The sequence below is a fragment of the Anas acuta genome, chromosome 14 (assembly GCF_963932015.1).
Source record: "Anas acuta chromosome 14, bAnaAcu1.1, whole genome shotgun sequence".
NCBI classification, from domain to species: domain Eukaryota; kingdom Metazoa; phylum Chordata; class Aves; order Anseriformes; family Anatidae; genus Anas; species Anas acuta.
The window spans coordinates 9,349,944-9,892,201 of NC_088992.1; the positions used below are offsets into that span (position 1 = coordinate 9,349,944).

Sequence of the window (542,258 nt, forward strand, 5' to 3'; positions counted from 1 at the left end):
TTTGTGGGGTGCACCGAGGGGGAACTAAAATGAGGGGGTATCCAAGTGTGCGGGGTGCGGTTGCCAGGGGAAGCATCTGCGGGGCGCACCGGGGGGAAACAAAATGAGGGGGGAACCAAGAGGTCAGAGGTCAGAGTCAAGGGTCAGAGGTAAGGGGTCAGAGGTCAGGGGTCAGAGGTCAGAGGTCAGAGGTCAGGAATCAGAGGTCAGGGGTCAGAGGTCAGAGGTCAGGGGTCAAGGGGTCAGGGGTCAGGGGTCAGAGGTCAGGGGTCAGAGGTCAGAGGTCAGGGGTCAGAGGTCAGGGGTCAGAGGTCAGGGGTCAGGGGTCAGAGGTCAGAGGTCAGGGGTCAGGGGTCAGAGGTCAGAGGTCAGGGGTCAGTGGTCAGGGGTCAGAGGTCAGAGGTCAGAGGTCAGGGGTCAGAGGTCAGAGGTCAGGGGTCAGAGGTCAGAGGTCAGAGGTCAGGGGTCAGAGGTCAGAGGTCAGGGGTCAGGGGTCAGAGGTCATGGGTCAGAGGTCAGGGGTCAGAGGTCAGAGGTCAGGGGTCAGGGGTCAGAGGTCAGAGGTCAGGGGGTCAGGGGTCAGAGGTCAGGCGTCAGATGTCAGGGGTCAGAGGTCAGGGGTCAGAGGTCAGAGGTCAGGGGTCAGAGGTCAGGGGTCAGAGGTCAGAGGTCAGAGGTCAGGGGTCAGAGGTCAGAGGTCAGGGCTCAGGGGTCAGAGGTCAGAGGTCAGGGGTCAGAGGTCAGAGGTCAGGGGTCAGGGGTCAGAGGTCAGGGGTCAGAGGTCAGGGGTCAGAGTACAGGGGTCAGAGGTCAGAGGTCAGGGGTCAGAGGTCAGGGGTCAGAGGTCAGAGGTCAGGGGTCAGAGGTCAGAGGTCAGTGGTCAGGGGTCAGAGGTCAGAGGTCAGGGGGTCAGAGGTCGGGTGTCAGGGGTCGGGGGTCAGGTGTCAGGGGTCAGAGGTCAGGGGGTCAGAGGTCAGAGGTCAGGGGTCAGCTTTCAGGGGTCAGAGGTCAAGGGTCAGAGATCAGAGGTCAGGGGGTCAGAGGTCAGGGGTCAGGGGTCGTGGGTCAGAGGTCAGGGGTCTGAGGTCAGGGGTCATAGGTCGGGGGTCAGAGGTCAGGGGTCAGAGGGGGTCCATGAGGCTTGGGGGGACCCCAAGGGTGGGGGGGAACCAAAGTGAGGGGGGAACCAAGTGTGCGGGGTGCAGTTGCCGGAGGGACGCTTTTGAGGGGCGCACCGGGGTGGGAACCAAAATGAGGGGGGAACCAAGTGTGCGGGGTGCGGTTGCCGGGGGGACGCATTTGCGGGGCGCACCGGGGGGGGGAACCAAAATGAGGGGGGAACCAAGTGTGCGGGGTGCGGTTGCCGGGGGGACGCTTTTGCGGGGCGCACCGGGGGGAACCAAAATGAGGGGGGAACCATATGTGCAATGTGCGGTTGTCGGGGGGACGCCGTTAGGGTTGGGGTTGGAGTTGGGGTTCGGGTTAGGTTAGGGTTAGTGTTAGGCCGCCCCCTGCTGGTGGAAAAGGGGTACTGCAGGCGGCCGGGGAAAGCTCATGCCCGATGACGCCCGAGGGCGCCCCTCTGCCCCCACCTGCTGGTGGAAAAGGGGTACTGGAGGCGGGCGAGGGGAGCTCATGCCCGGTGACGCCCGAGGGCGCCCCTCTGCCGCCACCTGCTGGTGGAAAAGGGGTACTGCAGGCGGCCGAGGGGAGCTCATGCCCGGTGCCGCCCGAGGGCTACCCTCTGCCGCCACCTGCTGGTGGAAAAGGGGTACTGCAGGCGGCCGAGGGGAGCTCATGCCCAGTGACGCCCGAGGGCGCCCCTCTGCCGCCACCTGCTGGTGGAAAAGGGGTACTGCAGGCGGCCGAGGGGAGCTCATGCCCGGTGACGCCCGAGGGCGCCCCTCTGCCGCCAGCTGCTGGTGGAAAAGGGGTACTGCAGGCGGCCGAGGGGAGCTCATGCCCGGTGCCGCCCGAGGGCGCCCCTCTGCCGCCACCTGCTGGTGGAAAAGGGGTACTGCAGGCGGCCGAGGGGAGCTCATGCCCGGTGACGCCCGAGGGCGCCCCTCTGCCGCCACCTGCTGGTGGAAAAGGGGTACTGCAGGCGGCCGAGGGGAGCTCATGCCCGGTGCCGCCCGAGGGCGCCCCTCTGCCGCCACCTGCTCGTGGAAAAGGGGTACTGCAGGCGGCCGAGGGGAGCTCATGCGCGGTGACGCCCGAGGGCGCCCCTCTGCCGCCACCTGCTGGTGGAAAACGAGTACTGCAGGCGGCCGAGGGGAGCTCATGCCCAGTGACGCCCGAGGGCGCCCCTCTGCCGCCACCTGCTGGTGGAAAAGGGGTACTGCAGGCGGCCGAGGGGAGCTCATGCCCGGTGACGCCCGAGGGCTACCCTCTGCCGCCACCTGCTGGTGGAAAAGGGGTACTGCAGGCGGCCGAGGGGAGCTCATGCCCGGTGCCGCCCGAGGGCTACCCTCTGCCGCCACCTGCTGGTGGAAAAGGGGTACTGCAGGCGGCCGAGGGGAGCTCATGCCCGGTGACGCCCGAGGGCGCCCCTCTGCCGCCACCTGCTGGTGGAAAAGGGGTACTGCAGGCGGCCGAGGGGAGCTCATGCCCGGTGACGCCCGAGGGCGCCCCTCTGCCGCCACCTGCTGGTGGAAAAGGGGTACTGCAGGCGGCCGAGGGGAGCTCATGCCCGGTGCTGACATGTCCCCCCCGCACCCCCCCAGGCATCCTGGCCCTGCAGCTGCCCCCGGGGGGGCTCGACGCCGAGTTCTACAGGTGAGAACCAGTCCCCTCCGCCCCCTAAATGCGCCTCCAGACCCCCCCCAATTTATTCCCCCCCCCCAGCGCCTGCCTCCACCTGGCCGAGATGCAGCGTCGGGTGCGGGAGGCGCTGGCGGAGCGCGAGCGGCTGCTGCGGGCACGGGTAGGACGGGGGACGGGCACCAAGGGGGGGGGGTCTATGGGGCTTGGTGGGACCCCAAGGGGGGGGGGAACCAAAATGAGGGGGGAACCAAGTGTGCGGGGTTCGGGTTCCGGGGGGACAAATTTGCGTGGCGCACCAGGGGGAACCAAAAGGAAGGGGGAACCAAGTGTGCGGGGTGCGGGTTCTGGGGGGACACTTTTGTGGGGCGCACCGGGGGGAACTAAAATGAGGGGGGAACCAAGTGTGCGGGGTGCGGTTGTCGGGGGGACGCCATTAGGGTTAGGGTTGGGGTTGGAGTTGGGGTTCGGGTTAGGTTACGGTTAGGGTTATGGTTAGGCCGCTGCCTCCTGGTGGAAAAGGGGTACTGCAGGCGCCCGGGGGGAGCTCATGCCCGGTGATGCCCGAGGGCGCCCCTCTGCCGCCACCTGCTGGTGGAAAACGAGTACTGCAGGCGGCCGAGGGGAGCTCGTGCCCGGTGACGCCCGAGGGCGCCCCTCTGCCGCCACCTGCTGGTGGAAAAGTGGTACTGTAGGCGGCCAGGGGCCGTGCACGCGCGTTGCTTATTACGTCTTTTTTTTTTTTTGATGTGTCAACGGCAGCGGTTTTGGGGTTTCGGTCTGAGGGGTGCTGACATGTCCCCCCCGCACCCCCCCAGGCATCCTGGCCCTGCAGCTGCCCCCGGGGGGGCTCGATGCCGAGTTCTACAGGTGAGAACCAGTCCCCTCCGCCCCCTAAATGCGCCCCCAGACCCCCCCCAATTTATTCCCCCCCCCCAGCGCCTGCCTCCACCTGGCCGAGATGCAGCGTCGGGTGCGGGAGGCGCTGGCGGAGCGCGAGCGGCTGCTGCGGGCACGGGTAGGACGGGGGGGGGGGCACCAAGGGGGGGGGGGTCCATGGGTCTTGGGGGGACCCCAAGGGGGGGGGGAACCAAAATGAGGGGGGAACCAAGTGTGCGGGGTTCGGGTTCCGGGGGGACACAGTTGCGGAGCGCACCGGGGGGGGGGAACCAAAGTGAGGGGGGAACCAAGTGTGCGGGGTTCGGGTTCCGGGGGGACACATTTGCGGGGCGCACCGGGGGGGAACCAAAATGAGGGGGGAACCATATGTGCGGGGTGCGGGTTCTGGGGGGACACTTTTCTTGGGCGCACCGGGGGGAACTAAAATGAGGGGGGAACCAAGTGTGCGGGGTGCGGTTGCCGGGGGGACGCATTTGCGGTGCGCACCGGGGGGGAACCAAAATGAGGGGGGAACCATATGTGCGGGGTGCGGGTTCTGGGGGGACACTTTTGTGGGGCGCACCGGGGGGAACTAAAATGAGGGGGGAACCAAGTGTGCGGGGTGCGGTTGTCGGGGGGATGCCATTAGGGTTAGGGTTGGGGTTGGAGTTGGGGTTCGGGTTAGGTTAGGGTTAGGGTTATGGTTAGGCCGCTGCCTCCTGGTGGAAAATGGGTACTGCAGGCGCCCAGGGGGAGCTCATGCCCGGTGATGCCCGAGGGCGCCCCTCTGCCGCCACCTGCTGGTGGAAAACGAGTACTGCAGGCGGCCGAGGGGAGCTCGTGCCCGGTGACGCCCGAGGGCGCCCCTCTGCCGCCACCTGCTGGTGGAAAAGGGGTACTGCAGGCGGCCGAGGGGAGCTCATGCCCGGTGCCGCCCGAGGGCGCCCCTCTGCCGCCACCTGCTGGTGGAAAAGGGGTACTGCAAGCGGCCGAGGGGAGCTCATGCCCGGTGCCGCCCGAGGGCGCCCCTCTGCCGCCACCTGCTGGTGGAAAACGAGTACTGCAGGCGGCCGAGGGGAGCTCATGCCGGGTGACGCCCGAGGGCGCCCCTCTGCCGCCACCTGCTGGTGGAAAAGGGGTACTGCAGGCGGCCGAGGGGAACTCATGCCCGGTGACGCCCGAAGGCGCCCCTCTGCCGCCACCTGCTGGTGGAAAAGGGGTACTGCAGGCGGCCGAGGGGAGCTCATGCCCGGTGACGCCCGAGGGCGCCCCTCTGCCGCCAGCTGCTGGTGGAAAAGGGGTACTGCAGGCGGCCGAGGGGAGCTCATGCCCGGTGCCGCCCGAGGGCGCCCCTCTGCCGCCACCTGCTGGTGGAAAAGGGGTACTGCAGGCGGCCGAGGGGAGCTCATGCCTGGTGACGCCCGAGGGCGCCCCTCTGCCGCCACCTGCTGGTGGAAAAGGGGTACTGCAGGCGGCCGAGGGGAGCTCATGCCCGGTGCCGCCCGAGGGCGCCCCTCTGCCGCCACCTGCTCGTGGAAAAGGGGTACTGCAGGCGGCCGAGGGGAGCTCATGCCCGGTGACGCCCGAGGGCGCCCCTCTGCCGCCACCTGCTGGTGGAAAACGAGTACTGCAGGCGGCCGAGGGGAGCTCATGCCCGGTGCCGCCCGAGGGCGCCCCTCTGCCGCCACCTGCTGGTGGAAAAGGGGTACTGCAGGCGGCCGAGGGGAGCTCATGCCCGGTGACGCCCGAGGGCGCCCCTCTGCCGCCACCTGCTGGTGGAAAAGGGGTACTGCAGGCGGCCGAGGGGAGCTCATGCCCGGTGCCGCCCGAGGGCTACCCTCTGCCGCCACCTGCTGGTGGAAAAGGGGTACTGCAGGCGGCCGAGGGGAGCTCATGCCCGGTGACGCCCGAGGGCGCCCCTCTGCCGCCACCTGCTGGTGGAAAAGGGGTACTGCAGGCGGCCGAGGGGAGCTCATGCCCGGTGACGCCCGAGGGCGCCCCTCTGCCGCCACCTGCTGGTGGAAAAGGGGTACTGCAGGCGGCCGAGGGGAGCTCATGCCCGGTGCTGACATGTCCCCCCCGCACCCCCCCAGGCATCCTGGCCCTGCAGCTGCCCCCGGGGGGGCTCGACGCCGAGTTCTACAGGTGAGAACCAGTCCCCTCCGCCCCCTAAATGCGCCTCCAGACCCCCCCCAATTTATTCCCCCCCCCCAGCGCCTGCCTCCACCTGGCCGAGATGCAGCGTCGGGTGCGGGAGGCGCTGGCGGAGCGCGAGCGGCTGCTGCGGGCACGGGTAGGACGGGGGACGGGCACCAAGGGGGGGGGTCTATGGGGCTTGGTGGGACCCCAAGGGGGGGGGGAACCAAAATGAGGGGGGAACCAAGTGTGCGGGGTTCGGGTTCCGGGGGGACAAATTTGCGTGGCGCACCAGGGGGAACCAAAAGGAAGGGGGAACCAAGTGTGCGGGGTGCGGGTTCTGGGGGGACACTTTTGTGGGGCGCACCGGGGGGAACTAAAATGAGGGGGGAACCAAGTGTGCGGGGTGCGGTTGTCGGGGGGACGCCATTAGGGTTAGGGTTGGGGTTGGAGTTGGGGTTCGGGTTAGGTTACGGTTAGGGTTATGGTTAGGCCGCTGCCTCCTGGTGGAAAAGGGGTACTGCAGGCGCCCGGGGGGAGCTCATGCCCGGTGATGCCCGAGGGCGCCCCTCTGCCGCCACCTGCTGGTGGAAAACGAGTACTGCAGGCGGCCGAGGGGAGCTCGTGCCCGGTGACGCCCGAGGGCGCCCCTCTGCCGCCACCTGCTGGTGGAAAAGTGGTACTGTAGGCGGCCAGGGGCCGTGCACGCGCGTTGCTTATTACGTCTTTTTTTTTTTTTGATGTGTCAACGGCAGCGGTTTTGGGGTTTCGGTCTGAGGGGTGCTGACATGTCCCCCCCGCACCCCCCCAGGCATCCTGGCCCTGCAGCTGCCCCCGGGGGGGCTCGATGCCGAGTTCTACAGGTGAGAACCAGTCCCCTCCGCCCCCTAAATGCGCCCCCAGACCCCCCCCAATTTATTCCCCCCCCCCAGCGCCTGCCTCCACCTGGCCGAGATGCAGCGTCGGGTGCGGGAGGCGCTGGCGGAGCGCGAGCGGCTGCTGCGGGCACGGGTAGGACGGGGGGGGGGGCACCAAGGGGGGGGGGGTCCATGGGTCTTGGGGGGACCCCAAGGGGGGGGGGAACCAAAATGAGGGGGGAACCAAGTGTGCGGGGTTCGGGTTCCGGGGGGACACAGTTGCGGAGCGCACCGGGGGGGGGAACCAAAGTGAGGGGGGAACCAAGTGTGCGGGGTTCGGGTTCCGGGGGGACACATTTGCGGGGCGCACCGGGGGGGAACCAAAATGAGGGGGGAACCATATGTGCGGGGTGCGGGTTCTGGGGGGACACTTTTCTTGGGCGCACCGGGGGGAACTAAAATGAGGGGGAACCAAGTGTGCGGGGTGCGGTTGCCGGGGGGACGCATTTGCGGTGCGCACCGGGGGGGAACCAAAATGAGGGGGGAACCATATGTGCGGGGTGCGGGTTCTGGGGGGACACTTTTGTGGGGCGCACCGGGGGGAACTAAAATGAGGGGGGAACCAAGTGTGCGGGGTGCGGTTGTCGGGGGGATGCCATTAGGGTTAGGGTTGGGGTTGGAGTTGGGGTTCGGGTTAGGTTAGGGTTAGGGTTATGGTTAGGCCGCTGCCTCCTGGTGGAAAATGGGTACTGCAGGCGCCCAGGGGGAGCTCATGCCCGGTGATGCCCGAGGGCGCCCCTCTGCCGCCACCTGCTGGTGGAAAACGAGTACTGCAGGCGGCCGAGGGGAGCTCGTGCCCGGTGACGCCCGAGGGCGCCCCTCTGCCGCCACCTGCTGGTGGAAAAGGGGTACTGCAGGCGGCCGAGGGGAGCTCATGCCCGGTGCCGCCCGAGGGCGCCCCTCTGCCGCCACCTGCTGGTGGAAAAGGGGTACTGCAAGCGGCCGAGGGGAGCTCATGCCCGGTGCCGCCCGAGGGCGCCCCTCTGCCGCCACCTGCTGGTGGAAAACGAGTACTGCAGGCGGCCGAGGGGAGCTCATGCCGGGTGACGCCCGAGGGCGCCCCTCTGCCGCCACCTGCTGGTGGAAAAGGGGTACTGCAGGCGGCCGAGGGGAGCTCATGCCCGGTGACGCCCGAAGGCGCCCCTCTGCCGCCACCTGCTGGTGCAAAAGGGGTACTGCAGGCGGCCGAGGGGAGCTCATGCCCGGTGACGCCCGAGGGCGCCCCTCTGCCGCCACCTGCTGGTGGAAAAGGGGTACTGCAGGCGGCCGAGGGGAGCTCATGCCCGGTGACGCCCGAGGGCCCCCTCTGCCGCCACCTGTTGGTGGAAAAGGGGTACTGCAGGCGGCCGAGGGGAGCTCATGCCCGGTGACGCCCGAGGGCGCCCCTCTGCCGCCACCTGCTGGTGGAAAAGGGGTACTGCAGGCGGCCGAGGGGAGCTCATGCCCGGTGACGCCCGAGGGCGCCCCTCTGCCGCCACCTGCTGGTGGAAAAGGGGTACTGCAGGCGGCCGAGGGGAGCTCATGCCCGGTGACGCCCGAGTGCGCCCTTCTGCCGCCACCTGCTGGTGGAAAAGGGGTACTGCAGGCGGCCGAGGGGAGCTCATGCCCGGTGACGCCCGAGGGCGCCCCTGTGCCGCCACCTGCTGGTGGAAAACGAGTACTGCAGGCGGCCGAGGGGAGCTCATGCCCGGTGACGCCCGAGGGCGCCCCTCTGCCGCCACCTGCTGGTGGAAAACGGGTACTGCAGGCGGCCGAGGGGAGCTCATGCCCGGTGACGCCCGAGGGCGCCCCTCTGCCGCCACCTGCTGGTGGAAATGGGGTACCGCAGGCGGCCGAGGGGAGCTCATGCCCGGTGACGCCCGAGGGCGCCCCTCTGCCGCCACCTGCTGGTGGAAAAGGGGTACTGCAGGCGGCCGAGGGGAGCTCATGCCCGGTGACGCCCGAGGGCGCCCCTCTGCCGCCACCTGCTGGTGGAAAAGGGGTACTGCAGGCGGCCGAGGGGAGCTCATGCCTGGTGCCGCCCGAGGGCGCCCCTCTGCCGCCACCTGCTGGTGGAATAGGGGTACTGCAGGTGGCCGAGGGGAGCTCATGCCCGGTGACGCCTGAGGGCGCCCCTCTGCCGCCACCTGCTGGTGGAAAAGGGGTACTGCAGTCGGCCGAGGGGAGCTCATGCCCGGTGACGCCGGAGGGCGCCCCTCTGCCGCCACCTGCTGGTGGAAAAGGGGTACTGCATGCGGCCGAGGGGAGCTCATGCCCGGTGACGCCCGAGGGCGCCCCTCTGCCCCCACCTGCTGTTGGAAAAGGGAACCAAAAGGTGGGGGGAACCAAATGTGTGGGGTGCGGGCTCTGGGGGGACACTTTTGTGGGGTGCACCGAGGGGGAACTAAAATGAGGGGGTATCCAAGTGTGCGGGGTGCGGTTGCCAGGGGAAGCATTTGCGGGGCGCACCGGGGGGAAACAAAATGAGGGGGGAACCAAGAGGTCAGAGGTCAGAGTCAGGGGTCAGAGGTAAGGGGTCAGAGGTCAGGGGTCAGAGGTCAGAGGTCAGAGGTCAGGAATCAGAGGTCAGGGGTCAGAGGTCAGAGGTCAGTGGTCAAGGGGTCAGGGGTCAGGGGTCAGAGGTCAGGGGTCAGAGGTCAGAGGTCAGGGGTCAGAGGTCAGGGGTCAGAGGTCAGGGGTCAGGGGTCAGAGGTCAGAGGTCAGGGGTCAGGGGTCAGAGGTCAGAGGTCAGGGGTCAGAGGTCAGGGGTCAGAGGTCAGAGGTCAGGGGTCAGAGGTCAGAGGTCAGGGGTCAGGGGTCAGAGGTCAGAGGTCAGGGGTCAGAGGTCAGAGGTCAGGGGTCAGAGGTCAGGGGTCAGGGGTCAGAGGTCATGGGTCAGAGGTCAGGGGTCAGAGGTCAGAGGTCAGGGGTCAGGGGTCAGAGGTCAGAGGTCAGGGGTCAGGGGGTCAGGGGTCAGAGGTCAGGGGTCAGATATCAGGGGTCAGAGGTCAGGGGTCAGAGGTCAGAGGTCAGGGGTCAGAGGTCAGAGGTCAGAGGTCAGAGGTCAGAGGTCAGGGGTCAGAGGTCAGAGGTCAGGGCTCAGGGGTCAGAGGTCAGAGGTCAGGGGTCAGAGGTCAGAGGTCAGGGGTCAGGGGTCAGAGGTCAGGGGTCAGAGGTCAGGGGTCAGAGTACAGGGGTCAGAGGTCAGAGGTCAGGGGTCAGAGGTCAGGGGTCAGAGGTCAGAGGTCAGGGGTCAGAGGTCAGAGGTCAGTGGTCAGGGGTCAGAGGTCAGAGGTCAGGGGGTCAGAGGTCGGGTGTCAGGGGTCGGGGGTCAGGTGTCAGGGGTCAGAGGTCAGGGGGTCAGAGGTCAGAGGTCAGGGGTCAGCTTTCAGGGGTCAGAGGTCAAGGGTCAGAGATCAGAGGTCAGGGGGTCAGAGGTCAGGGGTCAGGGGTCGTGGGTCAGAGGTCAGGGGTCTGAGGTCAGGGGTCATAGGTCGGGGGTCAGAGGTCAGGGGTCAGAGGGGGTCCATGAGGCTTGGGGGGACCCCAAGGGTGGGGGGGAACCAAAGTGAGGGGGGAACCAAGTGTGCGGGGTGCAGTTGCCGGAGGGACGCTTTTGAGGGGCGCACCGGGGGGGGGAACCAAAATGAGGGGGGAACCAAGTGTGCGGGGTGCGGTTGCCGGGGGGACGCATTTGCGGGGCGCACCGGGGGGGGGAACCAAAATGAGGGGGGAACCAAGTGTGCGGGGTGCGGTTGCCGGGAGGACGCTTTTGCGGGGCGCACCGGGGGGAACCAAAATGAGGGGGGAACCATATGTGCAATGTGCGGTTGTCGGGGGGACGCCGTTAGGGTTGGGGTTGGAGTTGGGGTTCGGGTTAGGTTAGGGTTAGTGTTAGGCCGCCCCCTGCTGGTGGAAAAGGGGTACTGCAGGCGGCCGGGGAAAGCTCATGCCCGATGACGCCCGAGGGCGCCCCTCTGCCCCCACCTGCTGGTGGAAAAGGGGTACTGGAGGCGGGCGAGGGGAGCTCATGCCCGGTGACGCCCGAGGGCGCCCCTCTGCCGCCACCTGCTGGTGGAAAAGGGGTACTGCAGGCGGCCGAGGGGAGCTCATGCCCGGTGCCGCCCGAGGGCTACCCTCTGCCGCCACCTGCTGGTGGAAAACGTGTACTGCAGGCGGCCGAGGGGAGCTCATGCCCGGTGACGCCCGAGGGCGCCCCTCTGCCGCCACCTGCTGGTGGAAAAGGGGTACTGCAGGCGGCCGAGGGGAGCTCATGCCCGGTGACGCCCGAGGGCGCCCCTCTGCCGCCAGCTGCTGGTGGAAAAGGGGTACTGCAGGCGGCCGAGGGGAGCTCATGCCCGGTGCCGCCCGAGGGCGCCCCTCTGCCGCCACCTGCTGGTGGAAAAGGGGTACTGCAGGCGGCCGAGGGGAGCTCATGCCCGGTGACGCCCGAGGGCGCCCCTCTGCCGCCACCTGCTGGTGGAAAAGGGGTACTGCAGGCGGCCGAGGGGAGCTCATGCCCGGTGCCGCCCGAGGGCGCCCCTCTGCCGCCACCTGCTCGTGGAAAAGGGGTACTGCAGGCGGCCGAGGGGAGCTCATGCCCGGTGACGCCCGAGGGCGCCCCTCTGCCGCCACCTGCTGGTGGAAAACGAGTACTGCAGGCGGCCGAGGGGAGCTCATGCCCGGTGCCGCCCGAGGGCGCCCCTCTGCCGCCACCTGCTGGTGGAAAAGGGGTACTGCAGGCGGCCGAGGGGAGCTCATGCCCGGTGACGCCCGAGGGCGCCCCTCTGCCGCCACCTGCTGGTGGAAAAGGGGTACTGCAGGCGGCCGAGGGGAGCTCATGCCCGGTGCCGCCCGAGGGCTACCCTCTGCCGCCACCTGCTGGTGGAAAAGGGGTACTGCAGGCGGCCGAGGGGAGCTCATGCCCGGTGACGCCCGAGGGCGCCCCTCTGCCGCCACCTGCTGGTGGAAAAGGGGTACTGCAGGCGGCCGAGGGGAGCTCATGCCCGGTGACGCCCGAGGGCGCCCCTCTGCCGCCACCTGCTGGTGGAAAAGGGGTACTGCAGGCGGCCGAGGGGAGCTCATGCCCGGTGCTGACATGTCCCCCCCGCACCCCCCCAGGCATCCTGGCCCTGCAGCTGCCCCCGGGGGGGCTCGACGCCGAGTTCTACAGGTGAGAACCAGTCCCCTCCGCCCCCTAAATGCGCCTCCAGACCCCCCCCAATTTATTCCCCCCCCCCAGCGCCTGCCTCCACCTGGCCGAGATGCAGCGTCGGGTGCGGGAGGCGCTGGCGGAGCGCGAGCGGCTGCTGCGGGCACGGGTAGGACGGGGGACGGGCACCAAGGGGGGGGGTCTATGGGGCTTGGTGGGACCCCAAGGGGGGGGGGAACCAAAATGAGGGGGGAACCAAGTGTGCGGGGTTCGGGTTCCGGGGGGACAAATTTGCGTGGCGCACCAGGGGGAACCAAAAGGAAGGGGGAACCAAGTGTGCGGGGTGCGGGTTCTGGGGGGACACTTTTGTGGGGCGCACCGGGGGGAACTAAAATGAGGGGGGAACCAAGTGTGCGGGGTGCGGTTGTCGGGGGGACGCCATTAGGGTTAGGGTTGGGGTTGGAGTTGGGGTTCGGGTTAGGTTACGGTTAGGGTTATGGTTAGGCCGCTGCCTCCTGGTGGAAAAGGGGTACTGCAGGCGCCCGGGGGGAGCTCATGCCCGGTGATGCCCGAGGGCGCCCCTCTGCCGCCACCTGCTGGTGGAAAACGAGTACTGCAGGCGGCCGAGGGGAGCTCGTGCCCGGTGACGCCCGAGGGCGCCCCTCTGCCGCCACCTGCTGGTGGAAAAGTGGTACTGTAGGCGGCCAGGGGCCGTGCACGCGCGTTGCTTATTACGTCTTTTTTTTTTTTTGATGTGTCAACGGCAGCGGTTTTGGGGTTTCGGTCTGAGGGGTGCTGACATGTCCCCCCCGCACCCCCCCAGGCATCCTGGCCCTGCAGCTGCCCCCGGGGGGGCTCGATGCCGAGTTCTACAGGTGAGAACCAGTCCCCTCCGCCCCCTAAATGCGCCCCCAGACCCCCCCCAATTTATTCCCCCCCCCCAGCGCCTGCCTCCACCTGGCCGAGATGCAGCGTCGGGTGCGGGAGGCGCTGGCGGAGCGCGAGCGGCTGCTGCGGGCACGGGTAGGACGGGGGGGGGGGCACCAAGGGGGGGGGGGGTCCATGGGTCTTGGGGGGACCCCAAGGGGGGGGGGAACCAAAATGAGGGGGGAACCAAGTGTGCGGGGTTCGGGTTCCGGGGGGACACAGTTGCGGAGCGCACCGGGGGGGGGGAACCAAAGTGAGGGGGGAACCAAGTGTGCGGGGTTCGGGTTCCGGGGGGACACATTTGCGGGGCGCACCGGGGGGGAACCAAAATGAGGGGGGAACCATATGTGCGGGGTGCGGGTTCTGGGGGGACACTTTTCTTGGGCGCACCGGGGGGAACTAAAATGAGGGGGGAACCAAGTGTGCGGGGTGCGGTTGCCGGGGGGATGCCATTAGGGTTAGGGTTGGGGTTGGAGTTGGGGTTCGGGTTAGGTTAGGGTTAGGGTTATGGTTAGGCCGCTGCCTCCTGGTGGAAAATGGGTACTGCAGGCGCCCAGGGGGAGCTCATGCCCGGTGATGCCCGAGGGCGCCCCTCTGCCGCCACCTGCTGGTGGAAAACGAGTACTGCAGGCGGCCGAGGGGAGCTCGTGCCCGGTGACGCCCGAGGGCGCCCCTCTGCCGCCACCTGCTGGTGGAAAAGGGGTACTGCAGGCGGCCGAGGGGAGCTCATGCCCGGTGCCGCCCGAGGGCGCCCCTCTGCCGCCACCTGCTGGTGGAAAAGGGGTACTGCAAGCGGCCGAGGGGAGCTCATGCCCGGTGCCGCCCGAGGGCGCCCCTCTGCCGCCACCTGCTGGTGGAAAACGAGTACTGCAGGCGGCCGAGGGGAGCTCATGCCGGGTGACGCCCGAGGGCGCCCCTCTGCCGCCACCTGCTGGTGGAAAAGGGGTACTGCAGGCGGCCGAGGGGAACTCATGCCCGGTGACGCCCGAAGGCGCCCCTCTGCCGCCACCTGCTGGTGGAAAAGGGGTACTGCAGGCGGCCGAGGGGAGCTCATGCCCGGTGACGCCCGAGGGCGCCCCTCTGCCGCCAGCTGCTGGTGGAAAAGGGGTACTGCAGGCGGCCGAGGGGAGCTCATGCCCGGTGACGCCCGAGGGCGCCCCTCTGCCGCCACCTGCTGGTGGAAAAGGGGTACTGCAGGCGGCCGAGGGGAGCTCATGCCCGGTGACGCCCGAGGGCGCCCCTCTGCCGCCACCTGCTGGTGGAAAAGGGGTACTGCAGGCGGCCGAGGGGAGCTCATGCCCGGTGCCGCCCGAGGGCGCCCCTCTGCCGCCACCTGCTCGTGGAAAAGGGGTACTGCAGGCGGCCGAGGGGAGCTCATGCCCGGTGACGCCCGAGGGCGCCCCTCTGCCGCCACCTGCTGGTGGAAAACGAGTACTGCAGGCGGCCGAGGGGAGCTCATGCCCGGTGACGCCCGAGGGCGCCCCTCTGCCGCCACCTGCTGGTGGAAAAGGGGTACTGCAGGCGGCCGAGGGGAGCTCATGCCCAGTGACGCCCGAGGGCGCCCCTCTGCCGCCACCTGCTGGTGGAAAAGGGGTACTGCAGGCGGCCGAGGGGAGCTCATGCCCGGTGCCGCCCGAGGGCTACCCTCTGCCGCCACCTGCTGGTGGAAAAGGGGTACTGCAGGCGGCCGAGGGGAGCTCATGCCCGGTGACGCCCGAGGGCGCCCCTCTGCCGCCACCTGCTGGTGGAAAAGGGGTACTGCAGGCGGCCGAGGGGAGCTCATGCCCGGTGACGCCCGAGGGCGCCCCTCTGCCGCCACCTGCTGGTGGAAAAGGGGTACTGCAGGCGGCCGAGGGGAGCTCATGCCCGGTGCTGACATGTCCCCCCCGCACCCCCCCAGGCATCCTGGCCCTGCAGCTGCCCCCGGGGGGGCTCGACGCCGAGTTCTACAGGTGAGAACCAGTCCCCTCCGCCCCCTAAATGCGCCTCCAGACCCCCCCCAATTTATTCCCCCCCCCCAGCGCCTGCCTCCACCTGGCCGAGATGCAGCGTCGGGTGCGGGAGGCGCTGGCGGAGCGCGAGCGGCTGCTGCGGGCACGGGTAGGACGGGGGACGGGCACCAAGGGGGGGGGTCTATGGGGCTTGGTGGGACCCCAAGGGGGGGGGGAACCAAAATGAGGGGGGAACCAAGTGTGCGGGGTTCGGGTTCCGGGGGGACAAATTTGCGTGGCGCACCAGGGGGAACCAAAAGGAAGGGGGAACCAAGTGTGCGGGGTGCGGGTTCTGGGGGGACACTTTTGTGGGGCGCACCGGGGGGAACTAAAATGAGGGGGGAACCAAGTGTGCGGGGTGCGGTTGTCGGGGGGACGCCATTAGGGTTAGGGTTGGGGTTGGAGTTGGGGTTCGGGTTAGGTTACGGTTAGGGTTATGGTTAGGCCGCTGCCTCCTGGTGGAAAAGGGGGTACTGCAGGCGCCCGGGGGGAGCTCATGCCCGGTGATGCCCGAGGGCGCCCCTCTGCCGCCACCTGCTGGTGGAAAACGAGTACTGCAGGCGGCCGAGGGGAGCTCGTGCCCGGTGACGCCCGAGGGCGCCCCTCTGCCGCCACCTGCTGGTGGAAAAGTGGTACTGTAGGCGGCCAGGGGCCGTGCACGCGCGTTGCTTATTACGTCTTTTTTTTTTTTTGATGTGTCAACGGCAGCGGTTTTGGGGTTTCGGTCTGAGGGGTGCTGACATGTCCCCCCCGCACCCCCCCAGGCATCCTGGCCCTGCAGCTGCCCCCGGGGGGGCTCGATGCCGAGTTCTACAGGTGAGAACCAGTCCCCTCCGCCCCCTAAATGCGCCCCCAGACCCCCCCCAATTTATTCCCCCCCCCCAGCGCCTGCCTCCACCTGGCCGAGATGCAGCGTCGGGTGCGGGAGGCGCTGGCGGAGCGCGAGCGGCTGCTGCGGGCACGGGTAGGACGGGGGGGGGGGCACCAAGGGGGGGGGGGTCCATGGGTCTTGGGGGGACCCCAAGGGGGGGGGGAACCAAAATGAGGGGGGAACCAAGTGTGCGGGGTTCGGGTTCCGGGGGGACACAGTTGCGGAGCGCACCGGGGGGGGGAACCAAAGTGAGGGGGGAACCAAGTGTGCGGGGTTCGGGTTCCGGGGGGACACATTTGCGGGGCGCACCGGGGGGGAACCAAAATGAGGGGGGAACCATATGTGCGGGGTGCGGGTTCTGGGGGGACACTTTTCTTGGGCGCACCGGGGGGAACTAAAATGAGGGGGAACCAAGTGTGCGGGGTGCGGTTGCCGGGGGGACGCATTTGCGGTGCGCACCGGGGGGGAACCAAAATGAGGGGGGAACCATATGTGCGGGGTGCGGGTTCTGGGGGGACACTTTTGTGGGGCGCACCGGGGGGAACTAAAATGAGGGGGGAACCAAGTGTGCGGGGTGCGGTTGTCGGGGGGATGCCATTAGGGTTAGGGTTGGGGTTGGAGTTGGGGTTCGGGTTAGGTTAGGGTTAGGGTTATGGTTAGGCCGCTGCCTCCTGGTGGAAAATGGGTACTGCAGGCGCCCAGGGGGAGCTCATGCCCGGTGATGCCCGAGGGCGCCCCTCTGCCGCCACCTGCTGGTGGAAAACGAGTACTGCAGGCGGCCGAGGGGAGCTCGTGCCCGGTGACGCCCGAGGGCGCCCCTCTGCCGCCACATGCTGGTGGAAAAGGGGTACTGCAGGCGGCCGAGGGGAGCTCATGCCCGGTGCCGCCCGAGGGCGCCCCTCTGCCGCCACCTGCTCGTGGAAAAGGGGTACTGCAAGCGGCCGAGGGGAGCTCATGCCCGGTGCCGCCCGAGGGCGCCCCTCTGCCGCCACCTGCTGGTGGAAAACGAGTACTGCAGGCGGCCGAGGGGAGCTCATGCCGGGTGACGCCCGAGGGCGCCCCTCTGACGCCACCTGCTGGTGGAAAAGGGGTACTGCAGGCGGCCGAGGGGAACTCATGCCCGGTGACGCCCGAAGGCGCCCCTCTGCCGCCACCTGCTGGTGGAAAAGGGGTACTGCAGGCGGCCGAGGGGAGCTCATGCCCGGTGACGCCCGAGGGCGCCCCTCTGCCGCCACCTGCTGGTGGAAAACGGGTACTGCAGGCGGCCGAGGGGAGCTCATGCCCGGTGACGCCCGAGGGCCCCCTCTGCCGCCACCTGCTGGTGGAAAAGGGGTACTGCAGGCGGCCGAGGGGAGCTCATGCCCGGTGACGCCCGAGGGCGCCCCTCTGCCGCCACCTGCTGGTGGAAAAGGGGTACTGCAGGCGGCCGAGGGGAGCTCATGCCCGGTGACGCCCGAGGGCGCCCCTCTGCCGCCACCTGCTGGTGGAAAAGGGGTACTGCAGGCGGCCGAGGGGAGCTCATGCCCGGTGACGCCCGAGTGCGCCCTTCTGCCGCCACCTGCTGGTGGAAAAGGGGTACTGCAGGCGGCCGAGGGGAGCTCATGCCCGGTGACGCCCGAGGGCGCCCCTGTGCCGCCACCTGCTGGTGGAAAACGAGTACTGCAGGCGGCCGAGGGGAGCTCATGCCCGGTGACGCCCGAGGGCGCCCCTCTGCCGCCACCTGCTGGTGGAAAAGGGGTACTGCAGGCGGCCGAGGGGAGCTCATGCCCGGTGACGCCCGAGGGCGCCCCTCTGCCGCCACCTGCTGGTGGAGAAGGGGTACTGGAGGCGGGCGAGGGGAGCTCATGCCCGGTGACGCCCGAGGGCGCCCCTCTGCCGCCACCTGCTGGTGGAAAAGGGGTACTGCAGGCGGCCGAGGGGAGCTCATGCCCGGTGCCGCCCGAGGGCTACCCTCTGCCGCCACCTGCTGGTGGAAAACGTGTACTGCAGGCGGCCGAGGGGAGCTCATGCCCGGTGACGCCCGAGGGCGCCCCTCTGCCGCCACCTGCTGGTGGAAAAGGGGTACTGCAGGCGGCCGAGGGGAGCTCATGCCCGGTGACGCCCGAGGGCGCCCCTCTGCCGCCACCTGCTGGTGGAAAACGTGTACTGCAGGCGGCCGAGGGGAGCTCATGCCCGGTGACGCCCGAGGGCGCCCCTCTGCCGCCACCTGCTGGTGGAAAAGGGGTACTGCAGGCGGCCGAGGGGAGCTCATGCCCGGTGACGCCCGAGGGCGCCCCTCTGCCGCCACCTGCTGGTGGAAAAGGGGTACTGCAGGCGGCCGAGGGGAGCTCATGCCCGGTGACGCCCGAGGGCGCCCCTCTGCCGCCACCTGCTGGTGGAAAAGGGGTACTGCAGGCGGCCGAGGGGAGCTCATGCCCGGTGCCGCCCGAGCGCGCCCCTCTGCCGCCACCTGCTGGTGGAAAAGGGGTACTGCAGGCGGCCGAGGGGAGCTCATGCCCGGTGACGCCCGAGGGCGCCCCTCTGCCGCCACCTGCTGGTGGAAAACGAGTACTGCAGGCGGCCGAGGGGAGCTCATGCCCGGTGCCGCCCGAGGGCGCCCCTCTGCCGCCACCTGCTGGTGGAAAAGGGGTACTGCAGGCGGCCGAGGGGAGCTCATGCCCGGTGACGCCCGAGGGCGCCCCTCTGCCGCCACCTGCTGGTGGAAAAGGGGTACTGCAGGCGGCCGAGGGGAGCTCATGCCCGGTGCCGCCCGAGGGCGCCCCTCTGCCGCCACCTGCTGGTGGAAAAGGGGTACTGCATGCGGCCGAGGGGAGCTCATGCCCGGTGACGCCCGAGGGCGCCCCTCTGCCCCCACCTGCTGTTGGAAAAGGGAACCAAAAGGTGGGGGGAACCAAATGTGTGGGGTGCGGGCTCTCGGGGGACACTTTTGTGGGGTGCACCGAGGGGGAACTAAAATGAGGGGGATCCAAGTGTGCGGGGTGCGGTTGCCAGGGGAAGCATTTGCGGGGCGCACCGGGGGGAAACAAAATGAGGGGGGAACCAAGAGGTCAGAGGTCAGAGGTCAGGGGTCAGAGGTAAGGGGTCAGAGGTCAGGGGTCAGAGGTCAGATGTCAGAGGTCAGGAATCAGAGGTCAGGGGTCAGAGGTCTGAGGTCAGGGGTCAGGGGTCAGGGGTCAGGGGTCAGAGGTCAGGGGTCAGAGGTCAGAGGTCAGGGGTCAGAGGTCAGGGGTCAGAGGTCAGGGGTCAGGGGTCAGAGGTCAGAGGTCAGGGGTCAGGTGTCAGAGGTCAGAGGTCAAAGGTCAGGGGTCAGGGGTCAGAGGTCAGGGGTCAGAGGTCAGAGGTCAGAGGTCAGGGGTCAGAGGTCAGAGGTCAGGGGTCAGGGGTCAGAGGTCAGAGGTCAGGGGTCAGAGGTCAGAGGTCAGAAGTCAGGGGTCAGAGGTCAGGGGTCAGAGGTCAGAGGTCAGGGGTCAGAGGTCATGGGTCAGAGGTCAGGGGTCAGAGGTCAGAGGTCAGGGGTCAGGGGTCAGAGGTCAGAGGTCAGGGGTCAGGGGTCAGGGGTCAGAGGTCAGAGGTCAGGGGTCAGAGGTCAGGGGTCAGAGGTCAGAGGTCAGAGGTCAGGGGTCAGAGGTCAGGGGTCAGAGGTCAGAGGTCAGAGGTCAGGGGTCAGAGGTCAGAGGTCAGGGCTCAGGGGTCAGAGGTCAGAGGTCAGGGGTCAGAGGTCAGGGGTCAGGGGTCAGGGGTCAGAGGTCAGGGGTCAGAGGTCAGAGGTCAGGGGGTCAGAGGTCAGGGGTCAGAGGTCAGAGGTCAGGGGTCAGCGGTCAGGGGTCAGAGGTCAGGGGTCAGAGGTCAGAGGTCAGAGGGTCAGAGGTCAGGGGTCAGGGGTCGTGGGTCAGAGGTCAGGGGTCTGAGGTCAGGGGTCATAGGTCGGGGGTCAGAGGTCAGGGGTCAGAGGGGGTCCATGAGGCTTGGGGGGACCCCAAGGGTGGGGGGGAACCAAAGTGAGGGGGGAACCAAGTGTGCGGGGTGCAGTTGCCGGGGGGACGCTTTTGCGGGGCGCACCGGGGGGGGAACCAAAATGAGGGGGGAACCAAGTGTGCGGGGTGCGGTTGCCGGGGGGACGCATTTGCGGGGCGCACCGGGGGGGGGAACCAAAATGAGGGGGGAACCAAGTGTGCGGGGTGCGGTTGCCGGGGGGACGCTTTTGCGGGGCGCACCGGGGGGAACCAAAATGAGGGGGGAACCATATGTGCAATGTGCGGTTGTCGGGGGGACGCCGTTAGGGTTGGGGTTGGAGTTGGGGTTCGGGTTAGGTTAGGGTTAGTGTTAGGCCGCCCCCTGCTGGTGGAAAAGGGGTACTGCAGGCGGCCGGGGAAAGCTCATGCCCGATGACGCCCGAGGGCGCCCCTCTGCCCCCACCTGCTGGTGGAAAAGGGGTACTGCAGGCGGCCGAGGGGAGCTCATCCCCGGTGACGCCCGAGGGCGCCCCTCTGCCGCCACCTGCTGGTGGAAAAAGTGTACTGCAGGCGGCCGCGGGGAGCTCATGCCCGGTGATGCCCGAGGGCGCCCCTCTGCCGCCACCTGCTGGTGGAAAAGGGGTACTGCAGGCGGCCGGGGGAGCTCATGCCCGGTGACGTCCGAGGGCGCCCCTCTGCCGCCACCTGCTGGTGGAAAAGGGGTACCGCAGGCGGCCGAGGGGAGCTCATGCGCAGTGACGCCCAAGGGCGCCCCTCTGCCGCCACCTGCTGGTGGAAAACGAGTACTGCAGGCGGCCGAGGGGAGCTCATGCCCGGTGACGCCTGAGGGCGCCCCTCTGCCGCCACCTGCTGGTGGAAAAGGGGTACTGCAGGCGGCCGAGGGGAGCTCATGCCCGGTGACGCCCGAGGGCGCCCCTCTGCCGCCACCTGCTGGTGGAAAAGGGGTACTGCAGGCGGCCGAGGGGAGCTCATGCCCGGTGCCGCCCGAGGGCGCCCCTCTGCCGCCACCTGCTGGTGGAAAAGGGGTACTGCAGGCGGCCGAGAGGAGCTCATGCCCAGTGACGCCCGAGGGCGCCCCTCTGCCGCCACCTGCTGGTGGAAAAGGGGTACTGCAGGCGGCCGAGGGGAGCTCATGCCCGGTGCCGCCCGAGGGCGCCCCTCTGCCGCCACCTGCTGGTGGAAAAGGGGTACTGCAGGCGGCCGAGGGGAGCTCATGCCCGGTGACGCCCGAGGGCGCCCCTCTGCCGCCACCTGCTGCTGGAAATGGGGTACTGCAGGCGGCCGAGGGGAGCTCATGCCCGGTGACGCCCGAGGGCGCCCCTCTGCCGCCACCTGCTGGTGGAAAAGGGGTACTGCAGGCGGCCGAGGGGAGCTCATGCCCGGTGACGCCCGAGGGCGCCCCTCTGCCGCCACCTGCTGGTGGAAAAGGGGTACTGCAGGCGGCCGAGGGGAGCTCATGCCCGGTGACGCCCGAGGGCGCCCCTCTGCCGCCACCTGCTGGTGGAAAAGGGGTACTGCAGGCGGCCGAGGGGAGCTCATGCCCGGTGCCGCCCGAGCGCGCCCCTCTGCCGCCACCTGCTGGTGGAAAAGGGGTACTGCAGGCGGCCGAGGGGAGCTCATGCCCGGTGACGCCCGAGGGCGCCCCTCTGCCGCCACCTGCTGGTGGAAAAGGGGTACTGCAGGCGGCCGAGGGGAGCTCATGCCCGGTGCCGCCCGAGGGCGCCCCTCTGCCGCCACCTGCTGGTGGAAAAGGGGTACTGCATGCGGCCGAGGGGAGCTCATGCCCGGTGACGCCCGAGGGCGCCCCTCTGCCCCCACCTGCTGTTGGAAAAGGGAACCAAAAGGTGGGGGGAACCAAATGTGTGGGGTGCGGGCTCTCGGGGGTCACTTTTGTGGGGTGCACCGAGGGGGAACTAAAATGAGGGGGGATCCAAGTGTGCGGGGTGCGGTTGCCAGGGGAAGCATTTGCGGGGCGCACCGGGGGGAAACAAAATGAGGGGGGAACCAAGAGGTCAGAGGTCAGAGGTCAGGGGTCAGAGGTAAGGGGTCAGAGGTCAGGGGTCAGAGGTCAGATGTCAGAGGTCAGGAATCAGAGGTCAGGGGTCAGAGGTCAGAGGTCAGGGGTCAGGGGTCAGGGGTCAGGGGTCAGAGGTCAGGGGTCAGAGGTCAGAGGTCAGGGGTCAGAGGTCAGGGGTCAGAGGTCAGGGGTCAGGGGTCAGAGGTCAGAGGTCAGGGGTCAGGGGTCAGAGGTCAGAGGTCAAAGGTCAGGGGTCAGGGGTCAGAGGTCAGGGGTCAGAGGTCAGAGGTCAGAGGTCAGGGGTCAGAGGTCAGAGGTCAGGGGTCAGGGGTCAGAGGTCAGAGGTCAGGGGTCAGAGGTCAGAGGTCAGAAGTCAGAGGTCAGAGGTCAGGGGTCAGAGGTCAGGGGTCAGAGGTCAGAGGTCAGAGGTCAGGGGTCAGAGGTCAGAGGTCAGGGCTCAGGGGTCAGAGGTCAGAGGTCAGGGGTCAGAGGTCAGGGGTCAGGGGTCAGGGGTCAGAGGTCAGGGGTCAGAGGTCAGAGGTCAGGGGGTCAGAGGTCAGGGGTCAGAGGTCAGAGGTCAGGGGTCAGCGGTCAGGGGTCAGAGGTCAGGGGTCAGAGGTCAGAGGTCAGAGGGTCAGAGGTCAGGGGTCAGGGGTCGTGGGTCAGAGGTCAGGGGTCTGAGGTCAGGGGTCATAGGTCGGGGGTCAGAGGTCAGGGGTCAGAGGGGGTCCATGAGGCTTGGGGGGACCCCAAGGGTGGGGGGGAACCAAAGTGAGGGGGGAACCAAGTGTGCGGGGTGCAGTTGCCGGGGGGACGCTTTTGCGGGGCGCACCGGGGGGGGAACCAAAATGAGGGGGGAACCAAGTGTGCGGGGTGCGGTTGCCGGGGGGACGCATTTGCGGGGCGCACCGGGGGGGGGGAACCAAAATGAGGGGGGAACCAAGTGTGCGGGGTGCGGTTGCCGGGGGGACGCTTTTGCGGGGCGCACCGGGGGGAACCAAAATGAGGGGGGAACCATATGTGCAATGTGCGGTTGTCGGGGGGACGCCGTTAGGGTTGGGGTTGGAGTTGGGGTTCGGGTTAGGTTAGGGTTAGTGTTAGGCCGCCCCCTGCTGGTGGAAAAGGGGTACTGCAGGCGGCCGGGGAAAGCTCATGCCCGATGACGCCCGAGGGCGCCCCTCTGCCCCCACCTGCTGGTGGAAAAGGGGTACTGCAGGCGGCCGAGGGGAGCTCATCCCCGGTGACGCCCGAGGGCGCCCCTCTGCCGCCACCTGCTGGTGGAAAAAGTGTACTGCAGGCGGCCGCGGGGAGCTCATGCCCGGTGATGCCCGAGGGCGCCCCTCTGCCGCCACCTGCTGGTGGAAAAGGGGTACTGCAGGCGGCCGGGGGAGCTCATGCCCGGTGACGCCCAAGGGCGCCCCTCTGCCGCCACCTGCTGGTGGAAAACGAGTACTGCAGGCGGCCGAGGGGAGCTCATGCCCGGTGACGCCTGAGGGCGCCCCTCTGCCGCCACCTGCTGGTGGAAAAGGGGTACTGCAGGCGGCCGAGGGGAGCTCATGCCCGGTGACGCCCGAGGGCGCCCCTCTGCCGCCACCTGCTGGTGGAAAAGGGGTACTGCAGGCGGCCGAGGGGAGCTCATGCCCGGTGCCGCCCGAGGGCGCCCCTCTGCCGCCACCTGCTGGTGGAAAAGGGGTACTGCAGGCGGCCGAGAGGAGCTCATGCCCAGTGACGCCCGAGGGCGCCCCTCTGCCGCCACCTGCTGGTGGAAAAGGGGTACTGCAGGCGGCCGAGGGGAGCTCATGCCCGGTGCCGCCCGAGGGCGCCCCTCTGCCGCCACCTGCTGGTGGAAAAGGGGTACTGCAGGCGGCCGAGGGGAGCTCATGCCCGGTGACGCCCGAGGGCGCCCCTCTGCCGCCACCTGCTGGTGGAAATGGGGTACTGCAGGCGGCCGAGGGGAGCTCATGCCCGGTGACGCCCGAGGGCGCCCCTCTGCCGCCACCTGCTGGTGGAAAAGGGGTACTGCAGGCGGCCGAGGGGAGCTCATGCCCGGTGACGCCCGAGGGCGCCCCTCTGCCGCCACCTGCTGGTGGAAAAGGGGTACTGCAGGCGGCCGAGGGGAGCTCATGCCCGGTGACGCCCGAGGGCGCCCCTCTGCCGCCACCTGCTGGTGGAAAAGGGGTACTGCAGGCGGCCGAGGGGAGCTCATGCCCGGTGACGCCGGAGGGCGCCCCTCTGCCGCCACCTGCTGGTGGAAAAGGGGTACTGCAGGCGGCCGAGGGGAGCTCATGCCCGGTGACGCCCGAGGGCGCCCCTCTGCCGCCACCTGCTGGTGGAAAAGGGGTACTGCAGGCGGCCGAGGGGAGCTCATGCCCGGTGCCGCCCGAGCGCGCCCCTCTGCCGCCACCTGCTGGTGGAAAAGGGGTACTGCAGGCGGCCGAGGGGAGCTCATGCGTGGTGACGCCCGAGGGCGCCCCTCTGCCGCCACCTGCTGGTGGAAAACGAGTACTGCAGGCGGCCGAGGGGAGCTCATGCCCGGTGCCGCCCGAGGGCGCCCCTCTGCCGCCACCTGCTGGTGGAAAAGGGGTACTGCAGGCGGCCGAGGGGAGCTCATGCCCGGTGACGCCCGAGGGCGCCCCTCTGCCGCCACCTGCTGGTGGAAAAGGGGTACTGCAGGCGGCCGAGGGGAGCTCATGCCCGGTGACGCCCGAGGGCGCCCCTCTGCCGCCACCTGCTGGTGGAAAAGGGGTACTGCATGCGGCCGAGGGGAGCTCATGCCCGGTGACGCCCGAGGGCGCCCCTCTGCCCCCACCTGCTGTTGGAAAAGGGAACCAAAAGGTGGGGGGAACCAAATGTGTGGGGTGCGGGCTCTCGGGGGACACTTTTGTGGGGTGCACCGAGGGGGAACTAAAATGAGGGGGGATCCAAGTGTGCGGGGTGCGGTTGCCAGGGGAAGCATTTGCGGGGCGCACCGGGGGGAAACAAAATGAGGGGGGAACCAAGAGGTCAGAGGTCAGAGGTCAGGGGTCAGAGGTAAGGGGTCAGAGGTCAGGGGTCAGAGGTCAGATGTCAGAGGTCAGGAATCAGAGGTCAGGGGTCAGAGGTCAGAGGTCAGGGGTCAGGGGTCAGGGGTCAGGGGTCAGAGGTCAGGGGTCAGAGGTCAGAGGTCAGGGGTCAGAGGTCAGGGGTCAGAGGTCAGGGGTCAGGGGTCAGAGGTCAGAGGTCAGGGGTCAGGGGTCAGAGGTCAGAGGTCAGGGGTCAGAGGTCAGGGGTCAGAGGTCAGAGGTCAGGGGTCAGGGGTCAGAGGTCAGAGGTCAGGGGTCAGAGGTCAGAGGTCAGGGGTCAGAGGTCAGGGGTCAGAGGTCAGAGGTCAGGGGTCAGATGTCATGGGTCAGAGGTCAGGGGTCAGAGGTCAGAGGTCAGGGGTCAGGGGTCAGAGGTCAGAGGTCAGGGGTCAGGGGTCAGGGGTCAGAGGTCAGAGGTCAGGGGTCAGAGGTCAGAGGTCAGGGGTCAGAGGTCAGGGGTCAGAGGTCAGAGGTCAGAGGTCAGGGGTCAGAGGTCAGAGGTCAGGGCTCAGGGGTCAGAGGTCAGAGGTCAGGGGTCAGAGGTCAGGGGTCAGGGGTCAGGGGTCAGAGGTCAGGGGTCAGAGGTCAGAGGTCAGGGGGTCAGAGGTCAGGGGTCAGAGGTCAGAGGTCAGGGGTCAGAGGTCAGAGGTCAGTGGTCAGGGGTCAGAGGTCAGAGGTCAGGGGGTCAGAGGTCGGGTGTCAGGGGTCGGGGGTCAGGTGTCAGGGGTCAGAGGTCAGGGGGTCAGAGGTCAGAGGTCAGGGGTCAGCGGTCAGGGGTCAGAGGTCAGGGGTCAGAGGTCAGAGGTCAGAGGGTCAGAGGTCAGGGGTCAGGGGTCGTGGGTTAAAGGTCAGGGGTCTGAGGTCAGGGGTCATAGGTCGGGGGTCAGAGGTCAGGGGTCAGAGGGGGTCCATGAGGCTTGGGGGGACCCCAAGGGTGGGGGGGAACCAAAGTGAGGGGGGAACCAAGTGTGCGGGATGCAGTTGCTGGGGGGACGCTTTTGCGGGGCGCACCGGGGGGGGAACCAAAATGAGGGGGGAACCAAGTGTGCGGGGTGCGGTTGCCGGGGGGACGCATTTGCGGGGCGCACCGGGGGGGGGGAACCAAAATGAGGGGGGAACCAAGTGTGCGGGGTGCGGTTGCCGGGGGGACGCTTTTGCGGGGCGCACCGGGGGGAACCAAAATGAGGGGGGAACCATATGTGCAATGTGCGGTTGTCGGGGGGACGCCGTTAGGGTTGGGGTTGGAGTTGGGGTTCGGGTTAGGTTAGGGTTAGTGTTAGGCCGCCCCCTGCTGGTGGAAAAGGGGTACTGCAGGCGGCCGGGGAAAGCTCATGCCCGATGACGCCCGAGGGCGCCCCTCTGCCCCCACCTGCTGGTGGAAAAGGGGTACTGCAGGCGGCCGAGGGGAGCTCATCCCCGGTGACGCCCGAGGGCGCCCCTCTGCCGCCACCTGCTGGTGGAAAAAGTGTACTGCAGGCGGCCGCGGGGAGCTCATGCCCGGTGATGCCCGAGGGCGCCCCTCTGCCGCCACCTGCTGGTGGAAAAGGGGTACTGCAGGCGGCCGGGGGAGCTCATGCCCGGTGACGTCCGAGGGCGCCCCTCTGCCGCCACCTGCTGGTGGAAAAGGGGTACCGCAGGCGGCCGAGGGGAGCTCATGCGCAGTGACGCCCAAGGGCGCCCCTCTGCCGCCACCTGCTGGTGGAAAACGAGTACTGCAGGCGGACGAGGGGAGCTCATGCCCGGTGACGCCCGAGGGCGCCCCTCTGCCGCCACCTGCTGGTGGAAAAGGGGTACTGCAGGCGGCCGAGGGGAGCTCATGCCCGGTGACGCCCGAGGGCGCCCCTCTGCCGCCACCTGCTGGTGGAAAAGGGGTACTGCAGGCGGCCGAGGGGAGCTCATGCCCGGTGACGCCCGAGGGCGCCCCTCTGCCGCCACCTGCTGGTGGAATAGGGGTACTGCAGGTGGCCGAGGGGAGCTCATGCCCGGTGACACCTGAGGGCGCCCCTCTGCCGCCACCTGCTGGTGGAAAAGGGGTACTGCAGGCGGCCGAGGGGAGCTCATGCCCGGTGACGCCGGAGGGCGCCCCTCTGCCGCCACCTGCTGGTGGAAAAGGGGTACTGCATGCGGCCGAGGGGAGCTCATGCCCGTTGACGCTCGAGGGCGCCCCTCTGCCCCCACCTGCTGTTGGAAAAGGGAACCAAAAGGTGGGGGGAACCAAATGTGTGGGGTGCGGGCTCTCGGGGGACACTTTTGTGGGGTTCACCGAGGGGGAACTAAAATGAGGGGGGATCCAAGTGTGCGGGGTGCGGTTGCCAGGGGAAGCATTTGCGGGGCGCACCGGGGGGAAACAAAATGAGGGGGGAACCAAGAGGTCAGAGGTCAGAGGTCAGGGGTCAGAGGTAAGGGGTCAGAGGTCAGGGGTCAGAGGTCAGAGGTCAGAGGTCAGGAATCAGAGGTCAGGGGTCAGAGGTCAGAGGTCAGGGGTCAGGGGTCAGGGGTCAGGGGTCAGAGGTCAGGGGTCAGAGGTCAGAGGTCAGGGGTCAGAGGTCAGGGGTCAGAGGTCAGGGGTCAGGGGTCAGAGGTCAGAGGTCAGAGGTCAGGGGTCAGGGGTCAGAGGTCAGGGGTCAGAGGTCAGGGGTCAGAGGTCAGAGGTCAGAGGTCAGGAATCAGAGGTCAGGGGTCAGAGGTCAGGGGTCAGGGGTCAGGGGTCAGGGGTCAGAGGTCAGGGGTCAGAGGTCAGAGGTCAGGGGTCAGAGGTCAGAGGTCAGGGGTCAGAGGTCAGAGGTCAGGGGTCAGAGGTCAGGGGTCAGGGGTCAGAGGTCAGGGGTCAGAGGTCAGGGGTCAGAGGTCAGAGGTCAGAGGTCAGAGGTCAGGGGTCAGAGGTCAGAGGTCAGGGGTCAGAGGTCAGAGGTCAGAGGTCAGGGGTCAGAGGTCAGGGGTCAGAGGTCAGGGGTCAGAGGTCAGAGGTCAGGGGTCAGAGGTCATGGGTCAGAGGTCAGGGGTCAGAGGTCAGAGGTCAGGGGTCAGGGGTCAGAGGTCAGGGGTCAGGGGTCGTGGGTCAGAGGTCAGGGGTCTGAGGTCAGGGGTCATAGGTCGGGGGTCAGAGGTCAGGGGTCAGAGGGGGTCCATGAGGCTTGGGGGGACCCCAAGGGTGGGGGGGAACCAAAGTGAGGGGGGAACCAAGTGTGCGGGGTGCAGTTGCCGGGGGGACGCTTTTGCGGGGCGCACCGGGGGGGGAACCAAAATGAGGGGGGAACCAAGTGTGCGGGGTGCGGTTGCCGGGGGGACACATTTGCGGGGCGCACCGGGGGGGGGAACCAAAATGAGGGGGGAACCAAGTGTGCGGGGTGCGGTTGCCGGGGGGACGCTTTTGCGGGGCGCACCGGGGGGAACCAAAATGAGGGGGGAACCATATGTGCAATGTGCGGTTGTCGGGGGGACGCCGTTAGGGTTGGGGTTGGAGTTGGGGTTCGGGTTAGGTTAGGGTTAGTGTTAGGCCGCCCCCTGCTGGTGGAAAAGGGGTACTGCAGGCGGCCGGGGAAAGCTCATGCCCGATGACGCCCGAGGGCGCCCCTCTGCCCCCACCTGCTGGTGGAAAAGGGGTACTGCAGGCGGCCGAGGGGAGCTCATCCCCGGTGACGCCCGAGGGCGCCCCTCTGCCGCCACCTGCTGGTGGAAAAAGTGTACTGCAGGCGGCCGCGGGGAGCTCATGCCCGGTGATGCCCGAGGGCGCCCCTCTGCCGCCACCTGCTGGTGGAAAAGGGGTACTGCAGGCGGCCGGGGGAGCTCATGCCCGGTGACGCCCGAGGGCGCCCCTCTGCCGCCACCTGCTGGTGGAAAAGGGGTACTGCAGGCGGCCGAGGGGAGCTCATGCCCGGTGCCGCCCGAGGGCGCCCCTCTGCCGCCACCTGCTGGTGGAAAAGGGGTACTGCAGGCGGCCGAGGGGAGCTCATGCCCGGTGACGCCCGAGGGCGCCCCTCTGCCGCCACCTGCTGGTGGAAATGGGGTACTGCAGGCGGCCGAGGGGAGCTCATGCCCGGTGACGCCCGAGGGCGCCCCTCTGCCGCCACCTGCTGGTGGAAAAGGGGTACTGCAGGCGGCCGAGGGGAGCTCATGCCCGGTGCCGCCCGAGGGCGCCCCTCTGCCGCCACCTGCTGGTGGAAAAGGGGTACTGCAGGCGGCCGAGGGGAGCTCATGCCCGGTGCCGCCCGAGGGCGCCCCTCTGCCGCCACCTGCTGGTGGAATAGGGGTACTGCAGGTGGCCGAGGGGAGCTCATGCCCGGTGACGCCTGAGGGCGCCCCTCTGCCGCCACCTGCTGGTGGAAAAGGGGTACTGCAGTCGGCCGAGGGGAGCTCATGCCCGGTGACGCCGGAGGGCGCCCCTCTGCCGCCACCTGCTGGTGGAAAAGGGGTACTGCATGCGGCCGAGGGGAGCTCATGCCCGGTGACGCCCGAGGGCGCCCCTCTGCCCCCACCTGCTGTTGGAAAAGGGAACCAAAAGGTGGGGGGAACCAAATGTGTGGGGTGCGGGCTCTGGGGGGACACTTTTGTGGGGTGCACCGAGGGGGAACTAAAATGAGGGGGTATCCAAGTTTGCGGGGTGCGGTTGCCAGGGGAAGCATTTGCGGGGCGCACCGGGGGGAAACAAAATGAGGGGGGAACCAAGAGGTCAGAGGTCAGAGGTCAGGGGTCAGAGGTAAGGGGTCAGAGGTCAGGGGTCAGAGGTCAGAGGTCAGAGGTCAGGAATCAGAGGTCAGGGGTCAGAGGTCAGGGGTCAGGGGTCAAGGGGTCAGGGGTCAGGGGTCAGAGGTCAGGGGTCAGAGGTCAGAGGTCAGGGGTCAGAGGTCAGGGGTCAGAGGTCAGGGGTCAGGGGTCAGAGGTCAGAGGTCAGGGGTCAGTGGTCAGGGGTCAGAGGTCAGGGGTCAGAGGTCAGAGGTCAGAGGTCAGAGGTCAGGGGTCAGAGGTCAGAGGTCAGGGGTCAGGGGTCAGAGGTCAGAGGTCAGAGGTCAGGGGTCAGAGGTCAGGGGTCAGGGGTCAGAGGTCAGGGGTCAGGGGTCAGAGGTCATGGGTCAGAGGTCAGGGGTCTGAGGTCAGGGGTCAGAGGTCAGGGGTCAGAGGTCAGAGGTCAGGGCTCAGGGGTCAGAGGTCAGAGGTCAGGGGTCAGAGGTCAGAGGTCAGGGGTCAGGGGTCAGAGGTCAGGGGTCAGAGGTCAGGGGTCAGAGTACAGGGGTCAGAGGTCAGAGGTCAGGGGTCAGAGGTCAGGGGTCAGAGGTCAGAGGTCAGGGGTCAGAGGTCAGAGGTCAGTGGTCAGGGGTCAGAGGTCAGGGGGTCAGAGGTCGGGTGTCAGGGGTCGGGGGTCAGGTGTCAGGGGTCAGAGGTCAGGGGGTCAGAGGTCAGAGGTCAGGGGTCAGGGGTCAGAGGTCAGGGGGTCAGAGGTCAAGGTTCAGGGGTTGGGGGTTGGAGGTCAGGGGTCAAGGGTCAGAGGTCAGGGGTCAGGGGTCAGGGGTCATAGGTCGGGGGTCAGAGGTCAGGGGTCAGAGGGGGTCCATGAGGCTTGGGGGGACCCCAAGGGTGGGGGGGAACCAAAGTGAGGGGGGAACCAAGTGTGCGGGGTGCGGTTGCCGGGGGGACGCTTTTGCGGGGCGCACCGGGGGGAACCAAAATGAGGGGGGAACCATATGTGCAATGTGCGGTTGTCGGGGGGACGCCGTTAGGGTTGGGGTTGGAGTTGGGGTTCGGGTTAGGTTAGGGTTAGTGTTAGGCCGCCCCCTGCTGGTGGAAAAGGGGTACTGCAGGCGGCCGGGGAAAGCTCATGCCCGATGACGCCCGAGGGCGCCCCTCTGCCCCCACCTGCTGGTGGAAAAGGGGTACTGCAGGCGGCCGAGGGGAGCTCATCCCCGGTGACGCCCGAGGGCGCCCCTCTGCCGCCACCTGCTGGTGGAAAAAGTGTACTGCAGGCGGCCGCGGGGAGCTCATGCCCGGTGATGCCCGAGGGCGCCCCTCTGCCGCCACCTGCTGGTGGAAAAGGGGTACTGCAGGCGGCCGAGGGGAGCTCATGCCCGGTGACGCCCGAGGGCGCCCCTCTGCCGCCACCTGCTGGTGGAAAAGGGGTACTGCAGGCGGCCGAGGGGAGCTCATGCCCGGTGACGTCCGAGGGCGCCCCTCTGCCGCCACCTGCTGGTGGAAAAGGGGTACCGCAGGCGGCCGAGGGGAGCTCATGCGCAGTGACGCCCAAGGGCGCCCCTCTGCCGCCACCTGCTGGTGGAAAACGAGTACTGCAGGCGGACGAGGGGAGCTCATGCCCGGTGACGCCCGAGGGCGCCCCTCTGCCGCCACCTGCTGGTGGAAAAGGGGTACTGCAGGCGGCCGAGGGGAGCTCATGCCCGGTGACGCCCGAGGGCGCCCCTCTGCCGCCACCTGCTGGTGGAAAAGGGGTACCGCAGGCGGCCGAGGGGAGCTCATGCCCGGTGACGCCCGAGGGCGCCCCTCTGCCGCCACCTGCTGGTGGAAAAGAGGTACTGCAGGCGGCCGAGGGGAGCTCATGCCCAGTGACGCCCGAGGGCGCCCCTCTGCCGCCACCTGCTGGTGGAAAAGGGGTACTGCAGGCGGCCGAGGGGAGCTCATGCCCGGTGACGCCCGAGGGCGCCCCTCTGCCGCCACCTGCTGGTGGAAAAGGGGTACTGCAGGCGGCCGAGGGGAGCTCATGCCCGGTGACGCCCGAGGGCGCCCCTCTGCCGCCACCTGCTGGTGGAAAAGGGGTACTGCAGGCGGCCGAGGGGAGCTCATGCCCGGTGACGCCCGAGGGCGCCCCTCTGCCGCCACCTGCTGGTGGAAAAGGGGTACTGCAGGCGGCCGAGGGGAGCTCATGCCCGGTGACGCCCGAGGGCGCCCCTCTGCCGCCACCTGCTGGTGGAAAACGAGTACTGCAGGCGGCCGAGGGGAGCTCATGCCCGGTGAGGCCCGGGGGCGCCCCTCTGCCGCCACCTGCTGGTGGAAAAGGGGTACTGCAGGCGGCCGAGGGGAGCTCTTGCCCGGTGACGCCCGAGGGCGCCCCTCTGCCGCCACCTGCTGGTGGAAAACGAGTACTGCAGGCGGCCGAGGGGAGCTCATACCCGGTGACGCGTGAGGGCGCCCCTCTGCCGCCACCTGCTGGTGGAAAAGGGGTACCGCAGGCGGCCGAGGGGAGCTCATGCCCGGTGACGCCCGAGGGCGCCCCTCTGCCGCCACCTGCTGGTGGAAAAGGGGTACTGCAGGCGGCCGAGGGGAGCTCATGCCCGGTGACGCCCGAGGGCGCCCCTCTGCCGCCACCTGCTGGTGGAAAACGAGTACTGCAGGCGGCCGAGGGGAGCTCATGCCCGGTGACGCCCGAGGGCGCCCCTCTGCCGCCACCTGCTGGTGGAAAACGAGTACTGCAGGCGGCCGAGGGGAGCTCATGCCCGGTGACGCCCGAGGGCGCCCCTCTGCCGCCACCTGCTGGTGGAAAAGGGGTACTGCAGGCGGCCGAGGGGAGCTCATGCCCGGTGACGCCTGAGGGCGCCCCTCTGCCGCCACCTGCTGGTGGAAAAGGGGTACTGCAGGCGGCCGAGTGGAGCTCATGCCCGGTGACGCCCGAGGGCGCCCCTCTGCCGCCACCTGCTGGTGGAAAACGAGTACTGCAGGCGGCCGAGGGGAGCTCATGCCCGGTGACGCCCGAGGGCGCCCCTCTGCCGCCACCTGCTGGTGGAAAAGGGGTACTGCAGGCGGCCGAGGGGAGCTCATGCCCGGTGACGCCCGAGGGCGCCCCTCTGCCGCCACCTGCTGGTGGAAAACGAGTACTGCAGGCGGCCGAGGGGAGCTCATACCCGGTGACGTGTGAGGGCGCCCCTCTGCCGCCACCTGCTGGTGGAAAAGGGGTACCGCAGGCGGCCGAGGGGAGCTCATGCCCGGTGACGCCCGAGGGCGCCCCTCTGCCGCCACCTGCTGGTGGAAAAGGGGTACTGCAGGCGGCCGAGGGGAGCTCATGCCCGGTGACGCCCGAGGGCGCCCCTCTGCCGCCACCTGCTGGTGGAAAAGGGGTACTGCAGGCGGCCGAGGGGAGCTCATGCCCGGTGACGCCCGAGGGCGCCCCTCTGCCGCCACCTGCTGGTGGAAATGGGGTACTGCAGGCGGCCGAGGGGAGCTCATGCCCGGTGACGCCCGAGGGCGCCCCTCTGCCGCCACCTGCTGGTGGAAAAGGGGTACTGCAGGCGGCCGAGGGGAGCTCATGCCCGGTGCCGCCCGAGGGCGCCCCTCTGCCGCCACCTGCTGGTGGAAAAGGGGGTACTGCAGGCGGCCGAGGGGAGCTCATGCCCGGTGCCGCCCGAGGGCGCCCCTCTGCCGCCACCTGCTGGTGGAATAGGGGTACTGCAGGTGGCCGAGGGGAGCTCATGCCCGGTGACACCTGAGGGCGCCCCTCTGCCGCCACCTGCTGGTGGAAAAGGGGTACTGCAGGCGGCCGAGGGGAGCTCATGCCCGGTGACGCCGGAGGGCGCCCCTCTGCCGCCACCTGCTGGTGGAAAAGGGGTACTGCATGCGGCCGAGGGGAGCTCATGCCCGGTGACGCTCGAGGGCGCCCCTCTGCCCCCACCTGCTGTTGGAAAAGGGAACCAAAAGGTGGGGGGAACCAAATGTGTGGGGTGCGGGCTCTCGGGGGACACTTTTGTGGGGTTCACCGAGGGGGAACTAAAATGAGGGGGGATCCAAGTGTGCGGGGTGCGGTTGCCAGGGGAAGCATTTGCGGGGCGCACCGGGGGGAAACAAAATGAGGGGGGAACCAAGAGGTCAGAGGTCAGAGGTCAGGGGTCAGAGGTAAGGGGTCAGAGGTCAGGGGTCAGAGGTCAGAGGTCAGAGGTCAGGAATCAGAGGTCAGGGGTCAGAGGTCAGAGGTCAGGGGTCAGGGGTCAGGGGTCAGGGGTCAGAGGTCAGGGGTCAGAGGTCAGAGGTCAGGGGTCAGAGGTCAGGGGTCAGAGGTCAGGGGTCAGGGGTCAGAGGTCAGAGGTCAGGGGTCAGGGGTCAGAGGTCAGGGGTCAGAGGTCAGGGGTCAGAGGTCAGAGGTCAGAGGTCAGGGGTCAGAGGTCAGATGTCAGGGGTCAGGGGTCAGAGGTCAGAGGTCAGGGGTCAGAGGTCAGAGGTCAGAGGTCAGAGGTCAGGGGTCAGAGGTCAGGGGTCAGAAGTCAGAGGTCAGGGGACAGAGGTCATGGGTCAGAGGTCAGGGGTCAGAGGTCAGAGGTCAGGGGTCAGGGGTCAGAGGTCAGAGGTCAGAGGTCAGGGGTCAGGGGTCAGGGGTCAGAGGTCAGAGGTCAGGGGTCAGAGGTCAGGGGTCAGAGGTCAGAGGTCAGGGGTCAGAGGTCAGGGGTCAGAGGTCAGAGGTCAGAGGTCAGGGGTCAGAGGTCAGAGGTCAGGGCTCAGGGGTCAGAGGTCAGAGGTCAGGGGTCAGAGGTCAGAGGTCAGAGGTCAGGGGTCAGGGGTCAGAGGTCAGGGGTCAGAGGTCAGGGGTCAGAGGACAGGGGTCAGAGGTCAGAGGTAAGGGGTCAGAGGTCAGGGGTCAGAGGTCAGAGGTCAGGGGTCAGAGGTCAGAGGTCAGTGGTCAGGGGTCAGAGGTCAGGGGGTCAGAGGTCGGGTGTCAGGGGTCGGGGGTCAGGTGTCAGGGGTCAGAGGTCAGGGGGTCAGAGGTCAGAGGTCAGGGGTCAGGGGTCAGGGGTCAGAGGTCAGGGGTCAGAGGTCAGAGGTCAGGGGGTCAGAGGTCAGGGGTCAGGGGTCGTGGGTCAGAGGTCAGGGGTCTGAGGTCAGGGGTCAGGGGTCATAGGTCGGGGGTCAGAGGTCAGGGGTCAGAGGGGGTCCATGAGGCTTGGGGGGACCCCAAGGGTGGGGGGGAACCAAAATGAGGGGGGAACCAAGTGTGCGGGGTGCAGTTGCCGGGGGGACGCTTTTGTGGGGCGCACCGGGGGGGGGAACCAAAATGAGGGGGGAACCAAGTGTGCGGGGTGCGGTTGCAGGGGGGACGCATTTGCGGGGCGCACCGGGGGGGGGAACCAAAATGAGGGGGGAACCAAGTGTGCGGGGTGCGGTTGCTGGGGGGACGCTTTTGCGGGGCGCACCGGGTGGGGGAACCAAAATGAGGGGGGAACCATATGTGCAGTGTGCGGTTGTCGGGGGGACGCCGTTAGGGTTGGGGTTGGAGTTGGGGTTCGGGTTAGGTTAGGGTTAGTGTTAGGCCGCCCCCTGCTGGTGGAAAAGGGGTACTGCAGGCGGCCGAGGGGAGCTCATGCCCGGTGACGCCCGAGGGCGCCCCTCTGCCGCCACCTGCTGGTGGAAAACGAGTACTGCAGGCGGCCGAGGGGAGCTCATGCCAGTGACGCCGGAGGGCGCCCCTCTGCCGCCACCTGCTGGTGGAAAAGGGGTACTGCAGGCGGCCGAGGGGAGCTCATGCCCGGTGACGCCTGAGGGCGCCCCTCTGCCGCCACCTGCTGGTGGAAAAGGTGTACTGCAGTCGGCCGAGGGGAGCTCATGCCCGGTGACGCCCGAGGGCGCCCCTCTGCCGCCACCTGCTGGTGGAAAAGGGGTACTGCAGGCGGCTGAGGGGAGCTCATGCCCGGTGACGCCCGAGGGCGCCCCTCTGCCGCCACCTGCTGGTGGAAAAGTGGTACTGCAGGTGGCCGAGGGGAGCTCATGCCCGGTTACGCCTGAGGGCGCCCCTCTGCCGCCACCTGCTGGTGGAATAGGGGTACTGCAGGCTGCCGAGGGGAGCTCATGCCCGGTGACGCCCGAGGGCGCCCCTCTGCCGCCACCTGCTGGTGGAAAAGGGGTACTGCAGGCGGACGAGGGGAGCTCATGCCCGGTGACGCCGGAGGGCGCCCCTCTGCCGCCACCTGCTGGTGGAATAGGGGTACTGCAGGTGGCCGAGGGGAGCTCATGCCCGGTGCCGCCTGAGGGCGCCCCTCTGCCGCCACCTGCTGGTGGAAAAGGGGTACTGCAGTCGGCCTAGGGGAGCTCATGCCCGGTGACGCCGGAGGGCGCCCCTCTGCCGCCACCTGCTGGTGGAAAAGGGGTACTGCATGCGGCCGAGGGGAGCTCATGCCCGGTGACGCCCGAGGGCGCCCCTCTGCCCCCACCTGCTGTTGGAAAAGGGAACCAAAAGGTGGGGGGAACCAAATGTGTGGGGTGCGGGCTCTCGGGGGACACTTTTGTGGGGTGCACCGAGGGGGAACTAAAATGAGGGGGGATCCAAGTGTGCGGGGTGCGGTTGCCAGGGGAAGCATTTGCGGGGCGCACCGGGGGGAAACAAAATGAGGGGGGAACCAAGAGGTCAGAGGTCAGAGGTCAGGGGTCAGAGGTAAGGGGTCAGAGGTCAGGGGTCAGAGGTCAGAGGTCAGAGGTCAGGAATCAGAGGTCAGGGGTCAGAGGTCAGAGGTCAGGGGTCAGGGGTCAGGGGTCAGGGGTCAGAGGTCAGGGGTCAGAGGTCAGAGGTCAGGGGTCAGGTGTCAGGGGTCAGAGGTCAGAGGTCAGGGGTCAGAGGTCAGAGGTCAGGGGTCAGAGGTCAGGGGTCAGAGGTCAGGGGTCAGGGGTCAGAGGTCAGGGGTCAGAGGTCAGGGGTCAGAGGTCAGAGGTCAGAGGTCAGAGGTCAGGTGTCAGAGGTCAGAGGTCAGGGGTCAGAGGTCAGAGGTCAGAGGTCAGGGGTCAGAGGTCAGAGGTCAGGGGTCAGAGGTCATGGGTCAGAAGTCAGGGGTCAGAGGTCAGAGGTCAGGGGTCAGGGGTCAGAGGTCAGGGGTCAGGGGTCAGGGGTCGTGGGTCAGAGGTCAGGGGTCTGAGGTCAGGGGTCATAGGTCGGGGGTCAGAGGTCAGGGGTCAGAGGGGGTCCATGAGGCTTGGGGGGACCCCAAGGGTGGGGGGGAACCAAAGTGAGGGGGGAACCAAGTGTGCGGGGTGCAGTTGCCGGGGGGACGCTTTTGCGGGGCGCACCGGGGGGGGAACCAAAATGAGGGGGGAACCAAGTGTGCGGGGTGCGGTTGCCGGGGGGACGCATTTGCGGGGCGCACCGGGGGGGGGAACCAAAATGAGGGGGGAACCAAGTGTGCGGGGTGCGATTGCCGGGGGGACGCTTTTGCGGGGCGCACCGGGGGGAACCAAAATGAGGGGGGAACCATATGTGCAATGTGCGGTTGTCGGGGGGACGCCGTTAGGGTTGGGGTTGGAGTTGGGGTTCGGGTTAGGTTAGGGTTAGTGTTAGGCCGCCCCCTGCTGGTGGAAAAGGGGTACTGCAGGCGGCCGGGGAAAGCTCATGCCCGATGACGCCCGAGGCGCCCCTCTGCCCCCACCTGCTGGTGGAAAAGGGGTACTGCAGGCGGCCGAGGGGAGCTCATCCCCGGTGACGCCCGAGGGCGCCCCTCTGCCGCCACCTGCTGGTGGAAAAAGTGTACTGCAGGCGGCCGCGGGGAGCTCATGCCCGGTGATGCCCGAGGGCGCCCTCTGCCGCCACCTGCTGGTGGAAAAGGGGTACTGCAGGCGGCCGGGGGAGCTCATGCCCGGTGACGCCCGAGGGCGCCCCTCTGCCGCCACCTGCTGGTGGAAAAAGGGTACTGCAGGCGGCCGAGGGGAGCTCATGCCCGGTGCCGCCCGAGGGCGCCCCTCTGCCGCCACCTGCTGGTGGAAAAGGGGTACTGCAGGCGGCCGAGGGGAGCTCATGCCCGGTGACGCCCGAGGGCGCCCCTCTGCCGCCACCTGCTGGTGGAAAATGGGGTACTGCAGGCGGCCGAGGGGAGCTCATGCCCGGTGACGCCCGAGGGCGCCCCTCTGCCGCCACCTGCTGGTGGAAAAGGGGTACTGCAGGCGGCCGAGGGGAGCTCATGCCCGGTGCCGCCCGAGGGCGCCCCTCTGCCGCCACCTGCTGGTGGAAAAGGGGTACTGCAGGCGGCCGAGGGGAGCTCATGCCCGGTGCCGCCCGAGGGCGCCCCTCTGCCGCCACCTGCTGGTGGAATAGGGGTACTGCAGGTGGCCGAGGGGAGCTCATGCCCGGTGACGCCTGAGGGCGCCCCTCTGCCGCCACCTGCTGGTGGAAAAGGGGTACTGCAGTCGGCCGAGGGGAGCTCATGCCCGGTGACGCCGGAGGGCGCCCCTCTGCCGCCACCTGCTGGTGGAAAAGGGGTACTGCATGCGGCCGAGGGGAGCTCATGCCCGGTGACGCCCGAGGGCGCCCCTCTGCCGCCACCTGCTGGTGGAAAAGGGGTACTGCAGGCGGCCGAGGGGAGCTCATGCCCGGTTACGCCTGAGGGCGCCCCTCTGCCGCCACCTGCTGGTGGAATAGGGGTACTGCAGGCGGCCGAGGGGAGCTCATGCCCGGTGACGCCCGAGGGCGCCCCTCTGCCGCCACCTGCTGGTGGAAAAGTGGTACTGCAGGTGGCCGAGGGGAGCTCATGCCCGGTTACGCCTGAGATCGCCCCTCTGCCGCCACCTGCTGGTGGAATAGGGGTACTGCAGGCGGCCGAGGGGAGCTCATGCCCGGTGACGCCCGAGGGCGCCCCTCTGCCGCCACCTGCTGGTGGAAAAGGGGTACTGCAGGCGGACGAGGGGAGCTCATGCCCGGTGACGCCGGAGGGCGCCCCTCTGCCGCCACCTGCTGGTGGAAAAGGGGTACTGCAGGCGGCCGAGGGGAGCTCATGCCCGGTGCCGCCCGAGGGCGACCCTCTGCCGCCACATGCTGGTGGAATAGGGGTACTGCAGGTGGCCGAGGGGAGCTCATGCCCGGTGACGCCGGAGGGCGCCCCTCTGCCGCCACCTGCTGGTGGAAAAGGGGTACTGCATGCGGCCGAGGGGAGCTCATGCCCGGTGACGCCCGAGGGCGCCCCTCTGCCCCCACCTGCTGTTGGAAAAGGGAACCAAAAGGTGGGGGGAACCAAATGTGTGGGGTGCGGGCTCTCGGGGGACACTTTTGTGGGGTGCACCGAGGGGGAACTAAAATGAGGGGGGATCCAAGTGTGCGGGGTGCGGTTGCCAGGGGAAGCATTTGCGGGGCGCACCGGGGGGAAACAAAATGAGGGGGGAACCAAGAGGTCAGAGGTCAGAGGTCAGGGGTCAGAGGTAAGGGGTCAGAGGTCAGGGGTCAGAGGTCAGAGGTCAGAGGTCAGGAATCAGAGGTCAGGGGTCAGAGGTCAGAGGTCAGGGGTCAGGGTCAGGCGTCAGGGGTCAGAGGTCAGGGGTCAGAGGTCAGAGGTCAGGGGTCAGAGGTCAGGGGTCAGAGGTCAGGGGTCAGGGGTCAGAGGTCAGGGGTCAGGGGTCAGAGGTCAGAGGTCAGGGGTCAGGGGTCAGAGGTCAGAGGTCAGGGGTCAGAGGTCAGGGGTCAGAGGTCAGAGGTCAGAGGTCAGAGGTCAGAGGTCAGGGGTCAGAGGTCAGAGGTCAGAGGTCAGAGGTCAGGGGTCAGAGGTCAGGGGTCAGAGGTCAGGGTCAGAGGTCAGAGGTCAGGGGTCAGGGGTCAGGGGTCAGAGGTCAGGGGTCAGGGGTCAGGGGTCAGAGGTCAGAGGTCAGGGGTCAGGGGTCAGGGGTCAGAGGTCAGAGGTCATGGGTCGGAGGTCAGAGGTCAGGGGTCAGAGGTCAGGGTCAGAGGTCAGAGGTCAGGGGTCAGAGGTCAGAGGTCAGGGCTCAGGGGTCAGAGGTCAGAGGTCCGGGTCAGAGGTCAGAGGTCAGGGGTCAGGGGTCAGAGGTCAGGGGTCAGAGGTCAGGGGTCAGAGGACAGGGGTCAGAGGTCAGAGGTCAGGGGTCAGAGGTCAGGGGTCAGAGGTCAGATGTCAGGGGTCAGAGGTCAGAGGTCAGTGGTCAGGGGTCAGAGGTCAGAGGTCAGGGGGTCAGAGGTCGGGTGTCAGGGGTCGGGGTCAGGTGTCAGGGGTCAGAGGTCAGGGGGTCAGAGGTCAGAGGTCAGGGGTCAGCGGTCAGGGGTCAGAAGTCAGGGGTCAGAGGTCAGAGGTCAGGGGGTCAGAGGTCAGGGGTCAGGGGTCGTGGGTCAGAGGTCAGGGGTCTGAGGTCAGGGGTCATAGGTCGGGGGTCAGAGGTCAGGGGTCAGAGGGGGTCCATGAGGCTTGGGGGGACCCCAAGGGTGGGGGGGAACCAAAGTGAGGGGGGAACCAAGTGTGCGGGGTGCAGTTGCCGGGGGGGACGCTTTTGCGGGGCGCACCGGGGGGGGAACCAAAATGAGGGGGGAACCGGGGGGAACCAAGTGTGCGGGGTGCGGTTGCCGGGGGGACGCATTTGCGGGGCGCACCGGGGGGGGGAACCAAAATGAGGGGGGAACCAAGTGTGCGGGGTGCGGTTGCCGGGGGGACGCTTTTGCGGGGCACACCGGGGGGAACCAAAATGAGGGGGGAACCATATGTGCAATGTGCGGTTGTTGGGGGGACGCCGTTAGGGTTGGGGTTGGAGTTGGGGTTCGGGTTAGGTTAGGGTTAGTGTTAGGCCGCCCCCTGCTGGTGGAAAAGGGGTACTGCAGGCGGCCGGGGAAAGCTCATGCCCGATGACGCCCGAGGGCGCCCCTCTGCCCCCACCTGCTGGTGGAAAAGGGGTACTGCAGGCGGCCGAGGGGAGCTCATCCCCGGTGACGCCCGAGGGCGCCCCTCTGCCGCCACCTGCTGGTGGAAAAAGTGTACTGCAGGCGGCCGCGGGGAGCTCATGCCCGGTGATGCCCGAGGGCGCCCCTCTGCCGCCACCTGCTGGTGGAAAAAGGGGTACTGCAGGCGGCCGGGGGAGCTCATGCCCGGTGACGCCCGAGGGCGCCCCTCTGCCGCCACCTGCTGGTGGAAAAGGGGTACTGCAGGCGGCCGAGGGGAGCTCATGCCCGGTGCCGCCCGAGGGCGCCCCTCTGCCGCCACCTGCTGGTGGAAAAGGGGTACTGCAGGCGGCCGAGGGGAGCTCATGCCCGGTGACGCCCGAGGGCGCCCCTCTGCCGCCACCTGCTGGTGGAAATGGGGTACTGCAGGCGGCCGAGGGGAGCTCATGCCCGGTGACGCCCGAGGGCGCCCCTCTGCCGCCACCTGCTGGTGGAAAAGGGGTACTGCAGGCGGCCGAGGGGAGCTCATGCCCGGTGACGCCCGAGGGCGCCCCTCTGCCGCCACCTGCTGGTGGAAAAGGGGTACTGCAGGCGGCCGAGGGGAGCTCATGCCCGGTGCCGCCCGAGGGCGCCCCTCTGCCGCCACCTGCTGGTGGAATAGGGGTACTGCAGGTGGCCGAGGGGAGCTCATGCCCGGTGACGCCTGAGGGCGCCCCTCTGCCGCCACCTGCTGGTGGAAAAGGGGTACTGCAGTCGGCCGAGGGGAGCTCATGCCCGGTGACGCCGGAGGGCGCCCCTCTGCCGCCACCTGCTGGTGGAAAAGGGGTACTGCATGCGGCCGAGGGGAGCTCATGCCCGGTGACGCCCGAGGGCGCCCCTCTGCCCCCACCTGCTGTTGGAAAAGGGAACCAAAAGGTGGGGGGAACCAAATGTGTGGGGTGCGGGCTCTGGGGGGACACTTTTGTGGGGTGCACCGAGGGGGAACTAAAATGAGGGGGTATCCAAGTGTGCGGGGTGCGGTTGCCAGGGGAAGCATTTGCGGGGCGCACCGGGGGGAAACAAAATGAGGGGGGAACCAAGAGGTCAGAGGTCAGAGGTCAGGGGTCAGAGGTAAGGGGTCAGAGGTCAGGGGTCAGAGGTCAGAGGTCAGAGGTCAGGAATCAGAGGTCAGGGGTCAGAGGTCAGGGGTCAGGGGTCAAGGGGTCAGGGGTCAGGGGTCAGAGGTCAGGGGTCAGAGGTCAGAGGTCAGGGGTCAGAGGTCAGGGGTCAGAGGTCAGGGGTCAGGGGTCAGAGGTCAGAGGTCAGGGGTCAGGGGTCAGAGGTCAGAGGTCAGGGGTCAGAGGTCAGGGGTCAGAGGTCAGAGGTCAGAGGTCAGAGGTCAGAGGTCAGGGGTCAGAGGTCAGAGGTCAGGGGTCAGGGGTCAGAGGTCAGAGGTCAGGGGTAAGAGGTCAGGGTCAGGGTCAGGGTCAAGGTCATGGGTCAGAGGTCAGGGGTCAGAGGTCAGAGGTCAGGGGTCAGGGGTCAGAGGTCAGAGGTCAGGGGTCAGAGGTCAGGGGTCAGATGTCAGGGGTCAGAGGTCAGGGGTCAGAGGTCAGAGGTCAGGGGTCAGAGGTCAGGGGTCAGAGGTCAGAGGTCAGAGGTCAGGGGTCAGAGGTCAGAGGTCAGGGCTCAGGGGTAGGAGGTCAGAGGTCAGGGGTCAGAGGTCAGAGGTCAGGGGTCAGGGGTCAGAGGTCAGGGGTCAGAGGTCAGGGGTCAGAGTACAGGGGTCAGAGGTCAGAGGTCAGGGGTCAGAGGTCAGGGGTCAGAGGTCAGAGGTCAGGGGTCAGAGGTCAGAGGTCAGTGGTCAGGGGTCAGAGGTCAGGGGGTCAGAGGTCGGGTGTCAGGGGTCGGGGGTCAGGTGTCAGGGGTCAGAGGTCAGGGGGTCAGAGGTCAGAGGTCAGGGGTCAGCTTTCAGGGGTCAGAGGTCAAGGGTCAGAGGTCAGAGGTCAGGGGGTCAGAGGTCAGGGGTCAGGGGTCGTGGGTCAGAGGTCAGGGGTCTGAGGTCAGGGGTCATAGGTCGGGGGTCAGAGGTCAGGGGTCAGAGGGGGTCCATGAGGCTTGGGGGGACCCCAAGGGTGGGGGGGAACCAAAGTGAGGGGGGAACCAAGTGTGCGGGGTGCAGTTGCCGGGGGGACGCTTTTGCGGGGCGCACCGGGGGGGGAACCAAAATGAGGGGGGAACCAAGTGTGCGGGGTGCGGTTGCCGGGGGGACGCATTTGCGGGGCGCACCGGGGGGGGAACCAAAATGAGGGGGGAACCAAGTGTGCGGGGTGCGGTTGCAGGGGGGACGCTTTTGCGGGGCGCACCGGGGGGAACCAAAATGAGGGGGGAACCATATGTGCAATGTGCGGTTGTCGGGGGGACGCCGTTAGGGTTGGGGTTGGAGTTGGGGTTCGGGTTAGGTTAGGGTTAGTGTTAGGCCGCCCCCTGCTGGTGGAAAAGGGGTACTGCAGGCGGCCGGGGAAAGCTCATGCCCGATGACGCCCGAGGGCGCCCCTCTGCCCCCACCTGCTGGTGGAAAAGGGGTACTGCAGGCGGCCGAGGGGAGCTCATCCCCGGTGACGCCCGAGGGCGCCCCTCTGCCGCCACCTGCTGGTGGAAAAAGTGTACTGCAGGCGGCCGCGGGGAGCTCATGCCCGGTGATGCCCGAGGGCGCCCCTCTGCCGCCACCTGCTGGTGGAAAAGGGGTACTGCAGGCGGCCGGGGGAGCTCATGCCCGGTGACGCCCGAGGGCGCCCCTCTGCCGCCACCTGCTGGTGGAAAAGGGGTACTGCAGGCGGCCGAGGGGAGCTCATGCCCGGTGACGCCCGAGGGCGCCCCTCTGCCGCCACCTGCTGGTGGAAAAGGGGTACTGCAGGCGGCCGAGGGGAGCTCATGCCCGGTGACGTCCGAGGGCGCCCCTCTGCCGCGACCTGCTGGTGCAAAAAGGGGTACCGCAGGCGGCCGAGGGGAGCTCATGCGCAGTGACGCCCAAGGGCGCCCCTCTGCCGCCACCTGCTGGTGGAAAACGAGTACTGCAGGCGGACGAGGGGAGCTCATGCCCGGTGACGCCCGAGGGCGCCCCTCTGCCGCCACCTGCTGGTGGAAAAGGGGTACTGCAGGCGGCCGAGGGGAGCTCATGCCCGGTGACGCCCGAGGGCGCCCCTCTACCGCCACCTGCTGGTGGAAAAGGGGTACTGCAGGCGGCCGAGGGGAGCTCATGCCCGGTGACGCCCGAGGGCGCCCCTCTGCCGCCACCTGCTGGTGGAAAAGGGGTACTGCAGGCGGCCGAGGGGAGCTCATGCCCAGTGACGCCCGAGGGCGCCCCTCTGCCGCCACCTGCTGGTGGAAAAGGGGTACTGCAGGCGGCCGAGGGGAGCTCATGCCCGGTGACGCCCGAGGGCGCCCCTCTGCCGCCACCTGCTGGTGGAAAAGGGGTACTGCAGGCGGCCGAGGGGAGCTCATGCCCGGTGCCGCCCGAGGGCGCCCCTCTGCCGCCACCTGCTGGTGGAAAAGGGGTACTGCAGGCGGCCGAGGGGAGCTCATGCCCGGTGACGCCCGAGGGCGCCCCTCTGCCGCCACCTGCTGGTGGAAATGGGGTACTGCAGGCGGCCGAGGGGAGCTCATGCCCGGTGACGCCCGAGGGCGCCCCTCTGCCGCCACCTGCTGATGGAAAACGAGTACTGCAGGCGGCCGAGGGGAGCTCATGCCCGGTGACGCCCGAGGGCGCCCCTCTGCCGCCACCTGCTGGTGGAAAAGGGGTACTGCAGGCGGCCGAGGGGAGCTCATGCCCGGTGACGCCCGAGGGCGCCCCTCTGCCGCCACCTGCTGGTGGAAAACGAGTACTGCAGGCGGCCGAGGGGAGCTCATGCCCGGTGACGCCCGAGGGCGCCCCTCTGCCGCCACCTGCTGGTGGAAAACGAGTACTGCAGGCGGCCGAGGGGAGCTCATGCCCGGTGACGCCCGAGGGCGCCCCTCTGCCGCCACCTGCTGGTGGAAAAGGGGTATTGCAGGCGGCCGAGGGGAGCTCATGCCCGGTGACGCCCGAGGGCGCCCCTCTGCCGCCACCTGCTGGTGGAAAAGGGGTACTGCAGGCGGCCGAGGGGAGCTCATGCCCGGTGACGCCTGAGGGCGCCCCTCTGCCGCCACCTGCTGGTGGAAAAGGGGTACTGCAGGCGGCCGAGGGGAGCTCATGCCCGGTGACGCCCGAGGGCGCCCCTCTGCCGCCACCTGCTGGTGGAAAAGGGGTACTGCAGGCGGCCGAGGGGAGCTCATGCCCGGTGACGCCCGAGGGCGCCCCTCTGCCGCCACCTGCTGGTGGAAAACGAGTACTGCAGGCGGCCGAGGGGAGCTCATACCCGGTGACGCGTGAGGGCGCCCCTCTGCCGCCACCTGCTGGTGGAAAAGGGGTACCGCAGGCGGCCGAGGGGAGCTCATGCCCGGTGACGCCCGAGGGCGCCCCTCTGCCGCCACCTACTGGTGGAAAAGGGGTACTGCAGGCGGCCGAGGGGAGCTCATGCCCGGTGACGCCCGAGGGCGCCCCTCTGCCGCCACCTGCTGGTGGAAACCGAGTACTGCAGGCGGCCGAGGGGAGCTCATGCCCGGTGACGCCCGAGGGCGCCCCTCTGCCGCCACCTGCTGGTGGAAAACGAGTACTGCAGGCGGCCGAGGGGAGCTCATGCCCGGTGACGCCCGAGGGCGCCCCTCTGCCGCCACCTGCTGGTGGAAAAGGGGTACCGCAGGCGGCCGAGGGGAGCTCATGCCCGGTGACGCCCGAGGGCGCCCCTCTGCCGCCACCTGCTGGTGGAAAAGGGGTACTGCAGGCGGCCGAGGGGAGCTCATGCCCGGTGACGCCCGAGGGCGCCCCTCTGCCGCCACCTGCTGGTGGAAAAGGGGTACTGCAGGCGGCCGAGGGGAGCTCATGCCCGGTGACGCCCGAGGGCGCCCCTCTGCCGCCACCTGCTGGTGGAAAACGAGTACTGGAGGCGGCCGAGGGGAGCTCATGCCCGGTGACGCCCGAGGGCGCCCCTCTGCCGCCACGTGCTGGTGGAAAAGGGGTACTGCAGGCGGCCGAGGGGAGCTCATGCCCAGTGACGCCCGAGGGCGCCCCTCTGCCGCCACCTGCTGGTGGAAAAGGGGTACTGCAGTCGGCCGAGGGGAGCTCATGCCCGGTGACGCCCGAGGGCGCCCCTCTGCCGCCACCTGCTGGTGGAAAAGGGGTACTGCAGGCGGCCGAGGGGAGCTCATGCCCGGTGACGCCCGAGGGCGCCCCTCTGCCGCCACCTGCTGGTGGAAAACGAGTACTGCAGGCGGCCGAGGGGAGCTCATACCCGGTGACGCGTGAGGGCGCCCCTCTGCCGCCACCTGCTGGTGGAAAAGGGGTACCGGAGGCGGCCGAGGGGAGCTCATGCCCGGTGACGCCCGAGGGCGCCCCTCTGCCGCCACCTGCTGGTGGAAAAGGGGTACTGCAGGCGGCCGAGGGGAGCTCATGCCCGGTGACGCCCGAGGGCGCCCCTCTGCCGCCACCTGCTGGTGGAAAAGGCGTACTGCAGGCGGCCGAGGGGAGCTCATGCCCGGTGACGCCCGAGGGCGCCCCTCTGCCGCCACCTGCTGGTGGAAAACGAGTACTGCAGGCGGCCGAGGGGAGCTCATGCCCGGTGACGCCCGAGGGCGCCCCTCTGCCGCCACCTGCTGGTGGAAAAGGGGTACCGCAGGCGGCCGAGGGGAGCTCATGCCCGGTGACGCCCGAGGGCGCCCCTCTGCCGCCACCTGCTGGTGGAAAAGGGGTACTGCAGGCGGCCGAGGGGAGCTCATGCCCGGTGACGCCCGAGGGCGCCCCTCTGCCGCCACCTGCTGGTGGAAAAGGGGTACTGCAGGCGGCCGAGGGGAGCTCATGCCCGGTGACGCCCGAGGGCGCCCCTCTGCCGCCACCTGCTGGTGGAAAAGGGGTACTGCAGGCGGCCGAGGGGAGCTCATGCCCGGTGACGCCCGAGGGCGCCCCTCTGCCCCCACCTGCTGGTGGAAAAGGGGTACTGCAGGCGGCCGAGGGGAGGTCATGCCCGGTGACGCCCGAGGGCGCCCCTCTGCCGCCACCTGCTGTTGGAAAAGGGAACCAAAAGGTGGGGGGAACCAAATGTGTGGGGTGCGGGCTCTGGGGGGACACTTTTGTGGGGTGCACCGGGGGGGAACTAAAATGAGGGGGGATGCAAGTGTGCGGGGTGCGGTTGCCAGGGGAAGCATTTGCGGGGCGCACCGGGGGGAAACAAAATGAGGGGGGAACCAAGAGGTCAGAGGTCAGAGGTCAGGGGTCAGAGGTAAGGGGTCAGAGGTCAGGGGTCAGAGGTCAGAGGTCAGAGGTCAGGAATCAGAGGTAAGGGGTCAGAGGTCAGAGGTCAGGGGTCAGAGGTAAGGGGTCAGAGGTCAGGGGTCAGAGGTCAGAGGTCAGTGGTCAGGAATCAGAGGTCAGGGGTCAGAGGTCAGAGGTCAGGGGTCAGGGGTCAGGGGTCAGAGGTCAGGGGTCAGAGGTCAGAGGTCATGGGTCAGAGGTCAGGGGTCAGAGGTGAGGGGTCAGGGGTCAGAGGTCAGAGGTCAGGGGTCAGGGGTCAGGGGTCAGAGGTCAGAGGTCAGGGGTCAGAGGTCAGAGGTCAGGGGTCAGAGGTCAGAGGTCAGGGGTCAGAGGTCAGAGGTCAGGGGTCAGGGGTCAGGGGTCAGAGGTCAGAGGTCAGGGGTCAGGGGTCAGGGGTCAGGGGTCAGAGGTCAGGGGTCAGATGTCAGGGGTCAGAGGTCAGGGGTCAGAGGTCAGGGGTCAGAGGTCAGGGGTCAGAGGTCAGAGGTCAGAGGTCAGGGGTCAGAGGTCAGAGGTCAGGGCTCAGGGGTCAGAGGTCAGAGGTCAGGGGTCAGAGGTCAGAGGTCAGGGGTCAGGGGTCAGAGGTCAGGGGTCAGAGGACAGGGGTCAGAGGTCAGAGGTCAGGGGTCAGAGGTCAGGGGTCAGAGGTCAGAGGTCAGGGGTCAGAGGTCAGGGGTCAGAGGTCAGAGGTCAGGGGGTCAGATGTCAGGGGTCAGAGGTCAGGGGGTCAGAGGTCAGAGGTCAGGGGTCAGAGGTCAGGGGTCAGAGGTCAGGGGTCAGAGGTCAGAGGTCAGAGGTCAGGGGGTCAGAGGTCAGGGGTCAGGGGTCGTGGTTCAGAGGTCAGGGGTCTGAGGTCAGGGGTCAGGGGTCATAGGTCGGGGGTCAGAGGTCAGGGGTCAGAGGGGGTCCATGAGGCTTGGGGGGACCCCAAGGGTGGGGGGGAACCAAAATGAGGGGGGAACCAAGTGTGCGGGGTGCAGTTGCCGGGGGGACGATTTTGTGGGGCGCACCGGGGGGGGGAACCAAAATGAGGGGGGAACCAAGTGTGCGGGGTGCGGTTGCAGGGGGGACGCATTTGCGGGGCGCTCCGGGGGGGGGAACCAAAATGAGGGGGGAACCAAGTGTGCGGGGTGCGGTTGCTGGGGGGACGCTTTTGCGGGGCGCACCGGGGGGGGGAACCAAAATGAGGGGGGAACCATATGTGCAGTGTGCGGTTGTCGGGGGGACGCCGTTAGGGTTGGGGTTGGAGTTGGGGTTCGGGTTAGGTTAGGGTTAGTGTTAGGCCGCCCCCTACTGGTGGAAAAGGGGTACTGCAGGCGGCCGGGGAAAGCTCATGCCCGATGACGCCCGAGGGCGCCCCTCTGCCGCCGCCTGCTGGTGGAAAAGGGGTACTGCAGGCGGCCGAGGGGAGCTCATGCCCGGTGACTCCCGAGGGCGCCCCTCTGCCGCCACCTGCTGGTGGAAATGGGGTACTGCAGGCGGCCGGGGGGAGCTCATGCCCGGTGACGCCCGAGGGCGCCCCTCTGCCGCCACCTGCTGGTGGAAAAGGGGTACTACAGGCGGCCGGGGGGAGCTCATGCCCAGTGACGCCCGAGGGTGCCCCTCTGCCGCCACCTGCTGGTGGAAAACGAGTACTGCAGGCGGCCGAGGGGAGCTCATGCCAGTGACGCCGGAGGGCGCCCCTCTGCCGCCACCTGCTGGTGGAAAACGGGTACTGCAGTCGGCCGAGGGGAGCTCATGCCCGGTGACGCCGGAGGGCGCCCCTCTGCCGCCACCTGCTGGTGGGAAAGGGGTACTGCAGGCGGCCGAGGGGAGCTCATGCCCGGTGACGCCCGAGGGCGCCCCTCTGCCGCCACCTGCTGGTGGAAAAGGGAACCAAAAGGTGGGGGGAACCAAATGTGTGGGGTGCGGGCTCTGCGGGACACTTTTGTGGGGTGCACCGGGGGGGAACTAAAATGAGGGGGGATCCAAGTGTGCGGGGTGCGGTTGCCAGGGGAAGCATTTGCGGGGCGCACCGGGGGGAACCAAAATGAGGGGGGAACCAAGAGTGCGGGGTGCGGTTGCCGGGGGGACGATTTTGCGGGGCGCACCGGGGGGAACCAAAATGAGGGGGGAACCAAGTGTGCGGGGTGCGGTTGCCGGGGGGACGCATTTGCGGGGTGCACCTGGGGGGGTCCATGGGGCTTGGGGGAACCCAAAGGGGGGGGAGGAGGGGGAATCAAAATGAGGGGGGAACCAAGTGTGCGGGATGCGGTTGCCAGGGGGTTAGGGTTAGGGTTTTGGTTTAGGGTTAGGGTTCGTTAGGGTTAGGGCTAGTGTTATCGTTAGGGGGTTAGGGGTAGTGTTAGGGGGTTAGGGTTAGGGTTAGGGTTTAGGGTTAGGGGTAGTGTTAGGGTTTGGGTTTAGGGTTTGGGTTAGGGTTAGGATTATGGTCAGGGCGTTAGGTTTAGGGTTAGGGTTAAGGTTAGCGTTAGGGTTAGGGATAGGGTTAGGCTTAGGGTTCATTAGGGTTAGGGTTAGGGCTTAGGGTTATGGTTAGGGGGTTAGGGTTCGGGTTCGGGGTTAGGGTTAGGTTTAGGCTTAGGGTTAGGCGGGTTAGGGTTAGGGTTCGGGTTAGGGTCAGAGTCAGAGTCAGGGTAAGCGTAGTGAGATCCTCTCCTGAGCCTATGTTATTTTCCAAAGATTGATCGACGCTTTTAAGGTTTCAGGGGTAGGGCACTAGGGTTGGGTTTCAGGGTAAGTATTCTCAGGGTTTATGTTTAGGATTTTAAGTTGTTTAGGTTTGGATTTTTAACAGTTAGTATTTTAGGGATTTGGGGGTTGAGGTTTTAAGTTTTTCAGGGTTAGTGTGTTAGGGTTTTAGAGTTTATGGGTTGTAGTGTTGAAAGGTTTTTTAGGGTTAGGGTCTTAGGGTTTTCTTTTTGGTCAATTATTTAGGGTTAGTGTTTTAAAATTTTATTTTTATTTATTTATTTATTGATTGATTTTTTCAGGTTAGGTTCTCCAGGGTTAGGGTTTTGAGTGTCCTAATTTTTTGGGTTAGCGTTTGGAGCCTCTTAATTTTTTGCGTTAGGGTTTTGAGCATCTTAATATTTTGTGTTAGTGCTTTGAGCGTGTTATTTTTTTGGATTAGAGTTTGGAGCGTTTTTGGGTTTAGGTTTTTGGGTTTTTAGGTTTTAGTTTTTGGGTTTAGGTTTTGAGAGACCTATTTTTAGGGCTTGGGATTTTTGGGCTTGGGATTGGGTCAGGGGTCAGGGGTCAGGGGTCAGAGGTCAGGGGTCAGAGGTCAGGGGGTCAGAGGTCGGGGGTCAGAGGTCAGGGGTCAGAGGTCAGGGGTCAGGGGTCAGAGGTCAGAGGTCAGGGGTCAGAGGTCAGAGGTCAGGGGTCAGGGGTCAGGGGTCAGGGGTCAGGGGTCAGAGGTCAGGGGTCAGAGGTCAGAGGTCAGAGGTCAGGAATCAGAGGTCAGGGGTCAGAGTTCAGAGGTCTGGGGTCAGGGGTCAGAGGTCAGGGGTCAGAGGTCAGAGGTCATGGGTCAGAGGTCAGGGTTCAGAGGTCAGAGGTCAGAGGTCAGAGGTCAGGGGTCAGAGGTCAGAGGTCAGAGGTCAGGGGTCAGGGGTCAGAGGTCAGGGGTCAGAGGTCAGAGGTCAGGGGTCAGCGGTCAGGGGTCAGAGGTCAGAGGTCAGAGGTCAGGGGTCAGGGGTCAGAGGTCAGAGGTCAGGGGTCAGAGGTCAAGGTCAGGGGTCAGAGGTCAGGGGTCAGAGGACAGGGGTCAGAGGTCAGGGGTCAGAGGACAGGGGTCAGAGGTCAGAGGTCAGGGGTCAGAGGTCAGGGGTCAGAGGTCAGAGGTCAGAGGTCAGAGGTCAGGGGTCAGAGGTCAGGGGGTCAGATGTCGGGGGTCAGGGGTCGGGGGTCAGGGGTCAGGGGTCAGAGGTCAGGGGGTCAGAGGTCAGGGGTCAGAGGGGGTCCATGAGGCTTGGGGGGACCCCAAGGGTGGGGGGGAACCAAAATGAGGGGGGAACCAAGTGTGCGGGGTGCGGTTGCCGGGGGGACGCATTTGCGGGGCGCACCGGGGGGGGGAACCAAAATGAGGGGGGAACCAAGTGTGCGGGGTGCGGTTGCCGGGGGGACGCTTTTGCGGGGCGCACCGGGGGGAACCAAAATGAGGGGGGAACCATATGTGCAATGTGCGGTTGTCGGGGGGACGCCGTTAGGGTTGGGGTTGGAGTTGGGGTTCGGGTTAGGTTAGGGTTAGTGTTAGGCCGCCCCCTGCTGGTGGAAAAGGGGTACTGCAGGCGGCCGGGGAAAGCTCATGCCCGATGACGCCCGAGGGCGCCCCTCTGCCGCCACCTGCTGGTGGAAAAGGGGTACTGCAGGCGGCCGAGGGGAGCTCATGCCCGGTGACGCCCGAGGGCGCCCCTCTGCCGCCACCTGCTGGTGGAAATGGGGTACTGCAGGCGGCCGAGGGGAGCTCATGCCCGGTGACGCCCGAGGGCGCCCCTCTGCCGCCACCTGCTGGTGGAAAAGGGGTACTGCAGGCGGCCGAGGGGAGCTCATGCCCGGTGACGCCCGAGGGCGCCCCTCTGCCGCCACCTGCTGGTGGAAAACGAGTACTGCAGGCGGCCGAGGGGAGCTCATGCCAGTGACGCCGGAGGGCGCCCCTCTGCCGCCACCTGCTGGTGGGAAAGGGGTACTGCAGGCGGCCGAGGGGAGCTCATGCCCGGTGACGCCCGAGGGCGCCCCTCTGCCCCCACCTGCTGTTGGAAAAGGGAACCAAAAGGTGGGGGGAACCAAATGTGTGGGGTGCGGGCTCTGGGGGGACACTTTTGTGGGGTGCACCGGGGGGGAACTAAAATGAGGGGGGATCCAAGTGTGCGGGGTGCGGTTGCCAGTGGAAGCATTTGCGGGGCGCACCGGGGGGAAACAAAATGAGGGGGGAACCAAGAGGTCAGAGGTCAGAGGTCAGGGGTCAGAGGTAAGGGGTCAGAGGTCAGGGGTCAGAGCTCAGAGGTCAGAGGTCAAGAATCAGAGGTCAGGGGTCAGAGGTCAGAGGTCAGGGGTCAGGGGTCAGGGGTCAGGGGTCAGAGGTCAGGGGTAAGAGGTCAGAGGTCAGGGGTCAGAGGTCAGAGGTCAGGGGTCAGGGGTCAGAGGTCAGAGGTCAGGGGTCAGGGGTCAGAGGTCAGGGGTCAGAGGTCAGAGGTCACGGGTCAGAGGTCAGCGGTCAGAGGTCAGGGGTCAGAGGTCAGAGGTCAGGGGTCAGGGGTCAGAGGTCAGAGGTCAGGGGTCATAGGTCACGGGTCAGAGGTCAGGGGTCAGAGGTCAGAGGTCAGGGGTCAGATGTCAGAGGTCAGGGGTCAGAGGTCAGGGGTCAGAGGTCAGAGGTCAGGGTTCAGAGGTCAGAGGTCAGAGGTCAGGGGGTCAGATGTCGGGTGTCAGGGGTCGGGGGTCAGGTGTCAGGGGTCAGAGGTCAGGGGGTCAGAGGTCAGAGGTCAGGGGTCAGAGGTCAGGGGTCAGACGTCAGAGGTCAGGGGGTCAGAGGTCAGGGGGCAGGGGTCGTGGGTCAGAGGTCAGGGGTCTGAGGTCAGGGGTCAGGGGTCATAGGTCGGGGGTCAGAGGTCAGGGGTCAGAGGGGGTCCATGAGGCTTGGGGGGACCCCAAGGGTGGGGGGGAACCAAAATGAGGGGGGAACCAAGTGTGCGGGGTGCGGTTGCAGGGGGTACGCATTTGCGGGGCGCACCGGGGGGGGGAACCAAAATGAGGGGGGAACCAAGTGTGCGGGGTGCGGTTGCTGGGGGGACGCTTTTGCGGGGCGCACCGGGGGGGGAACCAAAATGAGGGGGGAACCATATGTGCAGTGTGCGGTTGTCGGGGGGACGCCGTTAGGGTTGGGGTTGGAGTTGGGGTTCGGGTTAGGTTAGGGTTAGTGTTAGGCCGCCCCCTGCTGGTGGAAAAGGGGTACTGCAGGCGGCCGGGGAAAGCTCATGCCCGATGACGCCCGAGGGCGCCCCTCTGCCGCCGCCTGCTGGTGGAAAAGGGGTACTGCAGGCGGCCGAGGGGAGCTCATGCCCGGTGACTCCCGAGGGCGCCCCTCTGCCGCCACCTGCTGGTGGAAATGGGGTACTGCAGGCGGCCGGGGGGAGCTCATGCCCGGTGCCGCCCGAGGGCGCCCCTCTGCCGCCACCTGCTGGTGGAAAAGGGGTACTACAGGCGGCCGGGGGGAGCTCATGCCCAGTGACGCCCGAGGGCGCCCCTCTGCCGCCACCTGCTGGTGGAAAACGAGTACTGCAGGCGGCTGAGGGGAGCTCATGCCAGTGACGCCGGAGGGCGCCCCTCTGCCGCCACCTGCTGGTGGAAAACGGGTACTGCAGTCGGCCGAGGGGAGCTCATGCCCGGTGACGCCGGAGGGCGCCCCTCTGCCGCCACCTGCTGGTGGGAAAGGGGTACTGCAGGCGGCCGAGGGGAGCTCATGCCCGGTGACGCCCGAGGGCGCCCCTCTGCCGCCACCTGCTGGTGGAAAAGGGAACCAAAAGGTGGGGGGAACCAAATGTGTGGGGTGCGGGCTCTGCGGGACACTTTTGTGGGGTGCACCGGGGGGGAACTAAAATCAGGGGGGATCCAAGTGTGCGGGGTGCGGTTGCCAGGGGAAGCATTTGCGGGGCGCACCGGGGGGGGAACCAAAATGAGGGGGGAACCAAGTGTGCGGGGTGCGGTTGCAGGGGGGACGCATTTGCGGGGCGCACCGGGGGGGGGAACCAAAATGAGGGGGGAACCAAGTGTGCGGGGTGCGGTTGTCGGGGGGACGCCGTTAGGGTTGGGGTTGGAGATGGGGTTCGGGTTAGGTTAGGGTTAGTGTTAGGCCGCCCCCTGCTGGTGGAAAAGGGGTACTGCAGGCGGCCGAGGGGAGCTCATGCCCGGTGACGCCCCAGGGCGCCCCTCTGCCGCCACCTGATGGTGGAAATGGGGTACTGCAGGCGGCCGAGGGGAGCTCATGCCCGGTGCCGCCCGAGGGCGCCCCTCTGCCGCCACCTGCTGGTGGAAAAGGGGTACTGCAGGCGGCCGAGGGGAGCTCATGCCCGGTGACGCCCGAGGGCGCCCCTCTGCCGCCACCTGCTGGTGGAAAAGGGGTACTGCAGGCGGCCGAGGGGAGCTCATGCCCGGTGACGCCCGAGGGCGCCCCTCTGCCGCCACCTGATGGTGGAAATGGGGTACTGCAGGCGGCCGAGGGGAGCTCATGCCCGGTGCCGCCCGAGGGCGCCCCTCTGCCGCCACCTGCTGGTGGAAAAGGGGTACTACAGGCGGCCGAGGGGAGCTCATGCCCGGTGACGCCCGAGGGCGCCCTTCTGCCGCCACCTGCTGGTGGAAAACGAGTACTGCAGGCGGTCGAGGGGAGCTCATGCCAGTGACGCCGGAGGGCGCCCCTCTGCCGCCACCTGCTGGTGGAAAAGTGGTACTGCAGTCGGCCGAGGGGAGCTCATGCCCGGTGACGCCCGAGGGCGCCCCTCTGCCGCCACCTGCTGGTGGAAAAGGGGTACTGCAGGCGGCCGAGGGGAGCTCATGCCCGGTTACGCCTGAGGGCGCCCCTCTGCCGCCACCTGCTGGTGGAAACCGAGTACTGCAGGTGGCCGAGGGGAGCTCATGCCCGGTGACGCCGGAGGGCGCCCCTCTGCCGCCACCTGCGGGTGGAAAAGGGGTACTGCAGTCGGCCGAGGGGAGCTCATGCCCGGTGACGCCGGAGGGCGCCCCTCTGCCGCCACCTGCTGGTGGAAAAGGGGTACTGCAGTCGGCCGAGGGGAGCTCATGCCCGGTGACGCCGGAGGGCGCCCCTCTGCCGCCACCTGCTGGTGGGAAAGGGGTACTGCAGGCGGCCGAGGGGAGCTCATGCCCGGTGACGCCCGAGGGCGCCCCTCTGCCCCCACCTGCTGGTGGAAAAGGGAACCAAAAGGTGGGGGGAACCAAATGTGTGGGGTGCGGGCTCTGGGGGGACACTTTTGTGGGGTGCACCGGGGGGAACTAAAATGAGGGGGGATCCAAGTGTGCGGGGTGCGGTTGCCAGGGGAAGCATTTGCGGGGCGCACCGGGGGGAAACAAAATGAGGGGGGAACCAAGAGGTCAGAGGTCAGAGGTCAGGGGTCTGAGGTAAGGGGTCAGAGGTCAGGGGTCAGAGGTCAGAGGTCAGAGGTCAGGAATCAGAGGTCAGGGGTCAGAGGTCAGAGGTCAGGGGTCAGGGGTCAGAGGTCAGGGGTCAGGGGTCAGAGGTCAGAGGTCAGGGGTCAGGGGTCAGGGGTCAGGGGTCAGAGGTCAGGGGTCAGAGGTCAGGGGTCAGAGGTCAGGGGTCAGGGGTCAGAGGTCAGAGGTCAGGGGTCAGGGGTCAGGGGTCAGAGGTCAGAGGTCAGGGGTCAGGGGTCAGAGGTCAGGGGTCAGGGGTCAGAGGTCAGGGGTCAGAGGTCAGGGGTCAGAGGACAGGGGTCAGAGGTCAGAGGTCAGGGGTCAGAGGTCAGGGGTCAGAGGTCATAGGTCGGGGGTCAGAGGTCAGGGGTCAGAGGGGGTCCATGAGGCTTGGGGGGACCCCAAGGGTGGGGGGGAACCAAAATGAGGGGGAAACCTAGTGTGCGGGGTGCAGTTGCCGGGGGGACGCTTTTGCGGGGCGCACCGGGGGGGGAACCAAAATGAGGGGGGAACTAAGTGTGCGGGGTGCGGTTGCAGGGGGGACGCATTTGCGGGGCGCACCGGGGGGGGGAACCAAAATGAGGGGGGAACCAAGTGTGCGGGGTGCGGTTGTCGGGGGGACGCCGTTAGGGTTGGGGTTGGAGTTGGGGTTCGGGTTAGGTTAGGGTTAGTGTTAGGCCGCCCCCTGCTGGTGGAAAAGGGGTACTGCAGGCGGCCGAGGGGAGCTCATGCCCGGTGACGCCCGAGGGCGCCCCTCTGCCGCCACCTGCTGGTGGAAAAGGGGTACTACAGGCGGCCGGGGGGAGCTCATGCCCGGTGACGCCCGAGGGCGCCCCTATGCCGCCACCTGCTGGTGGAAAACGAGTACTGCAGGCGGCCGAGGGGAGCTCATGCCAGTGACGCCGGAGGGCTACCCTCTGCCGCCACCTGCTGGTGGAAAAGGGGTACTGCAGGCGGCCGAGGGGAGCTCATGCCCGGTGACACCTGAGGGCGCCCCTCTGCCGCCACCTGCTGGTGGAAAAGGGGTACTGCAGTCGGCCGAGGGGAGCTCATGCCCGGTGACGCCCGAGGGCGCCCCTCTGCCGCCACCTGCTGGTGGAAAAGGGGTACTGCAGGCGGCCGAGGGGAGCTCATGCCCGGTGCCGCCCGAGGGCGCCCCTCTGCCGCCACCTGCTGGTGGAAAAGTGGTACTGCAGGTGGCCGAGGGGAGCTCATGCCCGGTTACGCCTGAGGGAACCCCTCTGCCGCCACCTGCTGGTGGAATAGGGGTACTGCAGGCGGCCGAGGGGAGCTCATGCCCGGTGACGCCCGAGGGCGCCCCTCTGCCCCCACCTGCTGGTGGGAAAGGGGTACTGCAGGCGGCCGAGGGGAGCTCATGCCCGGTGACGCCCGAGGGCGCCCCTCTGCCCCCACCTGCTGGTGGAAAAGGGAACCAAAAGGTGGGGGGAACCAAATGTGTGGGGTGCGGGCTCTGGGGGGACACTTTTGTGGGGTGCACCGGGGGGGAACTAAAATGAGGGGGGATCCAAGTGTGCGGGGTGCAGTTGCCAGGGGAAGCATTTGCGGGGCGCACCGGGGGGAACCAAAATGAGGGGGGAACCAAGAGTGCGGGGTGCGGTTGCCGGGGGGACGATTTTGCGGGGCGCACCGGGGGGAACCAAAATGAGGGGGGAACCAAGTGTGCGGGGTGCGTTTGCCGGGGGGACGCATTTGCGGGGTGCACCTGGGGGGGTCCATGGGGCTTGGGGGAACCCAAAGGGGGGTTAGGAGGGGGAACCAAAATGAGGGGGGAACCAAGTGTGCGGGATGCGGTTGCCAGGGGGTTAGGGTTAGGGTTTTGGTTTAGGGTTAGGGTTCGTTAGGGTTAGGGCTAGTGTTATCGTTAGGGGGTTAGGGGTAGTGTTAGGGGGTTAGGGTTAGGGTTAGGGTTTAGGGTTAGGGGTAGTGTTAGGGTTTGGGTTTAGGGTTTGGGTTAGGGTTAGCATTATGGTCAGGGCGTTAGGTTTAGGGTTAGGGTTAAGGTTAGCGTTAGGGTTAGGGATAGGGTTAGGCTTAGGGTTCATTAGGGTTAGGGTTAGGGCTTAGGGTTATGGTTAGGGGGTTAGGGTTCGGGTTCGGGGTTAGGGTTAGGTTTAGGCTTAGGGTTAGGCGGGTTAGGGTTAGGGTTCGGGTTAGGGTCAGAGTCAGAGTCAGGGTAAGCGTAGTGAGATCCTCTCCTGAGCCTATGTTATTTTCCAAAGATTGATCGACGCTTTTAAGGTTTCAGGGGTAGGGCACTAGGGTTGGGTTTCAGGGTAAGTATTCTCAGGGTTTATGTTTAGGATTTTAAGTTGTTTAGGTTTGGATTTTTAACGGTTAGTATTTTAGGGATTTGGGGGTTAAGGTTTTAAGTTTTTCAGGGTTAGTGTGTTAGGGTTTTAGAGTTTATGGGTTGTAGTGTTGAAAGGTTTTTTAGGGTTAGGGTCTTAGGGTTTTCTTTTTGGTCAATTATTTAGGGTTAGGGTTTTAAAATTTTATTTTTATTTATTTATTTATTGATTGATTTTTTCAGGTTAGGTTCTCCAGGGTTAGGGTTTTGAGTGTCCTAATTTTTTGGGTTAGCGTTTGGAGCCTCTTAATTTTTTGCGTTAGGGTTTTGAGCATCTTAATATTTTGTGTTAGTGCTTTGAGCGTGTTATTTTTTTGGATTAGAGTTTGGAGCGTTTTTGGGTTTAGGTTTTTGGGTTTTTAGGTTTTAGTTTTTGGGTTTAGGTTTTGAGAGACCTATTTTTTGGGCTTGGGATTTTTGGGCTTGGGATTGGGTCAGGGGTCAGGGGTCAGGGGTCAGAGGTCAGGGGTCAGAAGTCAGGGGGTCAGAGGTCGGGGGTCAGAGGTCAGGGGTCAGAGGTCAGGGGGCCAGAGGTCAGAGGTCAGAGGTCAGGGGTCAGAGGTCTGGGGTCAGGGGTCAGAGGTCAGGGGGTCAGAGGTCAGAGGTCAGGTGTCAGGGGTCAGGGGTCAGGGGTCAGAGGTCAGGGGTCAGAGGTCAGAGGTCATGGGTCACAGGTCAGGGGTCAGAGGTCAGGGGTCAGAGGTCAGAGGTCTGGGGTCATGGGTCACAGGTCAGGGGTCAGAGGTCAGGGGTCAGAGGTCAGAGGTCTGGGGTCAGGGGTCAGAGGTCAGGGGGTCAGAGGTCAGAGGTCAGGGGTCAGGGGTCAGGGGTCAGAGGTCAGGGGTCAGAGGTCAGAGGTCAGGGGGTCAGAGGTCAGGGGTCAGGGGTCGTGGGTCAGAGGTCGGGGGTCTGAGGTCAGGGGTCAGGGGTCATAGGTCGGAGGTCAGAGGTCAGGGGTCAGAGGGGGTCCATGAGGCTTGGGGGGACCCCAAGGGTGGGGGGGAACCAAAATGAGGGGGGAACCAAGTGTGCGGGGTGCAGTTGCCGGGGGGACGCTTTTGCGGGGCGCACCGGGGGGGGAACCAAAATGAGGGGGGAACCAAGTGTGCGGGGTGCGATTGCCGGGGGGACGCTTTTGCGGGGCGCACCGGGGGGAACCAAAATGAGGGGGGAACCATATGTGCAGTGTGCGGTTGTCGGGGGGACGCCGTTAGGGTTGAGGTTGGAGTTGGGGTTCGGGTTAGGTTAGGGTTAGTGTTAGGCCGCCCCCTGCTGGTGGAAAAGGGGTACTGCAGGCGGCCGGGGAAAGCTCATGCCCGATGACGCCCGAGGGCGCCCCTCTGCCGCCACCTGCTGGTGGAAAAGGGGTACTGCAGGCGGCCGAGGGGAGCTCATGCCCGGTGCCGCCCCAGGGCGCCCCTCTGCCCCCACCTGCTGGTGGGAAAGGGGTACTGCAGGCGGCCGAGGGGAGCTCATGCCCGGTGACGCCCGAGGGCGCCCCTCTGCCCCCACCTGCTGGTGGAAAAGGGAACCAAAAGGTGGGGGGAACCAAATGTGTGGGGTGCGGGCTCTGGGGGGACACTTTTGTGGGGTGCACCGGGGGGGAACTAAAATGAGGGGGGATCCAAGTGTGCGGGGTGCGGTTGCCAGGGGAAGCATTTGCGGGGCGCACCGGGGGGAACCAAAATTAGGGGGGAACCAAGAGTGCGGGGTGCGGTTGCCGGTGGGACGATTTTGCGGGGCGCACCGGGGGAACCAAAATGAGGGGGGAACCAAGTGTGCGGGGTGCGTTTGCCGGGGGGACGCATTTGCGGGGTGCACCTGGGGGGGTCCATGGGGCTTGGGGGAACCCAAAGGGGGGGGAGGAGGGGGAACCAAAATGAGGGGGGAACCAAGTGTGCGGGATGCGGTTGCCAGGGGGTTAGGGTTAGGGTTTTGGTTTAGGGTTAGGGTTCGTTAGGGTTAGGGCTAGTGTTATCGTTAGGGGGTTAGGGGTAGTGTTAGGGGGTTAGGGTTAGGGTTAGGGTTAGGGTTTAGGGTTAGGGGTAGTGTTAGGGTTTGGGTTTAGGGTTTGTCTTAGGGTTAGGATTATGGTCAGGGCGTTAGGTTTAGGGTTAGGGTTAAGGTTAGCGTTAGGGTTAGGGATAGGGTTAGGCTTAGGGTTCATTAGGGTTAGGGTTAGGGCTTAGGGTTATGGTTAGGGGGTTAGGGTTCGGGTTCGGGGTTAGGGTTAGGTTTAGGCTTAGGGTTAGGCGGGTTAGGGTTAGGGTTCGGGTTAGGGTCAGAGTCAGAGTCAGGGTAAGCGTAGTGAGATCCTCTCCTGAGCCTATGTTATTTTCCAAAGATTGATCGACGCTTTTAAGGTTTCAGGGGTAGGGCACTAGGGTTGGGTTTCAGGGTAAGTATTCTCAGGGTTTATGTTTAGGATTTTAAGTTGTTTAGGTTTGGATTTTTAACGGTTAGTATTTTAGGGATTTGGGGGTTAAGGTTTTAAGTTTTTCAGGGTTAGTGTGTTAGGGTTTTAGAGTTTATGGGTTGTAGTGTTGAAAGGTTTTTTAGGGTTAGGGTCTTAGGGTTTTCTTTTTGGTCAATTATTTAGGGTTAGGGTTTTAAAATTTTATTTTTATTTATTTATTGATTGATTGATTTTTTCAGGTTAGGTTCTCCAGGGTTAGGGTTTTGAGTGTCCTAATTTTTTGGGTTAGCGTTTGGAGCCTCTTAATTTTTTGCGTTAGGGTTTTGAGCATCTTAATATTTTGTGTTAGTGCTTTGAGCGTGTTATTTTTTTGGATTAGTGTTTGGAGCGTTTTTGGGTTTAGGTTTTTGGGTTTTTAGGTTTTAGTTTTTGGGTTTAGGTCTTGAGAGTCCTATTTTTTGGGCTTGGGATTTTTGGGCTTGGGATTGGGTCAGGGGTCAGAGGTCAGGGGGTCAGAGGTCAGGGGTCAGAGGTCAGGGGTCAGAGGTCAGAGGTCAGGGGTCATAGCTCAGGGGTCATAGGTCAGGGGTCAGGGGTCAGAGGTCAGAGGTCAGGGGTCAGGGGTCGGGGGTCAGGGGTCAGAGGTCAGAGGGTCGGAGGTCAGGGGTCAGGGGTCAGAGGTCAGGGGTCAGGGGTCGGCGGTCAGGGGTCAGAGGTCAGAGGGTCAGAGGTCAGGGGTCAGGGGTCGGGGGTCGGAGGTCAGGGGTCAGAGGTCAGACGTCAGGGGTCAGAGGTCAGGGGTCAGGGGTCAGGGGTCAGAGGTCAGAGGTCAGAGGTCAGGGGGTCAGAGGTCGGGGGTCAGAGGTCAGGGGTTAGGGGTCAGAGGTCAGAGGTCAGAGGTCAGAGGTCAGGGGTCAGAGGTCAGGGGTCAGAGGTCAGAGGTCAGAGGTCAGGGGTCAGGGGTCAGAGGTCAGGGGTCAGAGGTCAGGGGTCAGAGGTCAGAGGTCAGGGGTCAGAGGTCAGGGGTCAGGGGTCAGGGGTCAGAGGTCAGGGGGTCAGAGGTCGGGGGTCAGAGGTCGGGGGTCAGGGGTCAGGGGTCAGAGGTCAGGGGGTCAGAGGTCAGAGGTCAGGGGTCAGAGGTCAGAGGTCAGAGGTCAGGGGTCAGAGGTCAGAGGTCAGAGGTCAGAGGTCAGGGGTTTAGGGGTCAGGGGTCAGAGGTCAGGGGTCAGGGGTCAGAGGTCAAGGTCAGAGGTCAGAGGTCAGGGGGTCAGGGGTCAGAGGTCAGGGGGTCAGATGTCGGGGGTGAGAGGTCAGGGGTCAGGGGTCTGTGGTCAGAGGTCAGGGGGTCAGAGGTCAGAGGTCAGGGGTCAGAGGTCAGGGGTCAGAGGTCAGAGGTCAGAGGTCAGAGGTCAGGGGGTCAGAGGTCAGGGGTCAGGTGTCGGGGGTCAGAGGTCAGGGGTCTGAGGTCAGGGGTCAGGGGTCAGAGGTCGGGGGTCAGAGGTCAGGGGTCAGAGGGGGTCCATGAGGCTTGGGGGGACCCCAAGGGTGGGGGGGAACCAAAATGAGGGGGGAACCAAGTGTGCGGGGTGCAGTTGCCGGGGGGACGCTTTTGCGGGGCGCACCGGGGGGGGGAACCAAAATGAGGGGGGAACCAAGTGTGCGGGGTGCGGTTGCCGGGGGGACGCATTTGCGGGGCTCACCGGGGGGGGGGGGGAACCAAAATGAGGGGGGAACCAAGTGTGCGGGGTGCGGTTGTCGGGGGGACGCCGTTAGGGTTGGGGTTGGAGTTGGGGTTCGGGTTAGGTTAGGGTTAGTGTTAGGCCGCCCCCTGCTGGTGGAAAAGGGGTACTGCAGGCGGCCGGGGAAAGCTCATGCCCGATGACGCCCGAGGGCGCCCCTCTGCCGCCACCTGCTGGTGGAAAAGGGGTACTGCAGGCGGCCGAGGGGAGCTCATGCCCGGTGACGCCCGAGGGCGCCCCTCTGCCGCCACCTGTTGGTGGAAATGGGGTACTGCAGGCGGCCGAGGGGAGCTCATGCCCGGTGACGCCCGAGGGCGCCCCTCTGCCGCCACCTGCTGGTGGAAAAGGGGTACTACAGGCGGCCGAGGGGAGCTCATGCCCGGTGACGCCCGAGGGCGCCCCTCTGCCGCCACCTGCTGGTGGAAAAGGGGTACTGCAGGCGGCCGGGGGGAGCTCATGCCCGGTGACGCCCGAGGGCGCCCCTCTGCCGCCACCTGCTGGTGGAAAACGAGTACTGCAGACGGCCGAGGGGAGCTCATGCCCGGTGACGCCCGAGGGCGCCCCTCTGCCCCCACCTGCTGGTGGAAAAGGGAACCAAAAGGTGGGGGGAACCAAATGTGTGGGGTGCGGGCTCTGGGGGGACACTTTTGTGGGGTGCACCGGGGGGGAACTAAAATGAGGGGGGATCCAAGTGTGCGGGGTGCGGTTGCCAGGGGAAGCATTTGCGGGGCGCACCGGGGGGAACCAAAATGAGGGGGGAACCAAGAGTGCGGGGTGCGGTTGCCGGGGGGACGCATTTGCGGGGTGCACCTGGGGGGGTCCATGGGGCTTGGGGGGAACCCAAAGGGGGGGGAGGAGGGGGAACCAAAATGAGGGGGGAACCAAGTGTGCGGGATGCGGTTGCCAGGGGGTTAGGGTTAGGGTTTTGGTTTAGGGTTAGGGTTCGTTAGGGTTAGGGCTAGTGTTATCGTTAGGGGGTTAGGGGTAGTGTTAGGGGGTTAGGGTTAGGGTTAGGGTTAGGGTTAGGGTTTAGGGTTAGGGGTAGTGTTAGGGTTTGGGTTTAGGGTTTGTCTTAGGGTTAGGATTATGGTCAGGGCGTTAGGTTTAGGGTTAGGGTTAAGGTTAGCGTTAGGGTTAGGGATAGGGTTAGGCTTAGGGTTCATTAGGGTTAGGGTTAGGGCTTAGGGTTATGGTTAGGGGGTTAGGGTTCGGGTTCGGGGTTAGGGTTAGGTTTAGGCTTAGGGTTAGGCGGGTTAGGGTTAGGGTTCGGGTTAGGGTCAGAGTCAGAGTCAGGGTAAGCGTAGTGAGATCCTCTCCTGAGCCTATGTTATTTTCCAAAGATTGATTGACGCTTTTAAGGTTTCAGGGGTAGGGCACTAGGGTTGGGTTTCAGGGTAAGTATTCTCAGGGTTTATGTTTAGGATTTTAAGTTGTTTAGGTTTGGATTTTTAACGGTTAGTATTTTAGGGATTTGGGGGTTAAGGTTTTAAGTTTTTCAGGGTTAGTGTGTTAGGGTTTTAGAGTTTATGGGTTGTAGTGTTGAAAGGTTTTTTAGGGTTAGGGTCTTAGGGTTTTCTTTTTGGTCAATTATTTAGGGTTAGGGTTTTAAAATTTTATTTTTATTTATTTATTGATTGATTGATTTTTTCAGGTTAGGTTCTCCAGGGTTAGGGTTTTGAGTGTCCTAATTTTTTGGGTTAGCGTTTGGAGCCTCTTAATTTTTTGCGTTAGGGTTTTGAGCATCTTAATATTTTGTGTTAGTGCTTTGAGCGTCTTATTTTTTTGGATTAGTGTTTGGAGCGTTTTTGGGTTTAGGTTTTTGGGTTTTTAGGTTTTAGTTTTTGGGTTTAGGTTTTGAGAGTCCTATTTTTTGGGCTTAGGATTTTTGGGCTTGGGGTTGGGTCAGGGGTCAGAGGTCAGGGGGTCAGAGGTCAGGGGTCAGAGGTCAGGGGTCAGAGGTCAGAGGTCAGAGGTCAGGGGTCAGAGGTCAGGGGTCAGGGGTCATAGGTCAGGGTTCAGAGGTCAGGGGTCAGGGGTCAGAGGTCAGAGGTCAGGGGTCAGGGGTCGGGGGTCGGGGGTCAGAGGTCAGGGGGTCAGAGGTCAGGGGTCAGGGGTCGGGGGTCAGAGGTCAGGGGTCAGGAGTCAGAGGTCAGGGGTCAGAGGTCAGGGGTCAGGGGTCAGGGGTCGGGGGTCAGGGGTCAGAGGTCAGGGGGTCAGAGGTCGGGGGTCAGAGGTCAGAGGTCAGAGGTCAGAGGTCAGAGGTCAGGGGTCAGAGGTCAGAGGTCAGGGGTCAGGGGTCAGAGGTCAGGGGTCAGAGGTCAGAGGTCCGGGGTCAGAGGTCAGAGGTCAGAGGTCAGAGGTCAGGGGTCAGGGGTCAGAGGTCAGGGGGTCAGAGGTCGGGGGTCAGAGGTCGGGGGTCAGGGGTCAGAGGTCAGGGGGTCAGAGGTCAGAGGTCAGGGGTCAGAGGTCAGGGGTCAGAGGTCAGAGGTCAGGGGTCAGAGGTCAGGGGTCAGAGGTCAGGGGTCAGGGGTCAGAGGTCAGGGGTCAGGGGTCAGAGGTCAGGGGTCAGAGGTCAGGGGTCAGGGGTCAGAGGTCAGGGGTCAGAGGTCAGGGGTCAGAGGTCAGAGGTCAGGGGTCAGAGGTCAGGGGTCAGAGGTCAGAGGTCAGGGGTGAGAGGTCAGGGGTCAGGGGTCAGAGGTCAGAGGTCAGGGGTCAGAGGTCAGAGGTCAGAGCTCAGGGGTCAGATGTCAGGGGTCAGAGGTCAGAGGTCAGAGGTCAGGGGGTCAGAGGTCAGGGGTCAGGGGTCGGGGGTCAGAGGTCAGGGGTCTGAGGTCAGGGGTCAGGGGTCATAGGTCGGGGGTCAGAGGTCAGGGGTCAGAGGGGGTCCATGAGGCTTGGGGGGACCCCAAGGGTTGGGGGGAACCAAAATGAGGGGGGAACCAAGTGTGCGGGGTGCAGTTTCCGGGGGGACGCTTTTGCGGGGCGCACCGGGGGGGGGGGGAACCAAAATGAGGGGGGAACCAAGTGTGCGGGGTGCGGTTGCCGGGGGGACGCATTTGCGGGGCGCACCGGGGGGGGGAACCAAAATGAGGGGGAACCAAGTGTGCGGGGTGCGGTTGCCGGGGGGACGCTTTTGCGGGGCGCACCTGGGGGGGGAACCAAAATGAGGGGGGAACCAAGTGTGCGGGGTGCGGTTGCCGGGGGAAGCATTTGCGGGGCGCACAGGGGGGTGGGGAACCAAAATGAGGGGGGAACCAAGAGTGCGGGGTGCGCTTCCCGGGGGGACGATTTTGCGAGGCGCACCGGGGGGAACCAAAATGAGGGGGGAACCAAGTGTGCGGGGTGCGGTTGCCGGGGGGACGCATTTGCGGGGTGCACCTGGGGGGGTCCATGGGGCTTGGGGGGAACCCAAAGGGGGGGGGGGGGGGGAACCAAAATGAGGGGGGAACCAAGTGTGCGGGATGCGGTTGCCAGGGGGTTAGGGTTAGGGTTTTGGTTTAGGGTTAGGGTTCGTTAGGTTTAGGGCTAGTGTTATCGTTAGGGGGTTAGGGGTAGTGTTAGGGGGTTAGGGTTAGGGTTAGGGTTTAGGGTTAGGGGTAGTGTTAGGGTTTGGGTTTAGGGTTTGGGTTAGGGTTAGGATTATGGTCAGGGCGTTAGGTTTAGGGTTAGGGTTAAGGTTAGCGTTAGGGTTAGGGATAGGGTTAGGCTTAGGGTTCAATAGGGTTAGGGTTAGGGCTTAGGGTTATGGTTAGGGGGTTAGGGTTCGGGTTCGGGGTTAGGGTTAGGTTTAGGCTTAGGGTTAGGCGGGTTAGGGTTAGGGTTCGGGTTAGGGTCAGAGTCAGAGTCAGGGTAAGCGTAGTGAGATCCTCTCCTGAGCCTATGTTATTTTCCAAAGATTGATCGACGCTTTTAAGGTTTCAGGGGTAGGGCACTAGGGTTGGGTTTCAGGGTAAGTATTCTCAGGGTTTATGTTTAGGATTTTAAGTTGTTTAGGTTTGGATTTTTAACAGTTAGTATTTTAGGGATTTGGGGGTTAAGGTTTTAAGTTTTTCAGGGTTAGTGTGTTAGGGTTTTAGAGTTTATGGGTTGTAGTGTTGAAAGGTTTTTTAGGGTTAGGGTCTTAGGGTTTTCTTTTTGGTCAATTATTTAGGGTTAGGGTTTTAAAATTTTATTTTTATTCATTTATTTATTGATTGATTTTTTCAGGTTAGGTTCTCCAGGGTTAGGGTTTTGAGTGTCCTAATTTTTTGGGTTAGCGTTTGGAGCCTCTTAATTTTTTGCGTTAGGGTTTTGAGCATCTTAATATTTTGTGTTAGTGCTTTGAGCGTGTTATTTTTTTGGATTAGTGTTTGGAGCGTTTTTGGGTTTAGGTTTTTGGGTTTTTAGGTTTTAGTTTTTGGGTTTAGGTTTTGAGAGTCCTATTTTTTGGGCTTGGGATTTTTGGGCTTGGGATTGGGTCAGGGGTCAGAGGTCAGGGGGTCAGAGGTCAGGGGTCAGAGGTCAGGGGTCAGAGGTCAGAGGTCAGGGGTTGGGGTCAGAGGTCAGGGGTCAGGGGGTCAGAGGTCAGGGGTCAGGGGTCAGAGGTCAGGGGTCAGGGGTCAGGGGGCCAGAGGTCAGAGGTCAGGGGGTCAGAGGTCAGGGGTCAGTGGTCGGTGGTCGGGGGTCAGGGGTCAGAGGTCAGGGGTCAGTGGTCGGTGGTCGGGGGTCAGGGGTCAGAGGTCGGGGGTCAGAGGTCAGGGGTCAGGGGTCAGAGGTCAGGGGGTCAGAGGTCAAGGTTCAGGGGTTGGGGGTTGGAGGTCAGGGGTCAAGGGTCAGAGGTCAGGGGTCAGGGGTCAGAGGTCAGGGGTCAGAGGTCAGGGGTCAGAGGTCAGGGGTTAGAGGTCAGTGGTCAGAGGGGGTCCATGAGTCTTGGGGGGACCCCAAGGGTGGGGGGGAACCAAAATGAGGGGAAAACCAAGTGTGCGGGGTGCGCTTGCCGGGGGGACACATTTGCGGGGCGCACCGGGGGATGAACCAAAAAGAGGGGGGAACCAAGTGTGCGGGGTGCGGTTGCCGGGGGGACGCATTTGCGGGGCGCACCGGGGGGGGCCATGGGGCTTGGGTTAGGGTTATGGTTAGGGGGTTAGGGTTCGGGTTCGGGGTTAGGGTTAGGTTTAGGCTTAGGGTTAGGCGGGTTAGGGTTAGGGTTCGGGTTAGGGTCAGAGTCAGAGTCAGGGTAAGCGTAGTGAGATCCTCTCCTGAGCCTATGTTATTTTCCAAAGATTGATTGACGCTTTTAAGGTTTCAGGGGTAGGGCACTAGGGTTGGGTTTCAGGGTAAGTATTCTCAGGGTTTATGTTTAGGATTTTAAGTTGTTTAGGTTTGGATTTTTAACGGTTAGTATTTTAGGGATTTGGGGGTTAAGGTTTTAAGTTTTTCAGGGTTAGTGTGTTAGGGTTTTAGAGTTTATGGGTTGTAGTGTTGAAAGGTTTTTTAGGGTTAGGGTCTTAGGGTTTTCTTTTTGCTCAGTTATTTAGGGTTAGGGTTTTTAAATTTTATTTTTATTTATTTATTTATTTATTTATTTTTTCAGGTTAGGTTCTCCAGGTTTAGGGTTTTGAGTGTCCTAATTTTTTGGGTTAGGGTTTGGAGCATCTTAATTTTTTGCGTTAGGGTTTTGAGCATCTTAATATTTTGTGTTAGTGCTTTGAGTGTCTTATTTTTTTGGATTAGTGTTTGGAGCGTTTTTGGGTTTAGGTTTTTGGGTTTTTAGGTTTTAGTTTTTGGGTTTAGGTTTTGAGATTCATATTTTTTGGGCTTGGGATTTGAACGTCTTAATTTTGTGGGCTTGGGATTTGAACGTCTTAATTTATTGGGTTAGGAGTTTTAGGCATAGGTCTTCAGGTGTTTAGTGTGGTAAATATTTTGGGTTATGTCTGTAGGGGTTTCGAGGATTTTTAGGGTTAGGGATTGAGGCTTTTTTGTAAAGGCGGTAAGGGCTAGGGTTAGGGTTAGGGTTAGGGTTAGGGTTAGGGTTAGGGTTGTTAGGGTTAGGGTTAGGGTTAGGGTTAGGGTTAGGGTTGGGTTAGGGTTAGGGTTAGGGTTAGGGTTAGGGTTAGGGTTAGGGTTGGGTTAGGGTTAGGGTTAGGGTTAGGGTTAGGGTTAGGGTTAGGGTTAGGGTTAGGGTTAGGGTTAGGGTTGGGTTAGGGTTAGGGTTAGGGTTAGGGTTACGGTTAGGGTTAGGGTTAGGGTTAGGTTTAGGGTTAGGGTTAGGGTTAGGGTTAGGGTTAGGGTTAGTGTTAGGGTTAGGGTTAGGGTTAGGGTTGGGTTAGGGTTGGGTTAGGCCGAGCCATGCCGAGCCGTGCCAGCCAGGAGCAAAGCCGTGCCAAACCGTGCCGAGCTGTGCCAAGCCGTGACGAGCTGTTCCCAGCCCGGGTACAGCCGTGCCAAACCGTGCAAAGCTGTGCCGAGCAATGCTGAGCCGTGCCAGCCCGGGCAGAGCCGTGCCAAACCGTTCCGGGCTGTGCCAAGCCGTGCCAAGCCATGCCGAACCGTGCCCAGCCCGGGCAGAGCTGTTCCTAGCCGTGCTAAACAATGCCGAGCCGTGCCCAGCCCGGGTAGAGCCGTGCCAAACCGTGCAGAGCTGTGCCAAGCCGTGCCCAGCCCTGGCAGAGCTGAACCAAGCCGTGCCCATCCCGGTCAGAGCTGTGCCAAGCCATGCCGAGCCATGCCGAGCCGTGACAGCCCGGGCAGAGCCGTGCCAAACCATGCCGAGCTATACCAAGCCGTGCCAAGCCGTGCCCCGCCCGGGCAGAGCCGTGCAAAACCGTGCCGAGATATGCCAAGCCGTGCCAAGCCGTGCCCAGCCCGGGCACAGCCGTGCCAAACAGTGCCGAACTGTGCCAAGCGGTACCAAGCCGTGCCCAGCTCGGGCACAGCCGTGCCAAACCGTGCCAAGCCGTGCCGAGCCATGCCGAGCAGTGCCAGCCCGGGCAGAGCCGTGCCAAACCGTGCCGATCTGTGCCAATCTGTGCCAAGCCGTGCCCCGCCGGGCAGAGCCGTGCCAAACCATGCCGAGCTCTGCCAAGCCGTGCCAAGCCATGCCGAGCCGTGCCCAGCCCGTGCAGAGCCGTTCCTAGCCGTCCCAAACCGTGCCGAGCTGTGCCAAGCCGTGCTGAGCCGTGCCAAGCCCGGGCAGAGCCGTGACAAGCCGTGCCCAGCCCGGGCACAGCTGTGCCAAGCCGTGCCAAGCCGTGCGCAGCCCGGGCAGAGCCGTGCCAAACCGTGCCGAGCTGTGCCAAACCGTGCCAAGCCGTGCCGAGCAATGCCGAGCCGTGCCAGCCCTGGCAGAGCCGTGCCAAAATGTGCCGAGCTGTGCGATGCCGTGCCAAGCCGTGCCCACACCGGCAGAGCCGTGCCAAACCGTGCAGAGCTGTGCCGAGCTGTGCCAAGCCGTGCCAAGCCGTTCCCGGCCGGGCAGAGCCGTGCCAAACCGTGCCGAGCTGTGCCAAGCTGTGCCAAGAAATGCCAAGCTGTGCCGAGCTGTTCCCAACCCGGGCAGAGCCGTGCCCAGCCCGGGCAAAGCCGTGCCAAGCCGTGCCAAGCCGTGCGAAGCCGTGCCGAGCCGTGCCCAGCCCGGGCAGAGCCGTGCCCATCTCGGACAGAGCTGTGCCAAGCAATGCCGAGCCGTGCCCAGCACGGGCATTGCCGTGCCAAATCGTTCCGAGATGTGCCAAACCGTGCCGTGCTGTGCCAAGCCGTGTCCAGCCCTGGCAGAGCCATGCCAAACCGTGCCGAGCTGTGCCAAGCCGTGCCAAGCCGTGCCCAGCCCGGGCAGAGCCGTGCCAAGCCGTGCCGAGCGGTGCCAAGCCGTGCCAAGCCGTGCCCAGCCCGGGCAGAGCCCTGCCGAGCCGTGCCGAACCGTGCCGAGCCGTGCCGTGCCGAGCCATGCCGAACCGTGCCGAGCCGTGCCGTGCCGTGCCGTGCCGAGCCGTGCCGAACCGTGCCGAGCCGTACCGAGCCGTGCCGTGCCGAACAGTGCCGAGCCATGTCGAGCAGTGCCAGCCCGGGTAGAGCCGTGCCAAACCGTGCCGAGCTGTGCCAAGCCGTGCCAAACCATGCCAAGCCGTGCCCAGACAGGGCAGAGCCGTGCCAAGACGTTCCCATCCCGGTCAGAGCTGTTCCAAGCCGTGCCAAGCCATGCCAAGCCGTGCCCAGACCGGGCAGAGCCGGGCCAAGACGTGCCCATCCCGGTCAGAGCTGTGCCAAGCCATGCCGAGCCATGCCGAGCCGTGCCAGCCAGGAGCAAAGCCGTGCCAAACCGTGCCGAGCTGTGCCAAGCCGTGACAAGCCGTGCCCAGATCGGGCAGAGCCGTGCGAAACATTGCCCAACTGTGCCAAGCCGTACCAAGCCGTGCCCAGCTCGGGCACAGCCGTGCCAAACCGTGCCAAGCCGTGCCGTCCATGCCGAGCAGTGCCAGCCCGGGCAGAGCCGTGCCAAACCGTGCCGAGCTGTGCAAAGCCGTGACCAGTCCGGTCAGAGCTGTGATCAGCCCCGAAAGAGCCGTGCTAAACCGGGCCGAGCAGAGCCAAGCCGTGCCCAGCTCGGGCACAGCCGTGCCAAACCGTGCCAAGCCGTGCCGAGCCATGCCGAGCAGTGCCAGCCCGGGCAGAGCCGTGCCAAACCGTGCCGAGCTGTGCAAAGCCGTGCCCAGTCCGGTCAGAGCTGTGCCCAGCCCCGAAAGAGCCGTGCTAAACCGGGCCGAGCAGAGCCAAGCCGTGCCCAGCCCGGGCAGAGCCGTGCCAAACCGTGCCAAAACATGCCGAGCCGTGCCCAGCCCGGGCACAGTCGTGCCAAACCGTGCCGAGCTGTGCCAAGCCGTGCCAAGCCGTGCCAATCCATGCCGAGCCGTGCCCAGCCCGGGCAGAGCCGTGCCAAAACGTGCCCATCTGTGCCAAGCCGTGCTGAGCCGTGCCCAGCCCGGGCAGAGCCGTGACAAGCCGTGCCCAGCCCGGGCAGAGCTCTGCTAAGCCATGCCGAGCCGTGCCCAGGCCGGGCAGAGCCGTGCCAAAGCGTGCCGAGCTGTGACAAGCCTTGCAAAGCCGTGCCCAGATCGGGCAGAGCCGTGCCAAACAGTGCCGAGCTGTGCCAAGCCGTGCCAAGCCGTGCCTAGACCGGGCAGAGCCGTGCCAAGACGTGCCCATCCCGGTCAGAGCTGTGCCAAGCCATGCCAAGCCATGCCAAGCCGTTCCCAGACCGGGCAGAGCCGTGCCAAGACGTGCCCATCCCGGTCAGAACTGTGCCAAGCCGTGCCAAGCCATGCCAAGCCGTGCCCAGACCGGGCAGAGCCGGGCCAAGACGTGCCCATCCCGATCAGAGCTGTGCCAAGCCGTGCCGAGCCATGCCGAGCCGTGCCAGGCCGGGCAGAGCCGTGCCAAACAGTGCCGAGATGTGCGAAGCCGTGCCAAGCCGTGCCCAGCTCGGGTACAGCCGTGCCAAACCGTGCCAAGCCGTGCCGAGCCATGCCCAGCCCGGGCAGAGCCGTGCCAAACCGTGCCAAGCCGTGCCGAGCCATGCCCAGCCCGGGCAGAGCCGTGCCAAACAGTGCCGAGCTCTGCCAAGCCGTGCCAAGCCGTGCCCAGCCCGGGCAGAGCCGAGCCAAACCGTGCCGAGCTATTCCGAATCGTGCCCAGCCCGGGTAGAGCCGTGCCAAACCGTGCCGAGATGTGCCAAGCCGTGCCAAGCCGTGCCCAGCCCGGGCAGAGCCGTGCCAAACAGTGCCCAGCCCGCGCAGAGCCGTGCCAAACCGTGCCGAGCTGTGCCAAGCCGTGCCAAGCCGTGCCCAGCCCGGGCACAGCCGTGCCAAACCGTGCCGAGCTGTGCAAAGCCATGCCGAGCCGTGCCCTGCCCGGGTAGAGCCGTGCCAATCCGTGCCGAGCTGTGCCAAGCCGTGCCCAGCCCGGGCAGAGCCGTGCCGAACCGTGCCGAGCTGTGCCAAGCCGTGCCAAGCCGTGCTCCGCCCGGTCAGAGCCGTGCCAAACCGTGCCGAAGAGAGCCAAGCCGTGCCAAGCCGTGCCGAGCCCGGGTAGAGCCGTGCCAAACCGTGCCGAGCCGTGCCAAACCGTGCCCAGACCGGGCAGAGCCGTGCCAAGCCGTGCCCAGCCCGGGTACAGCCGTGCCAAACCGTGCCAAGCCGTGCCGAGCAATGCCTAGCCGTGCAAGTCCTGGAAGAGCCGTGCCAAACCGTGCCGAGATGTGCCAAGCCGTGCCCAGACCGGGCAGAGCCGTGCCAAACCGTGCCGAGCTGTGCCAAGCCGTACCAAGCCGTGCCCAGAACGGCCAGAGCCGTGCCAAACCGTACCCAGCCCGGGCAGAGCCGTGCCAAACCGTGCCGAGCTGTGCCGAGCCGTGCCCAGCCCGGGCAGAGCCGTGCCAAACCGTGCCGAGCTCTGCCAAACCGTGCCAAGTCGTGCCGAGCAATGCCGAAGCGTGCCAGCCCGGGCAGAGCCGTGCCAAACTGTGCCGAGCTGTACCAAGCCGTGCCAAGCAGTTCCCAGCCCGGGCAGAGCCGTGCCGAGCTGTGCCGAGCCGTGCCGAACCGTGCCGACCCGTGCCGACCCGTGCCGAACCGTGCCGAGCCGTGCCGTGCCGAGCCGTGCCGAGCCGTGCCGAGCCGTGCCGTGCCGAGCCGTGCCGAACCGTGCCGAGCCGTGCCGAGCCGTGCCGACCCGTGCCGAGCCGTGCCGAGCCGTGCCGTGCCGTGCCGAGCCGTGCCGAACCGTGCCGAGCCGTGCCGTGCCGAGCCGTTCCGAACCGTGCCGAGCCGTGCCGTGCCGAGCCGTGCCGTACCGTGCCGAACCGTGCCGAGCCGTGCCGAGCCGTGCCGAGCCGTGCCGTGCCGAGCCGTGCCGTGCCGAGCCGTGCCGAGTCGTGCCGTGCCGAGCCGTGCCGAGCCGTTCCGAGCCGTGCCGAGCCGTGCCGAGCCATGCCGAGCCGTGCCAGCCCCGGCAGAGCCGTGCCAAACCGTGCCGAGATGTGCCAAGCCGTGCCAAGCCGTGCCCAGCCCGGGCAGAGCCGTGCCAAACCGTGCCCAGCCCGGGCAGAGCCGAGCCAAACCGTGCCGAGCTGTGCCGAGCCGTGCCCAGCCTGGGCAGAGCCGTGCCAAACCGTGCCGAGCTGTGCCAAACCGTGCCGTTCCGAGCCGAGCAATGCCGCGCCGTGCCAGCCCTGGCAGAGCCGTGCCAAAATGTGCCGAGCTGTGCCAAGCCGTGCCAAGCCGTTCCCAGCCCGGGCAGAGCCGTGCCAAACCGTGCCGAGCTCTGCCGAGCCGTGCCAAGCCGTGCCCAGCCCGGGTAAAGCCGTGCCAAACAGTGCCGAGCTCTGCCAAGCCGTGCCAAGCCGTGCCAATCCATGCCGAGCCGTGCGCTGCCCGGGCAGAGCCGTGCCAAACCGTGCCGAGCTGTGCAAAGCCGTGCCCAGTCCGGTCAGAGCTGTGCCCAGCCCCGGAAGAGCCGTGCCAAACCGTGCCAAACCGTGCCAAGCTGTGCCGAGCCGTGCTAATACATGCCGAGCCGTGCCAAGCCCGGGCAGAGCCGTGCAAACCGTGCAGAGCTGTGCCAAGCCGTGCCAAGCCGTGCTAATACATGCCGAGCCGTGCCAAGCCCGGGCAGAGTCGTGCCAAACTGTGCCGAGCTGTGCCAAGCCGTGTGAAGCCGTGCCAAGCCGTGCCCAGCCCGGGCAGAGCCGGGCCAAGACGTGCTCTTCACTATCAGAGCTGTGCCAAGCCGTGCCCAACCGTACCCAGACCGGGCAGAGCCGTGACAAGACGTGCCCATCCCGATCAGAGCTGTGCCAAGCCGTGCCAACACATGCCAAGCCGTTCCCAGACCGGGCAGAGCCGTGCCAAGACGTGCCCATCCCGGTCAGAACTGTGCCCAGCCGTGCCAAGCCATGGCAACCCGTGCCCATCCCGGTCGGAGCTGTACCAAGCCATGCCAAGCCGTGCCAAGCCGTGCCCCGCTCGGGCAGAGCCGTGCCAAGCCGTGCCCAGCCCGGTCAGAGCCGTGCCAAGCCGTGCCGAACAGAGCCAAGCCGTGCCCCGCCCGGGCAGAGCCGTGCCAAACCGTGCCGAGCTGTGCCAAGCCGTGACCAGCCCGGGCAGAGCCGTGCCTAAACGTTCCCAGCCCGGTCAGAGCTGTGCCAAGCCGTGCCAAGCCATTGCAAGCCGTGCCCAGCCCGGGCAGAGCTCTGCTAAGCCATGCCGAGCCGTGCGCTGCCCGGGCAGAGCCGTGCCAAACCGTGCCGAGCTGTGCAAAGCGGTGCCAAGCCGTGCCCAGATCGGGCAGAGCTGTGCCAAGCCGTGCCAAGCCATGCCAAGCCGTGCCCAGACCGGGCAGAGCCGGGCCAAGACGTGCCCATCCCGGTCAGAGCTGTGCCAAGCCGGGCCGAGCCATGCCGAGCCGTGCCAGCCCGGGCACAGCTGTGCTAAGCCGTGCCAAACCGTGCCCCGCCGGGCAGAGCCGTGCCAAACCATGCCGAGCTGTGCCAAGCCGTGACAAGCCGTGCGCCGCCCGGGCAGAGCCGTGCCAAACCATGCCGAGCTGTGCCAAGCCGTGCCAAGCCGTGCCCAGCCCGGGCAGAGCCGAGCCCAGCCCGGGCAGAGCCGTGCCACACCGTGCCGAGCTGTGCCGAGCCGTGCCAAGCCGTGCCCAGCCCGGGCACAGCCGTGCCAAACAGTGCCGAGCTGTGCCAAGCCGTGCCAAGCCGTGCCAATTCATGCCGAGCCGTGCGCTGCCCGGGCAGAGCCGTGCCAAACCGTGCCGAGCTGTGCAAAGCGGTGCCAAGCCGTGCCCAGACCGGGCAGAGCTGTGCCAAGCCATGCCAAGCCATGCCAAGCCGTTCCCAGACCGGGCAGAGCCGTGCCAAGACGTGCCCATCCCGGTCAGAACTGTGCCAAGCCGTGCCAAGCCATGCCAAGCCGTGCCCAGACCGGGCAGAGCCGGGCCAAGACGTGCACATCCCGGTCTGAGCTGCGCCAAGCCGGGCCGAGCCATGCCGAGCCGTGCCAGCCCGGGCACAGCTGTGCTAAGCCGTGCCAAACCGTGCCCCGCCGGGCAGAGCCGTGCCAAACCATGCCGAGCTGTGCCAAGCCGTGACAAGCCGTGCGCCGCCCGGGCAGAGCCGTGCCAAACCATGCCGAGCTGTGCCAAGCCGTGCCAAGCCGTGCCCAACCCGGGCAGAGCCGTGCCAAACCATGCCGAGCTGTGCCAAGCCGTGACAAGCCGTGCCCAACCCGGGCAGAGCCGAGCCCAGCCCGGGCAGAGCCGTGCCACACCGTGCCGAGCTGTGCCGAGCCGTGCCAAGCCGTCCCCAGCCCGGGCACAGCCGTGCCAAACCGTGCCGAGCTGCGCCAAGCCGTGTGAAGCCGTGCCAAGCCGTGTCCAGCCCGGGCAGAGCCGGGCCAAGAAGTGCCCAGGACGGGCAGAGCTGTGCCAAGCCGTTCCAAGCCGTGCCCAACCGTGCCAAGCCGTGCCCCGCCCGGGCAGAGCCGTGTTAAACAGTGCCGATCTGTGCCAAGCCGTGCCAAGCCGTGCCCAGCCCGGGCACAGCCGTGCCAAACCGTGCCAAGCCGTGCCGAGCAATGCCGAGCCGTGCCAGCCCGGGCAGAGACGGACTAAACCATGCCGAGCTGTGCCAAGCCGTGCTAAGCCGTGCCCCGCCCGGGCAGAACCGTGCCAAACCATTCCGAGCTGTGCCAAGCCGTGCCAAGCCATGCCGAGCCGTGCCCAGCACGGGCAGAGCCGTGCCCAACCGTGCCGAGCTGTGCCAAGCCGTGCCAAGCCGTGCCCCGCCCGGTCAGAGCCGTGCCAAACAGTGCCGAACTGTGCCAAGCCATGCCGAGCCGTGCCCAGCACGGGCAGAGCAGTGCCAAACAGTGCCGATCTGTATCAAGCCGTGCCAAGCCGTGCCCAGCCCGGGCAGAGCCGTGCTAAACCGTGCCGAACAGAGCCAAGCCGTGCCAAGCCGTGCCCAGACCGGGCAGAGCCGTTCCAAGACGTGCCCATCCCTGTCAGAGCTGTGCCAAGCCGTGCCAAGCCATGCCAAGCCGTGCCCAGACCGGGCAGAGCCGTGCCAAGACGTGCCCATCCCGGTCAGACCTGTGCCAAGCCGTGCCGAGCCATGCCGAGCCCGGGTACAGCCGTGCCAAACCGCACCAAGCCGAGCCGAGCCATGCCGCGCCGTGCCAGCCCTGGCAGAGCCATGCCAAACCGTGCCGAGCTGTGCCAAGCCGTACCAAGCCGTGCCCAGAACGGCCAGAGCCGTGCCAAACCGTACCCAGCCCGGGCAGAGCCGTGCCAAACCGTGCCGAGCTGTGCCGAGCCGTGCCCAGAACGGGCAGAGCCGTGCCAAACCGTATCCAGCCCGGGCAGAGCCGTGCCAAACCGTGCCGAGCTGTGCCGAGCCGTGCCCAGCCCGGGCAGAGCAGTGCCAAACCGTACCCAGCCCGGGCAGAGCCGTGCCAAACCGTGCCGAGCTGTGCCGAGCCGTGCCCAGAACGGGCAGAGCCGTGCCAAACCGTGCCGAGCTGTGCCGAGCCGTGCCCAGAACGGGCAGAGCCGTGCCAAACTGTGCCGAGCTGTGACAAGCCTTGCCAAGCCGTGCCCAGATCGGGCAGAGCCGTGCCAAACCGTGCCGAGCTGTGCAAAGCGGTGCCAAGCCGTGCCCAGACCGGGCAGAGCTGTGCCAAGCCATGCCAAGCCATGCCAAGCCGTTCCCAGACCGGGCAGAGCCGTGCCAAGACGTGCCCATCCCGGTCAGAACTGTGCCAAGCCGTGCCAAGCCATGCCAAGCCGTGCCCAGACCGGGCAGAGCCGTGCCAAGACGTGCCCATCCCGGTCAGAGCTGTGCCAAGCCATGCCGAGCCATGCCGAGCCGTGCCAGCCAGGAGCAAAGCCGTGCCAAACCGTGCCGAGCTGTGCCAAGCCATGCCAAGCCCGGGCAGAGCTGTGCCAAGCCGTGCGAAGCCGTTGCACGCCGTGCCCAGCCCGGGCAGAGCCGTGCAAAACCGTGCCGAGATGTGCCAAGCCGTGCCAAGCCGTGCCCCGCATGGGCAGAGCCGTGCCAAACAGTGCCGAGCTGTGCGAAGCCGTGCCAAGCCGTGCCCAGCCCGGGCACAGCCGTGCCAATCCGTGCCGAGCTGTGCAAAGCCATGCCGAGCCGTGCCCTGCCCGGGTAGAGCCGTGCCAATCCGTGCCGAGCTGTGCCAAGCCGTGCCCAGCCCGGGCAGAGCCGTGACAAACCGTGCCGATCTGTGCCAAGCCGTTCCAAGCCGTGCCAGCTCGGGCAGAGCCGTGCCAAACCGTGCCGAGATGTGCCAAGCCGTGCCAAGCCATGCCGAACCGTGCCCAGCTTGGTCAGAGCCGTGCCAAACCGTTCCGACCTGTGCCAAGCCGTGCCAAGCCGTGCCCAGACCGGGCAGAGCCGTGCCAAGACGTGCCCATCCCGGTCAGAGCTGTGCCAAGCCATGCCGAGCCATGCCGAGCCGTGCCAGCCAGGAGCAAAGCCGTGCCAAACCGTGCCGAGCTGTGCCAAGCCGTGACAAGCCGTGCCCAGATCGGGCAGAGCCGTGCGAAACATTGCCCAACTGTGCCAAGCCGTACCAAGCCGTGCCCAGCTCGGGCACAGCCGTGCCAAACCGTGCCAAGCCGTGCCGAGCCATGCCGAGCTGTGCCAGCCCGGGGAGAGCCGTGCCAAACCGTGCCGAGCTGTGCAAAGCCGTGCCCAGTCCGGTCAGAGCTGTGCCCAGCCCCGAAAGAGCCGTGCTAAACCGGGCCGAGCAGAGCCAAGCCGTGCCCAGCCCGGGCAGAGCCGTGCCAAACCGTGCCAAAACATGCCGAGCCGTGCCCAGCCCGGGCACAGTCGTGCCAAACCGTGCCGAGCTGTGCCAAGCCGTGCCAAGCCGTGCCAATCCATGCCGAGCCGTGCCCAGCCCGGGCAGAGCCGTGCCAAAACGTGCCCATCTGTGCCAAGCCGTGCTGAGCCGTGCCCAGCCCGGGCACAGCCGTGACAAGCCGTGCCCAGCCCGGGCAGAGCTGTGCTAAGCCATGCCGAGCCGTGCCCCGCACGGGCAGAGCCGTGCCAAAGCGTGCCGAGCTGTGACAAGCCTTGCAAAGCCGTGCCCAGATCGGGCAGAGCCGTGCCAAACAGTGCCGAGCTGTGCCAAGCCGTGCCAAGCCGTGCCTAGACCGGGCAGAGCCGTGCCAAGACGTGCCCATCCCGGTCAGAACTGTGCCAAGCCGTGCCGAGCCATGCCGAGCCGTGCCAGGCCGGGCAGAGCCGTGCCAAACCGTGCCGAGATGTGCGAAGCCGTGCCAAGCCGTGCCCAGCCCGGGTACAGCCGTGCCAAACCGCGCCAAACTGTGCCGAGCAATGCCGAGCCGTTCCAGCCCTGGCAGAGCCGTGCCAAACCGTGTCGATCTGTGCCAAGCCGTGCCAAGCCGTGCCCAGCCCGGGCAGAGCTGTGCTAAGCCGTGCCAAGCCGTGCCCCGCCGGGCACAGCCGTGCCAAACCGTGCCGAGATGTGCGAAGCCGTGCCAAGCCGTGCCCAGCCCGGGTACAGCCGTGCCAAACCGCGCCAAACTGTGCCGAGCAATGCCGAGCCGTTCCAGCCCGGGCAGAGCCGTGCCAAACCGTGTCGATCTGTGCCAAGCCGTGCCAAGCCGTGCCCCGCCGGGCAGAGCCGTGCCAAACCGTGCCAAGCCGTGCCGAGCCATGCCGAGCCGTGCCAGCCCGGGCAGAGCCGTGCCAAACAGTGCCGAGCTCTGCCAAGCCGTGCCAAGCCGTGCCCAGCCCGGGCAGAGCCGAGCCAAACCGTGCCGAGCTATTCCGAATCGTGCCCAGCCCGGGTAGAGCCGTGCCAAACCGTGCCGAGATGTGCCAAGCCGTGCCAAGCCGTGCCCAGCCCGGGCAGAGCCGTGCCAAACAGTGCCCAGCCCGCGCAGAGCCGTGCCAAACCGTGCCGAGCTGTGCCAAGCCGTGCCAAGCCGTGCCCAGCCCGGGCACAGCCGTGCCAAACCGTGCCGAGCTGTGCAAAGCCATGCCGAGCCGTGCCCTGCCCGGGTAGAGCCGTGCCAATCCGTGCCGAGCTGTGCCAAGCCGTGTCCAGCCCTGGCAGAGCCGTGCCAAAATGTGCCGAGCTCTGCCGAGCCGTGCCAAGCCGTGCCCAGCCCGGGTACAGCCGTGCCAAACAGTGCCGAGCTCTGCCAAGCCGTGCCAAGCCGTGCCAATCCATGCCGAGCCGTGCGCAGCCCGGGCAGAGCCGTGCCAAACCGTGCCGAGCTCTGCAAAGCCGTGCCCAGTCCGGTCAGAGCTGTGCCCAGCCCCGGAAGAGCCGTGCCAAACCGTGCCAAACCGTACCAAGCTGTGCCGAGCCGTGCTCAGCCCGGACAGAGCCGTGCCAAACCGTGCCGAGCTGTGCCAAACCGTGCCAAGCCGTGCCGAGCAATGCCGAGCCGTGCCAGCCCTGGCAGAGCCGTGCCAAACCGTGCCGAGCTGTGCAAAGCTATGCCGAGCCGTGCCCTGCCCGGGTAGAGCCGTTACAAGCCGTGCAAAGCCATGCGGAGCCGTGCCCAGCCCGGGCACAGTCGTGCCAAACCGTGCAGAGCTGTGCCAAGCCGTGCCAAGCCGTGCCAATACATGCCGAGCCGTGCCCTGCCCGGGTAGAACCGTTACAAGCCGTGCAAAGCCATGCGGAGCCGTGCCCAGCCCGGGCACAGTCGTGCCAAACCGTGCCGAGCTGTGCCAAGCCGTGCCAAGCCGTGCCAATACATGCCGAGCCGTGCCAAGCCCGGGCAGAGCCGTGCCAAACTGTGCCGAGCTGTGCCAAGCCGTGTGAAGCCGTGCCAAGCCGTGCCCAGCCCGGGCAGAGCCGGGCCAAGACGTGCTCATCCCTATCAGAGCTGTGCCAAGCCGTGCCAAGCCGTGCCCAACCATACCCAGACCGGGCAGAGCCGTGCCAAGACGTGCCCATCCCGATCAGAGCTGTGCCAAGCCGTGCCAACACATGCCAAGCCGTGCCCAGACCGGGCAGAGCCGTGCCAAGCCGTGCCCATCCCGGTCAGAGCTGTGCCAAGCCGTGACAAGCTATGCCAAGCCGTGCCCAGACCGGGCAGAGCTGTGCCCAGCCGTGCCAAGCCATGGCAAGCCGTGCCCATCCCGGTCGGAGCTGTACCAAGCCGTGCTAAGCCGTGCCCCGCTCGGGCAGAGCCGTGCCAAGCCGTGCCCAGCCCGGGCAGAGCCGTGCCAAGCCGTGCCGAACAGAGCCAAGCCGTGCCCCGCCCGGGCAGAGCCGTGCCAAACCGTGCCGAGCTGTGCCAAGCCGTGTCCAGCCCGGGCAGAGCCGTGCCTAGACGTTCCCAGCCCGGTCAGAGCTGTGCCAAGCCGTGCCAAGCCATTGCAAGCCGTGCCCAGCCCGGGCAGAGCTCTGCTAAGCCATGCCGAGCCGTGCCCAGGCCGGGCAGAGCCGTGCCAAAGCGTGCCGAGCTGTGACAAGCCTTGCCAAGCCGTGCCCAGATCGGGCAGAGCCGTGCCAAACCGTGCCGAGCTGTGCAAAGCGGTGCCAAGCCGTGCCCAGACCGGGCAGAGCTGTGCCAAGCCATGCCAAGCCATGCCAAGCCGTTCCCAGACCGGGCAGAGCCGTGCCAAGACGTGCCCATCCCGGTCAGAACTGTGCCAAGCCGTGCCAAGCCATGCCAAGCCGTGCCCAGACCGGGCAGAGCCGGGCCAAGACGTGCCCATCCCGGTCAGAGCTGTGCCAAGCCATGCCGAGCCATGCCGAGCCGTGCCAGCCAGGAGCAAAGCCGTGCCAAACCGTGCCGAGCTGTGCCAAGCCATGCCAAGCCCGGGCAGAGCTGTGCCAAGCCGTGCGAAGCCGTTGCACGCCGTGCCCAGCCCGGGCAGAGCCGTGCAAAACCGTGCCGAGATGTGCCAAGCCGTGCCAAGCCGTGCCCCGCATGGGCAGAGCCGTGCCAAACAGTGCCGAGCTGTGCGAAGCCGTGCCAAGCCGTGCCCAGCCCGGGCACAGCCGTGCCAATCCGTGCCGAGCTTTGCCAAGCCGTGCCAAACCGTGCCCAGCCCGGGCAGAGCCGTGCCTAGCCGTGCTAAACAATGCCGAGCCGTGCCCAGCCCGGGCAGAGCCGTGACAAACCGTGCCGATCTGTGCCAAGCCGTTCCAAGCCGTGCCAGCTCGGGCAGAGCCGTGCCAAACCGTGCCGAGATGTGCCAAGCCGTGCCAAGCCATGCCGAACCGTGCCCAGCTTGGTCAGAGCCGTGCCAAACCGTTCCGACCTGTGCCAAGCCGTGCCAAGCCGTGCCCAGACCGGGCAGAGCCGTGCCAAGACGTGCCCATCCCGGTCAGAGCTGTGCCAAGCCATGCCGAGCCATGCCGAGCCGTGCCAGCCAGGAGCAAAGCCGTGCCAAACCGTGCCGAGCTGTGCCAAGCCGTGACAAGCCGTGCCCAGATCGGGCAGAGCCGTGCGAAACATTGCCCAACTGTGCCAAGCCGTACCAAGCCATGCCCAGCTCGGGCACAGCCGTGCCAAACCGTGCCAAGCCGTGCCGAGCCATGCCGAGCAGTGCCAGCCCGGGCAGAGCCGTGCCAAACCGTGCCGAGCTGTGCAAAGCCGTGCCCAGTCCGGTCAGAGCTGTGCCCAGCCCCGAAAGAGCCGTGCTAAACCGGGCCGAGCAGAGCCAAGCCGTGCCCAGCCCGGGCAGAGCCGTGCCAAACCGTGCCAAAACATGCCGAGCCGTGCCCAGCCGGGGCACAGTCGTGCCAAACCGTGCCGAGCTGTGCCAAGCCGTGCCAAGCCGTGCCAATCCATGCCGAGCCGTGCCCAGCCCGGGCAGAGCCGTGCCAAAACGTGCCCATCTGTGCCAAGCCGTGCTGAGCCGTGCCCAGCCCGGGCACAGCCGTGACAAGCCGTGCCCAGCCCGGGCAGAGCTGTGCTAAGCCATGCCGAGCCGTGCCCCGCACGGGCAGAGCCGTGCCAAAGCGTGCCGAGCTGTGACAAGCCTTGCAAAGCCGTGCCCAGATCGGGCAGAGCCGTGCCAAACAGTGCCGAGCTGTGCCAAGCCGTGCCAAGCCGTGCCTAGACCGGGCAGAGCCGTGCCAAGACGTGCCCATCCCGGTCAGAGCTGTGCCAAGCCATGCCAAGCCATGCCAAGCCGTTCCCAGACCGGGCAGAGCCGTGCCAAGACGTGCCCATCCCGGTCAGAACTGTGCCAAGCCGTGCCAAGCCATGCCAAGCCGTGCCCAGACCGGGCAGAGCCGGGCCAAGACGTGCCCATCCCGGTCAGAACTGTGCCAAGCCGTGCCGAGCCATGCCGAGCCGTGCCAGGCCGGGCAGAGCCGTGCCAAACCGTGCCGAGATGTGCGAAGCCGTGCCAAGCCGTGCCCAGCCCGGGTACAGCCGTGCCAAACCGCGCCAAACTGTGCCGAGCAATGCCGAGCCGTTCCAGCCCTGGCAGAGCCGTGCCAAACCGTGTCGATCTGTGCCAAGCCGTGCCAAGCCGTGCCCAGCCCGGGCAGAGCTGTGCTAAGCCGTGCCAAGCCGTGCCCCGCCGGGCAGAGCCGTGCCAAACCGTGCCGAGATGTGCGAAGCCGTGCCAAGCCGTGCCCAGCCCGGGTACAGCCGTGCCAAACCGCGCCAAACTGTGCCGAGCAATGCCGAGCCGTTCCAGCCCGGGCAGAGCCGTGCCAAACCGTGTCGATCTGTGCCAAGCCGTGCCAAGCCGTGCCCCGCCGGGCAGAGCCGTGCCAAACCGTGCCAAGCCGTGCCGAGCCATGCCGAGCCGTGCCAGCCCGGGCAGAGCCGTGCCAAACAGTGCCGAGCTCTGCCAAGCCATGCCGAGCCGTGCCCAGCCCGGGCAGAGCCGAGCCAAACCGTGCCGAGCTATTCCGAATCGTGCCCAGCCCGGGTAGAGCCGTGCCAAACCGTGCCGAGATGTGCCAAGCCGTGCCAAGCCGTGCCCAGCCCGGGCAGAGCCGTGCCAAACAGTGCCCAGCCCGCGCAGAGCCGTGCCAAACCGTGCCGAGCTGTGCCAAGCCGTGCCAAGCCGTGCCCAGCCCGGGCACAGCCGTGCCAAGCCGTGCCGAGCTGTGCAAAGCCATGCCGAGCCGTGCCCTGCCCGGGTAGAGCCGTGCCAATCCGTGCCGAGCTGTGCCAAGCCGTGTCCAGCCAAGGCAGAGCTGTGCCTAGCCGTGCTAAACAATGCCGAGCCGTGCCCAGCACGGGCAGAGCCGTGCCGAACCGTGCCGAGCTGTGCCAAGCCGTGCCAAGCCGTGCTCCGCCCGGTCAGAGCCGTGCCAAACCGTGCCGAACAGAGCCAAGCCGTGCCAAGCCGTGCCCAGCCCGGGTAGAGCCGTGCCAAACCATGCCGAGCTGTGCCAAGCCGTGCCCAGTCCGGTCAGAGCTGTGCCCAGCCCCGGAAGAGCCGTGCCAAACCGTGCCAAACCGTGCCAAGCTGTGCCGAGCCGTGCTCAGCCCGGACAGAGCCGTGCCAAACCGTGCCGAGCTGTGCCAAACCGTGCCAAGCCGTGCCGAGCAATGCCGAGCCGTGCCAGCCCTGGCAGAGCCGTGCCAAACTGTGCCGATCTGTACCAAGCCGTGCCAAGCCGTGCCCAGCCCGGGCAGAGCCGTGCCAAACCGTGCCGAGCTGTGCAAAGCTATGCCGAGCCGTGCCCTGCCCGGGTAGAGCCGTTACAAGCCGTGCAAAGCCATGCGGAGCCGTGCTCAGCCCGGACAGAGCCGTGCCAAACCGTGCCGAGCTGTGCCAAGCCGTGCCAAGCCGTGCCAATACATGCCGAGCCGTGCCAAGCCCGGGCAGAGCCGTGCCAAACTGTGCCGAGCTGTGCCAAGCCGTGTGAAGCCGTGCCAAGCCGTGCCCAGCCCGGGCAGAGCCGGGCCAAGACGTGCTCATCCCTATCAGAGCTGTGCCAAGCCGTGCCAAGCCGTGCCAAGCCGTGCCCAACCGTACCCAGACCGGGCAGAGCCGTGCCAAGACGTGCCCATCCCGATCAGAGCTGTGCCAAGCCGTGCCAACACATGCCAAGCCGTGCCCAGACCGGGCAGAGCCGTGCCAAGCCGTGCCCATCCCGGTCAGAGCTCTGCCAAGCCGTGCCAACACATGCCAAGCCGTGCCCAGACCGGGCAGAGCCGTGCCAAGACGTGCCCATCCCGGTCAGAGCTGTGCCCAGCCGTGCCAAGCCATGGCAAGCCGTGCCCATCCCGGTCGGAGCTGTACCAAGCCGTGCCAAACCGTGCCCCGCTCGGGCAGAGCCGTGCCAAGCCGTGCCCAGCCCGGGCAGAGCCGTGCCAAGCCGTGCCGAACAGAGCCAAGCCGTGCCCCGCCCGGGCAGAGCCGTGCCAAACCGTGCCGAGCTGTGCCAAGCCGTGTCCAGCCCGGGCAGAGCCGTGCCTAGACGTTCCCAGCCCGGGCAGAGCTGTGCCAAGCCGTGCCAAGCCATTGCAAGCCGTGCCCAGCCCGGGCAGAGCTCTGCTAAGCCATGCCGAGCCGTGCCCAGGCCGGGCAGAGCCGTGCCAAAGCGTGCCGAGCTGTGACAAGCCTTGCCAAGCCGTGCCCAGATCGGGCAGAGCCGTGCCAAACCGTGCCGAGCTGTGCAAAGCGGTGCCAAGCCGTGCCCAGACCGGGCAGAGCTGTGCCAAGCCATGCCAAGCCATGCCAAGCCGTTCCCAGACCGGGCAGAGCCGTGCCAAGACGTGCCCATCCCGGTCAGAACTGTGCCAAGCCGTGCCAAGCCATGCCAAGCCGTGCCCAGACCGGGCAGAGCCGTGCCAAGACGTGCCCATCCCGGTCAGAGCTGTGCCAAGCCATGCCGAGCCATGCCGAGCCGTGCCAGCCAGGAGCAAAGCCGTGCCAAACCGTGCCGAGCTGTGCCAAGCCGTACCAAGCCGTGCCCAGCTCGGGCACAGCCGTGCCAAACCGTGCCAAGCCGTGCCGAGCAATGCCGAGCAGTGCCAGCCCGGGCAGAGCCGTGCCAAACCGTGCCGAGCTGTGCAAAGCCGTGCCCAGTCCGGTCAGAGCTGTGCCCAGCCCCGAAAGAGCCGTGCTAAACCGGGCCGAGCAGAGCCAAGCCGTGCCCAGCCCGGACAGAGCCGTGCCAAACCGTGCCAAAACATGCCGAGCCGTGCCCAGCCGGGGCACAGTCGTGCCAAACCGTGCCGAGCTGTGCCAAGCCGTGCCAAGCCGTGCCAATCCATGCCGAGCCGTGCCCAGCCCGGGCAGAGCCGTGCCAAAACGTGCCCATCTGTGCCAAGCCGTGCTGAGCCGTGCCCAGCCCGGGCACAGCCGTGACAAGCCGTGCCCAGCCCGGGCAGAGCTGTGCTAAGCCATGCCGAGCCGTGCCCCGCACGGGCAGAGCCGTGCCAAAGCGTGCCGAGCTGTGACAAGCCTTGCAAAGCCGTGCCCAGATCGGGCAGAGCCGTGCCAAACAGTGCCGAGCTGTGCCAAGCCGTGCCAAGCCGTGCCTAGACCGGGCAGAGCCGTGCCAAGACGTGCCCATCCCGGTCAGAGCTGTGCCAAGCCATGCCAAGCCATGCCAAGCCGTTCCCAGACCGGGCAGAGCCGTGCCAAGACGTGCCCATCCCGGTCAGAACTGTGCCAAGCCGTGCCAAGCCATGCCAAGCCGTGCCCAGACCGGGCAGAGCCGGGCCAAGACGTGCCCATCCCGGTCAGAACTGTGCCAAGCCGTGCCGAGCCATGCCGAGCCGTGCCAGGCCGGGCAGAGCCGTGCCAAACCGTGCCGAGATGTGCGAAGCCGTGCCAAGCCGTGCCCAGCCCGGGTACAGCCGTGCCAAACCGCGCCAAACTGTGCCGAGCAATGCCGAGCCGTTCCAGCCCTGGCAGAGCCGTGCCAAACCGTGTCGATCTGTGCCAAGCCGTGCCAAGCCGTGCCCAGCCCGGGCAGAGCTGTGCCAAGCCGTGCCAAGCCGTGCCCCGCCGGGCAGAGCCGTGCCAAACCGTGCCGAGATGTGCGAAGCCGTGCCAAGCCGTGCCCAGCCCGGGTACAGCCGTGCCAAACCGCGCCAAACTGTGCCGAGCAATGCCGAGCCGTTCCAGCCCGGGCAGAGCCGTGCCAAACCGTGTCGATCTGTGCCAAGCCGTGCCAAGCCGTGCCCCGCCGGGCAGAGCCGTGCCAAACCGTGCCAAGCCGTGCCGAGCCATGCCGAGCCGTGCCAGCCCGGGCAGAGCCGTGCCAAACAGTGTCGAGCTCTGCCAAGCCATGCCGAGCCGTGCCCAGCCCGGGCAGAGCCGAGCCAAACCGTGCCGAGCTATTCCGAATCGTGCCCAGCCCGGGTAGAGCCGTGCCAAACCTTGCCGAGATGTGCCAAGCCGTGCCAAGCCGTGCCCAGCCCGGGCAGAGCCGTGCCAAACAGTGCCCAGCCCGCGCAGAGCCGTGCCAAACCGTGCCGAGCTGTGCCAAGCCGTGCCAAGCCGTGCCCAGCCCGGGCACAGCCGTGCCAAGCCGTGCCGAGCTGTGCAAAGCCATGCCGAGCCGTGCCCTGCCCGGGTAGAGCCGTGCCAATCCGTGCCGAGCTGTGCCAAGCCGTGTCCAGCCAAGGCAGAGCTGTGCCTAGCCGTGCTAAACAATGCCGAGCCGTGCCCAGCACGGGCAGAGCCGTGCCGAACCGTGCCGAGCTGTGCCAAGCCGTGCCAAGCCGTGCTCCGCCCGGTCAGAGCCGTGCCAAACCGTGCCGAACAGAGCCAAGCCGTGCCAAGCCGTGCCGAGACCGGGTAGAGCCGTGCCAAACCGTGCCGAGCTGTGCCAAACCGTGCCCAGCCCGGGCAGAGCTGTGCCAAGCCGTGCCAAGCCATGCCAAGCCGTGCCCAGCCCGGGCAGAGCCGTGCCAAACCGTGCCGAGCTGTGCCGAGCCGTGCCCAGCCCGGGCAGAGCCGTGCCAAACCATGCCGAGCTGTGCCAAACCGTGCCAAGTCGTGCCGGGCAATGCCGAAGCGTGCCAGCCCGGGCAGAGCCGTGCCAAACTGTGCCGAGCTGTACCAAGCCGTGCCAAGCAGTTCCCAGCCCGGGCAGAGCCGTGCCGAGCCGTGCCGAACCGTGCCGTGCCGAGCCGTGCCGAGCCGTGCCGAGCCGTGCCGAGCCGTGCCGTGCCGAGCCGTGCCGAGCCGTGCCGACCCGTGCCGAGCCGTGCCGTGCCGAACCGTGCCGAGCCGTGCCGTGCCGAGCCGTGCCGAACCGTGCCGAGCCGTGCCTTGCCGAGCCGTGCCGTACCGTGCCGAACCCTGCCGAGCCGTGCCGAGCGGTGCCGTGCCGAGCCGTGCCGTGCCGAGCCGTGCCGAGTCGTGCCGTTCCGAGCCGTGCCGAACTGTGCCGAGCCGTGCCGAGCCGTGCCGAGCCATGCCGAGCCGTGCCAGCCCCGGCAGAGCCGTGCCAAAACGTGCCGAGATGTGCCAAGCCGTGCCAAAACCGTGCCCAGCCCGGGCAGAGCCGAGCCAAACCGTGCCGAGCTGTGCCGAGCCGTGCCCAGCCTGGGCAGAGCCGTGCCAAACCGTGCCGAGCTGTGCCAAACCGTGCCGTTCCGAGCCGAGCAATGCCGCGCCGTGCCAGCCCTGGCAGAGCCGTGCCAAAATGTGCCGAGCTGTGCCAAGCCGTGCCAAGCCGTTCCCAGCCCGGGCAGAGCCGTGCCAAACCGTGCCGAGCTCTGCCGAGCCGTGCCAAGCCGTGCCCAGCCCGGGTAAAGCCGTGCCAAACAGTGCCGAGCTCTGCCAAGCCGTGCCAAGCCGTGCCAATCCATGCCGAGCCGTGCGCAGCCCGGGCAGAGCCGTGCCAAACCGTGCCGAGCTGTGCAAAGCCGTGCCCAGTCCGGTCAGAGCTGTGCCCAGCCCCGGAAGAGCCGTGCCAAACCGTGCCAAACCGTGCCAAGCTGTGCCGAGCCGTGCTCAGCCCGGACAGAGCCGTGCCAAACCGTGCCGAGCTGTGCCAAACCGTGCCAAGCCGTGCCGAGCAATGCCGAGCCGTACAAGCCCTGGCAGAGCCGTGCCAAACTGTGCCGATCTGTACCAAGCCGTGCCCAGCCCGGGCAGAGCCGTGCCAAACCGTGCCGAGCTGTGCAAAGCTATGCCGAGCCGTGCCCTGCCCGGGTAGAGCCGTTACAAGCCGTGCAAAGCCATGCGGAGCCGTGCTCAGCCCGGGCAGAGCCGTGCAAACCGTGCCGAGCTGTGCCAAGCCGTGCCAAGCCGTGCCAATCCATGCCGAGCGGTGCCCAGCCCGGTCAGAGCCGTGCAAACCGTGCAGAGCTGTGCCAAACTTTACCAAGCCGTGCCGAGCAATGCCGAATCGTGCCAGCCCTGGCAGAGCCGTGCCAAACTGTGCCGAGCTGTACCAAGCCGTGTGAAGCCGTGCCAAGCCGTGCCCAGCCCGGGCAGAGCCGGGCCAAGACGTGCTCATCCCTATCAGAGCTGTGCCAAGCCGTGCCAAGCCGTGCCCAACCGTACCCAGACCGGGCAGAGCCGTGCCAAGACGGGCCCATCCCGGTCAGAGCTGTGCCAAGCCGTGCCAACACATGCCAAGCCGTGCCCAGACCGGGCAGAGCCGTGCCAAGCCCTGCCCATCCCGGTCAGAGCTGTGCCCAGCCGTGCCAAGCCATGGCAAGCCGTGCCCATCCCGGTCGGAGCTGTACCAAGCCATGCCAAGCCGTGCCAAGCCGTGCCCCGCTCGGGCAGAGCCGTGCCAAGCCGTGCCCAGCCCGGGCAGAGCCGTGCCAAGCCGTGCCGAACAGAGCCAAGCCGTGCCCCGCCCGGGCAGAGCCGTGCCAAACCGTGCCATGCTGTGCCAAGCCGTGACCAGCCCGGGCAGAGCCGTGCCTAAACGTTCCCAGCCCGGTCAGAGCTGTGCCAAGCCGTGCCAAGCCATTGCAAGCCGTGCCCAGCCCGGGCAGAGCTCTGCTAAGCCATGCCAAGCCGTGCCCAGCCCGGGCACAGCCGTGCCAAACAGGGCCGAGCTGTGCCAAGCCGTGCCAAGCCGTGCCAATTCATGCCGAGCCGTGCGCTGCCCGGGCAGAGCCGTGCCAAACCGTGCCGAGCTGTGCAAAGCGGTGCCAAGCCGTGCCCAGATCGGGCCGAGCTGTGCCAAGCCGTGCCAAGCCATGCCAAGCCGTGCCCAGACCGGGCAGAGCCGGGCCAAGACGTGCCCATCCCGGTCAGAACTGTGCCAAGCCGGGCCGAGCCATGCCGAGCCGTGCCAGCCCGGGCACAGCTGTGCTAAGCCGTGCCAAACCGTGCCCCGCCGGGCAGAGCCGTGCCAAACCATGCCGAGCTGTGCCAAGCCGTGACAAGCCGTGCGCCGCCCGGGCAGAGCCGTGCCAAACCATGCCGAGCTGTGCCAAGCCGTGCCAAGCCGTGCCCAACCCGGGCAGAGCCGTGCCAAACCATGCCGAGCTGTGCCAAGCCGTGACAAGCCGTGCGCCGCCCGGGCAGAGCCGTGCCAAACCATGCCGAGCTGTGCCAAGCCGTGACAAGCCGTGCCCAACCCGGGCAGAGCCGAGCCCAGCCCGGGCAGAGCCGTGCCACACCGTGCCGAGCTGTGCCGAGCCGTGCCAAGCCGTGCCCAGCCCGGGCACAGCCGTGCCAAACCGTGCCGAGCTGCGCCAAGCCGTGTGAAGCCGTGCCAAGCCGTGTCCAGCCCGGGCAGAGCCGGGCCAAGAAGTGCCCAGGACGGGCAGAGCTGTGCCAAGCCGTTCCAAGCCGTGCCCAACCGTGCCAAGCCGTGCCCCGCCCGGGCAGAGCCGTGTTAAACAGTGCCGATCTGTGCCAAGCCGTGCCAAGCCGTGCCCAGCCCGGGCACAGCCGTGCCAAACCGTGCCAAGCCGTGCCGAGCAATGCCGAGCCGTGCCAGCCCGGGCAGAGACGGACTAAACCATGCCGAGCTGTGCCAAGCCGTGCCAAGCCATGCCGAGCCGTGCCCAGCACGGGCAGAGCCGTGCCCAACCGTGCCGAGCTGTGCCAAGCCGTGCCAAGCCGTGCCCCGCCCGGTCAGAGCCGTGCCAAACAGTGCCGAACTGTGCCAAGCCATGCCGAGCCGTGCCCAGCACGGGCAGAGCAGTGCCAAACAGTGCCGATCTGTATCAAGCCGTGCCAAGCCGTGCCCAGCCCGGGCAGAGCCGTGCTAAACCGTGCCGAACAGAGCCAAGCCGTGCCAAGCCGTGCCCAGACCGGGCAGAGCCGTTCCAAGACGTGCCCATTCCTGTCAGAGCTGTGCCAAACCGTGCCAAGCCATGCCAAGCCGTGCCCAGACCGGGCAGAGCCGTGCCAAGACGTGCCCATCCCGGTCAGACCTGTGCCAAGCCGTGCCGAGCCATGCCGAGCCCGGGTACAGCCGTGCCAAACCGCACCAAGCCGAGCCGAGCCATGCCGCGCCGTGCCAGCCCTGGCAGAGCCATGCCAAACCGTGCCGAGCTGTGCCAAGCCGTACCAAGCCGTGCCCAGCCCGGGCAGAGCCGTGCCAAACCGTGCCGAGCTGTGCCGAGCCGTGCCCAGAACGGGCAGAGCCGTGCCAAACCGTATCCAGCCCCGGCAGAGCCGTGCCAAACCGTGCCGAGCTGTGCCGAGCCGTGCCCAGAACGGGCAGAGCCGTGCCAAACCGTACCCAGCCCGGGCAGAGCCGTGCCAAACCGTGCCGAGCTGTGCCGAGCCGTGCCCAGAACGGGCAGAGCCGTGCCAAACCGTGCCGAGCTGTGCCAAACCGTGCCAAGCCGTGCCGAGCAATGCCGAAGCGTGCCAGCCCGGGCAGAGCCGTGCCAAACTGTGCCGAGCTGCACCAAGCCGTGCCAAGCAGTTCCCAGCCCGGGCAGAGCCGTGCCGAGCCGTGCCGAGCCGTGCCGAGCCGTGCAGTGCCGAGCGGTGCCGAACCATGCCGAGCCGTGCCGAGCCGTGCCTTGCCGAGCCGTGCCGAACCGTGCCGAGCCGTGCCGAGCCGTTCCGAACCGTGCCGAGCCGTGCCGAGCCGTGCCGTGCCGAACCGTGCCGAACCGTGCCGAGCCGTGCCGAGCCGTGCCGTACCGAGCCGTGCCGAACCGTTCCGAACCGTGCCGAGCCGTGCCGAGCCGTGCCGTGCCGAGCCGTGCCGAACCGTGCCGAGCCGTGCCGAGCCGTGCCGTGCCGTGCCGAGCCGTGCCGAACCGTGCCGAGCCGTGCCGAGCCGTGCCGAGCCGTGCCGTGCCGAGCCGTGCCGAGCCGTGCCGAGCCGTGCCGTGCCGTGCCGAGCCGTGCCGAACCGTGCCGAGCCGTGCCGAGCCGTGCCGAGCCGTGCCGAGCCGTGCCGTGCCGTTCCGAACCGTGCCGAGCCCTGCCGAGCCGTGCCGTGCCGAGCCGTGCCGAACCGTGCCGAGCCGTGCCGAGCCGTGCCGTGCCGTGCCGTGCCGTGCCGTGCCGAGCCGTGCCGAGCCGTGCCGAGCCGTGCCGTGCCGAGCCGTGCCGAACCGTGCCGAGCCGTGCCGAGCCGTGCCGAACCGTGCCGTGCCGTGCCGAGCCGTGCCGAACCGTGCCGAGCCGTGCCGAGCCGTGCCGAGCCGTGCCGAGCCGAGCCGTGCCGAGCCGTGCCGAACCGTGCCGAGCCGTGCCGAGCCGTGCCGAGCCGTGCCGAGCCGTGCCGTGCCGAGCTGTGCCGAGCCGTGCCCAGAACGGGCAGAGCCGTGCCAAACCGTGCCGAGCTCTGCCAAACCGTGCCAAGCCGTGCCGAGCAATGCCGAAGCGTGCCAGCCCGGGCAGAGCCGTGCCAAACTGTGCCGAGCTGTACCAAGCCGTGCCAAGCAGTTCCCAGCCCGGGCAGAGCCGTGCCGAACCGTGCCGTGCCGAGCCGTGCAGATCCGTGCCGTGCCGTGCCGAGCCGTGCCGTGCCGAGCCGTGCCGAGCCGTGCCGAGCCGTGCCGTGCCGAGCCGTGCCGTGCCGAGCCGTGCCGTGCCGAGCCGTGCCGTGCCGTGCCGTGCCGTGCTGTTCCGAGCCGTGCCGAGCCGTGCCGAGCCGTGCCGAGCCGTGCCGAACCGTGCCGAGCCGAGCCGTGCCGAGCCGTGCCGAGCCGTGCCGAACCGTGCCGAGCCGTGCCGAGCCATGCCGAGCCGTGCCAGCCCCGGCAGAACCGTGCCAAGCCGTGCCGAGATGTGCCAAGCCGTGCCAAGCCGTGCCCAGCCCGGGCAGAGCCGTGCCAAACCTTGCCGAGCTGTGCCAAACCGTGCCGTTCCGAGCCGAGCAATGCCGAGCCGTGCCAGCCCTGGCAGAGCCGTGCCAAAATGTGCCGAGCTCTGCCGAGCCGTGCCAAGCCGTGCCCAGCCCGGGTACAGCCGTGCCAAACAGTGCCGAGCTGTGCCAAGCCGTGCCAAGCCGTGCCAATCCATGCCGAGCCGTGCTCAGCCCGGACAGAGCCGTGCCAAACCGTGCCGAGCTGTGCCAAACCGTGCCAAGCCGTGCCGAGCAATGCCGAGCCGTGCCAGCCCTGGCAGAGCCGTGCCAAACTGTGCCGATCTGTACCAAGCCGTGCCAAGCCGTGCCCAGCCCGGGCAGAGCCGTGCCAAACCGTGCCGAGCTGTGCAAAGCTATGCCGAGCCGTGCCCTGCCCGGGTAGAGCCGTTACAAGCCGTGCAAAGCCATGCGGAGCCGTGCCCAGCCCGGGCACAGTCGTGCCAAACCGTGCCGAGCTGTGCCAAGCCGTGCCAAGCCGTGCCAATACATGCCGAGCCGTGCCAAGCCCGGGCAGAGCCGTGCCAAACCATGCCGAGCTGTGCCAAGCCGTGCCCAGTCCGGTCAGAGCTGTGCCCAGCCCCGGAAGAGCCGTGCCAAACCGTGCCAAACCGTGCCAAGCTGTGCCGAGCCGTGCTCAGCCCGGACAGAGCCGTGCCAAACCGTGCCGAGCTGTGCCAAACCGTGCCAAGCCGTGCCGAGCAATGCCGAGCCGTGCCAGCCCTGGCAGAGCCGTGCCAAACTGTGCCGATCTGTACCAAGCCGTGCCAAGCCGTGCCCCGCCCGGGCAGAGCCGCGCCAAAACGTGCCGAGCTGTGCCAGGCCGTGCCAAGCCGTGCCCAGCCCGGGCAGAGCTGTGCCTAGCCGTGCCAAGGCATGCCGATCAATTCCCAGCCCGGGCACAGCCGTGCCAAACCGTGCTGATCTGTGCCAAGCCGTGCCAAGCCGTGCCAATCCGTGCCGAGCTGTGCCAAGCCGTGCCCAGCCCGGGCAGAGCTGTGCCTAGCCGTGCTAAACAATGCCGAGCCGTGCCCAGCACGGGCAGAGCCGTGCCGAACCGTGCCGAGCTGTGCCAAGCCGTGCCTAGCCGTGCCCAGCCCGGGCACAGCCGTGCCAAACAGTGCCGACCTGTGCCAAGCCGTGCCAAGCCGTGCCCCGCCCGGGCAGAGCCGTGCCAAGCCGTGCCCAGCCCGGTCAGAGCTCTGCCAAGCCGTGCCGAACACAGCCAAGCCGTGCCCCGCCCGGGCAGAGCTGTGCCTAGCCGTGCTAAACAATGCCGAGCCGTGCCCAGCACGGGCAGAGCCGTGCCGAACCGTGCCGAGCTGTGCCAAGCCGTGCCAAGCCGTGCTCCGCCCGGTCAGAGCCGTGCCAAACCGTGCCGAACAGAGCCAAGCCGTGCCAAGCCGTGCCGAGCCCGGGCAGAGCCGTGCCAAACCGTGCCGAGCTGTGCCAAACCGTGCCCAGACCGGGCAGAGCCGTTCCAAGACGTGCCAATCCCTGTCAGAGCTGTGCTAAGCCGTGCCAAGCCATGCCAAGCCGTGCCCAGACCGGACAGAGCCGTGCCAAACCGTGCCGAAATGTGCCAAGCCGTGCCAAGCCGTGCCCAGCCCGGGCAGAGCCGTGCCAAACCGTGCCGAGCTGTGCCAAGCCGTGCCAAGCTGTGCCCAGCCCGCGCAGAGCCGTGCCAAACCGTGCCGAGTTGTGCCAAGCCTTGCCAAGCCGTGCCCAGCCCAGGCAGAGCCGTTCCAAACCGTGCCGAGCTGTGCCGAGCCGTGCCCAGAACGGGCAGAGCCGTGCCAAACCGTGCCGAGCTCTGCCAAACCGTGCCAAGCCGTGCCGAGCAATGCCGAAGCGTGCCAGCCCGGGCAGAGCCGTGCCAAACTGTGCCGAGCTGTACCAAGCCGTGCCAAGCAGTTCCCAGCCCGGGCAGAGCCGTGCCGAACCGTGCCGTGCCGAGCCGTGCAGATCCGTGCCGTGCCGTGCCGAGCCGTGCCGTGCCGAGCCGTGCCGTGCCGTGCCGTGCCGTGCTGTTCCGAGCCGTGCCGAGCCGTGCCGAGCCGTGCCGAGCCGTGCCGAACCGTGCCGAGCCGAGCCGTGCCGAGCCGTGCCGAGCCGTGCCGAACCGTGCCGAGCCGTGCCGAGCCATGCCGAGCCGTGCCAGCCCCGGCAGAACCGTGCCAAGCCGTGCCGAGATGTGCCAAGCCGTGCCAAGCCGTGCCCAGCCCGGGCAGAGCCGTGCCAAACCTTGCCGAGCTGTGCCAAACCGTGCCGTTCCGAGCCGAGCAATGCCGAGCCGTGCCAGCCCTGGCAGAGCCGTGCCAAAATGTGCCGAGCTCTGCCGAGCCGTGCCAAGCCGTGCCCAGCCCGGGTACAGCCGTGCCAAACAGTGCCGAGCTGTGCCAAGCCGTGCCAAGCCGTGCCAATCCATGCCGAGCCGTGCTCAGCCCGGACAGAGCCGTGCCAAACCGTGCCGAGCTGTGCCAAACCGTGCCAAGCCGTGCCGAGCAATGCCGAGCCGTGCCAGCCCTGGCAGAGCCGTGCCAAACTGTGCCGATCTGTACCAAGCCGTGCCAAGCCGTGCCCAGCCCGGGCAGAGCCGTGCCAAACCGTGCCGAGCTGTGCAAAGCTATGCCGAGCCGTGCCCTGCCCGGGTAGAGCCGTTACAAGCCGTGCAAAGCCATGCGGAGCCGTGCCCAGCCCGGGCACAGTCGTGCCAAACCGTGCCGAGCTGTGCCAAGCCGTGCCAAGCCGTGCCAATACATGCCGAGCCGTGCCAAGCCCGGGCAGAGCCGTGCCAAACCATGCCGAGCTGTGCCAAGCCGTGCCCAGTCCGGTCAGAGCTGTGCCCAGCCCCGGAAGAGCCGTGCCAAACCGTGCCAAACCGTGCCAAGCTGTGCCGAGCCGTGCTCAGCCCGGACAGAGCCGTGCCAAACCGTGCCGAGCTGTGCCAAACCGTGCCAAGCCGTGCCGAGCAATGCCGAGCCGTGCCAGCCCTGGCAGAGCCGTGCCAAACTGTGCCGATCTGTACCAAGCCGTGCCAAGCCGTGCCCCGCCCGGGCAGAGCCGCGCCAAAACGTGCCGAGCTGTGCCAGGCCGTGCCAAGCCGTGCCCAGCCCGGGCAGAGCTGTGCCTAGCCGTGCCAAGGCATGCCGATCAATTCCCAGCCCGGGCACAGCCGTGCCAAACCGTGCTGATCTGTGCCAAGCCGTGCCAAGCCGTGCCAATCCGTGCCGAGCTGTGCCAAGCCGTGCCCAGCCCGGGCAGAGCTGTGCCTAGCCGTGCTAAACAATGCCGAGCCGTGCCCAGCACGGGCAGAGCCGTGCCGAACCGTGCCGAGCTGTGCCAAGCCGTGCCTAGCCGTGCCCAGCCCGGGCACAGCCGTGCCAAACAGTGCCGACCTGTGCCAAGCCGTGCCAAGCCGTGCCCCGCCCGGGCAGAGCCGTGCCAAGCCGTGCCCAGCCCGGTCAGAGCTCTGCCAAGCCGTGCCGAACACAGCCAAGCCGTGCCCCGCCCGGGCAGAGCTGTGCCTAGCCGTGCTAAACAATGCCGAGCCGTGCCCAGCACGGGCAGAGCCGTGCCGAACCGTGCCGAGCTGTGCCAAGCCGTGCCAAGCCGTGCTCCGCCCGGTCAGAGCCGTGCCAAACCGTGCCGAACAGAGCCAAGCCGTGCCAAGCCGTGCCGAGCCCGGGCAGAGCCGTGCCAAACCGTGCCGAGCTGTGCCAAACCGTGCCCAGACCGGGCAGAGCCGTTCCAAGACGTGCCAATCCCTGTCAGAGCTGTGCTAAGCCGTGCCAAGCCATGCCAAGCCGTGCCCAGACCGGACAGAGCCGTGCCAAACCGTGCCGAAATGTGCCAAGCCGTGCCAAGCCGTGCCCAGCCCGGGCAGAGCCGTGCCAAACCGTGCCGAGCTGTGCCAAGCCGTGCCAAGCCGTGCTCCGCCCGGTCAGAGCCGTGCCAAACCGTGCCGAACAGAGCCAAGCCGTGCCAAGCCGTGCCGAGCCCGGGCAGAGCCGTGCCAAACCGTGCCGAGCTGTGCCAAACCGTGCCCAGACCGGGCAGAGCCGTTCCAAGACGTGCCAATCCCTGTCAGAGCTGTGCTAAGCCGTGCCAAGCCATGCCAAGCCGTGCCCAGACCGGACAGAGCCGTGCCAAACCGTGCCGAAATGTGCCAAGCCGTGCCAAGCCGTGCCCAGCCCGGGCAGAGCCGTGCCAAACCGTGCCGAGCTGTGCCAAGCCGTGCCAAGCTGTGCCCAGCCCGCGCAGAGCCGTGCCAAACCGTGCCGAGTTGTGCCAAGCCTTGCCAAGCCGTGCCCAGCCCAGGCAGAGCCGTTCCAAACCGTGCCGAGCTGTGCCGAGCCGTGCCCAGAACGGGCAGAGCCGTGCCAAACCGTGCCGAGCTCTGCCAAACCGTGCCAAGCCGTGCCGAGCAATGCCGAAGCGTGCCAGCCCGGGCAGAGCCGTGCCAAACTGTGCCGAGCTGTACCAAGCCGTGCCAAGCAGTTCCCAGCCCGGGCAGAGCCGTGCCGAACCGTGCCGTGCCGAGCCGTGCAGATCCGTGCCGTGCCGTGCCGAGCCGTGCCGTGCCGAGCCGTGCCGTGCCGTGCCGTGCCGTGCTGTTCCGAGCCGTGCCGAGCCGTGCCGAGCCGTGCCGAGCCGTGCCGAACCGTGCCGAGCCGAGCCGTGCCGAGCCGTGCCGAGCCGTGCCGAACCGTGCCGAGCCGTGCCGAGCCATGCCGAGCCGTGCCAGCCCCGGCAGAACCGTGCCAAGCCGTGCCGAGATGTGCCAAGCCGTGCCAAGCCGTGCCCAGCCCGGGCAGAGCCGTGCCAAACCTTGCCGAGCTGTGCCAAACCGTGCCGTTCCGAGCCGAGCAATGCCGAGCCGTGCCAGCCCTGGCAGAGCCGTGCCAAAATGTGCCGAGCTCTGCCGAGCCGTGCCAAGCCGTGCCCAGCCCGGGTACAGCCGTGCCAAACAGTGCCGAGCTGTGCCAAGCCGTGCCAAGCCGTGCCAATCCATGCCGAGCCGTGCTCAGCCCGGACAGAGCCGTGCCAAACCGTGCCGAGCTGTGCCAAACCGTGCCAAGCCGTGCCCAGCCCAGGCAGAGCCGTTCCAAACCGTGCCGAGCTGTGCCGAGCCGTGCCCAGAACGGGCAGAGCCGTGCCAAACCGTGCCGAGCTCTGCCAAACCGTGCCAAGCCGTGCCGAGCAATGCCGAGCCGTGCCAGCCCTGGCAGAGCCGTGCCAAACTGTGCCGATCTGTACCAAGCCGTGCCAAGCCGTGCCCAGCCCGGGCAGAGCCGTGCCAAACCGTGCCGAGCTGTGCAAAGCTATGCCGAGCCGTGCCCTGCCCGGGTAGAGCCGTTACAAGCCGTGCAAAGCCATGCGGAGCCGTGCCCAGCCCGGGCACAGTCGTGCCAAACCGTGCCGAGCTGTGCCAAGCCGTGCCAAGCCGTGCCAATACATGCCGAGCCGTGCCAAGCCCGGGCAGAGCCGTGCCAAACCATGCCGAGCTGTGCCAAGCCGTGCCCAGTCCGGTCAGAGCTGTGCCCAGCCCCGGAAGAGCCGTGCCAAACCGTGCCAAACCGTGCCAAGCTGTGCCGAGCCGTGCTCAGCCCGGACAGAGCCGTGCCAAACCGTGCCGAGCTGTGCCAAACCGTGCCAAGCCGTGCCGAGCAATGCCGAGCCGTGCCAGCCCTGGCAGAGCCGTGCCAAACTGTGCCGATCTGTACCAAGCCGTGCCAAGCCGTGCCCCGCCCGGGCAGAGCCGCGCCAAAACGTGCCGAGCTGTGCCAGGCCGTGCCAAGCCGTGCCCAGCCCGGGCAGAGCTGTGCCTAGCCGTGCCAAGGCATGCCGATCAATTCCCAGCCCGGGCACAGCCGTGCCAAACCGTGCTGATCTGTGCCAAGCCGTGCCAAGCCGTGCCAATCCGTGCCGAGCTGTGCCAAGCCGTGCCCAGCCCGGGCAGAGCTGTGCCTAGCCGTGCTAAACAATGCCGAGCCGTGCCCAGCACGGGCAGAGCCGTGCCGAACCGTGCCGAGCTGTGCCAAGCCGTGCCTAGCCGTGCCCAGCCCGGGCACAGCCGTGCCAAACAGTGCCGACCTGTGCCAAGCCGTGCCAAGCCGTGCCCCGCCCGGGCAGAGCCGTGCCAAGCCGTGCCCAGCCCGGTCAGAGCTCTGCCAAGCCGTGCCGAACACAGCCAAGCCGTGCCCCGCCCGGGCAGAGCTGTGCCTAGCCGTGCTAAACAATGCCGAGCCGTGCCCAGCACGGGCAGAGCCGTGCCGAACCGTGCCGAGCTGTGCCAAGCCGTGCCAAGCCGTGCTCCGCCCGGTCAGAGCCGTGCCAAACCGTGCCGAACAGAGCCAAGCCGTGCCAAGCCGTGCCGAGCCCGGGCAGAGCCGTGCCAAACCGTGCCGAGCTGTGCCAAACCGTGCCCAGACCGGGCAGAGCCGTTCCAAGACGTGCCAATCCCTGTCAGAGCTGTGCTAAGCCGTGCCAAGCCATGCCAAGCCGTGCCCAGACCGGACAGAGCCGTGCCAAACCGTGCCGAAATGTGCCAAGCCGTGCCAAGCCGTGCCCAGCCCGGGCAGAGCCGTGCCAAACCGTGCCGAGCTGTGCCAAGCCGTGCCAAGCTGTGCCCAGCCCGCGCAGAGCCGTGCCAAACCGTGCCGAGTTGTGCCAAGCCTTGCCAAGCCGTGCCCAGCCCAGGCAGAGCCGTTCCAAACCGTGCCGAGCTGTGCCGAGCCGTGCCCAGAACGGGCAGAGCCGTGCCAAACCGTGCCGAGCTCTGCCAAACCGTGCCAAGCCGTGCCGAGCAATGCCGAAGCGTGCCAGCCCGGGCAGAGCCGTGCCAAACTGTGCCGAGCTGTACCAAGCCGTGCCAAGCAGTTCCCAGCCCGGGCAGAGCCGTGCCGAACCGTGCCGTGCCGAGCCGTGCAGATCCGTGCCGTGCCGTGCCGAGCCGTGCCGTGCCGAGCCGTGCCGTGCCGTGCCGTGCCGTGCTGTTCCGAGCCGTGCCGAGCCGTGCCGAGCCGTGCCGAGCCGTGCCGAACCGTGCCGAGCCGAGCCGTGCCGAGCCGTGCCGAGCCGTGCCGAACCGTGCCGAGCCGTGCCGAGCCATGCCGAGCCGTGCCAGCCCCGGCAGAACCGTGCCAAGCCGTGCCGAGATGTGCCAAGCCGTGCCAAGCCGTGCCCAGCCCGGGCAGAGCCGTGCCAAACCTTGCCGAGCTGTGCCAAACCGTGCCGTTCCGAGCCGAGCAATGCCGAGCCGTGCCAGCCCTGGCAGAGCCGTGCCAAAATGTGCCGAGCTCTGCCGAGCCGTGCCAAGCCGTGCCCAGCCCGGGTACAGCCGTGCCAAACAGTGCCGAGCTGTGCCAAGCCGTGCCAAGCCGTGCCAATCCATGCCGAGCCGTGCTCAGCCCGGACAGAGCCGTGCCAAACCGTGCCGAGCTGTGCCAAACCGTGCCAAGCCGTGCCCAGCCCAGGCAGAGCCGTTCCAAACCGTGCCGAGCTGTGCCGAGCCGTGCCCAGAACGGGCAGAGCCGTGCCAAACCGTGCCGAGCTCTGCCAAACCGTGCCAAGCCGTGCCGAGCAATGCCGAGCCGTGCCAGCCCTGGCAGAGCCGTGCCAAACTGTGCCGATCTGTACCAAGCCGTGCCAAGCCGTGCCCAGCCCGGGCAGAGCCGTGCCAAACCGTGCCGAGCTGTGCAAAGCTATGCCGAGCCGTGCCCTGCCCGGGTAGAGCCGTTACAAGCCGTGCAAAGCCATGCGGAGCCGTGCCCAGCCCGGGCACAGTCGTGCCAAACCGTGCCGAGCTGTGCCAAGCCGTGCCAAGCCGTGCCAATACATGCCGAGCCGTGCCAAGCCCGGGCAGAGCCGTGCCAAACCATGCCGAGCTGTGCCAAGCCGTGCCCAGTCCGGTCAGAGCTGTGCCCAGCCCCGGAAGAGCCGTGCCAAACCGTGCCAAACCGTGCCAAGCTGTGCCGAGCCGTGCTCAGCCCGGACAGAGCCGTGCCAAACCGTGCCGAGCTGTGCCAAACCGTGCCAAGCCGTGCCGAGCAATGCCGAGCCGTGCCAGCCCTGGCAGAGCCGTGCCAAACTGTGCCGATCTGTACCAAGCCGTGCCAAGCCGTGCCCCGCCCGGGCAGAGCCGCGCCAAAACGTGCCGAGCTGTGCCAGGCCGTGCCAAGCCGTGCCCAGCCCGGGCAGAGCTGTGCCTAGCCGTGCCAAGGCATGCCGATCAATTCCCAGCCCGGGCACAGCCGTGCCAAACCGTGCTGATCTGTGCCAAGCCGTGCCAAGCCGTGCCAATCCGTGCCGAGCTGTGCCAAGCCGTGCCCAGCCCGGGCAGAGCTGTGCCTAGCCGTGCTAAACAATGCCGAGCCGTGCCCAGCACGGGCAGAGCCGTGCCGAACCGTGCCGAGCTGTGCCAAGCCGTGCCTAGCCGTGCCCAGCCCGGGCACAGCCGTGCCAAACAGTGCCGACCTGTGCCAAGCCGTGCCAAGCCGTGCCCCGCCCGGGCAGAGCCGTGCCAAGCCGTGCCCAGCCCGGTCAGAGCTCTGCCAAGCCGTGCCGAACACAGCCAAGCCGTGCCCCGCCCGGGCAGAGCTGTGCCTAGCCGTGCTAAACAATGCCGAGCCGTGCCCAGCACGGGCAGAGCCGTGCCGAACCGTGCCGAGCTGTGCCAAGCCGTGCCAAGCCGTGCTCCGCCCGGTCAGAGCCGTGCCAAACCGTGCCGAACAGAGCCAAGCCGTGCCAAGCCGTGCCGAGCCCGGGCAGAGCCGTGCCAAACCGTGCCGAGCTGTGCCAAACCGTGCCCAGACCGGGCAGAGCCGTTCCAAGACGTGCCAATCCCTGTCAGAGCTGTGCTAAGCCGTGCCAAGCCATGCCAAGCCGTGCCCAGACCGGACAGAGCCGTGCCAAACCGTGCCGAAATGTGCCAAGCCGTGCCAAGCCGTGCCCAGCCCGGGCAGAGCCGTGCCAAACCGTGCCGAGCTGTGCCAAGCCGTGCCAAGCCGTGCTCCGCCCGGTCAGAGCCGTGCCAAACCGTGCCGAACAGAGCCAAGCCGTGCCAAGCCGTGCCGAGCCCGGGCAGAGCCGTGCCAAACCGTGCCGAGCTGTGCCAAACCGTGCCCAGACCGGGCAGAGCCGTTCCAAGACGTGCCAATCCCTGTCAGAGCTGTGCTAAGCCGTGCCAAGCCATGCCAAGCCGTGCCCAGACCGGACAGAGCCGTGCCAAACCGTGCCGAAATGTGCCAAGCCGTGCCAAGCCGTGCCCAGCCCGGGCAGAGCCGTGCCAAACCGTGCCGAGCTGTGCCAAGCCGTGCCAAGCTGTGCCCAGCCCGCGCAGAGCCGTGCCAAACCGTGCCGAGTTGTGCCAAGCCTTGCCAAGCCGTGCCCAGCCCAGGCAGAGCCGTTCCAAACCGTGCCGAGCTGTGCCGAGCCGTGCCCAGAACGGGCAGAGCCGTGCCAAACCGTGCCGAGCTCTGCCAAACCGTGCCAAGCCGTGCCGAGCAATGCCGAAGCGTGCCAGCCCGGGCAGAGCCGTGCCAAACTGTGCCGAGCTGTACCAAGCCGTGCCAAGCAGTTCCCAGCCCGGGCAGAGCCGTGCCGAACCGTGCCGTGCCGAGCCGTGCAGATCCGTGCCGTGCCGTGCCGAGCCGTGCCGTGCCGAGCCGTGCCGAGCCGTGCCGAGCCGTGCCGTGCCGAGCCGTGCCGTGCCGAGCCGTGCCGTGCCGAGCCGTGCCGTGCCGTGCCGTGCCGTGCTGTTCCGAGCCGTGCCGAGCCGTGCCGAGCCGTGCCGAGCCGTGCCGAACCGTGCCGAGCCGAGCCGTGCCGAGCCGTGCCGAGCCGTGCCGAACCGTGCCGAGCCGTGCCGAGCCATGCCGAGCCGTGCCAGCCCCGGCAGAACCGTGCCAAGCCGTGCCGAGATGTGCCAAGCCGTGCCAAGCCGTGCCCAGCCCGGGCAGAGCCGTGCCAAACCTTGCCGAGCTGTGCCAAACCGTGCCGTTCCGAGCCGAGCAATGCCGAGCCGTGCCAGCCCTGGCAGAGCCGTGCCAAAATGTGCCGAGCTCTGCCGAGCCGTGCCAAGCCGTGCCCAGCCCGGGTACAGCCGTGCCAAACAGTGCCGAGCTGTGCCAAGCCGTGCCAAGCCGTGCCAATCCATGCCGAGCCGTGCTCAGCCCGGACAGAGCCGTGCCAAACCGTGCCGAGCTGTGCCAAACCGTGCCAAGCCGTGCCGAGCAATGCCGAGCCGTGCCAGCCCTGGCAGAGCCGTGCCAAACTGTGCCGATCTGTACCAAGCCGTGCCAAGCCGTGCCCAGCCCGGGCAGAGCCGTGCCAAACCGTGCCGAGCTGTGCAAAGCTATGCCGAGCCGTGCCCTGCCCGGGTAGAGCCGTTACAAGCCGTGCAAAGCCATGCGGAGCCGTGCCCAGCCCGGGCACAGTCGTGCCAAACCGTGCCGAGCTGTGCCAAGCCGTGCCAAGCCGTGCCAATACATGCCGAGCCGTGCCAAGCCCGGGCAGAGCCGTGCCAAACCATGCCGAGCTGTGCCAAGCCGTGCCCAGTCCGGTCAGAGCTGTGCCCAGCCCCGGAAGAGCCGTGCCAAACCGTGCCAAACCGTGCCAAGCTGTGCCGAGCCGTGCTCAGCCCGGACAGAGCCGTGCCAAACCGTGCCGAGCTGTGCCAAACCGTGCCAAGCCGTGCCGAGCAATGCCGAGCCGTGCCAGCCCTGGCAGAGCCGTGCCAAACTGTGCCGATCTGTACCAAGCCGTGCCAAGCCGTGCCCAGCCCGGGCAGAGCCGTGCCAAACCGTGCCGAGCTGTGCAAAGCTATGCCGAGCCGTGCCCTGCCCGGGTAGAGCCGTTACAAGCCGTGCAAAGCCATGCGGAGCCGTGCTCAGCCCGGACAGAGCCGTGCCAAACCGTGCAGAGCTGTGCCAAGCCGTGCCAAGCCGTGCCAATACATGCCGAGCCGTGCCAAGCCCGGGCAGAGCCGTGCCAAACTGTGCCGAGCTGTGCCAAGCCGTGTGAAGCCGTGCCAAGCCGTGCCCAGCCCGGGCAGAGCCGGGCCAAGACGTGCTCATCCCTATCATAGCTGTGCCACGCCGTGCCAAGCCGTGCCCAACCGTACCCAGACCGGGCAGAGCCGTGCCAAGACGGGCCCATCCCGATCAGAGCTGTGCCAAGCCGTGCCAACACATGCCAAGCCGTGCCCAGACCGGGCAGAGCCGTGCCAAGCCGTGCCCATCCCGGTCAGAGCTGTGCCCAGCCGTGCCAAGCCATGGCAAGCCGTGCCCATCCCGGTCGGAGCTGTACCAAGCCGTGCCAAACCGTGCCCCGCTCGGGCAGAGCCGTGCCAAGCCGTGTCCAGCCCGGGCAGAGCCGTGCCTAGACGTTCCCAGCCCGGTCAGAGCTGTGCCAAGCCGTGCCAAGCCATTGCAAGCCGTGCCCAGCCCGGGCAGAGCTCTGCTAAGCCATGCCGAGCCGTGCCCAGGCCGGGCAGAGCCGTGCCAAAGCGTGCCGAGCTGTGACAAGCCTTGCCAAGCCGTGCCCAGATCGGGCAGAGCCGTGCCAAACCGTGCCGAGCTGTGCAAAGCGGTGCCAAGCCGTGCCCAGACCGGGCAGAGCTGTGCCAAGCCATGCCAAGCCATGCCAAGCCGTTCCCAGACCGGGCAGAGCCGTGCCAAGACGTGCCCATCCCGGTCAGAACTGTGCCAAGCCGTGCCAAGCCATGCCAAGCCGTGCCCAGACCGGGCAGAGCCGTGCCAAGACGTGCCCATCCCGGTCAGAGCTGTGCCAAGCCATGCCGAGCCATGCCGAGCCGTGCCAGCCAGGAGCAAAGCCGTGCCAAACCGTGCCGAGCTGTGCCAAGCCATGCCAAGCCGTGCCCAGCCCTGGCAGAGCCGTGCCAAACCGTGCCCAGCAGAGCCAAGCCCTGCCCAGCCCGGGCAGAGCTGTGCCAAGCCGTGCCAAGCCGTGCGGAGCCGTGCCCAGCCCGGGCACAGTCGTGCCAAACCGTGCCGAGCTGCGCCAAGCCGTGCCAAACCGTGCTAATCCATGCCGAGCCGTGCCCAGCCCGGCCAGAGCCGTGCCAAACCGTGCCGAGCTGTGCCAAGCCGTGTGAAGCCGTGCCAAGCCGTGCCCAGCCCGGGCAGAGCCGTGCCAAACCGTGCCGAGATGCGCCAAGCCGTGCCAAGCCATGCCGAACCGTGCCCAGCTTGGTCAGAGCCGTGCCAAACCGTGCCGAGCTGTGCCAAGCCGTGCCAAGCCGTGCCCAGCCCGGGCAGACCTCTGCCAAGCCGTGCCCAGCCCGGTCAGAGCTCTGCCAAGCCGTGCCAAGCCATGCCGAGCCGTGCCCAGCCCGGGCAGAGCCGTGTCAAACCGTGCCGAGCTGTGCCAAGCCGTGCCAAGCCGTGCCCAGCCCGGGTAGAGCCGTGCCAATCCGTGCCGAGCTGTGCCAAGCCGTGCCAAGCCATGCCGAGCCTTTCCCTGCCCGGGCAGAGCCGTGCCAAACCGTGCCGATCTGTGCTAAGCCGTGCCACGCCGTGCCCAGCCCGGGCAGAGCCGTGCCAAGCCGTGCCCAGCCCGGGCAGAGCTGTGCCAAGCCGTGCGCAGCCCGGGCAGAGCCGTGCCAAACCGTGCCGAGCAGAGCCAAGCCGTACCCCGTCCGGGCAGAGCCGTGCCAAACCGTCCCCAGCCCGGGCATAGCTGTGCCAAGCTGTGCCAAGCCATGCCGAGCCGTGCCCAGCCCGGGCAGAGCCGTGCCAAACCGTTCCGACCTGTGCCAAGCCGTGCCAAGCCGTGCCCAGACCGGGCAGAGATCTGCCAAGCCGTGCCAAGCCATTGCAAGCCGTGCCAAGCCGTGCCCCGCCCGGGCAGAGCTCTGCCAAGCCGTGCCGAGCCCGGTCAGAGCTCTGCCAAGCCGTGCCAAGCCATTGCAAGCCGTGCCAAGCCGTGCCCAGCCCGGGCAGAGCTCTGCCAAGCCGTGCCCAGCCCGGGCAGAGCTCTGCCAAGCCGTGCCAAGCCGTGCCCCGTCCGGGCAGAGCCGTGCCAAACCGTGCCGAGTTGTGCCAAGCCGTGCCAAGCCGTGCCAATCCATGCCGAGCCTTGCCCTGCCCGGGTAGAGCCGTGCCAAACCGTGCCGAGCTGTGCCAAGCCGTGTGAAGCCATGCCGAGCCGTTCCAGCCCGGGCAGAGCCGTGCCAAACCGTGCCGAGATGTGCCAAGCCGTGCCAAGCCGTGCCAAGCCATGCCGATCAGTGCCCAGCCCGGGCAGAGCCGTGCCAAACCGTGCTGATCTGTGCCAAGCCGTGCCAAACCGTTCCCAGCCCGGGCAGAGCCGTGCCAAACCGTGCCAAAATATGCCGAGCCGTGCCCAGCCCGGGCAGAGCCGTGCCAAACCGTCCCCAGCCCGGTCAGAGCTGTGCCAATCCGTGCCAAGCCATGCCGAGCCGTGCCCAGCCCGGGCAGGTCCGTGCCAAACCGTGCCGAGCTGTGCCAAGCCGTGCCAAGCCGTGCCCAGCCCGGGCAGAGCTGTGCCTAGACGTGCCAAGCCGTGCCAAACCGTTCCCAGCCCGGGCAGAGCCGTGCCAAACCGTGCCAAAACATGCCGAGACGTGCCCAGCCCGGGCAGAGCCGTGCGAAACCGTGCCCAGCAGAGCCAAGCCGTGCCCAGCCCGGGCAGAGCTGTGCCAAGCCGTGCCAAGCCGTGCGGAGCCGTGCCCAGCCCGGACAGAGCCGTGCCAAACCGTGCCGAGCTGTGCCAAGCCGTGCCAAGCCGTGCCAATACATGCCGAGCCGTGCCAAGCCCGGGCAGAGCCGTGCCAAACTGTGCCGAGCTGTGCCAAGCCGTGTGAAGCCGTGCCAAGCCGTGCCCAGCCCGGGCAGAGCCGGGCCAAGACGTGCTCATCCCTATCAGAGCTGTGCCAAGCCGTGCCAAGCCGTGCCAAGCCGTGCCCAACCGTACCCAGACCGGGCAGAGCCGTGCCAAGACGTGCCCATCCCGATCAGAGCTGTGCCAAGCCGTGCCAACACATGCCAAGCCGTGCCCAGACCGGGCAGAGCCGTGCCAAGCCGTGCCCATCCCGGTCAGAGCTGTGCCCAGCCGTGCCAAGCCATGGCAAACCGTGCCCATCCCGGTCGGAGCTGTACCAAGCCGTGCCAAACCGTGCCCCGCTCGGGCAGAGCCGTGCCAAGCCGTGCCCAGCCCGGGCAGAGCCGTGCCAAGCCGTGCCGAACAGAGCCAAGCCGTGCCCCGCCCGGGCAGAGCCGTGCCAAACCGTGCCGAGCTGTGCCAAGCCGTGTCCAGCCCGGGCAGAGCCGTGCCTAGACGTTCCCAGCCCGGTCAGAGCTGTGCCAAGCCGTGCCAAGCCATTGCAAGCCGTGCCCAGCCCGGGCAGAGCTCTGCTAAGCCATGCCGAGCCGTGCCCAGGCCGGGCAGAGCCGTGCCAAAGCGTGCCGAGCTGTGACAAGCCTTGCCAAGCCGTGCCCAGATCGGGCAGAGCCGTGCCAAACCGTGCCGAGCTGTGCAAAGCGGTGCCAAGCCGTGCCCAGACAGGGCAGAGCTGTGCCAAGCCATGCCAAGCCATGCCAAGCCGTTCCCAGACCGGGCAGAGCCGTGCCAAGACGTGCCCATCCCGGTCAGAACTGTGCCAAGCCGTGCCAAGCCATGCCAAGCCGTGCCCAGACCGGGCAGAGCCGTGCCAAGACGTGCCCAGCCCGGGCATAGCTGTGCCAAGCTGTGCCAAGCCATGCCGAGCCGTGCCAGCCCGGGCAGAGCCGTGCCAAACCGTTCCGACCTGTGCCAAGCCGTGCCAAGCCGTGCCCAGACCGGGCAGAGATCTGCCAAGCCGTGCCAAGCCATTGCAAGCCGTGCCAAGCCGTGCCCCGCCCGGGCAGAGCTCTGCCAAGCCGTGCCGAGCCCGGTCAGAGCTCTGCCAAGCCGTGCCAAGCCATTGCAAGCCGTGCCAAGCCGTGCCCCGCCCGGGCAGAGCTCTGCCAAGCCGTGCCCAGCCCGGGCAGAGCCGTGCCAAGCCGTGCCAAGCCGTGCCCCGTCCGGGCAGAGCCGTGCCAAACCGTGCCGAGTTGTGCCAAGCCGTGCCAATCCATGCCGAGCCTTGCCCTGCCCGGGTAGAGCCGTGCCAAACCGTGCCGAGCTGTGCCAAGCCGTGTGAAGCCGTGCCAAGCCGTGCCCAGCCCGGGCAGAGCTGTGCCAAGCCGTGCCGAGCCATGCCGAGCCGTTCCAGCCCGGGCAGAGCCGTGCCAAACCGTGCCGAGATGTGCCAAGCCGTGCCAAGCCGTGCCAAGCCATGCCGATCAGTGCCCAGCCCGGGCAGAGCCGTGCCAAACCGTGCTGATCTGTGCCAAGCCATGCCAAGCCGTTCCCAGCCCGGGCAGAGCCGTGCCAAACCGTGCCAAAATATGCCGAGCCGTGCCCAGCCCGGGCAGAGCCGTGCCAAACCGTCCCCAGCCCGGTCAGAGCTGTGCCAAGCCGTGCCGAGCCATGCCGAGCCGTGCCAGCCAGGAGCAAAGCCGTGCCAAACCGTGCCGAGCTGTGCCAAGCCATGCCAAGCCGTGCCCAGCCCTGGCAGAGCCGTGCCAAACCGTGCCCAGCAGAGCCAAGCCCTGCCCAGCCCGGGCAGAGCTGTGCCAAGCCGTGCCAAGCCGTGCGGAGCCGTGCCCAGCCCGGGCACAGTCGTGCCAAACCGTGCCGAGCTGTGCCAAGCCGTGCCAAACCGTGCTAATCCATGCCGAGCCGTGCCCAGCCCGGCCAGAGCCGTGCCAAACCGTGCCGAGCTGTGCCAAGCCGTGTGAAGCCGTGCCAAGCCGTGCCCAGCCCGGGCAGAGCTGTGCCAAGCCGTGCCGAGCCATGCCGAGCCGTTCCAGCCCGGGCAGAGCCGTGCCAAACCGTGCCGAGATGCGCCAAGCCGTGCCAAGCCATGCCGAACCGTGCCCAGCTTGGTCAGAGCCGTGCCAAACCGTGCCGAGCTGTGCCAAGCCGTGCCAAGCCGTGCCCAGCCCGGGCAGACCTCTGCCAAGCCGTGCCCAGCCCGGTCAGAGCTCTGCCAAGCCGTGCCAAGCCATGCCGAGCCGTGCCCAGCCCGGGCAGAGCCGTGTCAAACCGTGCCGAGCTGTGCCAAGCCGTGCCAAGCCGTGCCCAGCCCGGGTAGAGCCGTGCCAATCCGTGCCGAGCAGAGCCAAGCCGTGCCAAGCCATGCCGAGCCTTTCCCTGCCCGGGCAGAGCCGTGCCAAACCGTGCCGATCTGTGCTAAGCCGTGCCACGCCGTGCCCAGACCGGGCAGAGATCTGCCAAGCCGTGCCAAGCCATTGCAAGCCGTGCCAAGCCGTGCCCCGCCCGGGCAGAGCTCTGCCAAGCCGTGCCGAGCCCGGTCAGAGCTCTGCCAAGCCGTGCCAAGCCATTGCAAGCCGTGCCAAGCCGTGCCCAGCCCGGGCAGAGCTCTGCCAAGCCGTGCCCAGCCCGGGCAGAGCCGTGCCAAGCCGTGCCAAGCCGTGCCCCGTCCGGGCAGAGCCGTGCCAAACCGTGCCGAGTTGTGCCAAGCCGTGCCAAGCCGTGCCAATCCATGCCGAGCCTTGCCCTGCCCGGGAAGAGCCGTGCAAAACCGTGCCGAGCTGTGCCAAGCCGTGTGAAGCCGTGCCAAGCCGTGCCCAGCCCGGGCAGAGCTGTGCCAAGCCGTGCCGAGCCATGCCGAGCCGTTCCAGCCCGGGCAGAGCCGTGCCAAACCGTGCCGAGATGTGCCAAGCCGTGCCAAGCCGTGCCAAGCCATGCCGATCAGTGCCCAGCCCGGGCAGAGCCGTGCCAAACCGTGCTGATCTGTGCCAAGCCGTGCCAAACCGTTCCCAGCCCGGGCAGAGCCGTGCCAAACCGTGCCAAAATATGCCGAGCCGTGCCCAGCCCGGGCAGAGCCGTGCCAAACCGTCCCCAGCCCGGTCAGAGCTGTGCCAATCCGTGCCAAGCCATGCCGAGCCGTGCCCAGCCCGGGCAGGTCCGTGCCAAACCGTGCCGAGCTGTGCCAAGCCGTGCCAAGCCGTGCCCAGCCCGGGCAGAGCTGTGCCTAGACGTGCCAAGCCGTGCCAAACCGTTCCCAGCCCGGGCAGAGCCGTGCCAAACAGTGCCAAAACATGCCGAGACGTGCCCAGCCCGGGCAGAGCCGTGCGAAACCGTGCCCAGCAGAGCCAAGCCCTGCCCAGCCCGGGCAGAGCTGTGCCAAGCCGTGCCAAGCCGTGCGGAGCCGTGCCCAGCCCGGGCACAGTCGTGCCAAACCGTGCCGAGCTGTGCCAAGCCGTGCCAAACCGTGCTAATCCATGCCGAGCCGTGCCCAGCCCGGCCAGAGCCGTGCCAAACCGTGCCGAGCTGTGCCAAGCCGTGTGAAGCCGTGCCAAGCCGTGCCCAGCCCGGGCAGAGCTGTGCCAAGCCGTGCCGAGCCATGCCGATCAGTGCCCAGCCCGGGCAGAGCCGTGCCAAACCGTGCCGAGATGTGCCAAGCCGTGCCAAGCCGTGCCAAGCCATGCCGAACCGTGCCCAGCTTGGTCAGAGCCGTGCCAAACCGTGCCGAGCTGTGCCAAGCCGTGCCAAGCCGTGCCCAGCCCGGGCAGACCTCTGCCAAGCCGTGCCCAGCCCGGTCAGAGCTCTGCCAAGCCGTGCCAAGCCATGCCGAGCCGTGCCCAGCCCGGGCAGAGCCGTGTCAAACCGTGCCGAGCTGTGCCAAGCCGTGCCAAGCCGTGCCCAGCCCGGGTAGAGCCGTGCCAATCCGTGCCGAGCTGTGCCAAGCCGTGCCAAGCCATGCCGAGCCTTTCCCTGCCCGGGCAGAGCCGTGCCAAACCGTGCCGATCTGTGCTAAGCCGTGCCACGCCGTGCCCAGCCCGGGCAGAGCCGTGCCAAGCCGTGCCCAGCCCGGGCAGAGCTGTGCCAAGCCGTGCGCAGCCCGGGCAGAGCCGTGCCAAACCGTGCCGAGCAGAGCCAAGCCGTACCCCGTCCGGGCAGAGCCGTGCCAAACCGTCCCCAGCCCGGGCATAGCTGTGCCAAGCTGTGCCAAGCCATGCCGAACCGTGCCCAGCTTGGTCAGAGCCGTGCCAAACCGTTCCGACCTGTGCCAAGCCGTGCCAAGCCGTGCCCAGACCGGGCAGAGCTCTGCCAAGCCGTGCCGAGCCCGGTCAGAGCTCTGCCAAGCCGTGCCAAGCCATTGCAAGCCGTGCCAAGCCGTGCCCAGCCCGGGCAGAGCTCTGCCAAGCCGTGCCCAGCCCGGGCAGAGCTCTGCCAAGCCGTGCCAAGCCGTGCCCCGTCCGGGCAGAGCCGTGCCAAACCGTGCCGAGTTGTGCCAAGCCGTGCCAAGCCGTGCCAATCCATGCCGAGCCTTGCCCTGCCCGGGTAGAGCCGTTCCAATCCGTGCCGAGCTGTGGCAAGCCGTGCCCCGCATGGGCAGAGCCGTGCCAAACCGTGCCGATCTGTGCCAAGCCATGCCGATCAGTGCCCAGCCCGGGCAGAGCCGTGCCAAACCGTCCCCAGCCCGGTCAGAGCTGTGCCAATCCGTGCCAAGCCATGCCGAGCCGTGCCCAGCCCGGGCAGGTCCGTGCCAAACCGTGCCGAGCTGTGCCAAGCCGTGCCAAGCCGTGCCCAGCCCGGGCAGAGCTGTGCCTAGACGTGCCAAGCCGTGCCAAACCGTTCCCAGCCCGGGCAGAGCCGTGCCAAACAGTGCCAAAACATGCCGAGACGTGCCCAGCCCGGGCAGAGCCGTGCGAAACCGTGCCCAGCAGAGCCAAGCCGTGCCCAGCCCGGGCAGAGCTGTGCCAAGCCGTGCCAAGCCGTGCGGAGCCGTGCCCAGCCCGGGCACAGTCGTGCCAAACCGTGCCGAGCTGTGCCAAGCCGTGCCAAACCGTGCTAATCCATGCCGAGCCGTGCCCAGCCCGGCCAGAGCCGTGCCAAACCGTGCCGAGCTGTGCCAAGCCGTGTGAAGCCGTGCCAAGCCGTGCCCAGCCCGGGCAGAGCTGTGCCAAGCCGTGCCGAGCCATGCCGATCAGTGCCCAGCCCGGGCAGAGCCGTGCCAAACCGTGCCGAGATGTGCCAAGCCGTGCCAAGCCGTGCCAAGCCATGCCGAACCGTGCCCAGCTTGGTCAGAGCCGTGCCAAACCGTGCCGAGCTGTGCCAAGCCGTGCCAAGCCGTGCCCAGCCCGGGCAGACCTCTGCCAAGCCGTGCCCAGCCCGGTCAGAGCTCTGCCAAGCCGTGCCAAGCCATGCCGAGCCGTGCCCAGCCCGGGCAGAGCCGTGTCAAACCGTGCCGAGCTGTGCCAAGCCGTGCCAAGCCGTGCCCAGCCCGGGTAGAGCCGTGCCAATCCGTGCCGAGCTGTGCCAAGCCGTGCCAAGCCATGCCGAGCCTTTCCCTGCCCGGGCAGAGCCGTGCCAAACCGTGCCGATCTGTGCTAAGCCGTGCCACGCCGTGCCCAGCCCGGGCAGAGCCGTGCCAAGCCGTGCCCAGCCCGGGCAGAGCTGTGCCAAGCCGTGCGCAGCCCGGGCAGAGCCGTGCCAAACCGTGCCGAGCAGAGCCAAGCCGTACCCCGTCCGGGCAGAGCCGTGCCAAACCGTCCCCAGCCCGGGCATAGCTGTGCCAAGCTGTGCCAAGCCATGCCGAACCGTGCCCAGCTTGGTCAGAGCCGTGCCAAACCGTTCCGACCTGTGCCAAGCCGTGCCAAGCCGTGCCCAGACCGGGCAGAGATCTGCCAAGCCGTGCCAAGCCATTGCAAGCCGTGCCAAGCCGTGCCCCGCCCGGGCAGAGCTCTGCCAAGCCGTGCCGAGCCCGGTCAGAGCTCTGCCAAGCCGTGCCAAGCCATTGCAAGCCGTGCCAAGCCGTGCCCAGCCCGGGCAGAGCTCTGCCAAGCCGTGCCCAGTCCGGGCAGAGCCGTGCCAAGCCGTGCCAAGCCGTGCCAAGCCGTGCCAAGCCGTGCCCCGTCCGGGCAGAGCCGTGCCAAACCGTGCCGAGTTGTGCCAAGCCGTGCCAAGCCGTGCCAATCCATGCCGAGCCTTGCCCTGCCCGGGTAGAGCCGTTCCAATCCGTGCCGAGCTGTGGCAAGCCGTGCCCCGCATGGGCAGAGCCGTGCCAAACCGTGCCGATCTGTGCCAAGCCATGCCGATCAGTGCCCAGCCCGGGCAGAGCCGTGCCAAACCGTGCTGATCTGTGCCAAGCCGTGCCAAACCGTTCCCAGCCCGGGCAGAGCCGTGCCAAACCGTGCCAAAATATGCCGAGCCGTGCCCAGCCCGGGCAGAGCCGTGCCAAACCGTCCCCAGCCCGGTCAGAGCTGTGCCAATCCGTGCCAAGCCATGCCGAGCCGTGCCCAGCCCGGGCAGGTCCGTGCCAAACCGTGCCGAGCTGTGCCAAGCCGTGCCAAGCCGTGCCCAGCCCGGGCAGAGCTGTGCCTAGACGTGCCAAGCCGTGCCAAACCGTTCCCAGCCCGGGCAGAGCCGTGCCAAACAGTGCCAAAACATGCCGAGACGTGCCCAGCCCGGGCAGAGCCGTGCGAAACCGTGCCCAGCAGAGCCAAGCCGTGCCCAGCCCGGGCAGAGCTGTGCCTAGACGTGCCAAGCCGTGCCAAACCGTTCCCAGCCCGGGCAGAGCCGTGCCAAACCGTGCCGAGCTGTGCCAAGCCGTGTGAAGCCGTGCCAAGCCGTGCCCAGCCCGGGCAGAGCTGTGCCAAGCCGTGCCGAGCCATGCCGAGCCGTTCCAGCCCGGGCAGAGCCGTGCCAAACCGTGCCGAGATGCGCCAAGCCGTGCCAAGCCATGCCGAACCGTGCCCAGCTTGGTCAGAGCCGTGCCAAACCGTGCCGAGCTGTGCCAAGCCGTGCCAAGCCGTGCCCAGCCCGGGCAGACCTCTGCCAAGCCGTGCCCAGCCCGGTCAGAGCTCTGCCAAGCCGTGCCAAGCCATGCCGAGCCGTGCCCAGCCCGGGCAGAGCCGTGTCAAACCGTGCCGAGCTGTGCCAAGCCGTGCCAAGCCGTGCCCAGCCCGGGTAGAGCCGTGCCAATCCGTGCCGAGCTGTGCCAAGCCGTGCCAAGCCATGCCGAGCCTTTCCCTGCCCGGGCAGAGCCGTGCCAAACCGTGCCGATCTGTGCTAAGCCGTGCCACGCCGTGCCCAGCCCGGGCAGAGCCGTGCCAAGCCGTGCCCAGCCCGGGCAGAGCTGTGCCAAGCCGTGCGCAGCCCGGGCAGAGCCGTGCCAAACCGTGCCGAGCAGAGCCAAGCCGTACCCCGTCCGGGCAGAGCCGTGCCAAACCGTCCCCAGCCCGGGCATAGCTGTGCCAAGCTGTGCCAAGCCATGCCGAGCCGTGCGCAGCCCGGGCAGAGCCGTGCCAAACCGTTCCGACCTGTGCCAAGCCGTACCCCGTCCGGGCAGAGCCGTGCCAAACCGTCCCCAGCCCGGGCATAGCAGTGCCAAGCTGTGCCAAGCCATGCCGAGCCGTGCCCAGCCCGGGCAGAGCCGTGCCAAACCGTGCCGAGCTGTGCCAAGCCGTGCCGTGCCGAGCCGTGCCGAGCCGCGCCGAACCGTGCAGAGCCGTGTCGAGCCGTGCCGTGCCGAACCGTGCCGAAACGTGCCGACCCGTGCCGAGCCGTGCCCAGCCCGGGTAGAGCCGTGCTAAGCCGTCCCCAGCCCGGATAGAGCCGTTCCAAACTGTGCCGAGCTGTGCCAAGCCGTGCCAAGCTGTGCCCAGCCCGCGCAGAGCCGTGCCAAACCGTGCCGAGTTGTGCCAAGCCTTGCCAAGCCGTGCCCAGCCCAGGCAGAGCCGTTCCAAACCGTGCCGAGCTGTGCCAAGCCGTGCCCCGCACGGGCAGAGCCGTGCCAAAGCGTGCCGAGCTGTGACAAGCCTTGCCAAGCCGTGCCCAGATCGGGCAGAGCCGTGCCAAACAGTGCCGAGCTGTGCCAAGCCGTGCCAAGCCGTGCCAATTCATGCCGAGCCGTGCGCTGCCCGGGCAGAGCCGTGCCAAACCGTGCCGAGCTGTGCAAAGCGGTGCCAAGCCGTGCCCAGACCGGGCAGAGCTGTGCCAAGCCGTGCCAAAACATACCGAGCCGTGCCCAACCCGGGCAGAGCCGTGCCAAACAGTGCCGAGCTGTGCCAAGCCGTGCCCCGCACGGGCAGAGCCGTGCTAAACCGTGCCGAGCTGTGCCAAGCCGTGCCAAGCCGTGCCCCGCCCGGGCAGAGCCGTGCCAAACCGTACCGAGCTGTGCCGAGCCGTGCCAAGCCGTGCCAATCCATGCCGAGCCTTGCCCAGCCCGGGCAGAGCCGTGCAAACCGTGCCGAGTTGTGCCAAGCCGTGACAAGCCGTGCCAATCCATGCCGAGCCGTGCCCAGCCCGGTCAGAGCCGTGCAAACCGTGCCGAGCTGTGCCAAACTTTACCAAGCCGTGCCGAGCAATGCCGAACCGTGCCAGCCCTGGCAGAGCCGTGCCAAACTGTGCCGAGCAGTACCAAGCCGTGCCAAGCCGTTCCCAGCCCGGGCACAGTCGTGCCAAACAGTGCCGAGCTGTGCCAAGCCGTGCCAAGCCGTGCTAATGCGTGCCGAGCTGTGCCAAGCCGTGCCAAGCCGTGCTAATGCGTGCCAAGCCGTGCCGAGCCCGGGCAGAGCGGTGCAAACTGTGCCGAGCTGTGCCAAGCCGTGCCAAGCCGTTCCCAACCCGGGCAGAGCTGTGCCTAGCCGTGCCAAAACATACCGAGCCGTGCCCAGCACGGGCAGAGCCGTGCCGAACCGTGCCGAGCTGTGCCAAGCCGTGCCTAGCCGTGCCCAGCCCGGGCACAGCCGTGCCAAACAGTGCCGACCTGTGCCAAGCCGTGCCAAGCCGTGCCCCGCCCGGGCAGAGCCGTGCCAAGCCGTGCCCAGCCCGGTCAGAGCTCTGCCAAGCCGTGCCGAACACAGCCAAGCCGTGCCCCGCCCGGGCAGAGCTGTGCCTAGCCGTGCTAAACAATGCCGAGCCGTGCCCAGCACGGGCAGAGCCGTGCCGAACCGTGCCGAGCTGTGCCAAGCCGTGCCTAGCCGTGCCCAGCCCGGGCACAGCCGTGCCAAACAGTGCCGACCTGTGCCAAGCCGTGCCAAGCCGTGCCCCGCCCGGGCAGAGCCGTGCCAAGCCGTGCCCAGCCCGGTCAGAGCTCTGCCAAGCCGTGCCGAACACAGCCAAGCCGTGCCCCGCCCGGGCAGAGCTGTGCCTAGCCGTGCTAAACAATGCCGAGCCGTGCCCAGCACGGGCAGAGCCGTGCCGAACCGTGCCGAGCTGTGCCAAGCCGTGCCAAGCCGTGCTCCGCCCGGTCAGAGCCGTGCCAAACCGTGCCGAACAGAGCCAAGCCGTGCCAAGCCGTGCCGAGCCCGGGCAGAGCCGTGCCAAACCGTGCCGAGCTGTGCCAAACCGTGCCCAGACCGGGCAGAGCCGTTCCAAGACGTGCCAATCCCTGTCAGAGCTGTGCCAAGCCGTGCCAAGCCATGCCAAGCCGTGCCCAGACCGGACAGAGCCGTGCCAAACCGTGCCGAAATGTGCCAAGCCGTGCCAAGCCGTGCCCAGCCCGGGTACAGCCGTGCCAAAACGTGCCAAGCCGTGCCGAGCAATGCCGAAGCGTGCCAGCCCGGGCAGAGCCGTGCCAAACTGTGCCGAGCTGTACCAAGCCGTGCCAAGCAGTTCCCAGCCCGGGCAGAGCCGTGCCGAGCCGTGCCGAGCCGTGCCGAGCCGTGCAGATCCGTGCCGTGCCGTGCCGAGCCGTGCCGTGCCGAGCCGTGCCGTGCCGTGCCGTGCTATTCCGAGCCGTGCCGAGCCGTGCCGAGCCGTGCCGAGCCGTGCCGAACCGTGCCGAGCCGAGCCGTGCCGAGCCGTGCCGAGCCGTGCCGAGCCGTGCCGAACCGTGCCGAGCCGTGCCGAGCCATGCCGAGCCGTGCCAGCCCCGGCAGAACCGTGCCAAACCGTGCCGAGATGTGCCAAGCCGTGCCAAGCCGTGCCCAGCCCGGGCAGAGCCGTGCCAAACCGTGCCCAGCCCGGGCAGAGCCGAGCCAAACCTTGCCGAGCTGTGCCAAACCGTGCCGTTCCGAGCCGAGCAATGCCGAGCCGTGCCAGCCCTGGCAGAGCCGTGCCAAAATGTGCCGAGCTCTGCCGAGCCGTGCCAAGCCGTGCCCAGCCCGGGTACAGCCGTGCCAAACAGTGCCGAGCTGTGCCAAGCCGTGCCAAGCCGTGCCAATCCATGCCGAGCCGTGCTCAGCCCGGACAGAGCCGTGCCAAACCGTGCCGAGCTGTGCCAAACCGTGCCAAGCCGTGCCGAGCAATGCCGAGCCGTGCCAGCCCTGGCAGAGCCGTGCCAAACTGTGCCGATCTGTACCAAGCCGTGCCAAGCCGTGCCCAGCCCGGGCAGAGCCGTGCCAAACCGTGCCGAGCTGTGCAAAGCTATGCCGAGCCGTGCCCTGCCCGGGTAGAGCCGTTACAAGCCGTGCAAAGCCATGCGGAGCCGTGCTCAGCCCGGACAGAGCCGTGCCAAACCGTGCCGAGCTGTGCCAAGCCGTGCCAAGCCGTGCCAATACATGCCGAGCCGTGCCAAGCCCGGGCAGAGCCGTGCCAAACTGTGCCGAGCTGTGCCAAGCCGTGTGAAGCCGTGCCAAGCCGTGCCCAGCCCGGGCAGAGCCGGGCCAAGACGTGCTCATCCCTATCAGAGCTGTGCCAAGCCGTGCCAAGCCGTGCCCAACCGTACCCAGACCGGGCAGAGCCGTGCCAAGACGGGCCCATCCCGGTCAGAGCTGTGCCAAGCCGTGCCAACACATGCCAAGCCGTGCCCAGACCGGGCAGAGCCGTGCCAAGCCCTGCCCATCCCGGTCAGAGCTGTGCCCAGCCGTGCCAAGCCATGGCAAGCCGTGCCCATCCCGGTCGGAGCTGTACCAAGCCGTCCCAAACCGTGCCCCGCTCGGGCAGAGCCGTGCCAAGCCGTGCCCAGCCCGGGCAGAGCCGTGCCAAGCCGTGCCGAACAGAGCCAAGCCGTGCCCCGCCCGGGCAGAGCCGTGCCAAACCGTGCCGAGCTGTGCCAAGCCGTGACCAGCCCGGGCAGAGCCGTGCCTAGACGTTCCCAGCCCGGTCAGAGCTGTGCCAAGCCGTGCCAAGCCATTGCAAGCCGTGCCCAGCCCGGGCAGAGCTCTGCTAAGCCATGCCGAGCCGTGCCCAGGCCGGGCAGAGCCGTGCCAAAGCGTGCCGAGCTGTGACAAGCCTTGCCAAGCCGTGCTCAGATCGGGCACAGTCGTGCCAAACAGTGCCGAGCTGTGCCAAGCCGTGCCAAGCCGTGCCAATTCATGCCGAGCCGTGCGCTGCCCGGGCAGAGCCGTGCCAAACCGTGCCGAGCTGTGCAAAGCGGTGCCAAGCCGTGCCCAGACCGGGCAGAGCTGTGCCAAGCCATGCCAAGCCATGCCAAGCCGTTCCCAGACCGGGCAGAGCCGTGCCAAGACGTGCCCATCCCGGTCAGAACTGTGCCAAGCCATGCCGAGCCATGCCGAGCCGTGCCAGCCAGGAGCAAAGCCGTGCCAAACCGTGCCGAGCTGTGCCAAGCCATGCCAAGCCGTGCCCAGCCCTGGCAGAGCCGTGCCAAACCGTGCCGAGCTGTGCGAAGCCGTGCCAAGCCGTGCCCAGCCCGGGCACAGCCGTGCCAATCCGTGCCGAGCTGTGCCAAGCCGTGCCAAACCGTGCCCAGCCCGGGCAGAGCCGTGCCTAGCCGTGCTAAACAATGCCGAGCCGTGCCCAGCCCGGGCAGAGCCGTGACAAACCGTGCCGATCTGTGCCAAGCCGTTCCAAGCCGTGCCAGCTCGGGCAGAGCCGTGCCAAACCGTGCCGAGATGTGCCAAGCCGTGCCAAGCCATGCCGAACCGTGCCCAGCTTGGTCAGAGCCGTGCCAAACCGTTCCGACCTGTGCCAAGCCGTGCCAAGCCGTGCCCCGCCCGGGCAGAGCTCTGCCAAGCCGTGCCGAGCCCGGTCAGAGCTCTGCCAAGCCGTGCCAAGCCATTGCAAGCCGTGCCAAGCCGTGCCCAGCCCGGGCAGAGCTCTGCCAAGCCGTGCCCAGTCCGGGCAGAGCCGTGCCAAGCCGTGCCAAGCCGTGCCAAGCCGTGCCAAGCCGTGCCCCGTCCGGGCAGAGCCGTGCCAAACCGTGCCGAGTTGTGCCAAGCCGTGCCAAGCCGTGCCAATCCATGCCGAGCCTTGCCCTGCCCGGGTAGAGCCGTTCCAATCCGTGCCGAGCTGTGGCAAGCCGTGCCCCGCATGGGCAGAGCCGTGCCAAACCGTGCCGATCTGTGCCAAGCCATGCCGATCAGTGCCCAGCCCGGGCAGAGCCGTGCCAAACCGTGCTGATCTGTGCCAAGCCGTGCCAAACCGTTCCCAGCCCGGGCAGAGCCGTGCCAAACCGTGCCAAAATATGCCGAGCCGTGCCCAGCCCGGGCAGAGCCGTGCCAAACCGTCCCCAGCCCGGTCAGAGCTGTGCCAATCCGTGCCAAGCCATGCCGAGCCGTGCCCAGCCCGGGCAGGTCCGTGCCAAACCGTGCCGAGCTGTGCCAAGCCGTGCCAAGCCGTGCCCAGCCCGGGCAGAGCTGTGCCTAGACGTGCCAAGCCGTGCCAAACCGTTCCCAGCCCGGGCAGAGCCGTGCCAAACAGTGCCAAAACATGCCGAGACGTGCCCAGCCCGGGCAGAGCCGTGCGAAACCGTGCCCAGCAGAGCCAAGCCCTGCCCAGCCCGGGCAGAGCTGTGCCAAGCCGTGCCAAGCCGTGCGGAGCCGTGCCCAGCCCGGCCAGAGCCGTGCCAAACCGTGCCGAGCTGTGCCAAGCCGTGTGAAGCCGTGCCAAGCCGTGCCCAGCCCGGGCAGAGCTGTGCCAAGCCGTGCCGAGCCATGCCGAGCCGTTCCAGCCCGGGCAGAGCCGTGCCAAACCGTGCCGAGATGTGCCAAGCCGTGCCAAGCCGTGCCAAGCCATGCCGAACCGTGCCCAGCTTGGTCAGAGCCGTGCCAAACCGTGCCGAGCTGTGCCAAGCCGTGCCAAGCCGTGCCCAGCCCGGGCAGAGCCGTGCCAAACCGTGCCGAGATGTGCCAAGCCGTGCCAAGCCATGCCGAGCCTTTCCCTGCCCGGGTAGAGCCGTGCCAATCCGTGCCGAGCTGTGCCAAGCCGTGCCCAGCCCGGGCAGAGCCGTGCCAAACCGTGCCGATCTGTGCTAAGCCGTGCCACGCCGTGCCCAGCCCGGGCAGAGCCGTGCCAAGCCGTGCCCAGCCCGGTCAGAGCTGTGCCAAGCCGTGACCAGCCCGGGCAGAGCCGTGCCAAACCGTGCCGAGCAGAGCCAAGCCGTGCCCCGTCCGGGCAGAGCCGTTCTAAACCGTCCCCAGCCCGGGCATAGCTGTGCCAAGCTGTGCCAAGCCATGCCGAGCCGTGCCCAGACCGGGCAGAGCCGTGCCAAACCGTGCCGAGCTGTGCCAAGCCGTGCCAACCCGTGGCCAGCCCGGGCAGAGCTGTGCCTAGCCGTGCCCAGCCGTGCCAAACCGTTCCCAGCCCGGGCAGAGCCGTGCCAAACAGTGCCAAAACATGCCGAGCCGTGCCCAGCCCGGGCAGAGCCGTACCAAACAGTGCCAAAACATGCCGAGCCGTGCCCAGCCCGGGCAGAGCCGTGCGAAACCGTGCCCAGCAGAGCCAAGCCGTGCCCAGCCCGGGCACAGCTGTGCCAAGCCGTGCCAAGCCGTGCGGAGCCGTGCCCAGCCCGGGCAGAGCCGTGCTAAACCGTGCCGAGCTGTGCCAAACCGTGCCCAGCTGTGCCTCGCCCGGGCAGAGCCGTGCCAAACCGTGCCGATCTGTGCCAGCCGTGCCGACCCGTGCCGAGCCGTGCCGTGCCGTGCCGTGCCGTGCCGAGCCGTGCCCAGCCCGGGCAGAGCCGTGCCAAACCGTGCCGAGCAGAGCCAAGCCGTGCCCCGCCCGGGCAGAGCCGTGCCAAACCGTGCCGAGATGTGCCAAGCCGTGCCAAGCCCGGACAGAGCCGTGCCAAACCGTCCCCAGCCCGGTCAGAACTCTGCCAAGCCGTGCCAAGCCATGCCGAGCCGTGCCCAGCCCGGGCAGAGCCGTACCAAACCGTGCCGAGATGTGCCAAGCCGTGCCAAGCCGTTCCAAACCGTTCCCAGCCCGGGCAGAGCCGTGCCAAACACTGCCAAGCCATGCCGAGCCGTGCCCAGCCCGGGCAGAGCCGTGCCAAACCGTGCCGAGCTGTGCCAAGCCGTTCCAAACCGTTCCCAGCCCGGGCAGAGCCGTGCCAAAGAGTGCCAAGCCATGCCGAGCTGTGCCCAGCCCGGGCAGAGCCGTGCCAAACCGTGCCAAACTGTGCCAAGCCGTGCCAAGCCGTGCCCAGCCCGGGCAGAGCTGTGCCTAGACGTGCCAAGCCGTGCCAAACCGTTCCCAGCCCGGGCAGAGCCGTGCCAAACAGTGCCAAAACATGCCGAGCCGTGCCCAGCCCGAGCAGAGCCGTGCGAAACCGTGCCCAGCAGAGCCAAGCCGTGCCCAGCCCGGGCAGAGCTGTGCCAAGCCGTGCCAAGCCGTGCGGAGCCGTGCCCAGCCCGGGCACAGTCGTGCCAAACCGTGCCGAGCTGTGCCAAGCCGTGCCAAACCGTGCTAATCCATGCCGAGCCGTGCCCAGCCCGGCCAGAGCCGTGCCAAACCGTGCCGAGCTGTGCCAAGCCGTGTGAAGCCGTGCCAAGCCGTGCCCAGCCCGGGCAGAGCTGTGCCAAGCCGTGCCGAGCCATGCCGATCAGTGCCCAGCCCGGGCAGAGCCGTGCCAAACCGTGCCGAGATGTGCCAAGCCGTGCCAAGCCGTGCCAAGCCATGCCGAACCGTGCCCAGCTTGGTCAGAGCCGTGCCAAACCGTGCCGAGCTGTGCCAAGCCGTGCCAAGCCGTGCCCAGCCCGGGCAGACCTCTGCCAAGCCGTGCCCAGCCCGGTCAGAGCTCTGCCAAGCCGTGCCAAGCCATGCCGAGCCGTGCCCAGCCCGGGCAGAGCCGTGTCAAACCGTGCCGAGCTGTGCCAAGCCGTGCCAAGCCGTGCCCAGCCCGGGCAGAGCCGTGCCAAACCGTGCCGAGATGTGCCAAGCCGTGCCAAGACATGCCGAGCCTTTCCCTGCCCGGGTAGAGCCGTGCCAATCCGTGCCGAGCTGTGCCAAGCCGTGCCAAGCCATGCCGAGCCTTTCCCTGCCCGGGCAGAGCCGTGCCAAACCGTGCCGATCTGTGCTAAGCCGTGCCACGCCGTGCCCAGCCCGGGCAGAGCCGTGCCAAGCCGTGCCCAGCCCGGTCAGAGCTGTGCCAAGCCGTGCCCCGTCCGGGCAGAGCCGTTCCAAACCGTCCCCAGCCCGGGCATAGCTGTGCCAAGCTGTGCCAAGCCATGCCGAGCCGTGCCCAGACCGGGCAGAGCCGTGCCAAACCGTGCCGAGCTGTGCCAAGCCGTGCCAAGCCGTGGCCAGCCCGGGCAGAGCTGTGCCTAGCCGTGCCCAGCCGTGCCAAACCGTTCCCAGCCCGGGCAGAGCCGTGCCAAACAGTGCCAAAACATGCCGAGCCGTGCCCAGCCCGGGCAGAGCCGTACCAAACAGTGCCAAAACATGCCGAGCCGTGCCCAGCCCGGGCAGAGCCGTGCGAAACCGTGCCCAGCAGAGCCAAGCCGTGCCCAGCCCGGGCACAGCTGTGCCAAGCCGTGCCAAGCCGTGCGGAGCCGTGCCCAGCCCGGGCAGAGCCGTGCTAAACCGTGCCGAGCTGTGCCAAACCGTGCCCAGCTGTGCCTCGCCCGGGCAGAGCCGTGCCAAACCGTGCCGATCTGTGCCAGCCGTGCCGACCCGTGCCGAGCCGTGCCGTGCCGTGCCGTGCCGTGCCGAGCCGTGCCCAGCCCGGGCAGAGCCGTGCCAAACCGTGCCGAGCAGAGCCAAGCCGTGCCCCGCCCGGGCAGAGCCGTGCCAAACCGTGCCGAGATGTGCCAAGCCGTGCCAAGCCCGGACAGAGCCGTGCCAAACCGTGCCAAACTGTGCCAAGCCGTGCCAAGCCGTGCCCAGCCCGGGCAGAGCTGTGCCTAGACGTGCCAAGCCGTGCCAAACCGTTCCCAGCCCGGGCAGAGCCGTGCCAAACAGTGCCAAAACATGCCGAGACGTGCCCAGCCCGGGCAGAGCCGTGCGAAACCGTGCCCAGCAGAGCCAAGCCGTGCCCAGCCCGGGCAGAGCTGTGCCAAGCCGTGCCAAGCCGTGCGGAGCCGTGCCCAGCCCGGGCACAGTCGTGCCAAACCGTGCCGAGCTGTGCCAAGCCGTGCCAAACCGTGCTAATCCATGCCGAGCCGTGCCCAGCCCGGCCAGAGCCGTGCCAAACCGTGCCGAGCTGTGCCAAGCCGTGTGAAGCCGTGCCAAGCCGTGCCCAGCCCGGGCAGAGCCGTGCCAAGCCGTGCCGAGCCATGCCGAGCCGTTCCAGCCCGGGCAGAGCCGTGCCAAACCGTGCCGAGATGTGCCAAGCCGTGCCAAGCCGTGCCAAGCCATGCCGAACCGTGCCCAGCTTGGTCAGAGCCGTGCCAAACCGTGCCGAGCTGTGCCAAGCCGTGCCAAGCCGTGCCCAGCCCGGGCAGACCTCTGCCAAGCCGTGCCCAGCCCGGTCAGAGCTCTGCCAAGCCGTGCCAAGCCATGCCGAGCTGTGCCCAGCCCGGGCAGAGCCGTGCCAAACCGTGCCAAACTGTGCCAAGCCGTGCCAAGCCGTGCCCAGCCCGGGCAGAGCTGTGCCTAGACGTGCCAAGCCGTGCCAAACCGTTCCCAGCCCGGGCAGAGCCGTGCCAAACAGTGCCAAAACATGCCGAGACGTGCCCAGCCCGGGCAGAGCCGTGCGAAACCGTGCCCAGCAGAGCCAAGACGTGCCCAGCCCGGGCAGAGCTGTGCCAAGCCGTGCCAAGCCGTGCGGAGCCGTGCCCAGCCCGGGCACAGTCGTGCCAAACCGTGCCGATCTGTGCCTAGCCGTGCCAAGCCGTGCCCAGCCCGGGCAGAGCCGTGCCAAACCGTGCCCAGTAGAGCCAAGCCCTGCCCAGCCCGGGCAGAGCTGTGCCAAGCCGTGCGAAGCCGTGCCACGCCGTGCCCAGCCCGGGCAGAGCCGTGCCAAACCGTGCCGAGATGTGCCAAGCCGTGCCAAGCCGTGCCCCGCATGGGCAGAGCCGTGCCAAACAGTGCCGAGCTGTGCCAAGCCGTGCCTAGCCGTGCCCAGCCCGGGCACAGCCGTGCCAAACCGTGCCGAGCTGTGCCAAGCCGTGCCAAGCCGTGCCCGGCCCGGGCAGAGCTGTGCCAAGCCGTGCTAAACAATGCCGAGCCGTGCCCAGCCCGGGCAGAGCCGTGCCAAACCGTGCCGAGCTGTGCCAAGCCGTGCCAAGCCGTGCCCCGCCCGGGCAGAGCCGTGCCAAACCGTGCCGATCTGTGCCAAGCCGTTCCAAGCCGTGCCAGCTCGGGCAGAGCCGTGCCAAACCGTGCCGAGATGTGCCAAGCCGTGCCAAGCCATGCCGAACCGTGCCCAGCTTGGTCAGAGCCGTGCCAAACCGTGCCGAGCTGTGCAAAGCCGTGCCCAGCCCGGTCAGAGATCTGCCAAGCCGTGCCAAGCCATTGCAAGCCGTACCAAGCCGTGCCCCGCCCGGGCAGAGCTCTGCCAAGCCGTGCCCAGTCCGGGCAGAGCTCTGCCAAGCCGTGCCCAGCCCGGGCAGAGCCGTGCCAAGCCGTGCCAAGCCGTGCCAAGCCGTGCCCAGCCCGGGCAGAGCCGTGCCAAACCGTGCCGAGCTGTGCCAAGCCGTGCCAAGCCGTGCCAATCCATGCCGAGCCTTGCCCTGCCCGGGTAGAGCCGTTCCAATCCGTGCCTAGACATGCCAAGCCGTGCCCCGCATGGGCAGAGCCGTGCCAAACCGTGCCGATCTGTGCCCAGCAGAGCCAAGCCGTGCCCAGCCCGGGCAGAGCCGTGCCAAGCCGTGCCCAGTCCGGTCAGAGCTGTGCCAAGCCGTGCCAAGCCGTTCCAAGCCATGCCGAGCCGTGCCCAGCCCGGGCAGAGCCGTGCCAAACTGTGCCGAGCAGAGCCAAGCCGTGCCCCGCCCGGGCAGAGCCGTGCCAAACCGTGCCGAGCCGTGCCAAGCCGTGCTTAGACCGGGCAGAGCTGTGCCTAGCCGTGCCAAAGCATGCCGATCAGTTCCCAGCCCGGGTACAGCCGTGCCAAACCGTGCTGATCTGTGCCAAGCCGTGCCAAACCGTTCCCAGCCCGGGCATAGCTGTGCCAAGCCGTGCCAAGCCATTGCAAGCCGTGCCCAGCCCGGGCACAGCCGTGCCAAACCGTGCCGAGCTGTGCCAAGCCGTGCCAAACCGTGCCAAAACATGCCGAGCCCTGCCCAGCCCGTGCAGAGCCGTGCCAAGCCGTGCAAAGCCATGCGGAGCCCTGCCCAGCCCAGGCACAGTCGTGCCAAACTGTGCCGAGCTGTGCCAAGCCGTGCGAAACCGTGCCAAGCCGTGCCCAGCCTGGGCAGAGTCGTGCCAAACCGTGCCGAGATGTGCCAAGCCGTGCCAAACCGTTCCCAGCCCGGGCATAGCTGTGCCAAGCCGTGCCAAGCCATTGCAAGCCGTGCCCAGCCCGGGCAGAGCCGTGCCAAACAGTGCCGAGCTGTGCGAAGCCGTGCCAAGCCGTACCCAGTCCGGGCACAGCCGTGCCAAACCGTGCCAAAACTTGCCGAGCCGTGCCAAGCCGTGCCCAGCCCGGGCAGAGCTGTGCCTAGCCGTGCTAAACAATGCCGAGCCGTGCCCAGCCCGGGCAGAGCCGTGCCAAACCGTGCCGAGCTGTGCCAAGCCGTGCCAAGCCGTGCCCAGCCCGGGCACAGCCGTGCCAATCCGTGCCGAGCTGTGCCAAGCCGTACCAAGCCGTTCCCCGCCCGGGCAGAGCCGTGCCAAACCGTGCCGAGCTGTGCCAAGCCGTGCCCAGCCCGGGCAGAGCCGTGCCAAACCGTGCCGATCTGTGCCAAGCCGTTCCAAGCCGTGCCAGCTCGGGCAGAGCCGTGCCAAACCGTGCCGAGATGTGCCAAGCCGTGCCAAGCCATGCCGAACCGTGCCCAGCTTGGTCAGAGCCGTGCCAAACCGTGCCGAGCTGTGCAAAGCCGTGCCCAGCCCGGTCAGAGATCTGCCAAGCCGTGCCAAGCCATTGCAAGCCGTACCAAGCCGTGCCCCGCCCAGGCAGAGCTCTGCCAAGCCGTGCCCAACCCGGTCAGAGATCTGCCAAGCCGTGCCAAGCCATTGCAAGCCGTGCCAAGCCGTGCCCAGTCCGGGCAGAGCTCTGCCAAGCCGTGCCCAGCCCGGGCAGAGCCGTGCCAAGCCGTGCCAAGCCGTGCCAAGCCGTGCCCCGCCCGGGCAGAGCCGTGCCAAACCGTGCCGAGCTGTGCCAAGCCGTGCCAAGCCGTGCCAATCCATGCCGAGCCTTGCCCTGCCCGGGTAGAGCCGTTCCAATCCGTGCCTAGACATGCCAAGCCGTGTCCCGCATGGGCAGAGCCGTGCCAAACCGTGCCGATCTGTGCCAAGCCGTGTCAAGCCGTGCCCAGCCCGGGCAGAGCCGTGCCAAGCCGTGCCCAGTCCGGTCAGAGCTGTGCCAAGCCGTGCCAAGCCGTTCCAAGCCATGCCGAGCCGTGCCCAGCCCGGGCAGAGCCGTGCCAAACTGTGCCGAGCAGAGCCAAGCCGTGCCCCGCCCGGGCAGAGCCGTGCCAAACCGTGCCGAGCCGTGCCAAGCCGTGCCAAGCCGTGCTTAGACCGGGCAGAGCTGTGCCTAGCCGTGCCAAAGCATGCCGATCAGTTCCCAGCCCGGGTACAGCCGTGCCAAACCGTGCTGATCTGTGCCAAGCCGTGCCAAACCGTTCCCAGCCCGGGCATAGCTGTGCCAAGCCGTGCCAAGCCATTGCAAGCCGTGCCCAGCCCGGGCACAGCCGTGCCAAACCGTGCCGAGCTGTGCCAAGCCGTGCCAAACCGTGCCAAAACATGCCGAGCCCTGCCCAGCCCGTGCAGAGCCGTGCCAAGCCGTGCAAAGCCATGCGGAGCCCTGCCCAGCCCAGGCACAGTCGTGCCAAACTGTGCCGAGCTGTGCCATGCCGTGCGAAGCCGTGCCAAGCCGTGCCCAGCCTGGGCAGAGTCGTGCCAAACCGTGCCGAGATGTGCCAAGCCGTGCCAAACCGTTCCCAGCCCGGGCATAGCTGTGCCAAGCCGTGCCGAGATGTGCCAAGCCGTGCCAAGCCGTGCCCAGCCCGGGCAGAGCCGTGCCAAACAGTGCCGAGCTGTGCGAAGCCGTGCCAAGCCGTGCCCAGTCCGGGCACAGCCGTGCCAAACCGTGCCAAAACATGCCGAGCCGTGCCAAGCCGTGCCCAGCCCGGGCAGAGCTGTGCCTAGCCGTGCTAAACAATGCCGAGCCGTGCCCAGCCCGTGCAGAGCCGTGCCAAACCGTGCCCAGCAGAGCCAAGCCCTGCCCATCCCTGTCAGAGCTGTGCCAAGCCGTGCGAAGCCGTGCCAAGCCGTGCCCAGCCCGGGCAGAGCCGTGCAAAACCGTGCCGAGATGTGCCAAGCCGTGCCAAGCCGTGCCCCGCATGGGCAGAGCCGTGCCAAACAGTGCCGAGCTGTGCGAAGCCGTGCCAAGCCGTGCCCCGCCCGGGCAGAGCCGTGCCAAACCGTGCCGAGCTGTGCCAAGCCGTGCCAAGCCGTGCCCAGCCCGGGTACAGCCGTGCCAAACAGTGCTGAGCTCTGCCAAGCCGTGCCAAGCCGTGCCAATCCATGCCGAGCCGTGCCGAGCCCGGGCAGAGCCGTGCCAAACCGTGCCGAGATGTGCCAAGCCGTGCCCAGTCCGGTCAGAGCTGTGCCCAGCCCGGGCAGAGTCGTGCCAAACCGTGCCGAGCAGAGCCAAGCCGTGCCAAGCCGTGCCCAGCCCGGGAAGAGCCGTGCCAAGACGTGCCCATCCCGGTCAGAGCTGTGCCAAGCCGTGCCAAGCCATGCCGATCAGTTCCCAGCCCGGGCACAGCCGTGCCAAACCGTGCCGAGATGTGCCAAGCCCTGCCAAACCGTTCCCAGCCCGGGCAGAGCCGTGCCAAACCGTGCCAAAACATGCCGAGCCGTGCCCATCCCGGGCAGAGCCGTGCCAAGCCGTGTCAATCCATGTCGAGCCGTGCCCAGCCCGGGCAGAGCCGTGCCAAACCGCGCCGAGCCGTGCCAAGCCGTGCCGAGCCGTGCCCAGCCCGGGCAGACCCGTGCCAAACCGTGCCGAGCTGTGCCAACCGTGCCAAGCCGTGCCCGGCCGTCCCCCAGCCGGAGCAGGTCCCCCCGGCTCGGCTCGGCTCGGCTCGGCACCCCGTGGCTCCGCGCTGTCCCGGCTCGCCGCAGGGGAGCTGTGCCCTGGGGGTGCTGCCCCGCACAGGCTCGGCACCCCCGGACTGTCCCATCACACCGCACCCTCCCCCCGTCCCCGGGCGTCCTGAGCCCGTCCCCATCCCACCCCGTCCCCATCCCATTTCCTCCCGATCCCATCCCCTCCCCACCACAACCTGTCCCCATCCCATCCCCTCCACATCCCACCCCGTCCCTACACCACCCCATTCCCCCATCCGCTCCTCATCCCACTGCTTCCTCATCACATTCTGCTTCCACTCTGTCCCATCCCATCCCATCCCATCCCATCCCATCCCATTTCCACCCAGCCCCATCCCACCTCGCCCCCTGCCCCAATCCCCCACCTCCTCCTGCCCCAGCCCCTGCCTTGCCCCCTCCCGTGCCCCCCACCCCTCCCCAGCTGCAGTGGGGCCCCCGCCTTGTCCTGCCCAGCTGTGAGCCCTTAAAAACCCTGGGGGCAACTATGGGGCTGTGCTGGCCACCATGGCTTCAGGGGAGCAGGTGAGTCCTCTCCTGGCCCTGCTCAGCCCATAGCGGGGCTGGGACCAGCAGTAGGGCCTGGGCAGCCCTGCTGTCCCCTTGGGGCTGTGGGGTGGGGGCCCTGTCCCCCTATTGGGGTGGCTGTGGGGCTCCTGAGGCTGTCCCTGCACCCCAGAGGAGGCAAGAGGAGCGGCGGCGGCGGAGGGCTCAGCAGCAGGAGCTGCTCCTGGCAGAGAGCCTGGGCAAGCACCCCCTGCAGAACAGGTACAGGGAGGGGGGCTGGCTGTGGGGAGCCTCCCCCAGCACCAGGAGGGGGATTTGGGGGGGGCTCCAGCCTGGTTGATGCCCACCTTTCCCCCCCCCCCCCCCCCCCAGGTGGGCGCTGTGGTTCTTCAAGAACGACAAGAGCAAGATGTGGCAGGCCAACCTGCGCCTGGTCACCAAGTTCAGCACGGTGGAGGACTTCTGGGCGTGAGTGCCTGCAGAGCAGGGGGGCATGGAGACCCCCGGGGGGGTGGGGGGGTCCTAGGGCACTGCTCCTCACTGCCTCTTGTCTCACCCCCCCCCCGCTGCAGCCTCTACAGCCACATCCAGCTGGCCAGCAAGCTCACCTCGGGCTGCGACTACTCCCTCTTCAAGGTGCGACGCCCCTGTGCCAAGGCACCCTGGTGCTGGGGGCCACTGGGGGAGGGGGGAAACGGCCCCCGAGCTGGTTGTGTCCGTGTGCTGAGCATCCCCCTGCCCGTCCCCGTCCCCAGGATGGCATCGAGCCCATGTGGGAGGACAGCCAGAACAAGCGCGGCGGGCGCTGGCTCATCACCCTGGCCAAGCAGCAGAGGCACACGGAGCTGGACCGCTTCTGGCTGGAGACGGTGAGCGCAGCCCCCTGCCCACCCGTGGGGTCGGGGGGGGGGGTGGTGGTGGTGGTGGTGTCACCCCCCCGACGTGGCTCCGAGCCCTGGCAGGACCATCTCAGCCTCCCCTGCAGCTCCTGTGCCTCATCGGGGAGATGTTCGACGAGTACAGCGACGAGGTGTGCGGGGCCGTCATCAACATCCGCGCCAAGGGGGACAAGATCGCCATCTGGACCCGCGAGGCGGAGAACCAGGAGGGGGTCACCCACATCGGGTAACGCAGCGGGGTCCTGGTGGCTCCTGGCCCCATAGCCACGGGGGTGGCACCCCGAGCTCCTCCTGGGGCAGGGGCTGGTGATTTGGGTGTCCCGTCCTGTCCGGTGCTGCTGCCCCGACCCCGCAGCCCCCTCTGTCCCGCAGGCGCGTGTACAAGGAGCACCTGGGGCTGTCGCAGAAGGTGACCATCGGCTACCAGGCCCACGCGGACACGGCCACCAAGAGCGGCTCCCTGACCAAGAACAAATTCGTGGTGTGACTGCGGGGGGAGCAGGACCCCCGGCCCGACCCCGCAATGAATGGCTGCAGCTCAGCTGGTTCCGTGTGTGTATGCTGGGTGTGAGGGGATGGAGGGGGCTTTTTTTTGGGGGGTGGGGGTCTCCTGAGATGGGGAAGGCGCACGGCTTCATCCTGCGCCCCCCCTGCTGGGTGAGCGGGGTTGGGGGCACAGAGCGCTGGTGGGATTTGGGGTGCTGAGTGCCCGGGAGCGGGTGGGATCATCCCAAAGGGGGGGCTATGGGGACTGAGGAGGGGACCTGGGGGGGTCGGGGGGTCGCAGCCCTGCTTCTCCTGCTGCTGCTGCTGCACTGCCGGCCGCTGGCCACGCGGTGGTGCCGCTCGCCCAACCTTGGCCAGCTCCGGCACACGGGGGGCCAGCAGCACGCCCTGCCTGGGGGGGGGGTCAACACTGCCCTGCCTGGGGGGCTTGGCAGAGCCGGGACCCCCCAAAAACGCACCGTCAGCTGCCCTTGCTTGTGTCCTCCCTCCTCGCCCAGCAGTGGCAGCGTGAATTGGGGCTGGGGGCTGCTGCCCGGCACGGCCACCCCATGCAGCCCCCCCACCTCGCTATGGGGCTGAGCCCCAGCATCCCCCACCCAGGGTGTGCCAGGACTCCCCCCCCCCCCCCCCGTGTCCCCCAGCCTCCTGCGGGCTGTGCTGGGCTCCTGTCCCCATCCCCTCAGCCCTATGCTGGGGGCAGCGGAGGGGCTCTGCCCTTGGGGTGCCCCCCGTCACACTGTGCTGGTGGCCTTGGCTGGGTGGTGGCAGGGGCTGCTTTATGGCCCCCTGCACACAGCTGTAGGGCTCGGTTTGGTCAGGGAAGTCACGGAGCTGTTTGTCTCTGGTTTTGGGGTCTCCTGGCAGCCCCAAGGCTGGAGGTGCCCACCCAGAGCCCCCCTTTGGGGACATGATGGGCTCTGTCCTCGGCTTCTGCCCACCAGGTGCATGCCTGCGGGGGCACAGAAGGCACATTGGGGTGGGGGGCACTCAGGGCCCCCCCCCCCACGTTAGCACTGCCGTGGCCAGGGACCGCCTGGAGAGCGTGGCAGTGCCAGGGCTGTCCCCAGCCAGGGTCACGCCGGGCAGCTGGCCCGTATGGCAGCCAAGCTGGCAGCCCTGTCAATAATCATAATTAAAAATTAATACTGATCAAAAGGGAGAGGCAGATGGCAGCAGACAGGCAGCAAGGCTGCGTGGAGGGGGGGGGACGGGGACGATGCTGAAGCTGGGGTGGCAGTGAGGACGAGGGGAGCTGTGGTGGGCAGTGGGGCAGGAGATGCGGGGTCAGGGTGCAGTGGGGTCCGACAGGGCTGGGGACAGAGGGTATAGGACCCATAGGGAGTGGGGCCAGAGGAGCTGTGGGGCACAGCAGGGATGGGGACAGCAGCACAGTGTGGGGCAGGGGGCAGGTGCCCACGTCCCCCTCTCTGGGCACGCAGCGTGGCTTGGTGATGCCGGGGTCACCTTGCCAGCAGCTGGCACGCAGCCGGGGCCGGGCGCTGGGCGAGCCGCCAGCCCTCCTCACCCTGCGCCACTGCGCCGGCAGCAAGGACAAACCCAGCACGTGGCCACCCGGGTACCCGTCCTGCTGCCTCTGTCGGCATGGGTGCTGCAGGGTTAAAATCCCCCAAAAGCAAGCGGGGAAGGAGCTGCTGGCTGCGTGGGCTGGGGAAGAACAGCGGCGCTGGCTCACCGTGGGAGTGGGCAGGCAGCGCGGCTGTGGCGCTGGGGCTGTGCCACGCCACGGCCATGGGGGGCCCGTGCCCACCCCAAGGGACCACAGGGCCACCCTGGGCTCCTCCAGGAGGGAGGTGTGGGTGTGGGCATGTGGGGGGGCTCAGGGTGCTGCCAGAAGCCCCCGAGCACCTACAGGGGGCTGTGTCCCAGGGGTGCCCATCGCGCCCCCCCCCCCCGTGCCCATCCTGGTGTGGGCACCGGCTGAGCTCGCCCTCCCTCCAGGAGCATCGCAGCACGCGGTGGGGGTCCCCGCGATGAGGGGCAGCACGGCACCGTTCCCATGACAACCTCCCCAGAGACAGCGCTCGGTGCGGGAGGAGAGGGGGGAGAGGGGCCTGCAGACCCCCCCTCGCTCAGCATCCCACATGGGTGGGGGGCTGCAGCCCCGTGTGGTGCTCCTGGGCTCGGCCCCATCCTGCAGCACGGGGCGGGTGGGCACGGCGGTGCTGGGGCTGCTCCCCTCCAGCAGAGGGATTTGCCAGTGGGGTCCCAAATCGGGGTTTGCCCAGTGGGGTTTGCGTGGTGGGAAGGGGTTAAGTGCCTGCAGGGCTGTCCCCTGGTGCCGGAGGCAGAGGTAGGGCAGAGGGGGACAGCAAATCCTGCCCTGCGCTGCAGGGATCCTGTACCTGAGCAGGGTCCCTCACTGTCACTTCTCATCTGCGTGACGGTGGCAGCCACGCTCCTGCAACACGGCTGAGCACTCTCCTTCCCCACAGGGACGGGCTGGCACTTCCCCGCTTGGCAGAGGCAGGCGGGGGGAGCGGGCGGGTGGGATGGGGACAGGGACAGGGACAGGAGCCTCGTGCCCGGGGCCCTGCAGCCATGGCCATGCCGTGGCACTCCGGCTGGCTGCAGGCGGTGCCACCCTGCCCTGCACCAGGCCACCAGGGCTTTGGGGTTTGCTCCCCTGTGCCCATGCAGTGACCTCGGCGCATCGCAGCGAGCATCCTGAGCGTCCCACGTCTCCCCTTGACGTAAATGCCTCCGAGCAGCCCGGAGGCGGGGGGGCTCCATTAGCACCACCACGTCCCCGCTGCACGGCACCGGCACTGGCCGCTCTCCCCGGGGTGGTGGCGGTGGCACCGCCTGTCCCCATCCTTTCCCGGCTGGCTCCGTGCCCTGCTGTGCCCCCCGATGTCCCCTCGCACGGGGCTGCTGCTGCTGCAGCCCGTGCCCCCTGCCCTGCTGGGAGGGTTGGGGTTTCCCAGGCGGTCGATGCGCCCATCGATCCCCCAGCGGCTCCGGCTGCTCTCCCACCGCCCTGCTAATTAATTGGCTGCTGCTGCTGCTGCTGTGGGAGCGCCAGGCACCCGGGGCGGCTGCACCCAGCCCCGCCTGTGTGCTCACATCCCCATGGGACCAGCACCAAACTCGGACCCGCAGCTGACCCCATAGGGCTGGCAGGCACTCGGCTGCACCCGGGGGCCTGGGGCAAGTGGAAGCCACGTCTGTAGGCAGTGACTGGGGCTGGGGCAGGGACTGGGGGGTGCTTTGGGGTGCAGAACCCTACAGGGGGATGTGGAAGGGTGCAGGGGGGGCACAGCCCCTTCCCACATTCCTGGACACCCTCGCAGCCGTGCCTGCCCCAGGCTGTGCCAGCTCCCAGCCACGCTCGGGGACGCTGCCTTTGTGCCGGGCTGTAATGAGATTTCTGCTTGGCTGCCTGGATAGAAAATCCGAGACGGGGGATGCGGAAAGCCTCCGCCAGCCCTGGCAGCCTCCCGCTCCTGCCCACCGAGCACGGAGGTGCCCCCAGCCCCACACATGGGACCCACAGCCGTGCCGGGGGCATCGGCACCCGCTCCAGCTGGGGCACCCGCTGTGGTGGCTGTCACGGGGTGCCCATGGGGTGCCCAGGGTGGTGGCTTTGCTGCCTTCTCCCCCCTGCTCCCCTCATCCCCATTGCCCCCATCCCAGTCCTACAGCAGGCTCCCCAGGTGCTGACCAGGGAGGTCCCAGCGCGATGGCACCACGTCCCCGGGACCCTTTGGGGCCAGGAAGGGCTCAAGGGGCGGCAGCAGGGCCATGCCCCAGGCTGCTGTCAGAGCCCGCTGCCCTCCAGCACAACAAATCTGCCTCCCTGAAAGCACCGAGCGCTGCTGCAGGCGCTGGAGGCTGCGCAGGGAGGGCTGGGCCGGGGTTTGCTGTGTCTTAATAGAGCCCTTCCCACCCCCAGCATTAGATGCAGTTAATCTACTCCTGCAAATGGCTAATTTTGAAAATCCTCTTATCAGAATTAGGTCCTCAACATCCATATTTATTTACTTTTCATTTTCATAATCTTTCTCTTCCTTGTGTGGCTGCGTTCGCACCCAGGCTCCTGGCTTTGCTTCCGAGCATCCTCCCCGTGCAGGATGAGGCCCGGGACATCCCGTGCCGTGCCCTGCCACGTGTCCCAGCCCCGCATGCCACACGTTTCTCACACCACGGCTCTGCCATCGGGGCCAGCAGCACCGGTCCCTGCCCATCCTGGCCCCCAGCACCCGTGCAGCCCGGGCACAGCCGGTGCCGGTGCCGTGGCCACATCCTGCTCGCCAGAGCCACACATTATGCACTGTTTATTCGTCAGCACTTCTCCCTTTGTAACTCAATTAGTCAGGCAGCAGTTTTGCTAATACAATGGTGTTTAATATTCTACTTCCTTAAATACCACAAATGGATGGGGAGGAAGCACGAGGACGATCCATTATACATGAGCTCAAATACACATTTCAATGTTTGATGGGAGTTTGGAGAACCCTGGTGCTGGCCTTGCCCGCGGACACCAGGGCTGGCTGGGAGGGCAGGGGCAGGGGCTCTGCCCGGCCACAGCTTGGCCAGCACGTGGCACATGGTGAGGGGCAGCGATGTGATGTCCCCAGCGAGGTGGCAGCGATGGCTGGTGGCAGCTGCAGCCCGCCGAGCCCCTTGGGGACACCCCGTGCCGTGCCACCAGCACCCAGGTGACACCGCCTCTGTCCCAGCCCCGCTGCTTTCAGGCACAAGCCCTGGCACAAAGTCTGCAGCACACAGCTTAGCCACGACCGCGGCGTGCTGGAGAAGAGAATTAATTTTTAATTCCATCTTAATTACTCCGAATAATAATCCATTTACAGCACCCGGCGGGGCCAGCGTCGCCGGCATCCCCCCGGGGTGCAGCGGTGGCGGGACACACGGCCGTCCAGCCGCCCAGCGGGGTGGCACTGGGTGCTGAGCACCCTGCGGTGGGTGCATGGGGATAGCCAGGAGGACACGGCACAGCCTGGATGTCCCCACTGGCATGGGCCAGGCTGGCCCAGCCCCGGCAGCAGCGGAACAGGATCCAGCTCATCCACCCCCTTGGCTCCTTCCTCAGCAAGAGGGAGAGCGAGCAGAATTGAAAGTGATCTCCCCAATCTGTATTAATTAGCGTCTATTAACTCGTCAGCGCGCCCAGCCGCTTCTCCAGTGACAGCCCTGCCACGCCAGGCCGTGGTACAGGAGGGACATCGAGGGTGACAAGAGACGTGGCCGGCAAAGCCCAGCACCAGCGTGGCACCCAGGCGGCACCGTGCATCACAGGGGCAGCACACAGCATGGGAACGGGGCAGAGCCTGACCCCAATGTCCCTCCCCAGTTCCACGCTGGGGGTCCCAGAGCCCGGGCTGGGGGTCCCCGCGCTGCGAGGTGAACTGGTGCCGGTTCCCATGGCAGCCCCCCGGGAGCTCACGTGTGGCGCGGTGACTTCAGCAGGAGCAGATGGAGCGGCGAGGAGTAAAAACATCCTGTTTCCATGCGAATGCCATTAGTAATAATGAGCCAGCCTGAGGGAGGGTGTTTACGCCGTGCCGGGGCTCCTGCCCATGCAAGGGGGGCTGGGGGGTCCCTCTGCCAGACCCACCGGTCCCCGTGCGGGATGTGCTGGGGTTTGGGGTCACACAGAGCAGGACAGCAAGCAGGGAGCAGGCACCCATGGGTGCCACCCCACGAGCTCCATCCCTATCCATGCACACAGCTGGCACGTGGCTGTATCGGTGTGGGGCTCCCCAGCAGCGGGAGCAGCCCGATGGAGGGAGATTTAATGAGATCCCCATCTCACCAACGTGCCCCTCGCCGTGCTGTGCCGGCTGTGGCTCTGCCTGGTGTTGCTGGCCCTGCGCCGGGGCAGGTGGAGGCTGCGGTGCGGGCTGGAGATCCGCCCTGGCTTCACACCTGCCTCAGTTCTTGAAGGCAGCGGAGCAGTTGTTAATTGCTCCTGGAGCTGCTAATGAAATTAACTCCGCGCAGTGCTCGGAGCCGCTGCCCAGCTCTGCCCCCTGCCCAGCCCCTGCTGCTGGGGACAGGGGCAGCTCAGGGACAGGGGCTGCTCAGCAGCACTGGAGCTGGCTTGGGATCACCTCGGGCACCCCAAAGCAGCCTCACCCTCCTTGCCCCGTGCCCAGGCTGCAGCAAAACACCAGCCTTGGTTGAGGACCTCGGCTGGATGGCACCCGGTGCTTGTGTGGGGACAGTGCGGGGTGGTGGCAAAGTGGGGCCTTGCTGCCCGCTGGGTGCCCACGGGTGGCACGTGTCCCCTCAAAACAGTGTCCCCGGGTCTGTGACACCTCCAAGTGCAAGCTGGTGCTTGCTGGGGGCACCCCGCACCCCAGTATCCATGCTGGTGCCCGGTGGGCTGGGGGACCCCTGCCCATCACGAGGGGCAGCAGGGGCTGGGGGAGAGGGGAGCGCAGGAGGCACAGCGGGGTCTGGGCACCGTGCGGGGAGGGGGGCGGCGAGCACAGCTCACCCCCGCTGGGAGCTCTGCCGCACCCGTGGGTGCCACCCGTGGGTGCCGTCCCCCGCAGGGATGCGGTGCAGGGGGAGGGCTGAGCCCACCCGTGCGTCCCCGGGCCGGGCAGCGCCGTGCCGGAGGGCGGCGCACGGGGCGGACAGCGGGGTGCCGAGCCGTGCCGAGCCGTGCCGAGCCGTGCCGGGGTGCGGGGCGGGGGCGGCCGTGCCCGCTCGGTGGTGGCGGCGGCGGGGGCGCGCCCAGCTGTTGCGCCGTCCCTCCCGCGGGCGGGTCCGCGCTCGGCCGCCCCGCATTGGCGGCGCCGGGCGGAGCGGTGCGGGGCGGCGCGGCGCGGGCGGCAGCAGCGGCGGGGCCGGGGCCGGGGCCGGGGCCGGGGCCGGGGGCTCCATGGCCCGCTGAGGGCGCCGCGGAGCGCGGCCGCCTGCTCGCTCGGCCCGCAGCGCTCCGCGGGGCGCGCCATGGGTGCGCGGCCGCGCCGCCGCCGGGCCCCCGCCGCCTCCTCCGCCGCCGCCGCCGCCGCCGTCGTCGCCGCCGCGCCGGGACCGCTCGGCGCCCTGCTCGCCGCTGCCCTCCTGGCCGCCGCCGGTGAGTCCCCGGGCAAGGTCACCCCCGGGACAGCATCCCCGGGAGGGCAGCGGGGGGGACCCCCCGGGATGGGTGCCCGGCCGGGTGTGGGGGTGCTGGGGGCTTAGGGGGGGTCCTCCCCTCCTGCCGCCGTGCCGTGCCGTGCCGTGCCCGGTGCACGCTGCATCCCGATCCCCCCCCCCCCCCCCCCCCCCCGGGCTGCGGAGCGCCGGGGCACCGCCTGGCCGCGGGGTGCCGGCTGGCCGGGCACGGGGATGGTGCTGTGCGCCCTGCCCCGAGCCGGGCACTGCCGCCCCCTCCCCACGCCCACGCGGGGCCGCACACGCGTGTCCCCCCCCTACAACCGCCTCGCCCCCTTGGCTCCGCTCCCCGCCCCCCGCGGAGCCCGCAGTGGAGCTGCTCCGCGTGGGGGGTCCTCGCCCAGCGCGGGGGGTCCCTGCCTGCCCCGGCACCTGGCGGGACGCGGGGGACCGTGGCGGAGGGGACAGGGCTGCTGTCACCCCCGGGTGGGGATGGGGGGGCGCCTGGGGGGGCGCGGAATGGGGTGCGTGGGGCTGCGTCGGTGCTGGTGCAGCCGCGCACGGTCCGGAGCCCGCTGCGCCCCGTGCGCCCGCAGCCCCGGGGCTGGGACACGGAGGGAGGAGGGGGAGCTGCCGTGCCGGGACCCCCCCCACGGCGGGCCGGGGGCTGCGGGGTGGGCGCGGGGGTGCCCGCGGTGGCGGCGGCTCCTGGCAGGTGTCACGTTAGCCTGGAAGTGGCGGCTGCAGACAAAGGACCGAGCAGGGGGAGGGGAGCTGCGCCCGAGCTGGACGTGCGCTCTGCTGGGGGCCCCGGGGCGGAGGGGGGGCTCCTATGCACCCTGGGGGTCTCGGCCACCACCCCTTGTGCCACCAGCACAGACGTCCCCTCGCCTGGCCTCGATGTGCCAGGCAGGCACGGTGGCACCCGGGTGGGCTGAGCGGGTACGCACCCCAACAGCGTGGGGGGGCTGCAGCCCCCGTGCTACCCGCACGTATCCTTCCTGGCTGGGCACCGCGAGGACCCTGCGCCCAGTGCTCCCAGCACAGCCCCGTCTGCAGAGGGATGCTGCGGGGCCAAGCACGGTGGGTGGCACACTGCCCTCCCTGGGGGGCAGCCCCCGTGGGTGCAGGGCACCCCGTACGCAGGGTGCTGTGGGCGCCAGCACCCAGCCGGGCAAGGAGCGGGGCTGTCCCCATGGTGACCCACAGATGGAGGGTGGTGGGACGGTGGGTGCGCCCCGTGCTGAGTGTGCAGAGGGAAAAATGGGGAGCCGGGGGGGGCGGCGGTGCCAGCGCTGGCTCGGGGCAGTGCGGTGCAGGAGCTCGCCCGCCGCTGCCGCTCGCTTGGCAGGCAGCTCACAGCCGGCCGCGGCGCGACCGATCCCAGCCACCTGCACGGCTGCTGCTCGGCACAGACACGGTGGGGCTGGGCCTCGGTGCTCTGGGTGCTTCTCCAGCCCGGCACGGCATGGCACAGCATGGCACAGCATGGCACGGCATGGCACAGCATCCCTTCCCCAGGGATGTGAGGCACAGGTGCAGGACAGGGGAACGCAGGTGTCCGGGCAGGGGGCCCTGCCTGCAGCCGTGGAGCGCTGCCTCCGGACCTTGCTGGGCTCCCGGTGCCCGCAGGGATGGGCAGGAGCAGATCCGTGGGCAGCAGGGTGCTGAGGGGCCAAGGCTGCACCACTCAGCTGCTGCTCTGGTGGGTGGCAAGGACACGGGGCAGGATCCGTACCTGGAGCTACCCTGGCCCATCACTGCCTGAGGACCCTTCCCTTTCCCCTTCCCCTTTGCATCTACAGCAGCTGGTGCTCACCCCCCAAATTCATCCAGGCCCTAGTGCATCCCCTGCCCCCAGGGCACATCCCCATCACACCGACATCCCTGGGGGCAGCTGTGGGCTGGGGGCATGGCTCTTACCGTTGAGCCACGCAGTGCTGCCAGCTTCACACAGCTTCCAGAGCCCCCCTGGCTCCACAGGGCACCCCCAGACCACTGCACCCCCATCCTCGCAGCCCCCCCAGCTCGCTGCATCCCAGGGCAGGCTCAGCAGCGGGGCGGGCATCAGGACAGGGCGCCGGGCAGGGCTGGCGCACGCGGGGCGGCCGGGAAGCTGCCGTGCCAGCTGTCAGCGCGAGCGCGGCAGACGCAGCCTGCCCAGGGCTGTTTGTTCTGGCTCGGTGCCACGTGGGGCTGGCACTACATCAAACCTGGCGGAGCCTGGCAGGTGCTTGCAGGAGGGGACCGGGGCACTGCCGGTGCCTCTCGGGGCTCAGCACCTTCGCAGCCACTCCCGGCACCTCACAGCTGTGGGCGCACCCAGGGTCCGGTGCCCCCCCGGGGTGATGGCACCGTGCGTGTCCCACCCTGCCCTGCACCCTCGGTGCCAGCACTGCTCCGGCTGCCAGCACCATCGCAGCTCCTGCAGGTCGAGTGTCTGCCCGCCGGCAGCATGGGGTGGGCTGGCACCACGCTGGGACCCCCTCCTGGCCACGGGTGGGGGGCTCAAGCCCCAGCCCCCTCCTGGCCAGCCCTGGCTGCTCTCGGTTGTGGCGTGCTGCGGCTGCTGGTCACAGCCGTGGGGCACGGAGCTGTGGGTGGGATGGGGCCGGACCCCGGCACCTGGGACCGTGGTGTGGCCAGAGGGGCCTTCCCCGGCCTCCCACCTGGCTCCCTCCTGCTGCGGCCGGGGACCCAGCGCTGAGGGTGACCTTGACGCTCCTCCCGGCGGGGACAGAGTGCGGTCAGAGCGTTTGTTCTTCACTGTCAATTAGAGGAGAGCCAGAAAAGCCGCTCGGCTCCCCCAGGCTGGGTCCCAACCCCACCACAGCCCGGACCAGCGCAGCCCCCAGGCAGCGCATCACACCGGGCCCCTCTCCCCATGCAGCGCTCCGATCGCTGCACGTTGGCGCTGGCACAGCTTGGCATGGGTCCTGGCAGGGGGCTCGGTGGGCACCAGGGGCTGGCTGGGAGCAGAGCTCTGAGCTACAGAGCGGTGGGGCCGAGAGAGGCTCTGGGGTGCCCTGGGTGCCCAGCGCTGGTTGCAGGGGCTGGTGGCACCCAGAGCTGGTGGCACCCAGAGCTGGTCCGCAGGGAGGTGAGAGGCTGCTGCCCCCTGCTGCTTTGCTGGCACCCCGTTGTCCCCAAAACCCGGCCGTGGGGCGGCGTGTTGGAGGCGTGGGCATGCTTCGGTCCACGCACCTCGGCAGCCCCGTTGGCGGGCGCTGGGGCGGCGCGAGGGTGCAGCCCGCGGAGCTGTGCCCGCGCTGGCACATGCTAATTGCATGTAATGGGGAGAGTGTTATCAGCTAAAATCCGTAATTAGGCAGTTCCATTGTCATGCAAACCCGCCTGACTAATTCATTCATAACAACCGCACGCTTAATCAGCGCCCAGACGCTGCCACGCGCTCGCCGGGAGCCGGGCACCCTGCGGCCCCCACGCAGCCGCTGCAGCGCCACGGGACGTGGCCGTGGGGCTGGCACCCGTGGGGGTGGCACCCGTGGGGCGCATGCCAGGGTCTCCTGTGGCCATCCTGTGGGGTGGTGCCAGGCAGTGGGACGTTGGGACACGCTGTCGGGGAGTGGCACCGTGCCCGTGGCACACGGCCGTGCCCTGCAGCACTCGGGGACGCGTTGGCGCCCTGTGCCCGCTGTCCCTGCTGCCCGGGGCTTGCCGCACACCAGACTGGCCCGGAGCCGGGCTGCGCTGCCTGGCCTTGGCGTCCGACCCTGCTGGCTCGCTGCCCGGATGGAGCTGGCACCAGCACCTGGCTGGCATCTCCGTGCAGTGCCACCTCGGCACCCGCCAAAGGGGACCCCGTGCCTGGGCTGCGTGGGGTGCACGGGGCCGGCACCCCCAGGCCCTCCTGGGCACGGCAGGACCGGCGTCCTCCGCCCCCCAGCACCCGCCTTTCCCTCGTTTAGGCGGGCGCAATCAGCAGCAATTATTGCTTTAATTACCTGCTGCCGGGGCGCAGGCCGGGCGCCTGCGAAGTGCGAGGAAATCTTTCATTTTAATGGAGTGCCAGGCCTGGCGCGGGCCACGATTTATGGGGCTCCAGCTGGGGATTTAATTTGCCGGCTGCAATGCCCGCGGTGATGCGGGGAGGTCCCTGGGGGGGCGCAGCCAGTGGGGGCAGGGGCTGGCACCCAGGTCCCCACCCCACACAGTGCTGCGGTGGCCGTGGGGCTGCGGGCAGGGGACGGGGGTGGCACGGCGAGCTGGTGGCACGGGGCCGGCACTGCTGCGGCCGCCCGCGGGCAGGCTCTCCTCGCCAAGAACACGCTGACCTTCCCCGCGTCTCCTCACAGCAGGCACCGGCGCGCCGCGCTCAGCACCGCCGGGGAGCTCGGGACTGATGCTGGGAGCAGGATCAGTCCCTTGAGTCCCTTGAGGAGCAGTGGGGCCAAGCTGGGGGGTTGGGGGCACGGCCCCGGGGTGGGGGTGTGATGGGTTCTGGCAGGGTCCCCTCCCCACTGGGGCACCCTGCAGCGTCACCCTGCCCAGTGGCTGCAGTGCACCCGGTGTTTGGTGCTGGGGGGCTCTGGCGCTACGTGGAGGGGCCCCCAGGGGTGGCAGCACCTGGGGGGGGGCACAGGGAGCAGCGGGGGCTGCGCGTGGCAGGGCCGGGTGCCCACATCCCCCCTGGGAGGGCAGGGGGTGGCCAGCCCCGCAGCACCCCCTCCACACCCCGAGTTTCCCCGGCACGCTGCCCCTTTGTTAGGCCCGCCGCTGCGCTCGTTAGCCCACGTGGGTGGGGGATAATTGATAATAAAGCCCCGCTTAATGCACTAGGTTTACCGGCGGTGATTTATCGGCGCTGGGAGCGCGCCGCCGTCCCAATTACCCGTTCCGCTGCCGAGACAGCGGCTGGCCGGGGCCGTGACGAGTGGGACCAGCATCCCCCTGTCCCCCCCCCGGTCCCCGTGTCCCCCCCACCCTCCTGAAGTTAGGCGGCTCCCTTTGCCAAGGTGACATAAGCATCTCGCCTGTTTCCATGGCGACGCAGCGGCAGGTGAGCGGCGAGGCCGCGCGGTGTGGGAGCCCGGCGCAGCGCCGCGTGGGGGGCCCGATGGTGCCCACGCTGCACGGGACGCCCACGGCGGGTGGGGTGGGGTGGGGTGCCCGCGGTCTGTGGGACGCCCGCAGGACGTGGGGGTGTCTGTGGTGTGCGTGGGGGGCACGCTGGGTTTGGGGTGGCCGTGCCGTGGGGTGCCTGTGGTGCATTGGAGAGAGCCACGATGTGCTTGGGGTGCCCGTGGGGTTTGGGAGGGGCCCACAGCATGGTCCCCCTGCTCCCTTGCCAGGGTTCCAGGCCAGCTCCGTCCCCCAGCCCTGCCCATGGCTGAAGACCACCAGTGCCTCGACTGGGTGGCAGCGTGGTAGAGCCCCCCTGGTGCTCAGCACGGTGCCAAGCAGCAGGGTGGTGTCCCTCCGGGGGGCTCCGGGGGTCTGCCTTGTGCTCCGTGCCCGTCCCACCCTGCCCTCGAGGCACTGGTGGCCCCGTTGAGTGGGGAGCCAGGGGGGTCCTGTCCATGCTGCACCCACCCATGGAGCTGCCGCCCCCCACCCCTCTGCTTGACCTCAATGGGCAGTGCCCGGCTCAGCGCCCTCCGTGCTCATTCCGTGTGTGATTAAGGGCAGAGCCCTGGAGCGCCACGAGCCCGTTAACCCACGTGCCAGCCGCAGCCCGGCAGCTTTATTGCTGTGCAGAGCAACCCGCTTAGCTCAGAAATAAAGCCTTTGGAGCTGGGTTGCCTTTCTGCCCATCGCAGCCCCCCCCCGGCACAGCGTGGGGCCCCACGTGCCGGCACCCAGGGGTGCACGGGAAGGAGGCAGCAGCGCGATGGGTGCCGTGGGGTGAGCCACGGGGGCTGCAGTGACCCCGTCACCCCCGGCACGCGTCGGGGGGACACGCAGCCCCTGCCCGTGCCGTGACCCCCCCAGGCTGCAGCTGGGGGTGGGTGTCATTAAACCAGTGAAATATGAAATGCCTGTGTATCCCGGACAGGGGTTTTAATTAAATTAATTGCTAGCGACATTGTAAAAGTGCTGATGGGGTAATAACTGGCGCGTTATGGTGGCCGTTTATCTTCGCCGCGTAAATGAGCTGCTGCACCTTGCCCGTCCCGCTGGGCACCGCGGCCGGGCTTGCTCAGCGCCCGCTCCCTGGCCTGGAGGGGCCCGATCCGGCCCGGGGGGGGGGCAGCAGGGCACGGAGCCCCCCAGGAGACTCAGCCAGGGCCCAAGGGACGCCCGTGTCCCCCGTGTCCCTGCTGTGCAGGCGGCGCTGCCCGGGTGGGGAGGGGGACCCCGGGGCTGGCGGCGAGTTGGGGGCATGGCGGGCACGCGGGGGGCGGCAGGCGGTTGCCAAACGAAGGCACTTAATTACTGCGCATTCCATCCCATTTAATTGCTTATTAAATCCTAACCAGCCAATTAGCAGCAGCAATTACAGCTTCATTCAGTGACACAATCGCTATTTTATCGTTTGTTAATCAAATGCTTATTTAGGGCCCTGTTTTATTAACTCTTTCCACAGCGGGCGCCTGCGCGGGGCGGGAGGAGCGGGGGCGCCGGCTGCGGGGGCACACGGCTGCCTGCAGGGCTGGGGGACACGGCCACCACCACGTGCCACGTCCCCAGCGCTGCTGTCCCCACACCGTCCTGTCCTTGGGGTGGCTCCCACAGCCCCCCAGCAATGCCAAGGGATGCTCAGCCCCACCAGGGATCAACCTGCATGGCCTGACCCATCCTCACCACTGGGGACACTTGGGGATGGCCACCCCCCGTGTGCCAGCTCCTGGGCAGTGACACAGGATGTGGCATGCCACCGTGTCACCCTACACCGTGTCCCTGTGGCACGGCAGTGGGGTGCGCACCCCGCTGGCTCCCACCTCGCCGGGATGCAGCGGGGCAGGATGCGGCCCCTGCGGCGTGCAGGGGAAGGGGGGCAGCGGGCGCCTGCAGCGCCCCGGGAGGAGTGAGCGATGTCCCTTATTGGTCACACTACATTTCCTTTTCATTAGCACTAAGTGCGGACATGAGGGATCGGCGCGGGTTCAGTGGGCGCAGCCGCCGCGCTGCTCCTCTCGCTGATGGATGGCGGGGCCGGGGGGGGGGCTGCCGGGGCTGCCGCAGTGCTGGCGGCAGGGGGGAGGCGGCCGCGGGGCTTGGGGTCACCGGTGGCCCCGGAGGTGGCCTAGCCCCCGTGTCCCTGCAGGTGCTCAGCAGAGCGCGACCGTGGCCACCCCTGTGTCCGGCGCGTCCCCGGACCTGCTGCCCCGCTTCCTGCTGGAGCCCGAGGACGTGTACATCGTGAAGAACAAGCCGGTGAGCCTGGCCTGCCGGGCCACCCCCGCCACCCAGATCTACTTCAAGTGCAACGGCGAGTGGGTGCACCAGGGCGACCACGTCACGCAGCACAGCACCGACCGCAGCACTGGTGAGCGCCGGCTCAGCTGCCCTGGCTCCTGGTGGCTGCCATGGTCGCGGGGAGCCATGCGCAGCCCTTTTGGGGGGTTGCACGGGGCTGGGGACCCGCGGGGAGCTTTCCTGCGTGGCCAGTGCTCACCTGCTGCCTCCTGTCCCAGGGCTGCCCGTGATGGAGGTGCGCATCGAAATCACCCGCCAGCAAGTGGAGAAGATCTTCGGGCTGGAGGAGTACTGGTGCCAGTGCGTGGCATGGAGCTCCTCCGGCACCACCAAGAGCCAGAAGGCCTTTGTGCGCATCGCCTGTGAGTGTTCGGGGCCGCCCCGGCGGGTCCCCAGGCAAGGCAGGGCACACGGGGTGCTGGCCCCTATAACGGGGTGTTGTGCCCCCCCCCCCCAGATCTGCGCAAGAACTTCGAGCAGGAGCCGACGGCCAGGGAGGTGTCCATCGAGCAGGGCATCGTGCTGCCGTGCCGCCCCCCCGAGGGCATCCCCCCCGCCGAGGTGAGCCACGGGACGAGGCGTCGGGGGCCAACGCGTGCCCTTTCCTTGTGGGGATGCTGTGGGTGCTCCCCGAATGGGCTCCCAGCAACGTCCCCGTGCCCACAGGTGGAGTGGCTGCGCAACGAGGAGCTGGTGGACCCGGCGCTGGACGCCAACGTCTACGTGACGCCGGAGCACAGCCTGGTGCTGCGGCAAGCCCGCCTGGCTGACACCGCCAACTACACCTGCGTGGCCAAAAACATCGTGGCCCGCCGCCGCAGCGCCTCGGCCGCCATCACCGTCTACGGTACGGCCCCGCCGTGCCGCCCCCCCGCCCCGCTGTGCCACCCCGATGTCACTGTCCCCGTCCCCCGGTGTCCCCCCCGGCCCGGCGGGCGCTGACGGGTCGCTCTCCACCCAGTGAACGGCGGCTGGTCGACGTGGACGCAGTGGTCGGGCTGCAGCACCAGCTGCGGACGGGGCTGGCAGAAGCGGAGCCGGACTTGCACCAACCCCACGCCCCTCAACGGGGGGGCTTTCTGTGAGGGCCAAAACGTGCAGAAAAGCGCCTGCACCACCCTCTGCCCAGGTACCCGCCGTGCCCGCGGCACCGCCTGCGCCCCACCGCACCCAGCGTCGCGCCCACCCCGCTCGTCTCGTCCTCCCACCCCTGTGTGTGTGTCCATCTGTCCGTCCCAGCCCCGGGGCAGGGGAAAGGGTGCTGGGGGGGTGCCGGCGAGGCGCTGACCCCCGCTGTGCCCACAGTGGATGGAGCCTGGTCGGAGTGGAGCAAGTGGTCGGTGTGCGGGACCGAGTGCACGCACTGGCGGAGCCGCGAGTGCTCGGAGCCCGCGCCGCGCAACGGGGGCCAGGAGTGCCACGGCGCCGAGCTGGAGACCCGCAACTGCACCTCCGAGCTCTGCAGCCCCGGTGAGTGCCACGGGGTGGGGGGGGCACGCCGAGGAACGGGGGAACGGGGACACGGAGCTGCACCCCTGGGTGCTGACGCCCTGCCCCGCGCAGCCGCCCAGGGCGCTGAGGACGTGGCGCTGTACGTGGGGCTGATCGCCGTGGCCGTGTGCCTGGTGCTGCTGCTGCTGGTGGGCGTGCTGGTGTACTGCCGCAAGAAGGGGGGCCTGGACGCCGACGTGGCCGACTCCTCCATCCTCACCGCCGGCTTCCAGCCCGTCAGCATCAAGCCCAGCAAGGCGGGTGAGCGAGGGGGACAGGGCTGCGTGCCCACCCTGCCACCTGCACGCTGCTGGGACACGGCGTGCCCTGCTCCTTGGGGTGGCAGTTTCCTTTTGGGGGGGACTCTGGGGAGGGATTGTGTGCTCCGTGTCTCCCTGGGTAGGAGCTCTGTGCCCCCTGGGGTCTCTGGGAAGTGGCTGTGTGTCCCTGCTGCTGGGATAGGGGCTCTGTTATAGGGTCCCTGTTGGTGGGTCAGTGCTTTGTATCCCATAGGGCCCCTGGCTGTGGGTAGGGGGCTCTGCATCCCAGAGGGTTCCTGGGCACAGGTTTGGTGCTGGGTGCTCCTTGGACCCCTGGGGGTGGCTGCGCCCTGTAGGGTCTGTGCTGTGGGTCAGGGGCTTGATATATTTTAGAGCCCTGTGGGTGGCTGTGCCCCATCAGATCTTTCCTGTGGGGTTGGGGCCGTGCACCCCACGGTCCCCGGGACGGCTGCGCCCCGACACGAGGGCAGCAGCATCACAGCCCCCGCTCTGTGCCGCAGACAACCCCAGCCTGCTCACCATCCAGCCCGACCTCAGCACGGCCACCATGACCTACCAGGGCTCGCTGTGCCCGCGCCAGGACGGCCCCTCCAAGCTCCAGCTGCCCAACGGGCACCTGCTGAGCCCGCTGGGCGCCGGGCGGCACACGCTGCACCACAGCTCGCCCGCCGCCGAGGGCGCAGACTTCGTGGCCCGGCTCTCCACCCAGAGCTATTTCCGCTCCCTGCCCCGCGGCAACACCAACATGGCCTACGGCACCTTCAACTTTTTGGGGGGGCGCCTCATGATCCCCAACACAGGTACAGTGGGTGCCGGAGGGCTGCCCGGTGGCTGCGTCGCCCCACGGGGTGCAGGGATGGGGGGGCTCAGCCTGCTGCCTGCGTTCCCCCATCACCACCAGGCATCAGCTTGCTGATCCCACCCGATGCCATCCCACGGGGGAAGATCTACGAGGTCTACCTGACGCTGCACAAGCACGAGGAGGTGAGGTAGGTGCCGGGGCCACCGGGTATCAGGGCTGCGGGGGTGCCGGCTATGCTCACCCCCCCATAAAACCTCCTGTGTCCCCCCCCCAGGCTGCCCCTAGCCGGCTGCCAGACGCTGCTGAGCCCCATCGTCAGCTGCGGCCCCCCCGGTGTCCTCCTCACGCGCCCCGCCATCCTGGCCATGGGGCACTGCGTGGAGGCCAGCGCTGAGAACTGGAGCCTGCGGCTGAAGAAGCAGTCGTGCGAGGGCACGTGGGAGGTGAGCACCCTACCGGAGGTGGTAGTGATGGGGAGGAGGACACCCCATACACTGGGGGCTTTTTTTTTTTTTTTTTTTTTGGCGTGGGGGCTGCATCTGCCGGTGCCGCAGGACGTGCTGCAGCTGGGCGCGGAGCCGTGCACGGAGCTGTACTACTGCCAGCTGGAGGCGCAGGCCTGCTACATCTTCACGGAGCAGCTGGGGCGCTTCGCCCTGGTCGGGGAGTCCCTCAGCATGGCAGCCTCCAAGCGCCTCAAGCTGGTCCTGTTCGCGCCCGCCGCCTGCCCCTCGCTGGAGTACAACATCCGCGTCTACTGCCTCAGCGACACCCAGGACGCGCTCAAGGTACCGGGGCTCCCCACTCTGTGCCGGGATTTTTTTTGGGGGGAGGGTTGGGGGGGTCTGCGCCCCACTGCCCGACCTCCTGCCCACGCCACCAGGAGGTGATCCAGCTGGAGAAGCAGATGGGGGGGCAGCTGATCGGGGCCCCCCGCGTGCTGCACTTCAAGGACAGCTACCACAACCTGCGCCTCTCCATCCACGACATGCCCAGCTCGCTCTGGAAGAGCAAGCTGCTCGCCAGCTACCAGGTAAGGGGAACAGGGTGGGGGGCAGGTCCTGGTTTTGGCACTCAGGGGAAGGATGGGGGGGGTCCCCGCTGCCGTGACCACCCTCGCCCCGCCGCAGGAAATCCCCTTCTACCACATCTGGAGCGGGCTGCAGCCCTACCTGCACTGCACCTTCACCCTGGAACGCCTCAGCCCCAGCACCTGCGAGCTGGCCTGCAAGATCTGGATCTGGCAGGTGGAGGGTGACGGGCAGAGCTTCACCATCAACTTCAACATCGCCAAGGTGAGGGCAGGGCGGGGGGAACCCCCCCAGCACCCCTGGGACGAGCTCACCCCGGTGGCGCTCTCCCCTACAGGACACGAGGTTTTCGGACTGGCTGGTCCCCGACAGCGAGGTGGGCTCCCCGGCCCTGGTGGGTCCCAGTGCCTTCAAGATCCCCTTCCTCATCCGCCAGAAGATCATCAGCAGCCTGGACACGCCGTGCGCCCGGGGAGCCGACTGGAGGACGCTGGCCCAAAAACTCAACCTCGACAGGTGCCGTGGGGATGGGGACGGGGACAGGGGGGTGTCCGGCAAAATCCTGCACCTGTGGCACGCCTGGGAGCGGGGTGATGCTGACGGTGAGTTGTCCCCGTTCCTGTACCCTGACGCCGTCCCTCTGCCCCGCAGCCATCTCAGCTTCTATGCCTCCAAGCCCAGCCCCACGGCCATGATCCTCAACCTGTGGGAGGCGCGGCACTTCCCCAACGGCAACCTCTCGCAGCTGGCCGCCGCCGTGGCCGAGGTGGGCAAGCAGGACGGTGCCCTCTTCGCCGTGTCCGAGGCCGAGTGCTGAGCCACGGCGAGGCCCCGGCCCCTCTCCCGGGGACCGTGGGGCAGGAGGGGGCCCCGGCCGGCCCCTGGGCCCCGCTGCCCCACGGCTCCCGGCCCGTGCCCGCCGGGAGGGCTGCCCGTGGCCGTGGCCGTGGGTGCCGGGCTCGGCGCGGGGCTGGGGTGCGTGCGGGCGCTGGGTTGTGCGTGGTGCGTGCGGTGCCGTCGTGCTGTCTCCGCCCGGGGCTGGGCGGCCCCGGGCCCCGTGCCGTGTTGTGTAAAGACCGTTTTTTTAATTCTGTATTAAGTGCATTCAAGTATTTACACTTGGCCTTATGTACATAGCGGTGCCGCGGGCGGGGGGTCTGGCGGACGTGAATGTAAATAAATTCGATATATATTGCTACGTGCGGCTCTGCCCGGCCGTGCGCGGTGCCCCCCCCGGCCCCCTGCCCTCACCCCAGGAGTCAGAGGTGCGGAGCCAAGCGTTTTATTGGGGGCGAGGAGGAGGACGGGGCTGTCCCTAGGGGCTGGGCTCCCGGCACGCCACGGCCGCCACGAGCGCGGCGCCTTTCCCTGAGCCATCCTCCGACTGCAGGAAGGTGACGGCGCAGTTGGGCGCGAGGTCCTGCAGCATCTGCTGGAGGTTGTGGGAGAAGCTGCGGGGACAGGACGAGGCGGCTGAGCACCAGCAGGGCGGCCCCGTGCCCCCAACCCCTTCCCCGGGGTACTCACTGCGGGTGCATCTTGTACAAGGTGCCGTCCACCCCCACGGTGACGGCCAGCTGGGCCAGACCCCGGTTCTCCCGCATCTTCTCCACCACGGCGGCCAGGCCGGCGGCGCAGAGCTGGGCCGCCCGCAGGGACACGGTCTGGCACACCTCGCGCACCAGCACGCTGTCCTCGAAGCTGGCGTCCAGCTCCAGGTCCCTCAGGATGTCCTGCACGTGCTGCAGGGCCAGCCCGTCGCTGCGCCGGGGCAGGGCCACGGTTAGCATCGCCGTCATCATCCCATTAAATGGGGTGGATTTGGGTCACCCTGCACACCTCAGCCCCACCACGAGGGCTGCCCGCACTCACGTCTCGATGGTGGAGAGGAACTTGGTCTGGAAGATGTCCTTGGTCTGGAGCTTGAGCGAGGGCTTGCCGCGGAACAGGAGCTGTTTGTCCACCATCGCCAGCAGGATGTGGCGCACGATCTCGCCCAGGTACATGCCGCTGATCAGCTTCTCAAACCTGCCCCAGGCACAGCCCCAGCTGCCTTACTGCCCCCCCCCCCCCGGAGCCCTGCCCACGCCAGGCCCCTCGCCCACCTCTGCTTGCCCGCGTTGATGGTTTTCTCGTCCACCATCCGGTCAAAGGTGGTGAAGATGTCGTCCAGGCAGCCGTTGTCCCCGAAGGCCCCCCACTCCATGTTGATGCACATGCGGCCTTCCTCCCCCTCCACGGTGCCCACGTTCTTCCTCTCCTCCATGTAGCAGGCGTTGGTCCCCGTCCCTGCAGCCCAGCGCTGCTGTCACCCCCCCAGACCAAGCCCCAGCAGCGCCTGGAGAGAGCTAGGGCAAGGAACGGGAGAGACCCCCGGGTGCAGAGGTGCCCCTCACCCACGATGAGGCCGATTTCACATCTGGGGTCGTCGTAGCCGCAGGCCATCATGGTTCCCACGGTGTCGTTCACCACGGCCACCACCTTCAGCGCCAGGTGCTGCAGGCAGGAGATGGGGACACGTGGCGTGGTGGCACCCAAGCTGTCACCAGCAGGGGGTGAGGGGAGGGGTCCCCAGCCCTTCCCCACCTGTTTGCGCTCTGCAGCCTCTCTCAGCAGCTGGACCACGTCCTGCCCCACGCAGCCCGAGGCGCTGAAGCCTTTGGTCCAGGTCAGCAGCACGGCCTGGAAGGGAAACAGGAGCAGGGGCCAGGCTGCATCGCACCCGGGGACCCTTCCCATCCCGCGGGGCCAGCGCCGCCCCCCCCACCTTATCCAGGCCCAGCTGCTGGCAGGGGAAGGAGAAGGTGAAGCCGAGGGGCAGGACCTGCTCCATCAGGCTCTGCTTGCTCTGGAAGTCCATGATGCACTCGATGATGTGGTCGAAGAGCTGTGGAGAGGGGCTGCGGTCAGGCTGCAGCGACGCAGGGGGGGCTGTCCCCAGGCACGGGCAGCCCCGGGGCATTCCCAGCCCTCGCCCGGTGCCGGAGCCTCACCGCCTCGCCGGTGCCTTGCATGATGGATGTCGGGATGACGTAGATCTCGCTGGCCATGTGGATGCCTTCCTCCATCACACGCACCACCAGCACGCGGAAATTGGTGCCCCCCAGGTCCAGAGCCAGAAAGTCGCCTCTCTCTGCGGGGAGCACACCCGGGGGGGGGCGTGAGCGGGGCCAGAGACCCCCCTCTCCCCTCCAAGGGGCTCATTTCCCCGTTCATTTCCCTGTCCCTCACCGGTGCCGTCGGGCGTGTTGCAGACGTAGGTGGGCAGCATGCGGACGGAGGCGTCGGCGTTGCTGTCCCGGCCCAGCCCGCGCTCCATCTCCTGCCTCATCAGCCCCTGGACGCGCTCCAGGTCGGCGCGGCTGAGCCGCAGCGGGGCCAGCAGCTGCTCCACCTCGTGGCGCTGGGTCAACATGCGCTGGGCCACTGCTGTCACCATGGCCACCCCCAGCCCGTTGGTGTCCGCCGCGGGCACCAGGGTGGCCGCGCACTCGGGGGCCAGCAGCCCCGCCACGCTCTGCAGGATCTCCCCAAACCTATGGGGAGGAAGAGGAGGTTGAAGGCCAGGCTTGAGGCATCCTGAGGGGCATCCTCCCCAGCCAGGAGCCCCTATTTTCCCCCCCGTACCTGGCGTGGGCGCGGTAGAGCTCGCCATCCACCCCCACGTTGACCACCAGCCGCTCCAGCTCGCGGCTGCGGCACATGAGGCTGAGGATGGCGGCCAGCCCCGTGGCGCTGAGCGCGGCGGCGCGGCTCACCACCGCCCGGCAGATCTGCTGCACCCGGCAGCAGTCCCGCTCGCTCGGCTGCAGCCCCAGGGCCTCCAGAGCGCTCCTCGCCTTGGCCATGCCCGTCTCGTTGCTGCAAGGCAGAGACACTCAAGGGGCTGCCCGCTCGCGGCCGGGGGCACCCACCCGTCCGGCCTCCCAACCACTGGGCACTCACTCCATGATCTCCAGGACCTGCTGGGTCTTGAAGGCGTCCTTGCTCCCCAGGGCGGAGGTGCTGGCCCCGACGAAAAGCGCTTGCTCGGCGGCCAGCATGAGCATGGCGTGCCGGACGATCTCCCCCAGGTAGAGGCCGCCCACCATCTTCTCAAACCTGCGTGTGGTGGGAGTCAGCCCCCTCCCCAGCACGGCCCCACCACCCCCAGCCCTCTCAGAGCACCACGGGGGGGTCCATTTACTCCTGCTGGCATCCCCATCGCTCCGAGGAGACCCCCGGGGACCCCCCCCTCCCTCGCTGCACCTCCTCTCCCCAGGGTTGGAGGACTCCTGGTCCACGCGGTGGTCGTAGGGGGTGAGCACATCATTGAGGGCGCCGTCGTCCCCGAAGCAGCCCCACTCGCTGTTGACGCACATCCTGCCGTTGTTCTCCTCCACCACCTCCACCAGCTGCGCCTCAGCCATGAAGCAGCTGTTGGTGCCCGTGCCTGGGGGGGTGGGAGCGAGGTTTGGGGGGGTGCTGAGCGCCAACGCAGCCCCCCCCCAGCAGCGCCGTGCCGCCCCCCGTGGCACCCGCTGCTCACCCATCACCAGGGCGATCTCGCAGGGCTTCCCCCCCCAGCTGCTGGCCATCATGGTGCCCACGGTGTCGTTGAGCAGGGCGATGACTTCCACGTGGTAGAGCTGGCGGGGAGCAGGGCTCGGTCAGCTCCATCCCCGGGGGGGCAGCCCCCAGGCTGGACGGGACCCTCGCCTGGCGCCCCACAGCCCCCCCCACACCACCTCCAGCTTGTTGATGGCTGCCTGCAGCAGCTGCACCACGTCCTTGCCCTCCACGTCGCTGCACTGGAAGCCCTTGGACCAGGAGATGAGCTCAGCCTGCACAGAGCACGGGGGGGCGAGCTGTTGATATTCGGCCCGGGGGTGTCTCTGTCCCCCCCCCCCGGCGAGCTGCCCCGCTCACCTTGCCCAGCCCCGTCTGCCTGCAGCTGAACGGGAAGATGAAGCCCACGGGGAGGCGATGCTGGGGGTTGCCGATTTCCTCCAGGAACTTTTGCACGCATTGGGCGACGAAGTCAAAGAGCTGCGAAGGCAGCGGGTGAGCAGCTGCCCCCCTGCCCCAGCACCCCGGGGTGCAGGAGGTGGTCGGAGCCCCGTGGTGCCATGATTCCCCCCCCCACCCCGTACCGCTTCCCCGGTGCCCTGCAGCTTGTCCGCTGGCAGCTCGAAGGTCTTGTACATCAGCTGGGGGCTCTGGTTTCCGTCGCCCAGCAGGGTCACGAACAGGGTGCGGACGTGGCTCTGGCACAGCTCCACCACCATGAGGTCGCCCTTCTCTACGGGGCAGTGGTGGCAGCGTTGGGCAGAGACCAGCCCCCGATCTGCCCCTCGCCCTGTCCCAGTGATGCCCACCCCCGGGAAGCAGCAATTCCCCTCCTGAGACCACCGCAGGGCCCCAGGGAGCCGGCTCCTGGCTTTTCTCCCCACGCAGGGGCAGCTCCCAGAGCCCACAGCCAGCCCAAGGAGGGGATTCCTGCGGGACCCTTCCCTGGCACCGCGGCGAGGGGCGCAGGGCTGGGGGCAGCACAGCAGCACGTCCCCCCGCCGGGCTGCCTCACCGGTGCCGTCAGGCGTGGAGCAGATGAAGGTGGGCAGCATGTGCACGGTGCTTTGTGCGTGCGTCTCTTGGCTCAGCCCCTTCTCCATGGCCTCCAGCATGCGGCACTTCACCGCCTGCAGCTTCTCCAGCGAGAGGGTGAGCGACAGCAGCGCCCGTTGCACCTGGGGACAGCGGGTCAGGGGGGGCCGGCAGGATAGAGGGGACAGGGGACACCACAGCTTGGGCACGGAGAGGCAGGGACGGGCCTTACCGGCGTGCAGGAGGGGAGGTTGTCCTGGTGTCCAAACTGGAAGCTCCCCGGGGCCCTGCGTGGAGGGAGGTGGTGTCACCCAGCGAGCCCCCGGCCGTGCCGCAGCAGCATGGCCGGAGGGGCCTGATCCCGGCCGGGCCTCCCCACCTCCCCTCCGCGTCCCTGCCGCATGGGGCCGAGGTCTGGGCAGCGTCGTGGCTCGGCAGCGTCGTGCCGCCGTCGCGACCGGGCAGCCGGGGGTAGAGGGCACAGCTGTGCCCCACGATGACGATGGCGCAGAGGCTGTCCTCGAGGCCGGGCGCTGCTGAAGGCTGCTGCCCCCACATCATCATGCCCATGCACCTGCAAGAGGCCGGAGGCTGGTCTCTGCCCGGGCAGGGAATGTTTAAAAGCAGGGTGGGGGGGCCCAGCTCTCTCTCCCTGCTTCCCACCCCACACCCGACCCCACGGCACCCTCACCGGTTGATGGGGGGCAGGCGGCCCCTCTCCCCGTGGGGGCTCCACGGGGTCCTGCCGCCGCGGCTGGGCTGGGAGCCAGGGCGCCCGGGGTTGGACATGGCAGCAGGAGGGGGGCACCCGTTGGTGGCACCCTGGGTGTGTTGGGTGGGGGGGTGGAACCGTTGGTAACGCCGCTGCCCCGGCAACAGAAGCAGAACTCGCCCCCAGGAGCGGGCCCATGGGTGCGGCAATAGGGGACTGGGGGGGGTCCAGCCCTGGGGTCCCGCTCGGCGCCCCGCTCCCCCGAGAAGGACGGCACGGCTGCTGCGGGTTTGCTGCAGTTTCATAAAAACATACATAAATATATTTCGGTTTCTTTAACAGGGAGCGAAGCCGCGCAGGCACCTATAAAACACAGTCACTGCTCCGCCCGGCGCTCCCGGCTCGGCTCACGGCGTAGAAAATGTATAAAAGGGGGGTGTGGGAGCAGCGGGAGCAGCCCTCAGAACTTGTGCCTCCTCCGGCGGCCGGCTCGGGGCTGCTGCTGGCTGCCCGAGGGGTGCACCGAGCGCGGCGCCGAGTCCAGGGAGCAGCCCGGGGCGGGTGGCACCGCGGAGGTGCCGAAAGGGAGGCACGGGAGGGAGCTGGCGCTGTCCCCGGCCTCCTCGTTCTCCTCCTCTTCCTCTTCGGCGCGGGCTGGGAGCATGGGAGGGGAGTGTTGGCTTCCTAGTCCAGCGAGGGGGGTCCCCGCATCACCACCTGCAAGGAGAGGGCACATCAGCACCCGTGGGGGCAGCACCCTGACACCCCCTCCTCAAGACCTCGGTGACATGGAGCTGGGCTGTGCCATCACCGGCACATCTTGGGCTGTGCCACAGGTCTGTGGGGCTCCCGAGGGGGTCCAACAGCCCCCTCCTAACCCCCAGCCCCCTATAAGAAGGCTCCTTCAGCAGGAACATGGAGCTGCCACCCCAAAGCCCCAAAAGGGGAGGTCCGGCAGCCCTCATCCCAGCACAAAAAGCAGCTTCCCACCTGCAGACTTGCTCTCCGAGAGCTCCAGCATGCTGAGGAGTCCCCTCTCGTGCCTTCCCACAACCTGCCAAGGGAGAGGAGAACACCATCACAGCGCTGTTGTGAAGGAAGCTGTCTGGACACAGACACCAGGGCAGCTTTGGGGCCAGTTAACGGAGCAGAGCCCGGTAAGAACGGAACCCAGGGACAGGAAGCCACCCCAAGCCCAGTGAGCAAGCACGGGGCTGTATGGGGCTATCTGGGCACCAAAGACTTTGCCACATCTCGGGCACATCCCCCACGCATTGTGCCTTTTGAGGCTTTGTCCTGCTCTGTGGATGGGGCTTGATGCTTTGGGAAGAGCCTTCCCACACAGCACAGCCAGATGAGGAACGCACATCTCATGCCCTCTCTCAGGCTCAGGAAGGTGTGACCACACAGACAAAGGGAAGGGCACTGACCCCGCCTGCAAAGTCCCCTCTCCTGACGGTTCCCTGCCCCAGAAGGCACTGGCATCCCAGCTGCAGGGCTGGAGCTGCCAAGCACCCCAAAACGGGCCGTGGAAGGAACCCCGTGCTACCAGCAAGAAGCTCCCCAACGGCCCAGGACCCTGACCTGCTCCCCCCTCGGCACGAGGCAGAGCCAGAGGAAACCCAGAGCCTTTCCAAGCCACCTATAGGGTCGCCCACCCCCAGCTCCTTCCTGTGGGGACGGAGTCAAACGGCCCCCACGGAGCCGGTGACACGCAGGAGCAGCCGTGCCCCACAGCTCCCCGAGCCACGCAGCGCTTGGCTGTGTCCCAGCCAAAACCATCAACCAGAAATCTCATCATTTGCATCTGAATCCCCAAAGGGCTGAGGCCTGTGATGGATTTAAGGGATTATAGGAAACTAAGACATCATGTTGCATCTTCACGCTGAGAATCATTTCTGAGCGCAGGCAAAGCTCAGGCACGAGGGCTCTGCCTGCAGGAGCCAGCGGGAAGGCTCAGAAGACCCCTCCCCACGCTCCCCCCAGACCACCACGAGCAGGACAAGGCCCGGTGGGGGCCAACACCTGGTGGGTGACCGTGCCCCAGCTGCTCCTCATGCTCCTGCCACGTCCCCCCAGCGGGCACACCTCCCCGTGCTCACTCCCCTGGGATGCTCCAGGCACGGAGCGGCTCCCCCCAGCTTCAGCTCCAAACCTTCCCCGAGGGAAGGGGCCGGTGGATGGAGTCAGATGCGCCTGTCACCCTGCCACCACCCTCCACGGCATCTATATTCAGCCGAGGGAGGCTGCAGGAGCGAGGCGCGCCGCCTGGCAGCGGGACAGGCTGGCTGCCTGCCTGCTGGAGAGGTTACTGGCAGCGCCGCCGGATTAGCTCACCCCTGGGACCGGTCCATGCTCTTGCAGGAAGGCAACAAGCTCTCTGGCCAGGGCTACCACGCGCAGGGCCAGGCAATCCCGTGCCAGGACAGCTCATCCCACGGCCCCAAGGAAAGGGCTCCTGCTGGCGACCCGGCCCCGAACCCAGCGCAAAGCAAAGGAGACGGTCTGCGGGGTCACCCCTCACCTTGGCGCTTCGCAGCCTCCTGGTTCCCTGAGCTTGCCTAGCAGCCTGGAGGCAGCTGTCCACGTGCCTCTGATACTGCAGCAGTGGCACCAGTGACTTACAGAGGTAGCACTTCTCACACCTGCCAGGCACGAAAGGACAGAGCACCGCGTTAGGATTCGCCCTGCGCCGGGCTCCCAGCCACCGGATTGGGACCGAGCAGCGGGGTCAGGCCAGCGCCGAGCACAAAGCCTGAGCGATTATCAGTTTTCCCTGCCTGCTCCTCTGTCTCCTGCTGCTGCAGCAGCGGGACGGTAATCAAATCTGCTCATCTAACTATCTCAACCGCTGCTGATTTCTCCCCAGACATAAAGCACCCTGTCAAAATCCACAGAAATGAAGTGCGAGGGCTTTGCAAAAGGGAGTTAAATTCCGCCTGAAAAGCAAACCAAGTGTGTTAAATCAGAGAGACGTTTTACCAGGGCTGGATGAGCTTGTCTGACTAGTAAATCAAGTCTTCCTCTGCACTATCTCCATTTTACATGCCACAGCACACGCTCCTGCTGGGGGGCTGGCACAGGTGCCCTCTCCCTTGCAGCGCGCTCCTCGAACCCCCTCGTTTGTGCAGGAGATGCCCAGGCTCACGCAGGACGACTGAGTGTGGCTAGGAAGAAAATTACCCGGGGTGAAAGGAGATTGGAGGTCAGGCTTGGCTTTATATGGCTGTAATTGCTTCCACACCAGCTCTCGGCGGGGACCAGAGCATGCAGAAGAGGGCACTGGTTCTTCGGGAGAGCATCCACCCGGGGAGCTGTTCAGGAATGGACCTGCTCCAGGAAGAGACGAGCCCCCAGGGACCAGCCCCAGCAGTGTTGTGTTCAGTTTGATAAGCAGCACTCTCCTAGTAAAACTCACCCCAGGCTCTAAAACGCGTATGGAGAGCCCCCATCGAGCAAAACTCTGCAGTACTTTTCCCGTATTTTCTTTCCAGTCAGTGCTGATTACCCAGATAATGTGTCTAAACAGAAGCTGTCCTCTCTATAATTAGCCTAATTCCATTAGTGATGTTGCCATCCACTGTTTGTAACAGCAAAATTGCTTCCATAGCAGGGATTTTACTGTCAGATCCTCTCTTATGATGCTTTGTGTGGGTGGCAGGAGGAGGGGCTGCATGGGAAGAGATTAAACAAAGCCACTGCTATTCTGAAAGTCTAATTTAATTAAGAATATCACTACAGGTGCCATGTTGACAGCCTCCCCGTCCTAGCCTCTTCTTTTCCCAGGGTTACCAAGCTCAGATCTCCCAGCAGAAACTGCCTGAGTTAGCAACATTTCAGCTCCCTCCACGATGGCCGGAGACCACGCATCCCTGACCCACCATGGGTTTGGCTGAAAGGAATTAGTGCAAAAAATAAGCAAGCAGAGAGCAGCAAATTCCTCTTGTTTCGGTGTAAACATACCCAGCACTGCAACGAGGCGCTAAGCGAAGGCAATTTCTCAGGGAAATGATGCTGTAAGGCCAACAGCCAGCATTTATACAGGGATTAAGACATCCAGGGACGAGCTGGAGCAGAGAGACAGTGTTGGAGGAGCAAGCATACCTACTTACTTGTCAGTGTCTGAGGCTGCCGGGCCGCTGTCCCCACCGGCAGCTTTACTCCTGGCCTCTCTCTGACGCCGGGTGAGCACTGGAGGCAAAACAGACAAGGTTACGGGCCAGCCACCCCCACATCACCCCTGCACGGCGCCCACACCCTTCATTCTTTCACTAAAGGTTGCAGCAGGAGGGATGCAAAGTGAGGCGAAGGAACACAGGACTGGGGTGGCCAGGACCTCAATTCCTGCCAACGTGGGGGCTGGCCAAGCCTCCTTTTTTCACGGAGGGCTCTGGAAGAAGTTGCCTTCCCCAGCCTGAGAAGCCAGCTAAGCCGTTTCACACCAGCACTTGCCTTCCAGCAGAAACAGCTGGACCAACAGGATGCAGTTTACAGTAATTTTAAAGCTGACGCACGGCAGCGCAGCAGCCCGGGAGCGGAGCTGCACAGCTGCTCCAGCACCGCCGCGCCGCTCGCTGCCAAACTAAACACCCGTGTCTGCTGCCGGGCAGGGAGCGTGGGAGCAGAGAGGCTGGGGACGAAGGAGGGCTGAGGCTGTGCAGGGCCACCAGCCCTTCTGGGATGTGGAGGGAAGAGGCAGCCTTGCTGGGGAGGCGCACAGCTCGTGCCGGGGTGGGAAGGTTACAACAATTGGCCTCGCAGCCGCTGCGTTGCCCCCACCTTGGTCTGCGCAGCTCCGTGAGGTCTCTGGGTGAAGAGCTCTGCTCTCCGGTGGCAGCAGGGAAGGCGCTGCTCCGACACACGGAGGCAGCCAGCAAGGTGCTGGCCTGAGCAGCACGCAGGAGGTGGTCCAACAGTTCCTCCAGCACGCCCGAGCAGCCTCTCCAAAGCTGCTCCCCAGGCACCCGCGGGGAGCACGGCGGAGAATTGCCTCTTTCAGCTGAATTCCTCAGCATATTCCTGCTGACATGCCACCAGCAAAGACCCTCAGGGAACACATCGGATATCTTAGCTCACTCCACCAGGGACATCCAAGACTCCAGCCCGAAGCAGATGTCACAGTAAGCACTCTCAGGCAATCTGGCTACAGGGGGGGGCAATGCACGGAGCTGTTTTGCAGCCCAGAAGCACTGCTTGCCACACTCCACGCTCTCATTAGGAGAAGGGCCTGGATCCAAGCTACGGGCATGACAAAGCTGTTATTGCTGGCTCATCAGCTGTGCCAAAGGCAGGGATGCACAGAATTCTGAGCGGGACAAAGGGAATCCTCCAGAATTTTTTGCAAAACCCCATTTCCAGAGCGTCAGGCGACCCCCGTGTCTACCCACGGTGCTGACACAGCGAGGCCCTTCCCCTCCTGGCAGTCGCTGCTCAGCCACAACCACCAGATGTGCCGCGAGGTCCTCGGGAGCTGCTGGGGCTGGAGGGAGACATCCACGCTGAAGACACGAGCTCGAGCATTTCCTAGACGTGGATGCTGCCTCGTGGGCAGCGACGGATCCCAGCAGCCTGCTTCTCACAGGCGCCAAGGCAGGAGTCTCTCTTTAGCTCAGCCTGGCCCAGATTTGAGGTGGCAGCGTGCTCGGGAGGACAGCTGAGCACGGCCACCCCCCGGCCCCCCAGCCTGCCCCCCGTGCGTTTGGCAGCGCGGTGAAAGCCGCTCCCCGGCTCGGTGCGCGCTTGTTAATATTCCTTTAACACCGTCTCAGGAGCCTCGTGCACCAGCTCAGGTGTTAATCAGTTCTATTTTCTTCCCAAAGCAGTGAACACATCTGGCATAATGGGCCCATTAGAGATCTCCGGGACCAGCTCTGCGGGTGCCCAGGGGAAGACCCCCAGCTGTGCTGCTGACAGCAGAGGCGCGGGGGAGAGAACAGGGCCGGCGGTGCCAGCGGAGGCGCAGCAGCCAGCCCTCCCCGCTCACGTCCCCACAAATGCTGGCGAGGCACGACCCTGCCTGAACACACCAGCAGCCCACGGGACTGGGGGGGTCAGGAACTTGGGAAAATACTTGCTGGGGGGCAAACTCCCAGCCCGCAGAGCAGCCCTGAGCCGCCGTGCGATGGGAACCCTGCAACGCCGCCTGGTGCATGGTGCCGTGCTGGGCCAGAGGCACTCTGCAGCCTGCGGACGGCCTGTTCACTCCTTCAGCATTTCTCCTGGCTGGCAGATCATCCTCAGCACCTCCCAGGGCTGCCAGGTGAGCTCAGCCAGATGCCAGCACGCAGAGGGGCAAGGCCACATGTTTCCCAGCTCCTCGCCTTGCTGCACGAGCCGTCTGCTCCTCTCTGCACCTGCTTCCCCCACCCTCGCCACCAGCCACGCTGCTTTGGGCACGGAGTCTTTTCCCTGCACTTATTCTGTTCCTCTTTCCACTGTATCAGTGCCACCTCTGTCGATGCCAGGAGGTTTTTTAACAGCACCGGCACTGCTGCTGCGCTGAAGATTGACAGCTGCATTAGGCTGCATTCGGGGCTCTGGGAGGAAGGGATGTGCAAATCCTCATTTTCCCAGGCTCACCTGGGAACTGAGAAGATGGGAGCACGTAGATGGAGGACGATAGGAATTGAGTACGTCCCAAAGCTCAAGGCGATTCGATGCGCTCAGTAGCAGCCAAGACTCACTTCCAGACAGAGAGCAGCAGATCTGTGCATGGGCAGGGGCAGCAGCAGGAGGCAATGAAGCCGGTGGCTCCGTGAAGAGCCCCTCGCACAAGTCAGCTTCAGCTGGAGGCATTAAGGAAGAGGGAGCTGGCACTGCACTTCCACGGCTCCGCTCATTCACCTGGAATTAACACCAGCCACTGAGCTGGAAACCTGGGACCTGAACCTCCCCCCAACCTGGTACGGAAGCTAAAGCAACAGCAGGCTCTTCCTTTTTATTTACTCAGACCACAGGAAAATGGAAATTCATGATCAGATTTTCATCCTGTCCAGGTATGTGGCTGTCTGGGCATCCAGCCAGGGAGGCCATGTATATACGTAAGGGAAGCAACTGCAGCTCGTCTTGCCCAGCTGCCTAATTTGAAAACCTGTCCTTAAACATCAGCCAGCCTGAGCTGCCCTCCTTGTACAACCCCCTGGAAGGCTTTGGTGCATGATTAGAAGAGGGCAGAAGAGAAACAAAACCACCAAGGATCCATCCCTTTGTAATTTTAAAACTGCAAACGCTGCCAGCTACAGCAAGCAGCGGTAGCGAAGCCATCAGGAGTAAATCCAATTAATAAGTCTGAAGACAGATCAGGAACCCCTGACCCGGTGCAGTGAAGGAAAAGCGAAGCTGTCTTTCCTAACCAGATCAGGACATGGCTCAGAGGGCAGCACTCGATTGCCTTTCGCACAGGATTGCTGCTCTGCTCCTGAGGCAGCCAGCGCCCAGCCTGGATGTGGTGCTGCAGTGCCAGGGGACAGGCTCTGGACCGACACCCGAGTTGGCATTTGCTTCAGAAAACAATTCTCCCACCTCGTTTATTCCCCTTGTGTTACTTTACCTGGAGGTTTTATGCTAGGAAAAGGTGCCAAGATAGCAGCCCTGGAAGCAGAGCCCTTTTGTACCTGCACGGATGTGCCAAGCTGCTGCCTGACCTCTGCTGGGCTCAACATCTCCCCCGCCTGCTCATCCCAAATCGCCCCGAGCAGCCCAGCAGCCGGGGTCTTTTAGGGTGATGTTTGTCTCACTGGGAGCTGGAGGGAGGTGCCCTGCAAAGCCCAGCAGGCATCGGGCCTCTCCCCCACGTTGTTTTCCTCCAAGCTCAAGTGCACAGCTCGGAGCACGAAGCTCCGTGAAGAGCCCTGGCCCAAACAACACAGGTGTCGGAGAGTGTTATGGCTAATAAAGCCTGGTCTCTACAGGGAAAATACCAGAATAACTGGCAATCGAAAACCCAAATTACTGTGATTTTGTCCCAGAACCATTGCTCTGCTTAGAGCCATTACTGCAGAGCAAGATCCCTTTTATTCCAGGCTAGTTTTCTTTTTGGGGGGGATTGTTCTGAACAAGGCAGAATAGCAGCGTAGCAATTCCAAAATAACTACCCTGACAAACATCCCCGAGGAGACCAGTCTGGAAGCAGAGTGGAGAGGCCAGCCTTGAACTCTGTCCTGCTGAAAGCCAACACCAAAGGAGAGAATAAATTCCCTTGCACTGCCAAAAATTTCAAAGCCTTCTCCTGATCACAGCCAGGATTCCCCAGGATCAATGGATATACCCACAATCCAGGCACACGGGGGACCCGATTACCGCCGGGCCAAAGCCAGTCCTGCTAAAAGGCATACTAAAAATTCTGCTCTGTTTTGTAGTGCAGATAAGACCTTTATCAGGATGGGAGAGGAGCTGTGATGCTGCATGATCCGCACGAGCCGTTTCCCCTTTGCACTGGTAGCCGCTTTGTGCCTGCAGAGAGAACTCCCCACCAAAACCCAGCACCGAGCAGTAACAGCTGCTACTCTGCCTGGTGTCCTCTTGACAGGCCCCATGTCACATCCTCAAAGACTCAGTGTAACAAGGACCTTGTATTTTAAAGCTACATCAACTCTGCATTAAGATTACATGGAGAAACTTCTTCCTGCTGGAGGAGTGCAGAAGCTACAGCTCCTGCACTTGCTCTGATTTGCTCAAATTGCTTAAACATTACAGATTTAGATCGCATTTAATAACCCAGTATGCAACTAAAAATTATATATTCACAACCTGAAAAGTTAATCTCATTACAAGCCACTGCTTTGATATTACCTGACATTGTGCTAACAGATTTTACATTTCAAGCAGCAGCTAAAGCATAACTTATTGAATACGCTGATAGCCAACTGGTGTATTTGTTCACTTAAGCTCTACAAAGGTTGGCTACAGAAAACTGACACAGAAGAGTGCAAAGAGGATTTAATACGGGCATTCTGATTGCACTTCTATGCCTCACTCTTCACATGAAGGAGAAAAATCTGAGCTCCCAGATCAATAGCTATCATTTTGCAATTTTGGAGGAGCAAGAGGGAAACTTTTTTTGCAATCCCTTCCTGCTGAACAAGCCATTTTTGCACATACAAATGTCAGGCTCATTGCACAGTGCAGGCTGTACTCGGAGCGGTACAGAACATTCTCATTTCTTAAGAGGCCTGAAGGATGCTCACCCGCATGGCTCTGGAGCCTGCCATTTTCTATCTGTGGCAAATCCTCTGCAGGTCCTCACTAAACTCAAAATAGATGTGCCTTGCAAACGTCGTGTGAAACAGCCAGGTCTCGATCCTTGGGTAATGCTCAGCTTATAGACCTTCCCTGGGACCAATACTGTGGTTGGTTATGAAGCCGATCAGAGTGAAGAGCTCTGTGCAGGAGGTACTGGATATTATTAGAGTCTCCAGCTACACTCTCCTGGCCAGCTCTGAGATGGACCAAGGCGGAGAGGACAAACCTCCCGACCTGCCACGCCTCACACCAAATATCCCGGGAGGAAAAGGATTCCAGCACCCGGCTGCAAGTGCCAGGAGAGGGAGGCCAGCACAAAAAGCAAATACACAGCGTGTTTGGCAGACCTGGACTGTCCTCAGCAGGCTCCTCTCCCACGACGCCGTTGCAGTACATAGCGTGCAGCTCGATCTCTGCAGCTGGAAAGCCTTTGTCGCACAGCGGGCACGACACGCGGTCAGCAGCTGTGGGACTGCCCTCAGCCAGAGCCCTGCCAGCATTTTCGTCTTCACTGGCCTAAGGAAGGAGAGGAAAAGCAGACAGTTAGTTGTGTTGGTTCTTTTTTTTTGGTAGCTGCAGTGCTCTGTGCTGTCTGGTAGCTGCTCACCCTCCTAGAGACTTGCTTTGTCTTGGTAAGTTTTATTCTCCCTTCCTCACACACAGGTCAGAAATAACACCACTGCCTGAGTAAACTGTGCAGCACTAATGTCTAATTCTTCTTCCAAAGGCAACATGTCCTGCTGAATCATGGTGAAGCCTCCCCGCACAGCCGTGCACACCATTTAAGGCAAACACCACCTATCCTAACAGAAAAACGGCAAAGCTTCCATTAATCAGGAAAGCTCAGAAGCGAAACTGATGGGAAATTCATGGGGCAAAGCGAGAGTTCAACACCTGACTTGTGCTCATCACTTTCTGGACACGATCCACACTACAGAGGCTGTGAACACAGCTTTTCCCAGGACGAAGGGAGGCTGCGGCACGGCAAAATCGCTGGGGAAGCTCCTCCTCATCGGGGAACGTGGCTGGAGCAGCATCAGAGGTGACACAGACCCACGAGAGGCAGCGCAGCCAAAAACCCCGTGCCACACGGCATTACTAACAGGGGCTCGTTGCCAGGGCAAAATGTCACAGCCCGTGTTTGTTCATTAACACTTCCCCACGCTCCCTTTGTGCGTTGGTTGCCCAGCTGCAGAGGTGCCCCATTACAAACCCCAGTGCCACAGGCTGCTCCCTGCGCTGCTCCTGGTTCCTGGATGCACCAGGCTGCCCCCATCTCACTCACAGCTCGGGCTCTGCCAAGTCAGGCTTGCTACAAAATCTCTCCATATTTCAAAGAGAAATGTTTTTCCCCCTCTCCATTAAAAATGATTTAAATATTAACCACGTAGAAGAAACCTAGAGGGAAATAGCATAGGAGGGCTTTCTGTTCTTAGGGCTAAGCAGTGCCATGTGCAGTAACACTGCTGTCTGCATCCCTCCAACGGTGCAATTTCAGGGAAGCAGTAACCGGGGCCAGCCACGATGCTCGGTGCTGCTGGAGCACGTTGTCATATTTCTTGGTTTAACACTTGCTTTGCCAAAAGAGGGCCCGATGCTGAGCATCCGTCCTCATTTTTATGTTCCAAAGGGAGGGGGAGCGCTTGGTTGACTCAGAGAGGCTCTGCAAGAAATTGCACGACTGCGTCTTAAACTTGAGAATCCAAGTCAGAAAATTCATCTTTCCCAGACACCGCCTGACAGGCGATGGTACCGAACCCCAAAAACACTGCACTGATTTCCAGGGAGACTCTGCACTAGATTTCTACGGAGGAGTTGCCACAAGAGTTCCTCCAGCCAAACGCAAGCTGTTGGAGCACATCGCTTGCAGCATTAGCACTCATCCCCTGCTCTCACTTCTCAGTGTCACTACATCCCGCGAAGTCCTCACCATGGGGCGTTACAAAGAGGAGTCATAAAAAACAAGATGTGTCAAATATGAATGATCGGATCAAACCCGCATTATCCTAGTCAGACAACACAGCAAAAAAAAAAAAAAAAGATGGGAAAAGCAGCAGGCACCGTGCCTTCGAGCTGCCATTTTTAAATCAGTCTTAGGAGATCACCGGTTCCACACGCCCTGCCCGCCTACATTCAGTGGTAAATTACTAATTTTAAATGGAAATGCAACATGCTGTAACAAAAGATACCGCAGCCCTGAAACGGCGTGCACAAAACCTTGCAGTAGCAGTCCGGAAAACCTTGACTGCGGACCCAGTCACCCCCAGCAGAGGCAGGGACCGGCGCCTTCCCTCTCTAGCAGGGAAAATTGCCTCCGAGAGGCAGCAGTCGCAGCCAGCAAGCAGCCAAGAGCGATGCTAGAGGCTGAGCTCAAGAACAAGACTCCCGTGTCCTGGCTCAGCATCTGCGAGGAAGGAGTCGGTCCCAGCGGTCCCTGCCTGCTTCGTGCTAACTGCTGATCCACGGGCAGCTGCTGCTGCCTCCTGCCTGGGAGGCTGCGGGCTGGGGCTGGTGCCTGCTGCCGAGGAGAACGCTGTGGGACAGCCCCTAGGAAGCCCCAGCACCTTGTCCTGCCAAACGGGCCATCAGCGTGCCTGCAGGGCTGAGGCACAGCTCTGCACAGGACCGCAGCCGCTGCCCGCCGCAGTCTCTGATCGACTGAGCAGTGCTGCGAGGGACCTGCGGAAGGGAAGGAGCACGGGAGCAGAACTGGGTTTATTAAGAGGCCCGTGACAACGAGGCTTCGGAGCTGCAGACGCGCCGTACGAGCTGCAGGCTGCCCGAGTGAGCTTCCCACAAATGAATCCTCTTGTCGAGAGCCGCGCGGCTCTGTATTCATGTACCCTGCCAGAGGAGCACTTGGCAACCCCTTTGATATCGCTCTCTAAATTAATAGACAAAGGGAGTTTTATCAGAAGCAGGAACTGAAGTCAGATGTCGCTACAGTGACAGCTGCGAGGCAATTGCTGCACAGGTGTGACAACACAGGGAGAGCAGCCACACCGCAGCGCACATCTGTATCGGGAGCCGAGAGGACGGCCCCGCCACCGGCTCACTGCTGCTGCTAACCATTACTGCATACAAATCGAGGTTCCTGGGCCCAGCTCCCTCTCCTTGGGCTGCAAGCCACCAGCAGCCCTCAACACCTCGCTGCTATCTTTATCCTAACCCAGCCCCCTTGGGTGAATCTCTGCTCAGCCTCTTGGAGACGGTCTGTGGCCAACAACCGCCGGTGTTCAGAGGGCTGTAACAGGTAAAATTGTGTCCGAACACGAGTAACTGAGGTCCCTCTGCACCACTGAGCACTGCACTTCTGACCCTGGGCAAACACCAGGCTGCTGTCCCCACTGAGGACGTCCTCCAGCACAGCAGTGCAGGGGATAGAGAAGAACGAGCTGCAGCTGGTAACAAATCTCCAGCTACAGGACTGAGAGGCTCCAGATGCAGCTGGCCAAAAGGGATTGGAACTACAGAGCAGCAGAGAAAAATGAATGGAGAAGTGTTCACGAGGATCCCAGCAGCCCAGCTGAACCAAAGATCTAGAGAGCAGCACTGGAAACACGACAGATCCTCAGCTTCAGGCTCTTTTACCTGCATAGGCGAGTCCTTGCTGGACGAGCAGAGCTCTTCTCTCTCTGGCTCAGCAGCTTCCAGTGGACTCGGCTGGGTCTCTGCAGAAAAACAGCTCCATGTCAGCACAGCTTCGTGGCCCCCAAACTTTCTCCTCGCTTGATGTAACTTAACCCGTTTCGTAACAGCGTTTTCACAGTTTTAAAACATTTTTTTAGACTTGTCACAAATGTTATCAGACAACGTGCAACAACACAGCTGGATGAGGGGCTGGGAGTCACAGCACAATGGTGTGAGGACAGAGCCACTGCAGCTTTGCAGCTTCATGGGGAGTGAGACTAGACTCAGGGAAAGTGTGTGGGACACTGCTGGGATAGAGGCAATGCAAGAACAGAGATCTGCCTCGCATCTGAGGAGCACAGCAAACACAGCTCCAATTCCATGGTCTGTCACGCTCTCACACCACCAGGCCTCCAGGCTTTCCTTCGCAACAAAATGTGCCTCCAAGCACTGCCATGGCCTCTCCCTACAGCTGCTCATCACCAGGAGCGGGCTCGTCATCACTTCCCTCACTTAAAACCCTGAACTGGAACATCTCAAATGTGGTAGGAGAGACCAAGGAAGAAAAACTTGTTGGCCCCAAACAGTCTTAATTAATGCAAGACCAAAAAAAATTACTTCAGCTCTCATGCTTTACATATCTTGACAGTGAAAAATGTGAACATTTCCTGATAGCCTTGCAGAGACCCCACCTGGCACTGCGTTTGGAACGACCCCTCTGGTCTCACCGGCAGCAAGCACCCAGCTATTTCTGGCCACAGAGCTACAACATTGTCTTAGAGGGAATGGGTCCAAAACCAGGGAACGAAAACAAAATTATTCGGATAATTTCAGCCCTGATAAACACAGCTGGGAAAGAAAACTTGTTTTGTTCAAATGCCTTGCAAATTCTTTTCTTTTCTCTGTATTTTATAAGTGTGTATCATTCATTTCATAGCTCGGAACGTTCCCAGGTGCCTCTTACCTGGGCAAACGGAGATCTCTTCTTCAGCAGAGTTTTCTGTGGCAATATCTGGGCTCCTTCTGCTGCCAAGTGGGGTCAACACGGAGATGCTGTTCAAAACATACATATAAAACACAAATCCAGCAGGTGTGACATCATGCCCCTGCCTGTCCTGCACAGTTCAGAAGAGCAGAGCACTCTGCCATTGCCAGGTGGTCATTATTTGATAGCCAGAAATGATCAGGATAACAGAGAAACACATTGCTACAAAATGCTGTCCTAAGCAGAAACTCCCCAAAGAACTAATTTTCATACAGTGACCCTTTGTGTCTTTATGGAGGGCTTCTACCTCATGTGAGGGGAGCAAAAATACCCGCAGGGCTCTCCTGCTTCTTTCTGCTCTTAGATCTGGGAGCTGTGCAGGTGCCATCTTCCATCTGGGGAACAAAACCCTCGGAGAGGAAAGACACAGACTTGCTCAATCCTGCATTACTCCCTCCTTCTTTGCACTAATTTCCTTTCTCATCGCTGCACATGGCAGGCAGGAGCAGCAAGGCTGCAGCACGATGCCAGGCCTCCCTGCAAGTCCTAGCGGCAGCGGCGATGCCACTCCTCGGCACAGCACCGCACGCGGCCCCGCTCCTTTTAACCTTCGTGTTCCTCTGTTTTTTTCCACCAAGCACAGTGTCTCTCCGAAGCAGGCAGGCTTTGCTGAGTAAGTCTGGCACCCATGCTGACACTCTCCGCGCTTTGCATGGCTTCCTGATTAGTCTGATCAAGTATGCAAGAACACACTTAAAAAACATGAATCCCCACACTGACAAATAGAAGATTTATTAGGCTCAACCACAGGCCTCAGAGAGGAGAGAACAGGCGCTGCTGATTTATGATAAATAACAAAATTCTGATAGGAAATCACAAGTGGCTTTTCTCTCTAAATAAAGCATCTCAAAGCATTTGTTATGAATCCAGGCTGAGCATGTTTTACTCTGTGTCTAACATCAGGGCTCACTTCAAAAGAACTCACACAAAACAACTTGCTATGACATTTATAAAATGGGCTAATCAATTTGAAGTCAAACCACATTTCTTGCTACACCAACTATCTCCTGGTAACAAAGCCTATAATCATTTATTAAAACCCCAATCTCCCATGCTCTGCACACAGCATAAAACAATCAAGCAGAGTGGCCTGCAGAAAGCAAAGAAGCCACTCTGCCGCTTCCACGACTGCTCCAACACCTCCCGACAGCTCGGAGAGGCGTTCTCCTATTAAGCATCGCCGAGGCCAGCAGCTCGGGGTGCCTGAGCCTCCCCAGGGGGAGGACTGCTGTGGCAAATTACCAGGAGCCAGATGGCAAACCTTAACGTGCACCGAACTGCAAAGACTGCAGCCTTTTGATTCTGTCGTGCTGCAGATGTGCCAGCTGCCAGCGAGGGGCTGCAGCAGGCAGGTGAGTCCCGGCCTCGGGGGGAGCATCCCCAGCCAGCCCCAGCAGGAGGAGATCTCCCTCTCAGCACATTCAGCCCCGGCCTCTCCTGCCTGGAGCAGGAGGGAGGCAGATCTCCAGAGCGTACACCTCGGTGCCTTTTGCTCTGACACAGCAGCAAAAGCTCATCTGTCACAGGCACATCAGCTCCTGCAGGTTCCTTTTGCTCCCCAAGGCGAGCTTTAAGCTTGTTAGAAAGGTGCAAGCAACAGCAGGTTGTTATTAGCCACTCGGGCCAATGCTGTTAGACCTAAGAAAAGTTGGCAGTTTTGTTTCAAAACAGGTTTAAATTTTAAAAACCCAGTCAATAAAAATAAATAAAAAAAAAAAAATCTGCCCTCTCTTGCAATTTGCTCCTTGAATCCTCTCCCTTTTGACCTTCTCACAGCCTTCATTGCAGAACTGCATCCCCCAGGAAGTAAAGACAAAAGGGGGGGAAAAAAAAGACTAGGCTTAAATCTGAGGAAAATCATGTTGACTTGTCCCACACCTGTCATCTGCTGAAGTGGCTTTTCTGGAGCACTGCACTCTATCTTTGGCTGATAGGCAGTGCCGTCTGGCTTCCTCCTCCCTTCTTTCCTCTTCAGCAGCAAGGCAAGAATATAAAAATACACACAGAAATTCTGTAAACCATTCACCATGCTGCATATGTGCCTTCAAAGGCAGAGCATGTGATCACGCTGCTGTAACTCACCTTTAGCTCACCTACCCATCTCCACAGCTTTACTGTACCGTGTCAAATTAGCTTCAGAGGGTAAGGATCAAGTCCTCTTACTTGTCCAAGGATGTACTCGCACGTTTTAGAGAGCAAGAACAATAACTGATCCCTTCTCCCCAGTTGTGCCTCTCTCTCACTGTTCCCAAGCTGTGTATTTCCAGGGACAGGTCTGAGCAGCAGCTGCACGCCCCCTTCCAGCAGGACCTGCTGCTGGAGGCTCCACAGCTCCCAGGGCTTCAGCAAGCCCCATACAGACCGTGCCCCAAACTGCTCCCGGTGGGAGGATGAGTCCATGTCCCCGGGTCGCTGAATTCCCCCTCCTCACCTTTGTGCAGCCCGCATGGGTTCCCCGTCTCCGCGTGCATCCTCTGCAGACAGCACCTGGGAGGCCTGGAAAAGAAAAAAAAAATTCGGATATTGTATAAAACACCACACAGCTAAGCAGGCCAGACAGGCTCTGCTGGGTCATCAGGTTCTGTGTGCAGCATGGCTTTTCTTCTTCCTTTTCTTCCAAAAGCAGCTAAGTATCTCTCCTGAACTTGTCAGCTTTTGGCCTCCGCTGCTCCTTTCGGTAAGGAGCTCGGCAGTGCCTGGCAGTACTTCTGGCTGCCCAGCCGTATTCCTGGGCAGCCCACATCCATCCCTTCTCATGCCAACCTTGTCCTTCACACCCCCAGTCCCTGCCTGCTCCCAGCACCCATCCCAATCCTGGCAGCGATCACAGCCCTTGCCCAGCTCCATTTGTGCTGAGCCGAACCACCCAGGGCTCTGGGTGTCTGCAAGCACTCCAGCAGCCCTCACCCACCCCGCTTTAAGATCCATTTTTCTGAGTTCGGGTGACCTGATCAACTGGTACAGCTGCTGGCTGACCATGAGCAGCGCTTTTCTGAGATTCCCACAGATAAAATCTGTTGCATTTTTCTCGGCGGGGTAATCAGCTGTCCTATCAAAGAGCAGGGACAGATTAACCTGCACAATCTGCAGCGGGTAAATCCATGTGCATTTTATCCCATTTTTCATTTACCTCGCCGACTCCCACTTATTCTCTCCTTTAAAATTTGTTCAAAAGCCTTGTGCATTGCCAAGGTCAGGCTAACATGTCAGTCATTACCCGGCTCCCTTTCTTCTCCCTCCGTGTACACATCACGCTTGCCATTCTCTAATCAGATGGAATTACAACGGTTTATTAGCAGTCCTCGCTGGCAGGCCCGCGATTTCTCATGCCGTTTCTCCAAGAAATCCAAGGGGTTTTTCCTCCCTCCTCCTCTCAGGGTTTGATTTCCACCAGAGGTTTCAGCTTCCATCAGCCCCGGTACGAGATGGCTGCGCCTCCCCAGCAAGCCCCAACACAAAGCCTCGTGCCACATTTCCCTAAAGTGACTCCAGCCCCAAAATATTCTGTTTCATCTACACCGTTCTTTATTTCTTCGCAGCCTAACACATCATTAACATAAAATACCACACCTCCTCCTCTACTTTTTGTTGTCGTTGTTGAGCTGCACATATCTGCGGAGTCACAAACCCCCTCCCAAACACTGCCACAATTTCATTTTCCTGGTGTATACGTTTTAAGGTATGGTGCTAATTCAGGTCACCAGATTCCAATCCTCCAGAATTGGGTCGTTTTCCTCTGAATCTTTTAAGAGACCACGAGTCCCCCGACCTTATTTGAAAGGCTACGAAGGAATTAATGCCATTAGCACTGGGGTTTGTCAGGGCAGGTTCAGGGGCTAGGAGACGTCTCCACCACGATGACCGCTCGGGTTGCCCGTTGCCTGCAGTGGGCAGCGACCTTCCACCACGGCGAGGGGTTTCAGAGCATCACGAGGCTTTTTCAAGGGCAGCTGTGAGCCCGCAGGGATGGTTTCTGGCCTCAGCACAGCCCCAAATCTCCCACTGTCCCCCCCTGGCAAAGCAGCCCCCGGCGGCACCGGGACCGAGGCACGCAGCACATCGGGGACAGCGCTGCCCTGTGCCTGTCCTTTGTCACCGCCGCTGGAATTGTATTTGATAGAGGAGAAAAAATGGAGGCGAGGCACAAGCAAACATCAAACAGATCGATCCTGCAAGTAAATCACCTGCGCTGGCCTCAGCGTGCGACTGCGCAGAGAGGCGAAAGGAGAAGGGAGCAACCTCTGGAGCCAGGAGCCAGGAGGCAGATGGAAGGTATTGAGACATCCTTCTCTCTCCAGTAAACAGAAAACTGGCAAATTTTTGCCCGGGGTTGAAATTTTCAAGCTTGCTCCTCCCCTTGGTTTTTCACCTTAAAAATATCAGGCAGACGAAATCTCCACACACTCACAGCTCCTTAGGAGAGCTCTTGTGGTCAGGATGAGTACATTACAAGTTCCCACTCAGCACCACTAAAACCACTTTCTCCCCAAGAATTAATTAAGCATTAGCATTACACGGATAATAAGAGGAAAAAAACACCCATATTTTTCAATACTAATTAAAAGTTCATGCCCCTCCCAGCTGCTGTAGCTTCCCGAGGGGTTTAGCGCGCACAGCCGCAGATCTGCAGCCACCCCAATCTTCCGGAGTACCACGACTTCAATTTCCAAAGAAAAGGACAGGGAGGGGAAAAAAAATAAAAACAGATTGCCTTAAGAACCCTTCCGATTGTTTGTAACCATCCAAAAGAAATGAAAAAGGCGCAAGCCTGCTTCTTTCCTCTGCAGGTCACCTCTAAGGCTTGTTTAAATCTGTATCCGCTGCACCCAGCCAAAGCACTGTCACGAAAAGTCACTTTTCAGCACAGGCTGCTCTGCACTTTTTCTGCAAGCAGAAAATGCAGACATGACGTTTTTCTTAAGTGTTCAATATTACAAGACAGAATATAAATATCACAAAACAAGTTAAGTATCTTTCTAACACCAGGGTAAATGATCAAATACACTCGAAAACAGGAACAACAGAGCCGAGGCTTCAGTCATAGAGAAGATAAAGTTATACAATGATCCGGGAGTGAAGTCATTATGAAAAATGAGGGTTGGAAAAGGCTGACACAAACCTAAAATACAGCAGTAATAAATACTTCATCTGACTAGCAATCTGTTTAAACTTAGCAGTGACAGAAAGCTGCCTTCCGCTCCAGCGAGAGAGCCCTGACAGAGACAGAGGCTGACACCTAGCGTCTACCAGCCCCAACAAGCAGGCGCGGACAGAAGGTGCCCAGGCACGGGAGCGAGGACAGCGAGCGCTGCTGTCGTGACAGATCTCGTGACAGATCACCCCAGGCAGGCAGAACGCACCTGCGAGCACGGCCAGCCCGTCAGAGCTGCGAGCAGAGCACCACGAGGGAGCAGAGCACCCGCAGGAGCGCAGCACTCAGCCAGGGAGGCGAAAAGGAGAGGCTGCAGTGCGAGAACAGCCACGTCTCTGTCTGCGGAGGGAAACACAGAGCTCCTCACGCGGCCACAGGTTTCTAAGCTGGTTTGCCAGAGCGTTGTCTCGGTGCCCTGACGCCCTGCCAGGCTACACCCCTCCGAGAAGGAAGTGTCAGCTGGAAGTCTTTATCTTGGTGGTGCAGTGATGGACAGCTGCCAGGCTGCACGATGCCCCCACCACTTCTGAGCCGGGAAATCAGCCTGCAGGCTTTTCCTCTCCCTTGCACAGCACGCTGGGTGGCTGGGGGAGGCAGCCCCTAAATTTAAGAGGAGCGCTTATCAGCGGCGCCTGCTTTGCAGGAGGGGCTGAATCCTAAAATGGAGGGAAGAGCACGACTGCCGAACCGCTGCTCGTCACAGCTCTTACCTGGCAGTAGCTCGTGGTCGGCTCGTCATCAGAAGTGGAGTTCTTCTCCTCTTCCATGTTGTGCCCTGGGCTCTCTGCCTCCCTCCTCTTCGAAGGGAGGAGCCAGGTGATGCTCTCGCACTCCTTCTGCATGTCTGGGTCTCCATCTTCGGCATCATCGGCGACCCCATTCTCTCTACTGATCTGCTCCCCCTTCCCAAGCTCATTTCGGCTCGAGGAAGAAGAGCTGGGCACGACTGGGTTTCCAAACTCCTTCTTATGCAACAGCTGCCTCTGAGCCTGCTTCAGGCTCTTCTGGTACACCTCCAGCTGACACAAGATGACTTTGGTGTACTGGTTGGGGTCCACCCCTTTGGGACAGAAGGGGATGCCCCAGTAATAGTGTACTGTGTCTCTCGCCTCCTCCTGCTTGTGCTTCTCCTCGGCCACATTTGGCACGCAGACCTCAGGGGAACTGTCAGGCACCTCCTCCTGCTCTGTGGAAGCACAGGCTCTGGCAGCGTGCTTGGGCTTTGAGGTGTGTTTGGGACCTGTCCCACCACCGCTCCTCCTGGGGCTGCCACCCTCCTCCATGGCCCAGCTCTTCCAGAGGCTGCCCGAGCTCCCAGCACTGGCCTCTCCCGTGGAATGGCCAGTGCAGGGCAGGGGCTGCTCTTTTGGCTCGTGGCCTGCTGCTTTGGAAGAGCTGGAGGGGCTCGCAAACAGTCTCCGAGGTGTGAGTTGCCAGGAGCCCGAAGACACCCTGCCAAAGGTGGGACTCAGAGACATGAGGTCCTCTCCCAGGGTGCTGGGCAAGACGTTACTGGAATCACTTTGAGGCGGCGAGGAAGGCTTCTCACTTGACCTTGTCAGAGGCTGGCTCTTCCCCGGAGACACGATTATGCTGGATACTAGTGAGCTTTCAACGATTTCCTGGCTTAACCTCCTCAACACTACGAGGGGGCTCCGGGCGACATCCATCTGTCCGTTCCCATCAGCTCTGGTGCTCTGCGAGTGGGAGCTGCCCTCGGAGCGAGGGGTGTCGGGGCGAAGCGCCAGGCCTCCCAGGAGCTCACAGCCCTCTTGCTCAGCGGGGTGGCTTTGGCGTGGTGTGCCCAGCGCTTCTTCAGACAGCTGTGGGGTTGCATCAGAGGACTCCGAGGGCTGACAGCTCTGAAAGACAAGAGGTTGATTCTCCCAGAGGTGTGTTCCCACCAGCAGGGAAGAGCAAGGATGCTCCCACCACATGGGCTGCAGAAACCCAGACACTGCCCCCCACAGCACAACCCCACGCCCCAAAACGGGGGACAGATGAGGTTGGACTTCATGTGCTGCTCACTAGGAATGGTACAAAACAACCACCCCGTGGCTGCTCTGCTTCCAGCTCACGCTGGAGCAGCTGGAGCTCCAGGAAAGCCTCCTTTTGTGCAGCATGGCAAAGCAAGCGCCGAAAGCGACGCTGCTGAAGAACCCTAGTTAGTAATAAGCCTCTTCAGAGAAGCACACTTACAGTTAGGCTCTCAGCAATGGCCTTCCTCAAGAGTTCCTCCTCTTCCTCTTCTTGACAGTTCACTTGTCTGGCTTCTTGCTCACTCATTTTCAGGGCCAGCGCAAACTGTTCCTCTTCAGTCATCTCTACAGCAGGAGAAAAGGGGAACATCAAGTCAGAGCTGCACCCTACATTTACCCAGCATTGTGGCAGAGGTGCCCAAGGAGTCCCACCTCCCCGGGAACAATGCTGAGCATCCACACCTCAGCCTTCCTGAAGAGGCATCAGTGACACCAGAGCAAGCAACACGAAATGAAAGGAGTAACCCCAGTCAGGAGCATCAGTCAGGGTTTCTACAGCAGTGTAAACTCTGACTCCTTGGGTTCATTAACCGGACATCTTACTGCCACTCTACAGCTACAGAATGCATGCTCAAGGACAGGGGAAGAAAATTTCCAAGCCATGCCCATGTTCTATAGGACAGACTCGGGAGCAAGGCAGGACAGGGAGCAGATCAGCCCTAACGCCCTGGTTTCGAGCCAAGCAGCACGTCTCACCGCCTTCTGACACCAAGCTACCTGCAGTGCCACGGGAGACCTAACCAGGAACAGCAGAGCCACACGTTGCTCACCCCGAGCTGCAGGAGAGCTCCACGGAGGGCAGCGTTACGGGCTCGGCAGCATTATGAAGGATCTTTCGCATGCATTCATCCCCCTTCTGCTCACACCACTGTGCCACTGCATCACTAAGGCAGTCATGCATGGGGAACAGGTTTCCTACACTTGTAACTGTTATTCCAGCAAAATATTCTCCCTGAAATATTCCTCCTTCAGAGCTAGCTAGAACCCGAAACCGGCTCTTCAGAAGCCCAGCAGTTACTGGGGAAAACATGTATTTACTTCGCTTCAACCCGACGCTGCCATTACGCTTAAAAACACACAATGCCTGCAGAACAGAGCGCAGCTTGCACAACAACTCAACAGCACTCTCAGGAGCTGAAAAATACATCTTCACGCTGGCAACAAACTGACAGATTTCCTTCAAAGCCCGTCTCCCCCCTTCAGGCAGAATCCTGCCCGCGCCATCTCATGCGTGAGCCGAACGGCGCCGCTCTCCGACAGCCCGGGAGAGCTCCACGGACAAGGGAGTGGAGCAGGAGGGCCACCCAGGCACTAAACATGCCCCTGCAGCCGCTTTCAGGCCAGAGGTTTCCCTGGATGAAGACGCATTCAGGAGTTACGGGCTCTCATTTTCCGAGCCGTCCTCTCCCCACCAGCTGCCACCGAACCGCGGCAGCGCAGCCTCCCTCCCTCGCAGGAGCTGGCGTGGTGCTGGCCGTGGCACGGCTCCTCTCTGCCTTTCCCCCAGCTCCCTGCTCGTGTCAGGCTGGTTTTTTTCCCCCCACCCAAGCAGGATTTGAAGCGTTTTTTGGCTGCTCTGATTACCAGCCATCAGATTCCCTTCCGTGTCCTAGTAAATCAGCGCTTGGGTTTAGAGAGGCTCTCTTTTAAAAATAATTTCCTTTAAAAATTAAGAGAGGAGTTGAAGCGAAGGCTGACTACAGCGCACGCAGGGCTCGTGGGGATCTTTTGTCCTTGGACAAAGTCACTCTATAACGTTCCAGCCAGCAGGGACCAGGGAAAAAAACGCAGCCTTTAATGGCAAGTACACCGCAGCCCGGGGGCTGAAGAAAGCTCCGTCCCCAGAGCAGCATCTCCCAAAAACCTCCCCAGCACCCAGCACGTGCCTCGTTTGCTTCCCTGCCCGAACCACCACGGCAATCGGGCCAGATCCTGCAAATTTGGACATGTGTAAGAAAAGCAGTGCACGTGACCAGTCCCCCCATCACAAGCCTTCCCACGTGCCGAAATTAAACGGGGGCCTGAGCGCTCACCAGTTCGGGCTATCAACATCCATGAAGCTTAGTATAAAGAAACATTTTTTGGCGAGTTACTACCGTACATTTTGTTTTCCTCTCCCTCCCTGGCACAGCAATTTCCCCTCTGGGGACAGGGAATGTGCCAGACAAATGCTGCCTCTGGCAAAGAAACCAGCGACAAACAAAATGCACTTGATTCACGTTCCAGTTGAGTAGGTGCTCCGGAGACGGGGACATCTCGCCTTCAATTCCACCTGGCCGTGCGAGCCGGCCCGGAGAGCTGACCTGCTCCTGGTTGAGGGGCTGGAGACGACTCCACACACCACATCCCATCTTGCCTTGGCACTGTGTCACGTTTTAGCGGAGCTGCTGTGGATTACAGAGGTCATAATCCACGGCGAGCAGAAATGGGGAGCGCTGGGGCCAGCGGCGCTGCGGGGGCGCGCTGCGGGAGGAGGCGTCGGGAGCCCCGCTCCCAGGAGGGAGGGAGGGTCTGGGGGAGCTGTTTTTAAGACACTGCAGCCCTAAACAAATTAAACCATTTCAGAGCCTTTTTAAATGCTAATACGGCAATTTGCTAAGCGATTTATGTTCCATTTTGACATTTGCAAAGTGAATTAGATGCAAAACCCCACTAGTTGTAGTTCTAACACTTACTAATAAGAGATTTACTCAAAAATAATGGAAATGCAGGATCTCGGTATTTCCACATACCCAAAGTGCAATTACAGTAAAAACATTCAAATGCGCTTTAGAGCACTGACTACATCCGGAGAAAGAGAGGGAGACTTCTCGGGCTTTTTGTATTCCCATTTATCCTGTCAGGATGAAACGTCACAGACACATTTAGTTATGGCTTTAGGATAAAACGAATAAAACCACAACAAAGCAAAAAAAAAATGGGAGGAGATGCTTTATAGCCAGAGCCTGCAAATATCTGAAATTTTCCAGTTTCAAGGAGGAAGAATTTGCTCTCCCCAGCAGCGCCGCGTCGTTACAAAAGAGCGATTTGCCTCGCCGTTCGAAGAATTTATTTAAAGACACCGAGAAAAAAAAAATAATTACTATTTCAAATCTTAATTTGCCTAAAAGCAAACACCGAAGGTCTAATTATAGCTTCCAATGAAGGAGGGGATGGGCCCGCCAGCTGACGAAGACGCGGCCGCTCTCTAGCAGCACCGCCTGGCACCCAGACACCCCACCGAGCCCTGCCCCAGGAAGGGAGGAATCATTATTAGGAATTTCGGTACCCATAAATGCAGCCCGTGCCTTACACCAGCCTCATCGATGCAATGAGGACATCCAGCCTCAGCAGCTGGGTGATCTCAGCACCGTGTGGTTGGTACCTGCACCTTTTTGGGGGGTTGGGTGCTGTTTCTTTGAGGAGAGAGAAGGAAAACAAAGGAACAACCCCAGCCCTTCTTCCCCCACCTCAGCCAGGACACGCACGGTGGATCTCAGCTCCCACCACGAGCCGGGCTGCTCCGTGCTATGGCCTTAGGCCTCTATTAAAAACCAGTTAATTCACACGAGCCCTCTGAGGGCTGACGAGCCCAACTGCTGCTGCTCGTGGAGCTGCTCCGTTTCGTTCGGTGATTGCTTTGGGTTTTGCAGCAGACTGCTCCTCTTTTATTTTAAGACGTTCTGAATTTAACCTGCCGGGTGGCCCGCCGCCTCCTGGAGCATAGGAACGGGAGAGGTGATCTGCATCAACACACCCAGCCCAGCAGCTGCAGCACACGGAGCCCTACAGACTGCCTGCAGTGCTCTCTTCTGCCTCTACATCCACAGCCACTCCACGAGGGATGTTAGTGGGAACATCCCAGCCCGTTCCCTTTCGCAGCTGTTTTTAGAGCCGTTGTCCATGAATGCATTTGATCCCTCCTTAAAGCTGCTGCCGCTGCCCCCTCCCCAGCCTCTGGTGCCAAGCAGTTCCAGGAGCTGGCTACACGCTGGGCCAGCTCATCTCCGCCTTTTTAATCCCATCTCCTGCTACTGCCAGCGAGTGCAGCCTGGCCGCAGGGGGTGGTGAACAACAGCTCAGCGTTCACCTCCTGCACTGCCCTCCTGGTGTGGGCTCTGAGCCTCTCCCTCTCCTCGGGGAGGACCCCGAGCGCCGGGTCAGGGCACCGCGATGCTTCAGGGACAGCAGCAGAGGGGCCCGAACAGGAGAGCACCTGGTGACTGACGGGGCTTTTGGATCGGGTTCGTATCAGAACCAATCTCAAAACCTGGAGAGGCACAGACAGCCTCGCACGCTTATTCTGGAAGCGCCCCAGCCTGCGTACACGCCACCTGGGGAGCAGACGAGTGACAGCCTGCCTGCTCGGGAAGGCAGATTTTACCCCCGAGAAGGGACTTCTGCATCCCAAGCCTTGCTGCGGGGGAAATAATCTCTAACACAAACAGCAGAAGCTGCTCAGCACCCGTCTACTTCCCCAGCCCCACGCTCGAGACCTACGTGCAATTTTTCTTTTAGCAGCGAGCTTCGTTCTATCCAGCTGCTGTTTTGTTCTTTTCGTTTGCAATCCGCTCTCTTCCTTCGACTCCTGCTGGAATGGAAAAAAATCTGGTGAGTGCATGCAATACGTAAGAAATACTACCAGCTCCCTCCCCTCCGCTACTCCGCCACAAACACTGGTTCAAGAACAAGCCTCTATTTGTGTGAAATTTGAATTTCAAACATAATTCAAGCACATTCTGTAACTATTAAAAGCTGTGTGATAAGCATAACGAGCAAAAAGAGTTACAGACTGACATAAACAGAGAAGTAGGAGAGACAATAGACTTCATGCCAGTCACTACCAAGCGCTGCACCTGCTGCCCATGATTTGAGAGAGAATTTGTTTGGCCTTGCTAAAACATCAGTACTTGTAAGCACTCAGAGAGAAAAATAAAACCTTTTTGTAACTCAACATCTCATACCTGTGAGCCAGGGCTGCTCCCTGCCATACGGCCTCCAGCTCTCTGCCCAAACGATTTTGGGTGGCCAAGGCTAGGGTTTGAGCCATTTCGGGGGACCCAGGCTGGCTCATCCAGAGGGCAGGAGAGGCAGCTGTATTTATTCCTGGTGCCATTCTGTCACTGCACCGCCCTGAGTACTGCCACAATTGTTTCATTTTTGAAGCTTGAATACTTCAGAAATTTGCAGCCGAGTGGCCTCCAGGAACATCAGCCAGAAGAAACCCTCAGCCCGTGCTGCTTTAAGCACGCTGACTGCAACACGGATGGTCACAGGCTTAATTGGCACACATTTATGCAAGTGCCTGTCCTAACGGCTTAAGCGAGGGCGTACACATCACCGAAGGCTGGCCCTGGACCCCTTCCAGTTTGTCTCTATAAATCAGGTAGGATTAGAATCAAACCCAGTGTTTCCAGCAGAGACACCCACGCCTGGCCACGAAGGGGCTTCACACGACTCCATCCGCAGCTGCGCCGTGCTCGGGGTCTTGCTGCCCACGAGACCCCCGCGAACTGGCTCCGTCCTGCCTCACACCACCCTCAGCCCCTCAGGGCCAGGAGGGGTCTTCGTGGAGGGGCAGCACTGCCATGGGATGCTCTGCTTGCTTTTAAATGTCACCCGTTTCTTCTGGCACTGTTCGTGTTTCTTAACCTGCGGAGTCCTCTGGACTGAACCTCAGCGCCAAGTTCTGCTCCAATGTCTCCAGCTTTAGCACTATCTGTAGATGTTATTAATGTATATCCCCCACTTGCTCCCTCTTACAGATCATTAATGAGGGTGTTAAAACACACACAGACCTAATATTGATCCTCGTGGCCTCAGCTTTACATCTCCCCAGAACAAGCCTCTCTTGTGTTCATCACCAGCCTTGGCTGACAGTCTTTTAGCAGGACTTCAATCCAGGAATGTTACTATCTAGACCAAATTGAATTATTTATCCCTGTAAGATTTTGCAAGACGTGCTATTAATTGGTTTCCCGAAACCCTAATACATCACAGCTCTTCCATCCCCTACTACCTGCTCACTCCTCACCTCCACTGATTTAAGAGCCAGCTCCCGGCGAGGCTGCAGCCATCTCAGCACACTCCCTCGTGCTCACAGTAGGGGCTTTAACCTTTGACTGACTCCTTCCCATCCACATCTACCCCGGTTTTGGTTCCTCACGCCCAAGCTCTGCCCCTGGGTCTCCAAAAGGCTGCCTTGCAGATGGATTGTCTCCTGCTAGAAGATGGATGCTGCCCGCTTCCAAGCCTGCCCAGCTCCAGCTCCGCAGCTGAAATCCTCTCTCTTCCTGGATCCACGGATTTCCAGCAGCTCTCCCACTCCCATCGCCCACCCGTTGCCCACCTGCGAGTTGCCCAGTGCTGGTGTGCAGTGGCAGCCCCTGCGCTGCCCCCGTGGGCAGCTCCCAGCCGGGGAGGTGGGAACGCACTGCGGGATCACAGCGGGACCACGCCAGAAGCAGGCGCTGGAGGAGGTTAAGCAAAAGCTCTCCCGCTCTCCCCAAAGTGCTGGCTAATGGTGCTAAACCTATTCCGCTTAAGAGAGGGGCAATTTAATCCTAGCAGGCTCTGCGAATCCCCGGCTCTTCTCTCTAGGCATCAATCTTCCCTCATCACTCCTGCACTTGCCGGAAGGTCAACCTGACACTCTCATCTGCAGCTCTCTTCCAGGGCACCGGCGTGATTTACGAGCACACCGAGCTCACCACGGCTGGGCTGTGCACACACACACACGTTCACAACACGCTGCAGGTTGGCACAGGGCTCGAGCACCCCTGGGGCTCCTGGGGTAGCGGCGTGCCCCCAGTGTGTGCAGCCCCCAGCACCTGCCTCTGCTCCTCGCGCTGGGTCTTGAGCAATCCCGGCGTTTACAGCAGCAGCAGGAGCAGAATTATCGCAGGACACGTGTTGTACGAGCCTCATCCATTTGAGGAAGATGTTTAAATTGCTGAGCGGCGTTCTACTGAACAACCACGGCACAGCGAACTGCTGAAGCAAATCCAATTAATCCTGATGGGCCAAAACATACACACACATCTCAATTCCAAGAATTCTTAAATCTTCTTTCGTTTTAAAACCAGAAAAATAAAACGTACCTTTTAATTAGGATTTATGGCTGTTTGTACCTCTGCTGGGAGACAGCCCCGCAGGCCCCCAAGTGCTCTGCATAAATGCAGGCGTGGATGGGAGGAACAGAAGGGGCCAAGAAGACTCAGGGAAGACAACCGGGCTTGCTCCTCCTGACCCAACCTTTTAATGCTCATCTGTCTACAAGGATAATAGGAACTCAGGGGGCCACTCAACCAACTGCCTTCCTAATAAGATCGCTAGTCCAAAAATAATCTTAATCAATTAAAATATTCCCAAACTGCCAGCGATACTCTTAGTTACAAGGTCATCTCCAACACACAACTTCCAGGGGAAACTGATGATTATAGCCGAGGCGAGGCGGGACCCGTGCACCTCCTCTCCATGCCAGCCTGGATTGGGTCTCTCCTCCTCTGCCGTCAATTTTAAGTGTAATGGCCAGAAGGAACCCGAATTCTTTCTCTGTGTATCATGCTCCGCTGTCTAATTTACGATGCTCTCTTCTGAGCAGTTTCACTGTCAGCACTGTGCGTGGATCAAGAAAAAAATGGCTTTCCAAAGTTCCCCACACGCTCAGTGGAAGGCAGCCGCTATTCTTCTTCCTTGGTTTTTAACCCGCTTGGTTTCCACAGACACCAGGAAATCAAATTCTCATTTTAAAAATGCTTTTGCACATACTTGAGAGAACCTGACTCTGCCAGCAGAAACAGACACAGCTCCACTCGCTTCTAAAAGCCCGTAAATGGAAGCCAGTAGCCAGCCTCCCCCATCCTGCTCCCTCGAATCCACATCTTAAACCACAGAAGTCAGAGTCAGGGAAGGAAAGGGAAGGCTACAGAAGAACGTCTTGACAGCTAACGGTGCAGACTGCAAAGTCAAAAGGTCTGCTTAATTTTGCTGCTCAACAGCAGTTGGGACCATCTAACAATAGGGCACAGCCAAACACCGCACGTCCTGCATGGGAAATGTGCAGATGAAAACCAGACTAATTTATTTTTAAAAGCTAATTAGATGTTGGAAGTGCCACGTTTGGTTCTAGCCAAGGCTGCTGCTGAAATTAATATCACACCCTACTTTATTAGTCTCTGACTTCAGAATCTGTTTCTGCTCTGCTCTCTCTTTTCAACTCATTAGAACAAACCTGCTGGAAGCGGAGCCTGGAACAACAAGCCCCAGCCGGGCTGCTGCCAGATGTGTGGGTTCTGACACACGGGGGGAGGCCGGTGAAGGAAAAAGGGCTTTCACCGGGCCACGAGGAGGCTGGATTCAGACCCGCTGCCACTTCCACGGGGCGAGCACAGCAGCGTGGAGAAGCCTCCCCAGCAGCACTCACAGGGCTTTGACCAGGCAGCCCGGCCAATTCCCAAACATCCCTCCCCCTCTCTCCCCAAAACCTGCATCAGCTGATCCAGGACATCGACAAACACTGCTATTTACCCAGACCCTGAACATCTCCCAGCGGGAATACTCAGGCACAGGGATGTTCCCCACCCATGGAAGGCAGGCCCTGGGCGCCAGGCAGATGGCACTGCCACCCTCAGGTCTCGTCACGCTCCCCGAGGGACGGTGGAGCTGCTGGCACAAAGAGCCCATGAGACTTCATGCAAATGGGACCAGAGGAAGCAGGTACTCCCACAGCTCTCTGAGGATCCACCAAGAAGAAATGGGTTAAACTACCTTCGTGTGAGTCTTCTGCAAGGTCCCACAGCAGGTCAGCAGCATTTTAGGATCCGCTGCACTGAAGACTGCAGATCTGTCAGCTAAATTAGCACAACTAATAGCCTCTGGCTATGCCCTCCACTCGTCCTTCAGCAGGCCTCCTGCTGCTTTTCTTCCGAAAATCTTGGGGGTCAAAGGGTCTTTATCAACAACCCAGCTCAAGCAAGAGGTTCACAAGACAGAGCAGGACTTGCTGTGCTTGACGAGAGCTCTGTCGGGCAGCACGTGGGATATTGTGTGCTCAGGTGCACGGCTACCCATCTTCTGTCACGGGCAACCAATTCCCTGCAGGATTTAACCAGTCAGAGGAGACAGGAACCACTTTGATCATCCGTCGTGTCTGTGTTTTCAGAGAGGCAGTCAGCATAAAGGAAGTCATCTCCTCGTGCTTCCACGAAGCCGTAACCTGTTCTTAATTTGTCTAACACCCCCCACACACACAAAAAAAGAAGAGTTCCCCGAATCCAGGATTATATATAACAGAGATCAGAAAGCCCCATGTCCAGAAAAATTCCTTCTGATGCAGCTCTGCAGATGCCAGCATAGACATGAGCAAAGAAAGAGAATTTGGCAAAATAACATGGATGAGCTTGATAATCCAGCATGACTGAAAAATTCCTGGGAGAGGCAGTCTGCCAAAGATCATCAAAAGTGAGAAGCTGGAGGCTTTCCAGGTGCAGCTGCTACAAGATCTGCTGGTCTGGAAGCAGAACTAGGGACTTGTTCTATAGATACCTGCCAAGAGACTGCCAAGGAAGAAAGCCATTGAATCAATGATGCCCAAATTGTCCTTGTAGCTTTTGATTCATAAGGAACCATGTCCTAACAGATGCAAGATTAATTGAGAATGTATTGTTCTCTAAAATTGCTATTGATCTGGGCTTCCCACACCTCTTCTTGAGCGCATAACAAGGTCTTACCAGAGCAAGAACAACAGTTACAAGGTTTGAAATTGAAATTCAACTTGATGTACGCTGAGGAGCTGCGACAGTTACAGAAGCCAGACAGGGCTTTTTTTGAGATTCCATGCAAATCAGATTCTTGGGTGGTTTTGCAGAAAACAACATTGCAAGAGACTGTGGTGCTGGATCTGGAAGGCGATGATTCACAGAAAGCAGGAGACTGAACTGAATAAATCCACTCATTCAACCGACTGAACTGTTGTCACTTAAACAGAACCTAATTGGCTCTTTAACGGCCTCTCTGAGCATATCCTTTTCTGTAATATGACCGATTATGCCATCAGAATTTATTGTTTATAGACAAACTTACAGAACAGTCAGGGAGCCTAACCTTTTTATAGATGTGTTTTAAGAGACGTTTGTTTCCTCTTTTTCAGATACGCGCACATTGAGATGAATAATTGTCGGCAATAACAGGTCCTGATCTTTTATGTACTGCAGCATCTCTTATAGCTGCTGATTTCTTTTTCTTTTTTTTTTTTCCCCTTATAGGTTTCACAATAAAGGCCAGTGATGCAGCAGACATCTGAAGTTAACTTAGCATATTGCAGAGCTAAGGGTTTAACCCCAATGAACTATTACTGCCATATGTTCCATTTCTTTCAGGGAATTTCCCAATGGAGAAGAACTCAGACAATGTGAAGAAAAAAACATCCAATATCATTTGCCCTACAGCTTTTTACTGTTTATTTCTAGTGCTTTTCCCCTCCTCACATGATAATCGCCTTATTGTAGAGACTCATGCTCCAGATGCGGGAGCGAAAAGGACTTGATTTAAGATCTACAGCTTGAGAGTGAACTGAAATGCTTTTGAAAATGGTGGAATTACAAAAAGCAGCTTAGGAGCCCAAATCACTGGCAAGACAGAGCAAAGCCTCAGCAGTCGCACATAAAAAAAAAAATAAGATTCCAATAATTTCTTCTTGTGAACCCCGAGCTGAGGGCATGTTCTCAGGGCTCTGGCTTTCTCCCAGAGGGGAGTTTTTGTACGCATCCCCAACACCAGTGTAACAGGCACGAATTTTAGGCACTGTTTTAGGGCATGGCTGACGTTAAAGCGATGACGTGAGGGATCAATGACCTAGCTGGTGTGTCGCAGCCAGGCACACCCACCCACGGAGCACCTTTACGCCCCGTGGCAGTGGGTTAAAAACTCCGACTTCTGTAATTCAGGATGGGTTTACCAGACACCAGCTGTGTCAGAGCCACTCGCAAGCCTGCGTTCTGAATCATTTTCTTATCTATTTGCACATAATACAGAATCATGTTTCTCTGGCTTAGCTGGAAATCAATCAAATAAAAATTATGAAAAAAAGATTTGTAAAGGGATTGAGGAAAGGTTACTTGGAAATTACGTTTCAAATTCGGTTCTGAGCGGATTTGGTTATCAAATCCCAGACTCATAACTCACCCTCACCAAGCGCACCGCTCATTTCCTAGTCAAATAGGATTTCCTTCCCCTCACATGGAAGGGAAGGGATGGCACAACAGACCCGTGCGAGAGCAGCACATGGGTACCCTCCCAGGGCCCAGCACAGGCCCCGGGCTCTGCAGGCTGACCACTGACCTCTCCATCGCTGTCAGATATGATGATAAACGCGTCCACAAAGCTGCGCTTCTTCTTGGCGTTGGCCGGGCCCCTCTTCTCTTCCTCCTCTTCCTCCCCATCCTGACCTCGAGAGTCAGGGCCCTCTGCGGGCTTCCTCCTCCTCGGCATCCTTCACCCTGAAACAAGGAGGAAAGATTGAAAGCCATTTGTTTCCTTCTGAGTTGGATTTCCCCCAATAGCCATCCCTTTCTTCTTCCTTTTTTTTTAATTTTTTTTTCTATTTTTAGGCAAAATACCCCAGGCATCAGAGCCTTATTACAAAGCGCGGTAGCTTTAGCGGTACTGGGAGCCACACGCACTTGTCACCGCTCATCTCGTTAAGGATGCTTTATTAGAGCTGATTGCTGAAAGGGGTTTCAGGGGAACGGCAAGGCAGACAAGAGCCACTCTGAGTGCCCTTGCTCCGAAGCGAGGAGGCTTTCCTCTTAGCTTCCCCTGCTGAACTTCCTCGGCAAACTGCTCCAAAGCAACATTTCACAGCGGGTCTCCCTCCCCAAATCCCCACCCTGAGCTTCTCCTTCCCATCCCCACACCTTCCCCGTCCTGGTGCAGAACAAACAGGGCCCCGGCAGCGAATCAAGCTGAGGTTTGCACGCCAGAACGAGGAGCCACAGCAGCATGACCATTTGTCAGCTTTTCCATGGAATAAAGCACAGGGGAGAGAGGCAGGTCCCTCAGAGGAAGCTATTTGGCTGTCAGAGCAGCTGCCCCGGGGAACCAGAGCACTACGGAGGGGGAGAACACAGGCAGGAGGGAGGCTGGAAATGAGACGAGGGGCTTATCTCGCAGCCTGGGCTTTTCAACGAGCAGCAGGCTCCGGAAGCCCTCCGCACAGACGTGCCTGTGCCACCCGCTTGAAGAAGGCACTTGACGAGCAGGGAGGAACCCGCTGAGCATCATTAGCACAAACCCAAGCGCTGGAGGAGCGGCACAATCGAGGGCAGGTGCCCACACAATACCAGGCAGTGCTTCAGCGGCTCCTCTCCCTGCCAGCCTGCTGCAGAGAGGAGCCGGCTGCTCCCATCAAAAGGGACTCAAGCAAGAGGAGCAGGATGAGATCCTGGCGGGTGAGAGCAGCGGGGTGGCACACGGAGTTAAAGCAGCCCTTCCTTTGCCGTTCGGTTTGGCAGGTAACGTGGCGTGCTCTGAAAGAGCCTGGAGAAGCAGGCTGAGCACCAGGCTGAGCACCAGGAGCTGGCCAGGTCCCAGCCCAGCGTCCTTCCTGGGATCATTCTGCCTTCCTTCGTGACCACTGCAATAGCTCAGATGTGCTGCTCAGAGCTAAAATAAGAATAAAGAAGAGCTAGAATAAAAATAAGACAAGGCACAACAAAAGACCCTGCGTTATCCAGCACGGAGCCAAACCCTTTTCTGCAACACCGCAAGCTGCAGACAGCGCTGTGTTTACACCAGTAAACAAGAGGTCCAAAGCCCACGTAGCACCGAGGACAGCAGCGCGCCCCTCCATCGAGTCAGAGGTAGCAGGCTAAGAGCAAGGGGAGCACACGCGCTGCCTCTGTGTTTTCTGCAGCTTGCCACAGCTCCCTTAACCTCCCTGTCTCCCTTCCTCGGCAAATCCAAGCGCACACACAAAAGATGAGTGTCCTGGTGAGCCAGGACTGGCACCGAGGGCTTGCTGAGCCCTCTAAAGACAGAGCCTCGCACAAATCGCACGCGTAGCTCCCGAAGCGAGGGCAGGGCGACCATCGCTGCAGCCCAGGAACGTTCGTGTTTACGAAGGGGAAATAAAAACAAGCGCTGCTCTTCAGAAAAGCAGCAGCTCCTGCAAAACAAAGCTGTTTTGCTCCAGCTGAGCTGAACTTTGGCTTTTGTCAAAAAATCCTCATTACACTTTCTCCATTTTTTTAAATATCTTTTGCTCCAAATAGTATCTTGTCCCTCTGTCCGGAGGGCTGAACCAAGCCTCCCACCCAGCTGCTGGGAGCTGCCCCCACAAAGGGAGCCCACCTAGGAGGGGCAGTCCTTTATCAGCAGAGCCACGTACGCAGCCAGGCTTTTCTGGCACGATGTCTGGTCCCCGGTACGTGAGCCTAGGCAGGGTCACTATTTTTGGAGAGAAAGCCTGTAAACCACTTAAACAAAAGCAAACGGCAACAAGCACCTGCCACACTTTTTTATTTTTTTATTTTTTTAAATCCACGCTGGTATCACAGCTCCCCTCCATGCAATAGATCTTCTGCCTGCTGCACTGTGCTAAATAAGAGATCACTGAGAAATATCAGCTGGAGTTACGATGAGTCACCTACCTCCAACATTTAAAGAAGAGAAGGAAAAAAAATGTAAGAGATGTAACCACACAACTCCCACGAGGCTTCTGAAAATGAAGGGACTCGTGGCAAAAAGAGTCTCTGTAAACGTAACTAAGGGAACAAGACAAGTGAGAGATCACTTGTAGCTGTGCTAGTCTGAGTAGGAGAGCAGTAATAGCTTTTATTAGACGAGCTGATGTAGCTGCGGGAAGGGAACAAGCCTCGGAGCACACCCCCTTCCCCAGGTAAGGGAGCCAGGCTGCGTTTTGCTTTTAGCACTCAGCCCAAGCAGCAGCACTGGGGATGTCTGCTCTGGGGTTCAGCGAAAAAGGCCAGCCTGCACTACCTGAAACCACCTTTGCAGTTCAGCTCGTGGACTCATTTTCCAATTTTTTTTCTCTTTTTACAACTTCGAATTGGGGAGAATTTCTCCGTAAACGCTCTGACAGCAAAGGTGACCTCCCGACGAGGGCCGCGCGCGCACGCCGCGCTTCTCCAGTCACATTTTTAGGGATATCCTTGAAGATCCCCAACTTGTGATTATTTGTCATTTTCCCTCTCATCCATCACTTTGATGAATCAGAAAGCAATTACCGACAGAATAATTCTAAATCCTGACACCGCAGCTACAGACCTGCCAAGCTGTGACAGCTTGAAAAATGCTGGAGAACGAAGCCAGAGATGAATGACTCTCAGCCCCGGATGAGTTTCGCTCGAGCCCCCGGGGTTGGCGCTCTGTAAACAACCCCCCCGCCTCACGGGGACCGGGCACGACGAGCAGCTGGCGGTCGGGGCGTCAAGGTCCGCAGCACCCCACAGGACACACAGGGGGGTGTTTTTGGGGTTCGTCCGTTCGCAGAGCCGGGCTCTTTGTAGAAGGGATGTGAGGATGGCCCAAGCTGTGTGGGAGATGCTGACTGCTCGGCGACCCCCTTTCTGCAAGGGGAGGCGTGGGGGGGGCAGAACCCTCCCCAAAACACCCCAAAGCACCCCAAAGCACCCCAAAACACCCCCCACCCCATAGCACCCCCCACCCCACAGCCCCCCTCCACCCACCCAGCCCCCCCCATCCCCTCACCCATGGGTGCCACCGCAGGGCCCTCAGACACAGCAGGGCTGGGCTGTGGAGCCCCAAACCCCCAAAAAAGCCCCCCCAGGAGGCATTGGGGTGGGGTGGGCGATAGGAAAGCGCTGGGGCACGGCCCCATGGGCGCCCCGCAGGGCCGGGGCCTAGCGGTGGGGCAGCCCCGGGGCTGTCCCGGCCCCACAGGGGGGCTCGGCCGCACACCGGGACCGGGCACCGCCGCCCCCCCGGCCCGTTCCCGTTGCCCCCCCCCGGTCCGGCCCCGCTCAGCGGGTCTCTTACCCGCACTCAAGTTGGCGGCGGAGGCCTCATTGCCCTCACCCAAGATGGCGGCGGCGGCGTCGCGTCACGTGGCCGGGAGGGGAGGTGAGGCGAGGCGGGCGGCGCCATGTAGGGTGAGGGCGGCGGCGGCGCGGCTGGCAACGGGGGGCTGAGGGGAGAGGGCGGGAAGGGACACGGGGAACCGAGGGGACAGCGGGGGCGGGGGGCAGCCGCCGCTCTGAACCCCTCAAGGGCTGCCAAGGCGCCCTACGGCTTCTTGTGACTGATTTCAATAGGAAATAAACATCGGGGCGCGGCGTGACTTCGTTCCGTGCCGCTAACCCCGCCGCAGGATACTTCAAGGGTCGCTCCCGCTCCTCGTCCCCCCTCCTGCACGGTTCTAACGGCGCCGCTCAGCCCCCGCGGGGCCCACACCGATCCGCCTCCCCCCGCTGCCCACAACCAACATGGCGGCCGCGGCGTCCCTCCGCCAGCACGTGACCTCGCGGGAAGCCACCTCCCCCCCTCCCTCCGCTGCGCCGTTGCTAGGAGCGCGGAGATCTCGCGAGAGCTGCTGTGGCGGCGGCGGCGGCCAAGATGGCGGACGGGGCGGGTAGCAACGGGGACGCCGCGGCGCTGCCGGTGGGCAGGGAGGCAGGTGAGGGGAGCGGGGGCAGGGCGGGGGCACCGGGACGGGGCCGGGGCCCGGCCCTGAGCGAGCTGACAGCGCTTGTGTGCCGGCAGTGGAGCGGCTGATCCGGGAGAACGGGCACATCTTCACCGAGGCGCAGTGCAAGGTGTGCAGCGCGCTGCTCATCTCCGAGTCGCAGAGGTTGGCGCATTACCAGGTGAGCCGGGCCGTAGCGGGCCGTGTCCCGCTGTGCTGGGCCGTACTGGGCCATACTGGGCCATAATGGGCTGTGCCGGGCAGTACCGGGTCGTACCAGGCTGTTCTGGGCCATAACGGGCCGTGTCCCGCTGTACTGGGCCATACTCCACCGTACTGGGCCATACAGGGCCATAACGGGCTGTGCCGGGCAGTATTGGGTTGTACTGGGCTCCTCTGGCCATAATGGGTTGTGTCCTATTGTACCGGGCAGTACTGGGCTATACCCTGCTGTACCAGGCAATGTTCCACAGTACCAGGCCATAACGGGCTGTACCAGGCAGTACAGGGCCATGTCGCACTGTACCGGGCCATAACAGGCAGTACCAGGCCATGTCCCACCGTACCAGGCCATAATGGGTTGTATCGGGCCATACCGGGACATATCCCACTGTACCAGGCTGTACTGGGCCATGCCAGGCCGCCCCAGCCGCTTTCTGCCCCGCAGAGCAAGAAGCACGCCAACAAGGTGCGGCGCTACCTGTCCATCCACGGCGAGGAGGAGCTGGCGCCCGGCAAGAGGATGAAGGTGGACGCCAAGCAGGTGAGGCAACGCGCCCAGCCCGGCGGGTTCATGGCACTGGGTCTCAGCTAAACGCTGCCAAGTGACCCCTGTGCCTGTGTGAGCGATGGGAGAAAGGGGTCCTGGGAAGGGCTCTGTGCTGCTGTGGCTGTGCCTTGTTGCGGTGAGTATGGTTCCCATCGCCTTGTTCACATAAGGAAACGCCCACTGCCTTGTACTGGAAGTCACCCTGTGAACTACATGAAAAAAACAGGGTAAAGTAACTAGGAGCAGCAAATTCATGAATAACAAAGTCAGGGGTTTCATCACACCTGCATAACGCTTAATTTTATTACAAGTACTTTAAGAGTTCACAACTCGCCGGACTTCCCTTCCGGCACAACTCTGTTTTGACTTGTTTCAGTTTCTTCAGCCAGTGGTTGGAGCCTGTTGGTCAGCGAGAGGAGCACATTCCACCCCGCCATCTGTCTGCCCCGTGACTCATTTGGGAAACAGATTCTGCTTTTATGATTGCTTCAGCTTTAATCCCTAACCCTCAAACATTTGTAGCGGGGGTGGAGGGGGGGATAAAGGAGGATGCCTTCACACATAGTGTTAGGCTTAGGAATGACTGCTGCTGCCTGCTCAGCCAGCATCGTGTTGCCGATGCCCCAGCTGATAGTGGTGTTTGTATTGCGTGGCTCACACCTCGTGGGGAGCAGAAGGCTGGCTGATCCATTCTGGCAGCCCCGCAGTTAACCTTGTCCTCAACCCATGCAGGCCAGGACAGCCCCTCTACCTAGAGCGGTTCACTAAGATGACAAGGAAATCTGAAGCAGGAATGCTGTCCGGTCAGTGAGTGCTGCACCATGGAACTCTTGTTCAGTCAGATTTCCAACCTGACATCTGAGCGTCTCCATTTATTTTGTTTTCTTAAATGCCTCAGCGTTCTTTCTTTCTTTCGTTCTTTCAAGAAGGCTGAGCAAGGTGCTGTCCCGAGGTGCCTTCCAGCCTCAGCCGTTCTGTGGTTCTGTGTGCAGGAGAGCAAGCAGGAAGGCAGCAACGGGGAGGACAGGAACAAGTGCTGCCCCATCTGTAACATGACCTTCTCCTCTCCGGCGGTGGCGACGTCTCACTACCTGGGGAAGACGCACGCCAAGAACGTGAAGCAGCAGTCCCCCAAAGCAGAAGGTATGACTGCAGTGCCTTCACTTGTAACGTGCCAGCTGGAAAATGCTGCACGCAGTGATTCTGCACTGGGAAGTGTCGTTGGACCCCAGGTGTGAGCCGTTTTGGGCATGTGCCTGTGAAGGAGGCAAGCCAGCAGCACACCTCCAGAGACTGCTGCCTCTCAGCAGCTTGCTTGGTAGGCTGGCAGTGACTAAAAGCAGCATGTTTGGGGTGGTTTTTTATTTCTTGTTTGGGTGCAGTGAAGCTTTCAGCAGTTGTACCTATCCCTGCCTGTAAGGAATGGGCCAGAGCTGTTTGCCAGGGACAGATGTAGAAATACCTGTCACGGGATGTGATGCTTGCTAAAAGCTCACAGAAACCCGAGTGACCAGTGAAACGCCTGTAAGGTGAACTGGGCAGGGCTGCTCGGGCGTAAAGTACAGCTTCTGTGGCTCAGGGGCTTCTGAGCTGCAGATAGCTGGGGGCTGGGGATGTGTAGCTGGGAAATTTGGGGCTGTGCTCGTCCTGCCCCCCTGCTTTGCCCGTGGTGTCTGGCACAGCCTGCTCTGCAGGCTGCATGGCTAAGGCAGAGCTTGGGTGTGAGAGGAGCCTTGGGAAGGGTGGCAGGAGACAGGAGCAGTCCGGTGCACGACTGCCACTTGGGTGTGAGAGGAGCTCTTGGGTGTTTAGGAAGCTCCTCCCTGGTGTTCAGTCCCCTTACTGGGATTTGTCTTAGCACACACCCGGAGTATGAAGGGAAGAGGTAGGGTTGACATCAATTTGTCCAGAGTTCTTCCGTTCTCTGACTTGGTTTGCTTTTGGGGTGTTTGGGGTTTGTTTGTTTGTTTAATGCATGTTTTAGGGAACTAAAATGGCTTTGTTTTGCGCCTGAGTTCTGTGACTGACCACGAGTTTGGTTCACCCTGCAGAAGTAACACCCCCACAGAAACATCCTGCTGCCCTCCCCACCTCTGCCGCGTCTCCTAACGAAGAGAACAAGGACATTACTGACCCCGACAAGTTCTGTACCCTCTGCCACGCCACGTTCAACAACCCCCTTATGGCAAAACAGCATTACGTAGGCAAGAAGCACAGAAAGCAAGAGACCAAACACAAGCTGATGGCACACTACGGCCGAACTCCTGATGCACCAGCGGCGTCCTTTATGGGTGAGTTCTCAGCAAGCAGGCGAATAAAGAATTGCAGGGCAGGGTGGGAGAGCAGCACTGCGTGTCTGACACATCTCGGCATGAGAGCCTGTGTGGAGAGAGCAGGGAGAATTGCTCGTGGTCTCGCAGGATCTTGATGATGCACCGCAAGATGGATTTGGTTGACAGCGTAACCCCCTGGCAGCAGGAGAGGTTTTAGGCTGTAGCTGCTTGTGGCAAGCTCTGGGTTGTGTTCTTGCGATGTTGTCTAATCGGGTACGTGGCCTTTTTATTCTCTGTGCGGATAATCCAGGGATTTTGGCCAGTGCTGTTTCTAGCTAGGTGGATTGCATCCAAAATGGAAAGATAAAAGTGGCATTTGATGCTTAAAAACTGCCTTCAGAGGGGACTAGCCAAAGAAGGAAGAAATAGGTTTTACTGCACCTGCTGCTTCAAAGCACATGAAAGCCAGAGAGATTTCTCCCTGAATGCTTTCTGCCTCTGTGTGGGCACTTCATCTGATGAACTAATGCAACTCTCCAGAGCAAGCAGGAATGTGGAAAAAATTGAGCTATTAAGGAGGAACTTTAGGCAGACAGTTGAAACTCATTTGGTTTATGTTCTGTTCCCTGTGAGTACTCCTGCCTGCTGAAAGCCTCGGAGCCCAGGGAAAGCATCAGGAGCTCGCAGCAAACTCCCTTGTCCCTCCCAGCAGCCTTCTGTCGGAGCAGGAAGTCTAGCACCTGCCGGATGCTTCAAGTAAATGATAAGCAGGCAGATCACCTTAAAATCTTCTTCAAGAGCTTCTTTCTCTGTCATAAAACGCCCGTAAGCAGAAGATTAATTACTCTAATTCTTTGTGGGCCACTTTTAGCTACTGGTAGCACTTAGGAGAAATGAGGCTCAATTATCCAAGTAATATTCTCTCCCACATCGTGTAGTCGTGTGGGAGATGGAGAAGGTGCCTCGCATCTTGTGTTATTCAGCTGCTCTTTACCTAATTAATGGGGCCTGATCAATGGTTCTGTTTAATTGTGACTCAGGAGCCCCGGCCCAGGCTGGGTAAGCGGGCAGTGCTGTTGGCTGTGTGATTGACGTCCTCCATGAAGTCCTCACAAAACCAGTGTCTCCATCCATGCCTCCGTGGCACTCCAGCTGTTCCAGGAGAGGTTTCCAAGCCGTAGCTGTAACGTGAGGCTGCTCTGATGTGATGGGCTGCAGTCAGGGACGTGTTTCCCTGTCTCTGCTAACAGCCACACCAAGCTGGCGTGCCGGCACAGTTCTTCCCAGAACACGCCTCTTGTTCTTCTCTTGTAGAATTGAGCTCAGAAGCTGGCCTATACTTTTGTGAAGATTCTTTTTTTTTCTTTTTCTTTTTTTTTTCTTTTTTTTTTTTTCCTGAGCATTTGCTGTCCCTAAACGTGGCCTTGTTGGGATCAGAGTGGCAGCAGGTGAAGATGTGTCCTTCACAGTGCAACACCCAGATACCCATCTGCCTGAATCCCTCTGGGAGCCATCAGCATAGGGTGTGGGGGCACGGTGTGAAGTGCTCAGCACACACCTCATTGTCAGGCTTTCAACAGAGAGATCTCCACCTGGATGGTGCAGGGAGGTGGGCGTGAGGGCGTTGCGTCCCTTGGTGATGCTGCTCTGCACCCCTAGGGTGAACGTCCCCGTTCCCATTAGGGAAGTGTTTTCTTTGTGAGGCTCCAAGGCAAAACCCTTCTCAGGAGAGCCTGAGTTCAGGAGCACTTCATGCCCTGGGGACAAGTGCCAGGATTTTCCCCTCTTACAGGCTTCTGTGGTGAACCCTGCTGCCATGTTTGCTCGTTTGCTATCTGCGACCTCCAGAACTTTGTGTAACGTGACAACTCCAGCTGGGATCAAAGCCATTGATCTGTCTGCTACAACTATTGTTGGAGACTTTTTTTTTTTTTCCAGTTAACTGATACACCGGCTGTAACTAAACTGCTTGCGGACAGAGTTCAATATTCTCAACTGGCAGCGCAGCAAGGCTTAGCAGAATGCTGCATTGTGGAACCTGATGTTGTGTATAATCTCCTCTGGCTGCTTTTGTGTTCTTGTTATTATTATTGAAACGTGTCGGGCTTACAAATTAAGTATCTCTTGTTTTCTGTGATGAGACAAACAGATCAGGAGAAGTGGGCATTTGGGAAAGAAAAAAAAAAAAGTGGAGTTGCAGAGGCAGCATAATGGCGGGGTTGGTCTCCTAATGCTACATTTTCACCTCATCTGATAGTGTGAACTGGTTGTAGAAAAGGTGTGTTTGTTTTTGGAGATAACAAACCCGGGTTCTGCCCGGGGAAGGCCTGCTGGCTTAGTGCTTCCCTCCTATCACCAACCAGGGCCTGACCGGTATCTCGTGGGGTACCTGGGTTCTGTGACCTCCCTGTCTGCTCAGGCCATTGATTTGCTACTTGTCTTTGTTCAGCAGCCGGTTGAGGCATCAAGTGATCGATCACCTTGTTCCTACCTCGGGCACCGAGTTGTTGGCTAGCTGTGTGTTAACACTGCTGTCTGTTTCAGCCGGGAAGGGGTACCCCTGCAACACCTGTAACATAGTGCTGAACTCCATAGAGCAGTACCAGGCTCACATCAGTGGCTTCAAACACAAGAACCAGTGAGTAACTTTCCCCTCCAGTGTGCTTCCACCCTTGTTGAAACAATGTTTTAGATATAACCTAAACATTGTTTTAGATATAACCTAAACAATGCTTTAGATCTAACCTAAATAGAGTTTTGTGTGTGTATTTCAAGCTGACTCACAAGCAGACCGATACAATTTGTGCAAGCCTGTGCTGTTTGTGGTGAAGCCAGCTAACCAGGGGAGGTTTGCATCCCCTCAGCCTCTTCAGCAGCTCCCCCTGCAGACAGCTCGGGGATGCTGCTGGAGTAGAAGTGTCCTTCAGTGGTGGTTGGTTCTCAGTGGTTCATGGATCTTTGCAGCGAACACATCCAGCCTGACACTTGTTAAACGCCATTTCTGTAAGAACCAAGAGTTTAATTTAATTGAAGACTGGCTTAGTGGAGATCCACTTGCCATTCTATCCTTAGAGTTGCTTTTTTAAAATCTGGCGTGTAGTCAGCATGCTCCAGAAACTATGAAACAGAACTATGTTGCTGAACTCATTCTACAGCTGGTAAGTTAAATAGTGGCATCCCCTGAAAACTATTCATCTCTAAAATTTAGGCTGCTAGACAGATGATTAATACCGAATATACTTGCTCTGGACACTGGCAAAGTTCTGCTCTCTAACTTCTGTGCCTTACCTTAAAGAGGGTCAGTAATGGACCCCTCTTGGTTGGACAGCTTCTTAAAGACAGAGGCGTTAGGAAGCCCTACCTGAAGTGATAGACTCCTAGCTAGATTTCCCAGAGGGGCTAGGAGGAAAACTGGGATCTTTTGTTGTGTGTCTGTGGAATAACAGCCCCATTGCACCCTGTCTGTGAGTAATTGATTGGAAGACATAAGCTCTGCCTGTCCCCCTGTGAAAGTTTCATCTCTTGGACAGCGCAGCGGGATCAGTGAATGGCAAACACCTAGCCTGAATGTAGCCTGTTGTAGAAAAAAACCCTGAAGATGTTCCCCATGCATAGGCATAGTCGTTCCCTTTAAGGACATGGACATTGTTCCAGTTTTTCCAGCCAAACAGCTCCCTTTCTGCTTCTGGATTTAGCTGCTAAACGCTGTTCCAGGCCAGCTTCTGCAGGCTGAAAAGAGCCAGGATACTTGCCTTGTAGTGGAAGCACTTAACAGCCCTTGAGCTGTGCACTAGCTAATTCTGCCCTGCTAAAGGTGTCTGTTTACACACAGAGTAAGGAAGCACTTGGAAGCTTTTCTGGCAAGTGGCTGACTTGTCTGTAGTAGGTTGTTACTCCGCTGACAGCCGTGCTTGCTGAGCAGTGATGGCAGCTGACAGATCTGAGTGACTGACGTTGCTTCCTTTCCCTTTTCTCTTCCCCTCGCTCCATTGGACGTGCAGGATGCCAGGAGCAGTGCCGGTTGTAGGACCGTTCCCCCCCCAGCAGTACGTCCGGGAAGAGTCGACTGCCCCGGGAGGCTACAGCTACTTCAGCCAAGACTTCTAGAGCGAGCTGCAGCACTGCTCTCGGCGTTGTGTTGGTGGCCCAAGAACGCACGTCCTTTGCCAGCCCACAATGGTTTCATTATCCCTCTGGATAAGCAAAGCCCTACCCTCCTGTATGCACCCGTTGAGCAGAACGGGGACTGAAGCTGTCCGAAAAAGGATCCAGCTGGAAGAGACTTGGTAGACAGCAAATACTTCACTCCCTTAGAGTAGTTTTCATTGTGTAATTGCTTCCTGTGAAGGTGGGTGCGGTGTGCGAGGAAGTGTGTATCTGGTATAAGGAGGGGCTGGCAACAGGCTGGCAACGGCCACCTCCTCCCTCACCAGAGCAAGCGGCGGGTTCCTGCACCTGGAAGGCCAGCAGCCCGCGCTCGGAGGCGTCTTTTGCTGGAGGAGAACTCCTAGATCGCAGCAAGCAGCGCTCACGCGGCACGGATGGGGACACTGTGCGGGCTGCCTGGCTTCTTACAGGCCCAAAATGAAAAGTGGCAGCGCAGCATCCATCCTGCCTGCTCCGGGCAGGTTCGTGTGCAGATTTTCCTGAGCCACCAAATGCCGTTGGAGCCTTTCGCAGCACTGCAGCCGCCGGTTCTGGAGCTCTGTTGTCTCGGTGTCTAACAAGTCGTCACGATTGCTGGTGTACAGCTTGCTGCTGGTGGGAGTGGGGGCTGAGAGAGGAGCTCTTGGCTCTGCAGGCAGCTCAGCCCTCTGCTCCGAGGATTTCCATGTGGAAGGAAGGAACTGTTTAGCCTGGTTTCCTATGGAAACAGGTGTATGTGATGATTCACCGTGTGTGTCTTTACCCCCTGTAACTTAAACAAATTGCAGCCAAACTTGGCGCTGGTGGCGATCTCCAAGGTCTGAATGCGATCAGCAGGCGAAGGGTAAGCAGAGCGAGTTCGCTTCACGTGCAGGCCCTGACAGAGTTTAAGTGCAGCATTCTCCCTACTGCCAGCAAAATATTATGGGAAAAGAGAATTTTAAGAAAAAGAAAAAAAAAAAAAGAGGAAACGAATCTAGATACAATAGAAGACCGTAGTATAACTTGGTCAAATTGTTAGCTGACTAAAAAACTACAAATCCCCTGGAAACCTGCCCTTGTTAGTCCTTCCTTAGACACTCCTTGCCCGAGCCCTCTCCTCAAAGCTCTTACGTACTCGTCCCAGCCTGGAGAGGGGCCGTTCTGTATTTCAAACCCGGGAGTTCAGGCTGATGGTCCCTTCGTGGTGCTAATGTACTAGATCTGTTAGAAAAGCCCCCGGCAGGAAGGGCAGGCATCTGAGACTGTTGTGCGTTTTGGGTGAGTTTTTTAGATGTTTTGTCCTTGAGCTAAGGCATTGTCTGTGCTCCGCCAGCGCACCACGAGAGCTGTGTGTGTGTCGGGCTGGCCTCGTGTTCGCTGCCAGCACTCCAAGTCAGATGCTCCACGGCTTCATCCCAGCGTCGGTGCCTCTGAGGAGCTGAAACTTCGCTAGCCCATGGCAAACACCCTGCTGTTGTCCTTCCGTGGGGCAGAAGGACGGGCATCTGGCCCCTTTTGGGGCTCAGCAGGGCTGGCAGAGCAGGATGGGCTGAGCAGAGCCGCAGCAGCTGCAGCGGGGCAGGCTGGGGCCCTGCGCTCCCCGCGCTGCGTTCCAGGGGGAGCAGCTGCCGCCCTCGCGAGGCCGAGAGCCAGGCTGTGCAGGCACTTCCAAAATCCAGCGTGAGCCGGGCAGGTTAAGCAAGGAGAGAGCTGGTTGCTGATCTCTGCCTTCCCCTCCCCGCTCCAGGCTGTGCACGAGCTTTGTTCGCCTTCGCCCTGCGCAGGGTCTGCCACCTTCCCTTAGGACAGGCTCCTGCTGGTCTGGGTTCGCCTTCCTGATGTTTTCCGCTCTTGTTCTACCGCTGAGGTCTGACCTTCACCTCCTGCTCGAGAGGGAGGCTCTGCTAAACCTCGCAGGCCGATCAACGAGCAGAAAATTGAGCTGAAGGAAGCGTCGTGTGCCGGGTGGCTCTGGGTGGCCTCCAACGCTGATCTCCGCTGCTTAGCTCTCGCCTCGCCGTGTGAGTGCAGGTGCCTGCTGGATGTGCTGTGCGCTGACACCACGAGGGAGCCATTTCCAGCACTGCCCAGCCCGGTGTGTCACTGCGCTGTGTTCCCACAGTTTTGCCTCCCCCTGTACACGATGTTTATGTATCTGCTGTTTCCCTGAGGTGAAGCTCTCCAAATAGAGTGTTTATTACTACTGCTGGGTGCTGTCTCTCTGCAGTAACCCTTCCTGCTTTGCTTTGTTTTGCCACGCTTCAGCCCACAGGACGCACACCCCTTTGAAATACTCGGGAGGGGCGGGAGGTTTGTGTTCCCAGCCGCCCTCCTCAAGGCTCTGCTGTCACCCCAAGGTCTGCACAGAGCCGTTGGGTGCCTTCCTCTGCGCTGCTCTAGCAAGTCAGCGTGGCCTGGAGCACACCAGTGTCACTGAGGGGAGGACAGGACAGTCTGGCCCCGGAGCCTGCTGGCACTGCTGCAGGCTGCTGTGCTGCCTGTGTTGAAAACATCCATCACAGGCAGGGGGCACGGGGCTTTTTCCAGCCCTCCCATGGCAGCACAGGAGCCGGGCGATGGCAGAGCCTCCTGCCTCTGCACCCCTCAGTGCAGAGAGCTGTGCTCGCTCACTGCCCTGACACAGGCCCCAGAGCTGAGGCAGCCCCAGAACTGCTGCTCAGCACCCCGGGGCATGCATGGGGGCACAGCAGCACACCCTTCAGCTGCACCCCCTGCCCTACGGTGTCCCCAGGCACGGCACAGGCCTCGTGCTGGCGCTGTTCCCAGCCCCGGGGCAGCACAGGGAGGGACAGGCTGTGTCTGCCTGCTGCAGGGCACGGCTCAGCTCTGCCGGGGCGGCGTGGCGGCAGCTGCCAGCCTGTCCCTCGCTGACCCCGTCCCCTCCTGGCAGCAGAGACGTGGTGTTTCTCGCCGCTCCCGGCCCTCCTGTGGGTGCAGGCGCTCCCCGAGGCAGGTGCAGGGTAGGAGGAGGACGTGGGGCTGCCTCTGTCCCGTTCCCATGCTCTGATCCTTGAACCAGAGGGGTGCCAAAATCACAGGTGTCCCTCCCCTACTGGGTGCACGCTGCCCCTCAGGCTGCTCCGGGGGGGCCCGCAGCCCCCAGCTGGTGGCTGCACTCAGCCAGCTGTGCCTCCCTCTGCCTCCCTCCTGCTGCCAGGGCTGGCTGCCACGCTCCAGCCCCCCCTTCCACCCTGCAGCACCCGGGGGCACCCTGCAGCGCGAGGGGCTGGCAGCTGGGCCCAGAGCCCTCTGTGCACCAGGGGAAGCGGAGCCCAGAGCGCACCCGTTCCCCCCTCACACCGCTGCTGCTGCCAGCGTGCCTCCCGCCCGGGGCCCCTGCGGGCAGCACCTGGCTGTGCCGGGGCTCCGGCTGCCCGCCACGGGCCGAGCCCAAGCGCCTTCCGTGCTGGCAGGCAGGAGCAGGGCACGGAGCCACCCCGGCCACATCCCCGCGGAAGCGCCGCCGTCCCCCGCCTGTGCCCGAGCCAGCTCCTTGGAGCCGGCCGGTCTGTGCAGCCCGCTCAGCCCCCAGCACGGCGCGTGGGGCTGGAACCCCGATCCCACCCTCACCGGGGGGTGTGGGGGGGAACGCAGCCCCCCAGTCTGCAGCCCTAACCGCTGCCCTCCCTTGTGGCCCCGCTGTCTCCAGCAAGTAAATCAGGTGCAGATGTGGAGGCAGGGCCGGGCGCCTGCTTGCCATTAGGGGCTGGGAACATGGGGGTGGCCCTGCTGCTGCCTCGTGGCACCCCGCCGTGGCCGTGCTGCTCATGGGGTGAGCGTCCCATGCCTCGTGGGGGGCAGAGCTGGTGGGAAGAGCCCTCCCTGTGGGACCTGGAGCCTATGGATGGCAGTGGTGCCCAGCCTGGTGCCTGGGGTCTGCAGTGTGCTGCACCCATCCCGGCCCATGCACCCATCCCTGTGCCTGGCACGGCTGCGCCCTGTGCTGCGGGGTGCTCCCTGCTCACCCCAGCAGGGACACCGTGCCCGATGCTGTGGGTTTCATGCTGGGTGCCATGCTGGGGGCTCAGCGGGGACACCACGTCCCTCCCCGGCAGCCCCTGCGCCGGGCCCCGCGTTCTCGCCTCCCCAAAGGGAGCAGCGGGTTCATGTTTGCCAAGTTGTGCCTGGTTAAACCTTAACCGGGCCGGGTTGCTCTATCAGTCCCTCCCTGCGGGAGATAAGGATCAGCAGGATCCCAGCGGGACCGTGCTCGGCTCCTGCTGCGGGGCGGGCAGAGGGATGTGGGGGAGCGGAGGGATGCGGCCGGGCTGGACACGGGGTCTGAGCTCCCATCCTGGACCCCATTCCGTGGAGCTGGGACCCGATGTCCTGCATCACCGTGCCCTGTGCGTGGCCAGCAGCAGCAGCGAGGTGGCTCCTGGCAAGGCTGGAGCAGGACCTGGCCCCACCAGAGCGCCCTGCCCGGCTGGGCTGATAAGAGGCTGCGGGTTGTGGCCGGGGCTGTAGGGCTGCCGTGTGCCGAGGCCAGCGGGGCTGGAGGGAGCCGGGAGCCTCCGCACCAGGCCTGGGGCTGGCGTGTGCCCACCGTGTGCTCTCACAGCCCCAATCCCCCGGCATCCCGACCCCATGCGCATACGGGGTGCTGGGAGCGGGGAGCCTGCGCCCCAAACAACGGCCGTTCAGGAGAGGCCAAGAGAAACTTCCAGGAGGAAAGAGCCCCCCGGGCTCCGGCCCCCCCAGGAGCCACCGGCCGCGCGCGCTCATGCTGGCCGCAGGTGCGACCGCAGCAGGAACGGCGGCGAGCGCTGGGGCCAGGCACAAGGGGCGGCTGTGTTCCCGCAGCCCCGGCTGCCTTCCAAGAGCAATATTGTTGGCACCAGGCAGGCTCCCTGCGCCGGCAGCGCATACACGGGCCTTTCATGAGGGGAGCAGGGATGATTTACTGCCTGGAGGAAGGGGCAGGGGTGGGAGGATGGAGCCCCCTGCGCCCAGCCCCTCGTGCGTGCTCGCTGCCGCGGGGCCCCGCACACGAGCGAGGCCGTGGGTCCGGCTCGGTGCAAACAGCAAATATCGCCTCTCCTTGGTCGGGTTTGGGGCAGAGCAGGTCCCCCTGCCCCATCTGCACCGTGCCCACCTCTGGGCACCCCCTCCCTGGTCACCCTGCCGTGTCGGGGCTCCCACACTGCAGCAAGGTGCCTGGGGGGAGGACAAGTGCCCCTTGCGGTGCTGCGGCTGACGGGAGCAGCCCGGGGAGCAAAGGGGGGCACAGGGGCAGGGCTGCCCCCATGGCACGGGGAGCCGGCGCTGGCACAATCCCCCCTTGTTGAGCTGCTGGCGTGGCGGAGGCCGTGGCGGTGCTGCCGGAGGCGGGCGGCAGGCGGTGGGCCGTGCTGCCGTGAAGGGCTTTTTGTTTGCCTTCAGTTGCTGTTATAAATCAAGCGAGGCAGCCCGAGCCCCCAGCCCCGCAGCAGGGAGGGGAGCAGCCCCCTGCCGCCCCCAGCCCGTGCCCCCACTGCCCGGTCTCTGCGGGGATGCCCAGCATGGCACAGGGCGAGCTGCCAGCGCGGGTCCCCTCATCCTGCTCCTGTCTGCCCGTCCTGCTCCGTCCCCACTGCAGGCACCTGGCTGGAGTTTAGGGTCTCTGTGCCCATCCCATGGGCTCCCAGCTCTCCTCTGGCATTCCCAGTGCTGGGAATGATCCCCTCCCACGCTCGCCCCAATCTCCCCTGGGGCTCCAAGGTTTCGTGCATCCATCTGCTGGGCTTTGCTGCACCCCAGCACCCAGCCCTGCCCCGAGCTGGCCCTGCCGGCTCTGCTTCACCAAGGATTTCCATGTTCTCCCCGTTCGGATGTGGTTTCGGTTCGAATCGAGCTGAACCCAACATTTTTCCCGTGTTTCCGGCACGCCGTGAGCTCTGCGGAGGCGGCTGCTGCCCCGTGAAATCGATGTTCCCGTCCGCTCCGCGTGCCGGCAGGAATGCACCGCGATGAACAGCTGCTGGGGGCCGCGGGGGCCGCTCCGTGCTCCTCTGCACCCCGGGGTGGGGGCAGCACCCTGGGGTGGGTGACACCGCAAGTGACGGTGGCACCGCGCAGCCCTCGTGTGACACCGCCTCGTGCCACGCTCGCTGCTCCCATGTGCCGGAGCCGTGCCCTGGCCTCGTGGCCCCGTGGGATGGGGATGACGGGGGGTGACATGGGGGGGACGGGGGTGGCTGTGCCCCACCTGCAGCAGCGCAGGGCTCAGGGCAGCCCCACACCGAGCCGTGAACCCCGCTGCCTGCAGGAGGGCTCCGGGGATTGGGGTCCCCGTTACCGGCCGGGGATGGAGGAGGCAGCCGGGGGTTGTCCTCGGTGCCCGTGGTGCCCCCGGGGGTCCCCGGGCGTGCAGCGGGGGGGTCCGGGAGGTGTTTATGGGCCGGATTAAGGCCGCCCGGGTCCCGGCTCGCAGCCCCGCGGTGTTTTTACGACGGGGCCTTATGGGCTCCTAATGGGGGTCACGCACGGCCGCTTTATGGCCCCGGCAGCGATAAGGCGGCGGCTAATTGCGGCGGCACCAATTAGCCGGCGGGTGCGCTGCTCCGCTGCCGGGAACGGCGCCCGGCAACGCTCGGGCTCGGTCCCGGGCTCGGGCTCGGTCCCGGGGGCGGGGCGGGGGTCGGGGCCGCCCGCGGCGCGGTGTAACCCGAGCGCCGCCCTACAAAGTGCCCGCGCCCGCGGCGGCGGCAGAGCGCGGCCAAGGCAGCGGCGGAGCCAGCTCCAGGCCGGGGGCCGCCATGGGGACGGGGCGCTGAGCCCGGCACGGCTCGGTACGGCTCGGTACAGCACGGTACGGGTCGCTACGGCACGGTACGGGTCGGTACGGCACGGCCCCGGAGGCGGCGGCGGCGGCGGACTTTGCCCCGGTCCTCCCCGCACCGCGCGGGCGGCTCCGCCGGGGGAGCCGCGCACCGCCGGTAACGCCGCGACCCCCTCCCGCGACCCCCCCATCCCTCCCCCGGTCCCCCACCCCATCCCTCCCCGTCCCTCCCCACCGCCCCCGTCCCTCCCCACCGCCCCCGTCCCTCCCCACCGCCCCCATCCCTCCCCGCCGCCCCGTCCGCGGGGCGCTGAGCCCGGGACCTCTCCCCGCGCCCCCCGGTGCTGCCGTCCCCTCCCCGTCCCCCCCCCGGGTTAAGGCTACGGGCAGGGTCCCCCCACTTTCTCCCAGTCCCCCCCGGGTCCCCAGACCCCCGCAAGGTCCCCAAACCCCCGCAGGGTCCCTGTCCCCTTCCCCACGCCGTCCTGCGCCCCGCTCCATCGCGCCGTCGGGGCTCCGCGCAGCCGCCCCGTCCCGTCCCGGGTCCGGGCGCGTCCCGGCTCCCCCCGGGGGCGCGCAGCCCCCTGACCGCGCTGCCGCTGCCTTGCAAGAGGCCGGGAAGATGCGGCCGCTCTGGCACGTCCTGGCCGGGCTGCTGCTGGCGGCTCGGCCCGCCGCCTCCCGCCGAGGGGCGATGGAGACAGGTACGGGGCTGGAGGGGGGGGATTTGGGATTTGGGATTTGGGATTTGGGCTCGGCAGAGAGGGGGCTTTGGGGTTGGGCACCCCGCCGAGCCCCCCACTTTGCTCATCCTGCTGGTGGGCTCAAATGGGTGCGAGAGCGGGTGGCTGGGAGGCACCTTGCACCAGTGCGGCTGGGGTGGGATTTTCAGCTAGGATGGGGGGTCCCTGGGTTGGGGACGCTGCTTTCTGTGGTCTGTGCATGTTGGCTCGGTGTTGGTTCAGTCCCCAAGGCCCACGGCGTGCGGGCAGCCCGGTGGTGTGCCCGGGGTTGGTGCAGCAGTTGCTGAGCAGTCGGGGCTTTCCTTTCTGGCTGTGCACACGTGTGCTGACAGCCGCAGCGCTCGGGGCTCGGGGGTGTTGCACAGGACCTGCAGACACGGGCTGCGGGGCTGCCACGCTCGGAGCTGCGGGGTTTTGGGTCCCGGCGTCTCCTGCAGCCACAATGGAGCCGTCACTGCAGCGCTGCTCCGATGGTGTGCAGGGACAGCAAGGGCTGGCTGCGCTGGGGTCTGCTCCGGGTTTAGAACGGAACAGAATAATTATTTGGGGCTGGCTTTTCCAGCAGCCCTGCGGGGAGGGTGGCCAGGAGGGTTTGATGCTGAGGGCACCCGCTCCTTTCCCATCCCCAGCGAGGCAGGATGGGCTCGGGCACCCTGCTCCTGCAGGAGTGTCCCCTCCGAAAGGAGGGTGGCATTGTGTGGCCTTGGACAGGGACACGCCAGTGCCAGGCAGCCGCTGGGGAAGCCTCGTCCCCGTGCCTGAGGGCAGAGTCCAGCCCTCGCCCGTGTCTGCGGCCGGGCACGGGGCCACGTCGTGCCGTGTGCTCCCGGCGGGTGTGTGGCGGGGCCGTGCTGTCGGGGGGGTGAGCACCGTGCCTGGCGCTCAGCGCGTCTCTGCTGGGCTGCAGAGCTGTTCGAGAGCCCCTTGCTGGAGTCGGAGGAGGAACACCTCCTGCTGGACCCAGGCAACGTGCTGAAGCTGTACTGCGACGCCAACCACAGCGGTGCCAGCGTGGTCTGGTACAAGGAGTCCAGGCCGCTGGTCCCGGGGGGCCGCGTCCATCTCCAGCAGAGCTTGTTGGAGATCTCCGAGGTCGCCTACGAGGACTCGGGGCTCTACGTGTGCCGGGCCCGGGGCACTGGGGAGATCCTGCGCAACTTCACCATCTCCGTCGTGGGTGAGCGCCCAGGGCGGTGCCGGGGGGAGCACGTCCCCGCTTTCCCGCTCCTCGATACGGGGGCATCCCTCACAACCTGCCTCCCCCTGCAGACTCGCTGGCATCGGGCGATGATGATGAAGACAGCGATGGGGACGGCCCCCACGGAGACCGCGGTGAGGAGCCCGTCTACGTGCACAGAGGTGAGTGCTGCCCCGGGCAGGGCCGTGGCGCTGTGCCGTGTGCCCTGTCCCACGGCACGCCACGTGTGTCCCCAGCGCCATACTGGACCCACCCGCACCGGATGGACAAGAAGCTGTACGCCGTCCCCGCGGGGAACACCGTCAAGTTTCGCTGCCCGGCCTCGGGCAGCCCCAGCCCCAGCATCCGCTGGTTCAAGAACGGGCGTGAATTCCGGGGCGAGCACCGCATCGGGGGCATCCGGGTGAGGTCCCCATAACCCCCCCCTCCCGGTATTCCACTCAGCAGCAGCTCGGTAGCACTGACCCTGTTCCTCCCCACTTTGCCTCCCTGCTGCAGCTCCGGCACCAGCACTGGAGCCTGGTCATGGAGAGCGTGGTGCCCTCCGACCGCGGCAACTACACCTGCCTGGTGGAGAACAGGTTCGGGAGCATCCGCTACAGCTACCTGCTGGACGTGCTGGGTGAGGGCTCTGGCCAGCAGGGTGCCTGGGAATTGGGTGGGGGAGCCTGTGCTGGGCTCCTCTCTGCCCTCGCACCCAAGGGATGTGAGGATGAGGCAGCAGCTGGGGTCACCGCGGGTCCCCGGGGGTTCACAGAGGGTGGGGAGGCAGCGGTGTGACCCCGCTGCGGGTGCCATGTGGGTGATGCTGCTCTGCTGTCCCGGTTGCAGAGAGGTCCCCGCACCGGCCCATCCTGCAGGCAGGGCTCCCCGCCAACACCACGGCCCTGGTGGGCAGCGACGTGGAGTTCTTCTGCAAGGTGTACAGCGACGCCCAGCCCCACATCCAGTGGCTGAAGCACATCGAGGTGAACGGCAGCAGCTACGGCCCCGACGGGGTGCCCTACGTGCAAGTGCTCAAGGTAGTGGCCGGGTGCCGGGGGGCGCACAGAGCCCGTCCCCCCCGGGGGGAGATGCTCAGGGTCCTTCGCTCTGCCGGCAGACCGCGGATATCAACAGCTCGGAGGTGGAGGTGCTGTACCTGCGCAACGTCTCCATGGAGGATGCGGGCGAGTACACCTGCCTGGCGGGGAACTCCATCGGCCTCTCCTACCAGTCGGCCTGGCTCACCGTGCTCCCAGGTAGGGCCGGGGGGGCCGGTGGGCACCACCAGGCTGGTCGGGGCTGGGGGCGGCCCTGAGTGCTGCAGGGACTGCAGGATGATGCCTCCTCTCCCTGCAGAAGAGGAGCTGGTGCGGGAGGCCGAGCCCCCCGAGGCCAAGTACACAGATATCATCATCTACACGTCGGGCTCGCTGGCCGTGGCCATGGCCATCATCATCGTGGTGCTGTGCCGGATGCAGACGCAGTCGAGCAAGCAGCCCCTGGAGCCCATGGCGGTCCACAAGCTCTCCAAATTCCCGCTCATCCGGCAGGTGAGGGCTGAGCTGGAGCCCTGGGGGGACCTCGGTGGCCGACTGGTTCTGCTGCTGCCACCTGCCCCCGTCACCTCCTACCCTCCTGATGGCCTCGGCACAAGCCCTGCTCTTGGGGCCATCGTCCCAAGCACGAGGCCGGGTGGCTGAGGTCCTCCTGCTCTCTCCGCAGTTCTCCCTGGACTCCAGCTCCTCCGGGAAGTCCAGCACGTCCCTGATGCGCGTCACTCGCCTCTCCTCCAGCTGTGCCCCCATGCTGGCGGGGGTCGTGGAGCTGGACCTGCCCCTCGACTCCAAGTGGGAGTTCCCCCGGGACAAGTACGGAGCCGCGCGGCGCTGGGGAGGGCTGGGGCTGGCGGTGCCAGCGCTGTGGCTCCGCACTGACCCCGGCTCCGACTCACGGCTCTGCTTCTCCTCGCCAGGCTGGTGCTGGGCAAGCCCCTGGGAGAGGGCTGCTTCGGCCAGGTGGTGCGGGCAGAGGCGTACGGCATCGACAGGGAGCGGCCGGACAGAGCCGTCACCGTGGCTGTGAAGATGCTCAAAGGTAAGGAAGGGAAGGTGCAGGTGCCCTGCCCTGCAGCACCCCGGGCACGGGGGCTGTGTTGGTGCCGGGCTGTGGCACCACGCCGGCTGGCACGGTGACACAGCCCCTGCCCCCAGACAACGCCACCGACAAGGACCTGGCTGACCTCATCTCCGAGATGGAGATGATGAAGCTGATGGACAAGCACAAGAACATCATCAACCTCCTGGGCGTCTGCACGCAGGACGGTGAGGGGGGCGCGGGGAAGGCTGGGCTTCAGGGGGCGGTGGCAGGACGGGGTCAGGGGGTGGCAGGGCAAGGACAGGAGGGCTGAGCGAAGCCTTCGCCCTTCCCAGGGCCGCTGTACGTGATCGTGGAGTTCGCAGCCAAGGGCAACCTGCGCGAGTACCTCCGTGCCCGGCGCCCTCCCACTCCCGACTACACCTTCGACATCACGGCGCTGCCCGAGGAGCAGCTCTCCTTCAAGGACCTGGTGTCCTGCGTCTACCAGGTGGCCCGCGGCATGGAGTACCTGGAGTCCAAGCGGGTAGGGCCGGCACAGCCTGCGAGGGGTGCCAAAAAGAGCGGGGCGGGAGGGGTGACACCCCTAGCCCTGGGGGTGACGGTGCCGTATGGGGGCTGGTGGCGTTTTGGGGTGCTGTGGGGGTTTGGGGTGTGCCAGGGGGATGCACTGAGGTGCAGCTGCCCTCTCACATCTCCTGCGGGTGCTGTTTCCCTCCTGGCAGTGCATCCATCGGGACCTGGCTGCCCGCAACGTGCTGGTCACAGCAGAGAGCGTGATGAAAATCGCCGACTTCGGCTTGGCCAGGGACGTCCACGACATCGACTACTACAAGAAAACCAGCAACGTGAGCTGGGAGGGGACTGGGCGAGGGGCAGGGCGAGGGCTGGGGGAGGCCGGGACCCCGGCTCAGCAGAGGGTTTGTTCCTGCAGGGCCGCCTGCCCGTGAAGTGGATGGCACCAGAGGCTCTGTTTGACCGCGTCTACACCCACCAGAGCGATGTGTGAGTCCTGGGGCCCGAGGGCTGCTGTGGGGTGAGGGCTGAGGCAGCCCCGTGGGGCTGTGTGTGTGTGCTGGAGGGTCCCCATCCTTAGGACAGGGGGTGCTCCTGGGGGGGTGGCACCATCCCGGTGGCAGCCGGACCCCTCCTGCAGCCAGCCCCCTTGCCCTGTGTGCTCCCAGGTGGTCCTTTGGGATCCTGATGTGGGAGATCTTCACCCTGGGCGGCTCCCCCTACCCCGGCATCCCCGTGGAGGAGCTCTTCAAGCTGCTGAAGGAGGGGCACCGCATGGACCGGCCGTCCAACTGCACCCACGAGCTGTGAGTAGGGGCCAGGGGAGGGGGGGGCGGGCAGGGCGAGCTGTGCCCCCTCCCCTAACGCCGCCCGGCCCCCAGGTACATGCTGATGCGGGAGTGCTGGCACGCCGTGCCCTCGCAGCGCCCCACCTTCAAGCAGCTGGTGGAGGGGCTGGACAAGATCCTGGCGGCCGTCTCGGAGGAGGTGGGTGACGATGAGGATGGTTTTGGATGGCGGTGGTGGTGGTGGCGGGGCGGGCGGTGACGGCACGGTGTCTCCCCTGCAGTACCTGGACCTCTCCATGCCCTTCGAGCAGTACTCGCCCTCCTGCGAGGACACCACCAGCACCTGCTCCTCGGACGACTCCGTCTTCACCCACGACCCGCTGCCGCTCGCCCCCTGCCTCTTCACCTACCCCAGCGTGAGGACTTAAGGGCAGGGCAGGGCGATGCCGCGGAGCGGATCCAGGCAGGGCTGTTCCCTGCTGCACCCAGCGTCAGCAGCGCAGGGGGTGCCCCCCTCCCCGGGGAACGGGCTCCTTTTCCCCCCCATTTCTGCACAAAGCCTCCAGTCCTGGCCAGGTCCCAGCAATGCAGGGCTGAGCGAGCCTCTGCCTGGTGTTGAGGGGCAGGGGGGGCTCTGCACCACGGTGCCCCCGGGGTGCCAGGCTGTGTCCAGGGTTTGGATGGAAGCGTCTCCTGGCGGGAGCCCCGCTGCCTGCCTCTGTACATAGCCATAGAGATGAATATTTATGTACGTGAAATATCGACCTGATAAATTATTTTTTTTTGGAATAGACCCTGCTGCTGCTGCTGCAGTTTCTGGGCTGCTCCCAGGGGCGAGGAGGGCCGGGGGAGGACGCGTGCTGCCCGGGGGGCAGTGCCACAGGTGCAGGAAGCGGCGTCCCCGCTCCTGTGCCTCCAGCCCCGCTCCGGCACAAAGCGCTGCTGCATCTGTTCCCCATTAGCCACTGTTGCGCTAAGCCACCGTGAACTCCGCTACCAGCATCGCCCTGAAACTGATCCACCAACTGCTGCCGGCTCCCAGGCTGGGAAAGAGCCCCCGGCCCGGCACGCTGGGGACCCCCCCTCCCCACCTGGGCCAGCCCCAGGACACCAGATAAAAGTGAGTTACGGGCTCTGCGCTGCCTTCTCCTAACCCCAGCGCCCCTGCGAGCGAGGTTTGGGGGGTTCAGCCCCAGGCCCTGCTCTCTGCTGCCTGCTTTGCCCCCCGGCACCCAGCTCGGCTCTGCGGGGAGCAGGGGCTGCAGCTGTCTCGCCCCCTCCTGCCAGCCCGCTCCCTGGGTCTAGGGTTTCACCTCGTCTCCTCCGCTCCGCCAAGGGCTGGGCTTTGCAGGGCCGTTAGCCCCGGGATCTGGTTTCCTTCCCCAGCTCCCAGCTGCAGGGGCAGCTCCAGGGGTGGGGAGCAGTCCCCCCAGCCTGCAGGGTGGCTCTCGGGGACAGTGGGGACGCGTGGGGCAGGAGCTGGGGGCTCGGTACAGATGGAAAGTGGTCCCTTCATCTCGCCCCTGCTGCGCTGGGGTGCAGCCACCTTTTGGCAAGCTTCTGGGGCCGTTCCTGGGTGGCAGAGCCTGCCCTGCCCCATACCTGCTTGTAGGGCTGCCCCAAGGCCCCCTCCTCGTGCAGCCCCAGCCGTGCTGGCCCTGAAGCCTGCCCATACCTCTCCCAGCCCCTCGCCCAGGGGCTCTGCTCCCCCTCTCCCCTGGGCAGAGCCCCCCGGGGCCTGCAGACCACCAGCAGGTGTGAAACCTGCCCCGTCCCCGCTGCCTCCCTGCCCCGGCGAAGGATCCCAGCTGTCTGCTAATGTGCCAGAACCAATGCATTTAGCACAGCCCTGAATGGGGCATTCACACGCCGGAGGGCAAACTGCCCAGGGTTGGCTGCCCCCCACCCCCTGGCCCCCGGGGAGCCAGCCCTGGGTAAACCCGGACCCGTGGGTGCCTGGGGACGGGGCTGTGCAGGGGATTTGCTTCCTTGGCACTTCCCTGGAAAATGGAGATTGCCAAGGGGGGACAGGGAGGGGGATTCATCGATCCCTAATGGCACGCGGGGGTACCTCGCACCCCCTGTGCCCAGGGCTTGGGGTGGGGTGGGGACAGCAGAGGTTGTAACCCCATGGGGTCTTGCTTCCTTCCCCCTTGCTGAGCACACGAGGTGAGTGCGCATCCTTGCAGCCCGTGCATTCATAACACCAGCCACCTGGTGATGTTTTTGGGGCCACCAGCCACCCGGCACTGCTTTTGGGGCCACCAGCAATGCTTTTGGGGTCCTAGCAGTGTGTCCATTCTGCTTGGGGCTGCCCCGTCCCCAGACACCCGAGCACCCCGTGCTGGTGCTGGTGGAGCAGAGCGGGCTCAGCAGCAGGGCTGGGACAGGAGCACGGGGCTGTGGCGGGGGGCACGGGGCAGAGGAGGCGTCCCGGGGCATCCCGCAGCCCCGCAACAACTGGAGGCGGTTTTATTGTTTAACATTCCTGGTGTTTTCTGTCAGGGCTGAACCAATTGTCCTTAATCCGCCAGGCTCTGCTGGCCAAACAAGTGTGGCTGAGCCACCGGCATCCTGTCCCCACGAACAGGCCCCTTTTGTGAGGGGGATTTAGCGTGTAGCCCAGTAAATCCCGCTGGTTTCCTGAGGCACCGTTCCCACACGCCATCCCCCAGCCAGAGCCTGCCCGGGGCTCAGCCGCCTCCTGAGGGTCCCCGGGGGTCTTGGGGTCCCTCTCGGCCCCCTCCCCAGTCCGGTGGCTGTGGGGTGGGTGGTGTGGGGGCGAGCCCCGGGGCAGGAGCACAGCCCCAATTCCTCATTCCAGCCCCTCACTGGAGATGCCTTCCCTTAACGACCGGCTGTTATAGGGCCGGGAGGTGCCCTTGTCTTTTTTTTTTTCCCCTAAACAAAAGCTCTGGGATTTTATCTTGGGGGAGAATCTGGCTTTTGTGGGCTGCAGATAGCCTCTGCCCCCGGGCTGGGGTTGAGCCCCCTTCATTCCCATACCCCTGCCCCCCCCTCTGGGCACCACCGGGCAGCGGAGGGGAAGGGCAGAGCCCCACGGGAACAGGGGAAGGACCCACGGGGACCCACTCGGGGCCGCGTTTTCCCGTGGACACAGCCCTGGACAGGCGGCTGCTGCCCCCCCCGGACACCCTGAGCCCCTTGAGCCCCCACCCCGGGCTCCCCCCGAGCCCTCTCTCTCTCCTCCCCACGCCCACGCGAGCACCGCGCCCCCCCCATCGCCCCCACGCCCCCCACCCGTGTCCCCCGTCCCGTTGCCGGTCCCGGTGGCGGTGGCGGTGCGGGGAAGCCGGGCTGCGAGCCCCATCTCCTGGCCGGCCGCGGCAGCTCCGCACCGGGCGGGCGGCGCTGGGAGCCCCCCCCATCTGCCCGCACCCCCCCCGGCTCCTGGGGCCGGGACGAACCCGGTGGGAGGACGGGCGGGGGGCTCGGGCCGTGGTTTCCCACCCGCACCGGGCTCCCACAGCGGTGGCAGCACCTGAAGGCTGGGGGGGGTGGAAGCCCCATGGGCTGTACCCCCCCCATGGGCTGTACCCCCCCCATGGGCTGTGCCCCCTCCCCAATTCACGGGGGCACGGAGCTGGAGCCCCCACTGCCATGCCTTAACCCATTTTGGGGGGGAACCATCCTGTGCCACCCCGCCTTGCCCTCTCCATGGGTCCCTGTCCGCAGCACCCGGCTCTGGGGGTCTTGCCCCCCCCCAAAAAATATCCTGGGGTCGCCCAGGCAAGGTTTTGGGGCTGCAGGCAGGTTTTTGGGGCACAGCGCCCGGCGAGCAGCAGATGCGTGCGGCTCTCCCCACCGGAGCTGAGCCCAGCCCGCCACCCCGCTCCCAGCCCCGGCGGTTTCCCGAGCTTCTTCCCCACCCCACAGGGGGAAAGGGGCCTCCGGGCAGGATGCTCCCCTCTCTCCTCTCCCCTCTCCTCTCCTCCTCTGCTTCCTTCCTCCCCCGGCCGGGCCAGCCCTCCTCCTGCCCGCCGCAAGCCTTAACCCTTTCGCCCGCGCTCGCCGGCCATGCGCCAACCCCGCGGCCCCGGCCCTTTGTGCTGGGCCCCGCGCTGCTCCCCGGGGCCATGATGCATCCACCGGCCCCCAGCCCACCCCGCTGTCCTCCACAGGAGCCTCTCCAGGCATCCCCTCGGGATCGGGCAGCCGCGGTTCAGCCGCCTGCTCCCGATGGCCGCTTGGCCTTGGTGGCGGTGCGGGGAGCCGATCGGGTGAAGCCGGCCACCGGGGAGGCCCCACCGGGGAGGCCGTACCACGGAGGCCGTACCGGGGAGGCCTCACCGTGCTCCCACCGGGCCCGCAGACAAAGCCCCGCAGGGTCGCAGCCCCTGCAGCACGCATCCGGGCGGCAGCGCCGCGGCCCCGGTGCCGTTTGGCAGCCCCACGGCCGGAAGAGAGGAGCCGGGAGGGGGCCGTGCTGCGGGGGCGGCGGCACGGAGGGAGCGGGATCGAGCCGTGGCGGTCCCGGCCCTGCTCCCCGTCATGGCAGTGGGGATGGGTTGGGTGCTGGGATTGTGAGTAGGGGGCTAGAGATGTGCCCCCAGCCATCGGGGTGCTGCTGCCTGGGGGTTTCAGCCCCTGCCCGGCAGCGTCCCATGGGGTGAGGCGGTGGCCGCGCTGCGTGGTTGTGAGCTCAGCCCCAGCACGTGGGGGGCACTGTGAGGTGCCCAGCCTGCGGCCCCAAATCTCCCCGGCCAACCAGTGCTATAACCAGCACGAGAGGAGACGGTGACAGCCAGGGGCCTGCACGCAGCCCCCATTTTGTGGGGACACCCCTCGGCCTCGTCCCCACACCACAGCAGCCCCCATTCACCAGGCGCCCCGGTGCTAGGGCAGGCTGCGTGGCTGCGGGTGCTCTCATCCTGCACCGAGCCCTGCCCGCCCCGGGGGTGTGTGTGTGGGGGGGTTCTAAATAAAACCTCCTGCTTCATTTCGGGACGGAAACGCACGTGACAGGTCTGAGCAGGAAGGAGGGAAAGTCGGTGCCTGGGCCCCGCGTGCCGAGGGTGCGGCTGCCGCGGGCTGGGCCGCCCCGAGGGAGCCGGGTGGCACCGGATCGCTCCCCGCCGGCACGGGCTGGGTGTCCGCATGGCACCACCGGGCATGGCGCGGGCACGGCTCCCACAGCGGCACCGAGGCCGGCCAAGCCCCATGGCAGCGGGCCGTCGGCGGTACAAACAACCACAAGCCGAGCCTCCGGCCGTGGCGCTTCCTGCCAAGTCACCCCACCCTCCGTGGGTGTGCGGCAGTGAGACCCAGTGTGGTGTCACGCCGAAGTGGGGACACCAGGATGGGGACCTCGGCGTGGCCCCGATGTTGACGGGGTGGCTGCAGCGGGACGGTGCCCACCGGGATGTGGGCGCTGCGGGGCGAACCGCGTGCCCGAGGGCCAGCAGCGAGCGTGGGCAGGGAGGTGGTGGGGCGTGAGGCCGGGTGCGAGGCCGTGCCGTGCCCGCGCTGTGGGTCAGGAGCCATTTGCTGTGGTTTATTCATGACAGGGCGCTCCACGCAGGGCGTTATTTACACCGGGGCATTATTTGCATTATTGGCCGCACTGGGCACCGATAGCGCCCGCAGGCTGCCGGTATCCCCGGTGCCCCCCTCGGGGAACCAACCCCCGAACGGCAACCCCCGGGCCAGCCGGGAGGGCACCGCACCCCCCCCCCCCCGCAGCCCCCAACCTCCCTCCGGGCACCCCGGGGGGGTGGCAGCCGGGCCCTGCCCCCCGGCGCTGCCCGGGGAACCCAGCCCCATCCCGGCGCTGCCCCCCGCCGGGCCGCTGCTCTCTCCCCCCCCCCCCCCGCACCCCCCCGTTGCCGGTGCGGCGGCGGCGTGGCGTGGCTCGGCGCCCGGCCCCGCTCCTCGCCGCTCGCGGTGGCGGAGACCCCGGCCCCGGCAGCAGGAGGTAGCGACGGAGCCGCCGCCGCTGCCCGCCCCGGGGGGGTGGTGGTGGTGGTGGATGCACGGGGAACCGGGGAGAGGGGGGGGGGGGGGCGCTCGGTGGCGGCGCTCGGAGGGCGGCGGGGAGCGAGGGAGCGGCGCTGCCCGCCCGGCATCGCGGAGCCGGCCGGGGACCCGCTAAGGCCGCGGCCTCCCGGCGGGGCGAGGCCCCGGTACGAGCCCGGTGGAACCGGGAGGTGGAGGGTGGGGGGGCTAGGGGGGGGGAGGCAGCGGGCGGGCGGGGAGCGGGGCGAGGCGGACAATAGCGGGGGGAAGGCGGTGGCGGAGCCCCGCGGCCCCCGGCCCGGTGTTGGTGCGGCCGCCCCGCGGAGGGTTGGGCTGCCGGGGTCGGGGCCGCAGGGCCCGGCCGCCTCCATTTTGTTGGCGCCCGCTCCGCCGCCGCTCCCCGCAGGACCGGGGTGGACCGGGGGTGGGTGCGGGTGTATGGGGGGGGGGGGGGAACCGGGGGCAGCGAGGCCCGCAGGTGAGGCACGACCGCAGCGCACGGGGCCGGGCCATACAACCGCAGCCCGGCCCGGCTCGGCTCGGCTCGGCTCGGGGCCGCCCGGTGCCCGCCGCCACCTAAGATGGAGGCGAGGGCGCGGGGCCGGCCGGGGGCCGCCATGTGCGCGGGGCCGGGCCGGGCCGTGCCGGGCCGCAGGTGGGAGCGGGGCCGGGCGGGCGGCCGCTGGCACCGGGCGGGCCGGGGGGGGGCAGCACTGAGCGCCCCCTCCCCTCCTCCCCCCCCCCATAGCCCCGGACCCGGGGGGGGGGGGGGCAGATGGGAGGGGGGGGGTCCGGGATGGGGAGGGGGGGGGGGACACGGGGGAAGGGGGGGGCACACGGGGGGGGGGGGGGGGACGCGGGCGCGCGCTGATTGGCCGCCGCCGCCCCCCCCCCCCCCCGGAGCGGGCGCGCGCGTGGGGCGCGCGCCGGCGGGATGGCGGCGGCGTCGGGAGCGCGCATGCGGGGGAGGGAGGTGGAGGAGGAGGAGGAGGAGGAGGAGGAGGAGGAGGAGGGAGGCGGCGGAGCGGCGCTGGCGGGGCCTGGCCGGGCCGGGTCGGCGCGTCTCCTCCCGATCGGCCCGCAGCGGGGGCAGGCGGCGAGCCGGCCGCGGCGGCCGCAGGTGAGCGCTGCCCGGCGGAGCGAGAAGGGCTGAGCAGAGCCGAGCCTCGCCTCGCCGAGCCGGGCCAAGCCGGGCCGGGCCGTGCCGAGCCGGGCCGCGGGCCTCGAGCCCGGGCCTAGCGCGGCGGAGGCCGGGCGGCCGCCTGCCTGCCCGCCCGCCGAGCCCAGCCGAGCCGAGCGGGCCCCGGGCGCGGCTGCCATTTTGTGTCGGCGGCCGGGGCTGACCCCATTGTGCTGTGCCCGCAGGTGGATGCCCGCCGCCCGGCATGGAGCAGGCCTGCGAAGTGAGCCGCCGCAGCTGCCTCGTCCCCTTCGGCACCTCGCTGGCGGCCGCCGAGCCCAAGGGCGGCCCGTTCGGCGAGGCCCGCGGCCCCGAGCCGCCCGCCATGCAGCTGGCGGCCGCCAAGCCCGTGTACGGCCAGGACCCGTCGTCCTGCTACATCCCGCTGCGCCGGCTGCAGGACCTGGCCTCCATGATCAACGCCGAGTACCTCGGCGGCGCCGCCGACGGCGCTGAGGCCCTGCCCGACCCCGGCTCGCCGCCCCCCCGCGGCCCCGGGGACCCGCCGGGAGGCGCCGACGGCCCCGGCCCGGCTGCAGACGGGGCCCCCCCGGCCTTCCCGTTGCTCCTCCCGGACGGGGAGGACGAGGAGGAGGAGGACGAGGAAGAGGAGGAGGAGGAGGAGGGGGAAGAAGGCGCCGAGACGCCGGAGGAGGAGGACGAGGAGGAGGAGGACGACGACGAAGAGGAGGAGGAGGACGAAGACGAGGAGGCCGCCGGCGGTGCCCGGGAGCGGGCCGCGGCGGAGCAGAGCCGTGCGGGGCCGCAGCGGGGCCCCGGCAGCCCGGAGCCGCCGCCCCGCCTGCAGCGAGCCGAGCTGCCGCTGCTGGACGGCGGGGGGGACAAACCCGAGCCTTCCGCCACGGCGGCCCTGCAGCTCGTAAGCACCGGGAGAGGGGGGGAGCGGGAGGAGAGGAAAAAGAAGAAGCAGCAGCAGCAGCAAAAGCAAAACGAGGAGGGAAGGGAGAGAGGGAGGCAGGCGGTAGGGGGGGAAGCCGGGGCTCCATTTTGCGGGGGCCGGCGCGGGCCCGCTGCTGGCAGCTGACATCTTCGGGCGGCCGCTGGCAGCCATCTTGCCGCGGGGACAGTTTTGACACCAGCGCGGCCGCCGGGCCCGGGCCGTGCCCCCCGTGTCACGGCCTCACCTTCACCGCGGGGCTCCGGGGCTGCCCCCCAGGACACCTCCCGGTGTTTTTTCCCCGTCGTTGACATCGGTGCTTGGCGGGAGCAGGATGCTCGCGAAGTTGTGCCAGAGGTTTTCTCTGTGTGTTTTTTTTTTTCGTCCCCGTTACCAGCTTGTTTCCTGGTGCGCATGATGATGTCAAGGAGAGGAGACCTTTCTCCTCTCTTAGCATCTCTTTTTTTTTTATTTTTTTTCCAGCTCTATCAGCCTGCGCTCTTTGTTTGGGTTAGCGCAAGTTGCCCAAGCTGCAGACTTTGCCGATTGCTAGGGAGGGGCTGTGGCATGGCCTCGCCTGGGAGGCCTTGCCCGTTATTCGGGCAGCTTTTTTTTTTTTTTTTTTTTTTTTTTTGGTTCTTTCTAATTTCGCCCTGCGCTCACAAATTCCATTAGCTGGTTTTCAGATGTGCTTAATGAGCAAAGCTGGTCCAGGCCTTAGAGTGCTGATGGTGGTTAGAGGCACATGACGCGTGTGTACAGCTCATTTTTGAATGCAAGCGCAACTTCTGACTGGTTTCATCGCTGAACTGGGGTTCATCAAGTTGAGGTTCAGCACTTATACATACATACCCTCTAAATATATTTAAGTTCATAAAGATCTTGAATATTTTTAAAACGTTTTGGTAAACTTAAGTGTCCGTACTCTGGGTTTAAAGCACTATTTGATGCTGAGATTTGGGAATCAACTCTCATGACAACGCTGACCTCTGAAACTGTTTCGCTCTTTCTCATTGCAGTATAGCCGCTGATGCCAGGCAGATGCTACTGGTGCATGCAGCATTTTGGGGAAAAAAAAACGCTCGCTTTCACTTGTGTTCATTTGGGAACCTGTGCGTTTCTGCTGTGAGAGATGCGGGACCACTTGTCACTGAGTGCCCATAGAAGGGCTGATTGCAGCCTGGTGCTGAAAGCAGCTGAGTTTGTTTAAGGCACTGCCAGGCTCAGCTCTGGCTCACGGATCCTTTTGCGTGTTTCTTCGGGAGAATTGTCTCCTTGTGGAGACCCCACCGCCGGTGCTGTGGGGTGAGAGGCTGCTGTCAGCGGGAGGTCTGTACGTAAACGGAGCCTTGTTTTTAAGAGTAAAGCGGGGATCTCAGCAGCCATGTGCTCAGTGATGCGGTTGTGGGAGGGTCTCACGTTGTAAACAGAAGCTCGCAGAGGTACTTTCACAACACTTGCTTATACTATCAGTGGCTTTTACTACGTGCACTGCAGAGCTGCAGCTTTGTGCAGCGAGAACACTTTTAGTGATTGAGCCTGTTATTTGAATACGCAATGAAGGGTTGACTTTTCAGGGAAGCTGCCATCCTGTCTGCCATAGTATGACATTAACCTCGCTGAATTGTTCTGCTGACTTTAAAACACAGCTGCATTCAGGGGGAAAAAAAAAGGCATAAAAAAGCAAAGCGTATTGGAGACAGCTTGGGATCCTTCTCTCCTTGAGCCTTGCATTCTTCTGTTGATAAGGCCGTGCAAGTTGTGCCAGCGCTCACCCATTTTAGCTCTGCTGTTCATGGGATGGGAAGCGCTAGAGATTTTTGTCTGTGCCAGGTTGCCAGTGAGATGGTTAAATCGTGTAATTGTTGAACATGACATGGCAGCTTGGAATAACCAGGCTTGCCCTAGGAACCCCATTCATGTAGGCATTTAATTCCCGTCTCATTTGTATTCGGGTAGCTCGAGTCAGCTGTCTTTGAGAGCCTGCTAAAACTTGAAAAAAAAAAAAACAACAAACAAAACCAAACAAACCTAACAACAAAATAAAAAACCAGGAGCTCTGCACTGCTATTTTTAGGGTGACTTGTCATAGCTGGGCTACTCTTTCAGATAATCCCATTTACCCAGCCCGACGTGGGTCTCCTGCACTTTCCAGCAGGACTTTGAGCTTTTATTTGCCAGGCTAAGGGCTCGGAGTGTGTGCCCACTGCTTCCTCGCTCCCTGTTTTGCCAGGAGGAAAGCCTGCCTTGCATCTCAGCCCTCTGAGCGCTGACATTCAGCTGCCCATCAGACCCTTGCAAGCTTTCGGGTTTGGCCGGATCGTTAGGAGCTTTGAAAAGGCTCATTTCCAAAATGTCAAGGGTGCTTCCAGCAGAAGGGCCAGCAGTTGGCTCGGCTTTTAGTGGGATGCAAAGGCCAGCATTCAGGCAGCGCCTGCGGGCAGGCTGGGTGGCAGGCAGGTATTGTTTTGCAGCGGGCTGTTAATAGCCCTGGCCTCTGGTTGCTCTGGGGTGGCAGCAGGCAGGGGACGGGGCGCCCAGGTAGCATTCAGGTGTAAAGTGGGCTGTGCATATGCCGAAGTTGTTGTAACTGCCACCTTAATCTCAGTTAAGCGTGGCTGAAACTCGCCTCCGAGCTGGCAGCAGCTACTGCCAGGTTTTGTGCTGGAGGGAAACAAATGGCAGCGGCCGTTATTGGGGCTATTGTTGGTGCTCCAGAAGTGACAATGCGGTGACTGCTGGCAGCTGATGGCGTGCTCCTTTCTGAACGTGGTGTTAATGTTGGGTCAGAGCCATTCAAATTGAAACCAGGGACTTTTTAAATTTTCTCTCCTTTATCAGCTTGAACTTGTCTTTAGCACTTCCCTGGCCTTTGGGAGTTGCAGGGGTCCTGGGACAGCCTTGTGCGGAGCTGGATGGGGACCGGGACCCAAAATCTGCCTGCTGGGGAGGGGGCGTGCAGCCACAGAGCAGCCCCCTGAGCGCTGCCCGTCCTGCGGGGACTTTGCTGCGGTACTGGAGCAGGTGGGCTTGCTCCTGGCACGCCTCTCGTGCTGGAGCAGTGCATTTTTAGCAAAGTTTGGGACCATATTACTTTGCTTTTGCTTTGCCAGTTGTTGATTTTTTTTAATTGCTACCCACAAAGTATGTCGGAGCCGTTTGGTTTGCAGAGCTGAGCACTTGAAAGCTGAGAGTTCTTGGATTTAAGTACGCTCGTGCTGCTCTTGTGCATATATCTGTGTTATGCAACGTGCAGGCTTGGGTTGTGTGTTCGCAGGCTGTTTGTCCCCAAAACCCTGGCGGCTTCAGGCTGTGGGGTGTTCAGAGCTTGGAGGGGGAACTCGCTCGGTGTCGCTTGTCGTTGTCATACAGGTGCTGGTGTTGTCCCGTTTCACTCTGGGAGTGTGATGCTCTTGTAATGGAAGCGGGGAAATGAGACCCAGGGAAATCAGGAGCCAGGGCCTTCATCGCTGGAGGTGGCTGCTTCCAGGGACTGGCTGCATGAAATGAGTGGGGGGTGCATGATGTGAGTAGGGCATGCATGTAGGGCCGCTGGGGGGTGATTTACCAGAACCACACCACATGCAACACGCGCAAGATGTTTAAAATACTGCAGGCTAGCAGAGTCATCTCCTTAAGCCTGGAATTAATCCATAGTAAACTTGCAACTTCTGTTGCAGCTGTGGGAAAGTTCTCCCGTTACAAAGTGTTTGTGTCCCTGTGTACGGGTTACTGAGGTTCTCCTTTATTGACAGGCTGCTCTAGCGCCCTTTCTCCCTTGGCTAGAAGTGAAGGAACCCCTGCCACATGATGCTTGCTGTTCCTGTAAACATTTCTGAAGGCATCTCCTACTGCGCTCTGTTGGTTTGTGGTACAGGTAACTGCTGCTAATGGTAGATCCCTGCGATAAAAGAGGCACTGCAGTAGTTCGAGCAGGGAACGTAAATTTCCTTGGGCAGTTGGCATCTTCCTGGTGGGGAAATCGATCCCGTTTGGCTGGCTGTGCCTCCAGCGAGCCTTGTCTGCAGCTGGAGAGGCCGGGTTCTCGCTGCAGCGCTGTCCCCGTGTGTCTGGCTTCACGCACCCCTCTGCCAATGCCACTGCACTGCTGGGAAGGATTTATTTCTTCTCAGAAAGCACGGAGCTGGATCTCACCTGGCTGCATGCTGGTCCCACGGGGCGAGGGCTCCCCTGCGCAGGGAGTCCGGGGAGTGTTTATTCCAGTATGTGGCCGTGATGGCTCTTTTTGTTTCGTTTGTGTCTGGTTTCTAATCGAATATTGGGTCCTGTTTGTGTGTGCGGTGTTACTGAAATAACCTGGCTTCTGTAGGAACCCGGGTGCTCTGGCTACCTCTAGTGTGATGTGCAGCCTGGGTGACAGATGCCTCCCCTGGTCTTACGGGGCTGTGCGGATCTCTAAAGCTGTGTGCAAATAGCAAGAGCAGAGGTGTTTTGGACACTTGAAGGTGTGGTTTCGCAGAATAAGATGTCAAAAGCCTCTCTCACTTCTGCTTTCTAAATTATTAAAAAAAAAAAAAAAAAAAAGCAGCTTAGGTAAGAGACTTGGTTCAGGCAATGTCCCAGTTAATGCGCTTTCTATAGTCATAAATAATCAGTCAAAACTTAGTTGAGTCTTTAGTTGTTGAAGTCGCTGCCAGAGGAGTGTAGGCTTCACCTGGCTGACTGGATTTTGGTTCTGTCCTGTACAAAGCGTGGTGTACATGGTGCATCCCTGCTGCCCCAGGGAAACATCCAGCAGCAGCACAGCTGCCTTCCACGGCTGCTTTTCCGAGCACGGGCTGCCTCATCTTGGTATTGACGTGCTGCTGACTTCTAGACAAGTGTGTCTCCCAGACCTTGAACTCTTCTGTAAGGTTTTGTGCTGTCAGGGCACGATGATGCCGGCTCTGTTCGTCTAAACCCCTGCTGGAACTAGCGGTGGTGGCTGGGTTTGGGTCTCTTACCACAGTTCTTGACCCCAGGGCAAAATATTCCTGTTGTGCTTGGAGCCTCGGGTTTGTTGATTGCCTCGTGCACGTACAGCAGCTTCTGCAGACCTTGGTGCTTCCCACCTCCAGAAGTGGGGTTAAACTGTGCAGCATGTACAGATGATTAGTTTTTTAATTTCCCCGTGTTAACTGAACGAATCTGTAGCTCACTGAAGAGATGTCAACTCTGAACGTGACTATAATAAGCTACTTGAGCCCCATGAAAAGAAGGGATATTTTCTGAATGATTACTGAGACAGTGCATCTTAAAAAGTCTTTATTAACTCAAAAATTCGTGTTTTAACTTCCATTGCATATTCTAAGCAACAACTTCTGTTTCTCTCGTCCACGATGGACAACTTCTTGTGATTAGCCACTTTCTTTTTTTCTCTTTTTTTTTTTTTTTTCTTTTTAAGTCAGTTGCTTTTGCGTTTGGGAGGTCGCAGGGACTAGAAACACATGTAGAACGAAATTCAAAATCCAGGGGGGGAACGTCCTGGAAGAATTTTTCTAAAATAAATACCAAGTTAATGTCACTTCTGATACCAGGAAAAAATGACATATGTTTTGTTCTGTCTGCACGGAGCCATCTGTGCTGCGCAGTGCGGTCTTTGCTTAGTGAAATGAGAGTTAAATCCTTTCTGGTGGTGAAGGCATTGCCAGCATTTCCAAGTTAATGGGTGGAAAAGGTCTGTAAGAGAGTCTGCTTTGAATTAGAGCAGCAGTTTTCAACCTCTATTGATTTGTCCACCCCTGAACACTTCCCAGGTGCCGACTCTTGCGTGGAGAGCTCAGACCTACCCGCAGCAGCCCCGCTGTCTTTTACGCAGCTCCATGGCATCGCGGTATTTTTCTGCAGACGGCTGAGCAGCAGAACCCACTGTGAGTGTTTGTGGCACCGAATTTGGTGCCGAGCAAAACCTGAGAGGGGCCACGTGGCTGCTGGGTGCTCGCTGAGGGCTGCACCGTGCCCTGGTGAAATATTTACCGGGAGCTGTAAATGTGCACGGTGCCCCGCATGCTGCTCTGGTCAGCAGCTATGAGGTGTGGTGGTGCCATCCAAAATGTGTTGGGGTTTTTCGGCTGCTCCGCAGGGCCCTGACCAGCAGGTTCCCAGTGGGGCAGGGTCAGAGGTGCTGCCGTGCACCGGAGGCAGAGGCTGGTGCCTCTCTGCTCGTTGTTTTTATCGAATTAGGATGCTGGTCCTTTGTGGCTGCCCACAGGGGCTTCTGCAGCAGCAGCTGGATGTCCCACAGAGGTGATGCTGCCTTGGGGTGCAACACTCTCGTGTGCGTCCCAAAGCTCTGGTGAGTCCGGGAGTAACCCCAGAGAGATGGGAAAGCATCCACTAAAGCTGACACGTTGCCATTAAGATCGCATCAAGCTTTCCCTCACCCACATCTTTAGGACCTATGGCAAAAATAACTAGGAGCAGAGTCCTGCGGTGCCATCTCCTGCCCAGCAGTTGCAGGTGAGCTGCCCTGGCCAGAAGGCTTTCGCTTGCATCTCTAGCACAGCACGAGCTGCATCTCTACCGATTTAACCACAGGCTCTGGTTATGGCCAGAGCTGCCTGTGCCCTACAGATGAGTGGCAGGGCCTTTTAGTGCCATGGGGTTGGCACTGCTTCGAAGTGTGTGGTGCCACAGGGCAGGCAGTTCTCCTGGGGACACAGCTGGTGCTGGGAGCTGTGGGAGCAGGCAGCCAGCCTGTGGTCCTGGGGGCTCCTTCCAGGCCCCCCCGTGCTCCCCAAGCCGCCAGCAGTTGGGGTGTCAGCCCCAGGAGGCAGCTGCTGGTCCCCGAGCAGGGCTTTTGGTGTTGGTTCTCGCAGGGAGCTTGTCCTGAGGGCTACAGGTGGTGTCAGGCAGTCGTGAGCACACATTGACACTGCTCTGGTCTTGAGGAAAAACAAACAGTTTTATTGGTAATAAAACAGAGTCATTCCTGTTAGCTTTCGGGCACCTGTTGGGAGCCCTGTGCTGGGGACCAACATTTCCCGTGTAAGCGTGCGGGATTGTTTTATTGTGCGTGCACAACCAGCAGAGTGGAGCTGTAGAGAGCAGCCCAACACGGTGTGACGTACTCATTAAAGAATGTTGTTATTTTTTTTTTAAACTAAATGGAGAATAATTCCTTGCACAGCAGGGTCTCAGGACACTGTCAATCTCCAGCTTTTCCCAGCTCCGTCAGGGCCCTCGCTGCTGAGCACCCAGCGAGGCTCTGGTCCCGGGTCCTCCCTGAAGCTTCCACGCTCGTTTTGTTCAGCAAGAGTGTATTAATGACATTAATTAATATGCTCCCACTATTAGTGGAGAGATAGAAACCTGCCGGTTGCCTAACACACGAGGGCGAGGAGCAGGCTGATTATCTCCTGTTAATAGTTCCTGTGCCTGCCCTGGTGCTGGTTTGTTTGGTTTTCCCAAACACCTGCTCAGACACTTGCTGTTCTGGGCAATGCCCTGACCGCCCACAGGTTAATTAGCAGCAGGGAAACAAATCAGATTTCTCTCGGTTTGTTGGCTGGCCTCAGTATGAACGCGAATACGTGAGAAGCTGGATCACAGTGTAAGGGGTAAGGAGCTTCTCCGAAGTGTAGGTCTGTAGGACGCTGGCTGAAGCACCAACCTTGGGGCACGAGCCAGAGTGCGAGCATCAAGAAATGAGTAAACACAAGTTTGTCGCACTGCTGGGGTGCAAAACTTTTGAAACTTCAGCAAAAGCAGGTGGAACTTGAAAAGTTTGATGTGAGCATAGCATTTTTTTGTTTGTTTGGAGAAATGCTTCAATGGTTTGCGCGCTGGGCACCTGCTGGCCTTGAGGAGGTGGCAGCTTTGTGTAAGTCACATTTTCGGACTGTGGATAACAAATTGGGATTTTGTTCCTCCTCCTCCTGTGGGCAAGTCGTGATTTCTGCGGGAAATGACACTTGAAAGCCCTAGTTGGATGTTGCTTTTAAAGAAGACCCTGGAATTATATTAAAACCCCAAAATGGGGGTAGTTCCACGGTTAGTGTAACCCAAGCTCCCAGTTTTTAGCTGTTAAGGCTCTAATTCACTCCTTGCATTGTGTACGTGCTGTTCTCTGGGCCTGCTTCCTTCTGGTTACAGCCTGTCATGAAGCTCACACTCTATTTACATACACAGATGAGAATAACCAAGTTTAACGTTTGCACCATTTGAATCTGGCTTTCATTTCATGGATTTTGAAACCTAATTTCTGAAAAGGAACGTTGCATTTACTGGACGTCTTGCTTGTAAACAGTCTGACAGTATAACCAAACACAAAAATAAGGCTGAAAAGAGGGCAGATCTGATGACCTGGTTTCAGTTTGTGTATTTTTTTTTTCTAGTTCACTGATAGAAGAAAGTATTTGTCGATAATGACTTCTTTGTGAGACTTCACGAGGCTCTGGTAATGCCTGCAGTTCCTCCCTTTCTTGAAACAGTGCGGGTAGAAGAAGCCAAATTTAAAGAGAACTCAGTTTATCCTTTAAAACGTATGCAGATAAGCAAGTGTGAGTGTTCCCAGGAGTAACTTTTCTTCTGCTTCAGGCTCCTGGCAGTGGTTTGAAATCTCCATGTCTGGGTTTTTCTCCACTGCGTAACCCGGGTGAGTCTGTGCCCCTTCCCTCCCTCTTCCCCCCTTCTCCCTCCAGTCTTGCTGTCAGACCCATTTCTGGTTACCACGATGCTGAAGTGTCACAGCTTTGTATCGCACTGCCATTCTGTTCAAATCGTGAAAATGATTAAACCATTAACAAAGTGGTGAAACAGAGATGCTGTCACCCCGTCATCTGTCTGAGCCTTGGTGTTCTCACAGCACTGTGCTCTTCAGTTAAATCCCTACATTTACATCTCCTGAACTCGAAACGGTTGCTTCAGGATGGATGAACTACCCAATGCAATGCAATCAGCTCTCTTTATTTTAACCTTTTACGGCAGTTTGTACGTGAATTTGTACAATTTGCATTTGCAGGCTGCCACTCTGGGCAGGGGTACTACAGGCTGGCCAAAGACGTGCACAGGCACACAGATCCCAGCCGTCTGGCTGGGATCATAACCCCCGCTGCATTTTCAGCTAGTGAATATTTAATTAGCGAGTATTGAACACTTCTTTGTGGTGATGGTCCCAGATAAGAGGCGGCATACTTTTTCGGGCATGAATGTAGGTCAGGTGCCGTTGCCCTCGCCGCTGTGCTGGAGCCGGAGGGGGCTGGCACAGCGCGGTCGGGGCACGTGCCCTGCACGCTCCCTGCATGCTCCCCTTGGCCCCGTGTGGTGCTGTGAGGTTGATCTGCACCCATCCTACCCCCAGCCATCCTACCCCGAGCAGCACCACGCTCTGCCCGTGCCTTTCCAGCAGTCCTCTCATTTCCTCGTTCAGGTCAGAGCTTGCCATAAAGCGACGTGCTGGTCTGATTGCCCCGGCGAGGGCGGTGATGGTTTCACCATACAGGTGTTGTGGTTTGTGTGTTGTTTTTTTTTTTTTCACTCCCTCGGCTGGGCTCAGCCCTTTCCCGAGCTGGGTGAGCCCCGTGAGCGCTCTGACAGCCCAGCTCTACCTGCGCCAGCATCCCCGCTCCCACCTGGGAAGGCTTCACAGCCCGTGTGCTTTGTAGTGCCACTTTGTACTGAGGAAACTCTGACCTCTTTTTGCTCGGTTTCAAATGCTTCCTGAGCTGCGAAGTAGATATAATTCATTTTTCTTTCCATGTTCTGCTTTTTAACAGATTTGGGTTTGATTTCAGAAAAGCTTAGTTAAAAAGCAAGAATCTCCTAATGCGAATTCATTTTTCGGCTTCATCACAAGCAGCTATTAATTACCATTCTTGACTTTTTTCCTTACTTTTTGTTCTTAATCTCATCTCCTCCTTATCTTTCTCATGCAACATATTCACATACAAAGATTATTTCCCAAGTCCCGGCGTCTTCCATTCTATCTGTATTCATTCATTTCTCGGTGCACGAGTGCTGGAGCTGAAAGGTAGAGAACAGGGAGAGGATTGCTCAGGGATGGGAGAGCAGAAGGGAGCCCAGGAGAAGGGCAGTGGTAGAAGTCTTATTTTTGACTGTCTCTGACTGTGAGGAGGAGTCACCGTGTACCAGCTGCGGTCCCGGTTAGAGGATCTGGAGCCCACGGGGATAGCAGCTGGGCAGAGCAGGACACAAGGACAAAGCTGAGCTCAGATGGCTGAGATTTTAAGGCAAAGCCGAGCATCTTTGCTGTAAGTTAACTCAATGATTGTAAAAGTAAGGAACAGAATATTGGCCTGAGCTTGCCTGGAGGGAAGCACCAACTTGTGAAAGCTCCCAAGCTCTTTCTTGCAGTGCTTCCAGGCTGGTTCTGGAGGTGCTTTAACAGCAGGTTTGTGCCCCAGGTGCTGCCCCTCTTTAGTGAGGGCAGAAGGTGGGGAAAGGGCAGGATTTGGGGATTGCCGTGTCCTCGGTGTGGCACACGGGATGCCAGCTATGGGCTGGCTGTGGTCCAGGCAGCCCCAGGGACCTTCATGTGCCCCAGGTTTGTTTGGTTGGCAGCTCTTGGCTGGGTCAGCGCCAGCGGGGTACCTGGGGTGGGTTGGCAGTAGGTGAACTTGTCATTTCCTCCTCTTCAGGAAAAAAAAAAACTCGTATCACTGAGGTTTAAAGGAAAAAAGCTGGGTGCTGGCCCTCCCCAGGGCTTCCAGCCCCACCTGGAAGGGGGTAGGGAGCTTTCCTGTGATAGTTTGCAAGCACTGCCAGCCTGTGGGTGTGCTCGGGGTGTTTTGTGCCCCCACTCCAGCGAGGTGAGTGGATTTAGGTGAGTGGATTCACGTGTGGCAGCTCGAGGTGGCGCAGCCGGAGCGCTGATCGGCCAGGCTTGATTTTTGTCACTATTTAATGATGTGGGTATTTGAGAGGGAGGAGGATTGCTGAGAGACAGTCGAGGGCTTATTGTATGTGTACGATAATAAAGCCATTTAGACGGGTGAGCTTTCTTTGCTTGATGCTTGTTACATATTTGTCTTGCGATGCTGCTCTCACGAAATCCTGCCGTAAGCTGGCGCTCGGCTTCGCTCCGTGACTTCCAAAGGCTGCTGTGTTCTGTGTGACACTGATTCAGGAGGTGGCTGTTGAAGCAAAAGGATTTGTGTCCTGCTGCTGAGCCTTGCTTGTGTCCCTTCCTCAGGGATCGGTGCTTGTTTGGGGTCCTGGCTGGCAGGGAGGGCTTGGTTAGAAAAACAGCCGCAAGATGGGTTCTTGGTCTCGCCAAAAATAGCACAGAGCGCTCTGAAATACCGCCGATAATCTAGAGTTTAGGCTATGGCTCGTCTCGGTTGAGCAGCAAATGAACTCCAGGCAGCTGATAACAAGGCAGCAGTGGTTCCTCGCAGTACAGACTGTGCTCACAGGTGGGGTTGGGGCTGTTTTGGGCACTGAAGGCCCCCAAAGGAGGAATCTCTGCAGGACCTACCCGCTGTGTGGTGCCTCGCTCAGTTTTGCTGTTCTTTAAACATTTAAACGTTTCATGGCTCTGTGCAATAACATTCAGTGCCCTGGCCGCATACGGGGACTGCATCTGAAGTTTGGCATTTTGGTGCTGTGTTCAGAAACGTGGGGCTCTCCCTGCTTCACGTCAGTCATCGTTGCTGCAGGGCCGAAGCTTTTGCAGTCAGGATTTATTCAGTTAGACCTTAGCACAGTAAATGCAAATACTAGGAAAGAAATTTGTTGTATTCTGACCTGAGAAATAAATGCTTTGGGGCTGCAATTATGGATCACACAGCAGAGATGAAGCGAAAAGATTGATTGTACCTGGAAATGATGATAACTGCTGCTCCTAGAGATGGGAAAAGTAATGCAAGGCAGCGAACCCTTCTGTGCCCACTGCTGGGGCCTTTGTGGTGCTTAATGCTGAGGCATGAGAATAGGGGACAGGAGCCCAGCTGAAAGCTTGCTGAGTGCTCGGGAGGAGAGTTAACTGTCCGAGCATTGTCTGGGTGCTTTGGGGAAAGGCACCTTTCCAGGAGGCTGTGTGTGGCATTAGGGTGACAAAGGGCTGATTGAAATGCAGACTCGCCTCTGGGCAGGGGCTGTGGGTGTCGCTCAGGTGAATCAGTGAATGACTTGGGCAAATCCCCGGCACAGCTTTACTGCTTGTCCCGCTGACTCTGCTGGGGTTACAGATTTCAGGATGCACGAGCATTGTGTGCAAGGTTTGAGGTGCATTCAGTGACGATATTTGTGCTTCCCTTAAGACCTGGGGTTGAAAAATGCGTAAATAGCTGGGTAAATGTTTACAAGAAGAGCACATAAACTGAAAAGAAAAAAAAAAAACACACAAGCACACAGGTTTTGCATCTCCAAAAAGCACCCACGATTAAGGTGCTAGCCTTGCTGGCACCTTTGCTTTGAGGATGTGTGTGCAGAAAGCTCCCCTCTGTGGTGTGGGGCAATGAAATGATGTGCGGAGCAAGGGGGTCTCAGCAGCCCCTGCCCCGTGCTTGTTCACGTTGCCTCCCTGAGCTCTTGCTCAGAAATAAGTTATTGCACGGCTTTTGCTGGCTGAGTGAGAAGAATTCCAGCAATGTGGTCTGTAACGTAATTACCTGCCTTTTTTTTCCGTGTAACAGAGGGGTTTATCCTTTTGTAGTCTCTATAACCACGTGAAGAAATCCCGTAAAGCTCGACCTGAGGTGGGATCTAGCTTTGATTAGATCTGTTGGGTTTTACTCTCCGGGCTGTTGAACTGTGAATTGCGAGAGGCGTGCCTCAAAGGGTAGCGAGCAGAGGGAAAAAGCCAAGTGAGAAGGTGTGTGTTTATGCCATGACAGCTCTAATGGGGAGCACATTGCTGGTGCTTACTGGCAGGAATACCTGCAGCACCGCTCAGAGCTCTTAAAAAGCCAAAACCATCTGGGACGGGTCACCGGCAAGTGCTGGTAAACAGGCGGGGTGCCTCTCGCAGGCACGGGGCTCCCGTATCACCCGAAAAGCTCTTGCACCCCGTCTGGCTCGATTCATCAGGATGTGTGCGAGCTCCTGAGTCCTTGTCCCAGCACAGGTCCCTCCGTCGTGTTTCACAGAGGAGAGGTGGCTGCAGGTCTGCTCCCTAGCCCTGCTGTGCCACGTTTGGGGCAGAGCAAGAGCCTTTCTGGTCGCACAAATCAAAAATTAGAACATAAGCTGCTTTTTCTGTTTGTACTTGCCCTTGGTTTCAGCTGGTTTTATGATGAAGGGTTTTCCTGAGCATCTGTAAGAAGAAAGACAGTCATTAGCTTGTACGTACCGACTCGTTCTTTCTTTTTTTTTCCCCCTCCCTGCTGATAGATTCCTTATTTGCTGTTCTCATCACCTCCTTCCAGGCAGGAATATTTCATTGTCTCTTATTACTTTTTCTGTACACTGCAACCTTTGAAACGAACAAATTGGTGTTAGTGAAGTCATCGGCGCGAGTTGTGGCTCGAGGTATTTACCTGCTCAAATGGATGCAGTTGAGTGCAGTCGTTTACCAGAGGTCACATACCATACTGGGGAAAAAAAAAAAAAAGATAAAACCAACCCTCGTTTATTGTTTCACCCTTTCAGAAGGATGAGGAGAGCGATCGTGTTCTTTGAAGGTGTAGGAGCCACTAAGTAAAATCAGGACTTGCTTTTTTAATGTAAATGTCTCTGGTGGCCAGATGTAATCTGCGCACAGGGGGGAGGCAAATCTCTTTAAAAGCATCTGGAGCTTTAGTGATTTCTTGTGTTCTGGTTTTTCCCCAAAGATCCGAGCCAAGAAGAAACCTACTCCAGTGAAGTATGAAGTTGGGGATCTTGTTTGGGCCAAGTTCAACAGACGCCCATGGTGGCCATGCACAATTTGTCATGACCCAGTGCTGGACTGTCACTCAAAAATGAAAGGTACTGTATCTGCTCAGACACAAAGTGGAGGAGTTCTTTGTTAATGGGGGAAAAAAAAAAAAGCTGGCCCTTGAAAGATGTGAAGAAATAGATTGTAGGGTGGAAGAGCTGGGTCTGTAAGGCAGACCTAGACCAGGGAGGTGATGGGGGAAGAAGGGGCTGAAGCTGGTGGAAGGCACAGGCAGCTGCTGGAGCTGTTGGCTTTGGTTTCCAGGGCATGAGAAGGATGTGTGGCCAGGGTGAGTGCAGGGCAGTGCAGCCTCTTGAAAGAGAGATGCATAGAGAGGTGAATCAGAGAGGTGAGGGCAGCGGATGGAAAGGGTGGGCAAACAGAGCTGGGTACGCTGGAGTGGTGAGGACACAGAGTCAGCCAGGCTTGGGAAGGGGAGGCAGGAGAGGCTGTGAAGTGGTGTGTGGGGTCAAAGAGTGGAGCTGCTGAATGCCTGAAGGTGTGATGTGAGTGTGTGGGAGGAAGTGAATATTTTCTTGGCCTTGTTTGGCACGGGGAAGCAGGGGGCTGTTTATGGGGAACTATCGGAAAAATCTGGTGATGGAACCACATATGTGAATGTTTAGGGCATAGTGTGTTAGGCTAGGAGCTGAGTGCGAGGGGAAGGGATGGAGGGAAATAAGACAGAGCTGCATGTGCCTGAACACAGGGAAGAAGAGGGTAGAGTCAGGAAGGAACGGGGTCTCACACGGTCAGGACAGAAGCACAGATAAGTCATCGAGAACAGGAGGAAAGTGATGGTTTGGACATTGCAGTTTAGTTGAAAGCTCTCACGTTGCTTTTAGGATTATACTAGCTGCCATGGGGGAGACTGCCACAAATGGAAAGGTTATTTATTCTGGGTTTTCCCTTCTGGTTCGTTTTGTTCTGCGGGTAACCAGAAACCCCTTGAAATGGTGTTGTCTGTCACTGACAGCTCTGTGGCCCTCACCAGCCAAAGAACCACGTGCTGAGAGTGAGGAGACTTTTATTCTGGTGACCACGGGCTCAGAGCCACCTACTATCTCTCTAGAGACATGAAGTGGCCTTTTCTACATTGTGCTCACAAGTGTGGTTGCTGTAGTGTTACTTGCTATTTCTCCACCTTCCTCTTCCTCCTTTGGGAGGCATTCATCTGGTTCTGGGTAATCCTGAACGTGCAGATTTAAATAGTCCCTTCTGAGCTCTCAAATTCCTGTCAAAGATGGTGTCTGAATCCATCCCCATTGTCCTCTGTCCCCCACCCCCAATGAAATTATGGACAGGATTTAATTTATATAGCTGTCCAGCAACCCCCTCAGCCTGTGTATGGCAATTTCTAATAAAGGAAGGAAACATGCTATTAACAAATTCCAGCAAGATGCAATCTCCAGCTACACGAGAGACTCTCCCGTCATGTTTTATCCATGTTCACATCAAGAGAACTCTGGGGAAAAGTGCATTTTCCAGTTGTGGTTTCATGTAATCTATTCATCTCTCCTCCCCGAGGGGAGGAATGGCAGAGCAGGTGGATCCGAACTCTGCTGTTTTGGGGCAAAAGGAGCTGCCAGGGCTCTGCGAGCACCATAGGAAGCACAGTCCTCCTGCCTCAGCTCTCTCCCGTTGTCATGGGAACCAGCCCTTCAAAACAAGGCAGGTTGCTTCAAACTCATCACTTGTGCAGAAAGCTCTTCTCTTGGTTCGAGGCACGGTATTTCGCTTCCAGCACTTCCCCTTTCTCAGCAAGCTGAACGATGTAGAGATTTTTGGAGCTGGAAAACCGAGGCTCAGTGGCTTGAGTCCCATTCCTGTAGATGGGATGGACTACATCTGTCATCTCTGTCCTCGGATCGATTTTTTTTTTCCCCCAGTCAGCATTTGTCATCCTCTGTATGTTCTTGGTCAGAAGCTTAATTTTGGCATCGCTGAACACCAGGCTGCTGGTGCTGCGTTGGCGCTCCTGGAAGAGGCAGCACAAACAAAGCGGGCTGCAGAGTTTAGGCTACGTGTTCAGGCAGCGAAGGTATTCCCAGGACAGCAGGAAACACTCCGCAGTGAAATGCAGGGAAAAGTTTATATCCCTCGTTCAAGCCTCGTTTGCTTTGTTCTGATGCCTGTAGCCTGTCCTTTTTTTTTGCCAGCATACCTAATTCTGGTTCTGTTCTGAAGTGTATCGTGCCTGTTCAGCGCTCTTGCACAGAAAACGTCTTTGAAAAATCCTCAAGTGGTTGTGATTGTGCTCTCAAGATTTTCTTCTCTTGATCCGCACCTTAGTGCCCACGGTGTTGAAATACTCGTCACAACTGGCGCTTTGTCCCCACGCACCCACTCCACGTGGAGTGTGTGTGCGTGTCTGTGGCTGACTTAATGCTGCTCTTCGTATTTCATGTCCAGAAGAAGGGTTTGTTAACAAAGCGTTGAGCAAGATGGGGTGTGTTGTGCTGGGGGAGGTATGACCTGCGTGAGCAAATCCTCTCCAAAAGGATCTTATTTCTGGGTATTGCGGGTGCACCGTTGTCTTTTCCTGATGGTCAGATAGACTGGGCTGTTTAATTATTAATTGGTGGAGAAGCACGAGGAAATGGCTTGCTTAGTATGTTACCTCTCTCAAGGAAAAGCAAAACAGAAACACAAAACAACCTTTGGCTATTTTTCAGAATTGTTTTACAGTCAATCTCTGTAGTTGTCGCTCTAGGGAGACAGATATTTTAGACCTGTTATTCACTGTAATAAAAAAAATACGCAGAAATGCAGAGTAGCAACAGAGAAAATAGACAGCAGGGCTCGTCGGGGTCTCCCCAAGTTCTGACTGGGAATTGCTAGAGCCAGCATTCAGGTGGGAATGTTATTAAGCAGAAGGTGTGGAAAAATGTTTGATTGCTGCTGATTTCTGTGATTCTTGTTGTGCATCTTTATTCTGTTATGTGCAAGGGGTTAATTCTGTTAAATTGTCCAAAATAGTTTCCAATCGGAGACCATACCGAGAGTACTATGTGGATGCCTTAGGAGAACCTTCCGAGAAAGCCTGGGTGGCTGGCAAAGCCATTGTCCTCTTTGAAGGAAGACACCAGTTCGAAGAGCTGCCTATTCTGCGGAGGAGAGGAAAGCAGAAAGAAAAAGGCTACAAACATAAGGTGAAAGATCCGTTTTCTCTAACACGATTTTGATTCCTCGAATGTGCACGATGAAAAGTAGTCCTTTGTGCCTGCAGGTGTACTTTGACAGCTTGCTTTTGTGGCAGGGACTGCAGCAACGGGGCCAGGGAAGAAGTGATTCTCTGCATCTGCCTAACAAGCGTGGTTTATAAGCTGCTGGGAGTCTCTGGGCCCCCTTTTATGTTTATGTCCGGGTGTGCCCACTGCTTTTGTGGCCCTGCAGAGCTCTGAGAGGCAGAGGAGTCAGGTCCCTGTCAGTACGAGAGCTGTAGCAGCGCAGCCCTCTCCTGATGCCAATTACAGTGCGCTTTTAAAGAACTTCCTGTGCTCTCGGGCAGCCTCTTTTGGCTGATCTGGAGTCGAGCTGGAGTTGCATACTTGAGTGAGATTACTGACTGAGATAAAGCGGGGGGGGTTTAGTCCCGCTTCGACAATTCTCATTATAGAAACCTGGGAGGACTTACCGTGTCACTTGGAAAAAATTGTCAGCGAGCCCATGGGAATGGATTTTGGGGCTCATTGCATCATCTCCATTTCCAAACATAACAGCCCTGAGCAGCTGTAGCCAGCACAATGTAATGTGACACACAAGTCTGGTCTGCGTCTTTAGCATCGTGGCTGCAGAAATTAGCTTTTTGGAATTGCTGAAATGAAGTAAACAGGCTACATGTTACAGTGAGAGAGCAGGTAGTTGTACTAGGCAATGGTGTCTGTTGTGGGTTTAGGGTTTTGGTTTTTTTTTTTTTTTTTTTTTTGAAGAGATTTATTAGCAGTTATGTACTTAACCCGTGGTAGTGCAAAGCCATTGGATTAAATGTGCTCTTGCAGATGTGAGCTCCCTGAGTGTAAGGCTTTCTTTTGTTCCGAGGGTATGCTCAGTAACTTCTCTAACAACTTTGCTACCCCTATTTCCACCTCCCTCATCTAACAACTCATTATGTGCTCCAAAGTAACATTTTTGGTGCTAGGAATTAAAATGTTTCGAGGCTAGAATCTCACCCTGTATGTAAATTGTAGCAGCAGCGTGGCTGTAACTGAAGGAACTGAATCAGAGCATTTTGCTGCTTTGCTACTGGGCCCTGTAAAACTCTTTTTTTTTTTTTTTTTTTTTTTTTAAATCTGCTAAGATAATAATTTATTGCTGTTTTTTTCTTTTTAAGGAAAAAAGTATCAAATTTGAGATGTTCCTCCTGCCATGGGATAGGTTTTGATTTTTAGGAGCAGTTGTGAAGCATTTGGTGTTCTGTTGTGCAGCCAAGAACAACATGTGCAGATAAGAATCAGAATAAAAAAAGTTTCTTGTTTTTAGATGTTAGCAGAGGTTCCTGTCCAGTATGCTGAGGCTTTTTTCTAAGGGTAGAGTTGAAGCTGGGAGAATTACGGATAAAGGATATGTTGAATCTGTTAGATTATATTTTAGGTGTATGTGTCTGGGTCTTATGCTTGTAGCAAGGTGAGTTCGTGGAGAAGGAAGACTGAATCGTGCTCTGAGTTCAAGGGATGCAGGAACAATCAAGAACAAGAAAAGCAAACGTGTCTGTTCAGATATTCTGAGAAAATGATTTTACAGTTGCATTGTGAGGCCTGTGGGCTGTTGCTTTGCATTTCTGTCAGGGATCCATACCATACGCATTCCCTCTGCCTACTGGTGTTTTTGGGATGTGGTGCAACGCCAGGGTGTTTGGTCCCTGGGAGACCAGTGCTTGCAGTTCTGCTATTTTGGGAATGCACAAAAATTTTTATTGGGCTTGGGAAGAGCGTGGGGTCTTTACCTGGGAGGAGTGTTTTGTGTCCTCGAGACACAGTCTCTGGGAATCCATGTTAATTGTCTTAAAGAAGCAAAATGCAGGACTGTCACTCTGTTCTGCGCCTTGTCTATCTCACTTTTATCCTGTTGGTTATCCCCTCATTTTTTTTCTTTTTTCTTTTTTTTTTGTCTCCTCCAACTTTAAGGTTCCCCAGAGATTTATGGCTAAATGGGAAGTCAGTGTTGGACAGGCAGAAGACATTCTTCTCGGGGGGCCAGAGGATCAAAAGTGCAGCCAGAACTCCAGCGAGCTGGACAGCGAGAAGGAAGTGCAGTCGGAATACTATGCCAATGGCCCTGGAGCCGAAAAGGACAGGCAGCTGAATGGCTGTTTTAAATCCTTGGCGTTTGACTCGAGACACTCAGCCAGTGAAAAAGGAAAATTGCACATTAAGCCACACGTGAAAAAGAGCTCTGACAGCAGAAAGAGGACTAGAGTAAAAAAGAATAGCATGAGAGGAGAAGCTTCCAAGGGAGAAATCAAAGAAAAAATGCCAGAGAGCATAGTTAAAAACATGATGGTTGGGGACCTACCAGATAAACACGCATCTCATGAACTTCGCCGGATTGCAAACAGCCTAACGGCATCCAATAGTGCCAGGGAAAACCATTTGCTCTCCTCCTTTGGAGAAAGACATTTTGAAAAGATGACTTTGAAACCAGACTACGAGAACTGTAAAAGCGGTGCTCTGAAGAACACACTCCAAGGGGATTTGTTTTCCAGCGCATCTTTGGAGAGAGAGAAGAGTTCCCTGGGCATTCTGTGCAGTTCCAAGTTACAAATACACTATTCTGCGTCTGAGGCTGGCATTGAGAAAAAGCAAACGGAGTCAGATTCATCCTCTTCCCTCTCGGATGGTGGGAACAGCGATGTGGATACCATGGACCAAAGTTCAGAGAGAGCCTCTAGCACTCTTGAAGTCAGTGATTCTTCAGATAAGATGGAGAAGGAATTTCCTATGACGTCAAGTGGAAACATTAAGCTTTCTATGTATTTTTCTCAGAAGAGCAACAGAAGGGCCAGGAAGAAGTCGTACAGAGATCGCAAACCTCTGGGAGGTTCAGCAACCAGCAGGCTTGATGCTGAATTTGCACATGGGGAGCTTGAAGGAGGCTCCTCTGATGCTGAGATGTCATTGACAACTCTTGAGCGCTCTTCAGATGTGAGAAATGACAATCTTTCCCTAGCAAACAAACACACTACTCCCCAAAGTGTTTCCAAGGACAACTCCTGGTCTGCTGTTGCAAATCAAACAACCTTAAAACCGAAAAGCGTGAAATTGCCCCGGATCAGGAGTATCAAATGCAAACATAAAGAAAAAGGTTCTGGGTTGGAGCCTTCTCTTGCAGAAGAGGAGGGTGGCATGAAGCGCTGCTCTTCTGATACCAAAGGTTTCTCTGGCCTTCAGAAAGATTCTCTTCTGAGAAGTGGAAAAGTCGATGGTCAGAAACTGTTAAACAACGTGCACGAGAAACCCAGGGATTCTGCTGAAATAGAAACGGCCGTGGTGAAACACGTCTTGTCGGAGCTGAAGGAGCTCTCTTACCGGTCCATGAATGATGATGCGAGTGACTCTGGCACTCCAAAGGCCACAGTCCCTTTACTTTTCTCTTCCGCCTCTGGTCACGGTCGTTTGCCCATTGAGCCAAATTACAGATTCAGCACCTTGTTAATGATGTTGAAGGATATTCACGACAGTAAGGCAAAAGAGCAGCAGCTGATGACTGGTCAGAACATAGTCCCGTATCGAAATACCAGCACAGCCGATGGTTCTGGAAGCAATTCTGCGAGTGGTCTGACATCCTTGTCTATTGTAGGTCCCCCGTATAAAATAGAAAAAAATGGAGATTGTGTCCAGGAAACGGTCAATGCGAACTCCAGTATAAGCAACTCCTCATTTTCACGCAATCCTCCAGCCAAGTTAACAGGGATTGGTACTAGTAAGAGGGAGCCTGCGAATACTGCTGTTTCTGGGACAAATGGCACAAATTGCGTGTCCAAACGCAACTGTTCAAAATCTAAGCAGTCATCAAAGCTTGGAGATAAGACAGTTTCAAACAGAAAGGACTTTAAACCAGGAGGGCCAAGTAAGTTGTTAAGTCGGTTATCCAGAGATTCAGGAGAACATGCATTCCGCGTTCACGGTTCGGTTACCAGTCCTCTAGGTAATGAAGCAGAAGATACTGGGAGGAAAGAGTCTGTTGATTTAACAGAACATTCAACTGATGAAGACTCTGCTTGTTTATCTGATGACAATTTAGGTCGTATTGGAAGGAGACCTGAAGCTGGTAGAAATACTGAGAGCTGCACTTCTGCTGAAAATGGGGAGAGTCCAGACTTGGATTCAGAGGCAAATAGTGAGAGCTCTCTTGGTGATGAGGCTAATGAGATAAATCATGTAGCACCCAAAAAGCGATGGCAGCGTTTTAACCAAAGCAGTGCTAGATCTAATAAGCACATCAGTAGATCTAGGGAACAAGGAAACTTGGCGAGTGCCTTTGGCCTGAATTCTCATGGCTTTTCACTGAAGGGAAATGAGTGCTTGGGACGTAGGCATTCCCCTCATTCAAAGGTGCTTGAGGGAGACCTAACAGGTCAGGACTATGAGAATCGTTTAGACTTAGTTGAGAAACGTTTGAATGTATGTGGTAAGCCAAACAACAGTGTGATGGACTCAGAAACAGAGCTTGGCAACTTTGCTCCCCAGTCTGAATTCTCTGCACAAGGTAAGGGAGCTGGACTTGCGCCAGAGTGTGTATTTATGCATTTTATAATTTTTCATTTAAAGCATAAGATGCAGATTTTTGGGCTGTTTGACAACATGGAGGCGTGTATATATCTGTGAGCTGAAGAACAAGTGTTGTGTTGTTTTTGGGTTCTCTGTCAGCACGGAGAACAAAGAAGCTGGTGTGACTTTAGGATTTTGCTTAGCTTTTGGTTAGAAAACTTGCATATTTAACAAATGATTAGTTCCTGTACAGTGAAAGATAAAACATTGATCTTTCCAAACTAAGGATTTTTATCCTTTAACTTAACACCTTCATACTGTTTCCCTTAGTCACGTGCTTGGTCTTAGCTGGATAAATAGCTCTAGAAAGTTATAGGAAATAGATCATAAAAAGATCTCTCTCCTTCCCCCTTTTTTTAACTTCATGCTGTTTGACTTAGGACAAGTCAAAGAGACTATGTCTATAGTATTTCATCAAGACAATGTCTTGTTTATTTTTATTTCAATGTGAGGTTTATTAGTTGCTAATAATGAATCGGGGAACTGCACAGATTTCCTAATTCACAACATTTGTGGGGCTGCCTGAGGGATAAAAATAAAAGGGAGAAGATAGGATGGGAAAGTTGCCAGGGAGTCTGGGAGGAGGTGGCTCTGGAATATGGCATGTGGAAGTAAGGCAGCCTCGTCCAAAGGGAGGTCAGCTCGGAAGAAGGATGCTTCACGGCACCACAGCCCTGTCTCTCCCACAGGGATCTGGGTGAATTTCTTATGGATAGCTAAGGTTGGAGGGGGAAAAAGAAAGAGGGGCTCATAGGGTGTGCTGCACTGGGTAAAAGTTGTGTTTTGAAACCACAGCAAGCTGAATCGCTCACTGCCTGCTCTGGCTGTGTGTTTTTGAGGACTGAAACCCTCCCAGAGGCAGCGCAGAGCTGAGCTTTGTGCTGGGATGGGGCTTTGTGGAGAGGCCAGGCCGCAGCCTGAAGCGAGCTCCTGCTTTATGCAAAGACACCACTGGATTCTCTTGGCTTCCTGATGGTTTTGTCATTGAAGCATCCCAGCACCTTGCTAAGCAAGGTGAAGGTAAAAGTCTGCAGAGAGAGCTAGGGAGGAGCTGACACGAGGCGGCAGTGCCGGGAGAACCGATGGCAGTAGACCCATGGGGCAGGCCTGGAGGAGGAGGCCGGAGAGCAGTGCAGGGACGGCGTGTGGGCCTGGGATTGCTTGCAGAAGTGGCAGATCAGCAGCTGTAGTGTAATCTGGTTCCCCTGCCCTCGGTAGCACACCAGCCTCAAAGCACACCTGAAGTTTTCCTCCAGAAATGTGCAGTAAGGAGGCGCTGGAGCCTCTGTGCGTGAGGAGCTGTCAGGGCTGCTGCGGTGTCTCCAGTGCGGGATGGGCAGGGAGTGGGTGAGTGCTGGAAAAGGCCCGTCAGTGGAAAGTGGTCCTGCTTTGTGTTGGAGCAGGCCAGTTATACAGAAAGTAGAGAGAGAACGGTGCTGGAGGTTAGAGCTGCCACTTAGAGAACGGGCTTCCTCTCTTTGCCAGTGCTTTGAGACGATGTGACTAATCCTCCTCCGCAGGCAGACATGTAAGGGGCCACAAAAGATTGCATTCACCACCGTGTAATTTCCACTCAGCTCAAACTATACAAGTCCTCATCGTAGCCAAGTGGCAACATCCGGCGTCTTTCTGCTGCAAAACTTGTAGTGAGTAGGGTGTCAAGTGAGGAGGGCAGAAATGGTGAGCAAGTAAGGCAGAAATGGATGATTGATGGATGATTGGTAGCATTTGTGACTGAAAATATACAAATAATATCTCTTTAAAGTATCCCATTTGCCATTGCCAGTCAGACTGCGTATAGGATTCTTGTACAGGGTTCACTTCAGGGGGAAAAAAGTGCAGTGAAGCCACCCTTCCTGGTACAACGCTGTGAGGCTCAGGAGTCACCTGGTGAAGGTGCTCAGCCTGGAGCTGGGAATGTGCTGCAATGTGGGTCTCACTTAGACACCTGTGCAGAGAGTTAATAGCAGCTGAGAATAGTTGTGTTTGGGGAAAAAAAAAAAAGTTCCTTTCTTCTCTTTTGGCCAAGTTTGACACTTCTGTGCTTGTTTAACCACAAAGCCCCAGTGAAGTGTAGCAGTCTCGTCCAACATCCCTTGTTGCACTGGAATGCTTTTCCGTGAAACGTGTCTGGACAAGGAAGAAAAACCCACCTTCCAGCCGGGAAGAGGAGTAAAGAACAGCATGTTTAGTGTTTGTTCATAAGCTCCCAGGAGACCACAAACGTTCCTGTGACTAGAACTGCTGTGATGGTAACTCCAGAAACTAGTGAAGGGGAAAGTCCGAGGTATTTGTGAAAGTGAGAAAGCGACAGAAACTTGCATCGTCTTGCTTGTGCAGCTTGCTGAGTAGAGATGCGTACGATGGTATCAGAGCTTGCTGTGAGCTGGGTGTTGTGAGAGTGAGCAGTGAGGTTGGTACCAGGGAAATCCCGACTGCCAGGCTTTTCCCCTGTGACGCTGTTGTACGAGTGTAAAGAAAAAGGCATCCGAGCCTTGAGCAGCTCGCAGTCTCTGGGGAGGATGGGTTGCTCCCTCGTCATCCTGGTCTCGGTGTAGAACGTATTGTGGGGAGGCAAAGGGAATAAACAGGCTGGCAGAGGCAGCTGGGGAATGCAGGGCTCTTGAAGCCTGTGAGAAGATGGGCTGGGCAGGAGGCGAAGGGAAGGAGTCAGGCTGGTGGCTGAGCGGTGTTAGGGAAAGCAGAGCTTTCTTGTGTCCCTGCACTTAAACCCAAGGGAGTTTGGTTAACAGGAAAAGTAGAGAATCTGAGCTTCTAACAGGTGTTAGGTTTCATAAGAGTACTGCGTGAAGGATAAATGTTGAAATTCCTAGGAGCCTCTCAGTCAGATAGCTCATGTTTAATTTCTCACCTGAAGTGCTTGAAGGCCTTAAAAATCTCACTCGTTATGTCAGGCTTCTGGAAACGCAAAGCTCCAAATGATAAGGCAGTATCAAAGAGAAAGAAGTACTGGGGCTCTTCCACATGGAGCCTGCAGAAGAGAAAAGGCAGGAGCAGCTATTGCCTGCAGATCATGAGGAGAATTTGTCTTGTGATCTTCTCAGAAACACAGTCTTGAAGCTGCTTTCCTTTTTCTTAGTACATTCAGAGAGGAAACGCCTTAGAAAGCCAAGTAAACGGCTTCTGGAATATGCAGAAGAATATGATCACTTATTTGCACCCAAGAAAAAGTCAAAGAAAGTCCAGGAGCAATTGCAAAAGGTAGGTTAAGGCAAATGTGCTCTTCGTGTCTCGTGCTTTTGGGCTCCAGTTCACGTGCTTTTGCTGTGTTCTTGCTTGCTGAGCGTCCTTGCTGTCTACAAGGCTGTGCAGGGCAAATGTTTTCACCACCGTGTTTCGCTACGCTAGGTGAATTCTGTGGCGAGGTCTGAATTTGAAGGAGGTCTTCCTGCACAGTGCAGTCCTGACAGAGACACCCAGCGGGGGCCGAGCCCTTTGATTTCAACTCCATCTTCAACCAAAGAGTCCCCTCCCATTCTTGAAGCAGAGTGCTCCTTCTCAGAACTAGGATCCCATTCCACTGATCCCACTCACCAACTCCTAGAAGGACCTTCTGATTTTCCAGAGCTCGTGCTATCTTCCTCAGATGTTTCTGAAGTTTCTGCTTCTCCAGATGCAGAGGAGAGATTCCTGAAATCGGGTAAGTGGGAGGTTGTGTGATTCTGCTCCCGTAAGCGAATGTGTCACAAGTTCAGTGGAAATGTTGCTTCAGTCCAAGTTAAAAGGTTAGTAACTGCTGATCTGTGTGGTTATCAGTTTGTTTATTGTGCTTTGATTCATTCAGAGACTACTACTGGTGCTGGGAAGGGAGAGGGCAGGTGAAGTATGTTACACAGCGAGGTGCCTGATTATCTTCTGCTTTTACTGTTCTGTGTAAAGATGTGACCAGGGTCAAGGCCCTGGTGTTCTGGCTTTGTAAACATGTAGAGAATGCTGTTTCTGTTGGTGTGTATATTTTCCTATAGTGTTTTGTTTATAGAAACAATAAATGGTGTGTACATACACACAATAAATATAAACGTGTATCATAATAAACCAAGTGTGTAGAGAGAGGTATAGTCACTGAGAGGTCAGTTAGCCTGGTATTTCTGGGACCGGGGGGCTGTGGGTGTCAGGTGGAAATGGAAAGATGGCAATGATTAAAGGAAGGAAAACTGGGAATGTGCACCTGAGGCTGGACGTGCAGGAGAACAGCACACAGCGGAGCCAACATCCAGCATGCAGGGGTTGCATTTCTCTTCCCACTTGTGAGAAAGCTCGCGTCTTGCTAAGCACACAGCACCCAGGCTGTGGGCAGAGGCTTGCCTTGAACGATGACGTGTTGTCCTCCGTTAGGTGTCTGATGTCTCTGGTATCTGTGCAGAGGCGTGTGCCGTAGGAAGGACATAGCCAAGGCTGATGAAAGAAGCAGATGAACAGGGTAGGGTGGGTAGTAGGCCATTTCTCTGGAGTGTCTTGCACTCATAGCATCACAATTTCCTGGTCATTGTAAGTTTCTGCTGTTGCCCACATCTAGCAACTTGTTGTTCCCAAGGACCAGCAAAAAGCTTAGCAAGAAGCCAACACAGCTTTCAGCTACTTTGCTTGAGTCGTCTCTTAACAGGTGGTTTTAGCTGGGAGCATGTCCTTTAGCCTGTTTACTCTATGCAGCAAGAGCACTGGTGAGAGTGGTGTGGGAGGAAGCGCGGCTGGATCTGTCAGTGGGTAGGATTGGATTCTTCTGGAATCATCTTCTGGAAAGAGGTCCAAATGGAGGTCCGTTTTTATGTAAAGTGTGCAGGTAATTGGCGTTTTTGCACAAGGAGCTTGTGATACAAAAGATGAGGTGAATTGGATTGGTTTGAACTGTTGGCTGGTATTTGCTTAATGGCCTTAGTGTGACTGAAGTTAAGAAAATCCCCATTTATCTAACGAGAAGGACTTTATTGCAGGAAACTTTGAGAGCAAACGTCAAAGGAAGCCCACTAAAAAGCTCTTGGAATCCAATGATTTGGACACTGCCTTTATGCCAAAGAAGGAGGAGTGGACTCCCCCAAAGAAGGTATTTTTCCTTCCAGTGCTTTTGAAAGTCTGATAGAAAATGAGCCCAGACACCAGAGCCCGCTGAATGAGAGGCACAGTGCAGTGGGCTGTGGTTTTTGTTGGCTGGGGCCCAGGAGTGAGAGTCCACCCTTCCCAAAGGTGCTGGTTGCTGTGTTATGATGAAGAAATCTGCTAAATACAGAGGTGTTCCCCACCCCTCTCCGCTTGTAATGAGGACTGGGGAATTTTGGCTGCAAAGTCTCCGTTCTCCATTGATTTCTATGGAAAAATGAGTCATCTGGATACTGGTTGGAAAGGTGTGAACAGAAATGTTCTGGGCAGAGCTTTTCTGTCACAGGGAATCCCTGTTATGTTACGGTGTAACTCAAGCTTGAACCAAGGCTTTCTCCTTTTCTGTCAGATTTCCTCTGAATAGTATTTCCTTTGTTATTCCCAACTGGGCTGGCACATGGTAAGTAAGTGCAGAACTTGTAGCTGGATGGAGGTTTGAGCTGTATCACATACGGTTTGCAGTGCTTGATGCAGTTAAGCAGAAAATACCAGCATTTTCTTTTTAAAATACCCAATATTCAGTAGCATCGTTTGGAAAAAAAAAAGACCAGAGTTATGTCAGGCATTGCACATGCACAAGACCTGTAGTTGTTTCTCAGGTGAATTAGTAAGTGTTGTTGTTTTTCCTGTTCTCTCTGTGGCACAGTCAGCATGGTTGCAGTAATGCAGAAGCCAGCGTGTAATTCAGTCTTAGGCTCCATAACAAATGTGAAACCAGGAGTGTATTCCCAGCAGCTTACAGGGTGTTAGCAGCCTTTTTGGGAGAGCTCAGGAAAGAGCAGGGGATGCTGGTGACCATGAGGCTCGTCATTCTCTGTGCAAGGAGGAATGCCTTTTCTATGTGGGATCTATCAGACACAAACCAAGTGTTGTCCTGTAATGCTGATAATCATTGATGAATTCATGATCTGAAATGGGAGTTATTGCAGTCACTTGTAAAAGGCTGAGGAACATGCATCTCTGATTTGCCTCTGCTGAATTGTCTCTTGTGTATTTGTAGGGCACTGGTCCTTCGGAGAGCGACAGCTCTGAACTGTACTCGCCAGCCCACTTCTCGGACCTGGGAGAAGGTAAGTGAAGACAGGGCAGCGGGGCAGACTGATGCCATGTGGATCAGTGCCCGTGGCTTTAGAGAGAGCTGTGTGTGTAGGGGCTTATGTGTCTTAGGAAGGCTCTTAGAAAGTACTCCTGAGGCAGTGGCAGAAGAAACAGGTACAGCAATTGCTTGTCAAAGGTGTCAGTATATCTTTGACTTCCTTAGGGAAAGTGGAGGTGTTAGCTTCATATTTCCACTGGAAGATATTAAATTTTCATTCTTACTTTGAGTGGTTGAAGGAAACTCATCACCACAGGTGCTGTACCACTGCACATTTTGCCTGATGGCACGCTGTGCCCAGGCTCAACAGTGGCGTTCCATGGAGGATTGTGCGGTTGCACTGCGTTCCCTCCCCCATGGGCCTTTATATTAATCACATTGGTGTCAATGTGAGATTTCTGTTTCATGGTGGTGGGAGGAGATAATTATCAGCATTTCAATAGCAATGATGGCTTTGTGTTGGTAGCACTTCCTTTTTGTCTGGAGGGCTGTCTCAGGATAAGTCAGTAAGGATATTCCTCAGCTCAGCAAAAGAATTCAGACCGAGAATTCAGGGTGAGTCAGTGTTGTCCAGGGCCTCCGATGGCTGCAGGACAAAGGACAGATTGCCTTGGAGGCAGGCTTGCATCGCCCCAGGCCACATGCCTTCCAAAACAATGGCAACCAGCCTGAAGCAGTCAGAGTGTAGAAGCTGATGGTGGGCCTGCAGAAAGCAGGCAGATTGTGATTTTTGCATTTTTCTTGAATGGTCTTTGTCACATCCCAGCTCCTGAAAAGGTCTTGGAGAAGCAACGGAAGCGGAAGAGACAGCGCCATCCCTCTGTTGCAATGCATTCCAAGAAGGAGAAAAACGGGGAAGGGCTGGGGGAGACCCCACATTCTGAGGTACTCTTGGGTTTTCCTACACTCTCTCATCCCTGTAACCTCTCTGCTACTTCTCAGGGTGCTGTGCAGAGCCTAGGCCAAGTAGTCTTTGGCTGGCTGAATGAGATCGGTGTGTCAGATGGGACTTTGTGCCCCTGATGCAGTTGCATGAGCTGGGGTTGAAGCTGAAGGTATCACCTCGATTAAGTAACTATTTTGTGATAGCTGCTTAACTTGGGCTCAGTTTTTAAGCTGCTATTCAGCTAATTCTCCAGGAGAGAGTCTGTTCTGATCTGACAGGACCAGGTTTAGCCTGGTATCTTGCTTTGTACCTCAGAGGGCCTGATTGCTGTAAAAGGTCTTGTCTTCTGGTGTGGGTATCTTGCCGTTTTACACACCAGTATGAAACACAAGCACTGGATTGTGGACTTCAACCCCTTCTTGCACTTGCCCTGCTTGGCTAGGGTGAGCTAAGAGCTGCATCGGAGGGCTTGGGGGGAGGACGGGACGGGGGACTGTCTGTGTCTGCTCGTAGGAGCCTCTGATTACATTCTGCCATCCAGCAGAAAGGGATAATTGGGGCAACTCCCTTCTACTGCATCCTAGCAGAGCTGGCATACAAATATCTCTGACAAGCACGTTTTGCCTTTTAGGAGTGAGCCAGGTATCACCAAGTGTAGGGGAAGCAAGACTTTTCCTGAGAGAGGCGGGACACCTCCGGGCCTCTCTCAGCATCGCCTCTCACTTCCAGTGGCCCAGGTTCAGCAGCAGGCTGTTCTGTCAGGATAGTCAGTATGTATTTCAGGAGCCAATTATAGACATATATTGTTATATTTGTTGTTGTTATACAGCTTCCAGCAGAGCACAAACGTCACACCAGTTGTCTGAGCAGTGCCAGCTACCCTGCTGTCTGCTGCTACTGCTGTTTGAAAAGCATTTCTGACGGGGGTGACAAAGTTTGGGGTAATACCTCAGGGCCCTGCAAGCCTTCCCGTGCTGCTTGAAGAGCACTGGTCACTTGTTTCTGAAGTGTGCTCACCTGGAATCATGTTTCAAAGAAGCCTGTACAAATATCTTTGCCAATGCTGGGGGGTAGTTAACACTGTCTGCTGTTAGGCACCCTGTAAGAGGCCGGCTCAGTTCAGAGCCAGCAAATTCTCTGCACACCTTTTGTAGCGAAGAAGTGAGGGGGCAGTTCAGAGCAGCAGGGTAGCTAGGCCACAGCTCTGAATGCCACGCTCACTGCAGAGAAGTCCAGGGAGTCTTAACTGCCTCCAGCCTTAGACGTACATCTGTGTTGGGTACCTGAAGTCATGTAACGCCAACACTCGGCACCTTTTCCCAGCATCCATTTTCATGATTGTGTCTCTGGAGCCAGTGTGGGGAGTGTTCACCCCTTGGCTTAGGAGAGTGCATAGGTGAGTATTGGGGTGCTGTGGAGACGCAATTACACTTCCACTTGGAATTCGGACCACACTGGTCCCTAAACAACCGTCCACACACCTGGCAAGGAACCTCACTTTCTCCTGAATGCTGCTAGAAGAAATACATGTTCTGATGGTGCAGCACAGTGAAGCCTTGGATCCAGCTGCTTTCAGAGGGCAGAGGAAAGTCTGCCTACCTGGGCTGAACTGGGCAGTTTTCTCTGCCCTTGCCTGCCTGTGGAGCCAGGAATGCAAGTTGGCAACATCAGGGCAGCAAGAGCCCAAGAGAACAGGATGGAAGATACTGTTGAAGTGGTGGTCAAGGTTGCGTGTCAAGGTCAGGCTGTGCCAAAGATCAGGCCAGGCTTTTAAGGATGTGCCAGATACGACAGCAGAAATAGCTCTGGAAGAAGACCCAAGATGAGACCTGCCCTCTATAGGAGGTATGTAGCTTCACAGTGCTCACGTTGGATAGGGGAAAAAGTGGGAACAGTGTGACAGGTTCTTCTGAGTGATGGATGGTGATCTCCCTGTTTGCAGAGCACAAATACCTGGCCTTGCCCATCCTGCCCAGTTCTGACATCCCACTCCTGGTGTGTTTCTGGGAGGACGGATTAAAAAAGTAAGGCTAAGGTCCCTGACATGTTAAATGTACAGGTTGGCCAGGTATTTGTGGAACTAAATAGGATGGCTTGAGGCTGAAAAGATAGGAGTTGTAGCATGCTCTGCTACACTGGGCTGTCTGGGGCCAGTTGTTGAGATCCTTGCAAACAGCAAATATTTACAGCTCTGAGGGTTGCTGGTTTGTGTTCTGTAACTCGAGGTGCCTTTCAGTCTGTCATTCCATTGACACGTGAAACGTGGCCTGGGTTCATAACAAGCAATCCTGGCAGCCGTGGTAGAAAGCAGCCAGAAGGATGGACCAGTCCTGAATCCCTCGTACTGCTGGCTGTGGCAAATCTGAATGTCTCCCCTGCCTCCTTCCAACGCCCCTAGAAACTAGTGGGAAGCAAGTGCCATTACCCACAGGAGGGGTGGTGGTCGTTAGCCAATTTCCTGTCCCTCTGGAAGGGTTCTCAGTGACCACAAGAGAGGCCAAACTTTGTGCCTGCAGCACTAACCCCAGCACAAACAGAAGCTGTAGCTGAAGCTGTTTACACACACGAGTAGCTGATTAACCCTGCTCTTGTTCTTCCTTACAGTGACCCCTGCAACCCTGAGGTCACTGCTGAGCTGAGCAGAAGAGGGAGCACCTATGTAGGAATTAGGAGGACCTGAGCTGTAACCAGTCCCTGGGATGCTGGTCCCTGGTGCTGCTCCTGGAGCATTCCAGGAGCCAAATCAAGTGGCTGAGCCAGAGGGCTCTCTTGTGGCAGACTGCGCCCTTCCTAGCAGAAATTCCTAGCAGGAGCAGAAGTACCTAGGTAGCACTTAAGATGCCATTGTGTGTAGAGGTAAAGGCAGCTGTTGTGTTGTTAGCAAGTGGTTTTACCAGAGCTCTAGACCTTTTCCTTCCCCTTCCATCTGCCAGGGCTATGATGGCAGCAAGTGATGTGCTCCTTCACAGAATTCCTGAGGGCTGCATCACTGCCAGCTTCCAGCATGTCTGTAATGATGGTGTGTAAGGTTGTATGCTGGACGTGTGATTGGCACTAGTTTGTAGCTGGGAGTTTTCTTGTTTTGTGCTCAATAAAGCGAACTTTACCACTCATGTTTGTATTGTGTGCTTTAATACGCTGTCAGTGCATCATTGGTCCACGTGGTTTGAAAAGGTTCCCAAGTGAAAACATGCCGATGGATTCAAGGACTGAAAAATCAAGCAAAGGAAGCATCGTTACCTGACAAGAATACCAGCTCCATGTTCTTCCATCTTAAGGACGTAAAGCTTCCCTAGCGTTTGTTTTGCCCAGACTAATAACGTGCTCAGAGTGTTCAGCTGAGCCTGCAAGCTTTAGTGGCACCACAGCTCAGATGAGTATGGTATTCTCATGGACAGAAAGTGGTGCAAAGCTCCCTCTCGTCGTCATTAGTTGTCCACCTGGCATTGAGCAGGCTCCATGCTGCTCTTGCTAGGAGTTGGAGTTCCTAACAAGGTCTTTGAAGTGTAGGTTTTTTTTTCAGGGCATGCAGTAAACACAGCTTTTTGACCCAAGGAGGATCTTGGATCCAAAAGCCACTGTAGCTATGCACTGAGATCACTCAGCTGTCTGCAGTGAGCTGGGATTTAAAAACAAACAAAAATAAATTTCAGTCTTTTATTTGCATTTCTAGTACAAGCAGACATCAGCGCACAGGATGCTTCTTTGGCATTGATGGGCATGATTTTCAGACTATGCAAACCTGCCTGATACGTTTCTATGAATACTGTTCTTCCTCGGCTGTGACTTTCTTTCCTCAGAGGGTTATGCACAGAAAAATAGTTATGTTCATTGTGTATTTTAAATGATCTAACAAACTAAAGAGCTCTTCCTTTCCTTCATTGCAAGTCTTTTGGTAGAACTATGTGGGGGATGTTCTCTCCAGGGTGGGTAGCACTGACTGCCAAACTTGTATGTGCTCGATGGCTGAATTTGTAGCTTGCAAGGCAGTGTCCTGTCTTGCAAGGCTGTGTAGGATGCACAGCCCTAATTTTGAATTTCTTTTTAAAGGGGGAGACATCGGGTCATGGGACTGCTACAAGCCCTAAAGAGGGAAACGAAGAGGGGTCTGAGAATGACCATGGAGTGCCTTCATCCAAAAAGATACAGGGGGAGCGTGGAGGAGGAGCAGCTCTCAAGGAGAATGTGTGCCAGGTAGTGTCCTTGAGGAGACCTCTTTGAAACTTCAGTACTCCCAGAGATTTTCCATGTGAGTGCTGACATGCTCTTGTGCCCCCAGCTAAGTCTGGGTGGCTTCAGGGTGCATGTTACTAAAATAACCAGCTTCTTGTGCTCTTTGAGGGGCTGTGTGGTTCTGAGGGCTTTGACAGCCCTTTAACCAGTAGCGTTCTGAATCGAGCCTTTCCTGTGTGATTGCCTCATCCTAAAGTTTAAGGATGTTGGGGAGATGTGACCGACTTACAGTTCCTTTTAGCTGATGCGTTGTAGCAGGGACGGGACAGCAAATGGCAGCGGTGATGCACAAACCACCTGAACTCACTGACACAAGGCAAACTAACCTTTTTTTTCTGCAGGAATCTCTGCTGGCAGCTGCGCTCAGCATGCAGAGCGTTGCTGTCCAGGATGAGCTGGGGAAGGGGTTGCTCAGAGCTCACAATGTGCTTCCTTCCCCCCCCAGATCTGCGAGAAGCCAGGGGAATTGCTGCTGTGTGAGGCGCAGTGCTGTGGTGCTTTCCACCTGCAGTGCCTTGGGCTCTCCGAGATGCCAACAGGCAAATTCATCTGCAACGAGTGTTCCACAGGTACAGCAGCTTCCCTGAGCACAGAAGGGCAGAGTGTTTCCTGCCTGCCTACCTGGGGCTTCCTTTGCTGAAGCTCTATGCCAGCAGCAGGGCCACTAACTGCCTGTCAGTCCTTTGGTGACTGGTTTGATTATCCTTTCCTAATCAGTCTTACTGTTAATTCAGGCATGTGGGGTGGGGATGAGAAAGTGAAATTCTTATCTGGGACTAGGGTGGAGAAAGGTGTTAAGGTAGACTGGTCTAGAGCAGGCTGAGTATGGCTCTTGATTTGTTTTTCTTTTCTTTTCCCCAGCCTGCAATCACAACTATGGTCATTTTTTTTATTTTTATTTTTTGTCTGCACTTACATTGCAGCTGTAGGCAAACCCAGCCTGCTGCAGAGACTTGCACTCTGCGATGTGTACAGCAGCAGGCTGGGAATTCGTGCTGTGCTGCCACGCAGCCTGGCAGAAGCGACAGGTTTTCGTGTAGCCTTTCTGTATGACTGGTGTTCCGTCTGCTGCTCTTTCTCCAGGAGTCCATACCTGCTTTGTGTGCAAGAGCTGCGGGGAAGATGTGAAACGGTGCTTGCTGCCGCTCTGTGGGAAGTATTACCATGAAGAATGCATACAGAAATACCCGCCCACAGTCATGCAGAACAAGGGTTTCCGATGCTCTCTGCACATATGCATGACTTGTCATGCTGCTAACCCAGCAAACATCTCTGCGTCTAAAGGTACTGAAATCTTCTGGTGTGGTCCTGGGGAGGCAGGCAGAAGCCTTTTCTTTGTTTTCCTGGTCCACTAGTTCTCGGTGCTGTTTTCCTGTCCTCACCACGGTGTTTGCTGTAGCGTTTGCTTCTCTCGGGGGAGCTGCAGGGGTGGTGTCTGTGCGTGAGGTCGCTGCTCATCAGCACTCCTGATGGCCAGGCGCAGCAACTGAAATGTTCGTGTCTGTCCAGATGCTTGGATGCCTGCACGTCAGGCAATATCACATTCTTCTCTGGATTTTTGAAGCCTCTGGAGCTGTGTGGACACACTTGTCTTTCTTCTTTGTACTTCTCACTATGCCAGGGCTGCAGACAGTGCGTCCTTAGCAGTGGCCATTGAGGCAAGGGCATTAGAGAGCAGCACAGGAAAAATTGTGATACTGTTTTTTCTTTTTTTTTTTTTCTTTTAAATGCAAACTAATTTTTGTACTGACACTCTTCACTTAAGCTTCTCAGGCAACTATTTGAGCTGTTTGCTGCAATACCTTGACCTTTATCTCACATGATTAAACTCAAAACTTTAATGTGAGTGCCTTACATGTTTGCTTCTAAAACTGCCTTTCTTTAAATCTTTGGTATCTTAAGATGAGTGGCAGTAATACCAGCTGTATTTTTGTCCTCAGGCTCTGTGTTACTCTTCTTTCCTTCCACATGTCAGTACTTAGTATGGAAGAAGCTATTAGGTAGCTCATCGCTTCCACACTGAATATTTGCCTTGTGTCCCTCTGGCTGTTGCTTTCCAGTGGTCAGATTTACCCCTTTCTTTCCAACTCTTCTCCTTGTTAAGTTTCCTTTGAGGAACCTAAAAGATGCTGAGAATTAGAATTAGAATTCTTGGATGAATTTGGCCTGCAGGCAATTTTAAGTTCTCTGTTTGGGACTTTCAGAGTAAAATCTGATAAAGTGGAAGGGCAAGTGTTGATGTTTTCAGAAGCTATGGGGATTGGTTTCATTACATTCAGTTAAGTACTTGGAACACCCACTCTGTAATTAGTGTCTGAGCTGATTTACTAATTATTTGTGTATGATAGGAAGCAGTCCTAGTCTGTGAACTCTTGAACTGTTTCTGCGTATCGTGCAGGAGGCTTTTCACCTCTAAATAATATGATTTTCTAATACATTATATAAAAATAGATCTGTATTTGTATATATATTTCATTTTACTCATTTTTGATGGTCTGTAGAAATTAAAAGCCAATCTCCATTTCCAAAAATCACCTATGGTTGCTTGTTTTGAGCTCAAATATCAATACAGGCTAATTTGGGGAGGAAATGAAAGCTCAGTTCCCTTTAGAGATTCACCATGTTTCTGCTACGTTCTGATGGCAGGCCGGCTGATGCGCTGCGTGCGGTGCCCGGTAGCGTACCACTCCAATGACTTCTGCCTCGCTGCTGGCTCCGTGGTCCTCGCCTCCAACAGCATCATCTGCCCCAACCACTTCACTGCACGGAGGGGCTGCCGCAACCACGAGCACGTCAACGTCAGCTGGTGCTTTGTCTGCTCGGAAGGTGAGATGGTGTCCACTGGGTGCCCTGCTGTCGAGTGGTGCCCTGACATAAATGACAAAAGAGCAACAAAAGTGCTGTGGGAGGAGATCATTATAGCAGGCAGAAGCTTTGCCTGTGCAGAGGGTGCTGGTGAGAACTGCATAGAACAGGCTGCCTTCCTATACGTCCCCATTTAAGTCCAAATTCAGGCTAGGACTTTTTCAGGATCCTTAGAAGGGTTCTTTGTGCAGCACAGGTAGGGCGTGAGCTGTTGGAAAGGGTTTGCAGAAGAGCATCGTGCCCTTCTTCCAGCAGTTTCTGTCTAGAATTGTGTAGTCCAGGGCTTCTGCACAGTGACTTTGATAAATTCCTCCTCCTTTTCTTCGCAGGGGGCAGCCTTTTATGCTGCGAGTCGTGCCCGGCTGCGTTTCACCGTGAGTGTCTAAACATTGAGATGCCAGAGGGAAGCTGGTATTGTAACGATTGCAAGGCAGGCAAAAAGCCACACTACAAGGAAGTAGTCTGGGTGAAAGTTGGGCGCTACAGGTAGGTGAAGGTAGAACAGACTTGTCCCTATTCCCTCTTCATGCAGTGATCATGGTGATTGAGGGGAGAAGCTGCTTGTCTCTGCAGGGAACAGTGCAGCAGTCTCAGACTTTTTTGCATGCATGTAGCAGCTGAAGTGCATGCCTTCTTCCTCTAGTAGCCTCTTCTCCCCCGAGCCTTGCTGGTAGCCCTGTTTTTTTCCCCGTGTCTCTATGAAGTGACATGCTTCTGAGGCCATGGGAGGTGGAGAAGTCAGAGGTTTTGGATGCCTTTCCCTCTGTTGTAGGTGGTGGCCAGCTGAGATTTGCCATCCCAGGACGATTCCTGTCAACATCCAGAAAATGAAACATGACATCGGCGAGTTCCCTGTGCTGTTCTTCGGCTCCAAGGATTACCTGTGGACCCACCAGGCTCGTGTGTTCCCCTACATGGAAGGAGACGTCAGCAGCAAAGACAAGATGGGGAAGGGCGTGGATGGCATATACAAGAAAGGTAATTTGTCTTCATCCGGGGAGGTCTGTGTTCTGTTCCTCTTCGTTCCTGTTTGGAGAAGTGATCTTCTTGTAACAAAGAAAAATACCATTTTAGAGCTAAAGCTGAATTACGTTTGCAGAATGAGCTGTATCTATCATCGTGCACACCTAGAACTTTTGTGGGTCTCAGCTCACAAAGAGGCCCAAGGGTGTGTGGATTTTGAATGTTCTCTAGCTCTGATGTAGCTCCTCTTTCTGAGCAAGCTGCTGCTCTGTCAGCTTCCCTGTGTCTAGTACAGTCACTGTCTGTGTATAAAAGTGCATTGGAGAGTTAGGAATTGAAGCTGCCTGACAGCTCTTCCCCAAAACACTCAAAACTAGCTGACAGCTTGGATGCTGCTTCATCCACAGGCACTGTAACTCCTGTGACTGCCCTGCTGAATTGTCCTGTTCCCCCTGCGACCCTCTGCCTCTAAAAGTATCCTGCCAGGGAGGTTTGCCTGGGGAGCTGTGTGTGCTGGGTGGATCCTGGCAGCCCTCCTCTGTGTGAGCAGGGGGAATTGCTCATAACACACACTGTTATTTCACATAGCTCTTCACGAAGCTGCGGTAAGATTTGAAGAACTGAAGGCACAGAAGGAACTGAGACAGCTCCAGGAAGACAAAAAGAATGACAAGAAACCTCCTCCCTACAAACACATCAAGGTGAGGGCAAGTGAGGGGGGGCAGGTGCAGAAGAGAAGTCCCGAGCTGTCGGTACAGGTGATTTCCAGGTATACAGAAACATTTCTACTGTTTGGGCATCTGGCTACATTTGAAGGTTACTTTGGTCCCCTTGGCATCTTCAGCCATCCTCCACAGAAACGATTCATGTATCTGCAGAGCTGTGTGCAAGCTGAACAGCAGTGATAGAGGTACTCTGCTTTACTGGAACAGATCTGTCCCTCTCCGTGCTGTTCTATGGCAGCTGTGTGGTGTGAGAGCAGTGTCCCTTCCTTGGGGACTTAAAGGAGAGCGCTGGTACCAACCAGTGTGCTCAAATTCTGTGTGGTACTGGTGGCAAGGCGGGCCTCCAAGGTGGTTTGGGATAGGAGATGGTCAGGGTACAGAGGAGCAGAGGGGAGGGTGGTAACCTGCAGTGGAGTGTGACAGTATCTTTGTTTCATCTCTGCTATTGTGGGATGGTTTTTTTTTGGTGGTGGTTTTGGTTCTTTTTGTTTTCTCTTTATCAGTTAAACGGAAACACTAGAACAGATATGTGCTGGAACATCATCCTTTTTGCTGCGTTTTGGGGACATCCAGGTTTAGGGCTGTTTTTTGAGGTAGAAGTGGAGCACCAATTTTTTCAAGGAATTCCTACGGGATGGAGGCGATTTGAGAGGAGAGCTAGGGCCAGGCAGGTATATGTGATGGGGCGTGGGCCAGAGTGATCCGAAACCTAGTGACTCAGGGACTGTGTTCCTCTTTTTCATTGCTTCCTTCTGCTACTTCCCTTTTTCATGTGGCAAACTACGAAAGCTTAATTGATTGCTGGCACTTCTTGTTTACAGCTAGACTTTTGAGGCAGGCAGGTATGTACTGTGTGAGTGTGCTGTGCAGTGTAAAGAACACAGCTGAATGCTGTGGCAGCAGCACGGGCCAGGCACCTCCAGTGGAGGAAATTAAGTTTCTCATTCTAGGTATTTTTAGGCCTGTCTCTGGCTGCAAAACAAAGGAATTTTGGAAAAAGTCTTGAGCCTTTGAAATACACTTTTTATGTAACTAATAATGGTTACAGTCACTAGCCGTGGTAGATCTTTGGAGATCTGTGTGCAAGCTGTTTCTGTGAAAGCAAAGGAGACACTTGGCCAGTTCATGGAATTCTCGGGCAAAGGCTTGAGGATGGAATGGACAAAGCTGGCTGTGTCTGCTCCTTTGCTTGACTTTCTAAGGAGTTCAGCCCCTCAAGGTCTATCCCAAGGAGTGCTAGTGCAAGAGACTGCCCCCAAAATACATTTGGGATCCTTCATCACACCAGGATTAGGACTGTGGCTAGTCCAAGAATTTTGCCCTGTTCTGGAGCTGGTTCCCTACCAACACTGCCTTGGTGATTAGGGCCATGCCTGCTGGCTGTGCGTGCATGCTGAGGGGCTGATCTTGCTCAGACACTTGTAGTTTAGAGCAACAGACTGGTATTCTTCTGTCTTCCCTCTGGTGGACAGTCCTAATCTTGTGACTCTTTGTTGAAGTGGTGAGCTAACAGTTTAAGTAAGAGATGGGAAGCAGCAGAGAAGAACACAAAACCAACAAGGTGAGAGATGGGAGGCAATACTAGGAGAAAGAGAGTGTAGGAGGAGGAGGGGGGACACTGTTAAGGGATTAATCTGAGGGTTCTGCAAGGTTTGCTTTTAAAATTAGAGGGTAAGAGCTTGGCCTGCCTATGGTAGGCTGTCAGTGCAGAAACTGCTGTGTGAGTGGGACTTGAGAAAGTGTGGGAGGGGGAGGGCCGGAATAGTTTTGCTGAACAATCTCCATGTTCTGGGAGAGGAAAGGGACCTGATGGTGTTGCTCGCCTGGGCAAAGAACAGCAAGGAGCTTTTCTTCAGTGTGTCTCCAAAGTCCTGACTCTCTGTTGCCTGCCTTTCAGCGTTCGCTGCCTTTAACCAAAACCAAAGGACCCTGCTCGTGCCAAAGACAAGCCAGTCGCTTCTCCACCTGGTGCTGCACTCTGCTTCCTTCAGGAGCGGTTTTTAGAGAGCTCCTTGGCTTAACTCTGAGCTCCTGTTTGGGCCTTCCAACCCCAACCCTTGTCTGTTTTTTCTTTGATTTACATCTGCAGGAAAGTTAGGGAGCTAACTGCTTGTGGCCTGGTGCGTAGGTAGAGCCACTGTACTCTGTCACGGGCATGCCAGCCTGGTTCTCCTAGTGACAGCTGAGAGCACAGAACAGCTTGAAGGTAACAGATTCAAAAAATAGGGCTATAAGAACAAAATGCAGAGAAGGACCTGACACTCAGAGACTGGAGAAGGTGCTGCTACACCCAGAAAGTGTTTGGTGTCGGTCACTGGTATATTATGTACCCAGCTAGAGCGCTGGGACGTCTGGGCTGGATTTGGTGACAACGGTGACGGGAGGGGGACATTTTGCAGCCTCTCCCCACTCTGGGGATGCAGAACACACACGGTACCAGGTGGTGCTGATGGAGGATCTGCATCCTCCTTAGCTTTTCCCTCTAAACGTTCACTTCTTGAAGTAGTGTGCACAGAAAAACAAACATATGTGCCTGTGTGTGTGTCCTACCCCTCGGTGTAACTTGCACTGCAGCCTGTCGGCTCGTGGGCAAAGGTTGCGCACAGAAGCGTGTGTTGTGATGGCCTGTTCTTAATTAGCTAACATCCTCCTTGTGCATTCAAGGTGAACCGGCCGGTGGGTAAGGTGCAGATCTTCACTGCAGACCTGTCTGAGATACCACGGTGCAACTGTAAGCCAACAGATGAAAACCCCTGCGGCCTGGACTCTGAATGCATCAATCGCATGTTGCTCTACGAGTGCCACCCCCTGGTCTGCCCCGCAGGGGAGCGTTGTCAGAACCAGTGCTTCTCCAAGCGGCAGTATCCTGAGGTACAAATTTTCCGCACTCTGGCACGAGGCTGGGGCTTGCAAGCCAAAACAGACATCAGAAAGGTACGTGCTCTGCTGCTGCGTGCAGCTTTCTCTTGCCACTTCTCTCTTGCTCAGTGTCAGTTTTAATAGATTTGAAAAATTGTCTTCTGTAATTTGAAAGACTTTGTTGCTATAAAATGCTGTTCAGGAAAGAAATGGATTAATTTTTTACTATCCTACAAGCATGTTTTGGCTCAGCTAACTAAGAAAATGGTTCATGTTAATTTCCCACAGGATAAGAAAGATGATTGCATAATCTGTCTGTAAGGATGGTGGATGTTATGAATATACCAGAATGCTGACCTAAAAACCACTCAGAATTTTCGGATGGGGAACAGTGATTACACCCATGCCCCCAGTTCTTGAATAGCGAGGCTCTTCTAGTATAAGTCTTGCATCACAAACTGAGACCAAGTCTTGGCACTTACAAAAGAGTAATGTCTCAGAGATGGCTATAATTATTGTGGAAAGTAGTATCTGCAGGCAGCTAAAGTACTTGTATGCATATTTTAAATCCCGAGAGTAATTATTCTGTGTACACACATCCATGCTGAATGAAGAAGGAAGAGCTTTCCAGCAAAGAGAACCCCAAAGCTAAGAAAGAGTGAAGTGACACAGAGGGCCATGGACAGCATAGTAGGAGAAGAATGTTTGAAAAAGGAGTAGAAGAGATAACAGGTGGTCGGGGAAGGCTTGATATCTGTGGGAAAAATGCAAGTCTGTCCTGTTTAGGCTTTGCTGCCTGCTGTGATGTAGGTTAGAGGGTCTCTTTGCCATTTCATGCACCTTATATTTCACTTTTAACAGACAGTCTGGAAACAGCAAAGCTCAATTATTTAATGGAGGCACCTGTTGGCACCAATGGAGCAGAGCTGAGGTTCCCTGTAATGGTCTCTGTAGTACTTAGTGCAGGTGAACACCACAGATTTACTGCAGGAGCAGGTGCCCTGGGTGTTTCATTCTCAGCGTGGTTGGCCCCCAAAGGATGTTGTTCCAGCTGGAACGCAGTTACGCAGTGCCTTGAGCTTTGCAGAAAAGAACTACGCTTGTGATTTACTTCATGCTGTCCCTGAGTGTTAACTCTGTCTATGGTTGTTGTTGCTTTATTTAATTTATTTCAAGTTACTTGTTTCTGTGTGTAAAATGGATTTGTAATTCAGGGCTCTTATTGAAACCATAGGTCAAACCGACTGCAAAGCACAGAAGAAGATTATGAAAAAAAAATCCAGAAAGGAAACAGGAACTAAGTTTTAGCACAAAAATGGATGTCCCTCCATCTCAGAGGGAATTTGTCATATCTTATCAGCCTGTTTTCTCTGTGGCAGGGTGAATTTGTTAATGAGTATGTTGGGGAGCTAATCGATGAAGAGGAGTGCCGAGCCCGAATCCGCTATGCTCAGGAGCACGACATCACCAATTTCTACATGTTGACACTGGATAAGGTATGTGGAAGGAGCTTCTCTTGTCAGAAGCCTAGCCAGAAGTAAAATGATTGCAAGGTAGGCATGATAGTGCTCTTCTCCAGCAAGTAAAAAGGTGCTAAGAGACACTGATGAGCTGGTCTGCATTTCCACTTGTGGAAGTGAAGACTGAAAGAACAGCCATAATGTGCCGTGGAGAAGTTTCAGATTGGATCTTAAGATCAGGAGCAAAGTATGAACCAGCTTCCTTGGTGTTTATTCAGCCCTGACATTACAGAGTGCTAACTAACTTCCCAGCAAGCAGTGGTAGTGCTTTCATGGCTGTTCAGGAGGCTGTGCCCCTTTTAAGATGATGATGATATTGGGCAGGAGTCTGTATCGCTGCATGTTCTGCCAGGTCTGATCAGAGACATCAGTGTGGAAACTGATCAGCCATCTGTTGATTGTCCAGGCAACAGAGCGACTGCCACCTGCACTTAACACTTGGTTAAAGCCTGTTTGCATACTCAGGTGCTTTGCAAGATGTCCTGATGTCCAGAGACCAGATGTCTTGGGTGTTGCGCTTGTCACTGCTGAAAAAGACTTCATTGGCACACCGGTACCTCTGCTGCAATGGCTTGAGTGGGCTGTGGCAGTTATTAAACGTGCTTTTTTGCAATTCCAGGATCGAATCATTGACGCTGGCCCAAAGGGCAATTACGCTCGGTTCATGAACCACTGCTGCCAGCCAAACTGTGAGACTCAGAAATGGTGTGTGAATGGTGATACTCGGGTTGGGCTCTTCGCAATTGTAAATATCAAAGCTGGTAAGGAACCCCATTCTATCAGTACATGCAGTTAAAAGCTTGGGAACCTTTCTGTTAGGAAAGGAGGGGAGAGGAGGGTATGTAGCTCACTTGGGGAGATGCTTAATCTTTCTGTTTCCACACTTAATTTTTCTAATTTCACATCAGCTACAACATCAGCACTGCCATAGTGGAACATAAACATCCATGCTATAAATGGAGGTTCATAGATTTAATTATAGGACCAAGAAATGGAACTAAGCATCCTAAAGTATGGGACAGAATGCCCTTTTTGGCTGTAGGATATTGTAGGAGAGTGAGGTTACAGATAATTCTCAATTCACACAAATCGATGTGGAGAAGAAAATCTGGTACCCTTCTGTAGTTGGGACAGTCATTTGTGTTGTTTTATTTCAAAAGTGCTTTTACTCCAGCAGTAGCAATAAGGCATTCTGCCACAGAGTTTGTTACAACTTCTTTGGGTTTTAATCTGCTTTTGTGCCAGGGACTGAGCTGACTTTCAACTACAATCTGGAATGTTTGGGAAATGGAAAGACAGTTTGCAAATGTGGTGCTCCAAATTGCAGTGGCTTCCTAGGAGTGCGGCCAAAGGTATGATGCCTCCCTTAAGCTTTTGTTCTTCCAAATGACCTTTTTGCGTAGATGTGGTGCATTTGTTGCAGAGATTTTGGGAAGGGTAGTCCACTTTCAGCATGGTCGTGAGAACACTGCTTGAATTGAGATGAATGTTGAAATTACTGTTCTGGGAGTGCAGATCTGGGGTCTGAATTTGCTGAAGAGGTGCTCCAACCAAAGAGTAAATAAAAGTGTTCTTTTTTTTCAGAATTTTCTGTTTGTTATCATGGCAATTTCAGTCATGCTAGAGCAGCAAAAGATAGACACAGGAAGGAGTTCTGTTGGATGACCAGGAAACCTCTGCTCAGCCCATTTCCCTACGTGAAGGCCTGAGTAAATTGTGAGAACGCATGGGAGGCCAGCAAACTCACATTCCTTTAGCTCCAAGTTCCTTTAGAGCTAGAAGGCTTCTGCATCACTATCTTTAATTAGAATGCAATGAGCAAGTTCCCAGATTTTCAATTCTCTTGTTTAAGTGATTCAAGTGTACATATCAGACAGGAATAATACGTTTGACACGTCTATAGTAGAAAAATCGCTACGTTTGAGAACTCACTGACTTCAGAGAGCTGTGTTTTGTAACTGCAGTGTCGCAGTAACAGGAATTGATTTCCGATACCTTCTTGTGAGCTGGTTCTCACTGGGAAAAGGAAATAACAGAAGCATTTGGCCCAGTTCCCAGCTGTCACCAGCTAAATCTGTCTCAGCTGTTGGTTTGTTTCAAGAGCTTCACCAAATCAGTCTGTAATCCTTCTGCTCTGGCATGTCGATACCGGCAGCTTACCCACAGTTAAGGGTTAAAAGCTCCAGCAGAATGGTTGTTAAGCCCTGGCAATACATAGGGTAGGTTTGCGAATTTCCCAGAGAGCTTAGTTCTGCAGACAAATTAACTTATGAAAAAATGATATTTCAGAGGCTGACAGATGAGTTGAATTATACATCTGGTGTGTTTAGTTCTTTTTTGGTTGTGATTTAAAGTTCAATTTCTTTTGTGCTGCTCCTGTGTTATACATGGCTTGACTACTGTCATTTTTGCCCTGAAGTTACAGGTTGCATGATGGAAATCAGAGAAAGGTGCCCTTAAATTGGCATTAATGTTCCATTGTGGTGACTGAGGTGATTTCATCTTGATGAGGTGGGCTAGGAAACAATGCCCAAGCAAACAGTACCTTGGTGGTATTTTTTGTCTAATTCATCCAACAAAAGATGCATTTTTCAAGATTCCTGACGATACAGCAAGACAAAACTTCAATGATTATATACTCAAGTTAACAGTTAAGTGACTTTTCTAACTAGGAATTCAGAAGAACACTCTGGAGTCTGATGTACTGCAGTAGAAAAGTAAGAAATGCTAGAGTTGCTTAGATATTCAAATTAACTGTGAAACGTTTCCTTTGTTCTCCTTGTAATTAAGTGCTAGGTGGTGAGAATAGGTGAGATAGTTTAGGTATGGCCTTCGGACTGATTTGATTTCAGTCACCTGGGTGATTTCATTATCTGCATTTACAATGATAAGAAAGGCCTGACCTGTCCTTACTGTCAGTGGAAATGATGGTATGAAATCAGAAATATCTGTATATGAAGGGGAAGCAAACATCAAGGTATGTAACACCCTTGTGACAGGGCTACTGGATAGTCCTGCAGAATTCTTAAATTGTAGCTCTGGAGACAAAGGTTCTAAAAAGACGTTGGTTTTATCTTGAGAGAAGGATGACAAAAATAGTGCCTAATGTTTATGCAGAATAAAGGCACGCAAAAACCACCTCACAGGCTCCATCTCAGCATGCAGAGATGTTCTACATGCAGAACACGCGTTTGGACATAAAGAATAGGTGGAAAATGGGATAAAATTTAGCGTGTGTCAGTTTATATAAACTAAATTGGTAGTTCTTTGATACTGTCATTATCTGTGTGAACCTGAGTGTTTGGTACAATGGGAGGCTTATCCTGGGGAGGATCAGTGCAGGGGATTAGGAGGACCTGGCTTGAAGGGGTGTGGTGTGGGACATTGAAAGAAGAAGCCTTAGGCTAGGGAAAAGAGCATTTAGGCCGTTTAGATGCCAATCTTGGGACCGATTGTGGTTATTCCATTACTGCCTGTAAGACAGATGTTGGAAGCACAGGAACTTAAGTGTACTGATAACACAAAGGTGTCTGGTGCCATCAGCATGGAGACAGTTGGGCAATTGCAAAGTACTGGAAATGGGCTGAAATTCAGTGATTCAGTACTCCAGAGTATACCTGGAGGATAATAGAAACAAAGCTACAGTAAGGGCATCAATGGAAGTAATGTGGTGGAGAAGGAGCCGCGGTGGCGGTCAGCCCATGACTGTGAGCTGCTGTTGCGAACAAGGAAATGCAGTCAGGGTGCTCTGTAATACCGAGAGGTATTCATGGCACTGTACATGGCCCTGGGAGACATCACCCAGAGCAGTGTCTGTAGTTCTGTAACTTGTGTTCGGGAGAAATGAGAGAGGCAGAAGAAAGCCATTAGGAAGATTGGGGGTGAAGACTGGAAGTGTTGGCTTGTGAAGAGGAGGGAGAAGCCTGGTGGTTACTTCATGAAGGGAGAGTGACATCTGTGGGAAGAGAACAGTGTTCACATGAAAACAGGTTGAAACTGATCATGAATAAACTCAGGCTGAAAATGATGATGGGGGTGAGAAACACTAGAAGTCCAGGAAGGTCTGGGGAGAGGTTCCTGTGAGGGTCAGGGTCGTGGGGAGACAGACCCAACTGCTTTGACTGAGGCATCTGTGAGAGGTGGCACAACCCCATGGCACCAGGCAGGCCTCGGCTCCTCGCCCTGCTGTTGATAATTTCACACACTGCATGTTGAGCCGGGCTTTGGTGCGGGGCTTCCAGACTCTTTCCTCAAAAATGAGAACTATTTCCTTGAGTGAATTGGTTGCCAAATATTAAGAACCACCATAGAGGTACTTTATGTGCTCAGGTGTAGCTGGCAGTGGGATGTTTGATCACATCCCGCGGGGCAGTCACAGGGCTGGCAGTTTTCTGTGCTGAATCAGGAAGAGGAAGGATGTCGGGGGCTGTGTTAACGCGTTGTCTCCCCTGCAGAGCCAGCCCACCCTCACCGAGGAGAAGTCCAAGAAGATGAAGAGACGGCCGCAGATGAAGCGCAGGTCGCAGGCGGAGGTGATGAAGGAACGGGAGGACGAGTGCTTCAGCTGCGGGGACGGAGGGCAGCTGGTTTCTTGTAAGAAGCCAGGCTGCCCCAAAGTGTACCACGCCGACTGCCTCAACCTGACCAAGAGGCCCGCAGGTCAGTGCAGCCCAGCTGGGCTCTGCTGGGGGAGCAGGACAGGGCACGGGCTCCCAGGCACTGCTCTCTTCACAGCCTCTGCAAATAGGAGAGATTTTTCTCTCTTAAATAGGCCTCGTGGCCCACAAGGCATGGCCCTGCTTTGTGCCATGCTGTGGCTGCAGGCAGGTTGGTTACTGACCCGTCCTTGGGGCCTGGCAGAGAGCAGGCCCAGCAAGAGTCAGTTCCTGCTGGCTTTCCAAAGCTGCAGACAACTGAGTGAAAAGAATGAGGAGGAGAAGCACTGGTGGAAAATGGCAGTTAAAGAAGAAGAATGTGCTACATGTCTTAACTAGCCACCAGTCCTTTGTTAAGGAAGGAAACAGTATCAAAGAATCTCCTAGTTAGTGGTGAAATGAGGGCAAAAAAATAAAGTACAAAGTTAAAAAAAAATCCCCAAAGTACTTGTAGTTGTGTATGGAGAAAGAAACAGGCAATCTGTATGAGTGGTAAAACGTTTTCTAGGTTGTTAGTAACTGAGGAGTAAGTAACTTCTATTAGAGGAAAAGGCTTAAATTGCATTTAAAAGTCTTACAGGAGTTGGTTGAGGGGAACGTTTCCTCTGTTCCAATAATTTTTGGTTACTGCAGAAGTTCATGGGACCTTCAATGAGTGTTTAGGTTTAACTGATACTCAGAAAGGGAAAAGTCTGACCTGAGTCTCGGTTAGCCTGACAAGGGATCAAGTACTGTAGAATTAAATGGCAAGAATATAACCAATGCCAGATAAGTTTTTGAAGCAGAATACCTCAGCAAAACACTTAAGTAGGCTTGATGAAATTATAAATTCAGTTAATAAAGGGAATTGCATTGAAGTAATTGGTTTAGGGAGTTGTAACGCTTCTGATTTAATACTGTAAGCATCATCATTATTAGAAATCCTCTCTGAACACACCTGAGGCAGGCTGGAAGCGTGTAACCAGGTCTCTGAAGCCACCTGTCAGGAGAGTGGCTGCAGCAGGGCTTCTGCTGGAGCTCCCAGGGAGTCAGAGCTCAGCATCCAACACCTTCAGCTGTGACTAACAGAACATACACAAGTGCTAGCAACATATTCTGTAGATAGCAGAAAGTGTGTGTGTGTTAAGTTTTGGGGAGAATTATGTGTTTATACAGAATAGCTTGGGTTGAGCACTGAACAAATGTGATGTAAAAGCCTGCAAGGAGCACAGGTCCTTCCTGTGGAAACAATAACTGAGGGTGAGAGTGTCCTAAACATCACCTTTCTATTCTCATTTTTTGTGTGCTAAGACAGGACATTCAAACATCCTGGCAGGCTTTCTCCTGTGCTTTAGATTCTTCTTTATTGGAGGCTTTAGCATTTAGCCTGTTCTCTGGGTTTCCATTTGAAAAGCTTCTCCTAAGAGACTGAAGTGAAAAAACAATGGGTTGCCACCTCCCCGCTATCCATTCTTTTGCATACTGGAGGACTCTTATCTCCTAAGTGCATTTCCAGATGAAATGAACAGCCTTTCCTTGCAGCTCTTATTTTTCTGAAAATTATTATTCTTGGTGTGTTCTGGAATGTGTCCCATTTCCCTTCGTATTTTTTTTTTTTGTTAACTCTGGTAAAATGTATTTTTAACAGTATTGCAACTGAGATTGCTCAACTGACAGAACAGAATATTATTTTGTGCTTTACATAAAATTTGTCAGGAAATGAGATCCGACTTGCTTAGCAAAAATACCTTTATATTCAGTTTGTGATTTGCCCTACCATCCTTGAGTCGTGTTGTCTTGATCTTCTTCACATATTTATTCTATTTCTTCCTCCTACAATCCTTCTTTGCCCTGCTCTTGCTTTACTTAATTGCACCTCTTTGGTACAAGAGCATTTGTCCGGTTTATCGACACCAAATGAATTCTGAGCCTGTCTAAGCAGATTCCTGCAGTTCCTCCCAGGACTGTGCAGATAACCACGAGGCTGTAAGAGTACTTGGTATTCTGCTTCCAGAAATGAAAATTAAAATATAGGCTAAATTAGACTCCTGAAGCACCTCATTTGAGAAGTCCCCTCGCTTTGCCAGAAGACCACTAATAGCTGGTTTTGAGAATAATTTTCAGCCTTTTGTAACCCTTTTACCATTTTTATACGTAGGCAGTTATTTTCCTAGCTTGTTCCTTGGAATATATATGCATATATACAGGACATCAAAGGTTTGTCTCTTTTTTACTTCAAATATTTCTTCTGTCATGGGCATTGCTGTTAAGTAATTGGAATTTCCTGCTTGTTTGCATGTTACTAATGGTGCGATCCTGCTTCCAGGAGCTCCTCAGCTCTGGGCTGTCTCTGGAGAGACGGTTATTCATTAGCCTTTTTATCCTGTCAGAGACCATTAGAGTGGGTTTGATACGATTTACCCGTCCTGAAACACACTGGCACTTTTTGACTGACTTTATTTTCCGTCTGTACAAGCGACCTCTTAAATAATTCCAGAATCTTTCCGCTGGTCAAAGTGAGTGTTCAGAGTGGCTGCTCTCTGCTCAGCAGCAGTGCACCACGAGAGCTCGCCCTGCCCTGCAGTGCGAAGGGGCTCTGTGCACACCGACGGGGAGCAGTGATATAACCCGTGCTGCAGCACCGCGAGCCTGAGACAGGGGAGAACACATGTAATTTTAAACAACCCTGCCCCGAAAATGATGTCAAGAAACTGGAAAAGGCACACAGAATCTGTGTACATATTTAAGACCAGAACAGAAGCCTTGGACTGGCTTCAAAGGAGGGGAAAAACTTACTGCGTGTTTTCTTCAGCCCAGGGGGAAAAGCAGCAGGAGATGGGGGGGAGTGGAAAGCTGATGTTGCACAACAGCACCAGGAGATGACCACAGCTGCTCAGCGCGGTGCTGCAGCCTGCCAGCCTCTGCAAAAGAGCTGGTAGCAAAAACCACGGGTGTGTGGGCTTGGTTCAGAGAGGTGGGAAGTGCTCTGCTGGTGCCCACGGCTGCCCTCTGCCGCTGCTTGTGCAGATGCCCGAGGCTGTGCTCAAGGTGCCGGGGGGCTGCCATGCAAGGAGCTGCTCTTTGCAGCAGGATGAGGAGCCAGGGGGAGCACAGGGCACTGAGGGGAGCACAGAGGCAGAAGAGAGAGTCTTTGGAAAGGCAGCCACGCTGATCCCGTGGTGAGAGGGCAGAGCCTCTGCCTCCTGTGCCCTGGGTACAAGTGGTCCCTCAGGGCCTTAAAGCTGATGAGAAGCTTTTGGCAGAGACAGCAGCAGCCTTGGCTGAGGGGAGCAGGGAGCTGGACCAGTGAGATCCAGCTTCAAGTGGAGGAAACAATCTCTCTGCTGTCATGCTGACTTGCTTATTTGTTTTCCTCCATGATGGCGTTGATACTGGTGGTGAAAAGATTCCGTGTGGGCACTGAGCTGCTCGGGGCACAGCTTGGCTTTATGATAAGAAGCGTTTTTATCATGTCCGTGCACAGGGTTAAAGATGTCTTTGGGTATGGAGACAAGAGAAACCTGCTCCCTGATGTCCTCTGCTCTCTGAGCACTACTTTGTGATAAACAGGAAGGGAGGATGTTGGCCCAGAACTAAACAAAGACTTAAGACGAACCTGAAATATCTACTTAAAGTCTGTTGGGTGTATTCTGCGCAGATACTGTTGCTCTCATCTGGAAACAGGAGACACAGAGAAGTACAAGCTGGGGCTGTCTTCTTTTCCCGAGGGACCCGTACTGGTTTGTGTCATACTGGAGCCAGATGGACTTTCGGTCCGACCTGGCAGAGCTTATGTTTGTTGCAGTTATGATTTCCTGTGTTGCTTCCAAGGATGCAGATTCCTGTTAGCTGCCCTTCTAGCCTAGGAGCTATGGCAGGATCTGAGAAGAACATGCAGAATTGCATCGGAGTCTTACAGGGGCGTTGCCTCTTGCCCTCAAACTCTTTGCAGCAGGCCTCGTTATCTTCCCTTTATACCACTCCTAAGTTCTGTCTTTTCTCCTGTGTTTGTGCTGCAGGAAAATGGGAGTGCCCGTGGCATCAGTGTGACATGTGCGGTAAGGAAGCGGCTTCCTTCTGCGAGATGTGCCCCAGATCCTTCTGCAAGCAGCACCGGGAAGGCATGCTCTTCATCTCCAAGCTGGATGGACGCTTGTGCTGCACAGAGCACGATCCCTGCGGCCCTAACCCCCTAGAGCCAGGAGAAATCCGTGAGTACGTGCCTCCCATGGGAGCACTGACTAACGGCGATGACCCCCAGCCGGCAGAGCAGCCGCCTGCAGACACAGACCTGAGCGTTCAGCCTTTGGACAGGCTACCTCAGCCTCCGGCCTTCAAACTGCAGTCCCCAGAAAAGCCCCCCGCCACCCTAGCGCTGCGGCTGCCGCCGTCAGACAAGCCCCCCACCACCCTAGCCCTGAGGCTGCAGCCCTCAAACAAGCCCCCCACCACCCTGGCCCTGCGGCTGCCCCCGCCAGACAAACCGCCCGCCGCCCTGGCGCTGAGACTGCCGCCCTCCAACAAACCCCCCACCACCTTGTCGCTGAGGCTGAAGCCGTCCAACAAACCCCCCACCACCCTTTCCCTCCGGCTGCAGCCCTCGGACAAACCTCCCACCACCCTCTCGCTCCGCCTGCAGCCGTCGGACAGGCCCCAGGCTGCCCTGTCCCTCAGGCTGCAGTCGGAGAAGCAGCCCATCATCGTCGCGCTGAAACCTCAGCAGCCCGACAAACCTCCCGCCAACGCCGTGCTCTGGCCGCTGGACGAGGCTCCCAGCGACGCCTCGCAGCCTCCTCAGCCCAGCAAATCTCCGGGCAGCCCCCAGTCGTCGGACGAGGCGCTCGGTCCTGCCGCTGCCCTGCAGCTCCAGCTGTCGGACGAGCCTCCTGCCGCCGCTGAGGTTTTGGAGCTAGCGGACAAGTCGCTCGGTGACAGCGGGACCCAGCAGCCCGAGCTGCTGGATGAGTTTCCGACAAAATGCCTGCACCCTCAGCTGGCGGACAGACTTCTCGCCACGGCAGGGACCCTGCAGGCACAGCCCGTGGACGAGGCTCCCGTGGCCGATCAGCCTCAGCTGCTGAGCAAAGCTGCTGCCCAGAGTCTGCAGCCTCAGCCTGCGGAGAAGGCTCCCAGCTCCGTGGTGCAACACGCCCCGGCACCGGAGGAGGTTCCCAGCCCTGGGGTGCTGTGGCCTCTGCCCGTTGAAAACGCCCCCAGCTCCCCGGTCTCACGGATCCTGCCCACGGAGAAGGTTTCTGGACTGGGGGGGCCGCGGCCTCCACCTCCGGAGAAGGCTTCCTTCTCCGGGGCAGCGCGGGTTTTGGCCACGGAGAAGGCTCCCGGCTCCGGGACACCCCATCCCCTGCCTGCAGAGAAGCCTCCTGCCCTGGGGATGCCGCGGATCCTGCCCACAGACAAGGCTCCCAGCTTAGGGGTGCCACGTCCGCTGCCCCTGGAGAAGCCCCACGGCTCCCGCTCGCCCCACGTCCTGCCCATGGAGAAGGCTCTGGGTTCGGGGGCCCTGCGGATCCCCGTCACGCAGAAAGCTCTGAGCCCCGGCGTGCTGCGGCCCCTGCCTCCGGAGAAGGCTCCTGATGCCGGAGCGCTGCGGGTCCTGCCTCCAGAGAAAGCTCCAAGCTCCGGGGCCGTTCGGCCTCAGCTCCTGGAGAGGCCCCTGGCTCTTACGGCCCCGTGGCCTCAGGCCTCAGACAAGCTGGCTGCCGCCGTGGCTCCTCGGCCCCAAGTCTTGGAGAAGCCCCCGGCCGCATCGGCCCCGAGGCTGCTGCTGTCGGAGAAGGCGCTGCGGCCCGTCGACCAGAACGCCCAGCCCAAGGAGAGGGCAGCGCCCGCCGCGGAGCTCAACCCCCAGCAGAAGGAGAGGACCCTGTTAGCCAGCGAGCAGATCTCCTGGTCGGTCGGGAAGGCGGTGCCGCACGTCGGACAGTTACCTTGGCCCACGGAGAAGCTGCAGACACACGAGCAAAGCCACTGGCCCGCCGCCAAAGCCCTGACGCCTGCCGAGCAGTCACCCCGGACAGCGGAGAAGCTACCGGAGCCGACCCTGCAGCCTGTCTGGGAAGTGGCCTCAGCCCCCGCCGAGCAAACCCCTTGGACATCAGAGAGATTGCGTGCGTTCGAGCAGACCCCCCGGCCTGCCAGGGAAGCGCCGGTGCCCCCGGAGCAGACGCAGTGGATTGTCACAAACATTCAGACTCTTGACCAGATTTCTTGGCTGGCTGGAAAAGTACATACTCCTCGGGGGCAGGACCCTTTGCCTGAACAGAACGCAGCGCTAGCCCGTAACCAGGATTCTGTCTGTCACGAATTGGCTGACTCAGAGCCAAAGTGAGGTCGGTGAACATGGGAGGCAGGTTTCAGTCTTTTAATGTTTAGGGAGGGGGATTCTTTGTTTTGTTTTCTTTATTCACTTCCCTGAGCCCAGCCCCTAACCCATGCACATCCCATCCATATTCTCTCGTGACGTGAGCAAGGACATTCACTTTCAGTCTGAGTGTGGCCCAGCCAAAGGGAGAGAGCATCCGTGAGCTTTTCCTCTTCCTTTTGCGAATGGTAAAGCTGAAATAAAGAGTCCACTCTGGGTAAAACCTCAAATTCCACTGAAATGGTCACATTACTGATCCAGCGTGTTCAAGCTCCAGGTCCAATTCTTGGGCAGGTTCCCGCGTACAGCGAGGGGCCTCGCCCTGGCTAACTGTATTTAGAGGAAACAGATCCGTCAGGCTGCCCCGGGATCGGAGAGGTTTCAGGGCTCGGATGGTGAGCAGCCAGGCGCGTACTCTCTTGCCGACCTCTGCGGAGGCAGGGAAGGGGTTTATCTGTCTGCCCTGCGGGGTTTTGCTTTGCGAGGTTCTGTCCGTGTGTTCACCGGGACGTGCTGCGTGCGCGGCGCGCCAGGGACAGGCGTGGTGCCGGCTGTTAGGAGAGGAGCCTCCCGCACCCGCTCGCTGCGGTTTTCTCCAGCAATAGGCAGTATCTGCGGAGGCTCCTCGATACAAAGCTGCGACTGCCCAGGAGCGGGGAATCTGAAGGAGGTCAGGGAACAAGAAAGATCTTGGAAGAAGCCATCTGGCGGGTTTTTCCTTCTTGTGTCTTCACCCTTTAGCGCGGGACACGCGGCGTGCTTCCTGCCAACACCCAGACCTGTAAAGCAGCAGTAGCAGAGGCAGGCAGAGGGACTTCCCCCGGTGCTGTGCTGGTGTCGGTGCTCCCCTTGACGTTTCCATCCAGTCTCTCGGTGACTCGTGCCGGCACCGTGAGCCAGCAGCCTCGCGTGGTCTTTTCTCCCCTTGCCTCGGACGCGTTCAGGACGTGCTCGCATCCCACCAGGTCTTCCCGGCAGCGTGGGGCGTTGCAGAGCTGCAGTCGGAGCCTGTCGTTGACTTTGCAGCGCGGAGGCAAGGGTGCTGTGTGTGTTCAGGACCCGTTCTGCACCTTCCCCCCTCGGGTAGCTTCCAGCTTCGCTCACCTACAACCAAAGGAGACTTGAATTAACTGGACTGTGTCGGTGTGCGTGTGTGTGTGTGCGCGTGTGTGTCCTTCCGACCCAATCGTAGTTCTCACACTGGAACACGGGGCTCGAGCAGCTGCCTGGCTTCTTTCCTCTTCGCCCTTTTCCGGCTGAGGAGCCCTTTTGTCACCCGGTGGGTGTCCAGCCTGCCGCGAGCAGCTCGCCCCGGCGTTGGGGCAGAAGCTGGGGTAAGCCCCAGAGGAGCAGAGCGGCGTCTCGCAGCGGGTGCCGTGCGCCAGCGCTGCCCGTGCAGGCAGGAGGAGGACGAGCGGCACAATGCAGTCAGCGCCCTGCTGGAGGACACGTTGCTGACCCAGCCGTTCTCCCACCACCTTTCCTCTGGTTTTTCTGAGCTCTGCTGATCGGGGTGCCGCAGCCTCAGATCTCGGTGCCCGCCACCAGGTTTTTGTGTGGTGCCGGAGACCCCCCTCCCTCGGGGGCAGAGGTGCAGGACCCTCCCCAGACAGAGCTTGGCTCCAGGCTGACCCTTTCCTTCTGAGCTGGGAGCGCATCCCTGGGCTTGCAGGTGCTTGCTCGCTGCTCTTGGAGCTTTGCTGTTTTCTACGAAGGGAGGCAGGTGCATGTACCAAGACAAATCCCGATCCGTTCTCCTTTCCTTACGTGTGCACCCCAGGACAACGTCCTGCTGTAAAGGCCGGGCGTTCCCCGTGCTGTGGTGCACCTCTTCTAGTCCGCATCATTTCAGATCCTTTGTAGAATAGCTAGCGACTTCAAAAAAAAAAAGCTTTATGGCTTATGGAAACTTGCTGATTAATGATGTTTTTTCCGGGAAGACTGGCAGGTCAGTTCCTGCTCGCTGCTGAAACTGGGGAAGTGCAAGCAGCTTGTGTTTCTGCGTGACTCCTGCAGAAAGGGAATCAGGACAACTCCTCAGAGCCGTTGAGAGAGAAGGTAATCTAAGGGCATTTAACTTTTTTAAACAAACAAAAAAAAATAAAATAAAAATGGTAATGAGTTTCAGTATATTAAGTATTTATCATGTGTGAGAAGGAAAATAAACCTCGAATTCACATTTATAGGCCTTCCCATGAGCTGGACGTAGTCATGTAGAGTATATAAGTAGGGTCAGCTCCGTGCCAGCCGCCCAGCCAGCTACAGCTGTAAGAGAGGTGTCTGCGCTGCTCTGCCCAGCTCCGCTTTGCGTCGTCACGTGCTAACTAGCTACTCGTTTTCATGAAAATTAAACTGTGAATATTTTTGGTGCAGGCTTTTTTCAATCTGTAAAATGGAGAAGTTCTCAGTGAGTTCTCGTAAGTGCAGGTTTGAAAAATCACTTCTGTAAATCGTGTGCTCAAACAGCAGGGCGAGGTTCACGGCCGCAGAAGCCTTTCACACAGCACGTGGGTTATCCGAAAGCTTGTTCTGAGCAGTGACCGTGGGTAGAACTGTTGCATGGCATTTCAAACCCACAGCCTTATACCTTGCATCTGACCGTACCCCACCTCTCTTCGCTCCCTTCATGCCTTTTCTGCAAAGATGCAGGTTTCTGACTTGCTCCCTTCCACTTACGTGTTGGAAAGCCGACTCCAGCGAGCTGCTCTTCCCTCCCAGCCCTTGTGGGTAATTCTCTGCCAGACCAGGAGGGCTTCTGAGATGTGCGCCAGGCTCTGTGCGTGCTCGTGGCCTGAGGTGGGGAGGTCAGTCCATGAAGTCCTGCTGCTCCCAGCCTGCCTTCACCTGGGGGTGAGCAGCTTCAGGCAGCAACACCCCCACAGAGAAAACGTGGGCTGCTTCAGCGCTCGGGTGGCAGCTGGTGGCACAGCCTTGGAGCAGGAGAGGTGTGTACCGAAGCAGTTCGGTTCATTTTCTGCCTTGCAGAGTTCAGCCAGTGTGAATCACAGCTTTTGTTGGTGTAGAGGAGGGCGGCAGGTAACTCGTACCCCTGGTGGGCTGCTGGTGGTGGCCGAGGGTGGCAGCTGTGGCACCTTTGTGGTGTGTTGGCGTGCTCCGATCAGCAGGTGAATCGAGGGCAGTTGTGATCCTCGTTCAGAGCAGCTTCCCTTTCCCTGGCATCTCGGGGAGGCTCACGTGAACTTCCAGCAGCAGTCCCCTTGTAGGAACGGCTCTCCCTTCCCGGTGGAGAAAGGGCTGAAAGCGGTCACAGCTTCCAGCCTGCTTCTCCTGGCGGCGTGCTTGCTGCTGGGGCGGGCTGCCCCTGCTCTGAACACTGTGCTGGGGTCACTGTCCATGGCCTCAGCCCCACGGCACGGCTCAGGGCAGTGCCCCACCACGAGCAGGAGAGCCCCAGTTCCCCTCTGCTGGTGGAGGAGCTCTTCGGGTGGGTACCGGCAAGGTGAGGGGCCTCATGTGGGAAGAGATCACCGAGGGATAATCCCCTACCCTGTACCTTCTGATGCTGACTAGCTCACGGTAGCTTTCTTTATTGTTGTTCACAAGCTAAAACTTTTTTCCTATTTAAAAAAAAAAAAAAGAAAACAACAAAGATTCACTTCTGTGCACAAACTCCAGGTGTTGCTGTGGGTGCATGCGTTACGATTGGGGTTAAACCCACCCCCCTACAGGCACGGGGCTTTAAGATGGGATCAGATACCTGGTTAAACCTAAAGAGCAGGCACTAGCAAGGTGAGATGTGGGCTTAGGGTGCCAGAGGAGCTTCAGCTGTGTTTCACGGGAAGAAGGACAACGAGCAGCAGCCCTAACCCCAATGCATCGTCAGCTGCTCGCAGCGGGTGCCGCAGCAGGGCGGAGGCGAGGCCGTTTGAGGAACCTCAGACCTTCAACACCTTCTGTTCTATTTTTAATTTCAGCCTTAAACTTCTGATTTTGCTTGATGTTTGGAATAACTGTAATTGTAACCTGCTTGTAATGTGCTTTGCCCTAAATTCCCGATGAGTCTTTTCAGCCTTCGCCAGCGAGCGAATGTCAAAGCAAAGTGGCAAAACGTGCAGCTACTCCGAAAGGAAGCGACAGAGCCCGCCACCCGGGTCCGGTGAGGGCTCGTGCCGTGGTTTGATCACCCCAAATTAGCTTTGTGCTAATTACTCCCCGCGGTAGTGGCAACGCAGACGGGGGCGCTTGCAGCCGAGGTCTGGCTGGTGGGGGCTCGGGGCTCCCAGGGGCTGGGAGATGGGGCGCGGGGTTTGGGGACCTGGCTTTAGGGGCACCTGGCTGGTGTGGTGGCAGCAGGGAGCGGTGCCCTCGGTCAGCATGGGTGGGGAAACGCCTCCAAAATCCATCCCAGCCGAGCGAGGCAGCGGGACAGCGTGCGCGGGCTGGGGCAGCAGCGGTGACGGACAGTCCCTACAGCACTGAATCTACCTCCTAGGGAAATCTGAGAAATGGGTGTTGCTATGTCCTATTTCAAGGTAAAGTTTTAATCAGTTTGCCCTCGGCTAAGCTCTTGGGCTATCGTGGTGCTATTGTAAAACGTTGGCAGCTTAGCACAGTAGGGCTGGACTCACGGCTCCTAGCCCGCGGGCTGAACCCCGTCCCCAAGCAGCTGGGGCTGGGCTGCGGTGCCTGCGACCCAAACGGGCCAAGGCACGGCTCCTGCGCCCAGGGAGACGGGGTTCCTTTGATTTGTGGTGGTTTTGAGACCCAAACCAGCCGTGCCAGTGGGCCCTGTGAGCGTAGAGAGCGAGTGGAGCCACGTGAAGCAAGCCAGGCGTCCGCTACCTGCATGTTCTGTGTGTCCGTTTGGTACTGAGCTGGTTTCAGTTTTTGTTTTTTTTCTGATGTTTCCGAGTTGTTGACTTCAAGGAACTGGGTTTTGTGTATTTTTTTTTTTTTTTAAAGACACTGGGAACTTGTTTAAAAGCAGAAGCAGCAGCACCGGGAGGCTCGAGGTGGAGCGTGGCTGGAGCCGAGGGCGGCCCCAGTCGATGTGCAGGGACGAGGGCAGGGCGCTTGTGCTGGCCTGGGGGGAGCAGGGTGCTGGGGGCACGCTCCCCACCCCTCCCCTCTCCCTGCCAAGGGCACGTTACACCCCGATAACCCACAGCACTGCCTTCACTGCCCCGCCAGCCCGCTCCCCTCTGAGACACCAAGAATAACGTGCCCGGTCCCAAGCAGCCTCTGCCATCCTCCGGTGCCACGCGCCCTGGGTTGGGGTCCTGGGGAGGGTGGCCTGGCCCCGAGGGGACCCACCTGGGTGTGCAGGGGGCTGCCGGGGAAGGAAGCTGTGCCCGCTCCCCCTCCTTTGCTGCCAGGGAGGGGACGGGTGGCGTGGGGACTCCCTGATGCCAGGACACCGCCCTGTGCCACCCGCTGGGGGTGTCCTGCCCGGGGTCCCCTCCTCGGGCTTCACCGAAGGAAATCGTGGCTGGAGCGGGGGGTGCCCGGCCCGGGGGGGGGGCCCAGGGGGACGCGGGGTCACTCAGAGCTGTCCAGGTCGCGTCTGTCGGTTCTAAGCGGGAGTGTCAGAGCGGGTGAGAGAAACCTACATATTTCCAGCATGTATATTATTTTTAGAAGAGGGAGAGGGGAGAGTCTTGGACCATTGATTACTTTCATTTTGCTCCCCTTAGACTGTTGGCTGTGTATGTGAAACTTATAATGAAAAGAGGGTTGCCCTGCCCAGGTGCTCCCAGAACATGTACTGTAATTCTTTGTATATAGAAGAAAAATTACTGTAAAGTAAAGTTTAACTTTACTCTCGATGTCCTCTTGTGTTTTGTCTTGCTGAGGGGGTGGTGGGCAGCATGGGGGGTGGGGGTGCCAATGCCGACCGTGGGCACCGGGCACCCGGGGTGGGGACGGGAGAGCCCCGTGGGCACCGTGGGTGGGAGGCACCTCGAGCTCACCCAGGGCACAAACCTGGTGCAGAGTGACCCTGTGCCGCACGGCAGGGATGAGGCAAGCCAGGACAAAGCCTCGGGACGCATCCCGGGCAGAAGCCAGGCTGCAGAGCGGGCGCAGCAGGTTTGGGCAGGCTCCGGGAGCTGCTGAGGAGCGCAGAGGGCGCAGGAGCTCGGCCCCGGGTGCAGGGACGGGGTCAGACCCCAAGTGTCACGTCCGCCAGCCCGTTCTCAGACCACAATGCATTTTATTTACATTGCACACCTCGGGAGGAGACACTTAAATAATCTGCAAAGAATCAGGCGCTGGTTCAAGAGAATAAGTTAGGGGCTGCTGCTGGGGCTCGGGGACGCAGCTCCTGCGGGTATGGGGTCGGGGGGCAGCGACCCCGCAGCTCCTCACCCCGCAGGAACCTTCCAGCCCCACGCAGCTCTGCACGCCGAGTCCGGGGAAGGGAGCAAGTCCTTGGGGCCACGCTCCCTTTGCGTGCCGCGGACAGCTCGTGCAGGTAAAATACAGCAAGTAAAAAACGGGAGGAGTCCAGCGAGCGCCCGCCGGCCGCCCCGCAGCAGCGATTCCCTTCGGGCACGGGGCCTCAGTGGTGGCAGCAGCTGTAGAAGTAGGTGCTGCTCTTCTGCGCCAGGTCAACGCCTTTCTCCTCTGGAAGAGAGAGGAGGAGGAGGAGGAGGAGGAGGAGGAGGAGGCTGCTGGCACGTCCACACCGTGATGACAAATGGAGCCCAGAGCTCGCAGCCCCCCCTAAATCCCCCAAAAGTCCCAAGCAGGGTCCGCGTCTGGCTCCTCCTGCCCCCTGCCTGGGGTGAGGGGATGTGGGGACACCGTGCACAGGGACCATCCCCAACAGCGTGGCACGAACCCAGCACAGAGCCTGGGGGGGGAGGCAGAGCCCCGGGACCCCCGCAGCGTCCCTCCCCTGCACCCTCCCCACGGGACCCCCGGCACCGGGCGCTCGGCGGGGCCCTGCCCGCTCACCTGTCATCACCTGGAAGGCGGTGAACTGGACGTAGTCCTCGGCCACCTTCTGGAACAACTCATCTGCGGGGGGGACACGGGGGCAGTGTGGGTGCCAGCAGCCCCCCCAGACCCCGCACAGCCACCCCCCAGCCCCACACGAGGGGCGCCACCGCGGCACGGGCGCTGCTCACCCACGCTCTGCCCGGTCTTGCTGGAGGTCTCGAAGAGCTCTGCCTTCACCTCTGAAACGAGGAGCGGGGTCAGCGCTGCGGGACGTGCCCCCGGGGCTGGGCTCCCCCCAGCTGTGCCCGCTGGCCGGGACCCAGGGCACAGCCCCGCAGAGCTCCCGGCCCAGCTGGCAGCGGCCCCAGCCCGCGGGTCGGGACGTGCCGTGCTCGGGGAGGCTCCTGGCAGAGCTGAGGCCCTGCTGCCATGCGGGGAGCCCCGGTACCGGCACCGGGGCATCGGTCGGGGCAGCGGGGGGGCAGCCCGGGGCCGTACCGTCCGCGTAGTCCTGAGCATCGTGGAAATCCACCGCTCGTGTCCGGGGGTCGTCCTCCAGCAGGTCGCTCTTGGTGCCGCACAGGTAGATCCGGCAGCCCTGGGGCCGTGGTGGTGGAGGGGGGGGGGGGGGCGGTGAGCACCGGGCACTGCCCCAAAACCACCCCAAATCACCCCAAAACGGGGCCCGTCCCCGTATTTATTTACCTCCTCGCAGTTCTGCAGCTCGTTCACCCAGAACTTGGCCCGCTGGAAGCTGCTGCTGTTGGTGAGGTCTGGGGGAGAGGGGTCAGGCCCTGCCCCGGGCCCCCCCACGTCCCCCCCCACGTCCCCCCGGTACTGTGACCCCCGTCCCCCCGTGCCCGTACCGTAGCAGACGATGGCAGCCCGTGCCCCGCGGTAGTAGATGCGGCTCATGGCCTCGTAGCGCTCCGAGCCGGCCGTGTCCTGCGGGGGGACAGCACAGGGGGGGTCATTTTGGGGCTGGGGGGGGGGTTCTCAGGTCCCGGTACTGGGAGGGGGGTGGCTGGGGGTGGCCGTGGGCCCTGCGCTCACCCAGATGCCCAGGGTCACCGCCTGGTCCCCCACCGTCATCACCTTCGCCACGAAGGCGGCACCGATGGTCTGCAAGAGAAACGGGGGGGGGGGGGGGAACGGGGATTTTTTGGGGGGGGGGGACACGGAGGGGCACAACGGGGACCGGTATGGGGGCAGGGAGGGGAACGGGGGTGGGGACACCGGGGGGACACGGCGGGGACACCCGGCTCGGGGCTGGGAACCGAGGTGGGGACACCGGGGGGACACGGGGCGGGGGGGGCAGTCCCGGGGGGGGGGGGGGGGGGACGAGCATGGGACGGAAACCGGGGCGGGGACACGGGGTGGGGGGGGGGGGAAAACCGGGACGGGGACGCGGCGGGGACCACCCGGGGCCACCGGGAGCCGGGAGCGGGGCGGGGACAGCGGGGAGGGGACAGCGGGGACCCGGCGGGGAGGCTCCGCGCGGTGTTGGGGGGGGGGGTCCCGGTGTCCCGGTGTCCCGGGGGGGGGTTCCCGGTGCCTCACGTTCTGGTAGGGCCCGGCTCGGAAGCGGCGGTGTGCGCAGCGCTCCACCAGGCTGCTCTTGCCCGCGCCCTCCTGGCCCAGCAGCACCACCTTGGCGTCCACCCGCCGCCCGCTCATCCTGCCCCGCGCCGGGGGGGGGGCGGCGCTACCGGGGGGCAGGGGGCGGGGCTACCGGGAGGGGGGGGGGGAAGGGGGGCGGGGCTTTGAGGGCGGAAGTGACGTGAGCCGCGCGAGGCCGGAAGTGCGCGGCGGGGCGGAGCAGGAGCGGCGCGGCGGGGCGGAGGCCGCATGGCGGCCGCCCAGCGGGCCCGGGCCGCAGCGGGGGAGGAGGGGGCGTAGAGCGGCCCATGGGGAAGTACTGCGCCAGCCTGGGCGTCCTCAAGGGGCCCTGGGACCAGGTCTTCGCCGCCTTCTGGCAGCGCTACCCCAACCCCTACAGGTGCGCGGCCCCCCCCGGTTCCCCCCCACCCCCCCCGTGTATCCGCAGCCCCCCGGGGGGTGCCCGGAGCCCCCCGGTGCCCCCCTGACCGCCTCCCCCTTCCTGTTCCCCCCCCCCCCCCCGCAGCAAACATGTCCTGACCGAGGACATCGTGCACCGGGAGGTGACGGCCGACCACAAGCTGCTCTCCCGGCGCCTCCTGACCAAGACCAACCGGATGCCGCGCTGGGCCGAGCGCTTCTTCCCGGCCAACGTCGCCCACTCCGTCTACATCCTGGAGGACTCGATCGTGGACCCCAAGAACCGAACCATGACCACCTTCACCTGGAACATCAACCACGCGCGCCTCATGGTGGGTGCGGGAGGACAGGGCCGCGGGTGGGGGTGCTCCCGGGCAGCGCTGACGGCCGGGGTTGTGCCCGCAGGTGGTGGAGGAGCGCTGCGTCTACCGGGTGAACCCGGAGAACAGCAACTGGACCGAGGTCAAGCGGGAGGCCTGGGTCTCTTCCAGCCTCTTTGGCGTCTCGCGGGCTGTCCAGGTGAGTGCTGCCCACGGCCCCTGCTTTGCCCCGCCATTTGGGGAGGTTTTAGTGCTGCTGTTTCATCGTGCTGTGCTCTCCTTCTATAATGTGCTGCTTTTCTCCCACAACCCTCACAACCTTTTGGGAAGCCCCAAACCACCCACCCCAAGCAGTGTAACACCTGTGAGGCACTGAGTGTTTGGTCAGGCTGGGACAGCGCCCCACACACAGCCCCCCTGTATGAGCAGGGGTTCCGGGCTGCACCCTCACCGGCTCTTCTGTTGCAGGAGTTTGGTCTGGCGAGGTTCAAAAGCAACGTGACCAAGAGTACCAAGGGATTTGAATACGTGCTAGCAAAAATGCAAGGTGAGCACCTGAGGGGAGGCTGCGACTGACCGGGATGGGTGTCTGGGGGTTGCAGGTCACGCTGGCATCACACCAGTGGATGGACAGGCCACAGCTTGAGCTAAACTGACCGTGAAATCCTCGTCTTTGCCCCAAGGGCACTGCCCGCTCTTACGGAGTGGAGCAGGCAGCGAGTCCAGGCTGTGCTGAGGCCTGCAGGGAGGCTGGGCAGGGGTGGAGCTGAGGCGGGCAGGGCAGCAGTCACGTGCCCGCAGCTTGCTGCGACGTGCAGCGATGCACACGGGTTGGGAACACAGGGTTCCTCTTCTCCCCGTGCGGGGCGGGGGCAGAGCTCGGGCTCAGACAGCTCGCAGCAGCCAGGGCAGGGTTAGCCAGGGCTGGGGATAACGATTTGTTGTTACAGGAGAAGCTCCTTCCAAAACGCTGGTGGAGACGGCCAAGGAAGCAACCGAGAAAGCCAAGGAGACGGCTCTGGCTGCCACGGAGAAAGCCAAGGACCTGGCGAGTAAGGCGGCCACCAAGAAGAAGCAGTACGTGTGAGGGGCCAGGCACAGGCAAGGGTCGGGCTGCACCCCAGCAGGCGGGAGCCTCCTTAGATTTTATATTTTTAAACAAAGCGTACTAGTCTGACAATCAGCTGCTGGTAGATCCTTTCCAAGATGTAATTATCATTAAAAAGTCAACTTCCACCTCCGACCTGGCCTGGGGCTGGCCTGTCTGGCGCAGAGCTGGGCTCGGGGAGGTGCGAGAAGAGCAGGGAGGAGGCGGAGGCGGGTTGCACCAAGTGCCTTTACTGGGATAGAGTCAGGTATGTACAGGGGAGGGGGGCCGGGGCGGCGCGGGGGGCGTGCGGGCGAGGTGCTCGGCGCCCTCACTTCCCCTTCCTGGCCCCGGCGGGCGGCGGAGCGGGCCGGTAGCCGTGCCTGGCGGGGCTGGGCGCTGCGAGCTGCTGGCAGCTTCAGGTTGTGCCGTGTCCCCGCCACGGCCGGGCCGGCTGCCAGCGCCTCTTCCGCCCCCCTCGAAGTGCTTTGCTGCACGCAGTGGGGCCCGTTAGCCGCGCCGTGCCCGGCTCTGCCCGGTGTCCCCCGGTGCCCCGTGCCCGGGCGGCGAGGCCGGCAGCGGCATTTCCAGCAGGAGGAGGTCAGCGGGGTGTGCGGAAGGCGGCGCTGTCAGGACCAGGCCCCGCGGGGGCTGGAGTAGCTGTGGTCCCTCCCGGTGCTGAAGGCGGCCAGCGGCGGCAGCTCCGTGCCGAACACCGCGCCCTCCACATCCACCTCGGCCTCCTCTGCGCACGGCAGCGAGGGTCAGAGCACAACGGCGAGGGTCAGCACCCGGCAGCCGCCCCGCGACCCCCCCGCAGCCCGAACCCCGCTCCCCGCACTGACCTCCGTCCGAGCCCGAGTGCTCGGAGAGCCGGGACGAGTCCAGGCTGTCCGCCCCCAGGCTGTCCGCCCGCAGCCTCTCGCTGCCCGCGGGGCCCAGCAGCCGCTCCAGGCGCTGCCGCAGGCTCTGCTGCTGGCTGCGCAGCCGCTCCTTCACCCGCCGCGCCCTCACCTCCTGCTCCTGCAGCCGCTGCGGGGAACGGGGTGGGTACACAGGGGGGGCTGTCACCGGGTTTGGGGTGGCGGGACGGGGACCGGGGGGGTGTCACCGGGCCGAGCTCACCTGGATGTGCAGCCGGGCACGGTGCAGGAGGCTCAGCGTGGTGGGCCGGGTGCCGGTACCAGCGGGCACCTGCTGCTTCAGCTGCTCCAGGCAGCGCCGGAGCTGGGCTCGCCTGCGGCCGGGGCGGGCGGTGCTCAGCAGGCTGGGGGGGCACACCCCGGGACCCCCCCCTCACCCCCGGTACCGGGCACCAGCCCCGCTCCCGGTCCCCCCATCCCTACCTGTGCTTCTCCAGCGCGTTGTGCACCGACCTGCGGGACAGCAGGGGGCGGTCGGTACCGGCACCGAGCTCCCGGTACCGGCCCCGGGCTCCCCGTGCTCCCTTCCCGTTCCCCCCGCTCACCGATCGCCCCCCGCCGCCTGCCGGGCCCGGGCGGGGCAGAGCGAGGCGTAGCCGTGCTCGGCCTCCGCGAGTGCGGTCGGGGCCCGGTTGCTCCTCCCGGTGCCGGTGGCGGTGCCGCGCTCCCGGCGCTCCAGGAACTCGGCCGCCCGCAGCAGCGCCTGGATGCTGCCGCCCGCGGGCTCCATGCCTGGGGACGGGGGGGGGGCACACGGAGGGGGCGGGGCCAAGCGGCCGGGGGCGCGCTCCTATTGGCCCCGCCGCGCCCCGCGGGGGTGACGTCGGCGCGCCGGGGCGGCACGTTCGCGCGGGAAAGCGGCGGCTTCAAATTTGAATCGGCGGGAAGGGGCGGGGCCGAGCCGGGGCCACGCCCACCGCGCGGTAGCCACGCCCACTTTTTGATGACCACGCCCACCCCGCGGGGTTAAAGCCACGCCCCTTAAAGGGGCCGGGGCGCGCCTGGGTGGGTGCGCGCGTGTAGAGGGGTGTGTGCTCACCTGCGCGTGCACGTGGGGGGGGCGCTCACGTGCGCGCGCACGAGGGCGCGTGCACAGTGGCGCTGCCGCTCTCCCCCCTCACCCCCACCCTGCTGCCAGGGGGGCACCCTCACCCCCCGCACCCATGGGTGCCCCAGCACCCCCAGCACCCCCAGCGGTGCCCCCCCAGCACCCATGGGTGCCGCCGCCCCCCAGCCCCGCAGAGCACAGCCGGGCAGCAGCACTCAGCGCTCGGAGCTCTTTATTGGAACCTGCCCCCGCTGGAAGGGAGCGCACCGGGGGGGGGGTCCCCAGGGGGCAGGCAGCCCCCCCTGTGCCGCACCCCGGGGTGCGGTGGCCCCGCCGTCATGTGAGGGCTGTGAGGGCTGTGAGGGCTGTTTGCACGGCTCAGGACGGGCCCCGGGGGCGGGGGAGACTCTGCCCTAGGCCCAGCAGCAGCCAAAGTTCAGCTGAGAAAACGCAACGAAGCAAAAACGGCACCAGGCAGAGCTGCGGCCCCGCAGCAGGAGCCTGGTCGCGGCACCGGGAGCCCCACCGGGAGCGGGGGCACGGCCACCACGCACAGGGTGAGGCGGTCCTGCGCCCACCGCGGCCCCACCGGCACAGCACGGTGCCGGGCACGGAGCCCTACCGCCGTGGAGCCGCTCTGCAGCCTCGGCACAGCCTCTCCCAGCGGTCCCGTGTCCTCCTACGGAGCCAGGTCCTGCAGCCGGGGGTCCTCACCGGCTCCGGGAGCGCCGGGGCGCAGGGGAGAGGTGCACAGCGTAGCAGTGTGTGCAGACACGCACGGGTTTCAGCTGGCCGTAGTGCGGCAGTGCAGCCGTGTGCGGCGAGCAGCGGGCGCAGAAGATCTGTGGGCACAGGGACGGAGAGGTGCTGAGCAGCTCCGGGACCCCCGCAGCCCCCTGCCCGGCCTCGGCCCCCCCGTTACCTTCCCGCAGCTGCGGCAGTGGTGCCGTCGGCGCAGCAGGGTGAAGGGCGCGCGGCAGGCGCAGCACTGGCTGCACGTGCTGTCCGGCACCCACTCAGGCCGGCTGTGGGCTCCTGATGGGGAAAACACAAAGCTGTAAGCCCCCCCCATAGCTTCATCCTCGTCCACAGCAACGTCCCCAGCCCTGCGGTGTCACCGGGCCGACACCGTGCCCCAGCCCAGGGCAGCCCCGCTCACCCCTCACCTGCCCTCCGGAGCCCGGCTCCCTCCGTGGGGCTGTGGCACAGGGGGCAGTCGGCCACTCGGGGTGCATCACCCATGAGCAGCTCGCCGTCCTCTTCTGCGGGGACAAAGAAAGTAGATTCAGGTTCCAGGTGCTGCGGTCACACCGTCCCCACGCCTGCTGTCACGGCCCCGTCTTGCCCGGAGGCGAGGAGCCGTGCCCCGTGCCCCGTTACTCACTGCTGGTCCCCAAATCCTCCGAGGGGTCCCCCTGCGAGGCGATGATCTTGAAGACGGTTTTCAAGATGCTCCGCAGGTCGCTGGCGAAGTTGGTCTGGAGCTGATCGGCCACCCCTGAGCCACAACAGCGGGGCTCTGGGTGCTGCCGGGGGGTCCGGGGGTGGCCGGGGGGGCGGCGAGGCGCTCACTCACCTGAGATGCAGACGAAGAGGGTGTGCAGCATGTCCTTGGTGCTGCTGTAGTGCGAGCGCAGCTCCCAGCGGGCACCCGGTGGGGCCTCAAGCCGCGGCCCTGGGCTACTTCTGGGGGGCTGGGGGCTGTACGGGGGGAGGCGATGGTTACCCATGGGGTGGCACGAAAAATTGGGCCCCGCTCTCTCCCCACGCAGACCCCCACGTGCCTGTCTGTGCCTGGGCTTTCCACAGCATCGGGGGGGCCCAACCGCCCCGTGCAGGTGTGGGGCAGGGGGGTGGTGTGGGGGGCTTCCAGGAGACCCCATGGAGCAGGGGGGCTCGCTCCGGGCATGGCTGCCCCCCAGGATGGAGGAGTGGCCGGACCGCGGGGATCCTCGGATTCGGCTGCGCACAGGCTCCTCTCCAGCAGGCAGAGCTCCTCCGCCGACAGCACCCGCAGCAGGTCCCTGCGGCGAGGGGACAGGGTCAGCCCCGTGTCACCTCCCCACCGCCACCCCGCGGAGGCACCCGCGTCCCCCCCCCTCCCCCTTTTTGCCCCCATACCGGATCTTCTTCAGGAGGTTGTAGAAGGGGCTGAACACCCGCGACATCTGCTCGGGGCCACGCTCCAGGCTGAGGGGACCCTCGGGGTAGATGAGGAGGCCACTGCGGAGGGGACAGCGTGTGACATGGGGACACGGGGTGGCTGCTGGCACAGGGCACCCCCGGGCACCCCGTCTGCAGGGGGCTGCACCCACCTGATGATGGCCAGGCGCGGGATGGTGAACATCAGCAGCGGCTCGTAGCCGTCGATCATCTCCTGGGTCAGGTACCCCGAGCGCAGGGCTCTGTCGGGGGGGGGACACAGCCTTACAGCGGGGCTGGGGCAACACCGGGGGGCTCAGAGCCCCAGTGCCCCCCTCCCTGCATGCCGTGCCCCCTCACCTCTCCACCGTCTCGCAGAAGAGCACGATGATCTCCTGCTGCCTGTAGATCTCCTCGGGGGACTTCACGGCCACCAGCGAGGACACGTAGCTGGAGAGCCAGGGGGGCCGTGAGGTGCCACCAGCCTCCCCCAAGGACCCCCCACCCCATCATCCCGGCCCCCACCTGAGCTCAAACTCCGCGAAGAGCCGGTCGAACTGCACCAGCGCCGCCCGCACGGGCTCGGGGTAGGTGCCGGGCTGGCTCAGGCTCTGCTCCCGCAGCACCGTGCGCACCAGCTCCAGGCTGCACAGCAGGTTCCTGGCCCGCGGCCGCAGCTGCGCCCCCTCCGCCTCCTCCACCTCGATGAAGGTCCCCGCCAGGAGACACTGCCGGGACCCGGGGTGGGGGGGTCAGGAGCCGGCCCCCGGGGGTCTGCCCGCGGCGGGGTGCGCCCCTCGCCCTCCCAGCTTGGGGGTCCCGGCCTCCATCGCCCCCTCCCCGGGGCGCAGGGCTCACCTCGGCGGCGAACAGCATGTGGTTGCCCAGGTTGTCCACCAAGAGCTCCTCGGGGAATTTGACCAGGTAGTCGCGGCTGTGGCGCTGCGTGGGGATGCACTCCTCCATGATGCGCTCGATGACGGCCAGCAGGTGAGCCTGGGGAGGGCACGGGCGTCACCCGCGGCCACCCCCCACCCTCAAGGGATCGGGAATCGCACTGTGGGGGGGTCCCCGCGCCGAACCTGGCTGAGGTGGAGCTGGTTGAGGAGCACCAGGTACTGCTGCGGGTCCAGCTCGGCGTCCAGCCCGTTGATCTCGGCCACCACCCGCGTCACCCGCTCGTCGGCGAAGAAAAACTGCGAGAGCAGCCGGGGGTCGGAGCGCTGCGGGGAGAGCGGAGGTGCAATTTGGGGGTGCCACAGGGGGGGTGCCACGCCGCAGGGTCTGCTCCCAGCCGGGCAGCCCCGTGCCGAGCGCTCCCGTCCCCACCCAGCCGTGCCTCAGTTTCCCCAGGGCAGAGCAGGATGAACAAGCTCGCCTGCATCCCGCGAGCGTGGGCACGGATCCGTGCGCAGCCGTAAACACCGGACCGGGTGAAAGGTCCGTGGGCAGGGAGCACGGTGGGCACCGGGATACGAGAGCTCCGTGCCCCGCTGCTCCCTAAATCTCTCCGCGGGGCCGGGCCCGCAGGGCTGGGGGTGCCGGGGCGGGCGCGGAGCTGCCCGGTCCCGTCCCGCTCCCGTGACTCACCGGCCGGGCCCGCCGGCACCGCTCCCTCCTCCGCCCTGCCCCGGGAGGGCCAAGCCCCGCCGGGCTCCCGGCACCCACCGGCGTCGCGGCGAGCCCCCGAGTCCCGCTGCCCGGCCCCGGTGCCCCCCGGGGCCGCCCCCTCCCTCCGCAGCGCAGCCCCGGGGCCGCCCCCGTTGCCCGCCCGGTAGCACCGGCAGCGCTCCCCCCGACGGGGCTCCGTCCGCCCCCCGCCCCGGTGCAGCCCCCGGTGCCCACCGGCCCCGGTACGCGGGGGTCGCCGCTCCGGGGGCGCCGGGGCTGGCGGTCGCCCCGTTCCCGGCACGGTCCCCGGTGGCCCCGACGGGGCGGGTGGCGGTGTCCGCCGCCGCCGCTCTCACCTTGGGCCGGTGCAGCCACCTCCGGAGGGCGGCGGGCAGCATGGCGAGACCGGGAGCTCTGCCGCCGCCGCCGCCGCCCGGCTCCCCGAGCCCGCCGCTCGCCGACGGGGCGGGCCGGCACCGGGCACCGCCCGGGGGCGTGACGGGGCGGTGTCCGCCCACCTTCGGGTCTACGGCCGCGGGGACACGGCCGGACGGACCCCGGCCCATCCCTGCCCGCCCCGCCCGGCCCGGTTCGCGGCGGGACCCGGGGCTTGCCCGGTGCCCGGTACCGGGAGGCGGCGTCCCCCCGACGGGCCGGTTCCTCGCTGCCTTCTCACAGCAGGCGGCTCCCGTCGGGGCGGGCGGGGTGCCCGGTGTCGGTGCCCAGTTCCCACCCCGTTCCTCCCGGTTCCCCCGGTGCCCCCGTGCCCCCTCCGGTGCCCGCCCCCGCCGTCCGTGGGCAGCAGGGCGAGCCGGTCCCGCACGGCACCGTGCCCCAGGACGTTGCGGACGGCGCTAATTGCGATGGCTCAGAGCTTAATGAGCCCAATTCATCAGCCAAAAATCCACCGGGACGCAGCGGGGCGGGGGGGGAAGTCCCTGAGTCACAGCCGGTCCGAGGGGGGGGGGGGCCCATACCGGGGCACCGTGCCTATGCCCCGTGTCCCGGTACCGCGAGCGGGCAGCGCTCGGAATTGAGGCTGGGGGCTCGAGGGGGCACCTCCGAGCCTCAAACCCCGAATTTTGGGGGGGGGGGCGGGCAGGGCCCGGCGGCGGTTCCCGTCGAGCCTCCTCCGGCCGCGGGGCGGCGCCCCGGTGCGCGGCGCTGCCCGCTCGGGAAATGGCGGCGGCGGCTTCGCCTCGCCGGGCCGCCCCCCCCCGGGCAGGGGCCGGCCGGGCCGCGCCGCCATATTGGCTGTTGTCCTGTCTGCGGCGGGCACCGGGCCGGGCTCGCCATGACTCGCAGGCGGAACAAGGCGGCGGCGGCTCCCGGCGGCTCCGCCACCCGCCGAGAACGCCCCGGGGGAACCGTCGGGGCGACCCCCGCCGCCCCCACCCCAACGCCGCCGCCGCCGCCCCCCCCCTCCTCTTCATCCTCCTCCTCCTCCTCTTCATCCACGGAACCTCCCGCCCCGTCTGAGGGGGTGGCGGCGGGCGGCAGCGCCGAGCCGGGCAGAGCAGCCCCGCAGGTAACCGGGAGGGGCGAAACGGGGGGTGCGGGACCGGCGGGGGGGGGGCCCGGTGGGGCGGGGACGGCGGCGGCTCGCGGTGCCCCGACGGGGGGGGCGCGGGGGGCTCCGGTGCCCGGGAGCGCGGGGGGGCCGCTCCCCGAGCCGTCGGGGCTCGCCTGCAGCCCCCGTGAGACGGCACCGCCGTGCAGCCGCCCCCCACCCCTCGGGGGTGCTGGGGGTGCGGTGTGACCCCCCCACACATCAGGGTTTGGGGGTGCCCCCCCCACCTCCCCCAGCTCCCCATGCTCGGGGATCCGCAGCTCTTTAGGGTGGGCTGGCCCCAGGGCGCTGCCGCCCGCTATGGGGCACGTTGGGGGGCGCGGGGCTGTGGTGGGTGTGCATGGGGTGTGCATGGGGTGCCCACCCCCTAAAGCATCCCCTAAAGCATCCCCTAAAGCATCCCCTACAGCATCCCTTACAGCACCCACCGCCTGCCCCCGCTGCAGCGCGGGGTGGTCCCGCAGCCACCGCCCCCCCCCCCCAGCCCGCAGCCTCCCAGCCGGGCGCTGTGGGGAGGGGGCTGCACGTCCCCCCCCCCAGCCTCCCCATGGCCTCTGACCTTAGCGTCACCTTGAGCCCGGGGGCCGCCATCTGTTTGGCAGCAGCGGCTCAGCCTGCGCCCATTGTGGCGGGGCCGCCGCAGCCGCAGACAATGGGGGCCCCCGCGCAGCGCTGGGGGCTCGGCGCGCCCGCCGGAGAGCCCCCCGGATGGGGTCCCCACACCGGGCTGCCAGCCCCGACCCGTCCTCCCCGCGTACGGAGAGCACCGGGGGGCTGCTCCCCGCCCTGGCGCATCCTCGCCGATGGGTGTGCGGAACAAAGAGGCGGGCGGGGGGGCTCGGGGGGTGTGGGTGCTGGGGAAGGGGGTCTGCGATGGGTGAGGAGGGAGCGTGGTGGCTGTGGGACCCCCGGTCCGGCCCTACAGGGTGATATCTGTGGGTCCTGCTCTGCCCGGGGAGTTCCCTCGGTCCCGCGGTAGCGCAGGTGCAGGGGGAGCTGCTGGTGGCCTCGCAGGCTGGCGTGGTGCTGCTGCTGGTGGCACTGCCTCTCGTGGCCCCCCCGCGGGCTGCGATGCTCCCAGCTGCCACATCCTAAACCCGAGGCTGCTCAGCCCCGCTGGGACCAGGCGCGCACCCACGTGTAGCGCTCCGGTTTGATGCCAGCGTCCGCAGGGCTGCCCCGGTGCCAGCCGTGCCGTGCCGTGCCCCCGGGGCTGACTCGTGTCCCGTGTGTCCCCCCCCCCTGCAGGGGCTGCCCACCGCCAACCAGTCGGTGCAGACGTGCTGCCTGCTGTGCCACCGCGAGCGCAAGGACTGGGGGGGGCCGTCCCACAACGGGCTGGTTTCCCCCGGCGAGAGGCTGCCGCCGGACTTCGTGCCAACGCTGGTGCAGAACCTGCTGGGAGAAATGCCGCTGTGGATCTGCCAGAGCTGCCAGAAGAGCGTGGAGGAGGAAGAGCGGCGGGCGGTGCAGGAGCAGGCCCTGGCGGTAGGCGGGAGCAGGGGCTTGGAGCAGCGGAGGGGGGTCTTGGCCCCAAAACCTTGCTGCTGCTTCACTCTGCGTTTTCCCCTCCAGGTCTCGTTGTCCCACACGTCCTGCAAGTCGCAGTCTTGTGGGGGTGGCTCCCACTCCTCTTCCTCTTCCACCTCCTCCTCCTCCTCCTCGTGCCACGGGAACTCAGGGGACTGGGACCCCAGCTCTTTCCTGTCTGCTCACAAGCTCTCGGGGCTCTGGAACTCGCCGCACACCAACGGGGCGGCGCAGGGCAGTCCCCTCGGGGCCCCCCCTGCTGCGCTAGGTGAGTTGAACCCCTGTGGGGCTTTCTCCCTGAGGCTGAGGCTGCTTTTTGGCAGACACCCTGGTGGGCAGGGGAGGGGGCTGGGTCTCTGCACGCCTGTGCTGCAGCGGAGCAGAGGTGCTGGGCTTTCAGAGCGTCCTGCTTTGCCGTCAGTGCCGCTCCAGCACCGTGTCGGCGTGCCTTGGGGTCGCTGCAAGCATCGGTGCAGCGCTGAAGGCTGCAGAGCTGCTTTCTCCCCCCCAAAAAAAAAGCCAGGGGACACCAGGCAGCAGCCAGGCCCTAGCTCTGCTCTCCTTTCAGGCGACAAGCACCCCAACCTGGCTCTCTCCCCAGAGTGTGTCGGCCAGGCTCCTGCCACGGCGCCGGGGCTCAAGGGCTGTCCCTACAGCCACGCGGCCTCCCCCGCAGCCGGCAGCGCCGCCCCGGGCTCGCCTCTGCCTACCTCACTCGACTTCTGCAAGACGCTGCCCAAGCAGTTCAAAAGCATGTGCCGGAGGGCCACCCCGCCAGGTGCGTGCCTCGTCCTCCCAGCCCGCTGCTCTGCGCCGCCTTCTCCTCTTTTCCCCTCGTGTGGGGCTGGGCCAGGTCCTGTGGGGGAGGCAAGGGGCTGCCGAGGCTCCTGGGGAGCGGGGATGGCTTCGAGCCCACGTCCCAAGCGGGGAGGTGGGGTTGGTGCCGTGGAGAAGCAGCCCGGAGAGCAGAGGTGCTGTGGCACCTCTGGGCACGAGCAGAGCCCTGGGAGCCTTCTTTAGGCTGGAGTAGACCTTGTGCTGAGGGACCTGTGCGATTTTGGGTGGGGGTGGCCCTGAGCACGACCCTGACCCATGTAGGACAGCCAGCACCTGACCAGCTCTGCTTCTGCCCGCCCGCAGGTGAGGCCTTCCACTCCTCAGAGCACCATCAGCACTCGGACCTCACTGCTCCTCCCAACAGCCCCACCGGCCTCCCCTCGCAGCCGCCGGCGCTGGTGCCCCCCAAGCAGCCCCCCGCCCACCCGGGGCCCTTCGGTTCCCCTCCGCACGTCCCGCCGGGCTCCTCCCCGCAGCCCGCGCTCTTCCCCGCGCCCAGCGTGCAGGCGGCAGCCCCGAAACCAGCCTCCGAGCCCCCTCCCGCTGGCGTCGCCTCCCACGGGCCGGGGTCGTGCAAGAGCCCCCACCTGCCCCCCGCCAACGTGCCGCTGCTGAAGATGCCGCCTCCGCTTTCCGGCTGCGCCCACCCGTGCAACGGGCACTGCAGCACTTCGCTCATCCCTCCGCCTGCCTCCCACCAGCTGCCCGGCACCAACAGGTGAGTGGGCGACCCCCGCGTGCTGCCAGCCTCTCCTCCTGGCCAAACGCGCCCCTTCTCCAGCCCCTGCCCGAGGAGGGGCCTTTTTTCCACGTGAAGGGAGCGGTGGTGCGGAGCTGCCGTGTTCTCGGGCCGGTTCTGTTGCTGCAGACCCCCGATCTCAGAGGGTTAAGGTGGTTTTCTCCCCGTGTGTCTCCTCTGGGCGGTTGTCCTGTAGTGCTGTGGTGCAGAAGACACTGCTGGCTTGCTCCTCCTCCAGATAAAAGACCCAGAGGAGCCGCCTGGCCAGCCTGCTGGTGGCCACCAGGAATTTTATCAGTGAGACCCAAGGGATTGGGCAAAGGTCCTTGAGAAGACGAAGCCCGTGGACCGCTGGTTCTGCTCGCCTGCTCCTCCGGCCCTTTTTGGGCTGCCTGTGCCTGGGAAGGGAGCACGCTGAGCACCCGTGGAGGGTGCAGGGGATGGGGTTTATACACCCTGCGAATTGTGCTGTGGGGTCGAGGGGTGCTCCTACACCTAGCACCGGGTGATTCTGAGCCCCTGGGTTCACCCTCACCTCTTGCCCTTCTCCCCAGGGACCCCTCTTGCAAAGGGCACAAGTTCCCCAACGGCACCGGCTGCCACCCGCCGCAGCCGTGCGAGGCGGACGAGGGGCTCGGGGAGGACGAGGACAGCAGCTCGGAGCGCAGCTCCTGCACCTCCTCCTCCACCAACCAGAAGGACGGCAAGTTCTGCGACTGCTGCTACTGCGAGTTCTTCGGCCACAACGCGGTGAGCGAGGGGCTGCTCTGCAGCCACCCCTGGTCCTGGGGCTCTGCTCTGTGCTGTGAAGTTGTGAAATCAGGGCGTGGAGGGTGGGAAGGTGGGGAGCTCGGGACACAGTTGTTCTCTGATGGGATTTTTATCCCCTGAACCCCGTTGATTTCCCTCCTGCCTCATCAGCTTGTTGGTCCCCTTACTCCCAGCCTCCTGCCTGTGGCTTGGAAGAGTTTGTCAGGGGCTGTGCTCACTCATCCCGCTGAGACCTCAGGGACAGGAGCGGCTGGGGAGGGCAGTGGGGGACCTTTGTGGGAGCTGGGGCTCCCTGTGCATCGTGCTGGTCCCTGTGCCTGCCAAGCCTGACGGGTTTCATCCTTCCCGCAGCCCCCAGCCGCTCCCACAAGCCGCAACTACGCCGAGATCCGGGAGAAGCTGCGTTCGCGCCTCACCAAGAGGAAAGAGGAGCTGCCGCAGAAGCTAGGGCACAACAGCAGCTCGGGAGAGCCGGCTGTGGACCACCGAAACGTGGACGAGCTGCTGGACTACATCAACAGCACGGAGCCCAAGCCCCTGAACAGTGCCAAGGCGGCCAAGCGGGCACGGCACAAGCAGAAGAAGAAGGTGAGGCTGGGCGGAGGGAAGGGCTGCTCTGTGCCACGTCCTGTTGTGCAGGGTGGGGGCAGCGTGCAAGGAGGCCTGTCCAAATCTTGGAAGGTCAGGCCAAGACTGCTCCTTGCAGGGCTTTCTCTCACTTCATCCTTTTGGGTTCTGTGTCCTTTACTGCCCCCCAGCTCCATGGGGGGCTTCCCCGCACCTCTGTTCACACAGAGGGTACCCAAAGCGCCTGGGGGGGGGCAGACTGCTCTGTTAAACACCATGGGGCTCTGATAAACACCATGCCTCTGCAGTGGAGAGAGGCGGTGCTGTGACAGCTTCTGCTGTTTGCTGCTGCCTCGTGCCCAGAGCGGTGGCTGCTGTGGTGCCCACAGGGGACACCCGACAGCCTGGCAGCTGTGGAAGATGTGGGAAAGCCACACTGAGTACTGGCCCTCGATTTTCTGCCTGACAAGGCCAGCCTCGTGGCCTGCGTGCCTGTCTCTGACCCATCTGATCTTCTTCGCCTGTGCTGCAGGAGAAGGAGAAAGCCCAGCTGGAAGCGGAGGCCCAGAAGCGTGCAGAGCGCACCCCTGCAGCCAGCCAGAGCAGGGAGCCGGCCGAGGAGAAGCTGCTGGAGTGGCCGGAGCTGGAGCTGGAGCGAGTCAACAGCTTCCTCAGCAGCCGGCTGCAGGAGATCAAGAACACCATCAAGGACTCCATCCGGGCCAGCTTCAGCGTCTATGACCTCAACCTGGACGTCAACGACTTCCCCAAGAAGGCAGCTGTCCTGGAGCAGAAGAACCTGCTCTCCCACCTCAACGGCTCCTCCGACCTGCAGGACATAGACCTGGCCCTCGCCCCGCTCAGCCTGGGCCCTGCCAAGAGCCACGCGCTGCTGCGGGGCGAGCTGGGCCCCCGATGGGGCGAGGGGCCGGGGGAGCCGCCGCCGCCGGCCCCGCCGGCTGAGAACGGCGTGGTGAAGCGCCTCAGCGCCGTGCCCAGCCTCTCACGCATGATCTGGGTGCAGTCCAAGGCCACGGACTCCGCCGTGGACGGTAGCGGGCTGAGCCCGGAGCCCAAGGAAGGGCCGCAGCCCAAGGGGCTGGAGCCAGCAGAGCAGGCACCGGCGGGAGGCCGGCAGCGGAAAAATAAGCGGCAGAGCGGGCAGGCCAAGAAGGGGGACGGTGCTGCTGCGGCGCCCGGGGGCCAAGCCAGGCTGGAGAGCCCTGGGGCGAAGGGGCAGGTGCTGGGAACCAAGCACCCTTCGAAGCCCGGCGCCGCGGAGCCGCAGCGGGCGGGTGGCTGTGCCGAGGTGTTGGAGGGCAGCAAGGGGCAGCCCTGGGGCTGCGGTGGAGCCAGGCAGGAGAAGGAGAGGAGCGGCGACTGGAAGGGCCGGAGGGGAGAGGGCAAAGCCGAGCTGCAGGATCCGGCACCGCCGCCCAGCGTGGCCCCTGGGGACCGGCAGCTGCCTCACCCCACTGCTCGGGGGGGGTCCCCGCAGCCCAAGGGCAAGAGCAGGAAGAGCCGCAACAAGGTGGAGAAATCCAGTACCTCCATCGGTGAGTGCCAGCAGATCCCTTCTGCGGTCCCTTCCCCACCCCATTCCTGTCCCTGTGTGGGGGAATCCCATCCCTGGGAGAATTGTGATGGGAGGGAACTGGGTGTGGGGCGTGCTGCCGTGTGGTGCTGAACTTGTGTTCTCTGCCTTGCCAGACGACGTGTTCCTGCCCAAGGACTTAGACGGGGTAGAGATGGACGAGACTGACCGAGAAGTGGAGTATTTCAAGAGGTGAGGCGGGACCGGGATGGGGGCCATGTCCCGGAGCTGGCTCCCACCCCGGGGCTGTTCGGGGGGCTGTGGGCTCACGGGGGCTCACGGGGGCTCCCTCCTTTTCCCCCACAGGTTCTGTCTGGACTCTGCCAAGCAGACGCGCCAGAAGGTGGCCGTGAACTGGACCAACTTCACCCTGAAGAAAACCACTTCCAGCGCAGCGCAGTGAGGCGCGGGGCCGCCCCCCGCCCCCGGCCGCTCCGCTCTCCTCACTGTGCCCCTCGCCACCGCCCTCCCCGGGGGTCCCCCCGGCTCTCCTCTGTGGGGTCCCCCCCATCCAAGGGGGGGGTCCCGGTGCTCTCCTGCCCCGCGGGACCCCCGGGGCTCCCTTTGCCCCTTTCCTTCCCCCTCACCGCGGGGTCGCCCCCGCCCCGGCCGTCCCCTCGCCCCTCTCCGCCCGGCTCCCCGCGGAGAAGAAAGGCCCGTGCTGGACCCAATAAAGAACTTTTTAATTTTTTATTTTATTTAACCCCGGCCTCTGCTGCTTTTGTTCTGCGCCCTGGGGGGGAGCTAAAAAGGGATGGGGGGGAGAGAGCTTTCGCTTTCTGAGGAAATTTGTCCTCCGAGGCGACCCGTAGCGAATGCGGAAGGAGGGGGGAGCGGCTCGCGCCGTTGCTAGGCGACAGCGCGGCACTTCCGCCGGGCGCCATTTTGTATCCGGGGTGACGGCGCCATGGAGGCCGCGGCGGGCAGGAAGGTGAGGCCGAGACCCCCCCCGGGCCCCCTCAGCCCCCCGGGGCCGCCGCCGCTCCCCGCCCTCACCTCGTTTCTCCCCGCAGAGGCAGCGGGAGGAGGCGGCCGAGTCGCCCGAGCTGTCCGGGGAGGAGGATGACGCTGACTACGTGCCCTACGTGCCGGTGAAGCAGCGCAAGCAGCAGATGGTAACGGGGGGTGGGGGGTACGGGGGGGCCCCGTCCCGGTGCGGCGCCTCTCACCCGGCCTCCCCGCGGTGCCCCCCAGCTGCAGAAGCTGCTGCAGATGCGGCGGAAGGTGGTGTCGGAGGAGGAGCAGCGGGACAGCGGCGGGGAGCAGCGCGGCGACGAGGATGACATCCCCCTGGGGCCGCAGTCTAACATCAGCCTGCTGGACCAGCACCAGCACCTCAAGGAGAAGGCGGAAGGTGGGGGGGGGGAGCTGGTGGCAGGGCTGGGTGGCTGTCAGGGGGTGCTGGGGCCAGCTAACGGCTTCCCTGGCTCTCCCCAGCTCGGAAGGAGTCAGCCAAGGAGAAGCAGCTGAAGGAGGAGGAGAAGATCCTGGAGAGCGTGGCGGAGGGCAGAGGTGAGTGCTGGCAGCTCCGTGGGCTGCGGGCACATCTGTAGAGCTGTCAGGCAGCAGGAGGGGCGCTGCCTGCCGTGCAGTGCTCGGTGATGTTCCACCCCAGGGTTGGGAAAGGGATCCCACTGCGAGCTCCTCAGCTGGCCTCTGGCTGCCTGGTTTAGCTGGCAGCGTGCTGTCGCAGGCCCCTAGACCCAGCAGGCTGCAGCCCTCGGAGCTCCTGCACCCAGAGGTGCTGGCTGGCTTGCTGCCTTCTGTGCTGTCTGTGTGCCGGGGGGTGGAGAGCACGCTCTGATCTTATTTTCCTTGTTCTTGCAGCCCTGATGTCAGTGAAGGAGATGGCGAAGGGCATCACCTATGATGACCCCATTAAAACCAGGTGCGTTTCGCAGTGTGGGAGTTGTCTTTCTGGGAACCTCGCTGCCTTGCAGCTGACAAGAGCAAGACACTGTGCAACCTGGCAGGAAGAGCACTGCTCTGTGGCCATCAGCTTTACTGCACTGCCTGGCTTCGTGCCCCTGTATGTCAAATCAAAGGCTGCTGAGCTGTTCAGGATGATGTTCTATATACAATAAAACTTGTTAGAGGGCGTTTATGTAAAACCTGAAGGCTTGAGCTGAGCTTTCAGATCTTGGGGGAAAACTAAGTTGGAGAAAAAAGGGGAAAGCTCAAGGAGCCAGCGCTGCTCAATGCCCCGCAGAGTCAGGGAAACAACCAGGCTGTGTCCAGATGTGTTGGCGTCGTTCACCCGTTATCTCTAGTTTGTTCTCAGCTGATAGCTTGGGGCTGCTTGGAATTGGGGGTGGTATTTAATGGACTGGCTTGGGTCTGCTTATGAAGCCCCTTGGGGTCAGCTCTTTTCCACGGTGGGATAACAGAGCTCTACAGGGAGCTCTCCTCAGCCTCTGTTGGTGCTGCTGGTTCTGAAGTCGCTGGACATTTTACATCCTGCATTTTGTTCTCTTGCCTTCCCAGCTGGAGAGCTCCTCGTTACATCCTGGGCATGTCCGAGGCCCGGCACGATCGCGTCCGCAAGAAGTACCACATCCTGGTGGAGGGGGAGGGCATCCCGCCTCCCATCAAGAGCTTCAAGGAGATGAAGTTTCCAGCAGGTGGGAGCAGGGGGGGGGCTTCTCTGGGGACACTCGTGTCCGGCAGCGAGTGAAGATGTCAGATCCGTGCTGTGTTAGCAGGGTCGCAGCTTAAATTCACAGCAGTGGTTGTGTCACCTGGCTGCTGGGCAAAGGGCTGCTGCTGAGGAGGGAATTAAAAGGGAAAACGGAGGAAGAACTTTGGGTTGTGAGTGTGTGTGTGTGTCCCCTGTTCCCTGACAGCTATCCTGAGGGGCCTGAAGAAGAAGGGAATCCAGCAGCCAACACCCATCCAGATCCAGGGCATCCCAACGATGTGAGTGCTCTCGCCCCGTCCCGGGAGTTGTTCCCCCTCCCTCCAGCCCACCGGGCGGTGTAAAACGGGCCCCGTGCCCTGGTGGCAGCGAGCCCCTTCCCCCTGCTCGGGCCTTGAGGCCTGATCCCTCCCGTAACCCCGTGGCTCCTTTTCTCCGGCAGCCTCTCGGGACGGGATATGATCGGCATTGCCTTCACCGGCTCCGGGAAGACCTTGGTGTTCACCCTCCCCGTCATCATGTTCTGCCTGGAGCAGGAGAAGAGGCTGCCCTTCTCCAAGCGGGAGGGACCCTACGGGCTCATCATCTGTCCCTCCGTGAGCACCCGGGGCGTGGTGGGGGTGGGAGGAGCTGTTATTGATATCAAGCACCCATCTCAGGCTCTCCCTGCACGGGAGGGAATTAATTAACGTGCAGGAATTAATTTTTTTTTCTCTTGTTTTCTCTCTGCAGCGGGAGCTGGCCCGGCAGACGCACGGCATCATTGAGTACTACTGCCGCCTGCTGCAGGAGGACGGGCTGCCCCCGCTGCGCTGCGCCCTCTGCATCGGGGGCATGTCCGTCAAGGAGCAGATGGAGACCATCAAACAGTAAGGCCCGGCGGGGAGGAAGTGCTTTGGTTGGGAGCCGCGCTTATTTTTTGTGGCAGGAGGGCTGAGGGGTGGAATCCTGAGCGGGGTGGGGGCGAAGGGGACGTGCCAGGCCCCAGGTGCTGTGTGGGGCAGGAATTCATGCTCCTGACCCTGCCTTTCCTCGTCTCTCAGTGGCGTGCACATGATGGTGGCCACCCCGGGCCGCCTCATGGACCTGCTGCAGAAGAAGATGGTGAGCTTGGACATCTGCCGCTACCTGGCCTTGGATGAGGCCGACAGGATGATCGACATGGGCTTCGAGGGGGACATCCGCACCATCTTCTCCTACTTCAAGGTACTGGGCTGGTAGGATACGAGCGCCCTGAAGCTCGATCCCTACGCCCACCAATATGGGCGAGCTCTAAGTCCTCGCCTGTGCCCTGTTCCCCACGCAGGGCCAACGGCAGACGCTCCTCTTCAGTGCCACGATGCCCAAGAAGATCCAGAACTTTGCCAAGAGTGCCCTGGTGAAGCCCATCACCATCAACGTAGGGCGAGCAGGTGCCGCCAGCCTGGACGTTGTGCAGGTGAGGTGCTTGGGAGCTCCCCGTGTGGAACCCAGCATGGTTTTTGGGGGCGCAGGCACCTCTCCCTGCCAGCCACGGGGTTAATCTCTCTGCTGCCTTCCTGACCCATCTTTTTGCTTCTTCCTAGGAAGTGGAGTACGTGAAGGAGGAGGCTAAGATGGTGTACCTCCTTGAGTGCCTGCAGAAGACTCCGCCACCCGTGAGTAACGCGCTCTGGTTGCCCTGGGCACACCACAGCCTCTGTTCGGGAGGGAACGGGTTTCTCAGGGCATTGTGCTCTTTGCCAGCACGCACAGGCTGCTTTTTCTAAGATACCTGTGTTGTGGCAGGTGCTGATCTTCGCGGAGAAGAAGGCAGACGTCGATGCGATCCACGAGTACCTGCTGCTCAAGGGGGTGGAGGCGGTGGCCATCCACGGGGGAAAAGGTCGGTGAGAGTGCCGGGGAGGCGTGAGCCTGCTGTGGTCCTGTCTGATCCCACTCACAGCGTGTAGGGTCCCAGCATGCAGAGGTTTGGGATGGTCTGAGCGCAAACTGTGCTGGTGTCAGCAGTCCTAGGAGTGAACACTGCGGGTGTGAACGTCACGAAGGTCCCTCTGCCCCTTTATTTGGGGACAGGACGCCTGGGTCCTCACGCAGGCCGAGTGGTGCTCTCTTTTGAGGCTGCAGGGGTTGCTGCAGGAGGTAGGAGCAGGAGCTCTGCCCCTTGCTGATCTCCTGTGCTGGGCCTTTGCAGATCAGGAGGAACGGACAAAAGCCATCGAGGCATTCCGGGATGGGAAGAAGGACGTCCTGGTTGCCACTGATGTCGCTTCCAAGGGCTTGGACTTCCCGGCCATCCAGCACGTCATCAACTACGACATGCCGGAGGAGATCGAGAACTACGGTGTGGAATGGGTGCTATGGGGGTGCTTGTGGTGCTCGTGGGGGCAGGGGCTGGCTGTCAGGCCGCGTTTCCCCGAGCCTGACCCCTTTCTGCTTCTCTGCAGTTCACCGCATCGGGCGCACGGGCCGCTCCGGCAACACCGGCATCGCCACCACCTTCATCAACAAGGCCTGCGGTGAGAAGGGTCGGGGCTGCGGGAGTCGGGGTGGGCTGCAGCCCCACGCAGCTGGACAAAGCTGCTTTGGCGAGGGAAATGCTCCCATGGCAGGGATGAGTAACGGGAGGGGAAATCAGGGAAATCCTCGGGGGTCTGTGGGGTCAGGCTCCTGCTGGGGCTCCATCTGACCCCCATCTCTGCTCCCAGATGAGTCGGTGCTGATGGACCTGAAGGCGCTGCTCCTGGAGGCGAAGCAGAAGGTGCCGCCCGTGCTGCAGGTGCTGCACTGCGGGGACGAGACCATGCTGGAGATCGGAGGTGAGAGAGCCCGGCTGCGAACGGGGAACTTCTGCGGGGCTGACGGAGGGACGCGGGCTGCAGGCAGCGCCCCCGTTGCTCGTGGGGTGGCTCGGCCTGACCCCGTTCCTCCCGTTACAGGGGAACGTGGCTGTGCTTTCTGTGGCGGCCTGGGCCATCGCATCACCGACTGCCCCAAGCTGGAGGCGATGCAGACCAAGCAAGTCAGCAACATCGGCCGCAAGGACTACCTGGCACACAGCTCCATGGACTTCTAGCCCAGCTGGGTTTTGTTTCCCTGTCAGCTGGGGCTCACATTCCAAAATGCAGACCCAGCCCTGGACCAGAGGGGCTCTCCTGCGCTGCTGCAGCCTGGTTTTGGGGCTGTTTTCAGCCCGAACTCCTGCCCTAGGAGGAGGTGTGTGGAGCAGCACGCTGCTGAGAGGCGCTGGGCAAGCAGGTGGCGGCGCCCAGGGGGATGAGGAAGCTCCAGGGGCTGCTCCCCCTGCCCAGTGGTGTGTCCAGGGTCTCACACACTGCCCCCCAGAGCCCCTCAGCCTTGCCCCCATACCTCGGTACCTCGTTCCGTGCATCCTCAGCTCGTGGCTGTTCCCGTTGCCACCCAAAGAGCCCTGCTGCAGCCGGGCTGTGCGTACTGCGCTCGCGTCAGGTGCTCCCCTGAGAGCTTCCCTCGCTCTCGCGGCATGCGTTCTGCCCCGCTGCCCCGCTGCGAGAGGAAGGGCGGACGGACACCTCCCGTGGCCCAGCCTCTGCCCCTCATCCCACACACCGAAAAGGGGAAGTCTCAGAGAAGGAAGTCTGCCCCACACAGTTGCCTCGGCTGCAATCACGTTTCTGTGCCGCTGCCTGCCCCACGCTGACCGCCGGGGCTGCGCGGGGCCCATGGAGAGCCCGGTGAAGGATGGCATCCTCTATGTGCAGCACTGCAAATTTGGGAAGGTAAAGGGCAGGGGTGGGGGGTGAGGCTGGATAGAAGCTTTGCCCTCATCTATTTTGATGCTAGGCCTGCGCCCCCTGCTCCTGGGGAAGGGGGGGAACGGAACCAGACCCCTTTGGGTCCCCCCAGGGAGGGCCCCGTGCTCTGTATCCCCCCCCAGTGGGCCCCCCCACCCCCGAGGAGACCCATCCGTGCAGGCACCTGCTGGTGCTCAGCCCTGCGTGCTGCGTCCCTCCTGCTTGGTCACCGCAGGACTCTTGATGAATAAAGGCGTGGTAACGAGGCGCGGCTCCGTGCCTGTGTGCTGGGGGGCAGCGGGCGTGGGATGGGGTCTGGGTGGGCTGAGCAGCGCCCTGGGGCGGCGCTGCAGGGAAAGCTGCTGGGCATGGGACGGGCAGCGGGTGCCGTGGCCCTGCGGGTACCCCATGGGTGACGTTGTGGCAGTCCTTGTAGGGTGGCTCCAGTGCCAGGGGGCTGCAAAGTGGGGTGTTCACCACCCCCGGGCCTCTCTGTGCTCCCTGGATGTGCGGGGCTGCCATCCTGTCCTTGTTCCTTGCTGCCCAGCACGAGTCCTAGAGCTGCCACGGGCAGTCCCTACGTGCGTGGGGCCGGTGCCCCGCCGCGTGGGAGGCAGCGGCTATGCTGGGTGCTCGGCAGCATGGGTTTTTTTTCCAGGGCGGAGGCTGTGCCGTGCGCCTCGAGGTGCACGGGGGCCACGCACCCCCTCTATTCCATGACGGGCTGGGAAGGCGCTGGTACCGCAGAGCTCCCCTGGGAGGAAGCGGGCTGCGAGCTGCAGGGCCTGGCTGCGCTGAGGCCCCGTGCAGATGCGAGGCTGCCAGCAGGAGCCCCAGCAGCTCAAAATGGCTTTAATTTGCATCGCGGCCCGGCCTGAGAGCAGCTCGCGGGGCTCAGCTGCAGCAGCAGCAGCAGCAGCAGGCCGGCGTTTGCAGCGGGGAACAAAGCTCAGGACTCAGCGAGCCGCAGCGAGGGATGCTGAGGGCACTTGTGGCAAAGCCCCTGCCTCTGCCCTGCCTGCAGAGGCAGCGTGGAGGTGGCAGGCAGCTCTGCTGACCCTTTTTCCCCCTTATCTGTGCCCTTCTGCGCTCCAGCGCTCCTGGAGGAAGGTGCGGGCGCAGCTCTTCGCTGCCAGTCCCTCCGGCGTGGCCCGCATGGAGAAGTTCGACGTGCGGGACGAGGGCAAGATGCTGGACAAATCCTCCCTGCGCCGCTGCGCCCGCCGTGTCATCCGCCTCTCCGACTGCGTCTCCGTGGGCCCCGCGGGGGCCGAGAGCTGCCCCAAAGCCACCGCCGCCTTTTACCTCACCACCACCGAGAAGAGCTACGTGCTGGCAGCCGAGCAGCGGGACGAGTGGATCGAGCAGCTCTGCCAGCTGGCTTTCCAGGTACCGCCCGCACCCCTCGCACTGCTCCCAGCCCCGGTGAGCCCTGGGGGGGGCCGCGCTCACCTCCCTCTGTTGCAGGGCACCAAGCAAGCAGCGCCGGGCAGCGCCAAGCCCCAGCCCAGCCCCGATGTCCCCATGGAGGAGAATTCCCTCTACTCCTCGCGGCAGGACCGTACGTGTGGCAGCGGGGCCGGGGTGGGCTCAGGGTGGGCACAACGGGGCTGACCCCAGCCTCATTCTGCTCCCCCAGTGACCGATTTCTCGGTGCTGGTGCTGCGCACGGACGCAGCCGCTCGCTGTGGCCTCCACGGGCACTACCTGCTGGCCGCCCTGCCCCAGAGCCTGACGCTGAAGGACACGCAATCGCGGCAGCCCCTGCTCACCTGGCCCTACCCCTACCTCCGCAAATTTGGCCAAGATCAGGTGGGTGCCCCTCGCCCTCCCCGCACCCTGTGTCCCCCCCCGGCAGCTTCCAGCCCCTCACCGTGCCCCCCGACCCCACAGAACGTCTTCTCCTTCGAGGCCGGCCGCCGCAGCGACTCCGGCGAGGGCACCTTCACCTTCAGCACCCCGCGGGCCCTGGAGCTGTGCCGCGCCGTGGCCGCCGCCATCGCCTCCCAGCAGCAGGGCCAGGACCCCGCCGAGCCCCAGCTCTCGGCGCAGAGCCTCGAGCCCCCTCCCCGGGGACCGGGGGCCAAGGATCCGCAGCCCAGCCCGCCGGTGGGGAGGGCGCAGCCCCCCTCGCACCCACCCCCTCCCCGTCTGTGCTTCCACCCCTCGGAGCCCGAGCCCCCCGGCCCCATCGTCTACGCCTCCATCGCTCGGGGCCAGCAGCCTCTCTTTGGGACGGGGCGGGCGGCAGCCGGCGAGCCCTGGGTGGCGGGGGGGAAGCCGCCCCCCGAGCACCTCTACGAGAACATCTTCACCGCCGAGCCGCGGCCCCCCAGTGCCCCCGCGGAGGAGGAAGAGGAGGATGAAGAGGAAGAAGGGCGCTGGGAGCTGGGTTCTCGCCAAGCCCCCGAGGGCCGCAGCAGCGAGGCTGCTCACGTCTACGACCCCCGCAGCTCCCCGGCCCCTCGGCGGGGCAGCCCCCAGCCCCCTCCCCAGCAGCCCTGGGCTCGGGGGGCTGCGGAGGAACCCCCGGGGGGGCGCCCGGCCCCTAAACCCCCCGGCACCCTGCGGGCCCGCTTGGTTCGCCTGCTGAGCCGGGAGGGGCCGGGCCCGCGGGACTGGCTCTGAGCCTCCCCGGCTCCGTTCACCCCCGGCTGCTCAATAAACGGCCTGTGCCGCACCCGGCTCCGCTGCTGCTCCTCGGGGCCGCGCACCGGGACCGGCCCCGACCGCGGGAACGCGCCCGCCCCCCCCCCCTTTCCCAACCCAACCCCTCCCCATTGCTCCCATCCCACCAGGGGGCGCCGGCGCGCCCGCCCCGTCGGAGGTGGCGGGAGTGGGAGCGGGCGAGCGCTCTGATTGGCCGAGCCGCCCGCTGGCCACGCCCCCCTCCCGGCCCTATATAAGGCGCGGCGGGGGGGCGGGGCCCGGGTTCGAGTCCCGCGGCCGCCGGCTCCGCTCCGCTCCCCTCCGCTCGGCCCCGCCGCGGCCACAGCCCCGCGGCCCCGCTGCCCCCGGGGGCCGGCCCGGCCCCGGTGAGTGCGGGGGGGGGCTGCTTACAGAGGGGGTGGGAGCTTGGTTGGGGGGCTGAGGGTGTAGGGCTGGGGGAAAGTGGGGGTTTGGGGCCGGGAGGGGCAGGGCAGGGCTCCCAGTACGGGGATGGGGGCTGCGGAGGGGAGTGGGGGGTCCCTATAGGGTGTGGGGGGGTGTTAGGGGTGGGGGAGGTCCCTGTGGGGCGCAGGGGGGTCCCGGTGGGGTAGGGGGGGGCTCAGCCCCGCAGCCCCCCAGCAGCAGGTGGCCCCGTGGGACGTGGCTGTGCCCACCCTCCGGCAGGGCGCACGAGCAGAGGGTGGGGGGCTCCCACCTCACCCCCCCCCCCAGCTCCCTCAACCCCACCAGCCCCCAGTTTAGGGCTGCCAGACCCCCCGCCCCCCCCTCCTCCCACCCCCACGGTGCTGCCGGGGACCCCACCTCGTCCCCTCCCTCCCCGCCCCGGCGAAGGCAGCGCCTCGCTGGGGGCTGCTGCGTGCCGGGGAATGTCTGACCCGGGGAATGTCTGACACGCAGCCTGCACCCAGCCCCGGCGAGAGGGAGCCGCCGGGTGTCAGCTTACACGCCTTATATAGCCCGGGTTAGGCCCGGGGGGAGCCGGGACACGACGGCCCCCAGCCCCAAGCGAGGCGTGGGGAGAGCCGAGCCTGTCCCGCTCCCGTTCCTCGCATTCAGGGCTCGGGAAGGGCACCGCAGCTCTCCCGAAGCGAAGCACGGTTGGGGCTGGCCAAAGTGCCCAGTGGCTTGGCGGGCTGACAGCTGTCAGCGCGGTGCTGGCGGGCAGGGATGCGCTGGGATTCCCTGCCCCAAACCCCGGCGCTGCGTGTGGCTCCCAGGTAGCGTCTGCGCAGCCAGCTGCCTCTCAGGGCATCCCGCAGCTCCCCTGCTGCTGCTCAGCCACCCGGCAAAAAGGCTTCTGGTTCCCAGCCCTGCCAGCTGCCACCTCTCCGCTGGCTGAAACGGCCTCGGGGATTTTGGGGTGCCGCGAGGAAGAGCCCGTGCCAGGTTTGGGAGAGGGAGGGCAGAGCCCGTCTGGCTCCCCGGTGCCCCTCAGCTCTGGCGCTGCTGCGGGAGATGCTGATGGATTTGGGGTGCGTCGGTAACCGCAGTGTGGGCTGGTCAGGGTGGAGCTGCTGCTGGAAACGTGACCTGTCTCCTCCTGCCCCGTCCTGCCGGGCCCCCTCCTCGGCTGCTCTCCCCACGCCGTTCCCACGTCGCGCCCCGCCGGGCTCACCCCCCTCTCACCCCCCTCTTCCCTTGCAGAGATGGGCGACATGGAGTCCTACAAGGTGATGCTCAACGGGCCGGCGCCCTGGGGGTTCAGGCTGCAGGGAGGGAAGGATTTCAGCATGCCGCTCTCCATCTCTAGGGTAAGAGAAGCCAAACACCAGCGTGGCCCATTCTCTGTCTCTGTGGGTTTGGGGCCACAGCACCCAGGCAGCAGAGGCAGAGCCGTATGGGGGATGCGAGCGAGCTGGGGCCCCGGGAGTGCTGTGCCCGGCTCTGCCTGGCTCTGCGTAGCCTCCCCGGAGCCGCCTTATCAGCTGTGCTGTGGCGGGGGGGGTGTGTGTGTGTGCTGGGGGTGTTCCGGGCAGGGAACCGCAGCAGCGCTGTGTAACGCTGCTCAGCCTCTGCAGAGTCATCCTGGCTGCTGGGGGAGGCAGGGGAGGCCTCTTCCGGAGCGAGCCCCGCGCAGGGGGAGGGCGGCTGCTCTCCGTGCGTCTGAGCTGCGGGGCCGGCTCCGATCTGCACCGTCCTGGGGCCTGGTTTGTGCAGGGCACTCGCCCCGTCTGCCCGAGGCTGCGGTCCTGCTGGCACAGGACACGTCCTATCCACAAAACCAGCTCGTTTCCTGAGCGCAGGCACACCCGAGCTGTCGTGCTGCCTGCTGCTCCTGCCCGGGGCACCTGGTGCGAGCCTCCCCCGGCGCGATGCTCACCAAGGCCGGGTCTGGCCCCTGGGTGCGTGTAGGTCCCTGTCCCTGGGTGGCCTGGCCCACGGGTGCTAGCAGCAGCTCCGGCCACAAAATTGCCTTATAAGCCTCGGAATGCGCCTGCACCGCCCGTGCTGCTGACGCTCGGGCAGCTGGCACGGGAGGCTGCTTCTCCGAGGACGGCCACGCTGGAGGCACCGGGCGCAGCGTGGGGGCCTGCCCCCGGCACCAGCCTTGGCTCTGGGTGCCCATCCTCGAGGTGGGGGTGTCCGCAGCGCCCAGCACGCAGCTCCCACCTGGGGGGCACCGTGCGAGGCTGCGATCGCCTGCACCGCTGCCCTGGGGCCAGCCGATCCTCGCCGAGCGCGGAGACGGCTTCGGCGAGTTTATTCTCTAAAAAATGTTTCTCTTGGCTGCGAGCCAGCGCTTAACAAAGGGTCTGATCAGACGGAGGAGCCTCCGAGGGCCTAGGGCAGGGGCCTTGCGAAGCAAGAGGCGATGTGCGCGCAGGCCAGCCCCGCTGCAGGGGCTCGGGAAGCGCAGGGCAGGGCAGAGCGGTGCCTGGGGCCCGGGGCGGAGGCGCTGGGGCTGCAAGAGGCTCCTGAGGAGCCTGGGGCTGGGCAGTGGCAGCGTGAGGAGCAACGAGGATGTTCCTAGGGGACACAGCCAGCTTTGGGGGGTGATGCTGGGCTGTGTCGCTGTCTGATGGCTGCTCCCAGCCCTGAAGGGACCACCTGGAGCACACAAAAGGCTCTGTGGGGTCCCGACGCCTCGGTTGCGAGGTGTCCCCAAGGTGGCAGAGCTGAGGTAGGAGCGGCAGCAGGCACTGCGTGGCTCATCCTGGAGCGTGGCAGCAGGGAAGAGGAGAGACCTGGGTGCTGCGGGCGCGAGGGATGCTCCTCGTGCCCAGCTCACCTTGCTGGTGAGACGTGGAGCCCTGCGGGGAGGCCGCCCGGTGGCACCCAGAGGTGTGGGGAACAAAGGCCTGGCTGGGCGGAGAGGTGGAGGAAGGAAACCAGGGCAGGAGCTTTAGCCCAGGGGGCAGGAAACGGGAAGGCCAGAGCGGGTCCTGGCCGAGCCCGAGTCCGGCTGAGCTGGCATCTGCAGGAGGGGCTTCCTGGCGCGGCCGTGCCGGTGCCGGCGTGGGCCGGGCGTGCCGGGACACAGCCTGCCGCGCTCCCCCTCCCCGGGCAGCCGTGCGAAAACCTCTCCCAGCTCCAAACCCACGCAGCCACGGCTCCTTCCCAGCCCCGAGGGCAGCAAGCCGGGGCGTGCAGGAGTGGCCGGGAGCATCCTCCTGTCCCAAACGCCGCAGGGGATGCCCGTGTCCCTTTTGGGGATGGTGGCAAGGTGCAGGTGGAGCCGCACCGTGCCTGGCAGTGGGGGCAAGGTTTGGCCTGGTGCAGGGGGGGGGTCTAAGTACCTGGGGCAGGGAGCGCTGCGCCCAGGGCGGGCCGGGCTCTGCGCATGGGCGAGGAGGGCCCCGATGCTCGGCGGCAGGGATTTTCCAGCCCTCTGACAGCGCTGGGAATCTGGCTCGCTCCTTTTATGTTCATGTCGAACAGGGCTTGAGGAAATACTTGGTCCAAATCCAAGCGCCTTGAGTTCTTCCGCGCTGGAGGAGCAGGAATGGCTGCAGCCTGCCCACGTCTGTCTGTCTGACTCCGTCTGTCTGTCTGTCAGTGCCTGGGAGCTGCCTTGCAGCGGCGCTGGGGCCTGCGCCCTGCTCGCCCCTCGGCTGCGCATCCCCAGCAGGAGCTGAGGGTGTTTAGGGCCGGCGGGGGCGATCCAGGCACGTCCCAGACCCGTAGCTGAGCTGGGTGAGGGGTCCGAAGGGCACAGGAGCGTGGCCCAGCTGGGGGACGCGGGGTCCGTGTCCCCCCTGTGTTCCTCAGCTCCAGGCTGGGAGAGCGCCTGTGGTTTGTGGCCCCGAGGGGTGAGACGTGGGCTGCGTGCCGGGCCCTGACTCACCCCGCTCACTTCCAGCCCTGACACCTCAGGGAGCAAGGCAGAGCCAGCGCGGCCTCTGCTGCTGGGCATCGCTTGGAAAGCCCGGGCTATCCATGGGGCTACCCATGGGGATGGGGACGGCGCTGTCCCCAGGGTGCTGGCACAGCCCCCGGCCGTGCTGTGCCTCAGGGCAGTGTCTGGGGTTAGTCCGTGGCTGCTGCAGCCAGGGAGAGGCCGCTGTGGGTTAAAGAACTGGGAAATGTGGGGTGGGCTGGGGGTCTCTGCGTCAGCCTGGCACTGCTCTGACCCCGCGCTGCTGCAGCACCGTGCTGCAGGCTGTCCTAAAACGGGACGAGGCACCGTGAGGGGTGTCCTGTGGCGTCCTGTGCCTGGCTGACCTTGTCGCTGGCTCTCGCGGGGACAAATCGTCCCTGCGCCGGGCTGGCCAGCTCCCCCTGACTCTCTGTGTCCTGCAGCTGACGCCGGGCGGGAAGGCGGCCCAGGCTGGCGTGGGAGTGGGCGACTGGGTGCTGTACATCGACGGCGAGAGCACCAGCGCCATGACGCACATCGAGGCCCAGAACAGGATCCGCGCCTGCGGGGACAGGCTCTGCCTCACGCTGAGCAGGTAGGGGCTTGTGGGGTGCGTAAATACGGGGTGCTGGTGTGGCCAGAGCCAAGCTGGGGCCCTCTGCCCGTTGTCCCCTCTGGTCCTGCTGCCCCAGGGCAGCTCCTGGCCCTCACCTCTGCCCACGGGGCAGTGCCACGGCTCCCTTGGGTGTGAGCACCCCATCGGTCCCGTCCGTGGGGGGGGGGATGGCTGCTGGGCCCCTGCAGCTCCTGCCTCACCGTCTCCTCTCTTGCAGAGCCCAGAACCACCTGGGGAAGCCGCAGAAGGTAGGTGTTGCTGCATCGCTGCCTGCAGCAGCTCGGCCCCGAGCTGGGGGTGGGGAAGGCTCCGAGCTTATCCGGAGGAGCGGACTTTGCTCCTGGGGCCCAAAGGCTTCTTGGGGACCGGGGTGTGTTTGGAGGGCTGGTACGGCAGCTCTGAGCCCTAGGGACACGAGAGATTGGGGGGAGCAGGACCTGCCCCGCAGGCGCCCAGTCCCCAGCTGCCACCGCTGGTCCTGGCTGCGGGAAGGTTGCGGAGGGGCCAGGCAGCAGCAGCACGGCCTTTGGGCCCTATATTTGCCGGTGCTGGAGCTCCCTGGCACAGAAACTCCCTCCTTCCTGCTGCACGGGGAGGCAGAGCCAGGGCCAGCAGCTCCTGGACAGAAGCCACCTGCATGCCTTGAGCTTTGTGCCGCGGGATGGTTGCGAGCAGCGCGTGTGCATGCCCGGCCCCGCCACGGGGCAGCAGCGAGCGTGTGGGGCACTTACTAATCCTACAGCAAACCCTCGGGACGGGCGTGCAGCCTGGTGTCCCTGGGCTGGATGCCCTGCGGAGAGGGGACCTGGCTGGCAGAGCCCGGTGCCCGAAGCTCACGCGCTGTCCGTGTTTGTGTGCCCGGGTGCGTGTGGCAGGCGAGGACGAGCCCGGCTTTTCCACCTATCTGCCCGCTGCGCTGCCTGGCCCGGGGCTGCCCCTTGCATGCTGCTTGACGTGTGAGCCCGTGTCTGTGTGTTTTGTCTCGCTCAGGACTCACTCCCCTGCTCTGAGCCCCCGAAATATAACTTCGCTCCCAGCACCGCCCTCAACAAAACAGCTCGGCCCTTTGGGGCCGGCTCGCCTCCGAACCCACGGCCCGGGCTGGTGACGAAACCCGTGACGTACGTGCCCCTGGCGCCCGCCTGCACCCCCCAGCACAATGGGTATGTTGCTGTCCATCCCGCTCCCCGAGAACACAGGGGAGCCCGCTGCCCGGCCCCGCTGCGCCTTGCATGCCAGGCACCCGAGGGTGGGAGCGGGCGGCGGTGCCCGTGCCGGGTCTGAGACTGGTGCTGAGACCGCGTAACAGGACCGCCACGCGTGGGGACACGCTGACGCCTGCTCCTCGCTCGGGGACGTGTCCTCCTCCGCTGGCCTTTGGGGAGCCCTGCGGGGCGCAGCCATCAGAATACACTCACCGGCATCTGCGACAGCCCTGCAGCAAGGGGCAGGAAGGCTGTGGCTGCTGTGGATGCTCTCGGCAGCCCAGGGTGTTCTATGGGGCTGTGGGGACGGGCTGGCAAAGGGAAGCCCTGCACGGTGCTGCCGTGTGCCCGGCCAGCTGCTGCTCCCTGCCCGTCCCAGCCACAGCACCCTGGAGCTGGGTGATGGGGGGGATGTGGCCCTGGCTGCCCTCCGCACCCAGGCCTGTTTTGGGGGGCCGGGGGCGGCACAGAGTGCTCTGTTGGCAATGTCCCCGCAGCCCAGTGTGCTCCCAGCCCCGGGCGAGCTGGACACAGGTGGCAGGGGGAGTGGTGCAGGCTGTAGGTGAGCTCTGGAAACTCCTTGGCTGCTGGGGTCTAATTTCACCTTCCTTCTCTTTCTTTCTCTCCTCCCTTTCTCTTTCCCTTTCCCCTACAGGTGCAGAGCCTTGACAAGTCAGTAAGCCTTTTGCCTGCTCTCTCTAGCCTTCCTGCATGCCTCTTGCCCTGTTACTCCCCTGCTGGTGCCCCGTACACCTGGGGCAGGGTTAGCCTGGTGGCTCGGTGTCACTTGGGCCACGTGGGTCTCTCCTGGCATCAAGCTGTCCTTAGAGATGCTGGCTGTGGGGGCACTGGGGTGTCCTCGCACCTGGTCGTTTTTCTCTCCAGCATGTGGAAAGCTGCGCTGCACACCCTGCCCATAGCACCACAGGTGTTTGCCAGGCTCCCGTACTGCTCCCCGGTGTGTGATTTTGCTCTTGGCTTTCTCTTGCCCTGTCCTCTCTCCTCCTGGCCTTTAGGGCCAGCCTCAAACTGCAGAGATGGAAAATGAGTGCTGAGAAGACGTCCTTAGTGGGCCCTTCCTATGTGGACGATAAGTAAGGGGTGGGGAGGATGTGCGTATTTGGTATTTGGAGCGTGAAATACTTGCTGTTGTGAACCTGCGGAGGTATGGCGTGGCCTCGGGGAGGTGGTGACGCTGTGGGGATCCCCATGGGTCTGTGGAGCAGCGGTGGGGATGGGACACGGGCAGCGCTGCCCCAGGCCAACAGCCGGGCAGGGACAGGACGGTGCCAGCTGAACGCCCGCCCCTGTCGCTCGCAGGCAGCCGCCGCAGCACCCCACTACCCCCATATATGACCCCAGCAAGTTGCATCTGATCGAGGACTCTGAGGACTGGCAGCCCCGCAACACCAACACCCAGTCCCGCTCCTTCCTCAAACTGGCCCAGCTGACGGGCACAGACAGCCGTAAGTTCCCGTGGGCACTGGTGCTTGCCGGCAGCCCAGGGTGCCCAGAACAGGCCCTGGATGCGGGGTGAGGTGGCATCGGTTTGTGGCCGTGGTGGCCCCGTGGTGTCCCTATATGTGGCATGGGCTGTGTGTGGGCACGTGGTGGTGCCGTGGGTCTGGTTTGGGGCCAGCAGGGAGGGGGTGCCCGGTTCTGTTCCGTCGTGCCGTGTGGGGCTGTGGCTGTCCCCGACTGACTCTGTCTCCTCCTCTCTCCCCGGCTGCCCTCAGTGGAGGATCCCGATGAGGAGCTTGTTAGGAAGCCCAGGTAAGGGGTGGGCAGTGGGGGTGCAGCATGAGCCATAGGGCCTGCGGTGCTGGGGCTCAGCCCCCAGCCCGTTCACCCTCCCACCGTGTCTTCTGCCCTGCCACCTCCTCGCCCCCTGCCCCTCACTGTCCTTTCTGTGTCTGCAGAGCCGAGGTGGTCACTGCGCTGCAGCACCCGCTCTGTGCTCTCCTCCGTGGTGAGCACTGCCAGCACTCGGCCACTGCTGTGCCCGTTCCGTTGTGAGGTTCCTGCCTGGGACAGTCCTGTCCAAATCTAGGGTGTCCTAATGCTGGGCTGTCCCCAGCTGAGGTGTCCCCGGCAGGACCCAGGGCACTGCTGGCACTGGGGAGGCTGAGCTGCACCGCTGCACCCAGGACACAGCGGGGCGGTGGGGTCTGGGGGCACCGGCAGAGCCTGGCTGTGGGTGTAGGGAGCTGCTGGGCATCGTCTGGACCTCGGGCACAAAATCCTGTGATCGTGATCTGGGGCTGTGGGGGAGCTGGAATTGAGCGAGTGCTGCTGGCGTCACCATGGGGCTGCGGACAAGCCTTTGGGAATGCTCGGCCACGTGCCAGCCATTTACCCTTGTGCCGTCATTTTCTTGCCGCCGCAGGGGTCCTCGTGTGTCATTCTGGGGTACCGAGGAGGAGTGGTGAGTGCTGGGCTGTGCCGGGGGTCGGGGTGTGCCTGGCCCCTGGCAGCGCTGCCCCACTGGCTATCAGAAGCAGGAGCAGGTCGGTACCAGCTGAGCGCCTGCCCCTGTCACTTGCAGCCAGCCCCCGCACTCCCCTGGGACCCCCATGCGTGACCCGGGCAAGTTGCGGCTGTTCGAGGATGCTGAGGACTGGCAGCCCCGCACCGGCACCTCCCAGTCCCGCTCCTTCCGCAAACTGGCCCGGCTGACGGGCACAGACGGCTGTAAGTTCCTGCGGGGCCTGGTGCCTGGAGCTGGCCCTGGATGCGGGGCCGAGTGTCGGGGCCTGGCCATGGTGGCCCCGTGGTGGCCCTGCACATGGTGTGGGCTGTTTGGGGCCGTGTGGTGGTGCTGTGGGGATGTTTTGGGGCAGCAGGGAGGGGTGCCCGGTTCTGTTCCGTCATGCCACGCGGGGCCGTGGCTGTCCCCGACTGACTCTGTCTCCTCCTTTCTCTCTGGCTGCCCTCAGTGGAGGATCACGATGAGGAGCTTGTTAGGAAGCCCAGGTAAGGGGTGGGCAGTGGGGTGCAGCATGAGCTCTCAGCCATGGGGCCCACGGTGTCGGGGCTCAGCCCCCAGCCCATTCTCCCTCCCACTGTGTCTTCTGCCCTGCCACCTCCTTGCTCCCTGCCCATGCTGGGTACTGCCGGTATCAGCCACTGCTGTACCCATCCTGTCTTGAGGGTCCTGCCCCAGCACTGCGCTGCCACGCTGGGCTGTCCCCACCCAGGTGTCCTGATAGTGGGGTGTCCCCATCTGGTGTGTCCTGGTGCTGGGTGTCCCCATGTGTGTGTCCCTGGCAGGACCCAGGGCCCTGCTGGCACTGGGGAGGCTGAGCTGAACCCGCTGCACCCAGGACACAGCGGGTCGGTGGGGTCTGGGGGCACTGGCTGTGGGTATAGGGAGGTACGAGGCAGCACCGGGACCTCAGGCAAGGCAGCCTGTGGGGCTTCCTCCTGGCTGTTTTGGGACAAGTTCTGTCAGCATCTTTGGTGGGCTGGGGTTAAGCCAGGGGAATGCTCCACGCCGTGTGCCAAGCATTTACCGTTGTGCCGCCATTTCCTTGTCACCGCAGGGATTCCCGTGGGTCCTTCTGTGGCACAGTGGAGCAGCGGTGAGTGCGGGGCTGTTGTAGGGTTTGGTGTGTGTCGGGCCCTTGGGCAGCTCTGCCCCATGCTGCCGGCTGGGCAGGAGCAGGAGCAGGATGGTGCCAGCTGAGTGCCTTCCCCTGCCACTCGCAGGCAGCCCCTGCAGCCCATGGAGCCCCCCAAGACCCCCACATGTGACCCGGGCAAGTTGCGACTGATTGAGGACGCTGTGGACTGGCAGCCCCACACCGGCACCTCCCAGTCCCGCTCCTTCCGCAAACTGGCCCAGCTGACGGGCACAGATGGCTGTAAGTTTCTGTGGGGCCAAGTGTCGGGGTCTGGCCATGGTGGCCCCGTGGTGTCCCTGCGTGTGGTGTGGGCAGTGCGGGGCCTTGTGGTGGTGCTGCGGGACTGTGTGGGGCCAGCAGGGAGGGGGTGCCCAGTTCTGTTCCATCGTGCTGTGTGGGGCCGTGGCTGTCCCCGACTGACTCTGTCTCCTCCTTTCTCTCTGGCTGCCCTCAGTGGAGGATCACAATGAGGAGCTTGTTAGGAAGCCCAGGTAAGGGGTGGGCAGTGGGGTGCAGCATGAGCTCCTGGCCATGCAGCTGGCTCAGCCCCCAGCCCGTTCACCCTCCCACTGTGTCTTCTGCCCTGCCACCTCCTCGCCCCCTGCCCCTCACTGTCCTTTCTGTGTCTGCAGAGCCGAGGTGGTCACTGCGCTGCAGCACCCGCTCTGTGCTCTCCTATGCGATGGGCACCACCAGCACTGAGCCACTGCCGTGCCCGTCCTGTCATGGGGGTCCTGCCCGGGCACCGTGCAGACAGGCTGGGCTGTGCCCATCCAGTTGTCCTAGTGCTGGGCTGTCCCCAGCTGAGGTGTCCCCGGCAGGACCCAGGGCACTGCTGGCACTGGGGAGGCTGAGCTGCACCGCTGCACCCAGGACACAGCGGGGCGGTGGGGTCTGGGGGCACCGGCAGAGCCTGGCTGTGGGTGTTGGGACGTGCAGGACAGCAGCGGGACCTTGTCACGAGGCAGTGGTACCGGTGTGGGGCTGCAGGGAGGCTGGGCTGGGCCTAGCGCTGCTGGCGTCACTGTGGGGCTCGGGTTAAGTCATGGGGAATGCTCCGTGCCAAGCATTTACCATTGTGCTGCCATTTTCTCAACGCCGCAGGGATTCCCGCGGGTCCTTCTATGGCACAGAGGAGCAGTGGTGAGTGCCGGGCTGTGCCAAGGGCCGGTGTGTGCTGGGCCTTTGGGCAGCATGGCCCCGTGCCACCATCTGGGCAGGGGCAGGATGGTGCCAGCTGAGCCCCTGCTACTTGCAGGCAGCCCATGGAGTCTGAGGAGCCCCCCGAAACCCCAGCTTGTGACCCGGGCAAGTTGCGGCTGTTCGAGGATGCTGTGGACTGGCAGCCCCGCACCGGCACCTCCCAGTCCCGCTCCTTCCGCAAACTGGCCCGGCTGACGGGCACAGATGGCTGTAAGTTCCTGCAGGGCCTGGGTGCAGGGCCTGGGTGCAGGGCCTGGCCATGGTGGCCCCGTGGTGGCCCTGCGTGTGGTGTGGGCCCTGTGGTGGTGCTATGGGGCTGTTTGGGGGCAGCAGGGAGGGGGTGCCCGGTTCTGTTCCGTCATGCCACGCGGGGCCATGGCTGTCCCCGACTGACTCTTTCTTCCTCTCTCCCCGCCGCACGCAGTGCAAGATGATGATGTGTTTGTTAGGAAGCCCAGGTAAGGGGTGGGCAGCGGGGTGCAGGACGAGGTGGGCTGCATGTCCCGGGCAGGGCGCTGGGCACTGCTGGCACTGAGCTGGGGAGGTCGAGCGGCACCACATCCTCTTGTGCTGCTGGGGCAAAGAGGAGAGTGGTGGCACTGGAAACCTTGCTGTGGGTACTGGGAGGTGCTGGGCAGTGCTGGGATTCCTGTCACAAGAGCCCAGGAGGTTCCTGTGGGGCTGCAGGGGCCAGGCACTCACACTGGGGGCACCTCTTGTGCCTTCCCATTTCCGTCATCCCTCCTGCCTTGGTGTTGTGCCCACTGGGTCCCCAAGCTGGGAGACAGCATGGGTACAAGGGCAGCTGGCATCTTGTGGGGTGGGGATATGCCAGGGGAATGCTCCACCCCGTGTGCCAAGCATTTACCATTGTGCCGCCATTTCCTTGCCACCGCAGGGATTCCCGCGGGTCCTTCTGTGGCACAGTGGAGCAGCGGTGAGTGCGGGGCTGTTGTAGGGTTTGGTGTGTGTCAGGCCCTTGGGCAGCTCTGCCCCGTGCTGCTGGCTGGGCAGGAGCAGGAGCAGGAGCAGGACGGTACTGGCTGAGTGCCTGCCCCTGCCACTCGCAGGCAGCCCGTGGAGCCCCCCGAGACCCCCGCGTGTGACCCGGGCAAGTTGCGGCTGATCGAGGATGCTGAGGACTGGCAGCCCCGCACTGGCACCTCCCAGTCCCGCTCCTTCCGCAAACTGGCCCGGCTGACGGGCACAGACGGCCGTAAGTTCCTGCAGGGCCTGGGTATGGGGCCGAGTGTCAGGGTCAGGCCGTGGTGTCCCTGCGTGTGGTGTGGGCTGTTTGGGGCCATGTGGTGGTGCTGCGGGGCTGTTTGGGGCCAGAAGGGAGGGGATGCCCGGTTCTGTTCCATCGTGCTGTGTGGGACCATGGCTATCCCCAACTGACTCTGTCTCCTCCTCTCTCTCCGGCTGCCCTCAGTGGAGGATCACAATGAGGAGCTTGTTAGGAAGCCCAGGTAAGGGGTGGGCTGCGGAGCACAGCACAAGCCATGGGGCCCACAGTGCTGGGACTCGTTCCTGGCCCATTCACCCTCCCACTGTGTCTTCTGCCCTGCCACCTCCTCGCCCCCTGCCCCTCACTGTCCTTTCTGTGTCTGCAGAGCCAAGGTGGTCACTGCGCTGCAGCACCCGCTCTGTGCTCTCCTACGCGATGGGCACCACCAGCAATCGATCACTGCTGTGCCCGTCTTGTCATGGGGGTCCTGCCTGGGACGGTCCTGTCCAAATCTAGGGTGTCCTAATGCTGGGCTGTCGCCAGCTGAGGTGTCCCCGGCAGGACCCAGGGCACTGCTGGCACTGGGGAGGCTGAGCTGCACCGCTGCACCCAGGACACAGCGGGGCGGTGGGGTCTGGGGGCACCGGCAGAGCCTGGCTGTGGGTGTCAGGACGTGCAGGACAGCAGCGGGACCTTGTCACGAGGCAGTGGTACTGGTGTGGGGCTGCAGGGAGGCTGGGCTGGGCCTAACGCTGCTGGTGTCACTGTGGGGCTCGGGTTAAGTCATGGGGAACGCTCCGTGCCTCGTCCCAAGCACTTACTGTTGTGCCGCCGTTTTCTCGAAGCCACGGGGGACCCCGCGTGTCGTTCTATGGCACAGAGGAGCAGCGGTGAGTGCCGGGCCCTTGGGTAGTACTGCCCTGTGCCTCTGGCTGGGCAGGGGCAGGATGGTGCCAGCTGAGCCCCTGCTACTCGCAGGCAGCCCGTGGAGCCTGAGGAGCCCCCCGAGACCCCAGCTTGTGACCCGGGCAAGTTGCGGCTGTTCGAGGATGCTGTGGACTGGCAGCCCCGCACCGGCACCTCCCAGTCCCGCTCCTTCCGCAAACTGGCCCGGCTGACGGGCACAGATGGCTGTAAGTTCCTGCGGGGCCAAGTGTCGGGTCTGGCTGTGGTGGCCCCATGGTGGCCCTGCGTGTGCTGTGGGGCTGTTTGGGGGCAGCAGGGAGGGGTTGCCCGGTTCTGTTCCGTCATGCCACGCGGGGCCGTGGCTGTCCCCGACTGACTCTGTCTCCTCCTCTCTCCCCGCCGCACGCAGTGCAAGATGATGATGTGTTTGTTAGGAAGCCCAGGTAAGGGGTGGGCAGCGGGGTGCAGGACGAGGTGGGCTGCATGTCCTGGGCAGGGCGCTGGGCACTGCTGGCACTGAGCTGGGGAGGTCGAGCGGCACCACATCCTCTTGTGCTGCTGGGGCAAAGAGGAGAGTGGTGGCACTGGGAACCATGCTGTGGGTGCTGGGAGGTGCTGGGCACTGTTTGGACATCAGGCGTGAGGGCTTGTGAGGGTCAGGCCATGTCTGGAGGCAAGGAAGAGGCAGGCACTGGGGGAGGCCTGTTGGCAGCTCTTCTGCCTTTGTTCTTCACCTTCCCTCCTGCCTTGGTGTTTGAGTGCTGGGTCCAGATCTGCCTGGTTTGCTCTGTAGCAAATAAATTCTCCTGCTCTTATCGCCTGCTCCTTTTTCTGTTTGCCCTGGAGAGGCGCAGAGCTGCCGGCTTTCTGTCACTGTCCTTGCTCCTCTGGACCTCACTTGTCCTGGCTTCTCCCAAGCCCGGTGCTGGCAGCATGCCCCGGGGGTCACAGGCGCTGCCACCCTGCACCAGCCTGGCCCTGCCTTTCCCTGCCTCTGCTGGAGCTGACCCCGGGGCTCCCCCCACCAGGCTGCCTGTAGGGTGCTGTGTGAGGCTGGGGGTACCTGCCCACTGTCACCTTTGAGCGTGCTGCAGCGGTGTGTGCGATCCTACAGGTCCCTGCCACCCTGCAGCACCCCATAACCGGGGCACGGCGCCCCGGCAGCTCGATGCTCCCACCCTGAGGGTGCCACAGACCTGGGGGTGCTGCATCCCCCAGCACCAAACCCGCTACTGGCCAGGCACGGGGGCTCAGCCAGCTCCTGGCTGTGGGGTGGGGGTCCCTGCTTGCATGCACAGGCCGTGGGGGCGAGCGTGGCAGGCTGGATTAACTGCTGGTTCTGTAGCCAGGTCTCCGTGCTGGACCCGTCCCCGGGAGCGGCGATGAAAACAGAGCCAGGACTGGGTGAGTGAAACCTTTCCTCTGGGATCAGGGCAGGAGGGATGGGGGCAGAGGTAGGGCTGGTGCAGGGGGATTGGGGGAGCACCATCCAGGAGCCTTCTGTGTGTGTGTGCAGCCCCCAGGACCCCCGCTGCCACCCCTGGCCCTGCCAGCCGCCCACCCTGGGCTGTGGACCCGTCGTTCGCCGAGCGCTACGCCCCGGACAAGACGAGCACGGTGCTGAGCAAGCACAGCCAGCCGGCCACGCCGACCCCCATGCAGAACCGCAGCTCCATCGTGCAGGCGGCCCAGCAGGCGCCCGAAGGCCTGGGCCGCACGCCGCTCTGCTACAAGTGCAACAAGGTCATCAGGTGAGCCCTGGCCACCCGCCGCCACCCTGACACCCTCCCGGGCACATGCCGGGGTCCCGGTGGGGCTGACGTGGCTCTGTCCTGCCCTCAGGGGCCGCTACCTGGTGGCGCTGGGACATTACTACCACCCCGAGGAGTTCACCTGCTGCCAGTGCAGGAAGGTGCTGGATGAGGGGGGTTTCTTCGAGGAGAAGGGCTCCATCTTCTGCCCCAAGTGCTATGACACGCGCTACGCGCCCAGCTGCGCCAAGTGCAAGAAGAAGATCACCGGGGTGAGTGTCCCTCAGCCCACCCTGCACCTCCTACATGTCCCCAGCTCTGTCCCTTCCTCTCCTGCTGGCCCTTTGTCCCCTGTCCCTTTCAGCCCTGGGTGGGGGTCCCCCAAAGAGCAGGGCTGACGGCGTCTCTCCTGCAGGAGGTGATGCACGCGCTGAAGATGACCTGGCACGTGCAGTGCTTCACCTGCGCAGCCTGCAAAACTCCCATCCGCAACCGTGCCTTCTACATGGAGGAGGGACAGCCCTACTGCGAGAGAGGTATAGGACCGCGGGGGGACCTGGTGTCACCCCGGGGCACCGGCAGGGCTCAGCACCTCGTGGCAGGAGCCCGGAGTGAGCTGCCCTGCGCTGCGGGGCTCTCCCCGGGCCGTGGGGACGGCTGGGTGTCCCCTGAGCCCTCTGTCCCCGTCCTCCCTGGCTGCTGGGTGGTGCCAGCGCTGGCGGGTTGCCTCGGCGATGACGGAGGATGTGGATCAAAGCGAGTGCTGCATCCTGGGAGCTGAGGTTCGCCTCCTCCCCGCAGCATGGTGGCGGTCAGGGACACCCTGCCCCGGGTGCCTGGCGCTTCGAGCGTTGTCCCTGTCCTGGGCTGGACGCGAGATGTCCCCAGGCTGTGCCCTGCTGCACGGGGACACGAGGGCTCGCAGGCTGGGGGAACGCTGAGCCGGGCTCTGCCTCTGCTCGCAGACTACGAGAAGATGTTTGGCACCAAGTGCCGCGGCTGCGACTTCAAGATCGATGCCGGGGACCGGTTCCTGGAGGCGCTGGGCTTCAGCTGGCACGACACTTGCTTCGTCTGCGCGGTGAGCCACGCGTCTGCCTCGTCCTTCTCTCCCCGGGTGCTGGCTGGAGGCTGGGGGGGGCTGTAACGGGGGCCCTGAGTCCACGAGTGTTTCCCCACCTCGCTCTGTGGTGGTGCCTCTGAGCCTGCTGCTCCTTGGCGCCTGCACAAGGCTGATGCTGAGCGGGAGAGCAGCTGGGGCTGAGCGTGGGAGGGGACCCCGGGGACCCCGCTGACCGCCTGCGCTTTCCTCCCCCAGATCTGCCAGACCAACCTGGAAGGGAAGACGTTCTACTCCAAGAAGGACAAGCCGCTGTGCAAGAGCCACGCTTTCTCCCACGTGTGAGGCGCGGGAGGCCGGCTGTGCCCACGCATGCCCCTGGCCCTGCATGCTCCTCTCCCACCCCTTCCCCTGCCCCAGGGAGCCAGGCTGGGACCTCACCCCTTCCCCTCGCTCCTGCCTCTTTCCTGGCAGCTCCTGGCTGGGCTCCGGAAGAGGCAGGGCCGGCCTCAGAGCCCCTTCTTGCTGGGTGGCTTCTGTGCCCCCCCGGCTGACCTAGGAGCCCGGGGAAGGGGATGCCACGTGGCTCTGCTGCCCCTGAGCCGCTCAGCGTGGGGGCTGGAGCCAGGGGTGGGTGCCTGGCTGCAGCGGGGCTGCTCCCTTGCCTGGATGAGGCCCAACTGCCCTGGCACCAGGGCAGAGACGCTCCTAGCGCATCCCTGAGCGGGCGAGGACCAGCCCCCAGCCCCTGCCGAGCTCTCCCCCCACCTTCCCCGCTTCGTGCTCAGCGTGTGGGGCTGGAGAACCGCCTCCCCCTGCCTGCCACGACCCCACTGCCCACTGCCTTGCAGACTGCGGCGGCGCCTTCCCGTGGCTGCGGGCTGGGGGGGCTCTGTGCCTTATGTCCCTGCACCCACCTCCCCCCTGCTCCCCTGGGGCTGGCGGGGGGCAGCACCCCCTGCCCGGCCGTGCCGGGGTGCAGGGCCCCGTGCCGGCCTCTGGCTCCCCGCAAGGCTCGGAAACAGCTTCCTACCAAAGAGCGTGTGCCGCCGCTGTCCCAGCACTGTAAAACGCCTCCCCCAAACCCACACTCTCCGGTTGGGCTGCCTCCGATGTAGCCACGGTGCTTTTAGTGCCTTTAATAAACACTTCTCTGCAAGTGCCCGCTGTCTCGGGGCCTGCGGTTGCGCCGAGCGAGGGGCGGCGGGGCCAGGAAGGTGGCGAGCAGCCTGGAGCCCTGCCCCGGGGCCTGACTCAGCTCGATGGAGCTCGCGGGGAAAAGCTTTGCCTCGGATTTCTCCTCCTCTATCCCTGGCTTTTAGCGGGCGGAGGCAGCAATGAATCCACGAGGCAAAGCTGGGGCTGCGCTGAGCGAGAGGATATGGGGTCGGACACCACAGCGGTGTCCCCGTGTCCCTGCTGCTGTGTCCCCGAGGCCGTGCAGGGGCCAAGGAGTCACTGGCAGGAGCGTGGTGGTGCTGGGCGTGCTTCGGCGCCACGCGGCCACGCGCTGAGTGCAGCTGCTGTCCCCAAGGACGGGCGCGAGGCAGCGCCGGCTGGAACAGGCTCGGGGGCAGTGGGTGTGGGGAGGAGCTGCTCCCACTGCTCCGCTCTGGCAGCCGGAGCGGTCATTAATAATTGCAGCTCTTAACGTGATGAGCAATCGTAAGGAAAAGTGTCTCGCTAATCTGCTGGAACCTTCTGCCGGGGGCAGGATCTGGCTGCGGGAACCGAACCCCACCCAGAGCAAGGCCGAGGTGCGGGGCCCCCGGTTCCCTGGAGAGGTGCAAACCCCATCAGAGAGCGGCAGGGAGGAGGTGGAATAACTGGGGCTTACTGGGAGCTCGGAGCCAGGTCCTGTCCCAGGCTGGGGGGTGAACGTGGGTGGTGTGAAGCGAACAGGAGGGACGGTGACACCGCTGAGCTGGGTGGGTGAGAAGGGGCAGGGCAGCCAGCCTGGCAGGGACCAAAAAAGCACGGATGTGGTGTGAACCCTGCGCGCGAATCCCGGCTGCGAAGCCAAGGTCAGGGGAAGTGGGGAGAAGGTGGCACAGCCGCGGCGGGGACACAAAACCGAGCAGGCGGCGGGGAAGGGGCAGGCAGCCGCGCGTGACGGGGCCCCAGGGTGGCACGTCCTGGGAACGGGTTGTGCCGGCCGAGCCGCGGGGCAAGGGCAGCCCCAGCCTGCTCCGGGCTGATGGGGACGGGGTGGCAGAGGTCAGAGCGAAACCTCTCCGTGTGCTGGTGGCCTGCACCCAGCGGGGGCTCTGCTTGGTGCCCCGTTGGTGCCCCGTTGCCTCTGGTCCCTACTGATGGCCTCCAGGAGCCAAAGAGCCACCGTGCGGTGCCGAGAGCGGCTCCAAGCACCGTGCGAGGAGCTCAGGCAGCGGAAGGAGGGTCTCGGAAGGAGGGTCTGGGAAGGAGGGTCTCGGAAGGAGGGTCTCGGGTGGGCTGCGGAGGTGGAGCCTGGGGAGGGGCTGCAGCCGCGCTGCTCCGAGAACAAAGCCTCGCGGCGCTGGGCTCCGAGGGTCCCAGCGCGGGCTCCCAGCGCCGCCACCCCCAAAGGCAGCTGGGCCGCTTGTGGGGCGCCTGCCGCAACCCCCGGCCCCCGCACCGGCACCGGCAGCTGCTCGACAGCTGCTCCCGAGCCCTCTTCGAGCCTCCAAGGGCGGCTCCGGCTTCGGCCTGGCTCGAAAACGCCGCTATGAGGAGGGCGTGGGCAGGGGGCAGCCACCCCGGCCTCGTCCCGCTGCGCTCGGGGGGCTCGGAGCTGGGTGGCTCTCAAGGGCACGGTGCCCCGAGCTGCAGGGATCACCCCCCCTGGCTTTGTCACCCCGGGGTGGGTGTCCCTTTGACACGGCTGCCGGCCCCTTTTGTGCCTGGGGTGCGGGGACAGGGGCAGGGTGACCCCGGTGTCCCTGGTGTGGGGCTGCCCACCTGGCTGGGAGCAGATGGAGCTGGTGTTGGGCACCCTCTGGCCCCACAGGGTCCTGCTTAGGGTCTGCTGGGGGCAGCTCTGGGGGGTCCGCACGAGGGGCAAAACCTGGTGGAGACGGGGCTGTGGGGGGCTGGGGCAGTTTGGGGTCAGAGCCACACATTTGGGACGGGCAGGGATGGAGGCTGGCACCAAAAGGGACCGCGCAGCACAGGGGACCCCACAAAGGTTGAGGGCACAGCTTGGGGGGGGGCTCGGAGGGCAAAACGGGGGGGCGTGGGGGGTCTGGGATGGAGGGGCGCTGGTGGCGGGGGGGGTCCCGTCGGGGCGCAGGCATCCCGGGGATGAGGGGTCCCCGGTAGGAGCAGCACCCGGGGGGGGGGGACACAGGGGGTGCCCCCGGGGGACCGGGGGGGGAGAGGAGGATGAGGACACGGAACGGGAGAAGGGGGGGGAGGAGGGCGCGCCCCGGGGGCGCGGCGGGGGCCGGGGCGGGGGCGGGAGAAGGGGAGGTGGGGGGGGGGGGCATGGATTGAGGAGGGGGGGGGTTGGGGGGGGGGGGGTTGGGGGCCGCCGTTCGCGGCGCTAGGACCGGGCGCGGCGGCGGGCGGAGCCTCCCCGCCGCTCGCCCCTCCGCCCGGCCGCTGCGGCAGTGTCTCGGAGGCGGGCAGGCGGCCGGTCCCTCCGGTCCCCCGGCAGCATCCCGGCCCCGCCATGGCTGGCGTCGGCTTCGCGGCGCACCGCCTGGAGCTGCTCGCCTCCTACCAGGACGTGATCGGCGAGGACAGCCCCACCGACTGGTGAGCGCGCCCCCGCCGCCGCTGCCGCCGCCGCCGCCTCCCCTTTGTGTGTGTGTCCCCCCCCCCCCCGTCTTTTCCCCATCGCCGCCGGGGCCCCCCTTTGTGCGCACGGAGCCGCCCGGTGGCACCGAGCGCGCGTCCTCGCCGCCACCGGGGCCGCGCCCCCGCCGCCCCCCGCCACCTGCAGCCACCGGGAGGGGACCGGGAGGGGACCGGGAGGGGCCGGCAGCCCCGGCACACAAAGGCGGGCGGGGCCGGCGGGGCGGTGGAGGGGGTGTGCCCGGCCCCGCCGCCCCCCCCCCCCCCCCCCCGGTGCCCGCACCTGCCCGGTGCCCGCAGCGCCCCGCACCGCGCCGGGCGCGGCCCCGCTTTGTCTGCGCCCCGCCGGCACGTGGGGGCACCGACGGGCCCCCCCCACCCCCTTCCCGGTCCGTTTCACCCCCCCCTTCCATCTCCCCGTCCTTTCTTTCCCCCCCGGTACCGTGCGTGGGGACAGGCCCGGGGGTCCCCCCGCTGCCGGGCCCGGTACCGGGATGCTGCGGATCCTCGCTATTGTCTGCGAGCACGGTGCTGGGATGGGGTGGGGTGGGACGGGACGCCCCCCGCCCGGCCCTGGTGGAGCCAGGCCTGTGGTTGGGAGGGAGCTGGGGACCCCCCCGGTTTTGCTGGTCCCGCTCCCCGCAGCCCCCGGGGGTCCCCTGGGTGCCGGGTCCCCGGGAGGGCCGTGCTGGGTCACCCCGGGGCCGTGCTGCAGTGATCCGGGGCTGGGGCTGGGGGCACCCTGGGGTGCTCGGCTGCACCCCAAATTCTCCAGGAAACCCCATGCCGCAGGCCTGGCAGCTCCAGGCCCCGCTGCAGCCCCCAAACCCACCGCAGCCCCGATCCCGGAGCCATCGGGGGGCATCTCCCACCGCAGCCCCGCTGCCCCCAGCCCCCAGCACTGGGCTGACCCCCGGGACCCCCTCGTTGTCCCCTCAGTGGGTGCTGCAGGCACCCAGGGGCTCAGCGGGGTGCTGTGCGCTGCTCCCCAGCTGGCTGCATCCTGGGATGGGGGGGGGGCACGGGCACAGCCCCCTCCCCACCAGCCCCGGGGTCCCGGTGGCCCCGGTGGTGGCCGCATGCGGTGCATGGCACCAGCCAGGAGGCAGCTGTCAGCCCCGGGTGCATCCCGCTGCCCGGCATCACCGCAAAGGATCCCTCCCTGCCAAAGCTGCTGAGAGCAGCAGAAACGGCTCCCGGGAAAGGCGAGCGGAGGAGCCCGTCCCCCCCCCTTCCATCGCCGAGCCCCCACGGCCTCCGTCCTGGAGGCTGAGCTTCGCCTCCGTCCTTCCCCAGCCCGCGGTCACCCGCGGCGCACGGTGCCAGCAGCATCCCCGCTGCAGGGCCCGGTGCCGGTGCCCACCCTGGGTGTGGGGTGGAGAGCGGTGCTGGGGGGGGGGGGACACACATCTGGGGACCCTGGGGACCGTTCCCCGACGGTGGCACCGGGCAGGGTGAGCCGGGGCTGCGAGGACACTGCACCCGAGCGCGCGGTGCGGCGGCGGCAGCGCTGGCTCTGGGGAACGCCGGGATCCCCGCGGCCTCGGGATGTTTAGTCTGGGATTTCCTCTCCCCCCCCCTCCCACCCCCAAGCCTGCCCCCGAGCCCAGTCCTGGAGGGTCCGAGCCTCCCCTCCCCCTGCCCGGCCTCGCGGAGGCTGCTGGGGCCCATTACTCGATAGGAAAGGAATTTGGTGCTGCTTTCTGAGCACGCCGACTCCCTGGAGCTCGCAGCCACATTGGAAACACATGTGCCCGGGCTGGGGCAGGCGGGATGGGGAGCCCCCCCCGAAACCCCCCCCGGACATGGCACGGGGGGAAGGCGGCCGCGGGGACACCGGGTGCCGGCACCCATGGGTGCTGCACCAGCGGGCGATGGGGGCTGTGGGAGGGCACCGGGCTCCTCTTCCCCCCCCCTCCTCTGGCAGCGATGGGGGTCCCCTGGCCATGATGACCCCCTCCCTGCCTGCCCCCTTGCACCCAGGGGGGATCCCAGAGCCCAGGGAAGGGGCTGGGGAAGCTGCGGGGACCTGGCCGGGGGGTTGCAGCCCCTGGATGGGGTCAGGGATGCCCGCTGCAGCCCAAACCATCCCTGTGGGGTTGGTCCCCGCTGCCTGGGTTCGTGGAGATGTTTTTGGGTTCCCAGAGCTGTTCCTGGCCCCACAGGGCTGGGATCGCTCAGATTGTCCATCCCAGAGCGGGGACGGGGCCTTTTTGGGGGTGATACCCTTGGTGGCAGGGCCCAGCTGCCCCATGAGCACCCTTGGGTGCCGGCAGCAGCACCCAGCTGAGGCATCACCCTGCGTGGGGGGGTCCTGGGGCTGGGGGGGGCGGGCACCGGGTGCCCCAGCACCCACACGGCTGCCCCGATGGTGACACCTTGGCTGCGCCCTACTTGTGCCCTCCTTTTGCATCCCACTCCTGGAACACCCAGCCCCTGCCCGCAACCCCGAGCCCCCCCCCGGGAATTGCAGCCCCCCCAAAACTGCATCTCCCACCCCAATCCCCGGGGAAGAAGCGGGGCCGGGGCCGTGTTTGTTGCCTTTCCCCGGCGCAGAGGCACTGCGGGACCGCGCCGCGCGGCCGCTCGGCTGCCCCCAGCCCCGATTAGCGGGATTTGGCCGGGAGGATTAAAGGCAATCCTGTTGGTGCAATTATCTGTGGCTCTGCTGCGGGAGCGGGGCTGGGGGAGACCGGGGACAACGGGGCTGGGGGGGTGAGGAGGGAGGCCTGTTTTCCCTTCTTTTGTTAGGCATGGCCCTAAATTCCCTTCCTTCCTCGGCTGGAAGGGGCCAGGATGGAGTCGGGTGGCTCCGGTGCGGGGTTGGCTCTGCTCGTGGGGGGCTGCCTGCTCCCCATCCCCATCCCATCTCCATCCCATCCCCATCCCCATCCCCATCCCCATCCCCATCCCCATCCCATCCCCATCCCCATCCCCATCCCATCCCCATCCCCATCCCCATCCCCATCCCCATCCCATCCCCATCCCCATCCCCACCCCATCCCATCCCCTCCTCTTCCTGGAAGCCTCCAGCCCCGATGAATTTGCCCTTTCCCAGCACCGCAGGGATTTTGGCACCGGGCGAGCACCGCCTGGGTGCCGCCATGCCGATCGGCACAGCCGCCCTCCTGCCTTTGTTGGGGGGGGGAATGGATTTGGGATGGGGACCGAGGGGAAGGGGGTACGGGGGTAGGGTCCGGCACGGGCTCCCCGGGAGCAGCGCGTGACGGTGGCGGGTTTGGGCGCCCGCCAGGCCCCCGCTGCCTGCCTGCCTCCCCCGCTCCCCTCCGCTAATCACCTCGTCATCGGGGCGAGCTGCATCCCAGCTGGGATGGGGGGGGGTTGCCGTGGCGACGGAGGATGCTGGTTGCATGGCAACCTCCATCCCTCGCCCACCCGCCCCGGACCCATCCCGCACGCGCCCTCCTTCCCCCCGTTCCCCACCCCACAGCCCGCTGCCTGCACCCGGGGGGGCCGCGAGGGCTGGCGGAGGGGCTGCGGAGCCCCGTGGGGGGGGCTCTGTGGGGCTCGGCGGGGGCACGAGGGGGTTTTCCCAGGCTCGGGGAACGGTTTCCAAGGAACGGTCTCCATGACGGCCCCATCACACCCCGGCGGCACATTGATTTGCTGCTGCTGCTGGAGCTCCGGCGTCCTCCCCCGGCCTGGAGCCTGGCGGGCCGGCGGCTCACGCAGCCGGGAACGTGAGCGGCCCCGAGTTCCCCGTCAGGGCCCGGGGCTGGCCCCAAAGCCGCCCGTCCCCATAGGGCTGGGGGTCGGGGAAGGGGTGTGTGGGGAGCTGGGGGTGCTGCAGGATGGGTGGTGGCACCCAGCTGGGCCCCGTGCCCCCTCTGTGCCCATCCTCGGGACCTCACCCCATGGATGTGAGGGTGGGGAAGGGGTCCTGCCCTAAATCCTGGGGGCAGGGGCAGTGCCCAGCCCCTGCTCTGCTGCGCCCTGTGTGCCCCGTGCCTATGGGGCAGCCGGGCCCTTTGTGATGCTGATGGGCAATGGGGGCTTGGGGCACCCTGGGGACACCTCAGGGGCTGTCCCCGGGACCTGTCCCTGCCCCGCTCTCAGCGTCACCAGCACCAGGAGGGGGAGGTGAGGAGCCTGCCCCCCGCTCCCCCTGGCTCTGCGGGGCCATTTCTCACCCCTCTGCCTCCCCAGGGCCCTCTACACGTACGAGGATGGCTCCGATGACCTGAAGCTGGCAGCGTCGGGAGGTAAGGTCCTCGTCCTCGTCCCCCGCGCCCGGCTTCGCTCCCCCCAGCGCCCATCCTGGCCGGGGGGCCCCGTGCCAGGTGGATGTGTGCTGAGGGTGCCGTGTGCCCTGCCAGGAGGGGGGCTGCTGGAGCTCTCCGGCCACTTTGAGATCCAGAAGGTGATGTACGGCTTCTGCAGCGTCAAGGACCCCCAGGCCGTGCTCCCCAAATATGTCCTCGTCAACTGGGTGAGTAGGGGGAGCGCATGGGCACCCCCTCACCGGGGGGTCCTATAACAGCACAGGTGATACAGGGGAAGGGGTGCGGGTGCCCTGTAAATGTCAGCAGGGTGGGGGGCACGTGGGATCCCCCCCCTTGGCTCTGTCCCCCCGTCTCAGCTCCCCTCTGGCCACCCCAGGTGGGCGAGGACGTGCCCGACGCCCGCAAGTGCGCCTGTGCCAGCCACGTGGCCAAGATCGCCGAGTTCTTCCAGGTGGGTGACAACGGGGACGGGGGCGATGGTGACACCTCGCGCCGGGGAGCCCGGGGTGACGGCCGGGGGGGTGTTTCTAACGGGTCTCGCCCCCAGGGCGTGGACGTGATCGTCAACGCCAGCAGCGTGGAGGACATCGACCCGGGGGCCATCGGGCAGCGGCTCTCCAACGGGCTGGCCCGCGTCTCCAGCCCCGTGCTGCACCGCCTGCGGCTGCGGGAGGACGAGAACGCCGAGCCCGTGGTAATGTCCCCTGGGTGGTGGCATCACCCCGCTGGCCGGGCCAGGCTCTGTCTGTCCCCCCCCCCCGTGCCGCTTACTCGTATTCCCCTCGCTGGTCCCAGCCACCCCCCCTGACTCTGCTCCGTCCCAGGGCACGAGCTACCAGAAAACCGACGCCACCGTGGAGATGAAGCGGCTCAACCGGGAGCAGTTCTGGGAACAAGCCAAGGTCAGGGCAACGGTTTTGGGTGCTGGGTACGGGATGTCCCCAGGGCCAGGCTGATGGCCCCATCCCGACCCCGTCCCCGCAGAAAGAGGAGGAATTGCGCAAGGAAGAGGAGCGGAAAAAGGCGCTGGACGCGCGGCTGCGGTTCGAGCAGGAGCGCATGGAGCAGGAGAGGCTGGAGCAGGAGGAGCGGGAGCGGCGCTACCGGGAGCGCGAGGAGCAGATCGAGGAGCACAGGCATGGAAGGGGGGATTTGGGGTGGATTTGGGGTGGCCGTGTGGGCGTTGGGCCCCGACGGGGATGGGGACGGGTGGCGGTGGCAGCGCTCAGCCCCGCTCCCGTGCCCCCTGGCAGGAGGAAGCAGCAGAGCATGGAGGCGGAGGAGGCCCGGCAGCGCCTGAAGGAGCAGTCCATCTTTGTGAGTGCCTCTGTGGGGACGGGGATGGGGGCTCTGGGGGTGGCGGTGCCGGAGGTGGCGGTGACGGGGGCGTTTCGTCGCAGGGGGAGCAGCAAGAGGAGGACGACAGGCAGCAGCTGCGGAAATCGGAGTCGGAGGTGGAGGTGAGCGCAGCAGCGCCCTGCCCGGCGCCCGGCTCCGCTCCCCAAGCTGGATGGGACCTGGAGCGGGTCAAATCTGCCCGGCCGGGGGTGCCCCCCACGGGACGCGGGTCCCAGCCTGCCCCCTCCCCGCAGGAGGCCGCTGCCATCATCGCCCAGCGACCCGACAACCCCCGGGACTTCTTCAAGCAGCAGGAGCGGGTGGCATCGGGCAGCAGCGACGCCATCTCACCGGGCAGCCACAGGACAGGTGAGGGGCTGGGGGGGGGACACGGGAGGGGTCACCATGGAGCAGGTGAGTGCGGTGCCACCGGGGCGCCCGCAGCTCGCCGTGTCGCAGAGGGATGGGGGGTCCCCTCTGCTGTCCCTTTGGCTGTGGGTTTGGGTTCTGGGGGTATCGCTGCGCTCATCCTGCTCAGCACCGCCACGGCTCCTCAGGTGGCCTCGCGTCTTCTTGCGCCTCCAGGGGGGTGCTGCAACAAGGGGGGGGGGCTCATCCCTCATCCCGCTCGCTGCTGGGTGCCCTCTGCCCACCCGTCTGCTGGCACACGGGGTGGTGGCGTGGGCCGGCTGTGGGGGCAGCTTGGGGACCAGGAGGTGGCTTGGGAAGGAAGCTCTGAGAGCTACAAAGGGCAGCGGTGGGGCTGGGGCAGGGGGGCAGCAATGGGGCGCCTGGTGTGCCCCCCGCTGGGTGTGTGTGGGGCACCCCATGTGCCCTGTGGTGCTGCACCCACCCCAGGGTCCCCGGTGCCAGGATGAGTGCGTACAATGGGGCAGGGCGCCTCTTTTTGGGGTCTGGGTGCTGCCAGTTGGCCCTGGCAGTGGGGCTGACCCCGCCGAGGGCTCGCCGTGTGGGGTGCAGCCCTGGGGCTCCGCTTGTGGCTTTAGGGCAGGGGCTGGCTGTTCTTGGGGTGGGTGCCGCTGGCTGTGGGGCCACGCTGTGGGGCTGTGCTGTGGGTCGGGCTATGCCGTGGGGCTGTGCCGTGGGGCTGTGCCGTGGGGCTGTGCCGTGGGGCTGTGCTGTGTGTTCTTGCCATGGGGCCGTGCCTTGGAGCCATGTGCGCACTGTGGGGTTGTGCTGTGGGGCCGTGCTGTGGGGCCGTGCTGTGGGGCCGTGCGGGGCCTGAGCGAACAGAAGGGCGCCGTGTCCTGTGGCTGTGTCCTGGCCTCTCTCCCCACCCGGCCACTTGGTGCTGCCTCCTGTCCTGCTGTCCTGCTGTCCTGCCATCCTGCTGTCCTGCCATCCTGCTGTCCTGCTGTCCTGCTGTCCTGCTGTCCTGCTGTCCCGCCGTCCTCCACCCCGCTGTCAGTGCTGCCTCCCCCCTCCCCATCCTTTCCATCCCGGTGCCCCGGTGCCCCGGCCCCGCGGAGCAGGGACTGACCCATCTCTCTGCTCTCTCTCTCTCCGTCCGTCTGTCTGTCTGTCTTTCTTTCTCTCGGCAGGTCGTCTGCACTGTCCTTTCATAAAGACAGCTGACAGTGGGCCGCCTTCCTCCTCCTCCTCCTCCTCCTCCCCCCCGCGGACCCCTTTCCCCTATATCTCCTGTCACCGCACCCCAAATCTCTCCTCTTTCTTCCCATGTAGGTAGCTGGGAGCCCCCCGGGCACGCAGTCCCCCCCGGGGCCGGGCCCCGCACCCCTCCCCAACCCCTCCACGCACCGGGCTTGGGGCATGAGGACGGAGCCGTGGGACCGACGGCCGAGCCAGCACCCACCCGCGGGCACCCCGAGGGGGCCGTGCGCCCTGTATGGCCGGGGCAGCCCCGTGGCTGTACCCGGGGGACAAACGGGGACAGGGCAGAGCCGTGCCCGGGGAGGTGATGCAGTGCCCGTGGGGCAGCGAGGGATGGATGAGGACTGTGCCTGTGGGGCCAAAGGGGCCATGTGGGGCTGTGCCCCCCAGCCGTGGGGGCAGAGCGGGCACAGCGCGGTGCCTGCGGCGAGGAGAGGCTGCGCCGGGGCCGCGTGCGGGCAGGGCCAGCGTGTGCTGCAGCAGGGATGGGGGCTGCGGCTGTGTGGGGACACCCGGGGGGGGGCTCGGGGGGCTCGCAGCACCCATGGGTGCCTCCCCGCTGCTCCGCAGGAGGGTGACGAGGCGGCGGCAGGTAGGTGGTGGCGTGCGTCGGACACCAGCTGGCCGGGCTGGCGCGGGGCAGGAGCGCGGGGGGCTTTGGGGCGCTGGGTCCCCCTCCCTATCCGGGTGCCCCCCACCCAAGCCGTGTCTCCCTTGTCCGCAGGCAGCCAGTCGGACGCCTACCGAAAGGCTTCGGCAGCGGGCTGCAGCCCCTGCGAGTCCAGCCCGGCCTCCACGCCGCTGGGCCAGCAGGGCGCCCGCGGCTCGGCCGAAGAGACGCCAGCAACGCCCAAAGGTGGGCGAGGGGCTGGCGGGCTGCCCCACGGCCCCACAGACCCCACAGACCCCACAGACCCCACAGACCCGTGTGTGTGTGTGTGTCCCCGGTGCATCCCCTGCTGCTCCTGGGGTCCCCTGCGGTTTGGCCGCGTCCCCGCCGTCTGCGCTGCGTCCCCCGTGCGTCCCCCGTGCGCCCGCTGCTCCCCGCCGCCGTCATTGCTGCATCCATCACGCGGCTGCTGCGTCCCCCGTGCCCCCCTCCCAGCTCCGGTGCATCCCCCCGGTGCATCCCCATCCACCTCCATCCCCGCTGCATCCCCATCCCTGCCTCCATCCCCGCCGTCCCCTCTCCATTTCACCCCCCCGTACACCCTGGCCATCCCCGCTGCACCCCTCCCACACCCCTGCTGTCCCTCTGCTGCATCCCTGCTGGCTCCTTCCCACCCCTGCTGCATCCCTGCTTCCCCTTCTGCATCTCTTCCCCTCCCCATCCCCTCCCTGTACCTCCCAGCCACCCCCCCTCACCCCCACCAGGGACCACCCGTCCCCTCTGCACCCCCAGGTGACCATCCCACCCCACACCAAGTCCTATAAATCAAGACGCATGCCACCAACCCCCTCTCTGCCCAGCCAGCCCCTCACCACCCCCCACCCCAAATACCCCACCCCTGTCCCCAATTGCCCCCACCCCACTTAGGGACACTTCTTCCCCCTCTGACCCCTTGTCCCCCCCGTCCCCTTGCAGACTCCCCCAGCCCCAGCAGCGCCCAGGTGGCCGAGCCAGCGGTGGCCGAGCAGCACTGGCCCTTCCCGGGCCCCGAGGACAAAACCGCGGAGCCCCCGGGGGACCAACCCGACCCCCCCCGGCCGGCGTGGGCAACCCCTGACTCCCTGGGGGACCTGGTGACCCTGGAGCCCACCGACCCGTCCCCGCTGCCCGCGGCGGCCGAGCCCCAGCCCGCGGTGGCACCGGGCAGCACCGAGCCCCTCATCGAGCTGTGGCAAAGCGACGGCCCCGCCACCGCCTGGCCCCTGCCCGTCGCCCCCACGCCTGCCCCCGAGGGTCCCCCCGCCCCGGCCGCCCCCGACGAGGGGCCGCTGCTGAGCCTGGACGAGCTGCCCGAGCCCCCCGCCACCTTCTGCGACGCGGAGAGGGAGGAGGTGGTGGAGGAAGAAGAAGAGGAGGAGGAGGAGGAGGAGGAAGAAGAGGCCATTGCGGGGGGGCCCCACCCGGCGGGGCTCGGCTACCAGGATGCCGGGCCGGGCCACGAGCCCCCCCTCATCACCAACGGGGAGATGGCCCCCAAGGACGGCACGCCGGGCCGCGGCGAGCAGGTGAGCACCGTGACAGGGGGCTTGGCACTGTGTCTTGTGTTTTTGGGGGGGGTCCTGACCCTGGGGGCACTGTTTATCCCCAATAATCCCCCCCCCCACCACCAGGCCAGCGAGGGCTACTTCAGCCAGTCCCAGGAGGAGGAGGCCCCACAGCCCGAGGAGCCGTCGGCCAAAGCCCCCCAGCCCGTCTTCTACAACAAGCCCCCAGGTGAGCGGGGACGAGGCGAGTTATGGGGTGGGGGGGGGGTGTGCGGCCCCATGATGGGGGTCCCTGACCCCCCCTCCCCGACCCCACAGAGATCGACATCACGTGCTGGGACGCGGACCCGCTGCCCGAGGAGGAGGAGAGCTTTGGGGGCGGCGTGTAAGGCTGGGCCCCCCCCACCCCCCCGCTGCCGGCGCACGCAGCCGGGCCCCCCCAAGATTTGGGGCGCGAGCGGCCGCGGCCAGGGGCCGGCCCCGGCCCCCTCCCCGCTGGGGTCCCGCAGGATGAGGCCTCCGGGTGGGAGCCGGGGGGGCCGCCCCGCAGCGCCCCCACCCCGGGGCACCTTTTACAGCTCCCCCCTCCCCCCTTTCTCTTTCTCTCTCTTTTTTAAGTTGTCGGTAGGAGACGTGTCAGCCCCCCCATGACCCCCCCCGATAGTTGCCCCCCCTCCCCTCTCCGACCCGTCCCGGCTCCCTGTACTGGGGGGGGGGGGAATGGGGTACGCGTGCAGCCCCCCCATGTCCGGCTGTGGGATAGGGGCCTCTCTTCTCTTCTCGCCCTCCTCCCCCCCCCCTCCCAAAACCCCCCAGTACTTTGCACGAGTTCGACAAAAAAAAAAAATAATGAAAAAACAGAAAAAAAAAAAAACAGCGGAATAATAATAATAATAATAAATGAATATGGCAATAAAGTGACCCTACCGAGGCGAGGCTGCGGCCCCAAAACCCTGTGGGGACGTGGGGAGCCGGCGTGGGGCTTCCCCCCCTCCCCTCTCCTTGCCAGGAGCCCCCCCCCCCCCCCATAGGGCGCAGGGTTTGCCCGCCGGAGCCCCCTCCCCATTTCCCTCCCCGCTTCGCCCCTCGCTTGGCCCCTTTCTCCCCCCTTCGGTAACTGTTTTTGGAAAGCACAAGTTCTGTAACGGCGGCGTGCTGATGTATGTTAATAAATAAAAGCGACTCCCACGGGGGCTGCCGCCTGCTGGGGGGGACACAGGGATGGGGACGCGGGACCCCCTGCCACCCCCCGGGGGAGCCCCCCGCGACGCCAGCCAGCCTGGGGGGGGGGTGAGGCGAGCCGGATCCACAAACTTTTATTCTCAAACTGTAACAAACAAAATAAGAAACAGAGCAGAGTCCGAGCCCGGCTCCGGGCCCCCCCCTTGGCCACGGGGGTGCCGGCAAGGGGACGGGTTGAGGGGGTGGTGGGGGGGGGGGGGGGCGAGACGGGGAACCAGCCCCTTCCGCGCTGGCGGCGATGGCCCGCGACATGGGGACGGCGTCCCCGGGGGGCAAAGCGGGTGGCCGAACCCCCCCCCCCGGCATCAAGGGGGGGACACCCGCAGGCGGCTGCGGCTCCCCCGGGGCCACCCCTAGACGGCCGTAGTCCTGCCGAAGAGGGGCATGGAGACCGGGAGGTGCCAGGGCCCCGGCTCGTAGGTGTCCCTGCTGCTGAGCTCCGAGTCCGTCCAGCTGGGGAACATGCGCGGGGAGCACTCTGCCTGCAGGTAAAGGTCCGGGCAGGCCGGCCCGGGGCTGGCCGAGCGGGGCAGGTGCAGCGCCGAACCGTAACCGGCGTCGAGGAAAAGGGGTTTGTAGCTGGGGGGCTGCTCCTGCTTCTCCAGCCGCTCGTGGCTCAGGAAGGGCGCGTTGATCTTGCGGTAGAGCCCGCGCGTGTCCATCAGCACCTCGCTGTACGGCGGGGGGGGCTCCGCCATCAGCAGCGCCTCTTCGTAGCACGGCGGCTTCGACAGGTCCGACTCTGCCGGGCAAAGCCCCCCCCCCCCGGCGTCAGCGCCGACCCCCGGCCACCACCGGGCTCCCCGGCGAGGCGGGCGCGGACCCCGCGGCGGTGCCCCGATGGTGGTGGCGGTGGCGGCGGCGGCGGCGGCTGCGCCCCGCTGCTGCTGCTCCTTACCGTGCCGGCAGCTCCAGGGCCGCGGGGGAGGGATGTGGGGGTGGTGGTGGTGGTGGTGGTGGGGCTCCATGCGGAGCCGGTGGGGGACGGCGATGCCGGGGGGGCTGCCCCCGTAGCCCTCGTAGTGCAGCGGCTCCAGCTCCAGGGCGCGCAGGCTCTGCTCCCGCAGCCGCTCCTCCTGCTGCCGCTTCACCCGGCGCCGCAGGTAGCTGCAGAAGCAGCACAGCAGCACGATGAGCCCCCAGATGAGCCAGAAGCCCGCGAAGCAGGTGAGGAAGGTGTAGGTGCCCTGGGACATCACCATCTTCGCCGCCGCCGGCTGGCGGGGGGGGAGGCCCCCCCGCTCCTCCCTGCCCTCGGGGGTCGGGGTCGGGACGCTCAGGGCGGCGGCAGGGCCGATGCTCTCAGGGCGGCCGAGGGGCTCCCCATGCCGTGCCCGGCGTCTCCTCCTCCTGGCCCGTGGGCGCCCGCCGTCAGGGCTCCGTCCTCGCCATGGAGCCGGGGGGCTGCAGCGGGTGGCTCAGGCCTGGCTGAGCGGGGCGGGGGGCGGGCGGCGGGGGCACGGGTACGGCGCGGTCCCGGCCCAGCCGCTGCCCATCGCTGGGAGGGGGCCGCCGGGGAACGGGGCTGGGATGGGGGGGGGGCCCTGCAACGAGACAGACGCGAGCGTGAGCGTGGCGGGGACGCGGATGCCCCGTTCCCATGGAGACTCGCTCCACATGCGCAGCGGCACCCGGAGCCGTGCCCGGCCCCACGCACGCCCCCGCCGGCACCCCCCCGGCTGCGGATCCCCCCCCCTGCACCCCCATCCTAGCATCCACCCCGAAGCTGCCGGGCACCCCGGAGCGGGAGGCGGATGCCGCAGCCCCGCAGCATCGACGCCTTCGAGGCCGCGCGGTGCCCTCCAGCCTCCTCCCACCCCAAAAATGCGCTGCGGTGCCTGGGTGGCTCCATCCCGGCTGCCCCATAGCGGGGGGGCCATGGGGTGCCCCTGGTGGGGGGAGAGAGTGGCCGAGGTGTGGGGCACGTGGCACATCGGAGCACGTGCACGGCGGGCATCGGCGACCTCGTGGCTGTAGGGAGCGCATGGCAGCTTGGGGACATTTGGGAGGGGTCTGGTGGCAGTGGGATCGTCACCCCCATGCGGTGCTTGGGTTTGGGCAGGGTGACAGCTCGGTCACCTTCAGCCGAGCACCATGCCAAGGACGGGGGGGGGGGCTGTGCGCATCAGCCAGCGGGGAGCAGCACCCATGGGTGCTTGCAGGCTGGCACGTAAGCACCCGTCAGGATTATTCTTATCGTGGGGTGGGAGAAAACGCCATCGCCGCCGGGGAGCGGGGAGGATTGCGAGCAGCAGCCGAGGGCAGGGCGACCACCGTGGCTCCGCTCTCGCCTGCCTCGGCTGGGCGAAGGGCCGCGGGGTCCCCGCGTGGCACGGGGCTGGAGCACGGTGCCCACGGGGAGGGGACCACGGCGGGGACGCCGCGTGTCGGGGAGGCCGGAGGGGAAGCGGGCAGGGCAGCGGGGCCGTGCCGAGCCGGAAGGAAGGAGGGCAGGGGAAGGAAGGGGCTGGGGAGCCACGCTCCCGCGTCCCCCCTCCGTGCGGCGGGGGCTGCTCCGGCGTGCAAAGGCGGGGGCGGAGGCGGCGTTTTTTTTTGGGGAGCGGGGCCCATTGCTGGGGCTCCCCAAGCTGCTGGCCAAGGCCAGCACGGTGCGGGCAGAGCTCGCCAGCCCTGGCTGCAACAGGGTCCCCGCTGCCAGCAGGGACGGGGGCACCGTGCGGGTGGTGGCGGTGGCTCGGGAGCCGGTGTCACGGCCAGGCTGGGGACACCGAGGGCTGGTGGCACTTGGGGACCGGGGGCGTTCGCAGCCGGGGATAGCGCTGGAGGGGGGACATCGGGGCTGGGGGTGTCGGGGGCGTTTGGGGAGCGGGGGCGCGGGGGCTGGGGGTGCCGGGGGACACCCACGCGGTCCCGGCCGGGGGGTGGCAGGCACCGAGCCGAGCCCCCCCATTCCCCCCTTCCCTCTCTCCATCCCCCCCCTCCCCCCCCGCTGCCCGCGGCCTGTGCCCCGGTGCCGGGATGGGGACACCCGGCGGGGACCTCCCCGCTCCCGGTGCCGGGCGCGGCAGCGGCCCCCCCCTTCCTCCTCCTCCTCCTCCTCCTCCTCTTCCTCCCCCCTCCACGGAGAGCGCGCGCGCGCCTCCGCCGCGGCGGGGAAGGGGGGGGGGGCGCGCGCGCGCCCCGGGGACGCGCCGTGCGCGCGCCTCCGCCTCCGCCCCGGCGGCCCCCGGTTCCCGGTGGCCACGGCCCCGCGCGCCCCCGCCCCAGCCCCGCTCCCCTCCCCTCCCCTCCGCGCAACAGGCGGGGGCGCCGCGCCCGTTCCCCCCCCCCCCCCGCGGCTCCCGTTACCGGCGGCGGCGGCGGCGCACGTGGCTCAAGCAGCGGGCGGCGGCGGCGGCTCCATAGGGCGGCGGCGGTGGGGAGGGGGGAACGGGGAAAAAGGGGAGGGGGGGGGAGCCCGGTGCGCGCCCGGTGCGCGGCGCCGCCGCCGCCTCCCGGCGCTGCCTTTGTCTCCGGTGAGCGCTCCCGCGCCGCCGCCGCCGCCGCCGCCGCCGCGCACCGCCCCGCCCGGGCTCCCGCCCCGCCGCTGCGCCCCGCCCTCGGTTCGGGGAGGGACCCGGGAGGCCCGGAGCCGGTGGGGGCCCCCCCTCGGAGCCCCCGCACCGGGACCCGTGGATAGCGGCGGGGATTGAGGCGTGGGGGAGGTTGGAGAGGTTGGGGGGGGGCGCACGGGCACGGCCCCGGGATCCCGGTGGCGTGGTGGCCGCGGCATCCCCCGAGCCGGGGGGGGAGCCTCCGGGATGGGGGGGCTGGGGATCCCCCCCGGTGACCCGCACGGTCCTTGGGGGGGTGATGGCACCTCCCGGTGGTCACCCAGCCCCTGGGGTGGCAGGGGGTGACAGCTGGAGATGGCTCCAGGGTGATGGCCACGCAGGGACAGTGGCGGTGCGGGGGCACCAGCCCCGGCCCCCCCACCCGATGATGGGGCGCACGGTGGTGCCATGCAGGACACGTGCCCGTGCCGGGCAGAGGGTGCCAGCGTGGCCCTGAAGGTCAGAGGTGGCACCCTGGGGGTCCCTGCGCTGCCCCATCCCCCTCGTTGCCCCCCATTGACCCAACCCAAGCGCTCATCCCCCTACACTGGGGCTCCCCCCTGGCCCTGTGCCACTGGGCAGATGTCACCAGATGTTCCCTGCGGTGTCCAAGCCGCTGTCACGGCCACACCGGGGGCGAGGGCTGTGCCATCCGTGCGCCCGGCTGCTGCCCCGGCACCGCGTGGCTCAAACGGGAGCAGCAGCAGCGTGGGCACCGGGCAGGAGCCGTGCCAGCCCCGGGGCCGCCGTGCCCTCTGGGTGCCCAGAGCCCGAGCACGAGGCGGTGACATGGCGGTGACACCCTGCGGGGGTGCCGGCACAGGCTGTGACCCCGCCACCGCTTCCTCCCCGTGGGCAGAGCGGCGGGCGCCCGGCCGAAGGAATTCCTCCTGGCAGCACAGCCCCATGCCACCATCGCCGTGCCCGGCTGGGCAGAGCGGATCCGTGGCACGTCCTGGCCTCGGCACCGTGCCGGCCTCGTCCCTCCGGCCCCTTTTGCTCCGTCCCCGACTCACCTCGCTGGGCCTCGTGTCCTGCGGTGTGCTCTCAGAGCGCGGCAGCGCGGCCAGGCCGGCTCGGCGGCGCTTGCGGGGTTGCCCGAGCAGCTGGCGGGGTGGGCAGGGGGCTGCGGCCATGCAGGGGGGCCGCGGTGCTCCCCGTGGGCACGAGCGAGGGGTTGGCGGGGGCAATGGGCAGCATCGTCAGGCCGAGGGGAGCGGGTGGGCAGCGGGCACCCCGCGGGCGGTGGGAGCCCGGCCTCCGGCCCCACCAGCGCCAGGGGCCGGGAGCTGCCTTCCCCACGGTGGTGGAGGGGGGAGGCAGGCGGGGGAGCGCTCCCCGAGCCACATGGTGGGCCGGAGGAGGAGCTGTTGCCCAGGCAACAGCTGAGAGCATCCTTCACCCCTGAAAATCGTGTGTGCGGCGCTGCCTCCACAGCCCCACGGCTCGGGGCAGGGCCCGGGGTGCTCAGTACCCCCCCAGCACCCCTCCATGAGGCTCAGCCGTGAGCCCCGTGTGCCCTGGATGGGGTTTGAACGTCCCCAGCCGGGCATTTTACCATGGCCCTACAGCAGCACATAGGGCACACGCTGCTCCCCGCCTGCAGGGACACGGAGAGGGACGTGGGACCCCTGGATTTTGGGGTTAGGGCACCGCTGGGCGAGGCAGAGCCCTTTTTGTGCCCTCCTGGGGCTTGGCCCTGTGCTCCCAGCCCCCAGCCCCACCTGAGGAGCCGTGGTGCCCATCCCCAGCATGGTGCTGGTGACACTGGGACCCCCCGTGCTTGGTTGCTGCAGCCCAGGCAGTGCCCAAACGGCCCAGCCCTGACCGCTGCCACGGGCGCAAGCTCTCCCCATCGCTCCCCATCCCCCCGCCCTGCCTTCCTTTCTTCCACGGCTGCAGAAAATTCCTGGATTTTACCCCAAGATGCCCCCTCCGAGTGTGAGAACTCCTCCTCGGCCCGCTCCCATGGCAACTGTTCCCTAGCTACCCGGCCGCACTTGCTATTCTCATCCCTGTGCAGCTGTGCGCGGCCACCCCGCGCTGCGCACCAGGCTGCCGACGGCCCCGCCACCGGCACCGGGCTCCCGGCCCACCCTGCACGGCCCCGACCCTCTCCCAGGCCAGGCTGCCGCCCTCGGTGTCCCCGTTCCCGGTGGCTCTGCCGGCCCCAAGCCCCGTGCCAGGCCCTGGGTGTCCCCTTCCACACGTGGAGCCGTGGCGATGCCACCCGTGGGGACGGGGGCCGTGGCACAGCTCAGCCCCTGCGCACACCGGGGGCTGCGCTGTGCCAAGGGCAGGTGGGGGATTCTGCCCCAAAGGGGACCGTAGCAGCCCCGTGGGACACCCCATGGCATGAAGCTGGGACCTGTCACACCCCTGCAGTGTCCAAACCGCCCTGGAGAAGCCACCAAGGGTCACCCGCAGTCCCTTGGTGCTCAGCACCACCTCTGCACGCCGGGAGCACCAGCAGAGCGCACGGCCACTGGCAATGGGTACAAGGCCATGGGGTGTCCCCTCTCAGCCCTACAGCACCAGCCAGCACCCCCCTGAAACCCTGCACTCCCTTCTGCCTCCCCCCCCCTCGCCGTGGCAGCAGCACGCGGCGCGGCAAATGACAGGCGTTAACGCAAAGGTTAAAAATTTAAATATTTCCAAACTTTAGTGCAAGGCAAGCGAATGATACCACAGGTCCAAGTAGGTGCTCAGCCCACCCGCGGGGCCTGGCTCAGAAGGAGCAGGGGGGCGGCAGCACGGACGTACACACAGACAGACAGACACACACAGAGCAGTTATTGCTGGGGACACGGCAGGACAAACATGCACGAGACGGGACAGGGGCAGGGGAGCCGTGCCGAGCCCCGTGTCGCTCCCCGGGGACACGCAGGACCCCTGTGGGGGCTCAGGTCCCACCAGCTATGCCCTTGGGCACAGCCACGTTGGCTCCCACAGGGTGGAGGATTCTAGGGGTGCTCCCTCTGCACCCCAAGAGCACGGCCCCGTGCGCTGCCATCCCGAGGGACTGCCCGCAGCGAGCACGGAGCTGGTGGCACCGCGCTGGGGCCACCCCGCACCACGCAGGGGAGCGACCCTTGGGGGCTCTACCTTCCCAGCAGGTGCTGCAGGGAGGCTGCCAGCGGGCTGGGGGGGCCAGGAGCAGCTCCCGGAGCTGGCAGCACGTGGAGGGAGGAGGCAGGAGGAGGCAGGCAGGGAAGCGGGGACGAGGCGGTGACGCTCTGCTGCCAGGAGGCAATGGGAGACGCTTGGGCACAGGAGGTCCCCGCGCCTCGGGGCTGAGCAATGGACTCCTCTGGAGCCAGGGACGCCTCAGCAGGGCCCAAGGGGTCCGGGATGAGATGCTTTCACACCTCAAGGCACGCAAAGCCTTTGCCCCGGACTCCCCGGTACGAAGCTGGGACCGTCGCTCCCCCCCATAGGAGGACATTTGTGCCTGTGACAGGGTGGGGGCAGCGCCGGCCCCCCCCCCCAACCTATAGATTAAAAACTGACGTGTGCTATGTACAGACCCACGGCTATAAATACACACCAAACCCGCGGCACCGCTCCGACACCACGGGATGTGGCAGCAGAGCTGCTCCAGCCCGGCCTCGGCCCACGCCGGCGCCATCCCTCCCCTCCTGCCCTCGGCCCCGGCGGTGGCACCGTCCCCAGCAGGATGCTCAGGGCGCTCCACGTCTGTCCTGGGGACGTCAGCTCGCCCGTGGCCAGAGCTTCTGGGGCCCGGGGTGCTGCTGCCAGCGCTGGAGCTGTCCTCGGAGTCTTCAGCCAGCCTGGTGAAGCTGTAAACAAATCCACCTCGCGGGGCCACTGCTGCCTCGGCCTTCGGGCTGGCCTCTCGTCCTGCTGGGCGCCCGGAGAGGCCAAGGGGGTCCCAGGGGCTGGAGAACGTGCCCTACAGCCGGGTGGGCTCTTCCTCGCTGTCGCTGCAGTTCCCACAACAGTCCTGAAGGCAGAGGGGCAACGAGAGGGTGGAGAGGGAGAGAGGAGCACAGCAAGCACAGGGTGAGCACGGTCACACAACACAGCCCCCGGCTGCCCCCTGGCAGGGACGGGACGGGTCCCCCAGGCGTGGGAGAGCTACATTGGAGGCGAGGGGCTGGAGGGGACCCCAAGGCTGCAGGGAAACAAAGCTGCACCTTGGGGCTCGGCTCCTGGCAGACGAATTGGTGAGCACACACGGCTGCCTAGCTCAGAAGCTGGGAGGAAGAGGGGCGCTGTGGCCTGTAGCCACCCGGGGAGACAGCTCAGTGCCAGCACGGTCTGCCCCAGGCAGGGCTCAGCGGGCCACGGAAAGCAGCTGAAGCCCTCGGGAGGGGGGCTGAGCACAGGACTACGCCAACCCCTTCACAGTTTCTCAACCCTTCTGTGTATCCCGGACACCCAAGGAGAGGAGCGGAGGCAACCCGGGGCTCCCCGCAGCCCCCCCAGGAGCAGAGCTCCCGGCGGTACCGGGGCAGCTTTGGCTCAAGCCGAGGGCAAGGCTTCCCCCAGCAGGGAAGGCAGCGAGAGGAGGGAAGCGGGATTAGTGGCTCAGGGGGCAGTTAGGACAACAAGCAGCTTGTGCTCTGGTGGGGGGGACGGGGTTAGGCACTGAAGGACAACACTCCTCTTTCCCAGATCTTGCCATGTCCGTGGGCCACCGGGGTATTTCCCTGAGCAGAGCAGCCGGGAGGGACTGCTCACCTCTGGAAAGAGAAAACACGTGGCAAATCACAGCTCAGCCCCTGCCACCGCTCAGCCCAGCCTCGGGCAGGTCCTGCCTGCCTGGGGACGAGCTGGGTCCCACCGAACAGGGAAGCACAACCGGGAGCTCGGCGGGGAAGCAGGACTCGGCGCCGGGTGCCTGGGAGTGGGTCCAGGGCTGGCCAGAGCCAACCGCGCTCGAGAGCCCCAGCTGCAAGCAGCTGCCGAGGCAGCAGCCCGGCCTTTGCCAGTCCTGGAAAGAAGGCAAAGACTGTTCTGGCCCAGAGGAGGCACGCAGGCAAACAAGCCCGCAGCAGATGCGAAATGTTTCCGTTCTCCTCATCCCTAGAAAGCGCCGCTCCTCTCTGCCTGCCCAAGGTCTAGCAGAAAGGCTCTGGGAGAGCCCGGGAGCCCGCACAGCCCATACCAAGATCAAGGGCTTCTTCGGGGATGGGATTATGCATGTAGGAAGGGAGAAGCCTTGCTATTTTAGTGCCTTCGGCAGCATCTCTCCGCCTGTGCGACTGCAGCATGTTTAGCCAGGACACCCAGCCCAGCCCCCTCAGCGTGCAGCAGCACCAGGAGAGCCTCCCTGCAGCCCCACGGGGGTCCACCCGAGAGCCCCGGGGTCCGGCCACCCAGCACGGGGGTCCCCTCCCTGCCAAATCTGCCTGGTAAGGGTGGGAGAGGGCTCAGGGCTGCGGAGCGAGCGTTGGGTGAACGCTCTTCCTTACCTGTCTGCTGAAGAAGCGCTGGAGTAACCCTTTTTTGGGCTGGGGGGAGGGCTGCCCTTTCCAGTCCAGGTCTGGGGGCACCGAGCCATCTGTGCTAAAGACGTTCAGCTCCTTGAAGCACTCCGTCTCGATCATCTGGAAGAGGGCAGAGATGGCTGAAGGAATCACCACGCAGAGCCCCTCACCGAGGAACCAGCACAGGAGCAGCAGGGACAGCAGGAACCCTGCAGGACGCTGCCCTCAGCCACGGCAAGCACAAGCAGGGCCAAAGACCCATCCTGCCAAAAAAAGGGGCTGGTGCACGTGCCAGTCCCCACCTACCTCGTTCTGCCAAGGAATGGGCACGCTCCCTGTAGCAAACTTCTGGTAGAAGTCATTGTCCGTGGGCTCCAGCTCCACGCCTTTCACCGTGGAGAACTGCTCGATGTCCAAAACGTCCTTGCAGTAGATGGCCTGGGGCTAAAGAGCACACACAGGGCTGTAACGCCCGGCCCCACAGCGATGCCACCCACTGAGACAGCCGTGGATGTTGGGAATCCACTCGTGGCTGTGGCCGGGGCAGCAGCTCCATGAAGAGAAAAGGAGCCCAGCTCCTCGGGAAGCCCCCCGGGGGCTCCCCCTTCCCTCGACAGCACCAGCGAGGTCAGGACGTGGGCAGCACTTACGTCTGGTTTGAAGGGGGGGTCCAGCATGCCCGCTTCCAGCCTCCGAAAATTGAGGTGCTTGAAGAGAGGGTGCTCCTTCACTTCCCTGGCCCCAGCCCCTCGGCAGCCCAGGCGCTCCAAGGGGTCTTTGCACAGGAGCTGCAACACAAAGGGACATCGGTGACCCCATGGTGTTTTGGGCAGGAGCAGCCCCGCTGTTGGCTCGCGAGGAATTCAGACCCTCCAGACCCTCCTGCACTATCTTAGAGCCAGAGCAAGGGAACCTGACCTCTGGCAGTGCCTCCACAGCCCTGATTTTCTGCTGCTGCATGCAACGGGGTGGTGGGTGTGAGGGGATGGCGACGCTCGTACCATGGTGCAGAGGGAGCGGGCGCAGGGCGAGAACTTCTCGGAGTACTCCTCCTGCACGTCCTTCACCAGGCGCTCCACCTCCTCCCGCTTGATCTTCTTCTTGCGCTGCTGGAAGGGCGACTGCCCCTCGATCATCTCGTACACCAGGCAGCCCAGAGCCCACCAGTCCGGGCTGAACGTGTAGCGCTCGTTCTTCACCACCTCTGGAGCTGCACGGGAGCAGGGGCGAGGGACGTGTGAGGGCAGGGAGGGTACGTGTGCAGTCGGAGGAGTTTTGGGTTAAACCAGGGGCACTTACCCATGTAGCCCACTGTCCCTACACGTCCCTTGATTGTTTGGCCCTCGGGCACGTGCACGGCCAGCCCCAGGTCTGAGATACGGATGTGACCTGCACAAACGGCACAAGTCAGGAGGACAGGGTTAAGGGGCAGTATTTGAGGCTGCCAAGAGCACAGAGCAACCCTGCTACAAGCACAGGAAGATGGAAGAACCTAGACCCGGGTTTCTCTTTGCCCTGCACTCACCATGGTCATCCAGCAAGATGTTCTCTGGCTTCAGGTCCCTAGGAAGGAAGAGACTTGATCAGCAAGAAGCCCACCATGAAAGCGAAGCACACAGGGAACAGCGACGTCTCAGCAAGTCATGGGTAAACAGCAGAGCCTCAGGCCCCCCCTGCCCTGGAGTTGGCCCTGCTGCTCCCCCCTGCCAGGCAGAGGCAGGTCACAGCAACCTTGGATCCTCCAAAAGGAGGCAGCGAGCCTGTGGCTGCCTCCTCTGCATGCACAAAACTCACAGCGGGGCAAGCTGTGCAACAGGGAGGGAGCAGAGGCTGCTTCTGCTTGCCCTGCCCAGGGCAAGGCCCAGGGTGGGACTAGAAGGGACTTTCTGGCTCCGGGTGCTGTCCTTAATGCAGCACCACACAGCTGGGGAGAGCACTCAGCTTGTTTTCCCTCCTGCCCAGTGTCAGTTCTGTGCAGTTAAGCACCCAAGAGCTTAACCCAAGTGCCCTGAGGCACTCAGAATTCCAGTCCTGCTCTGGCTGATCCTTTACCAGCACAAGGAAGCAAAACTGATTCTTCCTGCATCTCCCGTGAGATCAGCTTTGTGTTCCTGATCCCCTCTCACCCAGCTCTGTGCTGCTTTCAATCCTGAGCTTATTTTCTTGAGCAGACAGTCCCGTGAGAGCAGCAGAAACCTCGCTGCTGCAGCCAGTACGCGGTCTCACCTGTACACTATCCTCTCCTGGTGCAAGTCCTCGAGGCCACAGCAGATCTCAGCAGCATAGAAAGCTGCCCGGGGCTCCTCGAAGCCAGCCTCACCCATGTGGTAGATATGGAACTTGAGGTCCCCTCCATTCATGAGGGTCAGCACTAGGCAGAGAGCATCTTTAGTTTCATATGCATAGGCTAAGCTCACCTGCAATTCAGGGCAGAAAGGCTGTTAGAAGACACAGCTGGAAGAGGGAGGCCCCCCACTGACGGACACTTTGTCACCCAAGAAGCCAGGCATGGGCAGCAGGACGGGGCCTTCACAGAGGGGAGGAGGCAGCGGGGGAATTGTTGGAGCCCAGGGAGCATCTCTGAGTGCCCAGCAGCCCTTGAACGCCCTCAGCTTTCCTCAGACAGGGGGGATATTATCTCCCCGAGCCACAACTGCTCCCCTCTGGGGGCAAACAGCACCCAGCAGCACCCCAGGGGCACCATCTCATGAATTCCCTGTAACGGGAGGTTTCAGGCTGTCCACGCCTCTGTGCAGCCAGGGAGAGCTCCCCGTCACGTAGCTTAGGGACAGGCTTCTGCCCCTTCAGCTGTCTGGAAAGACAGTTTTCACTGCTTCCTTTTGCCCTAAAGGTAACAGGGTGCCCGTGAGACTGAATGGGACTTTGGGCCTGCCTTTGGAGGCATTCAGGTCATCTCATGGAGGTGGCAGGAGGTCCTGCCAAACCCCAGCCTTATGAGAGGTGTGCAGCCACCAGGACCCTGCTCCTGGGGAAGAGCTGAGGAGCACAGAAGTGCCCGGCCGGCTGGTTGTGGAAGGAATCAGCCACCACAGCAAAGTGAGAGCAGTTCCCATGTACTTACTACAAACCTACTGTTCACTTTTTCCAGGATCTGTTTCTCATTCAGGGCCATGGCCTCTCCCTTCCGCTTTTTGATCCGTTTCTTCTCCAGCTTCTTGCAGGCGTACATCTTCCCCGTGGCACGCACTTGGCAGGCACAAACCTGGAGGGGGGGGACAAGGCTCAGCGCTCTCCCGCTGCTGTCTCTGTCGTGGGGTTTAGGTTCTGCTCTTGAGAGGCACAGGAAGGCAAAGAAGTCCTCGTTCCAGCCTCACCCCGAGGTCAGCACGGAGCGAGCTGCCACGGCGAGGACACGGGGACACAGAGACATCTCGGGATGTCACAGATGAGCAGCAGAGGGGTGCAGTGCCCCCGCCACCTGTAGCAGACACCACGGCTGGTGCCCGGACAGAAGGCCACTCCAGAAACAGAAAGAAAGCCTGACAGTGCCAGTTTTGGGGAGTGCAGTTTGCTGTGCCAAGACGCTGGGAGAAGACCTGGTTCCCCAGCCAGCAGCCTGCACGTGCTGCCTCTGCTGTGCAACCACCTCCTGCACCTCCCCTGGCTGGCAAGAGGGGAGCTCCTGTCCATCAGAGAGGAGCTGACGGATAATGCGGTGCCCAGAGCACAGCGGTACCTGGCACGGAGCCCAAGGGAACAGCCCTGCAAAATCCCACAGCCCACGGAGCCAGCAGCTCCTTGCCCCAGGTGCTGGAGCAGCTTGCAGCAGGCTGCCTGCCCGCCCCGAATGCGGAGGCAACACCGGTCACTCACCTCTCCAAAACCGCCCTTGCCTAGCACACGGTACTGGCGGAAAGTGTTTTTGGTCACTGGCTGCCTGCGAGGCAAAGGAAACCGGAGTGAGACGGGAGCAGGAAGAGAGCAGGAGCTGAAGCCCAAACCACCCCCGTGCCCAGGCAGCCCGTGGAGGCTGCTTGTGCCAATTCGGGCCCTGAAGGAGAGGGCTCAGCAGGGGAAGGAGCTCTAGGGACCCCTCGGGCAGCCCGTGTGCTGCAGGCGCAGGTCTCCCAGCGAGGCAACGTTACCGTTCCAGCCATTTCCACTGCAGGAAGCGGTTGAAGTACAAGCTGTCGAGGTAGTCAGCAAAGGGAGCCACACTCAGGTAGTCGTGGATAAGCCTAGGAGAGAGCAGAGCCAGCGAGGTGAGAGCTGCTCCGGGCTGTGACAGACGGCAGCGCAAGGAGAGGAGGCGAGGGGCCCCGAGAACCCGGTCACTTTGCCAGCCCCTCACCCAGCCCAGGGCTGAATCGCCCTGCACAGCCCTGACCCAAAAGCCCACCGAGGTTTGGTGCAAAAAGAAGATGTGTTGGAGACACCACCGTGACAGAGGTGGTGCCCTGGGCCTGGGCTGGCACTGGTAACTGTGGCCTCTCAGCACCAGCTCTGGCCGTGGGACTAAGGGGGGTGACAGGGCTCTGCAATCCCCCTGCTCATAGGGCACACACACGGCTGTAATCAGCTGCCAAAACCTGCTAGCAACACCCAGCAGCGGGCGCCGAGCCGTTCGGTTTCAGCTGAATTTCCAGCACAAAAGGCCACCGGGGATCCCTCTCCGGAGAGCTAACTGCCTGCCGGGCCGCTGCCAGGGCTGCCCAGCAGAGCAAAAAAGCCTTACAGACACAGTGTCTAGACTGGAGCCGTGCATCAAGGCGAAGCGGATGGGCTCTTCCCCTTTCAGAGCTTGCCAAGAGAAGGCAGGGCCCAGCCCGCAGGCTCTGCATTCAGACGGTGACAGCAGTTACCACACACGGAGCCCTGGGTTAGGCAACGCGCTCCTGCCGCTGCTCGGGGAGGGGTTGGGGGGCCCACAGCCCCGTTTCCCCAGCAGCTTCCTCTTCGCGCCCGGAGCCAGGACCTCGGTCACTGACTCTGCGATGAGTCGAGGGAACAGAAGTGACCTTAGGTCCCTAGAGCGACGATGGCAGCTCAGACCCATGGTGAACCGAGAGCAGCGAGAGGTTCCCGCAGCAGTTTGTGGCTCTCCGAGCCCACAAGAGCTCCTCGTGCTTGTTTTCCTGGAGCTGTGCTGCAAACCGCTGGCCCTGAGCTCTGCCCACGCAGTCCCAGCCCTAACACCAGCCCTCGGGGGCCTGGAGGAAGGGAGCGGGGTGGACGAGGTGCTCGGCGGTGCGAGCCCGGCCCCACAACGTACTTGGTGGATTCCTTGAAGAGCTCCTTGGAGGGTTCCTGCTCCAGCCGCTCACAGCAGGCATCCACCAGCTGGGGGGGGACTTCAGGCACGTGGTCCTCGCTCTGGGGACGAAGGGAGCGGGTCAGACCCAGTGAGCAGAGCCCAGGGGTCCCGCCGGGGGAAGGAGAAACCCACAGAAACGGCCCCCAAGTGCCCAGCTGCTTTGGGAGCAGTGGGAAAAGCAGCGCAGGCGCTCGTGGGGTGGACTTTGCCCTCTCCCTCCTGCCTGGGTGACGAGGTGCTGCCAGCCTCGCAGCTGTTCCATCCACCCCGGCAGGCACCAAACCGCTCCTCTCACTCACCTTTGGCTTCAGGTACTTCTCGATCAGGTGCTGCCCGCATTCCTTCCGCTTCTCGTCCGGAGCCACCTCGTACCCGGCCTGCACAGAGCAAACACCGTCGGGGGCAGGCCCAGCAGGAACCCAGCCCTGCTGCCAGGAGGCAGCGAGGCCCAGCCCCAGCTGGGAACCCCAGGAAAGCCCTGTCCCGGCCCCATATCCCCAGGGGGGACACAGGGACGTCCCGGTCCTTACCACGGCGTCCAGGAAGCTGACGCAGCGTGCCAGCTCGGGGCGCGTCTCGCAGAACTGCCGGAACAGCGCGCGCCCGATGGGCTGCCTCTCGCACAGGCTGTGGTAGTCCCGCTCTGCAAACGGGGACAGACAGGGTCAGGGCGGGCTCGTGGGCCTCGTCAGCCCCAAAATCCCAGGAGAGGAGACCCAAGGATGAGGGGCTGCCATGATTGAGTTTTCGCAGCCCCCTGCGGAAGGTGAGCCCTCAGAGAGGCTCTGGCTGCTCCTCTGTGTGGTCTCCCCGGCTTATTTTGAGGAAGGGATCCCAGCATCTCCCCTCCATCCCCTCCCCACACAGAACTGGCAGAAACACAGCTTTTTGGGGCCCTGAGGGACGCCCTGAGCTTGTTTTGAGGCAGACCCACGCCTGGGCTCGCTCTGACGACTCCCGAACCTGCTCCGCTTCCCCAAGGCCCTGCTGAGGGCGGCGGGGCCAAAATGGGGGAACCACGTCCAGCGGTGTCCTGGTGGTGCTGCACCACGGCCCCACTGCTCGTACCCCAGGTCCCACCGCCCTCTGCAGCTGGATTTCCCCTGCTGACTCCTCCGAGCCCTCTCCCTGAGGTATTTTGAGCCGGGCACCAACACCTTTGACCATCCACACTGCTTCCAGTCCTGTTTTTTTTTTCCCCTTTCAGTTTAAATCCCGTTTAATCACGGACCAGAACCGCTGCCCCAGGGGGCTGCCTGGGCCTGGAGGCGCAGCCACCCAGCACCTCGGGGTGCCCTGCACCCTCACAGCTCCCCAAACACACCTCGGAGCTTCCACCCTCCTCCTCCCTCCCCCTGCCGAATTACCGCAGCGCTGCGGTCACCGAGCTTCCCTCCAGACCTACCCCGAGCTGCAGCACCCGGCCAGGGCTCAGCACCTTCCTCAGCACCCTGCAGCACCTCACCCTGCCCCGCTCGGCCCCGGGGGCCCCCTCACACCTCCCGGTACCGCCGCCTTCCCCTGCCGGTGCTGCAGTTTGTCCCGAGGAAGCCGCGGCTTCCTGGCGGTGCTCGGCGTGCGGGGAGGCTGCCGTGGGGGCGGGGGCCGCTTCGCCAGCTCGGCCGCCCCGGCTGGTTCCCTTGTCTGCAGGGGAAGGAGTTCCCCTTGGGAGTTTGGGGCTGCCGGGATGGGTTTGGGGCTGCCCAGGCACGCTGGCGGTGCAGCCGGCAGCCAGCCCCGCTGTGACCCCGCTGAGGGAAGCCGGCGTGTTTCTGGTGGGCTGTTTCCCCCACAAAGGGAAAATGAAGGCACTGCAGCTGCTCAGAGAGCTGTGAGTAGGGATCCGGGTGTCTCTTAATGAGGAAACCGAAAGAGGCAAGGCAGAGAGCTTCTCTCGTGCCTCCGCAGGGGGAAGTGGGGGCATGGGTGGTGACAGCCACAGGCTGGGAGGGATGTGCCCGCGGGGCATCACAGGGATCCCCGAGCTGGACAGTGGGGTGGCAGAAAAGGGCAGAGAACCAGCACCCACCGCCAGCAGATGGGTGGTATGATGAAGGTGAACTTCTGCTGGAACAGATACGGCACCCACAGGATGCTCTGCCGAGGGCACGGAGCGGCCAGAAATGCACAAAGAGCTCGGGGTGGCCAAGAGGAGAGCTGCGAGGGCAGCAGGAGCTCAGGACCTGCTCCAAGAGGCAGCAAACCAAGGCTGGAATCTCCGTCTGAGCGCAGTGGTTTTGGGCTGGGAGGTGCCAGCGTGCATGACGGAAGCCCTTCAGCCAGGTGCTGCGGTCCCACGTGCCTTCAAACGGAGCCACCCTCGGGGCCACCAGCTCCTGGGACACCCGGGCAGTGAGGAACCCAGAGCTGCGGGCGCGTCCCAAACCCAGGCAGCCCTGTGACACCCACCTTGAACCAAGGCCAGCGCCGTGCCGCTCCGCAGCTGGCAGCCGAGGCTGGAGCGACAACTTAAACAAGCTCGCCCCTTCCCAGCAGGGCCGGCATTCCCACCCTCCAGCTCCCCAAACAATTCCACCTGATGCCGGGACCAAACCTGCTGCACAAACAACGTTCAAGCCATGGGGAGTACAAAGTGCAAAAGCAAACGGACAGGCCAGGCCCTGCCCAGCTGCACAATTCTTATCCCTACGGCGCAGCAAGAACCCGCTTGGCCCCCACACACACCTCCCTGACCCACGAGCTGAGCGTGTTGGGGTGTGCCCAGCTCCGGCAGCGCGGTGCCCACAGAGCCCCCCCGGCCACGGGTGCTCGCCCCCCGTCCCGACCCCGCAGCCGCTGCTCACCGAGGGCTTGCCGGAGCTCCTCGCAGAGGCTGATATGGGGGAACTGCAGCATCTGGCGCCATTTCTTGCTCTTGCCCTTCCTGTTTCCGCCGCCACCTGCAGGGGACACAAATTTGGGGCGATGAGGGATGAACGACGGGTGTCCTGGTGCAGCAGCAGCCACCCTGTGTCCATCCCAGGAGCGAGCCTGGGCAGGGCCTGGTGGTTTCACCACCTCCTGGGGTCAGGACAGAGCTGGATGCTTCAGCTGCGTGTGTTTAAGATGGGAAAACGAAGGCGGAGGGAGCCCCAGGTCACCCCGTGCCTCGGGACCTGCGCATCACCGAGCAGCTCTGGAGGCCAAGCCCCGCTCGGTGTGAAGCTCCCCGCCGCCGGTTTCCTGCCGTGGTTACGATGCTCCTGCCACCTACTCACTCCAGGCTGATTGCTTACTCCAGGGAGGGGCTCGCGGAGAAAGGACCCGAAGAAAGCTGGGAGACAGGAATTCCTGCTCTCCTCCCGGCTCCACAGGCAGCTCGCTGCCTTGCCCCGGGGGCTCATGGCTTCGGTTTCCCACCTGTGAAGTGGGGCCACTCCCTGCGCTCTCCCGAGATAAGGCAGCGAGATCCACCGGGCAGATATTCCCCCGGCTTCGGGTGCTGGGGCGAGCGCCCAGCGCTGTAGGACAGGGTGGGAAAGCTTCTGGAGACACCGACAGATTTACATCCCAGCCAGCACCACGGAGTGAAACCCGCCGGGTCGCTCGCACCGGCCAACCTCCATGCGGATCCCTCCATGGGGATCCCTCCATGGGGATCCCTCCATGGGGATCCCGCGTCCCCTTTTTGGACAGGCACCAAACGGCCCCGCTGAGCGTGGCCAAGCGCAGGGCTTCCCAAAATCAGTGTTGACCATCGTTGACCAGCTCTTGAGAAACGCTTTCCCAAGCCATGCCTCTGCCACAAATGCAATTTGGCCCCGTCCCCAAGGTCTGGGCTCGTGGCACCCGGTGAGGCCCGGGGGGCCCAAGGGGGACGCCCCACGGCCCCGTGGAGCTGCGCTGCATCTGCCCCCCAAGCAGCAGCCGGGCTGCACGAGCGTACGCGCTCAGGAAGGAAGTGACTCAAGGGTATGCAGGGGTGGAAGAAACCAGCAGCGCAGACACCTTCTCGGCGGCCGCAGAAAGGACGGGGATGGCACCCGCGGCCCTGTAAGCAGGGGAGGGAGGGCAGAGCCGTGCCCCCGTAACGCCCCGGGGATGCGGGTCTGCACCCCGCAGCCCGTCCTGGAGGGAAGGAGGCTCCGGGGCCCCTCGTGCACGGCTCTCCGTGGTCCTGTGCGTGATGCTGAGCGGGGAGCTCGCCCCCTGAGCGCCCTCCTTTTGGGGACGGGGCCAGCCCGCGGCTCACCGCAGAGGCATTTCGGGGCTCGGTGACACCTCGGTGCCGAAACCGGCAGAGAGGGAGGACAACGGGGGAGGGCTCCTCCGCCTCGCCGGGGCCCAACTCTCCCGGGGCTCCTCTGCTGAGCCCCCCCAGCTCCCGGCAGCGCCTCTCGGGGTCGTGGCACCGCCGGGATGTCCCGGTGGCCCCGTGCGAGGCCGTGTCTCACGTCCCGAGGTCCCGAGGCCGCCGTCGGGCTCCGTCCACGTTCGGCGTCGCCTGCACCGGTGCCCAGGTCCCCGTGCTGGATCCGTCACCCCGCAGCCCGGTGTTGGGGCAGCTCGGGGGCGCCTCCACCCCGGTGCCGTTAACCCCGGTGCTCAGGGCTCACCCCCAGCCCCTCTCATGACACTTTCGGGGGTCCCCCGGTACCGAGCGCGGCCCCGCACCCGCTGGGCTCAGCACCGTTCCCCCCGGTGCCCCCCGGGCCCTGCCCAGCTCCCCGGTGCCCGGCTGAACCGCGGCTCTGCCGACAGCCACGGAGCTCCCGGTGCCCCCGGTGCCCCCGGTGAGCCACGGGGGGGGCCCGGAGGCTGGGGACGGCCTCGCCCCCGGTACCGACAGCGGCTCGGTGAGGCCCTGCCGTGCACCGGAGGGGCTGGGACCCCCCGGAGGGCCGCACGCCCGGGGGCGCTGAGCAGCGCTGAGCACCGGGGGCTTCGTGCAGGGCCGGGCCCGGTCCCTCCCCGGTTCCCCCCCCCCCCTCCCCGGTTACCGGGAGCGGCCCGGTACCGGCTCCGCTCACCTTCCCGTGCCTTCAGCAGCACGGTGTTGGCCACGATGTTCTCCAGCTCCATGGGCCCGGGCCCCGCCGGCTCCGCGCCGACACCGATCGCGTCCCGGCCGCCGCCGCCTCCCCCCCCCCTCCCCTCCCCTCCCCTCCCGTCCCCTCCCGCCCGCCCCGGCCGCCGCCGCCGCCGCCGCCTGGCCCCGCCCCCCCGCGGCCCAACCAGCCAATCGCTGCCCACGCTCCTCCCGCGCCGCGCTCTGATTGGTCCGCCTCGCTCCTCCTCCCAGGAAGCCACGCCCCCCCCCTCCCCGCCGCCGCGCCGCTGCCCTCCCGGCGGAGGTGTGAGGGGGCGGGGCGGAGAGGGGGAAGAGCGCGTCGCGCGGCGCCCATTGGTGGAGGCCGGCGAGGGGGCGGGGCCGGGTGATGATTGGAGGGGGAGCTGTCAGTCAGAGAGCGCAGCCGCAGCGCCGCGCGGGGATTGGGCGAGCGGTAAGGGCGCCCACTGCAGTGAGGTCCCGCCTACCGCGGGATTTGATTGGGCCGCGAGCTGCCACTCTGCGGAGGGAGGGATCGTGATTGGGGCGTCGTGGAGGGGGCGGGGCTAGAAGGTGTTTATAAGGGGGTGCGGGCGCGGGGGGCTTGGCAGGCGGCGGTGGGTGGGCTGCGGGTGGGATGGGTGCTGCGTTCGCTGTCGCTCTGCCCATGCAGGGCGGTGCCAGTTCCAGCTCTGTGCTCAGCCCCCGGCCATTGCTTTAGGAAGAGCCTTGGGTTTCTCTGCCGGTTGGCCTGGGAGCTGCTGTGCCGGTTTGTGCCCTGTTAGGGCTTGGTTCCGTGCCCTTTTCACGTCCAGGCTCCTTTAGGGCTGGGGGTGAACGCCACTGCTGGAGGCACGAACCTGCTCCTTACACCGCCTCCAGTAGCGGGGGCTCATCCCACCCAAGGAAAGGGGCAGCCTGGGATCCTTCCTGCCCACCACCCTCAGTGCCCCCACAAGCACCCCCTGAGCTCCATCCCTGTGTGCTCCCCTGCTGTGCGCAGGAAGGGGAAGGTTCCTCTTCCCGTTATCTCTCCCGATAACGACCCAAACTGCACGGGCAGCGAGCGCTGGCGAGAACCTGCCAGGACCGTGCCTGGGCTGCCATTTTGCAGCACCGCGGGTGGGCATCGCTGCCCCCAGCACGGTGTCAGAGCACACACACGAGGGTCCCGGTTCCCCCTCCCCACAGCCTGGCTGGAGGGGGAGGGAGGGCTGCACCCCCCCGCCTGGCACAGCGCAGGGGAATGGTTCAAAAATAATCTCGGCAAAGAAACAGCACGAAAACACAGGACGCGGTTCAGGTACTGCACGGGGGCAGGAATAATCGGTGCTGGCGGGGGGAATTGTTCTCCCGATCAGGGGCCGTGCTGTGCGGGATAAAGCAGCCCTCCAACACGCTCTGAATGCCAAGGGACACGGAGGGGATGGGGCAGCCTCCTCGGCCTGCTGTGCACCCTCACGCGCCCTCCCCTCGGGTATTTTTAGCCGCCAAGTGCTGGTTAATTGTGAACAGGCGAAAGGCCGGCCGCAGCAGGGGAAGCAGGCGGTGGCGATAGGGGCAGCTCCTTCCGTCCAAACCCTGCCAGCGCCGTGCCCCGTCCCACAGCATCCCCGTGGGGAGCGGGGCCGTGCCGTGCCCGGTGATGGTGCCACACGCCGACCCCACCGGGGCCACCTGCCCCTCGCCACCCCGGTGCCCGCGTCCCAACGCTGGTCCCCGGGGCTGGCCTGGGGCCGGCGGCGTTCCTCGGGATCCGGCTCCCAGGCGCCGGCGGCTGTTTTTAGCCGAGTGAAAGTTTGATGTTTTGAGATTTTCTATTTTGAGCTGCGAAGCTGGAGAAGTCGAGGCGCCTCTGACCCCTGCGTGTCTGCGCGGAGCAGCGAGGCCGGGCTGGGCTGCCCGGCACGGGCACTGCCCCTGGGGGCTGTGGTTGCCCCCGGCCTTCACCCCACAATTCTCCCTCGTGCCCCAGGCCATGACACGGTGTGTTTCTTCCTGACCCCATCTCCTGCAGCGAGATCCCGCTGAACCCCTCAAGCAGGCAATAGGGTGCTCTGCCCCAGCCCAGCACCCGTTGTGCCCCCATGGCACGGAGGGGACGGCCTGGGGAGCTCTGCTGGAGGCACTGGGCCAGTACTGGGATGCCGTGTGGCACGGCCAGCTCAGCCCAGCACCCGTGGTGCTGCTACGTGGGGGTCTCGTGTCCCCCACGGCAGCCACAGGGTCTGTCCCTGTGCTTTGTGTGAGGATGCTCGGGGCCAAATGCGAGCAGAGGAGCCGGTGTTTGCTTGGTCCATGAGGCTGTCCCTGCCCCGTGGGAGTGGCAGGGAGCGCTGGCACTCACCGGAGGTGCCACACGAGTTGTCACCCACGCTGCAAGAAGTGCTGGGCTGGAATGGGACAACCTGGGAGAGGAACAGGGCCGGGTGCCCGCAGGGGCAGCTCACCAGGCTCCTGGGAGGCAGACACCAGCCCCGGCTGTGCAATTTGTCCCTTTTTATTCACCCTCCTGCAACATCCTGCGTTTCTGAAAGTACCTCGGGACCGGGACCAGCAGCACAGCCCTCCGTGCCCCCGCTGTCCGTCCCGGGGGGGCTCTAGGAGCCGTGCCGCCTGGGCGCCGCCAGGAGCCTGCGGAAAGCAGCACGGAAATCCCTGTTGAAGACGGTGTAGATGACGGGGTTGAGGCTGCTGTTGCAGTAACCGATCCAGAAGAAGAAGCTGAAGAGGGGCTTGGAGACGCGGCAGCCCTCCCCGCACACCGCCTCCAGGCTGTAGGTGAAGAAGAAGGGGAACCAGCAGAGCACGAAGGCCCCGATGACCACGGCCAGCACGATGGTGAAGCGCCGCTCCCTCACCCGCACCAGCCTCCGGCGGCACAGGGACACGCTGTGGTGCTGGCTCCGGCGCCGCCGGCCCGGTGCCGCGGCCCAGGACGCCCTCCTGCTCGCCTCCCCGGGGCACGGCGCTGAGCCACGGCGGGCGGCCAGGACCGCGGCGTTCCTGCGCGTGGTCAGGCGGTAGATGCGGCAGTAGACGGTGACCATGACGAGGCAGGGGGCGAAGAAGGAGGCGACGCAGGAGGCCAGCACGTACCACGTCTCGTCGCTCAGCTCGCACACCCGCGCCCGCGGCCGGGCTTTGAAGAGGGGCGGCAGGGCCACCAGGGCGGCCGCGGCCCACACGGCCCCGATCATGCCCTTGACGCGGCCGGGGCTGCGCTGCAGGTTGAGCCGTGCCGCCCGGGTGACGGCCCAGTAGCGGTCGAGGCTGATGGCGCAGAGGTGGCCGATGGAGGCCGTGCAGAGCAGCACGTCCAGCGCCAGGTAGAGGCTGCACCACAGGCTGCCGAAATACCAGTAGCCCATCACCTCGTTGGCCAGCGAGAAGGGCAGGATGAGGACGGCCACCAGGATGTCCGCCGAAGCCAGGGACACCAGGAAAAGGTTCTGCGGGGCGCGCAGAGCCCGGCTGGTGGAGACGGCCGCCACCACCAGCGCGTTGCCCACCAGCGTGGCCAGCAGGACGGCGAGGACGGCCAGCAGGATGAGCCCCGTGGCCGCCGGGCCGTGCGGGGGGCTGCCGGCCTGGCTGCCGTTACCGGAGGCATTGGGGAGGGTGCCGGTGGCCTCCATGCTGGCCCGGCCCCGGCCCCTCCGGTGGCCGAATCCCCATGGGGCTGCCCCCCGCTGCGTGCGCCCCGCTCACCGCAGCCTCTCGCCGCTCGGCCCCTCCATCGCCGACCGCCCCGGGCGTCCCGGCCACCGCGGCTCCCGAGCTGACCCCGTCTGGTGGGGCAGAAGCGGTGTCCCCCAGCCCACTGCCTTCGTGCTGTCCCCACAACAGCCGGCAGCGGCTCGGCGGCAGCCCCGCTGGCTCGGGCAGCCCGTTTCGTCCCAGCCCTGGGGAGGAGGGAGGGCGGGAAGCGGGGAGGGAGGGACGGCCGGACGGCTGCTATCTCTGGCAGGAGCCCAAGCATCTGTGGGCAGTGGGAGAAGCAGTTCTTGCCCGTGCTTAAAGAGCTCCTGCCAGGGTCACCGGGAGGGTTTTGGGCTCGTGCTGTGGGGCCGGGGCACTGCGCTGCGGTGCTGAGCCAGCATCCTGCTGAGCCCCAACCCACAGCACCTCTCCGGCTGCCCCGTGCCGTGTCCAGCTCACCAACACGCTGCCCAGTGTGGCACCAACCCTGTCCCTCCAGCTCAGCCCTTTGGGGACGAGGGAGGTGGAGGAAGATGCTTGGTGCTTCCCCAGCACTGGGCACCCGTGTGGCCCCGGGCAGGCTGCAGGGCTGTGGGTGGGTGATGTACGGGGACAGGGGGGGACGGTGGGCGTCCAGCAGGACTTGTAGGGGCAGGAGCTGAAATCTCATACCCCTGGGTGCTCAGCCTTTATTAGTCACCAGCAGAACGGGGACGCTGCAAACCGGCACAGGGGCTGCGCACCGGGTACCAGCTAGAGCCGGGTGGCACCGTGCGGGGTCAGGCGTGGGGAACCCACCCGGACCGCGGCGCCCGGCACCTCCTCGGGGTAGGAGAGCGCGGGGTTGTCCAACCCCAGCCTGGCCTTGTCGCGGGCAGCGCCCTCGCGCTCGTCCCAGCCCTCGGGGCTGCGGCAGCGGTCGGTGCAGCACAGCGCGGCGCGCGTGATGAGGTTGTCGAGGGGCTGCAGCGAGTGCATCCAGGCCGGGAGGAAATCCCAGGTCTGCAGCCACTTGGGCAGGCGGCCGGGGCTGCGCGCCTGCAGGGCGTTCACCAGGCCCACGAAGAAGAGGAGGCCGAGGAAAGGGGCGCCCACCCCCACCAGCACCCGCCAGCCCGCCATGGAGATGCCAAAGATGAGGGAGGGCAGCAGGAGGAAGCAGACGATGAGGTAGAGCACGGCGAACCAGCGGTACTTGGCCGTGCGCTCGCCCAGCGCCTTGGCCATGCGGATGGGCAGGCGGGTGAAGGGCAGCGGGTACCACAGCAGGATGCCGGAGATGTTAAAGAAGAAGTGGCACAGGGCGATCTGCGGGGACGGCTGCCTCGTTAGCCCGGGCACACGGGGGTGTGTGGGCTTCCCCCCCGTGGCACCCGGCTGCCCGTACCTGGAAGGAGCTGGCCAGTTTGTCCCCCGGGCTGGCCAGGGCGGCCAGGATGGCGGTGGTGGTGGTGCCGATGTTGGAGCCGAGGGTCAGCGGGTAGGCGCGCTCAATGCTGATCACCCCCAAGCCTGTGGGACGGGCACCCCGTGCCGTTGCATCTCCTGCCAGCACCCCGTGCTCTCCCTTGGGGGCACAAATCCGAGGACCCCAGCATCCGTGGGGACCAGTGGGTGGCAGGGAACCAGGCTGGGCTGGGACTCACCGATGAGAGGCGTGATGGCCGAGGTGAAGACAGAGCTGCTCTGCACAACAAAGGTCATCCCAGCGCCCACCACCATGGCAAAGTAGCCGGTGAGCCAGCTAAACGGGTGCGGGAGGTCTGCCGCGGCACGGGCACGGACACAGAGAGGGGAACATCAGCTGGGAGCAGCCCGGAGCTCCCACAGGGTGCTGGGGAGGGAGCTGGGGGGCCAGATGCTGATATAGGGCCAGATGCTACATATAGGGCCAGGCTTGGGGCGGGCAGGAGACTGGTGGCTAGGGTGGATGGGGAAGGGGGACGTGGACACCAGGAGGGTGTGACAGCCATAAGCAGAGCAGGAATGGGGCCATGGAACATGGGGACCAGGCAGGGTTGGGGGTTAGGGGCAGCCAGGGCTGGGTCTTGGGGTGGCCGGGGGCATGCAGGGAAGGCTGGAGCAGCCAGGGCCCCATCCCACTCATCCCACGGTGATCCCCGTCCCACTCACCAGTGTTGATGACCTTCTGGATGGCTTTGGCCACCTGCCCCTTGAGCAGGGAGTTGAGCAGTTTGACCAGGAGGATGAGGCAGGTGCAGAGCACGACGAGGGACCCGGCCAGCAGCACCAGCCCCACGGCCAGGTCCGGCAGCGGCGTGTCCGTGAAGAGGTGCTCGCCTGCCCCACAGCACGGCTGGGCGAGGGCCTGGGGCCAGCCCGGCCCCGCTCACGGACCTCTCCCCACTGTGCACACATCTCCCCCAGCCCCAAAACCCCCAGCCCAGCATCTCCCAGCCCTGCTACGCGTCCTGACCCCAGCCCCACTCACACTTCTGCCTGGTGACGTTGTGGATGCTCTCCATGCCGCTACCGCTGCAGTGGCCGGGGGATGTGCAGTTTGGGGGGACCCCAAGCCCCCCGGCAGCTGTCTGTAGGGCGAGATCAGGCTGTGGATGGTTCCACAGGGCCCACCCCACTCCTTGGGGTGGGTTTAGGGGGGCCATCCTGCACCCTCCCAGCTCTCCAACCCTTCCTAGCCCCATGGCAAGGCCAGGGGCCCTTCACCTGGGGGGGCGCGGGGTCACACCACACGCGGATGAGGCTGCGGTTGCGCAGGCTCTCGTCCCCCGTGGCGATGCCCGTGATCACCGACTTGTCCAGCTGCAACAACACGGCGGAGAGGGCGGTTGGGGGCTGGCAGCACGCCCAGCCTGGGGGGACATCTTCACCCTGACGGGGACACCGCCAAAGGGACAGCAGCTTTAAGGACACCACCCCTGGGGACAGCACGGGCGGCCCGAGGAGACCTGGATGATGAGCTTGGTGAAGGGCTCCGTGATGATCTTCAGCAGGTCGGGGGCGTCCTTCCCGCTGCGGATGTTGAAGGTGGCCACCACCAGGCGGGTGACGCGGTGCAGGTACCCGCTCACCACCTCCAGCGGCAGCAGCACCAGCACGGACAGCCAGTTGAAGCAGTCGTGCACCGTGGCGCCGGCGAAAGCCCTGCGTGGAGGAGCCCACGTGTGGGCAGGGGGCAGCCCCGAGCCCCCCCCCCCAGATCCCCTCCCTGCCCCGAGCAGTGCTCACCGTTTGAACTCGCTGCGGTCACCGGCCTGCATGAGGGCCACGATGGTGTTGGTGACGGAGGTGCCGATGTTGGAGCCCATGATGATGGGGATGGCAGAGCACACTTCCAGCACTGGGGACAGAGACACCCGCTGGCCCCACGTGTCCCAGCTCGGGGTGGCCCCCCTCCAGCCACCCCATATCCCCCAGCCTCGGCTCCCGGGGAGCGCACTCACGCCCCGAGGAGACCATGCTGACGATGATGGAGGTGGAGGTGGAGGAGCTCTGCACCAGCACGGTCACCAGGATGCCCACCACGAGCCCGGCCACGGGGTTGGAGAGGATGGCGTTGTCCTTGAAGATGTCCCCGGCCACCTTGCCTGTGAGAGAGCGCGAGCGGCAGGGTGCCGGAGCAGCGGTGCCGCCGGCCGCCCGCTACCCCCGTGGCCGTACCTCCGGCCAGCTGGAAGGCAGAGCTGAGCACGTCCAGCGAGCAGACGAAGAGGTACAGGAAGCCGAACATCAGGGGCACCTTGAGAAGGGAGACACAGATGGACTGGACCCTCGCCCAGCACCCCAGCTCTGCGCAAGACAAGAGAGAGTGTTAAACGCCGGCCGCGTGTCCCCGTGCCCGGCCGTGCCACCGGTCCCCAGGTCCCCTCCGCCTCCCTCTGCTCTGCCCGCGGCACCCCGGGGTGCCGAGCATCTTCCACGCCGGGTGCTCTGGTTGGGGTGCTCCGTGCCGGGGCGCTGCGGGGACCTCACCTGGTTTCTGCAGCTCCTCCAAGCCCAGCCGGGGCCCCTGCCAGGGCAGCGCGTCCAGCTCGTAGCGCTCCATGCCCTCCACCAGCCTCCCCGGGGAGCCGGGGCACAGGAAGCCATGGTCAGGGCAAGTCACCGTGCTCACGGCAAAGGGACAGGCGTGGGCACCCGGCAGCCTGTGCAGAGCTGGGGAGAGGTGGCACCCACGTTATGGCCCCGTCCCTGCAGGGTGCCGGGCAGGGACCCTGCCCGGCACGTGGAAGTGGAGCTGAGCTCTGCAGGGTGAGGAGGAGGAAGAGGAGGAGGAGGAAGGCTGAGGGACCTACCTGGGGGGCTGGGGCAGTAGGCGAATTGGGGCCCGTGCACCACCCTTCCTCCCCGCACCGGGCAGCGGGGCATGGCCGGGCTCTCCCTCCGGTAGGGCAGCATCGCTCTGGGTGGGTCTGAGCACAAGTGGCCACGCGTCACCGCAGTCACCACAGGCAGCCGTGGGTGGTGGCACCACCAAGGAGCACCATCCCCCTGGTGACCTCAGCCACCAGCTGCCACTGTGTCACCCCCGGGGCTCCCGCAGGGAAGCAGCGCATGGGATGGGGTCAGCTGGTGGGCACGGGGCAGGGAGCTGGGAACAGCTGGGTCCTGCCCTACTGGGGCCACCAGCAGCCGATCCTGTCCCACTGGGGCCACCAGCAGTTGGTCCTGTCCCATTGGGGCCACCAGCAGCCAGTTTTGCCCCGGGGCCCTGCTCACCTGGGGCTGGCCGAGCGGTCAGGGCAGTGCCATGTCCTCATGCCACATCCACGCGTCCCTCTGGCAGAGTGGCCCGCGGGGCACCGGGCCCTTTATATGCACGCCAAGAGCAAAGTCTAAGGAGCCCAGCGTTGCCCCTCGCCTCTGCTCGCCACTCACCTCCTCCCCAGAAATTCCTGCAGTTAATGGGTAACCCCGTGACAGCCCACGTCAGCCGCGGCCTGGGGCGGGATGGGGCACGCGCCCCCGGGGTCCAGTGCCCCCAGGACACCCCACGCATCCCACCTCGCCTGCCTGGGGCTGTGCCGGAGCCCTGATCCTGTGGGGTGGCCACTGATGTGGCCTCAGCACCGTGTGCTTCATCCCCTGTGGTAGAGGAGAAGGAGGAGGAGGAGGAGGAGGAGAAGGAGGAGGAGGAGGTGCCGCTGCTGGAGGTGAGGCCATGTGCGCATCCTCGCAGCCACCCAAGCATCACCCACCAAGGTCCCGGCCCTGCTGTCCTGGCTGTGAGCGGTGGCAGCGGTCGCACCAGCATCGTGGCAGGGTCCTACAGGCACCCTGGTGGTCCCCGTGTCACCAACGATGGTGGCACAGAGCTGCAGGGACCGCTGCTGCTCGGCGTGTGCGGTGCGGGGCAGGGAGCGGTGCCAACGTTATCGTCACCGCCGCCCCGCTGCCGTTTATCATTACCCCGTGTGCGCACCTCCGGCCAAGTTTCCATCCACCCACGAGGTGCCCGGCCAGCTCGTGCCCACGGCAGCCGAGGGGAGAGCTGGGGCCAAAGGTCCCTGGGGTGGCTGCGGGTGTCAGGAGGGGTGCGGAGGGACCACACGGCCGTGCCACCGCCGTTCTGCCGTGGCTGGGAGGTGGACGCCAGGAGCCGGCACCACTGGGCCCTGCTGGTGCCCATGAGCGCGTCGTTGTGCCTCAAGCCGTGCCCATTGGGGCGTGGAGCACTGCGTGACCCCGGCCTGGGTCAGCCTGGCAGCACACGCTGCTCCCTGGGTGCTGCAAGGACCGAGGGACAAGTGTGATGCAGGACGAGGGTACCCCGGTCCCGCCGGGGTGTGTGGGCGCAGCAGGGCACCCAGCTGGGGGGCAGCGCTTCGTCCCCAGTGCCTCGTGCCACGCGAGATCCAGAGGGGACAGTGCCATCCGTGTGCTGGGATTAGTGGGATGTGGACGTTTCCCTAGGCCATGGCTCACAGAGTAATTTGTCAGCTCCGTACCCCAAAAAAGCCAGGCGTGAAGGTTTTATAGACACGAGGGGAGACCCCGCAGGTACCCAGGGTGCTGGCGGTGCCTGGGGACAGTCCATGGCTAAGCCAGCCTGGTACCCGCTGCCCCTTGCCAGGTTACCCCCCCAGGAGCAGCCGCTGCCTGGCCTCTGGGATAAAAGGGCCGTGGGGGTCCCTCCAACCATGGGGTGCAGCCTGGGACCACCCCGCAGCCCCCAGGCTGGCCGGTGGCCGCGTGTGCCCTGTCCCTGGGGGCTGCGGTGGCCGCTGCCTGGTTGCCCCCGCAATCATTAACCCGCGAGGCCCTGGCAGCCCGGGCTGTCACTCATTGACAGGCTCGGGGCTGAAGTCCTACCAGTCCTGCGGTGTGCCCTACAACACTGCGGGGCTGAGAAATGGGGCTGCTGGTGCTGCCCCTTCCCGCGGGCAGGGCGGCACAGCTGGGGGCTGTATGGCCACCAGCAGGGGTGTGGGGGCTGGCCCCGAGGGGCTTTGTGGGGTAGTTGGGGCGCAGGGAGGTGATGCCACCAGAAGCATCCCTTGGCCACCCCCGGAGCCACCCCGGGCACAGCCTGGCTCCCCAGCAGGGCAGGAAGGAAGGCGAGAGAAGTGCTTCCAGGCAATGCTCTTTATTTCCCCCGGTTTCACACCACGGACAGGACCGAGCAGCACCACGGAGACACACGAGGGCTCTGTGCCAGCCCTGGGGGCCGGCTGGGGGGCTGTGCTCCCCCCCAGGAGGCTGCCCTGAGCCACCCCTCTGCCTCTGGCCGGGCAGTGGGGACCGAGCGGTGGCCCAGGGCGCAGCCGGGTCTGGCCACGCGGGCACGCCGGGCACCCGGCAGCACCCAGGGCAGGCTGAGATGCTCAGCACCCAGAGGTGCTGCGCTGCTCCGGCGCCTCCAGCACAGGGCAAGCCTGGCCCCGAAGGCTGAGAGCTCACTGCCCCAGCAGGGACAGGGCAGGGGGCCATTTCTGCAGCCCCCATCATGTAGGGTCTTGCCATGGGAACCCACTGCTGGGATGGGGCTAGATCCATCCCCACCCGCTCTCCCGTCGCTGCCTGCCCATGGCACGGGGGCTTAGGGCTGCCCCGCCCTGCCACCCCATCCACCAACATCCTCTCCATCCCGCACGCCCTTCGGCTGGCAGGCTGCTTCCCGTGGGGCTGTGCCAGCCTGGCGCAAGCAGGATTCACCCCGAGGCAGCCCTGCCCCAGGCAGGGGAGGCAGAAGCACCGGGCAGGGCAGTGCCAGGCGTGCGCGGGACTCTGCCGAGTGCTTTGCAGCAGGGGGGGGCTCAAACTATGTACAGGACTCCCGGGATGTGCACCGGGACGTGGCCCCACCGAGGGGCACGGCAGCTGCTCGACCACTCACAGCAACACGACACGAGTTTGGGACGGGACGTGGACGAATCTGCGGTCCGGGCAGTGTCGGCGGTGCCAGGCGCTGGGTGCGGGCACGGGGCAGGGCTCACCGGGGCTCCTGCTCGACCGCGGGCTGAGCCGGCGCGGGCTCCTTGGTGGGGCCGGGGTGGTTGCTCCCCTGGGATCCCGGGTGAGAGGCGCTGGGCTGATCGGAGCCCCCGCAGGCGCTGCCGTCCTGCCCCGGCAGCTGGAGGAAGTCAGGCAGCACCAGGTCCTCCTTGGAGAGCAGCCCCCGCTGGTCGTTGGCCCGGCAGCTCTGGGCACGGTTCAGCAGCTCCACCAGCCCTGGGGGAAAAGTAGGACACGCACCTCAGCCCGGCACCGCCACCCGCTCCTAAAAGCCTTGGCCTGATGTGACCCCAAAAGCAGCACCCGTAGCCTCTCCACGGGACCCCGCGCCCACGGGACCTCACGCTGCATGGACCCTGCTCCCCTCACTGCCATGTTTTGCCCCAATCCCGTGGGTTTGGGGTGCGCCAGCTCTCACCTTCCAAGTCGTAGGTGCGGCGGTTCAGGTTGGTGGCAGCCGAGGACCGGGGCCTGCAGGAGGAGGAGGGCAGCCCCCACGGCGCGTCGGCCTCCGCTCCCGTCGGGCTTCCCTCCTGTGATGAGCAGCCCAGCTCAGCACGGGGGCAGGGAGGCAGCGTTCCCCCACCCCACAGCAGCCTGCTCCTGCCCCTGCAGCGGGCACCCCTTCCCCAGGGCACCCCCACAGCCCGGGGCATCTCCCCTCCTGACCAGGGCAGAGCCGGGACTCACCTCGCTGCGCAGCGGGGAGGGGGCGGCCGCAGCCTCGGCGCTCTCTGTCACTCTCATGTCTGCAAGGTGCAGGGTGGGGATCAAAACTTTGGGCCTGGCTGGTGACGGGACAGAGCCCACGCAGGGAGCAGGAGCCGTGGCCAGCAGAAAGCAGCCCGGCCCCGTGAGCAGGATGGGCCAGGGACACAGCTCAGGGTGCTGGCACAGCTCTGGGGAGTGACATGGCTCGGCTGGGGACACGGCTGTCCCCAGGCGTTACCTGCCGGCGTTTCCAGGATGAGTTTCTGCGCAGCCACCGTGCTGACCAGCTTCTCTAGGTCCAGCGCTGCCGACTCACCTTGCTGCAACGAGGAACCCCAAAATCACACCGCTGTGACACGGCACGTGGCAAGGGTGCCCATGGCACCAACGTCACAGCTCGCTGGCCACAGCCCCACCAGTTTGGGGTCTGCCCTGCACCCAGCGCGCCCACCTGGTGCTGCCCAGCTCAGCACGGATCTCTGAGACCCCCCCGGCCCCCCCAGCCCAGTGCTGTGGCTGCCCTCACCCGGCGCAGCAGCGCCAGCTCCACGTTGACACCGTATTTGCCCAGCACGGGCTGCAGCGCTTCCCGGATGCGCTTGGTGGACTTGGCCGTGATGCGGATGGTCTTGCTGAGGGAGGAGATCTCCAGGCTGCGGGGAAGGAAGAAGACGTGAGAGGCGTCAGCGGCTCTGCAGGGAGGTTGGGGCGGGCGGTGTGGCCTGGAAGGCATTCATCCCCAAAACGGCACTCACTCAAAGCTGATCCTGTTCTCCAGCTTCACCTCCTGGTCTGCCAGCACGCAGCACTCCTGGTCCAGCACCAACGCTTTCTGTAAGAGCCGACACATCAGCAGCCTCCTGGTAACATCCCCGCTTCGCCATCCCCGCTGCCCGGAGCCCCCCCCTGCCCCGTACCTGCTCGTTGCCCACCAGGTACACCTTGATGTCGGGGAGGCTGAAGCCTCGCTTCTCGCATATCCCGGCCAGCATGTCGCGGATGGAGAGGCCGGGCCGCACGGCGGCCAGCGAGGCCGTGCCGTCGGGCAGGTAGACGCAGCAGTACTTGGTGGGCTTGGCCTCGGCCTCGCTGCCCCCCAGGCTCTTGCGATGGCCCTGCGGGATGGGAGAGGTGCTGTCAGCAGGGCCAGTGGCAGCACGGGGCTGGCGCAGCGAGGACTCACCTCCGTCCAGGGGCTGGCGGCCGTGCCGGCCGAGGAGAGAAAACCCAGGTCCAGGCTGGCGGAGGAGTTGAGGGAGCCCTGAGACTCTCGCCACAGCACGGCGCTTCCACCGCCTTCTCCCCCATCTAGGACAAGCGGACACCCGTGGATGGGGACGGCGTGGGGATGGGGACAACATGGGGATGGGGACGGCCCCCGCTGCCCCGCACGGCACCTACCTGCCCAGGAGGGCTCCCGTCGCTCGCCCTTGCGGAAGGAGCGGCGGGGGCTGCGGGTGGCCCCGCTGCCGGCCGTCTCCACGCCGAGAGGCAGCGACTTCCCCAGCTTCAGCTTCGACTTCTGGGGCGGGGAGAGGAAGCTCAGCCTCTGTCCCCCGCCACGTCTCTGTCCTCAGCCCGCGGCCAGGCTTGTGACACGGTGGGGACGGTGCCCGGCCCCAGGATGGGATCGTGTCCCCTCTTTGCATCCCACTCACCTTGCTGAGGTCTGGGGGGGGGCTGCTGCTGCGGGAGTGGGGCCGCAGGTCCGGCAGGGGCTGCCCCTGGCTCTCGGCCCTCAGGCAGGCTTGGTAGAGGGGGGACTTCACGAAGCGCGTGTAGCTGTCGAACTTCATCAGGTTAAAGATCTGCGAGGGGAGGAGGTGCCCGCTCAGCGCCCCAGCCCACGGCTCCCTGGGGGGCTGCTGGAGCAGGGCTGGGGGGGGAGATTGCCTCACCTGGAGCTGCTGGAGGCGGAACATGTCTGGGGAGGGGGTGGCCAGCATGTCCTCCCCGATCCAGGCCTGCCTGTCGATGTTGACGGGACTCACCGAGTGGCTGGAGAGGAACTCGTCGTAGATCCGCCGTGCCTCCTGTGCCAGCTGGGAGAGGGGGGTCAGGATGAGCCCCCCTCCCATCCCCTCCGAGCCCCTGAGCACTGGGCCAAGTCCCCACCAGGGCCACCTCACAGCTGGGGGACCGGCATCGGCCCCACATCCAGCACCGAGCTCTGGGCACAACGCGCTGCTCCATCCCCTTGTCCTGACCAGAAGAGACCCAACCTCCCCTGCCAGGGATTTGCAGCCTCAGCTGCAGGGCCGGTACCTGCTGCGTGTCGCTGGCTGGGATCTGCTGGAAGCGCTCGCATGCCTGCCAGAAGTAGACGTTCTCGGCGCTGAACTCCTTCTTGAGGAACTCCTGGGGGGGCAGAGAGCTGCGTGAGGGATGCTCGAGGCCAGGACGGCTGCAGGGCTGGTGCGGGGAGCAGGGTCTGGGCTGCGGCACTCACGGTGAAGTAGGTGACAGCCACGCGGTCCTGCAGCAGCGTCTCGAAGGACTCTGCCCAGCTGGCCACGGAGCCGTGCGCGGAGCCGCAGGTGCTCTGCGGGGCGGGCAGGCTGTTCACGCTGTGGTTGCTGCCCCGGGCCCTGGAGGCGTTTAATTCTGGGAGAGAGAAAGGCTCAGGTCCAGATCCTGGGCATCGCGGCCACCCTGCTTGGGGGCACGCGTGGCCAGGGCTAATTCATCCCCGAGGTGGCCACAGCCCCCGGTGCCTGCCCCAGGTTCATCTGCCCCGTATGGGCTGCCCTGAGCCTGCGAGGTGTTGGGGTGGGAGCACGAGGAGCCGAGCTGCTGCTCCGTGCGTCGTGGCATCGCCAGCAGACGAGCGCCGTGATGGCACAGTGCCGTGGTGGCACAGCCGACACCTTCCGGCGTGACAGCAATCCCTCCCGGTGACAGCGCTCCCTCCCGGGGCTGTCACCGTCACTCCACGTGTGACTCATCTCCCAGGGGAACAAAGCAGCGCGTGGGGAAGGCGCCCAGCGGGGAGGGGAAGCAGAAGGGCAGGGAGACGAGGGGCAGGCTGGCGGGGAGGGTGGGTGGGGGGCTCCTCTGGCACCGCGACCGCGCTGTGCCTCGATTTCCCTTCTCTGCTTCTCTGGCCGCTGTGGGCACAGAAATGGTCAGCCCCGGCCCTAAAGGAAGCCGAGGGGAGCAGAGATGAGTGCATTCAAACGCAGCCCTCCTCCTAAAAGAGGGAAGTCCCCATGGCCGGCGAGCTCGGGTCTGACTGGTGGCAACGGGGAGCAGGGGGTCGCTTGCCAGAGGAGCTTGGGGCGCACAGGAGGGGTCTCCTGGTAGAGCCAGTGGGAGGGGGGCAGCATCCCAGCGCCCCCCCAGCAGAGGAGGCAGCTCGCTGCTCTGCCAAGCTCCCTGCCCTTCTTGTTCTGCCCGAGGCCAGCCATGACTTGGCAAACAGACAGCCTCCCCCCACAGCGACCGGGCTCTGCGTGCCCCAAACCAGCACCCAGAGCCCCATCCGAGCAGGGGGGGCCGGGCCCAGCGGGGCTTCCCCCTCCCCGGGCGAGGATGCGAGGAGCAGCCTTACCTCCATCCGACACGGCCGGGCCCTGTGGGGTGGAGAGGAGAGGTGTGAGGGAGGGCGAGCAGCTGGCAAACACCACCCCATATAATTTGGGGCTGCTGCCCCGTGGTGTGGGGGCAGGCCGTGGGGCTCCCCCCCAGCACGGCGAGCAGCCGCGGGGGGCTCCCGAGGAGCACGCAGCCTTTCTCCCACCGGTGTGCGTCTGGGTTCAGCGCTGGGGAAAGGGCAGATGCTATCGGCCACAACCCCGCAGCTACCCGGGGAGGAGAGAAGCAGCCTCCCCGGCACAGGAAGAGGAGGGGAGGAGGGGAGGGAAGGAAGGAGAACCACAGCCCCAAGCAGGCAAACTGCTCGCTGCCTCAGGGCCTGGGGCTACTGGAGAGCCAGCACCCAGGAGACGGCACCTCCGGGTCCCGCAGCATCCCTTGGGCTGCCCCGGGCACCTCCCTTGGGGACGTGGCACCCCGGGGAGATGAGCAGAGCCCGCACGGGGTGTGCCGGCCGCCCACCGCCCCCCTGAGCCATCCTGGAGCCGTGCCCTGGGCCTCACTGGCTGGTGTCCCCCCAGCCCCACGCACCCCAGCCTGCCCTGCAGCCCCCAGCCCAGCCCCACGCACCCCGGCCCTGCTGCCTCCTACCCCAGCCCCATAACACGCCCCTTGCCCCCTGGTAGCCCACCCCCAGACCCCTGCCATGCCCCCTGTGGCAGCCCCACACCTCCCAGCCCCGTTCGTCCATCTCTGGCCCCACAGCCCCACCTCGCCCCATCCTTGCTCTTCCCCATCCCCATCCATCCCTGGTACACACCCCAAACTCCCTGGCCCTAAACCGCCCAGCCCTACACCGCCCAGCCCCAAACTCCCCAGCACCACAGTCACCAACCGCAAACTCCCCATCCCCAAACTCCCCATCCCCAAACTTCCTATCCCTAAACCCCCCATCCCCAAAACCCCCATCCCCAAAACCCCATCCCCAAACCCCCCATCTGCAAACTCCCCAGCCCCAAACTCCCCAGCACCAAACTCTCCAACCCAAACCCCTCAGCCCCAAACTCCCCACCCCCAACAACCCCAGCCCTAAATTCCCCATCCCCAACCCCCCATCCCCAACCCCCCCATCCCCACACTCCCCAGCCCCACACACCCATCCCTGCTCACCCAACCCCACACATCGCCACCCCCCCACCCCAGCAGCGCATCCTCACCCCATCCCCACACCCCCATCCCCACACCCCCCTCCTGCCCCATCCCCATCCCCATCCCCGCGCCCACCCCCGGTACCCCAAGAACTCCTCCCGGTGCGCTCCCGGTTCCCGGCGGCGCTCACCATGCGCCCGTTGTGGACCAGCAGCAGCTTGCCCTTGCCCTGCATCCCTGGCACGGCCCGGAGCCGGTGCCGGTGCCGGTCCCGGCGGGTTACCGGCTCGGCCCGGCGCCCCGCAGCATCCCCGCCCGGTGGCGCGGCGCGGCCGGCCCGGCCCTCCCGGCACCCCCGGCACCGCCGGCACTGCCGCTTTCGGCTGCCACAGGAAATGTCGCTATGGGAACCCAGACCGCAGCCGAGGGGGGAGCGGAGCCGCCCTCCCGACGCCGCCACCGGGAACGGGACCGCCACCGCCACCGGGACCGGCTCCGGGGATGGCTCCGGGAACGGCACCGGGCGCCGCCGCCCTCCCGCTCCCCCGTCCCGGGTTCCCCCGCAGGGCACCGGGCACCGGCTCCTGGTTCTGGGGGTGCCCCCGTGCCCCGTGGGGAGCCGCCGGTACCTGGGGTGCTGGGGGTGAGCCACGCTCAGCACGGAGCCGTGGCCATGGTTCGGTGCCTGCTGGCAACCGGGAGGGGATTTTGGGCAGGTTTTGTAGGGTTTTGTAGGGTTTGGTGGGAGATAGGAGGAACTGGGTGAAGCATGAGCACCGCGTTCATGGGGATGTGGGTGTTTGGGGTGCAAGGTGTGGGGTGAGCCCCCGGGCAGCTGGTGCCGGTGTGGGGACAGCCGAAGCGTTAACGCCGGCAGCACGCACACGGCGGCGAGGCCGAGGCCGCTCGCGCCTCTCGCCGTCCCGTTGTTTGCCTTGGCTCCGTGACGGGAGTTATAAATAAAAATGTCTCACCCCGGGTGCGTGACTCACGGGCCCTCCCCGCAAAGGGTAACCTCTGCGAGGAAACCTGAGCCGGGGACCGAGCCGCAGCGAGAGCGAATGCACCGCTGGATTCATGTATTTTCGTGTTTTTATCCCAAATGGCGACTGGGTGAGACCCCTGCCCCATCGGGGTTAGGGTGGGCTGCTGGGGACAGCGGTGCCTGTGCCCCTCCGCACCCCGTCCCCTGCTGGCTGCCAGCAGCCCGGTGGTTTCCCTCAGATGGGAGAAGCTGACGTGGCCCAGGGTGGCTTTGGCCAGCCGTGCCCCGGCATCGCCTCCTGCCACACTCCGGGATGCAGGGAGCGGGATTCTGGCCCCACAGGATGTGCCTGGGGTGAGGGGTGCAGTCCTGCTGCCCTCCTTCTGTCCCTGTCCCCTGCCCGTGGCATCCCTGTGCCGGTGACTCCAGCAGGGCTTTGGGCTCTGGGCTGGCGCTCGTCCCTGCTGAGCTCTGCTCGGCGCCGTCTGGCGCCACGGGGCCGAGGGGATGGGTTGTGGCTGCTGGTGTCACCTCATCCTGCTGATGCGAGTGGAATGTGGGGACCGGGATGTGCCGGAGGAGGCGTCGGCCCTTTCTGGGCCAGCTCCACACGCCGAGAGGCTCTGCCTGCCTCCTCCATCCCAGCTGGGGCCGCAGGGCCTCTCCTGGGGACAGCCGTGCCCTGGCTGTGCCACTCCGTGTCCCTTGGCCATGCTCTGCCAGAGCATCGTGCCCTCGATGCCCAGGTACCGCATCCTCCTGCTGCACTGGTGCTGTGGGGAGAGGAGAAGCTCGGTGCCCCCCGGTTTATCCTCGGTGCCCCCCGGTTTATCCTGGGGGTAGGGAGCAGGGGGAGGTGACGGCTGGGTGACAGCTGGCTGGGGGATTTGCCGAGGGCATTATTCAATGCTGTGGGTAAATGGAGAAACAGCAGCTAATTCTGGAGCCCGTAATCCTCTTCCTCCCCCAGGGATGGGGAGCGTGCCAGTCACGCAGATGCCCCCGGCATCCCCTGAGGCGTGCCGCGGGCTGCAGCCGCTCCCAGACCATGGGCGAGGTGCAGAAGGTGAGGGGGGGTCTGGCTACACCCCGCCTGCCCCAGGGCGGCTGCGCTGGCACCAGCTCCCGGCTGGCAGAGCAGGGCCAGGACTCGGCCCCCAGCCTGCCAGGAGCTGGCCAGGCTCCCAGGGGACAGGGACAGCCCACCCAGGGGAGGGGGACAGGCTGGGTTTATCTGAGGTGGGGTAACCCCAAGCTTGGGCACGTCGGGACTAAGTCCTGGAGCTCACTCGGGCTGTAGACATGGGGGAAATGACCAACAGAGCACCCAGATCCCCCCACCAAAACGAGGGTGCTCTGCAGCGACCCGGCACCCCGCAGGGCTCCCCCAGCCCCCCGCACCCCCAGGGGCTGCTCTCCGTCATCCAGAGCCTGCAGGGCTCCCCGGGGCAGGAGCTCCGCATCGTCCTGCTGGGGCTGGACAACGCGGGCAAGACCACGCTGCTGAAACGCCTGGCGTCCGAGGAGGTCACCACCATCACCCCCACCCAGGTAGGGGCTGCTGCAGACCAGGCGAGGCAGGACCACGCGAGGCGGGTCCCTGGGTGACGCCGGGGTTTGGTTCCCCACGCAGGGGTTCAACATCAAGAGCATCAACTCGCACGGCTTCAAGCTGAATGTCTGGGACATCGGGGGGCAGCGCTCCGTCCGCCCCTACTGGAGGAAGTACCTGGGCAGCACCGACCTGCTGGTGAGTGCTGGAGCCATGCTGCAGCGGAGCCCCTGCAGGAGGCAGAGGCAAGGAGGGGCTGCCCACTGTCCCTTTTGTCCCCCCCGGCAGATTTATGTCATTGACAGCGCAGACCAGAAGCGCTTTGAGGAGACGGGGCAGGTATGAGAGGGGATGGATTAAGGGCGGGTGGTGGGGTCGGGGGCTCGGACGTGGCACTGCCAGCTGCTGGAGGGTGAAGCGGGGAGCGAGGATGTTCCCTGTGACTGCTACGGGCTGTCCCCTGGGCCAAACTGTCCCCATAGGTGCACAGGAAGGGCACGCAGCTCTGCCCCAGCCAGCTCTCCCCATTTTACTGGAGCCGGGGGTGATGCCCCAGGAGTGCCCAACATGGGGGTGGGTGACTGCCTCTGATGGGGATCCTCCCAGCACCAGGGGAGCCATACGACAAAGCAAAGCTTTCCTCCTTGAAGCTCAAGTAGTGAACTCAGAATTACAAAACCTGGAAAGTAAAACCGAAGGTGAGACTCCCAGTGCCAGTCAAGGCTGTGCTGACACCAAACGCCGCCTGGAACGGAGGCGTGGGTGCGCCAGACAGCCGGGGCTGACAGCAGCCTCCTGCCGCTGCCCTTTGCCCAAGGTGCGCTCGGTGCTGGGTGTGTTTATCCCCCAGGTGATGCTGAGAGCGGCTCCAGATTCTCTGCGGGGCAGATGTGGCTTCAGGGGTGCACATCTGCCCTTTGGGATATGGGGATCTCACGGCATCTTTGGATTTGGGTTGTGGGGAGCGAGCTGCCCCAGCCTGCTGGGGGGCAGCGCTCCTGGGACAGGGTTATCTCTCGGCAGGAGCTGGCCGAGCTCACCGAGGACGAGTCTCTCACGGGGGTCCCGCTGCTGGTGTTTGCCAACAAGCAGGACCTGGTGACGGCAGCACCTGCGGCCGAAATCGCCGAAGGGCTGAGCCTCCACACCTACCGGGACCGGGAATGGCAGATCCAGGCCTGCTCAGCCCTGTCCGGGGAAGGAGTGCAGGTAGAGAGGCGAGGGCACTGCGGGGTGGGAGAGGACCTAAGGGCCTGCTGTGCTCTGGGGACGTGCTCACGTCTCTCTTCCTTCCAGGATGGGATGAACTGGATTTCCAGCCAGATCATGAGCAGGAAGAAATGAGAGCTGGGAAGTGCCAGACTGGACTGATCCGCGGGTCCCTAAGCCATGGCCAACTGCCCTGGTCCCCACACTCCACCCAAAGGCTTGACGGGGCCCTGAGCCTCAAACTCTTGCTCAGATGGGTTTTTCACCTTTTTTCATGGGTTTTTCACATGGGTTTCTCACATGGGTTTTTTCACCTAGTCTTGCACTGCTCGTCTGCCCACATCACTCTGCACGCCCCAGATAAAGATGCAGCCGAACCCCTCCGTTCCTGCAGGAGGTGGCTGCTGCCTCCCCAAAAGAGCAGTCAGACATTGGGACGGGTTGCCCAGGGAGGTGGTGGCGTCACCGACACTCGGGGTGTCCACGGAGAGGCTGGACGTGGTGCTTGGGGACACGGTTTGGTGGCAGTGGTGGCAGGGGGTGGTTGGACCAGAGGAGGGCTTTTCCAACCCTAATGGTTCGATGAGAAGGATTTTGTGATTCTACAAGACAAGCTGTGGAGCTTAACGGCCGTGGGTGGCTCTCAATAAAGCCCGTGACCCCACACCGCCTCAGCCATCCCTTCCTGTGGCGAGGGCTGCAGGCCCCAGGGCCCGCCGCCATCTTGTGAGGCGTTGCCATGGCAACAGCGCTGCCGGCAGGGGAGGAGGCGGCAGCACCACGAGGCGCAGTCCGAGCGGACTACAACTCCCGGCATCCCTCGCTCTCACCGCCGCGCACTGCACGCCGGGAGGCGCCCCTCCCTCCGCCCATAGGCGGCACCCCCCCGAGGGGGGCGGGCTCTCGGCGGCGTAGCGCTCTCTGATTGGCCGCGCGGCCCGCCGCTCAGCGGGAGGGCGGGGCGGGGCGGAAGGCGGAAGCGGAGCATGGCGGCGGCGGCAGGAGCGGGTGCGGGTGCGCGGCTGTGGGCGGCCGCGGTGCTGCTGCTGGCGGGGGCCGGGCCCGCGCCCGCCGAGCTGACGGACGGCAACAGCGAGCACCTGAAGCGCGAGCACTCGCTGATGAAGCCGTACCAGGGTGAGCGGGGACCGGGGGGGGGGGGGGAACGAACACCGGGGGTGGAACCGGGCCCGGTGCTGAGGCCGCTCCCTGTGCCCGCTGCAGGCGCGGGCTCGGCCGCCATGCCGCTGTGGGACTTCCAGGGCAGCACCATGGTCACCAGCCAGTACGTGCGCCTCACGCCCGACGAGCGCAGCCGGGAGGGCTCCATCTGGAACCGAGTGGTGAGCACCGGGATGGGGGGCGCGGGGGGCTCCCCGTTAGCGCTGTCCTGACCCCGTCCTGCCGTCTGTCCGCACAGCCCTGCTTCCTCAAGGACTGGGAGCTCCACGTCCACTTCAAGATCCACGGGGCCGGCAAGAAGAACCTGCACGGGGACGGGCTCGCACTGTGGTACACGCAGGAGCGCCTGGTGCCAGGTGGGTGTCTGGGGAGCGGCTGCCCTGCAGCTGATCTGGGCCTTGCACCGGCCGTGGGGCTGCTCCTGTGCTGGAGGGGCTGCAGAGCAAGGGGTTGAGCTCTCCTTGGCTGCGCTTCATCTGCCTGCTGCTGAGTGCCTGCAGCCATGCAGTGCTTCTGCAGCTCTTCCCAGTGGGCATCTCACCCGTGTCTCTATAATGGCTCCTGGGAAGAGCAGCTGTCTGCGTGCAACAATGCGGGTGTTGTATCTGCTGGTCTCATGCAGTTGCTGCCTGGTTAAGCTTTGCTGAGCCGCTCGTGCTGGCTTCAAGGCACCTCAAAGCCCTCCTAACTTGGGATTTCAGGACGTGGGCACAGAATTGCGCAGCTCTTCTGCTTACACAGGAAGGCTTAACTTCCTCTGGGCTCCTTGAGAAGTGACAGAAGGCTTCTTTGTTTCTGGGCACAAATTTCTTCTGTTGGTTCACTTTGTTCTGCCCTGTTCCAGGTCCTGTCTTTGGCAGCAAGGATAACTTCCACGGGCTGGCTATTTTCCTTGATACCTATCCCAACGATGAAGCGACAGAGGTGAGTAGTTCAGGGAGCTCGCTCGGTGCCATTTCCTCGTGGTTTCATGTTCCGAGTGCTTCATGACTGGGGCAAGGAAAACTCCCTGTGTGAGAACAGGTGGTTCTTCCTGCTCTGGGAGCTGGCAGAGGACAGAGGATTTATGTGCATTAACGGAGACAAGAAGGTGCTTGCTCCATCTCCTGCTGTTGACTGTTCAGATAGTTCCAAGGCCTTTTCCCTGCTGTCCTCCCAGCCAGCAGGGATCAAGCATGAACTCTGCACCAATAAGGGTTAGAGGAATCCATCTGAAAGGGTACTCATCCTGAGCATCACTTCTTGAACCCTCTCTGATCATCCCACGCTGTTTCCGTTTCCAACGCAGGTGTCTCTAAACGAGAAGCTCCTGTGCTGGCTTTCTGCTCCAGAAATACTTGTGGTTGAAATACAGCTCGGTCCCAGGGGGGCTGTGGTCCTTTTCTTCTGCCCCGCTTTGCATTTGTGCACCTAGTTACAGCACAGTCAGACAATGTGAGGGTGTTAGGGAGATTTATCATACCAAAACCCCGATACTTATGTCACAGACACCTGGAAGCAGCCCTGTCCCCTTGTCTTTGTGTTCAGTGAGTCGTTGATTCTTGCCTCCAGTCAGTCCTTTCCAGTGTATGCCATGCACTGACTAAAAAAGCGTGCCTGTGGTTTTGCTGATAATGAGCAATTTCTGCCCATTATAGTTCTGTGCTCTGTTTGTAGGCTTTTTACCCGGTTTTGTCTTTTCTCTGCAAGTCACTCGCCTTGTCGTGAGCCCACGAGGGGCCTCGACGCAGGAGATGAGAAAAGTCACTGCTTTAGAGCAGAACAAGCTCTCGCTCATTTTAGAAACAGCTTTACGTAGAACGGGAGCCTTGATCCAATTGTTCTGCTCTCCGTGCCGGCTCCGCAGCCGTGCAGCTCCCTTGCTGGGCTAACTTCTTGCCGAGGTTTCAGAGCAGGCAGGGGGAGGCTCCTGCTGGCTCTGTGCAGCGACGTTCTGCTCCCCGCAGCGCGTCTTCCCCTACATCTCCGCCATGGTGAACAACGGCTCCCTGACGTACGACCACAGCAAGGACGGGCGCTGGACGGAGCTGGCGGGCTGCACCGCCGACCTCCGCAACCAGAACCACGACACCTTCCTGGCCATCCGCTACTCCCGGGGCCGCCTGACGGTGAGCTGCGGGGGGAGCCTCGCGCCCGTTCGGAGGGACAGTGCTGGACTTGGGGAGGGTGTTGCTGGTGGGGGCGGTTTTCCAGGCTCAGCCTCCTGCTCTCCAGCACCTCTGGCTCTAAAATTGCTGTCAGTTGGGCGGGAGGGCAGCTGGTGCTCTTGGTGAGCCCCCTTGTCTTGCAGGTGATGACAGACGTGGAGGATAAGAACGAGTGGAAGAACTGCATTGACATCGCGGGGGTCCAGCTGCCCACCGGCTACTTCTTTGGTGCTTCTGCGGGCACTGGAGACCTGTCTGGTGAGTGGGCCTGGCTCGCTGCTTGCTGCCACATCACACTGCAGGTGCCTTCCTTTCTTTGTTGTGGTTCTTGAAACCATGCTGGGTAGGGACCAACCTGGGAAAGGAGGCATCTAAAAGCTGAGGAACATCCAAAATGACAGCCTGATAGCTGGGCTGTGAGGGTGGCTGCGGAGGGAAGGAGACCTGAGCCTGGCAGAGCACAGATCTGGGCGTGCTCTGGGGGCGTGGGCGCTTCTCCAGGCTTCTGGCAGTCCCCAGTGCTGATGGTTGTTCCCTAGACAATCACGACATCATCTCCATGAAGCTGTTCCAGCTCATGGTGGAGCACCCTCTAGAAGACGAGACCGTTGACTGGACAAAAATTGAGCCCAGCGTCAGCCTCCTGAAATCACCCAAAGGTGAGGCTCTGCGCTTCCCAGACCTCTGCTGGAGGATTGGGGCGTCCCTATAACTTTTCTCTCCTCGCAGACAACGTGGATGACCCGACGGGGAATTTCCGAAGCGGGCCCTTGACCGGGTGGAAGGTGTTCCTGCTCCTGCTCTGCGCCCTGCTGGGCATCATCGTCTGCGCTGTGGTGGGAGCTGTGGTCTTCCAGAAGCGCCAGGAGCGGAACAAGCGTTTCTACTAGAGGAAGAACGGGGCTGTGGTTGTGCCCAAACCCTTCTTTTCTATGGGGAGCTGTAAAAAAACAAACAAACAACACAAACAAACAAACTGTGGTTTCTAAAAGCTGTTTCTGAGAAATACAAGAAGTATTTTCTTACCTGTCCGTGTGGCCGTAACTCCTGCCGGACACCTGGCCTCCAGCGGGCCGGACCCAGGGGGGGCGATTCCTGTGGGGGCCCCCATCTCCTGCAGCCCGGGCCGGGTGCCTCCCGCTGCCTTTCTGGGCCCCCCCTTTGCCCCCCAGGACCTGCTGAGCTGCCCGGGGTTTGGGGGGGGGGCTTGTGGCAGCGGGCGTGAATGTAGGGGGTGTGTGGGGTCGGGGCTGTGAGGGCATTAAAGGACTGACACCACCTGCGGCTTTGCCTGTGTATGGGGGGGGGTTGGGGGGATGAATTTTTTGGGGAAAATAAATGGGAACCAGATGTTCTTGGAGGTGTTTTCTGACCTTAATGATTCTGTGATTGTAAGTAAGCACCTCTAAGCAGAAGGAGCTCTTAGTTCCCAGGGGGAAAGGAATTTGGGGGAAGCAAAGGGGGGGGGGAGTGAATGGGGAAGGAGTAGGGGTGAATTTGGGGGAAGGTGTGCAGGGGATGAACTGAGGAAAGGGGGGAGGAATTTGGGGGAAGGGGGAGATGAATAGGGGGAATGAGTTGGGGAGGGGTGAATTTGGGGGAAAGGGAGGATGGATTTGGGGGAAGAGGGGGTGAATTGGGGGAAAGGGAGAGGAAGGAATTGGGGGAGGGATGAATTGAGGAGGGGGCGAATTGGGGATGGATTTGGGGGAAGGGGTGGGGATGAATGGGGAGTACGGGGGGGAGGGGATGAATTGGGGGAAGGGAGGAAGCGAATTGGGGGAATGGGGGAAATAAAGGGGGAGCAATTGGGGAAGGGGGGTCCCTGATGATGCTGGGGGGGGTGCGGGGTGGGGATGTCCCCGCCGTGCCCCCGGGCCCGCCCCCGTCCCTGTCCCGCCCCCGGCGGGCGGAAGGCAGCGGGGCGGCGGGGCCGGGCCTTGTTTCCGGGGGAGCGGCGGGGCTCAGCCAGCGTGTCCCGGCACCGGGACCGGCACCGGTGCCCTTACCGGGACCGGGACCTCCGGGGACCGCTATGGGGCCGGGCCGCCGCAGGGCTGCGCTCCGCCTGCGCGGCGGCGGGTGAGAGGGGACGGGGACGGGTGGGGGGACACCGGGAGGAGGGGACAAGGGGACACACCGGGAGGATGGGGGGGTGACACCGGGATGGGGGGGACACCGGGGGGTCCCCGCTGACCTCCAGCCGTGCCCCCAGGTCCCTGGGGCTCCTGCCCGGCAAGGTGTCCGTCTTCCAGCTCTTCTTCGCCGCGCTGCTGCTGGGTTTCGCCTCCCTGCTCTGGCTGCAGCTCAGCTGCTCGGGCGAGGGGGCACCCCCAGGGAGAGGGGTCCCCCGCCGACCCTGCCCTCCCGAGCCCCGAGCCCCCCCGGTTACCGACGACGACCCGTCCTGGGGTCCCCACCGCCTGGCCCTGCTCGTCCCTTTCCGCGAGCGCTTCGAGGAGCTGCTGGCCTTCGTGCCCTACATGCACCGCTTCCTGAGCGAGAAGAGGATCCGCCACCACATCCTGGTGCTCAACCAGGTGGATCACTTCAGGTACCCCCCAGCACGAAGCTCGGGGGTGGGGGAGCCCCCTCTCCAAACCGAGGGGCTCCAAACCGAGGGGAGCCCCCTCTCCAAACCGAGGGGTTCCCGCTGGCCTCTCGGTGCCGAGGAGCTCGGGGCACGCACGGTGAGGAGTCGGGGCCATGGCACGGTGCTCTGAAGCTTACAGAAGGACAAAGCAGTGCCTTATTTCCTTCCCTGCCATCCTTTTTAATCAAGAAGGGAACTCAGTCCCCAATTCAGTACCCCAGATGTTGCAGCTTTCTTCCCGGTGCCACTCAGCCCCCAACCTCTGGGGACGCGGAGTTCCTTGAGGTGTTTGGAAGTGCCGTAGCTTGCCCCGTGCTGCTCCCAGCCTTTGACCCCTCCGTGCTGGAAGGGGCTGAACCTCTCTGTACGTTGCTCTTAGGCTGAGCGTGCACAGCTCTGCAAAAGGGCACAGCCTCAGGACGTGCAGCTGGAGCACCTGGAGCTGTGCAGCCAGGGGACACCATGTTTGTGTGCGCACAGAGGGGATTCGTGGTGACAACCCCTGTTTTTGGGGACCAGGTTGGGGCTGTGGGGCACGGGAGGTGGATGTGCAGGGATAACAGCTGCTGTGCGTGGTGCTGAGAGCCCCTGGTCCCTCGGCAGGTTTAACAGAGCGTCCCTGATCAACGTGGGCTTCCTGGAGAGCGGCAACGACACCGACTACATCGCGATGCACGACGTCGACCTCCTGCCCCTCAACGAGCAGCTGGATTACGGCTACCCCGAGGCAGGGCCCTTCCACGTGGCGTCCCCGGAGCTGCACCCGCTGTACCACTATAAAACCTACGTGGGTGGCATCCTGCTGCTCACCAAGCAGCACTACGAGATGGTGAGCCTGTGGGTGGGACACCGCGGCCGGTTTGGGGTACGGCGTGGTCTTGGCACGTAGTCCGTGCTTGGGAAGGGAGAAAAGGAGTCAAAATGCTACGGGGACAGGAGGGGGAAAGCTGAAGGTGTCCCTGGTGCTGGTGTCTGCTCCCTGCGCCACGAGGAGCTGTGCTGTGGCTGCAGGAGGAGAGCAGGACCCTGGCTGGTACCGTGCCCCTCTCGTTTCAGTGCAACGGCATGTCCAACCGCTTCTGGGGCTGGGGCCGGGAGGACGATGAGTTTTACCGACGTATCAAAGGAGCTGGTCTCCAGGTAAGCTGTGCTCCGTGGCCTCCTCAGTTGGAATTCTTGCAGTGGCTTTACGGAAGCTTTGCTCTGCTCCCAGGTTCGCCGCCCCACTGGAATCACGACTGGGTACGAGACCTTCCAGCACCTCCATGACCCAGCCTGGAGAAAGAGAGACCAGAAGCGCATCGCTGCGCAGAAGCAGGTGAGGCCTGATGGAGGAGCACCATGGGAGATGCGGGTTGTTACCACCACGTGCCCGGAGCCCTCCCTGCCAGCTCCCTGCTCCTCGCCCAGGCACCGGCTGCTTTCTCATGAGCATTTTCATGTTTTTCTCTCCCTCAGGAACAGTTCAAGGTGGATCGTGAGGGAGGCCTGAACAACGTGCGGTACCGAATCGAGTCACGGACGGCCCTGAGCGTGGCAGGAGCCCCCTGCACCGTCCTTAATATCTTGCTGGACTGTGACACAAACGAGACCCCCTGGTGCACGTTTGGCTGAGCCCGTCCCCGTGCGCTGTGCTCGTGCCGAGGCGCCGGGGCTGCCGCCGAGCTGCTTGGAGCAGGCAGGATTTGCGCAGCAGGCAAGCGTGGCGGTGCTGGCAAGACGCAGAGGAACAGGAAGGGCTGAGGACTTGTCTTTGCTGGGACCAGCAGAAGAGGCCAAGAGCAGGACTCCGTGGCACTGCTGCAAACGCCGGTGCTGCCTCCCAGGGCAGGTGCAGGAGGCGTTTTATTCTGTGCTGGACGTGGCGGAGCTGCCACCCGGTTCAGAGGACAATAAAGAACTGTCAGGGCATCAATCAGGGAATGCCCTGCAACACGCAGCACTGCTACTTCTTTTCCTGTTGCCTTCCCCTGACTGGTTTCAGTGCAGCCATTTCTAGCTCGGCCTCTGGACAGGGACACCGCTCTGCTTCAGAGGGGTGTGAGGGCCATGGTGTGGGCTCAGGACTTGTCTGGGTCAGTGAAAGGCTCGGGGAAGGTGCCTGGGCCAGGTAGCCACGCCAGCCCCAGGGTGCTGGATGCAAGATAGGGAGGAGGAGGGAAATATCCCTGTCTGGCTGCTGAGAAGGTGCCTGGGGGCACTGCAGCAGGGATCCAGGGCTGGGGACGCAGGGAAGGTCCCTCTGGCCTGGCTGGTGATCCTCACCTGATCCTGGTGATCCTGGCTGCGGCCCTGTGAGCTGCCAGTGCTTTGGGTTTGGTGGAAATCAGCCCCACCTGCACCATTTGCTGGGAAGCGTGATCCCATCAGCACAGGAGGGGCAGGGCAAGGGCCTGAGCCCCATGATAGTCCTGGTCACTGTCCCCAAAGCTGATGGCTGTGCTGCCAATGCTTGTACCAGGAGTGAGCAGGCTCTGTGACCTCTAGGATGCTTCTGCTCACCCTGACCCTCCAGCTCTGGGCTCCTTTCCTCCCGCGGCCTGGCCTGGCCACTTGCTGGAGCTGCTGGGTGAATCCGTGCCGTGCTGCTCCAAAGCACAGGGGGCTCGGGCTGGCTCGCAGACACTGCCATGTGTGGGGTGCACGATGCTGCCTCCGGGGCCCTGGCACCCGTTCCTGGTGCTGCTGCCTCCTCAAGCTGGGCAGCGCCTCCCAGCCAAGCATTTGGCCCCGTCACCAGCGCTGCGCCGGGCTGGCACCCGGCCTGCCGCCTTGCCTGGTCCCCTTCTGTCCCTGTCCCTTCTGCCTGGCGCTTCCTGAAGCAGTTGCCTTGCCTCCCAACAGAAGCTGTCACCATCCCGGGAAGCCAAGGAGCTTCTTGTCCCACGGGGACACGGCACCTCCGGGGAGGAGCCGAAAGCGTCAGAGCTGTGTGAGGGTCTCAAACCACATGGGGGGCGCGGGTCCTGCTGGATCTGCTGCCACCTGCCCTCCGTGCTGCTCCGGAGCTGGGTGAGGAGTGCAGGGCCCTGAGTACCGGGGTGCTGCCTTCAAGGAGGGGTCAAGGTGTCGGCGAGGCTCAGCCCGAGCTCCTTGCATCATCCAACGCGCAGCCTGTGCTCCTCCCCAGCTCGGGGCCTGTCCTTGCCCCGGGGCAGGGGGGAACGCGCTGCCTAGGAGCTCCCCAGGGCCTCTCCGCCCTGCCGGCCCTACCGCAGGGTGTGGGCTCACCCGGCCAGCGCCGCCTTGGCTCTTTATGTCCTTGTCCCCAGCCTGGCGCTGATATCCTGCATGAAGCTTGCAGGCTGCTTTGGTCCCGTGCATGGAGGCGTCTCCTAGACCCATTTTGTCCTTGGCTGTGGGGCGATGTCAGCCCAGCATCCCCACTGCAAAGGCCCACGGTGTGTCACAGGGCCCAGTCCCTTTTCCATCCCTTGGGTTTTGGGATTGGCCATCCCTACGTCAGCCACCTATCTGTGCCCGAGCCGCAGCCTGGGCTGGTGGAGGCAGATCAAAGGATCCAAAATAGATGACACAGTTTCGTCAGGTTTCACGAAGCCGGAGCTGTGCAGAAGCAGAGAGCATATGTGCACCTCGCACTTCGCTCAGCGCTAAAGGCTCCTCTCCCGCTGCCTGGCAGCTATTTCTCAGCTCCGCTCGCAGCCCCCTCATCCTCCGGGTGCTTTTGTGGAAGAGGCGCCGTGCTGGAGACCCGGCTTCCTTTTATAGCCCTCAATGTGCCTCGGAGGTCGCTCAGCTCCGCTCCCCCCCCCCCACGCACTTTGTTATTAGCAATGGCCCAGCGGGAGGGGCTGAGGCTTTTCCCCACCGCGTTTTTGCAGATGGTAACACCCTGCCTCACAGCCGCCCGTGTCCCGGGAGCCCCGCGGGGCCCAGCCGGAGGCCTCCTGCCATTTCTATGCTTGGCTGGGTTCTCTGCAGCCCTTAGGAGGGGTCACGGCTCCATCTCACCCCAGGACGCTCGGAGGCAGCGAGGGCTCCTGCAGGCCCAGCCCTGCCCCTCTGCCTCTCCCCCCCTTCTGGGGCCCGAATTGCCGCAGCGAGCTGTGCGGGGGCTGCTGCAGGCACACGGGTGCCTTCTATTGCCAGGCTGGTTCAGACCAGGCAGTTCCCAAAGTGCTGGTGGCCGACAGAGCTGCGGTGGCATCGTGACGGTGCGGGGAGAGGCCGGGGAGCTGCCATCACCCCGTGGGGACGTGCCGGAGGGAGCACAGCCCGTGATGGGGCCGGGATGTGGCGGCAGGAAGCGGGGCAGACGGGAAGGGATGCGATGAGTGCCCGTCACGAGTCAGCCCAGCATCTCCACAACCTGCCTGGGCCTCGCTCCAGTCATCTGTCACCGCCTGCCCCTGCAGCAGGGAAATGGGGACAAACGTGTGCGTGGCCACAGGCTGCTGGGGATGGGGTAGGAAGCCGGGGTTTGTGTGGGAGGTGATGGATGAAGGGGCTGCGAGGGAGGGCAGGGCATGGCACTGCTGCCCCTTAGGGCCAACACCTTTCAAATCCTCCTCTCATCGCCTCCTTGCCCCAAACCCAAGCTCGGGGGGCACCACCACAGCCACGCGGTGCTCCGAGGCCGCCTGTGTGGTGCCGGGGAACACGGGGCTGGCGGGTGCGGTGGCGGCGTGCCTTGGCAGCAGGCCGAGGATAAGGCGAGCGTGCGAGCCCGGGGACAGGGACGGGGACAGCGTGTGCGTGTGGGTGAGCACTGGCAGCACAGCTTGAGGGCTGCGGCGGGGGGGGGCTGGCAGCCGCCGGGACCCAGGCCGGAGGAGGACGGGTGGGAGAGCTGCCACCGGTGTCCCGCTCCCCGGGGTGACCTCAAGCAGCGGGTGCCCATGTGGACGGACGGACGAAGCCCACCGCCCGCCACCGAGGGACACCCGGTGCTGCCCCCCCCGGAGCCCACCGGGGGGCTTCCAGCGGGCACTCGGAGCCTCTCCCCGGGTGCTCCACCACCCTCCACTGCAAGGCCCGAGCCGTGCGGCCTCCCCCGGTGCTCCGGGAAGGGAGGGAGGGAGGTGGGGGGGGGGAACAAGGGCCCGGGATCCCGATGCCCCCGCCCCTCCCCGGGGCCGCCCCGCCCGGGCGCCGCCCGCCTCCGCTCCGCGATTTGCCGCTGCCGGCTCCGCCCGCTCCCCGCGCGGCCGCGGCCGAGGGGCGCGTTCAAACGCGGCGAGGGAAGGAGCCGGAGCGGAGCGGAGCCGGGCTGGGCAGCGCCGGGACCCGCAGCGCCGCCGGCATGGTGAGTGCAGCCCCGGGAACACCGGGCTCCGGGAACGCCGCCGGTTCGGCCCCCCCCACCCCCCCCCCCCACCCCAATTTCCCTCCTCCCCAATTTCCCTCCAGCCTCGCTGCTTTGTCCTCTGCCCTCCGGGGCCTCGCTTCGTGCCCCCCCCTCCCCGGTTCGCCGCGAGCATCCCCCCGGTTGTGCCTCTCCCCCCCCCCATAACCGGGGAGCAGCCCCCGCCGTGCCCACGGGGGACGGGGAGAGGCCGCAGCGAGCAGGGCCCCACCGGGGAGCAGCCCCCGAGCCGGGCACGGGCACGGTGCTGCGGAGCCATCCCCCCCCTCCCGGTGCCTCCCGTCCCACCGGAGCTCTCCCGGGGCCTGACCTACTTCCCCGGCCGCTCCCCGGGGAGCAGCAGCGGCTTCGCCCGGTGGGGGGCTGCCCCATGCCCCACCGGGGCTACCGACCCCCGACCCCCCCCCAGGGCACCCCTCGAGGGTCTCTCCCCCGCCCCGGGTCCTCGCCGCGGGGGTGCCGGTGCCCGGAGCAGGTGCTGTGCTCCCGGAGGGAGGTGACAGCGCAGGCCGGGAGCTGTCAGACAGGTTTGTGCGTGGCACCAATTATCCCGGCTGTTTGTTTACCCGCCGTGGGGAGCCCAGAACCAGGGCAGCTTCCTGGGTGTAGCCCTCCCCCGGCCTCAATATGGGGGCTCCGCGGCCTCACGCCAAGCCCCGGCGTCACCGTGAGCCTCTACGGGAGGCTGCGGGTCCCCGAGGGTCCCCAATATTGTGGCTGCGTGTGCCTGGCTTGGCCGGGGGCCGCGTTGGCCTCTCCCGGTCCGTGGGGAGCGGGCGGCGAGGCCGAAGACGTGCCGGCGGCCTTCCGGCCCCGCGGGGCACAGGGAGGCCCGGCCACCTGCGCAGGAAGCTGCATTGTCCTGGCGGCCTCCTTCCCCTTCCTCCCGCCTCCGTCCCACGGCCGCGTCCGGCCTCCGCTGGGCTCGGGGCCGCAGGGTGGGAGCCCCAGACCCAAGGGCGGAGGAGCCGAGGCCAAGCAGGAGCCTCGCCGTGGAGCGGGAGACGCGTTTGCTCGGCGGGGAGGCCGAGCCGAGAGGCCAAACGGGGCTGCGGCATTTTGGGGGGTGCCTGGGGGCTGTCCCCAGCCACGTTGCTGTAGCCCTGGCGGGATGGGATGGGCTCGTGGGGTCGTGCAGCTCCGAGCTCGGTGCCAGCCGCCGGTAATAACTGTGGCCCTGCAGAGGGGGCAGGGAAAAGGGGAGGCCGGCGTGGGGAGGCCGCGCGGAGGTTCCTGGGGAGGGGGCGGCTGGGTGCCGCCGGGCCGGGGCTGGCGCCAGGCCCAGGCAGGTGCTGCCGGCTCCCGAACTCGCCCGCCTGGCTGGGCGGCAGGTGCCTGTTCTGGTGGCGGCCCCGGCCGCGGGCGGGAGGTGGGGCTGGGTGTGGGAGGGAGGCGCTGCGCCACCGGGGGGGGGGGGTGGTGGTGAAGGGGGAGCCCCCACCGCCGTGCTCAAGGATCCCGGGGGAACTGCTGGGGGTCCCCCCAAACCCGGTGCTGGAAGCCTTTAGGGTCACTGGGACAGGGGATGCAGGAGGTGGGGGGAATGAATGAAGGGACAGCAGTGGGCATCGCTGCACCCCTTGTGCAAGCAGGGGGTCCCCGAGGGTGGGGTGATTTTTGGGAGCGGGGCAGTCCCGGCCTTGCTGACTCTGTCTCTCCTTTGGCAGCGCTGGTCCCGGGTTTTTCTCTAATTCTCCATGGCAGCAGCACAGGGCCCTGTGACCTGTGAGCCCGACACCCGCGTCCTCGGCACCTACCTCTCCTCTGTGCCCGTCGGCAGCATGGGCAGCGTGGGCAGCCTGGTGGAGAAGCAGGACCTGTCCCCCCTGGAGCTGCGGGCCCCGCTGGGGGGCTCGCGGGGGCTCCGGCAGCCCGACGGCTTGCTCCGCAAGGGGCCGAGCCAGCGGGAGCTCTTCGGCTACCTGCACGGGGCCAAAAAGGAGACGCGGTCCGAGCGGAAGCACCAAACTTCGGGTGCCTGCTACAAGCGGGACTACGAGAGTGACCGCGAGAACCGGTCCCCTGAGCGCTGCTCCCGGGAGCATCACCGCGGGTCCGACTTCTCCAAGAGCTCGCTGCCTGAGCGGGGCCGCTTCGACAAGGTGAAATAGGAAATTTGTCCCCGAAAACGTGCCCTGCTCTGGGGTGGCTGGGGCTGGAGCAGAATGTGCTGGGAGTGGGAGGTGGGGTGGAGGGGGTTTGGGGATGTTCAGGTGCGGTGGTGGGGCTGGGAGCGAATGGGTTTTCTCTGGCTGGAGCTCCGGGGGGGCTCAGCCTGACCCCACTCGTATTTTTGCAGTGCCGCATCAGGCCCTCGGCCTTCAAGGCGGTGGCCGGGAAGGGGCTGGTCTCCATGCAGGGCCTCTCCTCGTCCAAGGGGCAGAAGCTGTCCAAGAGTAACGGCAGCCTGCACACGCTGCTGTCGCAGAGCAGCACGGCGCCCTCGCAGCACGGCCCGCTCCGCACCCACCTGCTCCACGCCATCAGCCTGGATGAGGCCTCCGACTCCAGCCACAACTCCATCCAGAGCTTCCCCTCCTACGGCTCCCGCCTCAAACCCGCCCAGAGCCAGTTCAGCGCCTCCATGGGCCACATCAACCACATCGGGGGGTCCCTGGATAGGGTGTCCCGGAACCCCAGGGACCCCCTGGCTCCTGAAAAGGCCCCCCTGTCCTGCAAAAGCATGGCCACGCTGAGCCGGCTGCAGAGCCCCGGGGAGCCCCCGCCGCCCTACGAGTTCACCTACTCCCTGGAAGACGCGGTGAAGCAGCTGGAGGATCGGCTGCAGGAGAGCGGGGGAGAGCTGCGGCAGCTCAAGAGGAGCCTCAGCGAGACCGAGGACCCCTTCACGCAGGTGAGACGTGGGGCTGGGGCTGTGCTGGGTGTCCCTGGGCAGTGGTGATGGGGTGGAAGGAGCTGTGAAGGTGCTGGTGTCCTGCCACGGTGGCTGGGAGTGCCCAAACGTGGGGGGATCCATGTCGTGTTGTGGGGCAGGAGCAGCTGGGGAGCTGCTGTTAAAGCTCTGCTCCTCAGCTGGAGCTGGGAGGGCATAGCCTGGCTGAGCTGCTGGGTTTCTGAGAGGTCTCTGGGACCTCCGGGGAGCCTTCCTGGGTGCTGATCCTGGACAGGATGCAGTGTCCCCAATGCCTCTCTGTGCTGGCAGGTGTTTGAAGACAAGCAGCGGCTGTGGCTGGATGAGCTGGAGGACCTGAAGCAGATGTACATGGCCAGGCTGCAGCAGGTGACGCAGCAGGCGCAGCGCGGGCAGCGGGCGCTGCAGCTGCAGCTCTACAAGGCGCAGCAGGAGAAGAAGCGGCTGCAGGAGGAGCTGAACATGCAGCAGTGCCAGTGCGAGGAGGCCAAGCTGCGGCAGTCCCAGGGCGAGCGTGTCAGCCCCAAGCTGGAGGAGACCAAGTGGGAGGTGAGTCCCCTTCCTTCCCTCCTGGCTATGCGGCCACGATGGGGGCCGTGGTTCTCTGCTCTGGTGTCACTCATGGCCACGGGATGGGAGAAAAAAGCCAAGCATGGTGCTTGTGTTCTCCCAGGGATGCCATGGTGATTAAAACGGGGTGCTGGCTCCTTGCTCACTGCTTGCCTGTGCCCTGCAGGTGTGTCAGAAGGCAGCCGAAATCTCCCTGCTGAAGCAGCAGCTCCGGGACACCCAGGAGGAGATGGCTCAGAAGCTGGGCGAGATCTTCAGCCTGAAGACGCAGCTGCGAGAGGCCAAGGCTGAGGTCCAAGCCCGGGACTCGCAGCTGGCGCAGCTGGCGGACTCCTTCCAGAGCCCCCCGGAGCCCGGCGCCTCGCTGCCGCTGGGCGACGACCCCATGCCAGCGTGCCAGGACTTCCCTGGCTGTGAGACGGATGACTCCAAGTGCCGGGGCCTCCACAGCGACTCCGCGGAGCCCCTGGAGCGCCAGGTGGAGTGGCTGTGGGCCGAGCTGCTGCGGGAGCGGCGCCAGGGCCAGCTGCAGGCCGTGAACTTTGAGTTGGAGAGGAAAACCTGGCAGGAGGAGAAGGAGAAGGTGCTGCGGTACCAGCGGGAGCTCCAGGCCAGCTACATGGAGATGTATCACCGCAGCCAGGCGCTGGAGCGCGAGCTGCGCCAGCTGCGCTCGGAGCCCAGGGACGTCGGGGCCGACTCGCCCTGGATCGAGCGAGTGGAGTCCTCCAAGATCTGAGGGGCAGGGCGCCCGTGGGACCGCCGAGGGGGAAGGGCTCTCGCTGCTGCAGTGGGATGAGCGTGGGGCCACGAGGCTCAGCCGCTCGGCCCTGCCCTGGGGAGAAGGACCCATGGCCACGAGGGAACTTTTCCTTCTTGCAGCGCTTCAGGCCCATGGGGGGTGGTCTCCAGAGAGGGGATCGCCCGTGCCAGGGCAGGGGTCTTGCATGTGCCCCGTGCTCTGCCGCCAGGAGCGCTTGCCCTACGATCCCCTCAGTCGTGGGGGCAGAGACCAGAAGCCCTGTGAGACATTCCCCGTCCCTCCTGCTCTGCCTCCCCTTTTCCCTTCACCCCAGTAACTTAATATCTTGCTAAGGAGAGGCTCAAGCCCTGTCCTCCTGCTCCAGCTCCTGTGGCCCAGCTGGTGCTGCTGCAGCTGGGGAAGGTGAGGGAGGAAAATCTGGGCGAGAGGGAGCTGCCCCCTTCATGTCCCCAGTGCTGTGGCTGTTCTGCAGCAGAGGGGGGGTTACTGCAGCTTCCCTGCACCGAGGCTGGGCAAGGAGAGGAGGGGAGGGCCTCGTGCAACGACAACGGGTGGGAGCCCCCCGGGCCGTGCCCTGAGAAGCTGAAGCATCCCCACACCTCCACCCTGCAGGGGGAGAGGTGTTGGAAGGAGCCGGCGCTGTGCTTGTAACGTGGAGCCTCCGGAAGGCCAGGCGGGGCCCCCTCTCCTTGGCCTTTCCTGCAATAAACCCGGATTTCGTTCTTCTGCCCTTGGCCTCTGCTTTCTCTCTCCCGGGGGTTGCCTGGCAGGGGGGGATGAGCTGCCAGCCGGGGCGAGCCGCCGCGTTGGGGAGGGGAAGGAGGCGGCGCGGGGCTGGCGGCACAACCGGCTGGGGCTGAGTCACGGCAGGGCAGGGCCGGGCGGGTTGGGGCAGCCCCGGGGCGCTGCCACGGGGATGGGGCCTCCCTCAGCACCCCAAATAGAATGGTCTGACACCTCCCCCCAAGCGGGGTGTCTCTGTCCCCCAAAAAAAAGCAGTCAGACAGCTGGTACAAACCCCCCACACCTTTATTCACCTCGTGTCCCATCCCGTTCCCCCCCCCACCCCACTGTGGGTCAGAGCGGCAGGGGCAGCGCCTCCACCTCCTCCAGGCACTCATCGTAGGCCTCCTGGTACTCCTCGTGGGGCTTGATCAGGATGACACAGGTGGGGCGCTTCGAGCCGGCCGCAGCTCCCAGGTCCTGTTGGGGCAGAGCGGGGCAATGGAGAGGTGGGCAGCCTGCTGGGGGGAGCCCCAATACCCCCCCAGTAGGACACAGGGAAGGTGTCCCTGCCATCCCCCAAACATCCAAGCACTCTTTGTGTGGGCTGGGGAACCCTTCTCACAGCTCTTCTAGCCCAAATGCTGCAGGGATGCGTGCTGTGAATGCCTGGCAGCTCTCACATACACTGCTCCTCACCCACAGCAGGGAAACCCCAAAGCCCCTGCCCTAAGTTCTAGTCTGAGCAAGGATGGACATCTCTCCGCTGCCACATCTTGGCCACCAACTCATTTCCAGGAGCATCCAGGCCCCAGCTCAGAACTGAAAGTTAGAAATCTGTCCCAGCCCTGTTCCGGAGAGCTCTGGTGCTGCTGCAGGAGCTCTACTAGGCCAAACACTTCTGCAGCGAGCCCCTCCCACACCTGAGCTGTCACCGTCTGTTCCTCTCGTGTCCCAGCACGGCACAAGCGCTGGGTGCTTCACTCAGACACCACCGTGGAGCCTCCCCAGGATGGCTCCTGCCGGCTGCAGCCCACCAGGCTTGGTGTCACAGCCTGGTGCCTCCACGCTGCGCAGCCACCTGCCCTTACCGATTTGGAGGGGACGTACGCGTACGGGAGGTTCCTGTCCTCACACATGATGGGGATGTGGCAGTACACATCGATGGGCAGCGTGTCGCCGGCCAGCACCGCGATCCTGAAGGGGAAAACACGCGTCAGGGGCCGGGGCCGCGCCTGGGCAGCGAGGCCGGGAGGCTCCTCCACTTACCCCTTCTCGCCCTTGTTGATGAATTTCTGCACCTCCTTCACGCCGCGGCGGATCTGCTTCTGCTTGGCCGCTGCAAGAGACGCAACGCGTCAGGGCGCTGCGGCCCGGTACCAGGCCCGGTACCAGGCCCTAGGCCCCAGCCCGAGCCCCCCCCCCCCGGTTCCCCTGGTCCCTGCCCCCCAGCCCCAGCCCCAGCCCGACCTTTCCTAATGCACTTGTAGAGCTTCCGCGTCAGCTTGCGGGAGGCGAGCGGCTGCGCGATGGGGTTGAGGTGCCCGAGCTGCTCCCGGTACGACAGCTCCGGGGCCGCCTCCGCCGCCTCCGCCTCCTTCTCCCTCGCCATGGTCGCGCGCGCGCTGCCGCCGGCCGCTTCCGCTTCCGGCCGCCGCGTGCTGAGTGGCAGCCAATGGGAGCCCGCCCTGCCTCTGCCCGCCCACCGCCCCAGCCAATGGGAGCCCGCCCTGCCTCAGCCCGCCCACCGCCCCGGCCAATGGCGAGCCGCGCTCGGGTCCCCCTCAGACCAGCGCTCCCCCAGTGCTCCCAGTGCCCCCAGTACTGCTGCAGCTCCCAGTGCCTCCAGTGCGCCCAGTGCTCCTCGGGGCAGGGCCCCCAAGGGGTCCCAGTGCTCCCCCAGTGCTCACAGTACCCACCAAGTTCCCACTAAGTTCCCCCAGTGCTCCCAGTGTGCCCAGTTCTCCTAGAAAGAACTCCCAGTGCTCCCAGTACTCTTTGGGGCAGGGCCCCCAGTGCTCCCAGTACCCCCCAAGTTCTCCCAGTGCTGCCCCAGTGCTCCCAGTACCCCCCAAGTTCCCTCAGTGCTCCCAGTGTGCCCAGTGTCCCCACTACTCCTAGAGCTCCCAGTGCTCCCAGTGCCTCCAGTACTCTTTGGGGCAGGGCCCCCAGTGCTCTCAGTGCCTCCCAGTGCTCCCAATACCCCCCAAGAACTCCCAGTGCTCCTCAGGGAATGGCCCCCAGTGCCTCCAGTACTCCCAGTGTCCCCAGTGCTCCCAGCACCTCCAGTGTTCCTAGTGCTCCCTGAGTGCTCCCAACACCCTCAGTGCTCCCAGTGTCCCCAGTGCTCCCAGTGCCCCCAGTGCCCTGTCACCTCCGGCCCAGCCGCAGCCTGTCCTCCGAGCACAGGAGGGCTTCACCCAGCATCTGCATCTGCTCCAGCACCTCCCGCTGCATCTCCAGGGCCATGCGGTGCACATGGTGGTTGCAGCTGTTGTACATCACCGCGTTCTGGAACATGAGCATCAGGCTGCACTGGAACTGGGCCATGGACTGGATGTGCCCCTTGGACAGGTTTCGCTTTATGCTGGTTAAATCCATGGGCCTGTAAAGGACACACAGCAGGGAAATTAAACGGAAGCCAGAGCCAGGCTCTGCACGAACGTGCCTGTCCTCATTTCGGCATGGCCCTGAAAGCACGGCTATTTTCAATCAATATTATTGCTCGGGACAAAGAGGGGGAGCGAGAAATGTTCTTCTAAGGCAGACAAAAGTAAGTTCAGCCAATCTGACGCTTGCCACCCAACCAACTTGGCAGGCCATTAGCAGTCACTTCTAAAAAAATATGAAGTTGAGCTCCAGAGAAGGCAAGCAGAGCGGTTCTAGTAATTAGTCTTGGTGGAGTCAGCCCAGGTCTGAGTGGAGAAAGAAAAGTTACTAAAATAGGTATCTATTAAAGCCCCTTAAAATCAAATGGTGCCACTAGCAAAAATAGCAGTGCTGATACGGGGAACATGAAGGAGAATAAATATTACTTCCCTTATTTTGACAGAATGAGAAAATGAATGGCTGCAGAGAGGACAACTGTGACCAGAATAGAATATGATTCAGCTCTGAAAAATGCCCTTAATCTATCTGGGAAATATTCTTATGACCCACTTCTCCACTGAGAGTAAAACATCTGGGGAATGAGCACTGGAAGAAGGAAGGACATTGACAGAGGCACACGTCTCCAGCGTGGGGATAACAGACTGCTGGGCTGCAGAGGCTGAATCCCCCAAGCTCAGGCAGGGGTTACACCTGCAGACTGTCTGTGCAAGGCCAGCAAAGGGCAGGCACAACGCGTGTCAGCCCCACGGGCGCTGCCACCTCCAGGTCCTGATCACCCAGAGGGAGTTTTAATAAAATAAGTCAGTGGGAGAAGGCGATGACAGCCGAACTCTGTGGAATAGGAGGAAGGAGACGGTCCCAGTGGTGCTTTGGAAACCAGAGGCTGACCTTAACCTGTCTTTCCTGTTCCGAGTGCTGGGTGCCAGAGAAGACAGAAACAGAGAGAAATGAAGCAGTGAACGGCTCTTCCGCAAACTCACCTCTTCACCACATCCCTGTATCCCGGGGCTTGTTTCTCTGACACTGCCTTCAGGAATGGGCCGCTGTACCTACAAGGACAAGCACAAAGAAAGATCTCTGTCTGCTTCTGAGCAGAGGGCCAAAGACAACACCGCAGCGCGGGCTAGTGCTGGCCTCTCCCTGCTTGCCACAAGGGGCACAGCCTGTTGGCAACTCCCCGTGCCGGGCGGCTGGCACAGCCAGGCAGGGGAGGAGGCTGAGCCCTTGCTGAAGCTGGCCCTGCCAGCTGTGTAGGAAGCACCATTTGGGCTTTGGCACGTTCTGCAGAGGAAATAAATATGCAGTGTTCTCTCTGATTTTACAGCGCCCAGCTGTTCCTCCTGTGAGGACAGCCAGAAGTAAAGCCACGGAGAGCCATGCCTGCCTGGGGTGGCCGTCGTGGAGGGGAGCACAAGGCCTGGTGACACGGGAGGTGGCACTCAGGACAATGCTAATCCAACCCTGTGCCCCACGTACCTGTGACTGGCTATCATCTTCCAGATGGACAGGACGGTCCTTTTGAAGTGTGAATGCTGCACCGGGTTATCCCAGCTCAGCTGCATCCTGCAGAAGGAACGTAGTGCCAGAGGGTCACGCTCAAGCCAAAGGAGGAGGGAGCACTTCTGTAGGCACCTACCACATCCAGGTGGGTACAGCCCTGAGATCCTTTTCTGGAGCTGCACAAAGCCTCTCAGGGGGACATGGCAGAGGTGTTCTGCATCTGAACGCACAGCCAACCATCAACCATGCAGGAAGATGCAGGATGACAGGCAGCTGACAAGGGCCAAGCTGAGCTGACCAGCATGATCAAGTCAGACAGAAAAGCTCACGCCATTCTGACATTTAGAACTTTACTAAGGTGGTTTTTATTTAGATTCCTATCCCATTAAACTACGGTATCCCTTCGAAAGGCAGCCCAGGTAGTCGCACATGTGGCAGAGCCTACCCGTGACTGACATGCCTGCCTCTCTTAGGAGATGGACTGGACACTGCCTGATAGTGCGATGCCCAGCTCATGGCAGACCTAGCTGCCTTGCAGAAACATGAATTTTCTATTTAACCTCTTATTAATCGCTACTCTTCTTACTTATGTACAGGATCAATGCCCCAGAATGCTGGCAGACCCACAGAGATAGCACAAGTCACCTCCTTCCCTCCTGTTCTCCTTGGACATATCACCTTCTTGGAGCTGACCTGTGCTATAAACTTGTGAGACAAGGAAAACAACAGTTCTGCTGCACTTGACAGAGAGCAGAGTGAACCACTTACAGCTGCATGTTGGCAGGACTTGTGGCGACCAGCACGGGGTTTGCAGAGGTGCCATCACTGTCATCTGGGTCCTGGGCCTGATGACTCTCCTGTGCACGTGGCTCACCTAAAGCTTGATCTCCAGGTACCTCTTGAGTCTTGGCCTGAAGAGCAGAGAGGAAAATGGAGATATGGCTAAAATGGCAGCCTGTCACCTCAGTCCTACACACAGAAACCAGCCTGCTGCACGTCCCCTGACTGCATCCAGTCCCAAATGGGAGCTAGTTCTTTCTATTACTCTGGAGGATGATGTTTGACCTTATTCAGATCTTCCTTGTGCTGGCCAGGGCTCCAGTACTAGCTGGGTTTGATCTCCTGGCTCACAACCACCTCTGGCAAACACAAACATTGCGGAGCTGACTGGTGCCCAGAGGTGTGTCTGGTTTCTTTTCTGGGAAGAGTCATGGATGTACAGAGGGCAATCAGGATCTGAGGTAAGACTGCCTCAGGCTTGTTAAACCTCAAGACACAGAAAACAGGATCCCCAAGAGTACAACAGGACTGTTTCCTCAAAAACTCCCACATGAATATGACAGAGAATAGACTCAACCAGGAAGGAGAGTGGTGCTGTTGGTGCAGTGATTTGCTAACAAAACGGAGGGGGAGGTGCAGGGAGAGAGGCATTCTGGAGGTCAGAAGTGGGATTATGTACAGGGACATCTGAGAATTCCTCAGCAGATCTGAAGCATGGAGCAGACTCTCCAGCAGGAACACGGACACTGAGCTGGGTATGGCTTTGACCACTTGGCAGACCACGAGGGAACTGCTGGGAATAACCCCGCTGCGAGAACCCTGAAAATCATTTCTGTCTCCAGTGTCTAGGTTTGCAAAGCAACAAATGTGAGTGCAGGACTGAAAAACTGGGTGCTGCCCTTCCACTGCTGTGGTGTTACAGCCCCTCCCAGCACCACCTCGCAGGCTGGTGGGAGCCCAGCACCCCCCAGACACAGGACTAGCACAAACCCAGGCTAAACAGCGCCTGCTTCCAAGACATGACGGTCTCCAGGGGCAGATGGTTACTGCTATTGCATCCACGTGGGCCTGGAACCAGCCAAGCTGCGTGCTGCATAACACAGCAATTAGAACAAACCAAGTATTCCAGTCTTGCCTTAAACCTGAGAGCAGGCTGCCAGCTCTCATGAGTCACCTTTGTGCTGCCAAGGAGCAATGCCTCCAACTCACATCTGAGGGTTTGATCTGTAACGAGCTTCCTGTTCATAAAGATTCATATCCATACATAACAAACATCCATCCTTCCCCTCATGTACTTCTTTTGCATTCCCCTCCCTGATGTCTCCTCCCCTGTGTCCCCATCTCCCCAGCTGCAACGTGGGACTTCCCCATCTCGTCTAGAGCTGATTTCCTTTACTGCCTCTCATCTCTCACCAGAGGCTCTCCTAGGACCACCTCTCCCCTACCTCTTTTCCCAGGAGGCGTTCTTCCTCGTCTTCTGCCAGGCCATGCAGATGACTTTCCTCTGCTCTTGAGACTACTGCCCCTGTGGGCTTTTCCTGGCATCTTACATCTTCCCCACCACCCTGCTTTCCAGAGCCAGAATAATCCCATGGAGTCTGAGCTGAATCTGTGCAGCTAATGCGGAGAGGTTCCATCAACTGGGTTACCTGCGACACAGAGATACACTGCTTCAAACTGTGAAGGCAAAAGGAAGAATAAATAAGCAGCACAAGTGCTATTTTTGCTTTCACTCACGAACGCCTTTCCATTTTTAGGAATCCTTGCAAAATCTTCTGATGAAGCCCTGTGTTGTTATTACAAGTGTCAGTTCGCTGACATCTCTGTGCTTTAGGGTGAGCCGTGTTTTGGCAAAGCAGCTGCCTGGCTGCAGTGCCAGCTTTAAATGGGAGCAAGGGCTAGGCTTGGAACAGAGAGCAAGTTAACTCAGGGCATCTACACCTCCCCCAGAATATTTCTGTGTGTCAGGATGGTGGAGGCACTGAAACTAGTATTTCAGGAAGGCCTAAGCTATGCAGCCCACTTTCCTGTCATCCACGCAGCCCTACCTCTGAGAAGAACTGGAGAAGACTTTCATCTTCGCATTGCCTCTCTCCTTTTGGGTAGTCTTCGCTATCATCCTCCCAGAGAGGATCACTGAACTTCAGCCTGTAGTCTGCCTCTTGGCTGCTCTCCTCCAGCTTCCCCAAGGCGGCCTCTTCGGTGTTCCTCCAGCTCCCCAGTTCCAGATCCAAGCTGGAATCCCAGCTGAGAACTGACTGGAAGTCACTGTTCTTCTCTGAGTCGCTGGGAGACTCCGTCTCAGACCCGCACCACAGCCAGGAATGGCCCATCTGCAAACAAACACAGAGACACAGCAATTTCTTTGTACCCTGCTCCAGCACCGCAAAGCCCAGTTCATCTCCTGACCTGCTCAGAGAGCCAAAACATGGCAAGAGCTCTGCGAGGCGAGCAGCCTGCTCCTGAGCCCAAAATTCACGGTACAGGGCAGAGCTGTAGCTGTGCAGCCACACCAATTCCCATTTCAGGGCAACCAAATTTCCATTTTCCAGTGCTTTCCCCATGCTCACCCCTTGCCTGGCAGCACAGTGGGTTCCCTGCTCAGGGGATACTGTGCTGGTTTGGAGCCTGTGGCTGTGTCTGATGGCACCGTTAGGTGCTGAAAGCAGCGAGCAGCAAGCTCGAAACCACATCACGCTGGGGCCAGGAGCTGCTGACAGCTGTGGATAACCTGTGACACCAAGGGCAGCTCACTGAGGTTCCCTTTGCTGCCCCTATTGCTGGTACATTGGAAACAACTTCTTACAGACACTGCAGAAACCTGGTTTGGAAGCGACAGAGGTAATTTAACTGGGTGGTGGTGCCTTGTGTGCCTGAGCCAGGAGCACTGCAGTGATGCACAGACACAGGCTCATGGGGACAGCTCTGCACACACCTCAGAAAATAAGAGTTGGCATTCTCTTAAGATGGAAGAAGCCACTCCTTTCACCTCTGCTTGTCAGCCTAAGTCTCTTCGGCTGCACGAGTCCCCTACAATTCCTCTAAAGTCTGGGGAATTGCTTGCAGGATCACCATAACAACAGCAAAAGGCTGTTAGAAAAATCTGCATCTTGCTACTGAGCTGCCTGCTGCACCTACAGAGAGTTCTGTGCATTCATTAAAAATGACTTTCGAGTTCTCAGTTAATTATGTGCAACCTCATTTTTCCAGGGCTTTGAACAAACGCATTTCTCACTGACTTCCCTTTGCCTTCTCAGGACTGCCACCACGGCAGCAAACACAGCCTGCGGTGCCTACCTGGGAGTAATAAGAAATCTGCTGGTGTTGGGATGGGAAAACTCGTTTGCTTCTTTTATAAACATCCAAGGAGAGCCGGGACCTCGCAGGCCTCCCTTCTCCAGCCTCTTCCAAAGTTAACTTTAGCGGAAGCGAGTGAAATTTGATGAGGCAGGAGATAAAGCTGCCTGCTCTGGGCTTCCAGCTAAAGGAGTCGGGCAGACTGATCCCATCGGAGGAGTAACCGTGCCTAGAGCACTCGCTGCACAATCAGCAGAGCTGGTTGCACACGCACAACCGGTCACTGCAGCTCAGCGGAGGAGCAAAAGCCTTAGGCTAGGGTAATCCCATCGCCTGTGATCATCTTTCTGTACTCCAGCGCAGAGGGATCAGCATTTTCAAGTCAGGAGGCCTACTAACGCGGGCATAAGCACCGATTAAAAGGGGCTTTGACCTCACGTTCGGTTTTACTAAGTCCTGGAAGGCTCGAGATGTCAGAGAGCAGAGCAGCAGAAATACTGTAAGACAAGTGGGCTGGGGGAAGTAATTACAGCCTGCTTCGTTCCACATTGATTCTGTACGAAAAATAAGGGATGAGAAGGGACTCGATTTAACTTTTAATTAAGATCTTCCTTGCAGACTTTACGTAAGTTGCCAACAGGGAATCATTATCAAATGGGAAAGTTTTAGTTCACTTTGCAGAGATCAGATACCGCACAACTCCTGCTGATACAAGAAGAAGCTGTTAGAAATAAAGGCGGCAGCCTTTAAAAGGAATTTACATGTCAAAACAAGGAAAATGATAAAAGCCCGAACTTCGGCAAATGAAATGTAGAATCCACAATGAAGTAGGCAAAAAAAAGAAAAAAGAAAAAAAAAAGATCAATTTGCTAAAGACATAAAAGCAAATAACAACAACAAACCTCGTCAAAAACATCAGAAGCAGCGAGCTGCCAGCTGATCAGTGGGGATGACGCACCACCAGTGCCAAACATCTCAGGGGAAAACAGGGCCAGTTGGAAAAACCAAATTAATCATCATTACCAGCAGCTGCCACAGAGGAGGACAGCAAAGTCGGAGAGACTTTCTCTTGGGACGGGTCCGAGGGACTGTCTGCAATTAAAGTGTCAACAGGGGAGGTTTTAGAGCAGTTTAAGGGAGGCAGTAAGCCTTGGAACTACTTGGCATTCACTCATGAGTCCCTAAGAGGCTTAAACATAACATGACCAAACCTCTGCTGGGTAACCTGTCATTTGCATCAGCCGCAGCACAAGCAGCACAGAGGGGCAATTGTTATTTCTGCCTGTGAAAAGGTGTGCGGTGGGAGATGCAGCACAGTCAGCTCGAGCTCTGAACTAGACAGATTAGTGCAAAGTATCACAAAGAATGGAATTAGGAGCTGGAGAAGTGAGATGGTGAATTTGGAAAGAGGCAACAGGGCTCTGAAGAGGAAAGCAGTACCTTCGATTTTTGAAGATCTTAAATAACATTATTACAGGCTAGTGACATGTCATGGGGCAAGAGAAAAGGCTCTTTGAGGGAAAAAATACCTTGTTCAGAGAAGAAACCAAGGGCAGGAACGAACAGCAATACTTTCCATAAAAAACCAATCTACTAGTGGGGCACGATAGAGGTCCTCCCACATGATGCAACATCGATTGTTCAACACAAACACGCAGAGGTGTTACACCGAGGCTCTTAGTGGCCAGCAGTGAAAGGAGGTGGTGGTGACAAGTTGCACCGAAGGAAATTCAGACTTGCTATAACGTAAATGTTTACTCTGTGAGGGTGGTAAGCTCTGAAAGAAGTTGTCCAGAAAGGTTATGAAATCTCCATCCCTGCAGATTTTCAAAACTTGACTAGACAAGACCCTAAGCAAGCCGATCTGCCTTCCAAGCTGGCCACGCGTAGGGCAGCAGGTTGGACGAGCTGATTCTCAGAGATCCTTTCCAACTTAAACAAGTCCACAAAATACCAGAAAGCAAAGAACCCTGGAACTTTTTGTGCCACGAGCTTAACAACCTGGAATTTCTGTAGATTGAGGCCCATAAAAATTCAAATCAGAAATTTGTTTCCAAGTTCAGCAGCGAAGGACATTTAAGCAGTGAGCAAACCCAAGGACTCCACATTTCTAGCATCAAATACAAAGCGATTCTTGGTGGAAATACACCTTACCTTTACCAAACATGGAATGCAACGCAGCGGGCACCACAACCTTCAACATTAAACTTATGAAAACCAACAGCTCTTACTAGATAAGGTAACAATCCCTCTGTAGTAATTGCAATGACTTTTTCTTGCAACTGGTGTGACAGAACGCTGAGCCCTGTGCATGCTGCACGAGAAAAGGTGTAAACAACTCCCAGCTGCTTCAGGTATCATGAGACTGTGCTTTTTTGTTCTTTTCTCATCGAAGGGTACACAGGCGGAAAATGCACAAGTTCACAGGTCACATTAGCAGAAAAAAAATAGGTAACTTGAAAGTTTTCAGAGGAAGCTTAAAACTCAATCATCCAGGTTGCTGAGGAAACGAACTGTTGACATCCATCCAAGAGAGGCAGTTCAAAACTTCCACTGTGAAACCAGATATGATCATTCCTACAGGAGCTGGAATCAGATTTTCACCCTAACTAGCTTACCTCTTTCAAATTTCTGGGAATGTAGTACATTCAGTACAATGGTCTCTTAAGGAAAGCTCCAGTGAGACTGTAGGACTTAACTTTCCGTGGTTAGGATGTCCTGTTTCATAACAACACTGCCGTATCCTTACACACACTCACTCAGAGGGGGAACCTTCCCCCCCATCCAAGCACTGTGCAGCACCCTAATGATTCATGCACTGTCTCTGATGTCAAAGACCTGCAGTGCTTGTGTGCTCCAGCGGGAAACTGGAAGCGAGTTGCATTTGCGGGTGTTCAAGGCGTGTATGCACACTTGTACACGAGCAGGGTTCCTCCCTGCAGAGAGCTGTGGTGCTCAGTACACTGCACACCGTACACCAGGTTCGTTTTTCCCCAGACTTTAATATACATACACATTTACACATCACTAGTAAAAATCTGTACACTTCACATTACAGTACATACGAGCCACCAGTTGCTAGCTAACACCAGAACACTGATGAAGCCCAAGACGACTGCCCTAGAACAGGCAGGGGGGCTAGTCTTCCCCTCCGAGGAAGTTTCTTTGGGTTACACATTCTGATGAGAAATTGCTTCCCAGAGTGTCAAGCCAAGAAGGTGGAACAGGTCCCAGAAATAGACCTGCAGCTTTTCTTCCTCCTCCAACAGCTTTAACAGCATCTTGCTTGCACTCCAGCTCCGGATGCCAGGTGCTGGGTTTTCTTATCTGTCTGCAGCATCATTTCTTCATCTTCATGTCTGCCTCGATGGCACAGCGACGCCCTCTGGTGCCTCCATCCTAGTCACAAGGCAAACAAAAGGACTGGCATTAACAGAAATGAGTTATGCAATCCTAAACACAAAACACTTCCTCCAGCACACAGTGGTAAGGAAATGTGCATCTAATAATAATACTTTTCATGCCTTCTGAACAGGAGAAAGGGAAGCTCTGACAGGAAGGCCTGGGGAGGCCTGTCTGCAGACCTACCTAAAGTTCACTCTGGACACAGCACAGGTGCTGGGATTTGCAGCATCTCTGTGCATTGCTGGCAGTCAGGAGAGACAGGCAACAAGGCTCTCACCCAGACAGGTGCTTTTGGAGCCTGCACACTGCAGGCTTTCTCCTAAGTGACAATTTCTAGCTTGGCTCTTAAGATGGAAAGAGGAAACTGCTGACTAACCTACCTTATTAGCTGCTGATCCCTACGGGAAGTGCTCCTCCAGTTGAGTGACCCTGGCACTAGCTCCCTAGCTTCTCCGCACAGCTCCTTTCCATGAGTAGAAGGCGAGCTGAGAGCTTCCTTTGATCCGCTGCCCTCTCCCTCTGGCTGACATGCTGACTCTCCCGGAGTACTCCTCTGTCTTTAGATATATGCGAGAGAAAAAAAAAAACTCTCCATCTTCCTCCCCTCTCTCCTCCCCGCAACTCAAAGACTTGGGGTTTCCCAGAGGGAATACTTTCCAAACACTTCCAGATCACCAGAGGCACAGAGCAAGGTATTTCTGCGGAGTATCTTATTTGCTTTCTGGACCATGAATGATAAAGGAGTACACAGCTGATTCCTCACTTTCCCCAGACCCTTTGCACTGTCTTGAATGTGAAGAAGGGGCAGCTGTGTAAGCATGAGAGATGTCAGAACTACAGCACTGCACCACTTGGCGTGTCTTCCCACTTACATGGAAAGAAAGCAGGAGAGCAGTTGTGGAAAAAAGCACAGGCAGATGACAAAACAAGAACGCTTGGAACCAGAAGAAAGACTGAAGCCCCACCCACTCACCCACGCTGAGAGGAAGGGACTAAGATGTTTCTTCTCTAGTGATCATGGTTGTACAGCCCCTATGTTAAACACACACTGCTGCGACGCTAAGGATGCTGTGACAGTGCAGTGATCACCCAGACAAGGAGCAGAGCACGCTGCCAGCAGTACTTGCTAGCGCCTTTCAATACTTACAAAGAGAGAGAGAAGGAAGGCAGGAGAGCCCATTGGGACACTGTCCTGTTAAAAGGCCAAAACAGAAGCACTCATCAGATAGGGAAATGCACACACCACATAGAAGCAATAAGCCCACACACGAGCATAGCGAAACATCTGCCCCATTCCCCTTCCTGCTCGGCTTCAGTCTTATGCAGCAGGAACATATAAATGCACAAAAGAGGGATATGGCGAGAGTAAGAATGCTAGGAAAGGGATATTCCCTCCTCAACTATAGCAATGCCTGGACTACCAAACCATTGCTGCGCTGTGCAATCAGCCATGCTCGCCAATAGAAAGAAGCAGGCAGCCCTTGCTGTTACAATGTTATGTATGCCAGCTGAGAGCATGTGAGGTCATGTAATCGTAGATGCATCTTTACAGAAGAAAAAAGTAAAAAAAAATCTATACTGCTATTAGTTCAGATCAGTGTGGAAGTCAAAGGTTCCATAGTGTGTTTTAAACAGCAAACCAGACTGGAGTAATTCCCTGGTTCTAGGAACTTGACTTGGAAGTGAAGAACACGGCAGAGGCTGGTCTTCCAGATCTCTACATTTTCACCTTCCTGCCATATCCCACTTCTTCTGATAGTCTACTCATTTCCCTACAGTTTTGATATACTTGTTTTTAAAATCAGGGAAAAAACATAGGGGTTACAGGAGTAACTCATGATTATTAACCTGCCTCTGGGATGATACACAGCTCCAGAGCTGAAATCTAGTCAGTGGACACATTTAAAGAAAAATACTGTTTGTTCACATGAAGATGTTGAAGCTATTTTGATCTCAAAAAAACATTTTGCACATCTTTTTTATGGGAACTTCATGCAGTATCTCGAAACTCTCCAAAAGATACCAACTGCCCTTCTGCAGGGTGCAGCATTCTCACCTTCTCCGAAGCATCTTGCTTGCGAGTGGAGTCTCGCCCACGCAGGCTCTTTGCACTGATCCCCGACTCTGATGTTTGCATGATCAGTTGCGTGGCCAGAAATTGCTGCAGGAAAACCACACTCTGTTAAGATTCTCAAGCAAAACAAGCTCAGTTAGTGCTTGTCACTTAACTATCAAAAACCACAGGGCTGGGAATGATTGGGTCAGAGGCAGTTTCAGTTCCTTGTTTGCTGCTCAGAGTAAGTTCCCCCATTTACCTCAGAAGCCACAAGTCTGGAGGGACTATAAAAATCCATTGCAAACTGTGTTAGCCCTGGCTGTTGGGACATTCCACTTCGTAAGGAGTTTTAAATCATATTCACAGGCTAGTTTTCACTTTAAGCCAGCAGAGCCACCAAAAGAAGCAATCGCGTCCCCTGTCATTCACTGATCTTGTTGCTTGTTTCTGTTCCTGAACCACGCCCTGCTTCTTGCTGGCCTAAGCATATCTGCATCCCCTGAAGGAAATTAGATTTGAAATTGGTCTGGGCTGAACCTAACTGACATTTTACTGTGTAATTTTAACCTATCCACAATCAGCTCACCACAAACACCTAGCACAAGAGAGATGCAGGAAAAATGGGACTACTTAATTCAAAGACCCTGTGAGTGAAAGTGTGGTCTTATATCCACAAGTGTTTCCTACACCTGCGGACCAAGGCAGATGCTCTGTTCTGTACTGCTCCTGTCTCAGCTCAGTACTTTACCTGGATCTGCTCCAGGACATCTCGCTGCATCTCCACAGCCATGTGGTACACATCATGGTCTGAGCTGTTGTACATAACTGCATTTTGAAACATCAGCATAATATCACGCTGGAACTCAGCCGTGGTTCGTATCAGCCCATTCTCAATATTCTTTTTGATTGTAGATAAATCCATTGGCCTATGAAAGAAATGCATTCAGCATAGCAACAGACATACCTACCTCTTTCCCCTGTCATTTGCAAGCAGCCTTGGGTCTGTGACATGTCTAATTAGACAATCTATTTAATTGGCAGAATATCTTCTCCCCCACATAGGCTGCGTTCCTGAGTTCCAAGGCCTCAAATCAGGAGACACAAGCTGTCCAGCAGTTACCATAAATGGTGACAGTACATAACAGATGCCTTGAGAGACATTTGTCTTCTCCAGGCATCACTGAGGGAGATAACAGAGAACTAAAGCTGCAGCCATTGAACTGTTTACAGAGATTTCTGAGGCTAGCAGTGGGTTCTGTTAACTCTCCCAGAAAAGTCCACTGTCTGAGACAGTAAAAGAGCTCCATCAAAGTTTTTGGAGTCTCAAAGATTAAACTCTACCCCCAGACAAAAACTGAGAACCTGATGATAGTCACATACTACCTTACTGACAAAAAATGTTCTGTGCAAGTCAGCTTACTTCATTCAAGGACAGGGCTGGGTAAAGACTTGTGTCTACTACTGAAGATCTGAAGATGACTCTTTTCTTAGGGAAATCTGTTTCTGACTGTGAGATGCCAGAAGAAAAGTATTTTCCAAGTCTTGCAGTTTGAATTACAAATGAAGACTGGACCTTCCTGCCAGAAATTCCTACACAAATATACCAGAGATCTAATGACACGAGACTGCTGAGACTCACCTTTGCACAATACTGTGGTAGCCTGGTGCTATATCATCAGTCACAGGCTGGAGGAAGACATTAGCATACCTGCAGAGAGAAAGAATCTACTGAATGCCCTATCCTTGCTGATAAAGGAACAATCCTCAAATATTTGTTTCATGCTGTCATGTTTGTCTGCTATCAGCAACAATTTGATTCGTCATCTCCCCATTACCCTTACAAGCCAGGTAAGCCTCAGAGATGGGAGAGTACAGGCTTGTCTGGGATTATTTACTTCCTTCTGCCAATTCTCAAGACATCAAACTCACCTGTGATTAGCTGCCGCTCTCCAAACTAGCATGATGGCTTTCTTCCAGATCTTCTGGGCCTGTATTGCTTCCTGATCCTCACTGCACACTGAGCTGAGAAAAAAAAAAGTAAGACATCCATCATAAGTCTCCATACTTACTGCCTTGAAGCAGAAAAACCTTAGTTTATTTTGCCTTTGCTATACCTACCCTAACCCCTGCCAGAGACAGAAATAAAAAAAAGGAATCTTACTCATGAGTGCACTGTCTGCACACTGCACTTGTGAGTAAGGAGAATCTAGTGCCAGACAAATCAAATTCCCTCTGTGGACCCACTCAGTCAGCAAAACAGAAATGAGAATCCTATGTTCCCTCCACAAAACAGCCTGGGATTTGCACCTGCATGATAGAGTTTCACGGATACTCACAACTGTGAGGAGGCCGGGCTGCTGGGGATGGAGTCGGCTAGCGTGTGTGACTGTAAAGGTGCGTTATGGACACTGAAGCCATCGTCGCTCTCACTCACAGGGGGTTCATTATCCATCTCTGACAGATATCCCTCACCCTGATCTTCTTCTTTGGGCTCCTCCAAACTGGCAGCCTCACTGGCACCATCCTCATCATCCTCTTCACCCTGCCCATCCTGAAACAAAGAGTTCATGAGTCTATGCAGCCGACTACAGCAGCAACTCAGAGTGTCCAGAGAAATTAGAGTTCAGAAAGTAAAGTGACTTTTTTACTACAGCTACTGACAACCTTATCTATAGGCATGTCCAGAAAATTCTGGTCACTATCCTGCCCTGCCTCCCACCACCCTAACATAAACACAGAAACACTGACGCCCAGCTGAACAGGGCCTGAAGCAATCTCCCCTTTAGCTCCCGACCTCACACTGATGACTTCCCATTGCAGAAAGCTGAAGCAGGCTTTAATTTTCAGTGGATAGGAGCCAGAAAGCAAGAATGAACCCCAAAGTACACAGGATGAGTACAGCCAATTCAGAATTACCTTCATCTGGCTCCTAAACAGGGCTCGGGCTTCCTCCTTCATTGAGTCTGTGGAAGGAAGAAAAGCAAAAAGGTTATGATTCTCCAAAGCAGTCTTTCCTACAAAAGCTCCTGTACCAAAGCCTACTGTCCTGCAGTAATTACCACTATTCCTACACATATCTTGTTTTCTCCCTCCACCCCAAAACACCTGAACCAGATCACTGACATCTATCCAGCTAATAATGTTGCATGTAAAAGATTTCCTAGCTGAATTAAGTTACCTGACAGCTCAAATTTGTGCTGAACATCAGCCTGTGAGGAGTCTTCACTCACATTTGGGACTTGTGGAGGGGATGAATCATCATCAGGTGGGGTCTGGAGGGAAGAGAAATGCACAAATCTAGATGTTTGTGTCAGCTTACTTCAGTGAAGGTGTGGGCACATCTCACTCACCCTAACCTAACTCAAGGCAATGAAGCTCACTGAGCACCTTCCCAACAGCAATTCTGCACATGGGTGGTGGGAGATACAGAAAGGCACTGCCTGAAGCAGAGAGCTTCCCTGCAGATCGAACAGATCAGCAGCATGACTCCCAAGGAAACAGCCAGCCACATTCATGGAAGGGTCACCTTCAGCCCAGCAGTCACCCTTTCTCTAAACTTTCCTGCCTGCCACAACTGCTCCTTTCCTTCCCCACACCAGTTCCAGGCAGCCTCTGCTCACATACCTCTGTCTTCACCGTGCCGTGCATCGTGTCTTCTCCCTTGGTCGATTCTATCTCAATTTCAGCACTCTCTCCTGCTGCCACAGCTGCTCTTTGATCCTCTTCTATCTCTTGACTCCTAAGCTCTGGTGCTTCTGTCACTCTTGCAGTTGTCGGTATGGTTTCCTCAGCGCCCAGCTGATTCTGCTCCTGCTCTGCAGGTTCTGTCTTTATTTCTGATCCCAGCTCTCCAATGCCCATTAGCTCTCGAATTCCCTTTGCCTCTGGCTCCTCACATTCCAGTCTTTCCTGCTTCACAGTCACAGACACTTGGGGTATCTGGGCCTGTTTCTCGTGCTCCTGACGAATTGGGTGTTCCCATGGGCCAGGCAGGGCCTGTGGGTCATCAGTATCTTCGCAAAAAGAAGACAGAGCAGCTTCAACAACCGCTGCATCCAGGACTTCTGGGTTGTCGTCTACCTTTATTGTCAAAACAAACAAACAGAAGTGCAGGCCAAGGTCAGAAAGAGGGATTAAAAAAGAATCAGCGTTATTTAGTAACAAGTCAACTGTGGCAAACTTGGTGTACTGGCTTTATGAAATCACCTTTAGCAGCCAGACTCCCATCACTCCCTGTAGAGTTTCAGTTTCAGGAACTTGGCACTCATGGAAAGCACGCTGCAAGCAGCGCTCACTTGTCTGCCAGGTCTGTGACCCAAACCCTACCCAACATGAGGAAGAAATTTCTTTCTGTACTTTGAGTGAAGCACCAGCCTAGTCACGGCAGACTACCAGCAGGGGTGTCATATGGTCATTTCCTATTGACCTGGGCAAGGATTGTGAAAATGAGCGATTTGTGATAGTTATTTCTTCCTCATTTAAATGTATTAGATTGGCAAGCAGTAATCACTTGAGAATAACCTAACTGGATGAGGAGCAAAAACTACTGGCCCTCTATTTTGCCTCTTTACCTTGTCCTCAATGATGGCTATGATATTTCCAACAGTATCAAAGTCCAGCTCTTCCCCTGTATAGGACACTGCAATATCCATCTTCTCAGCCAAATCCAGGTCTTCTTTCCCATCCATGCAGTGATCTTTGGAAGAGCCTGCAGTGCTGCCAGCTGCAGAACCCAGGCACTCTTTCTTGATGGAGTCAATGATCATGGATATTTCACTGCTGTCCATGGCCACCGTCACTGTATGGGAATCAGACACTGCCTCCATGGAAACACAGGCTTCGGGCTGGCTCACTGCGCAAGGATGAGCACGACAATCATAAGCAAATATCACAGTGGTTAAGACCAAGCACCAACTGCAGGCATCCCAGCTCCACCCACAACAGCATGACTTAGAAAAATAAAAGACAACTATGGGTGACATGTTTGCTTTCCCACGGTAGAGACAAAGTGAGACTCCAGGCCTTGAATCAGCCCTTGAATCACAATCCAGCAAACACACCACTAGCACCCCCACCCAGCAAATCCCATTTAAATCCCATCTTCACCATCTGTTTACTTGAGAACTCAGCCGTAAATGTTCTTTCAGAAAGGATGGTGAGTCTGAGGTGATAAAACGCCAGCTTAGAGCTTCCTGGGTGCTGAGCCCAAGGGAAGTTCTGTTTTCCAGCAGTGCATGACCTGTGAGTGCGTAGTTCAGGAACGCACCTGTGGCTACGCTTTCTGGAGCTGCAGCTGGTGGCACAACGGATGGTGCTGACAGCGTGGGCATCATGACAATTGTTGCCTGCGACACAGGCTCTACTGGGGGTGGCAGGAGCTTAGCTGGAGGTTCGCTGGCAACAGCGGAGAAGGAAGCAAGAGGTGAGGTGAACTGCGCAGGACCAGCTTCTAAAAGCCGGGAAAGCGTAGGAGCACCTAACAGAGAGTAGAAGGGAAAAGCACATGAGCAAGAAGCAGCCAACACCGACGTCCACAAAGCCAGCGCTGGGCTCTTCCATGTCTGCTGGCTTCCTCTGGGAAAAGTACCTAGAAACGTTCCCAAAAGCTACACGGAGAACCTGCACCAAAAATGCATGACTCTTTGGGGTGTGCAGTCTCAGACAGGATCATGCAGGCTCTGGGACAGTGCCCAACGTAAGGGCCAGACAGGCTAAGCCACACATGCAGAGAGATACCCTCCCAAAGGCTCATTCCAATGTAATTACAGGAAATCTGGAAACCAGTGCTGAGAGAGCCACACAAAGTAAGCCAAGACAAACAATCATGACAGGGGTGGAAGGGAGCAAAAGGAATCTCTTTGCAGGTCTTTCCTGGAGACTGCTTTTTCTATCGGAGGTTGCCACCCAGCCGTACCTTCCAGTCTGAATTTACTGAACCATCTGGACCAAAATAACTGGTCTTAAAGAACAGAGATGCGTGAGGAAGGTGAGATTATTCATTTAGAATTATATATGAATGAATAGTGTAAAACCTCCTTTGGAGACAACATGACTAACCCCTTGTTAGTGTGAGCTGAGGAGAAACTTCATCTTAGGCAGGATGTTCTGAGAAGGTCCAGTGCAGAGACTCCTGCATTGTTCCTCTCACCCCGCCTATGGAACTTGCTCCAAAACTCACAACCTACTGCAGTCTAATCCTCAACACACCCGAGCTAACGTGGAGGTAAAACAAACAAGGTCCTTCAGGTTCACAGGGAACTGAAATTTAGGCAGATTAAGAATTAGACAGTAGACCCAATTTGCCCCAGCTCCCTGTCAACTAGATGCCAACTAGGCAACGAAATGCCTGGTATTAGCCAGTGTCAAACCCAGAAAACTGGACTGGATGGACCAGGGCCAAATCAAATCTGTTTCAGTCATTTTAGATCAAGGCACTTTTCTTTCTCCTGTGAGAATTAGAATCTTCTTAGGAAAAAGAAAGGGGAAAGGGACAGGGGTACAGAAATAGCAATAGAATTCATAAAGCCCCCAAACCAGCCAGGGTAGATATCCTTTATCTCTCTCCAAAGAGAATTCATACAGCAGTCTGTGAAATTATGGCACATAAGTGTAAAATTGCTAAAGCCTCGAGTACTTCTGAGGGGAGAACTGTACAGAGAGAGTCCCTGGGAGTTACCTGAAGCAGCAGGAGATGCAGGGACAGCACCAGGTGCCGACTGCATTTCCCCACTGTGCAGCACTGGGAGGACGCTTCCTACCTCCAGCAGGACTCCCGAGCTGTTCATGTGACCAGAGGCCACTGCCATTTCGTTTTCACCAACCTGCCAAAGGAAGACACAACTGAAGTTCCTGGAGATACAATCACATCAGTGATTCTCTGCCAGATATGCTCCTTCATGGATTTGTCCATCACTCACTGTCTCAGCATTTCTTCTGTGCTTTTAGTCCCTGCCTGAGGCCCCTTATGCAAGTGGACAACAGTCTGAAACTTCTCAGGCCACAATACAGCTATGGTGCAAACTTCCTTTAAGTTAAGCCCAATGGAAAATTTGTTCTACCTTAGTTGCTTTGTTCAAAGACCTTACAACCTGTTACAGATACCAGTAGTGTTAGTGTCTCTACGCCTAAAATAGCAAAGAATTTTCCTTTATTTTTAGCTGAGGGAAACCGAAGCAGGAAGACGGAGAGTAACTCTGTCAAGGTCACAGTGTAAACCTGTGACAGACCCTGAAGCAGATACAGAACAGCCCTGTCAATACAAAGAAAGCCCAAAGTCTTCCACAGCCATTTTCTTTTCTTGTTATGTCATACCTTACATTGCAGCCTGCAAAAACAGAACCCATGGAGCATTTACACAAACTAACAGAGAAGACCCCAAATATGAGTTATTAAAAGAAGGTCAACAGCAATACACCTATTCTATCAGATGAGCACTAACACAGGGAACCAATGTGCACAGGCTGATGGCTGCAGTTTTCAGAACAGGGCTCTGAACAACGTCAGGGATGGTTGCCCTTCTCAGACTTCCACAGTCACTAACACCAGAAGGGCCAAAATGACTCGTCATCACAGCCATTTTGCAACGAGAAGACTGAAGCACTTCAATATTGCTCACAAACTTTATTAAAGGACTCCCTATCCCTATCCTAAGACCCACTACAAATACTGAAACACAACTCCCTACCAGGATGTAAACAAGAACTGTGAGCCCAAAGGAGAACTCAGCAAGAGCACCGCGATGGAGGCCAATTGGGATGATGCCTACTAACATGCACCTGCAGTGAGAGCCATTTCCTCTAGCAAAGCCTGCAATTCCAACTCCTTGTGACTGGAGAGAGCCAGTCCTCTGTGCTGACTGACACCTGCAGCCCTGCACCCACACTACTGTCAGGAAAGAGTCCCACCTCTGTGGCTTCACAAGGGTTACTAAATCTCTCATATTTATCTTCTGTTGAGATTCTCACAGAACTGTGTTTTTAAGAAGCCTTTGCGGCTCCCCCTTTTTAATGGGAGAGTCTGGAGCAGATTGTTTGTGTGCTTGCATACATGAGCAGAGAGCTCCATACCAGCCTGGGGCTTGTGGGCAGGAGACTGCCCTTCTTCAGCAGCTCTGAGAGCAGAGGGGAAGGAGGCGGAGTTGCTTTTTGTCCTAGCATCTTTTTCTGGGGTGAATCATCAGTGACTGGGGTCATGGGGGCATCCAGGGGAGCAGAGCCTGGAGGGGTGTCAGGGATTCCAATGAAGGAGGCAACTGGGGTGCTGGGCAATGTCCCTGGAGTGACCTGAGAAAGAGAAAAACCACACTGTTCAAAGCCACACTCCAACACACGGACTAGTCCCACTTGCTCCTTCCCCCAAGAGCATTGAGCCAGCACACCACAGCCACCTTCTCCATTCACTCGCTACACCTATTCCAGGCATTTGCTTTTACCCTTTCCCTGCCCTTTGGTGCCACTTCCCAGGCACACACAGAAGCCTTCCTGGCCAACCCACTGATGCCCCTACACAGCCTTTGATCCAGGCACCTGATGGTCACAGACAGGGAAGGGGACACGTATCTCGAGCAGCACTGTACATCAGCCACACTACAGCACTGCCACAACAAAAGGTCTGCAAAACACGGCAGGGGCTTCTCCCCAGGCTGCTGTTCCATGATGAATGCAGAGCTCGTGTCCCCAGCTGCTCTTCCCCTCTTACCATGGGAAGTATTCTTACCCCCGGGCTGGCCTCATCCACAGCAGGCTGAGACAGATCTCCCAGAGCATAGTCTCCCCCTGGAGAGGTTGAACCTGCAGGGGAGCGAACCATCACACCCGTTAATCTTCGTGGCGGATTCTTAATGGCCTGACGAGCTGGAAGAAAACAGAAAAAAAAGTGGGATTCCACAACTCCATCCACCTTGGACAGTCCCTGAGACCTCTGACTTTGTCCTAAAGAACACCAAGAAAACAATTTATATGGTAGGAATTTCCCACATCACACTACACTCAGCTCACAGATAGTACTAGCAAGGCATAAAGCTCTTTAATTTCACATCTTCCTAGCAGTTGGGTATTCACCACATCCCATCACTGGTAAGTTAGCTCACCAAGTTGCTCCAGAAACCATAAATGGATGAAGCATTCAGAACAAATCCTTCTTCCTCTTACAGACACCTTTTCTACAGAATTTGTTTCCTTATCAGAAGCCCCTGTATTTTGCTCTAAAGAGAACACGATCCTTCATTCCAGCCCCCAGGGTAAAGGAATTCCTCCTGAACAGGTCTTAACAAGATGCAGTATTTCCTGAGTGATCTTACAAACATATGCACCTCTCTTTGAGGAGGTGTAAGCACATTTCCAGCTTACCCTGATAAGCAGCATCTGTAGCCTTCCTCTTGACTTCTGCCTCCTCCTCCTCCATCTTTTTCTTTCTGTAAACAGAACCAACTGTCACACAATGTCCCACTGCCCCTTAGCTTCTCGCCCACAATCAGCTTACTGGCCCCTACCCCTTAATCTCCAGACAACAATGAACTGCCTCTGCGGACTCAGGCTCCATTTCTTTGAAGAGGAAAGCAGAGTCAGAGGCCAGTCAGGGAATAATGCACTTTGCAGGAAGTTTCAGTTCCAGATGAGTATCAAAATTGAGGAGGCAAGCAAGATGTTGCAAGCCATCACCAAGCTCTTTCTGAGAGCTGCAAAAGATGTTCCATGTAAGCTGGTGTCCCCCAGTCTATCTAGGACAACCCTCAGAGGCCAAAGCATCTGCCCAGCTGCCCTATCTGTCTCAGCTCAAAATGCATTGAGTAAAAGTAACACAAACACAAAGCCTAACACAAAGCATCAGAGAACTACAATCTCAGAAGAAAACGTAATGTGGAAATAAGAAAATAACCCACATCATAATCTCATTGCACAGCTCCTCCAGTCTGTTATCCATGTGTCCAGCCTGGATCAGCTCTGCATCCTTCTTGAGTTGCCTGTAAGCAGAAAATCTTCTTATCTACTTATCACTGAACAGCATGCACTGAGAAGCTCTTGTTCCGTGCATTTTTACCCCAAACATTGCTCCACTTATGCCACTTTTTCAAGACAGGACTCCCAGATACACCACAGCTAATGCCTCTGCCACACACCTGTATTTCTCCTGTGTTTCTTTAATAATTTTCTTCAACTCCTCAACTCGTTCTGCAGTCAGTTTCCGCACAATAACGTCTTCCACAGTTTCCACCACCTCTCCTTTCTCACCACGTTTTCTCCTATAGAACAAGAGAAAAACAAAACAGTAATTAAACAGAAATTCCAAGTTCTCCTTCCATACCTGGCTGCTGCCTGTCATTCATACCACACACACACACAAAACCAACTCCCCCTCTTCCAATTTCCCTTAAATAATACCGGAAAGCACAGTGTTCCAACAATCTCATCTGAAAAGTGTATCTAAATGTTAAAGACTTCAGGAATAGATCAAAGATGGAAGCCCACTACAACTCTCAACCTGAAAAACCCATCATTCAGCTTCAGAGCCACAATAAAAACAGTATTTTTCACAGTTAACTCTACGATGTCCTTTGTCCTGCAGCTATACTGTTAAAGATTGTTCAGCACTAACATAAATAAACACTACTTTTAAATACCCTGCCTTTAATTTCATTTGATGTGAAGTTCCAAAACAAAAGAGACAAGATAAAGAAATATGGAAAGTGTGTTCTAAGAAATACTTTGAGCTTGCTTGCTAGCTGCTTTTCCCATCGAGCCAGCCTTCCACATCTGCCATACCCCAATCCCATTGTCCACCCAAGCCAGTTATCACAATTAAATTTCATCATTCCTGTTCACTCCTCTTGGGGAAGAGCACTATCAAGTGATTTGCTGTAGGAACTGACAAGTCCACTCAAAACTACTGCAGACTGCACTTGCTTCAGACTTCATACTTACTTAGGGGTCTCTGTAGTCTCCAACAGCTCTGAATACTGAGATGCACAATGCTAAGAAGAAACAAAAAAAAGTCAGAGAATACCAAAGAATAAGCATCAGCAAATGCTTATCAACAAAACCTACAGAGCACTTTCTCTTTCAAAAGTCGAACGCTGTATGAACATATCTGACAGTCTTCTCCACAGTTTTCCCCAAAGCTATAACTTAGTGTATATCAAAATGAGGAGACACATTCACTCTTTTACTCTAGCACTGCCCAAGCTGATCTTCAAAACAAAGATAAAGAACAGACATTCCCAAGCAACAATTTAGAAATCAAAGAAGGCAAACGTGATTAGAAAAACTGTAGCTGTCTGTGAATGTGAACCAAAAATACTTCAGTGGAGAAGGTAGCATTATGTCAAGACTAGGTTCATAGCTTAAGAGAACTAAGAAAACAGTAAGCAACATTTAAAATAATAGTAGTTACACATATATTTCTACACACACACACAGGTAAAGAGGTATATAGATTCTGTTTATCTCTTCCTGGTCATTATATAACAAAAATCCCAGATGCTCGACCAAAGAGCTGGACACACCAAAATACAAGGGCATCCACAAATCCCCATGGCAAACAATTCCACAGCTTGATTATGTGCCTGGCACAGAACAGCCTCTTTTGTTTTGCTTTGAACTTGCCTCCTGTTAGTCTTACTTAATAGCCTCTAAATCTTGCATTGGACATGGCACTGAACAATTAAGACTCATTCATCCTTGCCATGCCACTCCTGACTGTACAGACATCTGTTGTTTCTCTTGTTAGTCATCTCTTTCTTTCATTGAAAGGTTCCACCTTACCTACTGCTCCCTTACAAGGAAACTCTTTCAAGTCTTTGATCATCCTTGTCTTTTTCTTTAACTTATCCAACCTTATCCACAGCTCACTTAATCAGATTTGAACATTTTCTTTAAAAATTGATTTTGCTATTTCTTCAAACTTTTTTTTTTTTTTTAACACCAACAAAAAACTTCAACATCATCTTATGCAGCTGTCTTACACATCCCATATAGAACTAATTTTCTCCAAAATTCACTTGCCAGTATCTTACCTTTTGGGAAAACCAGTCAGGTGGGCGGCCTGGCTCTGCAAAAGGCTTGATGGCTCTGCTGACTGAGACCCTGCAGAAGAATCACACACATGATGCAGGAGAGTCATGCATGGCGAGTCATTAACCCAACCAACCTAACCCAACCAACATGCTGTGCAAATATGCTGACCTGTCCTGATGTTCATCACAGAATAATCCCCATAAACACAGTGGAGTTGCTGTGATGGAGTTTTTTTTTTTTTAAAGGATTGTTCAAATATAGCCCTTGGGCTCGAAAATATCTGCCTGCTCCTAAACCAACAGCTTCCCTCTATTGCTTTGAAATGCAACTTTCCAGCTTCTGGTGACGTGGTTACATGTCCACAAACAGAAACTTTTATTTGGTAAGGCAGCAAAACAAAGCTACGAGTGCAAAAACAAAGCTACGAGTGTGGCAGTGATGCAAAGTGGTGCTTTGATAAATAGACTTCTGGACCACAACTCACCTTCCCAATTTATAGACATGTTTTTTGCTCTAACTAATGCAGTCCTATGCAGCAGTTACAAAAGAACCAAGCCGATTTCCAAGCCACGTGTCTGACGCCTCCACCCTTAACACCTCCGTGTTAGCCTGTGCTGCCAACAAGAACACGGGGAGGAGGCCGAGCCGCCGTGCCCGGACCCTTACCAGTTCTGGTCGCCGCTGCGCATGACGGAGGAGGCCAGGCAGAGCTTCTCGCGGATGGACCAGGGCTCGGTGGGGCCGGCGCCCAGCAGCTTGTGCTCTGCGGGGACACAGCCCAGCTCCGCACCCCGCCGGCGGGCCGGAGGCCACGCCCACACCGTGGCCCCGCCCACCTCACTTTAGGCCCCGCCCCCAGCCGTTAGCCCCGCCCCCTCCCCTCAGCTCCCCTCAGCGCCCCTCAGGCCCTCCCCGCGCCGCCCCCCCGCGCCCTCCCGGCCCCCTCCCGCCGCCCCCCCGTTCCCTCCGCCGCCGCCGCCCGCTCCCCGCCGCCCCTCTCGCCGCCCCCCCGCACTCACTGCCCGTCCCCGCCGCCATCTTCCCCGCCCGGCCCCAACGCGCCTCAGGGCGGAGCCGCGCGCACAGCCCGCCGGGAGGGGCGCGCATGCGCACGGCCTTCCCCGGCCCTCAGCGCGAGGAGCGGCCGCGCGGGCCCAAGCCCCGCCCCTTCCTCCTCAACCGCCGGCTCTCATTGGTTGCCTCGAGGGCGCGGGCTCCCATTGGTGGAGCGGGCGGGCGGCGAGGTTTGAAACCGCAGCAGCGGACACCGCGCGGCTCAGAGGAGGGTGGTGGGGCTGGAGCGGTGGGGGTCAGTGCTGCGGCTGCGGGGCCGGGCACGAGGCTGGGTCCCCCCGAGGCGGGCACTGGCGGTAATAACGTGCGTGCGGAGAAGCCCCCTCGGTAGGGCCCGTGTGAGGAGAGCCGGCGGCGGTCCCCTCGGCACATCCCCGCTCCGCAGCGGCCGCCATGGCGCAAGCCCTCGCCTCCCCCGGGCTCTTCTCCGACGACGAGGCCGCTCCCTCGCCCGTTCTCGAGTCCACCGCGGCGGGGTTCGGGGCCGACGTGCGCAAGGCGCTGCTGTCCGAGTTCTCCGCCATCTCGCCCAACCTCGAGGGCTCGCAGCAGGTGAGGCCGGAGCTCCCTTGGCACACACAGGGCCCTGTCCTAACGTGTGGGTGCAGGGTCTTACAGTGTAGGGCCAGTGGGGACGCTGCAAAAGAGCCGGGGATGAAATGTGGGCCTGGGGGGAGCCGCTTCTGTTACGAGCAGTGTGCCTGTGGGAGCTGTGGTTAGCGTGGGGCCTCCCCGTGAGGTGCTTATCTACGGGGCTGGACTTGGTGTCAGGTCTTTGGGTTCTTTGTCTGATTCACTACGTAAACAAAAGGGAAGTTGGTGCATGTGGAAACGTGTAAGAAGGCTTATCTTAGGCTGTTGCTTCACTGGTGTCAAGATCAGCATCCATTAACTACTGATCAGTGCATCAGGGTAGCTGAGTGTCTTCCACGCAGCTGTGTACTGCCTCTCTGGCTAGCGTGCTTAATCTGTGCTGATTTTGCAGGCTGCCGCTGAAGATGTTAATGGGAAATTAAAGGTGTATCTGAGAGTTCGACCTCTGAAATCTACAGAGCTGGAGAAAGGAGAAGACCAGGTGAGATGTTGAATGGAGCAGTCTCTGAGCTAGGTGCCTGTGTGCCTGCTGGGACACCTATCTTCCTTTGCTCTCTATGCCATGGCACCTTGTGAGCCATTGAAATGATGGATTTTATTTGTTCTTTCAGGGTTGTGTCTGCATTGAGAATTCAGAGACTCTTCTTCTTAGAGCCCCCAAGGACTCTTTCACCATGCGGAGCACAGAACGTGGAGTGGGACAAGCAGCACATAGGTTCTCTTTCACTCAAGTAGGTAACTGGGACAAGATTTTTGGAAGATTTTTGGGCTTAAACCAGTAGTGCAGCTTGAAAAGTTGGCTTACATAGTAATACCTTCATGAGCCATGCTCTCTTACACAGTTTATTTGTTTTTGTAGCTGTTCTCTTAATTTCCTTTTTTTAATCTGATCCTGCCAACCCTTTCAGAAGCAAATGCCAAACTCTTATTTTGCTTATGAAGCTCTAAACATGCTAAAAGCTGTACTAATACTGCATATTACTACATTAAGCAAGTGAAAAGTGTGTGTTTGTAGAGGGCTTGGGCTGGAATTACTAGCGGGCTTGTTCATAATGAAGGAGAACTAAGGACTAACCGTTATTTCTTGAGCCATCACATGCATTCAAAAGGTAGGAAATACCTACATGAGGCCATTTTTCATGTGTTCTGTTTCAGATTTTTGGACCAGATGTGGGGCAGAAATTGTTCTTTGATGAGACAATGAAACAGGTGGTAAAGGATGTACTGGATGGGCAGAACTGGCTGGTTTACACCTATGGGATCACCAATTCAGGGAAGACTCACACCATTCAGGGTAAGGAGAGTGTGAGGTTACTAGCCTGTTGAGGAAGTTCTGTGCTTCTACATTCACACTGAATCCTCAGCTTGCTGCTGTTGTTGCTTCAGGTAGCATCAAAGATGGTGGGATTCTGCCTCGCTCCTTAGCAGTTATCTTCAATAGCGTGGGGGACCGGCTGTACCAAGCCATGGACCTGAAGCCTTCGCTCTCCAATGAGGTGATCTGGCTGGACAGCAGGCAGGTTCGGCAGGAAGAGACCAAGAAACAAACCATGCTGCGGGGAGGTCCGTGGGAGGTAAGCATGTCGCTTCTAGGAGGCTTAATAATTGTCGGGAAAGGATGGTGTCATACTACATGGTTATGTTCTTTGTTTCCTTGCAGGAGGAGCTGTTAACACCACTGAAAAGGAGTCACAGTGCTGAATCTCAGCTCCAGGCCACCACCAGTGGCAGCTTTGACAGTGGAGTTGCCGGCCTCTCTTCATCTAGCCACCTTACCAGCCATTCAGACATCAGCCAGACAGAAGGTATGTACTACCTGCTGCTTGTTGTTGGAGGATGGGGGAAGAAAAGGCAATAGCTACTTGGATGCAGTGTTGTGGGGTAAGGGAGAAAAGGTGCTGTAGTCCCTCAGATTTTACCCTTTGGAAGATAGGGATCTGTGGGCTGTGGAACTTTGTATGTGTCTTATCAACATATGAAGAATTCACCACTAATTAATGATTAGATGTGAAATGAAAAATTACTTGACACCCACTTGATTCATGAGAAGTGGTTATGGAGCAGCTGAATGCCATGCTGTGGAGGTTGCTGGAAAGCACAGTGCCAAAGCAACATGTTGCACTGAGCACTGGTGCCAGATTGTCAAATAGAGAAACAGGAACTGCTAGCTGATGAGACACCAGAAGCAGGGAGTGATTGAGGTGACAAGCACTAAGACTTCCATTTATCCCAGGAAGAGTTCTGTGTGCAGTATCCTGTGCTTCCTGAGTTTAGACCAAGTATAAATCCTTACACACAAAGGAAAATACTGTTAAAGGGAACCTTAGGCTGTCTGACTGGACATCGACATTAATGTAGCCCTAAATGGGAGGATGCACATAGAATAGATGTCAGTCTGGGATTGTGTTCCTGCTGAAGAAAGATACCTCAGCCTTGACCTGAACCATTCAGGTTGAACCAGTGAAAGGCTGCAATCATTTCTGTTTTCTTCCCTCCTGCTCAGAACTGGGCCCTCGCTGGGCTGACTTAGATCGTGTTTCGCTCTCCACCACCACGGGAGATGTGCAGTTTTCCATCTGGGTCTCCTTCTTTGAGATTTATAATGAGTTAATCTACGACTTGTTAGAACCAACTCCACCTGGCCAGAACCGCAAGAGGCAGACACTGCGGCTCTGTGAAGACCAGACTGGCAACCCCTATGTGAAAGGTAGATTTAACTGAAAGATATTTACAGGGGCCCACTATGTGGGCCCTGGTGGCATCAGGAAACTGCTGCAGTCTCTTAACTGCCTTGCTCAATGCATGCCTGCTTTTCCAGATCTAAACTGGATCAATGTCCGTGATGCTGATGAGGCCTGGAAGCTTCTGAAACTGGGTCGGAAAAACCAGAGTTTTGCTAGCACCCACATGAACCAGAACTCCAGTCGCAGGTCTGGGATGGGAAGTTTTTAACAGACAGTTCTGAGGAACTTAGAAATATTGCATTTCCTTTTTTAATATCTGAATTTTTCTTTACAGTCACAGTGTCTTCTCCATTCGGATTCTGCACTTGCAAGGAGGTGGCAGTGAAATTGTTCCCAAAATCAGCGAGTGAGTTTCATGCTTGCTAGGATTTCTTTTTTTCCTTTCTTAACTGTTATGGATCTGGGATATCAGAAGTATTTTAAGGAAGGTCTTGTTGGAAGCACTTGGGAGGAGCAAATGTTTCCGCTCCTAAGGCCTGCAGCTGATAGTGTGGAGGAATTTGTGAGGAGTGCTGCCAAGTGCAACTTGAGATTTCCCAGCCTCTTTGAAGGTAAACATGAGTAACCTTGCCCTTGTGGTGGGGCTGATCTGACTGCTGCTGCCTGTTCCTTAGATGTAGTTATATGGAAATGAATTGGATCAGTGCCTGGGAAAGTGGCTGTTGTAGGGACGGGCAGAGGATTTTTGAATGTGTCACAGCTAAGCCTGTATTAGTGTTATCTTGTTTAACCCTCATACTTGGGGTAGGTCCTTCTGTCCAGGAATAGCCCAAATTTTCCCTAAAGGAGCCATCTCTGCCCTCCTGAGGGAGCTGGGAGGGTGAGCAGGGTAGGTGATTGCAAGGTGTCTGAATTGTAAATCTGGTGAGAACAGAACAAACCTAGCAGCTCAGGTGATACCATCTGTGTTTTCTTCAGGCTCTCCCTGTGTGACCTCGCGGGGTCAGAGCGCTGCAAAGACCAGAAAAGCGGGGACCGAATGAAGGAAGCGAACAACATTAATACTTCCCTCCATACCCTGGGGCGCTGCATTGCTGCCCTCCGTCAGAACCAGCAGTCCAAGTGAGCCTCTGGAATTTCACAGGGAGGGTGTGGGGAGGCTGTTTTAGCTTTCCCATGGGCTCACTCTTGTCTCTCCCCATAGATTGAAGCAGATTGTGGTTCCCTTCCGGGACAGCAAGCTAACCCGTGTGTTCCAGGGTTTTTTCACTGGACGTGGGCGCTCTTGCATGATTGTCAACATTAATCAGTGTGCATCTACATATGATGAAACCCTGTATGTAGCCAAGTTCTCAGCCATTGCCAGCCAGGTAAGTAAAACAAATGAGCTTTGTGACATTCTCAGGATACCTCCTGCTTCTGTGGGAACGGGTCCCTTCCCATCACAAGGTGGGGGGAAGATGCTTGCACTTCTTCCCTGTGTTTTTATAGTGGATCATTATCTCCACAGTCACTAAAGCTTCTGCTGTGTTGAAAAGTTTTAGAAGTTGTAGAGAAGTACCATGTTAAAAAGACTACATGACTTCTAGGATTTGTGGACTAGTAATAATATCCTTTTCCCTTTCAGCTTGTTCAGGCTCCTCCTACAAAGGTGGGACTGCCATCCATACAATCAATCATCAAAGAGCACAGCAGGAGAACCAGCCAGGGCCCGGAGGCAGTGGCAAAGGAAGAAGTAGAATCAGAGGACAGTGAGGATGAAGCAGATGTCTCCATGTATGAGAAGGAGGTGGGTTGTGATTTATTCGTCAGCTTTTATAGATGCCAGAACATGACTTAGCTTTGGTCCGGAAGGTGGGTCTGGAACTCAGCACTATAAGTGATGACAGAACCTCAGAAGGATATGGGACCTTAAACACTAAATTGGGAATCCATGAGGAAGACATTGCACAGTTGCTCTACATCTGAAGTACATGCTAAATTTTGAAACACTCCGTCACCTGTGGAATAAGGACAGGAAGAGCTCAGGTGCAGACCCATAGTCTCTTCTCTGCAAGGGAAATTTTGAACAGAATTAGCAAAACAGATGGCTAATTGAAGAAAACTAAACTTTCTGGATAGTCAGGGCACCTGGAATAGCTGAAAGATCGGGGGGGGATGGAAGACGCATAACTATGGAGACTTAAGTTGTCAAGGCAGCAAAAGCAGGTACAGCCTTGGGCAGTGCCGTAGAGGAAGCTGCTAAGGAGATAGCTCAGTGTTGTTTAAAGCATCCCATGGGAAATGAATTAAGAGCAAGCCTGGCAACTTTTTTTCCCAAGTGACTAAAAGCATTTGAAACCTAGATCGCCCCAGCCTACAGGTATGGGACCAGCTAGTTTCTTCTAGGTCTTAGTTCTGTTGTGCAGTCCGAGCAGTGCTTTTTCTTCTTACAGGACTTGTTGCGTGTGGTAGAAGCTGCACGAGAACTGCTGGTGCAAGAGCGGCAGGAGAAGCTGCAACTAGAAATGCGTCTCCGGGAGGAGATCTGCAACGAGATGCTGGAGCACATAAAACAGAAGGAGCAGTGGTGCAGGTACAGCTTATGTGGATCAGCCTCCCTTTGTTCAGGGTGTGCTGCAGCACCAAGGACTGCCAGATCGAGATGCACATAGTTGCTCGTTCTCTTTGTAGCCAACATGTTGATGCCCAGAAGGAGCTGCTGGAGGAACTGTATGAGGATAAGCTGAATAACCTGAAGGAGTCGCTGACTGACTACTACCAGGAGGAGATCCAGGTTTGTTCACAGGAATGGAATGACATCAGGAAACTGGCAGTGGCTTGAGAGAGGACTTGAGTACTTGAGTCCAAGAAGGTGACTGTTATGTGGGCTGAGAGGAAGGATTTTGGTTTCTGTTGTGCCTATTACTTGATAACTTGATCCACAACTTTCATTTCTTACCAATTATGTAGTTCATTGGGTTTCAGATTTTTGGCCCTTAATCTGGAAGCTACTGTGTAATCATTTTTATTCCCTGATTTGTTCAACATAATACTTTCCCCCTTCGCTCTTTTTGCTGTGGCTTGCTTTGCAATGTTCAGATAACTTCTGTGAATTTCTCTTAATTGTAGTTGTGATGATAAGTATGAGCCTGTCCCTATTTTTCATAGTATGAGTGGCCTCTGGGACTTGCTGCAGACCTATCTGAAGATGCCAACTCTCCAAAATGTGCTAACAGGCTGGAAAAAGTGGTTTAGGCTCTCAGGAAAAATAGATTCAATATCTTCACTTAAAGGACATTAATTGCTGGGTTCAATGTGGGAAGTGAATTACTGAGAATGTCTCCTGGAAAAAAGACCCTGAAAAATTCAGGGAGCAAAAGCTGTATTAAGAAGATCTTGTTTAACCTTTCCTTAAATTTGCTTTAAGGAGCGTGATGAGAAGATTGAGGAGCTCCAAGCTGCTCTGCAGGCAGCAAAACAAAAACTGGAGAACTTGGATGCTACGCAAAAGGACTCAGAGCAGCAAGGCTTGCGTCGATCAAAGCGAGTGGCTGCCTCATGTGCTCTGCAACAGGAGCTGCTAGATACTAAAGCCAAACTGGAGCAATGTCAAATGGAGCTGAATACAGCGACAGCAGGTAAAGTGGTGATGCTGCATTTGCTCTGAATTATGCTCAAACAATCCTTACAGAGGGTTAGAGATGCTTTTTCAGTAAGGTACATTGGATTCAGACGTTTTATAACTACTGTTTGTAGTTGTAGAATATAGGAATACCTTGATGGCTGGACAGGAAGGACCTCTCCTTTTTTTTTTTTTTTTTTTTAACATGATGCACTTCAGGGCAGGATCATTTCCCTGCTCAAAATTTTGAGTCCCTCTGCTTAAATGAAAGGGAAAAGCCTGGAATGTTTGTGCGTGTCTGCATGAACTGAAAGCTCTTCTCATCTTGCCTGTAGCAGCTTGTCTGAAGGGGAGTCTAGACTTAAGAAAAATCTAAAGCTTATGAATGAACTGTTGCTCACTACATCTTCTGTATTCCTAGAGCTGCGCAAGTACCAGAAATTACTGGAGCCACCTCCCTCTGCCAGACCCTTTACTGTGGATGTAGACAGGAAGCTGGAGGATGGACAGAAGGTAATTCCATCTCTGTTACAGAAGGGAACTCTCGCAGGGCAAAGAGGTTGCCAATTTAAAACCATTTGGAGCTTCTGTCTCTAGGTTTTTAAGTGAATGGTTGATACCAAGGGGTCTGTGAAAACAAACCTTTACCATAGATGTAGAAGGTGTTTGTGTTTGTGATCCCAGTGCACAGATGAATCTCCTTTGATATCACATGTCTGGGTTATCCTCAGAGTGGCTCTGTTTCTAGAATGATGTTAAAGCTAACTGTTATTATTTTTTTTCCTTCCTGTAGAACGTGAGATTGCTGCGTTCAGAATTACAAAAACTTGGGGAGTCTCTTCAGTCTGCGGAGAGGGCATGCTGCCACAGCACAAGTGCTGGGAAACTTCGAGAAACCCTCTCTACATGTGATGACATTCTGGCTAGACAGGTAATGTTCTGTTTTGTTGCAGGTGCAAGGGGGCTTAATTTATGCACTTTGACATAATCAGCAGATAAATCTAAGTTCTTGTAGCTGAAAATATAAATGACTTGTCCTCTAGCCACATACTGCCTATTGTATTAGGGGAGCTATACTGCTAACTTTCCAGTGGCTGAGTCAGGCAGCATATTTAACACTCTAAAGGAGACCCAAACTGTTCCTGTTCAGTCACTTGTCTGTGTGCACCAGGTCTGCATCAGTAGGAGAATTCAGTTCTCATTCCTTTATCTACTGCACTCCATCATAGTTGCTATGGCAACATGTTTGCAGCAGGATGGATTTCTTTCTTAACCTTCCTGTTTCTATTTTGTTATTGTACTGCTATACTAGTGACAGAAAAAGCCTTTATGTATGGCCACACTGGTTAGTGAACTTCAGCAAAGGCAGTTTATCCTCTTCAGTTCATAGCAACTAAGCAGTTAGGCTTGTCACATTTCTAAATATATGAATATAAGTATCTTTCCTTTTGCAGGACCAAACACTGGCAGAACTGCAGAACAACATGATGCTGGTAAAATTGGATCTGCGGAAGAAAGCAGCTTGTATTGCTGAGCAGTACCACACTGTGCAGAAGCTCCAGGCTCCTCCAATGTCTACCTTAAAGAAAAGGTTCTGTGCCAACAGGGAAAACCTACAACCTAACCAACCTCCTGGTAAAAAGCCCTTCCTGCACAACCTCCTGACACGTTCAGCTACCCGTCCTGTTGCTGCCAGAGGATGGCAACTTCGTTCAGTTGCTCTATGACTTTTCAGAAAGAGATCCCTGCCCCATTGTTACTGGAACAGGTGGCAAATCCAATGTAATAGTATTCTCCTTTATGTGCTTGTTTATTATTGTAGCTGCTTGAGAGCTTATGTAAACATTTTTTGGATATGTATGGTTAAACTTTTAATCAATACCAAAGTGGACAAAATGACCTTTTGTAATTTAAACACTACAACAAGGAAAGTTTTAAAATGTAAAATAATGCAGATGATCAAATTTGTTTAACAAAAGGATCAGTTAAAAGTGAATTTTCCTTTTCAACTATGTTGGCACACAATTCAAAAATAAGTTCACAAGGTCCTCCTTGACAGGTATTCTCCCCTCCTTGAATTATAGTCCTTTATTAAAGTATACACGTTCTAGTTCAGGGCAGTTCTCTTGGATCTTGGCTTGCAATTCTGGTTCCAAGCGTGTTACAGACATAGAACTGAGCAAAAGAAACAGTAAGATGGTTATATATAACAAGCACTTGAATCTAAAATAAGATAGATGATGCATCTGTTTTAAAATTCCTGGATTGTGAAAAAGTTTTCAGATTTTTTGAACTTTTTATGAGAAACCACTTCACAGAACAGGGGCAAATGAACCTGCAGGTAAAAGGCAATAGAGATATTCTATCAAGAAACAAATTTCCTACTATCATGAGGGTAGGAATCTTCTTAGTTGCTTAAGGTTGTTGCTGGCAATAGAAACTTCCTTTCCTAAAGATGTTTTTTCTTAAATATAATGTATTTACCTATTTAACTTACTACCTTTCAGTTCAATAAAATGTTTATTTTTATAAAAGCCATCTCATAGTCAAGTGAATTCAGCTGCCAGGTCATGTAAATAGCTGCAATTTCCTAAGCACAGTTTGAGATCTAATCTTCCTGTAAAACTGAGAGCCCTGGTTAGATTCAAGAACTGTACCACAGTACTGTGTTACTGTGACAGTTCTATGCTAGTTGACAATCTAGTGAACCGAGTCATCTCCAGGTAGCCTTGTGATGCTTTTTTTTTTTTAACCATAGTTTTTTGCTATGCCAGGCAAGGAAACAGATGATATGTGCTTTTTGCTACTCAGTTAAATCAGATGAGAATTAAGTGTTTTTTTTTTTTTTTTTTTGGAAGTCAAGAACTACAAATGTTCACTATTTTAACCAATTCAGCTCCAGCTGGTATCTTTTAAGCTAAATTTAGCAGCTTGTCAACTTACTGTAGTAATTGTGACAACCACTAATAGTGAGAGGGGGACAGGTTAGTTGAATTTAAGACCGTGTTTATAGTACATCCTGCAATTTGAGTAAATTTCAGTTGAAGGTAACTCATCCAGGTTTCATTCTGAAATATTTTCTCAAAGAGTTTTGAGTATTGAGCTCTTTTTGTATTGAAGAAGAATTCTTTCTGGAGAAATATTAATCAAATTGCAAATAAGCACATATAGTCAAGTGCTGTTCTCTATAACCAGGGAAGTTTCCAGCTTGAAATGCTATGGTTAAACTACTCACCCAATCCTCTCTTGCTCTGTATCCCTACTTCACTGCATCTCTGAAGCTGCTAGCAGTTTGTAAATGAGTTAACCCAATTCAACTATGTATTACTGATGAGTAACATAACTATTACTTTTATGAATATTCTCATTTTTATCACATTTGTTATATGGGAATTGAGACTGTATGCTCTGGAAAGCAATGACAATTTGTTTGTGTCTCTTTGCAGTATCTTGCATGCATCTGGGAGTGTAACATTAAAGAAAAAATAACCTAAGAGGAATACGTACCTTTTTTGAGGAAACAGCGCACAACACAGGGGTGTTGCAAACACAAGACTAGAGAAAACAAAAATAGGTTTACTATATTTAGAGTGCTAAAAGAAAATTTGTAACTCTTTAGGCAAAAAAAAAAGTGTTGGACAGTGAGCTAAAGTTCCATTAAATATTATGTACCCTATTTCTCACTGCATTACATCTTATGAAATCATTTAGCTACAATCTAGTACTTAAATGCATCAATACCAGCCTTAAAATGTGTGTAAAACTCATTTGTCCTTTCAGTGCTTTGTACTGATGTACATAGCAACATAAAATGCTAGACAACAGCAAACGAAACCTTCCATTAACCAGACATTTTAAGGATTCAAATGACAAGATTAGATTCCAATTATTGTTTATGAAGATGGCAGGCAAAGCATCTTTTCTAATCAAGCTACTACATGCTTTTTCTTGTCACCCCCTTTCTTCCCCCCTGCCCCTTTTTTTTCTTGGCAGCTTCTTCATTACTAACTGCTTGCTTTTTTTAAATGGTATTATTATTATTTTTTTTAACAAAGTGAAAATATTGCTACTATTTCCCAAAAACCTGCAGTTACACCTTAAAATAGCAGAGACAACCAGAAGAAATCACTCACCAGAATCCAACTAATCCAACTTGAATGGGAGCACTCATCCATGGAAATCTCTGTTTAAAATAAAAGGTACACAGTGAGTATAAGCATCTTTTCTTCTTCCCACCTTCTTGGAAACCTCTTTCTTGAATTGTAGGGACAGGTTGCACTTGAAGGACTTTTACATGATGATAGTAACACAATTACCAGCATTCCTTAAGCCTGAGCTCTGGTGTGAGAGCCTGATCCCAGCCCTTTGTAAGCAATAAGAAAATTCCCAGTGATACACGTGTTATTCAGAGTGTCACTTAAACTGCTTTTAGAGGTGGTTGGCTTTATTTATGAACTGGTCCTGATCTGAGTACGTGGGAAATTTCTTTTTGAGTCATGTAAGCCTGCACTAGCTAGCAGCACAGTCAGTCTGTAGTGGTGCTGCTGGTGCAATGTGCTGCCATGCCTCTTGAGGGCACAGTGAATTTGGGTTTGGTATTCCTTTGCAGAGCCAGGTCTGGCTACAGCTCTCTTTGGTGACATCAAATGATTTTAACACAGGAGATTTGTGCACCACAGCAACTGCCAACCAAAAATAAGGAAGGTGCCAATGGAAAAAAAAAAAGTCTACTCCTCTTAACCCTTCCTCCTGTCCTATGATTTGCTGTGGTGTGTAGGAACTCGCCCCTTTACCACACACACTAATACACTCCAGTTCTGCAAGAGAACACCTCAACACCTTTTGTTAAAGGAAAAATGTGGAAGAAGGGGGGAGGCTATGCAGAGAAAGCAACCCACAATGCAGATATTTTTTTTACTACATTCCTTAACATTGAACACATGCCAAGAAACATAGTTTTCCTGTAGGTCTCTAAATGATTGAGGAATCCCCTCCCCTAACCCATGTTAGCTTTCTAGTTGAAATTACTAATGAAATAAAACCAGACCTACTCAAATAATTCTGCTGTACTGGGCTTTTTTGTTACAATAAAAACAGTGCCTTCAGTAAGTAGGACGTATAACTGCTATGATAACAAGAAACTGATTTTTAAACAAAACAGACGAGTAAAAATGTGTTATAGTGGATGATGTTCTCAACAAATGTGATGTTTTTTTCTGCAAGAGGCATTAGTTTTCAGGATATGGAAGTCAGAGGGAAAACTGGTGAAGGTGAACAAAAAGCCAAGCAGTACTTGAGATGTGAAATAGAAAAAAGACATTTAGAAAGCACAGTAGGAGAAAGATGGTGCTGAGTAAGTAAGGCCACAGCAGTGTAAGAGGCATGGTAAACAATCGTGTATTAAAATTTCTCCAGAGCCTGAGAGAAGAAATGATGTAGAAGATTGTTCTTTTTTTTTCTCCCTTGAGTCAATCTGTAATCCAGAAATGAGTGCAGGAAGAGCTGTGCAATTCAGCAGTAACCTGTAACAATAGATAATAAATGGAAAAAGACAAGCAAGCAAGAAGGATAAAGACTGAATTCAGCTGTGCTCCGCTGTTCTGGCATTCCACTAACCATACCTTCAATTGATAATCATTTGGGATAAATTTACTCAAAAGGCTTTAGATTTTATATATTGGGGGAGTTCTAACGGTAAGAAACTGACTGACAAGAAGTTAAACTCGGTACTCTGAATGGCTGCAGACTACGAGGAGAATTAAGGGAGAGGGGTGATAAATATTGCAGTATGAGATACGTAACAGAAGAGCCCCAAATATCTTGTTACAGCTAAACAGACTTGAAGAGTATCATGATAGTAAATGCTGGTTTTTAGCTTTCAACTAAGTTGGTCATTAATCTGATAGGTGTCTAGTGTAGACAATATAAATAACATCTATTTCCTTTGGTGGAACAATTTTGCCAAGGTGCCCGATCTGATTTATAGCCTTTATTTTTCAAGAATTGCACCAGACTGCACTAATTAAGAGAGATGGTAAAGTAAAATCACTGACCGTAGAAGGTCAATAGATGCCCAGGGATCAATTTAAAAACAGTAAAGCAAGTCCCAAACAGAGGCTACACATCCTTCCAAAGAAATAAAATAGAGAAGTACAAGAGGACAGAAGAATTTAGTCTGTTAAAGATCTATCATTTAACTACAGAAGAAGGCAGTTTCAAATTAGGATTTCACTTCCAGATGACTTTGTGGCATGTTTAGCAGTTAGTACAAACAGAAAATGGAGAAATGATAATTAAACCAACAAAACCCATATGGGGAATCAGATTTTTTTTCCCTAACTGCTTCCTTTTACTGTTAGATCCCCAAATCATCAGTTTTCTCAGTCTAGCTATGTCTGTTTTCAAGAAAATGAATTAATGAAAGGATGGCTAAATTAGGAATGCATAGAATAATCTAAGGCATAAGGCATTCAAGAAAGATGCTTTTTTTAAAAAGAAAAAAAGCTTTCTGGTATTGTAGCAGCTTTGAATACATATTTTAGTTGCACACTAGGAGAACCCGAAGTAGCTTGTTTTAAGGACCTTAAAGGAAGTTTCTGGAATCAAGCTGAATGTTAACGCAGGATGCAGAACACAAGAGAAACAGTAGCTGAAGATACAAGAGCGGTAATATAAATCAAACACTTCAGTTTCAACTGGGATTTTCACAAGTTTCTATGGAAGAAGTGAAGTGTTGCCTTAGGAGAAATGTTATCTGCAACTAAAACCCCGTGCCTCAGGGCACAGTCGTTTATGGATCCTTCAGCTGCAGCAAATAAATTTGGTTCTGCACACAGCTAGTCAAGTGCTTGTCAGTAGGGAAAAATAATATAGCCAGTATACATCATCAAGAATCACCAGACTGCTTAACTGCATAAAAGGCAGCCAAGCCAGTGCTGAAACCTATGGCAAACACACACACATTTGTATATAAAAATAATTTTCGGAGCTTTCTGAGGAAGTAATAAGATTCTTTTTGAACCAGCAAATATGTGGTCGTGTTCTAAAACCATTTTTGAATCATTTTCTTGTAATAACTTTTGGGAACAGTGTAATTTATACTAACACTATAATCAAAATGTCCTCATGCAAAACACTATCAGAATATGGGATGAATAGAACTATATGATCTCTATCTTATTTGAAGTGTCAGAGGATGATAGCTTGCTATCACTGAGACGAGCATTCCAGAAGTATTTGTTTCTTTCTCTCTTACTGCAGAACATCATTTTATTTTTTTTCTTCATTATTTAAAAAACATTTAACTGTTTTCTGGCCTTGCATATTGCTTAGTATGCTTTGGCAAGCTTACCAGATTTTTTTTTTTTTAAAGAGTGGTGATGACGTGCAAAGCAGACTAAAGAAATGAGTTAGTAAAGCGTTCTGTGGATGGTGCTGGAGAACTGCGAAGGGGATGGTGCGACTGAAACCTCAAAAGAACATGCAGAAGCTGCTTGTTAGAAATGCAGCTCATTCCTTAATGGTTTTAATACTAATCTCTACCAAGTGTTACAACTGACTACCTGCAGAGCAGTGTTTCACCTCTGCTCAGTCTTTGAGGCTGAGGGGGAGGAACAGGTGAGCATAAACGGTCATGATGGTACCAAAGACCACTGAGTAGTCACTGAAGAAATCGCTCATTTTTGCTGATCTGAAAAATTCACAACACCTTTATATTGATTATACTGCACAAAAACAATAGATCTGTCTGCAAACCCTGAGAATTTTCACAGTTTCTTCACAAATGCCATGTATTTGCCAGTTGAATTCACTGCATTTTTGACATTTCTCTCACGTTGAAAACATGTAAAATCATCTTTGCTCTCAAATAACATTTTTTTTTTTGAAAACAAAGGCTAATGTTCTGAGCATTACATTCTCAAGAACGAAACAGCTGCTTAAAATTATTCAAACAGGGCATGTGTCAAAAGCCACCAGCAAGTAAGTCAAATCAGTACAGGGCTCTTTAAATTGCAAGCAAGTAGTATATTTGGATGCACTGCAGTTTCACTTTTTTTGAGAGACAAAAGCAGCAAGGACAGACTTTTACTCTAAAACTCATCCACCATGTTTCCTGTTTTAAAATTCTGAGTAATAGTGTTTCCTGTTAATGGGGGGCAAGGGTAATCAAGCTATGCACAAGTGTGAAGAACAGAAACAATAGGAAATGAAATATTTTAGCAACTTATATCCTAAAAAAAGAAATAGAAATAGGCAACTTCTCATGCTTCTTCATCTTGGAAAAAAAAAAAGCATTATACAAAGTTTTGCTGTTTTTTGCATAAGCTACATTCTAAGTCTTGATAAAAGGAAGGTTTCTTTATTAGGAGAAACTCTGCATTTTAAGGATGATTACTAGAGTAACAAAAAAGTTCACAATATTTTAATTTTATAGAATGATAAAAAGAACCAAGCTATCTCTGTCTACGAAAGCCATAAAGAAAGCAACAGCTGTAAAGCATTCTCTACAACGATGTCCTCCAGGACTGGTTGGGATGAAAATATCAAGACTCAAAGTATTTTAAATACACGAAAATATTAACTCAGTATGCAAAGTATGTATACATAGAATATCGAAGACTAACCTTCAAAAATGCTCTCTTTTCCAATGTGTTCATTATAAAGGGAGGAATTGCTGCAAATTAAGATTAAAAAATAAACAAACGTCAACCTTGGAGAAAAAGGCACTTTGTTTTAATTTTCTGTTTAGATGAACCCATACGGTAACTCAGTTTTCACAATTGTTTGTAATTAACTGAGCTTTCATTTCACATATCCAGATAATATCCATAGGGATATGGTTTATATCCTTAGGGATATGGTTTAGTGGGGACTGTTAGTGTTAGGTTAGAGGTTGGACTCGATGATCTTGAGGTCTCTTCCAACCTAGAAATTCTGTGATTCTGTGATAATGGATTGCTATCTAGAAAGGCAGACTATCCCAGTAAGTAGAACTTCTAATTTTGCACAAACTAAACCTGAGTTCAGTAACTTGGCACAGGTCAAAGCATCTACTTTTCAATAAACTACTTCCAGTCAAGCAGAATTTGCTACCATTCCTTTGCTATCGGTATCACTTCTGCAAATGCATCCTAGTAACTGATCTGTCACACTTCAGTGTAGCATACCGTGAATGTTTTTACAGTAAGAAATGTAGGTTTAAAATTTAACAAATATAAATACTGCATGCATAATTGTAAGATAATTTGATTTTGAGAAAATCACTTATATAGTATTTCAGGTGTCACTCACATTAGGAAATCATAATAATTTTTCTGTAAGTGCTGTATTTGACTGAAGTCACTCTTACCCATGCCAGGAGCAGCCATAAGAATCCTTGATATAACCACCTGAGTAATTGCCTGCTGAGCTGCTTTTGTTGATTCACCCAGTCTGTTTCCATTCTCATCTGTGATGGGGATTCCAAACTTTAGTTCCCTGTTGAATAAGAAGGAAAAACATAATGGAGACTGACATACATGTATCCACTTTTTTGTCATAATATCTCTCCTTTTTAAATTTGTCAAATATAACAATTATATTCTTTATTTTTATTTTCCATCTTTGGCATAAATATTTCAAAAGACAGAGAAAGATCTGGGGGAAAATATGCTAAGAAGTGAACAACTGAGTATTTATAACATCAATCTGACACTTGAACCTGGTCATATGTATTCCAAGATCAATTACTTCTGTAGTACACAGAAGGGAGAAGTTTCTTTAAAAAAATTCAGAAGAGTAAAGTTTTCTGGATTGCTCTCAGAGTTGTCTGTCTTTTTCCACAGACAACACGGGGAATACAGGAAGATTAGTTTAACTAAACTAAAAAATTAAGGCTTTGTGAAAATCCTTCTCTGGGTTTACATTTTAACTACCAAGTGCATATTTGAAAGTATACAAGTATGCACAAAGCTAACTACATTTCTATAACTGTATTAATCTCTGCCTTTTGCTTACGCACAAGATTAGGTGTTAAACTTGCATACTGGGGAGAACCTTTTGGAGAGTGAGAAGCAGACAGAAGGGCATATAGACTGAGGACTGCCTTAGTTTTTCTCCCCATCTTCTATAAGAAGTAAAATACCATGCACTGAACTTTGCTATGAATATAAACTTCAAAGATTCCCTTTTTTGATCATAACTTCGTGTTTATAAGAGGATGCTTTTAATTTGTTTTTCCTTATTTCTACTCTTAGTCCTGGTCAAATTAGAATATATATGTAAAACTGCTGCTGAGAAAGTGCATATTTTTGTAATCTCAGATAATTAAATAGAATTCCAAAGCCTGACTTCTATGACTAACTTCTGTATGTGGGATTTGAAGCACCATTTTTAAGATGATTATATTTTTCCAAAGTGCAGTTTGTATCTAAAGGGCCCATGTGATCATGTCTTGAAGGACAGGTACTTGGTTTCTGAGATCTAAGACTGAAGAACTAAATGGATATTTATCTGAAGAGAATGAGGATGTTCTATTTTATACGTGTCACAATCAATCAATCAAAACAAGATCATGCATGAGGTCTTTGCAAGGTTCAGAAACAGGTTAAAGATACATAATGTTCTTTATTTAGTACCTTGCTGATCTAAAATCTCAATAACATCCTTTCTTCTAGAATGAGTGATCTTCATTCTTTTCCCTACCTTTGTCTCATTAGTGGAATATTAATGCAGTTAGCAGCAGCAACAGCAGCAAAAGGAACAAACCGTCCTATAAGAGGTGAGACACGCTGTGAAAAGGACAGAGGGAAAAGAAAAAAAAAGAAAAATTATTACATAATCATTTTTTCAAAAGGTCATATTCAGATGCTTTATGTGTTCATGATAGACCAGATTAATTTCCTTTAAATTAAAATTCAGCAAAACATCACTGGTGGGACGAAGGAGAAAAAAAGAAACGAGACCTAAGTTATAACTACTTCTGCCAGGTGAGTGCTGTCAGGAGACTGGCAAAAATTATCTTAATTTAATAGCATCACTGCAGACAAGTGTCAGCTTCTGAGCACGCCTATCAGCCCAACGGGAACACTAAATAGACCTTAACTTCACTGCCTCCACTGGCAAGATTACAGCCAGCAGCATTTGTAATAGCTTCTTCACATCTACAGGCACTCACTGTGCAAAGCTATTCAAAGTCTATGTCTTGTATAATTGGAATTGCATTGGTTGTCGATGCTGTACCACTCCTAGTATATTACAGCAGAAACAGAGAGGTATAAAATAGATTTTTTTTTTTTTGGTAAAAAATCTTCCTTCTTGAACATGCTGTGCATTTCTTAAAAGAATTTGAGTTTTCTGCATTTAAGAGAAGCACCTCTTCACATGTTCTTCAGCCAGCCTAGAGCAGGCTTTCATGTTTGCAGAAGGGATACTGTACCTCAAAAACACAAACATACAGTTCATGGTTTAACAGTTCCACATCTTTGTAATTACACATCCACTCCAATTAACTTTCAATACTACCTTGTCACGTTAAAAAGAAACTGGAAAAAATGCACTTATATTTGATACACTTTGTGTTGTGAAAACAGCAAGTATAGGACATTAAAAAAAATATATAAAAGCATCTATTTGGGGGAAAAATAAGATTGGGATCTAAAGAAGGCAATTCAACTCCATAATGGGAGCTGTGCACAACATGACATACGCACAGGAGGAGAAATGAGACATTTCACAGAACACCAAAAATCTCATTAAGAATGGAAAAAAAAGCATCGACAATACCTTTGTTAGTGCGTTGAGTCCTAAAGCTGTTGCAACAGCACCTGTGGTAGCAGAAACATAGGCTGTTCCCAGCTGGCTAAAACAAAAATAAAGATGTTTGCACACGGACAACAATTACATTTATTACATTTTCAAAAATGACTGCCTTTTACACATGCAGTTAGCCCCCTCCACCTATGAAATTTAAAAAGTAGACCTTTCTGTGACACTGCAGTAAGAAAAGGATGGAACAGTCAAATGGGACAATAAATTAACCACTTTTCTTTCACCATCGGTAGTAACAACATGCAGGCAACATTTTAACTTTGAATCAGGTTCTACTGATTCTGCAGTGCTATCTGTTCAGCATTCTCTCTTGCATCTGAATGCACATTTTCAAGAATTTTGTTCTGTGTTTAATTTCCTAATTGCTTAAACTGATAAAATCAGTTTAGATTTCTAAGGTCATGTCTGCAAGAGCAATTGAAACCAACTGTACAAAAAAACCCATACATGTAGCAATGCTGTAAACACCCAAATCCTACTCAATATGCCCTAAGCCACACTTTATATAATTCCTAGCTCAGAGGTGTCTGTACATCCTTTAATCCACTGCTTCCTACCAGACATCTACAAGAAAGCCAGTCTCAAAACCAGGAAGCTAAGCACTGCAATTCCACAGTCTCCCACTCATGATTTCTGGCTCTCTGCACCTATTTAATCTCTCTCTTTGCCTTCAATTAAAGTACTGTGCAGACCTATACCAGGAAAGGTCCTCTTTGCAAGTTAAGCACAGAGTATGGTGTGCGCTACATTGCAGGACACAGAGGAGAAGGTGACACAGAAAGACACCTGGAGAGCTACACAACTCATCAACTTAGAAATACCTTAGCATAACACCAAAGTGAGAGCGTTTTCAACTGGGTGACTGATCAATGCAACACAGACTGCTCTTAAACCCTGTGCTGTTGGTAAACTGCTTATGACTGAAGCACTTAGTCTTATCTTTAAGGGCAGAAACAGAGGTCTCACCTCCATCATCCTCAGGCTTCTTGTCTATGTATATCAGAATGATAATAAACACCGATAAACTCATCTATCATCTCAAACTGTAAAGACCAACCTTGTTCCAGTACATCAGAGAGCAACTTATAAACATATCGGAAGTATCTGGTTCAGTGTCTGACCTGACAGTAATTGGGGCATCACCACTCCTGTTCGTGTAGTTTACTATAGCATTGAAGGACTGGTTAATCCACTGCCAGAAAACCACTGCTGGTGTTGTTCTTGAAAAGAGAAACAATTATTAGCATTTTTGAAAACACAGATGAATCAACAGCACAGAAAAATGATGGCAAATCAAGAAAAGCCTGTGCAAGCAGCAATCATGCAGTTTCTTGTTCATCTGAATAAAACAATTCAGTCAATGAGATACTGTCTTAATAATGAAACTACAAGCTACTCCTAGGAATAGATTTTAGAAGCATTAAAAATAAATAGAAAGGTTCACTTGGGACAATGGTTTGTAGTAATAACAAAACCATTACAGCAAACTTCTCTATAAAAAAGAAAACAGAAAAAAATGAATGTCTGTTAAGAACTAGAACACTTTTCCAGTGTTATTATTCCTTTACAGTTGACTTGTTCTCATTAGAAGCTCCATAAGTGACTGAGAATTGGGTTTTAAGAGATAAGGTTTATCTTCTCAGTTTTCAAAAAGCTAGTATGACCTCATCGTTTCATATATCTCCAAGACACTAAAACATTCAGATACATGGAGAACCAAAGATGACATTCCAAAACGACAAACAATTTTCATGCAAATATCTGTATGTTTAAGGAGTACAAGCACAGCACAGAAATTAATCTGGTTCAGTACAGCATTAATGGTGGGTGAAAATGACCAAGCACAAAAATCTCCAAGGAGTTCTCATAAATAGTGCCACTGCCAGTATGAAGATATCTTAAGACTCAAAGGTGCTGGCTTGTGAATGTGCATGAGGGGGCAACAGAACAAACAAACGAACAAACATATTCTTCACAAGTCTCAGAGTCCCCATTTGACAAGCTAACGTGGCAGTGACAATAAAGAAATGTGGTTCTCATTGAAAGGCTAAAATGGACATTAAGAGCACAAAAAAAACAAAACAGTAGTTGTACGGATTATTCTGTAACAAGCAGGAAAGCAAGGAGGAGATGCTAGAGTAAGAAGGTGTGTGTCTATCATGAGGCTTTGATTCTGAAATTGGAAGATAAGTTATTTCGTAAGACTGCAAAAAATGAAAAATAAAGGAAATTTGAAATTGTATTCTTACTCCCTCTAGTTTCTGGTATCTGAATGAGAAACCAAAGTAACAGCGGTAAACTAGCTGGATTTTCTCCATCACTACTTCTGTTCTTCCTCTGTTCTTCTTACGCATGAGCAACTCTCTTTCCTGACTCATCTGTTCCTGTTTCCTTGCTACTGCGGTGGTAGAGGATGTTAGGCCCGCTGCAAAGGTCAGGCATGACTCACGTTGCTTTACTGTGTGCCTAAAAGTCCTCATAGGTATAATGAGGAATTTGCTTCTCCCAGTGACCAGCAGTAACCAGAACACAGCAGCACACAGTAAGACAGAGCCTGAACCACATCATCTAACACTTCTACAAAATCCTCTGCTACGGGTTTGGTCCTAATAAACCAACATCTTCCAGGCTAAAACAACCTAGTTTTGAATCTGAGTGACTATGTGAATAATGTAAAAAAAAAAAAAAAAAAAAAGTATAGAGCTGCTGTAATTATTATTATATTATGTCTAAGTATTGTAGATGATAATAGAACACGCATAAAAGAATAACCACTTAACAGAAAGCAGTGCTCATGAATGGGCAATTAGACTGATTGTTTTACTCATTATCTTGGCTATTTTTTAAAAACACAGCAGAGCGCTTTCCAAAATGACTGCCTTTCTGGAATGGGTGAGTCAAGAATTTGTAAAATCTCAGCTTCAAACATACAATTATTATTTCCTCTGAAATTTCCATTAATTCTTGCTAACAAAGCATTGTTTCACAAAAATATTTCTAACACAAAGTCTATGAACAGAAGTCCACTGACTTCGGGGGACTTCACTGTATCAGCGATTCAAGAAATATAAGGAAATAGAAGGATCAAACAGGAGCTGGGGAACTTGATTAATGATGGACAGAAGCATAGTTAGTACTTACTTGGCAGACAGTATGTCCTACATGCCAAATCTCTAAGCTTAGAGATTCCCAGGTATCTCCTCCTCTTTGTCCTTCACACAACTCTCCTACAAGGATGGGGTTTTGGAACATTCAACTTTCCCAGTTTGGAGAGGAAAAAGAGGGATATTTGGTGAAGGAGTAGAAGGGGCCAAGGGCTTATCTCACAGCTACTTCTAGAGGAAACCACTAATCAGTGTGGGTGTGAGGGAAAGCAGAGAGAGAAGAGAAAAAGAAGCAAAATTTTACATTTTCAAGTATTTATTACACATCTTCTAAAATAAAACTGATTTTTACTTATCCAATTTGTAGGCAAATGGTTATGTGTAATGCTGCCATTACTTACCTATAAAAGGTCATCATACAACCTGTGATAGTCATGTTCATGGGTACCTGAGCTGACATCCGGCCAATCAAGACCATCTTTTCACCAGTGTCTGGATGAAAGGCTGAATCATAGATATATTTTGCTCTCCACAATTCATTTTCAGTCAAGCCAGGTGCCACAATACCTTGTCTGTGTACAAATTAAAAAAAACAAAACCAAAACAGAACAATAGCAAAAAGTACAACTGTTACAAAATGCTGCAGCTTCCAGGGACAAATGTAGCATCAGAAGATTTGGGGATGTTCATACTAAGTTCATCTACCCCCATAGCTAGCTTGTAGGTCTTCAGCTTTTAAATGAATTGGAGAAATAAAAAGAATCCAAACTCCTAGCAGCGGTTATGTTGGCTGAGTTAATGTATCCAGCATCAAATTTCTAGTTACTCAAACCATATCAGGATATTAGTGCTAAAATCTCTGAAGTCATTAGTTTGAAACTTTGAAAATTTACCTGGATTTAATAAACTACGTGCCCCACCAATATAACACATAAGAGGCAGTTTTAAACACTGTTGTCATATTGTCATTTTCAGATTTAGACACTTTTGTATTTTCAAATACTTAATAGAGTTTCTCAGGTGACATAATTTCCCTGTTCATTAGCAAATTTGATAGTGTTTCAAGCCCTGAAATAAGAAGACAGAGCAACGCAGTGTCTTAAGTATTTCCTTTACAATATGTAACCGTACACTTATCACTGTCATTATTTCTATGGGCCAGCATTAAAAACGACTAACTGCCATACCTGTAATCATGAACAATTTGTCTTGCATTTTCCAGCTGGGCATCAGATAACAAAATGTTCCGGGGGTCTGTTACAGTAAAGAAGTGACTGGCTCGTCCAACGAACGTGCTTTGATCCCATCGGGGCTCCTTGATATTAATATTTAATGGTATATCTGCAGACATTTTTGAAAACTCTGTGATGAAAACAGGAAAAATTGCAATTCAGAATTATCCTTACTTCATAACGTGTCTATAACCTGTGAGAATTTAGAATGAGAAATGGTTATGCTTACAGCAAATGAAGAGATGCACATCTTGCAGAACTGAGTTTACAAGGGTATGTATACACAGAAAGCACACGGTGTCAGACATGATCATAATTTTAATGAGGTTGCTATTCACGTAAGTAAAAAACTTAAAGAAAACCTTAAAGAACTTAAACATGTACAAAAACACTTCTGTGCCCGTTTCCCCAAGACATTTATACGTTGCATGTTTTACTGTAAGAGTATGATTGTCTGAGGGCGAGGATGCAAAGTACTGTACTAAGAAGAAGCTGTACTAAATAACATGATACTAAACAGAAATTTGGGTTGTTTGAATGATGAATTAGTGTTAGATGAAAATGTTGTCTTAAAGGGTCAGAGAAATTAAATGCTTCAAGAGATCCCTGAAGAACTGTTACAAAGTGCAGGAGCAGAAGAAATATTTTACAAAATCCAGCTAACATCTTTGGCATTGCAAAACAAAACAAAGTTAAGATCACAAACCGCGACAATTTCTTTTAGTAAACGTTGTTTCTCTAAATCCATGTTCTAACAAAACAAAGATTATATAATGCAACAATTTACCACATTATAAACGCATGACCAATCCTCCTAATGATATGTCAAAGATGGTAAAAACTACTATGAAGGGCACCGCTAACACACTTCTGCATTTATTGGATTTAGAGGCCAGAAAATTAAAATTTGGTTTAGTATGACTAAAATTACTTTATGGAAGTAGTGGAGGAAGGGCGGTCTCTGCAAAATACAAGTTATATGAGCTTGAACTTTCTTCAAAGAAATTTCTGCAACATATTCAACAGCCAGTTTAAAAAAAAATCCTCCAAATAATGTTTGTAATTCAAACGGCTGAATTAAACTGGATCTGTAACAACACAGATGTTGTCACATTGCATTTTATCTGTTTTAGTAGGAAAAAGATCATCATTCTGAGGACAACTGACATACGTAAGCTGCCACTGCAGTGTTTTCATCTTAACTCAGATTTTTGCCGGGATGTTCTTTACCTCCTGCTGTCAAACATTAGGAACACTGCGAAGCTGTCTGAGCCATTTTTGTCAATAATGGAACTTGTATGATGGAGAAGTGAAAAAAGAAATCACCAACAGAAAGTAACTATGGATACAGACTGTCTTCATCACGAAAAAATGGGAAAAAAAAGGAGTGACAGTCATGAAACCTGAAGAAGCAAATGTCCATCCCTCAAATGTAATTATTATCCCTCTCTTCTACTGCAAGTGGAAAAACCTGGAAGTCATTGGAAAAGTAAATTCAACAGAAATAAAGGCCTACAGCTCTTTGTCTATCAAAACCAGACCTAAATTATCAGTGTTAAGGGACAGGGAGGAAAAGGAGACTAACACATATTAAGATGACACTATGCAGCAATATTTCTAGCAAAAAAATAAGAAAATAACAGTCTGTTCTTGAAAGAGGGCAAAAACAGATCACAAGACCACAGCCATAGAAAAAAGGAGATCATTCAGCTTTGTAACATCCTCATAGGAACCAGGAAATCCACTTTGTAAGCAGACAAGGACCGAGTAAAAATTATTCTGCGTTGAACCCTGTATCAGTCAGAAGGGCTTTTACGAATGTGAAGTATCCAGGGAGAAGTATCTGATCCTCCCTCTTTTTGCCCACGTTTTTATGCTTATGTAATAGCACAAGCACGAGCCTCATTTAGGACTTCGGTGGTTACTATCATTGAGATTTAATTACAGTGAAAACCTAGTTAGTGGTCACCTACTGTTTTATGGTTCACCATAGGTATATTACAGGGAGAAGTTGGTTTCCCAACATATCAGCTGCCAGAAAGAACTGCCAATGACATTCCGATTGCTCAAACCCTTCCCAACATTACACATGCTCATGAAGTCAATAAAAGCCGTGTATGCATAAGCACAATTTCACCAAACACCAGACACCATTGTAAAGCTGTAAAGATAAGGCAGCAAGAATGCAGAATAATTGCATTATAAATGAAGATAAGCAATGTTCAAAGCGGAATTAGCCAGCATGTTCTATTCAGCATCGCCAAGTATTCAAGGCAATGTCCCACACACGTTTAATTAAAAAAGCAAAGTAACCTATTGCTCATATACCAAAATTTTAGAACCTGGGATAGATTAAATAAACAATAACGAAGGGTTGTCCTTCTGCACGGTCACAAACGCAGCATAGCTAATAGCTGAATGATGAAGTGTTGTAACTTAGCTAGTATCACTAAATAAGTTTCTTAAAAAATATTAGAAAATCCTAATTTGGTGCTATTAAATAAAAAATGTCCTTCCTTTCTTACATTTACTGCTAATTACTCAACGTTTCCTTGTCTAATTCATCAAATTGAAAAAATGAACCGAAACATTTAGGGTATTTATGTATTATTTGTATGCTTAGCTTGTATTGCCTACAATATAAGAGTAAAAAGAAATTAAAATTATTTTCCCTGTTAAGCTCATTATTGGCTGGCAGCTTTTATTAGCACCTTTACTATGCACAGAGACAGGATTTCCCTATAGCAATGGCACAGATCATGGAAATGAGGATTCGGGACAGGTTTGGAGAGCAGAGTCCTCATGCAGAACATCTGAATGGGAGATGCTGCTCAGGTTTCTTTTCCCTCTCTTATTACTGTACCATCACAGATGCCTTCCCACAAAGAGTGCTGTGTGAAAGAACAGACCATCTTCTGGTCTAAAATGGTGATACCTGGTTTTGCAAAGCAGTACCCTAGGAAAGCAGGGTGAACTCATTAACTTAAAAACTCTTTTCCACTAAAGAAAATAATAATCTGCACATTGGGGCTGGGAAGTCGTTCTATGAATATTTCCTGATTGGTTTAGTAATTATGGGAAAGTCTAAGTTTCAATATTTTTGTAATTTAATTATCAGTTTCATTAGGAAAGATTAAAAACTACTTAGGATAACTTATGTTAATCTGTTTAAAGCTGTCTAATGAACACTTAAGAAAGCAGTCCATAAATAGAAGCTCTTTGCTTTCTTTTCACTGTGATCAGCCAGTGCTGAAAAGTTGCTTTATATATTCTACTGGGTTGTCTGTGAATTGCTTTTATTGCATAGGACACTTCTGTCCACAAAAACAAGCCCTTGAATAATAAGAAAACTAAACAATAAGGATCATCTTAGCATCATTTCACTCCATGGCTCACTTTGTGCTGGTTCTGATGTTCCTCGAGCCACATGCCGTGTGCTGATTTAGCTTCACTCAACTCACATCAAAATGATTTAGTAATGACCATCAGTGGCTCCAGATAAACTGACACGAGTGTGTGTATCCTTGCTAAAACATGCTTTCATCTCCCTGTATGGCCATACCTTAAGAAAAAGGCTGGATTTTCAGATAGCTGCATGAGAAGCCTGCACTGGCCAAGTGAATGGTTAGCAGCTGATGCCTTGTAATCAGAGCTGCTGGCCCCGTGTCACCAGTGGGAATTGAGGTCTGTACTGTGATGCTCCAGCACCCACATCAGCTTACTGCTTTGCTCAAGTTGGAGATCTGAATCACCTGGAGGAGCCAGGCACAGCACCTAACCCTAAACCTGCAGGGAAGATCATCAACAAGAAACATAAAGCATAGACAGCTCTAAATGTTTCAGCTTGCCAGAGTCAAGAGATTGAAAGCCCACGGTACAGGCTAGGCAAATGGGTGTGAGACAGACCCTACTAGCTGTAAATTGGGAAAACTCCCACTTCCTGCATGTCTACACAGGGAAAATAAAAATAGAAGGCATGATGGTAGAAAGAGTTAATGTGATTGAGACAGCAAGGGTAACAGTCGTCAGGCTGTCCATAAGGCATGCTAACAGAGTAAAAACACCCCAAAGACAAGGTCAGCACCACCAGGTAGAGCTCCTGCACCTTCTTAGGCAGACTAAGCAGCAGCAGCTTGTCAGCACATGCTTCAATTTCTTTTCCCTTGTAAAGAAGGGTTAGCATGGCAGCAGCAAAAAGCAAACCAGCTGGAAAACGGGAAACATACAGTAAAGGACGATTCCTTGGCGTGTGCTACAACAAAAAGTCATGCTTGAAATCACTGCATTTATTTAAAGAGATGTCAGCAGCAACAGGAAATATTGACTTTAACATCACCAGTCTTTACAAATGTGTATGGGCTCCAGTTTTGCTGGTGTTCACCCTGCATAGGTTTAGATCTTTGCAAAAAGGGATAAAAACTTTACGTGACTGCTATTTAAGCACTCAGAAAAGTTTTCTTCTAAATGATGTGAACGACATAGTTGCCTTGCACTTTCGTACCCTAACTAGGAACAATGCTTTTCTAATTAAGTTTAAAATTCTAATCATAAAGGCTGTGGCCATGGACAGACCACCAATACGCACAAGGGAGGAAAAGATGCATCATACAAGGGAGTGTAACAGTTCAGGCACTGGAAAAATACAGCGTGGTGACACATAAAGCTTGCAGTGAAGTAGAAAGGCTGCTAAGGTTGCCGGTCTCGGGACTCTGAGTCACAGATCTGCTACAATGCTGCTTGGCTAAGGCAGCGAGGGAACTTCTGTCCTGAAAACTTGCACATTTTCCGGCAAAATATTTTTAGAAGAAAAGCACTATTGCATGTATTAAACAGGCTGCATGATGCTCCTCTTGATTTATCACCCTTATTAGTAAAGATATTAAAAAAAATATTAAATGTTAAAGAGGGAGGTAAATCCCATAAAGCAAAACCATAAGCCAGTAAAATGCCTCTGTGCTCCGAAGGGATGCTCTTGTAAAGCAAAATATCCAACCAGAAAGTACAAATGGTGACTGTGCACAAATAGGGTTTCATCATTATAGTATCCAGTAGGCATGAAGACATCATCATAAACTGAAAGGCAGGATTTAAAAAAAATATATATTTATTTTTACAAGTGAGATCACGAGACTGCAGTAAATACAAAATTCTCAATTTAGGTTGCTGCAACAGTATTTTACCTATGTCTGTCACCTTAATTTCCAGATACAATTTTAGAGATGTGCTGCTGTTTGTGAATCCATTCAAATACTCAATAACAAAAGCATTATAACAAAACTATTTACCATGTAATTATTATTTTAAAAACAAGGCTTTGTCAAAGGTGTAACCCTTTTATCTTCAGTGATACAATTCTCAACATACACGCCGAAGATTTAAGCTGTAATTATCCAAATACCCACAATGGAATTATGTGAAGGAAAAATAGAGGACACTTAGGTTAAATTAAAGTAAAATAAACCTATCTGCACCCTGAGAGAAGTGGAAAGTTTGCAAAGGGATTGCAAAGTAAATGTACAAATCTTCTAGAACAAAGGTAAAAATGTTTACTTTGTTACTGCCAGCTAATAAAGGCAAGCTCGGACAACTACCTAACACTTAACTGTGCATATAAACCCACCTGAATTTATTGTTCCTACAGGTACTGCTACTCAGTAAGCACCAACAGAGGGGAGACTACCTCCATAGCAGGACACAACTGTGAATTAACAGCGCCTTAAAATTTAAGGTAGAAAAGTAAACAGTAAAATTACCCAATCTGATCTTGAAACACCCTTCTTTCCCAAGCGGAGGATTTGGGAAACAACGTTTATTTCACAGTTGCTTAAATTATTAAAATAATTCATAATTAAATGGCACTTTGAAGTCATGCTCAGAACTGCTGGAAAGGATAAATAACAAATACGACAGCGTAACAGCCAAACACTTCACATCTGTCATGGAAAATACACTGTAAGGAAAGAAATAATGCACATCTGTTTCAAACAACTGAATAATTAGAGAAGTATTTAATACTTGCATACCCCGAAGTTAGTAATGGTCCAGCCTAGTAAATTAGACCAGTAATAGAGAACTGAATGTCCTCTGGCACATTCATATTACTGAACTCTGGTTTCCAAAATGCCTGTGGAGAACGGCTGCTAAATCCTCTCTGTGCAATGGGACTGTTTGGGTGAGCATCAGCTGCTGGGGGCGAAAGTGCTCCAAAGCTGCTGTAAAACTGCTCTGCATGGCACTCCTGCAGCCCGACAGCATGGGGACTGCAACCCCATGCCAGTGAGGGTTTTGGCATGGTTTGGCTCCCCAGTGCTGACACGGGCTTTGACTATCCATGTTCCTTGCTGTGGCTGTTCCTGTGTTTCCAGGCATGTTTTCCGAAGCCTAACTGAGATCACGTGTTCATAAACTTTCTACATCTGACACGAGTGCCAAGCCAGACACGGGGCTGTGCCAAAACCCACTGCCAGGAGCTCAGCTGCAGGACCAGGGCGCGGTGGTTCCGCAGACCGCAGGCAGATAGAGGCAACGATGCAGCCTGCGGATCACAGGGAGGAAACCACATTTGCTCTCTGAATCTCTCTGCTGCCTCCTCATCTTCTCCCTGACCCTCTCCCAGTTCAGGAGAAGGAAAACCCAGAGGGATGGTAAAACTTCCTGACCATCATTTTGCGCTGTGCCTGGGAGCCAGCGTTTGTGATTACAGACGCTTCAGAATAAGGAGGTTTTACCAAGAAATGAAGTGTCATGCCCCTAAATAAGGTATTTTTTATCGTAAGAGAAACTTTCAACTCCATATTGTTAGTAACCTTCTACAAAAATCTTCATTTTAAATCAATAACTTTTGGACTATGTCTTCCAAACCCTACTGCCAATCAGGGGACCTTGAACTGCCCCAGTACTGAGCACACTCAGTTTCTTGTCCTCTCTGATCAGATGGAGTCATCTGCAAATTCATGTTGTAATGCTTAATATGAAAACTAACTGGAGAGAAAAAGAGGTTTTAGGAATAACTGAGTGTCCTCTCTTAAAAAATAATTATATAAAATCCAGCACAAAGTCTAATCAAGAATGTTAGTACAACGACTGCGTTTAGATGTGCTGCAGAATCAGCAATAGCAGAAGACTTTAAACCTCGTTTAAAGGTCAACAATAGCAGTTGCGACAATCCTCCAAAATGCAGATTCAGGAGTTGTCAGGAGTTCAGGAGTTCAACTCTCCCCTGTTCTTTTTCCGAGTTCTCATTTCAAGCCTCACGCTGAACGTCATGTCACCGCTTCTCAAACTGAAGCAGCACCCAAAGAGTAGCAATGCCTATTTATTTCTGACAGCAACATGCCACTCAATTTTAAACAACCCAAACATTTGATAATTTATCTCAACGTGAACAAGAAGAAATGTGGTTGAAAACAACAAATGAGGTTTTACAGAAGTTTAAACTGCATTTGCTACCAGTACTGCACTTAAAAGACTCGTAAACAAGGGGCTAGGCTCCGTTGCATGACTGGATAATCCAGGCGGGTATGTGATTTGGGAAATTCTGGGCAACCTAAACTCACACAGCACTGCGTGGATGATGAAAAGCAGATTTTCTCCTTTCCCTGGAATCGTTTATATATTCATATGTTTTTTACCATGTATTTTAACCCATCTTGAAAAAAAAATCAACCCATAAATAAAAAAACTCCAAGTCTTTATTTTTTCCAGTCTCTAGGCTAAAACTGGGAATAGAGCAACAGCAAAGGAAATGTCTTGATGACATAACTGCGCATCCAATTCTCCATGTCTGATTTAAGTACAGCTTTTTAAAGCTGTAGACTGTTATAAAGCTGACTGTTCGGAGTCAGGAAGCATCCCTAATGTCAAAATGTCCATTCCTTGAGAGTCAGAAAGCTTTCGCCACTATTCTGCAGAGCAGAGGGGCATTTCTGACAGTGGCTAAAGGACAAGAACTACTTATAGGTTCCTAGGGAGTGTGATACTGTCAGAGAGAATAGTTCTGAGAGAAGCAAGGCTGAGAAGTACCCCAGAAGTTGGCTTGCCTGAACAGGTACAAAGCACTAAATTCCCTTGAGGAGGGATCCTTTAGCAAACATCCTTAGAGAGGATACTGGTTCGGGTACTGCTTCATTCTCTGTTCAGAATTTTCTGTTCCTTTTTGCCTTTATGGGGGACGGAGTCCAGATTAAAGCCTCCTGCACCTTCCCCTACAGGAGATTCTGTTAATGAGAGTGGCCTTTTACCTCTCTTGCATGCAGTATCAGAAAGTCAGCAAACACAGAGCTGGGGAGCGAGAACACCTGGCCTCAAGAAGAGAAGTCTCTGTTCAAAGTAGTGTGGATGTGATAATGAGCATTGCAACATCTCACTCCTGGGTGCCCAACTCCCAAAACCAAACATGAAACCCTCCCTTACCAAGCACTGTACACATGGATACCTCTAGCTTAAAAGAGGATTCAACTCAGCCTGCATGGAGGAGGGGAAGAGGGTAAATTCACCAATACAAATGCTGAAAGAAAGGTGCAACTTGCATGGCGTCCTTTACAAGGACTTAGACCCCTCACTTGAGGTGGTATTTCAGAGGTATTTAGGTCAGATCATGATTCACAAAATCTCCTAGGAGGTCCTTGAAATTCTCCTTGGGAGAATCAAGTCACTTTTCCCCCAGAAAACCCATTAAAAATAGAAGGTAAGAGCAGTATCTCTTTCTCACCAGAATCCCACTGTTACAGTTCAAAAGTTAGAGCCATGTGATGCTGAAAACATTTCATGTGCAAATTCACTGGGATAGAGGAAAAAAAAAAAAAAGGTTTGACATACTTAGGCCCCTAGATCTCCATTCTCCAACGCAGTCCCCTAACATCTGGAGGTGCAGTTGTCAGGAGCCTGTTCTGGGCAATGAGAGATGTCGGCTGGAAAATCTTTTTGTTGAGAAAAGTATTTGCTGCTATAAAATGGGAAGAGAAACAGCTTCTCTTTTTCCTCTGCCATATTTATAGACCAAAGCAACCATAGCCTCTTGTTTGTTTCTGCAGAGCTCAGTTCTTTTGAAGCACCTCTCACAGTGCTTTGATAGAAAAATATGTAAGGATCCTGTTAGGCCTTTTTATTCCTCTGATAATACACTGGCCCTTTTTAGACCTCTTTTGCCCAAACACAGTGCTTTCATTTTCCAGGAGAAATGCCACGAGAACAGCTGCTATGCTGGCTTAGGAGAAAAGGCAGGAAATTAATGACCTTCTGACTAGCAGAAGGTGACCCATTCTATTTTAAAACTACAACACACTGACAAAGCAACAGCAGAAATGCAAACTGAGCTACCACCCATATTTCAATTCCTCTGACAAAGAAAAGAACACAATGCATTCTCCAGGGATGTCAGTCAAGGTAGTATCACTAGTTCAAATGAGAAGTACTAACATATTTCCAGGGGAAAAAAAAGCACTTTTGCAAAAACAACGCGTATCAGATTTATTAAGCAATGGTATTCCTCTGTTTGCACTGCACCTGCTACCACAGCCTGACAGAGGCAGCACAGCTGATGATGCAATGCACTTACGCCAAATGTTAACAAACCCACTTGCCAAGTTTTCCTCTCCCAAATCTGCTTCTACCAGTAAATAGATGCTTAAACCACAAAAAAAGTCTTTGCACTGTGATTTTACCTATTGCAATCATAAAACCAAATTGAATGCTGGAGAAGGCAAACCGTGGCAACGCTACAAGACACTTTTTTTGCTTATAAATGTACATCCTGTTTGTAGCCTAGCAACAAAAGCAGCAGTCTGTGTGAAATGGACATAGTGCCTGCTGCTGGGGCTCTCTCCTCAACCCAGCAGCCATCTTTGGTGAGTAACTTGCCGAGAGATTTCATCATTCTGTGTTAAAGACGCATCCAGATGTGAGCAGCTGCAGCAGCCAACTCGGCGGCGCGTGCTGTCCGTGTGCCATCCCTCCTCTCGTCGCTCCCACCGCAGGAGGGATGTCGCAGGGACACGTCACACCCTTACCTCTCCTCTTCACTAAGGAAGAAAAAGCTTCTTTGCTCAGAAGGGTTAAGCCAAGGTCTTGTTCCATTCCTGACTGCTGCAAGCTTGTCTCTGCTCCTTATTTCTAAAGCCCTGTGGTAAACTGAGGCAGGATTCTCTGGCTGCACCCAGCTGTGTTCATGACCTTCTTCTGTAGGTTTTGCACTGTCTTTTTTTTTTTTCCTGGTAGGATTTATACAGGTGAATTTTAATTGCACTTTGGCACAAGGCCTGTCTTCGTTCCCTGCTGTCTCAGTCCCCATTACAACAACAAATTATTTGTAATTCAGTTGATTAAGAGATTGATGCTCAGCATTAGCACCCCTGGCTACCAGGCAGCCAGCCTCCAAACCACACGACACGTTCATCCCTGGAGAAGCCGATCACCTTGGCACGAAGACTGCCTTCACCTGCCCGCACCGGTGCCCAGCTGCGATGCAGCACCCTGCGACACCGACACCAGAGGCTTATTTCGGGAGGGATTTTCGAGCTGGGGAAGCAGGGAGCCGATATTCGTGCAAAGCGGATGGCGCAGGGGGGAGGCAGGCCTGGAGGCCCCCCCAGGCAGCCGCTTGCTGAGCCTGCAGCCAGCAAAGGGCTCACAGGGAGCAGGAGCTGGGCAAGGGACGGGTGCCCCTGGGGACAGCCGGGACACACAGGGCTTGGTGACAGCCGGCTGCGGGCCTCCGCAGAGGGGCCAGGCTGACACGCGTGACACGGGGCTGGGCCTCCTTGGAGGCCTTGAGCCCCTGCGGAGGGCACCGGGCTGATGGGGGACCGCGCCGTTCCCCCCCCCCCCCCCCACAGCCCACCCCCTCACGGGGCCGGTGCCGCTACTCACCGCGGCCGCTGCCGGCTCCGCGCCGCCCGGAAGAGGCTCTCGTGGGCCCGGGGCCGGGGGAAGGCGAGCGGCCGCCCCGCTCCGCCCCGCTCCGCCTCCCGGGGCAGGGCAGCGCCGGGAGTCGGCACCGAGGCCGGGGCGAGCGGGCCTCGGCGCCTCAGGGCCCGCCGGTGCCTCAGGGCCCGCCGGTGTCCCCCCCCCCCCTCGGGTCGCTCCCCTCTCGTGTTTGATCGTCCCTCGAGCCTAGGAGCAGCTCCGGCCCTGAAATTGCTTCCGAAATTAAAGCAGGAAAAGCTGACGGAAGAGTTGCCTGAAATGTTATTTTTCCTCCCCAAAAGGGCGGCGGTGCTCGGCTGGTGAACCGGTCGGGTCATCGGGCCATCTAACGGGGACAGCTTCTGAAGCAAAAGTACTGCTGGGCCGAACCCAGCTTTGACAACAAAGATTTTATCTATCTATCTATCTATCTATCTATCTATCTATCTATCTATCTATCTATTTATTTTACACACTTTCTCGATTTTGTCACTCCTGCTTTAATAAGCATTGCAGGAAAAGTGCCGGCAGCTGGGAAACGTTCATAGGAAACCACAATAAATGAACCCTTAAAATAGGAAAATAGGTTACTCTCAGGTCCGAGTCCTTAAAAAAAATGCTGATTCGTAAGAAATTGATTCCAGCTGATGAGAACTTTCTTGCATATGGTGATTTAAAATTTCAGATAAATGTAGATTTTGTTAGAAAGCTGGGGGGGGAATGGCTCACAGAGCATTTCACTCTTTTTGGGAATTCTCACTCCACATTTATCTTTGTAGCATCTGATAGCTCCCCTGTTTGAGATGAGATGTGCAATCATTCGATATTTTAAAAATAGAACAGGGATACTCAGATACACAGTTCCTGTGCTTCCTCCACTCCAGCTTCCAGATGAATATGGCGATAGATGCACAAACTACATTGCTAACACATGTCTCAAGTGTCAGTTATGTTCATTAATGTCTCAGACTGATAGTGTTAATTTGATAAGTCAGCAACACGTGAGCTGGTCTCATCCCATAATTTATGTAGAACCTTTGGGGAATGGGAAAAAACGTGCTGTGATACAGCTGTATTGCATCCCATTTTTATCCCATTTTATCCTATTTATATTCTGCAAACAGTGCTGGTTTAACTCTTGTGTACCAGAACAGCATACCAACATAGAAAGGCCAATTTATGGTTTTCAATGAAAAGCTAATCACAGAATCGCAGAATCATCTAGGTTGGAAGAGCCCCCCAAGATCACCTAGTCCAAACTCTAAGTTTTGTTTCATTCTGACATGGACACGTCAAATCTCAGATGTCCAGCCATGTGTTTCCCCCATGGCTCCAGAACTCAGGTCTTACTTATGGATCTGTGCTATAACTGCATGTGCAAATATTCCAGGTGAGATTCCATTGTGAAAAAATAAAAGCTGGTGCTGATACTCTTGCACTGCATTTTTGTTGCACAACAAAATTGTTCACAATTTATGTACTTTTCTGCTGGTGTCTTTAGCTCTTTTTATTCTTGTCAGACAGATCTGTGTCCATGACCGCTGACAAATCAAGTACTGAATACACCTTTGAAGGTGTCCAGCCCTAACACTTGTTGCTAAAAGCAATGCATTGACCGAGCAGGAAAGACATCTCATTCAGAAAATGGAGACAGATGGATGTTGTGCATTGAAACAAATTAATCTCCAGAGGGATAACTGATCCTGTGTTACATGGTTTACATTCTGAGGACTGATGTCTTCTGCCTCCAACAGTTCTCATCTCTGCCAAAGATACTGACTTGTTAATCTGCATTAAAGCCACGTATACCCTTCTGAGCATGTCACAACAGACATTCTGCTCGCAGACTCTTGGGTATAAATTATATTAATACCTCAACTTCTACGAGGCGCTAAATGAAAAGCAATGGATAAATTCATTGCTGGAGTTAATCGTTTGCTCTATATTTAGTGCAGATGGTGTTGAACAGCTGCATAACTTCTCTTTCACTAGACTAGTTATTTCTCTCATCACTGAGAAAGCAATCTGCTGTTTTTTTTTTTTTTTTTTTTTTTTTTTTTTTTTTTTTTCCATGAATCCTGAGAAGTCTCGAAATGGCTCTGACCAACCAGCCACAACTGCTCATGAACCAGAAAACTGGAAGGCAAATGAGTGAATATAGGTGTTCACGTGGAATGGCTAACCTCTGGCTACAGGTATTCTTCTACTAATCTTCATGCTGACAGTGCTTTAGGCTGCATTTAAAAATGCAGAATTCAGGAGGATGTGCCACCTCCAGCAGTGTGTTTTGGCCTCATCCTGCTTCCATTCTGAGGTGAAACAGTGGAGTTAAATTATTGTGTGAGCAGTAATAGTACTTACAGAAAGCACACACCTAGAGACTATTAGGGGATTCATCAAAGAAGCCCCACCTCAGCTCCACCTGAAGCATTCCTTTCAGTTATCTTATTTCCTAGGGATCCTGCTAATAAGACTCCTGCAACCCCGAAGGTGTGCATTCAGTCCTTTGTCTTTGCTAAATTAGGGATGACTTTAGCCATCTGCGTGTTTTCTCCTGAAAGAATTCCCAGACTGCTCTAAATCAAACTCTTCCCCACGCTGCCCAGAGCAGGAGGATTTCTGTTCTTTCACAGTTCCTGCCTCATCTAAGAAATGAGCTTTACTGTATTTACTTTCCGCAAGCTTCACTCTATTCATAATATTTACATTGGACATTAATGCTTTTCATGTTTTTTGCCATTTCAAATTGGCACCGGGAATCAGCCGACAAAACCGAAGAGCTGCTGTGCCTCGCAACTCTTAGCATAGCTGCCCAGCAAGCGGCACTACAGGACTAGCTTTCCCAAACCCTGTGTCACAAACAGCAGTCAGACAGAGGAAAGGCAAGCGTGGGCTATGTCAAGACTTTTCAGCTCGGTGAGAAAGGCAGTAAGTTGTGCAGCAGGTGGGAGGTGATGTGTGGTGACGGCCGGGGAGGTAAGCAGCAAGGAGCCGGAGCGTGTTCAGCTGCTGGCTCTCGAGGCCAGTGTTAGGAACCGGCCTTGGCACTGAGCTGACTGCTATCAGAGGTTTTGCCAGAAGAAACCAGCCACATTTCTGGGAACTATTCATTAGCACTCACTTGATGGGAGGTGCCTGTGAAGGCTTGGTGCTGTGTTTTACTATCAGCAGCAGAATATTGGGCTAGGTCAACCATGAATATATATAGCATTTGTTTTGGCCTGCTGACTTCCCGTGTGTTTTTTTTTCCCAGAAAATCCAAGCCCCAGACTGGAAGGGACGTTAGTACAGTCTGAGGAGTGCTCATAAAGTCAAAGTTTGTTTCTGTAAATGAGCTAGGGATTTCCGTGTCTGTATATCAAAATAACATCACACTGTTTTCCCATAGTCTGAACTGCTAATGAATAAACTATTAACTAGGGAATTTTGGTCCAACAAACAAACAACACAACACTTTTTGGTAATATAAATTATAATGAAGCCTTATGTAAGCTGATTGAGGATGAGTTACAAAATCAGTTAAAGATTTTGGCTCCGTCTGCAGTATTTGAACCTGATTTTAGGTTACTCATGCTATATTGTGCCAAGCTAAATAGATGCATACCAAATTTTCCTATCTATCTAGATGAAAACATGCATAGTTACATCAGATAAGACTGGAAGCAAAAGAACATGAAAAGCCAGTCTAAATTTAAAAGGGACATAGCACTACATTTAAAAGCATAAACCAGCCTTTCAAGGGGATTAGGAAGCCATTTCTTCTATGATGTGGCTATTCCATAAATGTCTCCTGTGGGGTTGTTCATACACCGAAGCACCTTTACCAGGTGCTGTTGGGGTGTCACCTTGTCTGGTGACTAGGCAGACTGATGGCAGCTGTGGAAGGAGCATGGGGCAGGAGGAGAGATAGTTCCTTCCTACTTTAGTACCATCCCATAGGGTCTCACAGCAGCTACAACTAGGCTGGGCAAATTATTTCATCATCCTCTTGGGACCATATGTTGGTAACTCATGACACTTTCACCTGCTGGCTCTTTCCAATGGATTCAGAAAATGGTAATTAAAAATATGAACCCTCAAATGTTTATTGCTGCAGGTATGCAGGATGGCACTTGAGAACCTCTGACAGCATGTGGCAACAGCAGATGACATGCACAAGGGCATGCCACAACACGGGAAGGCTTGCAGCAACATGAGAGATCTAGTAAGAGCAGCAAGTGACAACACAACGTGGGGCAAAACAAGACACCACCACATGCAACAGGATTAACAGCATGGAAAAGCACATGACACCATGCCACAGTGTGATGGATATACCTAGAAAGCTGGTAGAAATACCTAGACAGTGGCGAGAAATTCATAGCAGCGGGAAATTCCTGGAAACAATTCCTGGAGCACAATTACTAGAAAGCGTTTGGATATTTCTAGAAAAGCATTAATGATTTCTTGAAAGCAACTGTAAATTCCAGGAAAGCGAATGTAAAATCCTAGTAAGGTGAAAGAAATTCTTAGGAAACAATGGCAACATTTCCTAGAAAGCAATAAAAATGCCCTGAAAGCTGGGTGGAAATTCCTAGAGGAATTTCTGGAGGGAATCTCCCTTGAGATCACCAGGAAAATCCTAGAAAGGCATGTGAGATTCCTAAAAAGATATGGAAAAACGCAAGAAAGCAATGGGAAGTCCCTGGTGGAGTTTTGTATCCTGTAGTTCCTAAAGACCTGGAGGAAGTTCTTAGAAGGCAATGCTGAGAAAACCACAGGAGGAAATTAGCCTCTGTAAACAGCGAGGGAAAAAGGGAAACCTGAAAGTAGATAGGATCAGATCCAAGAGTCTTCCCTAAATGCAGCTTTTAGCTAGACCCTAATTTGAACCTCTCCTAAAGGGAGAGGACCAGCTCGAGGGACTCCGAGTGTCAGTGCTGGCACAGCCAAACCCTGATGTGCGCCCAGCCCAGCACCGCTGAGCCTCGCGGGATGGGAGCATGGGCATGGGCTTCCAGGCCCCTGACCCTGAGATAAGTTTTGACAAATCAGTGATGAAACACAGGAAATATTTCCAGCTTTTAAAAGTACTGCCTGTTAGAGACTGCTCTGGGAGCTGCTGTCACAGCGGCAGGGCAGGAAAAAGCCAAGGGCATCGAGGCAGGCTGCAAAGATGTTCCTGATGTTACGGGGATGAACCAGTCCTGCCTGGTTTGGTGGGGCTGGCACAGAGGCTGGAACGGAAAAACACGTGCAGATGAGGTGAGGTGAAAGTGCATTCAGGATTATGTCATGGTTTGGGGTCAGATCCCTGGGTTTTGGGGTCAGATCCCTGGGTTTTTCAAAAGCTCAGATGGAAGTTGTGGCAGGCAGAATGAGGCAGACCAAAGCTGGGACCCTGGTTTAGGTTCTTACTGGGAATGTTGTTCTGTCGCTTCTGTTTTTTTATTTAACTCGCTGGAATATTTCTGACTGCCTTCACGCCCAGACTGTGGGACTTGTAAGGAGCTTGACAACCAGCACCTTGCCTCCAAGAACAGTTTAATCCTGTAGCTGAATACGAAACCCCGGGCTGGCCCAGCTGCAGCACCCCAAAGGCAGCAGGGCTGTCTGGGACCTGTGGGAAGGGCATGGAGCTGCATCAGGGAGGGTCAGGGTGGGCATTAGGAAACAGTTCTTTACTGTGAGGGCAGCCAGACACGGGAACAGGCTTCCCAGCCCTTGCTTCCCAGCAAGGTGGTGATACCCTGTGCCTGTCAGTGTTCAAGAGGCATTTGGGTAATGCCCTTCATACTGCACGCTAACTTCTGGTTAGCCCTGAAGTGGTCAGGGAGTTGACCTGTTGAGCTTTGGGGTCCCTTCCAACTGAGCTATTCCATTCCATTCCATTCCATTCCATTCCATTCCATTCCATTCCATTCCATTCCATTCCATTTATTTATTTATTGTTTGGTTTTTCATTCAATTCTCTTTAACTCAAGGTCCTTTAGTAGCTTGCCTATGGAAGGGCTGTGGAGCGTGACCATCCTGGATGTGCAGTGACGTGTACTTATAGATCATCAGCTGTGGTGTAACACCTTGACTTTTCTCACCTGCCCCACCAACCTGTAGAGGCAATGGGTTTAGGTCAGTACCAAGCACGCTTTTCATCGTCACACATCTTGCATCAGAAAAAAATAAAGTCTGCTGGTAGAAGTGAAACCACCATCCGCTAGTCAGGGGCTGGGCTGGAATATGAGAGAAGGATCCATTTTGTGCTGCTGGCTGGCACAGAGCTCAGGAGTGAATCCGTAACACCAGCTTAGGAGTGGAGAGTGCCACCTACCAAGCCATCTGCTAAGAAAATTGTATTATCTGTAGTTTTATCCACTGCTGCTAGAAATCACTAACACTCAGCTGTGAAGAGCTTTGCTGCTAATATATCTATTTGTATTCTTTTTATCTATCCACTCAGAATTAATTATTTCTCAGATTAATTTCATTCTAATGAATCATTCTGTAACACAGGCTTTATTGCATTTCTGAGGTACTAATTAATATGTCAAAGCCATCTTTAACTTTAAAAGTGCTGTCATTTTTTTTCCGTGACTTCTCTTTTGATTCATATATCCAATTTATCTGAGGGCCTAAAATGTCCATGCAGTATGGAGCGAAAGAAAAAAAAAATGCAAGCCATACAGGATGAAAAAAATTATGCAAATGCAAATAAAGCATAACTCAGCAGTGAGGGGGCAGTCCGTGTTTTTGTGTCGACACTGGTTTGTGTTCTGTTTCATGGAGTAGATCCTCAGCAATTGACAGTGGAGGGATTTTTATATGTATGGAGTAGGATATAAAAATCAACAGCATAGGGAGTGCCTGCATTTGTCAGCGAGGCGATTGGGAAGACCGAGCTATGTTGTTTCAGTGGAGGCTTGGTGTTGGTTTGCTGTGGGTTTCCTGGCAAGGTTCTGATATGTGGCAGGGATGAGGCTGTTGGGGGAAGTGTTATTCCTTCCCCTGAGCTCTCCTCTCTCCACAGCAACATTTTATTCTCATCATCCTCTGCAGCTTGGCTCTCGACCCACTCTGGAGGAAAGCGTTGGCAGGGCTGTGATCCCTCTCCTACCCTGTGTCTGCAGCAGGTGGGAATCCCAGGGAGAGAAGGGGGGAAATTTAGGGTCCCCTGCCCGAGTGATTCCAGGTGGAGCTGCAGGAGGAAGGGTCACTCTGTGTGTTTGTTGTGCAGAACTTGTCTTTCTCTGGGCCTGTGGGAGGGAGTGGTTGGAACTGGAAAACCCCCGTAATAAGTCGCAGTGTGAGATTTGCTGATTAGATAATGGAGTTATTGGCAGCATCGTGCAGAGCCTCAATCACCCGTGGCTCCTGCCTGGCAGGAGATGGGGTTGTTCAGGTGATAGCTTCTGCTCCGGTACCTAGCTACAAGCTGGATATTTCCCTCTCATTCCTGTCTTACACTTCTATCCAAAAGGAGCCAGTGTCTTGTAAAATCTCAGGGGTTATAGCTGAAAGTAACCATTTTTATTTATTTTTTTTGTGGGGGTTTGCACTGAAAACGTAAAGAAGGATTGATGGCAAGGCTTCTGCTTGAACAGCGTGGGTTTACAATCAGGTTATGGTCTTCCACACCTCCTAAAGCTTGTGCATGCAGACTGCTACAGGCAAGCGGCTGCTTTTTGTGCATCTGCTGCCTAAGTTCCCACAGAGAGCAAAAATCCTTTCTGCACACTTCCTCTGTTACCTTTCCAACCCCTGGGTTAGAGGGTACACATCCATAAGCTACACTCAAAAAAAGGAAAAAAAAAAAAGAAAAAAGTCCACACTCAATACTGACTATTTGAGCCTCTTGTTAGCAGTGTTTGGAGACTAACTATCACTTCTCTCACTGATCCTTTCTCCCTGCTGGTGGGTCTTTATCATACAAGAATGAGCTTGAGAGATTGGAGATTTTTATTTTATTTTATTTTATTTTATTTTATTTTATTTTATTTTATTTTATTTTATTTTATTTTATTTTATTTTATTTTTTTAGCAGGAAAGTAATAGTTCTTTCTGCTTCTACTCTGTGTTTTGTACTCACTACTGCATTTTTCCCTGTGGAATGCCCAAACATGATATTATAAATTTAACCAGTGTGCTTCATTGATCTTTAAGGGAGTTCACAGCTGTTGTTCGATTTCCAGAAACCTTTGATTTTTCCGAGAAGGTTAAACTGAGGCTAAAGTTATCTTGGCTTATTAGTACAACCAGTTATTTAGAAGCTTGACAGCTCTTTCAGACATTATTTCTGCTAACATGCCTCAGCTGATTTCATGTTTAATACATCCCATGCATGCAGACTCAAAAAGTCATCCTGAGAGTGACGTGAGTACAATTTGTATCCCCACATACTGTAATATTATTTTGTAAATTAAGCTGCCTTTCTCCAGCTTTAGTACTTTTTTTTTTTTTTTTTTTTTTTTTTTTTTTTTTGATTAAAGCGTGTTTATCTCTGAATGCAAGAGTTTTGGACTTCTTTCAACTCTGGCTTGGTATTCCAGTAGCAAATTACTGTTTGGATTAAGATCATTTGGATCAAGGTGCTACTCAGTATTTATATTTTTAAATCTTTATGTCAACTAAATAGGCATTTCTCCAAACAGAGTCTCTAGGGAGGAGCAGGTATCTCACAGGGTGGTAATAGAGACACAAAAGATTTCCTTTCCCGGGCATTGCTTTGATTCCAGCATCAGACAGTAGTGGTTGGAAAACATTAAATAAAATTAAGCTGCTGTTTTATGTTGGGGCCTAGGGAAAATTAAACAAGATCTATACTTGTTTTGGGATCTCAAAGAAACACCTGCACTGTTGCTGGCAGTTTTAGGCAAGCCCTGACCTGGACAAGAGCTGATCCTTCAGCACTGGCTGACGGCATGTTAGCAGGAGAGCAGGAAAAGGAAAATCCAGCCCATGCTTTGCATAAATGGCAGCCAGAGCTCTATCAATCGACTGCCTAATCCCAACACTGGCTTTTCCTAAACAATAGGGTTTTAATGGATTTCACTTCTGCTCCTCACCTGGGTATGACTATTAAGCCACGAAAGTTTTAAAAGCTTACAAAGGACCTGATGTGACAAATGAGGACAGCAGGGAGCCCTCCATGAAGTGTGAGTGTTTGAAAGCTGCACCGCTGTTTAAGGGGCTTTGCTGCACTGGTATGGTCTCAGCTGAGCCACACCCAATTTTCATCCACAAAATGATCACAGGAATTTAGGGATAAGATAGGAGAGATGCTCTGGCAGCTGAAACAGATTCTGAACTGCCAGACAAATGAAGAAAGTGAGATTCTTATGGGAAGCTCATAGACATTTTTTTATGTCATCAAATGAAATCTTTAACCCTCACACATATCAACAGCATTAGACCTCCCAATGCTGAATTCAGCTTTTTCCCCAGGAAAATCAATTCCCTAGCAAAATCCAACAGAAGAGTTCACTTGACTCAATAAACAGATCACTGAGAGGGAACTTCTCCCTTCTCTGCAATATGCACCTCAGCGTTCCCCTCCTGCATGCCTGGAAGATTGTGCTGTTTGGGTGCTCTGCAGTTTCTGTGATTTCTCTTGGAATAATCTAAGGTGGCTGTGGTAGAAAGCCGCTCTGGGGGAGCCTCTTGAAGTTCTTACAAATAGAAGCAGATGTGCTCAGTGACTTCTTATGCAGGCAATGTTCCCCTCAGCCTAGGTTTTCTATTGAGAGGCAGGAGTGTGCTACGTTTTCAAAAGACAAGAATCGTTCCGTAAATCTCACCTGTGTTGTGCTTCAAGGAGAAAAAAAAAAAAAAAAGAGAAAAATCTTGAAAATATAAAAACAAAATTCAGAATGAGTTTCATTAGATATCTCAATTACCAAACAGCACAGAATTCATTCCTTGTCTATTTTCACTTTCCTCTGGGGATCAATGATGATTAAAGGACAGGATAATAAGATGGGGGAATGAGAACTTGCTGAGAAGCAATTAAAAATGAGAGAAAGAGAGAGGGGAAGGGAAAACAAGTATTTTAGCTAGCTAGTCAAGGTTAGTTTAGCACTGTATCTGCTTTAACTGACATTAGGGAAAATTATAGATGGCACATAAGCAACTTCAGTAATGCTGAACCCCAGGAAATGCATCTTGACAACTTAGTGAGCTTATTTTTGTTCTTCCAGGAGAATTTAACCCCCCCATGATGCTTTTTATCTTCATTTTCTGATTTTTCGTTTGGAAGTGAGATTATTATACCAAGGCAGGAACTTGTAAATCAACACATTCATCATTCATCTTCCTTCGTTGGCTGTTGTGGCTAAGGTAAGAAAGAAAAACACCTTTTGTATTAAGAAGGGTTTGGGACGGAACTGCTCTGTTTCCAGGGCTTGCTACAGGACCTGAATGGTATTTTTTTGCATAGAAGCAAACACTGCCCGAAGAGAGTGGTCTGAGATTTCTGTGGGCAAGGAGTGCGGTTGCTTGACCCGAGTTTTCTCCCTCAGCCGGAGGCCGGGACTCAGCCCCTGCCCGTGGGGTGCCAGCCCTGGGGCTCCCGGCAGGTCCCAAGGGCCAGAGCCACTTGTCCCTTTGCTGTCCCCTCGCCTGACCCGGGACAAATCGCTCAGGGTACGGGTCCTCAGGCACCTGAGCACCCTCGGGCAACTGAGCTTGAGGTTTTTCTCCTTGTTCCCTCCCTGCAGGGAGGATTTTATCCCGTAAGCAGGGACAGGGATGCCCCTAGGAACTGAAGTTTGTTGCCTCCTTCTCAGCCCCTCCAGCGGTGCCCACAGCGCCGGGTTCACCGCACCCGCTCCTTGCCCGACGGCGGCCTCGGGGTTCCCGTCTGGCGGCTGCCCCGGGCTAACCAAGCCGATTTTTTGGCTCTGAGCCCCGGCCCTACCGGAGAAGCTCAACCGGGAGTCCCCAGGGGGTCGCTCTCCATCCCTGGGCGCTGTGTCCCGGTCCCCGCATCCCCCGGGGTCCCTCTCCCTGCGGAACCGGGGCGGCTTTGGGGACTTTGTGGGGTGCAAGGGGGCACACAGAGAGCATCCCGGCGGCGGTGCCCCCCTCCTGGGGCTGCCCGGCGGTGGGGCGCGGGGCCACGGTCGCCCAGGAGAGGGAGCCCGGTGGCCGCGGCTGCGCCGGGAGCCGCGGGGGCGCGGGGCTGCGGCGGGCGGCGGGGAGGCGGCGCGGAGCGGAGCGGAGGGGAGCGGAGGGGAGCGCAGGGGGAGCGCTGCCCCGGCTGCTGCCCGCCCGCTGCCAGCCCGGCCAGACCCGACCCGACCTCCCCCCGCCGGTGAGTACCGACCCCGACCCCGTTTGTCCCGGGGAAAAGGTCCCGAGCGTGCCCCGGGGGTGCCGGTGTCGGTCGGGGAAGCAGTGGGTGCCCCAGGCTGCAGCCGGCATCCTGAGCCGCTGCGAGCATCCCCCGGGCAGAAGTTGGGTGCCGGTCCTGACTTTTCGCATCAATGACTTGAACGCGGCCGGCTCGGGGCAGCACGCAGCACCCCGGGGGTGCCGGGGCTCGGCGGAGCTCAGGACAGGGCAAAGTTGTCCCCGTGTGCCTTAAACTCCCGGGCATCCTCTCTCGCAGCCCAGCTTTGCTTGGTTATGCCCCGGGAAGGCAGAAAAATCGGGGAGAGGCAGCCCAGGGGGGAAGCTGCGGCCGGCCGAAGATGTGAGAGGAGGAGAAGAGGGGGGGATTGCTTTTTGCCCTCTGCATGCCTCCACGCCTGTCTTTCCCTTGTCTTAATCCTTCAGGAAGGAGACGCCGGGGGGACAGAGCTTTCCCGGAGGGGCGATGCTGCCGAGCCCTGCTCCCGGCAGAAGAAAGCCCTTGCCGCCGGGACCCCCCTCGCAGCGGGACGGAGGAGAAGTCCCCGGCCCCGGAGATGCTCGGCCCGGGGCAGGCTGCGGGAGAGCATGAAGAGCTGCCTTCACCTGCCCTCTTATTAAAAGGAAGAGCATGCTGAAGCCGGCCCCGACCCCTGGAGCGCAGCCCCTCTGAGCAGGAGGTGGGATTATTCCGTGGTGGCTATGGAGAGCTGTAACCTGGCGGAGAAGTGCTAAAGCCACTTGTCCCTGCTTCAAGAAGAACCCACATCGGGCACCACCGGCTTCGCACCCCGCGTTGTGGCACAGAGGAGCTCACTCAGGTCCTTCCTCCTCCTCTCGCCCTTCTTTCTCCCTCCAGGGAACGACAGAAGAGAGAACTGCTACTCGGCTCTTGCCAGTGCTGGGAATACCGTGCCTTTTGCCTGGGATGAATCGCCCCAATGCGCCACTTCTGCGGGATGTACAAAGTGCGACGGGGACTGACCCGGCCACCCACGTTTGCCAAGTGATCAGCAGTGGCCATGGGCTGGAGGTAGCTGGACACACGCTGGTGGGGTCCGTCACACACTGCCCGACAGCGCAGACCTGCTGCTGGCTGGAAAACTAACTTCTGGTGGTCCCACTTCGGCGGCTCCTGGTTTTACTTCTCCCCTGCCAATTTGCACTTTCAGGGAAAAACACACGCAGGCACCTGATGCGATGCAGCGTTACTGGGTTGGTTTTGTGTGTCAGATTTGCTATGCAATTCCAAAACTAAATGAGGAGGAGAGACGGCCTTGCATCCCAGAGCAAACAGAGAATCAGAGGTGAAAGGTAGGAGCCAGAATTTCTCATTTAAATAAAACTAAATAACCTGAGCTGCTTCTTACTGAAAATCTTTAAAACACACCTGCTGTATGTTTATTTTCTTTGTCTCTGGAAGTGTAAAACTTGACCGGTTTGGAACAAAGTGAAGAATTGCTCGCTGACGCTGCCCAGAAACAGAGGACTGATGGATTTTGTAACAGGAGCGTGCTGAGGAGGAAGGAATGGAGTGTTTCAGCAGTGAGAAATTCAGGGGACCAAAGTAGAGAACAAGCACCTTGTGTAGTACGCATCAGTAAATATGAAGGGCTAGTGCAATGGACGCTGGAAACACTCGATCGATAGCCTATTTAAGTGGGATATGTGCAAGCATGGAAAAGTGATTGCTTTCCTGTCTGTGGGGTATATTTGTAGAGGACAGCAGCAGAACATTTGCAGGTGATCAGTCTGAATTAGGCTACTTCATGCTGGGGTGGTGCAACGTGTTTCTGAAGGGATTGCTTAAAAACTGGTCTGTGGAGCTGACTGTACTTGTGCATTTTCAGTTCTTGCTCGTAGAGCTTTCAATGTCATTCAGGGAGATCCAAAGTGGATGAAGCCCATCTGGGGGTGTGGGGACCATAAGAAAGGATCTTTGGTCCGTTTGGTGACGAGTAATTAGTGGACGTCTGATGTCTTTGCAAGGAAAGGAGCTGATGTCGTCATCAAAGTCATGATATGATTTCCCCTCAGGAGAAACTATGACTTGGAACGACACCACTATGGACGGGGAAGGGTTGCTTGTGGAAAGGGACTCTTCCTTTCGGATTCTCACGGGCTGCTTCCTCTCGCTGCTGATCCTCTCCACGCTGCTGGGAAACACGCTGGTCTGTGCAGCCGTCATTAGGTTTCGCCACCTGAGGTCCAAGGTGACCAACTTCTTTGTCATCTCCTTGGCTGTGTCAGATCTCTTAGTGGCGGTTTTGGTCATGCCTTGGAAAGCTGTGGCCGAGATTGCTGGTTTCTGGCCTTTTGGTTCATTTTGCAACATCTGGGTGGCCTTTGACATTATGTGCTCGACAGCCTCCATCTTAAATCTATGTGTCATTAGTGTGGACAGATACTGGGCCATCTCCAGCCCATTTAGGTACGAGAGGAAAATGACCCCCAAGGCAGCCTTCATCTTGATCAGTGTGGCGTGGACTTTGTCTGTGCTGATTTCCTTCATCCCCGTGCAGCTAAACTGGCATAAGGCTACCACCACAAGTGTTTTGGACCTAAACGCCAGTTTACAAGGTGTAAGCATGGACAACTGTGATTCTAGCCTAAACAGGATGTATGCCATCTCCTCTTCTCTAATTAGCTTCTACATACCTGTTGCCATCATGATAGTAACTTACACGAGGATATACCGGATTGCCCAGAAGCAAATACGACGAATCTCAGCTTTGGAGAGGGCAGCAGTGCATGCCAAGAACTGCCAGACCACGAGTGGCAATAGGAGCAGCATGGACTGCCAGCAACCTGAGAGCAACTTCAAAATGTCCTTCAAGAGGGAAACGAAGGTTTTAAAGACTTTGTCGGTGATCATGGGGGTGTTTGTGTGCTGCTGGTTGCCATTTTTCGTGTTGAACTGCATGATTCCCTTCTGCGAGCCTACCGAACCGTCCAAGGGAGCAGAAGCTTTCTGCATTAACTCCACCACCTTTGATGTTTTTGTTTGGTTTGGATGGGCTAATTCTTCCCTCAACCCCATCATTTATGCCTTCAATGCTGATTTCCGCAAGGCATTTTCAACCCTGCTAGGATGCTACAGGCTCTGCCCTATGTCCAGCAATGCTATAGAGACTGTTAGTATTAACAATAACGGAGCAGTTGTTTTTTCAAGCCAACATGAGCCCAAAGGATCCAGCCCCAAAGAGTCTAATCTGGTTTATCTGATTCCACATGCAATCATCTGTCCAGAAGAAGAACCTCTAAAAAAGGAAGAAGAGGGTGAACTATCTAAGACCTTGGAGAAAATGTCTCCAGCACTGTCGGGTATCTTGGATTATGAAGCTGATGTTTCTTTGGAAAAGATCAATCCCATTACACAAAATGGGCAGCATAAAACCTGAGCAGTAAGGTTAACCCAGCAAGACCCAATAGTGTGCATTGTAATAATCTTTTTTTTTTAAAAAAAAAACCCTAAGCTCTAGGGAGAAATACACATTTACACAAAGCCCAGAATTATTTTTCCTGGCATTGAAAGCAAATTTAATATTTAAAACACTAAACAGCAAAAGATACTGAAAATTGGTTAAAAAAAAAGGATGTTCATCTGTACTCTTCATGCTGAGGAATATATAGGAATTTGGATACAGGGCAGTAATAAAGAAAATATTTCTCCTCTACACCTAGAGAAGCCAATTTCTAGTTTGAAATGAGGCAAAAGATAAATGTTAAGTATTTAAAGATTAATGTTTACTAGAAGTTAAAAGATTGCTGTGTTTTGTGATAGTGGGTGTTAACAGGTCCTAATTTAAGGCTGAGGGATTGTAAAGGTAGGTAGAGGCCTTCTTAAAATTATTTCTAAAAAATAATTGAGCCTTATAACGAGAATGGTTATTTTTAAAGCTTTGGGAGGTAATATGTTGATACCAGTTTTATTTATTTATTGTTTTAAATTGATATTTTTCATATGTTATAAGAGATCTAGCTTTATTTATGTTATTTAAGATGTCTAAATAATGGGATATTTTTGGAGTGTCATAACTGCATTTTGGCCAGTCAACCAGTCAGCACTTTATTAAAAGCTCCGGTAGCCTGGAGAGCCAGTGAGGGTATGAAGGAAGGCTGAGAAGCTCAGCAAGAGATGAAGGAATCAACAAAACTGATGTGGCGTGGAGTTTGTTTGTTTATGGCCTTTTGTTTTTAAGTGGGATTTCTTTCAAAAGATAGGACCAGCGTTGACTGAGTTGTGAATTCTCTTCCCTTATAGAAATAAAAGAAATTGCTGCTATTTATTTTTAAAAAAGTTTCAAGTTACAAAGACTTTGCTAGAATGTCAAGTTTGTGGATCTGTAAATACCTTAAATATGACTACAACCTTAAGAAGAATCCAATTTGAGAAGAAAAGCTTCTTAGGTAACAATTCTTAGTATATAATGTTTTGTATTTATGTAATATAAACAGCTTTCTCAGACTTTTCTTATTTCAAGTCTTGGATATCTTTTCTGAACAAACACGGTTGGTTACAATGGTAGGAAAAATGCCAGACCTCATTATCATCTGTATTACTGCAGCAACACCAGGATCATGCTGTCTGTCTGCTCCTGTATCAGTCAGAGTTAAAAAGTGAGGTACCTAGTGCTTTACTTTGGAAGCTGGGAGGACATTACATTTTAGTAATTACCATGCCAACAGTCTGTTCAATAAGGAATAGTGCCTCATTTCCATTTGGGATTAAGACGTTTCTAACTATGGATGGAACTGCAGTCCCCACCTCAAAAACGTCCTGTGAGCTCCAAACCAGAGTTGCCAATGTTCAGTTCAAAAACTGCTACTTTTCCATTGTCCTACCCCTGCTGCTTTCCCTTTGTAATGCCAAAAGCAATCAGTGAACATTAGCAACAGGACCGCTGGGTGTTAATATTCAGCAGCATTCAAAGAGAGCGGTTTGTTTTCTGAATGGGCGCAAATACCCTCCGAAGAAACTTTTCATAACATATATCAAAAAATGTGTTGTCAGGAAAAGAGAACTGAGAGGAAAAAAAAAATTAATTCTAATGAACTCTATACATCCTGCATCAGGTCTGTGTATTTATGTATTGTGAATGTTTTCATAATTTTATTGCCTGTATGCTGCTTTCATACATATAATAAAATTATTTTGTGAAGAGAAGGTCAAATAAAACAATCCACATTGCATTTATTAAATACATGCTGGTTTTTGGCAGTTGTATTGATCGTGTTAAAGGCAAGGATGGTTCCTGTTTTTCCATTTGCCCTTATTTAGGAACATACCAGTGAGGCAGATGGGATTTTTTATTAGAAGCAGGAAAAAGTCCCCTCTGCTGAGAGACCTCTCAGCCCTTGCTTTCAGCTAGGGTTTGAAAGCAGTGCATGCAGCTTGGAAAAAAACTCGTCCTGTTTTAATGCAACTGGTTTGAATGTGCAATGTTTGGTTTACTCGTAACTCTTATCTCAGTGATTTTGCCTTCGTTTAACAGAATAGCAAACTTGGTTTATAGCATACTTTTAATGTTGCTTTTTAAAAGAAATTTCTTTCTTTTGAAGCTGTGCAGTACTTTTCAAAGCCCAATACAATCTTACCACTGGTGCCTGTTTTTTTTTTTTTGGAGCAAATGACTCATTTCAGAAGTGATGAGATGGGGAGGGCTCAGCTGAAGTGCAGAAATGTCACTCTGTTAACAGTGACTGGTACTTTGCTTTTGTCTTTGTCAGCCAATTCAGTTTGAAATGAAGAAAAAAAGAAAAAATGTAGTCACTTCTGCCTCGGGCATTACCAACGTGACTGGTTCAGCACCAGGGACCTGAGCTGGTGCAGGGGCAGCAGCGATGCCCAGCTCTCCCTCCCCAGCACTGATGCCAGGGAGTTGTGTGCTGTCCCTGGTCAGTAAATGCAGCCTTTCTTAGCTTCCCGGGGAAAATTCCCCCACGTGGTCCAGATGCCTGATTTCTTTACGTGCCTTTGAGGAATTATTTTAGTTCTTTAAAAATCCACAGGCCAAAGATGAAGTTTTGTGGTTGCTTTGTTAATTGCATCTGCCTTCAGGAGCTTTTATTCTCAAAGCTCTGAGCACTTTGATATAATAGCAAAAATATGGTTTAAGGGGAGCATGTAAAACAAGATGCTGGTTTTGTACTAGCTGATACAGGGTGGTTTTCTGTCCCGACACAAGTGGCTGCTGTGGTGTGATCAGGGGCTGTCCCAGGACTGCCCTGGCTTCAGAGGGGAGGTTGTGGGGAAGCGCTCCTGCTCCTGAGAGCTTCCCTTCGAAATGATGGGCTCCCTGCTAAAGACAGGGCAGGAGGGACTGACTCTCTTCTGAATTGATTTTATTGTTTTCTCTCTCCTTCTGTTTATTTTGTTTTCTTCTAACTCCTTTCCTCTGGATACATTTTAGAGTACCACAAATTCACCTGGATCTCCATTTACTGCCATGCTCCCATTTACCCGTTCCTTTTCCATCCTTTCCCACTCATCACCCTTTACCTATCCTCTCCTTTCTTCCCACTGCTGCCAGAGCCCTTCTTCCACCCTGTTTGGCTCCACTGGCCTCCATAACTCTTTGCAAGGAAGAAAGCTCAAGCGAAAATCATCTCCAAGCTTTCTTCCCACAGCCTGCACCCAGAAACGCTTCCCTTACCTGCTGCAGAGCCTGGAGATCCGTGCCAGTGGTGGCTAGAAGGACCAACAGCACATACCTGCCGATTGCTGCTCTATTTATGTGCCTCTAACCTGACTTAATTACCCAGAAGTTATTACCTGCTCTGTGCCTGCTCCCCAGCTGCTTGAAACCAGTGCTCTGCTGGACATCAAGGTCAGGGCACATGCCGGAGCTGGAGAGGTCCAGCCCCATGCCAGGCTTGGGGCAGCCCAGGGCTCCTTACTGGGGTCTGGCCAATTTTTGGGGCTGGGGCTCTCCCTGCCCAGTGTCAGCAGGCAGCAGCAGACTTGCTGGAGTTTTGGCAGATCAGAGGAATGAGCCTGGCTGTGGGTGTTTCATACACATACCCGGTGTAACCTTCTCCTTCTGCATTGATTCCTCGTGACTGGAGGTATTTTTCTATTTGTAGATGGGAGAGGTTAATAATTAACCTGATGGCCTTGATGAAGGAGCTGTTTGCAACGAGTGAGCCATAATCACTAGATTAAATCTGAATACATTTCTCCGTTCCCTTGGCAAGCATTTCATGCTGATTTGGGTCTCTGACTTAACAAAGCGTACAAAAGAGGATGGAAGAGTAAATGCCTTTGCTGATGTACAGTTCTAATAATGTAGTTATGGGGATCCAGTCCGGGATTTTTTCAAATGAATAATTTTCAGAAGCACCCATCTGACTGAAATTTCAAATAACTTCTTTGATTAGTATCTCGAGAGACAGATGATTCTAGTAAATATTTTGTTGGTTAGTATAATGATAGTATAAGTGTTCCCGGTGATATCGCTCATGGCCACACAACAAATGTAACCTAAAGAATAAGGAAAACCAATGCTGGCTATTCCATAACTTCCAAAAGATGAAAGCACATAACATAATATGTTCTTGCCTGTTATGCTGCACTACAGCAAATACAGCAAAATACTGTGACTGGAGTCAACTGCGTTGCTTCCGTGCTGCCCCTCGCGTCAGGGTGTCTGTCTGGTTCCACACAGGAAGACAACGTGGGGATGAAAGAGATTTGACCTGGAAAGAAATGAAATTGGCAGTAATAGGAGTGGTAGGGGACTTGTATAGCTTGCTTACACTTTGCTTTGTGCCAGGTAACTCATACATTTATTTCTCTCAGGTCTCCTCTATTTATCATGTCAGCATGTGCCCCTTTAAACCAGTTGGATTTTTTTCCTGTTTGAATATCTCCAGTCCAACAAAACTGGAACTGTTACTGGGTGTTGGTTGAAAATATTATTCGAGGATATTTTGACTTTTTCATTGTTTAAAAACAATTTTTTAATTTACTTAACTTTTCAGATTACAGTTTTAGAACTTGAATTAGATCTTTAGTTTGGAAATAATGACAAAGAAGATAACTACTGAAGATAAAATGAAATCATTTAATATGACTCGCATTAAATGATTAGATTGTTCAAATGTTTTTTCCTGCTCACACCCCTTTATTTTCAGATCATTAAATTCCTATTCATTTCACACTTTCCTTAGAAAAGGAAACACTCTGAAATCTTGCATAAAGACACAGAATGAAAGAAGAATTTGCTTCCTAGGTTATTCCACTGATGTGAGCAGAGAAATCAAACATTTCACTGTGCTAAAGTAACATTGCAACATTTCCCTCAGTTTCAGAGGGAGACAATTATGGCTTCAGACACCAAAACATTTTTGCCTGTTTTTAATGTTCTTTTCTTTGTTAATAAAGGAGTTTCTGATGGTACCCCTTTCTAATGCATTTGGATGCCACTCTGTATTGCTACTAACAATTTTACTTTCAGACATACACACACACACAACATATAATATTCTCATTTAGTAGATTCAGAGGATATATGGAAAAAGAAATCTCAAGTGAAAAGAGATGAACTTACATTGCCATCCCTCTCTGCTATGTAAGCAGACCACAGAAAATGATTTGGGGTTGCATCCCATGCATTAAATGGATAAACCCATCGGACTGGTAGGTCCTTAATGTTAGCAGTCCTTCGGATGCGACCTCGAGCTGAAGAGCATAGCTGATGACAGCCTGTTGGAAATGCAGGTGGGCCCCTGCACTGTGCTGAGTGCTGGTTGGGGTGGAGAACAGTCATGCCTGAGAAAGGCATTCAGAAGGCTATTAAAATATAATGTGTTTTGAAATTGCTCAGCAAAAAGTGTTCTGAATTAAAAAAAAAAATACTTGAAAGTGCTATTATTTATTTATTTTTCACTTTCTAGTTTTCTAAGTCTTTTGTAATGATTTCTGTGATGATTTCCAAGATGTAAATTTTACCATTAGGTTTCGGTTCTCTTTGGTCTTCTAGGGTTGTGTTAAGTTCTCTTTGCTGTCCTGCAGCTCTGTTAGACTTTGCTGAAGATTTGTGTCTTCTGCTGAGCAGATCATGCTCCAGCAGCCCCTCAACCTGCTGGCATTGTGCTCATTCCACTGGGGCGGGAAGGGACAGAGATGAGAGGAACCCCCAGGAAAAAGCCACATCTGAAGAGGGGGAAATTACTGTTGAGCAAAAAGTTCAAATTTCAAGCTCGTATCTATTTTGTAGGGACTAGAACTAACCCATTTTCATATTTTTTCCAATTTACTTGCAACAGTTTAAGGTAATTTCTTTGAAATTAACACATACAACTTAAAGAATACCAGCATTTTCTAAGTAAGAAAGATACTTATAATAATGAACATTTCAGAAATATTTTAATTAAATATCCTTACAACCCTTGGAAAATAGAACACTTTCAATGCATTTTTTTTCATGTAAAAATTATTCAAAATAAGAGGACAAATTCTGATGAGAAAAACATCAGGCAGGGACTTCAGTCATATTTTCTTTTCTTGTTTGAAGGGAGAAAATATAATGATAGATAGCCTTGTGGTAAAATGTAGTACTAGTAAGAGCATTTCCTGGCGACCAGCAGAAAATAGTCATGAGACATGCACTTAAAAAGCTTAAAACTTTAGCATGGAACTTTTAAAGCACAATAAATAGAGCCAGCATCATGCCTAAAATTTGCCTTGCATAAATTTTATAAACATTGATTTGGATGAATTGGCTGAGAAGGTGCCTGCATTTTTTCCCTTATATGAAGGAAGTATATTTCGGGCAGTGCTTTGGAAAATACAGCCTTTTGCACAGTACTGGTTGTCAGAATTTCCTGGGATTTAAACCTGACTTTTTCACTAAACTGGCTTAGTTTTCTGCATCCACATTTGGAGGTCTGAACTCAGAGGTATTTTGCACAGACTAAACTCACCTTTACCAAGTGACACAAGGAAACAAATGCAGGTGCTAACCTAATTCCTGCAGGACATCACATTCCTGCTGTTTTTTTTCTGAGGGTCCTGTGGAAGCTCTTTACCAGACATTTAGTAATTCCACTTGTGTTCTTTACTCCGTACCATTGTAAAATGCCAGTTAATTTTTTAAAATATATTCAATAAGTTCCTGAAGTTAGCTTCCATCCCTCTAAGTGGCATTTTCATATGCCTGCCACAGGACATCAGTTCCTGCCTGCTGATTCTTGCTGCCTTTCAGCAGGAGCAGGTTCCTTCTTCCTCCTTCCATGACTTTTATGCTCTCTTTTCCTCAAATAACATAGGATAACATAAATGGTGGGAAGGTGATTTGATCTGAAATGGCAGTTTTTACTCTCTGGGCAGCACCAGGTCCTGTCTCCACCCCAGCTGCTCTGGTGCAGGCAGACTTTTCAGCGTTGGTCCTGACTAGGCCCTTGCATGGGTTTGCTGGGCCCTCGAAGCTCACAGGCTGCAGGTGGGTGATGCTTGTTTGAAGCTGGATGGGGAGAGCCACAGGGAATGCATTGGTTGAGACATTTTCAAGGCAGGGCTAAAAAGCTGTCCAAATCCTTTGGACAGTTGTGGCATGCTTGCTGCTTGAAATAGTGCTCCTCGAGCCCTGCAAAGCATCAGTCCTTCCCATACCAAAAAAAAATATTTTCAGCAATTTATTTGATTTTGTGGTATTTACTCAGCTCTAATATGCAACCATGCATATCTCCTGCACCTAACTGAAGCAAAGAGCCAGTTGTGTGATAAGAGCAAATAGAATATAAACTCAAGTTATCAGTCCTAGCATTCTGGAAAAAAAATACACCATTGAGGGGCCAGACTCCCACTCTTTTCGCAGGGTGTAAACCAGGGTGGAGGCGGCAGAGTGGTGCTGAGCCCCACGCTCTGCAGCACGCCTGCGCTTATGCTGCACCACCAAGGCAATGAAAGAAAGGCTTTGCATGCCACAGGCGGCAATCAATGGAGCGTTCAATATTTCAGTCACTTTCTTTTTCAAAATGACTGGTGATCTCTTCCCATCCCTGTGTGCTTGCAGTGCTCAAAATTAAATACAGGGAACGGTCACCAGTAACAGCCCCTGGGGGCTGCAGCAGCCGAGCGCTTGTGGAGAGGGGTGGGATGGGTGGGGTGGCTGAGGGCTTCGGCACATATTTTATGGCTTTCCCCTGCTCACGGCCAATAGATAATCATTTCTGAGCACTACTTACCTATGTGCTATCTTTTAAAACAGATCAGCAGCTGCAGGTAGTGGGCAGCTGCGGAAGTGGTGCCCCAGAACCGCAGTGACAAACCTGGGGGTGCTGGGCCGAGGAGGAAGGGGGGCTGTCACTTTGGAGAAGCTCTTTCTGGGCTCTGATGGGACAATTTAATTTCTGAGGCCAAATGCCTCGTTTATTATGAAAGGCTCCCTTATTTTGTGTGCATCTTTTCCCACTCAGCAGGCTGCAACTGGTGAAATTTGGCATCTTCTTGCTATGCTGCTGCTTCTGATAGCAGCAAATAAACATTTTGTTGGATCCATAACTCCTGAACAAACTGGTTGTTTCAACTACAATTAGTCAAAATGACCCTTTTACTTTTATTCTTTAAGGAAAATAAAGCAATTATATGTAATGCTGCAGAGAAACTTTCTCAGTCTTGAAGTTGTCTCAGGCAGATACGAGCTCCAGCCTGCAGCCTGGAGTGATGCACGGTTACAGCGTGGCTTGTGGCTTGTGCATGCAGTTCATGGAAATGCTGTGCAAAGAATATAAACTAATGAATTGGTCTCACAGTGTGCAGCCTGCTCACCACAGATCTGGGTTAGCTGCTGCAAACAGCCACTGAACCCTTGGGTAGCTCAGCAAGGCTGACAGAAGGGACACCGAGGGTCTCAGGTCCTCAAGTGCTGCCCAAATTTCCTCCCTGTGTAACCTTCCTGGATAACAGGGGCTACAGCAGGAGCAGATGCTGGAATTTCAGTGCAAGCCCTGATTTTATTCATTCTACAGCCAAAATGAGGCCACGAAGGCTGCCAAGAGGCATGCTTTTTTTGGTTTGACACACAGAGAATGCATTTTTAATGTTATAAGTGCTGTTCTCCACCATTGGACTCCCCAGTGATGGATAACTGCAGTCAGAGCCTTGCAGTAAAACATTTGCTTTCAAAGAGGATAGACAAAAATACAACAAACAGCATTTTTCATTAAAACAGAAAAATATTCCCTTTAATAGGCCGCTCTCTGACTTTTCTCCAATCTGAGCTGACAAGCAGTAATTCTGCCTTGTGAGGATAGAACTGGAGAAAGAATAATTTTCTAATCAAAACCAGTGTTTACCACTGCAGGACAAGTTGTGTGTCTGGGCATGGTCACCAGCCTTCACCTAGAGCTGAGGAATTTTTGGTAGAAAATAAGATCATTTTTTTTTTTTCTGTTATCTTGGTCATCCCATGGACTACCTGTTGATTATAAAAGAGAGTTATTAAATGTGTGGGCTTCATGAATCTGTGTTCTGAGCTGGGCAGGATAAGGTGAGCAGCTACTTCACTCTTGATGCATCTTAAAGCATGGAGGATGCTTGCAAGCAATTGGACAAAGAATCTCTTTCTGGAGACAGAGAGGTATTTTAATATGGCAAGGTATTTTCATGTGAGAAATACAGAGGTACGAGTCCTCTTGAGTTTCAGTTTCAGATTCTCAATTCAAATTTATCACTTCTTTACATGTGGGAGCATGGTTACATATCTGCATTCAAGGCAGGAGGCCCTATCTTAGAGCATCTGTACACTTCAAGTGCTTGAAATTCTCCCATCAAGCAAAAGCCAGTTGGTAGCTCCCCCCATTTCCTGCTTAGCAGAAGAAGTGTTCCCTCCCATAGGGGCATATTAGCAGGGAAGAGGCTGTGCACATAGGAAAGAAAATTTGGAGTCACTCAGGGACAAATGTTGATCTATTACAGCTGAATAAATCCACAGTGATATAATTTATTCCCTGGGATATGCATTAGATTTATCCTGGCGTACATGAGACCACAAACTTCTGCATGCATGGCGCTCCAGCTGATTAACACAATGTGATTCTGATAAAATTCCAGACTACCTTAAGACTGTCTGATGTTTCCCTTAGAAAACCCTTTTTTTCAGTTGCTTATCTCTTTGTTGAACCTCAACTGTTTTGATAGTTTTTTTTTCTATGCTGGATACATGCCTCAGGCAAATCTACAAACTTTTAAAGTGTCAGTCAGAACAGTTCGGTGTGAGAGAACATGAGAAACAGAAAGTTGTGTTTCCCACTTGAAAATGTATGGCTGTTTTGGGGAGAAGCTCCAAAGCTGCTGAGCTCTGGGGCAGAGTTGGCTGACCCTTCTGTGCAGAGGGACAGTGGGACACAAGGCAGAGCAGCATGTGAGCAGGCATCGAGAATACATCATTAACACACTTTATTTAACAGAAAAGTTACATGCAAGTGGGGAACAAAGCTGGGGATGGGAGCCAAGAGCCCAGCATCTTCCATTCCCAGACCCACTGGCCATGAAGGTGTCCAATGTCAAGCATTCATTATGGAACAATAACAAGGAGAAGATTAAACTGGATTATTATTATTATTATTATTATTATTAATTTTGTAATAAGTGGAAACCCCAGTGTCAGAAGGGAAAGATGCTGCTAATCGCTGGTTTCCATGCGTGAGTTTGGGTTAATTCCAGCAATGCCATCCAGGAAACAAAGTCAGCAGAAGCCTTTCCTATTAAAACTGTCACAGCTTGATAGGACTCATTCGACAAAACTAAAAGGGAAACAGCCACCTCGAGCTTCTGTTCACTGTGAGGCAAGAGATGGGGGGGAGGCAGGAGGGGGTTTTGCAAATCTGAAAGCAAGAGGAATTGGTAGTCCACCCATGACATGGAGCCAGCAGCAAAGATCAACACTGGTGAGTTGGTGCCTGGGGCTGCGATACACAAACCTAACTCGGGAACGCCTCCTTGCACAGAAGGCTGGGGGAATTCACACCAGTTTTGTCTCACACCAAGAACACACAGAACACATCAAATTGTGTTCCCAACCCACTGTGTAGAGGGTTTCTGGAGTCTAGCTTCAGGCATCATCTCTGCCTGCTTTGAAGCAGGGATTGCCTGCAGCAACTCTGCAGAACTAAGTTTTCTCGCAAAATGTTGTACATTTAAAATTATCTGTGATATTAGAAAAAAATAATCTTTGTGTTTCTAGTTTCTCTGAGTGGGAGTTTTGCTGTACAAGATGGCCTGAAATGAAAATGAGCTGCATTGCATCTCCATGGTCCAGCTACATGTGGCCTTTTTGAAATATTGAAATGCGTGTGGAGTAAGGGAGAATTGTTTAAATTAATTTTAGTCTGAATTTGTCAGAACAAATCAAAAAATGGATCAAGGTACAGTTTTCATTTTCTGGAGCATTTCAGAACAGAAACCTGAACCGTTCTGTCTTCAGCTCCTAAAAGTATTTATTTTATTTTACTGATATCCTCACTTTCTTCATGGCCAATTTCTCCAGAATTTGAAGCTTTCTGCAGAGAAGAGAGCCTGGAGGATCTCCTGCACTGCCACACGTCACAGGGTGACCTCACGTTATGGCTGGACCACCCCATACATGGTTTATTCTTTAGATGTTTTTAATTTAGATATTTTTTCTCCTTGCATAGCCAGAGATGTCTTCAGTCTCAGGGGCTGCTCTGCCTGTGTTGGCACACGAGGCTGTCGGTGGGGCTGCGTGCATTGGGCAGAACCAGCAGGCTCCGGATGGTCAGCACGGTACCTCGCAGCCAAATCAAATCACAATTAAAAAAAAAAGCTACGTGAGTGATTTAGAGAGTAATAAGATAATGTTTCTGTACCACGAGGGACCTGGGATGGGAAAAGCAATCACCTTTGGATAAGCTGTTCAGCCATTTAATGTTCTTAGCATCTCAGAAATCCCCTGTAATGGTTCCGCAGCACTGCCCCACCTGTGAAGCAGACACCCATAATGTCATCGCTTCACCCCTCCTCATGCTGTGGCCAGTTAAACACTGTCTTCTCTCAGTAATAAAGCTGAAGTGCATTTTACTGTGTTCAGTTAGATTGCTCTCTGAATGAGATGGAATAATTTCTGTTCAATGTCAGGCTCTGGTGAAGGAAGAAATGAACACGGAAAGCAAGTACCCCCTTGAAGTACTTATTCCAAAATCAAAATTTATTAGTGCATGCTGCTTGTCTGTTTTTTACCAGTGTTTTGTGCAGTCATGGTGAATTACATATGAATTGTCCTGGCTCCATTGGCTTTTATAGCACTGCGCTTACAACCGGTGCCTGATGCTGAAACAATTAGAAATTAATAACATTTAAATAGAGATATGAACACTGAGATCTGGCAAAACTGAATTTTTTGCTGGAGCCCATTAATATTGGCTCACTACTTCGTTTCTTGTCACTTTTCACCTATTTTCCTAACCAAGGGAAGGCTGTGGAGAGCTCCCTTCATTGCCAATCCACCCCCACAGGCAGCGTTATCTTCCCTTCTATGTTGTGTTACCCATCATCTGCGTTTTTTCTCTCTTAGCCTTCCAACAGCACTACACAGCGTGTGGGTGCAAATGAAGAGAAGGTGTCAGCTTGGGCACTGGGGACTGGCTCTGCTATGTGTGTGCACGAGCCACTTCAGTTCCCTTTCTCCCCAGGTATTTTGCTTCTGCCCTGGCCCAGGAGATGCTCAGAGGCAATACCAGACTGTCAGAAACAGAGCAGTAAATGCCAGTGGTGGGGTTTCATCCTGCAGGGTGCATGGCTGCCTGTCTAGCGCCCATCAGTGCTCACTGCCCTGCCTCCAGCACGCAGCACTCTCTCTGCACTTGCTCTCCAGGTGAAGGTAAGAGGAAGGGCTGTGCTTGTTCTCAGTTACCACAAAGGAATTCCATGGGCAAGGCTGCAATCACAATTTCAACCCATGGTTTTACTTTATTTATGGTTTTGCAAGCCCATTTTTTTTAAACATTTCCAATGAGATGTTGTATGCATTTTTTATTTTAGTTTGAATTATCTTTCACTGTGTTTTCACTGTGTTTATGATCTGTTATTCAAATAGCGATGTCCATAACCCTTCAGTGGCTTTTCAGAAATGAAGAAAAACAAGTTCTCTTCCAGTCAGATGCTTGTTGTTTGTTTACTTCCTCAAAAATGGCTGTTTGCAGATTTGAGATATAAATCTTCTCATAGCATATGCAGACTATGGTAAACATCTAAAAAAAAAGGCAAGCAGCTTGTGGTTGAGAACAAGCAAAAAAAAAAAAAAAAAACACAAAACCAAAAACCAAATTTCATATTTAGCATCCTGTCATCTGTAACATGCTTCTGCCCTTTGAGCACATTGTGATCCATTGTAGGGGCTGAGTATGGCATTGGCTGGGTGCTGGGATAACCACAGTGGGGAAAATTTCTCCGTGGGATGGTCCAGCACCTCTGATCTGAGGTGTGTTTAACACTGGCTGCTCAGGTGGGGCCAGAACTTGATTTGTTTCCACCGTGCTCTCTTTTCAAGGCTTTCCTTCAGCATGCTGACAGCCCGTGAGGCAGGCTTGTCTGATGAATGACTGTCTTCAGACGGGACCAAGAGTTTGAGAAGCTAAATAGGATGTCTGCTGGAAAATGTACTCCACAAAAGCAGCCATTTGTCTCCTGAACAATCTGGTGTTTGCAGTGAAGTCCACTTTGTCCCGGAAGGCAGAGTAAAAGAGAAGAAAGGTTGAATAATGCACAAGAAGTATCCTTTCACACATGTAGGCATATGATGGGGCTCATGTTGTGTGCTTAAGACAAGGAGAACGGCAATGTATAGTGAAGGCATTTGGAAGGAAGTGGATTGAGACAAAAAAATTAGCTTCATTTTCAAAAATAGGTCACGGACAGTGCATCTTTACTGTATCACAGAGAGAAATTAGAAAGCAGCCTGAACCCCCAAGGAGACCAAGACCGGAATGTGTGACTCACAGGAACTCAAACACACACCCAAGAGGTAGAAAGCAAGCTCAATACTCCATCATCCTCTCCAGGCAGGAATGAGTCAGGCAAACTGACATTTGATGATGCTCGTTCCAGGGACGGACTGGGAGATGTGCAGTGGGCGCAGAGCAGGCAGCATGCAAGCTCCACTGCTCTGCAGAGCATCAGATCCCAGCCCGGGGCTGCCTGCCAAGGGGAGCGGTGGGGAGGTGGCTGAGGGAAGAGATCTGGCTGCTTCAACACACAGGGAGATCTCATTAGGAGGGCTGGGATAAAATCCTCATCCATACAGAGCTCTGTTTGCCCTGCTACCGTGCAATTTGCTCCATCCTGCAAAAATAAAGACCATTCTTGTGTTGTCCTCTTGCTTGATCCGTGCTTGCTTCACTCCAGACCTTTAGGCACCAACTGTAGAGCTGACTTACCTCTACAGTGGAGGTTTCCAGCAGGAGATGAACTATACACACCGAGCCCAGAGCCCCACTGCCAGCAGCCTGCCAGAGATGCAGGAAACCAGAGCCTCTCACCCTGCCCTGTGCTGCACAAAGGAGGCTGGGGGTGGGTTTGTTATTCAAGTGCAGCAACTATTATACGTGTTGTTTATGAAGGACTACAAAAGGGGAGGCTACTTTGGGAAAATGAAAGGTTAGATGCCCGTGTGAGCACACACAGCAGCATGTCCCCGTGCGTGCTCTGAGCAGGATATGGGGAAGTCTGTGCGTGGGATGTGCTGGCCCTTCCTCTGCCTCCCTGCTGAGCATTCCCAAGCAGCTGCAACAAGGCTCCCAGCAGGCTGGGCACTGCTCAGCATGCACCAGGACCAGGTCAAAAGGAGGTCTTCAGACTAAGAGAGTCAGACCCATGGCTTTCTAGAAAGGTTAAGATGTATTCCCTGCTTGGAGGAATACATATATAATAATGGGCAAAGCCTTTCAACATCCAGCACAGTGGGGAGTGTGCCCCTCTCCCTGTCTGTGTTAGACCTCCCATGCTATGCCAGGGTGGAGAGAGGTCTGCAAGGGCTTCAGGTGAAACAAAACCCTCTGCTCCAGTTCCATTTGCTCCTGGGGGTCAGTGCTACCCATCTGCAGCATGGGGACATCCAGCCTCACCCTGAGGGGAGCGTCTTGCTCTTTGTCATCTCCAGAGGTGTGAGGTCAGAGCAGAATCACAGCTGTGATAATGCTGGACCGCAGAGAACTCTTGTTAATGTGAAGCAAATGCTTTTAGCCTAACTCCTTTCAAAATTTTCCCCAGTATCAAAGCCCTTTTAAAGCAAAGGATTTCTTTTCTTCTCCTTTTTTTTTTTTTTTTTTTTTTTTTTTTTTTAAGTGATTCAAAGAGAATATGCTACATTATGTAACTCCTGCTATTTTTTCAGATAGTAAAAGCCATCAGCAAAAGATATGCTACTGTCAGTGCTGGATAGGGGTGGCTTTAAATTAGGTGATGCAGCTTATGCCCTGGGTCTGGAGGTCAATACGGCATCCAAATCCAGGCTATCGCAGGTGATAGATGTTCTCTATCTATCCCCAGCTCCCTAGTGCTGTAGGAGCTGAGGCATTTTCTGCTCCTTCCACATCTGTCCCTTCCTTCTGCCAAGGTGCCCTCTGTTAAGGATGCATTAAACACATCTGGACAGACAAATGGTGCTCTCAGCAGTCAATATTTTTTCTCTTATATACACAAAGCACACATATGAAGCATTGTTTTTTATGCATGCTGCCCCGGTTATTGGAAATTTTTATGAGATTTCAGGCTTGATTCTGGATGAAGAAATTCTCCTCCCACAGATAAAATGATTTGGTTCTAAAAGCACAAATTCTTATTTGGTGTGAATATTCATCTGAAATAGAAGTGGGGATTATAAAGCCTTTTGTCTTATAAAATGAAGCTCTTCCACAGAAAGAAAAAAGAGCATTAATTCATTCAAAAGCCTTGGGATTGTTTTTTAAGAATGTCATGGAAAGCAGACGGATTACATGCAACAAAATGCAAAATACCTGAAATATGAGTGTTTTTTGAATGTTCCTGAAAATTTAGAGTAGGGCTGGTTTGGTGAGATTTTCAGTTGGAAGGTGATATTTCCCAAGTGATGTTTTCACAGGACATTTTCTGACCTGCTCATGTGTCAGGGTAGCTATATGTCCAGAGTGCCAGTTCAAAGCTATATCAAGCAAAACTACAACCTCCATGAATTTAAACGCCTATCTGAAAATAAAGAGCCCAAATGGGAAAATAAAAGAAAGAAAAATTTGCTGCTTCGGAGAAGTTAAGATTAAAACAAGTTTATCACCTTAGATAATATCTCGGTTATCTATATGTCACATACCAAAATTGGGCTATTCTAGAAGTAACCTGAAAGCTTTCTAGTGCCAGTTTATTTCAATCCCTTCTTGAATAACAGCGTTTCTCCGGTTCATCTCCTTTTGCTTACATTACCCAAATGCATTCAGGTTTGTCTGTCAGATGTAGAAGGGGCTGCAGAATTTGCTAAGACCACTTTTGTTTTTATATCCCTCAAGTTCACTTCTTCCTCGGGCAGCTCCTCCTCCGCTGTGCACACACACAGCTTCCCTCCCTGCTGCTTTCCCCACAACTTCCAATGCCCATATTTTCCTTTACCACAAGGCAGCTCTACCGTGGTGCTCTGTGTACTAATGGGGGTACATTGCCATGGCGTGCATCCCTGGAAATCACCGCTGTAAGATGGAGCTGCCAGAAAGCATCACTTCCTCTACAGGGCTTGAACAATTGCTGACAAACTCCAGGACCCATGCAGCAGGCCTGCTTGGTGTGCGTGCATCCCTGACCTCAGTCACACACGGTCATCTTCCATTACATTAATGGCCAGGCTTTGCGTTAATCACGTCAGCAAACCCATGTTGCAACTGAAGCAGCACGCTTGCTTCACTGCTTGGTTTAGCTAGGACAAAGGTTGACATCTGGCTTCATCCCTATCACTTCTGATTTCTCTTTACCAATGATTCCAAGGTGGATTAAAATATTGTGGAGGGCTCAGCTTGGATCTAATGACAAAAAAGGTCATTAAAATCCGGGCAAGCTGCAGCCCTTTCAGGGTTGTTAATTTCCAATAAATAAATAAAAAACAATTGCAGTTATTCCTAAATGTACCAAGTGTGATTTTGCCCATTTTAACTGAATGATCACATATTCAAAATATATTTTTTCTCGGAACTCAGATAATCTTGATAACAAATTTATTGTAATGTACCTTTTTATTGTCCTTTTCAGCACAGTTTTCTAAGGAACTGTCTAAAGATTTATCCTTTTATCCAACAGCACTTTGCAGCCCCTTCTGGCTGAAGCAACAGTCTTTTTACAAAGTACATCATTCAGTGCAAACTATCTTGGGGCAATATGGGAAAAAAATATCCTGTATCTATTGAATTTGAAGGAGAATTTGAGGCAGAAGGCAATTAACTGCTCATCCTGAAATTCAGCCAGCAGAATGGGAGAAATCCTCCCTACTAACTGTTGGATCTTTACTCAACAACGACAGCCAGATCTCTGCTTTTCTGTTTTGCTCGTACAATGAAACCTAACACAGCCTGACATGATGATGTAGTATGTGATTGTCACTGGTTGAAGCAGGGAGCTAACAGCAGACATTTTATGGTTTCTAAACTGCAGCTACGTGAATTTTCTTTCAAGGTCTGGTATCCATGACAGATCTGGCAGGATGTTGCTTAAAGTATGCTAATACAATGAAATTGGAGCCTGTTGGGAGGCATGCATGGATGTGTGGGTTTGTAATCAAATAGTGACGGCTGCCAATAGCCAGTGATGGCAATGATGGCCATAACGTAGCTGGACTGACAGTGTAGGAACAAGTCCTGTGATTTTGCACATACAAATTAAGGCTAAGCTGCATCCTAGTAACTTTTGTGAAATTGCTTTGATGAATATATTATTTTTCCACTAAATAAAATGACATATAATCCTTTGTCTGCAGTTCCCTAGTTCTTCCCATGAAGTCTTTCAGGATGCCATTTCTCAGAAAGTTCTCCTTCTAAATCAATATGCAAATGAAAGCATGAATTAATATGCCAACACACTTCTTGGGATGGGCAGTTTTCAGGGAATTAGCATTCCCATAACATAGGAGCCATCATGTAGAAAGATGCCACTCCATGACCTTTTTGCATCTGCTACATGTTCCCCAGCAGCACGCTTCTGACAGAGCCACAAGATTGCCATTAATGTCAATTACCCTGGTCTACCTAATCCCCAGGCACTGGTATGCAGACTCAAGACATCTTTGCCATACAAAACTGCCCAGATATTAAAGAGTGATCTTGCTCATGTTTATTTATCTCACCTCGTATCAGCAGCTGTGGTGCTGTTTACAAAGAAAGGTAGCATAACTGCTGGCAGTGGCTCTGTCAATAACCACACTGCCCTGTGCAGAATATTGCTGTCTGATTTCAATATTGCAACACACACTGATTTTGTACGTTTTATTTTTAAGGCAAAGTGCAGCCAATAATTCAAGAATTAAACATTTCTGCTATAAAAGAACCATCTGGCGGGGGCCAGGCAGCTCCCGGAGCCTCCCTGTGTTGGTGCTGGTGGAGATGGCTGGTGGTGTGGTCAGGGCACTGAGGGTCACAGGGCAGGGAATCACCGTGCTGCTCTGCAGCCTCCCTGTGTCTCAACTGTACAGATTTGCAGCTGCCCATCACTGCGTGCTTGCCTAGGGGTCTAGACTGTGGCAGACCCTAGTTGTGGCCATCAGACCTTCTAAGCTCTTGCCCAGGTACTGGGAGGCTGCATCCCCAGCTGGGGGTGTCACTCTTGGTCCTGTTGTCCATCCCTTGAAGATCAGACTGCTTCGTCCCCTCCCTGACTGTCATCTGCACCCTGGCTGCAGCCAGCCAAGCAGTGAACCAAGCCCTCAAATCCTGGGGCAAGAAGGGAGGAATAATCATAGCTGCTTTCCAAAGCACAGTTCCTCTTAAGCACAGATCCTCCCTCTGCGCATATGGCTGTAAGACGTGGCTACAAAATTGTTGTGAACGCACAGGTTAGAAAAGTGTTAGTCCTGAAACATGTTAGCCAGTTTATAGCCAGGAAGAAGAAAATCACCAGCCCTTGTCTTGCTGACAATGTTCTCTTGGCAAGAAAAAAATGCAATTCAGAAACACTGGTCCTATGGAAAGAGAAAGGATAGAGAGACACACAGAAAGCACACAGCTACAAAGCTGGGAAAATGTAATTTTCTCTGCTTTGAGAAACTTTATACCTTATCCAAAGCATTTGTATGTCCCTACTTCATCCAAAGCGTGTTATATTGGGCGATCCAGCAGCACAGACATTTGCTGTCAGTTGTATGGGAAGCATTGCCTGAGCTAGCAGACAGAGCCATGTCCGTGAGCAGTAAAACAGGAGGGCAGCAGCACTGGTCAGGCCAAGTCCCCACAACATCTTCTAGGTACAGAAGCTAATCAGGTAGGAGAGGGGATGCTTTAGGCTAAGGTTTTCTATGCTTTGCCCCTTGAGGAGAAATAAAAACAACCTGTGCTTTGTGAGCAGGCATGAGAGGATTCTCTGTTCATAAAGAACCAAAATGGGTCTCTTCTCTTTGCCATGTCTCTGACACACCAGCTGAGCTCTCAGCTTTCAGTGCAGGCCTTTCCACCCTGTGAGGCTGGCAGGAGCCACCCCTGCTGGCTGCCATGGCCTTCCTTCACCCTCTGAGACCTTCCTCCTCCCACCACTCCTGCCTCTGGCTCCTCTCCCTCCCCAGGACTTGCCAGCTCCCATCCGTCCCCGTGGGCAGAGCCCGCGATTGGGAAGAGCCTTCCCGGCAAGCAGCCCAGGAGATGTCGCAGCAGAACACCATTTTCTAGCAGAACCAACTGTTTCAACCGAACATTGCCAAAAAAACAAAGAAACAAGCAAACAAACAAACAGTCCAAACCCGGGGGCTTACCAGAATGGCTTGCCCAAAGAAGAAAATTCTTGTCCCACTGGGGAGAGCAAGGTGAAATGGTGCACGGGGACAGGTGCACCTCACGGTGACCAGGAGAGCAGAAAAAGCCCCCCAAAATCTGCTTCACTATCGTCATAAATGCTAAGGGGAGGTGGGATACCTGTCTGTGAATGGACTAGGGAACAAATATAGGGGAATATAATAGGGGGAAAAGCAGTTTACTTCAAAAGGCTGTCACACTAACAAGCTGGTTTGCGGAGGTCATGGATGAACATCAGCAGGAAATTAAAAGTCCTCATGCTCAGGACATGCTCAGGGCAGCGGGTCTCCCTCCTGATGTGTGTCATGGGGAGGGAGAGGTGCTCGTGGGGGCTCTGAGGACCTCTTGGCAGCTTGGTGGCGTGGTGGAGGTGGCCACATGGTGCTGGCGGCAGCAGAGTTGTGCTGGGCCTGCAGCGCCGCGTTCCTGCATCTGCTCATTTCCAGGTCATTTCACCAGTGCCTCTCTGACTGTTTCCTCAAGCAACGGAAATGATTTTTACCTTGGGTGAAACTTGATGATGAAAAAAGAAAAACACACCAAAAAGCAAGAAAAATACTGAAACCATCACTGTCAGAAACGTTTCACTTTTTCATTTTTTTTTTTCCCCCCAAGGCCACCACAAATCCACTCTTATATTCACTTTTGAAACATCTGTATTCAGAAACTATGCTTCAACTCAGCTCTGTCATCTTGTCTATTATGTGCAAATCATTTGCTGCTTAACATGTGAAGATAAAATAACTTTGTTTCATCACAGTTAGAACTCTTTTCCTGGGAATTTATATATTTATATATGGATTCATTATTTTGGAAGAAGGGAACATGATGGAAAGGCACAAAGCAACACCTGATCGGTGAGCAGTCTATCAGAAACTTTTCTGTGTGTCACGACACATGAACAAAGGGAGGTTGGCAGGTGGGAAGCTGCTGACACTGGGCAATAATTTCATGAAACTTTCACTTACGCAACAGTCATTGAAAATGAGAATTTTGACAAGAATTCCAAAGGAATTTAGTGTTTATGGGAATATCAAGAATATTTGGCTTTCATTGTTGCACATTGTTACACACTTTTCTAACCTGTGCATTCACAGCTGGAATTTTAGAAAAGCTATTCACCTTTTTGCATTTCATTACTTACTACCTAGCAAGCCATTTCCAAATACTAAGCCACTATCGTAGCTGTAAACTAGCATTAAAACCAGGTAGAAGCTGTCTGAAAGCCTGTTCTGTTTAAATCACTGTTTAGTGGCCATTTCAGTAGATTTCATTTCATTTCTGTCCTTGGTGGCCACATCTGGATGTGTAAGGGAACCCAGGCCTGCCTGGCTGGCTGGTAGCCCAGGTGAGAAAGGGAGCCACTGGGCAGGCTGTGGAGACTGAATTCTTTTATAACCTAAATTAAAAGACTGCGGTGGAGTCATTGTGGAGGTGCGTGAGAACTTGTCCTTCTGCTTCCATGGTGTTTCCATCTTAGAGAACAAGGACCTTTTGTCTCATTATGAAACAGGAAAAAACATCTGCATTATTGCCAAAGTTCATTCATTGGTTTAAGTTCTCACACGATTCTTTTCTGCTGTCAATCTACTTATAGCTATCCCTGAGGAAGAATTAAGGACTGAAACACTCCTCAAATAACACTGGAACATGTCTCAAATAATAAAGGGACAGAAAAAGAACAAAGGCAAACTGCACCATGGAGACAGGGAGGGTGAAAACGCAAAATTTGTCAAAAGCAAGAAGTGCTGAATTTTTGTGTTGTTTTTATTCTGATTTGCAATGCTAACCATTTTTCTTTAAATAAAAAGAAAATATGAAAAGAATATTTTAAAAACTTTTTTTTTTCTTTTTTTTTTTTTTTTTTTTTTTTTTTTTTTCCAGGAATTGTGTTTCAAATCTGATTAGAGTTGTTTGCAGTTCTCTGTTTGTATATTGGTCTCATTATATTTTTCCCACTATGTCAATGACCAAGTATGATATGCAGTATTTTAAAAGGACCTTAAAAATGCAACATGAAACACAATACAAATCCAAACACTCCATAATGATGATAATTTTGCATTTTGACTACCTCTTTCTTGAATACCTAGTGAAGGCTTTTTTTTTTAAATATATATATATTTTTTTTCAAGTAATATTTTTTCAAGTAATTTGAAAATCTCTTTTCAAACAATACATAAACAGAAATAATATATGGTGACACTCTTTGTCCACTTACACTTGGAGGCGATGATCCTCGTCTCCAGTCGCTACACCTTTTAAGTCTCCTGGTTAATCTAATTAGGTCCCCAAACTGGGGTTTTGAAAATTGTAAGCTTTTAGAAAAACTTGAATTTTTTTACTTAGAAAAAGCTCTGTGTAATGTAAAGCATCCCAGCCTGCTCTTTTTGTAATTTAATTGTAAACTGCAGCAGCAAAAAATGGAGGAGCAGCAGTGCTCTGACCTTGGTTTGGAGGGTGGATCCGTTGTATCCCTACCAGCACTGATCCTTGTGTATTTGAAACCTGACATCTCATTAAACTATCAGCAAACTTCTCATGAAAATGTAGGTGTCATAAATGCACTTTTTTATAGCTCTAACTTGATTTTCACTGGTTACAAACAAGCTTACAACTTTATATACCTAATGTAAGTGAAAATGAAACCATCTGTTGAATGCTTCCCACTATGGAATAACAGATGCATAAAACATGTGCCGTAAATGGTGCTGGTGGCTTTGAACCTGCTGTGGGAGGCCAGATTGCTTTCAATCTTCTCCTACAGTGATTGATTACCCTGTGGGTATTACGCGAGTGGCATGTTTCGCTTTTCAGCTAGTGTGAGGCAAAAGTGAGAAAACTGATAGATATTGTATGGATTTAACACCTAGAGTTCAGCATCTACTGGACTTCTCTAACAGCCCATGGAATTGCACACAGTGTTTTCTGAATCTACCTCAGCTCCAGCTGAGGTGCATGAATTATTCTTCAGCCCAAAGAATTTGAGGACCCCTAACAACTTTGCAGGAGAGTTATTAACTCCTGTGTTAAAACCTACACACTTTATACTGTTGAAGTTACTTTTGCACACATTTCACATTGGTTGTGCAAATGATTTTTGGAAAACCCAGAGTGTGATTATCCCTTTTAGCTTGAAATATATGCTAGGATTCCTGTGTTTTGGGAGAGAAATTTATTTCTTTTTATAAACAAGCCTACAAGGTAAAGAAGGTTATCAAAAAGATACCAGAATATATGGGGAATATATTGGAGCTGCTGCTCAGGGGACTCTAAAGGCAGCTGCTGCTGGCCCTGTAATGGAAAATTTATTTGTGTTTGGGTCCTGTGTTGCCCTTTGCTGGTGATACGCAGATTGTGCCTCAAGCTAAGCCACATTTTGTTTAGTGGCAGTTCTGGTAAGCATGCACAATGGTACAATAGGTACTGTGGTCTTTTTTTCATTACAGCTAGACCCATACTTTGATTTCATCCCCCACTCTTACTCTGCCCTAGAATTGTTCCATTTTATACTTGCCGTTTTCAGAAGAGTTTTTGTTTCTACTGCCTCCAGCTGGCTGGAAAAACATTAGCTGAAACACCCATTAGCAATTCACCTCTGGAGATGTGAAATACAAACCACAATATTTTAGGGTTATTGTAACAGTTCTCCTTGCCCTTTCCCTTCATTGAAAACATGTAATAGATAGAATGGAGAGCAAACAGCCGCCAGTTTACCTCAGTGGAGACTTATTTCTCTCATTATCTCACACAATCAGCTCTTGAACAAATTTAGTTTAATGACATTTTGTGTTGAGATAGACAAGTATTCCTCAAGAGATCCATAACAGGATTTCTTCAAACGTATATCACTCCTCCTATCTCCTCATCCTTTCTTCTGCTTCTTTGTTCCTCACTGAAAGTACTATTTGCTGTAAAACAGTTCTTTTCACTAGTTACAGACACAGAGAAATTCAGATAATGTTTCTTTCAAAGAAACTCCTCGGGTTTTTTAAATATGTGAATACATGTAACTGAGTTCTTTGAAAATGATTTTTGGTCTGCTGAGGCTCGTAAAAATCACTGAATATTTATAACAACTATCACAGGAAAGACGAAAGGTATCAAGTACAGACTAAAGAAACTGCTTTAAAAAGATCACCTCTTTGGGAAATGACTTTGAATATAGTTGTCAAAGGAGCCTCAGGGAATTAGGTGCTCAAATTCCATTAAACTTTGCAAGAATGTCATCATCTCATCACCTTGGTCTTGTAAGTAGATCCAGGCTATGTTCTGAATATAGTTACTGAAAAAAATGTTTAGAAAATAATGATTTTTGTGTCTTTTAAAAATACAGGATCGTTTGATTCCCTCCTCATTGGGAAGATCGGTTTTAGTGTTGGTTTGTGATGACGAGCTTCATAAAACACAGTGGAACAATGCTGCCTGTTTTGGGAATAATTTAAAGATTTTTACATTTGTCCAGGATTTCTTGATGTACTGAAGCCCAGCTGAAATGCTGAGAAGCAGTGCAGAAGGCTGCAGTATGCCAAGGGTCCAGGATAGGTTTAAGCTGCTTGGCTCATGAAATAGGTGAGGGAATGGCTGTGTGGGCGACCAGCTGGCAAATAAGTAAGTTCTGCAAGAAGGGTGATAACAAGCAGCAGATCTGGTGAAAGCCAACTGTAGGTCTCACTCCTATAGTCATTTGGGATAAATCACAGCCTGAAAAGACCAAGTCATCACATCAATACAAAATTGGTTTTTGGATAGGCGTAAAATTGGCAGGCTCAGGACTGCAGTTTGCTCCTGATCCTGAGCTCTCCAAATAAATGAACTAGCTTTTTGAATGGGGCTTGTCACTGTGCCAGTTCATCAGCCCGGCTAAATTCATTCATTCATTAATTACATTAAAAATATGATTTGGATGGAAGAAAAATCCACAGGAAAATTAGGGTTGGATTAAAAGATTACATCCCATTTAACTCTTTAAAAAAGAATTCACAAATTTATTTCATTTAGGGATGATTCTATTCTTAAAAATGTATTTAGTTTAATATCTAAATGCAGTGTTGTTTAACAACAACAACAACAAAACCCTCAGGCTTTTCATTAGGAAAATGTCAGAACAATTATTATTTATTTTTTTTCAGTTTTGGAATTTCTGTTTCATGTTTTCTTAGCCAAACCAAGACAATGATTTTGACTCACATACTTGTGAATGGTTTGAGTTGATAGAAGTGGAGGTTTTTTTTTCTTTGACTTGCTGCAATGCTGAATGGCAAAACTTGCATAATGAGGTCTTCATCTGATGGATTAGGCAATTAGTCATTAGTTCATTAGTCTTACCTTCCAAGTCTCTATATGTAATTTCCTCTGAAAACATTAGGAAGTTTTGAGGACATTTTAAAAGTCTTTTCTAGTTGAGTTCAGTTATAACTCCATCTAAGAAGCATAGAAAACTTTCTATTTGTACTAGAGGAGTTCCAAACTTCCTGCTTGGAGAACAGATAAATAAAGTTAGAAGAGAAATAAAAAGCCACTTCCATATTTTTAATGAAAAGATACTTCATTAAGAAACTCAACTCTAAAGGTTTATTTTGAATTACTTGACAGAAACCATCTACAAATGCTGCCTCAGTGGAAAGCAATTAATCTTGTATGTAGCAGTGAAACATCTATAAAGTGTCTAAGTACCTCAGGGCTTGACCATTTTCTCTTAACTGTTGATGCATTAATTATATTCTGAATGGCCTTGGCTTCCTTGTTACCTGCAACAGGGAGCTGGAAAGTTTAAGTCTAAATAGGCTGTTATGGATGCAGGTAATGCCAGGGGACATACGTTTGGTGATGCTATCATTGTTAATGTTTGGTACTCATGTGTCTTTGAAGAACTCTGCCAGATGAAGTTATTACCAGCATTGTGACTTCAAGGTGAATGATTCCTGTTGACATTATTTACATAAATATTTATAAGTGCAAACATTACAGATATTATTTGCACATTGAAAAAGCTTTAGGCAGTTAATGTATTCTTGATACACATACATATATATATATATATTTATGTATACATAATAAAAGAACACTTCAATTAATCTGTTTTGGACTTGCAGAAGGCTGGTGTATGAAATCCTAACAAAGGTGTCCATTTGTAAACTGTCTTATCAGGATTTAAATACTTTTAGTCACCAGCTTTGCACCGTATATTCAAAGGGACTAAATCCTTTCTTGTTACAGTTAGGGAAGCTTTGGAAATTAATTTAGCGGAAGTTTTTCACTTCAGATTAAGGTATTTAATATTCAAAGACTGCATTCTCTAAAAAATATTCCTGGAATTAGAAAGGGAGCTGTCTCCTGTTTACCCTCCTGTAGATCTGCCCCTATGTGACAGGAATTATATTTTCCAATGATTTCAAATTATTTCTTTATCATCCTTTCCTCTTCAACCTTGTAACTGAATTCATTCTTTTTCCTGACACATCTACTAAGTTAGCTAAGCCCTATTATGATTAGCTTCAAAATATGCTAATCAAAAACCCTACAGTATAAATATTTAAATTTCAGATTTTAGTAAATCTACCTTATCAAAAGTAAAAGGCAAGAATATGAAGCAATAGAGCACGTGTATTATGTATGCTATTATTATCAGAATGTATGAGAAAGCCTCTACAGAAAAGCCTATTTTTTTTTAAAAGGTCCTGTTGAGAACCATTATCACAGTGAGCAGGTAGAGAGCCTGTACCTAGGCAGTGATGGTTGCTGGAGCTGTGCCTCGTTGTTCTGACCAGCAGCATCACTGTTGATTGCTCAATCTGATCAGCTGGATTCAGCCAAGCAATAATTTCACAAGAACTGTCAATTGCTTAATTATTATTTAATTGTATCTGCATTTGGGGTGACTCACCGTATGTTTGGTGAATTCCACAAGGGACACAGCAAGTTTCCATGCCTCTCAAGCCACATCTGAGTGTGTTCCTTCTTCCCACAGGTGGTTCAAGAGCAGGGGTGGGGATGAAGCACCTGTAGTCCATGTAGGTATGGCTGTGTATGATAATGGTCAGAAGATGAAAGGGATGAGAGGAAAAGAAAGAAGAAGAAGATGAAAAGCTAAAGCCTGGAAGGGAGCCAGAGACAACCTTGTAAGAAGGTGAAGGGAAAAAAACATCCTCCTAAGATGCATATCTTGGCCTTCTTATGTTGATGTACCCAGCATAGTACTGTAAGAGAAAAACATTATTCTCCCAGATGGATATGCACACTTTAAGAAGTACTGGATAGGGTAGAAAATCTCTATTGAAATGATGCAATCTTTGTTGTATTTTCTGTTTGTTTGTTTTGCCTCTGGAGCTTCCCTTAGTTTGATATTCAAATGTCAATTGATTCAAAAGTCAATGACCTACAGCTTTTGTTGATAGGGCGTTTTGTGAGTTTCTCAGTTCATCATGTTTTTCACACCATCAGTAAACACAAATTACATTTGATTCATGGACCAGAAGAAACCTGTTTTTAATCTCATGCTTTGCCAATGCAAAGTTTTTGGTGCTGTCTCATTTTGTCATTGAGTGGACAGAAATGAAGAAAAACAGGCTGTTGTTTCACCTGAGCTTCTGTCCTAACTCTAAAGGAGAAAACTTCCATAGGAAAAGGTATTCTGTGTCCCTTCCTGTGGGCAAGCAGAAGGAAAATGTAGCTAATAGGGAGTTCCATTTGCATCAGATTGCTTCCTTGAAATCCCTTGGAGACTGCAATTACTGCCCACCCATTCATAACTGACTAATGGAACAGTTTTCCATGTCCCTTTGGTCTGACATATCTACATAAACCTGAGATGTGTTAATTCATGCAGAGCCAAATTCTCAGCTTTTTCCAGGGTGGTTTCATCAAGAAAAGTAGAAATGTCATCTTCCTGCAACTACCGTAGAATATCCATGCATATTAGCTTGACCCATTTAAAAAGGCCCAAAGTTTCCATGAATCTTTTCAAGATATATTCTGTACCTCACATATAACCTGTATCTTACACAGTCCGTAACATTACAAAATTGCACAAGGATAAAGAACCAAGTGTCTAATACTGCGTATTTTTTATAGGTGACGTTAAAGATTCTTACCTATCCACCTGAAATCATAGATGGCATTGAAAGGAAACAAAAATTTACTTTCTTTTTTTTTTTTTTTTTAATGTTTTAAAATTCTCTAAGTAGCTAGACCAAAGCTGAAACGTAACATGGAGTGCTGTTTATGTTGCTTTGCTTTTTCTGATAAAATTAATTGCTATTGATATAAATCTTTTCAGACCACATGAGAGAGCAAAGAATTCCATATCCCTACCAATCTGAAATAAAAATATGCACAGTATGAAAATATCAACAATCAATAATTCCCAAACTGGCTTCCATCAGTGGCTATCCAAACTTACATTGCCTGAGGACAATTTCCTGCTGAAAATCCAGTCTGAAACAAGCGATTAAGTGCAAGAGTGATGATAATGTGCTCTGAAAGTTAAGCCAGGGGTGATTAAATGTCTGTGGGTAATAAACAGAATTATAAGTGTTTAGGAAACAAAGTGCAGCTCCAGACACAAACCAGAACATGGTGTGTCAATGGCTGTTGCAAGCAAAAAAGCGTGTTTGCAAGACTCTTGGCTGGCACAAGGTAATGGTTCAATGTGGCAAACTGTTTGCTCCATTAAGTGCTGTTTTTGCCACTCTTTCAAATGCCTCCCCATAAGTTAACTGCTGTGGTATAAGTGTTTAACAAGCTAGATGGTACATTGACACATTTTGTAATTCAAGGCTGCTTCTGTGTCCTCAAAAGTGTCTTTGGCAAATGCTATTTTGAAAGGGATAGCGTAATGAGGAGAGAATCTGGCTCTTTTAAAAACAAGCTTACTCCTATGTCACATGCATCATGATAAATTTGACTGGGAGAAGCCCTTGGGAATAGAACTGGAACACATCAGCACATGTTCTGAGCCATTCCCTTCCATCATATTTTCAGAAAATAAAAGATAATAATTCAGGATTTAAACTTTGATGGCTTCAATTGCTTAGCAACAGATTCAGCAAACCCAGATTATTTCAGCAATGAAATTGAAAGACCTTTTGGAATCGGAAATAAATAATCTGGCTAATTTCACCCTTCTTTCCTCTTGCCATAATTGCAGAATAACAGATTAGGTAAAATGCAGTACAAGCAGCCACCAAAGGGTGAAAAACCAAAGTGTTTTGTCCTTTAGGGAGGGTGTTAGCAAATATTTCTATTTTTTAATATAAAGGTAATAGCGTGGAGTTTTCAGGAAATAATCTTGGAGCTTGGTGTAGCTCTGCAGAAAGGTTTGAATCAACAGGTCCTCATTGTTGTCAAACAGATTTCCTGATTACTGTTAAAACAAAATCTATTTCATGCCACCAGATAGAGTCAGTTGAAGCCTGAGGATTTTTGCTATAAATATTGATACACCCCCGCAATCGCTGTTCTGACTCATTCTCTCTCTGTTTCCTGTTCGCCTCTTTGGCTTCAGTTTCACACTGGTGTTACACTTCTTACTCACCAAGCAACAGAGTCACTGCTGCCTTCAGCACAACGTGAAAGCCCTCCTTTCCAGTCTTTGGAGGGAAAGTGCAGTCTGACAGATCACCTTTTATTTATCCTGTCTGCCTAGGAAGCCATCTGCCTGGGAAATGGGGCTCGTGTTTTATGCAGCACCTGCACCAAGTGCCTGCAGGGAGCTCCCCACCTCCTAATGTGGGGCCTGGTTGACACCAGCTTGGCTGAAAGTGTCACCTTCCCACTGCTCCGTGTGACTGGAATAGGAGAATGGGAAGGATTCCACATGGCACGGTTTGCCTTTTTATTTCAATCTTAAATAAACTTCGCTCCAAAAAAGTTTGCTCCAAAAAAGCCAAGAGCAACGCCCAAAGAAGCCACAAGAGCTTTCCCACCAGTCTAGGATCAGGGTAAAGCACCCTGAAGGAGGCAGTTTTCAAAGGTGGGTGCAGTGGACCTGCCTGGGTCTAAAGGCAGAGCCAGCCTAAGCATACAAGGCGTGGAAGGGCACAGTGAATACTTTGGGTAAAGGGATACATGGATTTTACAGGGTTTCACAGCTGATCTTGGGATGCATCTGGAGGTTTGCAAAACCAGTGTCCATTCATTTCTCTTTTCCAACTTTAAATGTAAGTCTGCAGATTTTCAAGGTGCTTCGGGTAAATCGTAGGCATGTGACATGAATTCCTGATCGTGGTTTTCCATTTTTCTGATTCCAGGTTTCTGAAGTAACTTCTTTTCACTTCAGTGGTTTTTAATGGGTTCTTAAGCAGTTTTCAGTTATGACAATACCATCACCTTTCAGCTATAAATACTTCTGGTAATAGAATTTTTGATGGGCTTTCTTCAAAGAAACCCCAGATGAACTGTATCACCTACCGTTTCATTTTATTCATTAACCAGGTAACACTGTTGGATTGGAAAACCAGCATTCTCTTGTAAATAGCTACCCTGGTCTGTTTGTAACTTGTGATTCTTTAGTAGTAGTAGTATTGTTATTTTATCTATTTTCCCATTTTAAACCAATCTCCTTGTAAATTAAGTAAAACTCAGTCGTTTAAAATTCCTGTAATCAAGATCCTACCATTCAGACGTGTCCAAGTCTCTGGTACAATTTCCAGTTCCAACATTTTTATTGGCATTGTCATTAGTTTCTTTTCAGAACCCTTCAGATCTCCTGCATGAAAAATCTCTTATCTAATCACCACTGCTTGGTCTTTAAATGATTTCTGCTAGCCCCTGCCCCAGACCTTTTCAGTTATTACCTTGCTTCAATTTGTAGATAAAAAGGACAGCCTTCTCTTAATTTTGTATGTCATTGTTTGCTCTTGAAATGTAAAAAGGATTTAAAAATAAAGCAAGAGCATCTCCAAAATGAGATGTTAAGGTATTCAAACAGAGCTCACAATTGAATAAGCTCTTCACAGTAACTGTCTTGCAAGCATGCAAATTTTTCCTCCCAAAAAATGTGACTGTAGAAATGAAATCATTGGCCTATGTAGGCTGTGCTGGCTCAGGCTTGAAGAGCTTTTTTAGTCTTACCTTAAAACCTACCCTTGATCCTTGGCTTCAAATGAATCTATGATAAACTTGTTGCTCAGTACTAAATACCACTCCTGCCCCATATTAATCCCTGTAGCATAAATTTCCTGCTGTTGCATCGTCACTCTCCGGTCCTGTGCATTGAATTCTAGTAACCCAGTTCCCTCACCTTTCTGCCTTGACCCTGGAACCAGCCCTCCCCACCCTGTTTTGTTGGGCATAATCCTGGAAAAAGTATCCTGACCTTTGGTATTGCATTTCTCAGTGCCTTCATATGGCCACATGTTGATGAACCACGTGTTTGTTGATCACCCAGACATTCTGAGTGATGGCATCTGCCCTGGCTTGTCAACTCTTCCATGGGCATCTCTATAGGGAGGGCAGAAGAGCCAACACTGGCTGCTCCCCAAGGGATGATGGCAAGGCAGAGAGTAGCCAGAGATAATAAGGAATTAGGAAGGCATCTGGGTGGGTGGTTGCCCTGTTCCTGTCCTCTCTTTCCCTGCTCTTTGGCTATAAATAGAGATGCCAGTCTCCGGAGCTGTCAGTTTAGCATCCACCAGCCTCATGAAAGTAACTTTTTAAAAGTGACATGGATCAAAAAAGTGAAATGCTTTTTAATTTTCATGTAAATTCCATCTTTGCTCTCCTGAGTCTGGAGGTGTCCAAAATTTGAGCAGCAGAAAATAGAAGATTTAAAAAGAAACGTTAAGCTATTTGGTAGCATCCCTGTTTAAAAAGCATTTAAATGTTCAGTGTTCTGAATCTTTAAATACCACAAATTGGGTTCTATATTCTTATTTTTTTAAGCTTTTCCCATGATTCATGTGCCTATAAATTGAGCTGTATGTGTTGTTTGAGCACTTTTCCTTTCTGTTCTCCAGAACGAGTGTCATTGCTGTAACAGGCAGCTCTGTCACTCCCCGGTGTTTGCCAACAGATCGGATAATGACTGATGCTGACCCTCAGCACACAGGGTTATGCCACCCACCTGAGGTTTGCTCTGGAAGATTTCCTGAAATACTGCTTTTAAGTGTTTATTTCACTGTGTTTTAAGTGAAAAGGGAATGGGCACTATAGGGCAGGAAGGTGAAAATGAATGGATGTGCCCTTGTCATCTGTGCATGCAGTGGTGCATCCGTGCATCGCTGCAGTGGAATAGCACCAGCCATCCTGCAGGGGTGCCTTAGAGGAGGTGCAGGAGACCTCATCAGTGTTTACCACTAATTCACATACTTCTTGTTAAAAGAATTAAATTCACTGGAAAGACGAAAGCCTCTGTAGAGTGTGACAGAGGCAGGCCGTATGTAACTGCACCGTATGTAACTGCATGCAGGGCAGCAAAGACTTGTTGGACTTATTAGAGGTCCCACTTGGGACCAAAAATGAAGATGAAAATTCATCCTTTTCTAATCTCTGAAAGCTTTTCTTTTATCCTTAAGGATATCCTGCTGTGTACACCCACATTTTGCCTTGGTCTACTGGGAAACTGAGTTGCAAATAGAGTGTCCCTGACTGCACTTATTTTTTTTGTCCTGGCTTGGAGAAATATTGAAATGGGATTAGTGCTGCTTTTGGGCAGCTGAGGATGTGGTTCATACAATGTGACTGTTGAAGAGTCAGGGAGGTGAAACTGTTTACACACATGTTCAGAAGACTGAAACAAAGAGGTGGAGTAGACCACGCCTGGTGTCTTACTGTGGGATAAATTTTTATTATATAAAAATAATAGCGGGCTAAGTGAAAAGAGCAAGCAGGCTGACATCTGGATTGCTTAGTCACAGGGAAAGCCTCATGGATGTTTTAGCTGGCAGGTGACATGCTGTGATGTTTTGGAATTTTTCTTCCTCTTCTCCATTCTTGTGGAATAGAAATTTATTCCTAGTATTTCAGTCAGCCAAGTTCATAGGAAGGATACGGGCACTTTGATGTGGTAGGTTGGCTTTGGGGTTGTTTTGGGGCAACAATGAGGCTTGTGGATTGATTCAGAGACTGACCCACCTTTCTCCAACATGACAGGTGATGTCCAGCTGGATTTCTACCTCATGTTGAATACTGTGCGTCTCCTCTGGCGTTTTAAAGCTGTCTAAGGAGGATTTGAGATGAAAAGGTGACTTTGTGTATTTAACCTCTTGTGGTCTCAGATCTGTTTTTTTTTTTTTTTTTTTTTTTTTTTTTTTTTCCCAACATTAATTGAATTATATCTGTAAATTGTGCTTGGTGTGTAACACACTGTAAGTAGTTCATAATCATTACCTGATATACAATATCAGGTGGCAAAATACAATTCTTATTGCATTATAATAATATATTTTTCTTCTTTGAATGGATTTATAAATATGCAGAAAAGCTTTCCTGGGGAATATGATACCATCCTAATTTTACTTTTGTTGAATGATGTCCAATCTCTGCTTAAAATTCCCTGTTCTGATGGGTATTCCAGCTGGCAAACTAGAACAGTCACAGTAAATTCATTTCAAATTGCAAATTAATATTTGCCAAGATGCACTCACTCTCTTTGCAGCATTCAATCAGCTCTCCCTAAAGCATAATGGGTGGAGAGACTGAAACGGATGAGAAACCTATTGCAATTCACATTAATGTTACTAATGGGAGTTCTAAATGAGAATTGGATCAGGCACTAGATGAATTAATATGTCTCTCTAGTACTTAATTAATCAGCCAGTTTATCAGTAATTATGAATAAAGCACTTCTGATCTTGAGGAAAAGCTCATCCCCCCAGTAACAATACACATGTCTGATTTTTATGATTGAGAAGTGTACATTTGTAAGTTCACTAAAATTCTGTATTTTTTTCAAAGTATATATTTTTTCCTGTTTTTATTAAATGGGCATTTTGAAGGAAAGCATATTATCCCACTGTGGAATTTAAGTGAAATAATCTTTTATCAAAACTGTTATAAACATTCTCCAATCAGTTGCAGAGTTTCACATGCTGAGGGTCCCCAGAAACCCAGGTTGTTTTAGCAGAGTAAGCAGAGCCACTTCTGCTAGTATAGATGTTTTGGTTGTTTCTTACAGAAGCCGTGTTTATGAAATTTAAGACTGATTTTTATACTGGTATTTCATCATACATTTAGCTTTAGAGGGAGATGGCAAAATTACTGATAAATTCAATACAAAGAAGTGACCTGTTTTGTGATATGAAGATACAAAGATAAGGGTCATTTTGAACAAAAAATAAATAGGTTCATGGGATAAAGGAAGAGAGGGATTTTCAAGGTACAACACGTTCAGATCCTGACAACTGGATCACACCAACACTTCTTCCATTTTATATGCTTAGGTAAGTGGTCTCATCTGGAGAAAGGGTGGTCCAAAACACTGATGTTCTCCACTTGCCTTATGCTTAGGAGGCAAAGACAGTGCAGGAAGTCACATTGGTGGTATTTCACCCTCTCCTTTCTCATTAGGAATGAATGGGAGTAAAAAATGCTCCTTTTACCACAATGCTGTAGATTAAACTCAGTGACTGTCATCAGTAAATCTCCCTTTTGTGGACAATTAGTGGGATAAACAAAGAGATGTTTTAGATTCTCCATGCGGATAATTTAAATAAACATATTAGCAGCTGTCAAACTGACTTTTTTTTTTTTTGTGTTATTTTTATGTTGTTCTCTCTTTTCTAAGTTTAGTATGTGTTTTTGACTTACGAAGATGGCTCTATTTTCAAATAAAAATGTTTTCTAAAAAAGGAAAATTAACTCAGAAATATTATTTATTTCATTTGAAAACTGGCATATTAGTTGTTTTTCTTCTAAATCCTTTCTAAAGTCAGCTCAGTTTCAAACTTTTTAATTTGTGTAGCTGTAAAATGTATTAAAAAGATTGAATGCAATGAAGCTAGGTGGATTTTTGTTTTAAGACAGAAGTATTGTAATACCTTCCTCAATTTCCATTGATATTGAATTTAAAGTGGACTTGCATTAAGTAGCAAATTTTTCACACCCCAGTAACCTGCCTTATGGGCCATGCTTTTTCTATAAATATTGAAGTTTATATTGAGTTTATATTTGATAGCAGCAAAGCTTTCAAAAGGTGATAAAAGTGTGCCCTTGAATTGCTCTATGCACTGATTGTGTAGAGATGTGGACCTGTAGAGTCAGGTATTCTGCAAAAACAATCTTATTGAAGCTGACAATATGCCAGTCATAGTTCTTTTTTTCTCTTCTTTCTTCATGGCCTTGGTGGCCTTCATGTTTGTAGTAACATGCAGTAAATCAGAACCCTCAGCCTGATGAGGAGCAGTTAATTGCTGAGGTTGATACATCTCTGACCAGGGCTGTTGCTAAGACAGAGGTCTGTTTTTAATTTTTATTGTCTTGTATATCTCTGTTCTTCTTCATGTTCTTCTTCAGCAGGTTGGTGAATCAAACTGTGGGAGATGTAGCACCATTCTTAACCTCCACGGACCTTTCACTTCTGAGCTGCTAACAACTATTTAATGACTGAGTAGCTTTGATGCTCTGCTAATGTGACTTTCTTTGCTCCCTTGTAGGAGGTCTGTTCCAATTCCCTAAGCTCGTTCGCTGCCTGGTTGAGCCAATAACTTTGCTGTTTTAATGAGAAAGAAACGCCTCACTAGACTTGAGCATAAAAATATTTATTTGCATTGTACTTCCAGGCTGGAAGGAAATCCTTTAATTAGAGACCTGAGAGGTCAGAGAAGATGTATGGGATGAATGAACTCGGTTCATTTCTTGGTGTATATATATGGATATGCACAGATTCAATGAACTGGTGAAAGCACAGTGGGTTTAATTCATGCAGTGGAAGAACTAAAACATGGAAAGGAAAATCCAGAAAGGCTTCTCTGCCTAAATAATCAAAGTGGGAATGGAGCAGAGATCAATATAAAAAGTATGGAAATATTAAAAAAAAAAAACAAACAACACAAAACAAACAAACAAGCAAAAAAACATAATATATCCTAAAAATCCTAAAAAGCACAGAGATCCTAACAAAAAAGAAGTAATGTGAATGAAGAGCAGAGCTGCCCTGAAGCCTTCTTGTAGTGAGGATCTGAGCCTAGGGAAAACAGAGCACCTGTTTCCAACCATCCATGTGCTTCATTGAGAGCCAGGGCAATGGGAGGTTCTTGCTGCAGGGAATCACCAGCCTCCCTTTAAACAAATAACATTTTGATTAGCAGAGTACTGAGACTGGAAGACTCCTTCATGGAGTGTGATCTGGGTATTTCTATCCTTTGAATAGTTTTTCTTTTAGTTCTCTGTTTGGGGTAGGCCATGCTTGGTGGTTACTTTTACAGAATTCCACATTATTCAGATAAACCATGTTATTCCCTCGATTCTATTGCTTCCCATTCCTGCCCATTTATTTCACTGCCATTTTTGTCCCAGGTCTATTCTTGTATTACTTACACTGGTTGATAAAACCATCATGGTACAGATTTCTTACAGATTATTGACCACTGCCTGTAAACTCTTAAAATTCTTTATATCCCTTCAGAAGTTCTAAGCGGGTTCTTTCTGCTGCTTGCCTTTGGCGAGGATGCTCGATTGACACTGGCAGCTTTTCTCTGGGGGTCTGGAAGCATCCTTTTCCGTGCACTTAGAACATTCCCTTCCACAGGGCCAGGGTCTGTTGGTCCACACTCAGCACTGCACTCAAAGACATGCTCTGCCTCCTGCTTCACTTTGTTCATTAATTCACATGGAATTAAAAGTGCTTTGCATCAAAAATACGCATAAGTAGGGCAGGGTAGTGAGTTAAAAATAAGCTCTGACATGCTTCAAGGGTTCCTTCATGTCCAGTTACATCTGATTTCTGCACTAGCTGCAGTGACCACTGTCACAGCCATTTCCCTGGCGCTAAGAAGAGCCAGTACAGCAACTTCCTTACTGCTGGGCTGTGAGTGCAGGGAAAATGCAAAAGCTGCACTATCCTGACTATGGCACGTGATAAGAAACAATCTGTGTTGGCAAATCCCCGTTTAAAATGCTGTACTGAAAACATTACTCCATTATTTAGAAGGAGTGGGTGGAGCAGACCTATTACCAGCCACTGCTATTACTCTATTACTGATGCTTTAAAAGTTTTTGAAGAAGACAAGACAAAGTTGTTCAGTTATTAAAAGAAATGTTATATTTTATTCATTCGAGATGAAAAATATATAGGGTCTGCTATAATATCGCTGAAGTTGAAGGAAGACGTGTTTTCAGTACATTGAGTCATTGCAAAAAAAATGAAGTGAAATCATCAGCTGCACATCTTAGGGACGTTTTTCTGCACATCTCTTTAAATGGACTCACACCGTGCAGACAACCACAGCAGATACCCTTCAGGTCCTCTGTTCTCCATGGGGGACTCTTGCAAGAATTCCCATACCACATTTACTGTACGATGGGCTTGAGTGCAGCCCTGTACCTGCAGCAGGTGACTATGCACTGCAGAAGCAGAGCTACATGGCTGTACTTACTTCCCTGCATGCGGCCAAGTTGTACTGGTGGATGGCTAAAAAAGATGAGGGCTGAGATTACGGGCTCTAATTTTTCATGGACCAGTGAGGTATGCCTTTTGCCTTTAGTTTTGGATGAATACAAATACAAAGCCCTCTGCAAGGGCTATGAACACTGTGTGGGGCAGAGGAGGGGAGAACCTGCACAGTAGCACAGGCATTTCCTTCTTGCCTGAGCTGTAGCACAGGCTGCATTTTGCTAACTCACATTAGCAATATGTGAAAGGGTAGAGACCTTTCGGTGTGTTTGTAAATTCACCCTTGCCCACAGGTGCATGTAACTCGGCTGAGTAATGGCATTGCTTTTACTGGGTAAAATTTGCTTGAGACTGACTGTTTTGATGGGCTAGATTCTTGCAGCAAAAGAATGAACGCTCTGGTCATATTAACGCTCAGAGACTGTGACAACCGTGGTGCACTTTGGGGTTGACACCTGTACAGTGCTGGTTAATCCTGAATTTGTCCCATTAAAATGCAATCATGCTGTCATTTCAAATGTGGCTGCTTTCAGTACAGACATGCACAGAACTGAAAAAGCTTTTTTATTCCACTCCAGCTGTCTGGAGGAGATAAGTCCTATCTATATCTCAGTTCCCTGCTTTATACCTACCAGAGGTAGGAATCCAATACACAGATATCACTGGGGCATTACTGTGTTAAAGAGGATGCATTTAAATACAGAACTATGGACAAATGTGTATCTTGTAGTTCCCCTTTACAGATTTTTTTTTTTTTTTTAAGATGAGTTTGCAGAATTTTTCTCCTTACTATTTCTTAAGAGTCAGTGTTTTCATTGTGCATCTGCATTTGCAGCCCAGCAGAATTTGGCCCAGTTTCTCATCTCTTGGATCCTGAGGGTTAATCCAGTGCAAATATTTTTCCTAAGTGCTGAAGACAACTTATATCTTGGTTTGCAGGAAGAATGAAATGCGTCATCAGGTAAGACGCTGATACCAAAAATAGCTTCACAAATAAACTAAGAGCTAAGAAATAATGTCTGTTAATCTGTGGGGAAAGTTTTGCTGGTGACATCAGTATCCACACAGAAAGAGCCCAGAGTCATATGAACGCTAGCAATTGCAACTGTATTGGATGTATGAGAAAAAAGCCTCCCATCACATGTATGCAGGATAAACATTTGAGGAAACGAGGACAAAAAGCATTCCTTACTTTGTCATTCTTTTTCATTTCATTGCTTCATTTGTCAGACAGCCTTTTCATTATGAAATACCTAATATGTTATCAAATGACATAGACTGCAGAGCAGTGATATTATAGTCCACTCTAAGGAAAAAAAGAGGGTTACTTGTGACCCAAAAAGTTTCCATTTACTGAGCCTATTACTTGTAATCTTTCTTTCCTGCTCCCACTTCATACCCTCTGGTTCTTTTGTGCCACAGACAGGAAATGGAAATGCTAAAGCAGGAATACAATGTTGGTGCTGGTAAGGCTTGGTTTACATGAAGATTGTAGTGTGCTCTGGGGACCTCTTAAATTGAGACTCTCTGCCCTGCCTATGGGAGGTATGAGCCTCCTGTCTTACACATGGGGAAATGGCTGTGCAGAAAGAGTAAGTGCTTCTGTGGGGTGAGCCGTGCCATTTACTGCTTGTGCCACGGTCATGCTCCATGCCAGACTGCCCGCACTTGTTAACTTGATGTGTGTATGCCAACTCCAATCCATACCGACAAGCAAGATGAGATTGAGGTGAATGGCAGAAAATCCTGCTGAGATGAGCATTGGGAAGATGACTATATTAAATTATGTTTCTTCATTCGTGACAGCAAAAATAAAGATCACAGGGAGATTTTTCAAAGAATAAGCAGCAGATAAGCACTTACTGACAAATGAACATCAGTGAGAGTTAGTCACCTGCTATCTGTACATGCACAGTAGGTCAAAATCAAAGAGAAATAGCCTAGCTAAATTTAACTTCCAACCTCTATGTTAATATAGAAGTTTTGTTATGGCATTATGCAGAAATGAGAAACACAGGAAAGGAATTGCAAAAAAAAAATGAAAAGTTACAAGGGATGCATGCTTCTAAATTTATGGCTACTTGAGACAATTAGAAGAAGAAACAATCTTTTCAAAAGACCTGTTTTAGCTCCTGGAGAATTGTTAATGGAAGTTTGTTGGTGGTGTTTGGCTTCCCTTCTCCCAGCCATATGCAGATTCATGCAAGGAGGCATTAAAACTGGTACCATCTGTAGCTGATAGTTTATAAGCCTTAATTAGTCAAAGTTTATCCTTACACTGAACACAACCAGTGTGTTTAGCAGACAGTAGGCCCACACATGTCAGCAAGAAGTTTTCCTCTAGATATGCCATCATCCATGCCAGAAGAGTGGGAGGGGAGCTTTAAGGAGATGGCTACAAATGACTGCAAAGAGAGACTTTTCCCTGTGATATTCCAAGGACAAGGTTAGCACAATCATTTTCATGTGTCCTATGTAAGTTATCTTCTCTGTAACTTATCAACAGACATTTCATTGCTTGCACTTGAAACTCTTGTAATGCTTTCACTAAAAGTGATAGTTGGTGTCAACACATCTTGGTGACATCTGGCATATCCAGAACTGTCACAGAAGGACTTTAAGGTCTAGAAAATCAATTTTGAACACGTTCAGTGTCATTTGAACTGTGATCAAGATATAGCTTGGCAAGGAATTTGCATAATCTGGTTTTAGCCAAGGTCAACAGCTAATTTAACCTGATGTCAGTGATTCACCCCATCCTAAGATCCAACAAGTGAGGTGAATTATCCACCTCTCTCCTCTGACTAGATGACTAGTTTTGATTTAACTTTGCCCTTTTAAGGTTAGGTGAGGGAAACCCTTTGTTGTAGAGGCACTCTGCAATATTCTTCAGTGTTTGCAATAAGGTGGAATGTTGCTTCCACCTTAACTCTGCAAGGATTTATCTTCAGGTGTCTGAAATTAAGAAACAGTAGTCCAATCATTAATGTCACAGGCCCAGCTAATATCTTTCTTGCGTTGGTTCCATGTAGTGCACATCCACGAATATCAGCAGAGCCTGGCCAGTGGTTTGCTACAGGCAGTTCTGTTGAGAAAAGAAGATAGCAGAGCTTTTAGCTTGAAGGCTAATACTTTTGAAAACAGGGGGATCATGGCAATGATCTCCACCTAAGTGGATAAACTATCTCACTGCTTCATGTTACTGACTGATAACTGGAGTAGAGCTGGCTGTAGTTTTAGAAGCAGATGCAAAGCAATTCTTCCAGATGGAAGCCAGAGTGAAGCAGGCAAGATGCCATCTGGAAAGAGAGGGGCCTTGCTGTGCAGATGCACAGTACAAATATGACAGAAATTAAAAAAAAAGGGGAAAAACATATATGGTGAATGGGATGGTTCACTGAATGGCTTGCTGTTGATTCCTGTCTTTCCAAAGAGTGAGCTGTGCATACCAGCGTGGAGCTTGGAAGGGAAGCCCAGAGTAGGAATCTATTTCCGTCTTCAGGGATTTATTTATTTTTTTAAATTTTATTTTTTTCTTTCTTTTGAGTAACTGTTTATTTTGCAGCGCGGCGTTTAGACAGATTTTGCAGCCATCTGAATGTCTTATATTTCCAAGAGCTGTTACAAATGCTGAGGTAAGGGCTCCTGCTGCGTACAGCTCCATGCACTCCACTATGTTTTGCCCAGGAGCTGAAATGGTAGACCTGAGGTTTTGTTCAGTGGACAGAAAACCTACCATTGCACCATGGAGTTAAAGGATGTGTTTCATAGAAAATACTTTTCAGTTTGATATTGGACATATTTCTTTACAAGAATCATATGGGATTGGAGACAAAGAATAATCAAGGAGGAGAAAGTGAGAAACCAAAGGTTAACTGGCTGGTGGACATGGGGATTCTCCCAAACAGATCATTTTCTCCCTAAGCCGACTAGGTAAGAAATTACAGAAAAGCATGTGGCATCGAAGAATTACTTTTCTTTGTTATTTTCTGGGTCATTTCTCTTCTGGTACCATTGATCTTAGGGTCAACCCAAAACTCATGCCATTGACTTCAGAATAGACTTGTCAGCTCAGCCACTGCCAGTAATCCATCCCAAGCTTGGAGGCTGCTGAATTACCACTGGCTGCCTGACAGTTCCTCTCTGGATTGTGACGGGAACTCATCTGCAGGCATAGCCCTTCAGTTTGTCTTGCTAGGCAGATGGCTTGTGATTTATCTTGAAACAGCGTCCTTTACAGAGTGTCAATCCATAACAATCTGAGGATTAGTGGATGTGAATTCATTGCAGAATGAGAAGGACAGCTTTCTGAGGCAGCTCTTCAGAGCAATCCAGTCTGTAGATTTGTGAATACACAGAAGTTTAAGAGCCATCAAAACTCAGACAGGCTACATCTGCCACATCATTTTATAAAACTTGTTGGCTCTTAGGAACCAAGCCTCAGGAGTCTCAGGCTCTTATCTCCTCTAGGGTAGCAAATCCAAGGGTTCTCTCACTCTCATCCCTGAAACTCCACTAGAAACACTGTGGCACAGTTAGGCTTGCCAAACATGAGATACATAACTCCAATATAACAGTTCATAATCAGTAGTAAATATTCAGCTCCAGGAATGTTGTCGGGAATTAACTCAGATTCACACCCTTAGGAGGAAGACTTTCAGCCATTTAGAAAATCCCTTAAAATCTACACAAATCCCTTGAAAAATACACAAGGCATTTTCACTTAAACAAAGCCACACTGAAGGGTTGATGGACAGAGAACAATTCTGAGGAAACTGTGAGAAGTGGGACCGTGATACATCAAAAATAAGGATAAGAGTGCTGGGGGAAGAGATCCTTGACTCAGACCCTAATGAATCTTAATGTGAAGTTATAATCTAAAATATTGTTGTTGATCCATAACAAAAACAAACAAACAAACACAACAGCTGCCCATGTTTTTATGTATAGTTCTAGAAACCTGCTGTTCTTTACACTGCTTCTAGGTAAGCCACTATGGAGAATAAATGAACTAATAAAAAGAAAATATGAAACAAGAAAATATTACATAGAGCTAGTATTTAAAGTGGGAGGTTAATTGGTGGTTGGGGGAGCTGAGAGCTTTGCAAGGGAGTGAGATCCCCCTGGCCAGTGGTCAGTGCAACACTGCAGATGCACAGCAGTTCATTTGTTTTGCTGGCTTTCTGCAGGAAAGCTGGACTCTTTCTTCTCTGTGAGATAGTGCCAAGGGCTCCTCCTGAGCTCCTGAAAGGAGTGCACAGAGAGCTAAAACCAGCTGCATTCCCAGCCAGGCCATCAGCTGGGCCATACATGTGGGACTCAGCCCCATCCCCAGCGCCCACATTGACTCAGAGCAGTGGGCAGTGGGGCTTGGAGCTGCTCAGCAGTGGTGCTTTGGTCTGTGGAAGGCTCTGTTGTAGTCTTCTGATCATCTTCTGATGTGGTTTTCTAGGTGAGGAGGAGGTGGTTGGTTTTGTTCCCAGACTCTGGACACTGCATGGTGGACTCCAGGTGTCAGAGGCTGGTAAGACTGAATTTTTGTTCTGATTAGCCTACAGAAAACTCGTACTGGAAAAGCTTAAGAGTTTGGAAGCAAAGACTTTTTTTCAAAATGCTGCTTATGATGGTGTTTCTAGGCTGGAATAGAGAAGCTGAGAGAAGCAATTCAAATATTCAGCTTCTCTGATAAGTAATATTAATTAGGGTCTAATGTCAGTTGACTGAACTGTACTTTGAATCAGACTGTTAGTGCTGGACTGACACCTGACAAACTGGAAAAAATGAGCAGCTTTGCAAATCTATTCTTTATAAACTGGCAAAGATGAATAAATCAATCAGGAATAAGATGGAAACTGCAATATAGAACTGAAAGCTGTCACAATACTGGCCAGATGTACATGAGTGATCAAAGAATAAACAAATCATTAAGTGAAACAGTTTCCTTCTGGTACCATTACTTATCTGAAGAATTGAAAATGTGCAACCAGTCATTTCATGGTGATTTCATTTTTTTTTTGGGTGTCTATATTATTCTGAAGGTCTCATTTCCAAATATGAGCAATAGTACAAGAAAATGTAGGAAGACCAATTGAGACCAATAACCCAGAATTCCCTATCCATCAGGGACAGCAGGAAATGCTATTTAGGAAGAGCAGAGAAAAGCAGTCACATCCTCCAGTCTATTTCCCCTGTTCCCCTGGCACTCTCAGTTGCTGTTTTTAGGATGCTGGAGGGCACCTCCCTACCTAATCCTCCCAGTATCCATGCAGAGACCTGCTGGGAGAGATCTTTCCATAGGTGTCAGTGCCTGTTCTGAGTCCAGCATCATGTAGGCATGGTTTGGATTCTTTTCCCCTAAAAGTATCACCTAATATTTGTTTACTTTGAAGTTCATCTGCCACTTCTGTGCCCACTCACTTGGCTTTATGAGGTCGCCTGATTCTGCATAGTTTTGGTGAGTTGGCTGGTTGTCAGAAAGCCCGGTTCAGATGCAGGAAGCTTTTGATGCATGTCTCTTCATGAATTTAGCTATTATATGGCAAGGGAACAGTGGCAAAATTCTGTGCTGGACACATCTGACTTTATCTGCCTACCGGAAAAGCTGTCAGACATCTCCTAGTCCCAGTTCCAAAGGGGATGCAGCAATGTGCCTAACTTACATATATCAGAAATCCTATGGAAACGCTTCATAAATCTACAGTTAATGGTCCAACACTTTCCTAAATTAAAAGAATTGCCTAAAAATGCGTCTAGGATACCCAAGCCTCACACATGTTTAACATGGCCAAGAAGATGGGATTTCAGCATTGATTCTTTCTCACGCACTCAGATTTTGCTGAACTGGAAGAAAATTTCTCCAAAACCTGCAAGAGGTCTTAATCTCAGCAACACTCTGTTAAAAATGTCATCTTCAAAGATGGTGACAAGCTGACACCTTTCTAGTAAGAGCCTAACACATTAGCACTGCTGCCTGAAGGGAGGCAGAAGATCTCTTTTGCAAATGCTGCAAATTAAACCCGGCGTGTCTTTGTAACATGAGCTAGTGATGTGCTGGGAAGGAGGTACCTGCCATTGGCAACAGGCAGTGGAGATGTTCAGCTCAATGGGAAAGGTGAGTGCTGATTAGAAACGTACAGCAAGCCTGCCAGCATGCTAGGAAGGATCTGTATTGGATCTCCACCTTGCTTTTTTTCTGGGACACACATGAATGAAATCCTGGCCACTGTGGAGCTGATTTTAACCAGTGTGTGCAGAGCGATAAAAATAGATCCCTTTATTTAGCTCAATAAGCTGCAAGCGGTGTTTACCCCAGACTGTGTTTTGAGAGGCATCAGAAATGATCAGACTCGGAGTTTGTACACAGCTACAACTTCCACGTTTGTGAACGTCTACTTAACCCAGCCTTTTGAGGCCCCGAGCTGTTCCTCCACGGTTCCTTCATAATGCCTTTCTGTAGTACTGAGACAAAAAATACCAGAATGTTATTTTATCTGCTTTCCCAAAACAACTTTGAATTAATTACTGTCAGCGGGGATGAGATGCAAATGAAGTATAAAGATAAAACTACCTTGAAAATATGCCTGCTGGATGCAGAATAGCTGTATTCTTCCTCTGCCTTTATGCTTGCATGTGATCAATAACAGCTTATTGACAGTTCGTTAAAAATTCTTCCCTGGGTTTTTGTGTAATATGTCATTAATAGACTAACATTATCTTTTCTTGTCTACTACATAACCTCATATGTTGCCTCTGTCACAGCTTGCTTTCTCACAGGAGACCAAACAAGCAGGTCAAAGTAGAAAAATCCATATTCCATCACAATTTTTATAATTTTCCCAACTCTCCTTCACAAATCCCTCTAGTGATGCTGTGAAAATCACTTCTTGAAAGTCATTTATTGGGGTATTAGGTTTGTATGCCCTTCCTTAGCAAAGAATATGCACAGCTTTCATATTGATAGGTCTTAAAAATGTTTGTCATATCATATCAACTGCTTCAAGATGTGAGCTGGTGCAGAGCCTAAAAATAGCTACTTGAAAATGATTGGACTGGCCTAAAGCCAGCCTGGGATCAAGGAAAAATAAATGTGACTTAAATTCACTTTTGCTTAATCATGTCCTAAGCTCTGACTGAAGACTTTAGGAAACAAATTCAAATGTTATTATGTCTGTATCAAAAAGGGTGACAATGGGAAGGCAGTGAAATTTTTTACTCTGGTTCCTCTGTTCTTTTCATCACTGCCTAAGGTAGCACATTGACTACATTTCTGGACCTACATTTTTTTAATCTGTTAAAATATTTTTATCTGCTAAAGTAATGAAATTTTATGACAATTCTTCAAGAAACCAGTGGAAGTGTTTTTTTTTTTTTTTTTTTTTTTTTTTTTTCCAAATGGAGAGAAAAAGAAGAGGTAGAGGGGGAGCTGTCTACCTCCTCCCCAGAGTGTGGTTTTGTAAAGTATCTCCTCTGCAGCTGAACCCTTCTTTAAAGCTATCATGACATGTTCCTGAGCTAACTGTACATCTGAGTCACATGAACGATCAGAATTACCATAGCGATGGCAAATACATCATTTGGAAATAATCAACTGTTTAAGATGAACCACCAGTACCCATTACATAGGTGTTCAGGGGATTTGGAAATCTCCATGAATAGCAGTTTTGATGAATGAAATGCCAAGCAATACCATCTCCTTGTGTGGCTGGCTTTGACATTTCCAAGCATAGCCTCTCTCCTGGGCCATCATTTTGCACCCACACTTGTCTGACAACTTGCTGAAGAAATGCATCCAAACAATGAAGTGCCTGGAATATTTATGCAGGGGGGGAAGTAAACAAAATATCACTGAGAATAAAACCTTTTCAAAGGCAACTATAAAAAGCAGTATCAGACACTTCCAAGTGCTGGAAAACTGCTTTTCTTGCTGCCATTTGGCTCATTTCAATTCATTCTTTTGGTGTAAGGTTTTTCTTAATGAGGTTGGAACAGACTTTGATTTAAACATCTGAAGGCTCTACAACAATTGTTGCTAAGCATTTGGTGCTGGGACAATTAGCTCATAGCCATGGCACAGAGAGATTGATTTTCTTAGAAATCTGCTGAGAATAAAGACATTCAGTAAATCAGTAGGGCAGTGACTGTGAAACTGTCAAGCTCTCTGTCCTGTTCTGTTACTCAGTTTTCATAAATGGTGATTACATTTACACATATTACAGATAGAAGTTGATTTGCCCAGGAAATTCTGCATACTTTAATTTTCACTTGGACACCTGCTCTTATTTCCTTCCAAGTAAATCAGTGGTTCCCAGTGTTAATTTTCATATCTTCTCTCCTTTACCCTTTTCCATTCATCTCCATATTTCCTCTCTCCTAGTAATAAAATGCAAGACTGAAATGCAAATGGTGAGTTTCCCCATTTTACCCAGTATATTGAGAGGCTGTGAGCAAAATCCATGCTGTGCTGTTCAAACAAATGACACATTCATTAGATTCTGTTGAGTATGGGAGGAATATTGAATATGATGTGCAAACTGTAAACAGGTCACCTTCTTCAAGATAAAGTAGATTATTTCTGTGCAAGACATAATTAAATGCAATTTCATTGAGCTCTCCCTTTTGTGGTCAAACTTATGTCTAGCTGGGAAAATAAGATTATTTTTCAGTGACTCTGACTTTCCTAGTTGCAGATATATTTGTTCTACTTTCTGTTACTTTCTGGCTGCCAGGGAACTTATCATTTACACATTGGGATTTTTCTATGTGACATAAAATTACATCTTAGTTTGAATGGCTCTCCTGTTTCAAATGAAAAGATTCAAAAATGGAGAGCTATGTCTCCCACTTGTGAAGTGCAGCTCCTGATGAATGTACTGATTTCTCCACTGTGTGAGAGAACTGGTAATACACTATGTAAAACTGTCTGAAATATGTTTCAAAGCTGTTTCTTGCAGAAAATTCCACCTCTATAGAACAGTTTCATCCTGCCTAGCATTGGGCAGAGGCAAGTGAAAGCTTTTAAAATATCGGCATCTCCAAAATACTTTTGTAGTAAAAATGTAATTGTTTTGTTTTGAAAGTGCTTAATGGCCCCAAAATTGGGTTGATTGTTTTCAAAGTTTTCAGATCTGTAAATACTGATGGAGCATGCACAAGAGTAGACAGGTTTGTTTTTTTGTGTCAGCTCTTTCAGACTTTCTAAAAACTACTAAACATTAGACAAGCAGAGGTTAAAGGAAAATGCTCCAGACAGCTTTTCATCTAAATAGGTGAGACAAATGGTGCAGAAAAGAAAGGACAGAGGCATTGAAACTAGATGCATCTTAAGCACCTAAAACCTTCTCAGTCATTTATTACTCTGAGGAACCAGAACACCATAGCTGCATTATTTTAGTTACATACTGCCAAAAAAAATTCTAAGATGCTTAAATGTTGTCATTAAGTCCTAAATTTTGTATTAATCTGCAAAGAGGAGTAATTCCTCCTCCTCCAGTGGTGGAGGCACAGAGTGTACCACCCCCCTCCTTTGGTGATGCTTCTAGCCACTGGGTATTGTGTAAGGCAGGATTACTCTCACATTTCATTGCCCAGGGACTGTGTTGTAGTCAGAATTCCTGCTAGCCCTGGGAAAGCAAGAAAATGGTCTCAGATTTGTCCCTCTTCCCTGAATTTCTCCGTTGAGAGCCTTAGACTGATGCTGGCTGCTTGTTTTTCACCCTTACGTTCCCTATAAAGCATGTAGGGAACTTATGTGCCCGTTACCCCTTGGTCTGACTAACACTTAAGCTACAAAACACCTACATTTATTTACTGGATCTGGCCTCAAATGGTTTTCACTATCATACTGCATATCAGCAGAAGAACCGTGACCAAAAAAAATGTGGAACAATGATTGCAATTAGTAGTCACATAAAAGCAGATGAAAGCTTGCAAGAGTGCTATGAACCAAAATAACTGCGTGTTTGTCCTCAGTCCATCTTCTGGGCTCCAATGAAGCCAAATAAGTTTTGCTCTGGGGACTGCAAGCAGTGGGGCACAATGCTAATTCTGATGTTGGGAGCTGGTGAAAACAGCTCCAGCGAAGATGAGAAAACCAAACGTGTTAAAAATGGGCCTGCTGCTGCAGAGAAACTAAGAGGGTAGCTTGAGGAGTAGTACAGGGGGAAAAGAAGGATATTATGTGATATTCATAGTGCATGGAGGCTCTAGGGAAGCTAGATGTTGAGAGGAAGCTAAATGAGAGCGTGCATTGTGCAGAAGGGTTGTGGGGAGGCAGAGAGATGCAGCTCCAGAAAGTGGTGGGTGGGAAGCTGGTCACAAAAGATTGAGGACAAACAAATTCATCTCAAGAGATGGCAACAGCATTGGTGAAAAACCTTACTTTCACAAGATCTTGCTTATTTCTCTTTGTGCATGTGCATATGTAGATAATAATATTGCACATTTAATCAAGAAAACCACATCCTATCTTAAGATGAGAGAAACTGAGAATATGGGAGTGGAAGTGTCATCTGCATTGGGTGTTGAGGCTTCAGATTCAGTGACAGGTGATTCCTTACTCCCTACAAGTAATACAAGCACTTAGTCTGTTTGCATTAGGCTCTGGGATTTTTTTCCCTGATGTATTACTCCAGTCAATCATGGTATATACTGCGACACTAATAGCTAACCACTGAGGTACTCTGCAGCACAGAAATATGGACCAGTGATATAGCAGTTAACTAAAACTGGCATTACTTTAATGCCAAAATGACAAAGCTGAAAATAAACCCTCTTTACTGACAAATTCATGTACCAGAATCAATCTTCAAGAGCGTGCTAGTGCTAAAAGCTTTGAGGGTAAAATTACAGGAAGAAGAGATCAGAAAACAAGATGTTAACCTCAACACAAAGGAAGCCTAACAGGTAGGTACAGAGAGATCTGGGGTCTTTTGTCCGTGCTCCAAGTTTTAAGATGCGAAAGAGTTCTGGTCGAGATGTCACATGCACTCATTAACACAGTGCTAAGCACGAGCAAATACATTCTGACTCAGATCAGCTTAAAAAGCCATCCCAGCAGGGCACATGAGGCTGTGTCAGTGTTAAGTTAGGGAAATAAGCCCTTTTACATGCATATGTATACACAGATATATGTTCGAAAATTGCATTTGAAATATGTATATATATATAATATTTCAAAAGGAAGTTTATTATTTCCAAATGCATTTTAACAACAGAAAAGCAAGTATTTGGTTACATTGTCTGAGATGTCATTGCCAATAATTAGTGGCAGAATACGAGGCTTTTGCAGGCAGCAGGGATCCAGTGATTTGGGACGCTGGGTTGCCTGTAGGTCACCCTTCCTGCCAGCTGCTCTGGGTTCCTAAAGGTACTAGCAGCTGGGTACAGCTTCAGCACCGGAGGTGATTGCACCCAGCAAATCCAAAAGATCATGGAGGAGTTGGATCTGCCTGCATCTGCCCATACAGACGTGCCAATAGGTGGCAGACACATGCTATCAGCAAAGACCAATGCCAATATTCACATATGGTGCTACAGGTAAGTGCCTAACCACTGGCACTGGAGGAAAGACCATTATAAGTGACAGAAGAGCTTTGGTTTGTGGTCTGCTGTAAAGCAAGGTGCGGAGAACCAAGTCTGGAAGTGGCAAAGCCCGGAGAGCCCCAGACTTAGAAATGAAAGAAACTGAGGCAGAGCTATGGATGAATAAGTGCAGGGAAGTGAGGTGGCTATGGCTATGTCTGATGTCCAGACTGCAAACAGATCAGCCACCAGTGTTTGTATATCTGACTGGACAAAAGTTGAACTAGGGTGGCAAAGAGATGAACCAGCTGCAATGTGTTTGAGTACACTCATCTAAAAATAAAGAGTCTTCAAAGAAACCCTTGGGTGTTGGTATATGCAATGTATGAATGTATATGTCTGAGTTCCATATATTTATATATTGAAATGTTTATAAACCGTTTTAGTTGAAATTGTTTCTTTTGGAACACTGTTTGTCTTCAAGTAAGAGCACTGAAGATGGTGTTCCTAATTAGTGTCATCAAATGGTTATAATGATTTCATTTCATATTTTGAATGACATTATAATCAAGATAACATTGTAATTCCATAAAAAATAACAGGGAAGATCTGGACAGTGAGCTTATCTTCAGTCAGCCATTAAATGCCTGCATGTGTGCTGGACTCAAAGAACACCTTATCAGGCTTCAGTACAGACATATAAAAAGAAGACTGCATTTCTGAAGATCTTAAGAAACACTGAAGGTCAGATAAAAAAATGAATAAACAGATGTTCTTTTAAAATCATCTTCTGATCTTGTTCAGATATTGTGCTTTCTTCTTCAGAATCTGTACTTAATCTTTTAAGTTCACTTTACAGAAAAAAAAAGAAGAAAAAAGTGTATAAAATGATAAAATGTAAGAATGAAAGGCGCCATATTTTTAATTAACCACCTGTATGCTTACTTTGCTAAAGATTACAGTCTGCCTCATGAAGACAGGAACGGGAGTCAAGAGACTGAGTGCTTGTGTTGTGAATTAATAGTTGTGAATTGTGATCTCTGCTTTGATCTGCTGCTTTATCACAGGCAAGTTATTTCTCCTTTCTCTAATACTGTATTTTTTTTCCTATTCTTCTGCCTCCTCTGACTATGCTGAATATCCCTCTCAGCATTTCTCCTGGTATGACATGGTGTCTCCCCTTGCAGACATGATCATGGCTACTGTGCCAAAAATCGCCCCTAACTCATAGAAATTTGAGTCATTTTGAGAGCAGCTCCAGGCCTGTACTGGAGTCAATGCAGAGGGATGCTTGTTTGGAAAGGAATAGCCCTGGGGCTTGGCATCCCTGGCTTGGGTCTCTGTTGCAAGGACAGGGACAATGCACATGGTGTACATGGGTGCTGTCATGGTCACACAGGTAATATCATCCTTGCTAATGACAAGGGAATACAAGGCAATTCAAAGAACTCAAATTACAACAGAAATGTCTTGCTTAAGATGCTTGTGCAAAATAAAAGATACACTCGATTGCACAAGTGTACCACAACCTTAGAGTAATCACATGTTCTGCCCAAGGGGGTCAGACCCAACGCCGTCTGCTTACAACCTGGCTGAGCAGCATCCTCTGGGATCCAATTAAATTATTTAGGTGAATGAATTAGTTCGTTCTTATAATTGTGTGTTCCTGGGTAGCTTCACACCAGCTAACAGTGTTTATCAGAAGCTATAGAAACTTTGAGTTGTCCACCCCAGCTGCAGTGGAGGCGCAGTCAGGCACCCATGGGTTTGCATATTCAGTCAGGCTGGGGCTAACAAATTAGCACCCTGCTAACCCCAGAATTACCTGTTTGCATGCTCAAATCCCATGGCAAATGAGAGGTAGTTTGACTTAGTTCAGCAGTAAAAGGTGAATAAACTTAGATCAGATTGCTTCACTATAGCTCTGGATTAATGGTTTGCACTTAAATGATTCCTGTGGCTGAGCCCACATGCAGTGATTCTCTAAGCCAGTGGAACTGGTGTGTGCCTGTGCTCCAAATACTGCCTGTATGTGAAAATTTGTGTTGAGATTTACAAAACCAGGTGCCACAGCTTTATATTTCCAGCAGTTAAATAATCTATCCAATTTCCAAGGAATGCCAAGGTTTTAGCAGTGCCTCCTAGTTTTACCTCCACAACCAAACGACTGCCTTCCTTTTCAAATATATGACTCTCACACAAATACATGCCGGAGGAAATTGAATCTTAAGAAGTCATAAGGCTGTGGGTGTTAGAAGTCAATAAAGTGCACTGAAGATCCTCTTTAAAAGAGCAATTATTTTGCAGTCTTGATTTCTGTCTTCCACTACACTTCAGAGATTTTTAATATAGTTCATATGGGTCAATCATTAAAGTTATTTCATAACTTCATAAAAAGACAGAGAGGATGGATTCTCTAAAATTTTATTAGAAGGGAATTTTTATTTTTGTGAAATGCTTGATTTTTTTTTCCTCCTGACTTGGTGACCCAGAATTGCAAAGCTGAGCCATGCTTTCCTTAATGCCGTTAGTTATTAAGGTTGGGTTATTCTCCTGGCTTTTGATGGAAACCTTGTTATTGCTGGTCAGCTGTCACAGTCAGACAGTCTGCATTCAATCTGATTGATTATGCAATTGTCCTGATCCTGACATAACTGCAGCATCATCTTGGTGACTGTAAACACACAGCTGCAGGAAACATGCAATGGGCAGGCAAAGGAAGAGAAATCACTTCTTCAAGGGGAAAAATGAAATCTGGTCCAAATCTCATTGAATCAGACCATATTTATTTTTAAGGCATTCTTGGCTAGGTTGTTTTGCTTCTCTTTTTAGTTTCTTCATTGCTGGCATTAAACAATCCTCAAAGCTAGAATATCTCATTTCGGTGCTGTACAGATGCATAGAGATAGAGCTTCATAGGTGAAATGAAGCTGTGCATGTATTACCAACCCTGCAGCAAAGCCCAAGATTCAGTTATAATTGGATGCACTAATTAACTACTAGATTTCAACCCTGGATTAATTTGTTTTCTTTATTTAGGTCCTTAGCATTATGAAGCTAAAAAGGTTCATAAGGTATGGTCAAAGAGCAAGTGGCTGGGATGTGAGTTCTGCTTTCCTGACATCTCTGATATCCCTCCCCACTGTGCAAGCAACTTACAGGCTGTTATGAAGCCAGCTGGGAAACCAGAACACCATCACTAAGGGACACCACAAAGGGTATCCCTGACTGGGAATATCCTCCCCAGGCCAGCAATAATACAGCAGAGAGGTATAGTACCTTTCACCAAAGAAAACAGGTGGGAGAAGAAGATGGTCTGCAGTGGGAAGGTGAAAGATGAAAAAATACATAAAAAATAATATATCTTTTTGCCTAAACTGTGTACACAAAAATGTGTTTTTTATTTACTGTTACTTTCATCTGAAAAAAATTGCTATGGTCGTGTGCGAGTATTATCATAAGCACAGCCTATCTTCCAGGATGATGATATGGCTTTAGACAGCCAGTAATACGCTCAGCAAGACAAAATGGGATTGAATTGCAGAAATCCACAGGGTATTTTATAGCCACTGATACAAAGATGTCATTAATTACTCAGTAACAGTGACAGTTTAATAGACAGAGCTATTGTATGCACTTAAGCATGGATCCAAGATCAATTGTAGAGCTAATTTCTTCACTAACAGCTTTTATTCTTCAGGGCTTCCACCTTCTGCAATTAGGAGCTAGAGCAGCACTTAATCACAAAAATGAACTGTTAGGAGAGAGTGAGAAAGGTCAGGAAAGATAATGCTGTGGGATGCAGGAGACCAGAGGGTTGGTAATATCCGCTGGACATGTCTGGGTGTCAAGAGGGCAAACTTCTCTGAAGCTATGAAATGAAGTGCTGCTGCTGAATGCCCCAGGTTTGGCTGCTGGGAGTTGAGCTAATAAAAAATGTCAGGTATTTAAATCTCAGCTGCAACGAAATGGCTGCTGGTACAGTACCGAGCCCTAACACCTGTCCTGATGTCCAGCTCATGACTCCTTTACCTGAGCCACCAAGAGAGCCTAAAGAGCAAGACAGGGATTCCAGCAAAGGTTGTTTTTCAAAAAGAAATAAAAACTTGAGATCTTCCTGAAATATTTTGTTTGGCAACACATTTTGTATTGATTGTATGATGCCCCACTTGCATATTCAATATATAATTTACATATCTAATACTTTTGTATATTCAATACCTTTTTTGCACTTTTGAGTTGTTAAGTATTTAATTAGTCTTTTTTCTTGGCAAATAGGTTCCTCATTTACTAAATAATAAAAAAAAACCAACATCATTTTGAAACAAGAGTTACTATTTCTTTAGAAAATATCCTAGGGGGAGTTTTATTTTATATAAATCTAATTGCTTAGCTTGACCTTTATTCATGAAAAGTTTATTTTCCCTAGAACATAATTATCTGCCTCATTGACCATTCTTCATAAAAATTGTCATGTTCTTGTACTAATATTTCAAAAACTATAGGGATTTGTCAGCTTAGACACTGGACTGGAGTGGAAATTTTATGGAAAAAGTAAACCAAGCCATTGGGAGATAAGGGTAATTTTGTTGTTTCTGTCTAGTATTTCTCTCTAGGTGATGATGAATCATTAAGGCCTCCACCTCTTCAAACATATCAGAGGGATCGTGTGAAATAGTGAATATAAAAGAAATCACAGATCAGTAAGCAGCAAAAGAATAACCTGCTGTCACATCAAAATCTCTGACCTCTAATGCCAGCAGAGGAGACCAAGTCTCCAACTGAACTTATACCACATTAGGGCAATCTCTTACAAAAACCTCAATGGCTGAATTCCTACTGTATTGATGCTCTCAGTGATTTTTTGGTAATTGCTTTGGACTCTGTATAGACATGAAGATTGATTAAGTTTCTTCCAATGTCCGTCTTCTCAGGATGCCTGAGTCTGCAGTATGTGCTGTTTTGGGTCCACATTATCCTCCAAAAGATAACTGCCTTAAATCTTTTACTCAGTTGACAAGGCGATATTAAAGAAAAGTTTCACACCTTGATTCTGTGCCCTTGGATGTATCATCCTGTTTTCCATATATTAAAATCTGAGTCTAACAGCTCTGGACAGAGACTTAAAAAATTCCCATGCCAGGATACTTCCTACTGAGCTGACTTCATTGGTCCCACTTCAGTCCAGCATGAGTGGGTTCCCCCCCATGTATTTCCTCATGAAAGGAGATGACTCAGTTATTCACTTTAGACTTGGAGTCCATCTTCTTCGTATGTGGAAGTGATATTCATCATGCAGGTCCATTGAAAAAAAAGGGGTTCTCCTGTGTAGTGAAGCCATATTCAGGGAGAAGCACAGCCAGTTAAGCAATGCTGTGGATGTCTGTATTTTTAACTGCTGCTAAATAAGGAGAAACAGTCAGCACAAAGAAGTAAAAGACATTTTTCTTCCTAAAGACATTGACTGCACATGGGAAATATATTGCAAATGCCCAGTTCAAATCTGTTTGTGTACATTTTTTTTTTTTTTGTACATTTCTTATGCAATAATGCAACAGGAGGGCAGTTCCATCTTTATTTGTCACACTCTATATAATATCTTGTCCCGCAGAGAGCTGCCCATGAACTCTCAATGTGATTTATATCAATCCTTTCATCAGACTGCTGCATTACCTGAACTGAAACACTGATATCTGTACTATAAAGCTATGATGCTTTCAAGGAGTACTTGTAACAAAGGTGAGGGTCAGGACAAAAGCTTGGGAGAAATATGAAGAAGATTTCATGGGTGAATTTTGAATAAGTGGTATTTTTATGTACACACTGGCTCTCCTTGCTACTCATACTTCTATACATCAAGTGTAGCTCCACTGACATGAAATCAAAAACTACTGCAAGAGGAGTTTAACTGAGAGAAAAATAAGTTCTTTATGAATTTTTACTTCTGCTAGTTTTTACTACAAAAAATAGTCAAAATAAGGAATAGTCAATGATTTCTACATTCCATTTTTCCTGAAAACTGTGTAATGCAACATGTAACAAAACAGACAAAATCATCCAGTAAAAACAGCTATGTCCATTCGAAAAGGGTATTGCGTTTGCTGGGTTTTATAATATCCCAGCTAAGTCTAAGAAAAGAGACAGCAGACTGCAGAAAGCTACCCTGTATTATATAAAAGAACCAAGAGATTAAAGGCTGACTGTGATCTCGTTTGCCTGAGATTTAAATTGATGATCCTCATAGACGTTAGTGGCCTTAACCTGCGTTTACATTGGCAGAGAGGAATATTTGGTCATAAAATCTGAGGCCTGACATCATGTTAAAGAGAAAAACTAAAAGCTCTGCAATATTCTGTAGCATGACAGTCCTTCCATTTGATTTTGACAAGTTATTCAATTACCTGTTTCCTCAGTTTTCTCAGTAGTGAACTGGAGGTAAGGCTTTTGTGAGTCTCACAGGACCACTGAGAAACTCAGTAGTAGTGAAATGGTTTAAGTGTCCAAATGAAAGGCACTAAAACATATATTTTTTATTAACATTCCCTGCATGGATAGTGAAGATGCCAAAGTTTTCTCTCCCCATGCTAGAGAAAAGTAAATAGAAATACTTTAAAATCTTTTGCCATTTAGCATAAGCACATTTGTTGCTCCCTGAAGGGTCTCACTGTCTCCAGTGACCAACTGAAATTACACGGAACTGTTCACTGGCATTTCCAGTCTAACTAATGAAAATCAATTATTGTATTTAGCTACAACACGATCAGTAAATAGACATTTTGATACAATTTCAAGGTCAGTGCACATCAAGCTTAATTAAAATGTTGTGGTGTGTTACCCATTGTTATTGAACTGTTTGAAGGATCCAGGAAGCTCCAGCATGCAACGGAGCTATAGAAGAAACAGAAGAAAACTTATTAACTAATACTTTCAAATCTGTAAGGAAAGACTAAAAGGACCTAGAGTGCTTTTATTACTGCTTTCATATTTCTATTGCTCATAAATTATTAGAAATATTTGGCTAGGGAGTTCATCTCTTAGGGCAAACTGGCTAAAAACAGTGCTGTTGCTGCAGAAAAGCTCCAGGTTTCCCCAGCACCTGTCCTGCTGTGCCCTCCAATGCAGCCCTCCTCTCTAGCCCAGCAGGGAACCTGGCCAGAGGTGGAAGAAACCAAGGAGCGACATCGCTCTTACTCTGGGACTTCATGTTGAGTAAGTAATTGCTTGAATTTTCTTCAAAATATCAAGATTAATTTTCATCTCATGCATATTTTTAAGCCATTGAAAATCATTAAATTTTGTAAATGTAAAAACTACTTATTTTCACTGACAGATTAGAGACCCGCATCTGCAACTGCTGTGTAATTCAATTACAGGAGAACTACACTTTTTTAAAAGATATTCTGCAAAATGACCTCCTGAAGCACATAGAAAAGAAAGTACCAGGAAGGTACAAATTAAGGTGAAAGACACAGTGGGAGTCAATTCTCTTCTTCTGCCTCCCCAGTTACACCTACTGAATGCAACACTAATAGGAGTCTCGCTACTTTGCCCTTGCTCCCACTGCCTTCAGTGAGATCTGAGCTTGGCCTATTATCTGACTCACTTGTATTGGATGTGATATGACATCATTTAAGTAATTGTTTGGCCCAATGGGACTCACTTTTTCCACCCACTGGCTTTGTATGCAAAGGTAGAATTAAACCTGCTGCATTGACTTTCCCCTGTATCAGCGTGTCAAAAAACACTCAGAGGGCAACATTATTCCTTTCGTTAATTAGCACGAATATGAGCAACTCTTCCTTTGTGAAATATTCATTGAAATTTTGCTTATAAATATTCATAAGTGTTAACAAATAAATTGTATCCTTACGTACAACAGTGACACTTAAGGAAATGAGAGTACACACACGCACCCAGAGCTGCGCTGTGTTACAAACTCCTGGTATTATGACATGCTTCAAATAAGATTTATTTTAGAAGTCTTGAACATGGATCATGCCAGTTAGATGTCTCCTTTAGACACATCAATAGCTGTTTGTGGCATAATAACACTACCATGTTTTAATAATTGAGCTACTCTCAGTGTAAGCCCTTGAACTATGTTTATTTCCTCAGTTTATATGCAGTGATGTATCACACTGTCTTAACAGCAGATGAAGTGCTTGCAGTGATATTCCTAATGCTGGAAATCGGAGCATTTACGCCTGTTGTAGACTTAAAATTGTCTCCATTTTCCACAGCAACATAGTACTATATCAAACTTTCACTGAAAAAACAACAACAACAATAAAAAACAACACAAAACCAACAACCACAAAACATTTTTATTTTAAATGATATCTGCATGAGATGCTAACCGAAACTATAAATAGTTTAGATTATTTCCTTGCTCTTTTACCTAAAATAGAGCTGACTGGAGGATGACAGTTCATTCTGAGGTGCTCACACACTGATTTCTGGGCTGACAGTACCCCGAACCCAGCCCCACTTTGCTGTTCCATGTTCAGGGCATTCCCTCAGGTCCTCAGCTTGGCCAGGGGCTCACCTGCCTCACTTGGGTCAGACTCAGGCATTCTTCTCTTCCTCAAATCCTTCCTAACATGACCCTGGGAGGGGTTGGTTATTCCTTTGGCAACCTAACCTTAGCTTTCATGAAACTGAGTGGTTCTTTACCCCAAATTCCTGGTGGCTGTCACAGGATATGGGGAGCCTCACCTGGCAGGGCTCCCTGCACTTGCCCTGCTCAGTCAGGAAATTCAAGCAAGGATGAGCTGCTTGTTCTCCAGCTTCTCTGTCTTGAAAATGGATGTGTAACCTTCTGTATCTCGCTGGGTGAGTCATCTGAGATTTCAAAGGCTGCCCAAAGGTATCAAATACCCACATGCTGCTGGTGCTTGGAGAATGTTTTGTGTCGGGAATCAGTCCTGGTCCTTCAGATGGAGGCTGTTAGAGGTGCCCTTGCCTTATCCCCTTTCCACTTCCAGCACTTTCCCTAAAATGACTTTGAGCTGCAGAAGCCAGAAAAATTGAGATATTAAAATGAGTACACTTGAAAGAGATCAGAGATGTGTGGTGCCAGGCCTAACCTAAATGGGAGGTTGTTTGTCCTGCTCTTCATCACACGAGGACACACCTGGGATTTGGCATGCTGCTTCCGTTTGCAAAGTGAGATGGCTTACTGCTGTGGAGAAGGCACAGGAGGGAGAACGAGCAATCTTCAGCTAACGAGAGCTTTTCCAGCTAGCTCCTAGGCACCTGGGAGGCTCAGTGGGGATGGTCGAGCTGAGTCTGGAGAAGTGGGTCTGCATTTACTGTGTGAAGCTCTGACTGAATGCCACAGACACGGCAGGGAGGGGAAGGCATGCTGAACTGAAGGAATATCGTTCACTAGCTGAATGTGTTCAGGATTTTTCACAGAAAGCTCACAGAAAGGAGCTTTCCCTGTGTGAGCAGAGGGAAAGGGAATGAACAGATCAGAGCGATGCTGTGCATTGGCTGGCTTTGTGTATGCCATCCAGCTTTACCAGGGAGCAGGGAGAAAGGGCTGGATTTTAACCTGGAGCTCATTTAATATGAGCTCCAGTTAAGAGGTGCACCAAAGGCTGTAAGCAACCCATGAGCAGTCCTGATGGCATCTGTGTGTGAATAAGCAACCACTGGTGTAAAAGCTTTGCTGTGGGGTTTTATTATCTCCTCAGATTAATTTTTAGTATCTGACAAATGAATCATCAGATAAAGCCGTGGCAATTGCCTACCTTAGCAGGCAGTCATTTCCCACATCTTTGGCTTGCTGGCATCCACTGAAGGGCCATTTCAGAGCTGCAGAGGCATACCACCACTGCAGCTGCTGCCCATCAGATCAGGAGCTGAAAAACAGCATGGAAAAGGATTTGCCACTATAGAAAGTCTGCAAATACCACCTGCAGAGTCTTTTTCGACAGAGCAGTCACAAAAGGGAAGGAAATCACTGTCAAATGAGTTGCCGCAGAGGGGAGCTTTATATGTGGCTGTAACCGTGACCTTCACTGTGGTCCATAAGTCCTGATCCAGGTTCAGTGTGCAACAGAGGAATGGGGATTTTCAGACTGATTGATCTGCAGGCTAAGCATAGCCAAAATTTATCACAGACGTGAAATGACACCAAATGTGCAGAGTGGTATCATGAAGACTGGAATTCATCACTGTATATTATGGGATGGGGCCATGCTGGTGTTGGCTTTTTATTCTGCTTACTGAGCAGTTATCCCTGCTCCTTGTGTCCTCATACACACCCTGTGAGACAGCAGGCATAAAGTAGGTTGTTTGCTGCAGTGCTGCATCATTTCTTTGAGTTCAGCTGAAAGCTTCATCACTAAAGGAAGATGAATGGAAGGCTGGGAACATGCACTTACAGCTGTTTTCTGAGTGTTTGCCTACATGTCCTGACTTTCATGGTCATTCGTGGTTGCAACTGTGAATCTTGGGAGAGACAGGCATAAAAGCTACAAGGAAAGAAGAGAAGAAAAGAAGAAGCAGTCAAAAATTTCAACCTGACTTCTCTCTTGCTTGCCATCATTACCTTTGCTGCTGCTTTGTATTTGAGTTTTTGGATGGGGCAGTGTCTCTCTCTGTTAACCTACCACACCAAACTGCACCAAGCAGAGAACACAAAATAAACAAAAAAGGAAGGGTCTCTGAAATCATCAGCAGTTTCATTAGGAAAGGATTGGTAGGCAGCTGTAGGCCTGTGGTTCAAAGCTGGGGAGGGCTCAGTGCAACAGGCTAGGACTAAGATTCGTGCCAAAGTGCCACAAAGCTGACCTGGAAGCACTGCTCCATGAGTGGGAAGAGGTGGCTTTTCCCAGACAGCCATGGAGATGCACACAAGGAGTCTAAAGGCCAACTGCTGCATTAGCAGTTCATGAGCTAAAGGAAATACGGCAGATATAATCAAACAGTTTAACCCCACTTTAAAGAGAGCTGTTGAGTCAATAAACCTCTTCCCCTCACCTCCCCCCCCCCCACCATCCTGCTTTCCTCATGCTTAGCCAACACCAGCTGTGGCCCAATTAAACTCAACTGCTTACAGAAAAGGATCTGTTACAAACAAGTACACAATGGATTATGATTGTAATCACTTAAGAGGTCACAGCAGCTCAGTGCCTGTGTTTCCTGATTCCTGCGTGAGGCATGCAACCAAAGTCCTGACCCACTTTGAGCAGTTGCAGACCTTTGTTGCTCCCTAAGATGCTAAAATGCAACTTGACTGTGGTGCCAATGAGCAACCTGTCTCTTTGTCCTTTTATTGCCTCTCTTAATTTAGTGCAAAGCGTAGGCACTGACATCCGATTAAGAAGTGCATGAGAGCAGCAGGCAGTGAGATTCCTTCTCATTGTGCTGATACATTGCCAACTCCAGGTTACTAAAGCAAGAGAGCCATGAAGCAGTGGAAATGCCTCAGTCCTGGTGCAGATGGGAAAAGAACCTGCAAGCCCAAAGGTCCAGACAGGTGAAATGCTCCTGATGGTTTTCCTCACACAGCTTTGAGCAGTGTCTGCGCCAGTGAGGTGCGATGCATGCCTCTGCAGTCCTGCCTGGGCAGCACGCAGCTGTGAGTACACTGTCTGCTCCACAGCTTTCCAGTATGGGTTGGGGACTTCAGGCTTCATAAATCCTGCTGGTTGGAAAGGTGTTTTACGATGGCATTTAGCATATTGCTGTTTGCAACATGTAATTGTTTTCTGTCATGACTCTATCAATTCTGCCAGCTAAGAAAGATGATTACAGACACTGGGTGCAGTCTTTTTTCTTCCTTTGAGTTCCTTTCTGAAGATCTTTCTTTATTGGGCCTCCCTCGGGGCATTAGCCTATAATCTATAATGCCATCTGCTTCACTGGGCTATAAGCCAGGTCACTTTATTAAATCAGTGTGGAGTAATTTATGGCATTGTTTTTGCTGAGTGACAGAATGGTTTCGGGAAGCACAGACAAAGATGCATTTGTGCTAGAGAAGAGTAACACATGCACATCAATTCTCATGTATTACACTAGAAAAAGGGGAAAAAAAAAAGAATTCCAATTCTCTTGGAGCATTTTTCCTTCCTGTTTGTTTTCTGAGCAATACTGTGATCTTCAAAACTGCTGCTGAATGACAAAGTCTGTGGCAGGGATAGATTTTGGAAGAGGGAAGATAAGTGGCATTTTTAGGATGTAGGACTGGAGTGAGGAAGAAGATGTGAGGAGCTAAAGCACAAAAGAGCAGGAGATATTCATCAAATGGCAGAAAGAGATAAACTCTCTCCTTTATTAGAAACTTATTCCAAGCAGAAAACTGCCTCTCCTCTGTGTCTGGCCCTTTTAGCTAAACCTGTGGCTGCTGCTACTTTGGAAAAGAAAATCTGAAATGACTGCTAAAGAGCCACCATTCATATCAGACAGGTGCACTTGAAGTGGTCTTGCTCATCTGTCTGAAAGGCTGTAAGAAAATTGCTACACCATGTAGCAGTCCCAGTTCTTGCTTTACATGCATATAAAAGAAAGGACCAAACATTATCTTTGAGTTGGAACAGCAGCTAACACCTCTGCTATAAAAGAAACACTTGAAAGAGTTGAAAATTGCTTCCAGAATCTTGCAAAGGTTTAATTAAATCTTTCATTGGTTTCCACCCTCTGGTTTGTATTTTGCTCATTTTCACATTGGACCAGGGGCTATTTTTTAATTCTTTTTATTAAATTAACTTGAATCAATATTTACTAGAGCTCTGGGCACAGAGTGGCTAGAATATTTAATGGGACTTGTTAGCAGCATGAACATTGAACATTATATAGAAAGTGCCTGATGTTACATGATGAAAGATAAACAATCCAATGGCAACAATAATAATAATAATCGCAAATAGGATGCCAGAAGGCTGTCACAGTTATTGCATCTCAGAACAGAGTAGGAAAAGCTTTACACAAATTCATTTTGCATTTTTATTTAATATTAATTTATATTATTGAGTATAATATACGCTAAACAACCTGGAATCAAATTAAAGTCCAGGTTTTCCTCCCTGAATATCCAGGATTTATGAGAGCAAACTAACAAAACCAAATCCAACCAGTAATGATCAGGCCAGTGTTTACAACCAGTGAACCTTCTGTAAGCAGTCTAGTGATTGCAAAGTATTTTTTTACAGCACATTATAAGAAGCCCCAGAGCTGTAGGCAGCTCTGCAACATATAGATAACAACTTATAGATAATAAAACCTCTTTAAAACTTTTATGAGGGATGTCATATATACAGCTCATAAATGTGCTAAGAGTGGTCAGGAACTCACCATAACATACAAACAGTTACAGGGAATTTTAATCCTCTAAACATAGGCTTAATCCTCTAATTAAATAAATAAATAAACAAATAATGATAATAACATCAACAACAATAAAATGCTACTGATAAAGAAAGAAAGCACTGGAGACACTCCCTCCCCCAGTACAAACTGGTGTGATTCTACTGGAATTACAATCTAAAGGAACTAGTTTTGGTGATTTTTCCTAGCATACATTGAAATATTTGGGCTCATATGATATTATTTATGTTTATATGATACAATATGATATATAATGAATATTTCTTTGGCTTAAGAAAATCAGGAAAATGTCATATTTTGGAAAACTCCAGTCTTGACTCTCCAAATTGACCAGAAATTATCTGAAAGGATCATTTGCCATTGCTTTTGTATGTAGTTGCTTCTGAATAGGAAGTTAGAAGGCTTCTGAGTCATAGCAATTTTCTATTTATTTCATTCTTTTAATTTTTAAAGGATCTTGTTGGAACATTTTTAGTTTATGATGATGTAGACTAGTGGTGTAACACATTCAGAACCTCAGATACCTTCACCTTCAGAATTAATGTTGAAGAGAGTCCTATCTAAAGCTAGATCTGTTTTCCATGCATCTGAGACCTAATGACAACACTACTTAACATAACTTTGCTCAAAACAATGTCAGAATACTTAGGTTACTTATTGTCATCAAATATCCTCCACAATTTTGTTAGAAACTAGAAAAAACAGCTTGGATAAATGTGTTGGTAACATTATACTGCAATCTGATCACCAACTTTCATTAAGGATGAAAGAAATTCTTCAGCTTCAACTGAACCTACAGCTAGTCTGAAACCTACTGCAGGTTTTTATGTTCTTGTCTTTGATCACTGTGGTACAGCAACTTGAAGGCAAATTGTATTAAGGGCAGCAACAGAAAAGAAAATCTTCTTGTTATCTTAAATGATGTTAAAGTAAATCTTTTAATTTTTTTTAAATGTGTAGATGCTTGGAGTTTCAGCATCTTCCACGTGAATGGCATCCAAGATTAAAGTCTCTAAAGATTAAATGAACAGAAGAAAACAGATGTGACCACTCTGAGAATTTTGGATCAGAGATATTTCATTAAAGAGAGTAGAAAAGGGGAAGGGATGGAAAAAACTCTTCTCATATAAAGGTATACAATATAATATAATAATTATTAATAATATTATAATTATTTTCTAAGTTTATACCTATGATGGAGTCTAAAGCTTCAGGGCTACAACAGGAGAGATTTTTTTTTTTTTTCCCAGAGATAAGCTAATTTCCTTGTAAGTCCTATTAAAGTCCTGTATGTGTACCCATCAATCTATTATACAGAGAGAATGTGATGATCGGATGCATCTTAAGAAAAGAAAAACTGAAGGATGGCAAAGAGAGGTAGAATTAATTAAAAATTAATTGATTTCCATCTCTCAGATCTCTACTCTCTGAATAATCCTTATCTTCAGGTGCTTTTAGAGAAAATGGAGGAGCAGTTACTTGGGGAGGTTTATCATGTGAAGGCCACCACGCACAACAAGCAACTCCTCTGTCACTGATGGTGGTTGGCTGTGCTTTCCCCAGGCTATCTAATTTCTAATTCCTGAGTAACTAATTATTTCTAATTTTTTTTCCTATGTAAGAATTCAAAACCTGATTACACAGAATTAAGTTAGAGGTAGTTCAGAGTCTTTTCAAAAAAGGAGATTTTTATCTGGTTCCTTTCATTCATATTTCTAAAGTTATAATTGAGACAGTAAATGTTTCAGTTTGAAACAGTCAAGAGTATCAAAGTTGAAAATGAAAAGCTTTATCAGTTGCCAAAAAGATGATGAAAAAAGGTTTGATACGGTGGAGTAATTATCTGGCTAAAATACGGAGTAAAATCATTATCCTCAAAAGCAATACTTTCTGCGGATTAAGGCCACTGTCTCATTGCATTGAGAGGCTTCTAATGAAAGGCTGCAGACCTGTAAAAGGGTAGCAGTCTCTAATGAAACTGTGTGAGAGAATCAAAAGGGCAAATCCAAGAGTAGTGACTGGTAAAGTAATCACCACAGCACGGTCAGAGATGTTGCTGACTGTTGGTTGCACAGAAGAGTGCAGCTGGTAAAAAGACACTTTCCTATGTAATTTAATAACAACATTTTAAAACACTCCCCAATTCTTTTAATGATGTGATTTTTCTTTGAGTTTGCATTCTAGAACAAATGTCTTTTTTTTTTTTTTCTTTTTTTTTTTTTTTTCCCAGAATCCATTTTTTAATTTGCATTAAGACCACTGGCAAATTCTCCATAGAATTCAGTACCTTGAAAATAGATATGCAACAATCATAGTTGAAGTGAGGGAAATTAAAAAAAAAAAGCACATTATTTGTCCATAAAGTAAGTCTTGCATCCTTAATAACAGAAACACTCATTTATTTCAAAGAAAAACAGTTATATTTGAAACAAATGTGCTCTGACTGGAGGAGAGATGCCCTTGAGGGATCAAATAGCCTCTTAGATGGCCATAGTTTGAACGTTTCTGTTCTTTCCAAAGGAAATGAACCCCAGGAGGATTGCAACTGCAATCATTATTTTGCATTATGCCTAAAACACCAGAATATCCTCCAGAACAGATTGTTTGGAAGGGTGAGAGCTCAGTGTCACAGCACCCTTAAACCCTCTGCTGAGACCATCTCAGGAGGCTTCTTTCACTTGTTCCTCTGTGGGGTGCTAATGAGCGCTGATTTAGGAGGATAATCTCACTGCACCCCTCCTCTGTGCACCTACAAATTTGCGACACCTTCACATCCATGCAGATTCTATGTTCCCTATTTGCTTTTGGCTAGTCAGAAAACAAATCAGAAAGCTGTGCCCAGATATAACAAGATGGGGTAATGTTAGCCCATGATGCAGGCTGGATGGAAAAAGTTGACTTCTCTGCATTTTTGGGAAAGGAGAAGAGATGGCTTCATCAGAAGATATTCAAATGCAGTAAGAAAATTTAACAGTGTACAGCTTCCTCTGTTGGGGCTATGTTGAACCACAGCAGATTTGACAAGAACAAACCTCTTAAAAGCTGTGTTGTTTTACCTGGGCAAAGCCTCTTTATTAGCATGGGAAAGAAATGTCCTTTTGCATCCCTGGCTCTTGTACCCTGCTGCATCTCTCTAGGTCTTTTTTCAGCCTGGATGGGGGTGAGTGCAATAGGGCAAGGGAGGAGACAGTGCAGGTTTACAGAGCTCTTGCAGTGCCTCGTGATCTGGGTTTGTAACTGAAAACACGAAGAACACAGAGAGGGCTTAGAGGGAATATGCTGTCTTGTGGAAAATGCACTGTGTAGTAAGAGACAAAGGGCACGATCTGCTTCAGTTATCCAAATAGAGACAAAAAAGACAGATGATAATTATCACTGTAAAGAATTTTTTAATCTAGCAGGAGAACAAATAGCTGGATGTTTTAAACAACGTTTTAAAGTAATAAAGCATTGGAATAATGTAGCTAGGGATACAGATAATCCCTCTTCATATAAAACTATGCCTTAACTGAATCAGAAATGATTGTGCAAAAAATTACTAGGAAAGATGTTTTACCCTGTGCGACGCAGATCAGACTTATAGGGTCATGACTTTTAGCCTTAAAACTAACTAACCTTCCTTCCTTCCTTCCTTCCTTCCTTCCTGTAGATGGAGGGAGGACCTGGAAGTTGTACCAGTGATTCAGTCATCTAAAAATGATTGCAAAGTCTAGAATACAGTGGCATGGCCAGATAGTGAAATCTGATTTAGCAAAGGAAAGCACAACTTGTCTGATGTATCCTGCTGCTGATGAGGTAGCTTAATAAATACCCAGACATTGGTTGGTGGCATTTTGAAGGATTTCTTATGAAAGCTTCATAGCTTTACGTTGCCTGGGCTGCATTACTGAAAACAATATCTTGCCCCCATCCTGTGCATATCCTGGGCTCGAATTTTTAAATGTTTGTAATTGTGAAATGCCCTGTTATCCTTTGCGCAGAAAGGCTACGTTGTACTGAGCAGTCTGGAGTGGTAAACATGTCTGATGTCCTCTTAGTTCTACAGACACAGACAAAAATAGAGGGGAAGGGAGTAGGCTGATGCTTGCAGCTCTTTGACAGCCAGTCCCTTGGAACATGCCTTGCTCTATATTTAGCACCTGGATACAGTTTTCAGCTGCTCACACCTTACAGCAGCAAAGAGGAGGAGAAGCTTTGGATTCAGTTCAGCTGCAGCTCTTCAAGAAGAAAAAAAGGGGAGGGAGTCTTGTTTCTGATGAACTGGGTTCCCTCTAGCACTGCTCACTGGGGACACCGTCCAGAGCAGGGACACTCAAAGGGCACCACGAGGGGAGGTTTCTTTACACTGGAGCACCTCAGGCTGGACAGGACCAACTGACACCAGCTCATCCTAATTAGTATTTTTAGAAGACACTGAAAAGATGTTACTGCTCTGGCTTGAGGGTTCTGTAAATCCCCAAAGATTAAGCTTTCCCATAACATGAAAAATATGGTGATGGATCCTCTTTCTGGAAAGCCCTACCTGGATGGATTTTCTTCCCCATTTATGGACACATCTGCACAGCCCAGCCTTGTACAGTCCAGACAGCTCACACAGTTTATTTATTTATTTTTGTCAGGTCCCATCAATAAAAAAGCTTCTTGAATCTCCCTAGCTCTTTCTTTAGCAAAGCCCTCGTAGGAATGGGAAGACCTAAAAATATTGTTCAAAACCAGGGTCCACTGCTGTGTTAAACACCATCAAAGACAGAAACACACAAAGGATCATTTTATGCACTTGAGAAATTTTACCTTCTGAACTTTTAAAATACAAAAACCTTCAGAAGTAGATCCATAAATAGCCCCTTGCCAGTTAGTCAGCTGTGAATATTTTTTCTGTTATTATACAGATCTTACAAGCTCAAGGCAGTGGCTAAAAAAATACTAAGCACAATGACTTTTATTCCATTGCTATTCAATACACATCTCAGGAGAGGTGACTAAGAGGTGAATGAGAGCTTTCAAAGTATCTGAATTCTCTAATTTTGCACATAAAAAATAACTCCTGTGCAGAACATTATTTAAGATCTTGCTGAAACCCTTGTAGGGAATAATTCTCTAATCAGTTTGACCCTTTTCCTTCCTAGGATGAATTTAACAAAAAATAACAACAAAACAAGAAATACGCTTGTTATCTGCAACTACTCTAACACTATGCAAGCACATTTCAGTTTATGGTGCCCTGCTGAGATATTTGTTATGAAGAATAACACTGTTCAGCAGATGTAGAAGCTGTGGGGCTGGGGAAAGGTGATGATTTTTTTTGTTGCTCCTCACTGAGTGACTTGTTTCTTCTGAATATCTACAGATTAAGCTTAATTCGTTAGTATGAACTATGGGATATATTGCTTGCTAGGTAAAGATATGTAAAGTGGCTTGGGATATAAATTTAAAAAAAAGCCTTGTTGATTTTCATAATAACATATCAAAACCAGTGCACTTAGCTCACACTTTTATATGATATACAATGCAGTTGTGTACACTATATCTCCATGTATTTATTAAGGTTTCAGTAATTTTGACTGGGGTATGTACAGGTACTGTAGTAAATGTCATCATAAATAGTTGGTAATTTAATTCAGTCTGTAGTTCAGCTGGATATTTCATCCATTTGTGAGAAAAGAAGCATATAGATTACCATACTGATGTCCATAGAAGAGTAATATTCCTTCCTCCTCAAATGTACAAATAATCATTCCTTCAACAACTCCACCTTCTTCTTGCAGATAATTTTCTGCATGTAAGAGCATACTTCATTTTGTCAGCTTTCAGCTGAAATCAACACAGCATTTTTGTGTTGCTCTTGGATATCTTACTGAATGGCTATCTTTGATGAGTAGACTCAATTTTGATACATTAGGTATTAAAACCACCAAAATGCTGCACTTACTGCATAAATAAATCCCTCTTTTCCTCAGATCTCTTTTTAAGCCATCGCCACCAATATTTTATATTCATAATGGAGCTCACAAGTGCCTCTTCTTTTCTCTTCGCTTCTATCTTACCTTTCCTTTCCTCCTCCTATTTTTACCTTTTCCCTTTATCTTTCCTTTTCTTTTTTTTTCTCAGTTTTGTTTTAAAAACAAATTTCTTCTTCCCACAGAACCTGTAACAATACGTTTTGCAGATTAGATTTTATACTGGAAACAATGTAAGCAACACGATGACATGGAAATTACAGAGTACTCAAAAAAAATCAGTTTTATACAAACACAATATAAAATATCACATATTCCCAGCTAAGATACTTCATTAACTTGGCATTAGGTTTGAAAGACTCCATTTAATACAGCTGTCAAAATCCAAAGCAAATAAAAACACAGTTAACATCAGTTATTTTGTCGAAAATCCATAAAGCAAAGGAACCCTGAAATTCAAAGATTCAAACTTATAAAAAAATCCTCTAATCATTTTTTTTTTGAAGTATTCCAGAATGCGGTATTGCTCCCTTAGTACCCTCCAAGGAATAAAGAGAAATACTGGGATGTGTTTGTCCTGGCATTAATTTCTTTAGTAATACCTGATTTTCATCCTCAGTAAACCAAAGACAGATTTAGCTGCCAGTTTTTGTGGTATCAGTGCTGCAAGAAGCATGTGCGACCACAGTAAATGTATTCCTGGGTCAGTGACACCTTAGCATTTGAACAGGGCAAAATCAGGAGCTCAGCCTGAGAAGGGACTTCAAGGTCTCTACAAGCATTCCCACAGGTCAGAGTCAACTGAAAAAATGTTTAGTTAGTAACAGATTTTGTGGGCACATTACTCCAGGGATACAAAGTGTGAGCAGCATCAAGGAGATGCTGGTGTACGCTAGCTGACCAGGAGCCAACAATGACTCCCCAGGCTGCTGTGCAGGTTGCCACCAGGGAAAATCTCTCTTCTACTGTTTTTTGTGCAAGCCCAGCACCATTGACTGTCTTTTGTGGCTCCTGATTAGGTGCCAAAAGATGAACTGCCAGCAATCCCACTCCAGAATATGGTATAGCTGTGGCATTTTGTTTTCCAGCAATGCATATGGACATACAGAGTATTGTTCCTTTCCTTTATATCCCTCCCCCCACCCCCGTTTTTCATCCCCAAAGTTTTTAATGAATAGTTTCTCTTTCAGAATTCATTTTCCCTGAAGGCTTAATATTGTACTGCTCTTAGGATTAGGAGGAAGATGATCTTAATTTGGGACTCCCATTTCACTACTACAAAGCTACTGTATTTATTAATGGTGGTGAATAGAATGAAGCGGGCTGAACATTATGAATCGTATCTTAAAGGATTATACTGTTCACCTTGGTGTATGATAAAACTTTAATGGCAATGTTTTTTTTTCTCCCTAGCTTCCAGCTTTTCACATAATTTAGTGAATTAGTTTTAATTCTAAACCTTATTTTTCTCCTGACACATGCTGTATTTCTCAGAAAGCCATTAGAAAAAGTATTATGGATAATAGAAATCCTCAGGGGCCCATCACAAGAAAATGCTTCAGGGACTGAAAAGCCAACTGTAATGATGGCCTTCAATTCTATAGTCTTCTATAGTAACACTTGTTCTTTTGTTACAGTTCTGATATATTTTTCGTTTCAGTATAGATAGCACTTTGCTAGCACCAGTGCTAATCTAAGTCTTTTACTGTGATCAAGGGAGCTCATCCTTACAACACAGTGTTTATATCCACTTAAGCTGAACTCCTGCAGTTTCATATCTTTTTATGATGGCAGAAAGTAGCCAGCCTAGAAGAACTGGCTTCCCAGATATCTATTTGCATAACAGAGAATAAAGCTTCTTTTAACAATCAACAAATTACTTCTTTTTCAAAATTTCATGCATATGCAGACACAAAGGTTTTGTATTGCTTAATACATATTTTTATTTTCCATTGTTTTTAATCACTTTTAGGAAGTGAATCTAATAAACAGAAGCACTCTTGGAAGCCAAGCGTGGTGATTTGTCACTGTCAGTTCATCATTAATTAACATCTTATTGGGTTTGAAAGACTGAGTGGAGAGCAACTGGGGGAAACTAGAATGAAAAACCCAAAGTGAATGTAGAAAAATATATCATGACGCCCACGCGCAGCCAAGACAGCAGTCAGCAGCGAGCATCCTCCGATCAAGTGGGTGAGGAGCATGCAGGCAGTGACCACGCAGGCAGATGCAGACAGACAAATCTATTTTAGGCCTGAGTTCAGGAGATGCAGAGCAGCAGCCCTGCCGTGTCATGCTGCGCATGCTGCAGCACTGCTAGGAGTGGGGCAGCCCCAGGGTTTATAAACTGAGATAAAGCTGTGCTTTCTCAACTGCCCATTTCACATTTCCATGGGGAGAAGGGGAAGTTAAAAAAAAAAAACCCTCCACAACCAAACCCAGGTATCTAACTTGTCAGCTGAAATGGTTCACTTCATAAGAAAGGGAGATAAAGCTGCAGTGGGCTTGTGCAAGGCTATCAGTAGACGAGTCCCTGGTTATTTTACAAAGAGAATATCATTACACATAGTGCTTCCAAGGGAGTGGATAAAGGTGTAAATAGGGGAGACAGGGAATAGGTCTTGCCAAGCTGAAGGCAGCAAATCCTGAGATTACAGCAACAGTCAGTTCAGTGAACAGACGAAAGAATTGCACCAAGTTCACAAATGGGTAACTGGGAGCAAAATGAAGCATCTTCCCCGGGTTGATACTGAAGAGCTTCTTTTACTACAAAATATATTTCATGACCAGGGCCCATACCTTACCCAGCAATCAAACTTGCCCTTGCCTTCATATGTCTGCAATCCTAGGGAGGTGTTTTTAGGTGCTGTCTATTAGCAGGAGCTGATGCAGTGTAAAGGAGCAGGCATACTCTTCTGCCTCCCAGGGAGATTTGCTTTTCTCATCCATCCTGATTTTTCTGCTAAGAAGAAAGAAGAGTTACTTGTTAATGAAATCATGTGGTTCTTGTTTGGGTGCAGAGATATATAATAAAAGAGTCCAAAGTAAATGCTATGAACCAAAGGAAGCCTACAGGAAATCTAATTATATAACATTTGTCTAAATATTGAATCAGTAAAAACAGAATTGAGCAAGTCTTGAATTATTACCTGAACAACAGCTAGAAAAATAGTACAACACAATCCCTTGCTGTCCTTGATTATCTGAAATATCAGAAATAATGTCATCATGGAAAGTTAAATTCAGAGCTTCTCAAAGCAAGCATATTTGCTCAGGGTATCAAATTGACAATAATAAACCTCAAGGTATACAAACTCACTTATTGACCACTTTTTGACCTACAAGTGTATTCTGATCCACAAGCACGCATTTCCCCTTGTGAATCTCTCTAGAACTGAGCAGTAAAATTTTAGCTCACACTAAGGGGGGGTCTGAGATCATTAAACTGAATAAAATGGGGCCCCCATTCTAATGCAGTGACCACACCTCAAACGTGCTGACAGGATCAGACTCCTCACAAAAAAAAAAAAAAAAAAAAAAAAAGTGGAAAAGAAGGCTGAAAGAGATGCAATGAGAGGTCCTCTTGGTCATCTTGTTAGAAAATAATGATTCTGACAGGATAAAGTATGTATATCAAAAGGAGAAGAGTGCTACCTGTCCTTAAAGTGATAGGAAAACTACCCAAGTGGCTTTCTTTTTCTCTTTCTCTCTCTTTCTCTCTCTCTCTGTTACAGGAGCTCCATAATCACACACTATTTAGATATCTAGTTTCTTCCCGACCACAGCAAGCACAATTTTATGGGATTTACATCTTTTCCTGGCAGCCTTCTGAATATCCTGCAAAGAGAGCTAAAATTGGTCTCTAACCTAAGGTTCCACAGAGTGACTACCTCAAACCTGTGAGTCAGGTCTTCAAAGCACTTATGAAGTGTCTTAACCACAACTATATTCTTCCTTTTGGAGCAAGAATAAGCACTTCCCTTTATAAAAAGGTTTACTTAAGAATCACCAGGGTGACTCTATAAAACTAACGAAGTTGCTATAGTAATTTCATAATTAAACAACACTGTAAATTGGCAACCATGATCCTCACACAAATGAATATTTTTGGAACTGCATTTTCATTTTGGTAGGTTTTAATTTATGCTTTGGGTTTATGGCTCCTTTTGTAAGAGGGATTTATGAGCTGTACACAGTGAGAACTCTTGCTCCAGGCTCTCGCACTACTTGTGGTGAATGAATGACACCAGCCCCCCTGGATCACTCACAGTGTGAAAGCACACGGTACAATGCTCTAGCTGTGGGAATCGTGGTGTGACCAGGAAAGGAAAGTCTCCATTTTTCTTCAAGAGCAGAGTTAGCCATCTGATCTTTTCCTTCAGGTGCTGAGAACCTTGAACAGATAACTGGAAAATCTCACAGATCCACAGCCTGGCAGGGTCAAGCATATTGCAGCTGTACCTCAGGAACCTGGATGACTGAGATTCAACATCTGATATTTTCTAAATGCAGCCACTTATCTGGGGACCTCAGCTGTAGCAAACATGGCTCTGACTAGCTGCATCACCCTGAGACCCTTTCCCTGCTTCTGCTGGCTGCTGCATTGCTTCTACATCCTACCACTCTTAACTGGTATCAAGTAAGTTGCATTTATTTTCAAGCCTCTTATTCCCTCTTTTTCTTTCATTTGTAATTTCAACCAGAAATTTGCTCTATCAGACTGCAGTGTCCATATCTCTAGATCATGTCAGATTTTCAGTCAACTACTTCCCTGCTCCCTCCCATGTTGCCCTTCACGTTTCAGAATTCACCAACTTCCACACAACCACATTACTGTTTTATAGTCTTCCAGTTGCTGGAGTGTTCTGAAAAAAAAATTACTAAATTAGGTGCCAAGATTACTATACATGTATATCCCACATATAAGTATTGGCTTTGCCACCTCCTTGTGCTACCTTGATTGTGCCTATTATCTACTGAGAGAAAGGGCCATTGTTTTTTTCCTGTTTCTACTATGGCCAGAATAAATGGCCTGGCTCCAGCTGTAGTAGCACACTTCTAATGTATAGCTCAGACACTATACAGATAGGATCCCTTACACCCAATCTAACTTTGTTTTTTTGATGAATAGCAATGTTGTTCGTTGTAACCACTTCCAGCTCTCACGACACTTATGACATTACCTCTCTGAAGAATTTGGATATGGAGATAAAACTTGTTGTTTGCTGTAGCTTTATTGTTGCAGTCACAAATGGTTTTATAAATATGTGCAACCTATCTGAGCAAGAAACTCACAAAGAAAAGATTTTCCCATAGAGGAGTTCCAAAAAGTATGAGAAGAAAGCAATTTTGCATGAACTCATTTCTACACAAATGTCTTACCTAAATTATGAATAGAGAAGTTTCTAAATGGATGAGCTTGTGGAAAACCTAAATCAACATTCATCCTGCTTTTATTATATCAGCAAGAAGAAACTACTTAAAATGCAAACAATTCCTAAAGGCCCAAAAGAAGGGCATGTTTTCTTCCATTTTAGTAAACTCTTTTGTATGACCACTTTTCATTGCCACTGTTGTTTACTCTCTCATATGTGCTGCAACACTTAAAACACTTCTGAAAGCCTCATGCACTTTTGATAAGAGAATACAATAAACCCACTACTTGGTGGTAGGGCTTCAGCACAGGCTTTTTTTTTTTTTTTTTTTTTTTTTTTCATACCACAGGGGACATGAAGACAGAAATGCTGATCTTGAGTTGAGTTTCAAATTAAAACTTGCCTTTTGTCTTCCATCAGACTTATAGCCAGGAGTATTTAAAAGTATTATGAGTATGAGCAGAAGTGCCTCCAAGCAGAAGCAGGCTGGGCAGGGAGCTGGTTTGTGCAAACACCAATATTTGGTACTGTTCAATGCAACCTATTGCATAAAATTTTGCTCAGAAAGGCAGTGTTAAAGAAGGAAATCAGAGCACATAAAACTGTGTGTTGATCACTCCTACACTGAGATCCCAAGTCATCCAAGAACTGTGTGATTCAGCTGCTTCCTCTTCCTTAAAGTGAACTCAGAAATACCATTGAATTTCTAAAATCATAGCAAGAAAACTTTTTCACTACAGGAAGAGAATATCAACAGAGTTTTAAAATTGACAAATATAGCTTTTTCATTATATCATTTAGCTATGCAATGCAAATTAATATTATATGCAATGCTTTCCAGTGTTTGAATGCTCAAGTTCCACATCCTATCCTCTTCAATTGTGATATTTAATCAAGAGACTAATAATAGATAAGCAAATCAGGACTGCTTGGGGAGTCTTTGGAGAATTGTAGAAATTCAACAGGCTCTCCTTGAGAAGAATGGATGAAATAGCTCCCCCCTCCCCCCCCCCCCCCCTTTTTTTTTTTCTTTACAATATTCCATACAAAACATGGATGTGTGTCTGTAAGTACACACCCTTAATATTTCATAGAATCATGGAATCACGGCATAACATACACTTTAGGGGTTTTTCTGCTATGACTTATACCTATCAGTCAGTACCAGGGTAATCATTGAGATCGCACACATAGGACCATTCTTTAACTAATAATATGATATTATTATAAAAATATCAGAGATCCCCTCTCCCATCATTCATTTCCCTCCTGTAAGTATCCCGGGGAACCAAACAAATGCATTTTGTATCCAGCTGTGGGTTGGCAGCTCATTATCGACAGGTCAGGACTTCAGACACCACAATAACACCTTGGACGGTTGCTTCAGAGCAGTGGCCTGCACTGCTGTTGACAGCTGCAGGAGTTTAAAATACACAGCTCCCAAACAGACACTTACACAACACCTACAACACTTCTAATTAAGTCAGTAGAAGTATTAAATTTTGCTCAAAGCTTCTTCCTTAATAACTCACCAACTGGCAACGCTGCACTTTCTAGAAGTTTCTACCATCTGAAAAAAAAAGTATTTGGCAGAGGGGTAGCATGACCTTCAAACATTTTCAGTGGCTTGCAGTCATGTAATGGAAGTATGCAAGGGTTAAGCAAGTTTGATCCCACCCATCTCCTGCTGGGATGCAGTTTCTCTAATCAAGTATAATAAAGAAGAAAAAAAAAAAGCAGCAGCAATACAATACTGTACACGCAGAAATAGTAATCACAGTGGCCGCAAAGTCACTTTTACTCAGTGGTGTAAATCACACAAAGCACTAAATCTCTCAGGCTGTTGCTCACATGAGGAATAATGTCGTTCATGGAAATAATCCACGGTGGGTCCTGGGACCACTCCCTGAGGAGGGGTTTGCAGGGTCAAGTCTGTGAATACCGACAGACATCTGGTTATGTTACAAACAAATTTTTCACATTGAGATTATTATGCTGGACCAAGTGATGTTAAGATTTTAATTTATTTGCTTCTTTTTATTTAGGTGACATTTGCTAGATGAGCTGCAGAAAAGCCTGATTGTTGGTAATAGGCAGTTCTGGTTCCAGATGCATTCCCATACAGGCAAAAAAAGGAAGAGCTGTGATGAACACAAATGCAACTGAGTATTTTTGGCATCATTTATTTTTCTTTAGATTTGCTAATAATACCTAATTATAATAATAAATATTTTAATATAGTCATGGCATTAATCATCACCTTCATTCTCATCTCACGTCAGCTGTGACATTCAAATAATTCTCATGACTTCAGTGGAATAATTCCAGATCTATGCCGATACTCCCAAGTAAAACAGCTCTACTTTAATAGAAATTTTGGTCTCAATGCTACTTGTAAAATACAATTACCTTTCCCAGTTAAGCTCCACACTCCCATTGCTGGATGGGGTCATTGAGATGGAAAAATTAAATTGGTTTTATTTTTGTTATTTCTGAAACTTTTTCTTGTTTTCCGGATATGTGTATTACCTCAAAATCTCAGTGTTCAGTAAAGTTACTTTACTTGTAAAGATTTAGTGCTTCACAGCTTGGATTCTAAGGTTTTTTCTTTCTGTTATGGCTGACCAGAGAAACAGTTACAGAGAAAGCAAAAGGTTAAAAGTACAGGATAATGAAGTAGAATAAGAAGATTTCTAAAACTATATTTGTCTAGTAGAATAGGAAAACTGCACACTCTATATTTATTCATTTTTTTCCAATCAGGGTAGCTGCTTTGCTCTTTAAAAGAATTGAGATAAATTAAACGGTTTGAATTTAGCTAATCTCATTTTCATATTTCTGCTTCTCACCCACACTGTGATGGAAGGTCTGAAAAGTAATTGCAGAGGAACACTGCTCTGCAAGAACAAATTCCAATTACTGTGAAGCAAAGTTAAAATCATTTTATTTTCATATATACTTAAATTTTTCCTTTCTGCTTAATTTTGAGAGTAATTTCTCCGTGCAGTTCATCTGTGTTTTCCCCCGAGGCAGCTTCTGTTAGAGAAATATTGGTAGATGGTACATAGTTAGGGTATGATAAGAGCAAAATGAAAACAAATGCTAGGGAGATGACAAGTGCAGCACTATCAATATTGAGGCGGAGCGAGCTCCGAGCACCACCAGCCCTATTCCTCCCACACAGGAGGACACGGGCAGCAGGGACCCTTGGACTGAGCGGGCTGTTGGTGTGATTTTTACCATTTACACCAGCCCCACGCCCCTGCAGATGGACAGATGGACAAGGCTGGCATCAAAGGCAAGCCCACAGAGCTGTTTCTGTCTCAGCTCAGCCACAGCTGCCCAAGCCCAACACATTCCCTGTCCCAGCTCCCACCCTTGCTCTGTGTTCATCCCACAGCAAAGCACTACATGCCAGCACCCCCAGGACCCTGTGTGGTCACTGTGCACACTCTAAGTGGCACTTCTTCATCATCAGTCTCTCTTCTTGAGTTCCATTAGGAAAGAAAGCCCCTCCAACATGTGGTTTGCTAACAGCATTTCGCAGGCATTTAGCTTCAGGGATGAATGTGTATAAATTAACCTGACTTTCATTTATTATTTTAGCTTTATTTATGAGGTAATTTATAACAAGGTTGTATTATTATAAAATATTATTGCAGATAATCTTTATTATTACCACAGCCTATAAATAAGGCTGTCTGTCCCAATATTTCATTTCATGCCTCCCGTAGCAGTGC

At 57.6% G+C, this 542,258-nt stretch overlaps 29 protein-coding genes across 108 annotated transcripts; 17 read left to right on the top strand and 12 right to left on the bottom strand.

Annotated features, from left to right (window-relative positions):
• Positions 1-127,363: 127,363 nt before the first annotated feature.
• EIF4E1B (eukaryotic translation initiation factor 4E family member 1B) lies at positions 127,364-128,833 on the top strand. Its single transcript, XM_068698068.1, has 7 exons — positions 127,364-127,411; positions 127,566-127,654; positions 127,766-127,861; positions 127,966-128,029; positions 128,149-128,262; positions 128,379-128,518; positions 128,665-128,833. The coding sequence occupies exons 1-7, from the start codon at positions 127,394-127,396 to the stop codon at positions 128,777-128,779; spliced, it is 636 nt and encodes a 211-aa protein (XP_068554169.1). The 5' UTR covers positions 127,364-127,393; the 3' UTR covers positions 128,780-128,833.
• A 6,766-nt stretch (positions 128,834-135,599) lies between these two features.
• On the top strand, positions 135,600-148,071 carry UNC5A (unc-5 netrin receptor A). 2 transcript variants are annotated; one of them, XM_068698314.1, is made up of 16 exons: positions 135,603-135,868; positions 143,117-143,338; positions 143,487-143,630; positions 143,726-143,829; positions 143,935-144,115; positions 144,230-144,397; positions 144,574-144,738; positions 144,832-145,020; positions 145,541-145,840; positions 145,942-146,029; positions 146,117-146,285; positions 146,397-146,630; positions 146,726-146,875; positions 146,973-147,137; positions 147,211-147,389; positions 147,525-148,071. In XM_068698314.1, exons 1-16 carry the CDS (start codon positions 135,742-135,744, stop codon positions 147,688-147,690), a joined length of 2,751 nt encoding a protein of 916 aa, XP_068554415.1. In that variant the 5' UTR covers positions 135,603-135,741; the 3' UTR covers positions 147,691-148,071. The 2 variants fall into 2 exon arrangements, with proteins under 2 accessions (XP_068554416.1, XP_068554415.1); XM_068698315.1 differs by lacking the exon at positions 144,230-144,397 and having other exon boundaries at positions 135,600-135,868.
• Positions 148,072-148,139: 68 nt separating this feature from the next.
• Positions 148,140-153,485, bottom strand: HK3 (hexokinase 3). The gene is made up of 20 exons (XM_068698299.1): positions 153,148-153,485; positions 152,836-153,030; positions 152,689-152,743; positions 152,437-152,599; positions 152,006-152,154; positions 151,782-151,901; positions 151,601-151,696; positions 151,402-151,501; positions 151,122-151,305; positions 150,819-150,974; positions 150,501-150,734; positions 150,105-150,409; positions 149,867-150,006; positions 149,641-149,760; positions 149,460-149,555; positions 149,270-149,369; positions 148,979-149,162; positions 148,746-148,901; positions 148,401-148,634; positions 148,140-148,324 (listed from the first exon to the last, which is right to left on the bottom strand). Exons 1-20 carry the CDS (start codon positions 153,483-153,485, stop codon positions 148,189-148,191), a joined length of 3,261 nt encoding a protein of 1,086 aa, XP_068554400.1. The 3' UTR covers positions 148,140-148,188.
• UIMC1 (ubiquitin interaction motif containing 1) lies at positions 153,458-189,649 on the bottom strand. Of its 5 annotated transcripts, XM_068698358.1 has the most exons (14): positions 189,272-189,377; positions 188,540-188,804; positions 185,594-185,751; positions 178,754-178,844; positions 174,435-174,559; positions 172,946-174,097; positions 169,515-169,579; positions 167,003-167,091; positions 166,000-166,079; positions 162,756-162,924; positions 157,281-157,359; positions 155,693-155,813; positions 154,159-154,222; positions 153,458-153,885 (listed from the first exon to the last, which is right to left on the bottom strand). In XM_068698358.1, exons 3-14 carry the CDS (start codon positions 185,741-185,743, stop codon positions 153,629-153,631), a joined length of 2,442 nt encoding a protein of 813 aa, XP_068554459.1. In that variant the 5' UTR covers positions 185,744-185,751; positions 188,540-188,804; positions 189,272-189,377; the 3' UTR covers positions 153,458-153,628. The 5 variants fall into 5 exon arrangements, with proteins under 5 accessions (XP_068554459.1, XP_068554458.1, XP_068554460.1 ...); XM_068698357.1 differs by lacking the exon at positions 188,540-188,804 and having other exon boundaries at positions 189,272-189,644; XM_068698359.1 differs by lacking the exon at positions 188,540-188,804 and having other exon boundaries at positions 178,754-178,841; positions 189,272-189,636.
• A 103-nt stretch (positions 189,650-189,752) lies between these two features.
• ZNF346 (zinc finger protein 346) lies at positions 189,753-199,290 on the top strand. Its single transcript, XM_068698377.1, has 7 exons — positions 189,753-189,908; positions 189,995-190,098; positions 190,585-190,680; positions 191,679-191,829; positions 192,738-192,977; positions 195,504-195,597; positions 196,961-199,290. Exons 1-7 carry the CDS (start codon positions 189,848-189,850, stop codon positions 197,064-197,066), a joined length of 852 nt encoding a protein of 283 aa, XP_068554478.1. The 5' UTR covers positions 189,753-189,847; the 3' UTR covers positions 197,067-199,290.
• A 4,254-nt stretch (positions 199,291-203,544) lies between these two features.
• Positions 203,545-209,985, top strand: FGFR4 (fibroblast growth factor receptor 4). 12 transcript variants are annotated; one of them, XM_068698301.1, is made up of 18 exons: positions 203,545-203,898; positions 204,479-204,572; positions 205,519-205,788; positions 205,881-205,970; positions 206,046-206,212; positions 206,308-206,431; positions 206,641-206,831; positions 206,912-207,050; positions 207,151-207,344; positions 207,517-207,662; positions 207,767-207,888; positions 208,005-208,115; positions 208,224-208,414; positions 208,614-208,736; positions 208,823-208,893; positions 209,073-209,210; positions 209,286-209,391; positions 209,474-209,985. In XM_068698301.1, exons 1-18 carry the CDS (start codon positions 203,560-203,562, stop codon positions 209,618-209,620), a joined length of 2,763 nt encoding a protein of 920 aa, XP_068554402.1. In that variant the 5' UTR covers positions 203,545-203,559; the 3' UTR covers positions 209,621-209,985. The 12 variants fall into 12 exon arrangements, with proteins under 12 accessions (XP_068554402.1, XP_068554404.1, XP_068554403.1 ...); XM_068698302.1 differs by having other exon boundaries at positions 203,734-203,868; XM_068698306.1 differs by having other exon boundaries at positions 203,760-203,888.
• A 5,119-nt stretch (positions 209,986-215,104) lies between these two features.
• NSD1 (nuclear receptor binding SET domain protein 1) lies at positions 215,105-275,898 on the top strand. 5 transcript variants are annotated; one of them, XM_068698294.1, is made up of 23 exons: positions 215,105-215,127; positions 216,534-217,228; positions 230,980-231,115; positions 234,045-234,217; positions 236,192-238,772; positions 241,935-242,056; positions 242,204-242,495; positions 243,787-243,896; positions 244,950-245,019; positions 245,812-245,930; positions 249,982-250,125; positions 250,610-250,733; positions 251,248-251,448; positions 252,811-252,990; positions 253,359-253,515; positions 253,802-254,007; positions 254,581-254,693; positions 257,382-257,651; positions 258,956-259,072; positions 259,716-259,857; positions 260,342-260,448; positions 263,551-263,755; positions 267,750-275,898. In XM_068698294.1, exons 2-23 carry the CDS (start codon positions 216,554-216,556, stop codon positions 270,077-270,079), a joined length of 8,574 nt encoding a protein of 2,857 aa, XP_068554395.1. In that variant the 5' UTR covers positions 215,105-215,127; positions 216,534-216,553; the 3' UTR covers positions 270,080-275,898. The 5 variants fall into 5 exon arrangements, with proteins under 5 accessions (XP_068554395.1, XP_068554394.1, XP_068554396.1 ...); XM_068698293.1 differs by lacking the exon at positions 215,105-215,127 and adding an exon at positions 215,227-215,335; XM_068698295.1 differs by lacking the exon at positions 215,105-215,127 and adding an exon at positions 215,478-215,592.
• A 366-nt stretch (positions 275,899-276,264) lies between these two features.
• RAB24 (RAB24, member RAS oncogene family) lies at positions 276,265-278,738 on the bottom strand. The gene is made up of 8 exons (XM_068698388.1): positions 278,576-278,738; positions 278,069-278,137; positions 277,882-277,960; positions 277,721-277,788; positions 277,514-277,613; positions 277,204-277,254; positions 277,031-277,093; positions 276,265-276,697 (listed from the first exon to the last, which is right to left on the bottom strand). The coding sequence occupies exons 1-8, from the start codon at positions 278,690-278,692 to the stop codon at positions 276,633-276,635; spliced, it is 612 nt and encodes a 203-aa protein (XP_068554489.1). The 5' UTR covers positions 278,693-278,738; the 3' UTR covers positions 276,265-276,632.
• A 68-nt stretch (positions 278,739-278,806) lies between these two features.
• PRELID1 (PRELI domain containing 1) lies at positions 278,807-280,597 on the top strand. Its single transcript, XM_068698386.1, has 5 exons — positions 278,807-279,014; positions 279,141-279,366; positions 279,440-279,553; positions 279,823-279,901; positions 280,305-280,597. Exons 1-5 carry the CDS (start codon positions 278,923-278,925, stop codon positions 280,439-280,441), a joined length of 648 nt encoding a protein of 215 aa, XP_068554487.1. The 5' UTR covers positions 278,807-278,922; the 3' UTR covers positions 280,442-280,597.
• A 75-nt stretch (positions 280,598-280,672) lies between these two features.
• On the bottom strand, positions 280,673-282,479 carry MXD3 (MAX dimerization protein 3). Its single transcript, XM_068698387.1, has 5 exons — positions 281,910-282,479; positions 281,788-281,817; positions 281,567-281,678; positions 281,287-281,473; positions 280,673-281,186 (listed from the first exon to the last, which is right to left on the bottom strand). The coding sequence occupies exons 1-5, from the start codon at positions 282,092-282,094 to the stop codon at positions 281,071-281,073; spliced, it is 630 nt and encodes a 209-aa protein (XP_068554488.1). The 5' UTR covers positions 282,095-282,479; the 3' UTR covers positions 280,673-281,070.
• Positions 282,480-282,627: 148 nt separating this feature from the next.
• LOC137864327 (lateral signaling target protein 2 homolog) lies at positions 282,628-286,835 on the bottom strand. Its single transcript, XM_068698389.1, is given in 13 exon segments — positions 282,628-283,254; positions 283,335-283,447; positions 283,579-283,674; positions 283,797-283,910; positions 283,989-284,250; positions 284,253-284,436; positions 284,534-284,635; positions 284,728-284,817; positions 284,915-285,004; positions 285,080-285,282; positions 285,413-285,550; positions 285,637-285,777; positions 286,522-286,835. Coding segments are annotated over 13 exon segments (1,875 nt in total). The 5' UTR covers positions 286,732-286,835; the 3' UTR covers positions 282,628-283,122.
• Positions 286,836-287,311: 476 nt separating this feature from the next.
• Positions 287,312-294,476, top strand: FAM193B (family with sequence similarity 193 member B). Its single transcript, XM_068698300.1, has 9 exons — positions 287,312-287,693; positions 288,984-289,223; positions 289,311-289,533; positions 290,406-290,820; positions 291,396-291,591; positions 291,964-292,200; positions 292,712-293,735; positions 293,890-293,965; positions 294,080-294,476. Exons 1-9 carry the CDS (start codon positions 287,460-287,462, stop codon positions 294,174-294,176), a joined length of 2,742 nt encoding a protein of 913 aa, XP_068554401.1. The 5' UTR covers positions 287,312-287,459; the 3' UTR covers positions 294,177-294,476.
• A 75-nt stretch (positions 294,477-294,551) lies between these two features.
• DDX41 (DEAD-box helicase 41) lies at positions 294,552-300,425 on the top strand. Its single transcript, XM_068698369.1, has 17 exons — positions 294,552-294,704; positions 294,787-294,888; positions 294,968-295,127; positions 295,211-295,285; positions 295,601-295,661; positions 296,258-296,394; positions 296,617-296,689; positions 296,851-297,004; positions 297,141-297,277; positions 297,452-297,614; positions 297,715-297,846; positions 297,974-298,045; positions 298,176-298,272; positions 298,582-298,731; positions 298,835-298,906; positions 299,096-299,206; positions 299,327-300,425. Exons 1-17 carry the CDS (start codon positions 294,681-294,683, stop codon positions 299,461-299,463), a joined length of 1,857 nt encoding a protein of 618 aa, XP_068554470.1. The 5' UTR covers positions 294,552-294,680; the 3' UTR covers positions 299,464-300,425.
• DOK3 (docking protein 3) lies at positions 299,510-302,840 on the top strand. Its single transcript, XM_068698368.1, has 5 exons — positions 299,510-300,145; positions 301,256-301,549; positions 301,628-301,721; positions 301,800-301,972; positions 302,054-302,840. Exons 1-5 carry the CDS (start codon positions 299,510-299,512, stop codon positions 302,786-302,788), a joined length of 1,932 nt encoding a protein of 643 aa, XP_068554469.1. The 3' UTR covers positions 302,789-302,840.
• A 212-nt stretch (positions 302,841-303,052) lies between these two features.
• On the top strand, positions 303,053-319,883 carry PDLIM7 (PDZ and LIM domain 7). 42 transcript variants are annotated; one of them, XM_068698316.1, is made up of 29 exons: positions 303,054-303,195; positions 304,475-304,581; positions 307,571-307,722; positions 307,961-307,991; positions 308,734-308,906; positions 309,604-309,624; positions 310,269-310,414; positions 310,685-310,721; positions 311,335-311,373; positions 311,494-311,639; positions 311,885-311,921; positions 312,491-312,529; positions 312,657-312,811; positions 313,026-313,062; positions 313,676-313,714; positions 313,830-313,984; positions 314,199-314,232; positions 314,673-314,711; positions 314,845-314,990; positions 315,207-315,243; positions 315,848-315,892; positions 315,981-316,135; positions 316,318-316,351; positions 317,254-317,312; positions 317,425-317,659; positions 317,751-317,931; positions 318,075-318,195; positions 318,625-318,740; positions 318,978-319,883. In XM_068698316.1, exons 2-29 carry the CDS (start codon positions 304,477-304,479, stop codon positions 319,062-319,064), a joined length of 2,601 nt encoding a protein of 866 aa, XP_068554417.1. In that variant the 5' UTR covers positions 303,054-303,195; positions 304,475-304,476; the 3' UTR covers positions 319,065-319,883. The 42 variants fall into 42 exon arrangements, 38 of the variants coding, with proteins under 38 accessions (XP_068554445.1, XP_068554433.1, XP_068554417.1 ...); XM_068698317.1 differs by lacking the exon at positions 303,054-303,195 and adding an exon at positions 303,888-304,047; XM_068698318.1 differs by lacking the exon at positions 303,054-303,195 and adding an exon at positions 304,282-304,302.
• A 2,312-nt stretch (positions 319,884-322,195) lies between these two features.
• DBN1 (drebrin 1) lies at positions 322,196-333,049 on the top strand. Of its 3 annotated transcripts, XM_068698364.1 has the most exons (15): positions 322,196-322,454; positions 326,661-326,716; positions 326,831-326,943; positions 327,114-327,188; positions 327,285-327,431; positions 327,562-327,639; positions 327,722-327,873; positions 327,991-328,054; positions 328,138-328,197; positions 328,330-328,444; positions 329,638-329,775; positions 330,432-330,563; positions 331,293-331,882; positions 331,988-332,090; positions 332,180-333,049. In XM_068698364.1, exons 1-15 carry the CDS (start codon positions 322,369-322,371, stop codon positions 332,248-332,250), a joined length of 1,980 nt encoding a protein of 659 aa, XP_068554465.1. In that variant the 5' UTR covers positions 322,196-322,368; the 3' UTR covers positions 332,251-333,049. The 3 variants fall into 3 exon arrangements, with proteins under 3 accessions (XP_068554465.1, XP_068554467.1, XP_068554466.1); XM_068698365.1 differs by lacking the exon at positions 329,638-329,775 and having other exon boundaries at positions 322,200-322,454; XM_068698366.1 differs by lacking the exons at positions 329,638-329,775; positions 330,432-330,563.
• Positions 333,050-333,161: 112 nt separating this feature from the next.
• On the bottom strand, positions 333,162-334,445 carry PRR7 (proline rich 7, synaptic). The gene is made up of 2 exons (XM_068698378.1): positions 334,002-334,445; positions 333,162-333,845 (listed from the first exon to the last, which is right to left on the bottom strand). Exons 1-2 carry the CDS (start codon positions 334,303-334,305, stop codon positions 333,457-333,459), a joined length of 693 nt encoding a protein of 230 aa, XP_068554479.1. The 5' UTR covers positions 334,306-334,445; the 3' UTR covers positions 333,162-333,456.
• A 4,848-nt stretch (positions 334,446-339,293) lies between these two features.
• On the bottom strand, positions 339,294-352,509 carry GRK6 (G protein-coupled receptor kinase 6). 3 transcript variants are annotated; one of them, XM_068698373.1, is made up of 16 exons: positions 352,356-352,509; positions 350,190-350,285; positions 347,916-348,028; positions 347,685-347,762; positions 347,344-347,444; positions 346,217-346,309; positions 345,945-346,008; positions 345,204-345,333; positions 344,337-344,481; positions 343,636-343,673; positions 343,410-343,499; positions 343,112-343,320; positions 342,761-342,898; positions 342,417-342,554; positions 342,096-342,230; positions 339,294-340,621 (listed from the first exon to the last, which is right to left on the bottom strand). In XM_068698373.1, the coding sequence occupies exons 1-16, from the start codon at positions 352,405-352,407 to the stop codon at positions 340,571-340,573; spliced, it is 1,671 nt and encodes a 556-aa protein (XP_068554474.1). In that variant the 5' UTR covers positions 352,408-352,509; the 3' UTR covers positions 339,294-340,570. The 3 variants fall into 3 exon arrangements, with proteins under 3 accessions (XP_068554474.1, XP_068554472.1, XP_068554473.1); XM_068698371.1 differs by having other exon boundaries at positions 344,337-344,527; positions 345,193-345,333; XM_068698372.1 differs by having other exon boundaries at positions 339,294-341,363; positions 344,337-344,527; positions 345,193-345,333.
• Positions 352,510-354,865: 2,356 nt separating this feature from the next.
• Positions 354,866-356,597, bottom strand: LOC137864319 (alpha-2Db adrenergic receptor-like). The gene has a single exon (XM_068698374.1). The coding sequence runs from the start codon at positions 356,011-356,013 to the stop codon at positions 354,976-354,978; it is 1,038 nt and encodes a 345-aa protein (XP_068554475.1). The 5' UTR covers positions 356,014-356,597; the 3' UTR covers positions 354,866-354,975.
• Positions 356,598-356,736: 139 nt separating this feature from the next.
• Positions 356,737-360,932, bottom strand: SLC34A1 (solute carrier family 34 member 1). Of its 2 annotated transcripts, XM_068698362.1 has the most exons (13): positions 360,779-360,932; positions 360,355-360,471; positions 360,032-360,214; positions 359,720-359,848; positions 359,503-359,646; positions 359,288-359,399; positions 359,008-359,203; positions 358,766-358,861; positions 358,530-358,629; positions 358,211-358,378; positions 357,724-357,840; positions 357,465-357,589; positions 356,737-357,385 (listed from the first exon to the last, which is right to left on the bottom strand). In XM_068698362.1, the coding sequence occupies exons 2-13, from the start codon at positions 360,455-360,457 to the stop codon at positions 356,831-356,833; spliced, it is 2,028 nt and encodes a 675-aa protein (XP_068554463.1). In that variant the 5' UTR covers positions 360,458-360,471; positions 360,779-360,932; the 3' UTR covers positions 356,737-356,830. The 2 variants fall into 2 exon arrangements, with proteins under 2 accessions (XP_068554463.1, XP_068554464.1); XM_068698363.1 differs by lacking the exon at positions 360,779-360,932 and having other exon boundaries at positions 359,720-359,798.
• A 1,697-nt stretch (positions 360,933-362,629) lies between these two features.
• Positions 362,630-369,284, bottom strand: RGS14 (regulator of G protein signaling 14). Its single transcript, XM_068698370.1, has 15 exons — positions 369,099-369,284; positions 367,776-367,797; positions 366,675-366,829; positions 366,491-366,583; positions 366,124-366,267; positions 365,884-366,033; positions 365,627-365,747; positions 365,409-365,533; positions 365,143-365,340; positions 364,981-365,057; positions 364,752-364,878; positions 364,464-364,545; positions 364,205-364,263; positions 363,933-364,047; positions 362,630-363,730 (listed from the first exon to the last, which is right to left on the bottom strand). The coding sequence occupies exons 1-15, from the start codon at positions 369,141-369,143 to the stop codon at positions 363,492-363,494; spliced, it is 1,752 nt and encodes a 583-aa protein (XP_068554471.1). The 5' UTR covers positions 369,144-369,284; the 3' UTR covers positions 362,630-363,491.
• A 46-nt stretch (positions 369,285-369,330) lies between these two features.
• LOC137864323 (ADP-ribosylation factor-like protein 3) lies at positions 369,331-372,935 on the top strand. 6 transcript variants are annotated; one of them, XM_068698383.1, is made up of 7 exons: positions 369,342-370,021; positions 370,864-370,959; positions 371,301-371,444; positions 371,527-371,643; positions 371,734-371,784; positions 372,469-372,654; positions 372,742-372,935. In XM_068698383.1, the coding sequence occupies exons 1-7, from the start codon at positions 369,986-369,988 to the stop codon at positions 372,787-372,789; spliced, it is 678 nt and encodes a 225-aa protein (XP_068554484.1). In that variant the 5' UTR covers positions 369,342-369,985; the 3' UTR covers positions 372,790-372,935. The 6 variants fall into 6 exon arrangements, with proteins under 6 accessions (XP_068554483.1, XP_068554482.1, XP_068554484.1 ...); XM_068698380.1 differs by having other exon boundaries at positions 369,344-370,021; positions 371,256-371,444; XM_068698381.1 differs by having other exon boundaries at positions 369,341-370,959.
• Positions 372,936-373,607: 672 nt separating this feature from the next.
• LMAN2 (lectin, mannose binding 2) lies at positions 373,608-376,979 on the top strand. The gene is made up of 8 exons (XM_068698376.1): positions 373,608-373,791; positions 373,879-373,997; positions 374,075-374,192; positions 374,681-374,760; positions 375,783-375,944; positions 376,127-376,241; positions 376,523-376,642; positions 376,713-376,979. Exons 1-8 carry the CDS (start codon positions 373,641-373,643, stop codon positions 376,871-376,873), a joined length of 1,026 nt encoding a protein of 341 aa, XP_068554477.1. The 5' UTR covers positions 373,608-373,640; the 3' UTR covers positions 376,874-376,979.
• Positions 376,980-377,890: 911 nt separating this feature from the next.
• On the top strand, positions 377,891-380,515 carry B4GALT7 (beta-1,4-galactosyltransferase 7). Its single transcript, XM_068698391.1, has 6 exons — positions 377,891-378,065; positions 378,199-378,537; positions 379,180-379,405; positions 379,633-379,716; positions 379,790-379,894; positions 380,035-380,515. Exons 1-6 carry the CDS (start codon positions 378,019-378,021, stop codon positions 380,188-380,190), a joined length of 957 nt encoding a protein of 318 aa, XP_068554492.1. The 5' UTR covers positions 377,891-378,018; the 3' UTR covers positions 380,191-380,515.
• A 3,146-nt stretch (positions 380,516-383,661) lies between these two features.
• On the top strand, positions 383,662-388,836 carry N4BP3 (NEDD4 binding protein 3). 2 transcript variants are annotated; one of them, XM_068698578.1, is made up of 5 exons: positions 383,662-383,842; positions 385,570-386,004; positions 386,202-386,756; positions 387,066-387,323; positions 387,511-388,836. In XM_068698578.1, the coding sequence occupies exons 2-5, from the start codon at positions 385,600-385,602 to the stop codon at positions 388,081-388,083; spliced, it is 1,791 nt and encodes a 596-aa protein (XP_068554679.1). In that variant the 5' UTR covers positions 383,662-383,842; positions 385,570-385,599; the 3' UTR covers positions 388,084-388,836. The 2 variants fall into 2 exon arrangements, with proteins under 2 accessions (XP_068554679.1, XP_068554680.1); XM_068698579.1 differs by lacking the exon at positions 383,662-383,842 and adding an exon at positions 384,168-385,064.
• A 282-nt stretch (positions 388,837-389,118) lies between these two features.
• NHP2 (NHP2 ribonucleoprotein) lies at positions 389,119-415,659 on the bottom strand. 6 transcript variants are annotated; one of them, XM_068698575.1, is made up of 31 exons: positions 415,509-415,656; positions 415,156-415,252; positions 414,489-414,558; positions 413,398-413,447; positions 412,596-412,718; positions 412,359-412,439; positions 411,826-411,890; positions 411,194-411,330; positions 410,545-410,760; positions 409,155-409,299; positions 407,745-407,954; positions 407,050-407,330; positions 406,103-406,558; positions 405,657-405,750; positions 405,395-405,441; positions 404,815-405,029; positions 404,408-404,500; positions 404,118-404,186; positions 403,227-403,404; positions 402,479-402,583; positions 401,570-401,614; positions 395,769-396,053; positions 395,166-395,369; positions 393,709-393,851; positions 392,917-393,003; positions 392,421-392,489; positions 391,205-391,435; positions 390,301-390,491; positions 390,100-390,169; positions 389,922-390,027; positions 389,119-389,310 (listed from the first exon to the last, which is right to left on the bottom strand). In XM_068698575.1, the coding sequence occupies exons 1-31, from the start codon at positions 415,594-415,596 to the stop codon at positions 389,185-389,187; spliced, it is 4,377 nt and encodes a 1,458-aa protein (XP_068554676.1). In that variant the 5' UTR covers positions 415,597-415,656; the 3' UTR covers positions 389,119-389,184. The 6 variants fall into 6 exon arrangements, with proteins under 6 accessions (XP_068554676.1, XP_068554675.1, XP_068554671.1 ...); XM_068698570.1 differs by lacking the exons at positions 389,119-389,310; positions 389,922-390,027; positions 390,100-390,169; ... (5 more) ...; positions 395,166-395,369; positions 395,769-396,053 and adding an exon at positions 400,000-400,416 and having other exon boundaries at positions 415,509-415,658; XM_068698572.1 differs by lacking the exons at positions 389,119-389,310; positions 389,922-390,027; positions 390,100-390,169; ... (6 more) ...; positions 395,769-396,053; positions 410,545-410,760 and adding an exon at positions 400,000-400,416 and having other exon boundaries at positions 415,509-415,659.
• Positions 415,660-415,744: 85 nt separating this feature from the next.
• Positions 415,745-425,939, top strand: KIF20A (kinesin family member 20A). The gene is made up of 18 exons (XM_068698576.1): positions 415,745-416,115; positions 416,549-416,638; positions 416,769-416,888; positions 417,313-417,451; positions 417,544-417,731; positions 417,818-417,962; positions 418,661-418,864; positions 418,976-419,087; positions 419,176-419,247; positions 419,820-419,963; positions 420,046-420,211; positions 420,469-420,630; positions 421,277-421,416; positions 421,515-421,617; positions 422,251-422,461; positions 422,867-422,958; positions 423,239-423,376; positions 423,900-425,939. The coding sequence occupies exons 1-18, from the start codon at positions 415,957-415,959 to the stop codon at positions 424,170-424,172; spliced, it is 2,658 nt and encodes an 885-aa protein (XP_068554677.1). The 5' UTR covers positions 415,745-415,956; the 3' UTR covers positions 424,173-425,939.
• On the bottom strand, positions 424,498-467,554 carry SFXN1 (sideroflexin 1). Of its 3 annotated transcripts, none has more exons than XM_068698582.1 (11): positions 467,470-467,554; positions 438,545-438,719; positions 437,759-437,929; positions 435,375-435,473; positions 434,209-434,284; positions 433,129-433,214; positions 431,795-431,922; positions 431,070-431,119; positions 426,579-426,628; positions 425,953-426,000; positions 424,498-424,620 (listed from the first exon to the last, which is right to left on the bottom strand). In XM_068698582.1, exons 2-11 carry the CDS (start codon positions 438,706-438,708, stop codon positions 424,524-424,526), a joined length of 969 nt encoding a protein of 322 aa, XP_068554683.1. In that variant the 5' UTR covers positions 438,709-438,719; positions 467,470-467,554; the 3' UTR covers positions 424,498-424,523. The 3 variants fall into 3 exon arrangements, with proteins under 3 accessions (XP_068554683.1, XP_068554682.1, XP_068554684.1); XM_068698581.1 differs by lacking the exon at positions 467,470-467,554 and adding an exon at positions 449,456-449,598; XM_068698583.1 differs by lacking the exons at positions 424,498-424,620; positions 425,953-426,000; positions 426,579-426,628; positions 467,470-467,554 and adding exons at positions 427,161-430,135; positions 449,456-449,598.
• Positions 462,122-466,017, top strand: DRD1 (dopamine receptor D1). Its single transcript, XM_068698580.1, has one exon. The coding sequence runs from the start codon at positions 462,859-462,861 to the stop codon at positions 464,212-464,214; it is 1,356 nt and encodes a 451-aa protein (XP_068554681.1). The 5' UTR covers positions 462,122-462,858; the 3' UTR covers positions 464,215-466,017.
• Positions 467,555-542,258: the final 74,704 nt, after the last annotated feature.

Coding starts and splice junctions, on each gene's coding strand:
- NHP2 (XM_068698575.1), bottom strand. CDS start 415,596: ATGCGCGCCCCTCCCGGCGGGCTGTGCGCGCGGCTCCGCCCTGAGGCG. Junction 413,448..414,488: donor CTGACTGGTTTTCCCAAAAG/GTAAGATACTGG, acceptor GTTTCTTCTTAG/CATTGTGCATCTCAGTATTC. Junction 395,370..395,768: donor TTCTCCAGTTCTTCTCAGAG/GTAGGGCTGCGT, acceptor TCTGTGTCGCAG/GTAACCCAGTTGATGGAACC.
- DRD1 (XM_068698580.1), top strand. CDS start 462,859: ATGACTTGGAACGACACCACTATGGACGGGGAAGGGTTGCTTGTGGAA.
- ZNF346 (XM_068698377.1), top strand. CDS start 189,848: ATGGCGGACGGGGCGGGTAGCAACGGGGACGCCGCGGCGCTGCCGGTG. Junction 190,099..190,584: donor AGAGGTTGGCGCATTACCAG/GTGAGCCGGGCC, acceptor TCTGCCCCGCAG/AGCAAGAAGCACGCCAACAA. Junction 192,978..195,503: donor ACCAGCGGCGTCCTTTATGG/GTGAGTTCTCAG, acceptor TGTCTGTTTCAG/CCGGGAAGGGGTACCCCTGC.
- DDX41 (XM_068698369.1), top strand. CDS start 294,681: ATGGAGGCCGCGGCGGGCAGGAAG. Junction 295,128..295,210: donor CCTCAAGGAGAAGGCGGAAG/GTGGGGGGGGGG, acceptor GGCTCTCCCCAG/CTCGGAAGGAGTCAGCCAAG. Junction 297,005..297,140: donor GGCTCATCATCTGTCCCTCC/GTGAGCACCCGG, acceptor TTCTCTCTGCAG/CGGGAGCTGGCCCGGCAGAC.
- UNC5A (XM_068698314.1), top strand. CDS start 135,742: ATGGGTGCGCGGCCGCGCCGCCGCCGGGCCCCCGCCGCCTCCTCCGCC. Junction 143,631..143,725: donor GGCCTTTGTGCGCATCGCCT/GTGAGTGTTCGG, acceptor CCCCCCCCCCAG/ATCTGCGCAAGAACTTCGAG. Junction 143,830..143,934: donor AGGGCATCCCCCCCGCCGAG/GTGAGCCACGGG, acceptor CCGTGCCCACAG/GTGGAGTGGCTGCGCAACGA.
- SFXN1 (XM_068698582.1), bottom strand. CDS start 438,708: ATGTCTGCAGATATACCATTAAATATTAATATCAAGGAGCCCCGATGG. Junction 435,474..437,758: donor TGTATGATGACCTTTTATAG/GTAAGTAATGGC, acceptor TCTCTTTTCAAG/AACAACACCAGCAGTGGTTT. Junction 433,215..434,208: donor GACTCAACGCACTAACAAAG/GTATTGTCGATG, acceptor TCCTTTTCACAG/CGTGTCTCACCTCTTATAGG.
- DBN1 (XM_068698364.1), top strand. CDS start 322,369: ATGGCTGGCGTCGGCTTCGCGGCGCACCGCCTGGAGCTGCTCGCCTCC. Junction 328,055..328,137: donor TGAAGGAGCAGTCCATCTTT/GTGAGTGCCTCT, acceptor GTTTCGTCGCAG/GGGGAGCAGCAAGAGGAGGA. Junction 332,091..332,179: donor CTTCTACAACAAGCCCCCAG/GTGAGCGGGGAC, acceptor CCGACCCCACAG/AGATCGACATCACGTGCTGG.
- PDLIM7 (XM_068698316.1), top strand. CDS start 304,477: ATGGGCGACATGGAGTCCTACAAGGTGATGCTCAACGGGCCGGCGCCC. Junction 315,893..315,980: donor TATGGCACAGAGGAGCAGCG/GTGAGTGCCGGG, acceptor TGCTACTCGCAG/GCAGCCCGTGGAGCCTGAGG. Junction 318,196..318,624: donor ACAGCCCTACTGCGAGAGAG/GTATAGGACCGC, acceptor CTCTGCTCGCAG/ACTACGAGAAGATGTTTGGC.
- PRELID1 (XM_068698386.1), top strand. CDS start 278,923: ATGGGGAAGTACTGCGCCAGCCTGGGCGTCCTCAAGGGGCCCTGGGAC. Junction 279,367..279,439: donor TCAACCACGCGCGCCTCATG/GTGGGTGCGGGA, acceptor TTGTGCCCGCAG/GTGGTGGAGGAGCGCTGCGT. Junction 279,554..279,822: donor GCGTCTCGCGGGCTGTCCAG/GTGAGTGCTGCC, acceptor CTTCTGTTGCAG/GAGTTTGGTCTGGCGAGGTT.
- B4GALT7 (XM_068698391.1), top strand. CDS start 378,019: ATGGGGCCGGGCCGCCGCAGGGCTGCGCTCCGCCTGCGCGGCGGCGG. Junction 378,538..379,179: donor AACCAGGTGGATCACTTCAG/GTACCCCCCAGC, acceptor GTCCCTCGGCAG/GTTTAACAGAGCGTCCCTGA. Junction 379,895..380,034: donor GCATCGCTGCGCAGAAGCAG/GTGAGGCCTGAT, acceptor TCTCTCCCTCAG/GAACAGTTCAAGGTGGATCG.
- SLC34A1 (XM_068698362.1), bottom strand. CDS start 360,457: ATGCTGCCCTACCGGAGGGAGAGCCCGGCCATGCCCCGCTGCCCGGTG. Junction 359,647..359,719: donor TGCCTTCCAGCTGGCCGGAG/GTACGGCCACGG, acceptor GCTCTCTCACAG/GCAAGGTGGCCGGGGACATC. Junction 359,204..359,287: donor GACCGCAGCGAGTTCAAACG/GTGAGCACTGCT, acceptor TCCTCCACGCAG/GGCTTTCGCCGGCGCCACGG.
- KIF20A (XM_068698576.1), top strand. CDS start 415,957: ATGGCGCAAGCCCTCGCCTCCCCCGGGCTCTTCTCCGACGACGAGGCC. Junction 417,452..417,543: donor GAAGACTCACACCATTCAGG/GTAAGGAGAGTG, acceptor TTGTTGCTTCAG/GTAGCATCAAAGATGGTGGG. Junction 421,417..421,514: donor CAGAAGGAGCAGTGGTGCAG/GTACAGCTTATG, acceptor TTCTCTTTGTAG/CCAACATGTTGATGCCCAGA.
- LMAN2 (XM_068698376.1), top strand. CDS start 373,641: ATGGCGGCGGCGGCAGGAGCGGGTGCGGGTGCGCGGCTGTGGGCGGCC. Junction 373,792..373,878: donor GCTGATGAAGCCGTACCAGG/GTGAGCGGGGAC, acceptor TGCCCGCTGCAG/GCGCGGGCTCGGCCGCCATG. Junction 373,998..374,074: donor GCTCCATCTGGAACCGAGTG/GTGAGCACCGGG, acceptor CTGTCCGCACAG/CCCTGCTTCCTCAAGGACTG.
- HK3 (XM_068698299.1), bottom strand. CDS start 153,485: ATGTATGTTTTTATGAAACTGCAGCAAACCCGCAGCAGCCGTGCCGTC. Junction 152,744..152,835: donor GGCAGGGACGCGGAGGGGAG/GTGGGGAGGCCC, acceptor CCCTCCACGCAG/GGCCCCGGGGAGCTTCCAGT. Junction 150,410..150,500: donor CTCTACCGCGCCCACGCCAG/GTACGGGGGGGA, acceptor TCCTCCCCATAG/GTTTGGGGAGATCCTGCAGA.
- FAM193B (XM_068698300.1), top strand. CDS start 287,460: ATGACTCGCAGGCGGAACAAGGCGGCGGCGGCTCCCGGCGGCTCCGCC. Junction 287,694..288,983: donor CGGGCAGAGCAGCCCCGCAG/GTAACCGGGAGG, acceptor CCCCCCCTGCAG/GGGCTGCCCACCGCCAACCA. Junction 289,224..289,310: donor TGCAGGAGCAGGCCCTGGCG/GTAGGCGGGAGC, acceptor TTTCCCCTCCAG/GTCTCGTTGTCCCACACGTC.
- RGS14 (XM_068698370.1), bottom strand. CDS start 369,143: ATGCAGGGCAAGGGCAAGCTGCTGCTGGTCCACAACGGGCGCATG. Junction 364,879..364,980: donor GAGAACAGGATCAGCTTTGA/GTGAGTGCCGTT, acceptor CCTTCCCCGCAG/CCTGGAGATCTCCTCCCTCA. Junction 364,048..364,204: donor CCTCCCCGCTGCGCAGCGAG/GTGAGTCCCGGC, acceptor TGCTCATCACAG/GAGGGAAGCCCGACGGGAGC.
- MXD3 (XM_068698387.1), bottom strand. CDS start 282,094: ATGGAGCCCGCGGGCGGCAGCATCCAGGCGCTGCTGCGGGCGGCCGAG. Junction 281,474..281,566: donor GTGCCCGGCTGCACATCCAG/GTGAGCTCGGCC, acceptor CGTTCCCCGCAG/CGGCTGCAGGAGCAGGAGGT. Junction 281,187..281,286: donor GCACTCGGGCTCGGACGGAG/GTCAGTGCGGGG, acceptor TGCCGTGCGCAG/AGGAGGCCGAGGTGGATGTG.
- N4BP3 (XM_068698578.1), top strand. CDS start 385,600: ATGGCAGCAGCACAGGGCCCTGTGACCTGTGAGCCCGACACCCGCGTC. Junction 386,005..386,201: donor AGCGGGGCCGCTTCGACAAG/GTGAAATAGGAA, acceptor GTATTTTTGCAG/TGCCGCATCAGGCCCTCGGC. Junction 387,324..387,510: donor TGGAGGAGACCAAGTGGGAG/GTGAGTCCCCTT, acceptor TGTGCCCTGCAG/GTGTGTCAGAAGGCAGCCGA.
- LOC137864319 (XM_068698374.1), bottom strand. CDS start 356,013: ATGGAGGCCACCGGCACCCTCCCCAATGCCTCCGGTAACGGCAGCCAG.
- UIMC1 (XM_068698357.1), bottom strand. CDS start 185,743: ATGCCGAGGAGGAGGAAGCCCGCAGAGGGCCCTGACTCTCGAGGTCAG. Junction 167,092..169,514: donor CCCATGCGGGCTGCACAAAG/GTGAGGAGGGGG, acceptor TGTTTTGAACAG/CATCTCCGTGTTGACCCCAC. Junction 153,886..154,158: donor CTCGGAGAGCAAGTCTGCAG/GTGGGAAGCTGC, acceptor CTCTCCTTGCAG/GTGGTGATGCGGGGACCCCC.
- FGFR4 (XM_068698301.1), top strand. CDS start 203,560: ATGGGGGTCACGCACGGCCGCTTTATGGCCCCGGCAGCGATAAGGCGG. Junction 207,345..207,516: donor AATTCCCGCTCATCCGGCAG/GTGAGGGCTGAG, acceptor CTCTCTCCGCAG/TTCTCCCTGGACTCCAGCTC. Junction 208,894..209,072: donor TACACCCACCAGAGCGATGT/GTGAGTCCTGGG, acceptor GTGTGCTCCCAG/GTGGTCCTTTGGGATCCTGA.
- EIF4E1B (XM_068698068.1), top strand. Junction 127,655..127,765: donor AAGCACCCCCTGCAGAACAG/GTACAGGGAGGG, acceptor CCCCCCCCCCAG/GTGGGCGCTGTGGTTCTTCA. Junction 128,030..128,148: donor GCGACTACTCCCTCTTCAAG/GTGCGACGCCCC, acceptor CCCCGTCCCCAG/GATGGCATCGAGCCCATGTG.
- PRR7 (XM_068698378.1), bottom strand. CDS start 334,305: ATGGTGATGTCCCAGGGCACCTACACCTTCCTCACCTGCTTCGCGGGC. Junction 333,846..334,001: donor GCCCTGGAGCTGCCGGCACG/GTAAGGAGCAGC, acceptor TTTGCCCGGCAG/AGTCGGACCTGTCGAAGCCG.
- DOK3 (XM_068698368.1), top strand. CDS start 299,510: ATGCAGACCCAGCCCTGGACCAGAGGGGCTCTCCTGCGCTGCTGCAGC. Junction 300,146..301,255: donor AGCACTGCAAATTTGGGAAG/GTAAAGGGCAGG, acceptor TCTGCGCTCCAG/CGCTCCTGGAGGAAGGTGCG. Junction 301,722..301,799: donor CTACTCCTCGCGGCAGGACC/GTACGTGTGGCA, acceptor CTGCTCCCCCAG/TGACCGATTTCTCGGTGCTG.
- RAB24 (XM_068698388.1), bottom strand. CDS start 278,692: ATGAGCGGGCGGCGGGTGGACGCCAAGGTGGTGCTGCTGGGCCAGGAG. Junction 277,961..278,068: donor CGGTGACCCTGGGCATCTGG/GTGAGCGCAGGG, acceptor GTCCCCCCGCAG/GACACGGCCGGCTCGGAGCG. Junction 277,255..277,513: donor TGCTCAGGACTACGCGGACG/GTACGGCCCCGG, acceptor TCCTCGTTTCAG/AGGTGAAGGCAGAGCTCTTC.
- GRK6 (XM_068698371.1), bottom strand. CDS start 352,407: ATGGAGCTGGAGAACATCGTGGCCAACACCGTGCTGCTGAAGGCACGG. Junction 345,334..345,944: donor GCAAGGGCGGTTTTGGAGAG/GTGAGTGACCGG, acceptor CCCCCCCTCCAG/GTTTGTGCCTGCCAAGTGCG. Junction 343,500..343,635: donor CATCTTGCTGGATGACCATG/GTGAGTGCAGGG, acceptor CCGTTTGTGCAG/GTCACATCCGTATCTCAGAC.
- NSD1 (XM_068698294.1), top strand. CDS start 216,554: ATGGAGCAGGCCTGCGAAGTGAGCCGCCGCAGCTGCCTCGTCCCCTTC. Junction 250,734..251,247: donor CTGCAACGAGTGTTCCACAG/GTACAGCAGCTT, acceptor CTCTTTCTCCAG/GAGTCCATACCTGCTTTGTG. Junction 252,991..253,358: donor GTGCTTTGTCTGCTCGGAAG/GTGAGATGGTGT, acceptor TTTTCTTCGCAG/GGGGCAGCCTTTTATGCTGC.
- LOC137864323 (XM_068698379.1), top strand. CDS start 370,813: ATGGAGAAACAGCAGCTAATTCTGGAGCCCGTAATCCTCTTCCTCCCC. Junction 371,644..371,733: donor TGGGCAGCACCGACCTGCTG/GTGAGTGCTGGA, acceptor CCCCCCCGGCAG/ATTTATGTCATTGACAGCGC. Junction 371,785..372,468: donor GCTTTGAGGAGACGGGGCAG/GTATGAGAGGGG, acceptor ATCTCTCGGCAG/GAGCTGGCCGAGCTCACCGA.